General features: G+C 44.2%; 27 protein-coding genes and 1 pseudogene across 28 annotated transcripts in view; 15 read left to right on the top strand and 13 right to left on the bottom strand.

Moving 5' to 3' along the window:
- Positions 1-11,490, bottom strand: part of LOC131284661 (titin-like) — a 44,353-nt gene extending 32,863 nt beyond the window's left edge. The window contains exons 1-6 of the mRNA XM_058313524.1: positions 11,333-11,490; positions 10,424-10,527; positions 9,886-10,334; positions 9,646-9,810; positions 9,472-9,568; positions 9,223-9,396 (exon numbers count right to left, since the gene is read on the bottom strand). Coding sequence (XP_058169507.1) covers positions 9,223-9,396; positions 9,472-9,568; positions 9,646-9,810; positions 9,886-10,334; positions 10,424-10,527; positions 11,333-11,490 — 1,147 coding nt within the window. The remainder of the gene's footprint in view (positions 1-9,222; positions 9,397-9,471; positions 9,569-9,645; positions 9,811-9,885; positions 10,335-10,423; positions 10,528-11,332) is intronic.
- Positions 11,491-13,362: 1,872 nt separating this feature from the next.
- Positions 13,363-18,490, top strand: LOC131287081 (inactivation-no-after-potential D protein). Its single transcript, XM_058316098.1, has 18 exons — positions 13,363-13,622; positions 14,212-14,258; positions 15,242-15,318; positions 15,388-15,474; positions 15,550-15,684; positions 15,751-15,843; positions 15,907-15,976; positions 16,069-16,145; positions 16,215-16,293; positions 16,370-16,563; positions 16,631-16,725; positions 16,796-16,865; positions 16,941-16,991; positions 17,074-17,175; positions 17,252-17,668; positions 17,738-17,896; positions 17,958-18,092; positions 18,182-18,490. Exons 1-18 carry the CDS (start codon positions 13,363-13,365, stop codon positions 18,359-18,361), a joined length of 2,328 nt encoding a protein of 775 aa, XP_058172081.1. The 3' UTR covers positions 18,362-18,490.
- A 206-nt stretch (positions 18,491-18,696) lies between these two features.
- On the bottom strand, positions 18,697-20,819 carry LOC131287357 (U4/U6 small nuclear ribonucleoprotein Prp4). Its single transcript, XM_058316399.1, has 7 exons — positions 20,517-20,819; positions 20,269-20,448; positions 19,833-20,177; positions 19,358-19,753; positions 19,127-19,274; positions 18,917-19,045; positions 18,697-18,840 (listed from the first exon to the last, which is right to left on the bottom strand). The coding sequence occupies exons 1-7, from the start codon at positions 20,690-20,692 to the stop codon at positions 18,697-18,699; spliced, it is 1,518 nt and encodes a 505-aa protein (XP_058172382.1). The 5' UTR covers positions 20,693-20,819.
- Positions 20,820-21,290: 471 nt separating this feature from the next.
- On the top strand, positions 21,291-23,951 carry LOC131284660 (dynein regulatory complex protein 1 homolog). The gene is made up of 10 exons (XM_058313523.1): positions 21,291-21,469; positions 21,540-21,712; positions 21,789-22,121; positions 22,183-22,292; positions 22,359-22,754; positions 22,830-23,016; positions 23,106-23,374; positions 23,436-23,536; positions 23,622-23,769; positions 23,835-23,951. The coding sequence occupies exons 1-10, from the start codon at positions 21,291-21,293 to the stop codon at positions 23,949-23,951; spliced, it is 2,013 nt and encodes a 670-aa protein (XP_058169506.1).
- Positions 23,952-25,003: 1,052 nt separating this feature from the next.
- On the top strand, positions 25,004-28,129 carry LOC131286722 (SCY1-like protein 2). Its single transcript, XM_058315712.1, has 6 exons — positions 25,004-25,185; positions 25,369-25,974; positions 26,036-26,244; positions 26,318-26,990; positions 27,081-27,486; positions 27,565-28,129. The coding sequence occupies exons 1-6, from the start codon at positions 25,059-25,061 to the stop codon at positions 28,007-28,009; spliced, it is 2,466 nt and encodes an 821-aa protein (XP_058171695.1). The 5' UTR covers positions 25,004-25,058; the 3' UTR covers positions 28,010-28,129.
- A 68-nt stretch (positions 28,130-28,197) lies between these two features.
- On the bottom strand, positions 28,198-30,813 carry LOC131286849 (protein phosphatase PTC7 homolog). The gene is made up of 5 exons (XM_058315853.1): positions 30,472-30,813; positions 30,183-30,362; positions 29,715-30,028; positions 28,608-28,746; positions 28,198-28,534 (listed from the first exon to the last, which is right to left on the bottom strand). Exons 1-5 carry the CDS (start codon positions 30,683-30,685, stop codon positions 28,485-28,487), a joined length of 897 nt encoding a protein of 298 aa, XP_058171836.1. The 5' UTR covers positions 30,686-30,813; the 3' UTR covers positions 28,198-28,484.
- Positions 30,814-50,517: 19,704 nt separating this feature from the next.
- On the bottom strand, positions 50,518-60,870 carry LOC131286780 (broad-complex core protein). The gene is made up of 7 exons (XM_058315779.1): positions 60,682-60,870; positions 60,416-60,604; positions 59,861-60,347; positions 59,351-59,747; positions 59,106-59,257; positions 58,905-58,955; positions 50,518-51,035 (listed from the first exon to the last, which is right to left on the bottom strand). Exons 1-7 carry the CDS (start codon positions 60,865-60,867, stop codon positions 50,518-50,520), a joined length of 1,980 nt encoding a protein of 659 aa, XP_058171762.1. The 5' UTR covers positions 60,868-60,870.
- Positions 60,871-178,612: 117,742 nt separating this feature from the next.
- Positions 178,613-182,315, bottom strand: LOC131289367 (A-kinase anchor protein 1, mitochondrial). The gene is made up of 5 exons (XM_058318603.1): positions 182,192-182,315; positions 180,833-182,049; positions 180,370-180,757; positions 180,148-180,290; positions 178,613-179,326 (listed from the first exon to the last, which is right to left on the bottom strand). Exons 2-5 carry the CDS (start codon positions 182,027-182,029, stop codon positions 179,267-179,269), a joined length of 1,788 nt encoding a protein of 595 aa, XP_058174586.1. The 5' UTR covers positions 182,030-182,049; positions 182,192-182,315; the 3' UTR covers positions 178,613-179,266.
- Positions 181,471-551,332, bottom strand: LOC131289364 (protein Pixie). 2 transcript variants are annotated; one of them, XM_058318601.1, is made up of 5 exons: positions 551,263-551,332; positions 549,407-550,953; positions 549,090-549,324; positions 548,950-549,013; positions 181,471-181,484 (listed from the first exon to the last, which is right to left on the bottom strand). In XM_058318601.1, the coding sequence occupies exons 2-4, from the start codon at positions 550,948-550,950 to the stop codon at positions 548,963-548,965; spliced, it is 1,830 nt and encodes a 609-aa protein (XP_058174584.1). In that variant the 5' UTR covers positions 550,951-550,953; positions 551,263-551,332; the 3' UTR covers positions 181,471-181,484; positions 548,950-548,962. The 2 variants fall into 2 exon arrangements, with proteins under 2 accessions (XP_058174584.1, XP_058174582.1); XM_058318599.1 differs by lacking the exon at positions 181,471-181,484 and having other exon boundaries at positions 548,532-549,013.
- On the top strand, positions 182,329-183,536 carry LOC131284659 (small ribosomal subunit protein eS10B-like; annotated as a pseudogene).
- Positions 184,878-186,212, bottom strand: LOC131284658 (sin3 histone deacetylase corepressor complex component SDS3-like). Its single transcript, XM_058313522.1, has 3 exons — positions 186,107-186,212; positions 185,290-186,047; positions 184,878-185,157 (listed from the first exon to the last, which is right to left on the bottom strand). The coding sequence occupies exons 1-3, from the start codon at positions 186,210-186,212 to the stop codon at positions 184,891-184,893; spliced, it is 1,131 nt and encodes a 376-aa protein (XP_058169505.1). The 3' UTR covers positions 184,878-184,890.
- On the top strand, positions 189,912-191,573 carry LOC131289377 (protein LSM12 homolog A). Its single transcript, XM_058318613.1, has 5 exons — positions 189,912-190,098; positions 190,316-190,449; positions 190,646-190,765; positions 190,917-191,033; positions 191,126-191,573. The coding sequence occupies exons 1-5, from the start codon at positions 189,975-189,977 to the stop codon at positions 191,192-191,194; spliced, it is 564 nt and encodes a 187-aa protein (XP_058174596.1). The 5' UTR covers positions 189,912-189,974; the 3' UTR covers positions 191,195-191,573.
- LOC131289373 (uncharacterized) lies at positions 192,348-193,598 on the bottom strand. Its single transcript, XM_058318608.1, has 4 exons — positions 193,520-193,598; positions 193,018-193,455; positions 192,631-192,927; positions 192,348-192,511 (listed from the first exon to the last, which is right to left on the bottom strand). Exons 1-4 carry the CDS (start codon positions 193,596-193,598, stop codon positions 192,348-192,350), a joined length of 978 nt encoding a protein of 325 aa, XP_058174591.1.
- Positions 199,255-200,558, top strand: LOC131284657 (probable rRNA-processing protein EBP2 homolog). The gene is made up of 3 exons (XM_058313521.1): positions 199,255-199,281; positions 199,364-199,486; positions 199,560-200,558. Exons 1-3 carry the CDS (start codon positions 199,255-199,257, stop codon positions 200,463-200,465), a joined length of 1,056 nt encoding a protein of 351 aa, XP_058169504.1. The 3' UTR covers positions 200,466-200,558.
- Positions 200,765-202,122, bottom strand: LOC131289378 (ubiquitin-conjugating enzyme E2 G2). Its single transcript, XM_058318614.1, has 6 exons — positions 201,966-202,122; positions 201,748-201,829; positions 201,554-201,672; positions 201,420-201,479; positions 201,280-201,360; positions 200,765-201,020 (listed from the first exon to the last, which is right to left on the bottom strand). The coding sequence occupies exons 1-6, from the start codon at positions 202,006-202,008 to the stop codon at positions 200,902-200,904; spliced, it is 504 nt and encodes a 167-aa protein (XP_058174597.1). The 5' UTR covers positions 202,009-202,122; the 3' UTR covers positions 200,765-200,901.
- LOC131289374 (NADH dehydrogenase [ubiquinone] flavoprotein 2, mitochondrial) lies at positions 202,318-203,419 on the bottom strand. The gene is made up of 5 exons (XM_058318609.1): positions 203,393-203,419; positions 203,158-203,287; positions 202,803-203,074; positions 202,615-202,734; positions 202,318-202,545 (listed from the first exon to the last, which is right to left on the bottom strand). The coding sequence occupies exons 1-5, from the start codon at positions 203,417-203,419 to the stop codon at positions 202,375-202,377; spliced, it is 720 nt and encodes a 239-aa protein (XP_058174592.1). The 3' UTR covers positions 202,318-202,374.
- LOC131289368 (nucleolar protein 58) lies at positions 203,824-206,778 on the top strand. The gene is made up of 8 exons (XM_058318604.1): positions 203,824-203,986; positions 204,127-204,203; positions 204,488-204,925; positions 205,007-205,176; positions 205,264-205,494; positions 205,576-205,943; positions 206,001-206,060; positions 206,125-206,778. Exons 1-8 carry the CDS (start codon positions 203,942-203,944, stop codon positions 206,308-206,310), a joined length of 1,575 nt encoding a protein of 524 aa, XP_058174587.1. The 5' UTR covers positions 203,824-203,941; the 3' UTR covers positions 206,311-206,778.
- Positions 225,820-255,386, top strand: LOC131289370 (inhibitory POU protein). The gene is made up of 6 exons (XM_058318606.1): positions 225,820-225,945; positions 229,592-229,648; positions 236,586-236,753; positions 251,553-251,952; positions 254,573-254,804; positions 255,197-255,386. Exons 1-6 carry the CDS (start codon positions 225,820-225,822, stop codon positions 255,384-255,386), a joined length of 1,173 nt encoding a protein of 390 aa, XP_058174589.1.
- On the top strand, positions 257,129-262,250 carry LOC131289363 (WD repeat-containing protein 20). Its single transcript, XM_058318598.1, has 5 exons — positions 257,129-257,667; positions 258,343-258,525; positions 258,636-259,474; positions 260,734-261,790; positions 262,057-262,250. The coding sequence occupies exons 1-5, from the start codon at positions 257,251-257,253 to the stop codon at positions 262,114-262,116; spliced, it is 2,556 nt and encodes an 851-aa protein (XP_058174581.1). The 5' UTR covers positions 257,129-257,250; the 3' UTR covers positions 262,117-262,250.
- Positions 262,360-263,741, bottom strand: LOC131289379 (uncharacterized). The gene is made up of 3 exons (XM_058318615.1): positions 263,690-263,741; positions 262,665-263,615; positions 262,360-262,570 (listed from the first exon to the last, which is right to left on the bottom strand). Exons 1-3 carry the CDS (start codon positions 263,739-263,741, stop codon positions 262,428-262,430), a joined length of 1,146 nt encoding a protein of 381 aa, XP_058174598.1. The 3' UTR covers positions 262,360-262,427.
- LOC131289371 (protein YIF1B-A) lies at positions 265,407-267,062 on the top strand. The gene is made up of 6 exons (XM_058318607.1): positions 265,407-265,527; positions 265,588-265,716; positions 265,788-266,122; positions 266,197-266,320; positions 266,383-266,645; positions 266,725-267,062. The coding sequence occupies exons 1-6, from the start codon at positions 265,491-265,493 to the stop codon at positions 266,932-266,934; spliced, it is 1,098 nt and encodes a 365-aa protein (XP_058174590.1). The 5' UTR covers positions 265,407-265,490; the 3' UTR covers positions 266,935-267,062.
- On the top strand, positions 268,202-274,039 carry LOC131289366 (neuroendocrine convertase 2). Its single transcript, XM_058318602.1, has 11 exons — positions 268,202-268,390; positions 268,743-268,850; positions 270,784-271,042; positions 271,132-271,169; positions 271,261-271,337; positions 271,419-271,896; positions 271,968-272,068; positions 272,141-272,374; positions 272,447-272,611; positions 272,688-272,805; positions 272,888-274,039. Exons 1-11 carry the CDS (start codon positions 268,202-268,204, stop codon positions 273,047-273,049), a joined length of 1,929 nt encoding a protein of 642 aa, XP_058174585.1. The 3' UTR covers positions 273,050-274,039.
- On the top strand, positions 274,467-275,304 carry LOC131289375 (exosome complex component RRP46). Its single transcript, XM_058318610.1, has 3 exons — positions 274,467-274,596; positions 274,653-274,888; positions 274,959-275,304. The coding sequence occupies exons 1-3, from the start codon at positions 274,491-274,493 to the stop codon at positions 275,292-275,294; spliced, it is 678 nt and encodes a 225-aa protein (XP_058174593.1). The 5' UTR covers positions 274,467-274,490; the 3' UTR covers positions 275,295-275,304.
- On the bottom strand, positions 282,267-433,369 carry LOC131289376 (homeobox protein homothorax). The gene is made up of 11 exons (XM_058318612.1): positions 433,122-433,369; positions 423,721-423,862; positions 406,918-406,968; positions 406,782-406,832; positions 396,524-396,709; positions 339,636-339,757; positions 302,549-302,659; positions 296,051-296,219; positions 288,724-288,800; positions 284,988-285,046; positions 282,267-282,421 (listed from the first exon to the last, which is right to left on the bottom strand). The coding sequence occupies exons 1-11, from the start codon at positions 433,346-433,348 to the stop codon at positions 282,267-282,269; spliced, it is 1,350 nt and encodes a 449-aa protein (XP_058174595.1). The 5' UTR covers positions 433,349-433,369.
- LOC131289369 (uncharacterized) lies at positions 541,197-546,617 on the top strand. Its single transcript, XM_058318605.1, has 3 exons — positions 541,197-541,571; positions 544,981-545,264; positions 545,341-546,617. Exons 1-3 carry the CDS (start codon positions 541,328-541,330, stop codon positions 546,175-546,177), a joined length of 1,365 nt encoding a protein of 454 aa, XP_058174588.1. The 5' UTR covers positions 541,197-541,327; the 3' UTR covers positions 546,178-546,617.
- A 387-nt stretch (positions 551,333-551,719) lies between the features above and the next one.
- LOC131286355 (signal recognition particle subunit SRP68) lies at positions 551,720-553,956 on the top strand. The gene is made up of 2 exons (XM_058315302.1): positions 551,720-551,941; positions 552,053-553,956. Exons 1-2 carry the CDS (start codon positions 551,824-551,826, stop codon positions 553,783-553,785), a joined length of 1,851 nt encoding a protein of 616 aa, XP_058171285.1. The 5' UTR covers positions 551,720-551,823; the 3' UTR covers positions 553,786-553,956.
- A 1,111-nt stretch (positions 553,957-555,067) lies between these two features.
- LOC131287949 (uncharacterized) lies at positions 555,068-560,468 on the top strand. The gene is made up of 6 exons (XM_058317043.1): positions 555,068-555,419; positions 556,656-558,050; positions 558,122-558,816; positions 558,875-559,043; positions 559,594-559,791; positions 559,858-560,468. The coding sequence occupies exons 1-6, from the start codon at positions 555,068-555,070 to the stop codon at positions 560,466-560,468; spliced, it is 3,420 nt and encodes a 1,139-aa protein (XP_058173026.1).
- A 1,045-nt stretch (positions 560,469-561,513) lies between these two features.
- On the bottom strand, positions 561,514-563,201 carry LOC131286410 (developmentally-regulated GTP-binding protein 2). Its single transcript, XM_058315356.1, has 3 exons — positions 562,915-563,201; positions 561,981-562,846; positions 561,514-561,907 (listed from the first exon to the last, which is right to left on the bottom strand). The coding sequence occupies exons 1-3, from the start codon at positions 562,976-562,978 to the stop codon at positions 561,746-561,748; spliced, it is 1,092 nt and encodes a 363-aa protein (XP_058171339.1). The 5' UTR covers positions 562,979-563,201; the 3' UTR covers positions 561,514-561,745.
- Positions 563,202-576,716: the final 13,515 nt, after the last annotated feature.

Below are 576,716 nucleotides of genomic sequence, written 5' to 3'. Positions count from 1 at the left end.
AACGCTAGACACTTATATGACAATGATGATTTTTGGCTTTGGCTGAGACCCGCGACCGCCCGATCGCAATCAGCGTGAAAAATAGTGCTCATAGGAAGATGTTATCGCGGCAGCTCAATTGACTTACGTTGTTCCTTTTGCTATTTCGCACAACGGTGGCCATCAGGCTGACCCTATCTTCATCTTCAGCTTGCTGTGAACGCGCAAACGCTGCTCCCTCTCTTCTTTCACCTTTCCGATTCGGCAAACATAAATTCCATTCAAATTTGTGGTTGGCGAAAAACCCAAATGACTCGCCCAAAAACAAAGCTGACGGAACGATTTCTTCAATTTTATCTTGCCGAACTTAAACTCTATTTATTTAAACGTCACTGTGCCGTTTTCAAAACGAATGAATTCATCACACTACTTTAATGAATCTGGTTGATGCTTAACGCCATGCCAATGCATGAGCAATGAGTGAACATAAATTTTTAAAAGTAACTGAGCCTTTACAAATTCCTAACAGCTTTAAAAATTGGATTCAATAAGTTGGAAACTGTGTTTTACTAGCCTAGCTCGAAAAAAAGGAATTAAAATCCAAATTCAATTTTATGAGCATTGACTATGTGTTGAAATCTAACGTAGTTTAAAATCACTCGTGTCTAGTTGTTTTTAACGTGGAGTGGGCAAAATGTGCCCCATCGTATTATAAAAAACATAATATGTGCAGTTCTGTTAAACAAACATTACATGTTTTCCGTTGCGGTTTCTTGAGATTATTCATTAAGATATGAGCAAAAGAAGAGTTTCTGAAGAAAGTATGTTACTCTTTTTTAAATATTACATTAAAACAAAACAACGCTGTTATTAACTCATGTTATCACTAGCGTATACAATGGCGTCACTTTTGTGAAATATGTTGTTTTATGGAGCCTTCAAATATTTTGGAAACATACAATTAATATAATAATTTCCATAAATTCAAAATAAAAATTGGTAAACAAACAATGTTTTATGAACAATGTTATTTGCGTGCAGATAAAGGAAAAAAAATCCACCTTGGAGCAGCGACAAACTGTAAACAGCATTAGGTCCAGTCATTAGAAATAGAAGTACATTCCTTCCGTCGTACCCAAACACTCTCGAAATGGAATCCCAGCCCATCAACCGCCATCGATCCGTCGCTAGTTGCAGCGAGCTGCAGCAAACGTTCAAGAATGCATCGAGCACAATAAAATATAAGGTCCACAATTCATGCAATCTGGTTCCCATCAGCTCGTACATAAAAACGGCTCCTACCGAGAGCGCTCCGTTCGAGCGGGTTCGATCCAAAACGTCGATCGAAGGGTTCTGGAGGGAGGGATCGGTTGGAAAGCGGTAGAGGAAACCGTCCGCCAACGCGGGGGAGGAATAAAACCGCGGACAGGTTTACCTACACCACCACGCAGCGGTACAGAGCCGACACTCCTCAGCGCGCAGGCAGCGCAAGCTTGGCTTGGTAGTGGCCGACCCTCTTCCTGCGCACTAACCGGCCAACCCTCCCCGGCCAGTTGTCTTCCACCGGGTCGACGAAAAAGTGACTTATTTCGGCATCGACTTCCTTCTCGGCATAGCTTGCGCCTTCTGCGGGTCGTCGCGTCACGTACGCTGGTTGCCATCCATTGCGGAAAGGAAGTGCAGGGAGAAAACATACCCACACACGCGCAGACACGAGCCCCGGGATGGTAGGAAGTACCGGGAAGAAGATGTTTGTAATTCGTAATCCGTTTTTGGTGCGACGACAACGACGTTCGACGATGGCGACCCGAGAGAGGTTTAACGCCGTTTTTGGAATGGTTTTTTTACGCTGCCAAAAATAGCTGCCGACGGCGATGCCTCCGACGTCGAAACGGCGTACAGCGATCCACCAGCAATCCCCCACAACGCGAAGACGCCCGCCCGCCGCACCCGGTATGAACGAAAAACGGGTACATGATCTTCTGCCCATTTCTGCCTTTACCGTCCGCCGGTCTTTCCTTTCCTTGCTTCTCACTTTCTTATGCCCTTTCTCTCTTGGACGGCTACTTCCAGCGTCGTGCATTGCACAAGTGCGGCGTCTAGCGTCGGGACTCGACCGGTAAGCGAAGGGTTTTCCAAGGTACCGCCAGCTACCGGGTCGGGTGATACAATGTTTGCAACTGGTTCATCCGCACCGCTGGCTTGATCGGACGCGCCTGCCTGATGTTCGCGCCGTTACTTCCGCTCGATCGTGTCTGCGTAACGCTTATTATTAGGAAAGAATGTGCTCTAGCTGAAACTCACGTCATCACAGCGAAAGAGCCTGGTGTCGAATGTGCGAAATTTCGTGCGCTCCAACCTGGATCGACATGGATTTAGATAAAGCAGATCGTAACGAGAATGAGGGACCCTAGGGGGTGCAATTGGTAAGTATTTTCTCCTGAGGCGGTAAACATAGATCGCTTTCACATGTCCGTGAGCATTAATGAAACACTACACATTTGGAGATCAATATTTCTAAGGCATAAGGGAATTTCAACTAAACGTAACTAAGATACTAAAATCTATAAAACCAATTCTGAGCCAAGTTAAATCGTTAAAATGACTACACTGTGTTCCAAAATGATAGCCTCGCCTTTTTTTTCTGAGCAGGGATTTGTCAAAAAATACATAAATAGTTTTGGGTATTCTATCAGAACTCTTTACTACTATTTTTGGTGAAAACGATAAACCAACCCCTTTGCTACCAAGAAACTGAAAACAGTTGTATTATAAAATGATAGCGGCACTTAGGATTGGCATATGGCATATAAAATAAAATAAAAATGATATAGCTGAATGCAAATGAGATGGAATAGTAATCAGTGAGTCCTCCATTAGGATTTCTTGATGGCATACTGTCCAGAAATTTTTTCAACCTTTTTACTGATAAGGAACGCCAAACATAAACGTTAAGCTCCAGTATGGTCTCGTACTGTCTTCTATCTTCATAAATCTGTTGAACTATAATTTCCCACACATTTCCTATTGGTTTTAGATCTGGGGAAACCCGATCTTGGTAGGTAAGATCTTGCTGGAAAATGAGGTGTTGATTGTTGAGAACTCTTATTATCACCGTCGAACGCTCTCCTAATCATGACAGAACTACCTCTAATATTGAGTCTGGAATAGTGGCTCCCATTTCACATTTCACCTGTAGTGAGTGTTATCATCCGATACATCAAGATTGACCTTTATTACATCACTCCAAACTACCTCAATGAAACGTAGACTTAAAAACCAGAACAATACAACAAACCGACAAGTTATATTTTTCCACTCATTCTTGCATGACCTCTTCTTGCCACACAATATTTTTCGTGAAAAAATAGAAATATTAGCTCCGAAGTTTACTGTGAGTGTATAATCCGCTTCGTGGTTTGCGTAAAGATATAAGAGTCGTCTGTAATTCACAAAAAAAACTCCAAGCTTTTCAATAAAATTCGTTATGACATAATGAATTTCCGTCTTCCATAGAACATACAGCAAAACGCCACTTATCTTGTATATGATTAAACATAGCTTAACGGAACACAGAATATTCAGATAAGTTTACATTAAGCCAAAACGTGGTAGTGCTGGCATTGAAAAGACTGGGAATTCTGCTGCCATCGACCTTGCACCAAACCCGGCGCGTGTTCGTAAACCAGTAGCACATTTTCCATCCAAATGCCCTAAACCGTTCTACGATTGTTCCCGAGATTTCGAGCGACTTTACGACCACGGCACGTTCGGCGCAATCTCTTTCCCTTGGTGGTTTTTCCCTACCCGAACGGGAAACAACGGCACAGCGGGAAAGCCACAGCGCTCGCCGTGTGTACTGCCGTACCGACGATGGGCGTGATGATGACACGCTGGTAGTGGTAGTGGGATCGTGCAAAGGACCGTGAAATAACAGGGCCAGTGCACAGAGCACGGTACCGTGCACGAACAGAAAAGGGGTATCTACCGGTCGTCAGCGTCGTCAGAGTTTGATTCCGCGAGTTGCCCCGATCGCGATTTGCGTTTTCAATGTCGTTTTTGATCGACGTGTGGAAACCCTTCCGGCTGCCTGGTGAAAGGTGCGCAAGGAAGTTCAGTCCGGAACGGGAAAAGCTTCTGCGTAGAAGAAAGGAAAATTGCAACGTAACGACAACGAAGTTTGCAAAATGCGGATAACGAATTTAAATCATAATCTTTTTTTCATAACTATCTGTTCTTTTTCGTAGTAAACGGTTTTCCACTTTTGGTTTAATCTCTCTTCCGTACTTCCTTTCTATCGCTAGTTCACAGAATTTCGATTCTTTCCTGTAGTAGTTTGCATTCACCCGATTCTCTTGCGATTTTCTATTTCGTTACGATTTTCGCTTCTTGCTCAGAGCTTCCCCTACATTTACTTTCAAACGTGATCGACACGCAAAGCGTTGCTGCTGCTGCTGCTACTGATGATGATGATAATGATGATGAGGATCAACCGAAAAACCAACCGACCACCAGTCAGTCAGTCAACCGAGCGACGATCAGTCAACCGCGCACAACTGGTAAACGCTAAGCAAACCCCCGGTTTTTTTGCTAGCGGTCATCATACGAATGTTCAATCAACTGTCCTTTGCGCGGATTGGTTTTTCACAAATTCGCGATCAACACTATGGCCATTTTTTGTTTTCTAATCGGACACCATTGCCACCGAAGACTTTCCATTCACCAGAAGATCTTTTTCTGCCCACTGATTATTATGAAGCGAGAGGAGGGTACGATCACATATCTTTGTTTTCTTTTTTGTTGCTCTTGCGGACATTTGCGTGACTGTTCGAAGCTTTTTATTAATTTTTTGCCTTTATTTTGCATAGATTTCCTACGACTTCGCGAAGGGATGATAGAGGCCTCAATGAAACTATTCGGAAGGAAGGGTACAAGAAAAGATTATTAAAATTACCTCGACGCCACGAGCACCCCAGTACCACACGGCATGGTCCACCGAACATTCGGCCCTGCCCACCCTTCAACCCCTCTCCCTAGACCATTCCGTAAAGAACAAAAAAAAAGAAGACGAAAAAAGCATCCCAGAGAAAAGAGATCATGCAAGCGCAATCATTCCAGATGGTTGCACACTGCGGTGTGTAGATTTGTAGCGGCCAGGGGGGATGGAAATAAAAAGTGGGACCCAAAAAAAACAAACCAAATACAAGAAAAAAAGTTACTACAACAAAAACACACGTTCACCAATTAAATCTATGCCGCAAGGGCCACGTGGATGCGGACCGATCGGCACGAGCGGTGCTTTTGCTGGAGCACTTTGTTTTTTTTCGCTTCCCCGTCCCATGCCGGAAGGTAGCTAATTTATAAATTCCAATCCATGCCCTAAAACAACGGTAAGGTATGTGGGTCGAATATATGAACTCGTCCGGCGCCAAACGAACTGGTTACATGATCGTTTTGGTACGACAGTTCTCCTCTTTGGTCAGTGTGGACAGGTTAATATGCTTTATGGTTTATGGTTTTTAACTTTTTAGCCTCCAAAACTCCCGTACTTTTCAAGTGATTTAAAAACTATTGTTCTGTCATGTTCTCTGCACAAAACTCTGCATAAAACCCAGTAGAGATGCTTCAGAATCACCCGATCGACGTTGACGATGATGCTGGAACATGCAAGCGTGAAACAAAACAAATCCAAAGCGTTTGTCGAAACACATCATCCCGGGCGCGGAATAACAATTAGGGCATAGCAGGAAAATAGCAGCAATTCCATCGCTCAACACATGGTCGCCGGTTAATTGGTTGGCGAGAGAAGTGGCCACAGAAATTATCCACCCCTTCTTCTGATCGCTGAAATGAAATCGTTCGAAATCAATAAAAATCCTCCAGTCCTACGTACTGGCGATCGCAAGGGGTTTCCGCTGTCAGAGAGCATCATATGCGCCCCCGACACAAATTGAAAATAATTTATGAACCGTGAATGGAGTGTGGCGACGATGGTGGCAGAAAACCCGAGAGGGGGGTTTCTTTTCCACGCCCGATGGAGCACGATTGGCGTGATCCTCTTGAGGTCCCAGAGGTCATGGGTAGGGAAAGGGAAACGAAATGTGAACCATTCGGCATTAGAAACAAGTGGCACACTGACTGGTCGGACACTTGTGGCCAAGTGCATGCAGGGAGTGTTGCTTGCATGCGCCCAGAAAAATGTGTAACCCAGTTGTGAACGGAACACATTAGAAACTTCCTACTGGATGGAGTACGACGACATCATGCTCCGAGCGAAATAAAACCAATTAACTTTTTGGGATCAAGCTTTCTCCAAACCAAGTGGTGATGGAAGAGAGAGAGGGGAGATGCGGCTTTATCCGATTGCTCACCACAATCCTCTAACCTTCCGGCAGTAGATCACCGATAGAGACGACAGTTTTCCTCGCTGGAAACTTACTGGTCGTATTTGATTTTTTTTTTTTTTTTGTGAACAATCATATTTCGACTCGCGTTTTCCACCAGTTCCGGTGGCATTTCGCCACCGCCCGCGTTTGTCCCGCAGAGTGCGTTGCACTGTGTCGCTCGGCGCACTGCCGTTCGCGGTGAATACTTTCTTCCAAGACGAACCAAATGAAAGAAAGGTAAAAAAATCAAATCATTCATACACACTCCCACAAGCAACAGAGCACGGCAAAGCATTGCGCCAGCGATTCGAGGAAGCCGCAAATCCGTCAGGTGTGAAAAGCGCACTTCCTCGGCCGACCAAGACCAACACGGCGAGTGGGGATGGAATTTCGCGAAACGGAAAATCTGTCGATTGGCGGTGGAGTTTCCGCCACAGCCGGTAACGGTAAGGAACGCCACACCAGCGAAAGCTGAAGACAAAAAAAAATCAAACACACAGACACACGCAGGCACCCATCAAATCAAATCTAACGGTGCCCCCGGCCCCGGGACGGGGGATTGTCGGTGGTACTGCACGGCTGATCTTGGACTTATGACTCCCCAAAATGGGCCTTTCACTGGGCGATGTCGAATGCTATCGGAGGTGCGAAACGAATGTTTCGCCGGCTTACTGGCAAAAATAGTGCGTGTTTTTGTACCTATCCGGTGGCCCGATTCCCTTTTTTTTGCTCTTTATTCTCCGAGAAATTGCCCATCAAATATACACCCATCATAAATTGTACATTCCACGGAAAACCCACATCGGAGCCACACAACGGGAAAACGAAAATGCATGAACATTTTCCCATCACCAGGTCGGGTAAGAAAACGAAACGCTTCCGGAGAGAGATTAATTTCGCTTGTGCAAAATGATGAAGGCGTTTAGGTAAATATTGTTGTCTCCAAACGACGATCGCTCGTTAGTCACTGTTTACATTCTGAGCCCCCCATATCAGCTAAGCGCTGCTGATCGCAAGGCAAGGTACGGCCCAAGGACAGGGTTATTGCAGCGCTCAAACGAACGAAGGTGATGGTCACGCAGGCGCACTGCACTGGCCACAACAGACACAGCAGCTGGTGGACGTGACATTTGAAGTAACGGCGCCAAAATTAAACAACACCAACGAACTATTTTGCCGCTTATCAGTGTTGTTTGGATGATGCGCGGTAAGCCATCCCATTACAAATCACGTGGGCCGGCAAAGTTTCCCATGGGTGAGGCAATGCCGATCGAAAACGGTCAATTATTATCCAAGTTAATAGTTGACTGCTTCAAAATTACTTTAAGCGCTAATTAGGAGTGTTTTGTTTATAAATAGTTCGTGCTATTAACGCTTATCGTTGGTTTTGAATTATTTACATTGTGTTAAATTATACCAAAGTCAAAGTTTAAGGGTTAAACATGATTTCTGATATTCAAACGAAGGTTGAGACGCAGGCTATTGTTTAACCTTAGGAAACCAGGGAAAAGAGAGGAATGTCTTTGTTCGACCACACATTAAAATTTAGCGAACAACAATTATTGGACGCATCGAAATTTATTCTTCTTCAAAAATCTGTATCGAGATTGAAATTTACTGATTGTTTTTGGACTCGTTTTCTACCGCTACATAGAAAGATCACATAACCGATGAGCAACAAAAGCCTAACCATGAACAGATAAAAAGACGCTACATATCAATCCCTTGCAGCGAATTCACGCTGGGTAGCGCGAGCATTATCGATTGCCAACTCCGGACGTGTGTTGATGGTCTAATTACAGCCTTCTTCAGCGGCACCAAATAGCTACACGAGATCAGATCGAGAGCGGATACGTTCTATTTGATTATGGAAGTGCGCGCGGAAATATTCAACTACATCATCCACGGGTCGGCACAAAACGGTTTACAAAGAGGTGTTTTCAAGTCGGAAGAAGAAAAAAACGTAACTTGTGCAGGTGTGAATCACGTTCGCTTGGGTGCAGCTATTGGCCCCTAATGGAATATCGTTTTGTTAGGAGTGGCAAAAAAGGGGGGGGAGGGGGGGGGGGGACAAGATGATATCATTGGATGAGATGTATCGTTCTATCGAGGCAGCAGAAAACATTAGGCCAGACAGCGAAATGTCCTAGGATGAATCTGGTTCTACTTTCAAATCAAATGCCAAATATCTCCCGTTGTCGGAACACAATTTAAAAAAAAAGGGTAACGTACGGTTTCCTCAGCGGTTGCTCTGTGTTATTCAAATTTCATAAATCGTCGAAATATATCGGTTTATTCAAAGACTGCTCCATTCCGTCGCCACCACGAAATAAAACTAGCCAACCAACTATCTGCCAACATCGTGCGTATAAGGTATAAGCATTGAGTGATGCATGGCTTCATTAACATTCAAATATGCATAAAACACCTAAACAAATTTGGAAACGTCAAGATACATGAAAGCATTTCTCATAAGTATTATACTTCACATAATGTTACCAAACACAAATTCGTTCATATTTTTAAGGAATCGTAGTATTAGAAATACTGTACGATTATATTTTACTGGATTAGAACGCTACCAATGAAGCGCAGCGGATATAGAAAAGCTATAGCGTATGCCATTTGAAACAGGACTCATGAGGGGAAGCCCGACGGCGTGGCTTTGAATCCTAGCCAAGACTGATCCTCTGCAGAAAGAAACTTACTATTACAGAATAGCTAGCTAGAATTAAATACCCATACTGGTATAAATCCTCGCAGACGATGAACGAGAAGTCAAGTAAGCCTTAGTTTGAGCATCACCCAAGGCATGAGGCATATAATCATAATTCTTATCTATTTTACAGTGACTCACCTGGAAACTTGCGGATTCCGTACAGGATAATCATTGACACATAAAATGGATCGAGACTTTCCCACAAGCCATCGCTAGCCAGCACCAACACAACATCCTCACAGTGCTGCCCAACTGTGCGTCGAAAAGCATATTCTGGTAATGCTGGCACGACGGATTTGAAACAGGGATTACCTTAAAATACCAGAGATTCACCGATATAAAACAGTGTGTACTATCATACTAATCTTAATATGATAAAAATCTTACCGATAGCCCTGGTGATAGCTAGTTGCCCTTCAACGCGGTGTTGGCCTTGCCAGAGAATGACGGATCCTCCTTGATTACGAACGCGGTTAGCTTCTACCTACAAAAATCAAATAAAATGGTAACTCATTGAGCAGTTGACTCTCTTTATGCTGGTTTAATTCATGCTAGTCATACCCAATCGGAAGCCACGTGCGGATGGTGCACAATATTAAAAGCTCGAGCACCGACCTTCGACACACCGATCGCGTAGGCCAGCGAATCGCCAACCCAGGCCAAATGTAGATCCCCAGAGTGTAGGCGATAAAAACATACTACTGCTGTACATCCACTGCGTAGGTGCTAAATAAGGAAATGACACAAATGATACAGTTATCATTCACTTGCTAGGCTTGTATCATACGATTTGCTACATACATGGTCGGCACACTTTTGCAAAAATAGTTTATCTGTCTTTAAAAATCCTTCACGAATAGCTGCCTCCATGTCGTGAGGATAGTGTTCACTTTGCGCGATATAGTAATGCAAATGGGAGGTAGCAAAACTGGCTGCTTCCTGGCCGCCGTGACCATCGTACACGCCGTAGAAAGCCGTAGGCTCGACGTCCTTCGTGTCAAACAGGACGCTAAAGTCCGGCAGGCACACGTGGCGATCCTCCATCGTGCGACGTCGGTGTTTCACTCCTCTAGAAAAGTGCATCTTTTTCCTCATGGCAACCAACGCGCCAGGGCCAGGATGATCGGTCTCGCTCCGTTCAGCATACTGCTCAGCGAGCAGCTTGTTCAGATTTTCATTGTCCAGCAGGTTGGAGCAGATTTGGTTCACATGTGAGATTACTGTATAGTTCAGCTGCAGAGTTTTATAATCTGCAAAAAAAAGAAAACAGGTTTTAATAAAAACGGTTGTTGCGCTCCATTTCCTCTGCCTTTTATGATGGGTTTGCTATTGAACTTACCACGCAAGTTAAACCCGCAGGACGTCGGATTTTCATTACATTGGATCAGCACTTCTTCGCATGCCTTGCGTATTATCGGCGTCATGATACATTGCGGACATCCACTGTCAAAATCAAAAGAATAGTTCGAATGCATAGATATGAAATCACATTGCAAACCACACGGAAAATTGCAACTAATCATTATTATATGCCCAACACTGTACAAATCAGTGCTTCCCAATCTTTTGGCGCACGCAAGTTTGAGTCGACGGATTTTAAAGATAGCCGAAGGATTGTTGAGATAAAAAGGACCATAAGAGTTTAATGTGAGATGTGGTTTGTGTAGTAATATTCATAAGATTATAATTGTATTGCAACAGATGTTTGAAAGTTAATTGATCATTATTCCATCAATCATAAGGAGTAAGTACTACTTGCTACTAAGATACTACTAATTGGTAGTAGCACAGTCAAAATAATTAAAATTTAATAACATCTAATACAGTCCACTGACAGGAATGTTTCCATGTTCAAGAATTTAGTTGTGCAATTGCTGTAAGTAAAACTAGTTGGGGTGTTCCTTATGTATGTTCGTGTTGTGTGTCAATAACAATTTGTATTATTACCAGTGGACTGTGTTAGATTTTATCGAACAAGTTGAGAAGGGCTGCCATATATCACATGTTGACTATACCCCGCCTTCTACGCGTCTCTTCTGAGTAATGCCATAAATGACTCAACATGTTGACATATCAAGCCATACAAACATAACGGATGCACCAAACGAATGAGTTATAAAATTATGTAAAGTACCACGTTGAAATAGTAACATTACATTTCCGTGGCATTAGAACGAACCAAACACAGGAAAGCTGGCAAGGTGCATTGGGAATTGACAAACCCTACAATTAGTACAGCAATACTTACAACTGATCCAAGTACGTTCTGGTCCAATCAACAATTGCGGGCTTGATTTCATCGTACTTTAGATTGTATACGGGGACTCGGACGGGCAGCGGATCAGATGGGTTGACGTTGGCTTTGAAGCAGTCCAGAAAAACGCGACACTGCTCTAGTGAATCCATGACCGTGGCGCAATGCTGCCTTCTTGGTGTACTGATGCTGTGTCGATCAATTGAAATCTCGTACACCCAGCGCAAACAAAATCAACTGCAGTTATTTGCGTTAACTTGAGCAGGTTGTTACTGAGGGATTCCGCGAAAATAATACTGTCACCTAATTATCGTTGAACGTGGCATTAGTTCAAGGGGAATCAGCCAGGCGGGTCGAGCTATCGCTGCAGCGAACGATAAACACCGTTGTGGTTACTGTTGCTCTGTTTATCACCGTTATGATTCAGCCCAAGAGGATACACAGTAAATAATAAATGGAAAAACTACAAGGAAAAACACTAACACTAGCCTTAGTTTGTCGTGATCACTGGGAAACGTACTACAAGATATACACTTTGTTCGAGTTGCTCGGGGCTCACACGCTTCTAATCAACTAAACTAACCGCCACTATTCGATTTCGATGTAAGACACTACCGTTTTTGCACAATACACGTACTTCACATCCGCACCTCTTCGCGTTGGATTATCAAACCAAACTGTTTCAATTTCTGATCTTTTGGCAGAGTCCGGGTCTATCTGTCAAAATTGTTTGGAAAGCATCGACACAAACAAACGCACGATTGATACACCGAACAGTCGCGTGGAGGACTTTGTTACTCAAAAACGATCGGATTCGCGTGTTATGTTCATAACGGCTTTGAAAAATCAAACAAATTAATAAATAAGATTTTTGTTCTTCCTTCAGCAAACATCCCGCTGGTTGTACATGTTAAACTATTGTGGTTTATGCATGCCTGCGGGAAAACATCCTTTGCTGCTGTTTTCTACTTTTTTCTTTCCTTTGACGTTAGACGTCCTGGAAAAAGAAAATACAATTTTCACAACTTGACAGTGTTCGAGCTTCTCTGCTAGTGGAAAATTACCTGTACCTTGAAGATCAACGAAAATGTTTTATTTCAACCCACAATAGTGCCAACGACCCCTAGTGCCCCATACCTATATCCCAAACATAGTGCAATTTAAATGCAACGTATTTTACTTATACTATAAGTTCCTATACAAAGCAGCCAAAGTGAATTGTAAAAACCTCCCTCACTCTTCGTTGCCCCCAAAAAAAATAGTATCGTCATCCGGGACGAGCTGCGTTTGCGAAACAAAATACGATAAACGCTACAACCATGCAAGTTCCTCGACGAAACACGTTCTACAATCTCTTCTACTACTAGTGAAAGATATTTTAAATGACAAAATAAGCCCTTTGATGGTAAATGTTGCACACGTTTCATTACTCCTAGAGTGGCAGAAGCTACATGCCAAAGCGCGCATTTCATGAAGGGAAAAAATAATGCATGTTTGTTTTACCATAGCTGTTTTTTTTTGTAGCGAATGCATGTAAAGTGACGAAAGCAACCTATAAATAATTTCAATTCATTCATGTATGTATTTTATACTACATTATTGTTGTTAACCAGCGGTTGTTATTTCTTCATTTTTCTACTATTTTGTCATTTTTTTTATTTAACTTTCTCAGTCCTGAGCATGAACATGTCAGACCAGGCATTAAAGGATATGAATGTAATACGTTATGCTGTAATAAAAGAGCTATGTTAAAATCATTTTGTTGTACACGTTGCATGTTGTTCTTGTTTTTCGTTTAAATGTGTTGAAAAATATCCGCAAAATATATTTGATAAAATGCATGCGTTAATATGTTAACTGAACTTTTCCAAGCTATGCTTTAAACAAATAACGTTTCAAATTTACAGCATTACTGCTAACCATTACAAGGGAATTGACCATGAAAATGTAACCTTGGAACAATCGATGAATGAATCACCCGCAAATACAACGAATGGATTCACAAAAACGGAATTCAGCATGAAATGGAGTACAAACAGCGGAACAATAGTGTAGGCCTGTTCCAGTACCGCATACAGTATTACAGAGATTACGACGAAGGTACTCTGCAGCCCGCCGACGGCAGTTGCATCTATTTGAAGGAGCTTGACCACTTTCGCAACAAAGCCAAAATACCGTCCGATCACGCGAGAAGTAACCGGAAGCTACCGCTATGTTATCCGGTGACGGAAATCCAACCAAAGACCATCGCGACAGATCCTACGCCGAGTCCGGTCAAGGAAAGGTAAATGCTTTTGGGCCCGAACTTAGGAATTCTTCTTACTTCTCAGGGACTCGCGGGACACGTGACGACGGGCCCACATCACACGATTTAACAAATAGAAGCTCAAGGACAATATGCGCATGTATATCGTCAACCGACCTTACCTGCCTCAGTAGGTTTTTGGTGGACTAGACCTAGTTAAACTATCGTCATGCCCATTGCAAACACCTTCGTTATTGTGAAAGAATTTTCCTAGTTCCGATTTGTTTTTCGTTCCTAATTAAATTAGAACTCCACCCTGCATACCAAGGGAGGTATGGTCGGCTTTCGTACTTTAAGGTTTCCATGCCATCCGCGCTCGTTCTGACGATGCCCGATATACCAATTGGACTGGGGATGTTAAAAATTGCACTACAAATCCCCATCGACGTCGCCGCAACGTGTGCCTTTTGCGCCTCATTTACACGCCTGGTTCGCTAAATTGAACCAAGTTTCGGATTGTGGTTGGCCAGTTGCAGCGCACAGTCGGTTCAGTCGGTGTCAGCACGTGGTACGTTCAACTGAATCTAACGTTCGGGTTTCTGGTCTGGTTTTCTCCTATCTTCTACAGCGTAAACATGACCGTTAGTGCTTTGCCAGGATCAGTGAAATTAGAAGGTAACGAAATAGTTCACTTTTCATCACAAGTTCCCTTGTTTGCTTTTAAAGTTGAACCTGGTAGTGCTAACATGCCGTTTTCGATTGTTGCTGTGAAAATTCAATCCCACACAAATCATGTGGTCGTTTATGTGTTGTGATAAAGGAACACCATTAGTAGATTTGTATGTTAAAAAGGTTATTTGGTAGAAAAATGAAAAATATTGAAAAAATATGCTTCATGTAAGATTACGTCCAGCCTTGCAGATCATGCCATAATAGGTTAAATTTTTCGTTGTTCATGTTCCATTCGTTGAAACCACCTTGTCCATTTCTATCGTACATTTGATAAAGTGAATTAAAAATTCCTCAGCATTAAATCAAAATTTTAAAGACATACATAGATGTTGGAATAAATAATATCGAGAGAAAACCAACATCTTCACAGCCTCTAGCTTCAAGCCATTATGTATTATTGTCTCTCAAAGCATCGTGCAACATTAAAACTTTATTTAAACCCCAAACTTTAAATTTAAATATATTTCTCGATATACGATAACTATGAACGAAAATGTGTGGTTGGCGCTAAACAATGCTACATCGCGAATCGATGCGTATGTTTTTAGAAGGCTTCCCCAAGGGAATCCTAGCGCGACACTGGCCTATCGAGCCAGACAGAAATAACCAACCTGTCCTCACGTTTACGATGGATTAGAAGAAAAAAATCACGTGAGACTGCTGTTGGCTTGCTTCGCATTGCCCTGTCGATCGATCGTTTATTCTCACGTGGCCAATAACTTTAAACATGCTGTGCCCTATAGGTCCAGTCCGGTGTGCCCAGGCGCTCGGTGAATCTGTGGGGGCCCATTTCGGAACCAACGGAATTATGGCTTGACACCCTCGTTGGCATAATGTAACGTTAGCACTGCCGGTTGAAATACGAATTTGCTTTTCGATTAAATTGATTGAAAAGAATGTAATCAAAAAGTCTTTCCCCTTTCAAGGGTGGGGTCCGGAGAAGAAGGTGGCCATCGAGAAAACGGAAAAGTCATCCTTCGGTTTTAGTATCGTCGGTGGCAAGGTACAGACACAAGAAGATTCGCTGGACGAATATTTTGGACGCATGGTTTTACACTGTTTCTTTCTCCAGGTCAACGTTGGAGGCGACGTTACGTCCGGACTGTTCATCAAAAGTATCATTCCGGATAGTCCAGCTGATAAGTGTGGGGAACTGAGGGTAGGTGAAAGCCATGTGTCTGTTTAGTTGTTTTTGCCACAAGATATAATCGAATATACTCTCAAACTGCTTCAGATCGGAGATCGAATACTGGCTGTGAACGAGAACAGTCTGGAAAATGCCTCGCATGAGAAGGCTGTCAATTATATCAAAACTGCCAACGATCGTATCGTCCTAGTGGTGCAGAGCCTGGAGCGCAACGTAACAGAAGTATTTACGCTTAACGTAATCCACGCAATTGCATTTACTAAGTGTATTTACTGTTTTCTTCGCCAGACAAACCCAATGGTGCTGCAGAAAAGGGTTCCTCCTCCGATAACCCCTTCGAAGACGCCGGAGGTGGAATATATTCAAGATGGAAAACCGAAAGTAAGTTGCCTATAGATTGTCCTACGCTGAACATAGCTTCCTAAACACACTTCCTTCTTCCAGCAAGAGAAAGCAAACACCCCGGAAGATAATAAAACTGTACCCGTCACGAAAGCTCGGCAAGAATCTACAGGTAAGATCGCATCATGTAGGAAACGCATGGGAAGGATCATGTAAGAAACAAAAAAAGAAGCAAATTTTTGTCGTTTCTTCCATCGAAAACAGAATCCGAAAACTCTTCCGATGACGAGGATGATAGCCGAGAGCTTGAAGGAAAAACATTCACCGCAGCCGGAGTTGAGGTAACGCTTGGTGTAAAACGAAGATAAGGTATGCCTTTAAACTGATACTTTGATTTCATTTATTCTCAGATCGACCGTGCTTCCGCCGGCAACACTAAACTCGGAGAAGCGGATACGGAAGAGGAGGATGACTTTGGCTATACGATGAGTAAGTAGCACGTGTGGGTCAGTAGGAGACCCATGTGGCGATGGATTAATGTTTCGATTTGTCATGACAAATGCAGAAAAGATCAAAAAGCGCTACGCGGGACTAGGAGAAGTGGATTGCTGTACCATCATGCGGGATGCCAATGAAACGTGTGGACTTTCGCTGTGTGGCCATCGCGATCGTACCCGGATGGCATGCTTGATCGCTGGCATCAACCCGAAAGGAGCCGCCGCGGGAACATCTCTCACGGTGGGCGATGAAGTGCTGGAGGTAATTTTGGTCACCTGCTTGTTGCTTCTACAGAAGCTTGAAGCTGATGCGTGTTTGCATTCGGTAGGTTAATGGCACTGTGGTACACGGACGTTGCCATCTGAACTGTTCAGTGATCATCAAAAATCTTGTCAATCCGACGGTAAAGTTCATTGTGCTAAGGTGAGAATATATTTTGTAATCGAACTTCGTGAAATGTGGTTCCCATCATTCATTTTTCAACTGATCTCAGGAAAAAGGCAGCTATGGACGAGCTGGCCGTGAAACCTGTTAAGCATTTCCCGACCGATTTTGACTATACCGTACGTAATCAATCTGCAAAAGAGATAATTTACCAATACTCATATGAAACATTTTATAATTGACCCTTCCCGCAGGATAATATACTGGAGAAATTCAAGGATGTCAAAACAATCACAGTGAAAAAGGTAGGGTGACGATAAAACTCCCTTAACTTCTGCTTCTAAAGAATGTTTCCTTTTCTTGGTTTTCCTGCCATTTCCACTGCAGGGAACATCGAGCTTGGGCATCATGATCATTGAGGGCAAACACTCGATCGCCGGCCAAGGCATATTCATTTCGGACATCCAGGAAGGCTCGACGGCAGAAAAGGTACGTGATCGATCGAAACGTGGTGCCTATTGAATGCCATCTATTTCCTTCTTTCTTCACCCACACGCCATTGCAGAGTGGCCTAAAGATCGGTGACATGTTGCTTGCCGTCAACAGGGACTCGCTGCTCGGCTGCAACTACGAAACGGCCGCCGGATTGCTGAAGAAAGCGGAAGGTGTTATCACGCTGAAGATATGCAACCCGAACAAGGAGAAGGAATCGGACAAAAAGGCCAACGGTGAGGCAGGAGGCGCCGCTGCCGGTCCCGCCGGTGCCACACCGAACAAGAAAAAGGCAGAAGAAACGGCAACGCTTTCGACGAGCCGTGCCGGTACGCCACACGGTGGTAAGCCAGAAGCTTCCCCAACGAAGGAAGTGGTCGATCCATTGAAAGCATCGATCAGCGACAACGAACTGACGGTGATTGATATTATGGCCGAAGGGAAACCGTTGGGTATCGTGGTGGCAGGAGGATGCGATTCATTGGTAAAAGTATGTACCGGCGCCTTAACATTTGGTACCAATGAGTTTAAAAAAATCAAATACATTGTGTTATTCCAGTCCGGCGCCGCGATTGTAGACATCCTACCGCAGAGTGTGGTAGAAAAAGATGGTCGGTTGCAAATATTAGACCAAATTGTTGAAATCAACGGATACAAGATCAACAACACGTCCACCAACGAGGCCATTAAGCGTGCAGTCAAACAATTGCATCCAAAGGTGAGATAAATCATGAAAGAGTTGTAAGCTTTCAAATCAAACTAAATTACTTCACTCGTAGGTCCGGATGATCGTATACCGTGCTAACCCCCCCACGACCGAAACGGTCGAGGTGGACATGATGAAAAAATCTGGCAAAAATCTCGGCCTCATGTTCCGCGCCGGAAATCCCAAGGGAATCGTTATTACTGGACTGGTAAGTAGTTTAAAAAGCCGGGAAAAAAGTACCACAACAACAAAGCACAGCCTAACGGAATCGACACATCAATTATCGCAACGACACAGGTCCCGGGTGGATCGGCCGAGTTCGATGGACGCATTCAAATTGGAGACATTGTGTCGCAAATCAACGGCGAAAGCCTGGAAGGCGGCGCAATTGATCAGTGCGCCTCGTTGCTGAAAACGGCTCAGGGCAAGGTTGGGCTTCGCATTTTGAGACCAAAGCTGAAGGAACGCGCCGTCTAAATGCCAAAGGTTTTGTGTAAAAAAGAACATACCACCTATCCAGGAGGTAGAAGGAATTTAGCAAAAGAGATTTGTACATAAAATTGAATGCTTGCAGCAATATGCTCACCCCACTCACACGTACACTATTGATATTTTTAGCCAAATAAATATTCTGTTATAGCTATAGATTAAACGAACCGTTTAGAGACGTGTAATTCTTTCCGAACCATCTTAACTAATATTGAAAATTATCCGTAATTGTTTTCATACCTCAGTTTTGCGGAGAGCAACGTGTTTTATTACGATGAAAAGTATGTGCACTTTCGCTCTTAAAGTGAACCACATCACGTTGCCTAATCCCAAGCCCACAGCTTGAATGTACGATCGTATGAAGCCGTCACTATGTACTGTGAATCATGGGAAATATCCACCCCAACTAGCCGCCCATCGTGTCCGGAGAGAGTTTTTAATGGTTGCCACGTTTTGTCGGACCAAATCTGTGTGAAGTAAAATATGAAAATTTATTTCTGGTTAATTGTTTTTTACGAAGCAATACCAAAAGTATAAACTTACCTTCGCCGTTTTGTCGTAACTGCTAGTAACGAGAAAATTACCACCATTTTTCTGATATTTAACGTCCGATATAAGATTCGTATGGGCTGGTATAGTGTACACCATTTGTCGTCTTCGAAGATCCCAAATCTGCAACGGACATGATAAAGACCTTGTTTAGTGATAACGAGAGAGAGATACACATTCCGCGCTTGTTGGTTGGTATATAACCTTGCATGAATTGTCCTGGCTGCCTGTTACGATATGGTATCCATTGGGGGAGAAATCCACACCATAGATGGCACTCAGATGACCTTCGAGAAACATGATACAACGCCCAGTCCGCAGGTCCCACACTCTTCCAAAACCATCCAGTCCTCTGCGAAGTATAATGGAAACCGATATCATGATCACATCCGATTGATTATCTCCGGAAAGCCACTTGTCTCCGTGCTTACTTACCCCGTTACACACACACTGCCGTCTACCTGGAACGCTATACAATGAACCGCCTTGGTATGCCCTTCCTGGTGAAGCACCTCCTGCTTCTGCTGCAGATCCCACAGTCTCCAGGATGCATCGTAGCAGGCCGTCCCGAGGAACCGTCCGGACGGATGAAAGGCCAGCTTGGCTACGCGGTGCGGCACATGTCCGTTAATGTCCGCGATCGACTCTTCGCTGTCGTGAGACCACAGCTTCACAGAACCGTCGAAGCTACAAGAAGCCATCGCTACTTCCGCGTTACTATCGGTGGCAACACCCGGCCGGAAGGCTACATCACTTACGTTGCATTTGTGCCCACGAAGTGTCTGCTTGAGGGTGCAATCAGGAACCGACCAAACCTTACATAGGGAACTCCTACGATGAACAGATTTTATCGATTACAATTCGAGAAAAAAACATGGCAATAGGTGAATTATAAAGGAAAGAAACCCACAAACTACACGTCAACAGCAGCGTCGAATCTTCGTTCATGCGACATCCAGTGATTGGACGTGTGTCCCCCACCTGACTACACTGTGGGGCAAGCTGCTGGATGCGCTTTTGAAGTTCAACCATTCGTCCCGCCTTGGTGGCTGAATGCTGTCGAACTTTCTCGCTCGCATCCTCCAACCGTTTCTTAGCCCTCGCAAGGGAATAGTTTGCGATCCAGAAGCGTGCTACACGTAAACTTTCCGGTCCCTCGTGGTACCACGTAGACTCGTTTGTTTCCTTCTGCTGACTTTTGGGTTTTTCTTCCTCTTTGGCCGGTTTCGATGCAGGCAGTCCCTTTTCGCCGAGCCTACAATGAGCAAATGTAAGCAATCGCAAAAGGGGTTTAATATCAAAGGAAACCGGTTACTCCGGTGTTCAAGGGGCCCGTAGATACGTACGCTGAGAGAAGATCCTTTAATCGCATACGTCGGTCGGCGGGACCCTCGCCAAAGTAGCAAATGGGCTCGTTCAGCTTCCGAAGTGCATTCTTTACCTCGCCGTCGTCCGTGCTGACATGAATGAGCCGAGCCTTTTTTCGCCGTTCAAATTCCTCCAGTAGTGCAGCTCTGTCTTTGGCGCTAAAAACCACAGACAAAAGTTTAAATGTAAAATCCTTATCACAAACTACCTTTCAAATGATAGTTACACTTCTGCGTCCAAGTTCATGTACTCCGCTGTCGTTAGCTGACTGTAGTCCGTCTTGGCCGAAACATCGACTTCATTATCCTTCCGTTCGACATGCCAGCGATCGGATTCTTCCAGTGATCCGTAATGAATTGTTTTCGTGCGCTTGGCATACACGCTTTGCTCACTATCCGACATAATGGTGCCGTGGAAAACTCTATGGTGTTCTTTTTGCAACAACAAACGAATTCAGACTAACTAAAATACCCTTTAGCTGTGAACTTTGACTGGACCAGCTAAAGTGCGGCGTTTAAATTACACGAGATTTGTTATTTTCTCACGAGCGATTTGCGATAAAACAACAAATCTTTCCGGCGTCATGGAGGAACTGTCAAAAATCCTGGCAAAATAATGCCAAGGTTGCTTGTACGACGCTACGCGCGGCGCAAGGGCTGAGGACTGCTTTGTTGAAGTAACCTTGAGCAAAAACTAAATAATTATGAAAAGGTTTTCTTAAAGGAAAAATATTAACACGTAAAAGAGATTCCCACTTTATCTATGAATGTGTGCAATAAATTCGCTAAATTACATTGCGAATCATAGCATCGGTTGAAGAAAACAGCATTAATGATCCGTATTGCCCCTAGCTACCCTACTCATTGTATTGCCGGGCAACGGTTGCGATGAAAAATCTAGCACCCTGTTTATTTGTGAAACATGCAAATGATGTGAGATTCCGTTAAAAACAGATTCTGTTGTTCTGTCGTGCACCGCAAGATATATTTTGGAATCAAAAATGGATATCGAGGAAATTGTGAACGAAGATAAAAGTCCCGATCCTGTCCTGAATACAGCAGCAACAAAGAATGCAGCAAATCCGCTGTTTCTCAGTTTAGTTGAATCCGCTTTATTGGAAGGAAGATCTCAAAGCATTGTTGAAAGCTTCGTTCGGGATAGTCGCTTCCGCAAAAAGAAGTAAAGTTTTTTTTTCGTTTACAAGATTACATAAATTTAGGAAGTGACTTTATAATGCATTTTCTTTCAGCATTCCGTTAAATTATGTCGAAGATAAGGAACGAATTCGCATCTGTTTGGACAATGCAGACAAACGCATTGCTGAGCTTATGCGGGATGGCCTGGAACTTATCGAGGATGTGCGGGTTGCATGTGATAGACATGAAGTTGAACGCCGGATGGCCGAAGCGGATATCAAGGAGAGTAAGTGCAGCTCATGCTTTTCTTGAATGTGATATGCTAAGTAATTATTTTTTAATTTTACTTTATCCACACCTAGATCTCCTGAGTAAAATCCACAGCGAGTCCGTTGATTCGATCGCCAAATTTCAAACAACCTACGAAAAGTGGACCGAAATCAAGGAACTGAAGGATCCCATGCTAATGAACGACGAATTGCAGTTGCAGAAAAATCGCGTAGAAGAGCTTCTTAAACAAAAGGATATAATAATAACGGAATGCAGAAAGGAGCTACAGGCAGCCGACGAGCGATACGCAAGGGACATACGCAAGCAGATTGTTGATATTCAAAGCCTAGTCCATCGAGCCGATACGGAAGTGGAAGCGATGAAGAGTATTCTGAAGGAAAACTTAGATCTCATACAAGGATCAGGTAAAACAGTATTAAACATAACTCCAAAAGAAATTGCTTATCTTGTATTCTGATGTTTCAGTTGAAGAGGAAAGAATTATTTTGCAAAATGCGGCTAACTTCAATTGGAACGATGTGTATTCTAAACGGGCCACAAATGAGCGCATCAAAGTAAAACAGAAGAAAGAACGAGTATGTTTACCTAGTATGTTGGTTTGTAAGCTTTTCCCTATTAAAAATTTGTTATTTTTGTTTCAGTTGTTGGCCAACTTGACTGAGATTGAACAGATTGAGCTAGACTACGTGGAAACAACACGTGCGACAAGAATTAAACTGGACAAAGATACGCAAGCATTGGCCATTGAACTGCAGAAGATCAAAACCAATACAACATTAAACTCAGAAAAGCTAGATTATAGTTTCCAAGTTCTGAAGAAACGTGAGGACGAAAATTTGATGGTAAAGAACGCTCAGAAACGTCGATTGGCTAAGTTGCACGAAACCATTTTCACCTTGCGCAACAAGTTAAAGGACACAAAAACTTCATACTACATCGAGACGGAGAAAATGGCAAAGATGATAGAAAAGTTACATCACAGTGTGGAACATATACGAAGCAAGTTAGAGTGCTCCAAAAAGGCGTATGATAAAAGGGTAAATATGGCCCGTGGAGCAAGTGTATATTTTTCTTTTTTTTTTTTTAAATAATGATTCCATCTTCTAACCAAGGTACGGACGATCTGGAATATGAATCGCGACGAGTGTTTCGAAATCATCAAGCATATTTCTTCAATCGACAAAATTCTTGTAGAGCAGCATCTTAATCGAAGATGGACGAATAGTCTTACTACGATCTCGGACGTTCTTCTTCAGTATGATCCTTTGTGCACTCCAAAGTTACCAAGCACCGCTAAAAGTAATATCCGGTTCGCTGATAACTTTATTATCGTATTAAGGTGTCTTTAAAACAATTTTTATAACAATCCTCGCCTTACGGTGTTGCAGCTAAAAAAAGTTTAACCAATATGAAGGATGAACAGAAGAACGATTTTCCAATGTTAGAATCATTGCTTCAGCAGTCCAAGTTTCTGAGCGATAAAAAACTAGACACTACTTTGCAAGGTCAGAGTCTGGATAGTTGCGGAATAACACTTATCTGCTTGGACAACGTGTTGAATGCCCTGGGAATACATGACATGGAAGGGGTTCGCCATCTGCAATCAACCCAAACAGAGATTCAGCGGTTCAATAACGGTGACGAAAGTGGTTCAGAAGTAAGCTGCCCTTTATTGTGAGTTGTCGTTCGTTCTTCCAATCGGAATATATTCTTTTCAGATATCATGTATTGAAAAGGAAACCGATCGTGAAAACAGGGCTCTTTCTACTTCCCGCGATCTGCTGGCGCTAAAAAAGTTTTGCCAAGATGACGAAGAATTGTAAGATACTTTATTTTCTTCTCAAATTGTTTGTAAAGAAAAGCAAAAATTTAATTGAATTATTTTTATTGATCAATCGTTACAGTCTCCAATCAGGGGGAGAAACGAAACCCGACGGAAAGCCGACTCTAACCGATACGCGTAAATTTTGGAACTCGTTTAAAAACATTTTCCTCCCCAACCAGGTTAAAGTGTGGAACACAATGGAGGAAAGTTTGAGCAAATATTTGCAGGTAAACGTGCTCCCGCATCAATGTTTCACAGTTTTTATTCGATTATCATTCATATTTAATTGCAGGTTCTTCGTGAAAGGCAAACACTGGACATAGAATGCAGCTTTCTACGGAAACAAAACCAAGAGTTGCAACATATTATGCAAAAAATGCTCATTAAACCAATGAACGATGATTTGTAGGCTGAAGAATTGAGTATACGTAGCTTTGACCGGTAAATTAAGACAATTTTCTCGTGGTATTCCGTTTCATAAATGTAAATTCTTTGTCATTTCGGTGGGGTTGTTCCCAAATGCACTAAAAATAGCTAAAGTTAAAGTGTCTTTTCAAAGAGCTCTGTCCGAAGATTCACCTTCTTTCCCACCTCAGATTTATTATAGAGTATATGTTCATTTAAATCGTGTTGAGCCTGTACAAATAACAGTGTGACATCTTTTGTAGTTATTTGCATAAGCAATTTTAACAATTTCCAAGCAATAATCCACAAACATCTCGCAGCTTCACTTTTGTGCTGGATAACTTTGAACCATTTGAGTAAAATGAGTTTTTCTTATAACATCTATGTATCGACTCTTGAATATTAACTGTCTAGCAGTGAAAGAACAGAAATATTGTTAATCATCAATCCTTAATATTGTTTCTAATAGTGTTTTTATTTAGTTTCACCAATCATGGCGATTAACAGGATCCATTTCCAGTGATTTCACAAAGAAGAACAGTTTCTATCCGCGAAACCATGGGTACTTTGATCCAAAATTTCCAATTACTTACGTGAACGCTGATTATCCGGGGGTGTCGGGACCGGTAGGTCCCCGAATTATCGAATTCCACGGATAATCGAACATATATTAAAATACGTTTATAATTGCAGTGCAGTTGTCAATTTGTGTAGTTGTCGGTTGCAAGACACCCGGATAATAGAAGTCCGACTGTACTTATTTGGATTAAGAGATTTAGGCGAAGATCTCCCGCATACTGCAAGTATGTTTGTAAGCACTTTTTCAACCAACTGTCACAACAATGGCGGAGTAGAAAATAGCTTTGACCCGACTTCCCTTTTTACTGATTTTGGTTTCTACCCAGGGATCCAGTTTGACAGTTGCCAAAAAGTTGGCAAAACAGAAAAAATATAATCAATCGAAAAAGTGTAATTCTTCGGTCATCTGTGTGTCGAATCTTTCGTCTGGGCATCACAAAGATACGTATAGAAAACAGGAAAAACTGGTGCCGTTAATAAACTTTGCCCACCAGCGAACAGGATCCCAAAATTTCAGCATTCGGAGTAATCCATGGACGCCATAAACAAATTTTACACCTCCGTCTCGCAAACGGTATCCACCTTATCTTCGGTATTTTCCGGAAATCCTCTGACGAAAGAGTATGACATCGCGGAACATATTGGATCTGCTGGTTCAGGTAAATATATAGTGCAGAGCCTAGGCTTCGTCTATTTTATTAATTCGTTGAAAAAGATCATTCGTACGGTTTACTGCATTCAATGGTGAATCACCTTGACCGTTTATGTTTCTTTCTTTTTTTTCTTACGCTGCCCTATAACAAAACAGTTTTCCTAAATCTCATGTCACCATGTACTTGCAGAACTGGTATGGAAAATTTACACGGGCAGCAAACGTTCCACGAAAGAAGCGGCTTCGATTTTCGCGTTCGATAAGAAGCAGCTAGAATTGTTCACCAAAGATGAGCGGGAGGAGATATGCGAAAATATACGCCGAGGTGTGGTCCAGCTGACCAAGATACGCCATCCACAGGTCCTGACGGTGCAGCACGCAATGGAGGAGAGCCGTGACACGATAGCGTTCGCCACCGAACCGGTGGTGGCTAGCGTGGCCAACTTGCTCGGAAACACCGCGAACGTCTCTAACAGTGGCTTGCTGGCGGAATACAAACTGTCCGAGTTCGACATAAAGTATGGTGTATTTGAGCTCATCAAGGGCATTCAGTTCCTACATGACGAGGCTCAGCTCATACACCGGAACATCTGCACGGAAAATATTGTCGTCAACAGGCAGGGAGTGTGGAAGTTGTTTGGGTTTGGGTTTTGCTGGAGCAAACGGACGCCCGGTGCACCTGTGATGAATCATTACTTTAAAAACCGCCTGCTGGGCAATCCGGGTTCCAAGTGGACGGCACCGGAGCTAATTCTGGAAAATAGTTGTAATGAGTCAACCGATATTTATTCACTAGGTAAAGTATATGTTTTACTGGGAGAAAAACAATGCTCTTAACGTTTGATCCCTTTTTTTAGGAATTTTAATTTATACAATTTATTCCCGAGAAAACATTCCATCGCCGGATGCTTCAATGGATCTGTACGGATACAAGCAATCGGTGACGAAACTTAGCAACCAAGGGCCATCGAAGTTGAACGCTGTACCGGAGGTGCTTCGGGGCGAGGTGAAGCGAATGTTAAGCGTTAACCCGCAGTCTCGCCCAACATTACAGTCATTAGTGCAGGTATGGCTAATATAATGTTTTCCCCCGTGGGTCACCTCCATCATACATACTTTTGTTGTGTTTGTTTTTTCAGATTTCATACTTTTGCGACAACTACGTGCAATGTCTAGATAATTTGGAAACACTCTTTCCAAAGGATAACTTAGAAAAGTCGGAGTTCTACAAACGGCTCTCGCAGATAATAGGAGAATTTCCGCACCGTGTCCGTCTGTACCGCATCCTTCCGTCGCTGGTGAAGGAGTTCGTCAACTGCTCGATGATTCCGTTCGTGCTCACGAACATCCTTACCATTACGGCGAGCTGCACGCAGGCCGAGTACATGCAGCACATCAGCTCCCATTTGCGGCCGGTGATGTTGCTGGACGAGCCCGTCCAAATTATGCTGATATTCTTCCAGAACCTCGACGTCCTGCTGAAGGTGTGTCCCTCGGAGGAAGTGAGAGCCAGCGTGCTACCGCTCGTGTACAAAGCGCTCGAATCAAAATCGCAGCAAATTCAAGAGCTGTGTCTCTCGATCATTCCCTCGCTGGTGGTGCATCTCGAAAAGCCAACGATCAAGGCCGGCCTGGTGCCGCGCATCAAGACACTATGTTCGGGCACGAACCTTGTGTCGGTACGGGTAAAGTGTTTGCTCTGCCTCGGTCAGCTGGCGACGAAAATCGACAAATGGGTGATGATAGACGATATTGTAGCCTTCCTGCCATCCGTCAACTGTCGCGAACCGGCTGTAATCATGGCCATCGTTGGTAAGTAAATAAACCATCCAACCTGAGTAGGCTGTACTGCTGGATAAAGCAACGCCGTCTATTATACTATCTCTACTCTACCTCTCCAAGGTGTTTACAAAATATCGTTCGCCACGGAAGGCCTAGGCATACCGAAAGATGTGCTTGCTTGCAAAGTTCTTCCGCACCTCTTCCCGATGACCATCGTGAACGGCCTTTCGTTGCAACAGTTCAATGCCATCATTTCACTCATAAAAGAGTTCACGCGTAAAATAGAGGACGAACAAGGAGACAAGTTGGGAAGCAAAACGCCGATTTCGGCCAGCGCAAGTAATGGCAGTCTGCAGGAAAAACAGAAATCCGCACTACAAAACGATCTTCAGCAATCCTTCGGAAGCCTGGGAATGGACGCCTATGGGGATTTTATGCAATCTACCACAACGCCCCAGCAGACTCAACGGACGCTTACGTCTCCGATGCAGCTCGCCAAGCCCCAGCAGCCAATTCAACATTCCAGGTAGGGTTCAGATAATGACGAGTTGAGAACCAAGCGCACCTCCACACTAACAACGTGTTTTATGCCTGCGTTTTGTAGCACACTTAACTGGACCGTTCCGCCGGTTACAACGACGGCAAAGGAGAACAGCAACAAGTTTAACCTCTTCGCGCAGCAACAACAACAGAATGTTTCTCCATTATCAACCTCCTCTTCCTCCACCTCATCGTCCTCCTCGTCGGCGATGAAGCTACGGAAGACGGATACCCCACTAGCGTTACTTCCGCCGCCCGCACCGGCCATAGCGGTGCCAATGGCCACCGGGCCAACGGTTCCCAGTGCATGGTTGAGCAATCTTAACGGCCCAACAATGTTATCAAACGTGACCGCACCAAAAAAACTCGAGTCCTCCACAATACCCAATCCGTACGGCCAGCTGCAACCGCTCATTCCTACACCAACGCAAAAGACTCGCGACACGGGAAAATCGAGCTCGAGCCCGATGCTATCGAAGGAGGACATTATGGAGTTTTTACAAAAATAAAAAGCACGTTCAAGTTTTACGCTTGTTTTAACACTATTGCACTTTCCCTCCTGTTTGTGGTCGGTCGGATGTCGGACCGACTCACACTCACACGTATGCTGATAATGGCAATAAATGATATCATTATGAAGAAAACCAGAAACGCATGTTATCGCTTTCCATCTCAAGATAATCCAATTGAATATGGTTGGCTTAAAAATTTATTTGATCGTTTAGGAATCCCAGTCTAGAGTAAGAATTTATAAACTTAAAAGCTAAAACAAAAATTAACCCATACAACAGGCCCACCTTCTGGGTTCCTCCTTACAGCATTCCGATTCCTTGGCGCAGGCTAAATCGTTAGCCATAGGGAGGTGGTGGTTGCACGCAAGCGGTAGTTGCATAGTCTGCCTATCATGCCACATTCACTACTTTCTAATATCCGACGGCTCCTCTTTGCGGACAGTGCCAATTGCTGTGCCAGATCGCTAAGAAGTTACAGAGCCACAGTTGCTAGCACTACGGTTATATCATCTGGTTTTCCCCCTATAGAAAAGGAACGAGATTTTACTTCGGTTTGTTCATTAGCACGTAGGGATACGGGATGCAGGATACGTACCCATTGCATTGATATTATTTCTCCTGGCGTTTAGAGAAAACGGTGACAGAAACTTACTATCGAAAGACAGTGACCTTGCCATAAGGGCAATCGAATTTGCACACATCTGCAGCTTAACCTGATCGTTTTCACCTTCAACCTGTGAAGTATTAAAAAGAATAGAAAAAAGTGTTGATTATTTTTTACATAACAGACTGTTACGTTGAACTACCTTTGATAAAGTAACACATATATATTCATAAACATATTTTTCTCACGGTTGATAAGGCGAAGATATAAATTTTTCAATTAAACAGTGTGCGTTTCCACTAAATATTTTTCTTGAGACCAAACAGATAACTTAAAATGTATTAAGAAATTTATTAAGTGTTAAATAATAGTTGGTGCTGTATAAAAATAGCTTCGATTTATTTCGTCGAAAAGAACAGTTTTCGAAATATTAGAATAAATAATGCAAAGCACCTTACCTTAGTAGAAAAAGCAATATTGAACGACGAACAATTGTTTGAACTGCTAAGCAATTAACATATTGTCAATAACTCATGGTACTCACATAATACAGGTTTAATTTAAATAATATTAAGGGCAACCAATATTATTGTTAGTAGACAAGCATTAAAACTGTTAAATTTAATCTCTTTCAGTTGATTGTACATGTGACGTGTATAACAAAAATTCTTTTTGCCAACAGTTATTTATTAAAAACACTGCAATTTCAAATAAACGTTGTCGCTTATCTATTATTGTGAAAGGTTTGTGCCTATTTTGATTGTTAATATTAAAAAATGTTCGAATGTTTTCCCGACACCACCTTTCGATCCGCAGAATAAATGTTGTATGGAAGAAAATAGAAAAAAATTACACAAATTTGAGCAGCAAGGGTTAAGTCCAAACGAAGAAGGAAAGTAAACTTTCTAGGCTAAGGCAAATTCTACAATTTCATGTCTCGGGAAACTGGTGTCCATGATGCACATTTTACTACAAAAACTAATCAGAGGGTTTGAGTGAAAATGTGATAGTTAAGCCATGTATACCATGTAGATACCAAACATTGTTTGGTAAGCAGCAATGTAAAATGTGTATTCAAAAATAGGATATCCAACTTACCCCATGTAGAGTATCGACTAGTAACCTAATCGGAACGTTATCAAACACACCATCCGTAGCGACGAGGATGACATCCCCATTGCACACCGGGAAGGAGGTCGTATTTGCAGACTCAGGACTATCGCTCAGCACATCGGTATGGCCGGGCGGTGGTAACGATAGCTGAAACGGTGTGTTAAAATAGTGCTGCTGGTCCTCGCTGCGATGCACTATTTCCCCTTTTCGCACTATGATGAAACCGCTGTCGCCGATGTTGGCCGTGTAAATGCTACTATCTTCGCGATTAAACACCACTATACACGCTGTACTACTACCTGTTGGGGTAGCAAAACAAAATAACAACACATAAGCCATATGCACTGCTGCAGATCGTCGATTGCAGATGCGTAATCACGGTTTGCGCTGCGGAGTGAACGAGCAAGCGAGACGGCAGCATGCGTGCGTCTCTGTCCGTTCGGATTGACGTACCCAGAATGCTTTTTCTGTTGGCCCGTAATTCCCGATATCCGGATGCTATCAGATTCACCGGTTTGACTGGATCGAAGCGTGCAAATTTTACCAGCCGCTCACAATTCCTCATCAGCACCATCGCAAACTCGCCTGGATCTATTCCATAACTGCGCCATCCGCCGACCCCATCAGCGACACCTGTCAGATGATGCAGCATCGAGCGAAAAAAAAAAAGAAACAACATTGAGGACTTCCATACTAGAGCTAGTCTGGTGCTCCATGCGAGCATTGAGATAAAAACACTTACCCAAGACATCCGCCGTTTTGGTATTCGCAATGAACCACGCGTCGTCGCCCATCTTACCAGGTTTGTACTTCGATTGGGCCAAGTTCTTTGGGAAGCCACTGGCAACGGATATGAAGCGCGAGTATGCGCGAGGTTTGTTCTCTGCACTCGTACTCGCAGCTTGCCAATTTTGATGTAGCGCCCTCGATAGCCATCGTGTCGTCCAGGAGCGCATTATGGTGGGCACGAAATGCACTGAATCATGGGCAGCTCGCTAGTGGAACCCGTGAGGCGGACCTAGTAAAAATTGCACCTTCAATCGTAAACAAAACTTTGTCTCGCACTATTTCCAAGTCTGATCGATTCTTGTTCGACGTTTGAGGTAGTGTTGGCAGATTCGGAAGATTCGAAGATTCGATCCCTTGACGGATTCCAAAGATTTGGATCCCATTTGACGGATTCTACAAATTTGATTAGATTGGGATTCGAATCAGATATGATTTGTTAGTGATTTGAATCTATTACGCTTTTTTCCGGGCTCGATTTGATTCGGTTCTGACTTGTTTGATTCAGCATGGTTTAAAAAGTCGGTAATTATGGATCCGTTCCGGATTTGAATCGAAAGATTCCCACCACTACACCACAGGTCGAAACGTCATTTGTCAAGTTGACAGTTTGTTGTGTTATTTAGATTCATTTCGAAATTCGATCTAAATTTGTTTTGTATTTTATCTACGTACATGAAATTGTGGCACAAATTAACGCACAGATATAAAATATCAGAAGGCATGACTACATTCATTTAGCATTATGGTTATTCAATAATTCCCAGGTAACTGATAGAACTAAAAAATCGATGTAATAAATTTGAACAGCCGGAGGGGTCCGCGACAGCCGAGCGGTAGCGCCGGTTAGAAAATCGGCCCATGAGCGCCGAGGCTCACCACCTCGACGGCGTGGGTTCGAATCCCAACCGAGACCGGACCCTCCCCTGTACGAGAGGACTGACTATCCACGTACACATAGGGTAAAAAGTCTCGTAAGCCCTTAACGGGCAGGCATGACCAACAAGGTCGTTACGCCAAGAAGAAGAAGAAGAAATTTGAACACATTGGAGGCATTGGTGTTTCAATCACGTGGTCAAGATATCTAATTAACACAAAACGCAAACATACTCACAAACCTATAGACAACAACATATATACATATTTGTAGAAAAAAATGGAAATTTCGGTTTTTACTAACAACACAACAACATATATATTTGTAGAAAAAAAGGGAAATTTCGAAGGGTTTTACTAAAAACAAAAACAATTCACAAGTTCGCTTGTAGGTTTTATCCGTTTCGCGGGAAAATGTAGTTAGGACTTGCAAAGTCAAATTATAAAAATTGGAGTAAAATCTGTACGAGCCAAATGCAAAATACATAACCATATTTTATTTATGTTCGTTGCTCTTAAAACCCGATAAGACAAACAAATTTAAGCTGCCGTTACATGCTTTTCTTTCAAAAGTTTTTCTTGCACACTAATTTATTTCGAATTAAATGAAACACAACGAGATACATACATTTCCTTAGTTGAGTTTATTATAGGTATCGTGAAAATGTATGAATATCATTACTGAAGCAAAGAACAACAAAAGATGTCTTTGACCCAAATTCATGTTTCTTCTGCAATTTTCCAACGGTGCTTTAGAGCCCTTTTTCTTAGTGGTGCTTTTATAATGATGCTTGTTTTTGTTTAAATTTTCGAACACCCATCGTCACAGCGATTAACTGCAACCACTGCATGACAAACTGACGGTTTTTACCATGCCGAATCATCGCCATTTGTATTTCGTTAAATTGCATAACTGATCATAATCGATTTTTTACCACCATTTTCTACATCCCTCTTGCTTATCCTGCTATCCGACGAACTTATACCATAATTGATGCCGAAAACACATCTACTGATACAACAACAAAAAGAAAAAATCCATTCCTTTACCATACCGGTAATTCTAGGTGTGCACACACGTGTCTGCTTCAGTATATAGTTTCACTTTCTCGTCCCGATTCGAAAAGAATCCAATATGCTGTGTGTATGGTTGGCTCCCCGCAAGAGCCGGATGGTCCGGAAGGAACCGTCCCATTTACATTTTACAGCTTGAGCGATCTTCGCATTTGTTGTATGATAACCCCACCTTCAATAATGCTCGGCCCACTTTCCCCATTGCCATTTGTCACACTGTGTTCCCCTAGCTAAGAGAATATCCTAAGTTTACCGCCCTATTTACCACCCTTTTTCCACGACCCCCTTCTTCTTCTACTCGTTTTCCCGGCCACGAGCACGTGGAAAATAAATGCCCACTCGTGCCGCCGTACTTCGTCAGTTTAACCGACCCCGGCGACCGAGCATCGAGAGTGTGATGTTTGTGTTATTTGTTATTTGTTTGCTTTTTTGCTTCCTTTGCTGCAATTTCTATTTGCGATTGCATTCATTCCGGGTTGTAATTCATTACCTAGATCACCCCCGATCGGTCAAACATCCACGGCGTTCGTATATTTAAGTTGATTTCGATAATATTGACTGGATTTGTTATCTATTGAAGGGTGTACTTTATGCTTGCGGCTGGCTTTGATTTGATTTTGCCATTCTTTTTTTTTACATTGCAATAAAAGATTTTCGAACATACTTTTGCTATTAGTAGAACTGGAATCAATCAAATCCTTGCCCCCTTGACATCGGGCATTATCGGGGCCTTCCGATAACTACCATTGTCGAATTTTATGTTCGTTTGTCTCGCTGCTGCTGCGCTTTGTTTTGAGGTATTTCGTTTTAGTTTTCATTAAGAATTGTTTTCTTTTTATTTGGTAATTTTTTGTCGGCTGAGTTCTTCTTTCACTGGCACTCATTAGCACATGGATTGTAAATTTTCTTTTCCATTCCCTTTCACAGCTTTGTGTTTTGTGTGCAAAACCTGTCCATATCATATAAGTGTCCCGAATTTGTCCGCACTTTTTTGCTTCGAAAATTTAAGTACGGAAGATGTGACATAACCGTGGCATATAGTATTCCGTTACATTGCTTAGTTTGTGCCACCACGAGAGAAACCCCTTCCTTGTCTGATGGTGATGGTTCGTGTGCTCCGTTTATTCTTTACTGAGAGTGTGTTGTACTTTGTTAGAAGGCAGCTTGGTTGCATTTGAACTGACTGATAGTTTTACATTGATTTAATTTAGTCGATTGTTTACGAGGGCTGTGTGTAGGGGGCTTATTACCGGCAGAAATATTCCCACGCGCATTTTGCGGGCGGAATTTGTCAAAATCAATTTGTTTGCTGTAGAAGTGTCTAATAGTGCTTAAATCAATTCTGCGTACTAAAATAAAATAATTTGAAAAATAAATGAAGTGCTTATTTAAATGCCGTCTAGTCTTGTTTAGCTTTCTTCTTCATGAATTCTATAGTTCTTGCTCTATATGTGCATTCACCCTCGCCCTGTCCGTACATCATCTTGTATTTTTTTCTTCTAATGCATGTTTCGCAAATATTTTTGTTTTGTTTTCTACGTGCAGCCAGAAGATGTGATCCGTATCACATTCGATATCCGTTCGGCGTATACTTGATGCCAGTATAAAAATTGCTTAATGTGGAAACCAGGAAAATATACATGACCAGGAAATATACATACAACAAACTAACGCCTGATGTTTCGCACTTTCGTCCACCAACTACACTACCACCTGTTAATTCGTTAGTATGCAGTGAAGAAAGTCCAGACATCAATCACTAAAATCACATATGATAGAAATTCGCTCGCTACCGTTTTTTCTTCATTTTTTATTTATTTCAATTCCCTGAAGTTGAGTTCCTGATGATTTGTCATAGTCTTTAAACTTATCAATTCCCTCCTAAGTCGTTACTTTTTCGTTTTTGTTGCCTGTTTCTTCTGTTTTTTTTTTTTCATAGTCTAAAACCCGAACGGATGTGACTACGGGAAAGTAACTAACAACAAACGTAAGAAAACTGGACGAGTTTAACCCAGCATTAGATGGCTGACTAGAAATAATGGTACCCGGGGTCAGATCAGAATGTCGAGTGATACACAACCTTTACTACTGCGTTGTAAAAGCGACCCGTTTCCAGCGTTTTTGTTTGTCTATGTGCCACAGATTTTGATCTATTGATTGTTTCGTTTTGCGAAAACCTTTTCCCGAAGGACTGGTTATTCATTTATGTTTGCTTGCTGTCTGTTTCCCTGCTCTTATGTCGGAATGTAACTGTTGTCTAGTTTCGGCTTTGCTATTGTTTGAGAACCTGGGCGGAGGTTGTACAACTCGTCAAACTCTACGCATTGGCCACACTCACGCGAGTTTTCTGCTGCTGAGCATCTCTTCTTGTAAGGAACATGGTATTGTAATACGAAATATAATGGATAAAATTAAAAACTCAACAGTTAAGATCCTACACGTACACAGCACATTCATTTGAGATACGACTGGTCAATTTGTGTTCGTTTTGAGCTAAACCAAATGTTATACATATTTGTTTTAAAATTTCGCCAAAATAATGGAAATAAAGCAGTGATCGAAGCGTTTTGAAAACTTTACTGCGATGTTCTGGCGCTACCATCTTCCATCCAACCTTGCTTCGTGTTTGCCAGCACCGCAGATGAATTGTGGTACGGTTTGAGGATTGCTATTGTTTTCACGCGCGAAACAGCCTTTATCCGAGCACGTGGTCGGTGTAAATATCTTATATAATTGTTTTGCTTTTATGCTTTCTCCTCATCAGTATCATCTGTCTCACTGTCTGTACCTCAACTATATGATCCCACATACCCACGTTTGGCTAGTTTTTGTTTGTTTGTTTTGTTTTTTTTTTTTTTGTTAAACTCCAACAATATTTGCTTAGTTCCGTTTTCTTTTTGTGTATGTTTTGCTTCTGTGTTTGTAGTTGTATGTATTTTTTTTAATAAATTCGAACATTTTACAAGTTTCTCAGGATTTATATCGATACCTACAAATTATGTTGAATAGTTATTCGTACATTTAGAGTTTATAAAACATTGCAAGTCTCTTAATACTGCACTATTCTTACCATTCAATCAAATTGTTCAATTAATTATTCCCCTTTTTGCTGCTCTAGTTATCATTTTCGATCCACCATTGTCATATGTCTTCGTCTTTGTTGAGCATAGATATGTTTTTTTGTTTGTTTGATTTGTGTGAGCGTGTCGTGTATGGGTGTTGGTGTGTCTGTGTGGATGTGCCCAGATATTGGGTTTAAAAATTTGGCAATTACGGCTAAATGTAACAGATCTTGTAGACCATTTCCTTCCGATTGCAATGTTCTCTTCTTACGCGGCCTTGTATACTGAATAAATTTTCTTCGTACAGCTTAAATACACCCCGCCTTAAGTTTGTTTTGTTTCTTTCTTTTTATATCTTTTCACTCTTTGTGTGTGTGTGTGTGTGTGTATTTGCTTTCGCATTCCTTTCCTCTGTATTACTGTAGTTCAAACTCTTAGTAATAGAATAATTTACAATATATGTTTTACTCGCTAATATGTCACTTGGTTTCCCATCGTTCCATTAGCGCGCCTCTATCAACATTTTTCGTTCAATTCATCAATCGTTCCCTTTGTCCCCATGAGTGCTCATTTCTGTTTTCCATCCATCATCGGTATGATTTGAATTGAACGTTCATCATGCGTGCATGTTTCGATTGCTTGCTGATATTAAGTTTAAACTATTGCAGTTTCTGTGATGTTTCAAACTTGTACATTTGTTCCTGATATGTCAGAATAGCTTGACATTACTGGCCAAATTTTGTTTTCTGTCTCTTTTTTCTTGCGTTTTACTGCGGCGTGTTTGAGCGGTTTTTGATGCTTCGTTTCGTACACAGAGTTTTGCTAGTCTATGGCCACACATTACATTAACATTACTGCTTTTCTTTCAAATCCCTCTCAACCGTATGTGTATTTTACATTTTTCTTATTCTTTGCACTACATCTTTTGCTAATTTGTGTAAATTGAAGAAATGTAAATAATTATCATCCAGCCGGGGAAAATATGCTTCGTGCAAGGGAAACTCATAACCTATATTACCTAGAGTTTTCTGCATTCAGTATCGCTGAGTAATGTAAGATTTTCCTCGCACTGCCGACTCGAAAACAGCAGTGCGATTTTGACTAAATTTACCATTCCCTTATATGCGTTACCGGTTTTGCTGTCAGGTCTTGTTTTGTTTTGTTCTACGAAAGTAGTTCAAGAGGGAGGGGGAACGGAATCGGGTATTTTAAAAATATTTTTTTTTAACTTTTTCATTTGCGGGGAGAGCTCGAAGGTGCTAGTCAGTTCTTTTAAAATTTGTATTACCTTTGTTTATTGTATAATTTTCGTCCTTTTGAACATACTACGGATTCGTGCTTGACTTTTCGTTAGTGTAATTTAGCTTCAACTGACTCGCCTGACTTTATAGATTCCATTTTTTGTTTTCAACGCCGTCGAACTAGTTATCCAAAATTAGAAATAGGAAAAATAAACGGTTAAAATGATTATTTTAATTTTTTTTTCATTAAATCACAGTTATTCACTTTGTCTTGACCTCCTTAAGTTTACGCGTCGATTTTTACCACCATCCGGTACGCATCTCCCCACATTTTAAAGTGTACACCAGCAGTTCCCGTGGGACCACCTTCATCATCATCATCATCATCATCATCATCATCATCATCATCAACGTCATCCTTATCTTGGCTACACGTGGTCACCAAATATGAGCGAGTGATAACACCCGATATGCAGTTTTGTTGTTTGATAAGTTTGATTTCCCCCTTTCCAGCTGGGATTTCCAGTCACCCAAGCTGCTTTATTATCGTGTTAAAATATGCACTTTGCGTTACCTCGAACGTAGATAAAAAGGAACCTCGGCTAATACGTAACTTATGAGGCTGATATGTGCATTCAATAAATATGGACCGAACCAAAGTAGGGCTTCTGCAGAACAAAAATATATACACACTTCGAACTTCCTCCACAGCTCCAAGCTGCATCAAACGTTCCTTCCCTTTCGGTATACTGGTGTAGTTAATCCAAAGTTATTGCACTTTCTCTTATTGCCAACAATAAAATACGAAGAAAAAAAGAAACATTCCCGATCGTGACGAGGTTAAACTATAAAACATTGGTTTCTTACCACGCTATCATTAAAAATTATTCACTGTGCACCGTTTACTGCTGAGTGGTACTAATTTAGAGAAGGGTGTGGCCTTTTTCCTCCTCCTCCCGTTGGGTGTTTTCGCTGGGTACATTGAATCATTCATGATGAAAATATTACTGAGACCTCCTGTTGTCTTGCTTGATGCAATCTGGTGCAGATAGTCGGCTCAAATCAATACTGGATGGATATGTAAACCTAATTGGCCGAAACGTTTTCGGGATACGCCGGACAAGGTTGTATGCAGAAATCCAGTGTGTTTCCAATAAAAATAAAACTTGCTAACTAACACTACCCTGTTTCGATTATTTTAAAACTGCCCGGTTAAGCACCGATATGTGTAAAAGGATTTTGATATGTAATTTATAAAGTAAGGAAAAAACAAAGATAATGGAACCACTGTTCCCTTGAAATGTGTATTGCACCGATTGCTTATCCAAATTGCTTCCACTGGCATTTTAAAGACATGTTTGGTTTTTTCGAAAACTCGATAACTATGCGTTCCCTGATATACGGCTTGATATCATTGTTTTGCTTTCACTTATTTGATATGGAAGTGACTTGCGTACGTACTGCACGACCATAAGCCCACGAGTTCATTGTTTCCTGCAGTGCTGCTCAACCGTCGACAGATCAACCTCGCGGGATTGATCGTTGATCGAGTATTGGTCGTTTTGATGTGTGCCTTCCTTCGACGGTTCGAAGTTCTTCCTGTGGCGCACACACCAGATGTGACGTTGATGGTGATGCTGAATGTAGATACGCGGGAATTGCTCGATAGCGTTGCTGGATGCCTTGATAAACCAGGACAGGACTCAGACACGGTGGGCGCTCCTCGGTCGACGAATCGCCTATCAGCCTCTCGCGCCACCATTGGCGCTGGAGGCCTTACTGGATGCCCGGTGGCGGTTGGCCGAGTTCGGCCGCGAAGTCGAACAGATGCGGATGGGCATGGGGATGGGACCCGTGCAGTCCGGCCCCGACGTTACTCCCATTGCCGGACAGCACCGTCTTGATGGCGGACGTCTTGAGCAGCCGCTTCAGCATGCCGCTCGAGCCGCGATGCTGCAGGCTTTTGTGGGTGGTCAGGGAGTTCTTCGTCCGGTACCGACGGTGGCAGAATTCGCACACGTACAGCGTGTCGGACTGCTCGTGCTTGTCCTGGAAGTGGCGCTTGAGCGAGTAGTAGCAGGAGAAGGTCCGCCGGCAGTAGGGGCACTCCTGGGGCTCGTTGATGCCGCCACTGGTTGGCGGGGGCATGCGCAGGGGCATCAGTGGCGACGGTGACACTGCCGACGAGGAGGACGCCGACGGCGAGCCTTGTGGTCCTGTTGAGAGGATGGATGGTGTGGAGAAGCCATGGCGAGGGCGATTTGGAGGGGGAGGTACGTGGAGAAAGGGCGAAGAAACAGATAAAACGGTTTTAATAAAGCTTCATCCAAACACTGGCCGATGGAATGAAGTTGGTCATTAATAAATAAATATATTTATATATAGTTTAGATATATTCTGGATACTAGAAAAAGGGAAAAAGGTGCGCCGACAGGGCCACAGAGCAAGCAGCAGCAAAAGACGCTACCGCTAAAAACCGAAAACGATATATAATATGTATATATATAGGATGAGTTTTGTCTATTCTCTTTCTGTACTTTTACTAGAAAATGTGATAAATACGGTAGAGGTTAAAAGAAGGACCAAGAAAAAAAACTTTGCTGTCACTACCGTACCGTACAAATCTAGAAATGAAATTGAAACGTAAACCAAAAATGTGTTACTTAAACTCAGAAGCAAACAATGAAAAGAGAAGCTTCTCAAAAAACAAAAAACGAAAATCGGCAAGCTTCCTACTAACAAATAGGATTATTTCAAGCGAATGACAAAAATGGGCTCACAGCAAAACCAATCGGGATGCATTAAGAAGAGAACGAAATAAGTAAACGGACCAGCATCACCTTTGAGCTTACAATATTGCACACATTGTTTCTAACATTCATCTAGCTAAAATATTTTTTTTTTTCGGCAAATGTGTAGAACCATTTCTTAGCTTGAAAAGAAAAATATCGCTTTGGAAAAGTAAGAGAAAGGAAATCTATTTAAAACATTTGGTGTCCCTCCTGCGGAGAAAGCAAAAAAATCTAGAAAGTATTGCAATGTTTGAACACAGCACAGTAAATAAGAAAAAAATTCGTTTGTTCATCATTAAAAACAAATCCTAATTAATGGGCCTCATTGATGAAATATTAATATGAAACATGAAACAAGAAAGCCAAAACACTGAAGCCCAAACATGAGAGAAACAACGACTGCATTGGATATATTAGTACACCAGCCAGGATGTATGATCATAAACAACAGACAACAACACATAACGAACCATACAGAAAGAAAATCCCCATTTACAAGGAAGCATAACGATTCAGTGTGTGAAAACATGAACATGTAACGTGGCGTTCCCTTGGCAAGTAGTAGGTACATGTTGTAAGATGTAAAGTCGTACATTGATACTTACTTAGGAATTGTACTTAAACACTAAATTACTTACACACAGAGAGACAAGCAACACAAACACACTGCATGCGAACAGCGGCAACTAAGGGGACACACAACAGCTAGAATGCAAAAAAAAGAAGAAAAAAAAAAGGACACAAACACATACGGCACGGGGTCGTACCGCAACAAGTAAGCACGCATTATCCTGCCATCTGGTACATCCACCCAGTTTTGCACTGGTGGAGGTCAATTATGTAGAAGAGAAGAACCAACCAACGATCGTGGATATCATGGACGCCATCGACATGATGAAACAGAAGAAAATGCATGCAGAAGAAGTTGGATGCAGCCGATGCAACGCACTGTCAACGATTCTGTTGGCGCAGCTGAATATATAAAGGGTACACAACGAACTAGCGTAACAAAAAAGGTGTCATTCATGCACACATAAAACGGTGAGTCGGGATTATTTATCGTTCTTAGGACACGGTCCACTCGGTGGCTTAACCGAATTAAAATTTAGAGTAGTTTGTTTTAGTCCCGGATCACAAAAAATACAAACTGGCAGAAGGTACAACAACGAACATAAACAATTGCTTTTATACACAGCCCACGGGCGTCTGCTTAAAAACCAGAATATTTTCCGGCTCAGTTGGACTGACGCGATCAAGGTTCCTTTGAGAGGATCAATGAGGTAAGCGATTCTTACGAAACAAAAGAACCATCATAGAACAATCGGTGGAAAGTTGGAGGACTCAGTGCGTGGCAACGAACCAGAAAACGACGTTCATAACTTTGAGGAGAGTAAGTTTTTGATATATTTCGTATAGGGTCCTAGGACGCAGGGCTGATATTTGATGCCTTTGTTACTCTGATTTTCTACCGATTAAGTGGTGAGTTTTATATTTAACATGCAGCTCAGCGCGTGGAGAAGTTTGGTAGAAAAATATTACATTTTATTTTATTTAACCAATATCTAAGTATTTATTGTGTATATAGATATATATATGGCATTGCTTGTTTCTTGCTTAGTTTTGTGGTGTATACTTTAGTTATTCTACTTAGTCCGCTTCGAGTTGATTGTTATACCATTCTGTTTGTTTTATCCTTAACTATGGAATATTTACATTCGCTTCACTACACACTAGTTACGAAATTAATATCAGTAGCTATTTTTGATCAATGGAGATACGAAAAGAAAAGAACCCGTGAGTAAAATGGGGTAAAAAGGGCTGGAGATCGATCGGGACAATGATTGCCTGCCGCTTTCAGCTGGCAACAGAAAAGCAGGAAACTGACGGTAGTTTAAATCTATTCTATACAACCTATAGGAAGGCATAAGAGTGTGTCACGATGTAAGTGAACGTATTCCCGAGCGCCATTTGACAGTGGAATGGTAGACGAATCTTGTCGACTTGCCGGCAGTATCCTGCTACGCGGTTTCTTATTGTAGAAAAGGCTGGGCCAAGGTGTCACTACACTTTGAGGAAAAGCCCGGTGCGGTTCACTCAGAAATAGAGGAGGTAGATAGCTTCGCTGTAGTTGGTATTGAAACTTTATCCATCTTACTCGCTATGGAAAACCTATTATGCTCCGTTTAAAAAAATAATCTAAACAACCGCCGATGGATTCGCCGGACGGTCCACGAAGTATTGCATTTAAATAATAACTATATTCGTAACACTAACATAATCATCAACCTATAATAATATAGCGGATGGGCAGTAGAAGTGAGAAAGTTAAAGGAACAACTCGGCGTGATCGAGCGGTCATGGAAATTAAATATCGTTTGTATTCTAAAAGTAGTAGCTCTAACACTATCGAAGCTACTGGTGAGTGTGAGGATTTTTTGTTAACTTTAATAATATGATGTGAGTGACAGGTTGAACGCTACCTAAAGTAATCAAACCTTTATAAAGAAAAGTAAAATTTATAAACAGAATGTACGCTTCATGGAAGCAAGCAATAGGCACAGAGCGGGAGGAAAATAGCGATAAAGAATTAAAAAAAAAAATTATTTTATGCAGGTTATGCACGCTAATTTTAATATCTTTGTTTTACTGAACTGTTGCTCGACTAATCGCATCGACTGAACAGAAACAGGATAAAGTTAATTTCAATCTACCTAAATAGTAAGTAACGTGGGTTAATCATAAAACGTGGCTATTATTACTCAGAGATGACAGAAACAGTATTGCTGCATTTGCAATCGTTGCTTTTTTCTAGCCAAATGCAGAACACGGAAGATGTTTCTTGTTTCTATTCGAAGGTAGATCCAAATAATTACATAGTATTATTGAAGTTGAGAGAAATAGAGAGAGCGAGACAGATGTGTATATAACAGAGCAATGGAGGCAATGATGCGCGAGTAATAATAATGGTAGTAGATAGAAATATAGATACTTTCTATAAATATAGATAGATAAAGAGTTCGAGAGAGAGATAGAGAGAGAGAGAGAGTGATTTAGGCAGATAGCTAGTTAGGAGCGAGATAGAGAGATAAAATTATAACATAAAACGCTAACCTTTTACACACTTAAAGTCTTTCTGTTCATTCTCATGGGTTTCATTAGCGGAACGCGCGATCCTCAAACATGTTCCTCATCATCTCACACTGATTGCGACTCGTGTATTGCTCGTGATCAGAAGCTTAAAAGCGCCCTCGGAGAAGGAGGTAAACTTAGTTTAGTGTCTCGACGGGTGAACCTACGAAGACGTGGCCGCGGACGTGGTTGGTCCATTGGTATGTATTGCCTAGCAATAAAAGGCGCTGTTTGCTACGATCGCTCCCAGGTAGGTCTGTTGGATTACTTTCTGTGTCAGCGATACCACCATCATCACCAGAGTAGGCTGATCTCTGGTAGGCTGCTCGCGTTACCCAAGCGCAGGCAGATAGTAGACAGGCGTTACACGCGTTACGTTCAAGTACGCAGCCGGTCGGGCCCTCGCGCTCCGATCCCTGTCGCATTTTGTGTTTTGGGTTTTTGTGCGGGCAAATTAATTTTTCCTTTAACTCCATTTTCCTTTTGCCGTGTGTATCGTGCCGGTAGGTATGGGTTTCGTCCGATTTTGGGCTGAATTTTGTCTTTTCAAAAGTTTTTTTTTGAATTTTCAGTCCAGCCAGGAAAAAACGACAGCCCCAACAGAATTCCTTCGCCCAGCCCCTCGCACACGCTACATTCATCGCAAGCATCGGGTCCAACATACAATACACACAGGCACACATACACACATTCAAAACACGGTCAGTCCGGGGGTTACGAGGTGATGCTGAAAGCTATGGTGTTGGAGGTAGTGTTGGAGGCAGTAGCATGAAAGGTATCGCGAAGGGACCGAACGGAGGGACGGTGGCAGCGCTGGCGACGGCGGCCGCCCGGCTCTAGAAGAACTTGACATCCTTCATGTCCAGCTCACCGGGCCGTGACTTGTGGTAAGTGTAGATATGTGTCATCAGTGAGTTTCTCGAGCAGTAGACGCGCTCACATATGATGCAGCGGTACTCTTCCTGTCTTTCCGCGTGTTTGTCGGCGATATGCCGCTTCAGTGATGCTTTCGAACACAGTACTTTGCCACACAGCTGACATGAAAACAGTTTCTTAGGGGAGCAGCCTGCAATATATAAGACACACACGAAAAACATTCCAAAAAACTACCCAATTGTTTTGTTTTGTTTTGTTTTGTTTTGAGTTGAGTTGATTTTTCATTACGAATCGGTGAGTTTTTAAAAAGATTTGTTTAATCATTGTTTGAGAAGAGGCTCAGTCGCAGGTAGGGGTAGAGAGAAGAGTGTGTCTGGTGTAGTAGATAGTAAGAATGAGACAGAGTAGAAGAGACGGACAGAAGAGAGAGAGAGAGAGATAAATAGAGAACTATACTACAGATTTGCTGCACGTGTCTGTCTGTTAGAGGAACTGTTTTCTACTCAGTTTATCAATGTCGGATCTTTTCCCAAAGTAACATTTTCCTGCAATGGATTAGGCATTCAAATGCTTCAATTTTTGCCTCTTTTTGGACGCTTAATATGTCACTTTGGTATTGTTTTTTTTCCTTTTTTCATTTTTAATCTTTGACGTAAGTCTTTCTTAACACGCTCTGTTTGCTTCATGATTCTTAACCATTTAACGTGGTAAAATTTATATGAATAAACAGATTAGATTATGCGTATCGAAGAGAAGGTAGAACGACGTGTTTTAGCAAACGTATGTAAGTTGATAAAATTTGTTGTTACTTTAGTCAGATGTTCAAAGCCAATGCGGTAAAACCAAGTCTACAGTGGCCTCACCTCAACAGGTGTCATCCCCACGAACGGGTGGTGTCGGGAGGATAAGAAACTGAGAGGAAAGAAGAGAACAAACAGACGACAGAGAGAGATAGAGTGCGAGACATGTCTAGGGTAGTTGAGGAGAGAAAGGACAGCCCAACAGGACAGAGACAGATTCGTACCTATCAGAGATAGTGGACAGGCAGCACTGAGAGACAGATCAGTTATGTAGGAGACGGTTTGTCTGTGGATGACCAGTAGAAAAGCATAAACAAAAGCAATAATCAAATGTTGTTGATGCAAAGGCCCTTATCACTCGCTCCCCTCAAACGGGGACGGTGGAAAACATTGGAAAATATTATTGATATTATTATTGCACGCTTAGCTAAAGCTATTCGGGGACTAAGGTTTCTTACTAGCAGATGTGTCTGAACCTTAACACTTCACTTTTCGATGGCGCAGCAATTACTCCCAACCTCCCTTTGTGCTCTTGGAGCTTCCCTTTCACATTTCACATCGCTTGAAGGTTATGTCAATGGCGCTTAAATCTAGTTGATATTATTTGATGATTTCATTTGATGCAAGTACACTTAGATCATGAATGAAAAAAAACATGAACACAGTAATAATTATACATTTATAACAGGGGTAAGCGATTTAGACACTAAGTACGGAACATTTTTCCACATTGAGAAAAAGAAGCCACAACATTAACGGTAGTAACACAATAAATAAAACACACCAATTAAATGACATTTCTAAATAAGTTGAAAATCATACAACACTGAAAACCATCGAACATTATCACATTCAGAATTCTGCGTTGAACTGCGTTGTGTTGTCTTATGAAAGTGCCCTCTGTAGTACGACAAATCAAAACAATAGTTTAAAATCAAAAGGCCGTAACGCTTCTACCACTTGTATGATGCCGCAGCCCATTATCACATGCCTCACACTCTTTCTCTCTTACTCTCCGTCTCTCTGCCCCTCTATCACTTTCCCTTACTACCTTGCATCTCTGCTACCGACTTACTTTCTACGGCGTCGTGCGTCGTTGTACAGCAATGAAGAACGCTTTTCGAAATATTAGATACTGTTTTTATTCAATTACTGATAATTGTTTTAACTGTTTTACAAGCTGGTTTTGTTGTGTAGTTCTCTTCCACGAGGAAGTTTTGTGTTGTTTGTTGATTTTTTTTTTGTTTCATTTACTTCAATGTTGTTTACGCGTAAATATCGTAAAATCATATTACATTCTTGTATTTAACATTCTGTTCTGCTGAGTGGCCTCAGTTTACCATGCAACACATACGGCTTATGTCATCTTCAATTCCACGAACTCAATTCACATACATGTATTCCATTGCAGAGTGAAGTACAGCTTAAGTTCTCACGTTGCCCTATTTCCTATGATCTGTGTTTTTATGTTTTTTTGTTATTACTTCCATGTATGTGTCGATTCCCCATCTATTTGTGTATTACATTATGTGAGACTTTGTTATTAGTGCCTTATACTGTTTAACTATTTCTTATGTTCTGATTTTTCCCATTGTTTGGATTTATGTTGTTTTGTATTATTTCATGTTTATCCGGTTTTGCAGTATCTCTATTTTCATTTTTGTTCCATTTATCTGGTTTTTCTACGGAATATTGTGATGGACCTTCGAAATTAGAAATGTATATTTTTTGTTTTTCTTTTCTATCTGAAAAATTGCAATTTTGTTGGCGGTCACTCACCGAAACTTTTAACACAACTTGTCCGGAGAAGATATTGATAGTAGGATAATAAAGTTTATTCGTTGAGTTACATCAGATTAGAAGGGTGTATTTTCAATTGCCACTCAATCGTTTACTTTCGCCCACTCGACTTGTACCTCGTTGTATCTGGGTGTTTACACTTTACTGAGCTGTATTTTCTTGTGTTATGTTAATTTGCTGCTTAGCTCACGTTGCTGATAGAATTTGTTTGATGTTTGATTTTGTTTTACACGCTGGCGGAGGAATTTTGCATACTTTTTGTTGTTTTTCGTTTTAAATGTAGATGACTTCTATATATGAAAACTGTAAATTATGTTTCTTTGCACATCGTCGTTTACTTTTGCATTTTGAATAGTTTCCCACTTTTGGAAAATAAATTAAATAAAATTACAGCAAAAAAAACAATAAATTAAAATAAATCATCAAAACATTGCCAGATTTTTATAAATATATAAAAAAATATTTCGCTAATTTTGGTTTACGTTATTTCAACTTCGCACTTTTTGCTTTTGTTTCAAAAATTAAATATCAGACTTTTGTTTAGCTTTTGCTCTTTTGCTTCGTAATTTTTTTTTCGGTAAACTTTCGCTTTCCACCTCACTGCTCAATTTCTTACCGTAGGGGAGCGTTAATGCCAATTCAACAATATTATTTAATTTCAGTCTTTTAGACAATCACAAACAGGATTTTCCTTTTCTTAATTTTGTGTTAAATTTTTGCCACCATTCCGTTTCTAAATGTAAGTTGTTGCTTCAATGGTCTGAATTTCGAGCCCTGCTGCAGAACGACGTGCGCGGGGGCATGATAAATGCAGCACCTCTGAGCCGCAGGTGAATTTGGAGAACGTTTTCCTTAACGCTACAAAAAGTCTAAAAAATAAATCACACACCAATCTCTTAATGCAAACTTGTTCATTCCTCGCGCTGCATGGCCGGGCCAGAACATCGTATCACACAACTTCCTCAAAGATCTTTAAATTCCCGGGAGAATCATGGAAAACAACGAAGCCAAACCCTTAATTTTATAATTCTTCAGACATTTTAAGCTACAACACTCCCGTGCACCTAACAGTCCCCTACATTTAAAGTGTTTGGTCGCTCTGGTTTTCGTTTTCGTTTGCAAACTTTGCACACAGCGTGTGTGCCTTGATCCAAAATAGCCTTGTGTAATACTAAATCAGTTTTGGTAACTTTTTCGTCGCGTCATAAACTGTGTCTTTTTTGACCCTCTCCATTTATTATGTTTTGTTTTGTTTCCTTGTGCTTATATTGTTTGTTTCTGTTTCCTCGTCTAGACTCTTGTTTCTCTTATTTTTTTTATTTTGATAGAAATTTGATATCATATACACAGTTCGATTTTTTGTTTGCTTTGTGTTAACACCTTTCCCTTATAAACATGACACACTTCCAACGGGTATATAATTTTCGTAGTGTGATTTTTTTTCTTCCAAACTCTTGTTTTCCAAATATAAGATGCGCCGCACTCGCTTTGTTTCTCTTGCGCACGATAATTTATCCTTGATTTAGAATCTAATCAGTCATATTGTAACTTGCAGGCCATAGTCTATGTATCGTTCTTCGTTTATCTAATAAGTTTTCCGTTATTGGGTGGCGCTTGTTAATTTATTCCTCTTATGATTTTTACACTGCTCCGATCATAACTGACTGCTGTTTGTATCGTCCATGGCATACCGTGTTTCTTTTCCTATAGTTCCCAGCCGTGTGCTCTCTCTTTGCGCACATTCTGGTATCGGTTCAGTTTGCTTACATTTTAAGTTTGATTCTGTTACAGTTTTACCATCCACTCCATCCGCCCATGTAAGGGATGCATTTGTTCTTAGTGTGTAAAATAATTTCTGGCTTGCCCCATGACGATTAAATTGCATAAGCCTTTCTTATTCATCATTATTCCATGATGCTCTTCTCTGTATATGTTTGCGCTTGTTTATGGTTGAAATGTACAAACTGCGGTTGCCAATCAATTTTAAAGCATACTGCAGCATGAGCCATTAAAAATTCTACAGCAGTACAGCACTGTTAGTGACCATTTAACTCGCGATATAATTCTGATTTCCCCGTTCATAGCAATGTTGCTGCAATACTAGCTAGATTACTATCGAACAAACAATAATCCTCGAAATGCACATTAACACAATTGTCAAGCAAATCAGTTACTTGCAGTGTAAAGAGAAGAAAAGAAGAACAAAACCAGAATGCCATGATAACGTAAAAAAAACTCGATCTTACTATAGTCAATGCCGGGTGGCATCGTGTCTGTGGGAAAATAACTTTCATATATAAACTTAACATTCATCCTAACAACCGACAACTACTGTAGACTGGAAAGGAACATATTACAAGTGGTCCATTTCCTTAATCTCTCTCTCGCAGTTACTTTTAACCAATCTATCTCTCTTTTTCACCGTCGATTTTTGCTCCTCCATTTTGAAGGCTCTTTAAAATAGTATTCGTCTAGCTTAACAACTAAAACATGGGATTTCGTTAGTTGATCTTTTACAGTAAATGTACGTTATAAAGTAATTATAGAATAATCGTTATCGTAATCATAATGGAAGAGTGGCAGCATGATCCAGTTCTTTAAATGACCAACGCACAGGAATCGAGTCGATCGATCTGTGCTTCGATCAGATTGTTATGCGATGCTTATAAGCAAATCATGCTTCAAATAGTTAATTTGTTTTTGTTTTTGATAATTCATGCGCAACAAAGATTCTTGGTTTCGTACAGTAGTTTGTTTGTTTGTTTGCTATGTTTTTGTTTATCAGCATCGGCAAAAAGATAGGACTTTTTGCCGGTATGCCGATTGATGTAAAATGTTGACAAGAAGGTGAATGAAATGCAACGAATGGCCAGGAAACGATTGACGTCGATGATGGGGGGTAGATAGTTTTTCTCTTGTTCCTACCGTTATCTCGTCAATGCAGCCTAACCTATGAACCAATGGATGCTAACCGTATTAAACCTAGCACGAAAAATAAACCACCGCTGGTTGGTATTGGATGAAAATCAGTCTTCGCATTAATTCCACGTACAGTCAAAAGGTTATTCCTTTACCGAAATACGACTTTGGCTTTCTCTTCTCCGCTACGAGACACAACAAAACAAATAATTTTGCTAAATTAGATTAAGATACGCTTCCTTTCGCGTGGGTTTGTTTTTGGGCTTGTGAGAAGACGGATGGTGGGTAGGGTTGCAAACAGAGCCCCACACCCAACTCGTGTCTAGTCTACAAACCGGGACGTTCGAAGACATGTTCCCAGTCAAAAAAACAAAATAAAATAATAAAAAAAAAAATGCAAGAATCATTGGATTGCATCGCTAGCCGATCGGAAGGATCATGCTGAAAGTTAACTTAAAAAAGGGACTAAATATTCCATAAGACTAAAATGTATATATGCGTAATAAATGTATGTATAGGCTCAACAAAACAATTAAGAATAATAAATCAACTATAAAAAAGTAGGCAAAGTGCTGCATAATGTTTAACCTATTTTAACGCAAAAAAAAAAATGTTTACCTCGGGAGCACTTGGCATGTTCCGGCAAGCACGGACTTAACTGATGGTAAAGGTTCTTTAAAGGTTCACACTCGTGTGGCTGTTGTTGGTGATTACATTGGACGATAAGTCGCATCGGTTGATGCAATCCTTCCGTGTACCCATATTTCAACGTTGCACCCCATTCGAACTAATGCTTTTGTGTTTAATTTGTGTTCCTATAATTTAACCGACAAATTTTGCCCCAAACTTAAAACAAACTCTCAAAAAAAGCCTCTAACAATATTGCATCACTTCAAAAAGCTTATTCAATATAAAAAAATACAATCTTTTTGATTAATTTGCATTTACACGATGTGTTTTGCCAAAAATATTCAATCAATCCGTGTCGAAGGGTATGGAGGGAACCACAAGAAACGTACGTAGCTACACTGTGAGGAGTTTGGGTGTTTGGAAGGAAATGATACCGATGTTTGAGGGTGGGGGCGTTAGGAAAACTGAGCTGTGCTGAGTTGCGATGGATGAGGGATGAAAAAAGCGAACGAGAATCAGAGAGATAGAGAAAGAGAGAGATAGAGAGAAAGAGATTTTTCTCTGTGAACCAATTCCAAAACGAAACGCGGCTACGCTATGCATCTTCGGGTATTTTTCTCGGTTTTTAATTCTAGAGCGAAAGATTCCAGAATCCGTTTGTGTCCGCCGGTCCGACCGGGATGACGAAGAGTAAATGGTTCGCGCGTGTGTGCCTTAAGCCGAGGGTCTGGTCACTCGCAGTGGACGTCCACCACCTGTCCCCGCCCGCTCGTCCGCTCACCCGTGGGTGATCCTTCTGATATTTACATGTATTCGAGCTTGGCCGCGACACTATGCTTGATATCACAGTCGGAAGCGCTGGCGTTGTTGTTCAGCATCTCGTGGTGGCCAGCGGCAACGGCGGCGGCGGCGGCGGCCGCAGCGGCGGAACCGTGGTGCAGTGGGCTGACCGCCCCGCCGCCACTGCCGACCGCGAACGGATGCTGACCGTGCAGGTGCGGATGGTGGTGGTGATGGTGCATGATCTTCTGCCGGCGGTGGTAGATGCTCTTGTGATTGTTCAAGCTGTTAAGCGTGCGGAACACCTTGTGGCACAGGTTGCAGACCGCGTTGTTGAGCGGCTGCAGGTGCTGCTGCTCTTTGTGCCGCTTGAGGGTCAGCTTGGTGCTCAGCAGTTTGCCGCACACGTCGCACCGGTGGCAGGCGGTCAGCGGTAGTGGCAGCGAGGACAGCCGTACCCCGCCGTGGCCGTGGCCCCCACCATGCCCGGACCCATCCGGCGGCGAGGAGGAGCGCTGGTTGGCCATGCTCATGCTCATACCTGCGGACACCCGATGCGACCACGTGTGCGCGTTTGTTTTTCGTACCATCGTCAACGTCGTGTGGGGTGGTGGTGGTGTGTGTGTGAACGTCACATAAGAGTTCCCACCCAGGGTTGGGAGGGCGTGGGGGTTGGGATTGTAGTAGATTGCATAGTTTTGCGCGTGATTATGCACACAGCAGTTGGTTGTGCGCGCCCCAGCAACGCGGAGGTGTGTCCGAACCAGGCATTTAAACGTGATATCGTGCATGTATCGTGAATCGACCGATAAGCAGCACCGGGAAAAAGAAAAGAGAGACAATAGTGACTTACTTTACGGTTGCGTTGTTTGGTTTTGATTGCTTCATCGTTTTGTTTGGTTTGTTTTGTGTTCGAATTGATATTTGCATTGTTTTTTTTCCATTAATCGGTTATCTAATTGGTTCGAAGATGATTTTTTTTTTCTGTCGTTGCAAAAACAAATTTTTCCCATTTTTGCAGATATGTATATAAATGAATTCAAATAAGTGATTATTCATCGTAAATTCATACCTATAAACTCTATCTTTCAAGCAAACTGTCAATTTTAGAATTTTAAAATTTTGAATTTGGCGACCGGCTCTGCTTGTTCCGATTCTGATTGGTTGTTTCCGATTGGTTTGGTGTTCGATTGATTTACATTTGCGATCATTTGCGAAAAAATATACATAAAAAGAGAAAAGAACAAAAATTCTGTGTACCAATTGTTTGTGGAACATAAATACCAAAAAAGAAAAACCATAAATACATGGCCGAATTGGTTTCGAGGGAGAGAAAGGGGGAGTTGTTTTTTTTTTCGTTTCGTTTCTATGGTTTGATTACGTACGTTGCTATTATATTTTCCATTTTTCAAATCAGTTATCAGCATCCATGAAATAATAACAAAAGGATAGAGAATGAATTAAAAAAAAAGAAGTAAACACATAAAACACATTGACGATAAAGAGATAGTAAACAAACCGGAAGTGTATGTTTTTTTTCTGGCAACTACGGAACCGGGATAGGCATAGGAATTCGAATGGACAACAAAAGGGTTCCGTAAAGTTCCCGGTTTTTGTTTGTGATGTACTGGTGACGGTGGAGGATTAAGGACGAGAATGGGAAAGGGGTGTCCGGAGGTTGAAGGATTGGAAATGGGAACAGGGATAGTAGTTCGATTAATAAAAGCTATACAATATATGGTGGAGGGGTATATATGGCGTGTTGATGAAATATAATACCGTTAATGGAGAAACTATTCTATATCCTTCGTAAAAAGAACAACAAATTCCCTTTCTTAAATCTTGCATTTCAAAATGTTTCTCCTCTGTTGCGTTTCGCTTTCAAATGAGCCTGAGGTCGCTGGAACGTAGCGGAAAATCTAGGCGCTATACAACAAAAACTGGCCTCAAACACCTTGGGAAGGAAAATTATTTTCAAAGCAACGCTTGGATTTCGAGAGCTATTCAAACCCAAACGGAGGAACGCAGCAGGAGCACGTGCCTTATGTGAAGTATATGAATGAATAGAAAAAAAATCTGTTTGGTCTGCTTCGAGCGTAATCATAGTTGTGTTTTTTAGTTAGCGCCAAATTCGGTATATGCCGTGAGGAAGCATCTGCGAGGCATCATAAATAATGCTTATCCTGCGTTTTCGGTCCTATGTTCCACGGGCAAAACAAAACCTCGCGCTTCGTCAGTTTTGAATTTGTTTATAGTAGAAGTGTTTGTTTTTTGTTCACATTTCAACAAATTCGATCCATTTCGCACCAATGCCTTCAGGCTAGAAATTTAGCCATATTTTTCCACAAGTTATTCATCCAAATTTCATGCTAATGAATTTCAATAATTTGACAGTGGTTTAAAAAAAAACATATTTGCATTTTTCAGTGGCAATTGTTTGTATTCGGCTTGGAAAATGAAACTATTTTGCCCACAAATAAAAAAACAAGCCTGCCGCCAATGGACACCATTTTTAAAACGCATTAATTCCCGCTCAATACACATGTGTATGTGGGCACAACATCCAACTTGAATACTTCCTTCTTTTGATTTTAACCTTATGCTTGTATCAAAGCTAATCCGATTCGGTTATGCATATTAAAGGCTTGTCGAGAGTTTAACAATATTTTGAATGTACAGGAAGACATTCACAAAACTAAGAAGTTAACCTGTAATGGCCAATACATTCTCTGATTGATGAAGTGCCCTTAGTACTGCAATGAGTACGGTATTATTATTTCCATGGACTGCTAGTGGTGTATCTGTACAACTATATGAACGATGATTAAACGAAAAAATTTGGTAATAAAGAAAAAAATCATTTCGAACATCAATTACTTAATTTGATTCGCATTTTTGTTGTTCGATTTGTGTTATGTTCAAACATATTGGTGATTATTCTTGTTTTGAATCAGTAAAAAAACTTAATTATGTGATCAATTTAGCATGCCTGATTAGAATGTCACTAGTGTCTCAATTTCTTGTTTTCCAATTGGTTCATAGACATTTTATCTGGTGTGTGGATATGTATGTGTGTGTATGTATGTGTGTGCCGGTTGGTATTCATTTGTCTGTCTTTTCCAATTGATTCCAATCGAACCCATGTGATCAATTTTGTTGGCTCGAATTACTGAAAACGATGGTCAAATGTAGTTGGTTTTCCCTATGTTAGTTCGTTTTAATTCACATCGACTGCTTCACCTCATGTACGAAGCGTGCTCTAACGTTTACGTTTTGGTTGGTTCACGAAATTTGTGTCTGGAAGATTTGCACTCAAACGTTTTAGAACTCTTTCTCTCTGTTGTTTCCTCATGATCGTTTCTCGGGTAGCCAATCATACACTCCGCTTCTTAATTTGTCTGTGGTCCTACTCAACATCCTCGTTTACCTCATACGATAATCTAATCTAGTAATGAGAAAATATTTCCTCTCGTGATACATATGAGAAAAATCTTACTAACTTTCACGGTACACTTCTTGTACACATTTGTTCGTGTTGGACTTAAATTCAAGACCGTCTGTTTCAGATCGTGCATCTTTGACCCTTGTTTGTGCTGCCTTCGATGTAATATGTCTGTATTTCACTTGCATTCTTATTTGCTCTATCGCATACTTTCTGTTTACGTCTTTTCCAAAGATTTCGTGCGTTGTTTCAGCTCGCGCTAGGCGTGCTGGCTGTCATTTCGTCAGATGCCAACCCACTACTGGGTTCCTTTTACACCACCGGGAAGGAGCTCCGTCGCTCGCTGTCTCGTGCTCATCAACATTCCAAATCCTTTCATCGTGCCTTCGCCACCATCATTCCCAAAATGATTCAATTTTTGTTCGATTTTCCCTTGTTCTCTTCCTTAACCAATGTTGGCAATACAATGGCAGCATAGCACTACTAACTCATTCATTCTATCGACTGTTCGTTCGTTCGTTTGTTCGTTTGATTTTTTCCTTCGATTGTTTCGTAAGTAGTGATCGTTCGCTCGCTCTTCTTAGAGAATCTTCTACTTAAAAGTAGCTGCTATGGCGATTTGGGCCGATCGAACTTTCGGAATGTGACCCGGAGCTCGGGTGGGACGTGTGTGTACCGCCCGAGACGGCCGAGGAGGAAGACGACTGTGACGAGGGCGGAAGGGGCTTCGTGGGCGATGGTGACGGCGGATTGCTGCCGCCTGCATTGGCACCACCACCACCCCCGGTGCCAACGAGCAGGTGCGCCGGGGGCTTCACGTCCTCTTTGGAAAACTTCATGTTTCTGTGATAGATACTCTTGTGATTTCGGAGGCTGTTCAAGGAACTGTACACCCGCTTGCAGATATTGCATACCGGCTCTTTAGTCGGGCGCATGTGAACGTTCTGTATGTGCCGTCTCAGGCGCGTTAGTGATGATAGGTTTTTGTTACACGGATCGCACCGGAAATCCTCTCCTAAGACTGATGAGATGGGATATGATGGTGGTTGTGGTTGTGGTGGTGGTGGTGGTAGTTTTGGTGGTGTGATGGTAGCGTTTGGCAGTTCGATGGAATTGACGGCGTACGAGTTCGATTGAAGAGTTTTAGTCGTCAGGCGACCTGACGACGGAAGAGTTCATAAAGAGAGGTGCAACATATTAGAGCTTCACGTAGTATTCACGAACAACGACTTTAAATTCAGGGCGCGAATCGAACGGAAGGAACGCGGGTGTTGTAAAGGGAACAGAACGGGGGAAATAACTAAACAAAAAACAAAATCTTCAAAAATCAAAAGATAAATAAAACATCCTTCTAAAACTTCGCCAGTTTCCATCCGGCTAGTAATTCTATTAGCAATGGGAGAGTAAAACAAAACACCTTCACCGGGGACTAATTAATGGCGGTTTTTATACCCTTTCGCTTGGCGCTATGTGTTGTGCCACAATTGGCAATATACATGTTGATATCACCGGAGCTCTAGCTGACATTCTAAATGTTGTATCTTCTATATTAACCTTAGAGGCTTTGGGAGTGGGGGGTGGTCGTTGATTGTTTCAAGAAGGGAAGCAACAAAACAAACTCCAATCAAATACACTCGAAAAGCGAATGTGTACAAAGGTGTATGCATATCAATGGGAAGGTGTATGATTGTGAGTGGGAATTGGAAGGATACAGTTGTTATTTTCATTAAGGCCATCGTTACTTCAACCTTATCCTAAGTATTTTCTTATATTGGCATATGGTACACACGAATTGAGCCGAGGTTCCGTACAAAATCAATTACTAAGTGAAGTCAAGCAATGTACATTACATTGAAACGTAAATTAACTAAAAATAGGCTTACTATTTCCAAGAAGTTTTGCTCTTATTAAGCATTTCCACCGTTTACTATATAAACACCAGAAACAAAAATGACGGAAATGGCTGTGGAATAAAAAAAACCAAAATGGACTAGAATGAATTGTCACATGTGTAAAGCAACACCAGCAATGATTGCTAACACTCATAAAAAAGTTGAACACTCATGTGTTTCCAAATGTATAAAAAGTATCAAACAAAACATACGGTTCAATTAGAACATCGTAGAAAAATTGAAAGAATTATGAATTTAGCAGGACGGGCTTTTGGAAAAGACTTAATGGCCATGGCCCGTACATGGCAAGGATTGAATGGGTTTTGTAGGTCAATTTAAGATTATGTTGCTTTGCGGCGATGAACAGAAGCATCTTTGTTTAGTTTCAAAATTTTAATTTCAACGATTATTTCAATAATCGCGATCCTATTCATTTATCTGAACCACACGTGTCTTTGTTCGCGCTTCCCGATTTAATTTCATGTTCGTTTTGCTCGCGCTCCTCCGTTTGTTCTCATAACTCTCTGTATCATCCAAGCGAATTAAGTCCAACACAAGGATTTAGCAACTACTAACTAATATTTACAATATTTGTGTCTGTACAATGGCTCTTAAATAATTTTTCTGGTTTTGTTGTAAATTATTTTTTTCAAGCAAACATCCCCAAAGGCATGGAAATTATTATAAAATCTTCCATGTTTGTTAAATTATGAATCTTTTGCCGAGATACGTCAATTAAGAGTTCGTACCATTGTACACACACCATTTGTTGGGGTTCTTAAAGTTATATTTAATATCTAAAGTTTAGCATAATCCAATTTCATTACCCGTTTATAATTTTGTACAGTTCGATTTGGTTTGTAAACTGCATAATTGCAATACCGTGTTTTCAACTTATGCCTTCTTATGCTTTGTTGTTTCTCTTTTGCGGCGTAGGTAGTTTTTATAGCACCTTTATGTTTATTATTATGGTTAATATCCGTGTCCAAAAAATCATCCAGCTTATGCAACTAAGTAAAATAATAATTACAAGTGGTAAAACTAGTTTGTAATCCAGCCCCCATATCTTTTTTACAATTTTTGTTTTGCCGTCTTCGTTCGATATAATAATCTTCGTTTTGGTTTATGTTTCTATATGTCCGTTTTGTTAGGGTTTTTTTTTTTTTTTGTTCGTTCTAATTCAATGATGGAGACATATGTGTTGATTTAGAATTTGGTTTTGATTGTTTACTTTGCGGGCACCAACAGTTGAAAGGTTGAAAAACAAAAGGTACTTAAAATAGTGGTAGGTAAAAGTGGCAGTAGTTGTAGCATAAGTAGTGATAAAGTAGAGTTATAGTAGTAGAAATAGTAGTGTTTGTAGCAGCTATAGAATAGGTAGTAGTAGTAGTAGTAGTAGTAGTAGTAGTAGTACTGGTAGTAGTAGTAGTAATAGTAGTAGTAGTAGTAGTAGTAGCAGTTGTACTAGTGGCAGTATTGATAAGTCCAGGATCGTTTCGTGTATAGTTGAGAGTGTGAGTTTGAGAGTAGATTCGATAACATAAAATTTCCAATGTCCAAACAAAACACGTTTGCAATTAAACGCAGCAGTTTTTTATGAGTGAAATGAAAATAAGACATTTAGAGGTTGGATATAGTTTTTTTTCATTTTTTTTTGACAACTGAAAACACACAACAACGACGTATAAACACGATCAAACACGTAATATTATACCAAACAACAGTGATACATTCTTACACTAGTCATAAATTTAAACAGCACACAACTTATGAAGAAAAGCAAAAATGAGTACAATTAGAAATGAATCTTTGTTTTGTTGCAAACATAAAATGCTTATATTCATGTATCTTTCCTTTTCGGCGAGACAAACATTAAGTTTGATAGTTAGTTTTTTCTAGAAACAAACAAAAATGCAGTATTTGCAGGTTAACGGCGCAGTTTGTTAGTCGCTTTGGTAAATGCATTGAATTGTTTTGCTATGTTTTTCTTTTACGTAGTATTTACGTGTATTTGTACAGAACCAATTTTTGGAATATTCGAAGATATTCAACCAAATAACAAACAAATTTAAATTTTGAATCATTTAGAAAAGATATAATTATCTTATAGGTAATTTAGTAAAACCAATGAGCAAAACTGCTATCTGTGAAATGGATAGCGCATTTCCAATAGCATCAAATGTCCCTACAAGGAATATAGACATTGTTTCAATCAAGTCGAAATTTTTGCTTCAAACATATAATAAAACAAAATAAATAATTGTTTCGAAACAATGTAAACAATTCAGCAAGTTTTGAAGCAACCTCGGTTATATTTTTCAGACAACAAAACAAAAATTGATCAACGAATACTGTGATCGTAACACGCTCACTGCTCCAGCAGAATCCAGTAGTTTTAAAACGTTTTTGTTTGGATTATTTGTCTGTGAGAATTTTGATTCTCTGTGTGAAGTGGTGTAAATACATTTGTCTATAGTTAATAGCATTTGCTGGTGGTTAGTATGAAAAAAGTAGGAAGAAAATATGGAATTGGAAAATTTATATTTGGTCGGGAAAATGAAGATCACCAGGCCACAATTTTGTTTGGTTCTTCATACAAAATACTGTACACTCGGGAAAGTTGGCAAAAATAGATTCTGTTTCGTTACACAGTGTACAGCCTGCTCGTGGTGACACACAATGTCTTTGTCATACTCTTGCTTTTAATGTTGTTTTGTTGTTTTGGTTTTAATTTCATTTACTTCTTTTTTTTTACTACTGCAATCGGTTACAGTTATGATACGATTTTGTACACTCAAATAGACAATCCATATTTTCCCGCTGTCTGCACATCATTAGCAAGTTAACAAAGGATATGTTCAAAGTTAGTAGTTGGTTTTGGTTTTGATTTTATTTTCTTTTGTTTTTGGTTTTAATTTGGTTTCAATTGGAAAATGGAAAATATATAACGTTTGTAAAAAATAGGTATAAAATAAGAAAGTTTATGAAAGATAGTAGTCGATGTATGTATAAATTTTGTTGGCTTATTGAAATTTTCAATAAAGGAAAAAAAAGTTCTAGACAGTAGCAAACTTACCCTGTGGCGATCCGGCCAGCTCTACCGCTTGCAATGCCTGTGGGTTAAACCCTGGGAAACCGGGAAAGGGGAATGCCATGTTACTTGGTATGTTTTAGAGTTTCGTTTTTTGTTTGTTTTAATGAGGAAATCCCACATAAAAGGGGTCTATTCCGCAACAATATACACCACTGGCGGCCCCAAAGGAAACGGTCAACTCACCTGCCAACGCCGAAGGATCTGCTGCCAGTGCTGCCATCGAGAAGTTAAACGACGGCGGTGTTTGGAAGAGCTTGTTTTCGCTGGCATTCATTAGAAATTGCGCTCCACCGTGATGATGCATGTTACTGTCTAGGTCATGATCGTTCGGAGATCTATTGGTGGGATTCAAAAAGAAAGACAAACACAAACATGAGCACAATGTTATTGACATCCGGAAGCGTTCGAAAAACGAAGCACAAACTTACCGCAACGATCCCTTCACGTCCAGTCCACTCTTCCCCAGGTCCCCGTGGTCGTCCGTAACGGAGTCGGAGCTGTTCTCATGATCACCACCGGTGCCGCACAGCAGCTCGAGCGGTTCCGACTTGACGTCCTCGGCCGAACGCTCCGATGGGGACGAGGCCAGGCTTTCCTTTTCCGCCGAGCAGAGGCTCCCGGCATTACTGCCGTTCGAGGTGCCCAGCGAGGTCGGCATGCTGCCGGAACCGCACACTCCAACTCCACCGCCGCCACCGCCACTATTTTCCTTACTGTGCAGCAGATTGTTGTTCAAGTTGTTGTTGTTGTTGATGTTGTTGTTATTGTTATTAATACTACTTTTAATTAAGTTACTCGAGCTGTTGATGGAGAAGCTGTTGTTACCTGTGTCGCGGGAGAAGGAGAGAGATAATATGGAGACATTAGTACAATCGTCGTATACCGTACAGTATGATTTTTTTTTCACAAGTTTGTGTTTTTTTTTTCGAAAGTCTTACCACTGTTCGGATGACCGACAGAGCTGTCCTGTTGCCGCAACTGGTCCTTGCCCTGTGGTGACGGTAAGTTGATAGCCTGCTTGGAGGCGCTCGAAGAAAAGTCCGTGGCGGTCGTCTGAGGCGTATTACAAATCACGTCCGGATCCCGGTTGCTGGTCGGCCCGTTGCTGTCGACGGACATCCGGTGCCGCTTGAGCGCCATCTCATCCGAGTGGCTGGAGTTGATTCGCTCCCGTCGAAAGGCGACCGCGGCCCGTTTCAGCAGCTGGTTGACCATCGGGGTACTGCCGCCGTTACTGCCGCCACCGCCGCCACCACCGCCTACCCCGCTGCCACCGTGTGGGGAGGAGCTGTTTTGTAGGCTGGTGAGATGCGGCGGCGGTGACGCACCCTGTGACACGTACAGTGAGTCATCCAGCATCTTTTCCGGATAGATCGGATGGTGCACGACACCCGACGGCAGGTTGGCACCGAGCGATGTGTGCATCTGGGCAGGGGACACGGACACCGAGATTAGACAAAATGTTCTTGTGACATCATGATTAAACTACTTACACCATGCGTTTCCTCCGCTTGCTGTTGCGTCAAGCCTGACACTCTTAAAATTTCCGCCGTTTTCAGGAAGGAGCTCAGTGACCGCTGGTGCACGTTCACCTCTCCGTGGTAGATGAACTCGACCAACGCATGTAGATCGGTGAACGCCACATCCTGCAGCACTATCACTGGGTGTTTGCATGGTGTGCTCTGGAGGGGAAAAAAATAAGCTAACGGGTAAACCACAACGCACCTCCGTGTATGGATGGACGGGTCGCCCAACGTACCTTCAGAAGCTCGCGGAAGTATGTACTGCACGCGGACAGCACGACACGGTGTGCCTTGAGGCTGCGACCGTCGCATGCTAGCGTCACGTCGACAAAGTCCTCGTCGTCGCGCAGGTTCTCGAAGGCCGACGTTATGCTGCTCTGATAGTTGTTCCATCGCAGACAGAAGTGCTGTGTGTCAACCATGTTGGCAAGTTAGTTTGCACCGTACCACCGTTTCCTTAATGTGGTTGTGTTGTTTGATTGATTTTATGGTTCCCTGTTCCTATTCCACGCCCACAACGGTTACTAACGTTCACGAGTTGATATGATAATCTGTAATTATACAAAAAAAAAAAAACACAAAAACAAATTGTTATACGATTTTCAAAAGATTGTAATAAATATGTATAGATGATGTCATTTTCTGCCCTATTCTTAAACAGTACCTAATAATACTTTTCGGCCTCTCCTGCTTTGAAGGATTCAACAACGTACAACTAAGTACACGACATGACTTATAATAGCGACCACTTAGAACAAGGAAGGCTTTTGTTCGAAAGAAATTTGGGATCCTTCGAAGATCTGAATAGAGGACAACATCGCGTTTCTGACCCTACGTTGGTTTCTTCGATGATCATATAAACAGCACAGAATGTTATGTTTAAAGAAACAATCAGCGCTAACTAGGCGCTATGAATACTGACCAGTAAGCTTGTCCCTTTTTGAATTAATATTAAAATGAAGTTGGAAAATTTAAAAAATCAACTTCTGTTTAATCCGATAAGTTTTTCAAATAACAAACAAACATTACTTTTTTGATTAATTGCTATTAATGGCAAAAAATATTAACTAACAGATGCACCATTGTAGAGATCGTGAAATGCAATGTAATGTCAATAAATACTATTGCGGCTTAAAGCGACGAACGAGGTTGAGGGTGAAAAATCAGTAAACCAACAGTTCAAAAAATTGCTTCCAAACTTTGATTCAAGGCATTATAACTATTGACGCATTTTCTAGTAAATCATTCCACTAGAATACTATACACTATACAATAAAAAATCGATTACAATTACTAGTACCGTGGCACATGTTTCACTTTCGCTTCTATGATCAAATTCACTCTGCTGCAGCATAAATCTTCTTTCACGCGCATAACTGTTCCAATGACGCGTGCAGAGATATAGATAATCCCCACCGTGCACCATTCGGGTGTTCGGGGGAACAATTTATGATGTGCCGGTCAGTTTTGGTTTGCAAAATGAATAATAAATCGCAAGCATAAATTCTCGTTGCTGCGCAATGATTGCAATCGATTAAGAATCGACAGCATTGGAATCCGGAGCAACCCCGGGAGAGTCTATTAATTTCAAAATATTCCGAAACAAACTTTATACGGAAGTGGGGCACGGGAAGTAATAAATTGATTTTTCACTTGTGGTCAAATATGAATTTATTTCACTCACAAAACTGGTATGTCTTAAACCTGCTGTGCTCTAGTGGCGACTGAAAGCGTTTGTTCTTTCTCCGCACGTGGGAGGGTATGCCGACATGAGTGGTTGTTTATGGTAGAATTTAGATGATGGAACGATACAGTGTTCGCCCATTTCGGCACGAAACCTTCCCGCCGAAATCTGATATTTACATGTTCTAACGTCGACTGGCCGCAAAAGGCATAGAACACTTGCGCCATATCGAACGGAAGAGAAAATGTCGAAAGGCAACTGCGGATCGGATTGAACCATATAGTCTACTTGTTACATTTTGATGAGTAAGCCCATCAGCACTTGAGGACCAACCACGACGTCTAGAATGCGACGACGATCAGCGACGAAAATAAGAGCGATGGTCAGCATTTTTGGAGGATTGAAATCTAATTCCGAAGGGTGACAAAACCTTCCACATAGGAACGACGAACGCAGCCGGTTGAACATTGGGACATTGTGTTTATGGATCTATTGAATAGCTGCGCGACGAATAGCAAACGCAAACAAATCAGTGACGATCGTGAGCGACAAAGTTTATTTGTTGAAACAAAAAAGTTACAATTTGACATTATTTGGTGCGATACTCAACAACGGGAACAATAACTTGTTTAGGTTTCAGTTATAGCCTTTTTTTCTAATTCAAGCATAGATATCAATAGTGGCAGAAATTATTTAAACTATCGAGGAAACCTGTTTAACCACGACGAATAATGTCCCTATTAGAAGTGATGGTCTTTGTATGATACGGTTAATAATATGGCATTTTTTACATATTGCACATTTACATTAAACTGGTCAAAGACTGTATGGTTCGGTTATCAACAGCTTAGCTTTTTTCGGTTATCCAATTCATACATCAAGCCAAAGAAATTTTGACAACAAGCTAAATGCTTAAATTTATTAGTTGTACTTATAGTAAAACTCCAGCTACATAAGCAACTAATGAACACTGTATGATCGAATGTCAAGCTAGTATTTTTGATACTTTCATTTTGAATTAAACTTCAGAATATTTTGTGCAGATTATTATTAGATACCAATATTTTGTGACGGAAAAATTATCACGAAAATCAGGTATGTCTTGTTCGATTAGAAAACTCTCTCCCAAAGTGGAAATAATTTTACAATAAATTAATTGCAGTATTCGTCTTCTTTTTGCACAGCTATAAACTTGTCTTATTGATCTCTGAAACTTTAGATCAATCACTTTTATTTTTTGTCACGGAAGCCCGCTTTTTAAATTATTTCGAGTCGTTTGTAGAATAATTTAGGCCTTTGTTTATGTTAGCATTTTGATTTTGTTTTAAAAACCACATAGCGGAGAAAAAACACATCACCACCTGATCATCGGAAAATATCTAAAATTGTTGCTTTTCTGAATCAATAAAAGTTATGCAGATGTACAGATTATGTTCTTTTTTTATATCTTTAAAAAACTAAATTCAATGATCGTGTGGCAAATTCCATACGGCTTAATTTTATTTTGTACACATCACCATTCGACAATGAAGGATTGCTACATCCCCGGTATAAATAGAGCCATGTGGAAAAAAACGCATGAAACGAACGTGCTCTCAATCCAGAGACCGTACCAATGTCATGATGGCAAGTGCATAAGTTAACCATATGTGCGTTCGCCGTCTCGTCCCGTTCGCAAACGCTGCCGTTATAAATCGTCTGCAGCATCGTACTCCATTGGGCTAGTGGGAAGCGCAAAACTATGCTATGCCAGCACCACATACTTGCTTGGTTCATGCAAGAACAACACACGCGCCATGCCAACCGTTCGCGAACCCGGCTAGAGGAGGTTTTCCTACAACTCCCAGGTTGGCGGCTTCACTCTCGCTTTCTATATATAGCAGTGCTGCAAGGCAACCGCAGCGTGCCTTGACTGAGGGCGGCTACGTTTCGTGGTGCTTGGGAGTAGTTGGGCAAGGCAGGCGGCGTTACGGAGAACACCACAGGAAGAACGAACCAACGACCGACGACGACTACGACGACGACAGAGACGATGCAAAAGGCAATCGACCGTTTGTCCGACACAGTGTTTTCACTAGGTGAAGGTGAAGGTCAGAAACAAGCAACGGTATATCTCCGCAGCCACGCCACCTCCCCCCAACTGCGGGGGGAGCGTGCGTTCCACAAACGTGGGTATGCTTCACGCTATGCTGTTCCGTCTTCTGCTATGCATTTGGTGGATTCGCGTACTCCGCCACGCACAGTGGCTCAGCCAAAGGGATGATCCGGTCATCTATTTTTTTTTTACACAGTTTTCGCTTGTGCTTGATTGAAATAAGAGGTTATTAGTTGTTGAATGCATGAAAATAAACATTTAACACTTTTACTTTTCCTTGAATTCGACTACCAAGCCTGAAGCTATGGTCAACTGAACTATGATTTTAGGAGGTCTACGCCAACGCCATTATTGCTTGCTCGATGCAATTAAAACCTCTTTATGCTACTTTCAAGAATGATATTGTGCATTAAAATAGATATTCTGCAGATTTATTATTTAACTATCCTTCTTGCATATAGAAGAGAGATTTTGAAAATTGATTTTATGAAATATCGAACCAAAAGACCGCACTATGCGCCGCTGTGCCACGTGAGGTGAAGTGGCCAAGTGGAGGGTTCGTGTATCACGACAATGTCGTTCACCGTCGTCTGACTGCTCGCTCGCAGCAAAGTCGCTAAACGAACAGCCTGGTTGCGGTGGAAGGAAGGAAAATGCCAACGCAATGCACGGAGACCAACACCGAGCGAGCTGGGTTGAACGAAGGCAGACGCTAGTTCATTGTTGATGCACATTAAGTGGTCCCACGGCGTCATACCAGAGTATTGACCATGCTGCGATGAAGTTCAGTGATTATTGCTCCCGATGGGTTATAGAAAAAAACAAATTTGAGGCATTTTCGTCTCAAATGGCCGTGGAAACAGCAGCTTGATACTTTATATGAATTGAGAGAAAACAATTTGCATATTTGGTTAATATTCACATAGTTTTGTTTCCTTCATTCCTAACTACATAGCTACTTAACAAAATGGTAACTACCTAACTGACTAACTAACTAATTAAATTAAAATTAAAATTTCAAATCTGATAAGTAGTTCAGGTGATTAAAAGTTCTCAACGCCTTTCTCGCTACCTCTCTTAAAAAAATATCCCATACATAAAGAAAACAACGAACTGAATTAGTGTTTACTTTTGTGGTATTGGAATTTTGAAGTCGTTTCATTTACTGTTATTACCATCTCGCCATGACTTCGATTAATATACCTGTTTATAGTTTCTTTTAAAGCTTATTACAAAGTGGATAGATACACAGTCTTGTGTGAATATAATGTTTTGCGGTTTATAAGTATTTTGAAACGATTTTTTTTATGTAGAAAAATTATCGAAAAATATCAGAAAGATATTTAAAATTTATTAAAAAAAACTATTGAAGTAGGGAAGCGTAGAATATTGATAAGCTTTTTGCAATTTAAGAAAAAAGCGCTAATTTCCTTAATGCATATTTATAATAAATAAAACGTAAAAGCAATAACGACAATAACCACTAGACAACATATCTATTGATTCATTATCTCTTTTGATAAAAAAAGAAAGTAGAAGAAGATTTGTAAAAAATAACCTCTATATTTTACAACCAAAAAGATTGTAAAAAATAACCTCTATCAAGAAATTAAAAACAAACAAATTTAATTCTGAAAGAAGTGAACAACTGCTGCGTATCTGAATCTACTCCCGCAACAATGTTACAAGCAAATGAAAGTAAAAAAAAACTTCTATTGATAAACTCAAAGGGCTTGTGATAAACTTTATTTTTATTTTATAAGAATAAAACGCCAGCACCATCGCGAAAAGTCATTCATACTTCTCTTCAAATACCTCCGGACCAGTTAACCAAATCATCTTCCTCAACCGGTTCCGTCCCTCTGGTCGAAACATGTGTGTGTGTGTTAGTCAGTAGTAAACGATAGTAAACGAAATCAACCCATTCGTCAAGCATACGCAGTGAAAAGCGAGTGTTGTAAAAAAAAGGCAAGAGCAAAGCCAAAGTGGGACGGTAGCAAGTCAACACCAACTCGCCACGAGCAACGCGCGAGTGTACGGCACTAGACCAGAACCGGCGTGCTAGACACTAGTTGCAGCCGCCGAACACGTTTTGACGGTCGACGGTGGAGGAAGTAGCATAAAAAAGCATCACCACACATCGGTCGGTGTGTGTTGCACACGTTTCTAGCTGCATCCGGCACCGAGCACATGTCAGATGTCGTGTGTTGGTGGGGGCCGTTTTCCCACCAGCTTCGTTCAGCAGCCACGTGGTGGTTGGGCCGTCAATACACACCAGCAGTATAAGGACCACGGGCAGAAGCGGTACGACTAGGACGACGCTGTTATCGGTCGGCAGAACCGGAATCCGCAGCGGAGCGTGATGCAAAAAGATCACTATCGCAATTTGCATTTTCCCGCCAGCCCAAGGTCGCCATACGGATGGTGCCGAACGAACTGGAACGAGCCACGAACTCTTGGAAATGTGGAATGTGGTGAAAACCCAATCCTAGAACAGCTGGACCAGCTCTTCCGAGGCCAGGAAGGCGGGGGCGCACCTCCACGTGGAGGTATCGGCCGAGTTCGGGCGAGCAAAAAGGGAGTAAAGGCTTCTCCCACGTGCAACGGCGAGTCGAGCATCATCACAGGCCACCCTCGAGAGGACCGCACCACCCACCACCCACAACAACATAGCCGCAAACTCTCTCTCTCGTTCTCTTTGAAGAGCAACCGGCACACACATTCTCACGCTCCCACCCACAGCCGGCCGCAGGAGAGTCCGAGTGAATATGTTGCATGTGAGTTTTGTTACCATTTTTCTTCGTAAATAACTTTTCTCCTCTTTCTCTCCACCCACACCCACCCACCCTTAGCCGGAAGCGCAATCGTTCCGTCCCGTTTCGTGCGATGGAGAGGAGGGGGCAGCGACGGTATCCACGGGCGACTGGGCGCCTCCTTCGGTGGAACGTTATCGGGAATGGGAGTGGGGCGTCCGTAATGGTCATGGTCATGCACGAACATGTGTGAAGATTCGTGTGTCGGAGAGCGCCCGCGGTCTAGCGCTAGACAAACGACGCTAGCGAAACTCTTCCCTGTGGTCCTGCGTCCGACGGGAGTGTTGGTGAGTAAATGCTATCGCCGTGTTGTTGATACAATAAAAAAAAACCCAGTCTAAAGCCGGTGAGTCCACCAACACCGCACCACCGGACGAAGATGACGTGTGAACGATATATGCAACATGTGTGTGATGATAGAAAAAAAATCGTAATCCACACAAGACTGCTGGGCCAAGACAAAGAAAGAAAAGCGAGCCCTGCTCCACATACACACATGCACACACACACACGCACATCATAGTGCCGGCGCAAGATGATATCGGATGAAATAGAAAGTGAAGCGATTTTACTTTCTGTTTTCCACATCTTTTTTCCACCATCCCATAGGTGGTTCCATAGTCCAGTCCCAGATCGGTTTGAAACTTGTTCGAATCAGCTGGGTATTTGCCGGACGTGAAAGACCAGGCGCACTCATCGCGATGTATCTACGGATATCTTTATTTGATGAGTGAAAGAAAAATCTAAGCGTACGATTTAAATTTCATTAAAAGACTTCCTGCTTTAAGAAAAAATCACCAATTTGTTAAGAAATTAAGAATAAATTTTTAATTATACAAAACAATTTAATTTGGAATATAATGTTCTTGGAATACAATTTTAACCAACCACAACGATTTTGTTACAAAAGTACATCGAGTGGGGTAGTAGTTTGACTGTTTTTAGTTCAAATCTGGTTAAAATTGTTATATCGTTTTGGAAAATTACTTTTTCCTTCGTTGCCGAACGGGGCATTTTCACTACTAATCACTATCATTCAAGGGAATGAATCGAAAACCTAAAATATAAATAAACAATATATTTGTGGTTTAAGTAAAGCGAGACAAACGAAAAATTCTGAAAAAAAAAACACAACTCGTTAAGAGTTACAACTCGCTATCGAGTTTTGCATCAAAAGTAGTGAGTAACCACTCTTAGGTTTATTAGACGCTCCTTGATTTTAAAAGCCATTACTTTAAGCGCTTACCAAATAACTAACCAATATTTAGAGCCTTTTCACATATTTCATATTCGTTTTAAATGGTTTAAAATTTGTATGGGTTTTATAAAACAATATTTTGTTCTCAATTTGAACACCAAGCGAAACTAAGTGTAATAGGCGGTTAGTAAAAAAAAGCACGAATATTGATAAGCAAATAATATTTTTTATTAGGCTGATAGTGAAAAATAACAAATCCCTGCTAAAATGTCTTCTTGCTGCTTCTTGCTTGAGATAGACGAAATCACGTATTTCAAAAGCTGCGATCAAGTAACAAACGAGTTGACGAGTGGTGGATCGAGTTTTAGCTAGCTTTACGCAAGTGTTTATTCGACGTGTACCACGTCTGTAGCACCCGGCCCTTTTCGCAAACATGGCGCCTGCACGAAAAACCCCGCCGCATCCTCTAACCATCATCTGGCGCAGATGAATCAAGCTAACCTAGGGAATCTGCTTCCGAAGGTCACAAGTGTTGCTGGCCGTGTCTGGTGCGTCGCGTTCGTCTTGGTGTGCACGATAATGTGCGGACGTGCGTCGACCGTTTGCGTACGTGAGAGAGGCGCACGGTGCGTTCGGGAGCTCCAGGTCGCGCGGCCTCGGAGGTGTACGCTGACGGGTACGACGACGTGCGAAATGGGATCCGTTCAATGACCGGAATGTAATACCGGGCCGCGGGCAACGTGCGCAATCGATAAGATAACGAAGAAGCTGCCCCACATCGACCCTCCCAAAAATGGTCGCACAACCCCGCGCGGTCGGCCCTATTCCCTACCCTACACCTCGGGCCCTACAGAGTCGGTCACTCTGGCTTAGCGCTTTGTGGGTACCACTATCAGTTTTGGGTGCAGAGGCGTTATCAAAAGTAGTACCCCGCTCTCGGTTGTCTGCCGATTTTTGGCAAGCAGCACATATGTATATTCGGCCGAAGTGACACGCTTGCAAAAATTTCGCCTGGCACACACGCGGCCCCGAGAGTTGGCTTGTTGTTTTTTTTTCTATGCTGTTGTATTAGTTTTTTTTTTTCGCTGTTCCACAATCTGCAAAGTTAGGATGCACGAAACAAGTGTTCGCTCACTAAACTAGACACTTGAGTACACACTACCACGGTGTCGGTATTTCCGATAGAAATCCTATGACATGGAATTTTTCGTACCACAGCAACAGATCGACAACAACAAGTGAGGCAATGGAAAAATAAATCAAAAACTTGCCACGACATGTTTTCAACGAAATTTCATGATGAGTTGCTGAATAATCGTGCAGTACAGGGGTCGGCAAAGCCCTGGAGTTAAAATATTCATACTTCAACATTTTTAAAACCCACTCGAACATATTTTCCACCAACGAAACGAGTATGTTTTCACTGAGAAATAACTATTGTTTAAATGCTTATTCAGCAATCAGTTTTTCCCTGTAGGCTTCAGTGTCGTATTTTGTAGTAAAACAAAAGTATGCTCTTGCTATATCGAGCAACATTTGATCAAGAATTTGACCATCATTTGGTAAATAATTCGAATTTCGAAGTTATTTTTAACTATAACAAGATGAACTACAGTTTAAACGACCCAATTCTCTGGGTGCACAATTCCAGTAACAGATGAGCTAAAGTGATTCTGGTTTAAACTTTGCGAGGGTTTCATAAAATAACACATGTTTGCCAACCCCAGCCGCACATGTAGGATTGGAACATACGGGTGTACCAAACGTCCAAGAATGTAGCCAAAGCAACAAACAACTAGCAACGAGCATTGAAGTAGCTAATTTTAAAAGGAATGTTGCTGCGTTGGAATGGAAAAGTAGGGCGATTCATTGAGTGGTAGAAGAGCAACTTGCCATCAAATTCAGTGGATCTTACGTGGGCAAATACGGCTTCGCCACAACACTTCCATAGTGTTCGAAAAACAGTTTAGAGTAAACAATTTGGATCGTCAACTGCATACGAGCCATATTTGTGAGTCATATTTCAAGAACCACCGTTCCACGTCCAACGTACCGATCGAAATTTATTTTCATTTGAGATGTATGGTTTGGTTTTTTCTATATATAAAACATGTGCTCTCACAATGCTGGATCCATAAAAAGGGAGGTAAAGGTTTAAAAAAAATAGTGTAATAGTTTTACATTCAATGCCAGAATACTTGGGGTAATGTTAGAATAAACGCTTCATTGTTAATTCTTAAGGTTCAAATGATCCAAGGTTGTTTTCTTCCTTCAGGATTATCTCCTTTCATGATTTAGATCTTTTCCTATGTGTAACAGATATTCGAAAAAATAACGGATTTATTTTGAGTTATGTATATAGGGCCTAATGTTAGCATTACTCATACTCCCCAACTGTAGCAAAATGGAATTATCTTTTTGAAACGACCGTTAAAAAGTAACACATGTGTACCTCTTAAGACGATGTGATGCTTCGTCGTGTGTCGCCCTCTCCAGCCCAGCACATTGGGGTTTGTTTATTTTTCGTGTTTTCTTTTTTCAAACAATAATCCGTTCCAACACGCTTCGCGGGGCGCTTTGTCGTTTGATCCGGTCCCCGATTAGCACGTTAATCTTGGTCAGTAACTTCCCCTTCGCACCGGGCATTCAGCACAAAACTCACGCACACAGCGGCCCGGTGTCGATAAGGTGGACGCACGATATCGGGATGGATTGGAGGGAGTAGGAGGAGGGGGAGAGTGTCGATGCACACAGCCGCAACAACAGCAGCAGTAACAGCCCTTCGGCGCCCGTTATCCTTTGCCGGCGTTTCTGGGAGCACGGATTTCCACCGACTTATCGTCAGTCACCCACAACGGATGAGGCCCATCACAACGCATACTTTATTGTATCCGTTTGGAACACACACGCACATACACACCCACGCAGCACGGTGCACCTGCAGCCGCCCCCTTGCACTGGGGGCTGTGGTGGAGTGCAGCAAGAGTGAAGCGAGTGTGTGCGAGGATTATTTCATTGCGTTTCCTTTTTGCTTCCCTTTCGACGATAAAGGTAGATGGACCATTTTGCTTTCCTCACGCAAAAATAAACCTTTGTTTCTTTTCTTTAAATAATGATATGATCTTTCTTTGATGATCGATACACTGTCGCACTGTCACCCGGAAATATGAACTTTCCTTTCGACCCGATTTTCCACGTTGCAAAAATTGCGTCACCACCAAAATAAGCTGTGATTTTTACAGCTATTTTCTTTTACAATTTAATTTTTCTTCCCCACTTGTCACATACAATTTTCTATAACATCAGGTAGATTTTCACGTGTTGCTTCCTTCTTTTGTATGCTGTTTTGAACTGTAGTGAGCTGCCCTGTTTCACTTCTTATGCACTATCACCGTAAAAACACGTGTACGTTTATTGCACCGTAGGGTAAGATGCGCTTAGTGTTGATTTTGGCATACTACTAGGTAACGCAAAGAAGTTGGAGTTGAAGAAGTTTAAGGAAAAAGCACACAAATGTTATTCAACCGAAATAAAAATGGCAGTTACAAAATCATAGCAAATCATTCGTATTTGAAACAAATATTTGAGTACTCAACAACGTTACAACGTTTCATTTGTGTCCAAGCAATTAGGAGCTTTGGTTAGAAGGTTTAGATTGAAATGAGGTAGCCGTAGGGGCCAATTTAAGCTAGACCATAGAGCTCGTGTTTCACTGCGCCCCAGTTCTCTAGCAGGGGACCGATTAAAATCGATTGCGAAAACTCAATCCACAACGCGATAACGATAACGAGCGTTGCCAAATTTTCGATTGCCATATGACCCCCGGTGACAGATAACTGACAGCTCGATAGTTGCAGAAGGTTACGGTTTTGCGACTGACGAATGTTGGGTTTGGGGGTGACGAACTGCTTCAAAAAATGGTTTGAACTTCACGCAAACTCGACTTTCCTCTCGCAATGAACAACGGGACCTTTCACATTTGGAACACACTGAAGTACCTCGGAAAAATCCACCGGCACTACCGAACGAAAATTTTCTTCGCCAACACGAAAACGAACACGGCGAAGCCGGACCACCCCATCAGCAGGTTACGCGCTGCAGCAACAACAGGCCCGGTTACGTGCGGAACCGACACTAAAGTCGCGGCACTCGCCGAAAACCCCCAGGCAAAAGCTGCTCCTCCCTATGCGAGATAATAATGTGGGGCCTTTATTTTCATTGCTCACTATTTTGGCGCTGTTATCAACGGTAGGTTTCGGTTTGTATTTCGAGCCACTCGTCGCTCCCTCTCTCTCACTCTGTCTCTCTCTTGCCGACCTTGTTCCGTTCATCCCCGAATCCCATCTGGGGCTTGCAGCAGCAGCAAACAGCCCCTCTTCCTCGCACCTCAGTGTCTTGGAGGTAAACATTGGAAGGATGGATGGGGAGGAAAAAAATTTACCACTCTATGCTGGCGCGAGCTCGGTAAGGTTGTATTGCAAAAACAAAAGCGAGAAAAGAATACGGCAGTGATTAACAGACAAAACTCAAACAAAGAAGGAATTAGAAAAAAAAAACTGTTACCGAATCGAACCAGAGCACTGAACGCAACTAAACACCCTGCCGTCAGCAGCATCTCCAACAGAGACACACGTAAACTGGCTCTAGTTGGTCTAGTCGTAATCACCACTACGAGAACCCGAAATAGCAAAGTCAGCCCCCCCAAAACCACCCATACTACTCATCGATAGTCGCTCGACAGTGTGTGTTTTCAGGGCAGGTGATGTCGGTGGGCTTGGGGCGGGAGGCACTGTTTGACCCCTGCAGGAAACACAACCTGCCGAAGAAGAAGTCGCCAAAATGTTTCGAACATTTTGGATGCGGCTGCGAAACATTATTTGCGTTTGCGAACGAACTCCGAGCTCAGCTGGGTAACATCGCGTGTGTGCCGAGGAAAAGTGGAACGATAATCTATGCGGGAGGGCAAACTAATCCCGATCCGGATTTGCAGGCGATCGGGAAAATGAACCTTCAGGGTTTTACATTTTCAACCAACAAACATGTATGATCGCCATTATAAGTTGTATGATACCGTTTTGTTTTATACTTAACCCAAATTGCCATCTCGTTTGGATTGAATTGAATCCTTAAATGGACAAACTGTAAGACCATTAGTGGTTCTATTAAGTGGAATTAAATATCGATAACTTATTACTTTCCACTCACAAACTATGTTTTAATCAGACACTCTTCGTTAAAGTTACTTTTCGTTGTGGCCTTTTGTAGAAAACCCTTGAATAAATCGAGCATTGACAAATAAATCAATTTTTTTTAAAATACCACTAGTGCCATTTTCTAACACACACTACTCGCTTTACATCCCTTGGGTCGGTATTGTGATTTGCACCAAGTCTAAAATTGAGTCAAAACTTCAATATTTCATAGGCAAACTAAAAAACTAACCATTAAGAAAAAAGAAACACAACAAAATTAAGGAAAATATTCAGTTGATACTAATAAGAGAAATGAAAGAAGGTGTAAAATGGGCGATCTAACGAGAAATACAAGCATTAAACCGTTTTGTGCAGCTTCAAAATGATTGAGTTGAACCACCAGGCGCACACATGTTCGATCCAATTTAAGCTGGATAAGTTTATTTTAACCGATACAAACTGTTGTTGTATGGCAAATGCACAACAAGGAAATCCACATGATTTATTTTAAGCGGAACTTCAGTTACGTAGGTTTTCCGAAAAATTACCGGCACACATTTCACAAATGGATGTGTAAGCGTAATTTAATTAAAAATAACCCAAAAATCACTGCGTATCATAAAATGTTTCACATGGATGAATCTACACGATACCACTATTAAATAACCTTCCTTTTTCAGTTGAACATTCACACAAGTAGAGAGTGGGAAACGTTGTTTCTTGAACCATTCCGATGGAAATGAGGTTTGCCATTAACATCTCTTACATCGGACGTACACTTTAGAAGATTTTTGTTTGATCATGTTGATTTTATTTTAAACCAACCGGCATGGCTTTTCTTCGTTTGCTGTAGGAAACATTTTTTAGTACACCCGGCAGACGATCAAACACAGCTTATCCGCGTGTACCACCAACGTGTTAGCACTTCCGTCAGTTGAACGCACGATCAAAGAAACGACGAAAAACAATCACAACACAACGAACGCACTGACGCACTCCAACGGAAAACTAGCTCCTCGTAGAACCATAGATGCCATAAGCCACGTTTCCATGCCGTGCTGTTGTTTCCAAACACCTGTCGGAAGGAAAAACTCCGACCACGCACTTTCCCACCTGGAACTTTAGGAGCGCACAGCTTACGGTACCCCTCTACCACTCGGGTTTTCGCCACTCGGTACCGAAAATCAAAGGAAAAACGTACCACCTAACTAGCTTCATGCTAGTGAAATGCTGATACGGCGGCTCGACGGAGGCAAAGCCGCATCCACGGCTCGACACCACGGAAGCAAGACTGCTGCTTTCACGCGGCACCGGAAAAAGTCACCGGCAGGGAAAAAATCCGGCATCATCTCTGCTTGGCCAGCGCGCGCTCGCCGAGTTTCCTTTGAAGCAACGAGATGAAATCGGGAGGCGAAACCGAAAGTGGTTGGGAAGCGAACGCACACACAGTCAAACACGCACAGCGGGGGTAAATTTTTCCCCAAAATTTTGCACAAAAACTAACTTACTAACAACAACTAGAGAACGAGCGGTCCACGCGCTAGTGCGAGGAAAATAAAACACGCAATCACGTCGACGTCGTCCCGGACGAACAGACGAACACAGCGCGCGCAAGAAGCTGTCCCAGGTTCTCCGTCGTCGTCGTCGTCGTCGTCGTCGTCGTCGTTGTCGTCGTCGATCGGATTGGGTCGGTCCGCGTCCGTTTCCCGTGTGCTATTAGTTTGGCGGTTTGAGATATTTTGCTGATTTGCTGCACTAATTTTCTTTCTATTCCTACCCGAACCCCGAACACGACCCGGACCCGCGGGGCGGGTGGATAGGCCCCGGGGTCGGTGGTGCCGCCGCGCGCCCGATGGGGTGATGAAAAAAGTGAAAATTCTATGTAATGATATGTTGTTTTTCCTTATATATATAACCATTATTATTACTTCGGGTCGTTTCGAGCCTCGGTTGTTGCGCGCCCAGCATGCTGCTGCGGACATGCTTAGTGGACCGGGGGTGCAAAGGGGGAGGGGAGGATTAGGAAGGGGCATCTTCGGGTTCCGTTCCCCCACCTCTCCCCTCCCACCTGCTGCTGCTGCTCCAGGGGTGTGCGCCCGCTTTCCCCGTCCTTACGGTCAAACACTAAAACACGCCATTATATACTCGCGGGAATAGAAAAGAATAAAGCCGCGAAGTGGGGTGAAAGGGAGAGCAGATCGCGGCGCGAGCGAGAGAGCCCGAGTGAAGGGAGGGTGGAGGGGCTAAACTTTTCCGATCCCCGCGTACGCAGTGTACACACACATTTTTCCACCAATTTTTCTTCATCGCCCATCGCGATCGTGCGTGCCGGAGCGAGAAAGAGAGCGTTCGTGTGCAGGGAAAAGCCGTCAGAAACAGCGGAAAAATCGCAGCCCGCCTGACCCGGCATCTCCGGCCATCATCTCATCTGCCGAGATGCTGCCACTACCAACGGCGCTGCCGCCACCGCCGCCTACCCGCCGACAACGAGGACAGCGAAGATGCTGCGGAGAGCGCTGGTTAAAAATCGGTGGAAAAAAGAGAGCGCGCGAGAAAAAAATGGAGAGGCAAACAGAAAAAAAAGACAAACACGTGCGAGCGCGAGCGCGAAGTTCGATAGCGCCGGGAAGGGGTGGAAAAATCGTAAGGATACCCGCGGACCGACGGACGTGCGAAAGAGAAGGTCAAAGCGGTGCCGGAAAAAGTCGAGAGCCGGCAGCGAGCGGACGGCAGTGACAGTGTGTGCGTTGGTAGCATTCTTGTAAGTCACCGGGGAGGTTGGCTGCTGCGTGTGTGTGTTTGTGCCGTGCCGGGGTGGGTGGGAAAAGCGGGAGGAAAAACAGAGCACACCAAGCACGATGACTTCGACGCCGGGAAATGCGCTCACCACGGCTCCGAAGGGACGGTCCGTAGCGGGCGGCGGGGAGGAAAAAATCGCGCACCAGAAACCAACGAAAAAATTCAACTTCTTTTACTTTCCGATTTTCCGCGCTACAGTGCGTTACTTGTTTTCGCGACATTCGGCATTGGGATGGCGCGTTTTTATGTTTAATAATCGACCCTCAAAGTAGCGATTTTATCCGTTAGAAAAAGCAATAGATGGAAAATTGAATAAAGTGATATTTTATGTCTTTTCATGTATTTGTTAGTTAGGTTTTCAATAAGTATGTTTTTTCAAACGAGTATGTCGATAAATTGAACGTATATCATTAAGTATGAATCGGTACTTCAAAAATATATTCTTGTCCAATTAACCCTTTTGAAATATCAGAAAACAAAAAAACAAACCATTAAACAATGCGACCTAAGCCAACAAACAAATATGTATATTGTAGGGAAAACTATTTTATACAAATGTAGTGAATGAACATTCGTGTTCATTTGATAGTTTTTACAGTTCTTAAGTAAACTGAAACACAGTATTTGATAGTACGTACATCTGTGCAAACGTAATTTGAGCTAAGATTTCTGGATTATATGTAAATTGATAACAGTCTCTTTTTGATGGATATGGATAAAATCAACAATTGTTTTTAAATAAAACAAAAATGTATGGTAGTTAAGAAGTGTTACCTTACGATTATTTGTTGAATATATATTGAACAAGAAAATTTCTTTGCTCTTAAAAATAAATACCTATCCTCTATCTTAATTCAGTTTTCATTAATATCTGTAGTTTTCGTTCAAACTGTTCCAAACAAAATTGTTTTTTTTTTGTTCTAATATTTCAATTGTGTTTTGTTCATTTAAATAGTCAAATAAATTATTTCAAAATTCGTTACAAGCAATGGTTAAAGTATATTTTTACATTTATCATTTCATCAATTAGCAACCAAAAATTTAGATTCAATGTTTTAGTTTGAAAATTATTCATACATGAACATTAAAGTGCATCAAACTGTATTTTATTTTACAACGAACTTTCCATCTCCGGAGCTTAGGATGCTGCCACTTGCTGCTCCTGCTGCCAATGTTCGTCCTTTTTTCATCGCTTACCTTCCTCTCTCTCTCCCTCGTCCTTTCTTTCTCTCACTCTTTCTTTCCCTATTCCCTTCGATCTATTTCAGTCGTGCTCCTTGGACAGCGCATTTTTACTGGAAGAGAGCGCGCGCGTTCCGTTTTTTTACATCCACAGCCTACTAACACTACTAACCACCTTTTGCCGCGACCGACCCGCGTCCCCAACAGCGGCAACCGCGGATTCAAATCTCTATCCTTTTTTTATTTTTTTAACCACCCTAAACATCCACCCCATCCTCCAACACTGGATCCGCCGCCCAGTCAGCCTTCAGTCCTTCGCAGACGAAAGTGCGCTTCGCCTAACAACTTCTCCTTAACGATACCATATCGACTTCGACGACGACGAGGACGACGACGACGACGGGATCCGACCCCGCGACGAGAACGAGGACGACGCAACCGCCGAAAATCCATTATAGCCCATCACTAATACCATTTCAGTTGTACGTAAGTCGTCTCCAGCACCACCACCTCTTACCCCTTAACCCACTCGCCGGGTAACCCCCCAGCCGAACTAGTTTGTGCGCGGAAAATAAAAATAAATACAAATATGAGAGACGGTTAAAAAGGAAAATGTCGCACAAATACAAAATTCGCTAAAATATAAAAATGGGCATAGGGAGGCGGTGGGTAGGCTGCAGAGGAGAGGGGGGAGGTAGTATGCCAACATTATTCTCCCTTTCGCCCATTCAAAATGTCGCTCTCGTTTTCTCTCCTGGTTTACTGGTTCCATCCTTGCTGGATAGAAACGGTCCTCTTTACTCTAGGCTTAGCCCATAGTTAGGGCCGTTTTGAACAGTGCTTAGGGATTTAGTGTTAGTAGTAGAGAATGCTGGTGTGGCGTCCGCGTCCGCAACGGGGTGATGCTGCAGCACACAAGTTTGAAAAATAAAAACGGACGTAGAAACCAAAACGTAGACAAATGGAAATAAGTTGCCAGGTAACGTACAGTGCAGGTGGAAACGGAAACGAGGAGTCATCATGTTGAGCGTTAAAAAAAATTTAACTAACACTGACCCACCGACTCCGGTCACTGTGGTTGACTTTGCACACCCTTGGTGTTTTTAAAGTTTCTATTAAAAGATAATAACAATTTCATGGAAAGTAATAAGGATAATAATAGTTAAACGCTAAAAAAAAGTGTCCACGAAAAAATGAGGAAAACGAAACTCAGAAACGATAAATAGTATTTCCAAGAAAATAGAACGAGATATGATGATATTGACCGTTGGACCGAGCTGACAAACTGGTTCTGATTTTGAAAACTGGAAAAAAAATCTATCAAACCGAAACTTCTCTGCAGACACTAAATTTTGAGTGGCAATTTCAGCGCTATGTTAGCTTTTTTTCGCTCCATATTTTACAACTTTACTTACACTACGATGCGGAGAAGGAAGGTGGCGAAAAGTGTAAGGCACTAGAATCGAGAGCAGCGTACGTAAAGGAAAACGCGAATGGAAACGAGAGACCGAGATGCTGAGAGAAACTTAGTTTTTTTTTTTTGCAATGCAAAGACGCCCGGCATCACGTTGGCCGAAAGATGCCAAACAAAACGGATTCCAGCGGGAGGCGAGCAAAAAGGGAAAGAAAACTCGACTCGCATCCCAAACCCGACGAGCCACGAAGAACTCAGAGACCCCCCGGGGAGTGAAGTCAGCCAGTCAGTCATGTAACTACCACATAAAAACGCGCCATCAGAAGGGAGGAGGCTGGCAGCATTAGCAGTAACGAAAACGGCAAAACTAGACTCCACCATCACCAGCCATCCTGGCAACCGCGCTCCCCAAGAAATTGGGAAAAATCTCATGGCCCAGCGAGGGCCGGGGAGTGTACTTGCAGCATGTGCAAGGTTGGAAGGAAGGACGCGCGAATGCAAGGATATTATGCTGGTTTTGAGCAAATAATGTGCCCAAAAGAGCGAATACCATCCTAAGCAACTCCTCTTGGCGCAGAGTCTCGTTGGTTTCGTTGGTTCACTTTTTTCCCGAATTCATATTTTATAGGGGTAGTTGTTAGATATTCCTGTCGTTTTACACCGGCATCCAAGAACGGAGGGAAAAATAATAGAAAACAATAGAATTCAAAAATAAAGAGACGTGTGCTTTTTTATGTATCCGCGCAAGGTTTGTTGTGTGGGTAAGGTTATATGTAGCGGTGTTTGTTAGAACATTAAAAATCACTGCCGAAAAGCGAGGACATTAGTAGTTATGAAAGCAGAAACGAGCGATTGGAGCTGAGTTTTGGAAGCAGGTCTGAGGAAGGATATTGAGAGGTAAACGATTACATTTTATAAGTTAAGTGTTTGTTATTTCAAATTAATACTTAGTTATACTACTGTAGCTTGTAAAAACTGGCAGCCAAATGTACAATTTGTTTTTATCAGTAATATTTTATAACCAATTTTGTTTGTTTTAATTTATTTTATTGATATATGCTTCTGTTTTTATCAATACAACTGCTAGAAAACCAATGCAAACGATACGCATTAATGACCAATTTAATGTTTATTTTTAATCTTCAAGACCTGCCTTAGAACATAACATCACATCGGACAACTCAAGACGGTTTCCTTGGGACAATTTTACATTCTTGCAATTTTCCTTGTCTTTCTTTAAGCTAGTAAATGAAGAGACGAACGCAACAAAATAGAGATGGGTCGGTCCGGTCCGGACATCTACAACACATAAACGATAAAACCGAATCGGGTGTCAATTGTGCCGCTCGCCCGCACTAGCCTGTTTCCTTCGCCCGAACGCTTGTGCTTTCACTCGACACGAGTCAGCTTGTCGTGCTGGGCCAGAAAGAGAGTGAAGGGTTACAGCATCCGCACAACGTTACTGTTACAATGTTACCATCTTTGTTTCGCAACCCTACTTTCTGGTGATAAACTTCACAGAAGACGATTTTGCCCGGGTGGAAAATGAGGGTGACACGACGAATGAGACTTTTGTATGCAGATGCAGAAGAACTCGGTCATGCATCTCTGAAACACGAAGGGGAAGGGGAAGGGGGTGGTGTATTCGTAGCATGAAAAGGATACGTTACGCATTTGCCAGACCATCGATGCATCAAATAAATGCTAACCCTTCAGTGGAAAGCTTGTGTCACAAAAATTAAGAAGATGGCATCAAATGATAGTAGGTCTATTTGTAATCAAAGTTTACGAATTTTCAAATCTTTTATTATGAAAACGGTTTGTTTTTTTATAATTAAAGCACATTTACTCTTTACGTGTCAAGCCGATATGTTAAAAATACTTAATTACGATATGAATGCGCTACCATAAGTACAACATCGTATAACAAATCATTCCTTTCAAAATAATACTGAAACTATTGAGGTACCAATCCCTAAGACATTCGATATAAAAAAAATGCATTGCTAGAAGAAAAGCGAGTATACTCATCGAAAGTCGGATTAATTAAATTAAAAAACTTCAAACATGCACAACATCCTGCACCCAAGGGTTCATCGCAAAAGCGACTGCCACAGTAATGGCAAACTACAGGAAGCGAACGGCGTTATAAATGTGCACTGAATAAACCGGCTGAATGGATGAACAGATGGATGAAAATTTTCCTTTTGTTTTCCACCGTTTCACAGTTTTATGTTACTACATTTCTACCCACATACTCATTACCACCTCCCCATATCATAGCGGAGATACATTCCGTTTTTTTCCTCGCCCATCTAACTCCGCAAAAGGATTTTCGTTCCAACACTTTTCATTTTAAAACTCTACGAACACATCTCCCGCCAGCTTGGATGCGTGCTTCACGCCGCCACGGGTGTATGTGTCATTGTAGGTGAGTTCAGTTCACTTTTTTTCCTTTTCCCACCAACCCACCCTTCTATTCCTACTTCATAACGCTAACCATCCGAGTCATCTTTTCCTGCTTTCCCTTTTCCTATTGTGCTACAAAGTGCGTGTTTAGCTGGAAGTTAACTTCTCGGGTCTCGTTTTCCCCCGGCAGCTGGCCGTTTCCTTGCCAGCATCACCGAACCGGGCCGGAATGCGGGAAACACTCGAGAACAAACGAACGACATCATATCAGTTGGAAAAGCAGCAGTAGCAGCAGAAGCAGAAGCACCACCACCAGAGCAACAGCATCCCTTGGTTTTATTTTTTCTACTCATTTTTCCGCGCGCAAGGGGTTTTCCATTCCCCTTCGCATTCTATGCCACGGGGTTTGGGTTGGTGTGCTGCCTTCGCCTCCACAGAGCCCTATCGCAAACCAGCCGTCTCGTTCGCGCTCATTTTCAAGTACTCAAATCCGCGCTTAGAACTGCCGAATCCACCACCATCATAACATCACCGAAGGGCACGTTAGCATGGGACAAAGCGAGTTTAAACAAAAACGAAAAGAGGCAAACATAAAAATTGTACAGGGTGCTCTCCAATATCCTTTTTTGCCACCCACTCTACCCTATCCTCCCACGGCCTCTGCTCCACGTCTATGACTATTATCCACGCAGCACGAAATCCTCAGATTGGGGGGGATGATTGTGGAAAAGGAAGGATGGAGAAGAAAACATTGAACCAAAAAAGAAAAGAGAAAAGAGAAAAACCACGCCAGCAAGCAACTGCACAACATAGAAACGGAACGGGAAACACACCTGAGCGAGCGAGATGGAGCCGCGAAATATCGCAAAACAGTCCAAAGAGAGGAGCACAGTAAAACAAAACAAGACAAAAAAACATGGCAAGAAATTTAAACTGCTGAGAACATGTTATAGTAACATAAAATGAAACGAACGAATGAAAGAAAACCTTAAAAAAAACATGGTACTGTGAACCGCAGTAACGACGCGAGAAGGAGCAGTAAAAGAGAGATTTAATAGCAAACAGGATCGAGAGACAGGGAGAGAGAGAGAGAGAGAGAGAGAAAGCGAAGGAGAGAGCGATGAGGGAGAAAAGAGATAGAAAGAGAAAGAGAACATGGAAAACTGGCTTCAGATGGAAGCGAACGAGAACAACAAAAAAACACATCAAGCAAGGCACAAGTAAGGACGACGTAGTTAATGCATGAGTATTAGGGCTCGTTATTATTTTCTAACACCGCGCGCGCCTATGTCGTAGCCGCATTTCCGACCCCTGCTCCCCCCACCCCCGACCATGGACATCCTTGCTGTGCTTGCGATGCTGCCCCCCGCCAACCATACAGCATCCGATGTTGAATGCCGTCGAGGTGACGAGGATGTTATGGGGAAGTAGGAGGAGGAGGAGGAGGAGGAGGAGGAGGTGGACGATGCCTGAGCGGAAGAAGGTGACTACAGATATTGTTATTTTCTCAGCGATTTTTTATGCTCCACTTTTATATATGTTCGATACATAAAAAGGAAGCTTTTTTACAGTTTTCCGCGCTCCGCGGGGAGGTGGCAGCGGATGGTTTCTGCATTGCCCCCCCTTCCACGGGTTGCCCACTCTTCGTCTCGTCTTCACTCACTGCGGCGGCTTCTGCGATGAACTAGAAGCGAACCGCGATCCACAATGATGGGCAGGAGGCGCTTTTGGAAGTACGAAGGTGGGGAAGAAGAAGTTACTCTTCTTTCTTGATTTTGTGTGTTGGCGATTTTTTTTTCTAGATTGGAAAACGCGACGAACTGAATCTGCTTAGGATGGTAACACAGTAATAGTGGTCGTGATAGTAGTAGTGGTAGTAGTAATAGTGCTTGTAGTGATGGTGCATGAAGGAAGAATCGTCCGATTTTGCACCATTTTGGCCACTATCGGACCGTTTTCCCGCACGTCCCGTGGCATCCGTTACGGTTTTAGTTATATTTGTTGTTTTCCTTTTATTTGTTTTATACAACATTAAACTAACTGCATGAGCAGGTTCTTCAATTTGATGTTTGAAAATTTTATACAAAAGTTTCACGGGATTGAGAGATTTCCTTGCGAAGCTACATTCAGGAACATTACGTTTTTAAAACAATTTTCAAACATGATCTCAAGTAAGCATTTATGTAGATGAATTGAATTGTATAAAAACTATTTTTATTATAATCGTTGGAAACATTATTGTTAGTTCTAACTGCGTTATACCACACATTGGTTCATTACAAATTTTGACAGCACATTTAATTGTCATGTACATTTAAAGTAGTTCTTATGATGAAACTATGATCTATTCGCTTTGCAACTCTACGTTTTCCAGATTCCACTGTTTTTCATTTACTGTTGTTTTCGTTTGTTTTGCCCTTTCCCTGGGACACATCCAAATTCTGGCCTTCGTTGGCCTATCCCAGTCGGCCAAGACACAACGTTCCGTACCAGGACCATCCATCCCCCGCGCCCTGAAGCTCTCTTCCCATTCCCCATTCCGCATGCCGCATGGAATTGTCGATTTTATTTTATTTTATATTATTTTTTTATCTTCACTCGCGCTCGCGTTTTCTCCCCGTACTTTTACGACCTTCGCGTAAAGGGGAGGAGAGGAAGAGGCTGGGGGGCGCAAATACGAGCGACGGGGTTGGGGCCAAACTTTACCGCTGGGTTTGATGGTGGGACAGGGAGGCTGTGCTGGCAAGGATTCATCCGGCGCAAGAAGAGCCTACTATCGCAAAATGGGGCAATACAGTAACGAGCCGACGGGAGGTTATCAAGCAAGGAGAGGGGGAGGGGGGGGGGCGATGGAGGCTACAAAAATAAAACGACGGTGGAATGGTGGGAAAATCAACCCCGGGCCCGCCGCTATTCAGGGGGCTTGCTTGTGATTTTTCTTTTTCTAGTTTTTCCCGTTTTGTTCATGTGCTAGTGTGTGTGTGTGTGATACGGCAAACGCGTTTACCTACATTTTAATATTTTTCAAGGGGATATATTTTTCAGCGGGCAAATAACTCCCAGGTTTTTCCCATCCGATGCATCACACACACGCGCACGCGAGCGCATACACACAAACCCCAAGGTACACCCTTTCGGGTGGCGAGTGGGGGGATGGGGATATTTTTTCTCTCCGTTTTTGTTTAGCTTACTGCTGCTGATACTGCATTATGTTATGGCTTCTAAGCCATAGTAGCGCGGGCAATATAGCAGTTTTATATTTCTTACCCCCTTGCGAACAAACCATCCTCCATCCCCCATCCGTGCCGTGGTGTGCGCTCGTCGTTTATAACCAGGGTGTAATAGAGGGGGGTGGGGCTGGGAGCCACGAAAGCCACCCAAGGGTATGATGATATTATGACGAAACGATGCTGCGAACTAGCGCAACATAGGAGGGAGGAAGCTAACTGGAGGCTGGTGGTAAGGAGTATATACTCAGGACCGCGTTTTTTTACTTTTATTATTATTATTTCCTTTTTTTCCTATCCTACTGAATACTACTGAAAACGGGGGGCTGCTGTTTTCTTCTTTCGTCTTGTTTTTTTTTTAATGCTATGTTTGATATGGCAATAAAATTGCTGTAATATCTCGCGAAAAAAGGGCCACCCTTCGGTACTAAAAACAGTGGCACCGTGGCTGCCAGGGGGGGTGAGGAGGCTGGAGGTAGGGATGCAGGAAAATGGGATGAAAAACCCCGGCCGCGCTTCTGCACGTCGTTAATGTAAAGTAACTAAACTAAACATGCGCTCCACACCACACCGGAGAAGCATACATACATATTTAGGCAAGCGCTGTTTGGTTGGCGTTTTTATTTTGTTTAACTTTTTTGAAATAATGTTCCCGTCGACCCGAGCACGTCAATTCGATGATGTATGATTACCACTTCTAATGACTTCACGTAGCACAAGCACCCACGCTGAAATTTGCAAAGCGCCGGGCCAAGGTGTTGGCAGGCAGCAATGTATCCGATGGCGTGTGCTGTGTAAAATAAAGGATGAAGAAGTATGCATGCCCGTTTGGGAAACGGTTGGTTGTCGCCACCGTCTGAGTGATGCGGGTGAGAAGCGAACAAGGATGCTGATGAAGTGTTCACCCCCACACTCACCCTTTTTCTGGCATCCATTTTCCACAGGGAACGACACCACTTTTATCAAGCCTGGGCAAATGCCACTCCAGAGCGCGTTGGTTGTTTGTGCCGTATGAGAGCTCCGATTTCTCAAAACACTCGAATGCAAGCAATTGATGGAAGAATGATGTCTGAAGCCTAGCCTCGTTAAATTTAATTTATAAATGCTATTTTTTCAAACCATTTCAAACCACCATCAACCATCGAACTGTTCATACTATAGCACTAGTTCAATGGGAAAATTTAAAAAAGAATCTCTTTTGCTGTGCATAATATTGGTCCTAATCCAGTCGTTGCCACCTATCTTGGCAAATAACCCACCCATGATTGAAATATCGCATCAACTTCTGTGTCTAACGCATCTGACTTTTTCTCTAACTCATCAGCTTTTGTTTTGTGTTTATCTGGTCTTGTCTCTTAGTTTCAATATTGGTTCTATTCAAACAAGTTAATTAGGGTAACTGTACCAATAGTGGTGCACTTAGTAATGTAAATACCAATTAGGTGTTATTAATGAGTGTTAAGAACACAATATTCTACATATATGACTCAATTATGATCGAAACATGACTTTTCTTCTGGAAAACATCAATTTTCACCGTAAACCATACAAAATACACGAAAAAAAGCGTATTCTTCTTCCTAGTCGGTTGCTCCTATTATGGTGGTATGGTTCCTATAGTTGTGGTATCGTGTTCCTATAGTGGTGGTAGTACGACAAACTTGAATATATTTTCACTATTACTTATTTTTGAAGCATATTTCTAACAGAACGGTAAAATACTCCTTGACCAATGCGTTGTCATTGAAAAGACTGTATTGTTTTACCGAAATATGTCCAATTTTAATTCATAAAAACTGCTCTGAATATTACAGCTAAAACTATAGTATATGCTTTATAGCGTATCCTTCGCCCGCTTTCTTTTTTCTGTCCTCTGTTTCTTCTGCTGAGCCTTCTCTCCAGTTCCGCTTTGTTTAATTTGTAGAAACAGAATAAAATCACTAAATTTACCTGATTATATTGGTCAAAAACCGGAATAAAACTAAAATATACTTGTGAAAAAATCTATGGCTACTATAGGAACAACTCTGGTTTTTGTGCCTATAGTGGCACTATGGTAAAAACTATGAAAATATAATAAAATTATGCTAAAATGCACTAAGTTCGTGTAAATCAATTATATTGGAGTATGTAAGTAGCGAAATCATATAGTTTTGATGATTTTGCAGTGATTTATAGCCTTAGGGAAATCATGATATTCGTTATAGATTCTTAAGGAATGCAGCATGTTTTGAAAACCTGTTTTGAAAATATGAATTTTGGAGCTTCTATATTACGGAATGAGATGATTCACCTTTTGAACACTCCGCAGAAGATCAAAGAACATTTCATAGAAGAACAAATAACTCCATTGTTTATATATCGGCGTAGAGCTAGGATTTTATTCCACTAACACCACTATTGGTACTAGCTCCACTATGGGTGCACTTACCCTATGTAGAATTATAGAATAGAAATAATTTTAAAAAGCTGCCTGCAAAAAGGAAATGAAGCAACATTATTCTTAAATGAAATGTTTTGTACTGACCCACAAATATACGGCAGCAACAAGTAAAACAAACCAAACAACTGCTATGAAATTTAGTTTATATCCACGAATTCACTGCTTATGTAGGGATTTCTAAATTCTGAAACATGTACTCGGAAAATGCACTCGGGTAATAGGAAAAAATTCATGGGCACAAGTTTGTTTTAAAGTATAAATTAGGTTATGTTCTTTGTTGTTACAGTTTAATTATCTAGGAAAACCACAATTACCCTGTTTGTGTTCATGTTTTCGACAAGAGACTTGTGAGTAAGAGAAACGATGAGCTAGACACAGAAGCGGGTAAGGCTTGCTGCCTTAAAGACAACCTGCCTTCGAGCTATAGTTTAGTGGCAACGCCTGTGTCTAAGAATATGCGCCATCTATAAATATGTGAGAGAGATAAACAAATAAAATGAGGATCTGCAAAAAAGGTGTTGCACTTAATAAATTGCTTGAATTAAATCAAGTTGTAATTTCTGTTAGTTTGTAAAGTCTCTAAAGATTCATTTATTAAATAACCGAGTAATATTGAAATTGGCAAACAAACTCTGTTGTTGTGGAATAAGTAACGTGAAAATACAAAAAAAATTACCAAAATACAATTTAATTTATGAATAACTAGAAACTTGTTTATACGGTTCATATAAACGGAGAAGCTTAGACGATTGGATTTAAACATCATCACTATCAACATTTACCCTGGTAATTTTGAACACAGATTTGTGAAGGTTGATCTGGAAAATATTCTTCAACACGTTCAAGTTTGTTATGAAAAACAGAATGTCACATTTTAAAATTTTGAACTCAAGGTGATATAGAAGATTATCATCAAATTCAAAAATCAGGGTCATCAATCTATTGCCTTCAGACTGATATAACAACAGATTTTTTGGCGAACCGATTTCTTACACGTGGTGTAAATTCATCCAGAGACAGGATACAAACGAAGGCAATCTGCTCTGGTGACAATCAGCTTGTTTATTATTTCTACATAACGAAGAACAAAACGTGAAGATGGTACTCTTTCGGTATTTTTCTTCTAGCCCGTATGTACTTAGCTGTGTTGGAATAACACTATAGTTATTTTTTTGGTGACAGCATGCTACCTCGTTTCTTGCCTTATACATGGATGTTTTAACTGGTTAGTAACAACACGACAGGAAATACACTGTGTCCATGTCGCAGGCACGGAGGGTAAGATGCACGGATAAGAGGGACCATGGTGCACCAAACGGTGGTAGTTCTCCTCGAACCCAGCCGAAAAAAACCCTCTTTGGTACCATCACCCCGCGGAGACCCACAGTCGATAAGAAGAAAATGGTTCATTTGCGAAAAAAGAAACACACATTGATTAGAAACAAAGATTTCGCTGTCCTCTAACGTATGAGGGCCGTGTGCATAGTGGTGTAGTGGTGCAGCACAACCAGTTGTACCACTTTCAGTTCGCGAAACCAGTGTGTGTCTGTTCGTTTTGAAATGTTTTTTCACTATAGGACTCTATTATCATTACTATTTCGGTAACGCTATCATTATGGCGACAACCAGCAGCAACAGCAGCTTTACGTACAACAACACCATCACCAACGACAACATCCCGTACACCGCACGACGACCAGCGAGAAGTGGCGATTAAACACACCTCTCGATTCTAATGATCGCCAAAAGACGTGGCAAATCTATTCGAAGGTTTTACGTCTACGATGCACTAACACCGTCCGGACGCGCGAGAGCCAGCAAATGGCAAAGTGGTTTTATTTTCGCATATGGTTCCGCAAGTTGTAGATAGATTTGCGAGCAGAGCAAAAGCAGATACACGCGACGAAAAAATGCGCTGCGATAAAATGGATTAAATTTATGGCACATACACACACACGCGCTGCACCGTGATAAGTTTCGGTAGCCAATTACTTTGTTTCGCAGGTGGACTCGCAGGGTGTTTAAATAAAAATCAAGCAATGGTCAAAACATTCTCACTATGTTGCAAACAGCTTCAAGTGAAAAGCATGTTCCCCTTACCTAGTTTAGTGAGAAAAAGCCCTATTCAGAAAAAAATTTGATGTCGAGATGACAATTTTCACTATGCTATATATTACTTTCATACTTGTTAGTAAAAAAAATATTTGAACGAAATATGTAATTTCAGCGTCCTATAGTAAAGTTGAAATAAATAATCTCCTGCATGTTACAGTTTTTTTTCGTACGACAAACGGTTTTGACATCAACAGTGTGTTCGCCAAACAAGGCAACTGAAGCATGGAGGTATTTTTCCCATGTTTATACAAACGTTCAAACAATTAATTGTACAAAGCAGAGATATTCCAATTTTGCTTGCTCATGCGAAAGGTTTAGAAGACCATTTTTGTCAAAAACAACGAACTTACGGCGAAGTTTGGTGTAGGAACCAAACACTCAATGTTTTTCTAACAGTAAATAAGAAAACGTTTGATCCCCAGCAAGACATTACTGTTGTTCCATCAAAAGGAGAAAAATCTCATATCTGTTCTGTTGATATTAAATCGACTTCATAAAGACTGCATAATAAGTAAACCAAAAAATCTTTTCACTTACTTGAATATCCTGGTTTAAAAATCCGTAGGGTTATAATTCGCAAGGAAGTGATCCTGGAAAAAAAAAGAAAACGTGTTAAAATATCTTACAAACTCCAAGTGAAACGTAGGCACTAGCGATACAAAATGGTATTTAGTTTCTTCGCCATGATCCGTTATTCGTGGATCAATTGCAGCACAACGGGCCGAATCCCGACCACTGCCAGCAAAGGAAACCTTCAAACGGATGCCATAAATTTTTTAGCGATCGATATCGCCTCAAAATCCACCTCCCTTCCCGCCGTGCTTTCCTCCACGTGGTGTTGTCGTAAAAACACTGCCAGCAGCTTCTTCGGCCCGCACACCGTCGACGCCGTCGTCGTCGTCGTGTATTGGGGTTATAAATTTTAATTATTTACAATGCATTTGCTTGGCAGGCGCAGTAAGCCACGCCAAAGCGAGCCTGGGAGCAAGAGACAAATACAAAAAAAAAACAAGAAAAGAAAACTCGCTTCCCCCTCGCAGCATCGCAGGCCGTGTTTTTAAAAAGTGTGCGTGATGAGCACTAAACGGGATGAAGCGAGCACGCACCCAGGACCAGCGGGAAGGAGCGAGATGGTGCCCGAGAGCAGGAGGCAAGATTTCGGAAGAGAAAAACTCTCCATCAATGTAATATTATACCAAATATGAATACATTAAGTTTTACAGCCCAAAAACCGAACCGAACAGTCGAGCCAAGCGGGAAAGTATGCGGAAAAAACGAAGCGAAGCAACATAAAAGAATCGAACGGTTTACGAAACTACCCCCCGTATTGCACTACACCTTCCATTCGCCCCTTCCTCGCATCACTAAGGCTTTTTATCTCGAACCTCGCCAACAGAGGGAGAGTAAAATGTAAAAAGGATTCTTAAGGATCCCCCCCTCATTCGAAGAGCGGCGCTTGGCGAAGGCGGGCGAACGACGACGACGACGATGAGGCACAAATGGTACGCGATTTATTTCTTCGGTACTTTCTTGGCTTCGTTCCGAGCCCGTGTTCGGTTCGGGCGCGATCTGTTTTCCTTTTCTTTTTTTCCTAGCACACCAAGACAGGAGGATGCTGCTGTTTTACAGAGGGTTTTTTTTCAACTTCATCTTGCACTGTTTGTCGTTGCCCACTGTAAGCCTCCCAACGTCAATTACTACGTCGATCCAACGTAGAAGCCCACGCCGGGTTTCTCCACAACCACCCAACGCAACTAAATCCACCCTCCCCCCCCCCACCCCCCCCCCCCCCTCCACCCCATGACGGCGGTAGCGGAAAATGGGAAAGATTAAAAATTTACCCCCATAAAATTGCACACGCACATACGCCTACCGCGTCCCACCCAACCTGCTTCACATCCCCTTCCTTCCCCCTTGCGGACGAGGTGGGGAAAGGATGCGGATCGCCAAGGGAAACACATACACATACACACACAGTAACACATTGCAGTTTTTAGCTAAGCCACCGAACGATTTGAAGCACACCACGTGAAATCTAGGCGGCCATGATTGGGTAGGGAGCGAAACGGGGGGCGGTGGGTGGGTGGCTTAGTATACACAAGGCTTCCACTACACACAACTACATCGCGCGCCATAATGGTGTACATCGTGACGAGAGTGAACACTCGTCGAATCGCGAACGAATCCTGCCGAGCGGGGAGTGGGAGAGGCACTTGAGCCTTTTCTTATTCTGTTTTTCCTTGTATTTTTTTCCTACTTTTTAATGCTTCATCCCCCCCCCCCCCCCTCTCCTTCCACCTTGGGGTTCAACTTTACAGCGGCTCTATCTCTATCCCTCTAATCAATATCGTGTGCCTTTTTTCTCGTTATCGCTCGCGCGGGCAGCAGTTTCGCCTGCGCCTGCACGTTTTATGTTTTAGCGTTTATTTTTACGTGTTCTTGTTTTTTTTTCGTTCTCTTCTCTTGCTTTAGTTCTTCATAATTCCCCGGGATTGAGCACTACTGTGTTGCGGCTGCGACTCGGCTCAGATTAGGGTTCGCGTGACGGGTGATAAGAGATGAAACCCGCGGGGTATGGAATGGTATGGAAAGGTCGCGCGAGGAAAGAAGTTTGCCGGGGGAGGGGGCGGGCCCGAGGTAGAGATGAAGGAAATCATTTCCAAGATCGTTGTGAACGGATGAAAAAAACAACCAACCGAAGGCAGAAAAATCGTTAGATTTTAGTTATTTGCAATGTGTGTATGTGTTTGTGTCTATGAGACAGAGTGCTTTGGCGCGTTGGTGATGGGTGGGAGGGGGAGGGGGGAGGGAATTTTCTTCATTTATCTCCTGCCAATTCGTTTTCGAATTTTTCCCATAAAACACGCCGAGATGGGCAATAAGCGAAAATCCGAAGTCCACCCTCTACTAGCGCTGCACAAAGTGTTGGTGCGGAGAGAAAACGACGATGAAACACATGGAGAAGTTGAAATGGGAGGGGGAGGGGGAGTTTGGGTTGGAAAAGGCAAAGAGGATCTGATGACGAATGGGGACGATGATGTTGCTGCTAGTGGTGGTGGTGGTGAAGTTGGTGGTGGAAAACTCCAAGCTGCCTTTAGTGGTGCTAGTTTTCCTTCCTTCCTTCCACCCACACTTCACCCAAGGGGTGGTGGTTTTGGCGAAGTTTTCCCCGATGTTTAGAGTGTAGGATAACGGTAGCGGTAACGGAGGGGGGATGGCACGAAGGGACTGAACAGAGCTACTGGCGCGTTGCTAAGAAAAGTCTAAGGCATCTTCGATAGCGGGCAAGAAGCGACGATACGAGAAAAAAAAGGGAATAAACCTTACTGCGACGAGGATGATTTCGGAAGGAAGGAGAGACTAAGAAATTGTTACAACGGACTAATGCTTCGCTATCGTCTGTGTGCTCCCTTGGAACACCGAGAACGCTTCGAATCTTGTGTTTTTTTCTCCTTCTTCTTTTGTTCGGTATCATTTTCTCTCTCGTTCTGTTCGGCTCAGAGCCGCCAGCGAAGCGACTAGTTTTATATTTATTTTTCGTTCATTTCTGTAATTTTTCGCCTGTAGTATTGGTAGGCAGTTAGAGTGTCGAGCGGAGCAACCAGTTTTATGATTGTTCCTGTCGTCGTCGTCGTCGTTGTGGGCATTGGCGCCTTTGTAGTTGTCTCGTTACAGTAGTGTACGCGTTATCGATTGAGAAACACATGAAAATAATACACGACGGTTACGGCATGGATGTAGGTTCCTTGCTAAATACTATGAACTAATCAAATATGCATTACAAAAATTTCAATAACAGGTTTGTATTCTTTTAGCACATGTGTCAGAAGTTCAAATTTATTGCAAAGGAAAATAGAAAACAGAATCTAGTGTAATAAGCATTCTGTATGCCTTTCCAATAAATTTGAGCTTCATAAAACACGTTAAAGATAAGATTAAAAAATTGATAACAAAATTTATTTTTCTTGTGCTTCTTTGAAGATTTGATAAATTTAGCTAAATTTCAGGGTTGATAAAGCATCTTGGTTGGTTGATAAAGTATTGCACAAAACGTTCATTATTCCTTGTTTTTGTAAATGAAAATATTAAATATTTTTTTTAAAATAATTTAATTTCAAATGGACACACATCGTGATATGAAAACGACTAAAACTTGCAGTTTTTAAATCCGATACGAAGATTCTCCTGCTCTTTTTGTACAATAAACAATTTAATTAAATTAGTTTTCAACTAAACACTTCCGCAGAGCTTACAGTTTACAACCTAGCGGAAGCATTTGCAAATAATTCGTGTCTTATTAAGACTAATTTACTAGGATTTGTCATTTATTTCTTTCTCGATATCATTCAAATTGTAACTAAAATAAATAAATCCTCACTCCATCAATTAATTGCCCTAGATTTTTTAAATAAAAATATCCCAAGTAACATTTTAAGTTTTATCATGGTTGTAACGATGTTGTTCATGCTCATCATGAAGTCTCATCTTAAGAGTAAAATATCTTAAAGGCTGTGATAAAACCTTCATAAACCCGTTTTAAGTGTAAGAGGGCCCACTCTACAGAACGTTGTCAAAACCAGCCCTTAAAACCTTTTCTAGACCAAAAATCACTGATTGGTTTTAAGAGAAGGTTTTAAGAAGGACTTAACAGCGTATTTACAGACTCTTCAAGTTTACTAAGATTTTAGACTTAATGAGCGGTTTTATAGCTATCCTCAAAAGGTTTTAAGGATGTTAAAATTATTAAACCTATTTTGCCTGCTGAGAAACCTCTATAGAACCAATTGGACTTGGTACACCTATGTTAAAACATTGATAAAACTTGTTAAAGTTTATTAGGTCTTGGAAATGTTACTTGGGATGTCACGAATTAAGTTCTACTCTGCCACACGCCTGCACAAAACTCAATACATTAGTGTTTTAGTTTCAGGCGTTACATCTTCTATTTACTTGCCTTCTCTTAACATTTCTCCTTTTTTGCTCCAAAATGTCTTAGAGCAGCACTAAGGAATGAGTGTCCTGCCAGGAGCGCTAGCGCACCGAAGATATAAAGTACAAATAATCATAAAAAAAAACCTACTGCAGTGCCGAAAATATAAAGTAACATCCCGAACGGCCTCTGCTTCGGCGTCGTGAATATAAAGTGTAATTGTAAAACGATGGATTTTACGACCAACCGCCTTTCCTCCACTAGCAGCTTTTCAACGCAGCCTCCCGCCACCACCCCCAAGCCACCAAAAAGGGGCCCCTGCCTAAAATAGCGCAATGCTTCTTCTTCCCCCTTCCAAAACCCCATTTTTAGTGCCCCTCGCCATCGCGCACGTCTCCACCACTATCATCATAAAGCATTTTCCCGTGCGCAATATAATACAAAGTAATTTTGTCAAAAACATAGCGTACGTAAAATGTAAAAAAAAAAATGGAAACCCGATCTCGCGCCAGGAGCTGCAAACCCCACCTCCAAACCACTCGCTCGCCGCGAGTTCCCTTCCTCCACTACAGAAAAAAAAGATATAAAATAAAAATAAATAAAAACTTCAATCTAACCCAGCACCCACGCCCACACCACCCTCCGCTTTCAAACACACACAATCCCGGACACTAATACAGATGCACATCCGGCCAGCATCCCTTCGGCGGTAGGCACACAAACGAAGACATTCATTCGACGAGCATTTCGCGCCTTCTTCTATCGGGCGGGACACAAAAGGACGAAACGAACCGAAAAACATAAAAAAAAATAAAAAGCGAACTAAAACCGGGCTGAAGTAGCAACCCCGTCCCTCCCCCACCGCCGAGGGCGGCAATTCCGAAAGGAAGTAAAAATTCTACAACACCATTATCGTGAGCAAAAATACATAGTGGAAAGACTGGGAGAGGAGGAAGCCAACAACAGTAAAAAAATAAAAACGCACACCGAAGTAAAACAAAACCACCCATACCGACGAGCAGGACGACGACGCCGACGTGGGCGTTGGTGAAGAGCGGGCCTAACTAGCGCAAAAATCCCATTCCGCGAGGCTATTTTCCGAAACCCACCAACCCACCCCCCGGCCACCACCCATGGTGCGCTGTCGGAAAGCGGAAAATGGTATCGGTTGAGCAAGGCCGCCGCAGCATCGTCCGCGAACCATTCCACACAATCGTTCGGATTTTGAAGGATTCTAAAGAAGGAAACAGTTCAAAACCCCGTCCGCTCGACCGCCCACCCACCCTTCAAGCTCGCGACCATCAATCAACGGTGTGTTACTTCGGTACAACACCAACGGTGCACGCGACGGAAAATCTGCCGGCTGTTTTCCCCGTTGTATTCTAATGTTTTTTCCTTCTTCACTTTGCTCCTTTGTTTTGTCTCCCTTTGATTCGCTCACGCGTTTTCCCGCTCGCTGCGAGCAGATTTTCCCAGCGGCTGCCCGAACGCGATGGCAACACAAACAAAACTTAAAACGAACGAGACGGAAGCGAGTAGTAATCGTGACCGTTGGGAAAATTGAATGAAAGAGAAGCATCAAAGTGAGAGAGTAAACCTATAATAAAGTGGCGAAGGTGCGAAAGGAGAGAACGCGGTAAGGAGGCGGAAAACTAAACAGGAACTATTCAAGAAGCAGAGGACATTCAGGGAATGGTAGATAAAAACAACGAGCTACTGCATTGTTAGGAGGAAAAATGGAAAAACATCCTTTTTCAAGCATATCTAAACTAACGGATGGTGTGAAAATGGAAAAATTGAATCACACCAGCGCAACGTTTCCATATCCAAAGATAAACGATGTTGAAAAGGAATGAAAGTGGATTGTCAAGTAAATCTAACTTAAAAAATAAATGCAACCTTTGAAATGGAACATAATCAACCGAAATAGATGTAAAACTATCACATTTCTTCCATCCAGCGCATAGTTATATTTGTTTTCTTGTAAAACTCACAGTGACCTTTACGCTACCGATCTGTACTTATTTTATTTATTCTCACTAAGCCCTTGACCCGCTCCCAGACAGGAATGGGGGACACGACGGAGGCAGGCGCAGAGCGGCGACGCTCTCAGGTTACGGATTTTTCCCGACAGTTTGTCTTGGCCACGCGAACTTTCAGGACGGTTTAAAATGCGGAGGGAATCCGACGGAACGGATCAAAAACACGGAGAGATGGAAATTTTAAAGGAAAGCTTGCTCTCTTCGTCTCCCACCAGACGAAACGAGAGCCGCGAGATCCAAGATGGGGAAATAGCACGAAGTGAAACTGAAAGCCATTGCCGAAGCGTCGCCGAAGATTTTCGTCTACAGACGGTGCGAGGAAAATTTTCTCCTGCGATCCGCGTAGTTTTCCGCGGGCACCAGCAGCGGTACCTACCGTACCAGCAAACATTATGAACTCCTTTATTGCATCGTTAGGAGATGATTCGGAAAGTATCTAAGAGAATCCTCGGTGAACTCATTCGGGCTTGTTGGCGCGGTGCTCTTTTCTTATTTCAGCCTAAGCTTGCTCAGAGTGTAGCATATGAGGATTAAAAAAAGAAGCATTCTTCATCGTAAAAATGAAAACCGAAGCTTGGAGTAAAATAAAAAAGAAAAGAGAAACGCCATGCGCCCACTTAAAATGTACATAGAAGGGCCTTTGGAATTAGGAGAGCGCACTTAAACAACTACTAGCCTGTAAAGAAATGGGATGCAACTCCATCATTTCCGATTGGCAGATAAAAAAAAAAAAAAAAATTCTTCCTGCTTGAGGGGAAAATATTAAAATGTAAAACGAAGGAACAAACTGCTCGACTAGGCAAGTGTTTGGTTCTAAATAAGGAAAATAACGTAACGCCTTTCTTGCGTGATGGATCAGTAGATGAATATTAAGCCTATCTTCATTAAGAGCGTTTAATTTTATAACTCTTAACTATGACTTTTGGAGAGTATATTTCAAAGATGTATTAAAAAGTCTACCATATCATATAAAATGATTTTAAAATTGAATTGATTGAATTGAAATTGATTTAAAATAATTATGCCTTCACAATTTTCTTTATGAAATGATTTTACCGAAATTCAATTTTACTTCACACAAAACCACAAGAATGTATATAGGTATAAATAATATAAGGTATAAATAATCACAATCATTTGATAAAAGTATGTTTAGGATTTATTTCTTGGCATAGTGACTGTTAAAATGATATCTACTGCCCTAATCAAACAACAAAAAACAAACATCATCATCTGTGCGTTTTACAACCATTAATGAATTTATTTACCATCGTTTCCAATAATACTTATATTTGTTTTCCCAATTCAAGATCTTTTATCCTATTAGAAGTTTTTTAGCTTGAGTATCGACAATTTTGTGAAATTTCAACCAAGTAACATGCCATAAGAGATTTCTTGAAACAATACAGAAACTAAAACCAAATAATAAATAAAACGATAAAACGTTAGAAATTTCATTGTATTAGGAAAAACCATATTAAAATAACTTCAAATTCAAATAATGGTGGGTAAACAAAATCGATTTTTGTAGAACATACAAAAATTATGCAGCTTGGATGTAAAATTAGAAGACTTCGAACATTCACTCCTTAACCATCCGAAAATAGCTTCTTCAATGTAAACATCGGCCTTCGGCCGGTGGTCGGGAGGTGAAAATGAAGCACGTTTTCCGTGGTTGCAAATTTCGCCAGAAGCAACACGTCGTCGTCTATCGACCTTCACACCACCCTCCTTCTCTCACCCCCTCTGCGGAAAGGACATTCGGATGCCTGTCTGACGCCTGGTCTGAGGTTAACCCACCGCAAGAGCCCAAAACAAGAAGCCCCTGCTGCGAAAATGGACGGTACGCCGAAACCGACAACAACAAGTAGTCCTTCGACCTTGCCGCCCTCTCCTCTCTCACACATCCCACCCCGCAAACACACTCTCCTCAGTTTCCCCACATCGTCTTCCCTTACGCGGTACACGGTTCCTTGGCGGGCAAAAAAGGGCAGAGCAGGTCAAGCGGTGAAAGATGGACGGACAATTTCCGGTAATCCTCGGCGACACCACAACTTGGCGGATGTGGCGGCAGCGACGGCGGATGGATGAACAGAGGGTAAGAGTGACAGTGAAAGGACTTTCGTGCGTAAATTTGAGTGTCCGCGTGTGGTTGAAAGAAAATCACCCGAGGTGGAGGCGAGGCCTACAAGGGAAGGTATTTGTAGCCGTGAAGTAAAATTATCCGAAACCCTTGGACTTTTTCTGTAGAAAAACAAAGTTCATGCGGTGAATCGGTCAACGGCGCTTTATCCTTAAAATGAATTGAATAAACGGAAAAACCAAAACACAACAAGCGAAACCACAATTCGGTCAGCGCAACGGGGTTAGAGCTTTGGAAATTTTATTATTTTTATTAACTTTCCAAAATAAGGTATTTATTTGGAGCGTTGATTGTCAGATGTTTTAACAAATTAATTTATCAAACAATTCTATGCAGAACTTAAGATTAATTTTCATCTATTCCCATTAGTTTCCTTTAAAGGTGAAAATGTAATATTATTTTCTTTCGTGCATATTTGCTTTGTTTTTACAAACATAAAATTAAATATTCAAAGAAACACTTAAAAAAGATTTAAACTTGTACTTTTTCTTCTTTTCCTAATATGAACAATCTAGCAAAACATGATTAAACCCCTTTAATGCCTCCGTTAGGCAACAAAAGTCCCTTGATAAATCGGTCGGTGCAAACTTTACCTGGTTTCAGACCCAAGATCAATAAAAAAAAAAAAAACCGAGTCATAATTATCATGAAGAAGATCCTGCAAAACGAAAAAAAGTCTATAGCTGAACGGGAACGATCATCTCATCGCACATTCATCCGCTCGAGAACAGACATATGCATGTGACGCCGTCACACATGTGTGCAAACAACGCCACTGCAGTATAACGGTAATGTGGCGGCGGCAAATAAGTAGGTCAAGAAACCGTCCAGACACCGCCCTTGTGTCCAACCCGAGCGAAGGAAGAATAATAAACCGGCAAGGCAAAAAGGAAAACAACCACTCCCAACGGGTGAGCATTCGTCCCCAAATACCGTTCGACCAACGGCGGGACGAAAACCCCACACTCCCATTGCATGGCTGAGAAATCGGCGACATCGTGACGTTAGAGGGGATCGGGGGACTGACGACCCGGCTGTCGTTGGGTGTCGGTCCGTAAGGATGCTGTGTGTATGTGTGTTTGTGTGGCATCAGGTTACCAAGAAGAAGGGTTTGCGCCTTTCCACCTTGCACCCGTCCGTCATCATGTGCTCCTCGGCCGGGATCTCCCGACCCGATCGTCGCAAGGAACCCAACAAAAAGCAAGCGAAGGCTTAACACACAACACTCGCACCGACACGCGTCAATTCACAGAAGGGACACACGGAAACCCTTTTCTTTTCCCGCCACTCTGACGTGTTTTCCCCTTTCGCTTCTTTCACCGATCACAAACACACTGTGTGTTGGGGAGGGGGGTTGACCTTTTTCTTCTTCTCCACGCTCAACATTTTAAACCTCCAAGATGTCGAAAAAGGATCGAACCAAAGGGATTGCACTAGAAAACGTCAAAGTCTGCCAACGATTGTTGCTTCAAGACGGACATATCTCTTTTAACCCGCAACGCCCAACGGTTGATGAAGGTCCTAGCTTATCATGGGCCATTCCTTTTCTATCTTTTTTTCAATGCTTCTTTGCTCCACCGGTTTTCGTTCCAAAGTTTGATAGAAGAATATCTTTGAAATAGCCGTTCGTGGGGCAGAAACGCAGATTTTTTTTTTTAGTTAAAACTGTTTGTACAGATTGATTCGAAATGGCTTACCATTGCGGAATTTGATGGTTTTTAGAACACCGCAGGCACATTGGATTTGCTTTGAGCAATAATTTCAAACAAATATGTGAGACGAAATTTCCTGCTATACTGCAATTAACTGCTCATCATTTTGTTTTCTGCCTCTTTTATAGAAAAACTTATTATTTTATAGAAAAACTTAATTTTATAAGCTAAATACAATAAAGTCAATATCAGAAAACGAAACGATTTTTATTAATTGGTTAACATTTGATGAAAAATTTAACATATGAGGATATTGAACAAAACGTTAAACTTTGCAAGGAAATATTAGCATACAAAAAGATTTGTTATGTAAAAGTTAATTGAACAACTTTCTATTACTTTTTAATGAGGACTTACATTCGTCCTAACTACGATGAGTGTTAAACAAACTAAGCACTTTTTTGTCAATTTTTAATTGCTTTAATTTTTTTTTTTTGCTTTAATTGGAATGTGAAAATCTCCCATTTATACGGTCAAAGGGCGAATGACCTTATAAAAAGAATATAATACTTCTCTCATCAACAGTAAGATTTCGATTTGAAGAATAGTACTACGAATGCGGCTTAAGTAAGCTTACATGCGAATGAAACTACATTGTACAATAACCACTACATCATGGAAAGTGATTCAACGTAAAAGTTCAATTTCGAATGATACAAAGTATATCCATGCGATTTAACTATTGAGCATGAAACCCCCTTTTTTATTTGTTTAAAGGAAAAATCAACTAACATGAAAACAAAATTATAAAAAAAAGTCGAGTGTCGTCCATTCAATTTGGAGTAATCGTATTAACAAAAGATTGTTACCGCAGCTTCACATCGAGCTAATTAGAAAGGAACGATGGATCGTCAGAATGTGATGGAAACTCGTTTCTCCCAAAGGGTATGTACTTAGGCAATTACATTGTGTATGTAAGACACATCCGTGCATCCTCTTCCATCTTTCGGGAACGATTTCAATGTACGGCACCACATATTGCCATCTTTTGCGCGTACTTTGACACATTATGAAATATGATTATTTCGTTTCGATTTTTTACTACCAGCTCTGCGTTTTCCATTTTCACACACCCGCCTTCCAAATACCACCGCCGTTCCTTTCACCTGATGTACGCTTCTTCTCAAGCTTCGTCACTCGGAGACTTGCGACTCGCGATGGATTTCTTCCTACGCATATTCCACTCTCCGTTCATCAAGATCTTTTCGTTTAATAGTCCTCCTTACACATCGTCTTGGGCCTTCTGCAGCTTTTCAGCCAGCAGCATTCTCATATCAGCAGTGCAGCTTTTGATTTTATTTTTTAACGATGCTTTTGCGCCTCTTTTCCGATGAACGGTTTTACTTCATTTTTTATGCCTCAAACTTTTACGATCTAGCAACCCGGGCAAAGAGTTGCACAGGCGGGTCGGCAGGATGCTGGGCAGGAAGCCATGAGCCCAAAGTAGGCGGCGAAACGCGAACACCTACCCCACCACCCCCACACACCAATATTCCGCGGGCCGGGATGAAAATAATCGTAAAAAAGCAACTTAAACTTCGCGCACGCACACACCAATTGTACACGCACATAAAGGCGCGCCTGAAGAGAGACATAAAAAGTTATCCATTTTTCGACTACTACCACTACTACCACCACTACTTCTATTTCTTCTATACTACCACTAATACTACTAAAATCGTTAGGATGGATGGCTTTGGGGGTGGGATGAGTTTCTGTGTGTTGTTGTTTTTCGTTCTGTTTAAGGCCTTAGGATTCGGTGGAGTTTACATTAACTTGTGCCTCTCGCTCGAGCATCCGCGCTCTAAAATACTCTTTTCATACCCACCACATGCTCCCTTCCCGCCCTACGCTCCCCCAGTACGATGACACTTCGTCTTCCTTCTAATAAAAACCTATGTATAGTTCGCGGCGCTCGCGAAAACAAACCGTTTCAACAAAACAGCCTCCAATCATCCTTCAACTAAACTTAAATCCCCACCCGTTCCAGACCATCTCGCAGCATTACTCCCAGGCCCCCGTTTCCATGGCTTTTCCGCGGATGTTTTCATCCCACGGTGTGTTTACTACCAGCCCGTTTCCGTTCCCTCCTTGAACGGCCCATACTACTTTCTTTCTATTTTAACATTCTTCACTGGCCGTCCTTTTCCGTTCGCCTTCTCCCAGTGAAATGTAGAAAAAGAAGCGAAAAAATCCTTTCCCAGCGAAGGCGAACGAGAACTTTCCAGTAAACAGGGCACTCGGAGGAAACCGCCTCGGTTCGGTTCGAGCCTTTTTCTCGCGTTATTTTTATTCCCTTCGTCGTCCTTCTTTCGCATGCAGCTCCTTACCCTTGAACATTTCCTTTTTTATATTTTTAAGTTTTTCAAGGAGCTGTGGGGTGTGGGTGGTGGGAAGAATCGAATGTAGCAGTTTCCACGAGGAGAGCGTGTGGCAGCGATTCTCAACATTGTGTCTTTTCTGGCGGATTTTTTATAAAACAAAATAAAATGCCGGCAAACAGTAAAGCATGTGAAAGTAAAAATATACATATAATTTCATGGAAGTGCGATTTCTAATAAATCACAAAAGTAATACTTTGTTTCCCCTCGATAATTAATTTGACTTGTCTATTAATTCTAATTGTTTTACTTAAATACAATGAAGGCTTAAGTTTAAATAAGAACTCAAGAACCTTGATTTTCTTGTCACGGTTTTCGAAGTCGAAACATTCTAGAAATAAATAATATGTCGAAAATAAATCTAATAACTTAAGAATGTACGAAATATTAAACCGTCCATCAAAACTGGAGATCGTTAATGTTATTCCATTCGGTTTGATTTCATTTTCCCGCTATAATTTAGGGGTTAGATAAGTTTTAAGTCCAGAAGAAATTCTCCACACTATGGACTAAGAAGTCCAACAATTTTAATCTCACACATGCTGGAGCAAGTTTTCACATAAAGTGTTGAGAATCCCTGGTAACCAACGGATGCTGGGAAGGAGTTGGGTTTGGTTTGGTTCGGTGGGTTTTGCAAAGGCACCCTTTTTACATTATTAATGAGCAGGTATAGAAAGCATAAAACACCGAGAAGAACAACGATAAAAGAGGTCATGAACAAAGGCTGTAATATTCGTACTAAACATCCTATCTGTAGGACATATAAAAAAAAAATTACCGTAGAAAAATTAGGGGTTCTTCTCATTCCAAGAAATTTACGCTAATCAGATGCACGCATGTTCCAAGTGGTAAGCACATACCACCTGTCCGTTCCCCTTCCTATGTCCTTCTAATGTACTTAATGTCGTAAAAAATCTATTCCAATTAAATCCCCCGAAAAAAACATTGTCTCACGGGCTTTGCACATAACATCCTTACCGCATACACCCATCGTACAACGACAAGAGCAAGGCACCCGATTTTCACTTTTTTAGCGAAGCGCAGCATTTTTAACTCCCACCACCCAAAAAATCCCACCCACACATCTAGTTACGAGCCAACCGCCCCATTTCCATCCTGCATCATTTTTCTAGTCCTCGCCATTAGGATATAATATTGCCATCAAATCGCGTACCCAGCATCCACTTCCCCGCTCCCCCGACCGACTCTCCACTACTGCTGTAACGACGTCAGTAGTATTAGTAGTGGGAAACAGGCGCTCCCTACCCTCGCCCTCGGTAGGCGGGGGGAAAGGATCTCGCGAAAATCGCGAAACCATCCCGGGAGCTGCGAGAGAACGCGAAAGAGATGCACGAAGGGTAGCCGAAACGTGTGCCTCTGTGAGTGTGTTTGACGAGGGAAAGTTTAGAGAAAATAAAAATGAGCGCGCGAAAAAACAACCGCATCCTTTGGGAGGGAAAAAAACAAACACTAGAAAGAGCTAGGACGAACACTGACGAACTAACTGGAAAGTAAGGCAGGGAATTAGACAAAGAAGGAAAAAGTAGGAAAAGAGAGAAAGAATTTGCACAAGCAGGACAGCGAACCCGGTGGGTTAGAGTCAGTGATGTACCAAATGGAGTTTCTCCTGCTTAAAAAAGGTATTGCCTTAATGAAACTTAATGTTACTAACTAACTAAAATAAACTCAATAGTCATTGCATAAACTATTTTAAAAAGAATAGACATGGGTAAAGTTTTGAAAGCACAAGACCAGCCTGCGGTTGCAGAGCCACATGCAGGGTAAATATACAAACTAAATTGGCTTTTTGGATACAACTATCTGTCAAACGCTATACGAAATAGAAAAGCGATGGAAACATAGCATTTGAAAGTCAATTGTTTGAATATAAAATTACACAAGATTGGGGAATCTATGTTCAGACACTTTAATAATAAAGTAACACGTTTGGTAATAACTGAAATAAAAGTTTGACTTTATTTTTTCTAAAACTAACAAAAAGTACTTGCAACATAATTAACCATCTTCTAGCGTTTAAATATCAGTACTTGATAAGGTTGTAATCTTTTAATCAATAAAAAGAAATGAAAATTAAGTATGACACATATTTTTGCCGTTTCTTCTTCTTCCTTCTTGGTTAAGCGACCGTCTAGGGTCATACAGCCTTAAAAGGATTACTAGACTTGTTTTCCCTTAGTGTAAATGGATAGTCGATCCATTTATACAGGGAAAAAAGAGTATTGTTTTCGAAAACAAAATTAATCAACACTAAACATCCTTATGGACCAAATCGATTCGAAATAAACGCAATCGATTCTAAATAGTAACAAGATAAGACGGTGATACGGTGTACGGGATACACCACTGGTTAGAGCAGACTGTTATTAACTAACTCCCAACTGCCTCTCCGAACCCTAATGCCGCTCTCTAATGCATCGAAGCGGGGCTCCCAGCTGGTGAGGATGAAGGGAAAAATCGCGACCACCCCGAACGGCGCCGCACGCTGGCGACGAGCGAAACGGAGGGGTCGCGCCTCATTCCACCCATTTTTATTTTATTTTTATTTTTTAAACTTCTTCTCCCTCCCCGCACAACGGATGTTCACAAAAATTGAAACACAAGGCACTGGGGACCGCGGGCATCACCGGATGAGGGTGCGGGAAGGAGGAGTTTTTAGTAGTGTGCAATGTAGACCCCGTCGGAGAGAAAGAGAAAATGAACGGAGGGGGGGGGGGGGGGGAGGTAGGGACAATTTTGGTTGGATACGCGGAATTTTTAAAATACATAGTAAAAAACTGGAAGGACGAAGGACCGAGGCTCGTTTTAGAAGCAAAGGGTGGGGGTGGGAGCATCGGAGTGTTAGTACAAGGTTTCGGGCGAGGGTATGTTGGCTGGGAGAACGCGAGTGCGCGGGCCTCGCGGGAGAGCACGTTTTATTACATTACTTGGGGTAATGTTTGAGTGCTCTCCGGCTCATGTCAATAGACCTGTTATGGCAGTTTTCCTTACATTTTTCGCGCTTTTTTTTCTCCCCCTCCCTTCCCAACTACCGCCGGTGTATTTTCAACCCCCTTCCGACCCACCGGCCCTGCGCTTGTGTACCCTGCTTGGAGCTTGCGCCTGTGACCGATTTTGCGTTTTTCCCGAGGATGTGTTTTTTTTTTTGATGATTTTATTTTGGCATCATTATTTCAGTTTACGATTTTGGAAACCGCTTTAAGGGCAAAAGAGAAACACGGACAAATTGGAGGACGAAAGGTACGCAATGTTCAGGATGGAAAGAGAGACCGTGTGTGTGTATGTGTATGTCTGTGTGTCTGTTTCAATGTGTGCGGAAAACAGAGTGAGAAGGACAATTCGCGATAAGAGGATCGCCATCGTCGTCGTTTTTTATCTGCTCCTCCGCACCTGCCCCTTCCCACCCGGTGGGAGAAAGGGGTGGTAAGGCGGAATCGTTCACTCGTCCTTTTTTACATAAGCATTAGGAGGGTTGTTTGCGCCCAACGCGGCTATGCGGCGATATGGGTGTTGGCGATGCGCGTTCGCGGATGTTTGAGGAAGCAAATAAAAAAATACGGTAAGGGTAGTTCGTAATGTAGTTTAGAATTATAGAGAGCAAAATAATGAGAGAAACAAAATGAAGAGAAAAAAAAACAGGCTGAGAAGACACGCTCACCCAGGTCGTCCACCACCACCCCAAAAACCCAGCATCGACGACAACCCAGGGGTGTACGTTGATGGAATGGGGTAAATAAGGCTGAAAGAGCGGGCGGGTTTGTGGCTAGGTAGGCCAGCGGAGGCACACAAACGCGCACTACACACCAATGGCGATATGGGTAGAGCGCCGCGACGGCACACACTGTATTAGTGAGGTGGCAGTTAAAAAATGGAAATAGGATAACACAAAAATTCCAACAATTCCTACGATTAGTGGCGAGAGGAATGGTCCGAACCACGTGACGTGGTGGATGCAAAAGGGTAGGAGTAGAAATATATCTGCAATGGTATGAAGAGTAAAGAAAAAACGACAGCAGGGATGGGAAAATGGCACTACACTCGTGCACGAAAGGAAATGGCATTATATTTGAACTACATTCAAGATGTGTCTGTTACGAGCCTTTCCAACCGCTTCTTGTCCTCGCGTGACGACGACTTTGGTTGGAAAAATGTTGCCTTACACCCTAGAGCACTCTCAACTCTTGTACAGTGCCTCTCAAGGATCAGCAAAATAACGTAAGTCGTAAATACATTTGAAATCTTAAACTACTTCTAAAATGTGCGACTGAAAGCTTACAAAAGCTTAGTTATTATGAGGTTATGTAACAAACCACTTTATTGTGGTTCTGTGAAACTTCTTCTTCTCGTTTTGGCGCCTTCAGTCACACCAAACCATTAAGAGTACTACTGTGCTTTTTCCCTTTTTATGTAAGAAGATAGACAAGTCGTCAGAAGTAAAGGTACAAGACTTCCGCAAATGACGACTAGAATATGTGAATACTTCATATGACATCTAACAACTAAAATCTTCTCGACCTAGACTTCAGACATAAAAGAATTCATTGTAAGCTATAAATAAAGCCAAGGTTTTTTTTATAAATCCAAAATGTTTATTTTATAAAGTCAAAATGCATCCAAAGCCCCTTGAACTTCGAAGATAAGTAATTAAATCTACATCTGTAAACAGCAAAACACACTAATCTTCAAAATGATAATTCGCTTATGAAGTTCAAAAATATTGTTTCGGTGTGTATCGACTCGGTATCGAAGTTCAACGATGCTTTGATGGGTTAAACAGTGCTCCATTTAGATGTAACAATTCTTTTTGAAGTTTCCGTGGACGCTCGACATGTTTAAGTATAGTTTATCCACATAAATACCCTGTGAATTGATCTTGCCGGCACATTCACCGACTCAACAGACTTTTTTACACTTACTCCGGTGCGAAATAAAATTACGGTGCACGACCGACTGTACTGTTGTTTCGACATTCTCGCGATTTATACTTTTTGGTTATTTCTTTTCGGTTATTTTTTTATCGCAATAACTTTTCCAGTGCTGCCAGATTAGTCTTAATATTGTAACGCAAACATAAGTATTTGAGCAGAATAAATTTAGTAAATTTACGGAAATAATTCATCAAGCACCCTGTAGAATAGACAAATAAGTTTGATTAATGACAAATCGCATGTATTGGACATGAGTCTTTGAGTAGTTATTGGGAATACTGTGGTTTATCAATTACAGCATTAAAAATTCCTACCTTGCTGTGTAAATATTTAGTCATCTCCAAATTAATGAAAAGCCCATTCATAAATAGTTGATATCCACAATACAAAACCCGATGTGCCGATGGTATACCCCAATCCTGGAACAGTACCATTTTGTGCTTTATCAAATATTTACTTTGAAAAACTATATGGTTGAGAATCTCTGCCTTCGAACGGTTGGAGCTCCAACGGTTCCATCATTGCTCCACCCTGCATCGTTCCCGGCCAGAATTGATGCTGTAATATGTTGAATTATTACATCGGCAGTAGGCACTTCCTATACATAGGCACGGGTCGGTCGAAGGCATTTCGGGCGAAATGAAAAATGTAAGAAGAAAGAGAGATTTGGCTGCGATAGTCTTGGTTAGTTGCGAATCTTCCTTCGGAGCGGGGCTCGCAATCCTAAAAATATTAAATCTCAATTTTTATTTCCTCGTTCTAACGACATTCTTTCCCGATCCTTCTAAGATAAACGCTGCAGGAAAGCTTTTAAACAACATCTATTTTTTTCCTTCGCCATCTTCTTTATTGCGGGAAATGTTGAACTAAAACATAAAAATCGGCCTCAATCTACCATCTTTTCCTCTAGCAGCGTTTTTCCGTCGAAGGAAAACAGTAGAGCATGCACCTCCATCTTTATCTCGAAGCTAGTACATACGAAACCCCGGATCCCCGGAGGGACGCTTTGGGAATGATGGAACAATTTTTGGGGATTAGCCAGCATGCTCCATCCTTGACAATTTCCTTTTTTTTTATTACAACGTCCAACGATAGGAGGTTTTCCCGGGTACGAAATAGAAACAGTTTTCTGCCATCCATTTCGTTTTATTCTATGCATGTTTGGTTTTATTTTACACTGCAGCCAACAGCAGCTGCCAACACTGCTAAAGCAAACCACGGGTTCGGCCGACGGGATGACCTAGTGTGTGTAAAATGTAGTAGTTATGTTTAAATTATGTCCAATGCAAAAAAAAACCAAACCCCCCTCGGGAAGCCTATTATTGCCAAATTTGTCGCGTCGAAAGAAATGGTCGATAACATGTTGTAACTAGAATGTTAGAACCACTGTGTCGAAATGGTGTAAAATTATGCTTATCGAGCTGATTGTATAAGATATGTTTTATCATGCGCAGGTGAGAGTTCATTTAGAAATTTAAGAATACTAATGCTTTTGTATAATATACGTTATTTACCATTATTTTACTCATATCAATCTCATTTTATTTACGTTATGTCTGTACACTGTAATGAAAATCAAGCAAAAAACTAATATCTTGTTTTGAATAACAACTGACCTTTTCTCTGTTAGTAACTTTTTCTAATAATTCGTATTGTTAAACCTAATCCATGTGATTATATGACCTAATAAAACTATTTTAATTAATTAAAATAAGTTTAACAAACTGTGCCAATTTTAACGATCATAAAGTAACCTAAATTGTATAATAAAAACTGTGTATAGATGACCAAATTCTAGTGCTTTCTGAGTTTTCAATCATGATTTTGTATAAAACAGCCCCAATAAGTTTGGAGCGATCGTATTTAGAAAGGAATTCAATATGTTTTTGTGTCCGTTAAAACATTTCACTTCAACTGCTGTTTGGTTTTATTAAATGTTTTTTTTTCAAAGCTTTGCTTGTGTTTTCTGCATAAATAGAAATGCAGACCAATTATGAACCAATTTTTCTGTCACTATTAAGATTGTTTACGCATCGTTGCAAAACACTAGGTGCCTTTCATTTTTGGGTAAAAAAATAAATAAATAAATAAATAAATAATTTTTTTCTAAAACAACATTTCCTTCGTTGTAAATAAGTTTATCGACACGTTTGTTTTTATTTGTTTGTATTAGGAATTAGATTTTCAGCAATCTGTGTCAGAATCATACTTCTTGACATTTTCCCAAATTTTTTTCCTCTTGGGGAAGAAAAAAAACCTTCGCTGTCGATCAAGGTAGCTCAATTCGAATGAACTTCTTTTATTTTCACCCCAAAAGTAGGACAGACCAATAACCTTGAAACACTTTCTCCGGAAGACAAATTTGGTCGGAAAAAACAGCGAAACCAAACCCAACGTTCAACCCCATTCGGTGCTCTTCGACCCGGGTAATGGTGGTCACAAGCATGGCTTATCATCATCCTTCTCGGAGTGTTGTCAGTCTGTGCGGTGGCTTCGAAGGATACCGTGCAAGGAAATGTCGAAAAAAAAGCGAAACACAACAAGGGAGCGCACGCCAGCAGCCCGTTCCAATTACATGCGGCGACGATGGGGGCGCCCGCGACGGCAACCGAAGAAGGATCTCCCTGGAGAATGCGACCACCGCACATTCACACATACAAAAACACACAAGACTACCACCGCCGACGCCAAAGGATGCGACTGCGCCCTGCCTCAACCGCCGTCCATCCTCGGGCTTCCTCCTGGAAGTATCGAAGGAAGAAAATTGCCATCTTTCGCCCACCCTAACAATGAGTTCGCCTTTTGCCACCGATCCACAGAGTGTGGCTTGCTTCACGGGACGCTTCCGAGCGAGGAACGGGCAGGCAGCGCAACGGTCCGTTAAGAAAACGGTCAGACGACGACAGATGCGCAACAGATAGATTCCGTCAGGTTGCTGATACGCCTGGGCTCGAGGGCGACGTTCTCTTTCCATGTTCCGATTCGTCTCCCCCGTACGCGACACCACCTGATTTGCCGACGATTATGAGAAGTCGGCCCTGGGCACGACGGGGAGCACGGGGAGGAACGCGGCACCATGGGGTGAATTTTTTTTCACTCGTTTTCCACACCTTCACCGGGTTGGCCGCGTCTTCTTATCACCACCAGCGCACATACATATAAACACAACAGCAGCAGCTGGCGGCAATCGGAGGAACAGCAAAAAACGGAAAATGGATGGAAAATACAGAGAACGGAACGGTGGGGGAGCCTTTGACTGTGGGTGGGAAAAATCTTGACCTCGACTCGTCGCGCGACTCGGCGGTCGATGAAATTTGGGATTTTCCTTGCGACTCGCTTCAACACTTATGCTTTAAGGATTCGTTTCACCCAGGAAAAAAAAGGTCAGGCTCAAGCTTTGGTGTGTTTGCATGACAAGTGGAAAAATGTGGAACTTTCGCAGTCTTGGGAAGCGAAACCAAATCGATGAAGGTGAATCCTTTAACAAAAATCGAACAGAAGCAAGATTACTTCTATCAAATCCAAATTAGGTAGAAAAAGTTATTGCGATCAGTTATCAACTAGTTATAGAATCACGCTTGTCAATCACTGGTTTTTATTTCATACTTTTCGTTTTAGTATTTTCCTTTTTTATATTCATACTACGAAAAGAACAAATACTAAAACAATTGCACTCGTGGTTGCAGCGCTTATGCATAATGTAATAAAGGGTACACAATAATTGTATCGCTTTAAAAAATTGAAACCCTGCTTTATTTGTTAACGTGCTTGGAAAAAAATGTTCAATTATAAAAGTAAAATAACAAGCACCGAGTCAACATTTACAGAATAAAATATGTTTGTGATGAATGAAGTATAAGTTTTTAAGGCAATGCTATCATAGTTTTAGCTATATTTTTGATAGTATTAACGAAACAATAACTTTATATTTCACATTTTATTTCGCAAACGATGTAAGAAGCCTTCACTTTTTCAATGTCTATTTAACAGTTAAATAGGTCAGGTATGTAACAAGTTTGTCTAATTAACTTGTTAGTTAAATTAATTAATATTAATTTATTAACATGAACCAACGGGTTATGAAAAATACCCTGATCATTGTCCTCAAATAAGAGTTATTGTTTAGAGAACCGATATGATTGACAACTAGATACAGGAAAACGATATCAATCGAATTAAACATACATATCATGCAGGAAAACCATAAATATGAGTTTCTATGAAGGTCATTGACAAATTCTTGCTAACACAGAACAGTCAGCTGTTTTTCAAACTGATGCAAGAATAAAAGTTACCGTGGTACCGAAGTGCAGACCCCAATGTTCATGTTTTTCTTTCATTCGATATTCTGCTTCCATTCAAGGTGTACAATAATTCTTGTTCAAAGCTTCTGATTTTCGTCAAAGAGTATCAACTTATTGCTTTAATCATAAAAATTTTTTAATAGAACAATAAGAACATTTCTTTTCTACTACTTTTATTATACAATACCGTAACCCACTGGCGCGGCCAGGAGGTTGAAAGCACGTTGTGCGCAGCATCCACGCCACCGGTGTCCGGGAAATCGACGGAAATGTAAAATGCCCCCCCGGCCATTTTGTGTATTTTCGGGAGTTAACGATGGGTCTGCCAAAATGGTTTCGGCCATATTTTTGTCGCACCTGATGATGGCAGCAGTGCGAGCAGCAGCGCCCTCTGCGAGCTGGACGCATCCATAAATAAATGATGCTACACATAATCGATAATATTTATTAAATACGGCCCATCCTCGCCCTCCACATCCTTCTTCCACCCCTGCCCGTGCGCTTTGTCAGTTTCCGTTTGCCAAAAAGTGGCAACGATCCCTTTCGGTGTGCGCTGGTTCCAACGACGAAAGAGCGCCAAAGGTGCGCGGAAGGCAGGCGGGTAGGCAGCAATTGGAATAATGTCCTCACGAAAAAGAATCGTGGGAAGTGTGATGAGATGCTGCGCGGAGGGTGGAAGGGGGGGGGGGGGGAGCTATTGCGGTGTATGTGTGTGAGAGATTTTTATAATACATTTTTAGTCCGCTCGATCCTGCTCAAGCCACCAAATGCTAACAACAAATGATAGATTGCGCACACAATAGTGTAATGGTCCGCGGGATCGCTGGTGAGAGGGAATCGATTTTCATTTTGTTTTAGTTGGTTTTTTGTGTGTCGAATAAAAATAATAATGAGTTTGCAAAAAATAAGCACCCCCAACACACATTTGCACACTATGCTGCATATAGTCATAACCCTTCGGAACACCAACATAAACCATCCTGATGGGAATCGAAGGGGGATGGAAGAAGGGATGGCAGCAGCCGCATCGGCGGAGGCGGCGGTGGCACACCGGAGGAAACCATGTGTGCTCCAAACTTTCCAACTTGTAGTGATGTGCGAAATGAGACGAAAATAAAAAACGAGTCAACCCGATATTTTGGGAGGCGCCATTTTGAATATGATGATTTTATTTTATATTACGCCCGGCTCGAACCGACCCCATCACACCAGCGCCATCTTTAGTTTGGAATGCCAGCAGGCACATAATGAGGCTGACAGGTTGCGATGCACCAAAACCGTTATATTTCACGTGATAAAATAAGATCATTGTTTTTCGGGCAGATATATGAGGCATGATTAAACAATTTTAATATCAAATAAAGCCACACTCAAGAAAAGTAAAATAAAAAAAATAGTCCAATGCTAAGACGGATACGACCAACACAAAACCCATATTGTAAACTCTACATAACACCAACCATTCTGGAAACGGTTAGCCGGAAACAGGATTGAAAGGAGTGAACTCTAATAGTAATCAATTTACACCAAGGCAATTGTAACTACACAAGTACATTCAAAAAGATCGATGTTTGCTGCAGGACTTGCAGGAGTGAAATGTTTTTTGTAACGTTTGATAACACGAGAAAACATGAAGCCAGGGTGCATAACAATTAAGCCAGGGTGCATAGCCTGGGTGAGGAACATAAAAGATTCACGTTTCTATATTATAAAAAGAATAGCACAATAACAAGCGAATTCAAGACGTTTTACACCGAATTGGACGACAGAAGACGATGATCGTTAAATTTATGTGTTACAACAACAACAAACTGGGGTGGCTGGGGTAATATGCACCTCTTAGGCTAAACGGAAAAAGTAGTTACCCTGCAAGAGTGAACTAACATAAGGTACCCCTGCAAATTTGATACCTCCATGCTCTCTGATCAACATAAACGCGAAATAAAATCAAAACAAGCACATCACTGCTTCTGACAGGTTCTGATTTAATTTTGCTGACCACTCCGCTGAGGAATAAATTGAACAAAAATCGCTGGTTTTAGACATGGCATACATATTTCAGTTAACTAGAATCAGAGTTTCAAACTGCATATAAAAATCTTGGTAAGTCTGCAGAATTACTCGTGATTTCATCAAAAATATGTTCAGCTATGAACGGGAGCATCATATAGGTCGGGACGAAATGCATTCAGTTTGTAAACAAACTAAAACGAATTTTTATCAATCAAAATAATGATGTTCATCAGTAAATTCCATGAATTTTATTTACTTTCGATTAAATCGTGGAAAACTTTTGAACTTTTGAACTTTTTAATTGATCTAAATTTAGTTATTTGGAGAGGAAGGAGTTATACACTTTGCCACACTGGTTTATTGCGTATAGTTCCTTTGTTATGATGTATAATGTCCCTCTGTTATGGTGCATTTTACCCCAGCACAGGCGCATTTTACCTCAACCAGATACAGATACATTTGAAATTTACCTTAAAAAAAAAATCGTGTATTTTTTAGCGAACAGTAAAACTTCTCTAACTGGTTACTAGTTTGAACCTTAATGAACCAAATGAATTAATAAAATCAATAATCACTACAAAAAGCTCATTGAAAACTCAATCATTTTTCTTAAAGGGGGCGTATTACCCCAGGAACCCCTAAAACTAAAAAATCTAACAAGTAGACTTCAAGCGAACCGAAATAGCAAAACAAGTCAAAATGAAAACATCCGGACAAGGACAATTGGCTTGTTAAGACATTTTTATAGGGTTGCCTTAAAAATGATTTGAAGTTCTCCGAGTTAAACCTACAATAAGCAACCGCGAGAACAGATTAGTTTATTATATGTCATCTCTCCTGTTTCAATAAATTACTACAGTAAATCGATGTTTAGGAATCAGTGCAACAAATGTACATACTCTCTGCATTATCTCGGACAAAAAAAAAACATAAACTGCCTCATAAAATCACTTCTACTTGGAAAACACAATCGAGATGAGCAAAACCATCCGCAAAAAAAAGGAATTGAAAAAGCAGCAACCAAAATAAAATGCAGACGACGCTGGCAGGATGGGGTCCAGGACAGGACAACCGATCCTCATGACCAACGACCGAACGAGCGAGGGAGAGGTTGGGGAAAGTGTACTTAGGGGTGAACTGCGGGCCAGGGGTAATGTGGTTGTGCGCTGGAAAATGAGGGAAAAATCGGTTAAGCACGGTGGAAAAAAAACTGAACCCAACACTCAGTTTTGGTGGATTTATTTTCGGATGTAAGAGAGAAAGAGAGGGAGAGAGATATGAAGGGCAAAAAAAAGTGAAACAACAGACATTTCTTGCATAAGTGTGTGTATATGTCCGTAGAGCGTGGGATGCTGCGATGTATTTGCATGGCACGTGGCACACGTGGTGGTAGTGCCGGGGAAATTATATTAGAACCATCATTATATTCGCGCTGAACTACGTGTGGAGTAGTGTTAGAAGCGCCGGTGAGGGGATGGTATGGAAAAGGGCGCAGGAGTTGTTAGCAAAAAAAAAGAGTCAAAAAAGGGAGGCACAGTGTATGGACCAACGGAGGCGTCGGGAGGAACTGCTTTGCTATTGAAACATATAAATTCATTTAAAAACGAAGCGCTTGCCACTACTCCTAATTTTTAAAATTCATAAAACCGGATTACGTGTGTATGTATAGTAGCCTTATTTTTCCGGCTTTTTTCGTTTTATCCTAAATATCCTTTTTCACCACTTTTGGCCATTGCGCCGTAATGTGTGAATGCAATCAAATGCAGGTACGTATCATAAGTGGGTGTGTGTGTGTGTGTGTGTGTATATATTTTTTCGATTCTTTTTTCGGTCAACGGATTTTTTCATCAGCCTGATCCTGGCGTCCTTCACCCTTCCCTTCACCTACGCAATCAACCCCATCCACCCCCCGCATCATCGGAGTCTTTTTGTACCTACTTTTTGATGCGGATATTATAATAAATTTTTGTACATAAATTAAAGGCCCACCTTATCACCCCTCCCCCACCCGAATCTTCCTCCCTCGCGAGCATTATCCTTTTTTTCTCATTTTTTACATATATGCACGAACGCGGCCGCACACTCACACACACGCGCAGGCACGCGAACAAACCGGAGAAATTATTTGTATCCACACTTGAACACACAGCGTGTATGACACGGCGGTGTTTTGGTGCGTTCTTCTAGGATACAGGAAACCCACTCGATTGAACAAAACTCGTATTGTGGAAAAAAGGAGGGGAGCGTGTGAGAGAAAGAGAGAGGGAGAAATTGGGGTGAGGGGACGCGCTTGGTGGTAACGTAAAAAAAACACACAGATGAAGCACCACCGCTCGAATGTTTCGGAGAGTTTCAATATCGCGCGTGGAACGATGGGGTTTTGCACACACACACGTATAGGAGTTTTTTCGGGATTTCCCAAATTTTTCCAGGATTTTTCATTTTTTTTTATTTTGAAGGGGCATTCCAAACACTACTCTTTGCTGAATCAGAATACCAGCAGGTTGTACACATTTATCAATTGATCCGCTTGATATAATCAACAAATATTTAAGGCGTAATGTGAAATATAATTTCGCTTTACCAGTTTTTGTTTTTGTGTTTTTTTGTTTTTTTTGTTGACACATATCTTTTATATTTTTGGCCCTATTTTTTCCGCCCAAAATGGACTTAAGTGTTTTTTTTTGTTTTACAGCAAAACATGAAATAAAATTAATTTAAAAAAAAGTATAGGAGGATGATGGAGGTGGCCGGGCAGTAAGCGGAGCGTCAACCAATGAAGCAAAAAAAAACCTATTTCCTGCCCAAGTGAAGCTATTTACCCGTGCGTGTATGTATGATTTACTGGATGTGAGCCTCATCACCTCTTCCAGGCCCGTCAAACACCATCATGCATCCTTCGTTTTGCCAAATGGCGTTTTATTTCATTTTTTCGAGTGTATTTGGTTAATTTTCGGCAGATAAAATAAAATATACCCTTCCCATTTTTACAGCGTCGCGCACCCGCGGCCGCTGCCCCAGGCCCCTTCTCCCAAGGGGGCCTCCTCTGCCGAACACACCAGCTAATGCTCCCCACTTTCCAATTTAATGATATGAAAATGTGGCACACCAAGTCGAAGGAGCAAAAGAGAGACCCCGACAGGATGCACGCGAAGGAAAGGGAGCACACAACACCGAACGCATGTGCGTATGGGGAAAACAAATGACATATAAAATTAAAATCTCGCTGATGTATCCTCGGCACACACGTCTGCGTGCGCGATTTCCACGCCCCTTTCCAGGTTCCATTGGGGGGCCCGGAAGGAGGGGGTAGGCTGATGCCAGCGGCGAAGGAGTTTCGAAGAGGCGGGGGGATGACGGATTCGGGTGCTCACGAAAAACCATTTCGGTGGTGCTCATTACTTTCTAGCTCTCGCGCACCGAATTTCCATACAATCTATCCTTGGTGGTGGAGCAAAAAATATCCGAAAATAAATGAAAGGAGTTTTGGATCATTTTATTTTATTCGAAAGGAAGACATTCTAGTTGACACATAAAGACTCACGAGAGATTTCGAGATTTATAACGAAACTACTAGCAAAACTATGCTACAGTACAGCTAAGTTAAAAGAATTCATGCTCCCGTGAAAAACTGGCGTTTTGCACACCGTCATCGTATCCTTATTTTAGAAAAAAATTTAAAAAAATGTTTAAAGGATACCGCTCGAGTTGGAGAGTTGAGAGTAGATGTAAGCTTTCTCTGACCCGAGCAAACTTAATCTTTCTTCACAAAACGGTCGTTTTTTTCCCCGTTTGCAATAGGGGATCCTCGAAAACGCCACCCACTCAACCCCCTTTGGTGGGTGAATGTTATGTGACGATCGATGATGCTTTCTGAAAGCGCGTTTTCCGCGAGAAGATTGTTTTTTCGGTAGGCAATAAAAGGAAAACATAAGACATGAAAAGCGAGACTTTTGAAGTGTGTAACGTGAGAATGTAAAGTTTATGGCACTTTTGTGTGCGTGTGAGTGTGGCAGGAGGGGTTAGGGGGTGGTACACTAAAAAGAAATACAAAAAGAACTGGCGAAAGCACATATATTAAACTTCCATAAGCAACGTCGCTGTGTAAGTGCACACAGTGCCGGGAACAAAAGAGATGACAAGCGAACGGCGACGACTTGCCCGGAAAATGGAAATCTGGTGGGAAAGTGGCAGTTTTCTTGTTCGCGCGCACCAAACAGGCTGTTTTCCCGGGTTGGAAAAATGGGCTTTTATTGAAGTATCCTTTTCTACTACAGAACCACGTCAATCACGTGCCGAATTGCTACATTTTTTAAACGAGCGGAAAGCAACATTCATTTCGGTGAGGTTTGACTGTGGTAATAAGAAAAATAATTTCACGTCGGTTTTGGGGTGGTGATAAAATTAGAAACCCGCCTTACAAAAGCATGGAATTTCCCAAAATAATACGAAACAAGGTGTTTTTATAAATTACATCGGGGAAGCAATACAAATAATGATAATAAGTTCATTAAATTAACAACGAAAAGCATTTTGGACATAAACAATTTTACGTTAATGTCAAGAAAACAACTCCGGGAAAGAACCTATTCAAACAATATTAAAGCATTAAAATTTACAACTCAGAACGATATACTTACAAAAAATTTTCTACCATAGGCTGTATAGTAGGCGTATCTCATATTGTCGTCAGCTTATACATTTAACACTTGGTTTTAGATTTTCAAGAAGATTTTATCGTATCTTGCCCAGCCTGACTATTAAGCTTCTTAATTTTTTTGTAAATCAGATTCTATATTAAAATATTATTAATAGTTTTACTTGATACTTACAGACATTTTATGCATAAAAACTATGTTGTTCTGTAAGTATGATGTATGTAAAAAAAAAAATTAACAAAATTGTATTCAGTTGTCGAAAGATGACATGACATCAGACAATGTTGTATAACGGTCAGAATTATGAGATAAAAAATAGGAAAAAGCAAACAGATTTTGCTCTTAAACCGACAAAAATATAACCGAAAGCAGAATGATCATATTATCCAAAAAACACACTGTTAGGAACACGTTGGCATCTATAAAAGTGAGCATGAGTTTCAACTGGTTTGGTATCTGAACATAAATGGGGGATTAATTTCTGATTCTTGCGATGGATTGTTTTACTACTTTACTGATCTCACCATCCATTTTCTCACGATATTACTATAGTAATTTGACAACAAAATTCCTTATTCCCTTATGTTTAACGCTATTGACGATAGAATGTTTTCTACAAAACTGAACTAAGACAAGTATTTTAATAACCTTTTTCACCAAATGAATGCATGCAATATTACCCAGAAAACAAGCAGCAGTTTTATTCATCGTATGAATTTGATTTTGTACAGTGGAATTTTAATTTTTTTTGGATAATTGAATACAATTCAAGCTGATCGAACTAAACAAACAGCTTTACGGATTTGAATATTTCAAAAATAACTCATCAGCATAAATGGGTTACATCAATAGGGATAAAGCGGTTAATGAAGTACAAAAATGATTAATAAATGACCTCGGACTTTAACCCCCGGAAGCGTCATCTATTACAAACGCAGCACAACCACGCTGGACCACGTTAAATGCTTCTCCGAAAGCAAGTAGTGACGAACACCGGCGGGAATAGACGACCAGCGCGGTGCAGGAACGCACCAACGAAACAACACTGCGAAGAAGTCTCAAGCATCCAACTGCCACGACTAGCCGCACTCTGGTGATGACCTTGGCGAAACCTCCTCCTAGCTGGTAGTCGGTCTAGCGGTAGATAGAGCGAACGCGAACGTGTGCAGCAACACGCTCCAAAAACAGTGCACAATTGGTTGGAGTTTGCCAAGATGCAGAGAAGTTTGAAGGGGATACAGAAGAGGGTCCAGACGCCAGTGCACGGAAGGCCAACAGACAACGGCGACGATGGCCGACAAAAAACAAACTCGCGGAAGAAGATGCAGACGAGCAGAATTGCAGAGCAAAGGGAAGAAGGAAAAACAAAACCTGCGTCTAGCGGCGTCGCTGCAGACCAACGTTAGAGATCGGCGTCTCTCCGGTGCGGAAGCAAAGAAAACCCGACTGCCTTTCAGGCAGAATCCCGCAGTCAGTGGAACAAATGTGCAGCAGTGTCGCTATTTTGAGTACGCTTCCCACTCTCTTGGCGACTGCTGCAGGAGCTCTTTCAAGCGACTCAACCGGCTCTAGGAGCAGAGTATAGTGGCACCTCCGCTAACTCTCCTACTCCGACGCACTGCGTTAACCATCAGCTGTACACAGACGTCTTGTCTTTTCGTCTGCTTTTATTCTTCAACATCGCGCGCCCACTGGCATGCTGGCCTAGACCTAGCACATTCGCGGCGAAAATACGGTGGAATAAGGGATGGTGAAGTGGTGGTGCACCGGAGACCGAACGAAAGCGAAACCATGACCACACAGTCTGGCACACACATGCTGAGAAATTGGAACTAGACGGCGGACATTCTGTGCGGCGACGTCTCCCAGCTGAGTTAGGTCATCATAAGAGAATCGACTGGAATATGCAAATTGTATGCTATTCGAACGATCAGTTTGTCAATAGGAAAACATTTCCATTTCCATCCATCCATGACCTTCATCAGTGCACATTTTTAAAACATCTTCCAAGCAAAATTGAAAATGTAAAAAACCGTGCAAGAAATGAACTTTTTTGTTAATCAAGCAATAGATCAAAAAACAATAAATTGCAGTCGTGTTATCCTCGTCCCGGCAAAATATTAAATGACCAATGTTTGAAATTAACAAAGCATAATTTGGAAATCAAAACAATGTTCAAAACTTCTGGAATTCATTTTTGTAGCGAATTTAACAATTCAATCCAGAAAATAAAACATGCAAGTAAAACAAACAAACACTCTCTACTTAACAATAAAACTATAGAACATTGAATCAATTGTAATTCAGTTCTCAAAAATATATTCCATTTTGAAAACCAAGGCTCGAGGGAAAATGTTCTTATCTGTATTGAGGGAGTTATCAAAACTGTTTGTCAACTTGCAATATTTTTTCAAGAGCAATGAGAGCATTTGCAAACCCGAATTCTATTTTTCGATTAAAAATCGATCAACAATATTGTGTAGTGTGAGTTGTTTAGTGAATTTAAAAAATCCCACCGTACCAAACCAATGACCTTTATTGTTAAAGGAATGTACGCCTACGGAAAAACTAGCATTACAAAATATAAAAGATAAAAGTTTATGTTAAAGACTCGTTTTTTTGTGTTAAACTCACCTAATAAAAAACAAACCTGTGTTTTTAAAAAACTTAAATCATCAATCTACTCTTGGGAGTTGAATTCAATTATTTAGGGAAGGGCGGAAGTTGTCTGACTTGAAAGAACAAAGAAGAAACTAAGAATGAATGAAAGATGTTCTAAACATCTATTACAAATTATTACTAGTGAAACGACATACAAAAACATGGTTAGTTAATTAAAGATCATTATATCACTATCGGTATGCAACAACCCCATATAAAACACATCTTTAAATGGTAAGATAATCAATCGTGCTAACAACGTTAGAAGACAAAACTTAGCAGCCCTCACAGGCGAAGAAGAGCCTAATAAGAACTAGTGGAGTGCAAAACCTCCTTAGACATTTTGGAGAATATCAATGTGCAACCCAGCAGACAACAAAAGCCAAATTAATATTGGCCGCACTATGTAAGCCGAAACACAAAGGCCTACACAAGGCAAAACAACGACATTGAATTGCTTCAGACTGAACCACGTCTCGTCTTCGACCACGGTTCGAAAAGTAGTCCAGGCATCGGACGGAAGCGTGAGACGAACGTACAGCGGGAACCGGCAGGAGCTCCCTATGGATAGGCCACAGAAATGCAAAATTCGACATCATCACTGGAAGCCAGACGGTTCCTCTGTCCGCTGTCACTTTGCCTGCCTAACCCCCTGACCAAGGGACGACTCGTCTGGGGTGTGCGTTTGCGGCTTGAAGCAAAAGCAGCAGCAGTAGGTTTGGAACGGCATGATTTCATCAATTCGGGAGAGCCAAATCTACGGCTACTTCTTCAAACTTGAACTTCAGCGTCCGTCGGTTTCTTGCTGAAGAAGCTGCAGTCTAGTCTTGTCGGTCCAGTTATCCATCGGGCCGTCCTTCCTGGGACGACCCTTCGGTTCGATCGCTTTGTGCAGCTTACATACACGTCTATGCGGGGGCCTAATAACCAACCAACCAGCCTTCCCATCGTTGCCTCCTAGAAGCAGCTAATGTCGCTCCTGATTGCAACGATGATGGTGACGATGATGATGGTGATCGAATAGGTCGTCTCCACCACAGCAACGGGCGCGCGCGCGCAGCTTTGTTGCAGTTTCGTTTCACGTCTCCCTTCTTTCCGGCCGTTCGTCAGGAGAAGCAAAAAATAACCCACGAAAGCCGGTGACTTCGCGGTTGTGCAGAAATCGAATGAAAACAAAATAAAAACCACCCCGTCGAGCTGCATTAGAATGGGAAAATACAAAATAGAGATAGAGCGAGCGAGACGGGTTGCTTCGGGCCGTGTCAAGTGTGTGTCGTTCCCCCCGAAATACATTGGAAAGAGGGAGCGTTTGACGGGGGTTGTTAGGAAATAGGAACACAAACGCGAATTCTGCTTAGTTTTATCTATACTCCCAGCTGGTCTTCCCCAATAGCTCCCTCTCATTTCTTCCTAACATTCGCGACAAACCGCGACTCCACACACACACACACACATACACACACATACACGTTGTCGAGGAAGAGTGCGAATGAACCCGGAGCCGCCGGCACCACACGCCGCGAACACCACCACCCACCCACCCAACCCACCATCCTAGGAAAGTCGCAGACGATCTAATCATATCGCATAGTTGCCGCTACGGTGCAACGCGCTAATGCGCTTGGGACTCGCGTTCAAGGTCAGACCGTCGTTTGTGTGTGCCATTTTTTTTTAAATAAATTCTTATTTTTGGTTCCTTCTTTTCGCGGTTCGGTTCGGTTCCGAACTCCCTTCCCCCGTGGTTCCTTTTCCGCGATCTACATCTACCGCGCGATGGATCGTTTTGTGTGTCTGCCGATCGTATGGGGTGGTGGAGGTGGAGGTGGTGGTGGTTGGTTTTTCTTTTCTTTTCCTCTCGCCGTCGCTACATTTTGTTAGATTTCAAGGCTACATTAGAGCGCGCCGTCGCTATTGGGAGACCATTCTCGTCTGGATTCAATCTAGCTGCCTGGAACTGTAGGAAGGGGAATAGGGTATCGGGAGAAACGGAACGGTCGCGGCGAGATTGCATTTTGGGAAAAGAGTTGCAGAGCCGTAATAAAGACGGCCGGCATCCACAACGGTTGGCGAGTAGGGGAAATTACGGGATTGGCGGTGGTTCTATTCGCCGATCTTCTGGTGGGTGAACAAAGAACACGATAGAGGATTTTGTGAGAAAAAATACCCGCGAAGGCTTTGGGACGTCTGGCGATTGGAGCTAGGCTGGTTGTGGTTGCAGTTTTAGGGAACTTTTTGGGATTCGATCGTACGTGTTTTAAATGCATTTTCAATTCGTTCGTATTCGGCTACAATCAAAACCGAGATAAGATATAGCCATGTTCATATCTTCACACAATATATTACCCAGGGGATACTGAACGATTTATACTCGTGAATACCTGTACACTAATGTAAATATAAAGAGTTACACTAGTTAACTGCTTTACTTTGTATCTTCTCTAGACCATTCTCTGCAAACAGAAAATAACGAATACCACAAACAAAACTTGTTCATGCGAGAAAATTATCTCATTTTTGTAGCAAACTACTACATTTCAACGAACTCCTTGTGTTTCGGCTGATAATGATAATCAGTTGTAGATAAAAATATATTCTGCACTAGAATAGAATGTTATCTTTATGAAGATGTTGCTATCTAACTTGAGCTTGACAAATAAGTCTCGCGTAAGATTGTAAGCGCTGTGTTGTGTATTTTCTGACCGGGTCAACCCCGTTTTTGTTTTAAGCCACGATACGTGATATGGTCGATGATACCATTGTGAATGATATGGCTCACAAATAAATTTTCCAAATTTTTGGGAATCCACGAGGGGTATCGGGAAGTTATCACAAGAATTCATCATTCTCTTCTTGAATCGAATTTTTTAATTCAATAATATAGTTTACAAATATAATTTTTGGTAATGAAATAATAAAACTATTTCTAATGCGCAATGATTATACATTTCTTAAATCCGGTTTTTTTCTTTTCATGCAGAATTTAAATGCTATTATGCTGCTTCAATACCAATTCTATGACTTGTTTTTGCAGACAGCAAAGAGCAAAAACTTACAAAATAACAAGGCATTTACTTTAAATGTCGTAAGGGAATTATGGAGTAACTTTATTTGAAAAACTTAAATCAGTTTGAGATTTATTTGAGCATTGCATAAATATAATAAATTTATGTGTGAGACATGCGAAACTTTGATTGTCGCTTCACAAATGATTCAATAAAGCATTTGCCCTATTGAACAAAGATTTGTTTATCTATAATGAAGTTTTATGTTTTAAAAAGTAGATTGATAGAATATCATTTTTCAGACAATATGTTTATCCTTCGGCAGTAACTTAAAAAAAAAAGTGGCCAAACCGCAGCCGCTGCCAACGAGCGCGAACCAAATGCAGACAAATACGGCAAGTGTGAAACGCACATTTGCCAAATATGCTCACAGCCAGGATCCAAAACTCTTCAAGAGTAAAAAGCAAAAGACGATGAAGTAATGGGAACAGTGTCTTGATTGCGTTTTGGGTGCGCGAGCACGATTGACGCCAGAATGAAGTGCATTCTGCGGGGAGCGGAACACGATAGGGTGGTGCTGTGCATGTTTAAACGTGTGTTTGTGTTTGTATATTTGCTCACTGTCGGCCAGAGTGCATTGACATCTATGCTCACGTTTTTCTAAAGCCAAAGTCAATGACGGCGCAGAAACGGGCACGCTCTATTTATAACGCCCATCTCTTGGCCGGCCAGATCCTTCGGTTTCGGCGCTCGGGTCAACAAGTCAGAACCTCGTAGGTTTTCTTTTTCCTTTCACCCCACCCGACTCCGGCCCAACCCCCCAGCGAGAGCTCGGTGCTTCTTCTTTCGAAACTCGAATTTCAAATAACAAATTTCCGTCAAAACATCGTCGAGTAGCAGAGCAAAAGTGAGAGGGAGAGAGAGAGCGAAGGAAGAAAGTACCTTTTTTTCTTCCCGCAGAGTTTTTGCTTTCTTACGCTATCGTTTGCAAAATAACACACTGGTGGCGGTATGTCCGCGTTGTGGAGAGATTTCTTTGCAGCAAATCAAACAAACAAAAAAAACGAGTAAAGGAAACAAAACTCGGATGCAGTCCGCAAATTAGGTCACACGCAGTTGGAGCCGTCTGCACTTTGCATTTGTTTAAACGATCATTAAACGACGTTCGGCTACGTGCTGATGATGTGTCGTCGCTGGGACGCTTTGTCCCCTCCCGCCCGAAGGGACCAGGGGGAAACATTCGATTTGCCATATCGAGGCGTAACGTTTCCAGCATTCAATGAGACGATTTCCTTTTGCGTGACGGAAAAGGTCAGAAAAAGAAAAAGAATTGCCTGGAGGCGTTCACCGAAATATAGATTTTTTGGTTTGCTCAATAAAGAGTTCAAAATCAGACTTTATTCGCAGTATTTCATAGTTTCTTCATAGATTCTATTTTTAACACGTTGACTGCTGCCTTAGCACTTTTTTTTATTTAATTTTAATTGTTCCGAAGGGTGCCAGACTTGAGTTTCGATCCCACACCTGTGGCATGGGCACTTTGAAAGATTAAACTTTACAATAGTTTCTAAAATAACTGTAGCCTTCTACTCTATAAGTGCATTGCTTTATCGCCACGTTGACCTCCGCGTTGTTTTACAACAGAGTTTTAGTACAATTATTTTTGTTAAAATTTGGTTATCAACGGTTTTTGTAAAACTAAGAAAAACTAAGATTCGCAAAGGATACATTTTAGTGGAGTTGTGTAAATCTGATTCAGATTCATGAATCTGAAGGAATCTCTGTCTTTTAAGCGATTCATGAATCTTTCGACGAGAGATTCATGAATCCTAAAGACACACCAACTGTTGAAAAGTCACTAGCCAAAACTGGGTTAAGGGACCCCCTTTTATTTTTTGGTCGCATTATCCACGCCTATGAGAGAATCGGGGATATTCGTGACAGATCCATGAAAGATTCAACAAGATTCATTGAGGTTTCGAAAAATTCATTAGGCTTTGAAGATTCGAATCCGCAAAGATTCATGAATCCATCTGAATGAATCTTAGGTGAAAGTTTCATATGAATGAATCTCGCGAAAAGATTCATTAAGCACAACACTACATTTTAGTAATTATTATAGCCTAATATTAAATATGTCCACTACTATATTAGAAGAAAGGCCTGACCCCACTTCTTGGGTGACAACGTCAATCAACGTGTTAAATATCAATCCGTAATATCTAGTCATTTTGTTTTCTTCTTAATTGATCGTTGAACAATATTTTAAATATTACAGCTACAATTCACTTCGCTCTAGAAAAGAAATCCTCCCGAATATACCTGCAAAATTCAGCCAAAAATTCGACTTTCACCAGCGAAGGTGCCAAAATACACAAATCATAAAGCAAAACCGCACAGAGCCTTGTCTCTTAGCCCCTCATATTACACTGCACGTGATTGCATCAGCAAGCAAATGTCAGCTCGAATATGGCCATGGGCCGAACTGCACACTCCGCGCATTGTGTGCCGCTGGACCATGCATGCAATGGACCTGAGATGTGGTGGGGAACGCACTCCGAATCCGGGAGAGCTAAAAAATGGAGGAACCTCGTCCACCGCCTCCAAGCCTTTCCTCTTGTTGCCTACTCGCGTGCAAGGACGATCAGGTGCTTAAATTAATGGTTATCCACTAAACCATGAACGTCGTGGTCCCGATCCGCGCTTTGGTTGCTTTCGGAGCCAATATAATGTACCGACAGCTAAAGGTGTGCGCACTTGTATTTGATTTCGGAAAGGTCACTTTTCGGTCAGTGAAACTAAAACACTGGGTGACGTGTTAACCAACCTACCCAGTTGCTGCTACTTGAGTTTTGATTCCTTCGAAATACTTACCATCGTACATCAATTGCACACCTTTTACTTTCTATTTGCCATCCACAAAAACATTCGTAAGACCTTAAGTCAAACGAGACCACTCTCAAATGCACTCTCCTTCGGTGCTACGATGCAAGGAGAGTGCATTTGAGCCACGTTAAAAAGTGCAGCAGGTTGGAAAAAACCACACGCCGTACCTTCAACAACGTGAAGCTGTAATACAACAGCAAGGCAAAAAAAACGGACGTAATCGATCGTCGTCAGGTGTCAGGAGTACTTTTGTTGTTTGTCGTCCTACTTCGAGCGATGGCGGCGAAGAACGTGAGAGGTGGGAGGACATTACTAATTTGGATTAATTTTCGATCACTGATGACTTGTTTTACCGCTTTTGTTAAGACAAACCAGGAGGTACAAAAGCAATCGCACCGAATCGTAACCACTTTCACTTGAATCAGGCATGTAAAAGGCACGCGATTGCGGGGTTTCCAACACCGGTACCCAAAAAGTGGTGCTACGAAAAATAAAGGTATAATGGAAATCATAATACATCAGTAAGGCTTTGAATATATCAAAAAACCTTTTTTTTTAGAACAAAAAAATACGGCCTGAGAAAATAGGTTTCTCTCGAATAAAAATGATCAAAGTATTACACAACCACACCACTTCTTCCTTTTTCTGAGAATGAGTGAAACATTGCAAACCTTGAAACCATGACCACATACAAGCAAATTGCTCATGCTGTGGTGCTGCTAATTAGCATTACGTTTCTAAAATTCACATAAATGGAAAGCTTTGCCCTTCCGTTTTACACCTGGATGTGAATTACATTGGTTTGCTAAATTTGACTTATACGTTGAAAAATAAAACGTGTGAACCTCTTACGCCGGTGCATCTTCCGATTATAGTGAAAATGGAATACTGGTTAATGCAAGAAACGTGAGTTTCCTTCACTAATTAATAATGGTAAAGTATCAATCAATTTTCCTAATTAGAACAAGAAAATAATACATTTTTCATTGATACGTTCTGCTAAGCTGTTTTAGTACAGCGGTTTAGTACAACCATATTTATTTGGGATTTTACCTAAATCTTATTAAGCATTGCTGCTGCCACCTGCAACATGGGTTCAACGTATTAAATGTTCATGAGGCAAATGTTGTTTTGTACTAAAAATCGAGATACGTAAATTTTCAACAAAAAACTACATATATCCGTAACGGTTGTTTGTAATTTCTGTAGACATCAACCCAAATTCAATCCATACCCACCATTATTCAAGCTCCCACACGGCCAGCCTCCTCCTTTTACTCACTGCCAATTTCAGAGAATTGAAGTTACAACCTACGACCGAAAATCGATCGACCGATCGATCAAAGTCATGTGATCGATACCTTTCTGGTAGGTGGACGGGGGGAGAGATCGGTCCATTAGTTGTTCCGCCGAGAAACCATAACCCTAAAGGGTTTTTTGTGTGCAGCGCGGCCACTTTCCAACGCCACGTCACGAATTCGTTTCGGTTCGATAGTCCTTTCTTTCTCGTCGAGCAAACATGATCAAAGGAGGCGAAGGGCAAAAAGCGCCGCACGTAAAGAGCCGAAAAAAAGGAAATCCGCCTTCGAAAGGTAAACCCTTCACGCAGAGGATGTGCAGTGGGGGTTTGACTAATGCAATTTAAAACCATCCTAAAAGATGGTAAAAAAGAAGAACGAAGAGAGGGAGAAAGAGTCCGAATCAGCATAACACGTTTCTCCGTCGCGAGTGCAGTCCTTTCAAAGTGTGTCAAAGGCTTACATGCAATGCCTTCTACAAAGCCCGTTTCGAGCGAAGAGCACGAAGAAAGGCAAAAAAGAAAACGAAACGCAAGTGAACCGGGTCCACAGCCAAAGTCCTTTTTGCGCACGCTAAGGACTGCCAAGCTGGCGCAGATCCGGTCCGTCATGCGCCTAGCCTATGGCAGGCCGGGGATGCTGGGAACAATGTTGAGAAAGATAAACCCCGTGTGAGGTACGAGCGAAAGGGGAAATGCAAGCATGAAATTTTTAGGCAAGTCAGGTCATCCAGCAGGTCGACGCCGCCGGTGCAACGGTGGACCTCGCGTTGCATTGGACGATACACACAGAGGAGGTCTTTTTCCCGGATTGCGTCTCGCTTCAAACAGCATCCACCCGGACGGCAAGGGTACGGGAGGGACGCGGAGAGGGAGGGGGAACCGGTTTTAGTCGCCCAAATAATTGCACTCCAAGACGAACAACAAACAACAAAAACTCCCTGCAAAACGAAAATAAACGGCGAGAGACCCCAAAAATGTTGCAAATCGATGCTGGTGAAACTTTGCCGATTTACCTTTTGGCTGCAGTTTCGGTGCGTACGACGCGGGGACCTGGGGAGGGTACCGAAACGACTTTGCCAGCGAGCCGAGACTATTGCGCACACAATTGCATGGTCTCCGCAGCATTCCTTTTGCAGTTTCTCACAGCCAACAAAGGGAAAACCAAAATGGGTACGGCAATAATGGAAACCCTGCAACGGGACAATGCAAGCGGAAAGCTTCTGTGATCCTAAATGATTGATTGTTGGAACAACCAAAGGGTCCAGGGTAAACTGTGAGCAAAGTTGAGGAAATTAAGGAAGGATTTAAGAAACTCTTACTACCTAATAGAATTCTCTAGCAAAAATATGTTACTTTTATTGCATTCACATCTGAAACCTCGCTTGCCAACGTGTGCAAAGCTTTCTATGAAATAAAGCAACATAAAAGACCGTTATGAGCAAACAATTTTTTTTCACACCGCTAATCAAAAACTGAGCAAAAATTTACCACCCGTAATGGTCTTCTTTGAAAGTCACATAGAAATTGACTAATTCACTGTAACAAAATTAGATTACAGTTTGCAGCAAGCATTATGAAGGAAAAAATCAAACAAAAATTTTTTAACAGCTTTTAATTCATATTTGAAGTGTGCAATCATATCACAATGCATCGTTGTATAGCTAACAACTGCATGAATCATTCAAGATTTGTTTTCATAATAGCAAACCAATGTTTAATCACAACTAAAGTGAAAGAATCAAATTATTAAAAATCACTTTTCATTGGAAAATTAAAACTGGTCATGTAAAGAAACTCCCTTCAGCAAAAAAAAGGAGTTCGAGGAGCAAATCAAAACAAATTAAAAAACTAGTACAAAGCCATAGTTGGTTACTAGGTAAACTTACATTAACTAAACCAATTGATTTAACTGTTAAATTGTTCATGTTTGAAAGGGTTTGATAACCATTACCTTGTGATTTCAAAGCTATTAAATTTTTATTTAATCGCTGCACCATTTGATGAAATATTTAAATTGCTTAGAACCATTTAGAAAAATTAGTTCTCATTTTAGTAAGAACTTTTAAAACAAGCAAGTGATCATGCTCTAATTACGATCGCCAAAGTAGCATTACTTATATATTTGCACTATATAATATCAATTTCAAGGAAAATTTTCTTGTATTTTTGCAATATACCACACTAGCAGTTGCTAGCCAAAAGCGACACGACAGTATCCTTTCGACGCTCGGTGGCGATCCGAGACGATCCGCCACGAAAGGACCGGTTTTGCAGCTCGCCGAAGCATTCATTCGCCAGCTTGCGGCGGGGATAGAGAGAATGGGCAATAATTTAGACACTTTGGCGAAATGCCAACGACCCCCGAAAGTATCGAAAAACTAAAAATGCAACGCGCTCTATGCAGCCCAAGCAGCAGCAGCAGCAGCAGCCCGTTGCAACGCGATGCATCTTGGCCAGGCCTCGGCCAGAAACCTGTTATTGGAGAGGCTAACCTGTTGTAGTAGTTAGAGAGCGTGTCGTTCCAGGGTCGTAGGGACGGTGTGATAGAACGAAGGGGGCACATGAATGGAGGGTAGAAGCGTGATGTGGTCAAATTCAGGTCCAAAGAAGAAGAAGAAGAAGAAGAAGAAGTGAGGTCGTTGTTCGAAAAGACCCTCCGGTGGGGCGGAGAAGAAATGGTTGGTCGGCCTGTTTTTTCTAGAGTTCGTCGTTTTCGGTCGTTATTTCCCAACCTTGCAGTCGGTGACGTTTTCTGGATTGTGGTGTGTGGTAATTACTAAATTTCTGTACCAGCTATTTTCTCCCCGAAATGCTGTGCTGTTTGGGTGAGTGCAGCGAAAATTTTCCCAGCCACAAAGCACCACCCGGTCAGGTAAGAAAGGATGGAGAAAATTACACCACATTTGTCTCGGTTCAGTTCACACACGCTGGATCGGAATTAGCACAGAAAGGGGTAAAAAAAAGGTTATAAAATGCCGCCAAAGGAAAACGCTTTTCACCGTGTCTAACCACAATAATAAGGTAAAATTCGAATGAAGAAAATAAGAACAAGGCAAGGAATAATATCATCACAGCAATTATTTGTTCCACCATCTTCAATTCCGGTGGGGTTTTGGTTTTTTTAAGCCGATATCCATCTTGCAACTATGTATTTAAGCGTGGATAAGTACTGTTTAGGTTTATTCTTAAACAGGGAATAAATTTACACAAATATTGTATCTTTTGCCAAAGGAATTTAAATGAACGAATGAATGATCAACAAAAGATCTTGTTCATTTTTACAATAGTAAATTATAGTCATAATTTGTAATTTAAAATTTTTGAAGCCACAAAAAGATTTACATCTTTACGAACAAATGGAACAATCAGCTAAAAACTTGTTATGCCTCATATCAATATAAAAATTGACTTCTAGAAACTGATAGAAGTTTGCAGTCCTGTTTCAAATTATTTTCCATAAAAAAAAACAACTAAACATATTATTCAACGCATCGTGGGCGCAAGATCGGAGCTAAGAGATTACCTTTTCCTCCTACCCTCTGCGTTTCCCCCGTCTTTCCATTCAAGAAGAACAAATAGCAAAAATTAAAGGTTTACACAATGCTCGAAAAGAGATGGACTTTGAAAAGAAACAGATAGAGCCCAACAGAAAGAGACAATGAGAACGAATGAAACGAACCCACGGACCGACTTAGGTTCAATTTTTGATTTTTCGTACGTTCGCGTCACTGCCCTGTGTCAAAATGCAGTTTTTCGGCTTTCGCAGGCGCCCCACCACCCCACCACCACTACTACCAGCTCGACTGCAACACACCCCAATGCACTTTCTGCGCGAAGCGTCCACGACGCAGCAAACCATGCAGAGCGAGAGCACCACAATCAAACCCGGGGCCGCGCGCGCACAGCTCAAAAATTCCGCTTTTTGGTCATTGACCTTAGCCGCCTATTCCTTCCCCTTGACCAGTCCCCAGCACCCCATCCCACACCCTATCCTGCCCGCGGCCAGCGCTAAGTGTCGGTGGTGCTTCCCTCACCCAGAAGAAACGAACCCTGGGCCCCGCCGGCGCGCTAGTTAAAACCCATTCGAGCATCCAGAAACGAGCATGCACACAACATACACACACACACAGATGCAGGACTCAAATACTAGCAGCATTTTCTAAAAGATCCCGCTGTTGTTCTCCCCCCTGGAAACCACCGAAATAGGTTGCTGAAACCAGAAAGGAAACAAAAAAATGCAACCGAAAAATGAGGGCGACCGAAAGGGATAGAGTGAGTGCGAATGAGCGAAAGGCAGTGCAATAGTGCAACTAGAGCCGGAGGGTGGGCGAGCGGGAAGGGATGCAAAAAATCAACCAAAAACAAAAAAAACCCGAGGCAAGAAAAAAAAGTGCCATCCAAAAACGATCATAAACCTAAAAATGAAGAAGAAAAAAATTGCGCACACAGAGAAGCACACATGCGATTTTGTGCAGATGTTGGTGGAGAGGCAAGATTGAAGGCGAACACACAGGCGAACACACAGAGTAGTGGGCAACAAAACCAGCGTTCACAAAATTCACCACCAAAAAGTTTAGCCACAAACGCACACCCCAAAATCGGGAGCCATTCCCGCAAACACACATAGCCAGCCGCGCAGCGCACCAAACCAAGATGCACCAGCACCAGTTCCGCCGTCAACCACCATGCGTCCGCTTCGAACGGAGCGAAGGAAACATGCCCGCGTACACATACCAATACACACACATACAGCCTACGAGCAGGAGAGCGGAAGCGGGCGATAAAGTGAAATGTGCAGCAGTGCACCGAACTCCGCACACAACGGCATGGTAGCATGAGGATGATGTGCATGTATTTTGCACTGGGTGAAGAAAAAAGGGAAAAAACCACCCTCCAAACGGGGAAGGGAAACGCATTGCCAAAATAAAAAAACGAAGGAGCGAAAGAGAAAACACACGCGGGCGAACTTAGAATGGCAATGGAAGAAGAAAACGAGGCTGAGTGGTGGGTGGATAACGAAAACCGCAGGTCCGAAGGTGTTGGGGAGGGGGGAAGGGACGCATCTTTTGTTGTGGTATTTTTCCCCTTCTTTCGAGCTGCAATCCATTTGGTTTGCGTTTTTTCTCTTCATCTGCAGGGGAAATGTGCGTCAACATCGTCATCATGATCATCATCATCATCGTCATGTGTTTTTCGGACGACTTTTTCGGCGTGGTGTTAGAACTGGCCACGTGCGAGTGAGAAAGTGAGCGTGAGTACGGGACAGAGCAAGCGAGTGAAAGAGACCCCGGAGCTTGCGCAGGAAGCGGACACAAAGGAAAGGAAATGCACACACCGCTGCACCGTTGTGCAACGCCGACTGTGTTGGTGCAGGGTGCAGTTGTATGCGCAATCGAGCCTTCTTGGTGATGCGCGAAGCCGATGGCCAGAGCCGAGCGTCGTGACATTCGGCATAGAATTAGGGGATGCGAGCTTTATCGGTCTTATGCGTGAGTGTGAGTGTGCGCCTTTGTGCGTTTGTATGTGGGGATGATTTCGGCAGTATGTAAATAAGCTTTGCACGCAGAAACCAGATTCTTTTGCATACAAACCTGTCTAAGTTTCTCTATCCTGTTCCGATTGCAACCCCTCACTTTTTCGAACACATAGTTGAATGTTTTTCTAAAAATATGTCGTTTTTCTAGTTTTTTCTTTTTGATTTTTGATCGTATTTAAACATTCTCACACTCTCAAACCAAAACGGTTGAAAATTCCACTCCGCATGTCGTGCGCAAACGTTTGCAAATATTTGCAGTATAGCAGTATATATAATCAAATTATAATTTCTATCGTATAGCTAGTTTCTAAAGTTGAAAATGAAAAACTGTTTATTTTTATCTTTTAAATCACTAAGTCTGAAAATATCTTCTACAATTAACCGAGTAATTACAAATAACGGTCTAGATCTTCATAAAAATGTTGGTCATGTCTTAGCTAACATAAGATGATTGTAAAGCAAATATGGTGCATTTTAAGGCTATATAAAAATATACCGTGATAATATAAAAAAAACAACCAACAATCAATTTCATAATGAAAAATTAAATAAAGTGATTGAAATAAATATAAGATTGCCTAAAACATGCTGCTGCCAAGATCGATCAGCTTCAAAACCGCCATTCGTTCGAACTGCTCCCCGATATTTAATAACACCCGGACCAGGCTAACATTCTTAGGTTCAATGCCCCCAAAACAGAGTAAATAAATATAAAAAAAGAAAAATGACGATCTCCATCACTTCTCGCGAAAGGAACAGGAACGATCGTCCACAAGCTTGCATATTGTAGCGCGCGTTACTTCTACAGAATCCTACAGTGCATCTGCGTCTATGTTCTTCTAAGTGGTGCGCAAAAAGCACACACACAGCCGTGGCGGCGATGACCCCCCCCGAAATAAAGAACTGCTTTGAATCTGAAGGTTTTTTCTACTTGCTTTCTTTTTCTTTCTGATACTCGAACGAGGGGGAATTATTTTCCGTGGCAAACAACAGTTGCATTTTTGCAGCCGAAAAACTGGTATCCGAAAATGCACACATACATCAACGGGCTGCCCCAAGATGCTTGAGAGGAAGAGACGGTATCTGCCAATCGAAAGACACGAGTTAGGCGAAGACGAACGATAAAGTCATCTGCCAGCTATAGAAAAGCAGGATCTGGGTTGCACAAAAACGAAGCAGAAAATCAGTAGAGCAGCAAGAGGGTAACCGAAATGCAGTTACTCAAACTCTACGCATACACACGAGCGAAGTGGTGTTAGGAAGGGAACTAGCGGGCCCCAAACGCAGGAGGCCACTTCGAGGGACGGAAAATGGTTCATCTGACCACCCTGACCGTTCCAACAGCAAAGAAGGAGTTTAAAAAAAAGCGCACCCCATGTAAGATGTATGTAATGGTAAAGCCAGTGCACAAAAAATGCATTACGGGCGCTTGATTATCAACACCAACCTAAGGCGGGTATCTTATCACACATTAGACGCGCTTTGGTGTATTTGTGCTAGTGTGTTTGCTTTATGGCGATGGATGCACACAAACACACACACACACACACAATCGTTCATTTTTATTCCATTGCAACAACGAGTTCGGGTTTGATCTCTTTCTTTTTTTCTATCCATATCATTTGGTGTCGTGCAAATTTGTATTTCGCAATTGAAATGCAGCTCCTTCAGTGCATCCACTGCCTTCACTCCAAACATGCCCCCTCCCCTCTCCTCCCGTGCGCGATCCTTATCCCCACCGCTAGAGGGCATCCAACCGAACTGCATCTGCATCTAGGCCAAACCAAAGTGGCAAACAAAAAAAGAAGCAACACAAAATGCAATCCACAAACACACTTCTACCAATGCGATCACCCTTACCGGGAATTATTTTAAACTGTAGTAGAAGCGAAACGTGAAAGTGTTTATCAATGTTCCAGTTTGTCTTTTCTACCCCCAATGCATGCCATCTCTTGGAAAGTTACCCAACCACGATAGATAGAGTCCGAGATTTCATTCACGCTTATCAATTGTTAATGAGTAGATATGAGAAAGATTGTTCGATTGTAACCAGTAGTAAAGTAACAAAAAAGCTGCAAGATCCATAACTAAAGATTATCCATCATTGCACGACCGCTTGTCTGCGGAAAGCATCGCGTGAATAAACGTAGCAACAACCAATACCACACTGTGGGTTCATTCGAAAAGGATTGCAGCAATCGGATGCGTTTACGTTGGTTTTCCCTTAATTTTTTTTATTTTTGTTTGACTCACTTTCTTCTCGCTTCTATGCATCCTCCACACGTCGTTGGAATTTCCGATGCGGTGGAGAGAAAGTTTTGTGCTGCAGTAAAATGCAACTGCACCACTTCGATCGAGCGTAGGGCGAAGAGTGTACCGTCATATGCTTCTTATGTAAAACAAAGAGTGCTATATCTGTAAACCAAATTTAAACAAATAAACTGAATTTCTTTTAGATCTTCGTCCTTTCGATATGATATTTTGTATAATTTAAAATTGATGATTGTCGATAAATATTGGACCTTTTTTCGGAAAGGATCTCTTGGTAAAAGTTTCACTTCGGTAACGTTTAACTGTCCAATTAGGTTGTACTTTTTTACTAACCAAAAAAACTTTTTTCCATATTCTGTTGAACCAAATGCAATGTTACAATAGTAACGTACTATTCTTATATTTTCACTTTTACACTTTTCCCCGATCATATTTTCAAACAATAGAGATGGTCTTGTAACAGTAGCAATTCGAGAAATTATTTAAGTTTATCTTCAAATACGTTTACGTTTGCATATTAAGCATAAAAAACTCAACGGCAATTCAAACACTGGTGTTGATTTCACGTGTATGGCGTTGATTAACAAGAATATCACGTAGTTTAATCAATCACCTAAAAGCTACATGACTTATGGTTCTAATTTACCATAAATCTGTTTTTTACTTACAACTTAATCTAATTTAGGTATCCATTGGATAAATTTTACCAGCTCATTTTTACCATCTTTCCATCTCCTTTTCTGTTTCTTCAGACGTCTGGATCTTAACCCCACAATAACTAACGCAGCAACCAAAAGATAGAAGAGTTTCAATGTGTGTTTTTCTGTGTTTTGCACGCAATATTTCACCCAAATACATGCGCGGCCGGTCCTATGCAACCGCAATTGCACCAAAACGCACGACGCCCATCATCCCAACCTTCGCCTCTCGTCCTGCGTTGGTTTCATGCACTTCACTTGCCCAATCGCGAATTCAACTGCTGCAACCGTAGGGTAGAAGCGGGAGGTGTTCCCAATTCGCTGCTCTTCGATACCCTCGCCCCTTTCACTGTCGAACGTTATCATCGCCATCATCTTGTCGTCGAGTCCTTCCACAATTCCTCTTCCACTCCTTCGCCAGCAAGATCCGATTGTTCGGTTAAACCTTTTTTTCTTTAAATAGCGATCGTGACTGATCACGTACTCGAACACTGGGAAGCGAGATGCCCAAAAACTTGAGAATACACATGTATTGCAGTAGAGCCCACCCTTAGGAGCTTTTCTAACACACACAAACACCAAGTGTACCTCTTTCATTTTAACCCCCCGCCTGAATTCAGTGCCGCAACTTTGGGTACCACTGAAGGCTATGTATTCGCAAATTTAGAACCATCGATGCATCCAAAATGCAACTGCATCCAGAGTAAGTAGAGAAAGAGACGATGATAAAAATACAAAACAAAAGAATCGCAACAAAAACCCGGCAACGGGAGTGCGTGGAAAAGTCAAGCAAAGCAAGATGATGCTTTATTTAATGGCACCAGAGCCCGAGGGAGGTCCCAGCTGACAGGCGGAAGAGGGATGAACGCCCAGAAAACGCCTGCATTGCATGGGGGCGCCATTAGGTGATGAGGGGTTGGCGATAGGGATTGCTTTGTATTTTGGTCAATTTTTTAGTCTCTTGGAAGACGTTTGCTCGTTACTTCTCTTTGCTTCTTTCGATGGATTCTAGGCTGAGGCGGTAAAGAGTGTGTCAATGACATCGAGAAGAATCATGTGATCGAAGTAAAAAAGGGAAAAATGCCTCTCAAAACCACCATGGAACTAATGTTGCCCCATTGCCTTTCGTTCTCTTTGCTTTTCTACTTTGTAGCGCGCATTAAACTGCTCGATCCATTAAATTTTACAATGTTTCATTGAATATAGCTATTTGCTTACCGAATTTCGCAAAACAAACATCAAATGACGTCAAAAAAGTAACATTTCAAAAAAGAAATATGAAGTGGTAAAGTGTTATTTTAATATTTTTTATTGAAAAAATACTATAATTCGTGCTAAAAAGTATAAAACTTTAAAGTGCTAAAAATATAAAACTACTTAGTAGCTTTCCAATGTACTACATCATTTCTTCTAGCACGTTGACTGCGAAGCGTTTTTAGCACATATTTTATAGTACATTTTTTTAAATGAAATTTGTTTATAACATTCATTAAACCGCCGGTTTTTTTAGGCTAAGCAAAGACTTACTTTCCCATAGAATTAGTTTTTAATATTACTATAATTTTTATGTTGCATTTTCATGTATTTATGCGACGAAAACATTTTAGAACTATTGAAGGCTGGCTATCAAACATGATACCCATGGCAGTCAACGTGCTAAACTATTTAAACTTGATAATAATAATAATAATAATATGCGAACCAAGCAAAACCAATCTAAGTTGTCAAAGTTTTTGAAGAGTTCCTAATGGATCTTACAATATGTTACCGCATTTCAACGAAACGTACTCAAACTTGCAAAATCACAAAACTCATGCTTGCAACGCCCAAACACACATGTACAAATACAGACATACACGCACAGTCGAAGAATAATAAGCGTGTCGATATTTGATTGAAAAAAATGAAACTTTCAATTTACACATCTAAAAACCACCACATAAAGAAGAGAGAGAAACATTCGAATAAGACGGTCTCACGATGCAGTTGCAAGCCGTTGCAATGTTCAACTAAATCTTCAGGATCCTTCGATCCTTCCTCCGCTCCCCAAACCCCCACGCTGCGGTAAACAAACGTCCAAAAATGTCCCTCCGAAAGTGGGACACCGTAACTGGATGCCGACGCAGGAGAGATCGAAGGCGATGTTTGGTTTCCAAAGGAACGAACGGATGGAACAGGCGTATCCGCGAAATAAATGCACACCCCACTCGACTGCAACTGCAAAGAAATGCAGCATTGTGTGCGGTGTCGAGTTGCAGTTAAACTGTTTGGCAATTTTTCTGACTTTTTCCCTCGGCTCGGTGATGGAGGTGGTGCGAGGAAGGAGTGAAGGCTCAAAATATAACGCAAGTGCGTCTGCCTAAATTGCATTCGGTGCAGCCAGTACGGTCAAAGCAAAAAAAATGTGTGGTAAAATAAAAACCCACGAAATATCTACCGAAACGAAAGGCACAAAAGAGATACCCGGTGGGGCAGTATCTCCCCAAAGTCCATCCGAAGGTAAACCGGCTTCCGAAAACGCGAGACCAACGACAAGATGCAGAATGTTGCAAGAGGTAGGAAGAGTTGGCATCCATTGGCGTTCGATGGTTAACAATTTTCGGCGAATGGCAATTTCTAGAGAGCGTGACGTGAAACAGTTGAACATCATCTTGGAGAATTTTTGCGGAGGCCCCAGCATTTTTCCTTCCAGCATCCAGTGGAAGTAAACCGGTGCGGTGGATTTATTTTTCCTGGCGACTAACCGGCGGGATAATGCAACTCAAAAAGGATGGGAAAAACGAACAGAGCAAACTAGAATCTCCCGCTAACGAAGCGGCGAGGCAAAGAGGCAATAAAAATGCACCGCAATTAATGACTTTTCCTTCACCGAAAAGAGGAGCCAAATCTCACGATAGAGCATCGGGAAAAAGAAACCGAATACAGCAGGAGTTCGCCTGCGTGAAGCCCGAAAATCCGGACAAACGAGTTCATGCCCGTATATCCTGCGGACTTCCACCAAGGTAAGGCAGACGGCGCTGATGAAGGCGATGCACTTTTCGAACCCCGGCCACTTCTATCACCACGCCTATCCTAAACGTGCACTTCTCATCAATATCTTTCTTACGAAAGAGAATCGTTTCGCCGTGCGTCGTTTTTCGTTTGATTTGTTTGATGTTTGGAGCTTATGTAGGTCTTCCGACCGATTGTGAGGGGGAAATGACCACATAGGAGCAGCGATAGGATGAGTTTAACCTGTTTTGGGTTCCTCGCGTTGTAGATGGGGGAAAGAGGAACCCAAAAAAAACCGGCTAAATGGTTCACATAAATTGGCAGGTTTCTCTGCGAAGGAGAAGAATGCACTTTTTTGGCAAAGATTAGAAGATATACTGGCGATTCATGTGGTTGAGCTGGAAACGAGGCCTAGAATGACTTTGTCAACGAACGGGGAGCAATATCGGACGAAACGATTGACTTTGGTTGATCTCATCGATTCCGAAAAAGAGAACTTATTTCGTTTTCTGATCAAGGTGATAGTGTGCATTTGCATCCATCCGAATTTGCTATTTCTGGACGAGCAACTATTGGCACGATTATAACCACTTTTATGCATAAATTTTTCAGACTATAAGTTAATCCGGCTCTCGACTCGGAGTTTTTATTAGATTCAACCAAGTATGTCATTTTTGTGCAACACAAACTTTTAAGAAGAAGATTTTGTTTAAAGGTTTCTCGAAATGTCGTCAAAGCTAGTTTTTTTTAATGGGATCGGACAAAATAAAGCTCGACTTTAAAAGTTAACCTTTATCCAAAACCAATTACCTCCTTTAGTTTCTTACTTATGTAAAGCAAAATAGTACAAAAATAATATTAAATCGATAAATTTGCCAAAACATAACTAAAAAAAACAGTAGAAAAAAAAAGTTAATATGAAAAACAAAAACTCATTAAAATGATCAACATTTAACAAATAGATGGAATGAAGTAAAAAATAAAATTAAATGAAGAGATAAACAACAGCTATTTGTTGTAAGGCTTGTTCCCGGCGGAAAATCCAGTTAATAAACGTAGACAAATGCACCCATCGTACGGTTATCTACTATCAACACCTAATAAAATTTAAGCAAAACAAAAACAAAACCCACACTACACGCAGCCAAAACTACCAAAACTGCATTCCACAGAAAAAGGAAAAGGCTAAGCGGAACAAATCGAATATTACAGGGAATTGCAACTAAAACGGCAATTGCCAACATCGGCTAAAAAAAGGGTCACCCTCTAGTCACCGCTCGATTAAACATGGCATCGCGACTGACGACCTGTTCTCGTACGTACCATGTATAGCCAACCTAGGCAAGGTCAATTTTCCGCGGCACGAAAAAACAAACCACCCATTTTCCCACGTCCATTCAACGAGGCAATGTTTTGCATGCTTTACGGGCTTTGGTATGCATTTGAAAATCAACCAGCAACTGGCAAAAGAACGATAAAACGACACGATAAACGACAAGTAGCGCTCGGGTGCACGCGTTCCGCGTTACCACCGTCGCCGCGCTTTCCTTTTGGGGGGAGTTCCAATGTTTCCTATTTTCTTTTTCCCCTGTGGAAAGAGGAAACCCAGCAAAACGGAAACGTACGGATTTTCCTCGCAAATGAAACGATGAAAAACCAGCAGGTGACGCGCCAGTCGTCGAAATGTGCACACTTTTTGCTTCGGACGCATATAGAAAAGCACGCCACCAGTACGCCGCACAGTGGGTAGCAGAGAGGCTCAACACGCCTGGCGAGCGCGTGGAAATGGACGCCAATCATAAGCCATGAGGAGGAAAAAGGGAACAAGAAAATCGGCGCAAAAAATGGTGAAGAAAAAGGAAACCGAGACAGGACAAACCATGTGCCGACGATGAAGCTACCGCTGCTGCTCCTGATGATGATGATGATGATGATTATGGTGGTGGTGCTGGGGCAATTCAGCAAAACGTTATCCTGGCAGAACTATTATTCGTTTCCTGGCACGACGGAGGAGGACGGTGAAAGGAAACGACGAGGGATATAAAAAAAGCATTTCACCGATCTGAGTGCACGGGAAAAATAGTATAAAGAAACACCTCAAATAAAACCTTGCATTATAGCGCCAGCACGTCGTTCGTTCGTTCGTTCGTCTGTTCGGTCTTTTCCTGTTTTTATGCTGCACTTGGAAGCGCGATGCAATGGCAGAGCGCAATTGCAGCTGCAAAAATGTGCAACAGGCAGTCGTCGTCGTCGTCGTTGTCGTCGTCGGTAGTCAACGCGAGCAGACGCTCGTTGGACGCTATTCACCACTCCTGCCCCCCCTCCCGCGTACTCACTCACTTGCATACACATTCCTACGTAGTGCACCTTGCAACCGATGCACCGATGCCGGGACAACGAATGCCGTTGGTGGAGCGACGTTTCATTCATCGGAAGGAAAGAACGTCGAGGTTGTTCATTCATAAGTTCTTCCGTACGCGTTTGTCTGTGTGCTGCTGTATGTGTCCCCCACTTGCCGGTACGGTACCACCGGTCCCAAAGCATCACACACGTGCAGGGCAGAGCGCTTGTTTTTTGTTGTTCACTTCACGCGATACGCTTCTACTTCTACTTGGTCGTACAAGTGCATCCATGGTATGGTGCAGAGTGCAAGCGGCTAGGGCGAACACGTGCATGCAGGCGGCCAATTGACTATTAGTGTGTGGCAACTATTTTCAGACGCTCTATCCGCTCTCCAACTACACGAATGCACTCTCGGCTCTCTCCCGGCCCGTCCTTTAGATGCACTTTTGCTCCTCCTCTCGATGGCTCAAAACTGAAGATTTCACCTCTGAATAAGAACACGAACGCATCAATTTTACTATCGTTATAGTATGGTTTTGTAACGAAAACCGTTATCGCTCTGGGTAATAATTTATGCGCAAGGATGGTAGAGTTATATAATAACCGGGAAGCATAACTAACAAATGGAAACAAGCAATACCGTTACAATAATTACTGACATGATATTTTCATTGTGAAACGATTCAACAATTGAAACTGTTCATCAAGAAATAAAAGGAGGGCTAAGCAATGCTCAATAATATCTGGTGTTAGTATGCACGGTTTTTTTTTAAGAAATGAAAATATTTTTTCACCTTCACCTTATTATTAATCCATTTTACAAGAAAACTATTTTTTGCATAAAATGTAAGCATCGAAACCACATGAACCATCCTTTCTTTATAGATTCTATGCAGGAAAAGAAGATTACAGGTACGTGTAAGGAGATACAGGCCCAACGGAACACTTTCAAAATTTCAAATTATCTTAGGGAAAAAGCGTTTTACTCCGCTTATAAAATATTTAACTTTAGTGGTAACACAGAGTTGAAACAAAACCCAGAATACTTCATTTCAGAAACAAAAATAAAAAAATTTCATTATTATTTCTCTTCAGAACGTGATCGCTTGTATTTAGGGGAGAAAAGCCTATAAAAACTTGCTTTCATCTGTTGACTCTATAAAAAGGGATTTAAAAAACAGGATAATATGGATAGTTTTAAAATTTCATTAACAATAATAAAAAAAACAAAAATCTTAGGTGTGTAGAAGAAGAATAAAACATACAAAATCTCTAATCTAATAAAAAAATCACATTTTCACAGTACAACTGCAACAACCACAACGGCCTCCGATGACGCAGGGTGTCAACAGTTAAGCCAAATGTGTTCCACCAAACGCCGAAGAAAGGCGAAGGAGTGCTTCGGCGGTGTTAGTGGCGACGGCAAAAGTGCATGTGGACTAAATTTATTTATTCTGGTGTGCAGCAGCGAAATAGGTTAATACGTTTAAAAATATCAGTGACGGCACCCAGGGAACGGAAGAAGGAACACTCACTAAAAATCTGCGAGAGCATCGCAGGGGGATCGTTGGGGAGTCGAATTTCAAGACAGCGGAGAGCAAAAAACAACGAGTGCAAAAGACGACGACGAAAATCAAACACCGAAAAATGCACCCCTCAAACGGGGCTCCCACTACACCCACCCTTCGTATGCTAAACCGACTTTCTTTAGTCTCGGTACTTTCAGGGACCGACATCTTGTGCTCGTCTTTTTTCATTTGTACTTTGGTGATATCTCTTCTTCTCGCGGTGCTCTTAATGCACATTTTATTTTTTGTACTATCCGAACGGGATCATTCCCGTGGTTGTGTAGTCAGTAATAACCTCAACAAATTATCTTATCATAAAGATGTCCCAAGGTTAGTAGTATTCTGAAGATTTTCTTTGTTTATCCATCGACCAACAGACACGATCCTTTCCATTCTGGTGATTATTTATCCAATTGAAATCCCATGTTGAATTCACTTTTTTAAAGGTCCCTTTTACGTTATTCCTAGACATTAATAGAGATCGGAGAATCAGAGGGGGGGGGGGGGGCGGGGGGGGGGTATGTGTGATCGTGATGTTGGATGCCCGGTGAAGACGCATTCTTCGGTATATGCATGCCGTCAAAAATTGGCACAAAAATTTGCTTCTCCCAAATACGATCACGCCGTTCTCGCCTTGTCCACCTCGTCCCTTCCTCGTCCGTTTGCCTACAAAAATCTCACTCTGGTCATTGAACGCATGTAAAATACCCAACCTCAAACGCGTTTCTTCGATTTCAACAATGTTCTTCTTCGTTTATCTATTCCCTCCTCCCTCCTTCAAGCAGCAGAGTCCTCTATCCACATTTTTTTTCTAGCACACAAACAAGCATTAGGTCCATTGAATTCTCTTGTTTAATCATTTTTTCATCGTTTTTGTTTCTTTTAGTAAGGTTTCAAATTTCCATTTTCCTTACTGCTGCCCGTGCGGCTTTCCCTTCGCAGTTTATTTTCTCAGCCGATGAGCATAGGCCGTGCAGTTTTTGGTAACTGTGTTTTTGTATTTATAACGACGTTTTGCTTCTTTTCTATTTTCGCGGCCTACGGTCGGGTGTCCAACGCAAAACGCAGAAAAGGTGAAATAATGTCTATTAGTTGATGGGTGTTGCGCTATTACAGGAGAGGTAGGCAAAAGTTTGATGCATTTGGTTCCTCTTTGGCATTTGTTTTAGGGCCAACAACAACACAAATAAAAGAACAACATGTGTATCAACAAAGAGGTAGTATATTCGTTACGATGGCAATCGGTGAACACCCGAAAATCGCAAATCAGCAAACTGAGCGAGCACAAATTAGAACGCCCCAGGGAACGGCGACACACAATTTGCTTGAGTTGTTGATTTTATGTTTGCAAACCGATGCTGCTTTGCTTGAGCAACGTCAAAGAATTATTTTCTAGTAGCGATTATTTATAGTTGCGTTTCGGAAGCAAAACTAACCCTGTTCAGTAAGTTGTGGTTTGGGAAATAAAAACAACCACAAAGCCATAGCAAATGATCCCCTTTTTAGGTTTGTATTTTTTAAATCTATGCATAGCCGTATAATGGATGATTTGTAGTTTAAACAATCAAATTTGGAAAATTTTATAAAGGATTCAAAACAGAAAAAAATGATTTAAAAACTTACCTTCATGGGGAAACTGACGAAATATCTGAAAATCGCCCTCGATCGGATGAGTACATGTGTTTGTGTATACGTTTATGTGTTAGTGCAGAGTTTGCTGATTTTTTCCTTTTTCTTCCACCGTGTACGATCACTTCAATTTTTCGTTCAATTTTTAACTTTTTAAAACAAATTGTATCACTCTCTTGCTTTCTTTTGCTTCTCTTCGGACTGGTTGCATCGATGCAGGTGGTGCAGGCACATCAGTACGCAGACAAACCGCACGCTCGATGTTGATGTCGAACAATATGCACCAATGCACTTATGCATACTGGGTGTCACATGGTGCGTCCTGTCTTCCAGTCAACTAGTCGCCGATTCTTCACTCCTTCCCGCCTTGGTAAGCTTGACACAATTTTCTGCCTGTTTATTTTTCTATTTTATTTTCGAACAAAAGGATCACAAACTGTCACACAGGGCGAATGCACAATCCACTTCCCAGCCCGAACAACGTAAAATTTTCCGGCTAGGAGCAACAGTTTGCCAACGTACTAACCCCCTGATGGGAATCGGCACTGACACTTTCTGTTTAAATTTTAACACACTTAACGACGTTTGCGACACCGGAAAAACCAATCGCACGTTTCGTATCGTTTTTGGGTACTTTCTGAAGCACACCAATTCCTAACGCCAGGAGGTTTATTCCATCATTTAGCACTTGTTTACGCTTTTCTAAAATTGCACTGATTTGATACACTGAAAGAAAAAGAGAAACGGATTACTTACGAGAAACTAATAAACTGGTACCGTTTTTCTAGCAGAGAACAATGTCTAATGTTCAAACAGTATGAAGTTCTGAGAAAAACGTTTCATTTCATTTCGGCAACAGAGGCAACCATGAGCCCACTTGTTCACCTGGAGTTGCATCACTCACAATTTATTTTTAAATTCAATTAAATTGTTTTAGGTCGATTTCGGAAGAAACGCTTCCGCTTCCTTCCGGCAAAAAACACACACACACACTTCTGACCTCGAAAACAGCACGCACCGTTATTTCGCAGCTGCTTTCCGAAAAGAACCCACAACGATTTTTTAAATGCTTGTGTGTGTGATAATGCATTTAAAATTCTCAATGGAACGCCATCCAAGGAGGCCATAGCAACAAGCAACACATAACACTGTTCTGTTTTGGTTTTTTTTAAAACACCCGTTGTGTTGAGTTATCTTAAACTCCTGTACGAAGAGATTGTTTCTGCAGGCTCATCCGTTACCACCGTTACGCACCGCACTGTTTTTTTAAACCTAGTTGGTTTGTCCTCCGATTACCCGTGTGAGGATGTGAAAACAAATGGGAAACTCGTTAAAATGTCACCAGAGTAAAAACTAATGTAACGCATGTTTCCGGGTACGAAAAGGGTTCAAAGAGGTCCGATCCGATCCTCTACTCTATAGAACTCTAGTCCATACACCGCACCTAAACGCCGGCAGGTTCGAGAAGCGCCAGAACGACACACAATCGTGTGCCCACAACGAATGCAAATGGGCAGCCCAATCACACACCAAACAGTAGCAGGAGCAGCCACACGCAATGCAATCTGCACTCGCAAACGACAACGCCGACGACGACGACGATAACGACGACGATGACGACGACGACGACGACTACGGGACTACAAACGGCACGCACCACACGCCAGTCAGCCAGTCACTAGCCAGTCAACTGTACTGTTGCAGCGGCGTGTTGCACCGGACGCAGGAAGCTGCCGAATTGGGGCCCTCCAAAAAAGCTGCTGGCGGCGAGCAAGCAAGCAAGAACGCGAAAGAAGCGCCCGAAAAGGGAGAGGAGAGAAAAAGAAAAAAAAACGGCACACAAAACTGCACCGCAACGCACACACATGCACACGCCGCTGCGAGGCTGCGTCCGATCGACCAATCGGTCATACGGCGAAACGTGGAACAAAAAAAGGCGAAAAATAAAACAGCAAAGCGCAGCGGACGAAAGAATACACACCGATAGCCGAAATATGTATATGCAAGCGGCAAACAAATAACACAACAAAAAAAAAAATCAGCATAATAAAATCAAGGTAATCGCAATACACGCCATGTGATGACGATGATGACGGCGTGCGCGCCACGGTGGTATGCGTGCCCCGTTCGTTTGTGTGGTGGCGCTTATGTGCTGCTTGTTGCACTATTTTTTGGGCTGTTAACGACCAGGATAAGGGGAACCGGGGGCTGAAGTTGATGATTCGATGGTTGGCGGTGTGTTAGGCAGTCTTCCCGGTTTGTGCCTTCCAACCCCTTGTTACTGATTTTCCCACACTCCTTGCCGCCACCCGCCGCCCAGTGCAACCAACCCTAAGGAGGGAAACACAATCCGCACCATCGACGATCTCCAGTGTCAAACGACGTGACGATGACAGCCCCGGAGCGTTTGCGAACGAACGCAAACCAAGACGCAGGGTAGAGCTCCCCTTTGCGATACGGGTGCGTCCCTTTGGTGGAGCTCGTAAGAAAAATGGTGTGCCTTCGTGTGTGTGTGCCTGTGTGTCTCTGGGGGCATGCAACCCAAGGGTGAGGAGGGGTAGAAAAAAAAATCGGCAAAATACAAATGCATCAACACAGGGAACGGCCATGAATGCGGTGGACACTACCACCGAAAAACGCTGCAACTTGTCCCCCCGCGCACATACCCTCGCATTCCGCGACGTCCGTCGACCGATCGTTGCCAAAATCGCGCTCGCGCACACACGCAGACCCGGTTTAGCGTTTGGGTCAGCGCGCGGCTGTCAAATCGGTGACGGTGTGTGATCATGCAGTCGTGCAAGTGTAGGCCGGGAAGAGTGCACACGAAAGGATCGCAACCAGGGTGGAGCCGCAAGGATGGGATGTGATCGTGGGGCTACACAGGGCATGGGAGAGAGTGAGCCGCGTTGTGAGACTGTGTGTGCGAGAGTTCGAGTGGTCTCTAAGCAGGCCACGCAGAAAAGAAAAATTCACCTCACGAAACAGAGCCTAGAAAGAGGGAGAAAGAAAAGGGATACATACGCACACAAATGCACACCAGTGAGCATATGTGGCACTCTTTCCGCATCCCCATGGGTTCCGGTTAGGAGTGAGCGGGATGGTGGATCGCCGAAAAATTGCAACCCCAAAAAAGCGAACGATCGGAGACGAGGGAACCGAAAAGAGCCGGCTGCTGCGAAACTGCAATCCGGCCCGGTTCGGGCGCACCGGAAGGACGTACGAGTTGGCGGGTGGGGGTTGACCGCGCGAGGGGCTACCGTTTCACACGCGCGACACACGGAGGGAGACGCGAGTGCAGCGCTGCAGCCCGCGCAGACAAGCAAGAGTACGGACGGGGGCCGAGAATCAACAAACCGCGCGAGTTTTTTTCGGGAGGAAGAAAAACGAACACACCAAAAGAGACGCACCCGGCACACAGAAAGAAAACAGATTAACCAGAAGCAGTACGTACGGTCCGCGATCTTACCACGCGGCCCCGACACACGGACCAGGAGAGAGATGCTACGGCAAATGCTGTGAGTTATCCGCTTTTTTTTCTCCGCTCGAGCGTGCGGTTGCAAATTTTCTTTTCGTCGCTTTTGTTCCACAACTCCTTCGCGCCGCGATTTTTGACAGTACCATTGTGCGCCGCGTTCCTTTGGCGAAGGAAGAATGCACAGCAGCATCCCGTCGCTTTGCCAGAGTGTGTGCAAACGTCTCGTCTAGACGGGAAAGCTCCGGCTGTAAAGCGTTTTCGATCATTCGCTTTGGAAGAGGTGTCCGTTGGAGTTCGGTGTAAAATTAAATCTCCAGTAAAGCACCAGATGACAGTCCACTTCAACGGACCGGAACGTGGACGATTAAACAAGATGTATTTTTATATTTAGGTAATTGTAACACCTAACAAAATGATCGACAATCAAGGACCGTTGACCTCCGCGATGGATAAATCAAATAATTGCAGTTTTTTTGTTAAGATATCTCATGAAAGCATAATTACGCTATTCGTTATTTTGCTTTTATGTTCTTATGGTCAAAAGTGGCACTTGTATGAATATTTTACTTTTTTCTCATTAAAAATGCATAAAAATCGACACAATAGAACAAGTAGATAAATGTGGTATTCATTCTAATATACATATTTGTGAGTTTCGGTCAAAACACTTTTTTTTAAATGCATTTTTAGTTTGTTTTTGATAGTCTTGTACATTTTTAGTTTGTTTTTGGAACGTGAGTGAATTTTTATTTTTTCTGTTTTTTCTTTTAAATATTCTTTCGTATTCTTGTTTCCACATAGAAAGCTAATGAATTTTACTCTGAACCATTACACTACGCTCATTGTTCTTTTACAAGAATTAGTGGATTCTGCTGTTTTTTCATAATTTAAATGAAATATGTAAATTGGTAAATGAAAATATCTCGTTTATTTAAAATTTTGACTCTTAAAATTATGGACTAAAAAAGCACAAATTTTATTCGAATCTTGTTTCTCTTCATGGCAGTGTGTCCTTTTAGTTGAAACAGTTATACACTTTATTATAAAGTGTGCGTATTGCAACGAACTCCCCTATTGAATTTTGATTCCACAGCTTTTTTATGTTTTGGAAGTATAAACAATCTAACCAATTTTAAAATACGACATTACTAGATAAAGTATTCAAAAGAGTTTAGTTTGATTGTTTTGCTTGTTCAATTAGTGTGGATTTTAACATGCAGAAGAATATTTTGAGCATCCATTTAATTTTATCATAAAAAAATGCAGGGCAAATAGTTTCGAGTAAGTTTGCTTAAGGTTTTATAAAATATCCTATTTACTCTAGTTGTCTACATAGTGTGAAATCTTTTTTTAATACAAAACCAAAAAAATTTAAAAGAAACAAACATTACTTACCACGGGCTTAGCTTGCTTCAAAATAACACAACACCGTTCACTTCCAAGCCCCAAAAACCGCAAGCGTGGATGTATTTTCTTTATTAAATAGACGCGATATTTGTTGTTTCAAGAGGCAAAACAACGAAATTGCACTACCGGCGGCTATTACGCGGCGATTACGGGCTTTTCGACACAAGCGCGCAATCGAGAACCGCGGAAACGTGCGACCTCCCGAATCGGTTTCTTCTTTTCGTCTAAAACGCATCGCATCGCAATTTTCGCATTTCGCAGCACAAAACACAAACACGGGCTCACATACACGCATACACACACACACACTAACACTAACGCATTATGTTTTCGTGCGTTTCATGCATCCCACACACATCCCCGACCATGGGAGGAAAGAAGGGAAGCGCTTAAATCGTTGCACTAATGCAATCCCGAAAAAATACATAACTAAAATCCCCCCACCGTGTGTCGCGATCGGGAACAAAAGCAACGAAGCAACAATAATGATCACATTGGTAACTCGCAGTGGGAAGGGGACGAAGCGCGTGGATGGAGGGGGGGGGAAAAGTGCATCCAAAAGGACGAAACTAGGATAAAATGGGTTAATGCAATGTGAACGAACGAGAGAGAGAAAGCGGAGCAGAAGAACAGAGCACAAGCATAAAACACAAAACATACCCCCACTTGTTCATGCCGGTCCTTCCCGACGATTCCTGGTGTAGTGCATGTTGCATACAAGCGGGAAAGGGAAGATGACTGGTGATGGAATTATAGGGAGCCGACGACGTAGGAGCACGAAAATGAGAGCTAAGCACTAGAGGAAGGGTGGAAAAAACACAACAGAACCAAAAAAAAAGGGAAAATACACTCACACAAACTGGGCTGCACGCGAGGAAAAATCAGCTAACAAAAATGAGCTAAAATAAGAGGAAAAACAGATGAAATGAGGAACAGTAAAATTACAAAACGAACCAAAAAAGTGGCAAATTAACAAAAAAAAAGTGCGGGCTCGCTAATACAAATGAGCACCGGCCGATAGAACGAGATAGATGACAAAAAAATGGGAAAAGCAAATGAGAGGAAACAGGACTCCCGAAAACTCTTCTAGCTAACCAGCCTCCTCACCGTACCTCCTGTGTTAACCAAATGGTCGAACTATCCGAAAATAATAAAAAGAGACGATCTCTTCGCATAATGCAATTCAGGTTTATTTCATTGTTATGTTTTGCATCTTTTGCTCGTATCCGCTCGGCTGTTATAATTTTTCGGATATTATATATTATTATATAGATTGACCCCACCATCCCCCTTCTACATTATCCCCTTCCTTCGCCAGCCCTCCTGTCACCGTTGCCTACACTTTTTTATCCCTCGGTTTACACTAGTTTTTTTTAGTTTTTATTTTCGGTCCAATTGTGATGGGGCTATCTCCGGTTGTTTTTTTATCTCGTTTTGTCCTTTGTAATTTTCCCTCGCTTTCTCTCGGTCTCTCTCTTTTTGCACGCCTCGCCATTTCCGTCGCACCCATTTGCACCAACGGCCGGTCATGTTTTTGGCCTTTTTCTATGTGTTGCATGTTTTTGGATTGGTCCTCTAAAAATAATACACATATGAAAATGGGAAGGTTGGGAGCAAACGGAAAACCCCCCCTATAGTGGGAGAATGGGGCGGAAAAAATGCACCCGACACACATCATTATAAAAATTTCGATGGTTAAAAAATCAATTGCATCTCTCCCCCCACTCCTACCCCCTCAACCTTCCCCTCCATCGCCGTGCTGCTTTTTCTCCTTCCCCGTCAACACTTCCTTGCTTCGCTACGTCCGCGCAACATCCTGCTTCATCCCACATCATAGTCACAGCCAGCCTCCCCGCTCTTTGTTGCATGTCGATGCATTTTATGCTGCACATTTTTATGCTTCGGTCATTGTCACTACCCACACCACCCATCCGGTCGGTTCGGGTTTTGCGTTTCGTTTTGTTCGTTTTTTTTTCGTTTTGCGCTTTTTAGGCCTTTTCCCTCGCTTCGTCCTTGCCTCCCGTTACATATGGTTTGCCGAGCCGTGCGCTTTGTCCACATCTGGATCGCATTAATCTATCTTTTTCGCACTTCGCACAGTGCAGCACCTTTTTTCCCCATCCCAGTACTCCTTTGTTTGCATAGCGTGCGGGGTGTTTAGGGTAAATTTTGTCGCTCGGCATCCGGCGCCCTCAAAATTGCCACCGGGAAAACTTGCATACTCGCGGTGGAGGGTTTTATTTTACCCCAAAAACATAAAACATCGAACGTGTGTGCACACATGGCGATCGTTCATCCAGCAGCCTAATCAATTCCCGGTGTTCTTTTTTAACCTTACAAATACATGCAATGTATTGAAAAAAAAAAGGGAAAAAATCAAATACACATTGAAAAATACTAACGAAAACCTCTGTAAAGTTTAGGTTCTAAAATTTTGGTAAGTAACTGTGACTCTATTTTTACCACCGCATCCATCATCATCACTCTAAGCAGGCGAACAAGTTTCTCGCGTTTTTAATCACTGATGATGCACAAACCCCTCCCCTCCCCCGACACCGCTTTACCAAATCGTGCTCCATCGTTTGTGTGTAATGTCATTTTTGATGTGTCTGTTATCTTCCCTCGTTCGGTTTTCTTCCCTTTTCGGTGCAAATTTAGGGGTTGCCTCTCGGGTCTCTCGCTCACTCACCCCGTTCACAAGCGTGGTGAATTATTTTTCGCTAACATTTCGAATGCTCTCTTTCTCGGTTTTGCGCGGCTCCTGTTTATCCCGGTTGCTTTTTTTTCTTCTCCCTCTTACACGCGCATAGACTCAGCCGATGGTGCACTTTTAACTTATACAAACTTCGGCGACACATGGAGTGCCAAAAATTACATGTGCACAAGTGTGTGCATATTTGATGCACAAATGGCATACACACACACACACACACATACACATCGATACACACTAACACAGTAAAAGAAGCAAAAAATTCCAACACTTGCACACACCGATATCTCGCGTCTCACTCGAACGGGATTTGTGGGGTCTTTAGGGGGTGTTTTTCGCGCCACAGGAAGGGTTCCGCCGGGCAACGAAGAGATGATAATCAGTTGAACGGAAAGAAGGAAAAAAAAAATATCTGCCAAAACCCAAACCACATTCGAGGAATTCTGTATGTGTGCGTGTGCATGTGCATGCCTTTTTTAACCGCGCACACATGGACACGCGGAGAGCCTACGATGCGATTTTTCGGTTGCCCCGTTGTGTGTTTTTTCATTTATTTTTTGGCAACATGACGGATTCATCAGTTTGGGTGCCTCCCAAGTGGGGTCGCAGTTAATCAGCGAACGCCCGTTCGCTGGTGTTCGGTTGCGATGCATCAATGAGGAGAGGAGACGGTGGCTTAACATTTGGTGGAGCCTCATCGAGGCCAATTTCATGTTGCGCGCGGGCCACGTTTGGGTTTACAGTAGGTGACGGTTAAGTGGCAGATCCTTGCGAGTTGTACTTTAGTGAGCGGTTTATTGCAAAGTTAAATTCTTTAAAGAGACTTTTCATACTGACATACTGACAAAAAAGCTGAGCCTCCCTAAGGATAGTCTTTTACAATCACCACAACCTAATACCAGATTAGTGTAATACTTTATGAGATTCGTGGTAAGGTAAGGTAGGAGGGCCCCGATAGCGGTGGGGACACAAAGGGGATAAGTATAGCAAGGCCTTTAAAAGGGCAGTGATATCCTAATTAGTCGTTACGCCAAGAAGAAGAAGGTAAGGTAATCGTTTTAAATTAAGCTAATTAAAAAAAATATTCTGATAATTGTCGTTTAGTGGTGTCTTTGCGTGTAGAAATAAAATTAATGAATTTGTCATGTACATCACTGTACCTGTCTACGCATCTCTTCAGGAACATTAACAATTTCCAGTGCAGCATGCGGGCGTATCTGTGTGTGTGTGTGTGTGTGTGTGTGTGTGTGTGTGTGGTCGCATAGGCAATGGGCTAACGATGGGGTGCGAGGATTTTCGGGTGGATGCGCGAGACCACTTTTGGTCAAGTACAGCCCGTCGCCAGATGCGACCGTGGGGGTTTCGCCCATGGGCGTTTGGCTATAAGTTTGGCGATTTTGTCTCCAGTGATGCTTATTTCGCGAAGAAGAGAGAGAGAGAGAGAGAGAAAGAGAGAGAGGGAAAGAGAAAGAGGATGAAACAGTGAGAGGGAAAGAGATACTGAGAGGAAGGGACAGGGCATAGAAAGGAGGGTGAAACTGGACCCAACCCAACTAGAGAGTGTGGGCAACAGCGCATACACCCCAACTTAACCAAAATCTGCACCAACCCCCGAAAAGTGATAGGTTGATGTATGCCTTGTATTTATATTTTAGTTTTCATTATCTTGCTTCTCGCTTTTTTGCCGAATTTTTAACAGATTCTATCTCCGTCCCGGACCCTTCTGTACAATGTAACCACGCATACCCACAGTTCGGTCTTCGACGATGGATGCCATTAAATGCCTTTGGTAAAATGCATATAGACACACTCTTGCTCTTTTGATGCACTCTTTCGATCCTTTTTCTACTTTTTTTGATTTTAGATTTTATGTTAATTTTTGTCATCGAACCGACTATTTCAAATCTATGTTAATATTAAACTATTTTTCAATGACGAAATAGCAACGGTTGAGTCTTGAAACCCCTATTCAAATATTGAAAAATACATCTATTCCGAAATTGATTACCAAATAAAACAACTCAAGAGTCACGCTCACCAACGGTGAATCTCTTCTTTGATCCTTATGCACCACCCATACTGACCTTTTCCTTTGACTCACACGACTGCCTTCGAGAAAGAGGACAACGGACACGACCGTAGGCCTCGGGTTTCGAGCAAGCTGTTGCGAAGCTATTTTGGCCAGGCCGCCAAATATCATCGAAAAAACTGGTTGTGGCATAGTCGTCGAGGGAATTTAGAAACTTATCTCCCGAACGGCAACGAAACGTTCGGAGTCTACCTGAAGAAACGGTGGCGGGGTGAGCTCATGCAAGAGGAAAACGCGGCGGGCAAAGTGCAACGAACTGTGAATGCGCCGAGATGATGAACGTAGCCGGCAACAGCAACGAAGAAGATGTTGTATTTTTTATGTTTCGAGTTTGCTAGAGATGATGGTTAGAATGACTTGGCAACAGAGCGTTAACATCGTGTTGAAAGCTTGCTTAGCATAGGAAGATAATCTAGTAAGCTCGTTGGGTTATTACAAAATTATACGATTTAGAATACAGCTTTTAAGGATCAGAATATGAGTATGGCGGACTGCGAAACTCGTTTTTATCAAGCTTTAACATTTAGCTCGAGACATTTTCTTTTGCTTAATGGAATTTACTATTTTGAAATATTTTAAGTATAAATATTGATAATCTAAAAAACTGGTACTAGTCTTAAATAGTACCACTAATCAGTCACTTTAACATTATCATACTTTTTTACACATAACACTTTTCACGTTACCAAAATCTTACATGAGTTTTTATGATGCTTAGTTTACACGAGGCGCAAAAGACTGAAAATACACCCGCACATATAAGTTTTCCTGTCATTTTTTTTCGCTTTGTAGACGTTGCTATTCGTGAGCCGTTGCAAATGAAAGTGCATTCAGTGTTGATTTGAGTATTTATCTGTAAAAAAGAGCAGAGAGGTAGTGTGATCACCGAAATCTTATCAACAATCATTGTACATAATCACAAAGAACTATTTTCCATCCGTCGGCATTCTATACCAGGTGCGCAAATTTTTACAAATCTTTTTTTCACTCACCGACCGAAAAACACATTTGCGTACATTTTGACAGTTAACATACCAACTGACAGCATTTTAGCGTTTGCAATGGTTGCTTTACGCCTCGTGTAAACTAAGCATGAGATTTAGAATTGCTAACCATAGTTGAAATCAGTGGCGGATAAACAAATTAGGAGGCCCACGCGGGAAATCAAACGGGGCCCCCTTTGATCAATCTTCAGGTTTTGATTTTTACAAATATTATACTTAAGCGTTCTAAATAATGTTTTCTGACATTTCTTCCTGGCAAAGTCATTTATGATGTCTGTTGCATTACTATTATCTGAAAATTCCTGTTCGATATAAAGTATTGGTAAACTATTCAATTTTGTTTCACCCATCGAATTACGCAAATAGTTTTTTACCCATTTCAAAACAGAAAACGATCTTTCTCCTGAGGAATTCGTAATTGGTACTGTTAATAACATTTTTAAAACTACCTCAATGTTTGGAAAAGTGATTTTTCTTGTACATTTTGCAAACCAACTGCTACATTATTTTCTTTTATAAACAATAAAAATTGTTCGATTTTTTCTTTCAAATAATTTACATCAATGTCATTTGCGTAAATTTCTTTTAATTTTTCGCAGCATTGTAGTTTTTGTTCTTTAGATAAATTCAAGTCAACAAATATTTTAAACGGTTCAATGGTTTGTTCGTATTTGTCTGCTCTTTGAGCTATTTGGGTAGATGCATTATTGCAAATGCTGTAGAAGGTATTGACTCTGAAATCATTCAGATTTTTGGTTGGTCCTTTTCGAATTCGCTCATTCGAATTAAACGATAAGCCAGTTATTTTTGTAGCCGATTTCATCAAAATTATTTCTGAAACTATTTACAAAATCTGTGAGAGATCGAAGTAAAATTGACCCTTTTATACCCTAGTGACTTATTGGTCGCATTCATTCTTTGCAAAATTCTATTCCAGATTATGGTCTTTAAATAAATTTCAAATTTAGACATTTTTATTAACAATTGTTTCGCTTCCCGAATTGTACCCTGTTTTTCATTTTCGTCAGTAACTATTTTATTTAACGCTTCCTTGATTTCTGAAATCCAGCTTCCAATGTTGCTTATATTTGTGTGATCCACATTGCCCTCGGGGCCCCCAGTCAGCTCGGGGCCCCCTGCGGCAGCTTAGTCCGCTTACCGTTAGAGCCGCTGCTGGTTGAAATAGATGTGAGCGTATGTATTGCAATTATGTTCCGCATCTTGTTTTACATATCCTTCATAAAAATCACTTATGAATAAATGAAAAAAACAAACAGTTTAAAGAGAATAAAATATGTGTTTGAAAATATAGTCACAACATAAAATGTCCACTTCAGTTTTTTTTTATAATAAGCATAAAAATAAAAAGTAATAAATGCATTTTGTTTTTAATTTGCTCTCCTTAGATCTACAGCAACTGCTGAGTTCGCTTTTGCATGCTCTCTACCAAGTTTCTTTAGGTGTAGATGATCTAATTCTTCCCAAACGCGCTCAAGAGTATCAAAATAACTATTTGTTTTTTACACCAGTTGTGCCTTGGTGATGAGAAATGTCCACAAATTCTCAATGAGACTTAAATTTGCTATCTGAGGAGGCCATTTCCGCAGTTTCATTCAACAAGACCAGAAGAAAGACTACGCCGTCTAAGGTATGCTTCGAAACATTGTCCTGCTGGAATATGAACTTCTCCTCGATTACTATCGATGGTCATGATATCACCAGTTTTTGCAAAGCTGCCTACTCTACTCAACAAGAAACACTCACAGGCCACCACCATATCGTATCCAAAGCATCCCAGTGCCTTGAGTTAAACGATCTTGATGCTCCTAACCCAGTCTGCGACCGACACGGTCTCGCTGTTTCCATTCAAATTTTGGTTGATCTGTCAAGAGGGCCTTTTTCTAGAACTTTAGGAGCTCAGCAGTATGCTCCTGGGCAAATTTCTTAAACTTGGCAGTGTTAGTTTTGCTGATATAAGAGCGCCTCCAACTAAATTTGGTCTCTAACCCGTGTGCTACGAGACAGCTACGAAACGTTCGTTATAAAAGTGATAGCTGAAGTTTTTTCAAGACGTCCTTGATAGTTACTGTTATGTTCTTTTTATTTTGCAGATGATCTTGCTCCATACATGCAACGGTTATGCGCTTCATACGTCCGCAAAGGCAATTCTCACCTGATAGTGTACTTTTTAAATTTCATAAAGCTACTAGAAGACGGATGCAATCTTTCAATGCAATGAAATAAAATATGACACTTCAGCCGAAAGCTATATTTCTGTGCGTATTTCATTGCAATATTACAATAATCCAACAGTGTTGGTTAAGCATCTAAATATTGCAATGACTGTCATTTTTGGTAGAAATGTCATATTTTATTTGATTGGATTGAAATATTGCATCCATCTTCTAGCATCTTAATAATGTGTTCGTACGCTTTGCGTTAAATTTTGTGTAAGAAGCTTGATCATAGGTTAAGGTTCAGAAACAATATTCTAAGTTATAAGATAAAAAACAAACTATGAACCAATTATGTTAAAGAAGAGTAAACATATCAACGAACATAAGTCAAATACGATCACAACTATACCCATTGATTGGCCAAGGAGATTGCTAACAATCTAAATATATAATATAACTTACCAAAATGCAAAAACAAGGGGAACTTTTAAAGTAGAAACTTTATGCAAAATTGACGTTAGGTTCGACGCTGCATTGGCAACTCAGACATACTTCCTCCACCCTACAAGGTCTGCAACTCGTCCCCTACTGGTAGTCCCACGTATTCATTATGGTAGAGATGATCCCTTGCCTGAGTGGCTGCGACGATTCAATGCTTATTATGACCACTTCGATTTCTACTTCCCCATCTCCGCCTTTCTTTCTACCCATACAGCACATGCACTCCCATCCTAAAGGAATTTCTTTTCTTTTTCTTTGATATTTCTCTTATGAATTGGCTGAATCTAGCTCCTTTCAAACCGCCTCGGCAATCTGCTTACGGCTATGTAGTTAAGTTTATATTATACCGCTGTTAATTTTATTATGTATTTGAACAGCTCTAGAGGGAAGCAATTGGTTTTCAATAAACAATTAAACAATGAAACAAAAAAATTGAAGTGGGTGTCTTTTATCTTGTTGTACAGTATTTTTCAATAGATATTTTTAATTTCTTGAATGTTGGATTAATAAGTGATTATTATAACGGATACACAAAACATGATGCTGTACATAGATGAAGTGGGTGTGTATGAAAGCTCAAATAAATCAATCATATTTAACAGATTCCAAGAAATTTTATTTACTGTGGAATTATGCTACAATAAGGTTGTTGATGTAGTTGAACATTTAAATCCAAACTATATTTAACTATGGTTTGCAATGTAAGATGAAAAATGTTTTCCACGTAGGTTTGTACAGAAAAATTCATTTTTTAAGAAATTTGTTTTTTTTTTAATTTAAATTCTGAAAGTCCTTCTAAAAACGGATAAAATGGATGATTGGGTACAAATTTGTAAAATGTCATGATCTTTAAATTTTTAGGAACTTTTGTGTATGGAAATTAGGCATGTTAATCACAAAAGATGATATTTTTTTTATTAAACTTTTAAATTAAATCAGTTTGCTTGTACCACCAGCAATGAAGAATATTAATTATTTTTACTCTGTTTTTATTTCAAACCATATCAAACGAAATATTAATTGTTTTATATTGTATCATTACTTTTACAAAAGAAGCACAACATTGACATCAAAATTCTAAATATTTATATTTTTTAATATTGTAAAAGCAGCGTGAAACCAAATGGTGTACCTTGAAAGCTAGAAAGTGCAAATGCAATGGCCAACAACTGCAAGAAGGAGAATGAAAAAGCAAGACATTTTAAAGAGAAGCAACAGTTTGGAAACACTTACGGTAAAACGGCACGGTCAAGTTAATCATTGCGTTGTTTTTATCCTTCTCTTGAGGCGTTCCTTCTTTGTCCATGCCGACTTCTCGTCCTATTTACCTTTGTGGGGTCGTTTTTATGCCCGAATCCATGATGAGAAAATTTTGTTTTGTTGTGGCTGTTGTTGCCCTTTTAGCTTCGAAAGAATTATTCTAATTGCATAAGATGTGGCCGGTCTGTGGGTAATGGAGGCTCCTGGTGGCTCGTTCGAATTTTTAAAATAATTCTTTTTTTTAACACTTTCATCGGATACGGCTGTTTGTGCCCATTTTGTTTTGTGTTCAATTTATCTTCTTCTTCTTCTTGGCGTAGCGACCTCTTGGTCATGCATGCCCGTTAAGGGCTTACGAGACTTGTTTCCCTGTTGTACGTGGATAGTCAGTCCTCTCGTACAGGGGAGGGTCCGGTCTCGGCATTCGAATCCACGCCGTCGAGGGATTTATCTTAAATTTAATTTTAATTTTATTATCTCACTTTATCTTAAAATGTGTTTTTTAACCAATCAAAAGTAGCATAGGGAAAATAACTACAAAGTTGTATAATTTTCCCACGTATTAAATCGTAATAGTACTGGTTTAACAATATTTTGTAACTGGTCTAAATTATTGCGAAAAGTGCTTATTATACCTAACAAATGTTGGATGGTTTTGAATACCTGAAATACCTGTGTTTTTGGTGTTGTGCGCTCTAGGTCGCCTATACATGATTGTTATGATTATAAGAACATCGATCCGCCGGCTACGTCTTATTGATAGGCAACTCAGTTTTAGGACACAAATTGAGGATGGTATAACTAACCGCGACCGGTCACCACCTCGACGGCGTCGGTTCGAATCCCAACCAAGACCGGATCCTCCTCCTCTGTACGAGAGGACTGACTATCCACGTACTCAAAAGGGGAAAAAAAAGTTTTGTAACCCTCCGAGGGGCAGGCATGATCAAACAAGGTTGTTACGCCTAGAAGTTACTGTTCCATTTTTCGTCCAGTTCAAGAGTATGCCAGTGTAGTATGTTTCTGCATCAATTTAAAGTTACCATGTGGTTACTTCTCCACCGTATAATGCTGGGGACCTACATTTGGGGTTATAGCAGCTGTATTCGCGTCATCCGTCGGTTCAAAGACTATTCGTCGTCGATTTACTCGTCTATTATATTGCTGCACCCAATCTATCAGGTCAAATTTATCTGTCAGCCTCATTCGGTTCACTTTGACCTCATCAAGCTATTTTTATGCGATTTTAGAGAATTAGTTTTAGTTAGAATGATTCTAAAAAGCCATTTTCATAGGTTTTTATAAAGTACCTTTTTTGTTGTAACATATCTCAGAATATGTTGATTCGAGAGCTTATGGGCGATTGAGATACATTTTCCGATGAATGTCAATGAAATACATAAATAAAACATTTTCGTTCATATTCCAAAGTAAAAGATAATTGGATGAGAGAGCGAGAAATTGTCCATTGAAAGTTCTTGTTTCTTACTTTTTAGCATTTGATGATCATAGCTTCTTGATCATACTGCATGTATTAATTATTGTGTCATTTGATGAAAAAATAGATTTACTGTAAATTGTTCAGAGTTGTGTATTCCAATATTTCAACCAGAACATTAAGGGTTTGAAAACTACTTGCGATCAGGGCAACTTATACGCCCGAAAGCGTTTTTATTTTATTTTCTGCGTCTCAAGGCAACTATAATTTAACAGACTTAGTTACGTTTTTTAGATAATTTGAGACATTTTACTTCAATGGATTTCTCTGCAGATTCATTGGACCATTGATATTGATGAAGAAATATGCTATGACTGATCCTCTACATATCGTGGAGCAAACTATATTAAGTTAAAATAGCGTCATAAAGTAAGTAACAGTCAGAGGTTATTGAGTATTTCAGAAGCCGTTGCAGCATGAAAGAAAATTCGATTGATTGATTTCATCATTTTCTACCTCAACAAGTAGAAGTCACCTTACTTTGAACTATTCTCATGGTTATTCAAAACATGATTTTATGTTATTTGCATGAGTTCACTCATATTACTGCACAAGTAATTAAAGAACCAACAAGTTTTGTTGTAAGGGCCCGTTTCGCTTAAAGTAAACTAAGTGTTTACTATGAAAATATATTTTATCATGGGTCGGTTCTTACAATCAGGTTGCTCTTATATTATTTATGTTTGAAATAGTAATGTGTAAAATATTTCAAAATTAGAATAATTCAAAATTAGAATAATAAAATTGGTTCTTAATTTTTTTTTCACTACTTAAGAATGGCTTCTAACTCTCCAATACTGTTAGCTCTCAAATTGCAGCCTTAGAACTTTCATTTTGATTTTTCTAACGAGCTTGACAGATTGTAGATCACATTTGAAAAAAAAAAACAACAAGTAGTAAGTAGTATTAGTAAATCTTATTCTGGAGAATTGCAACCCTAACATTCGGTTTTGAGTAAGCAATTATATTTTGTAGGAAATGAAAAATCAAAAGTTTAATTTGAGTTATTTACGCTTTACATAGAGTAGTTTTCAATACAAAGTGATCATATCTGTTTCATTTTCGGATTTCGAGGCCATCATGAACAGCTAGATTTGGATAGTTAGGGAATTGTTTTTACTTGTTTAGATTGTTCAAGTTCTAATATATCAACTTTTTTTATACTAAATATACAACAAAATACAAACAGTGGGAAAGGAAATGTCAATTTCAAAAAACACTCATGATGTACTTATATCATTGTTGTTATTGTACCATTGTTAACCATTGTTGTATTAATTTCTGAACTGTACCTCAATGTTTTGAAAGGATATAGAACTTCCAAATGTAATTACTAGAATAAATATTTGAAAAGTCACCTAGAGTATACTCCATATATTTTATAAACACTGAAACATTGAATTGGAAAACTATTGAATACTTTTTTTATTTTTCTACAGCGTTATTGGTATGCCACATAAGAAAAGTATGATCAGTAAATGATCAAACTGCTGTTTTTATCTTTTTTCAGTTGTAAAAAAGGGTAACAAATACAAAACAATTGCGTTCTGAATTCCTTCTTTCTCGAATAACTTTTAATTACCTCTTCGATTTAAATTGCAGATTGCATTTTTTTTTTAATTCATTAGTAATCAAACCCTGTGTGAATTGATACAATAGAATTATATTCACTGTAATGCGCTTTAGTCTGGGTGTTCCATCCAGAATTTTCACGAAATGCCACGACAGTACCGGGCCGAGGGGGCACGAGATCCTGGATGTTGGTGGCGATGGTGATGATATGTTGGATATAAAATGAGATCATTGCCACAACTTCCGAACGGTTCGGTTCGTTCCTCACCCCGGCTACGAACATACACGCTGTGTACGGATGGTGCTCCCATTGTAACGGTAGAAGTAAATTTGATACATATGTATGTACATCTTCCAGTGAAAGATAACAAAAAACAAAAACCAAACAAAAAAACAAAAAAGAATAAAAAAATTTAAAAAAAACTATTTCCCCATCACTACCACTAAATTGAAACAAAACTATGATAGAGCGCAACAAAACACAATGGGAAATGCATTTTAAAAATGAAATAAAACTCACAAATGCATCCATATGCACAGTAAAAAGAAACAAAAAAAACAAGAAATCAAATATACACGAAACTACAAAAAAGGAAAAACTAGACTGAAAAAATAATGCCACAATGCAAACAAAAACACACATACACACAGTCACGCATAAAAAAAGGTTTGATCCAATTGAAATGAGGAAAAAAGACTATAATCAGGCAGGATGCGTGCGGAAAGCGGTGGATGCTGTGACGGTGCGAGGAACAATGGCACCATCAACATCGGGGTACAGACACGCGACCAGGCGAGCCCTTGACCGATCACCACATCGCTCCACCTACCACCTCCCGACCTGTCTTGTGACCGTGGAGTAAGGGAGCACCTGGGTGTGGGTATGCATATTTGGTATCACATAATAATTCGGTGGAGATTAAACTGCATTCTGCTCCTGTTTGATACCACTCGAAACGCTCCCGGCGGAAAACGCCTTTGGTATGGACGAAGAGAGAGGATGGGAGGGGGGGGGGGCGCTATTTTTTTCTTCCTTTTTCTGTCGGTTTTATTTTTCGTCTCCACAGCGAAGGAAACCCGGGAAGAGTGGCGGAACGGGTAGACTAGTGTTGGGGCCAAAGGGGCAATTGAACAGATAATTGAAGGGGCCTTCGATTTCCCGGGCGTGAGAAGGCCATACTGGTAGTGGTAGGGAGGGTGGGGGGGTAGCATTAAAATTTGGAAAAACACAAACTTTTAGTTATTTTTTATTCTTAACCATTTCCATCCTCCGCCCAATTTCGTGCGAGAAGCTGCACTGCTGCAGTTGCTACTGCATTTCTCTCGCTTGCGCTCCATCCAGGACGAGATGTGTGTGTGTGTATGTGGATGCATCTCTCGGATGTCGTGTGTCGCTCGATAGCTCTATTTTGTTCACATTCAATTTGTGTCGAATCGTCACCGATGGAAAAAGAGTACAGCCAAAACATCAGACCAAAAGGACACCAAAAAAAAAATATAGACCAACGCTTCGATGGTCTGAGCGGGAGAAGCACAAACCCATTCCAAACTTGGGCTAGTTAAAGAGGGAGGAAGGGAGGGGACTTGTGGAAAACGTGCGTTTCCCAAATGTATCCAGCTAGGGGTAAAAAATATAGTTAACGGCTAAAAAGCGAGAAAAGAGAGAAAAAAAATCATCGCAGCCTAGAGAGATAGAGAGAAAGAATGAGAGAAAAAAGGACGAAAACGAAAAATGATCGCATACTGCGTTGGGGATCAGGGCGGCTGGGAGAAAAATAGTACCCATATAATATGATATGTAGAACATTTTGCTTTTCGTTTTGTTTAATTTATGTGTGTGTATATGTGTTTACGTGTGTTGCCTTTTATCTGCCTGTCCATTTTGGCGCTTTGGAAAAGCGCGTGCACCCCTATGCCGGCATTTCCACCCACCCCCTCCGGAACCCGGAAAAGGGTACGGGGTTGTAAAAGACCGTCCGGGCCGCCCGATTGATTGTGCACTCTCTTGTTTTCGGCTATTACGGTCGTCCATTTTTTCGATTAACTGATTATTGGATTCCACTTCGATTTTTTTAACGCACCAAACAAAACCGAAAAAAAGGATGTAATGTTAGGAACGCGGTAGCTTGTTTTGTCGATAACAGGATCACCAATTACTGCAGGATTTGTTTGCCAGTTTTAGGTTGCCCGTTTTTCTGTGCCGACTTTTATAATAAATTAAAAAATGGGATAAAACATCAAACCCGCACCGGATAAAATCAGTTAGCATTTTTTTTAGTGCAGGACTAACGGTTGGCAGGATATCAAAAGAACTACAAAACACAAAAAGGACACACACACACGCATTCACCGGGGTGTCCTCTCGATCAAGTTTTGGATATAAAATAAGGATCCGCATGTGATTTAAACACACAGGTCGTGCGGGAAAAGGAAAAACATCACATTTTCTCTCTCATTACCCCAAAAAGCACCTGCCCCCTTCCTCCCCTTCCTCTCCGTCACCCACTCCCCCCCATCTACCCGGTTCACGTGATGAAGAGGGCAGTGGGCGAGTGCAACGAACTAATTGGGTGGTTTTCCATCCTTTTTTCCGCATTATCAGTGGGTTGGGGTGGGTGAATTTGTCTTATTTGTGTGTTTATTCTGGCATTTTTTATTCCGTTGTATCGCCATGCATACACATTTACGTGCATGCGTTAGTGCGTTTTATGGCATTCGGGTATAGTGAGCAGGGGAAGGGGAGCGGATGCTGTGGGAAAGGATTTTGTTGCATTTTATTTTCATGTGCTGTGTGAAGCCTGCCTTTTTTCGTTTTCCACCGGGGTTTTTTTTTATGCACCGGTCCGGTCGGCCTTATTTTATCTATTCTATTTTTTGGAAATAAAACCAACCTGCTCCGGTGGAGCGAATGGGAAAACGGAGCGCGGCGGGGGTGTTCACGTTGTGCTAAAGGGAAGTGTGGGTCCCAGTGGGTTGGGTTTTGTTATGCATTCGCTGGCGTTGTTCTTGCTGTTCCTGACGTGTGGGTATGTGTATTTTTGTTAGTTATAATATTTTATTCCTCCCGCGCATTATTCTCGCCATGTATTCGACCTGCCAGCTTGCTCGGGTACGGTTGGCGGGGTTGAGGGTACGGGTGTGTATTTTCGGATAATTATATCCGCCCAAAAAATTCCCCATCTGCATCACAATTCGTCAAGGTTTCGGCGGACGAAATGTGTTGGGGCCGACTTTTCTGTTAACCGAGAGGAAAGGGTTAGAAAGCACGGTGACGAGAATAGGGACGGCTTTCCAGACACACACTGCTATCCATGCACGGCCGGGCCAAATCAACACCGGGTCAAACCGAGAGGATTGATGGAAGCTTTTCCGAGGTAAAAAGGACTACCGAGCAGCAACAGCAGCATTATTATTATTATTATGATAAGCCCATCCATTTGCTTCCACCGGAAAAGCTGGCTAGCTGGCTGGCCGCGTACCACATACGGAGTAACTAATTATAAATTTCATATAATGTACCGCGAACGGGAAAGGGCCCAATGGAGGGAAGGAGCGTGGGACAAAATCACCAAATGGTGGCGCTTCGAAGGGACACGTGTGGCGTTCCGATGCTGGGAACCTTTTTATTTGTTCGTGCGTGTCCCTGTTTCGCACACCTACACGCACGGGTCGGTGTGATGAGCGGGATAGAAATAGCGAAATAAAAAACTACCAACAATACTGAAAAAAAAAGTTCCATTGCTGCCATAGTGCCAGTAATAATACTCACAACAATAATGATGTTGAAACACCTACTGCAAGTTTAATCTCTCTTCTCGCATCAAATGAACGAAATAAAATTTTAACTATTCCCTCAAAAGCCCACCCCACGTTTCGGGACGAAACGATGAAACGCCAACACCAGGTTCAGCCGCACCATGCCGCAAACCCGCCACGGATAGGAGAAAGTGTTCTAATATACACAGAAAAAACTTTTTCACAAACCAGACAAACACCAGGGTCGATTCTTTGTGATTTTTATTGCATGCAAAAACAAAGAAATATATTTGCAACTTTCAACTCATAATGAAGCAAAACAGATTGGGGGTGGGTCAAATCCGAACATGACAAAGCGTTAGGTGGAATCGCATATGGATTTGTTTATTTAAACATCGTTTAATTTGCCGTCTAGTGCTCATTTTTGAGGAATTGGATGCATTTGTCAATCGTTTTTCGTCGAAAGAAATGATCGTTATAATCAGTACAAACGATCTATACTCACCCCGGCTAATTTCCAGCCCCTAGGTCTATGAAAATGGGCGATTGTTTATTTTTAACCATAGTTAAAAATCCGTATGCGATTCCACCTATTGTCTTAAACAAACTAAAGAGCAATCGCTTTACATGGCTTTCAGTCGTGTGAAAGAGTTGCGACTCATTTTTGTATTTTGAAACGGAATGTTACCGTACTCATCATGTAATATTTACTTGAGGTAGTACATAATATACGGCATCGTAGGAAAGTTAGCGCATTTATTTCGTTTAGACCGACCGCATGAGGTCACTAATATCTTCTTCTCGTGGAAAATCACTTTCCATCACGTCACCCTTACAGTATACTAGGGTATCAATATTCTTACCTTAGATAATCAACCGCATCATACACCAAAGAAGATGTATCCCGACATTCATGCATGTGACGAATATTTTATTATTGTTATTGTTATCCAAAACTGGCTATTTTATTACTTTGATAACATATCAAAATGGCCAACAAATTACTTTTGGTACGATAAGAAATGTACAATGGTTACGTGTTTAAAATAAAACGATTGAGCTGCACGTACAAACCTTTTTTGAAATGCATTTCGATGGTGCGCATATTGGAACAACTTCCCCTACGTTGCAACGGGCGTTGGTATTTTTGATGCTTGCAGAAAGGTGTTTTTTGTTGTGTTGGCCCAATGTACCCCTTCCACCTTTTTCGGGTGGGTTGCATTATATTTCGTTAATGTTTGATTCCCTTTTTACTTTGGCCCTTTTCCACAGCTCTGTGTTAGTGTGTGTATGTATGATTTTTTTTCCAAACTTAAGCTGGCTTTTACTCAACTCGGTTTTGGGATGTTTAATGTTTTTTTTTTTTGTTTGATTTTCCTATCTCATTTTTGGCGAAGTGAAACATAGGAGGGGAGCAAAAGTTCGCGTCCTGGTAGATCAGTTTCGGCAACGCGGAGGGAACGAGAAAGAAGAAACCAGCCGAAAGGAACAACCGAACGAACGATGGATTTGATGCAGCTAAAAAACGATAAAATGGTAAAAAAGTTCCAGCGTCAGGGAAAGGGCAAAGCAAGGGTGGCTCTGACCTCCGGCGCGAGGGGGTAAATCATGTACCGATTTGCAGCTTTTCTTGCTCGTGGAGCGAAAAGGATGGGCGGGGAGAGGGGGAGGGGGGGGTAAATTTGGGGGCCAAAATTTGGTGCCGGTGGCCCGTAATGAGGATTGTCCGTGTCCGCGTGCAAAGTCCACGTTTCCACGGTGTGCGCAATCAGCAATAGCCGAAGGGTGGGTGTTCAAGGGGCGCCGGTGACCGCAGCAGTGGGATAGGAAGATAGGGCATGACATATGCGAAGGGCACAGCCTAGCGAAAGGAGGGAGAGAGAGATAGAGACAGAGATAAAGAGGGAGACAGAGGTGGACACATGAAGGGAAGGAAGGTAAAAAATGCATTCATCCGCGAATTTCGTCCTGGGCCGTTCGTTATCTCCATTCTGTTTGGGATTCTTCGTGCCGTTTGTTACTATTTCCCTCCTCTTTCTTGGCATCTTTCTTGGGGCTGTTGTGGCTCACGTTTTGGCTGCTGCGAAGAAAAGTAGCATCGAAACGAAACACAACTAGAGGGCCAATTTTCGAAGCGAGCGCAGAAAATCGCGTTGGCAGGATCGAATGGAAGCTTCGAAAGCCGCCTCTAAATCGCTGGGAGAAAAGGAGTTTGGTACAAAAAAATTGAAAGTTCATTGTCTCGTCTTGTTTCGAGGTGGGGGTATTGGTGACTCGTGCACGTGTACCTTTTTTTCTTCGAACCGTCCTTTTGCCATCCTCGGTTCCTCCCGAGGAATAGGACCGACCCAACGTAGGGAGCTTTCGCATGATCAATGGGTGGAAATATTACTTTCCCCCTTCGCGAGATCCGGTGGTGAAAAGTGGTTTTGGATTGAGGAAAACTTTCCTCTTGCACGGATGCTGTTTGGCACTCTTTCAGATTCCAGACTGAACCGGAAACACAAACGCAGAGCTAGTTTCGTACTAGCAAAGCTCTTGTCGCTTTTATCGCGTTGAAGTTCCCTGAGCTTTTAGCTAGGCGGCTATGATTGGGCACGAGCCTACGGCATGCGCTAAACAGGAACGTGGCAAGCGTAGTTTTGCGTGTGTTAGACAGTGAAACATGAAAACTATCGAGGTGATGCTGTTTTTTTCTACCACCTGGTATGCTATATTTCAAATTGAATTGGGTGAAATTTTTTTTGAAAAACAGTCTGTATAGTCTGATTGGTCTGATTGTGGCCTTGATAGCATAAGGACAAATACAATTATTTGATTGTATTCTATACAAACAAGAATAAAATAGTTAAAATCTAACAAAATTACTAGATATAGTTTTTTAACTTCCAAAATTAACTCTGCCTTTGCTGGCGGATAATCTTCATCTAATCGTTTTTAATAAGAGCTCTTGTATGTTATGTTTTGAAGAATGTTTATGCAAAAATGGTTACATTTTGGTTGCCATCCTGCTTTTAATTATTTCATCATTATTTTAGTCCTGCACGGGCGTCTTAAAACTAAAAACATTAAATTTACGCAAATGTGATTTACATCATCCTAACATCAATAAAGAAGCTTTATATCTTCAAAAACTGAACTCTGGGTGTAAAAGGTAGTGAATGGTAGTGTCAAATAGTTCGGAGGAATCACAGAGTGTAGCTTATGATGCGTGTGAAGAAAGATGTGAAAAAATTAATTCAACGCCAACGGGGTTTGAGAACCACGGTCACCCCCTTTAATGTGTTCATCCCAAAAATGTTTGCTCATCTTAAGCATATATAAGCACATGAATAGAAAAGATTCATTAAAACCAAATGATGCCTGAAACAGTACGAAAAATCATTACGCTTATAAGCACTTCTCAATTGGTTGCATATAATGGTTCAAAAGCATCAAAGGTTTGCTGATTAAGCGGTTTAGAGTTCGCAGATATATAGTCGCAAGAATTACAACAGGCAGAAACATTTTCAAATCATGTTGTTTAATAGCTTCATTATCTGAAGCACCGGAAGATAATTTCTGTACAACATCCAGAAATTAAAAGGCTTACCTACAAAATATATTTTCATTGTTTCAATATTTTAAGAAAATTACACTAATAATAATATAATGTAATATAATGTAATGTAAATGTAATGTATAAAATTACACTATCGAACTAACCGAACAACTTGAACAAAATAGTTAAGTAATAAAATAGATGTATGAAATAAACATATTTCATACATCTATTTTGTTACATGTTTCTGAAATATTTGATCGATTAAAGGAACAACGGCATAATCCAAAGCTACCTAGTCATAAATCTATTATTCTTTATGGTAGTCATTCCTCTTTTATTCAACCAAATTGTACGGAATACACATTTTATTTGAACTTGATATCATTTTACAGAGTACACTTAATTCAAAATAAGGAAACCCACTTTTTTGTTTAGCTTTCAATAAACGTCTTTGAGAAATTATAAAAATTTAGAAACATAAACCATTTTTTAATTATTTGCTTGCTCACAGAAAACAATAAATGCGATAGTATGCTTGGTATTGGGGCTGATTATGCGTGCTGTTAGATTACTAGTAAGTTTACATTATTTAGATTAGCCGTATTTGTAAACGTTCAAAGGTTATTCAGGGTGGCTACCAACCAGAGCCACTCCCTTTCTTAATGTCCTTCCTATACAAATCATTACTTTAATGTTTTACGTGGTTTTATTACTAGTTATAAAGAGGTATTAACGAAGCTTCTATAGATAGAATTTATTTCTAGATGTTATAGGTCTCTGAATATTATCAAACCGTGTTAAAGCGCTAGAAGGACTGCTCGCAATAGTCCCAGCATCCTTAGCCAACGTTCGCGGTGCTTGACTTTCCAATCGATGCCACGTATGACCCACCGTATCAGTCGTTCCCTTTTAGAAGAAATGTCTGCATTTCATCTTCAAAGAAAAAAGCTATCAACCGTTACGCACACAGTCTCGTAAGAGCACATTGCAATGTTTTATCCCTTCACATCATAGCGATGACGGTTTGAAGAAGGGTGAGCTTTATTTGCCCACTTATTTTTTGTTTGCCGTTTATTTGTGGAAGTCTTGGGGCATGCAGCTTTGTTTCGACCAAACCGTGAAAGACGTATCGGATCGTGCGAGATGCAATTCAATTGCGATGCACCGGGAATAGCAATTTCGTTTTCCGTCGCAGGCGGTCTGTCCTGGGGCCGAAGGAAGGGGATGCTGGCCGCTAGTCGTCTCAGGGTATCGGCGGTTTGGGGGAACCATAATGACCGTTTCGTTTCGGCCCCGAAAAGCCCTACACCGAAAACAATGCCGCTCGATTGTGCGGATGGATCGCGGTGCGGATGGGTGAGGGACCAGGATTCGCGAAACCGGTCGTAAGTGCCGCTAGTTGTATGCCCACCAACAACTCGTTTTGGGAGCCTGATTCCGGGACGTCGTCGCCTACCTTCCCGCGCGTGTTCTTCCTAAACGTTTCCTTAGGGTCCAACCACCATTCGCTGGTGTACGATTTGAGGTTTGGGTATGGGAGATTAATCATTTCTGGCAGAAAACGAAATAAAATAACACACACACACACACACACACACACACACGGACACGGACACTCAATTTGAAGGGAGGCCAAATGTGACGTCCCGATATCCTGCGACTTGGAAGGAAGCCCGAATTGCCTGCGAACGGCCACTAGAAGGCTAGAGAAATGATCATCAAAACCTGGCACGAAATTACACGTTTCCCAGGCGAACTGCCTGCCAAACTTATCTCCCTCCAAATGCACTTCCAATCGGGCCAAAAAGCGGGTTTGGCTGGTTCGATCGCGCCGTAATGACGAATTATTTCTCTTATGCTTCATGTCAGCTGCCGCTGCTGAAGCCACTTTTTCACCATTACTATTGGCTCCGCTAAAAAGCACGTCGTAATGAATTGTTGTGCTCTTTCTTCGTTGGAACACTTTTGCTGATTGCAGAGTACGTTCGGGTCTCATCTTTTTTTACCAGCCGGAAGTTGTTTGCGTTTTCTTTTCGCTACGTTCACTGACATCGTGAAAAGTAAGTTAACAAGCTAGTTGGAAAGGATATTCATAACTAGTAAAGTGTCAAATAGTTGTCAAGCTGTTTTACATTTCAGGAAAAAGCACATGTTATTAACAGAGCCGAGCAATACGATTCGATATTTGTACCTAATTTTTTTTGCGTGTCGCGTTACATTGGAGGAATATGTAAATTTTTGAAATTCGAACCGTGCTCCGTTACATGATTCAAATGGAAAAATCGGTTGTGCATCAAACCAGCCACATCCGGAATGCGACGATAAATGTCACAAACGATCAGCAAATGGTAATGAAAACCAGATGAGTGCACGGGTTGACATGTATCGTGGAGATGGATAGCGGCATTCTTTACCACAAGGCTATGATGATTTATATGTGTGTGTGTCACGAATGAAAGGCTAATTGGATGTGAAATATGTTATCAATAATGCATACATTTTATTCTCGTACATGATGAGTAGCTGATATTAGCTTTGGTTGATCATCGATTTAAAAACATATATGAGAAAGTAGAAAAATTTGGGAATGGAAATGGAAAACGGATTTCCATATTTGATCATCTCATGAAAGGAGAAAGGTGTAAAAACAAATCCCTTGGTGGGATTGCTAGCGTTACTGCAAATATAATAAATCAGTCACGTAGGATCGGTTTCCCATAGCCATACAAATAAAATAAAAATTTTATGTGTTTAACGAAACATATTAGAACACAATATAGGGATTACATTTTGGTGCTTTCCAATTTCAATAGATATATATAGTTTTTGAAATTATTATTGTACAAAAGGTATAATGTAATATCATAAAATTATAACGACAAAGAAAATGTAATGTTTGGACAAAAAAAAACAATTTTATATTGCAGAAAAGGAAAGATGTAAAATGTATAATGTAAAAATGATTTGAACTTTTCAATTTCTAAGATCATGACCTTCCATATCATATTGAAAATAAATGTGAAACGATATAAAAATAGATAATTAACGAGTAGCTTCACTAAAAGAAAATTCCTCGGTATTCGATCGATTATCTGTCCAAATCTTTGAAGAAAATCTATAAAATTTAACATAACAGCTTCGTGCTGTGCAAAGTATAGTTGATTGCATATACGAACCTAGTTAGGAAAGTAAGAGGACATCCTGTAGAATTAAATACCGATTATCCATGTACACAAAGGGAAAAAGTTTTTTGAAGCAGACTAACTAACTTAATGACGTTTTACTTGATGCAAGTTTCTTCTAAAGTGGAAAGATCTTCCAATATGAGAATCAATCTGCAAAAAATCCTTCTCGAATATTATTCAAAATGAAAACGAACTCGATCTCTGTACAGCTTCATACCCAAATACATGTTATCCAATTTTGAACGCTGAGCACGTTGCAAGCGTATGTCTCAATAAATAATAAAAAAAAACACGCACACAAAATAAACGTCATCTACCAACGACAATGATTGTTCGAAAATTGTCTAATTTGTTGCAATGACCTACTTTTTCCTGTGAGTCCACAGCACAAAGAGCATTTGTGCTAAATGATTCAGCATTTGTCCTAAAAAGCCATTTTGCAATCATTTCCTCAAATTGCCAGACGGTCGTCGGTGGGGAACAGTGAATGGGTTCCAATGATTCATCGTCTGAACATGCTTGAAATTGTAATCATTTCGCTTTCTTTAAGAGAATTTGAGATACGCTAATGCGTGCTTTTTCAGGAGGGAGAAAGTGGTCGTATATTTGAGAAGTTAACCAAACTGAATTATGACTTTTAGAAACTATCCTTTGGTACATAGAAGGAAAATTTTACGCTGAACCAGATTTATGAAAATAGTTGCACTATAAAAAAAGTGAGAAAATATTTAAATTAGTTTGGAATGCCATGAAAAGTACAGTAAGTTGAAATCCTTCCAATAAGATACAATTCTCTTCCTCCACTAAACTGTTGTCGTTACGCTGGTACTGTTTTGTCTTTAATTACAAATGGTAACTGCTAGTATTTAAAGAAGAATTATAATTAGTAGGTTTGCTACACTCCAGACTAATTGAAAATTTGTTGATTGGTTAGCAATTCTGTAGTGGAATGATTAGTTTGTTCTTCACATAAGATAAGCTTCACTAAAACTTGTAGTTGAAATTAACGTAAGAATAATCAGATAAAACATGTTCTTTTGAGTTTCTTTTAAGAAAAACGTTTCTGATAATGAGTGTGAATGGAAGTACAGTAACGTTTATTTCTTCTTCTTTTTTCTTTATATTTTATTCTGCGAACAAAAGTTCATAGCAAATATTTCGCATACTCTCTCACATCAAACACTGCAGAATGCACTATTCAAAAGCATGCAAAAGGACTTGTTACTCCTTCAAATGAATTCACGAATGGATTATGAAACGTGCAAACCATGAACACAATATCACCTTCACTCTTGATTACCGGATGTAACAGAGAACCATGCGAAGCCAAATTCCACTCACTGAAATCCATAAAAATCGCGTCTGCAACCTGCGGTGCTCATTATGGCCACTAGTGGTTCCTACGTTTTTACGATCAAAAAAATAATACATATATACCCTAAAGCCTTTTTTTTTTTGAAGATTCAAAATCCTCTCACCAAACAATAAGCCCAAAAAGTGTTTCATTTCCAGGGCTTAGTGAAAATAAATCACAGAATGAAAAATTGACGCCCCGTTGTTGAGGACTTCGGGTTTGGTTTCGGTCGTTTAACCTTCACCATACAAACGAACATTTAGTCAACATTTTACGATTACCAGAACATTTAATAAATCAAGCATGCAGTATTACATTCATTGGCCGGACATAAATGTATGTAAAATGGTGAGGGTCGAAAGATGCATTACATAATACTGAAAGTTTTTCGGTTTCTGTAAAAACTGTTTAAGTAATAGTTCTTATTGTAAAAACCAACCATGATTTTTCTGTACTTTTTATACTCGTTACAAATAATTTAGGATATAGGTAATTGGTTTAATTTTTCCTAAGATGTTGGAAACAAAAATGTCTAGGAGCCTTTACATAAAGATTTTAAACTGAAAAGGTTTATTGTAAAATGAGTTGTATGAGTTATCATAATTTTCATTGGTACGCTATTATTGGTAACAGATTGCTTGCTTGACCTTGCTATCAGGTTGTATCGAAAATCTTAATTTTTCCTTTCAAATTAGAAAGACAGAAATGGTGCAGTATCGTCAAGCGAGTTTAATAGATGGAAAAGATTGACAAGTTTTGTATTAATATGATTGTTTTTTTATTTCCAGATTATTTTAACATTTTTAATATTTTTAACAGATTGTTTAAAAGAGATTTTTATTTAACTGTTCTAACATAAATGTACGTTTGTTGATACTTTGCTTGTTTGTTGCATAACGGAGAACATTAATTTATAATTTTGCTTCTCGAATGAATACAAATTAATTGCATGCACCATACCCGTTTAATTTTGAAATAGGTTTAATTTTAATATAGGAAAAGAAATACTTAAGATGCTTCTATAAGTCTGATAAAAGCTATTTTTGCAAATAATGCTAATTATTTTAAATTCATCCTACCAGGTCTTTAGCCAAAAATAATTATTTACACACACTATTTACTACACCGCTTTACATACCAATGCTAGAATTGGCCTGTTCCAGGTGTGCCTATCGCCGTACCGTCATATAATCGACCGGCGTGGGCGTCGGGCGGGATTGGTGACGCGATTTTTATGTTGCACGACAACGAGTGCATAATTATTTCTCCTTTGTTGTTCCGGTGATAATTAATTCTTATTATTTTACTGCCCATTTTCGATTGGTCCCGTTTTTTTTTGTTTTTCGGGTGAAAGAGCACCTTTTCGGCAGCACACCCTGATTTCCGGGATACAGAGCCGATCCTGGCCAGCTACATCCGGGTTACGGCCGGGCCTAGGATGTGTTTGGATAGCGAGCGCAAATACTTTATATGTTTTATTGCTCTACACATATAGAATGAAACCATATCACACCGGGCGGCGGGTATGGGATTGAAGATAGTGGAAAGCATGGAGGCTTTGGAATGTTGAAAATATTGGTAAATGCCATCAAAAAAGGCCCCTTTTTGGGCTTTTTTGGCAAATGTGCTTTTTTCATTTTCGTTGCTATTTTTTATGTCATTCGGGAACAGGCTATGTGCTTTTCTATCTTTTTGTTTTACATAATGTTTAACCACAAAATGCTTACATAAGAAAGAAAGGATTGGGCCACATGCGTTGCACGTTGAGAAATATGATAATTATTCGTGCGTCAGGTTAGCAACGTACATTAATTTTAAAATATACACGACAAGCGAACACCAAAACTACAACAGACAGGGGTTTGTGGTACGTATTTACCTTGTTGAAAAAGGTTCAAGGAGAAAGGGAGGGTCCCGAAGCAATATATCATAATACTTAAAAGTGTTTTAACTATATGTCAACAGTGCTTAACAACCAAAAATGCTTTTAAAAACAAGTGTTGAATTTTTAATCTCAATTAAATTAGTTATCTCTTTAGAAACATAAATAAGGGCAAAATAAATTTAATCAGTCTTAGGCAGAAACAGTATTTTGCACTGTATTGAATGGCGTATAAACGTCGCAGTTAATTGTGCAATATAAGAATTCACAAGTAGGAGTTATTATAGGATACTTAGACTACAAATCTCTAATGAACACACTCATCTAAAGAATAGCATGCTTACTCCTCAAACCATCATGCTAGTATAACTTGATAAAAGACGCGTCAAACGTTTCGTTGAGGCTCCAACAACGTATTGTGCGGTTCTGTAATTAACACTAATTTCAGACTAAACATAGTAATTTAACTGTTATGAAAGGCATGTACGACGTTCAATCTTATCCAGAAACACCCACGGAAAATATTCATATTAGGGGTGGATGGGGTAATACGCACACCTTAAGGAAAACTATAAAATTTTCTAACAACTTGGCTCTTGATTGTTGACTTTATCACTGAATTGGATTCATTAAGGTTGAAACTATTTACCAGTTCAGGAATGTTTGCTTTTTTTGCTAAGAAAAAGTAATTTAGTTGTCGATAGTGGTTATGTTATTGAGAGTCATCGTTAGTTATCGTTTGCTGCTTGCAAACGAGTAAACTATTCATTTTAAAACTAAAATTAATCGAAGCACTGTTTCAAACAAAGTAAAGCAAATAATTACTAAACCAAATTCATCCAATTTAAACTGTGAGCTCTTTATAAGTATTTTACCTCAAAAAGCCATTAGTGAAAACTTAGAAAAATCATTACTTTGACGGTTGATTATCTCGATCTTATGTACCGGATAAATAGAGAAAATACCGAACCATTCACAGTTAGGCTTCTTCTACACGAAATTATTAGACTCATATATGCTTAAAAACAAAATAATGTTCAATGAACATTAAGATTGAGCTCAAATTCTTCTGTTGTAGCATATTCCCAAAATTCATTTTTTTATAAAACGGAATCCTAGATTCTTTTACTTATTTACCGACTACAAAAGTACATCTCAAGTTGACTGATAGGTAGGCAAGCAACCAATAAATATACTTCTGGAATATTAAGACAATGTTTACGCATAATAAAACGAGTTATCATATTCGGCATATTAATCTTGAAGTCACAAAGATTGTCACAACCTGCCTGCATTGACCCATTAAGGATGCAATTGGGAATAAAAGCAAAACGCCAATGAATTTCGCCAAAACCGGTAGTAATGTCAACCTGACTGCTGGGAGAGGCTGCAAAAAGCAAAGGAATTGAGACATGAAAACGCAACATGTGCTTTTGGAAAGTTGACCCGCTGATCACGTGGCGCGCACTGCACACACGAAGATTTGAAAGTAACCACAAACGGCGCTGCTTCGTAGTGGGATCGAGAGGAAACATTTCTCTCGTGAGCGTGGCAAAGACATTGTATGAAGAAACGGACAGAGAGAAAAAAACAGAGTACAAAAGAAAAAGTCACGTGCAAAAGGATATAGTTTGAAAATAAAATTAAAAAAAAAATCATTTACGACATTGTAAACTGGATTGAAACTGAACTTGCTGAACTTGCTCATTTATAATATACACACTTGAGATTTCGAACATTTTAGATTTTTATGGAATACTTTTTTTCTTATTTTTTTAACTGCTCTATGTATAAAAGGTTTTAAAAAATCTCGCCCGTCTCAGAAGAAGAAATATAAAAAAACGCATTATTTCTCCCCGATGTTCAGTTCTTCACCCGAAATCTCTATAGCTATCGTTCTTACTTTCTCTGCCCGAAGCTAACTGAACTGCACGCCCGTCTGAGCAGTCGAGTGTGGCCTAATTAATGCTGTCGGTTCCTAAATTTAGAACCAGCGCGTTCAAAAACTACGTCACAGTGCACGCTTACGGTATCTTCTTGAATGAAACGCAATTTTCTACCCAACCCCAATCGAGTCTAGGTTTCCGCACGGTGATTCATTCCAGAATTATTTCTTTCCATCCCAAGGGCAGCATAGAGAAAGCTACAGACGCGTACGGTATATGTAAGATCAATTGATTTTGTTTGAATTTATTTCATAAATACCCTTATACAAAATAACTATAAAATAAGTAATTGCCTTAGCTGCAATTTCGAAGCCAAGAGAAACAAAACTTGAACGACAGTTTTTGCATTCTTATGTGTTAACGCAGTTATTCACAAAATTACTTTCTTTTATAGTATTTTAACAGTAACGAGGAAGGATGTACGTTTATTATACGAGGGGGTGAAGGGGGCAGGCAGCGGGATGGCCGACGGTAGGACGGGGCTAAAAGGACGAATGAAGGAAGAGATGGTTTGATGAATTCTTACAAGAATTTTTCCCATCCGCCCAGAACGACCCAAAGGGCCCGTTGATAGGCGGAGGTGGAGGAGGGGCATGTTTTTTTGTGTTTTTTTTTGTTTTTCGTTTAAACGTAAATCAGCTGAGGTGGCCATTTAAAACCAACACTTTTCTCCTATGTTGTGTGTCGTGGGGCGGACGAGCGGCCATTCAGCTCCTGCTTCACACCGCCCATCAGTACACACCGCCGCCAACACCACCAGTCATCAGTGTCGTCTCATTCTCTCTCACACATACGCTTTCCAATCAAATCTCACTTCTTCATTTGATTAAACTTACTTAATTTGTTCACCTACTACTGATACCTTTGCGCTATTCAGTCCACCCACCGAGCGTATCCACGGGCAACCATTTCTTTATTGATGAAAACTACATTCTGAAAGTACAAAAAGCATCGTTTAATATCATTCATTCGGAAACCAGTCATCATCTGTCGTCATTCGTATGTATCGATGCACTTTCATCAGCAGGGAGAGACGAAAGCCTTCTTCAAGGAAAAGTCACATTGAACTGAATCTTTTTGATTTATCTTATCACCATCCAAATTCGGTGTTTCTAAACACAGGTGCAAGTTATTCAACGATAGACGGCAATCTAATCATACCAACTACCGACTGATAAAATAACATAGTAGATACTTTGATACGCAAAACCCAACCAGAGCGTCATCAAAATTTCCAATCCACAATAAAAAGATCGGCAGTATATTAATTAGTACAAACAGGCTAAGAGAAAGAGCCATATTTAAACCTTTCATAGTCCGGGATCGTTACGACGATAGTGGCACTGGCCCCTTATCAAACGCCGTATCGCATAGTTTCCGTACAAACCGGCAGCGTCCCCACCACACGACCATTTGAAAGATAAGAGCAAATACAGTTGGCAAACTGTAAACATTTACTAGTCAAACAAAATGCGATAAGACGAGGTGGGATTTTTTTTTTTTTTTGCCCGGGAGGCACAAATGGAAAATGAAAGGCACTATAATCCACCCTGCGAGCGAGTGTGCTTTCGTTTTCAAAAACTTAAAATGTCAAGGTAAAGACTGAAGGTCACAATCGCTTGCAGTATACGGCTAGATAATAGGAAACTAGTAAATTTCCTAAACCAACGATACAAGATTTTGGCAAAACAAGATAGAAATGTAACCTGATTTAAGCACTCTTAAAAATAACAATGTAAAAAGGGTGTACTTACATCTTTTGCTATTGAAGAGAATAGATAAATTTCCGGAATTCCTTCCGCAGTGTAGCCCGCCACTTGTGCTTGCATCATTGTATTGCTTGTTAACCTACGGAACAGTTCAGTGGCTTCCTCGGACCAGGTGTTTTGGCTTTCATCTGAAAGAAAGGGAAAATAACCCATACGAAATTAAAAAAAAAACAATCAAAGCAACCGATCGGGTTTGTCAGTACTTACCAACAGGTTGAATATTAGATAGCACACATTCTATTGATTGAAATGGTACAGTGATGAAATCTGTTCTAATTTGCCGCAAGTTCTGGGGAGGCAGCAGAGAGAAACCACCGTAGTCCAGGTACTTCACCAGAACCATATTACTTCCTTGGTCGAGCTGCACGATCTGTGCGCGGTACCAGACGCCGGCGGCGAACACCACGCAGACGGCGTTCGGCACGATCTCCGGCATATGGGGAGCCTCACTCTTCGTGTAGCTCTCGTTGAGCGACTTCTGCATGCTACTCAGCGACAGGTAGGTCGGGTGGAGCGGCTGGTGTACGAACATATGGCCTACGTTTATGATGCAGCTAACGGCGACGTCGTTGTTGATTCCCTCGACCAGGGGCAGCTGTTGAGTGTGGTTAAAAATGGATCTCATAAATACGCCACGCGTGGAATTGGGTGAAAGGTAGTATAAACTTACGCTGGAGCATGTGTCTTTCATTAGCGATATGGGAATGACTGCCTCCACACGGCTAATCTCGATGCGCTTCAGGGTGAGTGCCGGAAACCGACGCTGGGGGAACTTCTTCCGGATCAGCGCCAACGCGTCCTTGATTTCCTGCTGCGAGCCCTCCAGTGTGCAGATTTTGCTATTGTGTGTATCCGGATTGCGCTTGATGATCACGTTTGCGCCTGTTTCCTTTTTGATTTGCTTCACGAACACACCCTGTTTCCCCAGCATGCCGGCCACGAGGAAAGCAGGCACCAGAAACTCATACGTCGTGAGGGACGGTCCTACCGAGTGCGGCGGACTGGAACCCTTGCCCGAGTCCTCCGAGCGCATGCTGCAAATGCTGAGCGGTGGGCTGCCAGTCTGTTCGGCACGCTCGTCGAACGTTTCCTCCGGTTTGCCGTTGAATGCCGCATCGTTACCTTCGCACGTTGTGTTGTTGTTATTAATGCTATTGCTCTCGGTTAGACGCTCATTCTGTTCGGCAGGTGGCTGTGAAGTTTGGAGTTGCTGGTGTGTTTTCATTTCTGGCTGTGTTGGCGGTTGTGATGGCTGCTGCTGCTGCTGCTGCCGTTGTTTTGGCTGTGGCTCAGTGTTACCATTGCCATTATCATCCGGCACACGGAAGTATCCACTCTGCAGCGAAGCCGTTTTGGTGGGACGAATGATAACGGGCTCCTTGACCGGTTCCATCATTTGATTAAACTTCATCAGGTTGGTCGGATAGCGGGAGGCGACCGTGCCCGGCAAATCAATCGACGGACTAAAGCTCAGCTCTTCCTGATCGTTATCAAGCATGTGCGATCGACCCAACAGGTTATTAATTTCATCGCCCTTGGAAGGACTTTTGTTCGGCACAATGTCAATCGGAGCCGAACGGGACGACCCGGCCGACGAGTGGCCCGAACCCGAGCAGTTGTCCCAATTTTCCGCGCCATTGTTGTTGTTGCCGGACTGTTGGATCGGCAGTGAGGAAGTTTGCTTCACATCCGGCTCCGAGTCGGCAGTGGTGTTGCTGCGCGACGTGATCATACTTTCACATTCTTTGCTCTTTTCCCCACCACGATCACCCGCATCCGGTTTAAATTTGCGACGATACCAAACGAGGCCCACAATCAGCGCGAGACTCGGCAGTGAAAGAAACAGCAGTGGGCGACCGGTAATCATATTGGTTTTGCAATGCGGCTCTGAAATGATGCGGAATTTCGAAAGCTCTATACATATACATGTAGATGCCCGCTGTATAGCCCACGTACCCGGCGAAATAACAAAAAAATGACAAAACTCCGATTGATCCACGTGAAATAACATAACCCAACGAATACTTACGGTTTTTACTAAAGAAAGGTAGAAAGACTTGGTAAAAATAACTATGAAATCGGTTTTTATAACCACTTTTACTTGCAACCACCGCACACGTGTATTGAAGTTTATGTCGGCACAATGATGGCTGCTAGCCGGCCGAAATGTCATTTCTTATGATCGCATCGAACGTTGGAAAAGATGTTGAGTGCGAGCGTCAGTCACGGTGGGTTCTAAGCAAGATAAATACACACCAAGATAAATACACACTATATATTCAGTATTTAATCATCTTGATTCTAAGGGAGGTGAGCTCAAAGGCCTGGTCGTGGCAGCCATTTTGAAATTAATTTTTGACAATCGTTCCTGGTTTTGTTTACCAACAAAAGGATAACGACGCGTTAGCAAGTGGCTGGTTCAGTTCCAGTTCGGTAGTGAATCAGAGCGGCAGTTCCAGTTCGGTAGTGAATCATAGCGGATGTTAGCAGTGCACAAGTTTCCTGAAAGGGTTAGCGGAAAAGTAAGGTTAGCTTGCGGCACGACTGCGTGGTCACGCCGAGCTGGAGCTCAGGTCAGACAAATCCTAGCTGCCGCACATCTCGTGATGTTTGAGTCAATCAAGCGGACCACGAGTTCTTGTGTCCTGACAACGGAAGGAATTATCCCTCCCGTGGACGGCGGGTGGACATATGGCTTTTATAGCCGGTCCCAAAGGACGAGCCCCTTTATAGGAGTTCGGACAGAGTCGGTACGCCTCTGATTACGAGTAAGGGAACAAACGTTCGACTTAGCGTAGGAGGATATACCCCGACTCGCATAGCGATAGAAGAAGAAGAAGATTTGTTCGGGATTAACCCACCTGGATAGTAATCACTTTGCCCCAAAGCATCCCGAACTGGAGACCATTCCCAACCTCCATGTCATCAAGACGATGCAATCGCTGAAGTCCAAGAACTTCGTGAAGGAGCAGTTCGCCTGGCGCCACTACTATTGGTATCTTACCAACGAGGGTATTGAATATCTTCGTGCGTACCTGCACCTTCCTTCGGAGTTTGTGCCTTCCACCTTGAAGCGCGCTGCCCGCTCGGAGCCACAGCCCGCACACAGGCTGGACCGCGTCCGGATGGACCCAAGAGCGGAGAGGACCGACAGGCTTACCGTCGTATGCAGCAGGCTGGTCCAGGCGACAAGAAGGGAGATGTCGGCGCTGGAGCAGGCGATCTTGAATTCGTAAGTGATCAGTTCCACAGTTTGATCTGTTTGAGTAATCTATTTGTAGTATTTTACTGTAGAAAACTAAACTTTTTGATTTTTATCTTTTCAGCGTGGTGGTTTCGGTCGCGGTAGTCGCCTGTAAATTTTTTTAAATTCTACGTTTTTGGTGACGATATATTTTCGACGTCGGACGTGACGGCTTTTTTTTTGGTGCATTGAAATACATGCATCGTGAAGTGGTGAGCAGGCGGTTCTGCCTAATGGAGCTAAATAAAGTGTAAATTGAGCGATAGACTTATCGCTATCAATTAACCTACTGAGTGATTTGTAGTATGCTTGCGTGGTCTCGACATGAAACACCGTTTTGGCAAGAATGGTTCGGAAAGCGAATGCGGCCGCTGCTCGAGTAGTTCGGACATATCAATTACAGGGGATCGATCTCCCTTCAACCTTATTTCTTCAATCAAACTATTGTCCATCAGAACTGTACGGCTTCTATTTAAAAGTATCAAGCTCAACAAATGAATGGTTCGTATTTGTATGGATTGTATGGATAAGTATGAACATAGATTATTCAGAGCTAAACCAAAACCTTGTTATCAAGGGTGATTTCACGATGTTTTCACGATACAAACTGATTTGTTATAGAATATCATAACAGTTAAAAATATAATTTTCCAAAAGTTCGCTCAATTTTCCTTTGTAGATGTCTCCAATATTGCTCCATTGAGTTAAAAGCGATATTTTGTCTCTAATACCTTTTATTCGAAGTATTGTTATGGCGAGATTCATTCGCGGATTAGGATGAAATTACTAAACAATTTATCCAATTTACAGAGCCTGAGAGCAACAGGGGTTACACTCTTCAGCAAAGGATAAAGGTTTCTACGCAAACACTTTTTTCAACTAGTTAACGTTTCATGAAAATCTGCTAAGAACGTATAATCGTACATGCTCTAATATATCTAATATATAATAGTAGCAAGCTAAAATCGGACATCGTTGAATTTTCAAACCAACGGTTCGTAGAGTTTGGTCGTACATGCAAAAATGAATTTGAACTGAGCCTTATTGCCAGAAACGATGTGGTATATTTGTAGAAACCAGTAAAATATTTTGTTGATGTATATATTTTCGGACTGTGCATTTGTCAATTGATTAATTCAATTAGTTTTTTTTATAAACATGACTTTAATTCATTGTCTTGTTGTAATGATGATTCGTCTTTTGATTGGGAAGAAATTAACGATTCAAAGAGGTCGATGAAAACTTGAGTGTGCCATAAGAATGATAAAAAGAAGAGCCCCACTTTAAACGGTTATTTAATTATTTCATCATATCAATTTGTTCAAATTAAATATAGTAATGTTGAATGCTAGAATTGGAAATAAATTCTAATAAAGATTGAAAAGAATCGAACAGGTCGGCCAGATACGGAGGAACTAGATAGAGATGCTCGATAGAGTTGAGAATAATATGCTGACAAGAGCTACGCTATGCTGCACGTTGAATTAGTTGGCACGTCGCTTGATGGAAACTTTTCCTCGGCGTAGGTGAGAAAGAAAGATGCGCACCTTTTGGCCGTCTGATGTTTTCTTCACGCAAATGCCATCGACGCCAATCGCTGATATATTCCCCGAGAATCGAGAAATGTCTTTTCCTTCGACATATACTGGTTGACCACGGTGAAACCAACGGCGTTCATACCACAGCTTACCATCCTCGATGCGTGTCTCACTCAAAGGTTGCTGCTGCTGCTGCTGCAAGGATGAAGGCGCCTGTGTTCGAGAGCTGGATGGCTGTGTATGGGAACTTTGGTTCTGGAAGATAAGGAAAGAAAAGCATTCAATTACATGAACAATGTACCGTAACACATTAAACGCATTTCAGTGCAGCGCAATATTGCTTACTGTTTGAGATCCGCTTGCGTACACATCTGATGTAGAAGCTCCGTTCTGATCGGAACACGGTTGACCACTAGCATAACCCGAACCGCCAGAGTTTCCACTCGAGCTGTGCGCCGACGTGGAAGGATTAATTCCACTTGGACCTGCTCCGCTACTGGTCGAAGCACCCTCGTTTATACCGTGCTGCTCCGAACGCCCGGAATAGGAAGGTTTGCCACGAAGTACGAGCTTTAGATCATGTTCGATCTCTTTTTCGTCTAGCAGAAAAACGAGCTGGCTGGTGGACGGTTTGCGCCGCTTCTCTGGCACCGGAAGCGGCTCGTTCGGACGACGACGCAATTTTCGTGAGACGGTTGGCTTAACATCGATCGAGTCGCCACTCAATTCCATCGTGGCATGCTCTTGCTCGACCATCTTCTTCCGATCCTCCCAGACGGCAATCAACGTCTCCTTAAGCTCCGCTGCCTTTTCCTCAAACTCCTTTTCGGCTGCCGCAATTTCATTCGCACATTCTCGTTCGGCGCACTGGAGCATGTAGTCTCGGTGCAATTCGTTGAGCATCAAACGGTCTTCTAGTTCCACCGTTAGTGTCTCGACGCGGCGCAGGTAATCGGGGTGCTTTCCCATCTTCAAAAGGTCCATCTGATGCATCAAGTTGGCTAGTTTGTCCTGGTACATCTGCTCTTTTATCTCCATTCGTTCGTCCATCGTGCGCTGGTTCATCGACGATCCTAACTCCGTCTCGCTAGCCTCTTCCGTATCTAAAGAATGTAAAATCCATGGTCAGTTTAAAGTATGAAGCAACCACTTTATAACGTACCTTCCCCACTGTCGTATTCATTGTCCTCAGACAGATATGCCTCATATTCGTGCTCGGTGTTTTCTTCTGGACCTTCTTCCAGCGTCGATCGCTGATTGGAAGACATGTTTTAGCTGCGATCACAACGCTTAATCTTTTGTACAGTAAATCAGGTAAAATATTCTTTGACAAACGGCACGCTGGTGCGATATGCCTGCGTTGGGTAAACTATCGCACGTCCATCTGCTGTTCAACCGAGTACGTGATTGGCTGGAGCGAAACGTTCAAACCGCATCCGGTTTAGTACGTAAAAGGATAATACAGTCAGTATCCGACTTACGCGGATAATGGGGACCAGACAAAACCGCGTATCTCGAATTTCCGCGTAACTCGAATATTGCTGACACATAGTTTATACTAGGAGTTAAGAGATCGAGCTCTTGTGTACATGTATCATACAATATTCAAAATTTTGCAAGCGTATTCAAACAACATAAATTGCAACAAACGAAATAAAAGCGTAAGTTATGCAAATGTGTAATTTACATATTTATTCGTGTGGTTGTACATCTCAGGAATTTAAATCGATGTAGTAAACCCAATCTACTGTCAAATTTTGAAAACCGCGTATCTCCGTAACGACCTCTTTGGTCATGCCTGCCCGTTAAGGGCTTACGAGACTTGTTTTCCTGTTGTACGTGGATAGTCAGTCCTCTCGTCCAGGGGAGGGTCCGGTCTCAGTTGGGATTCGAACCCACACTATCCAAAAGGATAATACTATGCAGCTTTTAACACGTTCCGTACCGCGTCACCCAAATATGGGTGAACCCCTGGTCACAGCTTTGCGCAACCGCATGCGGTTGCGTTTTTTCCCATGGGAGAGATAGGAGCTGTCATGGGCTGTCACCGCAGACGCAAGACCTTGCGGTTTCTGTACTAAAAAATCAAACGAGTTTGATTCTTGCCGCAGACTCTTGCGTTTTGATATGTCAACAGTAAATTTTGTTCCTAGTAGACTTTAATGAGATTGTATGCTCATATAAGTGGTAAATTCAAACACTAAAGTATTATTTTTGGCAAAAACTTGTGCTCGTTTGACGGATCAAAAACGCAACCGCATGCGGTTGCGGAAAGCTGTGACCACAGGTTGACAGCAGTTTTAGTACAAATAAGTTTTTGACCCATAAATAAATGAAAATGCAACATAAAGATTATTGTAATATTTTATATAAATTTTTTGGAAGCTAAGTTTTTGCTTGGCCTTCGAAAACAATCGGTTTAACAAATATTATGAACAAATTGTAATTTGAAAAATTGTACTAAAAATTGTGCTAAAACGCTTGGTACGGAACGTGTTAACACTAGAATACATTGCTTTGGAAACTTGCCCGAATGCTTTTTTGGGGTCACTTTGACCCCTATTTTGAAAACGCTATAACTTCACTACTTTTTGAAGATTTTTCAAATCCGTGAACTGTTACGTTTCAGTATATTTATTGACTATCTTTCGGCGTTTTTAATTTTTTCATGTACCACTTCACCATTTCGCTGGCTCGGTGTATAGTAAAAAAGATCGATATGAGTCGAATTTTAATCCTTTTCAACTTTTATTCTTTCAAAACGTATCATGTAAATTAAAAAAAAAAGTGTGCGCTATGATGTTGATATATTAGACCACCCTTGAAAAATAATTTCATATTTTTTAATTAACAAATAACGCCACAAATCGATCTTAAAGATGTGGATTTTAACATTTTCCATAGGAAGTTTCCGTTCTGCGCTTTGTTCCGTTATTCCGTACGCGAGCGTTTCGAAGCGTTATGCGCGATGCGTTACTATGGGAATTGGCGTTATTTTTAATCTTTGCGGCCAATTTATGAAGTCATTTGTAATAGCAAAAATATGATTTTATTTTTGAAATGTTGCTCAACATACTAACTTTCTAGCGAACACTTTTTTTCTAGAATAAATTCAAAGATTTTGAATGAATAAAAGCTGAAAAAAACGCAATTTCGACCGTTTTTGCTATACACCGAGCTAGCGGAATTATGAAGAAATGCATCGAAAACCCAAAAACGTCAAAAGATAATCAACAAATATACTAAAAAGTAACAGTTTATGGATTTGAAAAATTTCCAAAAATAGTGAAGTTATAGCGTTTTACAAGTAGGGATCAAAATGACCCCTAAAAAGCATTCTAGGTATAGTCAAGTTGATTCTCGGAACTGGTCGAACAGAAAAATCGGAAAAAATCTTTTTGTTTTATATATAGCTTTGGATTTTAAGAAAAGCCTTTTTTTTGTAAAAATATTCAGCCGTTCTCGAGATATTAAAATCGAAATTTGCGTTGGGGTCAAAATGACCCCAATTTGGATTCTAGTGTTAAAGGGCAGCTTCCTAAACTCTACGATGTATGCCAACCGAAAATCATAATACAAGCTAAACGATGCCTTCGGCACGGTCCAAGTACGACGAAAAACGAAGAAATTTCTTCGAAACGTAAGCACTAATCGGAGAGAATTCCAGGAACTTACCGGATATCCTCCGGCTGGATGCTTTCCGTAAAACGCAGATTGTTTTGTTCCAGATTTGTTAGTTTGCGGCTGCGTTTGTTATATGCGTCCATCACTTCACCGTTCAGTCAACGTAGATTGAGATTCATGAGCCTGAATGAATTTGCTTCTGCGAATCATGAGCTATATGGGCTCTTGCATGTTGTGATTCTATAAATTTGAAAAGAAAATTGAATCTGCTCAAATTCATGAAGGTCCCCGCGACAACCGGGGACCTACAACAGCCGAGTAGAACATCGGTTAGAAAACAGGCCCATGAGAGCCGAGGCACGCTCTCGAGTGCATGGGTTTGAATTCCAACCAAGACCAGGCCTTCCACTATGCGAGAGGACAGACTACCCAAGCACACAGGGAAAACGTCTAGTATGCCTTTCCAGGGTAGACAAGACGGTCGTAACGGTTATATGATTCGTCAGTGATTATGAATCTTTGTTGTGAAATTCATTAATCTCCATAGATTCATGAATCTTTTTGGATTCGTTGGTAAAAGATTCAAACTACTGATTCGTCGAGAGAATCATAAGACCCAACTCTAATCGCACATGGATCTCTCGAACAAGCGATATTTAGAACATGGGTTCAATAGTCATTTTAGAAGAATGTTGTGGAACGATTAAAATTTTTTAAGTTTTGGTCACAGAGTTGATAATTTACTACGTGTTTTGTTTTTTTTTTTTTTAAATCATACATAAACATGTTATGCTTGATAGAGTCTGATAAATCACCTAATGCCACGTAACAAATCAAAATGTAATTAATCTGATAGAATGGCAGTGCGTACTAAAAAATTAGTACAAACTTCAGTTCCTCTGAAAATATTATTTATGCAGTTTTTATCAAACATAAGAACAATTTCATACAATAACACAGTAAATGTTCCTTTTCTGTGTAAATATTCACATCATGTACAGTAAACTGTTCAATAGTAATTGTTTTCTCCATATGGAATAGTACCTTGGTTAGAGAAGGATCCTTCGTATATATCGTATATCGATGTACGAGTATAATAGTTTGTTGATTATATTTCGTTCTATTCCACGTGTCTTGTTAATTGCAAATTATTTGGAATTCGAATGTTTCAAGAGGTGAAACTTTTGGATTAATTGTTAAAGTATTGAATATTGTTTATCCAACGGTCCAATTAAACATAAACTCCTGCGAGGTGAATATCTCTTTGCGTATACACCACTTGTCAAAAAAAGTATAAAAACGGACTATCTGTCACTTTGTAATAATAAATGATTCTGAAGTCAGAAACGCAGCGGACAGCAGAAAACTAAACGCAACGCTAGGTAGAAAATAAAAACACCGTCGTAATGGCTGGTCTGGTCCAGGACTGTTTCTCCATTGGGAGCACGGTGGAGTGTACAACCTGCTACAACGCTAACATCGAGGGCGAGGTGCTGGCATTCGACCAGCAAACGAAGATGCTCATACTAAGTATCCTTTTCAAAGAGGCGTGAAAGTAAACTACGGCAAAAAATGGTTGCACGTTCCAGCTACACACTGGTCGTTTGCATACGTTCTCGACAACTACGGTGCGGGTGGTTTCCCGTGTTTGTTCCTTCATACGGAATGCTCCAAACCGCTTTCTTTATTGCTTTGTTTCGATTCCCTCCGTAAGTTTCCTTAGCTAGCTTTCTCAACCCCCAAACAGAATGCCCGTCGGCTAGTAATTCTTCAAAACTGAATGACGTTTATATCGTCAACCTGGCGATGTGCAGCGATGTCCAGGTGAAAAAGGAAGCATGCAAATCTCCGGAGCCACCATTATCGTTAAACCTGCAGCGTGTAAGTGTTTTGATGCTTGTATTACACACCAGCCCATTGCTTGTGCAATGCTGTTTTTGTCTAGTGCTAGCAAAGAGTATGCACTTCGGGGTACCAAAGTTGATCTTCACATCCAAGAAGTTCCTTCAAAAGCATTTCGAAAGAGTTCGTTCCGTTTGGCACGCTGCAATTAACTTTTGCTACCCTTCGCTTTCAGCTGAGCACCAGGGCTAGAAATCAGGTGGAACAGAAAAAGTGTCAGTTTTCTGCGCTTGCTGCCGGCGTCAGCCCAGAAGGCCAGAACCTCTTTATGGCTATTGCACGCACTATCTCTCAGGTAGGTGTTCGCACCGGGTATTTGCCGGGAAATTCCATTCTGCCAAAAGCAGCAATATAGAGCTTTCTTCAAACACGGTTATTCGCATAGTGATTTAGGTTCATAGGATTTTTACTTACACATTGCTTTTCTGCCCACATTTTTGTTGTAGGTCACCTGGTCTGGTCCAAACATTGTGGTTTTCAAAGACGTCACGATAACACCTCCATATAAAGTAGACAACGTGAATGGTCCCCCGGACCGACAGCTAAGCTACGTGAAGAAAATTGTAAGTAGCGCCCCACGATTCGCGACCAGCTTTCCAATGGCCTTTCTAGCTAATAATGTTCTCCGCCCGTTACCCCATTTCTGCACAATCAGGTGGAAAAACATTCGGACGATCAAGCCGGCATCACTAAAAGCACATCGGCCGACATCGCTGCCAACTGATTCGGGCGAAAGAGGAATGCGTGGCACCATGGAGTGAATAGGGGTGGGGGATGGTGGTAGCCAGGCGAGAACGCAGAGAGTTTACGTTTGTTCGAATGTGGTACTTGTAAAAGCCCCGGACGGACTGTGTGCTTGCGTGATGAATGCAGGTGGATAGGATCACGGTATGGTTATGCGATTAGAGAAGAATAGATCGAGTAAAATCACGAAAACACGGTGAACGGTGAGCTATACATGGATATAGTTTTAAATTACAATTTTAACCATATCCGAAGCCGAAGTTTCTTAGGAGAAACTCCGCTCGAAGGACCCCATGGGAATGGTGCGCTTGGTAAGTTTTATGCAATTATGTTATAGTTTTTATTTCGATGGCGTGATCACCCTGAATAGTAGTAAACGTCATTATTTTATCAGCGCTTATAAAGTCTCTTCTTTGAACTCATAGTTAAAATTATATTTAGGCCGGTTTTATGTTACTGGATTCATTCCATTCCTGGAAATCGTAGGCAAATCATAGGCCGTAGGTTGTTAAATAAGTTGGATATAATTCGAGCAGGTATTAATCAACCGTCTTTGCATAAACAACAGGTAAGAATAAAAAACATACCATTTTTTCTTGGGTAGGTCACAAAATCAAATGAAACATAAACACGCTGTATGTTAATTATTTTTAAATTTTCATCAATTTTTTTATTTGGCATTTTCACCGTTTGCTCTCATTTTATTATTTTGTTTAAGTTTATTTCAAACTGTGCATAAATTTCCGTCTCGCGTTTCCTTGTCCGATCGCACCGGATCTTTGAATAAATAATAATACATCATAAATACTTAGCATATGCTCGAAGCCTTTGTGACTATTTACACTCGGTTTGAATTTGCTGGAAATCGGCATGAATTTTGGTCGATTCTGGAAGGTCTTCTGCCGGGTAAAAGATTACCTTGGTAGCAACTCTAACATCTATTGTTTAAAAACTTGAACCATTGTGAGTTCAACGAAAAGGCAGTTTACGCATAAACGATCGGCATATTCATTGCAAGAGACTTGCACTTCGTACCTGCTCTATCAATAGGTATAAAGGATGTTGATGAAAGGTTTTCGTTGCTTAACTTACTAATTTGCTTACTTTAAAAACAGTTTGTCCCCTAGTGGCCTCTACCAAAACTTTTTCACACCAAATATGCTGCCCATTAGATCGCGATCGAGGAAACTGAACCCGGTGTAGTCCGGTGAATCACCCTGATCGTTATCCTGCACACTGCCACTGTCCGCCCCACCATCGTCATCGTCGTCTTCATCATCATCTTCGTCGTCATCATCTGAAAATGGAGAGAGTGAGAATGAATAAGCACGATAACAAAATTTCACTAAATTATGCAAATTGCCCCGTTTGAATATGGCAGCCTGAACTGTCTTCCCCCCGCACGGTGCCACTCACCAAGTCCAAATCCAAACAACTCTTCCTCCTCGTCCTCGTCGTCCTCGTCCTCCTCATCGGCCACATCGATGTCGTCGACCGGTGGTAGCGGTTCCGGATCCATAACGGAAAGTCCGCGAGGTCCAAATTTGAAGCAGGAAACTCGCAGTACCGCCTCCACCTCGTCGTCCGCCCGCAGCTCCAGCCCGAGGCATGCCTTGAATCCTTCGTTTGCCTTCCGCGAGATACCGTAGACGCGGCCACAGAATCGATTATAGCCACCGGGAAGTGGTAGACAAACCGGTGTCGCTCTCCTGGCTGCGAATGTGCGCAGAGAAATGCAAAATAATAAGCATCGCTATCGCAGGGATGAAACCCTATCCGGTTTCCTTCCCTCCCCCGCCTTACCGGAGATAACGCGGTTCACGATCATTCGATCGGCAAACTTTACTCCGACCGACATCCGGTCACCGTCCAGGTACTGTATGACGGCACAACCCGGGCCCTTGACCGGGAAGAGTGGCACGTCGATGTCCCGGCAGCAGTTACACTCGTATGCCGTGCACCGACAGTACCGATTAATGATGCTCGAGTCGTCCATGTTGACCACCGTCGCTTCGCTGACCGTTTCCTGCGGAACCACGTTCGATTCTTCCAGCACCTCGTTCACCACTTCCGGGCTGGCCACTTCATCCTCGATTTCGTTCGTTTCTGTACTTTCTGGCAGCGCTTCGCTACCGGCATCCTGCTGGGTTTCGGACGCCGACACGTCCTCGTAGGTATCGACAACGTTTTGCTTTTGTTGACCCAACTTACTGCCACCGGGAATGAGGTTCGATGCAATGCCTATCAATGGAATGGCAATTATGTTTATTTGTAGAAAAAAAATTACATATTTTAAGATGCTTACTGTCAAGCTTTCGTGCGGTAGATAGGTGAAGAACCGCGCATAGTATGCCTATGGTCCACAAATTCAACAAAACCCGCATGTTATATCCTTTAAGATTAACTGTCGAAGATGAGGATGAAATAGTAAAACATTATATTCAAACGAAAAACAAAATCATAAAATCTTTGCAAAACGTTAGTGAAAATGGGTAACGAACGAAATGAATTCACATCACACATTCCAACCGGTCACAACACCCGATCGAACTCGATCGATAGGATCGATTCTGTTGCCGTTGGCCCACTCGCCGTACCAACAAAAAGAGGTCACATATACGCATAATGTTTTCTTTTCGAAACTTTCACGAAATTTACGAACCCATTCCAACCCACCCTCGCTGCGTGTATGACGTTGGTGGTGTCATTTCTCGCTAGGGTGTTTGGAACCGCGACATGAGTATTTTCATTCAGTGCAAATACTTAACATTCGTAGCCACGGGTGCAAGTTTCAAGTCGAATAACTGAGACAATTTATCTAATGCTAATCTTAAGAAATTAGATTAATGATCACACACAAGCTCGTAAACTATGTTCAAATGAGACAACGCAGTCAAGAAAACGGTTCCGGTAATTGGTGGTTGGAAAGTAAAATTAGCAACTTAGCAGCTTAACTTACTTAGCTGTAAAAGGTATATGTTTACCGCTAATCGACGCCAACCACCCGAGGGGCAGAGTCTAGCTGGAGCCACTAAATGCTTTTCAAATCTGCGAATGATCTGAATTCTAAATGAACGAGCCAATGATCACAGTTATGTTCGGTAATTGGATCGTTCGGCAAAATGTTAGCGAGAGAAAGAGCCGGGCCCGTTAGACCGTTAAGGGAAGCGCAACCAAAATCATAAAAGAAGCCCAGATTAACTTCCCGGTGTTGTCCAGAAACAAGAGCGCAGCGGATTGACTTCGTCGAAACCGTTGGCTCGGTTAGTTTTGGATTGATTGGCTATATGTTGTTAATTAGAGCGTGTACTTGAGATTTAAATATGGCATACAGTTTAATGGGCTATAATTAATAAGAGACAAAAAGATGGGATTATTTACAAGTTATGTGAAATTTGAAACCATGCGTAATTTAAAAGTTGAGACCTCATAATCACGCTTTAAACCATGCCTATTTAAACGATGCTGTAGGAAATTACTTTTTAAATTTTAAATTTAAAATAAGAATTTTTTTTCTGCTGTGAAACTTAAGCAATGAGGGGTTTGTGGGTATAAAGTATGCTCTCATGAAACTAAGTTTTGTAGGAGAAGATAAATTTCTCTTTAAAAAATAATCCAAAAGTTGCACTTCTTCTTGGTATTACAACCGTCTTTGGTCAAGTCCTTAATGGGTTTTTCTAACATTTTCCCTTTGTGTACGGGGATAGGCAATCTTCTCGTACAGGGGAGAACCCGGTGTCGGTTGGGACTCGAACTCCAAAAGTTACATACACATTTATTATTTCAAATGTACCATTGAATGTAATTAATGTTATTGAAAATAACTGTGAGTTGAGGAGAGTTTTATTTCATGTGTTTGCGTGAGGTTTAAAGATTTCATTTAATTTATTTTTTTTTTATTAACACAGACTACGTAAGGTAATTTTATATGCCTCAACATGGTTAAAATGAGCAATTTTTTAAAATGGTTTTTGAGTCACGTGGATAATTTTCTGCCTCTATTCCGAACGGAAAAGGAAATCTTAACGCAGGAAATTCGTCATTTTTAGCTTGTGGCTTTCAAAAGCTTAATCTAGCAAAATAGGAGAACCGAAAGCAAATTAAGATCCCGACATATGGTGAATGGAAGAACATAATCGGTTACTTTCTGCGAGCAATCAATTTTATCACTTCGTTGTGAATCGATTCATTCTACATTACCGTAGCAGAATGTTTTGGCATTCGTTTACAGATGAGAAAAGAAAAAAGATGCAGTTCTGAAACGAAATTAGGCCGTTCTCACATAACATCCGCTTCACTGCCATTCCATTGTTGGCAACGTGCAAACACGAACAAGAAACTCGCTTCATTAATTCTTCCAATAACCGTTAAGAAGGCATACACCGTTAATTTTGCACCGGGGACGCGTTCCGCTCATCACTAAGAACAACTTTAAGAATAGGCCTTAAACACGAACTGCACAAAGAGTTAATGGTGTCACCAAATAACACTTGAACCATTGCGCAAACGGAACGAATCAAATTTGTTGATTTGGAATGGATGTTGTCCAATCTTTCTTTGTGCAGCTGTTGATTTATTAGATTTTAATTCTCTAATTTTGTTACACTTAATCTTATTGTAAACTTTTTAATACGGTAGCGTATGAAGTTTAAAAAAAATGTCCACAGTAGTTTTAAAGAATGTCCCAAGAAAACCCACTGGACCTCGGCGCCGCACAACACTCCGCTAAGAATAAACTCCACTCGAAGGAAAAAATACACCTTTACTCCGTACCTTTGCTCGTCGAAGTCTCGCGATCGTCTGAGCAGATGATCGGAAGAAAGCGGCCCATGACACAATTTTTGCCCATTCTCCATTCGGATAGTCGGCGGTTTTTCATCCCCCACTCTACCGGATCTTCCGGCCTGTCCACCCTCCGTTGGGGTTTCCTTCGGTTCGATTGGCTCGTTTGTTTGTTTCTTCTCCCAGCGACCACGTTGATCTCCCCTTCGTAGCGGCAACGCGCGTTGCGATTCTAACGGTGTTCTTTATCTCTTTCTTTGCGCCATTCCTTCATTACCATCATCTTGATCGCGCCTTCAAAGAAAGCATGCACAAAACACACAAACGATCTTTCGCGGTTAAAGCTTCTTTGGGAAGCGGGAGCGAAGGAAACGCAAGATCAATCATCCAGCGTAACAGGTGTGGGATAAGAATTATGATCGTGTGTTTTTTTCGTTTTTGAACCACAGCAAGCAGCGCCTCAGAAGATCACGTGTGTTGCTTGGATATTGACCGTTGGGAATTCCCAGACTCTTATCGTTAAGAAAATAGAAACGAAAAGTCTCACATCATTCACGCAAGTGTGAACGAACGCATTATGGTTCACGGTTAACGATCAATCAGTTTTTCGATATCGATCGATGCACCATCGAATTGGGCCAAAACGAAAATTCGTGCTGGCATTTGCTGGGAATCCAACGATGGGAAGCATGCACGCACCACACCAGAAGCTCCCATCCAAGGGGGTAAAATGTGTCAATTTCACGTGTACGTTTTGTACGGCCGGGGACAGTTTCTTTATGTTTTGTTTACTTGCTGTTGGCGGCCGTGAGGGGGAATGTCGCGAGGAAGCCAAAGCTTTCACTAGCGAAAGGTTCCCCGACATCCGCGAGGTTTGGGACGGTGGGTTTGGTTGGTTCTACTTTCGGCGAGGGTTTACAGCCAGGGGGGGTGGGGGGGGGGGGAGGGGGGGGGGCAGGGTAAATGGTTGGCGCTTTCCATACTGAAATTTTGTACGAGCATACATGGTGCATTTTTCGCTAAGTATGGAATTTTGAAAGGGAATTCCTTTGAGTAGATGCCTCATTTTTTTACAGATGCAGGCATATGAACTTTCGCTATCGTCGCCATTTTAGCATATGACTGTAAAATAATCGGTAGTTACAGGAATTTTTTTTTTTTACTATCGCCTGATTATAACCAGGTTCAACTTTTTTTACTACGATTATCGAAACGAATTGCCAGGGGTTGTGAATTTGTTACAGATCTGCAATGGATCACACAGTTGGACGAAATTCGAACGTTGAACTCGTTAAGTTTGGATTTGGGATTGCAAATGATGATGATAAGACAGTCGAGAAGGTCGCAGGTAGCTCAAGATATAAAATATAGTTCATCAAACACTGAGCGTGGAAACTAGGGCATTACTCTCCAGAACATTCACATCCAACTCTACTCCATTCGTCAACGGTCACCATCCATCACACAAAGAGGTACAACTTAGATTTCCCAACTTGCAAGAGGGGACCATTTTTCGGACTAAGGTACGTATTTTCGTATTGTTTTAGTTAACACCGCCAATTACCAGTGGTTCATAATGTGATGATACTAATCAACACTACTAAAGGGCCCAATCTTGACTCTTGGATACAACGGTCCCGAACACTCCCTACGAAAGGTAAATCGCCGAGTCCTCCTGAACAGCTGTTTTCAAAATCATCTTGGTTTTATGCATGATCTAGCTATCCATAAAAGTATTCATTTTGCGCCTTCTGCCTTTGCAATCGCACCACTCGTGCGAAAGTTGTTTGTTTCAAGTCTTTTCCCAAACCGCTGCTTTTCTGTTTTTTTTTTCTCGATACCCCTTTTTGATTTGCAATTTTTGACATCAGATATGACAAGATATGCTTTTGTTGTTTAAAGTGATTCGTCTTCAAAAGAATTTTCATTTGAGGAGTCTATTTAAAAATTAGGGACTAGGGGCTAAAAAGCTAACTATTTCAACCGTTATTTTAAATTATGACCAAGGTTCTTGAAGCTTGTTGATGCCAAGCTGCGCTGTCAGCTCCGTTCTAGTGGTGGGGAAATCAAACCCCCACAAGGCCTTGGATTTCCAAATCCGAATCCCAATCTTCTTCTTGGGGTAACGACCTCTTGGTCATGCCTGCCCGTTAAGGGCTTACCGCACGTCTACACGGCGCTGCGACTTTCCTGCGACCGGGGTTTCTGCGACCACGGAAGTGTCAAAGTAATCAAAAAATAGCCTAGGTCGGCCATCTCGTATGTCAAAAGTGTCGCAGAAACTCCCGGTCGCAGGATTGTCGCAGCGCCGTGTGGACCTCCGGTTACGGGACTTGTTTCCCTGCTGTACGTGGATAGTCAGTCCTCTCGTGCAGGGGAGGGTCCGGTCTCGGTTGGGATTCGAACCCACGCCGTCGAGGTGGTCGGCCCCGGCGCTCATGGGCCGATTTTCTAACCGTCGCTACCGCTCGGCTGTCGCGTACCCCCAATCTGGGATTCGAATATCCAAATCTTAATCCCCATCAAATCTCTATAACTAAATGTAGAAAATAAAAACATTGCACACATTTCCAATGTGAGGTTCACCGTTGAAAGTAATTCTATTGATTATGAAAATCAACTAATGTATGGAAACAATGGACATCGCAGGTATTGACCCGGGCACTATGATTTTAATTTGTACCACTTTCTGAAAAATAGGTAAATATTATTTTAAATAAAAATATGGTAAAAATGTTAATCAGGTTTTGGTCTGAATCATTGACACTCCGTGGGATAAATGTAATGGTAGAATGTCTCAGATAAACGGTGTTTTACAGTATTTGTTTGCGAAAAATGGATTAATGAATTTTTCTCGATCTTAAGTGATATCCCTCAAAAAATTTAATCTATATCCAATCCATTGTATTGAGCGATCGATTTGCAACTCACCAGCTATCTGAATTAGGCCACAATAAATTCAAATAGATTCAAATCAAATCGAGTCCCACAAAAATCAAAACTGATTCCAATCCCACGCTAGTCAAATCTGATCTGAATCCTTCAAATGGGATCCAATCCTTTAGAATCCGTGAATTGATCGAATCTTCGATTCTGCCAACACTAGTTGACATCTGTCGCATTTCATTCCAAAATACTTACCCGGCGAACGCATGTGGTTTTATGAGTTTCGTGTGTTCTTTATACAATTTCTTCAGTGAATCAACATACTTGAACTAATATTACTATCAAACAACCAATTAAATTAGAAAAAGCAAAATGCTCCTCGCCGACAAACCGTTCCGGGTAAGTGGACACCACTGGTCGCATGTCTTCCTGGACTTCTTATAGACCATCAATAACAACATCAATTTATGTATTTTTACAGACAACAAATGATTCCGTGGAAAACAACGATTCCAAAATGCAAGCTTCCGATGGATCAGATGATGATTTTGCTAGTGAAAGTGATGAATCCGGGTTTTCCGAAGAGGAAGATTCCGACGATGCGGTAAGTAGTTTATCTGCATAAGCAATTCTTTAGATCTCCTGCCTCTAACCGTAAGCATGTTTTTTTGTCGTAGCTACGAGAATTGTTCCTGCAGAATAAACTAAAGCCGGGTCTGAACGTAATCCAGAAGGTAACACACGCACCAGTCAACGACCAGGAAAAGCTACAGGCTGCCTTAGAGATGATCAAATTGAAAGCCCCTTGGATAGAACGGATGGATCTGGTAAACGACCTAGCTCCACTCACCCCGGAGCTGGCCATTCAGATAGAAAAGCATGAGCAGAAGCGTGAAAACCAGTTCAAAGGCAATCGCAAAATCCCGTACGTTGCGCCCGAGCTTGATCCGGTACTGAACGACTTCAAGCGCGAGATCATGTTCCACCGACAGGCACAGGCGGCCACGATCGAGGGCATCCGGCGTCTACACGAGCTGGGTGTGACGACGAAGCGCCCGAATGACTACTTTGCCGAAATGGCCAAATCGGACGAACACATGAAGCGCATCACCAAGGTGCTACAGGACAAACAGGAGGGTATTGCCAAGTCGGAGCGGATCAGGCAATTGCGCGAACAGCGTCGAATTGGCAAGCTGATTCAGCGACAGGCGACCGAAAAGCGTGATGAAGAGCGCCGTAAGATGCTGAGCGATGTGAAAAAGTTCCGCAAGGGTAAGCTGGCCAATCTTGACTTCTTGGACGGGGACGGGGACGATGACGAGGGTCCGCGTGGGGATTTCCGCAAGTCTGGTAAGCCGAAGCCCAGCAAGAAACAAGCCGCTAAGATATCAAGCGGTAAACGTAAGGCGCGCGATGCGAAGTTTGGTTTCGGTGGGCGGAAAAAGGGGATGAAGCGCAACACACGGGATTCGTGCATGGATGATGGGCGTAAAAAACGTCCCGCTGGTGGAAAAGGTGGGGCGGCGAAGAATCGACCTGGAAAGTCACGACGATCGCAAGGTAAAAATCAAAGGAAGAAGTAATTACCATTAATCAACAGTTATTTTGGAATGATCATTTGTTGTCTAAAATAAAGAGTTAAGGAATCGTCACCGAACTTAAACAACCTTATCAATAAACTTCGGAAGAAATCTCCCTATTTACCAGTTACTGTTTTTCGGGCCATAAGGGATGGAATTGCACCGCATGTAAAGGGGAATATTTATCCGCATCCAAATCCCATTTGACCAACATACAGGTGGCCGTTGATTTTAATGACAACATACAACGACTTGGTACTTTCATTTTCCCATGTTTAATGATACATAAGCTTTTAGTCATTGTTTTAATCAATCCATATCCACAATCATACGATATTACGATAACCAACAGAACATAAATCAACTACACACGAACGCAACCGCAAACCGTACCCCTAGTTTTCATCTCGCCCCAAGCAATGCCTTCGAGTGCACGTGCTTACGACGAAAGACCGAGCGTTTTGCGCACGATCCTTCTGGCAATTTTGTTGAACTCTTCCCTATTTTCGCGCCACATGATCGCCGCATCGACGTTTGCCCCGGATTCATCATTTGGCTCTGGAAAAGTGCAAAAATGCAAGTGTAAATTAAAAATGGCTATGTCGAAGAACTGTTCAGATATGGCGGACTACGTTTTTTATGTGTACTTATAATTTGAATGCATGTTTAACCTGAACTAAAGTCAATTTTGCCATATGATAAATTCTTAATAACTATTTTCAAAGCTTACGTATGAGCTATTATTGATGTATATAATTTTAAAAGGTTTCCTTTTGTAAAAATACTGTTCTACGAAAATTGATTGCAAGCAACTTACCAGCCAACATACTGACTACACTTAGTAGGATCTTTTCTACACTTTGCACAGGGCTCCAGCGCTCTGCGGACAGTTCATATCCTGTGAGAAAAGGCATTTCATTAGAAATTCTACATTAAAAAAAGCTGCTCCGAACAAACCTAATGGATCATCGCCTGGTGCATGTAAAATAGATATGCATACACGGCCATCAGTGAAAACTGCAAAAAAAAAGAAATACGATGTATCAGTTGAAACCACTGTCTTTTCCCCGCCCCGCTTTTCTCATACGCACTATTTGGATGGAACATTTCACAGGTGAACTTCATCTTCGGCGGACTGAGGGGATAATCTGGTGGAAAGATCAGTTTCGCTGTGAATATGCCGCCCTCAAAGCATGTTCCTTCTGGACCTCTGCAACGATAAACACATATCGGGGGCATCGATTCAAGGGTGAACTTTGACCAACAGATGGATTCCACAACTCACGTAATTAGTGCTTCCCATTCAAAAAAGTTTTCCTCGCTGATTGGACCCGCGATGATTCCTTCCGGGGGGTTTAGCGTGAGCTCTTGATAAACGATAAATAAAAGCAATCTGTTCAATGTACTGACAGGCCATTGGAGCTCTAGGGAAACTAAAACTTTCACCAACGTAGTAACCAGAGTAGGATGAAAGTGTAAGATGGATATGCTCGGGATACTTACGCCTGTATTCGGCCATCAAACGTCGTAAGGCAGATCCCGCCATGGTCTGGAGCGGTGCGGAATTTTGGTAAACAATAGTCGAAACTGTTTTCCCAGGAAAAGTTTCTCTTTTGCGATACAAATAAATAGAACGTAAAAATCTGGGTTTCACTTTGACATTTTATTCGTTGACTGAGTTGGCTGTTTTGACAGCGCATGTTTGTTTACGTCGTTCAAAAAGGTGTCTTTTCTGTCGATTGTAGTGGGAGGAACAGCAGGAGGGGTGCGGTGCTATTTTAAATCGACAGGTTTTATGTAAATTTCCTCGTTATTACTACGGTTACTCATCAATAAGATCAAAGAGTGCTTGGTGATTTTTTACAATGTTTTATTCCGTTAACTAGCACATGACAAATTATGCTCGTTGGACTTACAGTCCAGCTTGGAGACCGAATCCGGGACCTTTAGGCTCTTCCGTCAGCGAGGTTAGCCCACCAACGGGTTCCGAAGCAAAACGTCCATTACGGGGTCCTGGACGAGGCTGCTGTCCTTTCTTCAAACTGGACAATATTTCTTCCGTATCCGCTACGCTCAAATCCTCCTAAAGGGAAAATCAGTTATGCTATCGTAATTGAAACGATCAGTAATAGGAGGAATATGTTGTACTCACATAATAATCATCATTAACAGCCAACATTGGCGCATTGACACAAGCACCCAAGCATTCTACCTCGGAGATTGTAAATTTACCATCCTTGGTCGTTTCTCCAACGCCGATGCCCAAATTTTTCTACAACAAAATGAGAACATTATATTGTGCACAATACGTTGAATACCTATTACAGCAATTTACCATACCTTGCAAGCTTCCAAAACTTCATCTGAACCACACAACCAGCACGGCGTAGTGGTACACACTTGGATATGGTACTTTCCAGTCGGTTTACGCATGAACATTGTGTAGAAAGTGGCCACTTCGTACACTCGCATGTGCGGCAATCCAAGAATATCCGCTACTTTATGCATGGCCGAGATCGGGAGCCAACCATGTTGTCGTTGAGCGAGATCCAGCAAAGGAATCATGGCACCACGTTTGTGTCCCTCGGGGTAAATATTCAGAATAGCTTCCGCTCTCTGTAAAAGGGACAAACAGCTAGTGAGTATTGTTGTTGGTGTGCCAAGCAAAGATTCACCCGCGTTTGTTTGGCCCTACTTTCCTTCTGATTTTCGGCAGTGAAGTCGAATGGGATGTTCGGGTTATCCTCTGGTGAATCGCGATGGACAAACAGATTATCGCTCATTTTGACCGCCGAGGTGCTCAGCGGCCGGGTAGCGCCGAGTCTCTGTAAAAGCAAAGAAACTTATGTAATACACCTGCCATTTTCCAAATAGTGCAACACCCGCTGCTCTCGCAGTTCATCGATGCTGTACACTAGCTGATAGCTTACCAAGGTATTGGCGAACAAACGCAGCATTGCTATTGTTTCGCAAGCAATTTCTTTGATGGCGAAATTTTTGCAACAAAAATCAGAAATCCGAAAATTCTATCAAATGTCAGATGTGTGTTTATGTTCGAGACGAACTGAATGACAACAATGATTTTGTTCGTGTCGTTATATGGAATTCAGAAAAAGTGCTGAATTAAATTGAATAATAAAAACAAAGATAGTAATGATAATTGAGATAAAGTAACTGCCTCAATGATAGAAACATGTTTTATCGACTAGTACGTTTTTATTAACTGATATATTTAGTGATAAAACCTCACCATTCCTTGAAATATATTGAAACGATTTGGAAAGTGCTGAACATCACATTCTAAACGTAACAAGCATCTGTCAATTGAAAGCAATGTGATCTGTCAAAGTCGGAAAGCACGTTGTCGATATTGTTCACGGTTTCCCAGACGAGAAGCGGTTTTCTTTTAGGCGCTGATCAATAAATTACTAGTTTTTAAAACATTTTGGTGCAGTGGTGGTGTTTAAAAGTGTATAAAAATGTTTATACTCTACGAAACACCGGCAGGTTATGCCATTTTCAAGGTAAGTACCCTTGAGGAGGGATAACCCGGTGCCTAGCTCCGTAGCGGCATGCATTGGCACGCGCGGGTGTACAACAGCATGTTGTGCTGTTGTTGAGGTTATAATCTAACACATTTTCTTTTGCCTTGATGTATTTCTAGCTCTTGGATGACAACAAATTCAAGGAGATAGATAATCTCTACCTTGAGTTCGAAACGCCCGAGAAGGCATCGAAAATGTAAGTGTCCCAAATTTCTCCGAAGATCATCGCCACACTTCCACGCGCTCTCCCCACAGACGCAAAGTTCCACTCGATCGTTGAAGCGAACGGTTGAGTTTTTAGGCGCGTCTAATATCAACCAAAACATGAAAATTCACATTACGATCTAACAAGGCTTAAGATATACGTAAATTTTGCTTTTATGTACATTCCGCCTAGCGTCGGGCGCTTTTATGATGAGCGAAGTTATCTTCCTATTAGTCTTTGCTAACCATTCCCCCCGCCCTTCTCGCCTCACACAGTGTCAAGCTAAAGCATTTTGAAAAGTTTGCCGATACTACCGAGGCCCTGTCTGCGGCCACGGCTGCCGTTGAGGGTAAGGTGTCGAAAACCTTGAAGAAGGCTCTCAAGAAACTGGTGGTCGATGATGTACAGAATGAGCTGCTCGTGGCCGATGCAAAGCTCGGCAACGCCATCAAGGACAAGCTGTCGCTGCAATGCGTTGCCAATACGTCGGTGCAGGAGCTTATGCGGTGTATTCGTTCGCAGTCGGAAAATTTGCTCTCCGGGCTGCCGAAGAAGGAAATGACCGCCATGTCGCTCGGTTTGGCACATTCGCTTTCCCGGTACAAGCTCAAGTTCTCGCCGGACAAGATCGACACGATGATCGTGCAGGCACAGTGCTTGTTGGATGATCTAGACAAGGAGCTGAACAACTATATGATGCGGGTACGAGAATGGTAAGTCTTAACCATCGCGTGGGAAGCCTCGAATGTCTGAGGGATCATATTTTTAATTTACCATTGTACTGTGTTCCGCAGGTACGGTTGGCACTTCCCCGAGCTGGGTAAGATTTTGACCGACAATGTGGCCTACATTAAGACCATCAAGTTGGTCGGCATGAGGGATAACATGGCGGAGACCGATTTATCCGACATTTTGATCGATGAGTTGGAACAGAAGGTGAAGGAAGCTGCTGAAATTTCAATGGGTAAGTAAGGTTTAATATCCTTGGACGGGACATATTTGTTTCGCTTTGCATTGTTTATATTCTGTACGTGTTTTTTTATTTTGTTAGGTACGGAAATTTCCGAAGAGGACATCACCAATATTCAGAACCTCTGTGATGAAATTTTGTCCATCCATGAGTACCGATCGCACTTGAGCGAGTATTTGAAGACACGTATGATGGCCATGGCACCGAACTTGACCGTACTCGTCGGAGAAACAGTTGGTGCCAGGTTGATTGCGCACGCTGGTTCATTGGTTAATTTGGCGAAACATCCAGCCTCGACCGTTCAGATTTTGGGTAAGTACAAACACACTCCGGTGAGGATACCAAAATGCCTAGAAAAGGAATAACTAAGTATTTTTTACAAACATCCCACAGGTTCCGAGAAGGCGCTATTCCGCGCTCTGAAGACCAAGAAAGACACTCCGAAGTATGGTCTAATCTACCACGCCAGTATGGTTACCACGGCGTCGATAAAAAACAAGGGTCGTATTTCACGTTCCCTGGCCGCCAAAGCGTCTCTGGCCACGCGTGTGGACGCATTCGGTGACGATGTGACCATGCAGCTCGGAATCGATCATCGAGCCAAGCTGGAGACGCGATTACGCATTCTGGAGGAGGGCAAAAATACAAAGTTGTCCGGTGGTAAGGCGAAGGCGAAGCTGCAAAAGTTCCACGCCACCAGCGAGGTTAAAACGTTCAAGGTTGAAAAGGACAGTACGCTCCCGTCGACGTCTAAGCTGAAGGTCGAAAAGGACGTTGAAGGCGCAGCTGTTTCCCAAGTGTTGTCGTCCCCAAGAAAGATCAAAGCCGAAGAAGACGCAGATAGTGCTCGCCCTGCAAAGAAGAAAAAGGTCCAGGAAGTAAGTAAACGTCTCATCAAAAATCGTTCTTTCTGTAATTAATAATGTATTTTCCTTCCTAAAGGTGGAAGTAAAGATGGAAGAAGAGGAGGCTGTGGACGAGCCGGAAACAACCGAATCGGCCAAGAAGAAGAAGAAAAAGAAGAAGGTCAAGACCGAGGATCAACCAGAAGAGGAAGCTGTTGAAAGCGTCGTGACGGAGGTGACATCGTCGGCGAAAAAGAGCAAAAAGTCGAAGAAAACGGAATAATCTTTTAAAGTAAGGAGATGCAAATATGCAGACAAATGAAAAGGGAAGAGTTTATGATAGAAGCAGTGCAGTGCAGTGCTTGCAGGCAACCAACACAAGGAAGTTGTACACTTGTTTTGATCGATGTTTACAATATTGGTCTTATGTTTCCTTAAGAATCTAACCAGACAATATTTTAATCGAGCGTAATCCATATTTCCTAAACTAAAGTTGTTCCGTACAGATGATTCTTTCTCTTTAACAACGTCTGTATACTCTCTTACTTCATTTGATTCGCTTTTTATTCAATCATTATTGTAATTTCTTACTTCAAAAGGTCCGCCGCAAAGGTGGTGCTGATTACGCGTAAGTTGTGCGTAACTAACGCACCTGGAAGTGGATTATTTTTCTTAGTTAAGCAAACCATAAAGTTTAAGATTTATAAACACAGAGGAAAGTTGTGTGAAATATATTGAAATGGTAGATTTACACTCAATTTATTAACTGTTTCGCGACAGAAATAAATTTCTAATTGTACCCCATCTATTTCACATACCTTTTTCGTAAAGAGTAGTAATCAAATCCGAAAGTAGCACTTTTGAGGCAGAATGGATACTAAAGAAATCTAAAACTGTATTCGTGTGTAAAATACTACCAAATGTTGTGTGTTAATGTAATAATTTCTAAATTCATCCAATTTAGTTTACGATAGAAAGAGAACATGTTGAAATATGTAATCATTCTATGGCTTACCTAGTTTTTTTTTTATTTTTTTTTAGTATCACAGCATTTTTTAGTTAGTATCACAATTGTAAGCTGTTTATCAATATTAACATTTCAAAAATGAATTTTCTTTGATAAAAGAATTAATGGCTTATGTTGCGATACACTGCTATTTAAAATCAAGAACTTAGCTTATCAAGAACATGAATGTAATGGAATTTACACTTATTTTTAAGTTTTGGCGCAAGGAACTTCCCCATCGCATATCGCCTACTGTCGCACGAATAATAAGGGGTTGCAGATGTTGTTCATATCAGTTACGCACTGTAAGTAATAGAAATATGGCACCAATACATCTGAACGTTTAGGAGAAGGATACTCGTTCACAGGCAAAGGTGTTCCTATCAGGCTAACCTGAATCACACGAATCCCCCCAATGTGTCGCCGTGTGTAAGAAAAGGCCGCATGCATGCAAGTAACAATCCCCTCGGGGGATCATCACGACGCTTTTAAAACGGGAAAAAGAGCACGAAAATCGATAAATCTGTAGCGGAAAGCACGGCGCACACGACTCCCCATTCGTTTAGGATTCCTCATCGAGGAATCCAAACGGAAGCGCGGGTAACGGAACCGTTCAGTATCTGTTCACCAGCAGCTAGTGTACCAGAAACCGGATGGTCGGATGGTTGACCTTTCGCGGAAAGCGAAAATCATCGCGTGGTTAGCGTGTGCTGTTACAGCGATCGAACGTCGGTTAAACGTTACCACCTTCCGTGGTGAAGATTTTCGGCACCAAATCAGTCTCCTGCTGACGACAGACCCCGGGGGCTGGCTGCCTGGGACAGGGTGGGTTATGGAACGTAAGGAGATCCCGATCTACCAAGCAAGCCCTTCTTTCGCGCGGTAGACACTCACCCACAGTAGCCTGGCTTCGGTGACGGTACGCGAGCTGATTAAAAATTCATAAATTGTCATAGAACGGTTCTGGTTGTGCGCGTAATTTCCCAGTTGAGTGATGCTTTTGGCCTTATCGGCGCTAAGACACGGCAAATGATCGAACATTATCTGTGATGGAGCAACTTTCGCGCTGTTTGTTTCGGCGTGGGGATCAGCGGGGCCAGTAGCGGAAGTCGTCAACTTGGGGAGCAGGTCGAGTGCCTGTGCATCCTGTTTCCAGCACTTACGAGGTGAGTTCAGAATCCCACAACATGATGCTTTTACCACATCACTGTAGTTGCCAATTTTCATTATAGCTTTTTATAGGTTTTATTTAAACTTATAAATGTCTTCTAGCCAATTTTACTCTGTTCTGTTTTATTTTCGATAGTTAGTTACTAACTACATGTTTGTGCTACAATAGGCAAAATATGGATGCATCATTAATTATACCAATTATAGAACTACAATGAAAGCCATAAATTTTACTTTAAGTTATTATGGTTAATTGTTTCCTCACCATTGCTTGCTTTTAATCTTTTCAAAATTTGGTGTAAATTATTATTTTTTGTTTTAAAATAGGATACTTCAATCTTAATCTTGAATCTTGCTTTATATTTGTAATTTTATGTTTTCGTATCCTTTTTATCTGGTAACTTAATGATAACCATCACAACCTTGCAATTGTAATTAGGTAACCTTGTAGAAGGATATGCAGCATGTTATTATGAATGTGTTTTTAGTTTTTTTTTGTGATTTTTAAAGACTAAAAAGGGTAAAATTTGGTGAAGCAAATAAAACTGCTTTGTTAATAGAAATAAGTGTAGCACAAACATTAAAAAAACTCTTTTGTTTAACATATTGTTTCTTTCATTTGTTTGTTTGTGTACTGCCTTGACTCGCCTGAAAATACTTCTCCAAAAGCTTTTGTTTGCCATTAGAGCAAACATTAAAGCAGTTTTTGCCCTTTTAAAGCTACAACCTCTTGCTCGATGAAAGAGCGAAATCAGGACAACGTGAACGTTGCCCGGACCAGAGCGGTCCGCCGAACTTTACCAGTGACGCACAGACACACACACGCACACAAACACGAAGATCCTTAACTCCTGGGGCCGGGGGAACATGAAGAAAAAAAAACACGAAAAAGCCGTGCCACGTTCGACCAACTCGCACGAGCGCGCGACCCCATGGACGGGAGTTTTCTTTCGTCCTTCTGCTCACCCGAGGCAAAGGCAGCCACGTGTTGGTGCACACATAGAGAGAATGCATAGATTTGGCCGAATGCTGTTTTTTCTTTTCTTTCGACATCGCATTTTTATTTTTCCGTTGCCTCATTTTCCGTGGCTTACGGGTTTCAGGTCACACGATCGAGGGTGGAGGGGCTGGGAACGGACAAACTATCATCTAACCATCGGTGTCGGTGTCATCAACCGTTTAACCACAAGCGACAAACCGGAGCATGAAATATGAAAATTTACGATGCTGAAAAACGGTTCCTAGTCGTGCTGAGGACTGTGTTTTTGTAGGTGTGTGTTCTTTTTTCTATTGCTAGCTTTTCTTTTTTCATGGTTCACCTTTGCAATCGGTGTGTTGGGTTTCTATTCGAGCCCAGACAGGGTTTTCCTTCCGCTCCAATTTCAAACGGATTTCCTTCCATCTGTTTCGGTCGCCTTCGAGGAGAATTTTCCTTTATTTTTTCAAACATTTCATCAACTTGGTTCTGCAGCGAGTTGCCTTTTGATTAAAATACTCGATCACAGATTTGCCTCTTTTTATTGTTTGATTATAATCTGTATTATTTATAATTTATTTTACTGTCAATTTTTTCTAGCAAATATCGATTTAATCTGATATGTGAATTGATTGTTAAATGATTACCTGAATTATTATTAAATGATTCCCTTGAAGAAAAATGATTATCTTAAATTATTGCACAACATTTATCGTTGTCAAGAACGTTATGAAAAGTGTTTGATGCTGGATGTAAAATCGTACACGAGAATTATCAATTACCGACAATCCATGGTTGATACCATGTTCTTCTAATAAAGTTATGCAAATTTATATGAATTTTAATATTCATTACCAGGTTGAAAGGGAATCGTCATGGTTTTCAAGAAAGCCGGGTGTTTATAATAAGAAGAGGAAAAACCTCCCAAATTCAAACGGCATGGCTGGATGTTGGAGTGGAATGGTCAAAATTCGTTGGAAGCCAAATTCCTTTTCAATCCCATTTTCAGAATCGAAATCATTTCCAATCCATCTCATTTCCTGTTAGTTCCATTGCCGGCGGCTTTCGGGACCGTCAGAAACCCGGCTTTCAGCTCGACCTCGGTTCGAGCATGTGTTCGCGTGAAAAACTATTCGAAGGAAGTTTAGCGTCCTTTACCTTCCCCCCCCCCCTCTCCATCCGTATATTTCCACGTCCACGAAAACCGAAATCGGACCGGTATCGCCCGATGTTCCAAAAGGAAAAACAATCCTACCGATGGATCGAACGACGGCGGCCTGCCAGCTTTCGCATCCAATTTTCACTCGTCCGCTTCATTTTCAACGGTTCCGCCGGGTCGTCTACGCCCCGGCAAAGCGATCCCGCCGATCGTGAACCCCACCCCCGGTGGGAGATAGATTTCACGATTTTATTTTTCATTAGCATAAGATTTGAAATATGCATTCCGACCAATCATTTTGTCATCTCATTTCATTTCCAACCTGCCGGACCTGTGGGGAGGGTGTGTGAGCGGCTGTGCGGGCGGACGCCATTGATATTGTGATGTGAAGCGAAATCGAACAGATTTCCCACCCCGGTGCTTCCGGTGGGTCTTCCGCCCCTCCGCGGCGCCTGCTATCCACCGGAGAAAGCTGTCCGAGATTCGCTCCCACCTGCTCCGAGTGTCGGTTGTATTGTCCTTTTTTGTTGTGCCCTACGTCGAAAACGATCAAATCCTTTCGATGCGGGACGACGCGTGACGGTGTGACGGTGTTTCGCGCGATTGCACTTCACGGTTTGTTCCGTGGCCCACCGTGGTGTGCCCCAAGAAAAGCGAAGGGGTTGCTGGCGCCATCTCGCTCCATGACCGAACCGAATAGATACAGTTCGTTCGCAGGATCGTGTGTACCGGAAGCTCCGGGCTGCTAACCGAGCACCAGTAACAGGACATCTTGCGACGGGAAGGGAAGCGTGACGTTTGTGATCCTTTCCGTGCGAAACACGTAATGGCGCATGCGTCTACGTTCGTGCATTCCTCGTTCGTTGGACAGAAAAGGACGGCTACTGTCGGCTTCCAGTGGTTGCTGTGTCCTGCTCTTGGCCAGCAGTGCAGAGCGAGACAACGGAAGCACGTAGGGTCCTTTGGTGACGCCTACTTATAAATATTTTCTCACATCACCAATCGACCGTGTCCTGCGAGGTGGCGCACCGGCAGAGGGGTCGGAACAACTTTCCCATTTTCCTCCACCGTTCTTCCCGAGGTGCGGGGGGAAATTGACGGAAAAATAAAATTCAACCAGTGTGGCGGATCGTCCCTTTTTTATTGTTGCTGACAGCCAGGGCGAAGCTGGGACCGACTGTTGGCTCACTCTCGCACCCACCCAGCGGGGTTGGAGCCTGTTTGGTTGGGGAATTCGGGACTATTATTGCCCACATTCCCATTTTGAGGGTTGGTTTCCCTTCCACCTCCGGGCCGGTATCGTTTAGTTTTTCACAGAAGCTTTCAATTCGCGTTAGTATCCTATTGTTGTCGGTTTGTTTCGTTTTTAAAGGGTGGATGGAAATTGAGGGAGAGTACAAGGTGGTGGATGAGAGTATATTTTTAGATATACATACTTCGTCCCTTTTCCTCGTCGCATGGAAATGCTTCGTCGTGGACGGTAATGCTGTTGACCTTTTCGCGCTCAAGCATTGCTGTGTGCGTTACCGTTTTTCCGACCAATCGTCCCGTCCGAGCCTCATCCCCCACCGAGATGTTTTGTTCTGCTGTCTGGTGTGTGCGTCCTCCACCCAGTTCCCTGTCATTCCCTTGTTTCACCAACGCTTGCCCATGGTACTCCGGTGCGCCCTATACAAAGCGCGGAAAATTACATTCAGTTGCAACAATCGTGTTATCGGGTTTGGATTGAAATTCGGGATTCCTTTCTTGTCGAGCCGGCGGCGAACATTTCGCACTCAGCACAGCGCCACACCGGACAGCAGCTGACAGGAGCAGGTGCTAGCTGCTTTCCTTGGCACCCCTCCCGGAACGGGCGAACACACGAAACGACGGGACCGAGGCGGGTGTATCTCGGAAGTGACGACAACCGCAAGCCTGTAACGGAATTTGGCGACGGAATTTCTTCTCCGAGTGATGTACGCAGCATGCTCTTTGTGTTTACCTATTTTCGCCGAGAGTGCGAAAAGTAATGTTCGTACCCTGGTTGACTGAGAAGTTTGCAAGAAAATATTCGAGTAATTAAAAGCAATAAATTGAAACAGGTACTGGAAGGAGAAACGATTTGAAAACAAAAACAAAACCAAGCAACCCGTGAATAAAATAGAAACTAATTTGCTTGATCTGTCAACCACACGAGTGAGGTTAGGTGGAAAATCTGTTATCAGTTTCGCGTAGATCCTCAATCTGGTCGGCAATTGAAACTGGTGCGCGTACTTGTCCTTGTTGCGTATGTGCGTGGTGGGAAGTGCGTGTGTGTGCGTTTATGGCGCTGTTTGTTGTACACCAAAATCCACGGTTTACAAAAGCTCGTCGATCTCTCGATGGTGCCGCGTTGGTTGAGTTTGGCGAGGGTCTAGTTTTTCACGGACCTTGCAGTACTCGAAGAAAATCACAGTTCAAACCAAACATCGCTAAAGAGTGTCCTCGCTTCTCGAGGAGTATTTTCTTCCGCAAGGTTAATTCAATGGATGTTTCACGTTGTCGTTGTCATAACAAGCAACTGTATGCTGTGATAGCGAAAGGAAAAATAGTGTGAAAGATCTGTATATTGTGATAATCTGAATTCATGTAAACGGGTTTTGATCTGAAAAGAAACTTAAATGCCATCTAGTGTCGTCCTTTGCGATCAACAACTCTACAAACTAGAGCGAATCTAACATTCAACATGTATGGCAACACATGTGGCAAATGAAAAATCCATTTGGTATGGTGCTCGCCTAATATCTACATATCTTCGCTAAGTCCCCACAATATTGCTACGGTTACGAATTTGCTGTGATTATGTTCCTAGCTGTCCTGGCAAGTGGAGCCTGTACGTAAGACCCCAGCGAACAAAAGCAAATGAAGAGAGTGTGGTAGAGTTTGGTGCTGAACACAACAGACTCGCTTACATCAAGGGTATAATTGTGATAAAACAAGGGTAAGTCCTTGACCAAAAGAAATATATAAAAGAATAATTTAAATAATAATTAAATAACACCCACAGCACGGTTTATCGTCTAAATTCCAAGCGCCATACCACTAGTTATTTGCATCATAGTAACGAAAAAATGTAAAATTTAAAATAAACACTTGTGTGAACAGCTGTATGCATTTATCACATCTACAAATAAAAGTAATTACATTTACATTTTTAAATTTTGTTGTATTGCAAAATCGTTTGCTCGAATTTTTTTTTATCGAATTTCATGCAAAATATAAACAGCGCATGCGACGGAGCTTTCGCATCTGCCCAATATATCCTTGCCTTGAGGATTTAAGTCAATACACCTTATACCACCTTTACGGGCGATGTCCAATGTTTTTACTGAATCCTGCGAATACTTTGTTTACAAATGGATTGAATCCTCAAAAAACGGTAAATTTTAATGATCCACTACAAAGAATAAGATAAATACCGCACTGCAGACTTTCAATTTTCCTTAAAAGATGCAATGCTTTTATTGCTTGTTTGTCATAAGCTTTAGTATCTGTTGAACTCATGTGATGGATAAAATCTAGTGTGGTCCCTTATGAACATTTAGCCGCGATTCATTCATATGGATCATTCACCCTAGATTTATTCCGATTACTTCATGAAGCTTTTGTCCTTCGAACAAAATATTGTGGAATTTTTCGAAAAATTGATGAATCTTCAGTTATTTAATTTGCTATAACAAAACTCTAGTAGAGAAAGAGAAACTTAAAACAAATTATGTACATGATGTTAAAAGAGATAAAAAACTTCACAAAAAAATATGATTTAGCGTATTTTCGTGTGTTTAACATTAATTGTTCACCCAAGATTGTTATTTAGAGAAGAAAAGATTTGTTTTGAAAGAGTTTGTGAGAGAAGAAAGGATAAGAAAGTAAAGATTTTTTAATAAATCGCTGATGTAGAAACTAAAAACCTTGTTTGAACTGAAGTAGATCTGATCAATTCTAACTAAATTCAAAACTGTTAAATAATTGTAATAGAGAGCGAGAGCAAGAGCATTCATTATGTAAAAAGTATGAATGATGAATATCCAAGTCAAAGAAGGTTTCGTAAAAGATAATCTACTAAGTACATACAGAAAATCTTTAAATTTAAAATGTTGTCGGTCCTGAGACCCCCCGGAAAGAGATCGACAAGGATTGTTACATACATTTGTTTCAAGTAAAGCGTACCAAATACTAGGGTGGTGTTATACAAGAGTCATATCATACACGGTAAAAAAGGGGCATCACAATAATCCGCGAAACACACATTTTTTCACTTCAAACAAATGATTTATTTCAAAGTTTTCATGCGTTTTATGTGGATGTCTACATCTACATAGGAAGTTATGTAGATGTCGTAATTTGATATGCCCTTTTGTGTTTGCTGACATACAAAGCCAACAAAATGAGTTAATCGTTGTTTGCGTAGCAAGGGTTCGTCTACTCTTGTACCTCTCAACACAATCGTTACGGGTTATTTAAAGTAACAACTTTTCCAGTCATTTGTTGCAATTTGAAGTCTGCTCCTTATCGCTATCTAACCAAACACACGTGTCAAAGAAAGCATAAGCAAATTCTGCATGCAATACGTCGTGACAAACAACGACCGTCGGAGTTACATGATTGTGTATTGTACAGCTAAGTATAGCTGTTTACTGATCATTATGGAATGTTATGTTCCACGTTTAACTTTATTCAACATCATACATCTATTGGAAATAGTACTGATAACTAAAAAAGTGTAATACGTATATTTACTGATAGTTGATTGAAAAAAATATTGTCATGTTATGATAATACAAACATTTTACTTTATGTCGCTGATTTCTTTAAATTGTGTGATTGATAAATTGATAGACACATACAGACTTTTTTTTTAATTAGACAACACTTTCGTAAATGAAATGGTTCAAAGTGGTTTACCATGTTTTATGCTGCATTTTGGTAATGATGGTTTTTGAAATGTGTAGTGATATTTTTTTGTATGCAACTCTCAGAATAGAATGTACACCGTTAATTGAATACTAATATAGACGCGGCCCGACAATACGTTTTATGCTTTTTGTCGGCTCATAAACCACCTAAACTGAGTTAAACTCGATTAGCAAACCCACGAGCACTGGGTCAGCAGTCTGTCCACGGCGGTTCGTATGGTCTCGACCGCAAAAACCTTCTATAAATGTTTGCTGAATGATGAATGAATGATAAATGTTTAATAACTCCTGCCAATCGATGATGGCGTCGCAACAGGTATGGTAGAATTCAGGGTTAGATGTGAGCGGATTTTTTGAAAGCTGAACGCCTTTTGCCGCTTTGATTAGAGAGAGCCAGTTTTTTAGTCGAGTTTACATTTTATATTTCGTTTGCAACTATAATATCTTTCTCCATAATACATTTTTGTTTTTTCTCTTTAGAAAAAAAACCTTCCTTGTTTAGCCTTCTTAGGTTGGATGTTGCTTTCTACATAATTATTTTTCAATGTAATATAAATTAATTAAAAAAGTCTCCCGTTTACCTTTACCATTCACGCTGAATTTCACAAAAAACAGCACCCAATATGGTCTTAATTGATAAACAAAGTTTTAGTATTAAAATATTCGTTCAAAGATACCTGCACTCCATTCTTGTAAATTTTATTTCATGTCATTTAGTTTTCAACACGGTCTTAAACAATTATGAAGAAAGTGTTTTGAATCGAAATTATCTCATTTGAAAACAACAAAAGTTATCCCTAACTTCCTCATGGTCTTAAACAATTATGAAGAAAGTGTTTTGAATTGAAATTATCTCATTTGAAAACAACAAAACTTATCCCTAACTTCCTAAATCTTCAATTAAATTAACAATTGAAAATGTTACTTGGGCTTTCTTTGTGATACAGTGTTTTACAGCGAAAGCAGAAGTGTTTGGAAGTATGCATATGTCGCTAATGTCGTAAAAATACAATTACGAAAATCCATCGAAAAAGAGGGTCCATGAAGGCTTGAAGGAGGTGAGAACTCGTAAAAGACGGCACCTGCACATAATTAATACGCCAGTTTTCCGTATCGGCACACAGGCGGACGTATTTTCATCTCGCGCACAGCTTTTCCCCCGGATCATTACGTTCCGTGCGGTCCGTGCCAATCGCCAAAGGATCCACCTAGCCTTTTCCGTCCCGGTGTCGGCCAGCGAACCGTATTTATGTGCCCCGAATCGAATGAAACAGCGAATGTCATCGTGTCGTTACGTCCCCACATGCGTTCCGGACATGCGCACCAGCTCGATTCGGTCGAAAGCTGGCTGCGAGTGTCTGAGTTTTGCCGCTGAAGTTCCGGTGGCGATGATCAATATTTCCTACCGTCCAGCCCGTGCATCGGACCAATCCGGCAGGACCACCGCTCGGCAAATAATTACAATTCCGGAAATGCGGCACCGTGGATGTATGCATATTTGGATACCAATATTTCTAAGCCCTGTATCCTGCCTGACTTGGCTAACTGCTTGGGGAGCCCAGTGTGGTCGTATTTGTTGGGGGTTTTTGTGTGTCGAAGGACTAGAGAGGGCCTAACATAATACAGCCGGAGCTTGCGTGAAGCGAAAGAGAGATGACACAACATAGCAAAGTGGTTGGCAAATGGAGCGTAAGGGCTTTTCCGTGGCTTTTCCGTGGCCGCTCTAGCGGAAGGTTGGAGGCTCCTGTACGAGTTCTGGGAGTTGTGCAAAGTGGAACCATGTCCGTACGGTTATTATTGCCATTGTAGCCCTTGTCGTGCCTGGCCCGGACCATTCCCTAGCGTTGACCAGATAGGACGATGATTATTACGAAACATTGTCCAATTACAGACCGGACTGTTGTGCATTTATTAGTGGAAACTCTGCACTCGGTGCTTAGCAGCTGCCCTGCGGCCCCAAACCGCGCAGAAGGAACTGAAAGTTGTTGTATCCCCCTCTCCCAGCCATTCTATGTGGAATTGGACCATTGGACTCGATCGATAACCACCCCACCCGTTACGCTGTTACCAACAGTCCGTCAGGACATGTCTTAATCGTCCCCATAGTGGGTTACATTTCGGACGTTTTCCCTGTCAGTTAGCTTGTATGACGCTTTTTCGAAATGTTTTCCTTAGATTTCCAACCCGGACAGGTGCTGGGATGGGCTAAATTTGATTCTGCTCCAAACGCAATTGACAGCTACCAGGAGAGCCGAGGGTGGCCATTTATCATAATCATTTGTCATACTAGGTGCGGCCTGCGGGAGGTTATGACGGTTGTGCCCCCGGCTTGATGGAGTGATGTAATAAAGGTTAAGTAATTCACTGGCCATCGCTAATTAAACGGATGGAATCGGTCCAATATTTTAAATTGATTAGTGAGAGGTACAGAAACGATGCAAACAGAAGCTGCCGGGCGTAGTGCCAACTATTCCCCGGTTGTGACCGAGTGGTTCGTTAAAGCTGATTAATTAAAACAAAGCTATTGCATAACAAAGTTATTTGATGGATTGTATGCTTTAAGCGTAGTACAATAATGCATTTTTGAATTATGTTGCCACGTGACTTATTTTTGTTTTTTTTTTAAATACCTTTTGCTTATCAACAACCCCTAAATCTCTTCAAAAACCTCAAAATTATTACAAAACTAGACAGTTCCCGAATGATTTATTTCTCATCCGTTAAAATTATGTATAAACGCTTGTACATTTCACTTCCCTTCATTTGTTGTTTTTTTTCGTAATTGAATGCCTATCATTAACTTGAACATTCTTAACCCCTTGTGTGTTTCTCAGTATCTTTTTCAAGCTGTCTCAAATACTTCACTTTTGTGGCGCAGCTTGCGAGCTTAACAATATTCTATTTTCAACATGATTAAGATATGTTTGTAGGGCTAAACTTTTTTATTGGGCCGTTCAACAAGAAAGTTTTCGCTGTACTTTTGTATGAAATGCCAAACACCTTGTTTTCGCAAAGGGATTTAACACAATGGTGTAATTTTGGAAGTTAACTAACTTTTTATCTGTTTTTCATAACGCAGGCTTATCTTTTGAATCATGTTTGATTGTTAGTATGACTCGTTCTACGATTTTCAAAGGATAATTAATTTTACAAACGGAGTCATAATCGTTTGCTGTTAAGATATATTATTAGTTTTTAATTTTTTTAACAGCTAGTATGTTACTTGTGATCAGAGGCGGATCTACCTATAAGCGGACTGAGCAGCCGCAGGGGACCCCGTGATGAAACCCCCAGATCGCTAAAGTAACCGATTTTATTTATTCTCGCAGTGGTGTACAAACTTTGACCAAAGTTAGTGCAGATGTATTTTTATATTGCTTAACCATTGTAAATTTTCACCTAAAACCTTGCCAGAATATGTTTGACCGTTTGACTTAAAATGCTCTCAATTCACGGTCCATCAGCAAAAGTCTGCATTGTTACCCTTTTAAATTGTTTTCGTCATCGCTGTTAAAATTGATAACATGATTTGATGATTTGAGAGGGATTTAAAAAAAACCCTGTTGTGATTTAGGACACATAAAAAAACATCTGTGAACAGTAATCTACATTTGCATTTACTTAAAAAAAGAAAAACATGACATTTATCGCAGAAAAGTAATAAAATGATTAGTTTTCAATAGGTCTATTTGATTTAGGATGTGGAGGTCATAATTAACAGAACGAAAGGAATTTTATTAACTTGTTCAGATTGCCTAATTCAGAGTAATTATTTTCAGATAATGAAGATCTAACATCTGATTTTATGAAACAAGCAAATTGTGTGAAAGGAATTGTAAGTTACCTATCACATTATATTGTTGAATTTGTTTATTTATTTTAGATGCTTTGAATTAATATTTACTATGGATAATAACGAAAAGATGTGTAGAATTTATACCTATCAAAAATCGTGGAGAACACATGCTGAAAATGTGTATAAAGGATTGCAAGCTGTTGTAAAAAATAAGTTGAATTTTGGCCGCAGGTATAGAAACATTTATACCCCGAACGAATCGATCCGCTTCTCCTTGTGATTGTATTTTACTTTCCAACATAATATTGATATTTAAAAAAATAGCCACTAAAAATACATCAGCCTTCAGCTGGAGCTTAACAGAAAGAACTTTAATAATTTTATCCATACATCTTAAAATTTGCGAGTTTTGTTCAGTAAATAAAAAAGCATGTTGAATACAATCGTACGGACATATGATAATCGATTTTTGAAAGGTAGTTTTTAATCAACTTAATGTTGGTTCGGCTCAAAGCCTTTCCCGCTTTACATAAATATTCACATTCAAATGGCATGGAAGACAATAATACGGTAGAACGAACTGGATGCTACGAAACAAAAGCTTCAAATATTGTTATCCCAAGGCTCTTGCTACGGAACCAATCCCTTCCGCAGCTGCCTTAATTCTCATCCTGCAGTACGCGAAATCGCGACAAAACGGCTACACTTTATGAGATGAAACATTAGAAAATCGTCCATGATGGAGTTTATTTTCGTCTATCCTGTCCACGGTTTTGCACCGCGTGGGTGACGTGAAAATTTAACGCAAAAATCGTTGTCGATTCGATGGCGTGCCCGCCGTATGTGTGCCAGGGTTTCACTTTAAAGGTGGAAGCGACTGACACTGGCGTTGAATATTTAATCCAAACCGTTTTCCCTGCGAGCGCTCTGCTTCTTCTCGGGCGGTTCGGCAACTTAAAGGAACTCGCGCCTTATAGCAATACAAGAGGGTCCTGCCGGTGGTCGCTGAAAATCACGGACCTCCAGAAAAGAAAACGAGAGAAAAGAGCACTGCAGAATATGGACGACACATTACGCCGCCGGGGGGTGGAGGTAGGTGGATCTGGTCGACGAGGGGAAAAGATTTTTTCACCGATAATTTATGCATTTCTGAACGCGACAAGCGGCAGGCCGCTTACATCTACTCATTTATACATCAGCCGGACGGAATCGACGAACAAGCACGAGGCCCAATCCCGGCTGCCGGTCGGGGCTAGGAAAACGGGGAGAGGGAGGGAAAATCACGTCCCTCCGGTGACCGAGGACGCTCGTTTTTTAAGTTTTTCATTCGCTTTGCGCTTTGTAAATAATTTTTTACCACAATTGTACAGTGTGTTCTCGTTTTTCGTTGGGCTTTTAAATCTGCCATCTCTATTAGGGAGAGAGTTGTACGTATGTTTTTGTGTGTGTGTGTGTGTGCTCGTGAAGGGTAGTCATAGGGAGTATTTGTTAATGGTGTACCGGTTGGATCTGTTTGAAGTGCAGATGGAAGCTTACGCAACCGATTGAACATTTCGCTAATGAGCTAATATTTGCGAGTGGTGCTTCGCGCTGATGCTGCGAGCTGCTGTATTTTTTATTCGCCTACGGGATCGGGACTTTTTGTATCGAAAAAATAAATAAGGAGAGGACATCAGCGTGACCTTTCAATAGCCGTGATTGCTTTGGTCCTGTGACATTTCGAGCGGACATGCTGTGTGCTAATTTGAAATGACACCGAATCGGTTTTTTTCGAAAACCCTTTCACGTGTCAAAAAGTCAGAACATAAATAGGTTTGCACACATTGCATCAAACCGATTGGCTGATGATGAGTTGAGTGGTTTGCGTTTACTTTTGACGCAACGAACCAGATGATTTCATCAAAAACCATAATTTCTTTCCCTCGGTTACAGTTCGATCGATTAAACGATCACGTAAATATGTTAGTAGAAGGTATAGTTTATACTGTCACAGTTTTAAAAGTTTCCTTAGACACATGTATGCTTTCATTTGTAATTATAATATAGGCAAATTAATATCCTCCAAAAAGTTAAACCCATTTGAAGCTTTCATCCAACGTGAACTATATTAGGTGTCGCAAGCAATATAAACAATTTTAAAAAATTTACTTCTCTTCTGTTGTAGAACACTTTAGACAAGTAAATGTACACAAGATCAATGGTCTTACAACAAAACATTGTACACTAGCAAGGCTAACTATTTGCTAAATTTAATTCTTTAGTCATCCACATTGCAGTAAATCTATATTTATATCTATAATCTTCACAACGTTGAGAACAGATTTCAAACATACATAACTCGAAAAAAGGTTTCTTTTTATGTAAAAATCTATTCCATGTCATAGCTTTTTTCTATAAATAGAATAAAAATGGATTTAAATTGCGTGGAAATTCATTTTTTCAGTGAACCTAGTTTTCGTGCAATTCCCACATTATTTAATGAAATTCTCTGTTCCATTGGTTTAATTATGAATATATGTGAGCTTCGGAAGAAATTACTACTCAAAATGTACCCAAATGCGTAAATCAACTAATAAGATAAAGTCAGCGCCCGACCTTTCCGGTTCGTGAGAATCAAAGACTCTATTGTTACCCCAAAGGAGGATCACAGCGGCAAAAACAAAAACGTTTTAAGCAGGGAATCTTATTCCTTGCAAATCGCTGGAACAACCCCGCTGGAAGTAGTCCAACCACCAAGATGGGGCCAAATTTATAGCCACACGTGTACCGAATGTACCGACAATAAACATATTTCAATGCTGGATTACTTCTTCCGGTGGTGCCCCCTCGGTGGGCGAAGGCAAAGGAATTGTAAAATGATAAATGCACTTCTGGTAAATGTTTTGCGGCGTTATTGCTCGGGCTGGTTGCTCCTCGGCAGCCAATTGGGATTGTTCTAAGAAGGGAGCACAAAAAAACCACTTGCCGTCGAAAATGGACCAAACATTTTCTTCCCGATGGGTGGGATGCACGTTGGAGGATTTTCTTCCTCGGTCGGTCGGCTGGTGGGGTTTTCTTTGTTACTGCTTGCAGTGCAGCATAACATAATTTGCTGCCATAAATGTGAAAAACAATGGCATGAAATGAGTGTTAGCCCACGAAAACTGCCGGGTGTTGGAATGGTTTTGTGAATGTGGGTTTTTTTCCCTCCGTTGCTTGAGGTGATTTTATGGGAAGATTACTTTAGCCTAACGCTTCCCCCATACGATTGAATGTGTTTTGGGGAAATTTAGTGTAATGGCACTCGGGTTCAGATGAAAGTAATTTGAAAGTAGCTGATTACAATCAAACGAAAGTTCTATCGCTTTGCTATTTGGATCACTTTTGGCTCGTGTATGAAAAGGGGTAATGAAATGGAGTCGAAGTGTATGATTACCCTTGCACACAATTTTGCAAAAGATTGTATGGGAACCTTCCCAAAAACAAATACGACTTAGGGCTTCAGAAGAATATCAAAAACATGTGCCTTGTGGTACAGATTCAAAATTCGTCGAATAGCAAATTCCACGGTCCGAATGTTCCGTAATTGATCATTGATTCAACTGTTCATCGGATCGAATCGAATCGGTACGAAACATCGAACAAATGTTACGCTCCCAGGCGTTCTGGCAAACCACGGAAGATTTTCGGCTGCCTCATGTTTGATCCTTGCGTTCAACTAAAATTCGATAAAAGGGTAGAGATCCGAACAGACCTAGTCGCCGGTCTAGCGACAAATATTTTCACTTTGTTGCGTCGTTTCCTTTTCCCCCATTCTGCGAAAGTCGTCCGTGTGCCGTGTGATTGATGATGTTGCTGGTGCAACGTGAACGCGACACACCAATCAATGCGCCACGGGCAGTTCGGGAGGTCCCAGTTTCCGAACGCTAGGCACAAATATTCCTGCATTATGAAAAATTACGTACCTCGGTGTTCGCGTTTTCCGGCCGGAATTCCGTTTCATCTTGGCGAATCCGGCACCATCACATTCGATACATTCGGAGCGGTGGTTCGTCAATTTTTATCATTCATTGAACGCTACTAGCCGCCGACCGACTTGCTACTTGCAGCTTGATGTCTCCACCACACTGGGTTTTCACCGACCGATGACGATGAGGAGTTGCCGAGGAGCGCTGTGGCTAAATCAAATATATAACGGAACGCAATCCGCACGCAGCTCGCGAAACAATCGCAATTCGAAATACGTGCCCGGTCGGCGTACGGTGCGTTAGAATCTATCACTCCCCACACCGTAATGTCCCTTGACGGATGTGTAGCTACTCTCATATTCATACGGTACGAGCATACCCGTAGGGCTCGGTTCAGATCCGGGCGCGGAGGTTTTAAGGCTCTCCTGGCTGGAAATAAAAATGGCCGGCTTTACTCTAGCATTTCTTTTTGCGCGATTCTTAAAGCCATCAAGAATGATAAAGCTCTCGTAGAACGAGGATTGTACGGGAAATGCGCAAATGCTTGAAGAATATTCGATGTGTCGGTGGTTTATGTTTAAAGTCGTACAATCTTTTATATCGATAAACAGTTTTTTTTAAATTTACAGTTTTCGTCACGTCAAGGTAGTTTAATTTTCTTACGTAAAATAATACTACCCATTAGTGGACCAAACTATGCGGGGTTGATTAAATCATCCCCCGAAGTGCTTGTTGACAAAATTACACCCCATTATCACTATCGCATCGAACCCTGCGTCCTGCACTAATTTTCCCTTCAAACTGTCAAAATCATCAAAAAGTTTGATTAGGCGCCTCCATCATCCAGCCCCTACGTCCCGCTCCATCGGGGCGGTTTGTTTTGATCTTTTACGTTTGCCACAATCGATGTAAATTAAACTGTTACTCACTTTCACCCCAAAAGCCAGCCCGAACGATCCGGACGCTGGTCGGGTTCGGCAAACATGCTCGAAAGCAAACTAAATTGTAAGCAAACTTCACCACTTCACAAAAACTGGCCTCCAAAATAGAAACAACCAAAAGGCACGCTCGAGTGTCCTGCTTTCGCCCTCATTTTGGTGGCCGATTGTTTACAGCGATTCCGAAAACAAGTTCGACCGAAAATGACCACAACATGGTTAATATAATCATGACCTAATCAAGTGCATCAATAATTAATCCGCCGGAGCGTTGTTTGGCGTGCGCCGAAGGCCGATCGAGTGAATAAGATGAGGCAGGGGGAAAAAAATGGCGGCAATGGCCACAAATCTAAACGCCTCCAGCGGATCAGGCGTGTTTGCGTGTGGTGAAGCACGCTGGAACTGATTCTGTGCAGAACGCGCGGGCGCGCATGTTTGTGGGTGTGTATGTGCGTGTGTGTGTATGTGGTGGAGCAATCTTCGTCCTGCTGCGTTTTCCCGCATCAAGCAATCCTGCTTTTGGAGCAACAACCTAAAGCCAACCAAGTGTGGAGTGTTTGGGGACGCTTCGGTACGATGTTTGCGTGTTGCGTGTTGAGAATATTGAACACAAGACGAGACGAGAAAAACTGGCTCACACTCGTTCTAGACATGCGTCGGTGTTGTAAAGGATGTTTTTTTGTTCTTTCTGGTGCAATTTGTGCTCTTGTGTACCGCATTCTATCCGTGGCACGAAAAGCTGAACTGCACTGCATCGTGAAAATTGCAGTATGTAACAAATCATATTACAATGAATGCAACCGTTCATTGCTGCAACGCTTGCAACGGTTCGTTCTCTGTGAAATTAAATGGCCGTGGTAGTATGGTTTGATTTCGTGGGAAATTGTATACCAATTGGAATGGAAACAATTAACATATTTTACGGTTTGGTTTCGTAATTGAGTTGCTGTTCTTTTACTACTAAATGGATGTGGTTCGATGTATTCCGTTATCGAACTTTAAATTGAATCCATACAATTTGTTAACATTGGTTTAGAACTCAATATACCGCATTGAACTTATTTTCTGTGCTTCATATCCATATGTTTGGGCGTGGTAGTTATCTTCATTTTCCACACTTGGTTTATCTTCTTTTTCCACATATCTTGCTTTGCTTTATATATAACTTATTTCGAGCCTATAGTAGAATTGCATTTGAGAGTAAAGTTTAAAACAAACAAACAACGTGAAATTTACACCCTTTGAGGGTATAATCTAAAATCTTTAGTTTCTTCGAAAATTATACCAATCAAAACATCTAAATTTGGGAATAAAATAGAACGCGCCAAGTTAATTGCATTAGTTAAGTTAGTTAGTAAACGTTAGTTGAATGGTTGTTGCTAAAGCAATTTCAAACAGATAATACATTTTCAGCTAAGATTAGACTGCTTGACAGTATCACATACAAGAGAGCCAAAAAGTAAAATATCAAACATAATTGATATGGTCTAAATTGAAATCTTTTTTTTTCTTTACAGGAAAAGCACCTAATCAATAACCGAAACAGTGAAGTGAAATACAAAGTGTGAAACAAAACGAAACCCGTGTGAAAACAGACTACATGACTTTGGGTAGTTTCTTCGAAAAAAGGTTTAAGAAAACGTCGTGAGCCATTGTGAACCAGTGTGCGAGGACTCCCGCGGACGACACACGACAAGTGCGGGGGAAAAAGAAAACAACGAAAAAACAAAAGCGGGAAAAACACCCGCTGCATCATAAATCAGTGTTCGTGCCGGGTCCACAGTGCATTACAACGACGTCAAAATTTACTCACCGACGCCCTTAGACGCCTCCAAGGCGTTAAAGCTGGAAGACGAGTTCACCGGCATGACTATGCCCGTTTACCCGTCAGCCGATAAAATGAAAATGAGTACTCCAAGCTGCTTTCCCGGTCGGTACAGCCCCAACTACAGGGGGCCCGAACAGATGCGACGGTGTATGGCCAATCCATCGGTGAGTGTTTGATCTAAATGTGTTGCCTAGTGTACTTCGCCCTACTGTCGCCCGGTTACTTGGCAAGCCACAGAGAAAAGGGAAAACCTTCAAAATTTGTCTAAAGCCTGAGATTATAATGCGTTCAGCCGATGGAAAAGCAATGCTGACTAAGTATTCCGCACCAGAGGATTAACTTTAAATCTTTTCTTTTGCTATAACAGTCCCACTGTGTTGATGCTCGTTTCTGTTCCATCAGGGCTCATTTTTACCAGTGAAGGTGATTCCCTTATTTTTAAGCCGATTTTATGAACGATTGAAACACTTAGCTCAAATTTTCATTTTCGGTTCCTTTTTCTCCGCTACACCCTTTTCTCAACCCCACTTTGCGAGGTTTGGTGGGAGAAAATGGTTAGGATAAACTTATCTTCGCCACAGTCTAATAATAGCAGATAGTTAGAGCAATTGTGTTTTCAAAAACACAAAAGTAGATTTTTCAATGCACACATTAGAAGTATCTTCAACAAATAATGGCCCTGTATATTTATTATGTGCCATTCTTTTTTTATTGTTTATCGACATTTTCACGAACTTTGAATTTTAGTGCACTATAACTGCTACTTTCTACTACTACAAGGATATCGTATGGATTTGTTTGTTTTACCGTATCGTTTTATTAATTCAGAAATGTCTTCTTTCATGTTGTTATTAGTTTTGCTCGAACATGGAGGCACCAGATAGTGAGGGAATATGAAAATTATAGAAACGGCGGAAAGGCAGAAATGACGAAAATCACCTAGTTCAGACAAAATGACTCCTTGTGGTGGTTAAACGAATAGATTATAGTTTTTAAGAAACCGTAACAAAAATTGAACGTAATGTAAAACATTTGAAAAGTAGAAAACAATTTTCTTGTAAATGTAAAACAATTATCCTGACCCGGTTTAGAATCGCAGTTGTAGAAGTATGTAAGATGGTCCAAACATCGGCGAGTCCCGCACATATTAGCTGAAAGGATAGATATGAAATCTACAAATTACATTAGAGTGTTATTAAAATATGATCATTTATGTACGAATGTCTGCATTAATCGCTTGAAAGATAAACAAATGCATACTGGCACATCGATTATCTAAAAACTAGCTTTATTACCTTCTAGCGAAGAAAGCGGTGAGAGCAAACGATTTGTTTAATAGTGTCCGTCCCCGTCACAATACGTGAATGAGTGCATTGTGTGCGTGTTTGTGTACGTTTGGATCGTAGTGAAATTTTCTCAAGTGCCGCAATTTGTCATTCGTTGCCCGGGAAAATGGGACGCACGCCTTTGCCCCCCAGGTAACCCTCGTGGCGAATACTTAGGAAGGCTATAGGCTATCAAACTTGCATAAGCCATTTTGTCTCCCGACCGCGCTGGTTCTGCTTTCCCCCCTCCGCGAGGGCAGCGGGCTTACGTAAGCGCGCCCGCCTAAGTGCAATTGCCTCGGAGTAGTGTGATGTCCCCGGACGGTGTGTTCCTCCCCGGAATGTGCTGCCCCGGCAGTGCACCGGGACCTCGTCACGTGTGATGTGTGAAGCGGCGTTGATGATAATGATGGTCGATTGTTGCCACCTCGAGGACGAGGGAGGTGAAATGCGGCACCCGGCGATGGACGTTTGGTCGGATTGCCCTATTTTGGCGATGAAATAGCAATGAATAACCAATGGACCCCGGTACCGACCGGTTTGGCGGACGCTGCTGGTGGTGGTAAAGTGAGATAAATATCATCGCACCACAACTACGCCCAGAGGAAAGGGCAGGAGGTTGGGGCGCCGTGGCCACAATTAGTGCCGGAAGCGGTCGCTTCTCGCTTCATTAGCAAAATTAACAAAATTAATCAGTGTCCGGTGCTGCGCCGAGCCGTCAATCTTCGGAATATCGTCGGCTCCGAAGCAATCCGCATTGGCGCAAGCCCACTCCCTGGCCACTTGTGGACCTGACCACCTGCCCAATGGGCTTGATTAATTTCTAAGCAATCGGTACCCTCCGGCACCCGAGCCGTAGAAGGAAAAAAAGTAGAACCACTAGCCAATGTAAGGATTTTTGGGGTACCCATTTCTCACGTGTGCTAGAAATAGCTCGTCGATGTAAAACGGTTATATGGGGAACTCATCAATCTAAGATTCCCACAGGTTTATAAGATCCCCGTCGGCTTCTAAAAAGACAGTTGGTGGGAATTGTTCCGTTTCGTGTCACCGATACATGAAGAAATCGAATTCCATCCACCATCTGGCAACCGTTGCCGCCTCGAAGAAGTTTTCAATAAATTCAGCACGACGTCAAGGAACCCATTTGAGCCAACCGGGCAATCCAACGCACCGCCGCAGGCCACCATATCTCGATGCGGAAAAGGACCTTCTCGGACACCACGTACACACGTTTCCATAATCAAGTTGCGACTTTCGATTCCGTTCGAAAGCTGCCGGACTTTTCCGGTGACTTTCCCCATTTCATACCTCGCCTCCTTCCCGACGGGCGGCGCAATTTACTGTCCACTAAATTGATATTCCTGGCTTTAATTTTTGCGGAACGGTTTTGATGGCCGGTACGTGTTACGCGGTTGCCTCACGTTTATGGGCATCGTGTATGTACTTTCGTACTTTGGTGTTTTGTTGTGCGATGCCCACAAAGGATTGTTAGCGGACCTGAGGCGCAGAATCAGCCAGGATCCAGCCCTAGTTGACCAGATCCGTTCGGACATTCGCATACACTGCGCGCCACGTAATTACGGTGGGTTTGGATTGGTTTTATGATGTGATTCCACCAACGGCTCGATAGGCGGGACGTGATAGTGCCGTGCCGTTTCCAACCGATTCGGGTGATATGCAAATCGGTGTTTATAGATGACCGCAACTCGTCGCGAGAACGCGCTCGATAAAATGAACCGTAATTCACCGGTTATGTGTTCGTAGGTCGTTTCATAGGATCGTAAAAGAAATGTTTCATTTTCTCTACCCGAGGTTATTTAGTTGACTAATATAAGGGAAATGACATTGATTCTCCGCGACAGCCCAGCGGTAGCGCCGGTTAGAAAATCGGCTCATGAGCGCTGGGGTTCACCACCTCGACGACGCGGGTTCGAATCTCAACCGTACAACAGGGAAACAAGTCTCGTAACCCCTTAACGGGCAGGCATAGCCAAGAGGTCGTTACGCCAATAAGAAGAAGAAGCGTAGCAAAACTTTAGTGGAGTGCTTAATCAATCTTTTGGCGATATTCATTCATATGAAGTTTCCCCTATGATTCATTCATATGAATCTTTCACCTAAGATTCATTCCGATGGATTCATGATTTTTTAGGAATTAGAATCTTCAAACCTCACCACAATTCTTTCATTGACATGGATCATACGACCAAAAACAAAAAACTTTTACCCATTACTTTTTATCAGTTGATGCATCTTTGGGATTAATTAATCTCTCATCCAAAGATTCATGAATCTCTGAAACACAAAGAATCATTCAGATTCAAGAATCTGAATCTGAATTACGAAACTCTACAAAACTTCCAAAAATATTGCTCCTCGGGCCTTTGATCGTCAAATATTTATTTGTTTCAGTTCCATAATCATTTCAAAATATTTTAAACTTTTAATGCAATATGTTTTCTTTTTTAATCTCCATTTTTAGAGTCGATTCCTGGAAGATGCCTCCCTAATGTGCAATTCCTGGTCACCTAGGCACAATGTAAGTATTTTGTTTCTTTCTTCGCAATGAAGGCTTTAAATATCCCGTTCCTAAATCCAGTTGACGCTGGAGTCCGAACTCCAGTTTGAAATTAGACGAATCAAAGTACACTTAAATGAAGTTAGAAAAGTTCCCGTAGAAAGAAAAGTTCCATTCACTATTTCCCCTGCCCCCCGTGTCGATATTCTTCCTCAAAAATGAAAGATAAAAAACAAACCTGGAAGAAAATTGTGTTACGGAAAATGTTGCACTGGTGGTGTTTTTGAGCCCACGTTTCCCAAGCGAACCCCAAACCGACCAAGGGCAATAGTCATGGTGAGCAACGGTCCTTGAAAATGTTGCGGTTATACTTTTGTGTTGATTCCCGGCGCCCGGCCACGCAAACTTAACCAAACCCTTAGGCCCGAATTTACAGCATGGAAAAAGTTCTGTGCTTGTTTGGTGTTTGCTCCCCATTTTCATGGCGTTTTTTTGGGGTGCTGAAAATAAAAACTTTTGTCCTCTTGCCGCGCTTGTCTCAGCAGCCGCACTGTTCACATGCCGGCAAGATTATCGATCGTTGGCGGCGCACAGAAAGTTTACACACGAGCAAGGATATGGGGATTCAGTGGGGTGTGTGGTACGTACTCAACTCTCGTCCTTCGGTAGTTGACATGCTTTTATCCTTGTGTGTGAAAGAGTGTTTGTATGTGTGTGTTGGTTTTTCTCTCCGTCTGCGGACGGCATGAACGGTAGTACTTTTCTCTTTCGCTCGCTTCCTTATTGATAACAGTAACGTATTAAGTGTTGTTTGATCGGGAACGTCGTTTCGGGCTGTCACCGGTCGGTGAGGTGACATTTATCGGACGGCATGATGTTAAGTTCGTTCCCGTGTCTCTCCGTCTCTGACATGTATGTCACACGGTTAACGAACGTATCTTACCTCCAAGAAATTTGCACCGATTCGCACGTGTATGCCGTGGCATTATTGCTTGATTTTACACTCAGTTTCCTTGATACACAGAAGTCAACGGCAGTAATAACCGTTGGTGTGTGTTCGAAAAACTCATTATGTAATAATTGTGTTTATAAAAATCGAATTATGTGCTGCGTAAACCCATTTACACGGAGAAGCACACTCATTTTCAATTATATTTACCATATATTTCCACTCTTTTGGTATGATATTATGCAATATACGTATATAATAAACTTAGAAAACGCATGCAAAACTTTTTCTCAATCGGAGAAGGTAAAGCATTTCGAAACATTCATATGATTTCGCTAAGGCTATTAATATGGCTGTATAGAAAAAGGTTTCCTCTTTTCAGAAGAAAATCATGCAAGAAATAAACTAAATTTGAATTTTGTGGTGGAAGTTTTCCTTCCCAGAAGACAATAGACAACCTTTTTCTACTGTTGACTTCTATAAGACTTTGCGAGTAAATACAAATACAAACTCAACACTCCACTCCTCTAAATGTTTTCTTATTTAAACTTCAGACTTATTGAGAAAAAAGGTGAATAAGGATTCCATATTTGCAAATTGATGTCATTTAAAATTCTTCATTGTCAAGTACTTTCAACACTTATACAGTTTATCGACACTAATCCTCAACACTAATAATCCTAAGAAGTGTTTGTTAGTTAGTGTTGATGAATTTATTTTATGTTGTATCTAATGTTTTGCTTTGGAAATAATAACCTCGAAATTTTTCTACATCTATACAAGTTAGAGCCTGTCGATAGTCATGTAGACAGGTGGCAAAGTCTATGGGGCTTACATAAATTTATTATGCTTAATGTTGATAGTTGTGACGAGGTAACTTTCATCGTCCTTAATCTAAACGACGCCGGACAGTTCTTGGAAATCCAAACCATTCCGCTACCGTTGACAGTGTACGAAAACAATGAGTTGACAGCATTATTTTTATGTTATCATTGCGAGACGTAAAGCCGCAGGGTTTCACATTCCACAAAACTGTGTAGCCATCGTTGGGCCTGCGGCTTTCGAGATGGTCATTTCGGAAAACGTTTCCTTACCGACCACCGAAAAGCAACGATGACAACACTCACTGGCACGTGTCGAAGTGGTTGAAGCTCTATTGACAAGGCTTAATGTTGTTAACCTTCCTTCTCCTTCACGGACCCCCAGTGTGTTGATATTTATTTGTGGTATACATTAAACTGAAACACGGTCCGGCATTCGTTGGTCCAGCGGAAATGGTAAGGCTCGATGGTTGATGTTACCGGCGGATCTTTGACAAATGTTATAAATATAATTACTCACCTTATTGCTTTTGCCGGATGGAAGTGTTTTTTTCCGCTGCCGGATTTTTGACAGGTGACAAAAAGAAAAATAACTTTTCCACGAGCAGGCTGCCACATTTCCCGAATCGTCCCGGCACAGGAAATAGGCTTCCCCGGGAAGCGATACTCACAACCGGACATTTATAACTGGACACATTATGTCATTTCTCCCGTTCCACGACTTTTCTTCCCAAGGGGGACAAGGGGAGAAAAAAAAAACGCTCTTGTCATATAAACCGGCAGTGCACTTCACGTCTCGTGAACTAGGACATATGGACATGCTGACCCGTGACCAACGTGGTGAAGAAAAAGAGGTAGGAAAACACAAAGGAACCCGAGGAAAGGGTTCGACGCGGCTGAACTCGAAATTTTCCCTCGACCTAACCGTCGGCAGGTCGTCGGCTAGTTTTCCGACGGTTGGCACATGTTTCAATTATCCAAATTATACGCTCGCCCGCACTTCGGTGCACTTTGGTGGACCGCACTCTTCCGCATTGCCCTCCGCGTGCCGTGTTGAGTTTTTCCGTGCATCGCTCGTAAACATCGGGGTGCACGATTGGTGACGCAGAAATTTTGACAGCGATTTTTAAGAGAGAAAACGGCAAACAGCCCGTGCAAATGCCGTGCGTCCCACAGTGAGCGTCCTGCGCAGCCGAAGTAAAGGTTCGAGTAAATCAATGTTGAAATAATAAGGGGCGAAAATATGTGTGCCGGGACCAAATAATAGCCAAGCATGAACCTGCACCACGGTTTTCCCTTTGAGTGCTCTGAACCCCCGGGGCCCCGGGAACGGAGAGTGTGAGAGAGGCAGCAAGTGTAAATAAATGTTTCCTCCTCCGTCCGGGTGCAGGGTAGCGGGGATGATGAGGTGCGGCGAGCCATCAAGCTGCAATTTCCCTTGTTTCATAAACCCTATAAATACACCTGTTACAGTTGGGAAGTCCTTCAATAAAAATAAAATAAACTCACTGCGGAAAATAAACCATGATATAGGGTGGTTGCGGGCTGAACCGAGGGTTGCCAGGAGCTGTTAACGACGAGGAGACCCTTTTTATGCTCGCTCACTCGCTCGGGCACGAAAATGGGGTTTGCAGCCCAACGCGGGCGAAGGTTCATCGATGGGTTCCGTTTTCCGGGGAGGGATTTTTATTTTCCTCCGTTCCTTCCGATGTAGTAGATGATGATTTCTCGCTTTTCTTCCACTTTCTCGTGTTTCCCCTTGTCGAGTGTTTCCTTCGTTTCTTTTGGTCGGGCTCGTCGCTGGGGAAGGTTGAAGAACGGGGTGAGAGATTCTTGACATCAAGTGCTTTTGTATGATAATTAACAAATTTATGTGGCCTTGCACGACGATGGATGTCGCTGTTCGGTGTTGTTCTATGTTGCAAGGATTTGTCTCCGATGGATAGATTTTTCTCAATTTGCCAATCCATCACGTGTGTGTCGATTTTATGGTGCTTTTCTTCGGAGTAGAATAGAGGACCGTTGTAACATATTGATCAGAAACATCCCTAGGCTTGTGGAATGTGTACGTTCATTTTGCTTACTACGCCCGGAAATGTCCCGTTTTTCCGCTACCGATTTCCCTTCGGTAAACGATCGTGCACTAGAACCAGAGTGCGCACTCAACGCCTTCTGGCGGTTCCGATATCGATCTTGATTTGTAAACGTTTTACCGGAGCGCAAGGGGAATCAAGGAAAAACATTCCAACCCGTTCGAACCAAGGGGGTCAGGTTAGGGTCTGTGAAATTGAAGTGGTTACATTTTTTTCCTTTTCATGTGTTTGGTGTTTTCGGAAAATGTTTCATTGTCCACAACCCGTAGCATATGCTGTAGATTAAACATACCGCAACCGACAACGAGTGGGCCCGATGAAATTTCCCGTCGGTTCGGTTTGTTGCTTCAACTGTTGGTGTGCGTACGTCCGAAGGGTGGCAATAGTTGTGCGTTGCATTGTGTTTTCATTTTTCTTCACTTGGTCCAATGGTTCCCGGTCCGTTTGGGTTGCGAGCGGAGGCCGCAAAAACCACAAATAACATCCGGTCACGTGCTTGCCCTCAGGTGTCTCCCGTTCCACTCGCCGGCCTGGTCCGACCCCGGGGAAACCGAGGATCGATTCGACAGGTTGGCATTAACGTAACACAGTATGTGTTTATCCCCTCCACCTGCACCCCGCTTTGAACTCACCCACTCACAACCACTAATTCCTTCGCCGCATCATCATCCATCAAAAATCCAAACATATGGCGCACATGTACCGTTTTTCCTGCAACTTCGGGTCCCCCAACCGGGTGGTAGGAATGTTTTTCCCACACCGCACACCGCTCGATTGGCTCAATACAATGCCCTCAACCTCCCCGCGGGGGCGGGGGCAGGTTTACGAAACTGAGACGTGGGATTCCTTCCTTTGCTTTCACCTTGAGCCGCTTGCTTTTCCAATCCCAATTGGATCAAATGATTCGTAAACCACCCACTTATACTTTCGGGAAAAGTTACCGTTAAATTAGGATTACGATTGCTACTCCACCGCCAAAGGTTTGGTAATTCTACCATCTTGTCAGTCTCCTTCTGCAGCACCTTCCCCAAGACAGGATATCGAGAACATTGATCTCCACCCCGGGCATGATTGGTTGTTGTTGGTGGAAGGATTTCCCTGTCCCAAAATGTTCGCTAACGTACTTTATTATCGAATTTATTTGGGCTTTGTTCGAGCGCCGGGCTTAGTTTAGGGTCGCTGGGTGGATTGACAAATTGGCTCGGAAAGAATTGTATGATCCCTTCGTAGTGGTTTGTTGCTAGCTTACTTTTATTTGGGGATTTCACGCGTTAACTCTCGAGACTTCAGCTTGTAGAGAAGCAAAAGTTTTGGGATAAAATAATTTGCAACTCAAAGATGGACAGGAAGTGATGTGTATGCATTTTATGTACACATTTTTTAAAAAGAAATTTCACTTAAATAGATAGATATAATAGTCTTAACAAAACATTTGGACCAACTATATTGAAATATGAACACTTAAAAATTGGAAAGTCTTGACAAGATTTACAATTTCATAGCAATTGCACACGACAGCATTACGATGCTCAACAGAAGAATATAAACGGTTTATGTCAAATGTCAACGAGAAATCAGCACGAAAACACCGAAATTTTGATTTTTGGAATTTGAAAAATGCGATTTTAGTTTTTGCATTCTGTCAACCTTTTTGATGAATTCGACTGAAGATAGATTGAAAACTACAGACATATAAGTCGTTTGAATGAAGATTTAAGGAACCTTGAATTTGATTTCTTCTCTATAGATGTAACACGTAACGATATCTCGCATTTGATTACATCTAAAATAAATATCTGAAATCGTTTTTAGAAATGCTGGATGTATTGTAATGAATCATTGTAAAAAAATTTGAACAGTTTTGACACAGAGATTTGGTGAACGTTTTTTCATAAATTATGAAAACAATTTTTAATTTTTTTTAATGAATTTTCCAATTAGTTTAAATGTTTTCATTTTATTCTGAAATACAAAAATAATTATAGAACTCGAAGAATAAAGACTTGAAACAAGTTTGTTTTGCTTTGAGTAAAGGATTAATGCACTTATCTTAAATTTGTTAATAACCGCATTTTTCTACTTGGGAATACATCATAACATTTATGAAAGGGTTGGTGAGCTTACTATCAAGAAACAGGTTGGAGGGCTTACTGTAAAACTTCCCAATTCAAGTATCACAAACTGTGGTACAGTTGACGCGCATAACCACTCTCTATTTTAACGAGCACATTACAACCCCACATATGCCAGTCTTACGAAACTAGAAATCGTTTAAAATCATTAATATTTTACCACCACCGGGTTGTGATAGCACAACACATAGGATCACAATGACCAGTCTTTAAACTTTATCTTTTGCCTTCTCGTTCCCCTCATCGAACCCCGACCCCTGCACCTAGCGCCTCAACGAGGAAAACAATCGAGGGAAATCCCTCACGTTGATTGTAAAATCGAAACCATCAGAACCCGCCGGTTTTCCGTTCGCCCCGGAGCTCATCGGGCCAGCTGGTAGGCAATCTGGTGGCAAAATTATTACAAGATAACTAATAAGCCTTCCCAGCCCTTCCCGCCCCGCCACGCCCCGGCGGAACCCTTTCGATTTGTGGAGTTTGCGCAAGGGTTGCTTTGCGGGGGCCATCCTCATCATCGTCATCATCAGCCGAGAAGTGACAATTAACCCTTTGATTTTGGCTGCTCAAAAATGTTTCCTCGGGGACTGTTGACGTTAATTAGAAAGGCGTCGGCATGAAATTTGATGGTCAGATGGTTCGTTGGCCTCCGGACCGGGCCATCGGGAACGGGGACGGAGCGATCCGTTCGGAAATGGAAATTTATGGTCGTCGAGCTGGAGGATGGCATGTGGATTTTTAATTGTGTAGAAAATGCTGTTTTGTTCGTCGTTTAGCGTCCAGGATGGAAATCCTTCTGCTCCCTAGCCTCCTAACCTCTGCTCCATTCCCTTCCCTGAGCTACCCCGACAGTAGTTGCCCGTCGAGGCGGGAACATACATTATTCAGATGAATCCAACACTTTTGCGGGTACGTGCATGGGCCACAGCTGTATGTATGTGTGTTTTTGTGTTCGGTTCGTTACAGGGAGACATATTTTCCGGCTTGAACGATGGGATCTTGAGCAGGGCGGAAGCGCTCGCTGCCGTCGATATTGGCAAGCATCAGAATAATCACCCGCAGATGGCAACGCAGCTCAAACACGACGTCATGTACCACCACGGGATGGGCGCGCCGCCGCAGAGGCCTCTACAGGTAGGAGCATTTGTACGTCATCAAAACCATTTCTACTCTTATTGCTCTGTTCGTTGGTTCGATTTCAGTTTATTTATAGTAATTCTTTCTTTTATCCATATGTCAATCCCATGTTTTGTTAACAATTCTTTCTCGGCAAAAACATTCCACAAAGTGCCTTTTTAATGCACCACCAGGCGCCTCCATTGCTATTTATTTTTCTTTCTTTCTACAGAAAACATCACGGAATCGTTGATTCTAAATATTATTCCTTGGAGTGCATTTGAACTTTTTGTATCTTGGTGTGATTTAAATCATGAATAAATAATATGCAAAGCAAAATCGTATGATTGTTGTTTAAATAACTTTACAACTCGACGCGATTTACTTACGCTGACAATCAGACATATGCAAAATGTTTTTCGAACAATAGTTATTGTTTTTAACAAATTCCTTACGTGTGAGGTAGTGCAATATTCGTATCGTTCGGATTTTGATTGGCTTAATTATTAATGGCACATAAATATAACCTCTAAGCGGTCATGACTTTTTGAAGCTTCAGTCGAAACCGTTTACGCTCACCCGAGAAGTTGATTTCTTTGTGGAATTTTGAAGAAAACAAAAAACTTCGAGAGCTCGGACGAAGAAAAATACCATTTTTCTTCACTCACTATCACTTACTGTTGAAAATATTATTCCCCATTCAACCAACACATTAGAATATTCGATTTGACAAAATATTATCATGAACAAAACGTTGGAATTATGTTGCACAAAATTCAGCGAAATATTATTTTTTTAGTTATTTGACACACATCAAACAATGTTTATTAAACCGATAACATCTGAATCGATATATTTTTGGGTTTGATGAATTTCACCTAGTCTGTATCCTGAAAAGTTTCATTATACAATACATTTATTTTGTTACATTTGCCCACGTTTTGTATTAATGTATAATACTGCACAAAAATGCATAAAACTTGCTGAAACAAAATCATAAAATCAAAAAACTATGTATAATTTCCTATTCAGATGGGTGATATTTAAGACAAATTAACAAAGCTGTTAAAACATTTCTTAGATGAAACATTTTAAAACAACAGATAAATGTAAAATTTCAATTGTGTTCATTCCATTTTAAACATTGTCAAAAAAAATTGAGATATTAGAGTAAAATTTTCATTATTTTGGACCTGTTTAGATATTGCATTCTTGCCTTACCCTTGTCAAAGAATCTGATGTTTAAATATATTACTATTAGTTCAACATAAAATTATCGTTAACGTTTTAAAAATATCGCAGCAGTTGAAACCACTTTCGATGAATTCTTGAAAATGGGTCTAAGTATGAGTGAATGTAATCCATTTTCTATTATAGAAAAGCAGGTTTAGATTAAAACCGGAAATGTAGAATTAGATAAAGATTACTGGTAATCTTTAGTGATAATTACAAACGATTAAGAGGGTTTCTGATTAACCCTGCCAGCAGTCGATCGTTATCGTAGACAAGTTGTTCGACGCGCATAAAAATGCTCACTCGCACTCACCATAAAACCTCACCGTTTCGCAATTATCCTATTATTCAGTCCCCTTCGGGAGCACAGTGCAAGGAACATACTCCTCCCCAAGCGGTAAAACCGTCCTTACGCTCGGCAGCTGCTGCCAAGGATAGTTCTGAGGCTGAGTTTTAAACAATCAAACCAGCATAATCGCGTTCCTCCCGTTGGCGCCGGCGGCCGCTGGCATTAGCATTGTTGTTCCGTTTGCGTCGGGTGGATTAAAATAATTTTCAATTTCCTCCAAGCGATTTGCGGCCCTCCCGGTCGCTCCTCCTCCGTACTCCTCGAGGACTGCTTGATTCTTCACCCGCCCCGCACCGACAATGGCCTTCGGGCAACCACCGGAACCGGAGTGGTGTAACAAATGTGATTTTTACTCCCGGCCATAACCGATCCGCGCACACTCCCACCACACCACCCCTGCCAGCCCGGTGAGAAGAGACGGTGGGGGTCGGGAAAATAGCTTGCAGGAAATTGTGCGTTTCCCATTCTAATTTGCCACGAATTGACGCGGCACGTTTCTGTCGGGCGAGTGTCGAGTGCCGGCAACGATCGAACCCCTCCGGCGCCGAGGGCATTTTCCTGATTGTTTGAAGACACGGGTTTCGACACAACAAGTGCCGGACCCGGCTCCATAGGTTCTATTGGTTTTCCTTTCCCCTTGAAGTTTTTTGTCGGTTTGATATCCAAATGAGAAGCAGGTACCAGGAAAAAATACCTTTATGTGGTACCGTTTTGTTGAAAAATTAAAAAAAAATCCAACACATTACACGTCTTTCGTGCGAAATGGTTTGGGATCTTTAGCATAGAGGAGGTTTTGTTGCTTCTTCCATTTTCCTTTGATTGCCTTAGAACCATCGATAGGCCTAGCGTTCTGGACACTTCATCTCGTGCATAAACAACGTGGTGGAAAAGAAACAGTTGGGGTTGCAGAAAACACAACAAAAAGAATGAACCTATTCTAAGAACAAACGAAAGTACGAAGGGTCCTGCTGAATCGAGGTAGAGAGCAGAGAAGTAGCAAACAAGCAAAGCAAAACTTACCCATTATTACCTTCGGGGAATTTCACGGAGCACAAGGACCAAAACCTTTCCCGGGTTCGGCCTTGCATCCGCACCGTTCGCTACCGTCTACCGTTGCCATTCCCCCAAAGGACCCATTCAATGCATAATATAACACAATGAGGCTTGTTGATAAAACATTTTCAAATGTGCTCCCGCTTATCATAAGCGCGCCTCGGCGTGCGCAGCCGATCAAACATACCGATTCACGGGGACATGTAGATTCACGGTCCGCTCGGCAACCCCTACACGCAGGATCCCCCAGGATACCACTTGGCAAAGGCGCGCCCCCTCTTGTTTTTCTCTTTGGCGACGCACGGGATCTTCACACTCGGCCGGTCTTTTGTTCAACCTCGACACTCTGAAGTGTGTTTCGTCATTTCGATCTGGCCCTACGACGTCTCAATTCTCCCGTGGCCCTCCATCGGGTGTCCGCCACGTGAACGCCACGTGCCACTCCTGCGCTCTCATTGCGCCCCGGCGTCCTTCCTCGACGCTAGTGTAAAGATATTTTGTTTCAATTGATATTTATGATTGCGTGTAAGTGGAGGCGCAAGTTTGTGCAAGCCGTTTGCTTGCTGTATGTTTTTGTTTCCCAGCTTTGGCTCGTCACTGTCCGCGTCGTTCTTCGGGGAACCGTCGGGTACCCCGGTTTGTCAATCGCTTCCTCCACGGTTGTAATTGATCACAAACAAAATCAATTACTGTAATGAGAAACAAACCGAAATTGCACTTTACATGACACCACCGAGCACCGTTGGTGGGAAGGAGCGGGTTCGGGGCGAGGCGGGGCGGTGGTGCGGTCGTCTGCACGCTTTCGATTGCCACCGGCGACTGCATAAAATTTCCACGATTTCATGGTGGCCACCACCAATTTCCCACCACCGCGGTGGAAATTGTTTTATAGTTGTTTTTATTTCTTTTTGCCCTCCCGCGGGTGTTTGTGCTTTTCGAATGTTTTTTTTTCCTGCACTTGTTCTTGCGCCAGTTAGGGTGCAATCAATTGAATCGGAACTTATGTTGTACAAAACGGTGGACATTAATTTTGGCCAAGGTTTGTGAGGTTTCCTGTGTTAAACGGTGCTTCATACAGGACCCAGGTTTTGCTTTGTAGATTCTTGAATTAAAATTACAAAGCAATAAAAGTATAGTCTTTCATCGTAATTCGTGTGGTTGTATTACGTTACATTTGTTTAATTTGTCTTAAAAATTTTAAACATATTTCAAAATACTGCAACGCAAAAAAAAGCAACCTGAAGGATTTATGCCTCTGATACGATTTAAAATGAACAATTTTCGCTGGTACACACAGCATTAAATAACCATGTTAAGATTCGGAAAGATATTAAAAGTTTACAGAAATGGCCTAGCATATTGATGATTTTAATAAATAGGTGGTTGGCTTGTTAATTTATCTTAAGAACCATTGTTGAGTAATATTCAATAGTTGTAAAGAGGCAAAAACAAACTTGAATGAATCTTAAAAATTTCATTATAATTTGTATTTGTTTTCTATGTAGATCACAATTAAGCAAAAATTACTGTTCAATTGAAGGTAAACCTCGTTAAGCCACAAAAAGGAACTGAAAAAATTATTACCTCTGTTAGGTACGATTCTATTTACGCCAACGTTATTCAAATTAATAATTACGGGAGCACCTTGCATTCGTTCTTTCTTAAATAGATTTCTAGTTTAGTTTATGCTATTTTTGTTCGTGCTATAAGTAAAATATGTACCTACAACTAACGCCAGCAAAAACGCTCTTGAAATGGCGCAAAAACACTTAAGCTTATAAAAATGCTGTACGGTAATACGATTCGATCGTATCGATCGATTTGATTTCGACTGGTATCTTGATTTTCGCAATTTTATATATTTAAAAAACAGAAATTCGTATTCTCAAAGATACAAAAAATATTATTTCATTTGTTCGAATCTATCATTGCTGAATTGGTAAAGCAAATCTTCAAACATTGTAGAATCATTACTTCAAACATGATAAGCAAAACGCAAGTGGTGAAATAATTGGAACCATAGATAACTTAATAAACTTCTGAGTTCTATTTCACCTGGAGGAAGTAGATTGGAAATATTTGCACTCAGAATGTGGCAACGGTTTATAACTCATGGATTGAGATAACTGTTTGCCTTTGTTGTTTATGCCAGAGACCATTGTTTAGATCCAACAAAGGCGGCATTAATCGGGTAGATAAAACCTTCTGCCGCATTTTCTACCGTCTTACTAATCAATGCGTCTTAAAGACGAACCCTCGATGAGCGCACAGAACCCGGGCAGAACGGCTGTGAAGCCTTCCGCCTTGGAAGTAAATCTCAACCCCTTTAGGCCAACCCGGTGAGCGGAATGGATCATGGTACCGCGTTGCTCGTTGCTTCGTGGTTGTCGAAAAGCATAAGCCTTCATAAATAAATAATGCGCGTCGACGACGATAAGGACGACGAACGGAGAAGAACGGTCGCCGACGGCCGTTGAGACGGGGGCGGTAGCGTGAGCTTTGGAAAAATCGATATCAACACACCAGCTACGGAGTGGAAACTCACTGGACGGACAAATTAAGTGGAGCCGCTTCTTTCGCTAGTCGACTGAGTGCGCTCCTGATAGCTGGATAAGGGTCCAGGTAACTCTTTTCCGATGTCCATCCCGGTTACACCTGATTGGTTTGGGGAAAGTTTGACGAAGGGACAATGCGTTAGCTTTGAAGTTATAACCACGGGTACGTAGCAGAAAGCAAGCATTGTTGATTTTATTTAAAAGAAGATACAAGTCGGGTTTAGCAGGACGCCCGTTCTCTGTCCGTCCGATCGACTATGGGGGATGGCAATCCGCTTGGTTGACTAGGACTGGCAGTCGTTCGCATCGGAAAATGGCGTCCGAAAGGACAATAACAATTCGTCCGGACGGGCATGTGTGCGTGTGTTCAGATCGATATTGCTTCCCGACGACGACAACGACGACGACGACGGGGGGTTTTCATGCATCGGAAAGCATCCTCCTCCATTAGAGAGGTGGAGTCCCTTTTCATCGTGCCTCCTTTTGTGGCCCCGTCCCACGCTCACTATGTTCGGTTATGAGAAACATTTGAATAAATCTATTCTATTGGTCCGATTGCGAATGGTTCGAGTCTGTTCGTGCCACTTGCTGGCCCCCGGCTTTCCCGGCCGGAAACTAATCGAAACGGGACGAAACAACAGCCATCCGGTTGTGCCTTGCAGCTTTCGAACAGGTCCGTTTCGGTTGGATTGCAGATGGCGGGAGAATCCCCCCCCTGGTCGGGTTTCGGAGGGGGAACGGGAGCGAGAACTTTGAAAAGCCTTTTAGCATACCGGAAGCGGAGCCTTTTCGTGGATTGCCCCAGTGGAGGGGGAGAATGGGGAGTCACAAGAAGTGGAGTGCGCCTGCGCGAAAACACTGGAAATCAACCATGCCGTACGGCGCGCGTATTGTGTTTTCGGTTTGGTGGCCGTTGGCATGTCCTTTTTTTTATTGTTGATTCTGGATTGTTGGTTCGGAAAATAGGTTCGGTACGGCCATTGCCGTTGTCATTCCGGCCTGATGCCGCCCGGAAATGGCCAATTCGTTTGCCCGTTTTTGCCGTCGGGTAGCGTTCGTCCGCACCGCGAGTCGTTTCATTTCGATGGAATCGTTTCATTTCATCAGACCACCACCACCACCATCAGGATTTGTGTGCGTTTTCCGTTTTTCTTAATTCTGCTTTTGTTGCTTTGCTTCGGGCAATTCGGAAAAATCGAATAAAAATAAAACAAAAGTTATCGCGAAATAAAATAAATTGAAATAGGGCAAAATCGGATCGCATTACAAAAAGAAGATGAAAAACATGGAAAGGGAGGAAAAAAAAAAAAAAAATAGAAAAAGCAGAGTCGTATTCCACGGCAAAAAAAAAAAAAAATAGAAATATTGTCCCCATACAACCGGATAAATAAACGTGAAACAAAAAAGAAAACCAAAGCAGCACTTCATGCTCTCGGATGGAATTCTTCTTGGGATGAATTTATTTTTCAGTGCGGAAGAAGCATCCATTTAATGAAAATATCATGACGCCCGGTTTGATGGACACTTTTGCTCGATGAAAACGTCCCGGATGTCGGGGTTGGGTTGGTTTTTTTTGTTTTCTCTAGAAGTGATAACTTATTTTTTCCGCTCTCCACGCCGGATGAGAGATATGATTTTTTGTTGTTGATGAAAAGGAGTTAATTGAATTAGTCCGGCTGATTGGTGCTGTGATTTGAACATTTATTTTTTCGTATGTTTTTTTTCAGGTAGTCTACAGGGCTAAGGCACTAAAAAAGGCTTTTTAGTGAACATAGTTTTCCTCTTTCAAGTTCTAGTTTATTTCGAGTAATTCGTACAAACTTTCTCCTGAGTGTCTATTCCAGAATTTTACTTATTGGAGTATCAATCGTTTTGTTGAACTTGATATAGTAAATTTATCTTAGTGTAACTATTTATGTAATGTAATAAAAAAGATAGTTTGTTTTCATATATATATTGGAAAAATGTTTTGAAATGAAACATGCTCATATTTGAAAATATTTATACAATTATAACTTTAGAATGCAAAATAACTTAAATTAGTTTTTTCTTATTTGTAATTTTTGTAAACGCAAGGAGTGTAACTTTATTTAAAAATCTAATTTATATTTTCTCACCATGTCGATTTATCCAAACAGAATCCATTTGATAAATCTGTTAATTTTTCTTTAAATCCGAAATGTTCATGCACCCTGCAAAATACACTCAGTCCTTTCATACATGGGCGGGTCTGGTCTTGCGTGGGATTCGAACCCACACCGTCGAGGGAGTACCTAGGAGCTCCTAGGCCGATATTCTAACAGGTGTAACCGCACGGTTGTCGCGGACCTCCAGCAGCATAGGATTTCCCTCTCGTCATCTTGTAAAGAAACTTTGTAAAGCCCATGTGGCGAACATTGTAAATATACAAAACATATCTAACAAAACAAACAAGCTAATGAAAGCAACTCACTTGTTTATCGCTTTTGTAGTTTAAATTTCTAGTCAAAATTGTACCTTTGCAATTCTTGAACAATTTATATTATGGTAGTTTCAAACTAGGTTTCAGTGTGATTAACATCGTAAGAACTACTAAGATTATTTGGACAGTACCTGGTTATACAATATCGTTAATACTAGTGTTCAAGAGCAACTTACATAAACTGTATGTATTTAGAATGGCTTAAAATATTTTAGCCTGATGAAGCGTTAGTTTACCAATTTTCTGTATTGGTTGTGGATTGTAAATTTTATTTCATATGAACTATTAAAATTACTCTGCGATACTTCTTACTTTGTTTCTTAGGTTTGAATCTCTCGTTCTCTGTTTCTCTTTCTTTTTTCCAACGTTTTATCTTCTCACTTATCGATTACGATATGCATCAAATGGATGTCGAATATGGAAATCGTCTTATCCATCGCTAACTTTTCCTTCAACCTCATTTGTAGATTGCGTCAATCTTTTTAACCCGCTGTAAGTGTTTTCTCGCGATGATCTCCCATCGTTGATAAATGCCGATCTCTTGGTGCTGTGCGATCCCCGATAACGGCGCAGATTTGTTACTTCTCACCCTTTTTGCCGAACTTTTGCAACGCCACCCCATTCAACACTTTCCGCTAACCCTCCGCGTATCGGTCGATCTTAAGCACTTGATGATGGGTTCGCTAATAGGATTTCTGTGATCTTCCACCACCGTCAATCTGTGCCCTCGTCGGTCGCTTTGTAGGCTCACGCCGCGGCCAACCAACGAGGCAGAGTAGATTTTTCCTGTAACGCACCGGATCATGGCAGATGCTCGTTCTCTGCCACACTATCTCCGTGAACCTTGCGTACCTAATTGCCCGGTAGTCCTGTGGCACTCGAACCCTCCGGAAATAAAGTGAAAAGAGATCACCACACGGAGGGGTTGAACGAGGAGGGTTGTAGGTAAAAAAAGAATACCCAGGGAAAACTTCGGGAGGCGACGTCAGATACGATAATAATACGTTTTTGAGTATGAAGAAAGAAATGGCAACGATTGTGCAACTAAGGGATAGGGAAAAAATACGAAACCAGCCAAAACAACAATAACATCACACCAGCAAGGACCATGGAAGGAAGCTATCGGTGAAAGAGTATGGTTGTTTTCCACCACTGGAAAAACTGGTCGTACGACTTGCTAGAACATCACAGCAGAGGTTATGCACTCCGGGGAGAACTCAATTGCTTTTATAGGTGGTGTAATAAAAAAAAACAAACACCCTGAAACTCAAGTACATTCAACAGTAACAAGTTCCTCCCCGAAATGGTCGTTCGTCGTGGATTGCTTTGCTTTTCACAAAGGGATTCCCCTTTTGGGCCGTGCGGGAATGTCTTAGACACCGTCCCCAACTCAGGGTTTTTGAAAGGGTCAAAGATGTCATTCGACACAATCCCAAAACAGCTCCGTTTCGCCACCAGCGATGCCGATCTTACTTTTGCGATGAAGGAGTCAGTAACGCTAGAAACATTTTATTAGACTGTCCTAAGTCTCGTAAAACCGGTCGGATTACGGGTGCGATCTCGATTCGATTCCGACGACGCTTATCCCGCCCCGGGTTTGTTCGGTTTTATTCTCTCCGGTTGACGGTTTGCTGCATTGCATCTAGGATCTGCTTCCTTTGCGTCCTTGCGATTTTGGAGGGCGTTGAGGGCTGCCGCTTCTTGTCGACTACAAGTCAGGTGTTGACAGCTCCATCAGAGGCATCAGTTGGAGAAGCTCATTTCGGCGGAATGAGACTTCAAAACAATAGCGAACTGCCATTTGTTGCTTCTGATGCTGCTGTCTGACTCGATCCGAGAGCTTGTTTAGGGTTTGCTTGGGGTTTATTTTCTATTTTCCCAGTACCTCACCTCCCCCGTCGCGCTCTCGGTTTATCGGGAAACATTGCGAGCAGAGGGAGGAAGATTCATGGCAGTTCGAGTGGGTCATTTTCTTTTCCACCTGTCGGTCGGTTCGCCACAGTTTGTTTTTTTGGGGGGAAGGAAATTTTCCGACCCTGGCTTTATGTGGGTATTGCGTAGCCCCTTCCAGACGATCTACCAAACGAACCTGTCAAGTTAATACTCGATGTGTGTGTGTGTGGTTTTCGGTACTGGCTGCAACAGAAGTAAGCAACAATCAAACCATTTTCCGAGGGGGATTGGGTTTTTTCTTTGTTCTTTTATTTTCCCGCGGCCGGAAAGACACGTTTCGACGGTGAAGCCGCTTCGCCAGGGGTGACTTCTTGGACTTTTGGGGCTGGTGGTAAAGGAAAAACATCCCGGAAAAAGCAATGCGTTACGCAAAAGCAACAATCAGCAGCGCACCTACACAACTCCGGGTCCGTAACGACACTCATCGAAACCACGCGGTGGAAATGAATCCGATGAAATCCACTTTCCGAGACGTGCATTTGTTTCTATTTTCCCGCTAGCCTAGCGGCTCCCGGCCTGGCCGTTAATTGTAATTTATGGATCAAATTATCGCCTCCCGTAAAGGTTACATTTATTTCAATTAGGACGCATCTCGCACATCCCATGCCGTGTTTCTACCGTTCTCTCAGGTGGAAAACAGGACCATCCGGCGGAAAAACGGGCGCATTTGAAAGCGAGAATTAGACGCTGTTGTGCAACAGGCGGACACTTCACAATGCGCACCGTGCGGGGGCTGGAAGTAATAAAACAACAGGTTTACAGGAACACACCCAAGGTACCCCACACTCCTTTCCCCAACTCCATGGAAGACCAAGGACGACGACGATGGCGACGACGAAATGATTAATCTTCCTTTCCCGACGCTTTTACACGACCGACTTTGGAACTGGCGATCTCTGCCCTTCCTTCCTCCCTCTCTCGCTCCGTTCAACCTCTTCCGGTGAAAGTTGTAGAAGTTTAACTATGACAGATTCATAATTACACCGTGCCAAATTAATGAGGCTCATCAGTTTTTTGTGGGAAACGGGGCCGCACACTTGCGCCTCTGACAAATGAGCATACTCACTCACTCGCTTTCGGCTCGGCGACGGCGTCGTATGATGAGCATAATTAATTTGTAAACCGATTCATTACACCGGCGGGGTTCCCGAAGGCGGTGGTGCAGCAGTTGATTATATTAGCAGCAATGATTGACCGTTTAATGGGTTTAAATAAACGGGATTGCGTTTTGGTGAGCAAGCTAAACCGAGTAGAGGGGGGTGGTGGAAAAGTGGGCAAATACAAATAGGTTGTGGGATGTTTGAAGGAGTTCTGTTTTCTGCAATGTAAAGAAGAAAATTTCAGTTTCACAGATACCGAAAACATTCATTATTGTTACGGGTCACAACACGAACAAGTGTATGGGATGTACTAAATGCAAACTAAAACCGCTTATACATCCCTTTTTAGCAGGTAATAGTAAATCTGGTTCGATGGATTGGATCAATTACTAGCTATAATCGGATCACGGATTGTCCTTCTTCCCCACGCAGCCAGTAATGTGGCTCTCGCACCAGCATGTGGCGATTGCACATCCCATCTAATGGGCAGCAGCAATGTGACACAAAAAGGTCAAATATGATTGCCGTCCGGAAAAGCGAATGAATATCGAGTACATTTCGAGAACAAGCTGATGGTAATGCGAAATAAATGCGCTTAAGATGCCCATCCCGGGGACCGCCGAGACGGTAAGGTCGGATGGTAATCTTGTGTGTGTGTGTGTGCATGCAGGAACCATCTGTCAACATTCGAGTGGCTAGCAAATGCTCTTTTCGCGTCTCCGTTCGATCCATAAGCCCGCGGTCCCCGACCCCGTCGACATGTCGGACAGGTTCAACCAAACGGCTTGTTCCTCGGAGAGTACAAAGAGACAGAGGCTCACTGAAGATCAACAGTTTTGAAAAGCTTGTCAAAACACAAGGACACACACACTGTTCGCTTTCCCAAACGGCCGATACACGGTTTTTGGGACAGGGGGTGTGGTAATTTTTTGCTCATTTGTGCCTCCCGAAGCAGACATTCCGTTCAGCGTCAAGCGAGTCAAGGGGGTAGGCTGGAAAATCTGGCAACATATTTTTCCTTTTAGTGCAAGAGCCGCACTTGATGCAACCGATGCCGACCGAAGGGACGGAGAGACAGTGCGAGCGAACGAGCGCGCAAACAAAACAAACAAAAACGAGCAGGACAAAAAACATAATAAAGTCCACCCGGGCCGGGAGTGGATGAAGCCGGCGTCGAGGGTTCCCGAACGCCTCAAATCAACTGGTGTCCTACCATATTTTTGCATTATCCGTAACCAACTTGTTTCGGGCCATGAATAAATTTGCCGCCCCCTCGATTGTCGGCTTCCCGACGCCCTTGTACTTTTCCCCCTTTTTCCGAGCCCGTGCGTCGATTTTTCCGTAATTTGTACCTAGTTAAAACGTTTGGGAATAACTTTTCCTTCGATTGTGATGAGATTAAAACATGATCTTCTGCTTGTGCGCTTCCCTCTCGGTGCGTGTGTGTGTGTGTGTATCGCGCACCCCAAAAACCTCCGATTGCTATTATCCTTTATTTCGGAGCTGAAGGAAGCGGGAAGGTCTCGGCGAGCATTATTTACAAATTACCACCGTAATGTGTGACGTATGCTGTCCCTGTCGAGGATCCGTCTTTTTTTCTGGAAAAACACAAAGTGCGAGGGAGCCTAGACGGGAGAGGAAAGAGGTAAGACATTACGGAGAGAGAGAAGGGACACGAAATGGATGGCACAAGTTTTCCCCGGCATCCCTATTTTGCTCTCGTTACACTTTCCCTTGCCGGACACCCTGGGAGAACTCGGAGGGAATTGAATTTTCCGCCAGATTCTTACAGCATGTTCTCCGGAACCGAGTATCCCGATAGATTTAACCCCCGTGGCGTTTCTGCTCGCTTCCTGACCAAGTCCACTCTACTGTTTAAGCAGCGCGGAACGGGCCGGCGGAGGGGTTAAACAAGGTTAATGAAAGGCAAACAGACACACACACACACACTGAGTTGCATGTCAGTCCCTCTCTCTCTCTCTCTCTTATTCCCTCGAGAGCCGGGCGAAAGGACAAACAAACGTTACAAAATCGGATGGCCAAATTGGATGGACAAGAATAACAAGTGACACCCACTCCAACGGGACGAGGACACGACATGGACACACACAAACGCAAGGCCGAATGCAGAAAATGCATCCCCGAACAATGGGCCACGTCGCACGAACCTTGGAGGATAATTGACACTTGCGAGTTGCTGCTGCTTGGGAACTGTATCGAGTGGATACCGCATGGTGTGGCGTTGGCCCGCTAGTAACTTGCCACAACTACCCAGCCAGCGGGTGCCAGATCTGTCCGTCGCCGAAGAATGGTTCCACCCGAAATTTATGCCCACCACCGAGCGTTATAAATAGTTTGAAATTGGTAAACATCAATTAACGGGAATGGTGTATCGTTCGGAATATGCATAAATAAATTAATAAAATTATCGGCCACCACTATGGCACCGTCACGGCCAAAGGCAAGGGAAGAACACCCGTAAACGGGACACATTGCACGTCGATCCGGCTCTGGAAGCATTCTGCACATAACAATGGAGGAGACCCCATCGACGCCGGACCACAAATGGGGAAATATTTGCGGCCTGGTTTTAATATTCATTCGGCGGCGCGCAAGGTGCTGGTTTATGGGTGGGCCCCGACAGCATACACACACACACACACAATCTCACCCGCCATCTGGTGGAAAAGACCCATGGAAAACTTTCCCGCTCTGGCGTGCGTAATCCTTCCGCTTCGGTTTATGGATAGTAGTTGGTGGTTGTGGAAAATGAAATGGGTGTAATTAAGGAGCAGGTAAAATTAAAATGGCTAGTTTGCGAACACACCTTTCGATTGCTTTTCGGATTCGCACAAGAAACTTCTCTGTTCTCCATTCGACTTAACTTATTGCTGGCGGTCGGTTGGGGAACAATGATGAACTTGTTATGCTTGTGAGGGGCACTAAATTGGTTGAGCTGTGGTGATTTATCTGTCTCCTGGAAACCTTGTCCATTTTTCATTGTTACTCGATTAAAGTAATTCAAAGCGGGAAAATTGTTGTTAAATTAAACGATAGTCATTTTATTTGTGTAAATTGATTTTATAGTTACGTTGAAAATATTCATAAAATGCTGAAACAAGATTAGCTGTTCTTGCGTATTGAAACTATCTAGATATATAGGATTTTCCTCATGATTTTCAGGAAAATTACCCTGCCATGGGTAATAACATAAAATAATATTTAAGATTTTTGGTATGATGTCTTGATCATGTCATGATTTTATTATTTTGGTGGATTTCATTAACTCTAGTTTTAGAATTGGTTACAAAATTGAACTTGAAACATTCTATGTTGGAAAACTATGTTCTAGTGAACATTTTTCGTGTGTAAAGAACATCCTTATAGCGGCTCATGGTTCTCGTATTTATCATACTTATGCTTACTCCTATACTCCGTAAAAATTTAATAACAAAATATAAATGTGGCTGCCATTTTTTCTAGTTATTTGTTGTTTTATTTGGAAATTAGTTCTTTGGTATAAAGATCATTTTTAATTCCAATCGGTTTATGCTACTCCATTTCCCCGTAATATGAAGGAGAATTTTTGGACAATAAATGGTTAAAACGACTTTGCCTCCTATCTTTCTTCACTGACTACAATTTTGTAGAAGTTACATACAGAAAACAAAACCATCAACTTTACATTGAACATTTATTTTAATTTTTAGAAGTAAATTTATCAAGTTTACATTTTAGAGAAATAGTTACATATCTTTAAACCGTGCTACGTTCTTCCATAGTTTATAAACCACATTGTTTGTTAGTAAAACAAAAATTGTTATACTTATACTTTGGAAAATCTCGTCGACATATGGATTTATCTGCCAACTTAGTTAGTGAAGCAATCAAATTAAGCAATAATGCTTTCACTCATCACATGCTAAAATCAAAATGCAATCACGTCATTATCGATTATTTAGAGAGACGTAGAGTGCAGGACCTGTTTTCCTATTCCTCTGTTTATTTCATTCGTTGATTATCAATTAATTTTCCGTTCTAATTAATAGTCTTAGACGATGGCCTCGCACTTACTCACGATTCGTGCCTTCCGCTTCCTCTCGCCCCGTACAGATGCATCATACGATGGACGGCATCGATATGCTGGATCCGTCCGGCTCGATGACGACGCTGACGCCGATGGCGGAAACGCCGATCAGCTCGTCCCATCACCAGCTGCACGGTTCCTATCACAGCATGAACCACATGATGAGCCACCATCACAGCAGTCACCTCGGAAACCACACGCCAGGTAGTACGGACACGGGCACGGACCGGGAGCACCCGGGCGCTGCCGGGAGTTGCGTCTCTAATGCAACCTATAATGCAATCTTCGCAGATGGCTTCCTGGGGGCCCATCATCCGGCGATGGCGGCCGCGGTGGCCGCCGCCGGGCTGCATCCGGACACCGACACCGATCCCAGGGAATTGGAAGCGTTCGCCGAGCGGTTTAAGCAGCGGCGAATAAAGCTAGGTAAGAAGCTTTAGCCCTGGCCCGCTTCGTCTGCTCTGGGACCCCGAGAGGGGGAAAGGGAAAAAGGGTCCGTGGGTTCAAGATCTAATCAAGCTTCTAAAATCCCCCTCCTTCTCGTGATCTGTCTCTCTTTGTCTTGAACTTCCCTTCGAATGTTTTCCCATCTTGATGCTATAACTACCCTGAAGCACTTCAAAGGCTGCGTTGCAATGTTGTGCTGGGAATTATTAGCCTCGGAGCACCCGGGAACGGGACATTTGAATATTCATACGCATAGCAAAGACGTACAGCTTCCCTATACATATGGTTGTCATCTAAATTATCTTCCCATCCGGCTCGGTTTCTTCGGACGGTCGTTAACGAAGAATAAGTATGAATATTGGAGTCGATGATGAGGATGTGCGCGATCCAGGAGTTGTGCCGATCGGATAGATGGACTTGACCACCACCCACCCATGCTAGGCGTTGAAAATTGCTGTCGATCTCGTTATGCCCGGTCCTAATTTGGCCATCAAATGGCAAACGAGAACCTGGCGGCCGGATCGGACAACCACCAATCATAGGGAGCATACCAATAACCCGTAAAAATTAATTTAATGCTTCCCGTACGTACGCTCCAGGCCCAGCTAGGTCTTCCCCGGAGGGCAGCCGTCGTTACCGTCACGGTTGATGGAAGGAGGTTAAATATTTTCCAATAGACCACCTACGGCGACTAGCAGAGGGTTTGCACGCTTCCACTTCTTCCACGCCGCTGGGGTGAGGAAAAACTAGTCCCTTTTTTTTGGGTGTGTCGTACAAAGGGGTTCATGGGTGATATGATTCTGCTATAAATGGGTGCGATTTGCAGTTTTTCCTTTCCCGTGGTAAGGGGTGGAAAGGGACTGAATATTGGCGAAAATCCTATCTTGGCCGGTTTGGCGAAGTTTCGCGACACTGTCGCAAGGGAAATCGAGTGGATATTGTCATTCAATTAAAGTATATTGTAGAAGTATAAATAAACACACAGCCCCATGAATCCCTCTGTAAAACGGACGACCGTGTTGATTATGGAAGCAGTAGTAAATTTAAACGGGTGATTTGTGATGAGTATAACTCACCGTTATTGGCTTGCAATAGACATCGAAACATCTGTTTAAAGTTTGGGCGCAATAAATGTGTCCGCAAAATTGTTGTCATAACTTTTACGGCAGGAGTTTGCATGCGGTTCGAATGCACAGTGATAACTTTTTAGGCTGGGAAATGTACTGTTTAGTGCTAAGCAACCCCGATTGTAGGAACATGTTGAAATAATGTTCCTTGATATGAGAATGTTGTATTGCATTTGCAGTGCTAAATCACTTTTGAATATTAATTTTGTTTCAAAATAGTTACCTATATAATTCAAAATAGTTTCACCTCTGAAATAAAAAAGGTTGCAGGTCTGGAAAACTAAAAAAAACTAATTTAAAAAATTTAATTTTCAAACCAGCAAAATTTATCTGGCTAAATTAATTACTTACTAAAAATATTGTTGATGCTACATGTTCAAGATTTGCTACTGTTGTGGTTAGTTTATTCACGCTCGATCAAGTGAAAAGCATTGTAATATTTGTTTTGAATAATTTTCCTTGAAGCATATAAGAATTTTGTGTCACTTTATAAAAGCGATTAGTTTACAGAAAGGTGATTCTTAAATGTTTTATGTAAAATGTAAAAACAGCAACGAAAGGAACGGAAGCTTGTCCTGCTTTGATATAAGGTAATGTGAGCCAAAATTCCCCGTGAAGTGGACATTAAACCTCTCAGATTGTGATCAAAACAAAGATTTTTGAGAGCACTCTGTTATTTTTGACTATCAGTAACTCGTTCACAAAGAAGAATGTATCAAAAAATTTAGTAAAAACTGCCTTCTACTCCAATAAAAATCTGTTTCGTTGCAATTAATTTTACATCATACATTTCAGTATGAAATATCGTAAATTAATAATTTGTAAGTTTTACGGATGCAGAATATGTGCAACATTGAGTTAATGTCAAGTTAAAAAGTTATTAAGTTATTTATGTTGTAGATTTGTCGCTTGATTGGTTTGTTTTTTTGACACACGATCAAGTTCAAAGCATTGTAATATTGGTTTTGGATAATTTTGCTAGATAGATTGGAGATTTCTATTTTACTTTTCAAAAGCGATTCGTCTTTGTAAAAGTGATTCTTGAAATTTTAATATTAAATTCAAACAGCAACTAAAGAAACGGTACCTGACTTGGTGTTTCAAACGCACTAATTATATTTTATCAGGTGCAGGTGTATTTATTAGGTGCAGTTCTAATGCGATCCTTGCTTTCAGAAATCAGCATTTTAAAATTTTTGGCATTCCTTACTTGATTGAGCGGTAGAGAAAAGAAACATGATTTACTTAAACAGTTTTCTTCTCGCTAAGGATCATTTACAACTACTTATTATGATACATTTTAAAGCAAGATTTTTTCATGACGGGTAGGATTATCTAAGAAGTTTGTGTACAGATCTGGAGAAAGAGTGGGACTTTGTTTATGCAATGTACAGTTTGTCTTTTTTGTAAAGCATTCTAACTCTTACTCGACCGTAAATTAACGATCGTTGCGAATTTCTTCACCGTTCCAGGAGTGACCCAGGCGGACGTCGGGAAGGCCCTAGCGAACCTAAAGTTACCAGGCGTCGGTGCACTATCGCAGAGCACCATCTGCCGTTTCGAGAGCTTAACCCTGTCCCACAACAACATGATAGCACTGAAGCCGATCCTGCAGGCGTGGCTGGAGGAGGCCGAGGCCCAGGCGAAGAACAAACGAAGAGACCCGGATGCACCGAGCGTGCTTCCGGCGGGAGAGAAAAAAAGGTAGCGCCGGCTTCTGATTCCAGCGTTTTTCCCCGTAGTTTTCCCGTGATTATTATTTTCCTTTCGGGGCTTTCTTCTTCGCTCGGATGTTGCCTCCATTTAAAACGGAACCCGTTTCCATTCGTTATATTTGGAGCCAGTTTCCGATTTAGTTTCGTTTCGCTTATTTTTCCGTTCGTTTCTTTTCAGTTCGGTAGCGTTTTCGTTTTTGATTCAAACCCGCCCTCCGTACTGCCTTCCCTGGATTTTTCCGTTTTTTCGCACGCGACGTTTGGTACGGAATGATGTTGCCTATTCCGCATACCCGCCCCACCCTCATCGGTGCACAATTATTCCCTTTTTAGTACGCTGTTGTTTTAATAAAAGTAATCTATATCGAGTCTTTTTTCAAGAAAAAGGACTTCCATCGCTGCACCGGAAAAGCGTTCCCTCGAAGCCTACTTTGCCGTCCAACCGAGACCCTCGGGTGAGAAGATTGCCGCCATCGCGGAGAAGCTGGACTTGAAGAAGAACGTCGTGCGCGTCTGGTTCTGCAACCAGCGCCAGAAACAGAAGCGCATGAAGTTTGCCGCCCAACACTGACCTTCGCAGGAAGCGCAACTTGAATTAGCGAATAGTGTGACTTTTACTAGTGGTAGCAACGTAGCTGGTTTTGGATATTAGCCTACTACTTACGCCGGGCCAAGGCGAGCGCGGCCTGAAACGCAATAGGGGTAACAGAAGGAGGGTAACAATAAACGAGCAAAACAAACGAAGAAAGCATGGACAAAACTACACGGAAAGAAAATCACGACACATAAAACAGAAAGGGAACCAATTGAAGATAAAATTAAAAGAAAAAACATTAGGATTGTTGTATATATGGAAACAATACTTTTAAGACAAGCATTAATCAGCAGTAGCAGCCGAAAGCGAGGGAAGAGAGAGAGCGAGGCTAAACACAATGCAATAGCAGCGAGATATAGTATCATTTCCGACTCCTTGAGGATTGTGATTTTTCCTTTTAAGTTAAACTAGAGTAGCGTTAAGCCTTCACCTATCGACACAGAAAATCAGATCACGGGCAGTGAAATGGATCGTCATGCTAAATAAATCTAAAACAAAAAACCGCTAGGGCCAATAAGTCTAGGGTTGAAGCTGTACGCTGAACGTAGGTACGAGGTAACTTGAGGAGACAACAACCGACAACCACTTGCCGGTGGCGTTGGTCTTGTTTGGCCACCACAGCCAACGATTACGAAGTGCAATATGGCAGTTATATCTTTTTATGTAACGCGAAGTATTAGAGTAAAACGGTATGCAGACGAAAACCAATTATAAACGACTACACTCTAGAACAGCAACAGCGTAGAAACAGGCCAGGTTTAAGAGCATCGAAGGCATGCGGATGGGAAAGAAAAACTAAACCAATAAGCAACATGCAAGTAGTACAAGGAACGGCGATCCTGTGTAGTAGAGTTCCCTGGCAAATTAATAATAGTAAAAAAAAGCAACAACCGAAGACACGAACAAGCAAACGCAGTTACAGTGATCCTAATTTGAATCTTTTCATTTGTAATTTGTGTGGTAGTGAAGTTGTACATAATAAAAAAAGTAACACAAAAAATGACAAACAATAAAATTGGAAATGTAATTTTTATATAAAAACAAAGCATTAGAAGAGAACACAAAACGCAGAAATAAATCTGATAATAACTTACAACCAGTAGACTATTTCTTCCGTCGTGGAACGTATAATCCTTTTGGCGATCCTTGTTTCACAAAGGAAAGCTTCTTTCAACTATTTCAACAATTTATTTTTATTTTTATTTAAAAGTAAGCTTTAAAAGCTGTTTTGTTTTTATCATTTAATTTATTATACAATTTAACGTAACTGTCAATCAAATTAAGTTGTTTGAAATTGCTGACGTGCTGAATCCGCGGAACGATGTCATAAACGCAATTTGATTCGAGAGTCTGCTAGCATATGGGGTTTTACCAAGGTTTTTGCTGTATAGATGTACTTTTGCAGGTTGGTTTATGTAGAAAAATATAAGTTAGTTTGAGCTTTCCGGTAAGAAATTCCCGATAAGAGAATGTTTATGCGTATCATCAAGAGATAAATATATTCTATATCCGCTTTACAACAATATCTACCGATGTGTAGAGTAGATAATGCGATAGAAACGTCAAATTTTGTTTCATTTTGGTTCCACAAATTCAAGATAAAGAGACAGCAAAACACGGTACTATCTAACCTTCAGAATCGTTACCCCTTCCAGCAATCTTGATATTAAGTAATTTTTGACGTAAATTATGTGCCGATTGGAAGAAAATGTATTTTCCTCTGCGAAAACATTTGTTTATGATCGATTTGCAATGGTGAAATAAGCGCTCGCATGGTTGTGTTCCGTTTCTCGTCGAAGTGCACGACATACTCGATACAAAGTCAGTCGCGGCTCGAAAGATGGCTGTGCAATTAGACACCAGCGGTAAAGATGATTTGAAAACGCAATTCGTAACTCGCGAAGGAGAGTACAGATTAATGACGCTGTCGGAATACTCGCGGCCGAATCGTGTCGGATACCAGAACAATCAGAGCAGTCCCCAGGTGCGCGTGTCGATCGTTTCGCTGCCGTCGCCCCCGCCCCAGCCACCCATCAGCGGTGGTGTCGGTGGTGGTGGTCAGCTGTCCGGAACCGCTGGTTCCACCAGTGCCAGCAACAGCAACAGCAATAATATCACCCTCACTAAGCAGCAATCGTTTTCGAACGGCCTGGAACACCAGACGGCGTCCGGATACAGCACACCGGTTGGCGGTGACCGGATATGCTTCAATTACGGCAAGGAGCTGTACGTTTACTCGTACCGGGGAGCGAAGAAGGTAGGATGACATTGGGGGATGTCAGTTGCGTGTGAAAATTCACGATCAAAATGCTACTTCCCCCCTCGCGCCGCGTGTGCGTGCGCCACGGGGACACGGGGCAAGAAAACCAGAGCAAACATATTAGTCACATCTAGCACAACACACCCTGTTTTTTTTCGCTGCGCCCCAAAACCGCGGCATTAGTTAATAGAAAAGCTTTCGAGTGGAAGAATCCCCCACGGGAGAGAGTTTCGGCTTTATCTCCATCCATTTGTTATTGCTATACGTTCTTATCAGATGTAAGATATGGATGACATAATGCACATTTTGTAATATGCAAATCGTTGACTGTGACCTTTCTCGCATCAGCGCATAACGAAATTAGAGTTAAGAAATCAAAAAAAATCTGCTAACACGATGTTTATGTGTATTATTTCGTCAAAAGTTATTTAATTTATATTGTCCTTGAATATTTTAGAGACATTTTGAACCCGCTTTCGATTTGTTTCATTACGTCTAATTGACCATACCGTCCTTTTATTGATCGTTAGTTAGTTGGTAATTTATCTACAATTTAGCATACGGTCGGCATAAAATATGTCTTTTTCATGTTAATGCTGTGCTGCTGGTTCATGTGGGGTTAATTGAAACGTATGTGGTCTATGTCGCACAATAAAATCCAATTGTACGCAGGCAACGGACCTCAACAAACCGATCGACAAGAAGCTCTACAAAGGAACGTCGCCCAGCTGTCACGATTTCAATGGAACAGCGGCGACGTGCGAGGGCGCTCCGCTATTGGTTGGCTTCAGCACCGGCCAAATCCAGCTCGTCCATCCGGGCCGCCGAGAACAGGGAAAACTATTCAACGAAGAGGTAACTACTAGTTCGCTCAATTAGTGTCCATCGACGGTGGCTACCGGAACCGGTGGGTAATTGTTTTTTTGCCCCCATCTCATGTTTTCTTCTATCTCATCCCATCGCAGAGAAACATTGATAAAACTAAAGTTACCTGCCTAAAGTGGATACCGGGATCTCAGAATCAGTTTTTGGTTTCGCACGCAAGTGGCTGTATATACCTGTATAACGACGAACTTCCGTGTACGCCGGCCACCCCGAGCTACCAGACGTGCAAGGGCGGCGATGGCTACGTGGTGCTGGCCAGCAAGTCGAAGGCAACGAAAAACCCACTGTACAAGTGGTGCTTCGGGCAGCACGAGAACGCGAGCATCAACGAATTTTGCTTCTCACCGTGCGGTCAGCATCTGGCCGTCGTGTCGCAGGATGGCTTCCTGCGCATCTTCCACTACGAGCACATGGAGCTGGTAGGGATCGCTCGGTCCTACTTCGGTGGCTTTCTGTGCGTTTGTTGGAGCCCCGACGGGAAGTACGTCGTCGTCGGCGGCGAGGACGATCTGGTGACGGTGTTTTCGCTGCACGAGCAGCGGGTCGTGGCACGCGGGCAGGGCCACCGATCGTGGGTGTCGGTGGTAGCGTTCGATCCGTACACGACCTCTTACAGTACGCTCGATGGGGACGATCTGTCGGACGAGGAAACGTCTCTCAGTGAGCAGCATCGCAACCATCATCACCATGGTAGCGGCTACAGTCACCCGGATGGTTCGAGCGCTAGTGCGAAGCAACCTCAGCAACCGCATGATTCGAGCGCGTGCGACAAACTGACGGCGCAAAATAGGCTCGCCACGTGCTATCGGCTCGGCTCGGTCAGTCAGGATACTCAGATATGTTTGTGGGACATAACAGAGGACGTGCTGAGGCAATCGTTCGGTCGTGTCGTTAAATCTACCAATCATGCAGGCAAAAAGTAAGTATTTGGGGTTAAATAAGCTAACAAAATAGTGTATTATGGTGTTTGTAATAGTATTATTTATAAGGCACTATTATGTTATAGACTTTGAACGTTCCCACTACATTACATATTTGCTAATGAAAATAGTTTAAAAACGTTGTTCTATCAAAGGAAGCTTTCAATATACTCTGCGTAAACGAATATCAATATGCCATGAATATCAGTGCCACCTGACAAGGGAACCATCTATTCCAGACCATTACTGAATGATCAATTGAATTAAATATTTCTTTAATTCAAAGCAATATTATCTTACAAAAAAAGTCCTCTTCATAATAAAGTGGCCAAATGGTTGACAATACTAAAAATAGTACAATTTATGTTTGTCCAAAACCAGTTTTAAATCTATGATTTCTTAGCAACAATTTTTGAACTACGTTAAAACTAATAACACTATGTTTTATCGACACCACTTTTGTTACGTTAGTCATTTCTTTGAATTATCTTTGGAGGTTAAATTAGAATTATCTTTTCGATTACATCCATAGTATAAATTTTTTGGTTAGACCATAAGTGATTTATTGTTAAGCAGCAAAAGCAGCAGCATTTCAAGTAGCTGCATTTGAATCACAAACCCAAAACTCGTTACCTTGAGTTGAAAATATTCCAACCTATAACTATGTTGTAAAATTTTGCTAGACGAATAATGTAGGCATGAACATGTGTTGCTAAAACACGTTAGATTTGCCAAAGAGGTAGACTTGGCACATTTAACTGACTTAAATTATACGAATTTGTTTTGAAGTTTATCAGAGGCATTTTCCAGCAACAAGAAACAAATGAAAATGACTTCAGGATTAGAACATGGTCATTATGATAATTATGAAAGGCATTTAAAGGCAAACGTTTTCTGTCATAGAAAGGGACATTTCTCAAAGTGCTACTGTAGCACTACATTCCAAATTTATGAAAACCTTTTATCATGTGGTTGAATCACACTTCAAACAATTTAACAAGTGTAAAGTTAAAAAAAACTTATAACTATATTAACGTTACATACACATGTGGATTCTATTGAAAAGCAAACAAGATTTGTGTTTCGTAAATGCAGTACTTTTTTCAAACTATTTGCAAAGCATGACTTCTTTTTTTCATCGTGGGTAAAATCCAAGATTTTAACACATGACTATTGCATTCAAGAGGATAGTATTTAGTTCCGATGAAAACTGCTTTCTGTTGTACACTAATTATTTTCTTTTCCTACTTTTCCACAGGGAAGTAATGATCAACGGCTTGTCCAACGGCGAATGTGAAATCGGTGCAAAGGGGGATAAGTTCAGCCTCGCCAAAGGCAGCAAACCATCGGACGATGTAGTGGACAATGCTAGCTTTAAACAACATATAACCCCCGCTACATTAGGCGCAATTGGTAGTAATAGTTTGTATAGCAGCAGCAACATCAAACCGACTAGCAGTAGTAGCACGTATGCTAACATGAATTGTGATGATAAAGCTAATAGCGACAGTAGCAGTGATAAAGAATCGGTTGATAGTAAAATTGGTAAGCGAGCCAACAGCAGCGGCACGGCCGAGGTGGAGGCCACTGGCGCGAACAGCAGCAGCAGCAACACGGTGCCCTCGAAAGGGTCTACTACAGGTGGGAAAAAGTCCAAGGGTGACAGCGGCCAGCAGCAGCAGCAGCATTCCAGCAGCACGTTCAATTCAATAACGCAACGTTTAACGAGTCTTAGCTTCGGAAGCGGTGGCAGCGGGGCCAGCAGTACCAGCAGTGGCAGCGGCAGCAGCTGTGATAAGAATGACAAACCGAGTGGCAAGGCTACCGGCGCAGGTGGCACCGGTGGAGGCAGCAGCAAGCGCAGTATCATAACTATAGGCAGTAAAGGTTTTAGCAGCAACAGCAATAGCAATAGTCTAAACAACAATCATCATGTTCTAAACAGTATAAGTAATAGTAATCAAACGGGCTCCGGCTCGCCATCGGGTGGTGGCATGACCTCAACGCTCACGTCGATCATGACGTCGTCCCTGACGAAGGGGAAGGGATCGGGCGGAGGTGGAGCCGGTGGTAGTGGCGGTGCCATCGGATCCGGTGGCTTCGCTCCGTGCGGCCGTATCGTCTCGTCGTACGATCCAATGAAGCTGATTGGTACACCGGCCTGCCCGCGGTACGACGACTGTCCAGTATTAGAGCCGCTAATATGTAAAAAGATTGCCCATGAGCGGCTAACGGCGCTCATCTTCCGAGAGGACTGCTTCCTGACCGCATGTCAGGACGGGTACGTGTACACGTGGGCGCGGCCAGGTTTTGTTGTAAGTAGCTCTTCTTCTGCCTCCATCCTGCGTGCGGTGCACCCCAGCGAGTTTTAGATGCCCATGTGTCGAAAAACGGTGGTCGCTGCTGGCGCACACTAGCTGGACACTTCATCATTCGTTGACTACATTTGTAATAATTGTATCTTTTTTTTTCTTTAACCTCTTCTCCATCCACTTCACCAAACAACGCGATACCCGGCACCGGGACACCAACGCTTTACCGACACGCGCCTCATTTCATTCCATACCCGGGCAACGGACAGAATATTCCACAGCATTTATCTTCAACACCTTCGGCACCACCAGGGGGAACGGTAGTGTAAATATTTTGAGTTAATATTGAATGTTCACAACAACCCCTTAGCCATTACAAAACGCAAAACCTATTACATGTTCTTTATGTTGCGGAATAAAAACATTTTAATATCCGTACGAATAAGTAAAGAATAAGTACGTGAACTATCCAAGTGGGCTGCATTGTTAGTTGTTCTTTCACTTGTGATCCGATTCCGTTAGAACCGATTGAGAAATTACTCACGAAGATATTGTTTTCCAAATATAATGTTTTCATGGATATAGATTATACATCATTGTTTATAACAAATGTAGAAATTCCTGTTCAATGGGATCACTTTTATCCGTTGGAGTTCGTACCTTTCATGGCCCGTTTGAGCCGATTGTTTTGCAGACGGAGAAGCGCTTCCTGTCTTTTCTTCTCCAAGAGCGCCTTCAACTCGTCCTCGGACATTGCGATTTCACTCGTACCCCCGGCAGCATCTGTGAAGAGAATGTAACAATGTTTTTTGTTAAAAAAAATACCCCGTCACTGTAGGTGCTTGATAGGATATTGTTTATTTACCCTGTCTCGAACCCTCCGCGGTCGATTGTGCCTGCTTCCGATCAACTTCCACCGGTGGCTGATTTGTATGGCTAGGAGGAATAACGATGGCGCTATTTCGTGGCATATTCGCAGCCGGATTGTGCGACGCCGAATCTTGAGAACTGTCGCTCAGTTTCTCCTCCACCATCAGGGAAGCTTGCAGCAAAAATCCGTCCATGTCGGAATCGTTCATTTCGAATGGCACGTTGGAGTTTGATTGACGCCGGCTGGGGATTACGGTAGGCGGCGGAAGCGAAGGATTATTCAATTTCCGCTCTACCGTTTGACTTGCTTCGATTAAAATTCTATCTAACTTCGAGTCATCCAGCTCATCATCAAATTGTGGACTGTCGTATGTGTCGCTGCTTTCACTTATTCGCCGTTTCTCGACGCCGATGATCAACCCATACTCATCCTCAACGACGTCGATGCAGTGATGGTCAAAGATATCTTCCGCACTGTCTTCACTGTGCACTTGATCGTCGCACGGACTCTGCTCTGCAGTGTGGAAATATTGTTCCTCTGTGGTTTCCACGGAAAGACTGGCCGGTTCGGCACTACCTAAATTCTCGCCTACATTTTCCTTTCCCATGATAAGATTCAATTTTGAGATAAATTTGTTGAATCCAGTCGCTTCTTTAGGTGCTTCAACCGGTGGTGGTTCGGAATGTTTCAATGGTTTATGCAGTGGTTTGTGAATCTTCTTTCCCACATCGCCCGCCTGCATCGATATTTTCCCATGGAAGCGTTGCGGACTGTTCCACTTCCACGAGACACCGTTAATGGCGTGGATGGCATTATCCTGCGTAAGTGATATCATGGGAGAATAGTCTGCACCTTGCGACGGTGAAACTTCACAGCTATCATCGTTCGACCGTGTATCGGAATGCTTTGTATTTGCTTTCATGCGCGCGGGTGTACCGCTAGGGTTTTTTCCTCCAGCTGCCAAAAAAGAAAGCGAGTTAGCGAATGGGACTCAATACGATTTCCGCACTTCAGTTCAATATTGAATTTACCATCTTTACGAATATCTGCGGACAAACTTAATCTACTTTTGCGGCTACTCATTTCACTAATTTACGTCTCGATTTAACACAAAAACATTGAATCGTAATTGTTTTCAGCTAACTGGCCGGTATAAATATGCTGCGATTACACTGCTGAGTTGAGTTCGTCAAATGACACAGCCTTGCTGAGCCAAGGTTATTCAACATAGGAGTCTACGGGTTTGTTTTGGAATATTGAACAATAATTATGATGATATCATAATGCTGTTATGATATCATTTGCTGCTGTTATGATATCATTTGTAAACCCCTGTAATAATGCTGCTGTTATGATATCATTTGTAAACCCCTGTAAAAATAAAGTAAGTAAAAGGCATCTTCCTAGATCACATAACAAAGGAGAGTTGCTTATAAGCTTTGGTTTATAAACTTACACAGTCAAAGATACATAACAATGCTGATTATATGTTCCTAAACTGCGTGAGAATATTTTAACATCTTTTTGGAATAATCGAACAATTGATGCTGAATTCGTTAAACAAATTCAGATGAATGTCAGCAAAGACAGTGTTTTTTTGTTTAACTAACCTTGGCTCGTATTGAAAATTGTAGTGGTGGGGAAACTGAATCTCTGCAGGGATTCGAATCTTTCGATTCAAATCCATTCTGAGATCTGGATCTTCGAATCCGAATCCCAATCCATCTAAATCCATCATCTATCGTACATGCTCATCTAATGTCGATTTTTCATATGATGTGTTTAATTCAATGAAAGATTTACATAAGAATATCAGCATAGTTGACATTATTCTTCTAATTGTATTCAAACAACACGAACAATCTAGTCCCAAGGCTCTTTTTGGTAGGCATGTATACCTTTGGTAGGAAAGTGCAGCAAGGTTCTCCTTGGGGTATTTGAGATATTCAATTCCTACATCCGCTGGGCCCTTGAGGCCAAATGAGCTGTTTTATTCACAGGAATCCGATTCTGAATCCGGTAAAAATGGTCTGGTCTAATGAAATGGGTTTAGTTGGGTAGAACAACTCGGATAATGGACATTCTACTGTATTTCTTTGTAAAAAAAAGGTTCTAGGAATTTTTCTAGAGCCTAACTTGCAAATCGCTCAAAAAACTCAATCTATGTCCATTTGACATTGACCCAGCGTTCGATTTGAGTAGACTTAATTAAATTACATTGTCTCTAGATCGACTAGTTATGTGACTATTTCGACTCAAATCATTGAGAGTCGATTCAAACAGTTTAGGATCAAATCAGAATCGAATCAAATCGAGTCCCAAACCAATCAAATCTGATTCGAATCCTAATTGAATCAAATCTTTAGAATCTCCCAAATGGGATCCAAATCTTTAGAATCTGTCAGATGCGATTTGAATCTTTGGAATCCGTCAAAAGTAGAGTTGTGTAACTCAGATTCAGATTAATGAATCTGAATGAATCTTTCAACAAAATTAATGAATCTGAATCGCTGAACGAAAGATTCATGAATCTTTGGGGATTCCTGCGGATTGCGAATTGAACCCCGAAAGATTAATGAATCCCGAGAGATTCATGAATGATTCTGAATGAATCTTCCGTAAAAGATTCATGTGAATGAATCTCGTCGAAAGATTCATATGACCCAGCGCTAGTCAAAAGGGATTCGAGTCTTTGGAATCCGTCTAGGGATCGAGTCTCGAATCTTCCGAAACCTGATTCTGCCACCACTAGAAAATTGACAAGCCGAGTTGGCTGTTTTTGGTTGGATGTTGGTATTTGGGATTTGTCGGAGGTTCTGATTTTCTTCAATTATGAATTACAACGCCCAGGCAGGCACTGATGGACGAGGTAAGCAAACAACTACAATTATGAAGTGTTGAATCTCATGTACCGAGATCTTTCGTACAGCCCATCGGTCGCTATCGAAAAAGCCAAAGCGGGTAAGTGATGTTAATGCCATCGGCTCCACGATCCCGTTTCAACAGATGACATCACAAATCCCTACCAATCAGTACATGCCACCCGATCCCAATAATTGTAAGTATTACCTAGATGACTATGCACCCACGGGCGAGTTAAAGATCAACTTTTCCTTCAATCTGCCGCAGTCTACGGCGGGCAGGAACAGCCACAGCATCAACAGCCAAACTACGGATACATCCCACAGCAACCGCAGCAACCAAACCATGTACCAAGGCAACCGGGACAGCCATCGGCGCCGGTTCCGGGGATGGGCGGTGGACAGTTTGCCATGTTCCAGCAGCCCATCGTTCAGGACATGGCCATGCAGTACGGCCAGAAGCTGGCCGACCAAGGCAAAGAGATGGTGCACAGCCACATTGAAAAGTACTTGCCGGTTGCCAAGCTGAAGTACTATTTCGCCGTAGACAACAGTTACGTGGTGAACAAATTGAAAATCATCTTTTTACCGTTCCTGCAGAAGGTAAATGATACGAGGATTTTGATGAAATTGTTCAATGGCAGTCAAATAAATGCTTGTGCTTCTGAATCTTGTAGGATTGGGGAATGAAGTACGACCACGACAATCCGGTGCAGCCCCGGTACGACATTAATGCACCAGATTTGTATATTCCTTCAATGAGCTACATTACATATGTTGTTTTGGCGGGCATTGCTCTCGGTAAGTTTGTAACACATCACCCATCCGGACGTCCAGTAACCCTACAGTGTGGTAATTCGCAGGGATGCAAAATCGGTTCTCATCGGAACAGCTTGGCATTCAGGCCTCGAGCGCTCTAGCATACAGCATCATCGAAATGCTCATCTACATATTGACGCTGTACATAGGTAATATTTCAACGTCTCTCAGCACCCTCGACCTCCTGGCTTTGACTGGCTACAAATACTCTGCGATTGTGTCCATCGTGGCCGGTAGCATATTGCTAAAGAGAATGGGATACTACTTAGCATTTTTCTACACATCAGCAATGCTGCCAATGTTTTTGGTAAGTAAACACGTCAAAACGGTAAACATGCGCAACTCGGGGCTCAGTTGGTGATGCAACTTTTCTTTCCCCCCTCCAGCTACGCACCATGAAGGCCAAGGTACTTTCGGAACCGGCCCAAACGCAGAGCGCGGTTGGATATGATCCGTATGGGCAGCCGCAGAACGACCATCATGTTGGTCGTAAACGTAAGCTTTATTTCCTGTTCCTTGTTACTGGCCTGCAACCGGTACTGGCATTCTGGCTCACGGTACATCTGATAGTTAGCGATACTGTACAAAGTGCTTAAATACAAATACTGAACCCTCACGATGACGCCGGTGTACTAAATGGCGTCCAATGGAAATAAATTCGTAAGTCAATTTGTTTCATTTCTATCTTAATTTTACGATGTATCTTAAATAGTTTTGTGATTATTCAAAGATGACGTTTTCGTAACACTTCGGTAACTTTTATTCTAAATTTTGATAATTTAATTGTTATAGATATTGTCAAAGTGTTACATTGAGCTCATTAAAAAAAAATTAACGTAAAATGTATTTGACTATTTTAGTCGTCTCTCCCTGGGCTGGGTTTTCATTTCGAGCAAGACACAATACGCGCTAAAATGTGATGAATTTCGTCCTGAAGAGGGCAACCGTTGGTGAAAGTTTCCGCATACTCGCTGCATGTGTCGCATTATCTCACGCTGACCCCCGACACTTTCGGCTGCCAATGGCAAACTTTGGCCACCGTTCGCGCGAGGGATTTCATGTGTAATGAATAGCTCAGCTGTAATAAATGTACCGAACCGAAAGTGCCCATAAATCACAACCGCCGCGTCTGAATGCCACCTTTGCGAAAAACTCTTTTGACAACGAGATAACACGCACCAGCCTGCCTCCAACATCCTGCCCCAAAACGGTTACCGGCCAGTAACAGGTATGGCACCATACGGAAGCTTCCAGCGTCGTGCGCGTGCGCCTGTAGAAGAAAACTTTTCCTCTCCCTATCAGCAACGGTGCCTAAAACAATTACATCCGTAGGAAAAAGCCCATTCCGCACGGCGGACAGATTGCTCCTCGTTCTCCGGTGAAGTTCAACCTTCGCTGTGGCGGTGAAAGCTTTCTCCCGCAGTCGGTTGTCGCCATTTGTCCGCGGAGGGATGCACTAAAGTCGGTTCCGTACGCAGATGATACTGTTCATTCATTGTTCAACATTCTGATCGTGGGAGTGTGGAAGTGCGTGACCGTGACAAACGGGCAGTAGTTCGGAGTAACGTAACGGTAGACAAACGTCTTACGTGGGGTAAAGAAGACACATCCGAATGGCTTCTGGCGCTTTGAACAGGAAGTGACGCACGTCATCAGCCGAACTTCGAGAGTAACCAGCTGCCGACGGTGGACCAAATGGGCAACGATTAGCATAATCGATAAATCTTGCGGTTAACCAGTAGTGTGAATTGGCGTTTAGCAGACGCTGCTGGGCCAAGAGTGTTGTGCCGAGTCGAACGAATAAAGCATCGCGCATTTCGTGGCGGGCAAGTGTTCCCGAATAAATTCCGCCCCCTCCAAACCATGTTCGTTAAGGTCTGCCTGGTGGCGCTTTGCTGCATTAGCTGCACGACCGTCGTGTCGACGCTGGGACACAAGGCTCACGGCGGGGACGTGTTCACCAGCTCCTTTCTGGTACGCTTCAAGCGTAGCTTGGACAAGCATCTGGTGCACGAAATTGCGTCCCGCAATGGATTCCAAAACTTGGGCGAGGTAAGTTTGGTAGGCGAGAACCGAGGGGAACGAAAACATATCCATTCGGTGGATGAAGGAGGCTGTTTCGCAGAAAAAGGAAAACAGTTTCTTCTGAAAATGAAACCCACCATCGCAGGACATCCTCGTCTTTGTGAGTGTAAGCTGTTTGAGAAGCATACTTTCGCCGTGTATTGTGGAAATAGCTTTAAAAAAGTTATGGATCGCTAGATTTGTTCGCGCAACAAAGCTCGTTCAGAGTATAACAACAGCCCTCTGAACAAAGACCAAATGACAAAACATATGGTGTACGCGCGAGTGAACCATTCAGTACGGCGTAAGTGTGAGCTGATTGCGGGAATTCTACTTTCAGCTTCCTGGCAGCGACGGCACGGAGTACCACTTCAAGCATACCACCCTGCCGCTGGTACGCACCCGGCGCAGCATCTCCCACACGCGAGTCCTCAAAAAGGAACCACTGGTAAGTGAAAGAGCTCCTCGGGGGCATTGGGAGAGAGAGTATAGAAGCAGAGTGGGGTTGTGCGGACTGGACCCACGGGAAGGGGGCAACGCAGCCGCAAAGTTCGGCTCGTGTATATTTATGTTGTTTTCCATTATCGGTCCCACTGTTGCTGCTAGTAGTATTCTCCCCAGCACACGGGGGACACGACGGTTCGTTCCGCCTTGCTTCACGCATTACCATGACGTTGTCCCATTTGCGTCACCGTCAATACACGCGCGTCGTCGAGTACATCCTGCGAGACGACACGGGCACTTTTCACACAGCAGTAGGCACCGCTTGTTGCGATGGCGAGCTATCCCCCTTTAATACCGGAGAGTTATTATTTTTCCCCGTTCGCCTTCGGCATGCTGCCGACGGGTTACGTCTTCGCCGAGCTAAGCCAAAATGGACATTGAGGACATTACATATTGTGCCGTAGGAGAATGCTTTCAAAGGATTTAACCGTAGCACTTACCCTACGGTGGAGGCAATGCAATATGGGTCATGCAGCTGGATGTAATTAAATTTATGATGAGAAAAACGGGAACATGAAAATTGATTGCGTTTTTCCCTTGGCAATTTTGACCAAGGAAAATATCAAGCATGATTTTATTACTCCAGCTTTTCAAAGTGAAACATCCCTTAACTGTTGGCGCTAAGCGTAGTCGGCATATGCTTGAGAATCCCAGAGATGGTTACTAAGGAAACCAACGGAACATCATAGCACGTGTGAAACAGTCAACCACGTGTACGCGTTTGATGCCTATCGGTGTGCAATTCGATTCTGAATCCAGCCGTAGTAGATGACGCGTGGATTTTGAAGCAACCCGATCGGTGTAATGTGAGCGTCCAATTTGGCGCACGCTTTGCCTGAGCAACATTCCGCCTTTCGCCCGAGTTTACCAATTGGTTCCCTAACATCGCAGGCACCATAGAAAACCTTCATTATCGAGCATGAATGTTCAATCTATTTTAAGGTCCTCAAAAGCACCAATCCCTTCCGCATCCTTCGATAGTAAGGGAAGTGGCTCGTCACAGCGTATCCCGGTCCGGATAGAGGATTAATTAGACTTGAGGGTGGGTGGGGATGGTTTTTCGATTATAAGAAAGCAACGCAGCCGTAACGTGCAATATTCCGGACGCCCCCGTACCCATTCAAATGGTGACGGTGATGGCAGTGGCCGGTCGCGGAAGATAGAGCTAATCTGCTTCCGATCAATATCCATGGATCCATCTGATGGAGTATTTTTAGGGTCCCACCCGAACTGATAATATTATCTTTTTAATTACGAAAAATATGCTTGTCACAGTGCGCTACCAATCGCACCATCACAAAAAGCGACATGTTGGAGAAATTACTGATTTTGAATTCGATTATTGATTTTTGGTCCTTGGCCGCTTAACAAAAGCTACAGTTTGTAAACTCTATAGAAGAGGCACAAATAAGGTTTGAAACGATTTAGGAAAATCCCACGTAGGTGGAACTTCCATCAATTTATTCAAACCGGCTTGTAAACGGCCATTAATCAACCGGAAATCTGTTTTATCCTATCCTTTTTCTTGGTTATCGTTTCCGAAGGAAAACATTACATGCATCCCTTGTAAACGCACGGGTGTATGTTTAGTCCTTTAATCTTCCTATAACCGTTATGTTGAACAAACAACTGACCAGTCATTCGTGTTGCCGAAAGGTCAACCTGCAATGATCCACTTAAAGCTACGTCCAACCGACGAAATGTCACGCAAGAGAAGTTTTTTTGCAGTCCAATCTCTACCTTGTGCGCCAACTATTGGATAGCCATCTGGTTCCTCGACATTAATCAACGTTGATTGAAAGCTACTTGTTACACTCTCATCGCGCCGTATCCTTTCTTACTCGATTTCGGGGTTTTTGTTTTCCGCTTTTCCGCAGATCCACACCGCCATCCAGCAGCCCGGGTTTAAGCGCGTCAAGCGTGGGTTCCGCCATTCGGTCCCGCTGAACTACATCCCGGAGAAGGGACCCGGGTACACCGGAGAGAACATACCGACCGATCCGTACTTTCCATTTCAATGGTACTTGAAGAATACCGGGCAAAATGGAGGCAAAGCCAAACTCGACCTCAACGTGCTCGCCGCGTGGGACCAAGGAATTACGGGGAAAAACATTACGACGGCCATTATGGACGACGGTAGGCAATCCGGGGAACCCGGGGGGGCTCGATGGAGCCTAATGGTTACTAACATTGGTTCATTTCACTTTCGTTCTGTGCCATTGTAGGTGTCGACTACATGCATGCGGACCTGAAGTTTAACTATGTACGTAAAAATGGGAATGTAAGAAACAAACGAAACAGCGTTGAATAATGGATATCTTTTTCTTGTATTACTTGTGTTTTGTGTCTGGTAGAATGCCGAAGCCAGTTACGATTTTAGCAGTAACGATCCGTTTCCGTATCCGCGATATACGGACGATTGGTTTAATAGGTAAAACATTTGACGGAGCAAAATTTGACCGAAAAAGATAATAAATTACTAAACTTCTGTACATTTTCCTCTCCACCACAGCCACGGTACCAGATGCGCTGGTGAGGTAGCCGCTGCCCGAGACAACGGAATCTGTGGCGTTGGTGTGGCGTACGATTCCAAAATCGCCGGCATTCGCATGTTAGACCAACCGTACATGACCGATCTGATCGAGGCGAACTCGATGGGCCACGAGCCGCACAAGATTCACATCTACAGTGCCTCCTGGGGTCCGACGGACGATGGTAAGACGGTCGACGGACCGCGCAATGCGACCATGCGCGCCATCGTGCAGGGTGTGAACGAGGGCCGCAACGGGCTGGGCAACATCTACGTATGGGCCTCGGGTGATGGCGGTGAGGAGGATGATTGCAACTGCGATGGATATGCCGCTTCCATGTGGACCATTTCGATTAACAGCGCAATTAACGATGGTCAGAATGCGCACTATGATGAGAGCTGCAGCTCGACACTGGCCAGCACGTTCAGCAATGGGGCAAAGGATCCAAATACGGGCGTAGTAAGTAGCTCCGGGATTTTTTGTGTCGTGAAACGATGTTCTGAGATGGGAGTTTCGTTATCCACTTTCAGGCAACGACCGATCTTTATGGCAAGTGCACCACAACACACTCCGGAACGAGTGCCGCGGCACCGGAAGCGGCCGGAGTGTTTGCCCTTGCACTGGAGGCAAAGTAAGGTTTTGTGTACTGGATTCCTACGCTGCGCTTCTATCTAACCGACCTTTCCTCTCTGTCATTCCTTAGTCCTGTGCTTTCCTGGCGCGACATGCAACATCTGACGGTGCTTACATCGAAGCGAAACTCGCTGTTCGATGCAAAGAATCGGTTCCACTGGACGATGAACGGCGTGGGGCTGGAGTTTAATCATCTGTTCGGCTTTGGAGTGCTCGATGCCGGTGCGATGGTTTCACTGGCGAAGAAATGGCGAACGGTTCCGCCGCGGTATCATTGCGAGGCCGGAGCTATCACGCAGATACAGTAGGGCTTTACATATGCGTTGGAGTACCTTCGCATAGTAATGTTTGTCATCAACGTCCTTTCCCTTTCCAGTCGGATACCATCATCTGGATCACTCTATCTGCCGATCAAAACGAATGCATGCAAGGGAACCGATACGGAGGTCCGATACTTGGAGCACGTCCAAGCCGTCATCACAGCGAACGCTTCCCGGCGGGGTGATTTGGAGCTGTTCCTTACGTCTCCCATGGGCACAAGGTAAGGGGTTCCAGGGTTGCTTTGATTGTTTTCCTCGTTCTGCCTGGTCACCTAAAACTTTTCCTCCCTTATTCAGATCGATGATCCTGAGCAAGCGAGCTAACGACGATGATCACCGGGATGGTTTTACGAAGTGGCCCTTCATGACGACACACACTTGGGGAGAATATCCACAAGGGACCTGGATGCTCGAGGTAATTGTTGGGCCCGATATTGGACAAATTCCAAACCGATTCCGAACCGATTCCATACCAATTTTCTCGTTCCCTTTTGCAGGCCACATTCAACTCGAAGGATAGCCGCTCCGGATGGATCAAGGAGTTCTCGCTGGTGCTCCACGGCACCAAGGATCCACCCTACCAGACCCTGTCGCCAGCATCGCCGCACTCTAAGCTGGCGATTGTAAAGAAAGCTCACGAGGACAAGGACGGCAATTAAACTGCACTGCAACTCCCGTCTGCGTACACACAACAAAGAAGAAATACACTCAATTTCCACAACCAAATACACACAAGTACACAGGAACACTCTACAAATACGCTCTAATGATATCCTGGCTGATGTCATTACGCACATATATAGATATACATATACATACATATATATATTTATACATATGAATGTTGGTAGCATTTATGTTACAGGGGTAGGTGGTAAAACAAACTATCTTATATAGAGCAGCTTTCCATCATCTATGCAAGGAAACAGAAGCAAAAAGAGAATAACATAGAGCAAACCGCCATATGAAGCATGAACTGGCACCGAACAACACCGAATCCGTTCCTTTCCGAGCACTGCAAATCACTGTAGGAGGTCCTTGGTGTGGTACAGAGGGGGCGGGTGTGGAGGATGTGATGATAACGCAAGAAGGAGCAAGCATGGCGAACAAGCGTGTCCTGCCGCAACTGGTTCTGATTGTTGTCCGTTTACGTTGAAGCAGTAGGAAGACGAAGTATCCAATCTGTTGTGTTCCGTTAGTGGTTACGGTTCCGTTGGTGTGTGTTACTGTCCGTCTGTTAGTTCGTACCAATATATTGCGTATCGTATCGTCCCCAATAAAGGCAGAATTATTTGTATATAGGCGTCAACAAACAAACAAAATACAGTGCATCTATATTACCAGAAACACAGCTGTGCATAAGTCATGATTTTGTATAACCCGTGAGCCCAGGTGGTAGACACACTTTCTGTGTGTGGGGGGTGTACCACCAGCATATGTAATCTTGCAATCAGCAGTCTACTAATATCGAGGGCAGCAACAGTGGCGTCAGCAGCAGCAGTAGCAGCAGCAACAAGAACAGCAGCAGCAGCAGCAGCAGTAGTAGTATGACCGACAACAGTTTATAGGAAACCATCTCAAGCAACAAAATCATTGTGTGAACAGATGATCTACATCTTTGATAACATAAATAAAGGAATGCATTTGAACACTTAGTACAATTTGTTAGAAAGGATTAAAATCAGATCTTTCTTGTATTGCTGTTTATCGTAAAACCTTTCATGCCTGTCGGTACACGAACTTCTTGTAGAAATCTACTAGTATACGGGTAAAAATGTGCAATTGTTACGCCATAATCGATATCTACACGAAAATAAAATTATCTACTTCCCTCCATGATATCTGAAGTGTGCGTACAATTTGAATACAAAATCATACAAATCTCTGGCAGTAAATGCTATTTATTGTGCTTTTAAAATCAAATTTATTCAACGGTCGCATTGGATTTTTAAATCGATCCGTAATGCCATTGACATGATATCCTGTACGATGTCGTTGGTACAGCTGCATTTGAACCTTGGAGTGTAAACCGAGCGCTACCCTCATCGACTTGACAATCGTTTGTTTTGGTGTCGGTTTAAAACGCATTGTGCCGCAACGATGGTCGCGGAGACTAAAACGATGGCAAATTCACTGAATTTACGCAGAATGATCTGTGAAACGAACGTACTTTCACGGTCTGATTGTTCGGCAATATTTTCTCAAGGTAAGAGTATGACACAGACAAACCATATTGTACGTAACGTGTGGGAATTTCCGTAGGGTCAACCCAGGTGATAGTTTCCGCCAACGGACCGGCAGAAGTGAAGCTAAGAAATGCCGAGTCGGACAATTCCCATCTTGAGGTGCAGTACCGGTCGAACGCAGGACTTGAGGATATTCAGAACCGTTTGGTCGAGAGCATCATCAAGCGGTCATTCGTCCGGGTGGTGGCCACCTCCGCTTACTCCCATACCGCCGTGTACGTTTACGTGCAGGAAATGACTGACAAAGGCGGGGTAAGTGACGGTCGTGCTTCCTGATAGTATTAAATTTCATTCATAACCATTCCGGCATCCCTTGTTACAGTTACTAGCGTGCGCTATCAATGCCACAAGCTTGGCGCTGATAACTAGCGGCATCGAGCTAAATTTTACAGTTGCTGCTGTGCACTGTATAATGTGTGACGATGGAACGCTGATCCTGGATCCGGACGATAAACAAATAAAGCGAGCGCGCAGTTCGTTTACGTTCGTGTTCGATAGCATCGCCAAAAACACGGTTACCTCGTACGTGCATGGAAGCTTTGCGTTCGAGGAGTACGAGAAGGTCGTCGCCGTGTGCCGAGAGGCAGTAGAGAAGATATTCGATTTCTACAGAAAAGTAACACTGAATATTACAAAGGTTGTCACTGATGATAGTTAATGTTTTGCAAGATATAAAACAATAATTTAAACCATATTTTGTAAAAATATATAACTTTAACAGTACACATGAGGACATTTATTATTAATTTACTTTATTTTCAATAAGATACCTTTTTTTTGCTTTGTATACAATTTTATACTTTATCTACAATTTTATTACAATCATTACACAAATTGTTTCACTGGTTGTTTTTTTTTGTTGTTCTTTTTCTTTTAAATAATAGTATCTCCGACCGCCTTCGTCCGCGTGATTTGTTTCCATACTGACTTGACTGTCGATCAATGTACAGTTCACACTTAAAAATACCTGCACAACGACGACCGTGCCTTTGCCTTTCTACGCTTATACCTATTGTAAGTGTGGGTTCGTGTGCATTTTGGGTCCTCGATCCTATCCATTTGCTGATTACACCAAATCGTGGGCAGAGTGGGGTAGAGTGAGAAACAAACAAAAATACAAAAAGAAAATCTAACCGCACGTGCTACGGCGGGAAACACGTGCCACACGTTTTACAAGCCCACTTTCTCTACTCCCGGAGTGTCTCCCACTGTCTCCAGGCAGGCAATACCTTACGTTGCTTAGTGTTACTCGTTACCGTTTAATTTTTAACTTTCCTTACTTTCTGCATCTATGAGACCAGATTATAATTCGTTTTAGTACGTGTTCTCTCTTTGGTTTCACCACCCTCGCAGGGGAGGGGCGTGGGGGTGTGGAGAAGATATGTAATGAAATTAAAATCGTCTTATGCAGCAGTGCGTGCGTGCTTGCGTGCGTGCGTATACATCGAGTCGTCCACAGATTCGTAGCACACAGTTTCTTTCTCCAGCTCGCTAGTTTCCCTGTTTCTTAAGCGCAACCCGATTCGACCGATCATTAAATGACCCGAGAGGTGCCCCATCGTTTTTTTCTTTATCAATTCCATTCCAGCCTCGCTGCACGGCTGGGCAACGTTGGAACAGATCGGCCTCGGGGAGCACCACCACCAATAGCACAAACTTGACCGTGCGTCCCAAAATCCGACTAAAGTTACGTGACGCTATTATTGCTTTCGATTTGAAAATAGATAGCTTGGAAACAACATCTCTCTAACCCTTTTGCCCACCAGGCGCCTCCATCGGCGTCGGTTTCTTTCTTTTTCTTATTTACTGTAGAGTTTGTTTTTCATATACACTGCGCCGATTTTCACATTTTGCAGCCGATTGTTCGAAACATTTATACCCTCAAGCCGGTGATAGTAGGTTGTTTGGGAGTGGTGTAGGGGGTAGATGGGTGTAATTTTAATCCTGCTTTCACTTATCGTTTTATTGCACCGTAAACGTTAGTCCTTTGCACCAAGCGTAACCATGGTTACAGCGAGCGTACGATTTTTCTCGTACTCAAATTTATACAGTTTGTAACAATCTCTTCTTTGGGGGTGTTTTTTTTAAAGATACTGCACCCATTCACCGATACCTAATCGTTACGATTGTTTAACTCACGAAGTATGCACATTTAAAACACAGCGATGTAAAGTTTGTGATAAAAGCGACAGATTGTGTGAGTGGTTTTGGATTGATACGGCTTACCGATCGGTTCAGCTCCATGGAGTTTGATGTTATTACGTTTTTACAACTTCACTAACGAGTGTGTGTGTATGTGTTTTTTTTAAATTCTCCAATACCCTCTGATGTGCTTATTAATGTGCATCCCTGCAAGCGTAAAAAGAGACCAATTTGTTTTAAATATACCTTTTTCCCTTTAAGGATTCCTTGTTTTCCATTTCGTCACATTGCTGTTCACACCAGAACCGGGGGAGTTTGTCCCGGAGTCTGGATTTTCGTATACATTGAATAAGGCGGCTAATGGATTTGCGACTCCACCTGTGTGGTGGTGGGCGTTTGTAATAGCTTGATTAAAAGGTAGTCTATCAAAAGAAAACTGCAGCAAAACAAGCACCCTCAGTAGTAAACTGTGGGAGTTTTCCGGTCGCAGGTCGTGATCACTGATCGCTTCATTCCGGTTTGCATTTTTTGTTTCCTCTTTTTTTTTCTTTTTCAGCCAGGGAATTGAATGATGGTTCTGGTTGGGATTTGCTTTTGTATCGTTAATTTAGTGTTATAGACTTTCTAGATTGCTCGTTTTGTGCATTTACTTTACTGGGTTTGTTCGGTGCGAATTTGTTCCTTAGTAGATTCCAGTCAATCCTAACCCTCGTTCCACGATCCTCCCTACGAGGATCGCATATCTTCTATTACATTTGTATATATATAATATACATACATATATCTATGTATACTTTTTTAGCAATAAATTCTTAACTTCCCATGTACAAAAAAAGCCAATCGTTACGCGAATTCGTATACTTCGATTACTGTGCGTCATCGTATGTGAACTATCACCCATGATACCGTTCCGTGTACTTGTGTGCGTCTGTGTGTATGTGTGTGTGTGTGTGACAGTGTGTAGGTGTTTTTTTCGAGCTCGATCGATTTATCATTGTTTTAGGTGGCTATGTTAATTTTGCAACTCTTGATAATCTTTTGAGACTGAAAATAAGCATTACTGTATATTTTACAATTCATAAATTAAACAAAGAATAACAGTTATAAAATAACAACAACACGTTATAAAAATTGGTCAAACTAAATGGAATTTTGTCATTGAAAGTAAATTTCCGGACCATTAATGTTTTTTTATTATAAACAAATAAAAATTGCCCATTGTGGTCGATACGGTCCATGGTTGCGTAGTTGAACTTGTTTCAAAATTAGATAATCTATAAATAATATTTAATATGAGATCTTGATTCAAATATGTAAATAATACCAAAGAAAAATTCGAAAGATTTTCCACCAGCATGCAGTAAGCACGTGCGTGCAAAAATGTTGCATGGACTATCCGTATCTCGTACCATAACCGGTTCGTTTAAAATTGATCGTTAAATGGCTGCGTCCGTACGTTCAAGAAAACCGGTAACTTTAGCTCATCGAACCGGTTAATCGGAACACATTTTACGAAACGTACCGCGAACAATGCGATTTGATCCAATTCAAAGCAGGTGAAAATATGATTGAAACGTAAATATAAACCAGAAAATCAAACAACAAACAAGGTGGAAGTAAAACGAATAGAAAAAGAATTCTAAAAATATATAAATAAAATCGGAAAAAAATTAAAACAAACGAACGAAAGAAGCATTTTTCAGCGATTGTGTTCGATATATTTCTTCCTGTTTTTTCCTGTTTGCTCGCATAGCGTTACCCCCTTTTTGCTAGCTTTACGTTTTCTTCTCCTTCAGCCTAACTGATGCGACATTCACTCTTAAACCGTACGCCCTCGTAACATGCATCCTTTTGTTTTCTATTTCGTTTCCTTCGCATTCTAAACTTTTCCAAACGTGCTCCGTATGCTTCGTCCCTTCCTTTGATATTTACAGCTCAACCTATAACGGATTTTATACAGCTGATAGCATTTGCACGGTTCGGGTTTTCACTGTGTCGTTGTTTAACTACTTGATTTTAATGTTAATTTTAACGATCGCTTTCTTTCTGCTGAGTACTTCACTGTGTTCCACTAAACACGTTCAGTCGAAAACACTGAACGCTTGCCTAGTGTGGTTTGCTATAGTGGGGAGCGCGGCTGAAGGATGATAGTACGGTGAAACAAACTCTCAACGCAACGAAAATTGAAACTAAAATAGCAATAAAAATAATAATATAATTAAACTAAAACTTTGCCTGTGGTTTGGTTGGCCTTAAGCAATTATTACACGACAATTACAGAGAAAGTAGCAATTTTACAGCTAAAACTACATCTAAAACGGACGCACCGGGAAGCGGAGACAGGTGGTAGCGGATTTGGGCTGTATTTTACTTCTTCTTTCGCTCTCTCTCTTTCTCCATCTTTCCTTCACTGTTCAGAAGTAAAAGGAAGTCTCCAGATTGGTGCGTATATTGCATTGATTGTTCCTATTATTAGTTATCATTACGTTCATTCTGTGTAACTATAATAACTTTCGTATTTTCGAGTTCCTTGTGTTGCAGTGTTTTGCTCTCTAGTTCCTTTTTTTTAATTTTTTGTTGCTCAAAAACGAGGTTGTCCAGAAATCTCCTCTCCTAAATGACCTCACTTAACTAAATGCTGTAGGTGCAATGTAACAAAAACAATTATGAGACACGAAGGATGAACATCGGAAACTAAAACGAGTTACAGCTTGCCCTCACACCTAGGAAACTTCCTTCCTTTCCCTAACAGCTCAGGACTTTCTGTTTTTAATTTGTTACATATTGGTACCAACTTATTGGTTTGATTTCCCTATCCCGTTTCCCACCGCTCCACGGTCCGTTTGTTCCGCGCGTGTTCCGTATTGTGAATTTAATATAAATCGTACTTACATAGTGTGTATGTGTGGTTGTGTGTATGTGTTTTTTTGTGGATGTGTATGTGGTTTCTTACATGCCTTATCTCACTAACGTTAACGAAAGGATACCATTCATAATCTCGTGTCGTTTTACATGATTTTGTTTGTTTGTTTTCTTTTGTTATCGTTAATTAAATTCGTTGAAGTCTGGTGATTTGCAGAATGCCTCTAACATTTAGCGCTGTTCTTCTTTTTGTTCGCTTTTTTCCGTATATCCCTTGCACGTGCATTTTTTTTCCGTGTTCCTGCCTTGCATACTATTTTTACATTATGCTCAATATCCAACAGCTTAATTTTTTTGCTTCTGGAAAAGAGACAAACAAGGTTTTACCTAACCATTCTGCAACCATTCATATTCTGCTCAACAATTGAGACGCACCGTTCCCTCACCATCGAGAATGGTGTCGTTTTTGTTTTTCGCAAAGAAACGGGCCGGGGCCGAAAAAGAGGTGCCGGGAAAGGCATTGGGATTGCTGGAGAGAATTCTCGCTTTTTCCATTCCGTTTGGTTTATTGCTTGTTGTTTGTTTTTTCCCTTTTCATTTGTTGTGGCCATTTTATCTGATTTTCCCCTCCCGAAAAGGAGCCCACCTGCGCTTTTCTTCCATTTGCAGCTCCTCAATTTCCCCTGCTTTCCCCGCTCCTTTTCCGCCCGGCCTACTACGCGCTAGTCCTTAAGAAATGCTTACCCCGACAAAGCCATCGCTGCGCTAGCGCCACACGCGTTTGGCGGCGATTTTGGTTTGGGTGAGATGATGGTCGTAATAATATTGGTAGTAGCAGTTAATTGTAGTTTGTAGTGTACGGGTACGCAATGGCCGTAACCACCCCCTTCCCCACTCCATCGGTGGGGGGGATGTGTGTGTGTGTATCTGTTTTGCGGTGGTAAGGAAAGATTAGCGTGTGTGCACTATGCGTGATCAATATGCCACTATACTTGTTGCTTCCACTCCGTTTTCCTCTGCTGGTAACATCAATGTTATGAATCCTTTCTGCTGTGTGTGCTGATTTTTCTTCTTTTCTACACTGGATCTTCGCTACCCACAACTTTCGCCCTTTGCATATCTCGTGTACAATGTTGGTTTTGCTTCCTTGTGTTGGTCTGTGCGTGGGATGTACTTTATTTACAGTTGCCAGTGGTGATTGGAAAGCCACCTCTATGCGAGTGGTTTGTATACCGTGATTTGTTTCCATTAAACCGAAACCCCTCGGTCGGTTTTGGAGTTTTTCTTCAACTCAACTATTTTACCTCCATTTTGTGGATTTTCCACAATGATTTGTATCGCTTACTCTGTCCGATCACATGTGTTCGCACGCGTTCCGTTGAGTGTATTTTGCTTTCCGACATTTTCCTCCTAAGCCCGTTCTTTCCTACCCTGCCACCGCTGAGAGTCGTACTGTTTTTGTTTACGAATAATTCTAACACAATGTTTTCCTAATGGTGTAGTACAAATTAAATATCGCAATCCACCGGCAACGTTTGCTCCAGCTCGGGAAGCTGGCCTCGAGGAAACCGGGTGACAATGTACAATAGCTGCGCACGGGGAGGATCGTAAGTCGAGTCTCTCCTCGGTTCTCAAACGCTGCTGCTTTCCCATCCGATCCGGCGTCCACGTTCCCTTGCGACGGTGAAGATGGTGTGAGATGGTGGACGAGAAACGGGGTCGGTTTGATTTGCATAACCGAACATCGACGGCCGATGCAATTTTCCACTGCATGCATACACTTTCGTCGTCGTCGGAGAAGTTACGTATGTCAGGTTGGATTACGGCATATACTAATTTGTCCGCTGTGCAGTATCCTCGAACCTCGGTTTCCTTGGAGATCTTCACCACTCTCTGTCTCTCTCTCTCTCTCACATTGCTCGTCGTCGAGATCGTTCGGTTTCTTCCTTTCGCTTGATGTTGGAGGTGAAGTCTGTTCCACATTGCATCGAAACCTGGCCGACATCCTTGAACCGAGCAAGGATTGACGGGTGAAGGTTGGGTTGCACACTCCTCCGGTTTTGTTTTCCATCCCGTTATGTGCAGTTTTCAACGAGCAACGTTGCTGTTCCGTACGTTTTTCCTCCCCCTTATTTGGTTACTTCAAATGGCCACGATTTCACTAACGCCTGTACAGCAAACCACCTTTCCTCTCTTCTTTTTTTGTTTTTCATTTGTTTGATGATCTTCCCGCCCGACCACAGCCACTACGCCATCGACGCCGCCGTGCGAGCGTCTGCTGACGTAAATGCATTTTCCACTTACACGGACACGTTGAAGCGAAGGAACGTCCACTAGAAAAAGAAGTGGAAAATTGTATTAAATGTGATTGCATCGGGGCAATGGAACCGTATGTTGCGTTTACTTACCTCTCCCTGGAAGTCCCTTCTCGGTTCGGCCAAGCGTAAATCCTCCGGAACGTCCGAAGGACTCACTGCGAGGACTCGGGTTTGGTTTGTGACCGTCAAGCTGGCGAACCGGGCCTTGGTTCCTCTCGGGTGGCCACAGATCATGCTGCTGCTGCTGCTGCTGTGGGTGGTGTTGGTGGTGGTGTTGGTGATGATGGTTTGTTTGCTGCGGAGTCCGCTTAGAGATGGTGCGGGTAGTACTCGGCCGGCGGGTAGTGGTAGCCCTGGTGGAAGGCCGGATCGCCCGGCGCCCGGTGCATCATCTGGGCCTGGCCGTCCATCATGTAGCTCATCGCGTCCGGATAGCCGGCCGACGGGCCCGGATGCGTGTACACTGAAATCGGAGAATATACTGGTCAAGCGAAAAAAAAAGAGAGGAGGAAAAGAAGAAAGAACGAGCGTTCAGTTAACTTCAACAGTACAAACTGACTAGCGGATGAGTGAGGGGGGGAAGGTGTGAGGGGATGGAATTGACTCATTAAACACTCTACCGGGATATGGGGATGCGAGGGTTAGTCGGCGGGAAGGGCTGAGGTGTTCTAAATCTAATTTCTACGAGGATCACAAACGCCACCATAATCATCATTATCTAGCGAACTTCTCTTGTGTTTCGAGTCCGAAGACGATACCGTAAGCCATGCCTTTCGCACACACACACACACATTCTGAGGTGTCTGAAACGTGGTGTAGGACCTTATCCACGGCCACATTAGCATTCATTAGGCGAACCGTTCGAAGTCGAAGTCGTTAGCATCGGATTTCGGAACCGGGATTGGGTTTTGTATCTGGAGCGGCGATGCCACAATAAAGTGGAGCAATCGATCTGTTTGCGAGCTTTTCCGCCGAGAGTTTTTTATTTACAGTCCCATTTAGAAAATCCTTCGAATCTATCAGCAGAAAATGGTCGCAAACGGAACGGATATCTTGATTGATCTTGGCTTCTTTAGAGCTTGGGAAAAACGGATAGCAAAAACAACGAAATTGAAACATCGGTTGCTACGATGCGTGTTTTTTTCGACATTATTGGAAAGCTAAGGAAAATTTTTCTCTTCCGCAAGAGTTCTAGCCCGAGATTGAATAATGGCGTTCGCCCCCGGTCGGAAGGAATTTTCCTTAATTACTTTTCAAACGCGACAATGGCAAGCGCAAACGAACCGAAATAGGCGAACAGCAAAAATACTACATGAAAATGAAACTGTGCAGGCACAAATCTCGATTGATCCCCTTTTTTTCCTTCTCCCGCCCGGGGTAGAACGGCGCACGCCGACTGACTCGGCACTTCGGTGATTGTGTGTTCCATTTCTCATTCAAATTGCGCTCGTCGGGCTCATTTCGGGATCATTGTCACATTAATTTTACTCCTCGGATGCAATTTACCGAGACGCGCGCGCGGGATAGATTTTCCATTTCACATTATCCTACCGCCGGGTTCGAAGGGGCTTTGGGAAGGAGATCACCTCGCCCCTGGGGGGAGGTCTCGGGAGATATTGTCTATTGGTGCTCATGAATAATGAAGCGTCTCCCCGGAACGGTAATTAAGCACCGAAGGCGGTTATGATAATAATACAGGCGCATAGGCCGAGGATGGATTAGGATGTTGTACCATTCTGGGCAGGGGAGGGAGGAAGGTGGGGAGGGTATTGGATGTTATTTTTCCGGTTAAAGCTGCTTGTGTCGCTGCCATTGGCGTCAGCTGCCTACCTTCTGACTGGTAGATTATGGAGTGGGTTAAATGTTTGGAAAATGGGGTTTATTTGGATCGATAAGTTTTTGAGCTATTATGATTTAAGTACTTTTGGTTGCCAATTTTCATATTAGAATTAGAACATATTTAGTTCCCTGAAAATTTAACATTTTACTCGCTTGCACTTGGCTAATTTTGACAAAGTATGAAGCAAATGTTTTAAAATAAAAATCATGTTACTTGTGCTATGAAGATATGTTTCATTCGTATTGAAAAATATAACATGAGATGAAGTATTTCATTTCCCAAAATCGCTTTGTAGCATTAAAATTTGCTAAATTTTCTTATCAAAAATTACACGTATTGCAAACTGATCAATATTTAATCAGTACTGACAAAGAAGTTTTTCTATTTGAAGTCAAAGGACCAAAACATGAAAATATGAAAGTTGAATTTCCTTCAATTTGCCAAGGTAACATTCGTCGTAGAAATTCATAACACTATGTATATATTTGCCCGTTTCATAAAAATAAAATTTCCTGTAAACAGCAGGTTACACAATGAAATAAATGTACCTTTAGTACGGAAACATTTTAAACCGTTGCGTTGTGATCCTTGTTTGACGTATTTTCATGATTATGCCGACCAAAGAGCCAAGCAAGAATCTGCTCTCTGGTCCGCTTTTCATTACTTTAAAAGCAAAGTCATATATTGTCTAAAAATGTCCGTTTTCCCAAGTGAAAAAGTGAGTATATCGATGTGTTTTTGTAATTTCTAAATTAGTTAAAAAAATTAAAGGTAATAACAAATTAGCATTGAAAAAGGCCAACCAAGAAGATTATGAAATAGAATAATAACAGAGCATATAAAAATTCTATGATTGGCAGTGTTAGTATTCCTACAGAGTAGAATAATTGTTCAGCTACGCACTTTGACTAATTCCACGCCGATCGTTATCGATATGGGTTACATTTAAAAAGTCTACATCCTCAAATCTCGATACATTTCGGTAGCGAGCGAAAGAAATGAAATGTATCCCCATTTGATTGAGTCTACGGGCGGGAAGATAAAAACGTAGCGCTACTCGCAGCAAACACAGTAAGTACAGTACACATTAACAACCATTAGCTACGCTACGAAGGATAAGGACAAAAGCGGGCCGCTCGCCCCGCGCGATAAGGAGTTTTTCCCCCATTTTCCCTCCCCGAATACTAACCTGCTCGGTTGGACTGATCTATCATTGGTTGCACTATTCTGCGCCGCGCGTTGATAAACCTGCGAAGACGGAGAAGAAGAGAAAAATGAGTGGAAAAGATGGTTGAAGCCGCTGCAAAGGATAAGACTGGCGAACAAAACAACCCCTCGCTACCCCGCTTCCCACCGTGCGATCGGGCAAGGGCCCGCAGGACACGACGTCGAACGTGCGCGCAAGGATTCGGAAAATGGAACAAACACATTAATCAAGTGAAGTGAAATGATTAGAGTTGAACCCGACGTTGCGGGAGAGGATGAAGGATATCTGTGCCCGTGTTTTTCCGAGTTTTCCCCCCCCCCCCCGACCGTTGTGCCTCGCGGTGCTTGTTGTGGGGTGGGAGGAGGTGATAAAACATTCAAACGGCGAAAACTGTGACATTCGTGTTGTCGTCGTCGTAGTCGTAGCCGACTTTTCCGAAGCGCGCCGCCAGAACCGGTTGTTTTCTCGACCGTATCCGTCACACTGTTTTCCACGGTGGGGAATGGGGTCGGGACGGAAAAGCGCGTTTCGGTGGGGAAAGGCAGCAGCCATCCTCCGAACCGAACGGACGGACGGATGGTCGTACTGATAAAAATCTGTAATTTCCAACCCAAAAATTTCCCGAAAAGAGATTACTTCCGCCGCCATGCCATGCCGTTTCCCGGGGGCCGATTGGGAGAAGCGTCTTCAAGCGCGCGCGGACGAGGACGGGCCTGCCGCGGAAAGAATTCCATCCCGAATTACACATCCTTGCCAGCGGTGGTGGTGGTGTTGGTGGCACTATCGGATGGGCCAGATCAGCGAGAAACGTGCCGTCAGCCCAGAAGGATTTTTCGGTTCGCCCGAAAAGGGAAAACCCGAAGCGATTCGGATTGGATTGCACAGTTTATTTGATTTATGGAAATTAAACAATAATAAATCACCTCATCTAGTGATTGTGAAAGTTTGGCCTCCGGTCGCCCTTCCGTTTTTCCCCCTCCCCTCACCGTAGGTTGCCGGTCGGAGATGCCGACGTTTGGCATTCCCTCCCGGCTTTTCCCCGACTGTGTGCCCCGTCCGTGTGGTGCCGCCGCTTTTCCGGCGGTGGTTTGGCCCGCTACTCGGACGGAAGGGGGACCGACAATGGGAAGCTCGGACCGGAACCGACAAAGCGGTAGGGGGAGGCCAGGATTCCATTTTTGTTTAGATATTTGTTTGTGCATAGTCGTAAGTTAAACATGAAAATTGCTTTTCATCCGCATCGAAGGGTGACAGGCCGAAGTGAAACAAGAAAGCAAAGAAGAGAAAAAGAAAGGGAAACCTCGGAGTGGTCGACGGCGCGAGCAGGATCAAGAAAACGAGGAGGCAGCAAAAAAAGGAAACTCGAACAGCAAACACACATGATCCAGCCTGGCAAGTAGAAAGGACATCGTTCCCACCCAGAAGAAAGTGGAATAAGGCATGAATTTGGAATGACCCAGTGTGTGTATATTCCTGCCATCGAACGATAGCACGGCGAGGGTCCGTTTGGGGAGAGATTAGTTCCGGGATCGCCGGGACATGAATAGGAAATGTTTATTTTCCTCCGGCCTGTTTCCTGCGGTGCCACCGCGCTCGCATGGCAGGAAAGAGTTAAGCCGAAATAGGACAGGCTATTAGAGTGTGATCCGGGCTGCCAAACGGAGCGGAGACCGTTCGGAACGGGGGTTTTCCTACGGAGCAATACATTTATGAATGAATCCCCGTGCGGACCCGCATTCAGTTTATCATTTTTATGACACCACCGACCGATATTGACATGTTCATCAAAGTTTGACCCAACGGACTCTTGCCGGCATAATGTAAGGGATGTGGTTCTTGTTACGAAACTTTCAGCAACTTTAGACAAGAACAATGCCTAGCGCGGCTATAACTTCTATCTTTCGATTCATAAAGTAAATGTTTTAAACTTCATTTGCAAAACCAAAGTTTAGATCTCATTACATTGATGCCCCAAAAAGTGTGAGTTTAATTTTTGTTGAGTACATTCCGTATGATTTTCTACATATTATGGAAATACAGCACAAACAATTCTAAAGATTTTTAATGAAAGCTTAGTGCAAAAGATAAATTATTTGAACCATAGTAAGAACAATCGTAAAACATTGCATTACGGTGAAATACTTAATTTTTTGCTTCGTGAAGAACAAGCTCGCAAGTTTCTCAAAATAACGCGATAGAAAAGTTACATTTGCGCTTCTGTTTTAGGCAAAGAAAAAAGTTCATCAAATGTAAACTTGTCAAAGAAGTAAAATGACTAGTACCTAGTAAATGGGTGACAACTGTGAGACAAAGTACATATTCTATTGTATTGTATTCTATTATAAATACTTAATATGGTGTAAATTTGTTATCCTAAATGGAAAGATTATACCATATTATCAAAAGCCCTTTCGCGTTTCATGTAAGCTTCGTTTGTGGTTGTGCTATTATAGAAGGCTTCAACTTGTTCGGTTATCCCACTTCTTTAGGTTATACCCATTTTAATCTTTGTGTACTTGTTGTACTTGTTGTACTTGAGGATTGTTGGTTTTCACAAATTTTAATGAAAAATATACAACTGTCTTAAGCACGATGATTTAATTCTTAACACTTCCAGGGAAATAATCGAGAATGCTTGAGATTTCATCTGATATGCGTCAAATACATCGCGTATCTACATATTAAATCATTTTTACATTTATGTTTTAAATATTGACATAAATCATAAGCTATTACCATTATTTATCAACTCTAGTGTTCAATAATTGTAAAAGTTGTGTAAGAGTAACTAGCAAAACTCTTTTTAAAGGGGTTTTCCTCAAAAGTTCCATGTCGACCACCAAGGATTGGTCAAAAGGAATACACACCTGTGCCCTGTGGTGTGAACAGTGTCTCAACATCCTGCTCAACTTCATCCCTGTCGTTACTGGGGTCTTTTCCAAGCACGTGCAACCCCTTCACGGAGTGTCAAACGGTCGAGCGTCTGTAGTGTGCGACACATTTTACCTGTCAAATTTTCCACGCCCGCTCGACATTCGTGTTAGTTCCTTCGTTGAAGTACACAAAAACCAACGACCAGGTTGGTCGGCCGGTACGGAAAGTCTATGAGGAGGATCAAACACCCCTTAGGGGAACTGTGCAGTGCCGCTCAAGTAGCTTTGATTACGCTAATCAAACACACGAAGGAACATATGCGAGATTTTCGAGAGTGAAATGGGTCCACGGGAAGGACTTGCGCTTTCGTTAGGGGGAAAAAAGGGGGAAAGCCTCCGGGAGCCAGCAGAGGCCTGGCACAATTGAACAATTAAACATTCGCACCATCGGCGTACGAGGACCGGGTTTACCGAAAATCCGGCTCCGGAAAGCGCTACCTTTCTGCCGGCTCACGAAAATGTGAGTGCGGTTAGTGCGTTCCCGTCCGTTTTTGGTTCGTTCGTTTGTGCGTTGGGTTTGTGTGTCCTTTCGGGAGAAGGATGAGGAAGGTAAACAACAAATTTGCCTGCCAGCAAACCAAAGGTTCCCTAGCCCTTAACCCTTGCTGCTACCGGTTCGGTGTACAGTTTCCCAGTCTATTAATTTCCCAAAACCCCCACCGGAAAACCCCAGGGATTCTCTGGAGCTGCGCATTTCCGGCACGATCGTGTGCTGCACACACCGAGAAAAGGGGTTTAGATGACGCTCGCCGGGTGGGCCTCGTGGGCCCCGGAAAAACACTTACCAGTTATTAACTTGCAATATCGTCAGTCCCGTGTCTTGTGCTAGCTGCTTTTTCTGGTCCTCCGATGGGTAGGGATGCTGCGAAAAAATAGGGGGAAAAATGGGAAAGAAAAACAAATCAGTTTCAAAGCTAGAAGTGTGTGAGCACACACAGGCAGAGGTAATATGTGTGTGTGGGTTGCTTTACCAACGACCAACAATTCAAGTGCCACTTTTCGGCCACGCCGGTATTTATTGAACCCACATCGGTTCGGGGAAAAAGGCGAAAAGTGCTCCGGTAAGCTGGTGCCAAAATTAGCCCCCGATGGGACGACGGAAAGGAGATCGCTTTTTCGATTGTTTGTTAATTAAAATCTGAGGGCCTGTTTGGGCGTGTGTTAGACACGAGCCGTCGGCTGGATCCGGCTGTTGGTTTGGAAAGGAAGGTTTTCGTAGGAAGGTGCTCAAGCGAGCGCTTGAGTAGGATGTGGTTTCGGGTCGGTTTCGTATTGAAGATCATTTGAATTACAATTGTTTCATCACTTTCGATAGTGCTATTGCAGAAATTACCACTTTAATTCCTTTTTAAATGCTTTGCAAGACCTTTGGCTTAGCAAATTTACTCTGCCAATCGTCCATGTTTAAAGAATAATCGAAATGTAGAAAGTTTTTCGAAATGAAGTGATGGCTGCTGGGGGCATTATTGTACCGACGTTGTTAAATCGTGTTTGAATGGTTCGATAAACCTATTTCGCATGTTTCGTCTGGCGCAATGTTTACAACGACACAACATTTTATTTTAAATATAACGTAGTGTAATGCTAATTGTAAGGAAGAAGAAAAAACTAAGGTTGAACACTGTATATTTTAGACCATCGAAAATATTATAGTTAACAGAGAATGTTTTAAAAATGTTTCAAAATCTCTGTTTAACAATCTGTTCACAATAAGTTAATATTGTGCGGATAGAATGAAATGTTTTAGTTTGCTTACATTTTGTATTGAGTAATTTATGTTTCCTAAAATGTTTTTATAGAAGCTTTTATAGAAGGTAATCAAAGTTTATTAAACTGTTTCCGTCGAGAATTGTTATTCAACTATCGTATTCAAAGACGATGCTGTAGGGTATTTTATACATTTTGTACATGCCAAAAACATTTATGGTAAACTAAAAAAGATATAATGGGAACATTTTCAAAACTATCTAAAACCAAACAAATCAAATCATGTTGATTTACCAAGAAGCTTTTTGCTAATTCTAAGATCAAAAATTAAAGTAGGAGTAATTTTCGAATCAAACGATTCATGTTTATCGGTCATTTGACTCTTTTGGCTTGAATTATAGATTGCTGAAATAATGTGTGACGTTTTATTTCAATGTAGCCCATTCTAAAATGTTCCGATTTCTAATCTATAACATTTTGAAACGAGTAATTTAGCGAGAGTAACATTTATTTAAAAGCCTAATAAAATTAATTAATCCTCAGTTCTAACTGAACAAAAATTGTTGAGGTTTTGTTACAAACGAAAAGTATTTTCTTTTTTATTGGAAATGAAAAAAAAGTCCAACAATGGCGTGAAAGTTCAACCAATCGTTTCGATGGTGATGGTTCAATTAATAAATTTCCTTCGCTTTTTCTTTCAAACAGTGACATAATTTGGCGGACAGATTTTTCGTGCAATGTAAGTGTCGAACAAGCGCACCCCCAAATACACGGAGGTAGGACAAAAAAAAACAGCACAACAACCCCACGCTTTTGAGGTCGTTGAAACCAAAGATCCCGCCGGTGGAAGCGCCAACCTGACCCTCGTAACAACGACCGGGCCCCAAAAGCCAGCCCCGCGCCACCAGCGGTGCTGCATTGAAATGTAAAACAAAACCCCAGAAAAAGGCGTACATCCAGTAACGTGCCGGCAGTCGTCACCCACCCAACGGCCCCTCCGCCGAATCTTGCCCCGCTGGCCCCCCCCCGGTCGGATGCATCGAGATGGTTCGCACGAAGTCAAATTTTGTGATTTTATTATTTGGTTTGCCGGCGTGCAGTTTGGTGCATACAAGCTTACAAGCAGATCCGGGAAGGGAACCTCCCGGGCCAGGTGGGAGGCAGTGTGCGAGGGGGGGGGGGGGGGGGGGGGTTCCCGAGGGACTGTCGCCCGCTGGAGGGGAACACCAGCGGAAAAATTATCTTATCCTTCCACGTGAATGTCAATACGGACTGACAAATATTTTTAGACATTTATATTTATGTAATGCAAATTATTGCCCATGTATATGCATATAAAATACGAAAAATGCTCTTAAATCAGCCCTTGCTCCGCACCTCCCCCGGGGCCGGGCGTCCGATGCGGCGGGCCCAAGATGGTGCCTCCGGATCCTTCGAATGCACCACCGTGCGATGATCGTCGCGTAGAACGCGTACTGCGAACGTTCGAAAAAGCTACGCGTCCGCCTCGGGAGGATGGTCATTGATATTCCACGGCGGAATGCATAAAACCCGCCCGGCCCGGGCCCCGGTGGACGGTTCCAAACGAGACGTGCTTCTTCTTCTTCTTCTTCATGTTCCTGCACCGTTTGCTCGGTTGCCTGTTTTTGCAACCGGATCAGGAGCAAAACGGTGCCCGTCCCCCCCACCTGTCCCCACTCCCGTTGATCCGTTGAGCTGGGATGGCTTTGGGACGCCGGTTTTGCATTTTTTTTCGCTTCGCTTTGTGCTTTTTGGTCCGCGAGATCGTTTAACCGTTCGCGAACGCAAGAAACCTTCGAGGCCATCCAAGGTTGAGGAACCGATGGGGCCTCACGAGGCAAGTCCTAAGAGAGTACCGTATTACTACGCTATTAGGTGGCGCGCTTTTCGATGGGGGGGAGGGCGAGGAGGGGAAGGAGGAGAGGGAGTGGATGAGCAGAGGGGTGATTGTGTACTTGCCAGTTGTACGCAACACGCCACGAGTGCAGCTTCTTAATGCAATGTGCAGAGTCCTGCGGTAGGGAAATGCGTTCCAATATGCACCACGTACGCATTTTCATTCCTTTAAACAATTTTGAAGTTAATTTTAAAAATATTCTATTCCAAGTTGATTGAAAGAAAACATCATTCGGAGTGAAACTATTTAAACAAACTAAAGAACTGCACTATTGATTGTTTTTTTTACGTTTGAAACCAGTTTGATCTTCTTAGGAAATTTGATAATAAAAACTGTAAAATTAAGGAAATTTATTTATGGATTAAAAAAGATCAGGTTTTGGAAACAGAGCACATCATAATTCCTTTATTGTAGGTTGAAAAAAAAAAACATTTCACTATTTCCCGGAATAAACTGTGCACATTTTTTTCATCGTGGTGCATAATGCAACGATTGCCCTCAAAGAACACAATCGCATCGGCTGAAACACCGGTTTCGTGCATAAGTGTGTGGATTTTACTTCAATTTTTGTCGTTTTACGCTTGCTCCGTTGTCTCCGCTGTCGCACGGGGATGGATATCAAGCAGAGGAGGGAAGGGGAGGAATGCATTTAACCATGAGCCTGCCAGGCTAAGGACAATTGCAACGTAAAATGCGCAAGGATGGATCAACGTTTGCATCGAACCTTCCAGCCATGTTCCAACCCTGGTGCAAGGTGTAGAGGGACGGCAAGCGAGTGATCGATCGAATCGATTGTACTTCCGTGAGTCATTGTCGTGTTCTTCACGTTGCATCTGTCCTTGTTCCCTATCTTTCTCTCTCTCTCTCTCTCTCTCTGAGGCCATTTTCCATGTCCAACATCGAGATCGATCCCGATCGTCGTCGACGCTGATGGATTAATGTCAAATGTTTCAATTTAATGTAAAGTAGTAAAAATTAGGTCCCCAAAGGGAAGGCGATGGAATATACGTGGCAAAAAAGAATGAAAATACCATCCCACTTCCCATAGCCCGTTCCCCTGTTTGGGGGGAGGGGGAAAAAACCATAAAAAGTAAAACAAAACACCGGTTCGAGCGCCAAAACCGATCGATCGTTCCGGCAATGAAAATGCAATAAAATGATCAGCTGCAGAGGAGACGCCCGGGCTCGAACCGGGACGGGGAAGCGGGCCGGTGTGGAGACAAGGCACTAAAAAAACAACATGGAGTCCACCCCGTTTTGGATAATGTTTATGAGCATGACGACGATCATGATGCCGATGACGACGACGATGATGAGCTCGGAAGCATGTGGTCTACCTTTTTTTCCCCTTGTGCTTCACTTTTCCAAAGGTGGTTCTTTCTCCTTCTCGCCCCCTTTCCCCGGGGATTTCTCCCTCGATCGCCCATTTGCAATTGATCGTTCGACGTGTGATAGCCATCAAAAACAGTTGGAAGAAACACGAAAAACAAGGCTAATCGTGCGCCAATGGTATCGATCATCCGGAGTCCGCGTTGGAGCATTTCGGATGACATCTATCGGATGTATGTGCGCTCTCGCCCCATCGGTTTATAATAATTTTTTTTTACACTTCTCGCCAGCAAAACGGAACACGCGCCCCCACGGAACACACACACACACACACACACACATGGTTGAGTGGGGGGATGGATAAAATTTATTACACTTTTACGACTCTTAAGTTATGAGCCAAATGATTTATTTAACAATCCGACGGGTCCGGGGGGTATGTGGTGTTCTCGGGAGCAGGAAAAACAACCAAAACATCAGCAAGGAAGGGTGTGTGAGGTGCGAGGAAAAACAACGAGGGGAAGGGGGCAAGAATTAGAGCAAAAAAGAAAAGCGCTTCGCATACCAACGATTTAATTAGCGAACAGGGCTCTACTTTACCAAACCGGACAGAAACAAAACGTCCCGTCAAGGTCCTATTATGGGGCAGCAAAGTGTGAACAAATGTTAGATGATCGTTCGGTTGGAATATATTTGCATTATTGCATTAAACTGAAGAGAGGCACACCCGTGCGCAAGTGACCCCGCCGGCGCATTCCGGGCTGCTCGGGAGGCGTAGAACATTCCGGGTTTAAGTTGTTCCTGTTTATTTCGCTTCGGTTTTCATGTCTTCAACCGTGAGAAAGATGCTACCGGTTGCTTTTCGTTACCGATCTTTTGGGGTGGTGGTGGTTCAGTTTCTAATCTAATTTTTCTCTTATTACTCATTTATCGAAAACCGAAAACTTTCGGTGCGTGCTTCTAGAAATCCACTCTTTATCGCTCTTTCGTTCGTTCGCCCTTTTTTTTGTCCCTCGGCACTCGGATTGATCGATTGCTTTTCCGATAGAGTGGTTGAGCGTGTTAGAACTTTCGCTCCCTCCTTACTCACCCACCCACCCTCAAGTCCCCCAACCGTCGTTGCATTAGGAAAATTACATGACTCAAGTATCGGTGTCGTTCGCCCGAAAGGAACACACTTTTCCGTCCCCCGTTTCTTTGCCACGCATCATTTGAGGGCAAACATCAGCCGCCGGCGGCGAAAAAGGGCCCGGTTTTTCCCTCCGTGCATATCCCTTTCCGAACCCGGGGGAAAATGGGGCAAACTCTCTCCCTCTGACTCTCTCTCTCTCTCTCTATCCGTCCTTTGTTGGTTTCGATTCGCCATTCGCCAGCAGACGCGCAGACGAGTTTGTCACGGGTCAATTCCGAGTACATTTATAACTGTCACCATCACCACCGATCGAGCGGCGCTGGGTGGCTGCGAACTGAAACGCATCAAGGAAATTGAAACGCATCGCTTGAACGACAGGAATGATCCCGATTGGCGCGCCAAGAGGGTGGTGTCCGTTATGGTGATGTTCTTCCGGACGCGAGCATCCTTCGAGCGGCGCATCCAGCCAATCGAAGATAGTAACTAAAAATAAATCCAGCCTGGACTGTTTTTTTGTGTGTGCTCTCCTGCACGGTTCTTCGAAGACCATCCGACAAAAACCGAGGGTCGTCCGTTGAGAAGTCTGATTGTTCGGGGTTAAGACTCCCTCCCTGCATACACATACATCTCGGCGGTCCGGTACAAGTGGCGTAATGAGTGCTTGTGCGCCTCCGTGATAAGGAAGCTGGTAACATTAATCTTCTTCACAGTTGGTTCCGAGATGTAATGCACAGATTATCCACGCGAGTCCGTGTTTTTATCAGCTTTGGTTCGGAAAATGGAACGATTGCTTCGATTAGGTTAAGCTCGGGGTGTAATGCAATACGGTGAGTGGAAGGAAATTAAACGTCAGCCCAACACAACTACACCAAACTAGTTTACAGGACACTTCCTTTTAAGAAGAGATAATATGCGATACCTTTTTTTTACTTCAGCTAATGCTAGCTCTTTACCATTTTCCTAGAACTTAACTAGTAAATGTTTCTTTAATTCCAACGGCATGTTCAACAGTAACTTAAAAGCTTAAAGACTATATTTGTTATATATTGTTTTCGTCTTTTGGAACCAATCGATTACAAACATTTGCACAATTTTTGTTGACGTAAATTTTCCATATTAGTTCTTCGATTAAATACTAACATTGAGAGACTTGAAAATTAAGACAATGTTATTGAATTATTAAATATAAAAAAAATCTTTCATCCTGATTGAGGTATTGTGCTGAAATACGTTTGAAAATCGTTGTTGTGTAATAAAAAATAGCTTGAATAATTAAACTTCATGTACTTCCTTTCAACAGCCACATTGAACAAAATTGACTCATATCTTACCCATTTTGTCGTTGGAAATAACTATTTTAAAAATGTTTTATGACGGATCTAAGGACTGGAAAAAACATGACAAAGCAATTAATTACACGATATTAGCTTGTGAAAAAATTACAATACCCAAACTCATTGAATTAAACTTAAAATTGGATCAAATCAGAAAAAAGCAGTAAGAAATTCCACAATTCAAACCGATTACAATAGACGTCAAAGCAATGAACAATAGCCACATTCCAGGCCACTAGCAAGATGTTTCCGAAGCGGTTAACTGGCGTGTCGTGTTTCTAAATTAAAATGATATCACATCGCACGGGCACGTCACTGTTCGCTCGGAAGAGAGGCAGCCCCGCGACCACAGAGACCAACCCGGTATCAATAACGATGATGGCTCAAGATGGCCGTTATCGGGATGCTTTAATTTCGAGCCTAATGGGCAGCCGAGCACAATGGCACCTATCGTGACCTCTGCGGGAAATTGCAATAAAGAAGGAGAAAAAAAGGGCCCTTCGTAATAGGCAATGATCTAGATTGAACCGTCGTGGAGCGGACAATGCAAGGGGGAAAGAAAAGAAGTCAAGACGGCCCCAAAAGTGGGTATGGGGGAGGGTGATGGTGGTGATGATGGTCCGCCTCCCGACGGGCGTGTGTGTGCACGAACCCTTAATCCCACCTCGCAGAAGCAGCTCGCTAAAACTTACCGTTAGGTGTTGGAACAGCCACGCCCGCAGAATGTTCGTGGCCACCTTCGGGAAGATCCCCCGCTTCTTTTGGTTTTTCTTGCCGCTCGTGTCGTCGTCCTCCTCGCCGGTGCCCTCGCCGCTGCCGATGCTGGTATTGCTGGCATCACCTGCGGGAAGGAGAGCGAAAAAGTGTGTGTAAGTAAAGAAAAGAAAAAAAACAAGGTTAAACAGACGTCAAGTAGTTGAGAAAATGTGAAGAGGTGGTGGTAAGATAAGCTTGGGGGAGGAAGATAACCAGGTTCATGGGTGGGGAGAAAAAAACGCTCAAATCATTGTTAAAAGTGAATGAAACTGTTTTATTTTATAGCTCCCCATCCTCCAGCCGGCCCTCGCACGTTGGCGTGCCGTGTGGAAAATCGGTGGAAAATCGACCACCGAAACGGGCAGTGAGTGTTTAGCATGCATCATCCGTCCCCGGGTGCGAAGAGGTGCGCCAAACGCCCCATGGGAAATGGGCAATCGTTTAGTGCAAAAGCGAATGGTACGCGAATAAAATGAAAAATAAAACGAGACAATAAAATAAAAACATAAAAAACCCGCCCGGGAAACGGGAGCCAGTTGAAACCGGGGACCGGTTAGTAGTTTCCCGAGCTGGGCAGTGATATAAAGATTATGAACTATGAAACTTATGCTCGGGCTGTGTACGCCCCTTGAGTTCCGCGGGCGGAATGGGAAACGATTTTTTAATACGCCGCACCATCTTATGGTGAGAATTTGACTGTTGTCTTCTTCCTCGCCATGTTGGTACGACGAGTTGGAAGAAAATGCGAAGAAGTAGGAAAACCACCGCCAGAAGGCTCCCCCGGTCGGATCGAATCGCTTCAGATGGTTTCACACTTGGCGAACATGTTGCACAAGAGTGTCGAGACTTCAAGGAGTCGAGCGAGGGAAGACAACAACTAAACCCCCGATCCGACACATCACTGTTCCGATGGGAATACAGATGTGTGATGTGACCATATTTGTACCGAAAGCTGTAAAAACTGGAGGTTTGGAGTGTGGTGTATGTGTGTGTTTTTATTAATTTCATTTTCGTTTCCTTGCTTTTTTGTTTCACTTGAGTTTATTTTAGGCGATGACTTTAAAAGCGCAGCATCACCATTAGCCGGGCTAGGACTCCCACTCGCAGCGATCCTCGGCGGTCGAATTTTTGGAAAAAGTGTTTCAATTCGCAAGGGTTTCTTCTCCTCTATTTCTTATTTTTGTTCATTCCTGTGTGTTTCACGTTCCGTTCACGAGAGAAGAAAAAAAAAAGAAACGCGGCGTTATCGGTCATGGGAATGGGGGGCTAATGGGAAACCGATCGGTGGGAACCATCGATTCCGAAGTGTTGAGTACGAGCAGGAGTGGTAGTAGTTCGGAGTAGTTAGCAGCACCAAAGCGGGGAAATCGAACGGGTCAAATTTTCGAACCGCTCGTCTGTGTTTCCAAATTGGGCGCCAAAATACAGTCAGTCGCTCTCCGAAAAAAAAAGATGGAGGTTCCTTGTGGTTTGTCCACCGTATCCTCCCGGGCTCTGCACCACCGTGCACGGCCGGTGTTGGTGTTATTAATGTGACGTTTGCTTTTGATAAGCTGCAAGGTTGAACGAAACGAACCGAACCGAAGTCGATCGAATTTCAAGTGCATCGTTCTCGCCGTTCGCCATATGCCGGCCATATGCGGCTCGATTTGTAAATCAGCTTAAATTTATCTTTTTAAATTTATTCCTGGCCGTGGGGAGAAGAATTAGTTGCACGCATTCGAATGCTCGACCCCGAATCCGAGTCCTGCTTGCGCCAATGCGCTGTTGTAATGCTCATCGATTCCCGTTCATTTTCTCCCAAGGAAAAAAAAAGGAACCCATCATCGTCGAATGTGTCGATTGCATTTCGATTCGGAATTGGTCCCCCGGGTGGGCGAGAGGGGACGGTGGGCGAGGAGGGCCGATTAGATTATGCCACGCAAACCCCCTTTCGAGAGGCGACCCACGGCACAGGCGGACATATTTTTGATTTGGAAGAAATATGCAAATAAGGCGCCAAATCAAAATGAAAATAACCAAAAAAGTTGGTTCGCGTTCGCGTCCAATTTGAAATTATTTTCCCTTAAAAGCTCCCAACCACAACGGGGAGTCGGGAAAAAGAGAGAGAAAAAAAAAGAAAGGAAACAAGGAATCTAATTCTCTAATTCGCTGTAAAAGGTTCGAACGCGGTTGCGGAAGATCGATCGGTGGGCTTTCGGTTTTGTGACTTTTGTTCGGGCAGCCCAAATCACCCTCGGCCGAAGCGGGGTTTTCTTTCGGTTTTTAATTTCTGACGGCCACACCATGCCACCACCAACCCCCACCCCCCCTCTGGCCGATCGGTGTCCGAGAAGCAAATGAGGTGAGCATACACACCCCGCCGTATCTCGCCGCTTATTATTCGGTCCTGTTTTCTTGTTGCTCGGTGTAGTTCTTTTTTTTCAATTTAAAAATTCTCCTTCTTTGTTAAATTCGATGAGGTTGAAGTAACAAAACATTTTTTGGAAGGCGAGGGGGCAGGGAGGGAGAAAAAAAACACTTAATAAAGAAGGAAACCTATGCTAAGAACCTGACTGAATTTAGACGCAGCATTATGCTTCGCTCATCTCATCGACCAAAGGCGCGCAAGATAGGCCCGGGTCTCCCGGTCCCGCTCCACTCCATGACCATCCCCACACCTACCCTCCTCCCGGTCGGTTCGCCACGGTTCGTTTCATTTATTCAAATTTAAATGCGATTCAATCATCTCATCACGGGTCCGTGCGGTCACGGTTGGGTGCTTTTTTGATTTCTCATCCTATTTTTGTGAATTGTTTCGTCAAAAAACTGCCCGTCGGTGTGTTGTCTGTTTTTAGCTGGCATATTTTTTTTTTCTACTTGTCCACCTCTCCTTGGTATTCCTTTCGACTTCTTTTCCAAGCGCTCCGAAAGCAGCCGTCCCGTGGGTAGCCCGGTTTTTTTTTCGTCGTCGACGGTTCGTTCGTTCGTTCGATCGTCGTCTTTTTCGTCGTCTTTGGGCGGCTAAAGCTGGCGCGCGGTTTTCGGTTTTTCGTCTCACGGTTTCAAACCGCCACCGGGATCCGAAATCGGGGTGTTCTTGCGGTTGCCATCGGTGCGCACCTACACGTTTGACGGAGTGTCTCCCAGAGATAGAGAGAAGCCCGGTGGACCCGGTTTTGGGGTTGGATTTTTTTTTTGTTTGAAGGTGGAAAAGGCCATCGGGGGTCCCAGGAAGGATCGCGGGATCCAAACAATCGGACTCGATCGCGGGAGGAAGAAACGCCGGAAAGGCAAAACCTGTACGCCAACCGCTTAAGCGTTCGTCTGTCTGTCAAATATATTAAATACATTTGAGAGGGACCCGCTACCCGCACCACTGGGTCCCCGTGTGTGTGTGTGTGTGTCTCTCTCGGCCCATCCAGGCATCCTTTTCCAGTGGCCCCGATCGTCACAAATTGATGATATCTCCACGTCCCGAGCAGCATCGGCAGAAGCAGAAGCAACGGCAAATGTTAGGATCGAATCATGAAGCGGGTTCCAGCGTCGAAGTCCACACTCTCGGATGCCGGGGATTGTTTGTGGGCAACCTTCTTCGCCGCGTGAAGAACCGCGGCTTAATCCAGCGCCGCCGTAGTCCCCACGCACCCCTTGGGACAGAGTTCGGAAGATCCCGTGCGCCGCAGAAGGGAAAACCGAAACCTGCCTCAAAAAATCGATCCCCGAAGAATGTCTCCCCCCGACGCTCCGGACGCCGCTTCCCACTTAGGGAGGGGGCACTTCGCCCTGGACAAAATGATTTGTAATATTCATCCCCCCACCCTCTACCCTTATGTGCCGAGGCACAGTACAATGGAATGCACACCGGTTTCCCGCGGAGCTGGTGCTCGGTGTGTCCCTTTTGGCATCCCGTGCGCCTTCCCGGGGACCCCAACGGGCCGGGAGGGTTCTGCCGCTCGAGATTCTGAGATCCGAGAACTTTTCCCCTCCCTCCGATTGCCCTTCCGTGCACCGGGCACCGGGAAAGTGTTCAAACAAATATGTATTCAAATCAAGCGATGGATCAAAGTTGATCTCCATTTCGGAGAGTACGGCCGGGATTGGAAAAAAAGGAAGACAAAACCTTCGCCTGTCCTTCCCGGAGGGAATAAATCGCCAAGAAGCACCAGATCGAGGAAGATCACCAGCAGCAGGAAGGAAAATAAAAAGAAAAAATGAGCAAGAAAAAGAATAACACACGCATATCAAAACACACAAACTGCGCTGGGATAGAAGCTGGAGAGGGCAACGAGACGAGACAACTAAAGCGGGCAACTCTGGTCGGTTGCTGGAACAGGTTGGATTGTACGTGTGCGAGTGTGTGTGTCGATCGAGGATCACCAGTGAGGAGCCCACTGGGAATCGATCGATCGGGGGAAGGTGAACCCCGGGAAAAAAGGAAAACTTAAAAAATGGAAATAAATGTCTCGGTTAATCTTCCAGTTCGGTTTACTTTTTTCTTCTCCTTCTTCCTCGTCTTCTTTGGTGTCGGTCCGGCGCGCATACGTACGATAAACGATAACCAATGAATCTCTCTCATCAGCGTCAGTTTCATTCCATATCTCTGAATTGGTTTTTATTTCTTTCACCCTTGTTTGTTTCTTCTTTTTAATTTTGTTTTGTTTTTTTTTCACTTTTGCTTCCCGTGTTGTTCTATTTTGTGTCCCACTCGTTACCAAATGTTGTTTTCTCCCCTTGTGGTGCAGTCCATTTTGAATATTTAATTCTTTTCCTTAACGTTGATAATATTCACTCATTTCGGTTTACTTTTACTCGTGTTCCCTCCCGACAGTTCTAACGGAGGACAAGAACCAATTTTCATTTGTACATTTGATAATTTCCCAACCTTCACTTATCGGGTCCCATTTGTAAACGTCGGCTGGTGTGTCCGCTTCTTGCCCGATCTGCTGCCCGAGTTGTGATCGAATTTCGATTATCGAACGCAGCCGGGCGGTTTGTGCATGAGAAACATTTAAAAAATGGAAATGAGCAAAACTACATGCGGTCGCGAAAAATAATTCAGGTGTGTTATTTTTCTGTCCCGATAACGTCTGGTATTTACATGGGAATCGATTTTTTTTCTTCTTCTCTCCATTACACGTCCCACTGAATGCAAATTTGTGCTCGGCAAAAGTAATCCCCAATTTTGGCCGACGATACGATTGACCCTACGGCCGAATTATTATTATTATTATTATCATCCTGCTCATCATCCGTGTAATGGTTTTATTTATATCACCAGCCACATCGTCACACAATGCAAAAACCCGCTGTTACAACGTCGTCAGCGCTGGTACGTCGATGTAAATCGGTGAAGGCGCAAAAAACTCCCCCATCCGAACGTCGGCGACATTTCCTGACTTTGAAATCCTGTCAGTCACAGGCCAAGCTGCTGTGCCGGCTGTCGGCCGGAACTGCTGCTCGGGGAGGGATTATTACCGAAAACGTTGTCCCCGTCTGCGGGTGTGACCGGTGTGTTCTTCCCTACCGGTTCCCGTCAGGATGGGTTGTGTAATTTTTTTCTTCTGGTCGCACCAGACAAACACCAGTCCTTCCAGTTGGTGCGCCAATTGTTGGAGATGCCTTCCGCTAGCCGTGCGTTTAAACGCACCCTTTTCGGTTCGCCAGCGTTCTTTAAGTGCGGCTCAGGGCTTTTCCATTTCCGGCTCCCAGGGACCGAAGCCGGAAAATGGTGAGGGCTGACCAAAATGGGCGCAAGGCGGGTAGTAAAATAAAAGGAAAACCTGTCCAACCGTTTGGCAATCGTTTTTCGGCTCGATCGGATCTCGCTCGTGTGTCCGAGTGGTTACCGGAGCACAATATTATCGGGCGTGTAAAAATGAAAACGATGGTAAGACCGTACACCGGTACGGATAATTCCTCAACTACCCCGGGTCCCACGACCCGGTAACATGTCAATTTCAGGCGCTCGTGCAAATGACGGATGCAGACGACGAGTGCGTCGTACGGTCGTTCGTCATTCGTCGCTCGTCGTCGTTGAAGGGGGAAAAATGGCGTGTACAGCGGGAAAAAAGGGAGAAAATCCGGTACACCGGGACTCGGTGAAGGTGGATGGCCTTCATTTTACGTCCGACGGGAAAAACACAAAAGCCGGGTGGGTAAAGAACCGTCGGAGCGCACACGTGCCCGGACACGGTTTACGGAAGAGGCGGGTTTTGTGCCTGCAAGCTATATGACAGATATGCACATGTTTGCCCAACCGATGGGCCCTCGAGTGGCTCGAGGCAGGATCAGGCGATTCGATGACGATAAGTACACACACACACACACATCCACATCCACTCAAACATACTATCATTATTGTCAACGGCACCATCAGGAGTCGTCGCTGGGAATAGGACCTCACGTGAACGGGGAACATTTGCATTTGGAGCTGGGTGACACAGCGTCGTCACTTACCTGGACTACCGAGGAAGACTGAAGAGTACAGGACACGCCGGGACTGATCGACCCGGGCATCCGACGGTGATGACCATTCTCGCCTCGAACACCATCGACCTGCGGGAAGAGAAGAGGAAACATAGACGTTCAGCATTAGAGGCCACACGACACAGAGACATATCGGTACATCGGGGTCTTGGACCGAACCTACACCACACGGAACCGGCTCATGAGTTACGAATTTTCACGACCGAACGCGCCACCTGGAGAGTGTTTTCTCCGATGAAAATCGAGACGAGAGCCGTTTTAAAGTTGGCCACCAGGGTAAAGTACAACCTGTGCCCTCATATACCGGGAGATATTTGTAAGAGATTAAAGAGTTGACTTGTTTCGATCCGATAGAGGATTACTTGTTCGTTGTTTGGAGGACAACAGCTGAAATGTTCATGTTTTTATTTTAAAAAATGCTAGGAAAAACCATCTGATGAACTCTTAAACATCTGAATTTATTTTCAAACAATTATTATTATAGTATGATAAATATTAATTTAAATTCAACCGAGAGAGCAGAGAAGTACACATAACTTGAACTTAAAAAGAGCAATATTTTAACTATGAATTTTCGATCGCAAAGCAAAATTATTTGCCAATAATTCCTCATTGAAACTCATCTACTAGTTTGCTTTTAGTGTTGGCATGTGTTAAAGACACAAATGAACAATATCGGAAAATAATATCGATACTGAGTTTAATGGCATTTGTTGCACAATTGAAAACAAAAAACATTATCCTTCTTTTCCAAAATAAAAATTCAATATGCTCGAATATTACTAGAGTTTTTTCCTCACGTTGTTTTTGATGGAAATTAAAATGTTTTGATGCGTTGGTAAATATATTTCAATATAAATAAACTCGAATGGAAAGCCCCTTTCTTCAAAAATAATCAGAAAAAGGTAAAAGTTTTCCCATTTCCGAAAAAAAACACGATACAACATCTTCCGACCCGCGGACAGATGGAAGCGGATCATCGCCATTCGTATCGCCGTCCGGTATTTAGAGCACAACAAGCTCCTTAACACCTGGCTAGAATCGATTACTCATTCCTCGATTTATCACGCCTGCCCTCGCCTGCTCTGGACCGGACACCGTGTGCGGCTCTCAAGGGTGACTCGGCATGGCTTAAAACACCTCTCTTCCGTCCCTGCCGGGTCGCCGGAACTCCGTAGGCAAATGGTTGAATCGAAGAGGCACTCGGAAAAAGGCCCTTGCCCATTACCCATCGTTAGCGGAATCGGTCGTTTTCGTCCTTTGTTTGTTTCGGTTCGGTGGAAGGTGGTTTTTGGCGGTTAAATTGGGAGTCGCGCGATCGTGCCGAGGTTCCGAGGCTTGGAGATCGCCGATCGGATGCACGGAGGATTTTTCGCGGACGCCAACCGGCCGTCGGTAGAATGGGTGTGCACACCGATCTGAAAAAAGCCGATCGAACCGCGGTCCGCCGGAGCGCGACTTGAGATCAGAAAGGAAAAGCCGCCTCAGGTTGCAGAACAAAACACAAGAATAAACCCACAAAAAAGACAACCTTCGGGGGTGATTACAAAACGGTCAGTATTTTTCGATCACAAAGCACGATTCTTTTGGGGCCGACCGGCACAACAACAAACGGGTGTGGCCGGTGGAAAAACACAGCGATGGACGGAGGAGGAAAAACGCATAAACGCCAAAAAATAATGAACCAAGAAAACTGTTTGAACCCGCGCGGACCGTTTCGGCTGTCCGACTGTCTTCGGAACCGATTCGGATACTTGTGTACCTTTCCGGATACTTGTGGCCAATGTGTGTGTGTGCCTGCCTTCTTTTCCGCCAAGTTTATGGCCGCGATTTGGGCCTTGCCTTTACGCTTCTTTCACTTTCATGTTCACCCACCGACGGCGCGTTGCACTTCTGCAAGCGTGGCCTTCTGGTGGCTAAACGTGGCTGGTTTATTTTCCACCGGCCACCCCACGTTCCCCGGCGGCCTCCCCCAGTATTTAATGTTCCCCGTATGTTGTTGCTTTTCCGAGCGTTTTTCCGTGGAAACCGTTTGAAATGTGTCGTTTTAGTACGATACATAGGAAACCGGGAGCTGAGCACCGAATCGAACGCACCGCCAGAAAACCGTGGGTCAAAAGAAAACTTCCCCGCCCGGCTTCGTTTTTCCGAGCACCGTAGTGCCCGCCGCCGGGCGCTGGGAAAGTTTTTTGACAAATTCCGCGAAACGCCCCGAAGAACGTTTTGACGTGTTGATACGTCTGTTGACGTATCGGGAAACGGCCCGGGGGAAAAGTGCCGCGTCCGGGAAAATAGTGCTCGGCTTTTTTAAAAATAGTTCAACGCCGCGTACGCGTTAAATGCGTTTCCCGTCCTCGAATCCGCTTCGGCGGTCGGCGTTTTGGGCGGCTTTTCCTACGTCACGTGGGGCGACGATCGTCATTAGTGTTTGAATATGGAAACCTTCATGTGTGTGTGTGTATATGTTTTTTTTAAACTCTACTTCTTTTACAACACAACAAACGCACGCACGGACGCACGGTTCAATCACGAATTTCCCCGGGCGCCCACCGGAACCACGTGTCACGATGGGGGCACAGGAAATGGTCGCTTGTGTTTTTAAGTAATATTTTCCCAAAGTGTCTATCTTGGGATCGGTCGAGAACCGAGATGTTCGGTTTTCATTTTTTGTTTTCGATTCATCTCGTGCTTGTGTTCCTGTGAAGTCATGTTTGATTTTCTTCACCCTTTTTCCCGTCCCGATTGTTAGATCTCGGAATCCGGGTTTTTCCAGCCCGCCAAAAGCTAAACGCTAATGCTGGTGGCGATCATGGGCAAACATTATTGTTTAATTTGTTGGCAATAAACAAATCCATTTCTCACTCAATCCATCCATCCATCCCGGGTGCGGTTTTCTGGTGGAAAAGCCCGATTCACCTTTCCATCGTTTTGATGGACGGAAAGCGTGCGGGGGGGTTTGTGTTTCAGTTTTGATCGTTGCTTCGCGCTGAGAGCGTGCCAAGTGTGGACGAAATGGTTCGGAAATGATACAATTAAAGAAGAAGCAAACAGTAAAACATACTGCTACAGTTGTGAAAACCCGGAAGCAACCCGTTTCCGACGGCTGGCTCTCGAGCGGGGATGTTTTTGGGTGTAGTTTTAATTTTCCTTCAACGGAAGCTATCTACTCGGCATCGGTGCCATTTATCTTTCTCGGTGGCACATTTTTAATCGCTTAAATTGGCAATTTTCCATCACCGCCCCAAATAATGCGCCGACGAGTTTGTTTTATGGCGCTATCGGGGACGATCACCGTAGCGCGTGATGGTAATTGGGAAGAGCATTGGGAGTGTCATCCCCGTCGGGCGGGAAGAATGGAAACTCTTCGAGCATGTGTCGGCATGTGGTGGCAGGAAAATTCAATGAATCGCAGCGCATTTTCCAGGGGGACTTTCGCGACGCGAAAGATTGCGGTTCGAACGCGATATGGTAATTCGTTAAACTTGTGGCCCCTTCTGCGATTATTTTCGCCAGTTTGCACTTTCTTTTTTTTGCAAACCTCCACAACCGAGGGGAAAACCTATGCTTCACCTGCGAGTATGTGAGGAAAAAATTCGTTGCGAAGAAAAATGTGAACAAATTTGTGGGCCCTCGCGCGAAGACGAAAAAATAACGAGGAAAATAATACATCCTATCAACACTCGAGCGGTGCGTGTGTGTTGTTTTTCCATACGCCACCCTCTGGGACTAGTGGCGTACCGGGTCTTCGCAGTTCCCCAAAGAAATTGATGTAATTTTTATGGAAAATGTTTGGTACCTGCCAGCCCGCATGCGGGACGACGGGTAGGCAGGCAGGGGACAGGGTTTGCTCGAAGAATTTAATCAAATTCCTTTCGCCTGAACGCGCGACGGGTTTCGCGGCTGGTTTCGGGAAAATTCGAAGCTCGGTAGGGAAAACTTTACGCCGACGACAGCGCGAAGGCGATGGCGTTGCGAAGTTTGCGTGGCAGCCCGTCTAGGAAAGCTCGAGAAATCTAAACACGCCACATTCCCCAGAGCGTCCACCGAAAAAACATATATACATACACTCCCGGTGGTGGTGAAATGTTGTAAAATTGTTAATCAGCTTGCGATTTGCGTTATCTGATGCGTAACGTTGCCCCGCTTGGAGTTCCGGAGGAAACTCTGGCGCATTTACCTTAGTACCTTCTTCGAGCGGTGAAAAATCGTGCCTTCGCGGCTGGCGTGGAAAACGAGCACCAAATTAACCCTCCAATCGGTGGGTGGGTGTGTGTGTGTCGGGGAAAGGTGGTATATTTTTCGCAGCACCAACGAAGGAAATTCTTCACCTTTTACCGACCGTTGTTCTAGCGAGTTCGTTTTCCGTACGGAAGGGAACAGGGAACTGAGAGGTGGTGGAAAAAGCAGCCGTCGTCTGTATAACGGGCCTATATGACTCCCCCTGTCGGCCTCATGACGACTCCAACCGCTAGGCGAACGATTCATTTAAGCTTTTGTTTCTGGTCGGTGTTATTACGGCATCTTTTTCGGGGGTTTTCTTTCGCTTTTGCAAGGGGTTTCTCGGGTTGAAGGTTTCCAACGAGGACCATGTGTCCACCCCCGCACAAAAAAAACAGTCACATACACGCACACACACCGGTACCGACGGGTAAAACAAATGATTTTCCCATCCACTGCGTGTTTTACGTATATAAAGGCAAGCAAAGGGGGCAAAAAATGGGCCGTGGGGAGAACCGAACCGAACGGGAACCATTTTGGGGTGTTTTTCGGAGCAAAATGGGGAACCACTTGGCTAGAGCCGGGCAGAGCAACAATACACACACTCAAAAATAAGGCAACCAACCAATAATGGCACAGTTCACGGTAGGGTTTTTGGCAGGTAAGCGATGTAAGCCCGGGCCCGGAACGGTGGGGCGGAAAAAGTGAGCCGAAAACAAAAACCTAACAAAGGCAAAGGAAGAAAAAAACCCACGAGCGGGAATGAAGGAAAACAAAACTAAAGCGACGGCTAGACACAGCGGTATTCGCACGAATATTCCCGCCGTCCCGCGGGAATCGCGCTGGACGACGGGAAACTCCATATGAAAAAAACGGATTTCGTTCCCGCTATGTTTAAAAAACGCGAAACTACGACCCGGCGGGAACGGACGCATTTGCTTAATTGAAACGTTTCATGAAAAGTTTCATTCGCTTGCTACAACAACGTCGGTATGGGCAACGTATATGGATGCGGCCGATGTTGTTGGAGAGAAACCAAAATGCTAGTAGTCTTCGACGCAAAATTTTGGAGGAGGAACTCAACAACACCATTCATAAACTTTATATTTGATAATGACTCACAATTCCACTTTTACCTGCCGCCAATTTAGATCACGTAAACAAACTAAAACGTAAACAAAGCTTCACTTTGACAGATCGGGCGAATAAGCTCGTTCCCGCTGGATATTCTGTCGAATCTGGGCTACTTTTTCCCGTTCCCGCCACCTGGAATTCCAGGCGTGTTTAAACGGCGGTTAACATGGACCCGCGAAGCGAACGCGGGAAGGAAAATTAGACGAAAGCCAAAGGCCCCGGGAATGTGAAGAAATAAGCCCAGAATCGAATAGCAATAAGAGCAACACTAATAGCATGCAGTAACGAAAAGGCAAAGGCATGGAGCATGGAACTTGGGGTCGAGGCGGAAGAGCGCGGCCTCGCGAAGGAATAAAGAGGCCAAAATTATCAGGACCACAACCCGACGGGCAGAAATGCTAATTTTTGAACAGCCAGCTCTGAACACCGCAGGGCCACTCGCACTCTGGAGGAGTCGCTGAAACCCCGAACGAATAAAGCACCATCGCGCGCCAGGATATTGCGCGCCCGGTACGAGAGCCGGGGAACTTAGAATTTCGGACGCCATTTAGCCCCCGGGTAGTCCGAGGCCAGGGAAACAACAAGCTCCAAACACTTGCAGCGGAGTCGGTTGCCATCCATCCCACCCATCCATCCAATCGTAGCAGGCGACGACGTCGAGCCGCCGCTATCGGGCAGCTTGCTGCGATGGTTTCGCTTTGGTAGCGATATACATATGCATGTGGACAACCGTCGGCGTAAGCTGAACGATCTTGGCGGGGATCACATCGAACTCACGGACTTGGTACGACGGAATACTTGACGTTTGAAGACTTCTTGCCAGAAGCGGTTGGGTTGAGAAATCAATCTGATAAAAGTTAGATACCCTGCCCTCGTCCATTTGTGGAAGAAAAGTACTCCAAAGCCACTGCCTGAATTGGCTATTGGTTGGAGACAAAAAAAGATCTGGGAAAACAGGAGACCCATCCGGAAACGGTTGTTCATTCCCAACGCCCTTTGGATTGACACCTCCTGCCCTCGGGGGAGCTCAGGGTAACCGATAAAGACACCGATTGACCATCCGTCAACTCGGATGCGCGCGACAAGATATGATCCACTCCGGGAAAGGCGAAAAGTAAACTGTACTCGAGCGACAAACAACAACGCAATAAACAAACAAACTTCAACACTTACTCCATCGGTTTGTTGTTCGATTCCGCGCGCTGGTCAACCGTTTTCCCCCCATTTTTTGTGATGAAAAGAGCGATTAAGGAAGGAACGGCTACAACCATTTCCCGCTAGTCAATCTTAGAAGAGTTATCAAAGTTAAACATGACAAAAAAATAATAAACAACCTCCACTGCGAATGGGTCAGCTGAAGAAGATCCTAGAAATACTGTCACAAAATTGATTACCCTTTGTGAGTCTGAAAGTGTGTGTGTGTGTTCAGCCGTGGAGTGGAATGGGGATCTGGGCCTTTTTTTTGTCCCCGATCCCAACGGATTTTGACATTTCGAGGTGTTTACCGTTGGTCATGGAAACAATGCGTTCGGTTGTTGGACCTTTGGAGCTTACGGGTTTTTGGAGAAGATTTGCCTTTATCTGCTGATTGATAATTTTCCTGTCCACTCGGCGGAATTGCTTTGTCCGTGCGTCGGATAACGTCATGCACCTTGCAGCGTGAGATCCACGCGTTGGTTTGTTATCTGAAAAGTTAAAGTTCACAAACACCAAAACCACCCAAAAAAAAAGGCTCAAACCATTAGGTTAACGACAAACGCTGAGAAAGGTCGCCGTCAGGTTGGCTGCCCTTTCCAAATCGGATCGGCCAGCCAGCCAGCCAGTTTGCTAAACGTTCCGCGATCCGTCCGAGGGTGATTTTGATTGAAACCTTTTTCTGCAGATGGCCAGATAACGAGACAAGCACCTCCGCCAGGTGACGGCGATGACGTTTGGGCCTGGAGGTTCCTAACGAAAACAAAACCCAAAAAAATCCAAGGGAAAACCCTCACCTCCACGGCTTCAAGCCTTTCGAGTCAGCGGGCCCCGCTGAGGGCATTAATCATTTTTGAGCATTTGTTTTTTCGCCTCCACCCATAACGACGGGGCCTAGACACGAGCCAAAAACAAATGCGATGCGCAGGAATCCCGTCCGTTCCATCTGCAGAAAAACTTTGGATTAACTATTAAACCCAACGTTGGGGGGCACACGGTGGACTTTTGTTTCGGTAGTTTATTTCGCTTTCCGTAGCTGTTTTTTTTCTACTCCCAAACTTCTTTTTCTTCTAAACGTTTCCCAAACGAGAGTTTTGCACCCGAGAAAACACCTTTCCGCTGGCATCATTTTCGTTCGTTCGGACGGGGTTACGGACCGAAAACCATTCATTTTCAAACATTACGACTCCAGTGGACGGGACGTTTTACGAGAAGAAAAATCCTTTTTCTTGCGCGTTTTGCAAGTGAAGAATAATAAGAGGACGATTTTTGTGGCGTTTTGTGTGTGTGTATGTGTCTTTTCTCGTTTCTCTTACCCTGAGGGTGAATTCTTTTCTGTTTCGGGGTCGTAAGGGATCTTCCACCGATCGGACACCTGGGCTCTCGGCACAGACACAAGTGGACCTGCATATTAGATTGAGGAATTTACACATCCCGGCAAGCTCCACCGCAACCAGGGGCTTTGGATCCCGAGTGGAAAACGGCATCCCTACACCCTTTGCTGCATCTTCCTCGGGTTGGGATCTCCAAAAAACCCGACGAAGCCGTTCGCCTCGGAACGGGACCGGTGACCGAAATTTGTTGGCATATAAACTATGTGATAATGGCCAGGGGTTTTGGTTCGGGTTCTAATGCCCATATTGGACCGGCACACACACACACACACGCACAGACAGGCTTCCAGCAGCCCCCACCGGACACAGTTGTGGATTTTCCGGACGGATTTTCTTCTCAATTTTGCACCGTTTTCTCAATCTTTCGGAGGTCGGCGAGCTGCGACAAAAGTTCATTACAGTGAAATGTCCGCTTCGAAGCGGGCCTTGCGGTAAGGATTCGTATCCCCGACATTTGAAACTTGCGGGCGGGTGGGGAGAACCCCCCCTTAACGCCAACGGAAGGGCTCAAGAATGGCTCTTATTTTCTGCCTTTTATTTTCGTTAGCGGTTTTCGGATGTATATTTCACAATCAGTCCCGTTCCATCGTACGCCTCTAACGAGAAAGCCTTCGACTTCGACGGTGCAGCACTTTAACAATTTCCAGAACATCCTCGTCGACATTCCTCGGGTTGAGAAAAAAAACAAATAAAAAAGAAAGAGGGAAAACACTCCCGCGCCCGGCGTGAAAACTTCTCCACCCGATCGTCCAAGAAAACGCGAAGAGTCGGCCAACATCGGGCGACGTGTAAAGCAATAATAATTTTCGTACCGTGTAAAATTCCGTAATTAATTCGGATGACAAGTGACGTTGAATGGTACCGGTGGTGGACCCGCGGGGGTCTTGCGGGAGACGGTTCGCGGACCAGCGGGGGGATTCTGCAGTCACTTAAATTAATATTGACACCGAGCGAAAAGTCGACGAGTGTTTGCGGGCCCATCGTTCCGTCTTCCATCGCGATCGCATTATATCGCCAATATGTGTCGTGCCACGACGCCCGACGTTAATGTTGACGACCAGGGGGAAAGGGGTTTGGGCTGGGCGGGACCCGGGCGCGCACAAAAGCGTGGCATGGAACATGGTCCACCCTAAAAATAGCTGCACCGTGGTTGCATCGCGCTTGTATCGCGTTGGAGAAGAAAACGAAAAGTCGACGGAAAAGATGCAGTGAAAAATTAACAATCTACGGTGGTACGGTGGCAAGGAAACGAAGAACCCGTGGGGTGCGGGTAAAAGGCGCAATCATTTAAACATAATGAAAACGAAAAACCGCCCTGGCGCGCGCGCGCCTGCGAGAAGAAAAGAAAACGAACGGACTAAACCACGTGGAGAAACCGTGTTCGAGTGTTATCCATATTTGCATTGGCGGTATTAATTGTCGTTCTGTAAGTTCCAGCGTCCGACGACGCCGGGGACGACGGGTGACACGAGTGCGCGCGCGTGATGTCGCCTGGAGGGCCGCTGTTTACATCGCTTGATCGAAATGTTTCGGCCTACGCGCGGAACATCGGCGATCGCGAAAGGGGGCGTAAGAATTTGTTTCCGGTCGCCTCGAAGGAAAGTGCGGGACGTCGTCGTCCCTGCGTGCGTTTACAACAACATTTTTGCTTGTGCACATGTGTCAGCTTTCGCTGTCCAGCCTCCGAAGACTTTCCAGCCCGTGGAAGAAAGCACGAACGGGGGAAAAAAAAATCTCCGTCGGAATTTTGTGTTCACCGTGAGGATTATTTCTCGGTTTGTTTCCTGTTTTTTTTTGTTTTGCACGGCAAGTCATCCTGTACCTTTCTAAAATAAAAGAACAAAATCGAAATGGCACACGGGGGAAAAATAATTCTTCCCTCGCCTCCCCTTCTCCTCATCCGGGAGAGTTCCCGGGGCGCGGGCGTGTCGCAAAGTCGTCAATTAATTCAACTGTGACGGTGTTAATGGAATGGATTGCTTTGTTTTTTTTTTTGTAGTTTTTTTGGCTCCAGACGTTTAAGAAAAAAAAGCAACTACACCGAAATCCAGTTACCCAAATCGGGGCAAACGTTCGACCGGGCCGTACACGTACCCACAAGTGGCCCGTTACCGTGGGCCACGGAAATGGTTCCCCAGTGTGTCCTTTTTCTCTCACTCCGCCCTTGCCTTCGCTTTTGCAATCTCCGCGTGTTCGGGTTTTATTTCTTTTTGGTTGTTGTTGGTTCGGGCTCAAATCAAATCTAGAGCCGTAGGCCTTCCCCGTCGTTTTTGTAAAACAGGACTATCCTTACGTGTATTGAAAATTACTTATATGTGTCCTTAGCCTTCCTCGTTTGCTACTCCATCTTTTTGGCGTTTATTTTGCGAAACTGTCATTACATTAAGGGAAGTTACGGAGAATGATGGTTGGCCGCTTAGCTTCCACGGTATCGATATTTGCTCGATTGTCGGCCGCAGGGGACCTCCGAGGCGGGTTCATTATTTCATCAAATAAATAAAAAGGTGTAGAAATCAATTGAAACGTATCATTATTATCAAGTCGCAGTTTCAGAGGGGCGACTGGAAAACATCCGGTTCATCCCGGAGGGGGGGGAGGTTTCGGGAGGGAAATCTTGGGCGCCGGTATTTTTGTGCCTTTTCAATGGGCCATTGTCTTCGCGCTTATCGTTGCCGGGAGATAGAGGGATGTGGAGCTGTTTATTTTAGACATGCTTCCTAAAGCGCATGTTTGCTATCGCATGTAAAGGTGTCTTTTCATCTCGAAACGGCAGCGCACCGGTCGGGTTTGCTGTCGCGCCAAAGACTTTATCTCTGCCCCGAGATCTGGACCATGGTTGGGAAGGAAATCACAAGAAGAAGTTAAAGTTGTCATCGGGCAGAGAAACAAAAAATAAACTGCATGTATAAATAACGCAACCTAACCAAACAGCGACGCTCTCTGGCGTCCTCCGGTGGACAAGTGGCGACAGCTCGAATCGACAGAATCGATCAATATGAGTCGCCCAAGACTGGCGCGTATCTTCACCGAGCATCGCTTTTCTGATGGGCCCCGTTTGGACGGCGCTAATTAGCATCGCTGGAAACCTGATGCCTGATTTATGGGAGGCATTTATGGGGGGAATATTAGGGGATTACCGATGTTTCAGGTCGCGACAAATCGAACCGGTGCCATTAAATGCCCCGCGCTCTAGACGCCCCTCGCGGGCGGCCATTATGGCATTTTCGGTGGAAAGGAAGTGGCTCAAAGTTAAAGCTCCCAATAATGACGTGAGGAGCAGCAGAAAAAGCGAGCATATCGAATTTCTTTCTCCACCGACCAGGGGACATCTTTTTTTCCATTCTATTTCTGCGTGTCCTCCTGTTACCTTTCTTCTTTCCCTCCCCCACACCCTCACGCAACGTGGTCAATCACAGACGCAAAACGGTAATAACGGCTGATGGCGATTGCGCAAAAAGGATTTAGCGTAACGAAATTTACTGCCAATTGCTTTTCGATCCTTGCCTGCTTGGGAAATGCAAGAAAGAAAAAAAAAACGTAAAAGGATCCACCGTTTGTGGAAAGCGAACAAGGGAAAGCGCTTGCGGGAACGGAAAATATGGACCTGCAATCACAGGACCAGAAGAATGGGAAATGATGATTTAAAAACCAATTTTCTCCACCCCCTCCGTCCACTTGGAGATGCTGGAGAAAAGCATAGTCCGGCCCACGATCCGGACGTCCTTTTTTCCTTTACGTTGGTAAAGAAATTGGAGTTTTTCAGAAAGGCAGAGAGGGTCGCGATTGTGATGATAAAAGCGAAGGAAGCATACACACATACACATGTGCAGGGTACAGAGGTTTAGAAAGTGCCGGAATGTGCCAACGGTCCGGATGGTCCGGAGAAATGTTATTACAGATTATACGGATGAGATTTTCCTCGGCTCGCCATAATAATGCCTTACGCAAACGCAAATTCCTCGAATATGATCTGTTCACGGGGTGAAAAGAAGGTGGAGGGAGCGCGGGGGGAGCCAGAGGATGGTCGCAACAATAGGAAAAATGGTCCGTCCCATCCTCCATCGTTTGCGCGTTGGGCGAAATGGCACAAAATGGCCAACTTGTTTGAAGCACACTTCTGCCTCGTAGTCGTCCCATTGGAACAGGCAACACATTTTCCCAACCCGAACGAGGAAAACAAACTCGGTGACTGCTGGTAGATGACGGTTTGTTTGTTCGTCCCCTTGCTGTACCGCTATGTGTCCTTTTAGTCTCGTGTCGGCAGTATTTTTGCGCAAGAACAAAGCTACTCCGGCGACCGGTTGCGTGTCCTTCGGGCGTTTTCAACTTCGAGGACGGCCGGCGGAACGGAAAAACCCCCCGGTCCGGAAGGTGAGCTTCCCGCTTAAATCATAGCTCCAGGTGGCGCACGCAAAGCGCAAAACGTAAAACAGCAGGGGAAAAAAACAAACGACCGTCCCATGCCAATGCAAAATGTGTAACGAAACATGTCCGATCCGATAACGAAGGCAACCGAAGGCTGGACGGCGCACAAAAGCGCACGGGAAAATGAAAGGAAAACACCGCTGGGGTGGGCCATCCTCTCGTTCACGGGGTCAGCCGTTGTAATGAGACCGGGCCCCGGACCGCCTCCCCGGTTGTCCATCGGGCCGAACAATTGCAGGGACAGCACAGCAAACACAAGCGACGCGCCGGAACGCTCGAGGTTCCGTTAAGGTCCGAACCGTATCGTAAGGGGTTTTTTCTTGGTGACCCCCTGCGGCGTGCGAGTCACTTCAGAAAACAGCCCCTCGGCAGGTCCGTCTCGGGCTCTGACATCTTCCGAGGTACCGGGTAGAGTGGCCGAAAGAAGAAAGCCGGACCCATCGAACGCTCGGACGGACGCGAAGTCCTCTGATGTCTGGCCGCCTCCTCTTCTGCGCCGGGACAGATTCACTCAAAAGCCAATGCCTACCGGTCCGATAAGGTCGATTCGAGCGGTTCGAAATCGAAATAGGAAAGGCCGCTGGTTGGTTGACAGATGCACACACGCAGCGAAACGCTTTGCCCGAAGAATGGGTCCTCCGGCTCGGTCCAGGGGTTCGACAAGATGGATGAGGATAATCCACCGAAGTCAACCTTTCCACCGCGTGGGGAAGGCAGCTTTCTTCTTACCGGCTCTTGACGTTACTCTTCTCCTGTGTGTGTGTGTGTGCTCTGTGGTCAATTGTGAATCGGTTCGATCGGTCGATGGCCCGAAAGGTCGAAGGAGAAAGCAACCGTGGGACTTGTGGAGTGATCTTGAAACGATCTTGCAGCGTGTCAGTTTCTTTTTCCAAACTCTACTCCGGTTTCCACATCGGAATCCCACATCCCGGGGCTTAGACGGTTGCAGCAGCACCGACAACACCGGCAGGGTGCCACCATCCGAGCTGATTTCGTCACATTTGAAGCCCTCCCGCTCTTCTGGGGGAGTTCAGCCGCTTATGGATGGTTCCGAAAAGCCGAAAGTGGCTCGGTTTGGTGTGGTTGCGTAAAACAAAGCTTTAGCCATATTTAGCCATAGGTCTAGAACGCATACGGTGTAGATTACGATCGCGTTGTTTTGCATACCCTGTATACGAGACTTGAATGGCTTTTGCCATAAAGAGGTGGCTTTGCGATACTCCGAATTTGATGCAGTACAGTGCCGAGAAACCAGGCCTTATTTTGTCTTTTTACAGTTGTTGCCACCTATTTTGGGCTCTAACCCACCCATGATTGAAATAGCCCATCAACTTCTGTCTCTAATGCATTTGAGTTTGTCTTTAACTCATCAGCTTTCGTCTCGCGTTCGTCTGTGTTTGTCTGTTGATTTCTGTTTTGTCCCAATCTAATAATATGAAAATTGAATATGAAGATTGTAATTTGTACTAAACATAATTTTGTAAAGCATTCAAAATGTAAAAGCGGTAAAATGATTTACAAATTTAAAGTTTATACTGACAAAAATTTGAAAAATATACGGCAGTGATTGTAAACAAACAAAGAAAGTGACATTTAGCAGCAATAAAAATAAGTTTATATTCGTTGATTCACAACTTCTGAGCGGATATTAAAAATGGCACCCGGAAAAAACTAATGGTAGAAGGTGCAAATTAGTATGAAAGCATTAATTAATTAATGTTCATTGTTGTAACAGTGTAATCATCCATGAAAATCACAATTACTCTATATATTTTATATTTTTTGCAAGAGACAAAAGATGATGAGTTAGAGACAAACTCAGATGCGTCAAAGACGTTTCTGATGAGCGTTTTAAATACTTGGTGCCTTATAGACAACACCACCTGCTTTTAAGCTAAAGATTAGTGGCAACGGCTGTATTGCTTCGATCTGTCGTACCACAAATGGATTACTTCAAAATATGACCAAAAAGACTAAACATTTTGCCATTGAAATGCCATCAAAAGACACACCGATATGGCTTTAATCCCCTCTTAATATCCTACAATCAATTAGGACCAAAAGTCTCGGAGGAAACCTCCCAAACGTTCCTTCCCCACTTCGGCGCTTCTCTTATGTCTAAAATCGACTTCTCAACGTTTTTCGTGCTCGCTGCAACTAGCGATTCCGATGCACCGTAGCCGATGTCGCCGTCCAAGGGGTATCTTGTCACTCCACCAGTTGACCCATCGATAGAGGAACGACCACGACGACGGTGTCTAAAAGGTAAACAAACCGCGCTCGGTTAACGAAGCGCCCGAAAGCGAAGCGGAACAGCACGAGGGGCAGAACGGGCGGCGGGCAACGAAAAAAGAAGGAAAATGAAAGTAACGAAATGCAAAATTAATCTATATGCTAATTATAATTTGCTACACAAGCACACACTCTGCGGTCATCCGTACCATTTCGTTTCGTTCGTGGGTCCAAGTCCATACACACCAGTCGGGACCGTGTTGGTCATAACAATAACGACTCTCGGCACTTGGACTCCTCGGAGAGAGAGGGGGAAAGACAGGGGGGCGCGGAAAGTCTCCTTTGCTGAAGTGCAATCCGTTTGGTGCATGGTTTCGTTTGATGGTTTGCCAAAGGACGTCGGGAGTCAGGGGGGAGACCTGCAACAAAATACCTAGGGGGCTCCCACTGGGGGTGCGGGAACGGAGGCAAAGGTGCGTCCAAATGGGGAGGAAGCGATCGCGAAGACCAAGAAATGCACATCGCATTTTAATTTGGCATTATCTGTATCATATTCGCCTCGCGAAACGATTTTGTTTTAAATGTCTTCAAAATGCACATCGGCGTGTTTGTGGGCTTGTGTATCTGTGTGTGTGTGTTTTTTTGTTTTGCCTTGGTTTCTTGGTTCCATTTACTTGGAGAGACCCACGTCCCACCCGTTCCTCCCCGGAGGAAGATCCCACCCCCCGGGGGTGTGCCACCGACTTTGCATTTCATTTGTCTTTCTTCGTCCCTTCGGGGGGTTTAGGGGGAGAAGGGCACCGCCGGTACGCAAATGGAGGCTCGTTTACTCCTCCTTTGAATTCATAATTATCCACGGTCTGATGAGGTATGCGAGCGCGCTGCGGGAAGAAAAAAAAACGAGTGCACGAAACGCGGAAAAAAGCCAATGCAACGCCAATGCCAAACGCATAAGTCAATCAGGCTCGGACCATTTGGAGCCCTTGCCGTGCCCAGGTGTCCCCGCATACACACACACACACACACACACACAACCCAGTGCCCGGTGTCGAATAATGCTCCACGGCGTGTCATTTGAGTGAGCTTTTCGGTTTTTGGCGTTCTTCATCGTTCCGTGCGGTGCATCGAGAAATTCAATTCCCAATTCCGCCCGCGGGCTTGCATTCCGTCATTATTCGTTCGATGCGTTCCCGCCCGTCCCCGTCCCCGTACTTTCTTCCACACCCAGCGAGATGGATTGTGCTGATGGTGTGCCACCAGAACGAAACTACATTAAAAAAACACATTTCGACGCCATTACCGCACAAATGGAACTGAAATAAAGTAGGTGCGCGGGTCCCGAACCCTCGAGGGCTCGCGTCATAGTGCAAGGTTTTTAGCATACAGATTGGTTTGCAAAAATAAAAAAAAAAACACACACGGAGGAACACAGGCTGAACCGACGTGCGAGAAGTGCGAAGAACACCAAACAATATGGGTTCGGTAAAATCGGTGCAGTCCGGGGCGGTTTGCGAGTTCCGGTGGTGCATTTTAAGTGCGTCGGGAGCAAACACTGTACGTGCAGCCGGTGAAAAAGGGAAAAAAACAATCCGATCAGCCCTCGTGGTTGGTGGGAGGGGGGGATGAAGAAACAAATGGGAACGCTACGATTCGAGCTACAAACTCGAACTGGAAAACGAAGCCTGCCGGCAACGTGTTTTGCATCGTGTTTTGCAAATGCATACGGACACGCTTCAGACCGTCGTTTTATTTTCCACCATTTACCTCGTAAGCTCGTAGGAGGGAGGTGCAATTGCACTTGCACCAAACTAGAACTCAATTAAACTGGCCGGTGTGTGTTGGATCGGGGTACTCATTTTTCCTCGTTACCAAAAGCGTGGGTTGAAGGCAGCAAAGTAAGGTCGAGAAAAAAAAGCGAGCAACACAAAATTGGAGCAAAATCGAGAAGAAAATGGTATGAAAATAAATAAATCCGATCGAATGCCCCGAACGTCGTTGGGAGAGGCGGGGATGATTATTTCCGTGTTTATTTTCCATCCATCCAGCCGTTTCCGAGTGCCGGGATTGGTGGAGGAGGTGCAACACGTCGGTGCATTGTGTTTGGTGGTGCACCAATTTTCCTTCGCTCACGATTTTTCGCTCCGATCGCTCGCGCGCCAACCGATCGACGCGTCGTCCATTTGGCGATGGCGGGCTCCTCGATGGTAACAGCAACAATAATGGTGCCGTACGAGGCCATTTTCGCGTTCGTGAAAAAAAAGAGACCGACCGATAATCGCGCAGCACGCGGAAAAACGTCTCCCAGGTTCGATTACGCTTTTCCATCCCTTCCCCCCACGCCACCCGCACGTTCGTGACGATCGTTAAGCGGCCGGGCGCTAATAGGTTGCCATTTTGCCAATCGGAGATCGACTGTCTTCGAATGCATAAGCGTGAAAACGGGATCGGGCGAATAAGGGGAAAGAAGTGAAAGAAAAAAGAAATAAACAACAACAAACGGAAAGGTGAAGGAGAAAAACGGAACGGAAGAACTCTTCTGCACGCTTTCCTCGCTCGGCCGCGGGGGTGGGGTGGTTCGGCGGACCTGCAGTCCCGGCGGCTATTAAGCCAAATCATAGCCCAGTTAATCGGCTTTGCATCGATAAATTACAGGTTGTTTTATGATTCGTCCGATTCGAAATCGGGAGAAAAACATTTCCATGTAAACCACTCGCCACTCGGTGGGTTGGTGGAACGGAACGGAACGGGCCTGGCGGAGACATGGCAACGGGTGGATAATGAAAAGCATCCTGCTTCCCGCGACCTCTGTCATTTTGGAGTGATTCCTATAATTATAATTTGCCTTACGAAAAGGGGTTCCTCCCGAGCGGACCGTGATTCAGCTCGTTGTAGCTCGTGGGCCGATAAATCATTTCTGTTTCTGTGTGGCACCTGTTGCAGCGAACAGTTTAGCGAACATTCTTTTGGTTGCTGTTTAGTTCCTTCCGATTTGCGTGGTTTTTTTTTCTGTGTGTTTTTGCTGGCTTGTTGGTTTGGTTTGGCGCAGGGCGGAATGCAGTTTGGAGTAACATCGCCGTGAGGTTAGTAATAAGCATAATTATAGCATTGCTGTCAAATTACAAAGTATATAAAAGTGGCATTTTGAGAAAGGTGATAAATGAATACAAAAACAAAAAGAAACTCATTTGTAACAAAGATCCAGAATAACAGGAATTTAAAAATGGATCCCTTCAAGCAGTCATGATTTTGTGAAGACGAGATATGGCAATACATTATTGATACGACAACATATTGTTAAAAAAAGCGTTTCATATCTTGTTGCATTTTTGTAATAAATAAATTGATCGAACTGGATTTGAAGCGTGTATCTTTCAATCCAACATTGAATGTTATACCACATTATTACAGCTTTCTCTAACATCTATTTGATTTATATATGCTTTTTATGTTTATTTCATTCAACATCTTATCTAGTTAAACGATTAACAACCTGACACGCTAACGAACCGGGTGTCTTTATAAATGCTTTAACTTTGCATAAAAAAGTGTCGAAATGTGATCAAATAATAAAGAAAAATGAATAATTTCCCTTCCATTTCCCGGATCAGAAAATTGCAACGTTTATCAAAAAGGTGCAGTGAAAAAAGGAGCAAAAATCAAAGCACTAAAAATCCGATTGTGACCAACTAAAAGATTGGTTGAACAAATCAACAAATATGCTCCTCTTTCATCGAACCATTGAAAATGGAAACACTAATATGCATGATCGAGTAGTTAGCGGTAGGTGCTAAGAGAATCGGAAAATTCAAACTCGATTCAGCATACATAATAAATACACAATGAAATGGGCGTAGACGAAAATCAATTTCCAAGATAAGGCAAATGAATGAATTCCTTCTGCCGATTGGCGAGTGGAAGGAACAAAAAAACTCGCCGATCGATCCGTGCATGATTTGGTGAACGGATGGGAACGCAATGAATGAAGCAATGATGGTAAAGCAGAAAAACCATCACCTTCACACAAAGAACAATCTCGACCCATGTAAATACACTATCGATAGGTGTAGGGAAAATCGATTAAATTTCCTCCCTTAACAGCAAAAGCGAGGGAAAAAACATGCCACCTTCGTTGCGAAGAAGATCGATTGGGGTGTAAAGTAGGTGGTAAAGTAAGGAGGTTTAAAAAACAGAGCTCATACCCTTCTCGGCCCACACACAGACAGAAACGGAGTGGTTTTCTTCGTGGTTCTCGGGTAAAATGTTGATGAAGAAAAAGAAACCCCCCACATTCGTGAAGTACGTGTGGGATGAATGATTGGCAATTTACGGTACCGTTTTATCGTTGGGCGATTTGGCGCAAAACCGATTTATTTCGACCGAAATTGCTTTAAAGGCCAGCTTCAACGCCATCAAGGAAGGAGGGTCACCCAAAGGGGGGAGTGGGAAGTGGCCAGGAAAGAAAAGAAAGAAATCAATCGCGTTCGAATATCGCCGAGAATGGGGTGAAATTCTGTACGGCGAAGGAATCCGTTTCTTTTGTTGCGAACCCCGCGAGGGAATGGAAACTATAATCACATGCAAACGTAGTGTGAGCGTGGAAAATAGATAGAATAGAAAAAAAGTAGGGCTCGCGTTAGTAAGGGAGCGGATTCGGTTCGGAAAAGTTCAATCTTTTCTCACGTGATTATGATGCATCAAGCAAAGGAATGGAATGGAGACTCTCACGGACTTTTTTTTCCTCCTCAGCAGGAAAGATCCTGCCCGCGTTCTGCCCGGGAGGGGTTGGTGTTTTTCATTTCAAAATTTATGACCCACCGATCGGTCGTGGCCGTTTTGTGGCCGTGTGCATAATCATCATTACATTGTTTACGATTGGCTGCCAGAGCTTGGCTTGCTAAAATCTAGGTTCCCGGTCGCAAGATTGGCGCACGGTCGATCCTTCCCAGCGCTGGGCATCCGATCGTGCTCAGCATTTTCCTGCCGCGCGGTGTACGGTTACGGTGCCCGCCGTCAAAGCCATTTTCCGGTCGATCAGATCCCGGCCCGTTGACGACGATGACGTCGGCTGGCGCACCGTTTGCATCGATCCGTGATTCGATCGGCTGTCAGATGCATCGAGATCGGCATCGGAGACACCGCGAGAGGGGGAGGGGTGGGGGGGTGGGGGGGGGTTGGAGGAAGGCGGGCGCGCCAGGTTGGATGGAAAATAATGCTGATTAATGAAACGAATCATTTGAACAGTCACATTTGTACGTGGCCTCAGGCTCAATTAGAGATCTCCCGTCTCTCGGGCTGGCGGAAAGGCGGAAAAAAGCAAAGAAGAAGAAATGAACGCCAAGTCGCCAACCCGTTGGCGCCATTGCACCGGAGAGTGCATGCCGGTCTAGGATTTAGGTCCAGCGGGGCCCAACGGTGGGTTGAAAGTGTTCCAAGCTATCCGGGCGTCGATCGCGATGGTAGGGGAGGGGGTCGAGAGTTTGCGGGCGGTCAAATCGTTTAGCAAAACCTGTTTCATTTTAATGGTCGAAAATAAATCTTTTCTCCCGGGCGGAAAGGGGGGCGGGCAGGAATGTCTTCATAGCAAAGTGCACCATTGCTACCGACGCTGCAGCTTCTCGCAATTTCGCTCGGTTTCGCTACCGTTAATGCCACCGTGCGGGAGGGACACCACCGACTTCGGATATTAGGACACTGTACACTCGATAATCAGTGCCAATCAACTCTTCCAACGAGCGGCGGATTATTATCTCGCAATCTTGCACCGAGCGCCTTTAAAAGGGTTCACGAAATTGACTCACCCTTTGGCGGGGCCTCGCGTTTGTGATCTTTTCTATGGGATTGGATCTTTTCTTCAAACCGAATCCGAGTGCTTTTGCTTCACCCGCTATTCGGGCATTTTAATGCAATACGCGTTTCCAAATGCCCATCATTAGCAGGACATTACTATCAAAACATTTAATGAGCGTCCGTGATTTATCCCGCATGCTGGCATATAAACGGTTTAAGGTCGAGTTTTTGTTGCTTTCATTCGTCCCCATTCGGATGAGCCGATGGACGCGAGGACGTCAAGTGGTGCTCTTTCATGAGTTTTCATATTTTAAGTTTTACAACTCTCTCATGCTCTGGCGGTAGGAAACCACCCCCATCAGGAGGCCACAGGGAACAGTGTTGTTCTCTGATCCGTTTTAAGTGGCGAGTGAAACAAAGAAAAATGGAAGGGAAGGAAAAAATGAATCATTTTCTTCGGCGCAGCGCATGAATCCTCACCGGGCTATAAAGTCTCAAAAACGTGCCACCGTGATTTATGTATATTGCGTCCAACAACACGGGGTTTTTTTTGTTCTTGGGGACGAGGAACGGGCGCGTTTTTATGCGCGACTTATCGTGTGTGCGGTGGGCGATTGTAATTGGAAAATTTTACAACGAGAAAGAGTTAAAGATGATCGGAAACGACGGCGTTCAAAGCAGAACCGAACCACGAAGGAACCCAGCAAGGAAACCATCGAAAGGGAGTGGCCGCGGCAGACGAGTTGGAGTTTTGTTTTCGAAATTAGATTTTCCTCGCGTTCAGGGAAAGGTGTGTTTGAATGTGTGTAAGAAAAGGCTGGTGACAACATCGGGCAATATTGGTACAGATAGCAACGATCACGCTCGTAGAACATTAAAACCATTCGGTGGGAGGACAAGAAAAAAGGAATAATGGAAAAATCCTTTTTCCACTCCCTGCACAACGCTGCAGGCGACGGAACGGAAATGAATTCTTTCTCCCGTCCCGCTCGCCTCGGAAGTGTGCGGACTTGGGAAATCGGCCCGAGCGACGTAACGGACAGCAAATCGATTTCGAAACAAAAAAATAAAACTAAACGCTAATAAAATACCGAAAGGACGGGAGTGCAAAAAAAAGGAGTTGAATTTTTTTTCATGGATTCAAAGATAGGCAAACTGCTGACAAGAATAAATGGAAGGAAGGACATTAAAAGACAAAAACAAAAGCGACATCCAGCCAAAACCATTCGCAAGATGGTTTTCCCTTAAAATGAATGAAAGGACTCGAAGGGAGCGGAAGAATCGGCTCGGTTTGCAATTGTCAAAGGCAAAAGCCAACCCTCAACGGAAGGGGGAAGGGGTCGGTTGTCGCTAAAGATTGTTGTGGACGAGGGCAAACATTAAAACAAAAAAAAAATAAGAACAAAAAGAACGAACAAACGAAACGATTGAAGCACAAGAGCAGCGACGATAAAAACGAAGATAAAAACATCCTCATACAAAACCCTTCCGATCCCTGCTTGTACGCCCGGTGAATGGTGGATTGAATTGATGAATGAGTTCTTTAGGGAAAAATAAACGTAAGCCAATGACGTAGAATAGGAGCAAACCAAAGTAAAGAAAAAAAAACAACAAGCAAAAATGGAGCTGAAAACGATTGTGGAAAACAAAAAAAACCTAAAGCAAAAGAAAGGAATAAAAAACAACGCATAAAACGAGTAAAACAAAACCATTGCCGACCGGTGGAAATGCCTGACGAAGGGAAATATCAACGTCGCGAGCAACAGGAAGGAGACGGTACGCAGCCAATGCCGCAGCCAACTTCGATGCGTTCGCTGGGACTTTTCAATTTAACGTTTGCCGCGATCGCCAATTTGAGTCGCGCGCATCATGGGTTTTGTGTTTTTTTTTTTTTGTTTGTTCGGGTCTCGTTTTGTCGCGAATCAATTTCTCCAATTTAGGATCACCAAACAGACGCGAAAAAGCCCGACTCCTGTGCAGTGTGCGGCATGCAATGAAACCTTCCGGCACCGCCATTGCCCGAAAACTAGCATCCAAAGGATGCCGCACTGTTGCGATCCGTCGCCGTCGTCGTTGCTGCAAAACCCTGCACTCGATGCACCGGCGAGGTGCAGGGGGACGATTGTTCTTGGTCTTGGCGAAGTCGGCTTTTTCGAGTCAAGACTTGACCGGGCTTGATGATTGTATCATTGTGTACGAGGAGTGTGTGTGTACGGGAGTCCTGCTCCGGATTCTCCGCACTTCGTACGTCCCAATCTGTGATGCTTTTATTTTTAACTCCATTCTGTCGGTTTTTATGTGCCATTCACCCACCTGCTACTGTTGCTGCATCCGATGGTGGAGTTGGAGAATTCTTGCCCCCAATTCCATTTCCCTTCCCCATCAACTCCACATTCTGCGCCTAAATAAGGGCATTGTTTTGCGCGACTCTCCGCCCTTGGATCAAGGGAAGCAAACCGGCGAGGAGTTAGACTAGTTTCTGCCGGGTTCCACAGGAAGGCGGCACAAGAAACAGAAGAGCGAACGTTGATGATCGTCCCGGCATCGGTTGACAATCGGGCAAGGCAAACCGTTCGGGCAGCTATTCTGGGTCGGTTTCCAAAGAACTCATTTGCGATGGGAATCAATAAGCCATCGCCAGTGGATCGCGCGCCGGATCATGAATGGGGAGCCTGTCGCGTAAGGCAAGGATAATGGAAACATGGTGCCGCTGGCCAGTGGAACGCCGGTAAAAATGACGCCCTAATGGGATGGAGAGGTTCGGTTTCCGTTTTGTTTCTATATTGTCAGCTATATTTGCCAAATGATTTAAAAAAAAAAAACAACACCAACGACAGACACAACCGCTCACAACACAAAGCGCACAATCATCAAACAACACAGGCACTCCCGCCACTCTCGTGCCATTTTAGGGATGGCCAAAGGACACACCGGGACTTTCTTACCCTCTCCGGCCCGCGGAAGACAACGCCAGCGCCACGCCCGGTGGGCATGCCTTTTGTTTGTGTGCGGAGTAGGTATTGTTTCTGCTCAACGGAATACGGTTTGTACTTTTCCCGATCCCGCCTGGGTTTTCCAACCCAGAAATCCTTGCACAAAAACCCAAGGTGTGCACGGTTGCCATTTGTGGGTACGGTTTCGTCTTCTTCTTCGCGCATTGTTTTCGTCTGCTCCTTTATCCTTTGTGCGGGTGGAAGTGAACGGGGCCCTATTACGCCGTCATCGCTCTATTGTGCGGCCGTCGCTCGGAGTGTATGTTACATGAAACCGTGGTTTGGAAAATTTGAATAAATAGATTTGCATCACAAGACGTAAGGCAAAAAAAGCGGACAAGTCCGTGGAAAATCCAAAGGGAAATGGGGTGGAGGACGTTTCGTTCTGGTCGGCGCTGTTTCTCTCATCTGTCAGTCAGCGTCGGTGGCGAAAATAATGTGCGTGCGTACGTGCGTGTGTTTGCCCTTCCCTCCCAACCCCATCTCCGATGTAACTTTGTCTGGCGGCACAGCGGAAGAAAAACAAACAAAACCAAACACATCAGAACCAGAGTCAAAACCGTCGGGCAAGAAACGGTCGGGTTCTTTCGAGTAAACCGAACGGAATGAACTTTTTAATCCAATTCGACATAAACTCGAGGGGCGGCGTAAGTGGTTTTGCTGGTACACAACACCGTTCGTTCTATATTAAATGCATTACGATGTTTGTGCTGCTTGTTTGCCCATTTTTATTTTGTGTTTTCCACCACAACGGACGGGGTGGTGGGAGTGATTTTCCTCTCCCATAGAAACATTTTCAGGCCGAACCGGACGAAAAAACCAAAACAAAAACAAGCAGCATCGAAATCGGATACCGAACTCGGGCACGGATCTCGCCGAAAGGTGACAATTGAAGGCTAACGCGATTCGTCCCCTGTCGGGGAAAACTGTGCGTGCGCGGGGGTTGGAAAAGCGTGCATAAATTAAAACTGGAACAAAGATCGCAAACGGATAGATGTCACGTCGGTCCCGCCGACGATGATGATGGACTGGTAAGTATGCAAATTGAGGACTGGTTGTTCATTGTGTTCGACGATAGAAAAGAAAAAGGAAGTGAGCAAACAACTCCGGGGACTGAACGTTCCGCATTCCATAACCCGAGGACATCTTCTTGGGAGTTTAAATGTATCGCATTCGGATGAATTCCAAACGGACTCGTTGGTCTCCCAACAGCCGGCAGTCGCTCCCTCGCAACATCCAAAATGGCAGCGCAAATGATGTGATTAACCGATTAGAGGTAATAAAATTAGAAAATATCCCGCCGTCAGCAAGTGTAAGATTTCACCCATTTTCCAGGGGCGAAATGGGTACATCTTTTCGCCTAATGAGTTTACGGTCGCCGCCGGCTAATGGGACCGTCGGAAGAAACTGCGCCGTGTGACAGTTTGGCTGCGTTCGTAAAAATAGATGGCCGCCATAAAGAACACTAGGCGTGTGATTTCATCGATTATTTTTTTTCTGCACTTGGGAGCCAATATCGGGCGACCAATCAATTTGGCGTTTGGAGTTGTATATTAAAACGCTCGCGGACGAACGCCGTCGGACGTTATTACTACTTCACCTCGGCTCCAATCGGCGGGGGCCATATACCACCAACAAAGCGCGCGCGGGAACTTCACGCGGGGCGCATATCGATTCGCGCGATTAATACCTTCAATCCGTGTACCTTCCATGCGGGCCGAAATCGTTTTATTGCCCCCTCCCGGCCCGGCACGGATCGGGGATGGGAAAATTGGCCGGTTGTTGAGCGGCGGTTCCAGCTCGTTCGGGGTTGTAAAACAGAAACACATCCATTGTAAAACACTCACCATCTGCGAAAGGAAGAGGGAAAACAAGAGAGAAGGTTAGTGTGATTAGTGATTGCACAAAGCCAATAGAACGATATCAATAAAAAAACACGGTCGTTGGCGATAAGGAAAGGGGGCAGGAAGAAGGCAATATCGTTTATGTTAATCATCATCATCCTCATCATCATCGTCGCCATCGACAGTCGGCGGAGTTGCGATTTAATATGGGAACCGACATAAAGTTTATCTATTCGTTCCACGTTCCGTGGGTCGGCGCGGTGTGTGGGAGGTTTTCCGGGCGGCTTGGAGCGGGTGCTCCAAGTTCACACTGGTGTGGCACACACTGCCAAGCGTCTTGGAGTAACCGTTATTGGTGTGGAAAGTTCACACGAAACTTGCTGATATCGATGGGAAAATTAGCATCCTGCTCAAAAGTGGGTTCACCGGAGAGTTGATAAGAAATTGGACGGAAAATCAAACTGGGTGCAACCGGGGGGGGGGAACAATGGAAAAACCAGTGAGCAGCTCTTTCTTATCATATGTTGCACGATTCCGGAACGAGGAACGGAGGGAGTCGTTTTGTCATCAAAAGAAGACCACTATCTACGATCGGGCATCTTTGGCGTACAATAGGAATCGACGCGCCGTTCAACAAAGCGTTGGAAGCCGAGGTTCCCCATTACGAGGATCTTCCCGCTGAAGGGCTGATGGCAATGCGGCGATAATGATGATGTGGTTTCAATTTTCCCTTTCCGCTATAAAACCCAACTCACACCCGTTCAGATCGGTCGGATGGCACCCACCAGAAGTGGCAAGTTATCCTTTAAGGGACACCTCGACGTACGATACAAAGGGTAAACCTATCAGAGATATCCGCCGATGTCTCCTGTCGCCTTCCTCGTTCTGGTCTGGGTTAGTATTTCTTTTTACGGCTTCAGAAGATCGCTCCGTTTCTTAGCCGGAGAAGACGTTATCATCCTAGCCACAAAGCCACAACAGGCGTGCACTACCGATGCAGGTGTTTGTTGGCAGGGGAAGGCGTCCCCTGTGTGTGGGTGGGTGGTCACCGCTGGAACACCACAGCTTCACATCGTTGAAAGCGGACGAGCGATTTCGTCATAAAAAAAGCTGTAAAAACATTTATGCCCCGCATGTTTACGAGCGCACGATGATTGATAAACTGGACTATTTGGGTTTTGGACTTTGGCCAACAAGTGGCAAGGCGGAGCGGGGGCTTAGGGGGTGTTATTGAGTCTGATGCTTTGCTGCTCCTTGAGGAAACAACCTCTTGTCCGGATGCTGGGAGGGATTTTTACAGCCCGCCCGGTAGGAACGGGGCAGAAAAGCGAATGGGAGAAGATACATAAAACCGAGCTGCGAGATGACTGAGGAAGCCGACGACCAAATTGACGAGGACATGGCCACGGGAACATGACGAAATTAAGGCGCTTGATCGGGACCGGGAGGTTTGGTTTTTTACGACCCGAACCATTACCAAACCACCCCCGGACTGTGGAGGTGACATCTGTTGAGCGGGAAAACCGCAACGCAGAGGAACTCCGCAGCGGGCAGGACCTTCCCACAGCGATCCGACACGGAGCAGACACACATCACCGACCCCGACGCAGCCAGAGTTCATTGATAATAAGATAAAAGTATTTAACAGCAGTTACAATGGGACATCGCATCTCCGCACCGCAAACCGAACCGGCTGACGGGGGATTGTGGAAAGTCGTAAAAAAGTCTTACTGCCTCGGTGTGTCCTTTCGAGCGATCGGGAACTCCTCTCCGTTTTGAGGTTCTTTTTTTGGACGGTTCACCAAAGAGCTTGGGGTGCAAAGTGTGGACGTAAAAACAATTGACACCATTCCGGCGATTATGAAGCTCGCGTTCCACCAGCAGAAGACTTCTGGACGTGGCTCTGATGAGTGGCTTTCCGAGACGTGGGTGGACGTCTGTTTCGATTCACCTTCCGGGAGTTAGAGCGTCCATCCTATTTCTTTTTTGACACCCATCATTACCCCAGAGTTGATCGGATCGACAGACGGAACCTTCAATACCTCGGTGACGAGACGGTGTTTTGAAACACCGGACTTCAAAGTTTTTGGACGTCTTACCCAACCGAGAGAGAGGGCCGTGACCAGCGCTATTTTCCTCCGGTTTGCGGGTTTACGTACATCGCCATGATGATCCTCCGCCCGGTCGATGATTAACAAGATCCATTTAAACGGGAATAATCATACCCGGCTCGGGGGTACGATAATTTTCGCCGTCCCGAACAATTCCCGATAATTTTAAGGATCGCCCGAGCGCTCGGAAAGCCTTTTCAAAACTTTGGGCCGCTTTTTCGAGGCTTCTAATTTTCCATTGTCCCCGGCTGCCTTTGCCTTTCGCCGGGCTACGAAATCAATTTCCATCCCGCGCCCTCTATTCATCGGTGATCTATCGAATGGCGGGAGACGGTCGAAGCACCGGAGTCTTAAGTCGCGGAGGCCACAACGGGGGGACGAAACATGTCAGCCTTTCTACGCTTTCTTTCCACCCGAGGCCAGGAGAGGGTGAGGATCGAGTCGTTTGCGAAGACTCGCGATGGAAGCGGCCCGGGACCGAGGAGACCACAACATAAAACGGAGGAAAAAAGGCCTCGGCACACGGGACCATCGTCTCGGGCAGTGGTCTAGGTTCGTCCGAGCGGCCCTACGGTCGCCCGGGTATTCGGTCCGAGGCAAACGAGTGTGAATAATTGCTTTTCAATTATACAAGATCATCAAAACTAATAGCCGTGGCTATTGTCGACGACGGAGCGACGGAGCGAATGGGCTCCGGCGAGGACCCGGTTCGTTCCATCGGGACCATCATCGGGTCCCCGGGTGATGATCTCTCGCCGGCGGATTAAAACGGACCTGGGACGTGGAACTCGAGTTTTCGGAACCGCACCATCGGCAATGGACCGCTGGCTCTTCACCATCTTCGAGAGCTGGTGCTGATATAAATACAACGACCGCCGCTAGTGAAGTGCCCCGTCAGCCCACTCGTCCACAAATGACCCACACGGTCCGATAATTGTAGTCATCTTGGCTTTCATCTGCGTGCCACGGACCGGCGGACAAAACCGCAGCCGACAGTGCTCGTGGAGCATCATAGACATTCCGTTTTGCTCCTTTTCTTCTCGCCTCCATTACGCGCTCCTCCGGGGGACTTCACTTTTTCACCTGCGTGAGGTCACAGGCGCGTTTGATGGGTTCGACCTGTGTGAAATTGTGTTTTATTCGGGCACCGGGAGGGAAAAACCGAGCCATCACCACGGCTTCAAACGATGATTTTGATGGTGTGTTTGATTCGCTCTCGAGTGGCGGACACCACGCATCGGATGCTCCGTTGCGGAACCGTCCGCTGACCGCAAGTGTCCAAATTATTTCATCGACAACATTAGCACCCTCTTGTGCAGGGCGTGCAGGGGCAGCGCAGGGGAGTAAAATACTATTTAAACACTTCTCGCACGCGGGAAAAGCTGACGGTTTTATTGGAGGCGATTGTCGACGAGCGTAATAAAAAATACATAAAAGATGGCACCAACAAGAAACATGTGTTCCGTCTTTTATAGGTTTTGCATAAGTTCAGCGGAGCTTGCACAATATTCAGCAGACAATCATTTCAGCTCAAATTATGTGTTGTCACAATCCGGAGTTGTCGTGTAACCTGTTTATAAACGTTTATCAGAAAGCTGCACGCACATTGTTTTTTCTCATATTTTTGAGAAAAAAATGGTTTGCACAGTTTTCTTTGTTCACTCAGGAACTGATTAGGAAATTGTCTGAAATATCCTTTTCTCGAAAGTTAATGTTAAGTGTTGCTGTTCAAATGTTTTTGTGGTTTTGTCCAAACTTTTTGTTTTCGTTTTCAACTGTATGAATTCAAATTTTGAAAGATTTTTTTATTTTCACTCATAATTTCAAGCTGCATTTATACCATTTAAACCTAACGGAACTATATTCACGCTTGAGTTTTAATTTTACCGACTTTAACATAATCCGCCTCTGAGCATATTGTAAATATTTAGAAATACTTGTAACGAAATCAAATGGTCAACGCATTTGTGGAATTTTTGTTTACTAAGTTATAAAATTGTATTTATATTATTCGGATCTCTTCGGATCTGTTCAAACAACTCAAAACGTTTACAAAGTACCACCTAGAGAAAGTGCGCGAACAGACAAACCGGTTGTGTAAATTTGCAAAGTCAACACATTGTGTTGATTTCGTTTTAAGTAGGAAAACAATATGTTTAAACGTGAGTCAAACGATCCTACATTGTTTTGCCACATCCCGATATGAAGCAATTTAATGCCTTTCTATAAAATAAACTTGATGTGTTTTATAGCGCTGCTTCAAGTGTCCACGGGGCTTGGTCCCGGGGCGTGTGAGTGTGTGCCGTCGAGCGTCTGAATGTTAATTTCCAATTGTCCCCTGTCGGTAATTTGAGCCATCGTCTCGGGTGGATGTTGCGTTCGGCGAGGGCGTTGGACAACATTGTTGCCCGAGATAATGCCGAAAGCTCCCCGCTGACCGCAGAATACCCCCGCCGCCTAGTCGTCAAGCTGGGTAGTGCGAAAAATCTTCAATCTCTCGACTATGATGCAACACACATTTCAAATGCATCGAGCTGAGATGCACTGGAGCTATAAAATGTGTGTGATGCGATTTGCGAATCGATGAAAGTGGATACCAACGGTTGGCGTCATAATTCCTCGCCCGTATCATGTGACTCGTCGTTTACCGCGGGATGGTTTTCGAGATTCTCGGCAAAAGCAAACAACATCCGATAAGCATTAGTGGGCAGATTGTCTACATCCTAAAACAAACCGTCACGATTCTACCGCGAAACCTCCTTTAACCTCATCCAACTTCTGTTCTGTTTTTCCGAAAACGCACGGAAAGTGCGACCAAAAACTCGATCGGTTTGGAATGTGTCCGCCGGCATGCCACGGGGATGCGACACTTTTACCACCGCCCATGTGTGTGTGTGTTTGTGTGTGTACGCATCGGGAGCGCGCGCGCTGCGCCGTTAATTTTCATTTTCACTCCGTTTCACATTCATTGCTCGGGTGCGATGAGATAAAATTATGCAGAAAAATTGTATTTATGGACGGCGCTGCTGCTGATGATGTCGCCACGTCACGCCACAACGCCGTCCTTCCGTCTCGCCAGGTAGGCAGAGGGGGCGGGGAGGTTTTCCTGCGCGGGTGACACTCTCTCCTTCATTCACGACTTTTTAACACACCCGCCCGTAGGAGCGAACAAACAAACAAAAAACAAAAACAACCTCAAAAACGTTTTACCCACCGGGCAGGCGGGAAGGGAGCTGGCTGGTGGGGAGTCTCCGAAGCAATGGGCCATTTTTAGCTGACGGGCGCGCTTTTTCCTATCTATATAAAACCCTATCCTGCCAAAGCGGTCCAAGACGGCCGGCATTCGTCTTCATCGCCTCAAGACGACGCTCGTTGAGTGCATCGTGACTAATGCATTTTCATCATGGTCGAGTTGGAGAATCTTGTTGAAAATCCTCTGGAGCGATCGCCGGCGAGCGCCATCATCCATTCTCGCGCTCGTCGTGCCGAGCGAACGCCGGGGGCGGAAATATGATGTGACAGTTTGGAATATGGGATTTTCCCAACCCGCAGCATCAGCAGCAGCAGCAGCGTCATTCCGTCCAACAGAGAAAATTTCCATCCCCGCCAGCTGGTTTAGCTGCCCTCGAGAACCATCGAGGTTTTGTGTAATTGAATTATTCCACAGACTTACTTACGAAGCTTGCCCGGCACAGGGCAAAGTTTTGCGCCATCTGACAGTCCGACCAGCCCAAACCGCACCCGAAACCCATTTTTAATCAGATTTAAATTGATTTCCTGGCATCCTGGGTTCCTTCGGGAACGTTCGGTTCGGTCGGCTGTATGCAAAGCGAAGCCACGTGGGGTGGAAGATCTTCCGTGCGATGGATGATGCATAACCATACACCCTTGGTTTTGGCCTTGGCGGACGGTTCGGTTTCGGTCTTCAGAACCGACCAGAAAGACCCCAACGGCCGACCGAAGGCTGGACGAAGACGGTAGTGCTGCACCTCGAATTGAAACCAGCCTCAAATGAGACCCCGACCCGACCACGCCACGTCACGCCGGGTCGCATAATCGGGTGGACATTATTGCACACGCAAATGTGTCGAAATTTGTGTTGCATACTAACGTGCGCGATTATGCAGGGGGAGAGGAAGGAGGAAGGGCGGGCGTGAGGGCACGCATCTTTGGCTAACGGAAGCCGCCGGGGTGACAGTTTGTCGATATATTTATTCACTCCGAGCTCCGTGTTCCGGCGCCAGAGAACGCGAAAACCCCGAAGCCGGCGGGAAGCCGGGGCAGCAAAATAAATAAATAAAACCATCATTTGCCATTGTTTCGCTATGATTGATCGTTCGCTGAGCGTGTGTGTGTGTGTGTGTGTGAGAGAGTTCCTTTTCGACCACCGCTTTCGAGCAGATTTATTTCATTCGAACACTTTCGCCAGAGGCTTGTCAACGCGCTCGAACGCGCGTCCCGTTCGCGACGGCCTGTGACGGTCACCGCTGATTTGGATGAAATATGTAGTCTTCGCTCGGGAATGCCGTTTCGTGTCGCATAGAAAATAGAAACATCCTCCCCATCCGCGGGGCCTGGTGGCGTGGCGTGTTCAATTTATGACATCGTTGCTTCAGGGGGGGGGAGGGGGGGGGGAGTTTGGGGCGGTACGGGTGGAGCCAAATAAACCACGCAAAAACATGCCATTCCGTGGCACAACAGATGAATTGTCAATAGTTTTCTACAACTTCGAGCAGTAGTAGTGGAAAGTAGTAGAAAAGGGAAAACCAAAACACAAACATAAAAATTTGCAAACGTGAAAAGAGAGAGATAAGCAATAGGCAACGGGAAGGGAAGCAGGACGAAACAAACGAAACGGTAAACAGAACGGAAAAACCGCATAAACGCTAAACGCAAACGCAAAACGCAACGCCAGTGTTCATGAGACAGTCGAGTCATGTCCGACTGAATTATAACAGCTGATTCCACTTTAACTTGATTAATAGATACTTTTCGGCAGGCCGAACCGGTCCTAGGCGTAGGCCATTTTTTTGCGCACACCCTACCGGCCGCCCATTTCCTCCCTCTCTCCTACCCTGCTGCTCCAGGGCGGCCAGAGACCATCCATCTTTCCGTACCGTCTGGCAATGTCTGGGGGTCGGACCGGCGACTGTTTTTGCCTCCTCATTCCGCGGGACCAGCGCGGGACGGGTTTCGGTTGTTGTTATTATTGTCCCCTCCCGGTACACCCCTCACCACCCCGCCCCGCATGGAGACACGATTTTTTCGGGGATTCACCGTCCGGAGGGAGCGGAGGGATGGATGGATGGATGGCTTTCGGTTTCGTTTGATCGTTATTTTTAACCGAATTTCGTGTTGCAGAGGCACCAATGGCGACCGGTGTCCTTGACCGTGAAACCGATTCCGGTCCCCCCTCCATTACCGATTTCTATGCGAAACGCACGTGGTGGTGACGGCGCGATGACGCACGGTAATGCTAAGTTATTTGCACTACTTATGCTGCGTGCAAAAAAGGAATTCAAAATCTGGAACGGAACGAAAAACAAAACCGTTGAGCCTCCCCAACCCCTTTTTCGCGGAGGTCAATGTCGCCCGCAATTTTCGGGGGTTTCGGGGCGCAGTAAGGCTGGTAAAAGCAATAAGCAAACCGAAATCAAACGAAAACAAAAGTGTCTTTAAGCGGAAGGCCGTGAAAGTCGCACGTGGCCGCAGTTAACGGACGGGTAAAACTTTAACCATCATCGATCGAACGCTTCGGTTCCGGTCGATATTTTGGTCTTGTTTGTTTGTTTTTTTCTCTCGTTTTTTTTGTTCCTGTTTTTGGCACCATCCATCATCCGGAAACTGTCCTGGAACAGGCGGAGGGCTGCTGGGCTGGGGAGCTGCGTGAAAAGTGGTCGGAAACTTTATGTTGTTTTTTTTCTCCATTCACGCTCGTCGGGAAAAAAGGTTTTTTCCTCCAGACCGGAGAGACTCAAGAGCGGGTTTTATCTGGCAGCTTTGACGATTTGACGAGATCACGGATCGCGGAAGATCGCTCGACGGGGGGGAGGGATACTCGCTGAAGCAGACGGAGAGAAAACAACAAATTGATTTTACACACCCGTCACCCAATTTTATAGCTGTTAAAACACCGGCTAAGGGAGAGGAAAAACGCGGCTGAAGTGAATACCCAAATAAAAAAATGCAGCGGACAGGCGAGTGGAAGAGTGGTTTAATTTTTCTTAAAGTCATAAAAGCGTGTAGCCCGCCGGGTTGAGACGGTCGGTCTCGGTGGTCGGAAGCCATCAAGACTTAAGAAGTGAGAAATCGGGCGAGTGGTGGGGAAGGGGGAGGAAACAAAAACACTTTTACTTTCCCATAAAATTGATAGTAACATCCATTAAACTGCCGTTGAGATGCGCGCAACTCTTGTCGCGTCGCTTGTTCCCGAACTTCTGAGCTGTGTTTCTTTCGAAACGAATAAAGTGTCTTGTCGGGTTGATTTTACTATTTCTTTCTCAGCCTTCGTACCTCGTTAGGTTCCGATACACTAAGCAGTCCTTCAGTGCATTCGCTTCCTGCACACCCAATTTCCGCTACCGGCGCGACGATCGTGCGCGTTTACGTGCACCACTCGGGCTTGTCATTAATATTAAACAGATCGGGTTGATTTAAGATCGTCGTAAAATAGGCGAAGCCTTCTCGGGTGCCGGTGGCGCGCTTGGGCAAACAACAATTGCACCAATCTTCGCACCCGGCGACCCTCTCCGGCGGGTGGGAAGAAGGTAACTCATTTCTCTGCCGACGTGCCCAGGATCATGGGCCAGGTCAGTGTCGGAAGTAGCCCCCGGGATGGTTTTCGCCCCGAAGGAAGGAGTTTCGGTGTAGGGGTTTAGTAGGGTGGAAGGTGGAAGCTCGAGTTAGCCTTTTTATTGGATTGTGTGGTGTCATGTCGTGAATCATTGGATTGTTCAATGGCGAACGGTGGAGAAAGGTGTGAAGTTGAAGAGCCGGAGGCCGTTGTGGGGTTCATAAACGAACGGTGTAGGTTTTATGTGGCTAGCACGGTGCGAAAATAATTACTGTTTTCGCAGTTTTTCATCGCATTTATGACAGCTAACTGGACGGGAATGAATTGCCAATGAACGGTTCCAAAGCGGGAGCCTTTTTTCCATAAACAAATATTGCGGAGTTCTTTATAACATTGCATCATTAGTAACTGTTGCTTTAAGCTAGGTTGGCGCTAAATTATCATCTGCGCTCAAAAATTAACATTAAATTTGCGTATCCGTGGTATCTTACCACATTTAATATCTCAAGATTTGTTTGCAGTTTGAATTTGTTTAATTGCGAAAGTGATTTCAATATGAAATTCTTCGGAAAACTTTGAGGCAAACATTTTAAACAAAATCAAATAGAGTCGAAGCTCAAACACAGTACTCTTTGAACAACGTTTGTTGCAAAACAAAGCAACGGCATGACAGCTGCCGTCAAATACGTAAGTGTCACCGAAGCGGTAAAGTAGCTTGAAAATGATCTATACCGCGGGACTATATAAACGCGCGATTTGTTTGGCGAAAGAATAATTTGGATTTGGAGAGAATAAATAATGCACGAAAATTTTAGGTTACTCGTGCTAGAGTACTTAAAATCAAGTGTTTTTCTTCAGTTGAACAAGTTTCAACAACGTTCTTTCCACTAACATAAGAATGAAATTTGATTATGACATGTTGCCTCTAAACTAACGAACCTTACCGTCAGTAATGAGAAATAAAGATTGAATCAAATTAGATATGTTTTGGAAATAATTTAAATCAATCAAAATTTGTTCCAAGTAGTTGGACAAAATTAATGTGTACAACACATTTTCCTGCAGTACGTTATGATTTTTGAAACATTGGTATGCATTATACACTCCGTCCCAAAATGATAGCCTCACGCAGTTTTTTCACTCATATGCTATTTTAAATGATCGCAAGGTAAAATAAACGACAGAAACATATTCCTTAATCTAAAAGAAATGTGTTTCACTTCTAATTTATCAGAAAAAAAATTTAAATATAACATTTTGGTCAAACACTTAAAAAATGGAGTGTCCCATAATGATAGCCTCACTTCAAAAATCATTCAAATTAACAAAGCAACCCAGTTCCTAGCCACGTTATCCGTTGCCAAAAGTAATTTTTAAGTTCTCTTACTTTAATTTGTAATTTAATTTGAACATTGGAAGCAGAAAACAACTCCAGGAACGAGGAAAAAGTCAAATTGATGCTTATCGCTTTAATGGCAAGTCAAATCATGAGATTGGTGTGCTAATAAATAGATGTAAGGGGGGCTAGTTATATGGGCAGTTAATATGGGTTTCAGAAGTCTCCTGGTCGTCTTCAAAATCTTTCGTCGCGTGATAATCGGAGGATTTTTTAAGTTGCTTTCAATGCAACCAAAGGTTGCTGTAGGACAAAACGATTTCTGGTTGAATGTGCACAAAAATGCTGTGTTGCGAGCTTTGAATTCATGTTCTGATATTGTAAGAGAGTCCATGAAGAAAGTTTCTGCCCTCAAACTTCACCAAAAAATCGCTAGATTGGAGTTTGCTGCAGAACATAAGACATGGAAGAATGAGTGGAGAAACGTAAATTGTCCGTTTGCAGTCTTGTTCAGATTTTAAATTATTAATTTATGTTAGGTGGATTATATTGATGAAAAAAAGCTAAATATTGATGGATCGGATAATTACATCCATTACTGGCGAGATTTGAGACGATAGCACGATTTTTCTGTCGTCGCAATTTTGAAGGTGATTCGGTCATGATTTGGGCTCCGTTTAGCGGTCATAGTAGAAGTGACTTGGCTCTTGTACCAACACGTATGAACAGCGATATGTTTATCGACATCCTGGCGAATCATTTGAAGCTTTATCTGGAAAATCACAACACCCAACAGCTCATTTTTAAGCAAGAAAATGCTGCCGGGCACGCACGCAAGACAACAAGAACTCACCTTGCACGGTCGGGTATCAAAACAATGTCTTAGCCAGCCGTTTCCCCAGACCTTTATCCAATGGAAAATGTTTATGGAAGGCTAGTTCAAGAGATTTATGAAGATGGGAGACATTACGAGGCCATATAGGAGCTTAAACTTGCTATCCGAACTGCTTGGCGTTCCTTATCAGTAAATACGTTAGAAACATTATCGGAGAGCATGCCATCACGAATTTTTCAAGCAATAAATCGTAATGGGGGATCCACTGATTATTATATCATGACTTTTGAATCCATTTATGCTATTTTTGTTGATAATTTAATCAAAATCCTAAGTGAGGCTATCATTTTGGGACACCACTGATTTTAGTTTCTTGGTACAAAAGGGATTGTTCATTCGTTTTCTTCAACAATATTTATGCAAAGTAGTCATTGTATACTAACAAATATTTGTGTATTTTTTGAAAAAAATTGTATGCTCGGTATTTGCCCTGCACAGAAAAAACTAGGTGAGGCTATCATTTTGGGACGCAGTGTATTTAACTTGATAATCAAATCAAGTATGGTAAAACAATAGTCACTTATTTAAAGCAGAAAAATGCAAGTTGGATGCAGAAACTCTGCGTATTGGTTCGATTTATCCGTCGGCCATACAAAATGTCACTCCGCCGGCGTTTGAGGATGATGATGTGCATGTTTTAATGTCTTTGTAATGAATTGACGCTAAATGGTAATTCTCTCCGAAACACTTACCAGCCTCCGCGGGGTCCATTCCGGTAGGGGGTTGCGCCGACAGTGGTCCGGGGGTGCTTCCGGAGCCAGGTGATCGCACGTCGTCGTTCAGCTGCCCGGTGTACGATATCGATGAACTTGGCGGTCTCTGGAGAGGGTCAAAAAAGGATTATCCGATTAGTTTCGCTCGGGGTTGAAAACTAGCTCAAGAGCAACGTAAATAAAGGAACACTACATAGAGGAGTTGGAAAACAACTAAAAGGAGAAAAACTAAAAAGCACTACAAAGGACTGGTTTTATGTTGCGAAGGTGAGACTAAATACATAAATTCTACCCAATGAGTGCTTATTGCAACAGAAGGCTGATCAACAAATGGGAAGTTGATGGAAAAGTTGGTGGAAAACAAAGCCTGCCGCGCTACCGATAAAGGTTTGAACTTAAAATACGGCCAAACACAGCCCAAACCCTTTCGGGAAAAACCCAGTGAAAAAAAGCTCGCTCATAAAACGCAGCTACGATTCGGTTCCTCGGTTCATAGACGCGAATGATGATGGCGATGATGCTGATGATGATGATGCTGACGATAATCACGATGTCGGTGAAAATGGAGCTGAAAATCGAAATTGACAGCTTTCCGGCGCACGCAAAAAGGGGCACCGGCGCTGGAAAACACCCCCACCGCCCCAAACAATGCGCCCCGTGGAGTGAAGTGGAAATTCCGGATAATCCGTGGGCTATCGCGATTCGCGCGCCCAGCGATGCAGAAAATATTGATGCGAAATTTATCACGTCAAATTGCGAACCCTCCTTCGTGTGCGGTGCGTGTCCGACGTGGTTTTTCCGCGGGAAGGCGCGGGACGAGCGTGGAGAGAGGGCGGCCCAAACGGGCCAATGTTGCGAAAAGGATAACGCAAAATGAAACGATGGCGTGCGGTCATGATGAAAGGGGGAGGCTCGAAATAGGCAAACACACACACGCGCACACAACGGCCGGGTTTCCTCAGGAACGGGAGACCTCCCGGAATGCCGTCCGTGGGCATATTAGCGTCATGCCGGTGGAAAGGATCGCACTAGGTCGTTGTATTACAATCGTGCGCGGTGGCGTGCCGTTTTTCGGGCAACATTTTGCCGATTCCGCCCGGAAAAACCGCTGCCAAAACACGCAATGCCATTTCCAATATCGGTGGCAAGAGGTCGGTGGGCACACCAGGGGGGAGTCGTTGGTGGTAATTTTGTGCGTAGTAGAACCGTAGTGAAATTTAATAAACACAATCCCTGGGGTTCCTTCCTCCAGGTTCGCTCTCTTCACCGCATCGACGGGGGTCTTTATCAGCGTTTCGGAGGGAAAAACCGGTCCCAATAAAGCGTTTCCACAACGGCGAATCCAATGCCGGGCGCGCAGGTAAGGCACGAGACCCCGAGAACCGAGCCTGACCTTCCCGTGGCCGCTAACGAACATTGATTTCGCTGCGGGCTCCACGATGGCCACTTCCCGCCGACGAAACGCGATGGATTCAAAAGGGGTGTTAGGTGGTTTGAAGTCAAAGGAAAGAATTCGTAAAAAAAAGTGACGTTTGGATGGCAACGGGTAACCCTCCGGAGGAAAGAATCGACGAGAGCGGGAAAAGTAAAAAAAATAAATAAATAGGTGATCCCAAGCCCGCGGAGCCCGACGAAGGCCGTTCGCTTGAAAGCCAAGAAGATCACAATCGGACCCGGGGTGAAATGAAAGAAATCCGTCCAGAATCGAAGCCACCCGGGATGCGGGAAGGGTGAAAGGGAGCCAGGGAAACGGAGGAGACCCGCGATGATGCCTTCTCTCCAAATCCAATGATTTAGTATCCCACTGGGATATCGTTAAAATGACTCGCTTGATACCGATCGGGGATCGGGTTTGGATTTTCTCTCCCCCTCGCTGCTGGCCCCTCCCTTCCGCACGCCAGTGTTCTTGCCGTACGCTTTGCCACTTGGCCCATGGTGTTGTTTGATGCCGTTCTTCCAGTCCATTGGATAATAATTCGGCCGCGGAACCGCTCGCGCGACCTGCCGGAGTTCCGACGGCGCGGGACCCTGCGGGGCACCGGCGGAGTGCGGACCCTTAGCGGACCCATATCGACACACACACACACCAACTCACGGGACAGCTCAACATTTGTCGATGGCGGGTTTGCTGGCCGCTCGCCATAATGCGGCGATTAACGAGTCGGAGAAAATAATAATGCCAGCAATAATGACCATAGGCGAGCTAGTGGGTAATAATAGCAATAATAACAGCGATAATAATAACAATAAAATGAATCCCGAAATCGAACAAACAACTGAGAAGTGAACGACGTGACGGGGGGGGGAGAGGAGGAGGAGACACAGCCCATAGTGAGTTGTGGCAAGAGCGCGTGTTAGCCCTTTTGATTTCGATTACGGCACACACTTGTGTTGTGTGCGCGCGCGAGGAGAAAAAGAAAACACAACATATAATTATAGATGTTTGTTCCCATAGTTTCGGTGTTGGTTAATGCTTGGTGGTGCCGTTGGCTTTTCATTTGCGAGTAATGCCTCCTTAAGGCTGTCAGGGTTGTTTTACTTCAAGACATCCACGGTCTTCGAAGGGAACGCAACTGTTCCCCGCAAAGAATCGAGAGACGTTCTTGAACCTCGTTCCTTGAAGGTAATATTTGATTTGAGTCAGGTTTCCAGTGCCTAGTTTATATAACCATAACCAAATGGGAGCATGACACAGTGCAATGTTGGGAAGATAATGAAAAGTTGGAGATGTATTTCTTCCACGATCGAACGAATCTAATTTTTGAGATTTATTATTGCTACCAGTAATTTTTCCACTTCTTTAACAAACCAAGGTTTCTCATAAAAAATGTATAAAACAAATCGTAAAACAAACTGTTGACCAAACATACTTTAAATCGACTAAGACATTTGCAGTTATATTGATAGAATAATATACGAATCCTCAATTACGATGATCCGTGGTGGAAGGTTTTAAGAAACTTTGATTGAATGAGATATCACCATTTGAAGAACTAAATACTTGATGCTCGTGCTATTCTATTTGTAATTCAATCAAATCACGCAATGTTATACTTTTCAGCAAAACAAATGAATGAAAATTGAACGATTACTCCTTTCTTGTACTATCGGGATTTACACAGGATCTGACAGCTGTTAAGTTGTATGTTTCTTCAGTTGTTTATTACTTTATAAGAGGATGCGTTTTTTGTTTTATTTTCAAATAAGAATTTGAAGAAAATAAAGATGGTTTAGAGAGGTTTGAATTATGGATGAAATATTTTCAACAATGCACTCCAAGTGATTGTTTAAATCTTCACAGATATGGCAAGTTACTGGTAGGTTATACATTTCTCAGGGTTTGATATGAAAAAAAGTAAAAATAATTTTTGTACAATATGCATTCATATTCCGTCTTAAATCTTTGAAAATAATTTCAAAAGTGAATTTGTGTGGAATTCAAGAAAACAGAAAACATGAGTTCTGTTTCTTACTTAACTGTTGTCCTCCAAATGTGTCACTAGAGAATTTTCCAGCGAATAGCGAAAGGTGCGGATGACCGGGAACCTTCGTCCCAAAAAGTTGCATATTTTCCAAAGCAAAGCGTCACAACCATGTGTCACCGCTGGTGCACAATATATATCGCATCGCGGAAGAATAGTTCTTTTGGAAGATGGTCGTCCTACTCGTCCCGATCTCGGGTTTGTAGGTTCTTTCACTCAGCTCACGGCATATGGCACTCCTGCACTCGGTGACAGCCATTTTATTGGCTTCTCTGGAAGTTTGCCGACCGAAAGTGGTCTTCGGATCGACCGAAAGGATCGCGGTTTGCGCCGGATTCGGATGCTGCCCGTAATCCCACAGGACACACCGGGGCCTTACCGGGGGCCTTCCGGTGGTCGCCTGATCCGGCTGCCGGGCTGGTGGTTTTCCATCCATTAGACACCGGTGGTTGGAAGGGCGCGAGGTGGGGAAAAGTGCCTTGAAGGCACATCCGCACTTACCCGAGCACCGAAAATGGAAACGAAATGCCGGGGCGCATATTTATGTGGGACAGCTTCAATTCTGAAACCGTTTCGTCCTGTGTTGTGTCCCTCCCCCACCGCCGACCGAGCTTCGGCTCCCCTGTGAGCACTTTCTCCACTTAGCACCAGGCCCGAACAAGAAGAACGATGGAGGGTTTCGCTTGCGATGAACCGAAAATAAAAGAACCAAACCCCGTGACAACCGAACGAGAAAACATTCTCCGGACCCTCCGGAGCCAGCCAGCCAGTCAACTATGAAATTCACCTGTGAGTTAGGCCACCCTCCCTCCCTGCCCCACCTCCCACGTCCCGTGCACACCCCCGGGAATGGAACATTTCTTGGGCTCCCTCGAGAAAGTGTGCAGTGTGCCGTACTGTCGTTCATCTTTTCCCCCGTGGACCGAAAAACCCGGGCTCGAACCGAAGCCTCAAATCCCACCGGGGACATGATAGGCGAGAAAAAGGAGGAAATGAGTCCGCCATAAATCACTCCCCGGTACCACCACCACCACCAGCACCAGGAACCCTTCGGTTGGATTCCGTTTGCCGTTTTCTCGTGCCGGGAGCCAAAAAACCGGAAAAAAGGCACCCACTCCATATCTTGTGCCGAGAGAGAGAGAGTGCTGGGCTGGCGGGGAGTGGAAAGAATCTTTTCTATCTTTTTCGATAGCCCCTTCGCAGCCCCCCCACCGTGTCCATCCCCCTCCCCATTATTTGGGGGCTGCGGAAAAACAAAGAATTCTAATCAAAAAACCGTTCCAATTTCAGTTTCTCCGTTTGCGCTTCGTTATGGATGTATGTTGTTGTCGTCGGCGTCGTCTTCGTCGTCTTGGTTTTTTTTTTTCCACCTTCCTTTCTTTCGGTGGTTTTGTGTGCTCCGTTCTGCCCACCCGAAGCCGAAGATTGCTCCCTTTTTCTATTATTAGTTTCCCTCGGTTTGGGGGCCCTCCTCGTGTATGTCCCGGGATCCCACCTAAATCTCTACACTAGCCCATTTTCTCACTCGCTGGCACCAGCAGCGGTTCGATCTTACGCTTCATCGGCCCCCGTTTCCCCACCTCCCAATTCTTCACCCTGGCCCTAGCGCATAACTCAGACTGTTGGGTCGCATTTTCTAATTTCAATAGATACACATCGCTTTCCAATGTTTTAATGCCACGTGTCGGGTTTTTCGGGGCGGGAAACGGTTCCCAGCGGTGTGACGGGGGGTGTGGAAGGAGTGGAAAAGAACAAGATATGCTCCTTATATTTTACTGCCCATTTTTCCTTTTCTTTGCCCCAGCGCGAAGATGTTAATGAACCTTCGCCTGCGTACGAGCTGGTGCTGCTAAGATTTCCCATCACGTTCGGTTGTTAGTCTTTCCATCTTTGTTCGCTTTAATTCATTTTACTTGTCTTTTTTTTATGTTGGTTCGCCTGTTCTATCACTTTGCTCTCGGGCTGGGTTCTTTATTTACAGTTTTTCTTACTGTTATTTTTTTTTGGTTATTTGCCTCGTTGGCTTTCTCCCCTTGGCGTAAAGTGCAATTTAATTTTCGGACAAAAAAGTGAGCCCTCTTAAGCGGGATGACGTCCAGCGGCCGGGGCACGTTTGGTCGGTTGAAGGTGGCGACTAAACGATCGTTATGCGGTCGGATAGAGCGAATTTTCCCGGCCCCCAGGGGGGTTGGCGTTGGTGGAAAAAAGGCCCTTTCCTTGGGGAGAAGTGAGCGCGCGCGCGCTAAGTGTGTAGTTTGGAGTTTTATTATTTTCAATCCAATCCATATTCTTATTTTAATTTTCAATTCATCCACCGTCGGGATCCACGAGAAAAACAGGCAAAGAAAGGGGGCGAAGACGCCGACGGTGATGAGACAGCAATATTTATGTAAGCGGATCGCATATTATGCATTGAAATGTTGCCTAGGGCGTGCCTTGTGTGTGTATGTGTGCGTGCGTGCGTGTGTGTGTGCTTGGGAAGATCGAGAGTGTGAAAATGAAATGATCTTATTGAAAAGAAGGATTCGTTAATCCGTCTCGGTTTTCATATGCTATTTCAGCGCCCATTCCCTTGACAACCGCATCGAACCGCCTGTCAGTTATAATTTAGATCTTTTCGCGGGCCCTCCCGACGTCTCATCCAGAAACGCTTTCTAACGGGAGAAGCGGGTGTGTGTGTGTGTGTGTGTGAGTGTGTGTTACACAGAAGAAACAACCAGAAGAAGAGCGTGAGCCTAGGTCCATGAATTTTGGAGGCTCATATTTGTGTGCTCAAACAAATCGATACTGTTTCCGCGGTTGGATTCAATTTTCCGTGCCAACACCGACGGAAAACAACGGCATCGTTCGGGAAAGTCGGAAAATTGAAATGATTGTGCACACTGTGTTTTACATCAGCCATGCATAATATTCACGATGCGCGAATCGACGGGAAGGAAATTGAATTAAAAACAAGAACAAGGATCGAGAAACAAACAAATGGAAAGCAGAAACACGAAAACAAAAAACAAAGCATCTGGGTGTGGGAGGGGGCGGAGAAATGGAATAAAACTGCTCATCAACATTAGACACATCCGAAGTGCATTTCCTGTTACATTTGTAGCGTGAATATTCCATTCGGCTTGCCGAAAAAAATCGGTAAATGAAAAGCAAGACGTGTTATTTTTCATTCGACACAATGAAGTGAAGGCTAACGGGGAGGGCTCAATAATGGGAGGGATTCGGGAAAACACAACTCAAAAAGTTTTTGTTTTCCGGTTCAATTTATTTTACCGGCGCGATGGCAAGCGAATTTTACAACCGGCCGGGCTTTACTTTAGCAACGGAACATACGTCAAATAAATGAAAGCGGTAAATGTATACTTGCCCGCATGTGTCATTCTTGATGCGTTTTTCCCCACCTTCGCCGCACCGTGGGCGGGGTTGGCGAGGGAAAGTGCGGGAAGCGGAAAAACAAGCAAGAAGGAGTGGAATACAAAACGGGCCATAAAACGAAACTCCGGGACCGTGATTAACTTTACATTTGCTACCGTTTTTTCGCCTGTCTTGTTTTTTCGCACCGGGAAAGCCGGGAAAATTGAAAATCGAACGTAGAACACACACACACACACACTCAGACGCGGGGGGTTTCGGAATGAGAGGAATGAAGTCTCCCCTACCACCTACTCCTCCCCCCGCTCCCGGCCCCAACCCAGCAGCATTGAGTGAAGTACGCAAAGTGGAGGCGGTCTCAAGTCTGGTTTTTTCAGAAAAACAATCGAAGAAAACATGGCGTCGGCATGGAGACGTACAAATGGCGGCGTACAAATAGTGGCCTGCGAGAGAAGAAAAGCAAAACAAATGAAACAAGTAACAACCATACGTTGCTGCTGCTGCTGCTGCTGCGTGATGATTGTTGTGTGGTTTTGTTTGTTTTTCCCCAATACCCTCCCTTCCCCCACCAACCTTTCGCTCGCTCCAACAGACTCATTTCCACAGCGTTCCTGCGCCGTGCGCTTCGGTGACAGGGTAAATATTTTAAGTGCCTTCTCCCGGGGACGTTTCTTACGATTTTTTCTTGGGATTCCTCCCTTCGGTCTTTTTGACAATTGGACAACGCGCGTTTTCATCTGCACCCAGTCACACACACACACACACACACACGAGCGCATACCAGAGCGCAACCAACTGCCGAATCACGCAGAACAATTATTTGTTTTACGCAAACGCCCCTCTTTTCCTCTGCTGCCAGCACAACCTCCCGTTTCCGACATTCCCGGTTTCCGTCGTCGCGAAGCTTTCCGCGCTGCACTTGTTGTTTTTTCGCTGGCTTTCAACGCCCGTGTGTTTACACCGGCGGGTTCAGGTGTATCGGGGTTGTGGGGCCGCGGACTCGCGAGACGGAAAGGCAAAACAACACAAATTGGATGTCTGCTGCTGCTGCTTCCCTCCTAAAGTACACAGCGATTAATTGATTAATTCAACAGCTGACACCCGCCGGGGGTTCACTTGATGGGAGGAGGAGGGAAGCCGGCCGAAATCGAACCCGTCCGAGGGAGACAGCACGACGTCGTTCGTTAGTTCGGTTCCTCATCTTGTGTGCTTTTTTTTTAGTGCTCCCAAGCGGTATCACTGCGGTGTCGTAAAATAAATTATTCAGCATCATTTTCTGTCGAGTTAATGATCCAGTTTCTATTTTATATGTGTGTATTGTTTTTTTTTCTCTCGGTTTTGTTTTGTTTCTTGCTGTGTTCTTCGAACCTGATCGGTTGCTGCTGTTGCTGCGATGCATCAATAATTTACGACGGAGTCCGAGCGTTGATTGAAAGACTCAAAGATTGAGCCGCCCGGGAGAGGAAGTGCACATTTAAATAAAAAAGGTTATCACGCCGGTTGGCACCCGGATCGAGCTGATAGGAGGAGGCTTCCTGGTGCTTGGCCGGGATTGTGGAAGTGTGTCGGCAAGTAAGTGTCCGATGCGAGATGATGGGTCGTAACGAAATGCAAATGTGACAAAAAAAGAAGTTGGATCGGATTCGAGCCGCATCGATTGTATGATGAATTGTGCAACTAATTTGCTACCAAATCTGCCAGCGCCGTCCCGGACACACGAGCCGGAATGCTGGGGGATAGGGTTTAAATTTGTCCCACAGGTGACCTTTGACCGTGGGTCGTGTTTGCTAGCTTCGTACGACAGTGGACAACATGCCGGTGGGGGAGTGACCTAGCGTTCCCCGAAGCCATCTTTAATTAACGATCGAAATGGACGCTCCAAAACACGGTACGGAACCCAGCCTGTGTGTGTGTGTGATTTTGTTCTCTGCATTGGCGAACTTTCGACCTTTTCTCCGCACAACACCACGGGTCCTCGTCCTCTCGCTCGCTGGCTGGCCGACGTCCTTTTAAAGGGCCCGGCACGTCGTTTTAAAGGGGTTTTTGCACTCGTGTGCCACCCACCCGGAGTTCCGGAGGGCCCTCGCCGGGAGTTGGCCGCGCCGACAAAACCCGACGAGGCTTTAAAGTGCGTTTCACAATTTATGACAAATAAAACCCTCACTGACCTCCGGCGCTGCCCGTGTGCGTGCGTGTGTGTGCCAAGCGTCCCTTAGCGCTAAATGGGTCTTTTCCGTTCCATTGCTCCAGTATGGTCGCCCCACGAATTGCCCCCCCCCCCCCCCGCACCCGCCTCCAATTTCGCTTGGGGGTGGTTGGTTGTTTCGATCGTCCGGCGAATGGGAGAAAATCGATTTTCCTGCATTCCTGCCGTCGCGTTTCGCGGGCGCGAGTATGTGTGTGTGTGGGTTTTTTTTGTTTCGGATGTGCTGCCACACCAACGAATTCCGCGGTGCAACTGGACACTGAAGGGGTTTTGGGTTACTCCCTGCGTTTAGCGACGGCATTCCCGACAATCCCTCGTGTATGATGTACAGCTACAGTTATAGACTTCGTGTGCGCGTGCAACAAACATCGATGGCGACCGAAACGATGCCCGATTCGAACACCGAGAGCCGTCGGTAAAAACGTCGACGGGCCTTTTGGGTGGAGTTACCGGCTTTAATTCTTTGTTAAGGATTGTCGTCGCACACTTTAAAGCAATGGTGGAATTTATTTGAGTCTTGAAGGTGGGTGTTACTTTTTTCCTCATCCCCATAGGAAGGGGAACACGGACACCGACACATTCGCTCCATCGGCGAGATTGGGGCAGGAGATTGACCGCACGGTCATAATATGGCGTTCCGGCGTATTTTCTCCCGTCGGACCGGAGTGGACGTCCTCGGCCCGCCGGAGTCTCGGACGACGTTCCGTCTATTATAATTGCTCATTTTTGCTTCTTCTTCTTCTTCAGTCCGCAGTGCAGGGCCTTGAGTGGTCCCCGTTTTGCTATGGGGTGTCTCTGACGGTTTTGTACATATTTTTTTTTATTTTCCCATACCCGGCTTGGTTTCTTTTTACTCTTCCCACTTAGGCCCGTTTCCCAGCCGAAGGTTCATATCGTTTTATTCCTCCACCGACCGGTGGTCACACTAAACCTCCCACACACATGCACGCCCTGCCCTGGCCAAAAGGATGCGACACTCCACCACACAAGGCCGGCGTGCGCACGGGGCTTTGCGTGAAAGGTGAAGGCGTAGTTTTAACAAAACGCGAGGAGAGCCAGAAGACAACCAACGCACGAATGAGGAGACGAACAACAATAACAACAGGAAGAGAGAAGAATAGAAAAAAAACAGCAAGCGAGAAGCAGAGAGGGAAAGAGATAAAAAACAACAACATCACGCGGGAAGGGAGAAAAACAAAACTAAAAAGATACGCTGTGTCATGGTCCGCTTCGTGTAAAACCATCACGCATAAATTAGAATCAGCGAGTTGAAGTTTATTCACATAAATTAGTCAAGAGAAAATGGGGCCCCCGTAAGATAGTCCTATTCGCGCACCGGCCCCCACGATGATGATGATGATGGTGATGGTGATGCCGATGGTTAGGAGGATCAACAAGAAGAAGGAGGTCTTTGTGCACAGGACTGAACCGTGGGGATGACGCAGCGGCGGAGGCTTCGTGCTGACCACAGGGAAAGGGAGCAAAATCCCGCAATTGGACGCGGGAATAATAAGGTTAAGAAAGCCGCGGCACAGAATGGGCAGCAGTGAAATGGATAAAGAAGTGAAGAATGGAAGTTGCGAAGAAATAAGTTTAAAAAAAAAAAAGATGGAATTAACCATGCCTCTCCACCAAACGCACCACGGGAGCAGCCCAGGCCTGGGAAAGGATAAAGAAGAATCGAGGAGGGGAAAGGGGAGGAGGAATCAGACAGACAGAGAGACTGCATCGATACCGAGGAGGAGCAATGTGCAAAGGAGCATGAGAAAAGTACGAGAAAAAACATAAGAGGAACTCCGATTTCGAACCAAGCTGTTGAACCGAAGTGTGTGCAACAAAAACAAAACAGGGAACAAAGTACAAAATGTGAAAAAAACGAAACAGAGTTTGAGGAAATCATCGAGAAATTGGTAGAAAAAGATGGCAAAAAATGCGAAAAAATTAACGTAAGGAATAAAGATCCAAAAGACGGAACCCGGGCGGGTGAAAACAAAAACAAGATGAAGGAAAAGCTCAAACCGTATACGCACAAGAGAATTGTTTGATTGAATAGTGAACGAAAACAAAACAAGAAAAGAAAAAACGAATTGAGAAATAAATGAGAAAATGATAACAAGAAAGAAAACGACCGATAAAGAAAGAAAGAAAGAAAGAAAGAAAAAAGCAGTGCGAAAAAGTGGAAGAGAACGAACGGAATCGGAATCGAAGAAAAAAATGGCTGAAACGAGTGAAGGAGATGATACGTGCACTGTGCAGAACCATCGTAAGTGAACCATTTTAAGAATACGGAATCGAAAATGAACGAATGAGTGATTGTGAACGATAAGATCGTACGCTAAGTACACACACACACACACGTCAAAGCAACTCCAACGTGTGCTTATGTGTGTGTGTGCGTGTATGTGCGCCTAATTACACTCCATCGTGTACATCGGCATGCGGCGTGTCCTGCCGCTTCGCGCATCGAATGCGATTCAGCCGCCCCGATAAATCGAATGAATGATTAATAAAGCCCGTGGTCTCATTAAATGTCTGCCAACTGCAAAACCCCGTATTTCTTCTTACCCGGAAGTGGTGGTGGGGGGGGGGACGGGGTGGATTCAAAGGACGAAAAGCAAAAGGATATGCTGGGTAAGCTTAGCCGTAAAGACAGGGTTTCCCACGAGGAGCAAGAAGTTGGACGTCGAGGTTAGAGGTTCCAGGAGAACCAGTATTATATTATGTATAGATCCCCCCCAGTTACGACGACTGCATTACATAGTGCGAGGCGGTGGAGAAGGGTGGTTCTTGGGAACTGAGGAAGAAATCGTTGGGGCACATTGTTGTGGGCCGTTTGCTCCAAGACGCCTCTCTCGCTCTCTACGGTCCAACCAGCGCAAGGATACGTCGGTCGTCGGGAGTAGGTCGTTGACGTTGTCTCGCGTTGTTGCGAAAGAACCGTGCCGTTTCGCCACAAGGAACACGTAGCAGATTGTTGTGTTTCCGCTAAAATCCTTTGCAAGCCCTCGCAAGTCCTCAAGAAGGTTTCCACTTCCGGTGGCGAAAAAGAGAAGCCTGGAGCGGACCAGGGCCGGAGCCGTGAATGTGCGTGACAGGGGAAGATAGCGTATGTGTCCATCACCCGGCAGGGCGCATGTGCGCGGCAGGGCAAGAACAAGAAGAACGTCGTCCAAGTAGTCCGCCCGAACTCGGCTGCCATTGGCCTCCTCGGGCGGCCGCTCGTCGGGAGGCCGTCGGGAACATGCGCACCAACCACCGTCCGGGGGCAGCCGAGCACTGCGAACTCCGCTATGGATATGGATGTGCTTCACCAGGGGCTGCACTGGCCACAAAGCCAACGGAATGTGTCGGGAGTGTCTTACGCCGCGCTTTGGTGAAGGTGCAGCACGTGCTATATACATTAGAGTTAGGTTCAGGGTGGCTGCGTGCTGGTGGCTGCGCATTTTTGCCTACCGCACGTCTAGTGTCTCGCTCTGGTTGACGTCCCTTCGGAGCACATCTTGCGACCCTTTGCGCAAGAAGAAACCCTATCCCGGTACCTCCCCGCACGTTGGCGTCCCAAGTCGGAGACGTCCCGTTTTCCAGCCAACACAAATCCATCGCTGTGCGCTACTGTATGTGCGCGCCTTTCCACCATCCCAACACCTCCCTCCCTCTGTCCCTCCCTACTTGCAAAATACACGCTCCGGTGCTGAGGAGTTTGTCCCAGCCCCGGCTCGGGTTCGGGTGATTTATGTGCGTCTATCTATTTGCCTCTCTTAAAAGCTAGCTCGAAAATGAATCCTTCCTCAGCGCTTCCTCCAGCGCACCCGCCGCCCCCTTTTTTCAGCGCCAGCGGTATGCAGTGCAATCTCACCCGCCACTACCTGCCTCTCACACCGCCACCCACCGTGGCGTCCACCCTAGGGCCGCCGCGTAATGGCTTTTTCCCGCCCGGAGGTTTTTCTTTCTCTTTGCCAAGGTCGACATTTAATGTAACAGCAAACTTCCATTCACGCCACCATCATGAGGCGGGTTGGTGGGTAGGTGGGGTGGGTTGCGTTTGGAACCTAGAATGAGGGACAGAATTTTCCTGCCGTTTTCGGTGCGGCCTAGCGAGCAGTTTCCCGGCCGTACACCATTTTGGAGCACCGTTTTGCTCGGGCGAGGCGAGTTCACTCGAGTCCCTCACAGGCCCCGGCAGACAGGGCATTCGTTTCGATAAAAGTGTCCCCGAATGGGAATTTGGTAAACTCTTTTCGCCATGCCCAGGGCGAAGAAAATATATTGCGAATTGCTTGCTGCGAACGCACGTCACCGTAACGACGAGATCCGACGAGGTTCTGGGACACTTTCGCGTCACGACATCTATCAAATTTAAATCAACCCAGGTTTCAACAATTGCCCGCCGTTGCTACGAGCCATATATTAGATCATTTCTTATTTATTTTTCACCGCTGCCGTTCGGTTTCCAGCCGCCGTTTATCCCTCGAACGTCATGTGGCACAACCCGCGCGTGTGTGAGAATATGTCTACATCGAAAGGAAGCGCACATCGAGGGGAAGGCGGTGGACCATCCGGCCACCGTCACGGCCTTATCGCGATTGTGCACCAGCACCACACCACAATCGCGCTGTAACCGAAAATGGCTCATACTCGCGGTAATACTCCTGCTCCTACCACCAGTAAACATTTATTTTCCTAAGCCCCGTGAATGCGCGCACGAGGGCCAATAGATAAAGTAGGCGCTCGAGAGTAGGGCCCAAGGGGGGCGGGATGAGAGGAAAGGGCGAGGAACTGCTGCCACTGCTGGTCGTGGTTATAGTATGTTTTTTTCTTGTCGGTTGTTACAATTCCAAGATTCCAAGCTGATTCCCCCGCAGCAAAGTCATGGGGTTTGGAAGTCTTTTTCTTCTCGAACTATTTCTAACCAACTACGCGAGCGCGCAAGTTTGGTTTTGCTCCAGGTTTTAATGATGTTTGCTGGCAGCAATATATTCCTGTTGCTGCTATTGTTGTTGCTGTTGTTGGTGCTGTCAGTCTGTTCCGTTCCGGGCTGCCAAGGGCCAGTATGGGGATGTGTGGATCGGAAATGCAAATAGTTGCCCCCGAAATTCGGGTGCACAGTTTGCACGGACGGCACGGGAAGATAGGCCCCAGATCTGTGGCTTATAGCCACGGTGGGGAAGACGACGAGCAAAGGGGGGATGGAAAAGAAAAGTGATATGAAAAACAATCACACCACAGCGCAGCAGTCTCAACACGGCCTACTGCTCTGCCTCCACCGCGGAGTACTGAACGCCCGGGTGATTGTAAACAAAACTGCTGCTGATATGCTTTATAGAACGTGAAGTCCTCACAAACAAACGATGTTTTATGGCGCTGTACAGGTGCTGCGTGCGTCGAGTGACGCAGGGGCACGGCTCGTTCTAATAGCCGCAGCTACCGGGACCGCTTACCGGGGGACTACTATTTGTCGCGATCCAATCGCGCCAACCCCAGAACAGTGAGCGCCTTTCATAGGCGCCTCCCGGTGCTGACATATTGGGGTCCCCGAAATCCAACACAGACGGCGGTTGGATGTTTGCTGGAGGATTTCTAACTTCCGACTCTGCCGGGTGAGGCAAAACAGCTGAGGAAGAAGGCGCTATAGCAGCAGAAGCCTCAGGTATCCTAGGTTTAAGTGAAATGTTTCAAGTGTGTTTGCGTGGTATTAAGAGCAGATTAGCGTTTTTTGATGCCCGACTTGGCAAATGATTACATTTCGTGCCGAAATATGTTATTCTATGAATTAAGGGAGTTGCATTCGAACCTGCTGCAGTGATAACTTATCCAGAGTACCCGGTTCCACGTCGGGGTAAGGTGAACTCAAAAGTCAGCAATGCCCCACATCCTCAAGTAATGGTTTCGGGTTTAATTTTTCCCAATGTCCCATTCGATAAGCATCGACCCAGCTTAGCCGGTCTTAGCGATTTAGATGCGCGGTGTTTATCTGTATAGCACTGTCCGATATCGATTTTTAAGCGCAGGCACTGATTTGGGGTTATCTTTTGGGTAATTCCCGGCTCGAATATCTCGGTTTATCGGCGCGCCGCTGCGTATCACCAATTCCGCGGTCAATGTATCGCCCTCTACAGCCCGGTCGACGTAATCCGGCTCGTTAGTTCTTTCTCCCGCACAAACAAAAAAAAAAAACACACACCCTCCTCTCGAGTACATTTGTCCGAAATCGCGCGACAATAATTACATTTCCACAGCGCGCTAAACAGTGTGGCCAGATAAGTAATTAGAGGAAAGAGGACGGAATGTGAAAGCGAAACAGGCCGATCTCGGAATTGCTTCCATGCCCGGCGGAACGTGCTTGAGCATGAAATTGTTCCCGGAATCGCTCGCTCCAAAGGGTTCCCCTTGGCGGCCATCTGGAGTAGGCTGCTGGGCGAAGGCTGCGCTCGGGGGGTCCAAAAGGCTTTTCCTCCGTATTTGTGCACTCTCATTGGAAGGGCAAAAAAAAGCCGTCTCGTCTCTCGAGATGGAGATTGTTTTTCTTTTCTTCGGCCGAGTTTTGTCTCGAAAGAGAGACGCCCATATCCATACAGGCGGTGGCCCAGACCCAGACCATCGGCGCGTCTGCTCCCGGAGCCGGAGTGTCGTTAATCAAACACTTATTGATGGGGTAATTTCGTTCGTTTCGTTTATTTCCATTTTGCCTTCATTGACGCCATTGTCGACCGACGGCTGAATCGGTCGCCTGACGTCGTCGTCGTCGTCGTCGACTATGGCGTATCCAACGTCGTCACTCTGGTCTGGTGTTTACACGATGACGCGCTTTGACATGCCTGGGTCCCATTTCGATGGCCGTTCCGATGAGTTTATTTTGTTTTTGCTCCAACCCACACACACACACACACGCACTCTCCGACGGGGGTTGCCTCTCACAAGTGACCCTCCTAAACACGTCATATTAAGATTACGTTTTGACATAAAGAAGCCAAAATCCAGCCGGCGGTGTTAACTGTGCCATTAAGGCGATTGCGTAAGCTGCGTTACCATGGTTTCCTTCCCGCTGAGGCGTGGGTGGTGATGCGGGCGATGATGATTTGCACGAGCGAAATTGAAGTGCGTCGCGGTTCGGGAAGTGCTTTAAAAAAACCTTCCACGTCAAACCGAGGATAGCCGACCGGACAACCGATGCGGCGCGTCAACGCGACGTCGGCACGTTTGACAGCACTCGCATTCTTTTTCCACGTGAATTCTGTTCGCACTGTTACCGGATTATCGCACCGAAGGTGCACGGATGTCAATTGGAAGACTTCTCCCTTCAAGAGCTTCCTGTGACTTTGAACCGGAAGGAAGCCCTCAAATGTAATGGAGTAAACAAGGAAAGTGTCTTCATGCAAAAGAATAGTTCTGGCTTCTTTCAAAAGCTGTTCACGGGAAGTACGAACCGAGAAAATTGATAACGACACATTCTTGCACAGATTTGCAAGGCTCCGGAACCGCGGCTAATAGCAGGCTCAAATAATCATCTACCGTAAAGGCATAAACAGCCGTACCGAACACGAGGTTCCGGTTGTAAGACAGGCAGAACAGGCAAAATTAAAACAAAACAAGAAACCAATCCTCCCGACGAGCTGCCTCAGTTTTACAACCCACGTGTTTTGGGGCGAAATTGCGGAACCTCCAAAGTCTTCGGTCAGTGAAAGTGAAAAGGAAAGAAGGTTTACATGTGCCTGCACACAAAAAAGAGAAGGCTACGTGGTGCGCGATCGTAACCCCTCATGGCTTAAGGTACTTAAACACTTCCCTCAAGAAGTGATCCCAAGAAAGAAGGATTCTCCCGGAGCTTCGTGCCGAGCGGCTTACAATTCTGTGCCGCCGCGGTCGAAGGCGGTCGTAAAATGATCACCATAAAAATAATGAAACAGAAAAGGTGGCACTAGTCCACAGAGGATGAATCTTGGGAGAACCCGCGCTTAAGAGATGAGACACTCGTCAGCGTCTCCGGACGTTCCGTTCCGAGTGGAAAACAAGCAACAACACCTCAGCCAACGGCAGAGCAAAGCAAAGAGGGTGATTAAACGAAGCAACCTACGCCACGGCAGGCGCACACATATTTGCCAAACACTTTGACGTTTGATGACGTTTTCGAAGAATGCATAAAACCAGCGCCTACCAAGGCGGTTGCACACACGAGAAGAAATTAGTAAAAATAACTTCGCACACAGAAATAATCGCCTCCAAATCAAAGCCCCAAGGGATGGAGCAGATTGTCTCAGGCTTGGCTCAGAACAGATTTAAGACCCCGCGGATCACTTTCCGCAAATGGAACTGCGCGCAGAACAGAACGGAAGGGACCAGACATCGTTCGCGCCGGCACCCAGTGTTCGGTGCGACTTATGATTTGTAGCATAATTTGACGAGTTCCCGGGATCGCCGGGTGGAGTTATGGTCCAATGTAGCGGGACAGATTTAGCTGCCTTACCGTCATAACCCGGGAGCTTCTTTTTTATTTTCGTTCGACACCGAGCGGTGGAGGATGAGTCAAGCCTTGCGCACCAGGCCTATCCAGGACGGAGGGAACTCAGCCTAAGCCGAAACCGTGGAATCGCTCGAAAATGATGCAAAAATTTATGAGATTTTGCTCTCCTCCAGTGAGGCGCATTTTTTTGCCCTGCATCTCCTCGGTTTGTGATGCATTCTCGATTTTATCACCGAAACCGACCGCACTTAACCAATGCCCCGACGGAGTGCGCTTTTTTGGTGATGCTGGTGGATCGTTTTCCGGCTCGTTAGCGCGTTTTGGTAAGCAAAGCGCAGGCAACGATGTGCCAAAAAGTGCTACATTTCTAACGATTCCCGGAAACTATTGCCAGCGCGCAGACTAGGTGGCATTAGGGACTTTCGCGTGGACGCTGCAGAAAATGTTGCAACAAATTAGTTACATGGTGTATTTGGCCTGGAACGCTTGCGTGATGGAAGGGATTTTGACTTTTCACCTCGCCGAAATAAACTTGGGAGTACTCGGGTAAAAGTACCTACGTCATGCTGCTAACAGTTTCCTCAAGCGCAAAAGGGCATCTTTTCCCCAAAAAACCAAAAACACTTTAACGATTCAAAGAAAGCATCCAACCAGCCAGAGTGTCAGCCACCCTCGCCGGAGGCCATTACATTAACGCACGGCCAGGAACGGCTCGTCCCCGGTGGACCACTTTCCACTTTCCGGTGGGCGGAGACGGAAAGTGATACCGGCTAAGTGATGAATTGATCAAAAATTCACTTTCGCAAATACCATTTGCCAGCCGAGCGGCATTTTCCGAGCTCCCCACAGAGTCGGAGCCACCAGGCTCGGCGATCGGCGGAAAACACATTACCAGTCCTTTCCTAATTAAACCATCGTCCTAATGACATTCTCGCTTCTCATGGGGTAACTCCGTGCCGATGGCCACATTGTTACGAGATTGCCGCCAAGGGAGCCACCGAGCCTGAGCCGAGATGAGCATGCATGTGTTCTCTTCTGTGGCCGCTCGTGTGTGTGTGTCATCCATGTGTGGGACATGTGAGCGTCGGAATCGAAGAAGGAATCGTCATGAATAATGCATGCGAAGCGAAGCCGACTTCTACAGAGCCCCCACCGCCCCATCCTGTCGGCCACAGACAATCGTGCTGAATCGGTACAATTTGTTGGCGCGGGGATCCAATTTATTGAACTGCTCAATCTTTCCACTTTCGTCCGCTCCACGTTACACCGGGGAACCCGGGAATCGCAGTGGCTTATCCTTATCCCTTCCCTCAGCGATGTCGGCGAAGCACCGGAATAAGATGCAACCCGTAATGGTTCGATAAGTTGCGTACGTCTTCGACAAATCCGTGTCTTATCAGGTGGAATAATAATAATGCACCGACGTCAGGGGGGAGCTGGTTCTGCGTTTACGTTTTCTTTTGTCCACCGCGCGGCTTGATTGAAATCCGGGCAGTTTGATGTATTGCAGGGCAATAAATAATTCCTCCCGCCGCATTCCGGGAGGGAAATCATCAGCGACAGGAACCCCATCGGACGACTAATTTGGAATTCATCTTGCGCGCATTGGGGGATTTACTCGGCGCAAGAAGAGGCAGAAGTTGCACAATCCCAGGATAATAAAATTATCCCACCCCGCCGTGCCGTTGGCGAGGAAAGTGAAGTGAAAATTGAAGCCACTGGTTGGCGTTTGCGATTTGTTTTTGTCAGTTTTTTGGGCCATTTCGCTTGGGGGGGGATACTTTCATCCACCCGGGACCTAAAACTAAGCGATCGAATTATTGATTTATACGATGATTTATTATGGAAAAAGCGGGGCAAGTTCATAAGTGGATTAATCAATAAGGAAAACAACGCTACTAAAAGTATGTTTCGTTGTTGTAAAAAATTATGCTTCGTTCTAAAACATTAGAACTACAAGCAAAATGATAATACAATATGTTACACCACAATAAGGATGTGTCTCAATAGCTAAATTAGAACGAAGTCGTATCATTTTTAGCGAAATGCCACTGGATTTTTTAGGATAGTTTTGCTAGTTGTTGGATCAAGTATAAAGCACAACTAAAAATGAACAAATTACACAATTTAATTGCAATTCTTACTACATGTGTACATTTTATTTTCTCTGAATTTAGCTTTCAATATCAGTTTGTTTGTTTTTATGATATTTCACAATGCAAAATGAATTATGAAACATGTTAAATATGCGGTAATTGAGCTTTTGTTTGTATCGTAGCGGGTGAATACAGAAGTAAATGAATTGCTCATTGCAATTGCAACTGAAAACTTGCTCATGTTTCCCAACAATGTTTTAATAATGGTTGCTAACAAGAAGCTAGAACACCCCAAAGAAAAAGATAAATCACCATTTGAAACAAGGAACTTGTTACGAGTTCTTTCCTTCCAAAGACATGCCTCATATCATTGTTCATTCGAAACCATCTGTCAATTACTGTCAAAAAACGTCATGCTTTATGATAAGAAATCACAAATCACCAGCCGTTCCCGGTTCTTCAAATCGAGCGTAGCAAACAAACCGGAAAGTGCTGTAAAAGAATCATATGGACTGCATTATGTTAATTTCTTTGTGTGCGGTTCTCCTCCGCCTCCCTTCCAGCCCGGGAGCCGGGCAAACAAAGCCATTGTAGCCGGCGGTAACAATAAAATACTAATACCAATAGTATAATAGGATACCATATAATAACAATAATAATCACACTCGAAATAACAAACCATCCGCGAATACCCTCCTCCGGACTCCGGGGCCGGGTGTGGCCCGAGGGTGCGAGCGGGCGTTCTGCTGTCATAAAAAAATCATAGAACCTCCTCAATCTCCGGTGGGAAATCGGAGCGACACACGCGGCCCTGGAAGTGTGTCGTATACGCCACGTCAACCGGGAGTGGTTTTTTCACTTCATTTTTGTGCGAAATGCCTTGCACTCCCGCAACTAAAGTACACCAACTCGTGCAGTGAGGTTTTCCTCCGCCCGGCGAGGGCGGTTTTCGCTGGAACGTGCTTTTTCTGCGTCCATCCCGGCGAACGGGGCGACGTGCGCCGGAACGGAAAACCCTCGGTGGGATCGGATGTGGCGAGAATTGATATAGAGTAAGTGAAAATTAGGACGAGGGGTTGAGGTTGACGTGCTCGTCGTCGGAGAAAAAAATAACTCCGGTTCTGGCCGAGGCCGGATAATAAAACGCTTTTCCGAACGCGGCATGCCTGCGCACATTTTAAAAAGCTTTCCGGTGCAAAACACCCGGCTCCGGTCGGCTTTTCCGACCGCAACGACCAGGAGCCCAAATGGAGCACGCGGAGGGATAAAAATGAAAATTGCTGGTGAAAAGAAAAACAAAAAGTAATCCTAAACCAACACGGGAAGGGAAAAAAAGGATGCTGGCAAAAGGTTCGCGAAGCGGAAGCTGAAACTAAAACTCGGGAAAGTGTCGGATGGGAAGGGGAAAAGAAGGAACACAAGTTTTGTACGTGGAAAACGGAGGATGGGACCGAATCAGGTAGGGAAAAATTGAGGGAGTGAAAACCAAACAAAACACACACAAAAAAAATATATACCCAACATTACGCAAGTCAACTTTTTGACTCATGGCCGTCCCATTTTTTGTTGTTGCTGCTGTTGTTGATTTTTCGCTTCCAACTGCCGATGCGTTGCTTGCAAGAAGAAAAGTCGCGTTTGGGAAAGTGCTAGGGGCGAGTTTTCCACGCGCAAGCGAAGGCGGGATGATCCGCCTTCGCAACAGTGCCCAACATCGTTACTCTAATTATGCCGCTCCGTCGTTCGGCCCTACGTCAGCCCTTTTTCCCGTTTTCCCACCTTCTTTTTATTTGGGTTCGGATGCTAGGAATCAGCGAAAAAGCGCCGTGCGCTCTCGAGCCCTTTTTGGGTAAATACCACCAACACGCAACGACGCACGCACCGATCCGACGGGGGAAACACCTACTCCGGGAAAATCCTTACTGCGGCGCAAGATGGAAGAAAATGTTGGCCCAGAAAAAAAGAACGACCGAAAAAGAACGTCGGAGAGCACGCCATCGCAGATCCGCTTTGCGGTGCCCTGGGCCGAACGGGCCACGGAACGTGATAATATTGGATTTGCATTTTAAATATTTGATATCGGTTTCCCGTCTTACTGCTAGCCCGTGGCTTTCCTTTACAGCCCCCGGCAAAGGGCCTCGCTTTCCACCCTCGCGCCCGGAACGAGGGTTCGGAAAACTGTCAAGCGGACTCGGGAGGCCCGGGAGCCTTCCGGCTTTCTGACTTCTGGCTGGGTAAAGCAATTTTCCAAACATGAAAAGTGAAAAACCACCCTCCCCCACCATACCCCCTCTCACCGCCATGTGGAAGCTTTCCACGAGGAATAAAATATGAGCGCCTGATGCGACCGATTGAGAGCGAGAGTGTTTATTGGTGGGTGCGCGCGTGCGGTAAGTGTCCGTTTTTCCCACCACCAGCACCCTCCCACCACGTCCGTATGGAAATGCGTACCGGATGGCGCTGCGTTGCAGGAAAATGGCAAAGCAATGTTTAAATTTGGGGATGGCATTAATTATGTTAGGTAAATTTGTAATTTGATGCCACGGGAAGTTGTTTGCTTAGAGCGGAGATGGGGTGGAAAATGGAAAAGCGTTCCGGGGGGGGAAAAGTCGGTATGTGCGACGGATTTTGTGACGTGATTGGCAAATGAATAACAATTATGCACGGCAGGACGAGAAGGCATTTAGCAGGTCCTCTCGCCAGACGATGCGTAACGAAACGACCATTCGGGCTGGTTTGAATATTTAATTCTAATCAGTAAACGTAATTTACGAACTGAGCGAACCATCGACGACCGCCTTTTCGGTCAAACCTGCCATCAGGTGGAAAGTTTTTCTTCCGCCTCTAACACAAGCGTTGCAAAACTTTTCTGAAACCCAAAACAATCTAAGTACACTCTGAAGTACGCTCGGCTTGACAGCTACTTATCGTTTACACGCGCCCGTTCAGTTCTCCGGTCGGGCCAGTTTGAACACATCGGTTTCGGAGGTGGAAAAACTACAGCGGGGAAAATAATCCGTCCATGCCAAGGTCGTGTCTGGGCTCGGGGCTGGGGGTATCAAATTTTCAGCATAATTACCCCTTATCGATGAAAAACAGAACAATGGTTGACAGTAGAGACTGCGGCGGCACGTAAACAAATGCCGCAAACAAACACCCACCCAGGCGCACACATACCGCACTGGGTAAACTTCGGTTCGGTAGGATAATATTACAGCAGCATCCCCCGACCCGATGCTCCTTCCCGTTTTCCCTAGTTTTTTTGTATGTATTTGGCTACTGGTTGAGGGGTTAGCCTTTTGCCCAGCTTTGCATTCATTCCTTGGCTCAACCGTTCACCTTCCACCCTCCCCCCCGCCCCACCACCCACACGCACAGGATGGTTTTTCGTTTGCCTGGCAGTGGTGGAAAAGTCACCGAGGGTTGGGTTTTGTGGGTAAATCCGGTCCGAAAGCGAAACCGGGTGCAGATCCTCGGACGGAGAAGGGTGGCGAGTGCGAGCAAGCGCAAGGGGGTTTTGTTTGCGTGTTTGGTTAAAAGATAAAGCAGATTTTGGTGCATTTTCCCCCCACCCACCGAACCCTCCCCCCGTCCGCGCACGCAAAACGACGGCTCGTCATGGCTTGATAATACGCTCCCAAATAGCCGCCAGGAGTATCCCGGGCTTAAGCTTGTTGTCCCCTCGTTGGTTGCTGATTTTTTTTTTTTTCGTTTTTTTGCACCAACGATGGGATGGAAAACACGAGGAAAAAAAAAGGAATATCCCACTCACTCACACGCACAAAGCCACCGGCGAAATTGGAAAGGATCAGCAAAGTGTTTTATCGCGTAAACGGCACCGTTAACGCGTCCCAGCAGCAGCAGACGGCACGATTTTCCCGACTACCCTTCCCCCGCCCCACCATGCTCACACCCGCCATTCACCCTCCGCAAACCCGAAATGGATCGTTATCTCAATCCTAACGGCCTGTAACGGCGCCGTGTGGTGGCAAGTGTAAAATAATTTTATAATTGAATGTACACTTCTGGCCTCGAATGGTGAACCTATTCCCGGACCTCTTCCCAATTCCCTCCCCTCCGGCGCTAGCAAGGACACAATGAGCTCGAGCGGAAGGATTTGGTGCCATTTTTAGGTATTAGAATAATTACCGGACAGTCAAATGTACTTCCCCGAGGTTGCGTCGAGTTTTCCCTCCGGTCCGGTGCACGGATTGATCAATGGCTCGGAGCGCAATCAATCTTCATCCCAACCCTCCCCCTCGCCCCTCCCTCCCCATCGGGAAGGACCACTAGGGCTTACACTTGAATTAAGCGCGCCTCGCTGCACACGCATCGCAGACATTCGCATTCCCTAAATCCCGACGACGCACCGGGACGGGAAATTGATGATCATCCCGGATTGTCCGTTTTGCGCGTTCGACACACGAGGACACTCCGAAGGGTTGTTCGATCTGGCCAGCGTGATTGCGTGCCGTTTGCCCCGGGCTTTAAATCGTCTTCGGGCCACGAATATGAGGGTACCCGGCCGGACATCCTCTCATGGTTGACTCATGGAGTTGGTTGATTGCTTGATTTTCATTCCAGTGGAACTCGTTTTTCCATCTTTCCCTCACACATTGGCCTACCGACAGAACGATGAAGTTTCCCTTCGGGGTCAAAGTTAATTCCTTCTCTAGGGATGGTGTTAAAAAATTAAAGGAATTCATTCGAAACAATTTCGGACGTTCGCAGTGGTGTTTCGCAAATGAAACCGCCTTTCGTAAAGGGGGAAAAGGGAGATGGTAGTCCACACCGGCGTCCACTAAAACGACGTTACACAGATCCCATCGGAATACGTCTAGTTGAATGTGATGCGATGGACCATTTCGGATTGCTTATCGATCGATCCTGGCGTTTCTCGAGTGAGTGTAACTTGTAGGAAGGATGAAGGGCAAAAAAACAGGAACGACACCCACCCCTCACCAGTGTACCTTTGCTTGGATATACCTTGGACAAACACACAAGAAGTCATGCCTAACCACCACCGGCCGTACGCTCGAAGGCGATCGTATCGAGCGATAAGGGTAAATGTGCACGCAAAACATTACCCAAACACTATTTCTGGTCGGAATTATTTTATCCTCCTTTTATTTCGTGTTTTTTTTTATTCGTTGGTGCCCTGCCTGATGCCTCTATCGTGTGCAGTTTGCCTGCAGACAGGAGGAAAATTGAAAAGGGGTTCCGGAACGGGAAACGCTAGAAAGGATTGCAACGGCTCGACGATTGAGTCCTATTTTATGCCCTACGATTACAAACCATGTCCGCAGGGGATCGGACCGTTTTGGGCCGGTTTTGGGAAATTGGGTACTGTGCCGTATCAAGTGGTGTTGGACAAATTTCATTCTCCCTCTTTACAGCGTGTTTGAGCGGCAGTTTGAGCCGGTCTGATTTGTAGTACCTTCCGGTAGATGACGATTTAATATTTTTCCAGCAGAAGAAACAGAAGCGTTCGTCAATGTTTCTGATTATTGATTTACGGATAAAGGATGCACATTAGGCAGCGCCACTTCCAAGGTCGGAAATGACATTAAAAACAATAGACCACTTGCCACCACTCGGTTGGTGCTGGTAGCGTCCCTCCAATGCCCCGCGGGGAAGGGCTCATAAATTATGCACTCTCTTACACTCCTTCTCGAAACCACCGGGTGGGGATTCCGCGAGGCACAACTCAAGTGGCCATCGATACCGTTTCCTCCACTTGACAGCCACACCACAGACGCAGACACACGCGCGGAGCAAGGAATAGAGGGGTGGGGGCATCGTTTTTCCGGTCGTTTTGGTGAAGTGACTTTAATTGAGTAACAATTACGCAGAGTCAGACGGAAGGTGAAGAAAACCCGCACCGAACAACCACTTTCGGAAGCAGAACGTCGCGGGTTTTCGGAAGTTTTACCACCCTTTTAAAGACGGGCCCCGAAGACTCAACACAACGGCGCGAGGGATTCGCACAAGGACATAAAATACGCATAATGGGCACTCATAAAATTACGGAAATTCGATGATCGCTTTCGGGCGGGTTGTCTTCGGCGAGCAGGCGAGCGCGGTTGGTTCTTGAAGGTTGATTTCGGTTGCAAACACTTTTCAATACCCACTCACACACATACACACGCGCACCCCTATCACCCCCGTTTCCCGGGGCTGCGTTTTACTGCCCAGTTTGGTCGATATGAATGATTGTAATCCAATTTGTTACGAGCAGCATTTACAATTTATGCGGGACCCGCCAGTTTTGCGATTTCGCCAAATCGCCCTCGGGCGGGTTTTCCTTTTTTTTCGTTGCGAAGGAAAAAAGGTATCACAGATCAAGATTTGCTGGCCCCTTTCCTTCTGCTCGGTCGGTTTGCAGGAATGGTTTAATTTCGTTTGGCCCGTAAGTGGGATGTTCGTGGCTTCGTTGCCTTCCGGGCGGGAACACGACATGCCACAGAACCTGCACTTGAAGTGAAACCACAACGTAATTTTCGAGGTTTTCCCGTCCCGTTTTATTTACACCCTTCGGTCGATTTTGTGGTTCGGAAATCAATTTCCTTACCGAAAATGAGACAAAAAAACGGAACTTCCCCAAAATTCTTAGTTGAGTGTTTTTTTTTTCGTCCATTCCGTGAAGCCTATTCCATTCGCCTATTTAAAGGAGCATTTTCTCGGGGCCACACTTTCATTGTAGGATGCCAAAAAGTCCGCGAGAGGAAAAGTTTTTCAATTTCCCGTGTCGCTGGACTTAGGACTCGCGGTTCGAAGCACCGGGGAAAAATGGTTTCAATTTGAACAAAACCATTTTAAGCTCTTGCTGGTCGTAAATTTTCCCGTCCCCAGAAATAATCTACCAAAGCCTAGTGCTTGTCGCACAGATTTGACATCGATGTTGTAAGGAGAAGCGAAAAAAAAACATCCATTTTTCAAGTTTGTTATTTGACTGCTTTGGGCTTTTGTTTCAGTTCCTTCGGCAGGCGGCTTTGGGTTTTCCCCATCAAAAGGTCGAACCGCGGAGTCGATTTTATTACTTTCTTACGCTTGTTTTACAACACGCACAAATAAGGGAGGGAAACGGCACAGATCTAGAAACGCCACGCGCTTTGCGAACCCATCTAAATTCTGTTCCGTAAGACGCACCTAAAGGATGTGATTAAAATTCCAAACTCAAAAATCCAAACCTCGGTTTCAAGTTCATTTCTTGGGACACTTTCCCACCGTTTCGAGGCGGGCAGAAAGTTTGCAAATGAAGCTGTAAAATATGCTGCCGTTCACTTCACTGTTGCACTCTTACCGCTGTCCCTTCCCCCCCCCCCCCCCCCCCCCCCCCCCCCCCCCCCCGACCCGGAGAGGAACACGAGTGAGTGACAAAAGTTGTTGTTGCTGCCTCCTGCCGGACTCGGACAACTATACTACCAGTGTTACTTTAAGTTGATGCATTTTGTATTTTCAATGCATAAATTTGCAATTCTATTTCTGCCCTCGCCGCCGGGCCTGCCGGGCACCCATCCCCTGCTACCTCTCCCCGGGAAGCGAAAAGACAGCTGTCTCCCAGTGGACTCTCACAGTGCGAACGATTCATCTTCGTCTTCCGCTATGTTCCGTAAGGTTTCCTTCGCCCCACTTCGAGGGACTCCGAGGGGTGAGTGGGGGGAGTTGAAGGGGGTACGGCGACGAAATGCAGTTCAGTTTATCCGTCTCCGAATGGTGCGTCTCGGGCAAGGCAAGGTATGGTAAGGCAAGGTTCTCTCTCTTATGGTTTAACGCTTCCAGGTGGCCTTGGGGCAAAGGCAGCATACAGCAGCGAAGCGAGTGATGTGGTTTCGGATGAAGTTTATTGCATTCCCTACCCCGTTCCTCCACCTGCTGCACCTGCTACCCTTGGCTCTACAGGCCGAATATGCACTGGCCTCCCCCCCGCATATGAATTCGGGGTCCCATTCGTTATGCATTAGCCCATTAGTCTCCGCTAGCCCTGGAGGCGCCTGGAGCGCTGTGGCCATCCTCGTCGTCATCGTCGTCATCGTCGTCACCGTCGTCGCCGTGGTCTCGTTCCCCCGCCAGACCACCGCGTCCCCCCGCGCCCGGGAGCCCTACCGACCCGGACAGACTGCATGGTAGCGAACCGGGTCGAGTCGGATGCTTCAGAACGGACGCGCTTCGGTCCGGAAATGGGCTTGAAATTAATGTTTCAGACCCCACACCATCCCCCTCCCTACCACCCGCTGGTTTCCACCCTCCGGGTGAGGTGCTAAACATTGCTTATGCTTTATCTTCTTCAGCCGTCTCCGCAACCGGACGAAGGATACGTTATTGTTGCCGCAGGGTTCGGGGACGCTGCACACGGCGGGGAAGGGGACGGTGGCAGTGCTGTTGGTACCCATATCCAAGGGCGTGATGCAACCGACCACTACCGGCCGGCCGGACACGAAATTGACAGGCTTTTTAGCCTACAACACGCAGCAGCCTCATGTCGGACGGACGACGTCGTATGAGACACAGGTTGGCCGGAAACAGGCTGGAGAACATCAAAAACGCTGGCCTATCTCTCGGCGTCGGGCGGAGAAATTATCACCGATATAATCGAACCACACTCTGGCGATCGAAACGTTTAATCGAGGTGTCGGGCCGGGTTTTGCAAAACGAGCCTGGGAGAGGTGTAGGCGGAAGGAGGTGGGAGAGGATGGAAATAAAACCTGGTGGTCAATTATTAGAGAAACGGCTGGCGAGCACGCACCGCACCGGATCTAATTGCAGTTTGTGGTCGGTTTTGGACAAGCCTAGTTGGGTTTTTGCTGCTTTTTCTTGCATTGCTGGTGTTCCAACATTCCAATCGATTTGAGCACTTTGCAAAACGGAAAACGCATGCAAGCTGCTCGAGCCCGATGGTTGTTTAAATCAATCGGCCCGGGAAAATCGGTCCACTGATAAATATAATTTGATATTGTACCAGTCAGCATTTTGATGAGATGAAATTGCATGGTCATCTGTTTGTTTCGGTTTGAAGGAATATACTCCTTCCACGTGTGACGAAGTAAATTCTGTTCATTGCGATAGTAGACATTCATTTACATTTAAACTCGGCTAAACATTTTTGGAAAAGTTGTATGTCACAACTGTTCAAAATATTTGGTTTTTAACTATACATTTTGATTGCTATAAGTGCCGTGTTCTGTAAATATCAAACAGTTCAAAACTCGGTCGGATAACATCCAGTTTCGTAGGAGTTACAAACTGGATCAATGAAAATACATGGTATTAAACTCAGCCTAAGTTTTGCTTTTTAAATTTAACTCTTCGACATTAGCATGTTTTCGGTTCGACGTTTGCATTCACTCATATGCCATAAATAGCAAAACTAAACAAATTTGTTATTATTACCAACAAATAACAAAGATTATTTTTCTTGTTATTGAAAAGAAACTATTTGTTCGAAATCAACTCACCACGCTCTGTGAAAACCAGTTGTAACCGTTGTATCCAGTTGTAACCGTTTATACTTGCGAGATGAGATTACACTTCATATGTCATTGCTGAATGTAAACAAACAACATGCATGATGATAGAAAATCGTAATGAATTAAAACAGTATTAAGTTTCCAGACGTGAAATATAGTTAAATACCTATTCTCATAGCTAAGAAACATGTGTATAAAATTTGCTTAAAAACGGTTTAGCCGTGTAGGAGGAGTTTAACCACTAACACCGTGACACAAGCATTTTATATATATATAGATGCAATTTGTCGTAAACAAAGTGATACTATATTAAAGTATACTTTCTAACAAATTTATTTCTTAAAGTGACGTTACTTTGGTATTCATATGATAATTTTGAAATCAGAATTGAACAACAGTAGGAGACAGGTTTATGTGACGTCTGACAGTACGTGGAAAAAATACTTTAGATAATGCATTCACCGAATTGTAAATTAAAACAAGATTATTTTCCCTAGAACTCCAGTTATTGACAAACATTTGTTTTGCATAAAAGCACATTAAAGTACAATTGATAGAATGTTTAAAGACAGGTCTAATCTGGAAATGGGTTTCAAGGAATCATCTTGAATCGATTCAAACCAATCGGACTATACGATTTACTTTGTGTGACATATGAATCTTGAATAAATTCGAGATAATGCCACTTTCAGCTAGTAGTGTGGCAACTTTCATGTTAGACATTTTATATTCATTAGGAAGCAATTCGTTTCAAATGTACGTTAAATATCGCTATCAACACAAACTTTGCATGGACAATCTGAACAATTTATCACTTCCTATCGAAGATCATGCGTTCGAAAGATTATCTGAAAACGGCAGGTTGCATAATAGAACACGAAAAGTGGCCAGACTTGCGCTCGCCGCGCACTTTGCATGCGAGATCTTGCACACTCCACGCCTCGCGGACCTGTTTTTCGAATCAATTAGATTTTAGGCAGATGACAAATCACCGCCTCGCAGAAACACGTTCCCCGTAATTTATCTAATCGTTTCCAGGTTCCCCCGATCGTTCCCGCAACGTCCGCATTGTCCGCGATCGCGTGTAGCTGCACTCGCTGGACTTAAAATCCCTGCGCCGCCTTCGCCCCATCCGCCATCCGTCTTTTGCCACACGCGGGAACCATTTTCTAATCGCAGCCGCATCGCACCAAGGACAGGCACGCAACAAATACGTCCCGTGTTCGAATGGAATTTGCATATTAGTACCGCAATAAACACTCGGGCGCGACACACACACATACACACACACATCATCGACATCCATCGAGATGGAGACGGCTTTTGCTCAATCCTCGATATCCCCCTCACTTCCCCCCCTGGGTGCATTGCCACACTCCGGTGCATCGCAATTGGCGTTCGATCGAAGGCGAAACATCTCGCCATTTCGCCGTCGATGATTCGGTTCGTCTCAGGGGCGTCGTCGTCGTCGTCGTTCGTCGTCGTTCGTCGAGATGATGTCGGTGCGATTTCGATCGAAGCGAGCGCCATTACACGAGAATCGACAGAGAACGAGCGACAAGGGTGCATCATGCAATTGCAATGCTGCACATTCAACGGCGGAGGGTGGGGGAGGGTTGGGAGATCCTCCTTGGGAGGAAACCATCGAGGGGGCGGGGGAGCAGACTCCACGGGGGAGCGCATAAGAAAGCTGCGAAGAGTAAACAACGGAAGGGCAAGCGCGAAGGCGAGCGAACGGCTCGAGCGCGAAAGGGACGAAACGAGAGCGAACGTGCCGAAACCGAAGCCGAACCGGACCTCCATCCGTGACCAGGTGGAGCGGAGGGGGGCTTGGGTAGCATGAACTGCATGGCGTCCGGTGCTAGGTGGTGCTGGTATGGGTAAATTCCTTTCGATTACATGACGCCGATTACTGGTACCGGTCGTGGAGGTTGGAAAAATGGATGGACTGCGAATGGCGATGGATGGATGGATGCATGGACGGATGGAATGATGGCCATTTTCCTCCGTCAACTCCTCTTCCCTCCTCCTCCTGCTCCCAGCCCGAACATCGCGTGAGCAGACCGAGTGGGCCGCCATTTTGCGCGCTCCACCTCGAGTAAAATGGTTATTTCCATGCGCGAAACTGCCCAGTTCTCGCTTCTTCTGCCGCCGCCGTTTAGCTGCTACAGCATCCTTTTTGCTTTTTTTTTCGTTCCTCCTCCGGTCGACGAAACCCGACGGTGGATGAAAAGGGACGAAACACTCACACACGCACACCGTTCGTTGATTTCGTCGCGCCACCTCAGCACCCGAGGAGGATAAGGCCCCACATTGGCTCGCCCCCTTTTTCGGTCCGCTCAGCTTCATCCTTCATTTTGGGCGGCAGGATGAACGCCCGGATGTCCGGCCCGACCGCCGGGGAGAAAGACCAACTTTATTGCGAACGCAGCAAGAACGCGTCCGGCAACGTCAGCAGAGCGTCCAGATGCGGGACGGTCTTGGGACGCAATTATTGAATGGAACCGTTGCGAATGGACGAAGCCGACCGAGGGAACCGGAACTCGGCACCGGGGACAGTCTGTCTCCGCACGATTGACTTCACTTCCGACGCCCGGACGCTGACCGTCCCACCGGCTTTCGGTTGACGGGTGGCGAAATCCTTGCGATCCCTAATGGACAGTGAGGCAAGATTATCCTTAATTTTGCTAATTTGATCCACAATTCCGTGCGCAACGGACATGGACGCAATGGGAAGTTTAATTCAAATTCCCGAAATAAATCCCACGGCTTTTATTTTGCTGACGCCTGGCCAACGAAAAGGAGCGCATTTGAGGGAAAGGACCGAAAGGCCTGAACTTTTCAAAATTTACACTAATGTGTAGAGGGAGAGAGTTTAAAACTATTTCTCCAGAAACCACACAACTTTTTAAAGTCGCCAAGTAGATAAATTGCCATCTTTACCACCGTTTTGGGATCATTTGCTCTCAGAAACATTTTTAACCGCTTATGGCCATTTTTGGATTATTTGAAATGAACTTAAGAAGATTAAGAAATGGTTGCGAAGCACCGGAAGTTTTCGCTTTCCTAATTGTTCGTAATTTTTCATATGTAAAGCAAAACCTTTAGTAAGATATTAACTTTTAACGCCAAAATTAACTTTTGGTAATTCTAATTGTTGCATCAGCTGTTGAAAAGCATCAACTATTTGTTAGAATAATAATTCTATCAGATATATGAGTTCATTTTAATTTTTTTCGTTAAGTTTCGTCATGTCCATAGCTGTTTGAGCAAAGTGTTTAGTTATTTATCAGCTTTTGATTTTTGGAAGGTCTTGTTTCAAAGGGAGGATAAATAAATCGCATATTAAGAAAACAGAGAAATTTACATGTACAAACATGTACTTTTAAGGCATACTTGACTTGAAAATTTGATCTAAGAAGTTTAAATCAAAAGAAATTATTTCAACAGTGAAGACCATTATTATGACAAGATATTTAATATTGTGCAAGGAAGGTAGGCGTTCTAAATAAACAAAACTTTAAACTGTGCAGAATTTAGAAAATGAATTTTGTACAGAACAATCTAATAAGCCGATTAAGGAACAAAATTCGGAGTACGCATAATATGAAAGAGTTTAAAGGTAAGCAATATTATGATCACGTTAAACAAAACAGTCTCTATCTTCTCCTATCATCGTTTTAGTCACCAAAGCTATTACACAGTTGTCTAAAAATGCTCTTATCTGCTCTATGACAGCCAGCAACGTTTTTGTCCTAAACTAAAGATGTGGAAACCCTATTTGGACGGGAAAACTCCCCGTAAACCGCCTGTCCTCGAGCCGTTTCGTCCGCTCAGCCCGGATGCGCTTATTCCTTCGGGGCGTAATGGGCATGTTTTAAAAACAACTTTGGAACACAACACAATCCCGCCCGTCGCTTCCATCAGCGAATGAAGTGTAGAATTGTGTTGTCGCTTTTTCGGGAAAAACTAACGAATCCCAAGAGGCTTAGGCCCTCAAGGTTTCCTCGAGTGTCCGGGGCGTCGTTGCATCCGAGTGCAATCGTTCCTTTTCCGACACGCTGGAGACACGGCTCGAGGGCAAGGACAGGTGGACCGCGTGAGGAAAGCGATCCCTGTCCCTCGTATCTCTCTTGCTCTTTCTCTCTCCCTCACACACACGCCTACACACGATGACAGTGACATCCCGAAGCTGGGATTTTCGTTACGGGCGACGGTGAAATTTTGAGCCATCGCAATGCTGCATCGTTGCATCGCACGAAGGTCTCCGGGAAAATCTTAGCCGGAGACCGACATTTTCTCCCGACGGTCCGGGGATTAGGCTCTGCCCTCACTCTCCCCGTTTTCCCCCGGCCCTCCCGACCCCACGGCGTGGTTGCAGATGGTTCGCTGCCATTCCCCAAAAATACATACTTAAGCTCGCCGCGTGCTGCAGAACGCCGGGGTGAAAGCCGATGGAAAAGAAAAACAACACGGACCTGCCACCACCGGCGCAGCCGTTCCCCCTTGCTTCCTGGAGCATCCCGCCGACCGCCGTCCCCTTGCCATTACCATTCCGTCGCTTGATGAGAAACACACCCGCCGGCTGCCGGGTTTTGAAAATGTGTTTTTTCATACCTCCCACTACTCCGGTTCCCCGTGACCCCCGGGCCCGCTCACCAACCCAACCATTTCCTTCGACACCGGAGTTTCGTGGAAAATGTGATATTTTTCCGTTCCACTCCCGGGGCTTCGGTTATTTGATCCGTACGTCACCAGTTTGATTTATTACATACTGATTATTGTCGCGCGGAAGGAAAAATCCCCCATTCCATGTTTCTGGGAATCATGTGGAAAAGAGTGTATGCGCGCTCCCGGGAGTGGCAAGAACGGCGAAGCAGAAGAAGAAGAAAATAGGGAAACTGTGCCGCGAGGGTAACAGATAACGGGCCGGGGCACGAGGCGAGCAAAAGGAAGACGCGGGGAATGCTCACTTCGAACCGTTTTCTACACTTGGGGACTGGCCTTTCCCTTCGGGCAGGGGGTTTTCCGAGCGCTTGAACAAAGAATTTTGAAGGAAAAGTATTTTAATTAGCCTGCTGTCGCATCCGGACCGCGAACGGCCGGGAAAATGGGATTGTTTGTACACTGGTAAGATTTTTTTTGTTCTCAAAGTGTGTTTTTTCCGAACGGAAAATCAACAAAAAAAACCCCCCATTAACGATCGGAATGGTTTTTCCTGCACGCAGTTTCAAATGTCAAGTGAGATTTTTTCTGCCATCTGATGATTTATGGTGGTTTAGAAGATTTTAATCATTTAAAAGGTTTTTTGTCGACCATTGTCATCGTAATTGTACGATAGAATTAAAAATAATAAAAATACTGCCCAAGAAAATTGTCCAACATTTGCATACCGAAATTGCGGGAAAATAGGTCACTTTAATATCGCAAGAAACCGTTCGGGTCTCAGGCCGATCGATTTCTTGCGCCCACATAAAGTGGCACTTTGCAAAAACGTAGTGAAAATTGATGGCGAAACATTAATTTTAACAGCCCGCGTGACCCGTGTCTCGTGCAGCGACGCATGCTCGACGCAACTTCCGGGCCTCCAACCAGCCACCCCACTCTGCCCTCCGGAATCGATTTTCCGAACCTGAGCGGCGGACATCCAGCGCGACAATGACGGCGCACGTTTTCCCGGACGTTGGGCACACCTTTTGCGGGCGGGCGAGGTGGTGGTGGTGAGGGGTAAGAATTTTCGCGCCACAAAACGGGACCGCACCATCCCAAGGCCGCGTGAGATGGCACATTTTTCGGGGTCGGCCCTTCGAGGTCGGGAAATGTTTTCGGTGGTCGATCGATGGTTTCGGCGTGGAGCAAGCAATTGCTCCCGCAAGCCGTTGTGTTGTGTCTGGGACAGCCCGACAATGGCCACCCGAATCGTAGTGTGGAGTGGAGGAGTGTTTTTGTAAATGTCTTTAATTTTTGTTTTTTTTTCTGATTTGTTTTGGCAGGCTTCGCTTGAGGGGAGGGAAGAGTAAAAAATAATGATGCCCCAAAATGCCGCAAAAACAATGACGACCATTTCCTGTTCCATGGCGGCAGCCTGGAAAAGGGGGGGGGGAGACGGTGGCCCAAGGGACCACCTTTAAAGAACCCATTACAGCGGCGACGATACCCTCCTGCCGGTACATTGTACATTGTACTCGAACGTGGCCGCTTACACGCTGCGCGGGACATAAAAGAAGCATTTAATGTCCTGCGCCAAAGTCGCCGGAAAAAGCGTCGCCGCGATGAAAACACAAACGACTGCACCCCGCTCGACCATCGATCCAGTTGAGATATAGCGGAGCGCTGGTCGTCATCGATTTTTCATCCACTACCGCGATGCGGTGGACCAACGATATATCGCAATCGGCTTGCTTTTCCGGCCAGCAAGCGAACAGAAAAGGCAAAAACCGAAAACCGAATTCGCCCGATTCCCGATTTTCTGGAGCTGCGCCAAAAAAGGGACCCCAAAAGGGACGGCCCGAAAAGGATCCCCCGACCGGCCGGCCCGTTTGTGCCTTTGGCGGCATTGATCAATCGTGGTCAGTCGGCTTCCCTCCCTCCCCTTTCCCGTTCACAAATGCTCCTACTTTTCCCTGGTCATCGGCTTCTGGTTCGTTACTTCCGTCGGCGGTGGCGACATTCTGCTGCGACTTTTTACGCGACACACAGAGATTGTGTGGCACACGGCGGGCGGTCACGGGACAGTTTTTCGCATTTAGTTGTGTCTTTTTCTTTTTTCTTCTTGCGGCCCATTCCGTAGCAAGTGCATGCTGCAAACGTTTGGCGAGATGGGACAAGATAGTTCGTTTTTTGCTTTATTTGCCCCGCACATTTTGCCTGCCCTTTTCAAATTCAATGTCACAAAATGCTGTTACACCGCCCGAAAGAAGGGCCCGACCGGCAAAACCGACGTACTTCATGGTAATGGATGGAAAGTTAAATATAAAGCAAAGCACAGACAAGAGGAAAAATGGAGAAAAATCACACACAAAACATTATCAATTCGCCTTCAGCCGACGTCATCATTATCGAACGAAGGTAATGGCGACGACGGTTTCGATGTTTGTCGTTGCCACTGATTTTACTCCACCATTTAATGTTTGTGTGCACTTGCGGCATTCGGAAACGACACGAAAGTGCAATTTCGATGATAGTTTTGAATAAAAATCAAGACCCATTTCTCAGAAACCTTAAACAAATAAAATGAAACATTCTCTTCGGGGACCTTCATTCAAATGAAGTTCAATTCGTGCAGCTTAAATGTTCAGTGGCGTACATTAAAAACCAAACAGCAAAACTCTGGCAACAAATTTTCCACGTTCCTCGATCCGAACCGACAAAGAAAATGTGGGAGGATAGAGTGAAAACAAACAGCACCGGATTCCCAAACCGAGGCCACCTTATCTGATGGTGGTTTTTCATGAATATCTGATTGTCTTATAATTGTATGTCATTCTCCATCGTCCTGACGTGAAATGTAATCGCACGGTGGCACCGATGGAAGGCAGAAAACGGTGGATGGGCGGAGATGTAGGACCGGGTCAAAGATAATTGGCTGAGATAGCGGGCCCCGAAGTCCGTAATGCGTCCGGAAAACACAACGTTCGAATCGGGTGATTTCGTTTTTTAAATCAAATCGACTCAAACAAGCGGGACGAATGCTACTTGATAGTGTTATTGTATTGAGCGATGATAAGCGTACCTTTTTGGGGGTTTCGAGAATCCGAGAAGAAACAACTTGAACAACGCGCAAAAACAAGTAGGCTACTGAGAGTCCGTTTCTTGCTGCAGCTGAAACCTAACGCCGTTCCAAAGGCTACTCGGATAACTCAAACAGCAACAGTCCACCACGCGCACGTTCGCCTTGTCGCCTTCCAACTCCAAAGCCACCTAACGACGAAGGCTATAGCTATAAGTTTTCATTACGCACGAGAATCCCATTAGGAAAAGATCAACTCCTACCACGGCCTCGGGAAAACGGAATGGAATGGCCTAATTCGTCCCGGGTGGTGCTTTTCCATCGCCACCGCCAATGGTCCACCGTTTTCCATCAAGCGTCCGCCTCATGTCCAATGATTTACGGTTATCAGTGCAAGGCCGAGGGAACGGGAATGTTAATAATGAAAATAATTGAGATTTTTCTTATGTTACGACGTTCGACGACGACGACGACGACGACCGTAGCGAATTCGTCCAGCAGTTTTCCTTAATTTCTTCGCCCGGTCAACAAACAACAGTTCGTTTCCCCTTCGTCCACGCTCAGCTGCGGCGAAGAATGGTTTGTTTTTGTTTTCCCGGTTGGTGGAGAAAAGTTTTTCCACCACCGCCTCGTTACGGGAAAATTGCACCCGGGAAAGCACTAACAGGTCGAAGGATTTGCGCGAAGGATGTTGTTTCCCTCTCTCCGGTTCGCGTTCCGGATTCGTTGTTGTTTTCCCGCCGGACCGGCGGTGGAAATGGCCGGAAAGTGGCTCTCCGCGATGCTTAATTACATTTCTGGACATTTCCTGCTCCGGTGCTGTTTCCAGTGCCAGCAAAAAGGAGGAAAAATGGTAAATATTTCAATAACGCCTCGAAACAATGCCGATTTTGGCGAGAAGGGAAACTTTTTCCACTGGAGTGTTGTTCGGTGAAAATCGAACCACTTCTCCCTTCCCCCATGGAACCCTTGGTTCCGGTTGGCACTCGGTCAAGTAGGTGTCAGGTTCAAATGTTCGTTCCCTTCGGATCAAGCCCGCAAAGGCATTTGTGGCCGAAGCCCGGAGGATTCTAATGGCGTACGGGTTTTCCGAGCTCAACGCACGAGAAGCAGCTGCGCCCAACACCAGAAAAACGGAAATGCGCCTTCGGTTGCTCCTTGATGGAGGGAGAGAAAAATCCTACGGCCTCACGGTCCCTCCTGGGACTGCCGAAAATGAGGGAAAACCCATCACGCCACCACCCCACGCCACGGATCGAGTCGGATCGAATCGGAACATTTTTCCAACCAAACAACCCTCGAACACTCTCGCTCTCTCTCACTCTCTTCGTCTCGGGCTGCAGATGGCGCCGAAATCCCTCGATTCCACCCGCGCGGAAACACTCAAGGGGATCGGGGGCAGGCCGGCTGGCTGGTAATTGGCGTCAATTTACTCTTCGCACCGTGTTCTACCAAACAAAAATAAAAATAATAAAGATAGCATAACCAGTGGCAGCAGACGTTGCCACTTCCATCACCGCAGCAGTCAATAGCGCGGCCGACAAGGGGTGCACGAATGGACGGGTAGCTCGAATCCCCTCGGCAGCACAAACGGCTAAGGGGGAAAATCGGGGAAAATCCTGGCAGCCTCCGACGAACGCTTCTGCATCTGCATTTGATTGAGCCGGCGCACGTTTTTGACGAAGGGGCGAATATTGAATTGGCCACCGGGAGAGGGTTAGCTCTTAGTGAGTGGTAGGCGGAGGTGGAGGAGAGCGGTGGCCAAGATGGAACGTGGTACCGTGCGGTATGAACAACAATAACGCAACAATGGGAACGCTCGTGGAAACAGTGAGGGAAACACCTCGGGACAAAGTGTTACGCCGAATGAAAATATTGTTTTATTCGCAATCGGGACCGTTGGCAAAACAAAAGGCATTCTTTGTGCACAACCAATTACGCATAAGGATAACAAGCATCCATTTCAAGGATTTTCTTATGCAAATATTTATGTAGACGTGTTGAATGTAGGGGTTAATGGAAACGCAAAATAAAAACATATTAGGTTTATTTAGAGGCAATCTTTTAGTTTACAACCGAGCTCGGATATCCGGGTCTCGTTTAACAAGGAATCCTTGTGAAAGTGAAACCATTAAGGGTTCTTGAAAATGAAAAGTGTTTCATTGAACATTATTACATTTTGCAACAATATTTGGCTTGTTTGTTTTCAGCCGTGAAAATGATTTCAAAGGTTGTTTTTGCATGATATTCTTGAATGTTCTGTGTGATTTAGGCATACTTGTAACAACCGATAACCATTAATTGACTTTGATAATATAATTTGTTTTATTTTGTTGAATCTAACAATTTTTTTTAAATGTTATTTAACTTCAAACTAAATTCTTTTATAATTGATTCTGTTCAATTTGATTGTAGAAGTTTGTTTGATAATTGAAATCTATAAAAAGATGGATTTAGAAATTGTATTTAAATTGTGTTTTGACTTGCAGATCAATACATACACATTTCAAGAAAAAACAAGTTACGTCCAACTGTTACCAAATATACCAACATTTCTTAAATTAACAGATGATGAACAAGAAACAACGAAATGTGTGTTAATTCAACATTTATGAGAAAAAACCATAACAAGCTTTTATGGTACAAAATCACAGTGAAAAAGGTCCATGTGACATTTAAGTGATACTAAAAATGCACGACAAATATGTTATCCAAAGGAAAAACATAGCATGAGCGATAGTACGTTAAACCACAGCAGAATATTAAATATTTTGTGAACTTGGGATTTCATTGTTGGAGTTTTGTTATTTTTATATATTAAATCGGAAATCCAGGACTTTCATGTTTATCTTGTTTCTATTTTATACAGCATTTTTATCTAATATTATTTTCGACAATCGCTGCGATGTTCATACAAGATTTACTCTGTTTCTTCCAAATATTTGGTATTTATTCAAAACACTTTTATGTTAACATTTCCTTTGTCGTCGGATGTTAAATTTTCGTTCCCAGAACGTTTTGTTCCCCTTCACCCGCAGCATCCGTTCATAGTTTTTCCTTCCCGTGTACCAAAAAGGTGTCGCCAATGCCGATGCCGATGCAGTTCCTGCCGTGCCAGAACGGAGTTCGTTACACCGAACACCAGCTAGCGGCGTCGGCGACGTCGGCGACGGGTCCCTCGGGAAAGGAAACGTCCCTTTCGAACTGGTGCAGAAAGAATTCACCCCCGTCACGGAACACGATAATGGAAATTTTCTCCTATTTGCGAGAGGGCATCAGAAAAGCATTAGCCTTAGCGCGAGCGGCGGAGGAGGGATCATATTTCATAATTTTCGTGTCTACCGCGTGCACTTTTCGGCCGGAAAGCGGTGGAAATAGAGAGACGAAAAGCAACCTCCCGACCGGCCGACGACGTGGAGATGATGGAACGAAAACGAATGGATCTAATGGTGTGGCCCGGGACCATTTTCCACTCTGGAAGTCGCCTCCGGAAGCGAAGGTGACGAGGAGTTTTCTCTCGCATACAGTGGCAGGAAAAACTCCTTGCACGGAAACGTTCTGCTTGCGTTAAAGAAAGCAATCCATTTCTATTTCTAGGGGCAAGAGAAAGAGAGAGAGAGAGAGAGAGAGAGGGAGCGAGAAAACCGTTCCGATGAAAAGGTGAAATTGCGAAGGAATTTATTCCCGATCGAATTGGGAAGGAAAAATTGGTATCGTGTCACGTGGCGATGTTTGTGTCCGAGGAAGTCCCTTTCTACCAATTTCCCTTGGACACCGAGAAGGAAATGTAATGCCGCATTTTTTTTTTTTTGCTGATTGGGGACCGAGGTCCTTCCTTCGGATGTTTTTCCCAAAACCTGGCGAACCCAAAGTGATTGGTGCTTGTTAATGATTTTCCTTCGTTTTTCCAACCCTAAGCCCCAAGAGCCGTTTATGTGTATGTATGTGTGTGTGTGTGTGTGTGTGTGTGTAGGGTGTGTGTGTGTGTAGGGTGTGTGTGGCCGACGTGCCTGACACTTTCCCACCGGTGTCCCATACAAGGGGGATGATAAAAGGGAGTTTTTCCGAGGGAAAATTCCTCCAATTCTTTGCCGGAAGCCAACGAAGGGTGAGAGTTTGTTGCAAAATGTTGTTCCCGGCGACAAGAGGTGGACCGTGCAGAGGCAGAGTAAATCCCCCTAGGGGGAAGCTGTATGAATGTATGCGGGTGTGTGTGCGAGCACACGGAACGGAGAAGGAATTATGATTGCCATTATTATTGTTATTAGTTCCAAAGTGATTTAAGCACTGTGTTTCGGTTATAATTAGCGTTAATCACAATATTGGACGTTCGGTGCGTAAATGCGAGGCGGTGCCAGGTGCCCCGGTGGGCCGAGGGTTTTTCTCCCTCGAGGGTTTCGGGGAAAGCCTCGTTTCACATCACAGGACAGGAGCGTGGACCCGGGTACGCAGCATCTCCCACGCTGATGGTTACGTGCGCAGCATAAATATGCTGTAAATTATGACATTTTGCAATGCGAACCCGATACACAAAGCGTCGGGCGTGTCCGTCGCAAACGCGTGTATCCTTCAGTGCGAGAGTGTTCCCTTTGAGAAAATGTATTCCATTTTCCACCACCCTCTATACCCCCCTGGTTTCGGTCGGGCGACAATCAAATATAGCGAAGGAAACAAAGTGAGCTGACGAACTGTGGGAGAATTATTTTTGTCCACAAAAATTCACCTCCCGGTTTTCGTTCAGGGAAATTATTTCTGTTTCCGGTAGCGGCATCGAACCCCGAGCCGAGGACGACGACGACGACGACAATGACGCCGATGGCATTAAGGAATTCCGACGGAAATTCGATAATTGCTGCGTAATTCAGTTTTTGTCAAAACTGCAAAACGAACGATGAATACTAAACCCGAAACCAGACACTTTTCCCCCGCGCACACCCTATGCCCTCCCCCCAACGTTGATTCGAAGTACTTGAGGGTAACGTTTTTGGACACCGGAGGCACGGGTGGAGATGGTAATCAAGTTTTCCCGGAGTGCAATTCGATCAAGTTGTTCCCGGGACATTTTCCCGAAGCGGTTCGCTTTCCGTTTCATTTGTTACACAGGAGCGGGGGATAAGAGTTTTCCTCCAAGGCCCGCTCCTTCGGTTGGAGGCAATCAAGTGCAGCGTGCGGTCAAAAGATTCAACAAGAGTTTTCCTTCCTCCTTCAAGCAACACACACGGGAAGTCTTTCACTTGCGTCAAGTGGACCTTTAAGGAGCGGGAAAGTGGAGAAACGCTGAAGGATGTCCAGTGGTGGTGGTGGTCGGCATTCTTGAAGAATCGTTGATCGACGGTCCCTACACTTTGATGACTATTGCGCATGTAGCAACAACACTCATTTGTTCGGGATGTGCTGCGATACAGAAGGGGATAAGTGTCTTGTCTTTTCGAGTTTTAAGAAAACATTCTTCAAATCCCTGACCATGGCCGGCTGCGGCAGAGAGTCATTAGATTACTCCTTGAAGACATCCCCCCCCCCCCCCCCGGACCCGGGAGTCGCAAATCAAAGTCTTTCGTAAGGGCTAAGGCTTAATCCGGTAGGAAAACAAGCGGTTCGCAAAATCCGGCTCAATCAACGTCTGCAAAAGGACAACAACATCGGATTCCGTACGGGAAACATATGTTCCGGGTGGGGTGGGGGGAGTCGGAGGTCGGGTGCGGGACTGCAAACCTGCCGCTCGAACGATAGGGCAAACCAAACCAACCCGTGTCCGCATTCGGGGCGGGATTGATTCATGAGAGTCGTGGCGTTTTCGTACCAGGTCCGGACGTGGGTGGAAAAGACAACATCCAGAAGCTAAACGATCAACAAGCCACCGGGTAAGACAACACACACACACACAGAGGCCACGTGAACGGCCGAGGGCGGAGGGAAAGCGCACGCACCGGCCTAACAACACGGGGACACGGGAGTTTAATGACATTCCTCGGTGAAGTGCAGAGCAAACGTCCACCTCGGAACAATCGGGTGGGGGGTTTGCTGGTTGAACATTTCTTGTCTAAATAAAATCCTTCGCCCGATGCACTAAGATCGATTATCTCCCTCGCCGGTGTGGGTGCAGGCTGGGTGATAGTGTTTGATGGTGGCAGAGGACATGAACGACATGTCCGACGTTTGTAGCCATGGTCCGGCAATGCAGTCATTACGGTAAAATTAATGATGTTTCTGTTCGCTGTGAGTGTCGTCCATCGTCCTTCGGCTTAGGTTTTGCCTTTCCAGGTCGCAACAAGAAGATGATAAAGCAGCTTTAACCCTTAAAGTGTGCAATGATCGAACTGGAAGCACAATTTTATACTTCTGGATACAAGAAAAAGCTTTTAGAGATACAAGAAATTGTGAGAACCATTCTTAACAATATAGGAATGTTATTACAAGATATCAAAAGGTTATTGTTGAAAAGGTGATAAAGTTTTCATCAACCAGTTTTGTATACAAAAGCTTTGTAATTTTATACATGTACAGTGTCATATATGAGCCCACCATGTAATTTATATACTCATATGCGATTTGCCACTCAATATCTTATTAAGCTGGAGCTATATTTTTCACTTCACATGAATTTTATTTTGGATTTCAAGCCAGAAATAATGATTGTAGACTGATCTACAACTGTCGTTTTGCATATAGCGGACATTATAAAAGGTTAACTTTTTCTTTAAAATCTTCTCAAAAATTAAAAATCGATGTATCGTGAAATTTGTTTTCAGAAAGTGAATCCCCCCTTAACTATGTCCACAGTTTTATTCTTTACAAGAACAATTTCATGAGAAAAAAGAGGGTAAAAAAAAATATTTCAGCAAAAAAGCTATTATTGGCTATTATTGTGTTTTATACTTTTTACCAAAAACGGTTTTTTTCTAATCAATAGTTAATTAGGAAAATAACATGAGAGAATCAAACAGAAATTTTGTAATTATTGATTGATTATAACAGGTTTTAGAGTTGACGAAAATCACTTTAAACATGAATACAAATTGAATTTGTTGTCCAATCCGCAGCACTGTTCCTTTGCAGGTTTAATGGGATATTTTTTGTTATAGAAATGTAGTTTTAACGTGGGTTGCCTTGGCAACAATTTTTCAATGCAATCAGCGACACGATCACGATCACTCAGTCAATCGATCATTCTGTGAAAGCTAATTTAATTGTGGTGCATAAAAACATAAGCAACTCAAGCGAACGTGTGGCTGCGGTTGCGGTGCTTGTGCTGAAAGTGCATCACTCGTCACAGCGCTGGTATTATTATTATTATTTTTATTCTCTCCCGGGATGAAAATAATCTTCCCGAACGAATATTGCCACTTACGGTTTCATTCTCGCCGAAAAAGGGCATTGAATTTCACACCCGAACGCCGCCGTGGAGAGCGGAGGAAAGCCGTGGCCTCACAATGCCGCTCTCTAATGGCCATCGAGAGTGCGCAATTTAATGCTCGAAAGACGATCGGTATCGGTTTGCCCCCGGGGGTTGTGCGCACATCCTGCGTTCCGAACGTGTGACACTCGATTCCCGCCACCTCTCCCCCCAAAAACCCTTAATCTCGCCTGCCATTACGCATCGGTGTGCGAATTTTTCGGCAACCCGCACATGAACACCCGAAACCCCGAAGATGCGGAGGGAACAAAAACAAAAAAAATTGCACGCGCGTGCACATGCACATAATGCACCCGAGGAGGCGCATCATTTCGGTGGACGTTTGGCGCATTTTGCGTGTGCGTAACTTTAAACCGGCCCACCGGCCGGCTTGCATTCGCCACGGATGGATGCCAAAACGCCGGTGTAATATAAAACCGTTGGCCACGCGACACAATCGGACGGCGGATTGGGTGCGGGGAGCGGGGGGCTGGTCGCTGGTTCAAAGACGGTGGTGACACCGGAACATTGTTGTTAGTGTATTTTTTTCTTCTGCGTCTTCCCTGGGAAGGTCAGCAAGAATAAGGTTGGTCGGAAAAACCAATGTAAGTACACAGTGAACTTTTGTCGGTGTCCCAAAAGTGCACGCATTTTTAACTTTCCTCTTCCCAACTGAACCCTCTAATTGCAGTTCACGACGGGGTGGATGTGGCGGAAAAGGGTGGCCTTCTTTTTTGCCTTCTGGGAAAGAGTTTACCATTTTTTTTTTTTTGGTTTTTAACATGACACCGAACATGGAAGGAGAATTATTACGCCGCAAAGATAGGTACAGGTACTCTTTACCACTGATATCATGTGTTTTTTTTACAATGTTAGTCTTTCTTGTTGACTTCTTCTGGAAAAAGTGATTGCAAAACCACAAGCAACCGGGTCCCCGAGACGGCTTCAAAGGCCGAGACACCGTTGCCAAGTACACGCAGGTCAAATATAACGACGTCTTTTGCGCAACCACAAACCCGACACGACACCGACGGCCGACGAGTTTGTTTGGGTTTTGAGATTGTTTTTTTTTTCATTTCCGAATCCTTTCCTTCACGTCGGCCACAGACGAAAAAAAACCAGGCAAAAAAAACCACGCGAGTCCTTCTTTACCCGATGATCCATAAACCTAACCGTACGTAAACAAACAATTTGCTCTCGGTTGCCCATTTTAAATCATAAAAATCCGTTCCGTCCGCACGCCACACCACCATCGGCTCATCTTCGTCCGCGTGTGCGTGGGTGTATCAGATTTTGGTGCCATAAAATGTGATCCCTCCGTTTCGGAAGCTGTGCGCGTCGGTCGGTGGTGGGAATGCAGTTAAATCCGAGCCGACGAACACCCGGCTGGCCGGTTCCCTTCCGGAAGGGCATCGTTACCGAACGGCCCTCTCTCTCTTACTCTTACCGAAGTACCGCAGCAATAAAAATGAAGTGACTGTATCGCTTCGCAGCCAGATTGTAAAACTCTGTCAAATGGCCATAAAACGCATCACACTGGTAACACAATCCCGGATCGGATCGGTTAGCGGGAAGGAAGGGAGCGGAAAGGGGAGGAAAAAAAATTGGTAAGACCTAGTCGAGGATGCGCCTGAAGCCGCAAAGTCTCGGTAGGAACATATTTTTGCAAACAATTTCATCTCATCTCCGAGCTCTTGACGGTCTGTCTGTAAGTCTGGATGCAACTTCTCGTTCCTTTCCGCTATTAAATCGGAAGCTAAAATCACCCTAGTCTTGAAATGTTCTCCGAGTTTTTCGTATTTGCGAAACCACAAACCCGACCATCAACTCCGTGGAGTTCGTCTCGTCCGGCTCGAGCACCCTCCGAGCCAGGATGCAGATGTTACCACATGCTACCAGACGATCCAGTAGGATCATCAGAGAGCTTCGATTGTGCGTAGTGTTTTAAATTGTCCCCCTGTTTTGTTTGGTTTTTTACTCCTGCCCGAAGGGGTTTGGGATTGAAAATTGACTGTAAATTTTATTACTTGTAACGACCTAAATCAACAACCAGTAGGTCTGTGGCCACCGCCTGACGGCTGTCGTCAGCTGGGAAGTCAGGGCGCGCACACCGTCTAGAGCGTTGATTGTTGGAATGTCAGCAGTCTCTTGGTGCATTATTAGAGGGCCTTCTACCTAGCGAGATGATTAAAATTAATTTGTCCACCTGCAACCTTCGCTCGAATGCAGTTTTCCCCAAACGGCATGCACATCCTCGGTTTGCAACAGACACGCACGGTGCTTGTTGAATGCTTGAAAAACGGCAAACAAAAACACCCGGCCGAACGAAAATAGCCACACCGTTCCGCACATCCGAGAGCTAGAGACCTGGCCGAGTGGGTTGTAAAGTTTATTACGGCCAATCAAACGATTTCGATTAGCTGGCCCTGGCTTGGCGGTTTGAATGTTCGATCGCACGCGCGTCCATAAAACCCGCCTCCATCGGCGCGGATTGGATGGATTTTCTTCTGCATCGGGGTTTAGCTAGCTTCCCTGGGAAACCGAATCGAAGTGTCGCGAGAAGGAATGAATCGAACGATGCTCGGCCGGACGACAAACTAGACGCAATTCCCCGGCATCAACGGTTTGATGGTGCTTGATGGTTTTAACTATCGCCATATGCACGCGCAGTTAAACAGAAGATGGCGAACGCAGCAGATACGCATGCAACAAGATACTTGCGGCCATAAAGACAACGGCACGGGAAAAAGAAGGGAAAAACCAAAACTACTTTTCGGCCGGAGTGCGGAGTGACAATGTTTCATAATCGGTTACCGTTTTATGGCGCAGCATAAAAGTGTCGATCGCCCCGTGTGGCAAAGCGGAGAGGGACGACGGGCGCTGGCGAAAGGGGATATAAAACCTAAAGGGGGCAACAAAAATATAGTAAACGATGCTGCAAATCGCCCCGATATGTTTCAATCAGTAACAGAAACAGGTTGTTGCTATGACAATGTTGGCGCAACCCGAACGCGGTTGGGTTACTTTGTGATCATCGATTTAAAAATAGTTATGGTCGTAGTTAGCAGCAGAAGGGTGGAGCTATCAACCTCCGATATGGTTTGTTTTTGCATCGTTAAACGCAATTAACATCAAAGCGTCGAACGATGGACTGGAGAGGTTGGCAGTGTTTGGTTATCCGTTCAACCAGTGTCAATTAAAGTACTAAAATATCCCACATCCCCAACGGGAAAGCGAATGAATGAACGAAACTGGTATGGAATTTGTGCGATGTCGTGTTTCTCAATTTTTCACTCGCCAGGTTCAGCGATGCTTTAAGCTGCTTCCAGATGAATTCCGCCGGCTCCAGCTCTGCAATGATCCCGATATTTGAGGCTGAAATTTCCTGGAACGCGTTGGTTTCGGCAAAGAACAACACCGGTCGGGGTTTTTTTTTATTTTCAACAACAAAACATTTATTTTGTTCAAAAAATAGTTTAAATATTAGTTATAATGTTTTGCTTCAGTTTTTGTTTTATAGACAAAATACATAATATCATGAGTTACGCCCACGCTCAATCGCTCGATCCGCGCTGCGACCGATGCACTCGATCACAAAAGTAATTAAAAAGACAAAAAAAAAAACATAAAATATAGGAAGAGAAAACCTCAAAAACATCGTATAAATCGGCTAATACATAGAACATAACTAAAACCGGAAATCATAATCCAGTAACGGACGAAGTACGACGGCGAAACGAGCGTTAAAATTAGGTGTGTACACCCGCTTACTGTTTTTTTCGTTTCGACAAAAGAGACCAAAAAGGACGAAAAGGACGAAAACGAAATTGTAAAAAATAAAAACGAAAAACTTAAAAGGAAGCACATGGAAGGGTTTTTCATGTTGTTTTTTTGTTATTTCGAGTTGCGTTTTTTTTTCTTTGCTTGCTTGCTTGTTTGCTTGCTTGCTTGCTTGTTTAATCTTTGTTTAATAATACCTATTATGTAGGAGGTATATGATGATGGAAAAAAGTTACGCTAAAGGAGATTCTGGAAAAGGAGCGAAACTGCGTGAAAACTCTCTTCCTCCCGGCTCCCGGGGAATGTGTTGCGCTGCGGACGAAAAGGGAACGAGTCTGTTCCGCAGGCGGCTGGGGAACAGGGACAAGGATAAGGTATCGACAAGAGGCTGTGGGTGAAAAGGGGGGGGAGAGTAGGAGGTGGGATGAAACAGAAAACAAAGCATTCGACCACAATCCTACCACTTTTAGTAAGGTTTTTCATCCCTTCGCCACATTCGCCCTTGCTTTCATTCATTCGATGCCGCAGGATGCAAGAAAAACCTCCAACGATTTTCCGCTCGAGTTAAATCAAGCAATGCGCGCTCCGGAGGTACTCGTCTCGTGTGCCACCCGCTTCCGGTAACACTTTCGCACAAACAATTGCATTGCACAGCATCATTATTATTGTTTTCTAACACACCAGTTTTTCTTGCATCTGCCGCCACGAACAATGGAAGACAAGGGGAAGCATTAAGCACAGCTTGTTGATCGCTTTCTTACTTAGTTAAATGCCTTCGAGTATCTTTTATGTACGCTGTGTAAGCTTCAGAGATGTTTTTCTTTAAGATGTATACTATGTTCATTTGTGTACGCAATTGTGGATCTTATGCGGATGCTTTGTTTGCGTTTAGCGAGTATTTCTTTTCATCGACTTTTACTCAGAGGGATCTTTACGGAAGGGATGTATGCGTTACACTCTTTTCTATCTCGGTTGGCAAGCGCCTCGTGCCGCTTACAGTATGACTTTTACTTTGCATCTGTGGCTAGCTTCCATTACTCGTCCGTTTTCTGTGTTCTTATCCGATTTTCTTTTTACAAATGCAGTGTGGTGGTGAAACAATTTCGCTATGCCTTAAATACAACACACTTTCCTCGCTCACATTTGTTCTTTGCATCTTTTTTTATTTATCTTGTAAAAGCTTCTCGCTAGGGATACAATTTTAAAACAATCGATTTTTATCTCTTCAAATGATATAATTGTAATAAAAATCGCATTTAAAAAAAAAACATAACATTTGCTAAAATTTGCCACTCTTAATAAGTTACGATCTCCACCGTTTACGTATGTTCGTTTTGCTTCACAATTCGACGGGTTCGTGTAGTTGCAACTGAATGCATATAAGGGTTAACGTACGTTCTATTGGCGTAGTTCTTTTCCTTTTCCCTCCCTCCTGTTTTAAGTAACTTAAATCTCACGGTCGCGATCATTTTCAACGACTTCGGGTACGAATCGGGTTTGCACTTTTGCAACATTGCACATCTCGAACGGATCTTGGTTGCGATATATACTGTGGTCTACATCATTTTTCAACACGGAAACCAAAATCGATCGACCGGTTGATCTGGTTGATTTCTTTTTTTATCGTTCATTCTCAACCGTATTTTGTGTGTAGTTGAAATAAAAAAAGAAAACAGGGAGACATAAGTATGATACGGTCGTGTAGCAACAAAACCAAAACAAGTAACATACTAAGGAAGAGAAAAACACTCATAAAACATGGCAACCTACGACGCCTACCTTGTTCTCGTGTGTGTATTTTTAGTCGATTCGTTGCCCTCAAAGTTGCGCTGATCAGCGGAGTTTCGAGTTCTGCCGCTCCCAAAGGATATCTTGTTCAGTCATTTACATGGCTTTGAGGTGTTTTTGTTTTTTTCCTTCCTGCATCTTGCGTTTCCTTCAAACTTCCTCTCTGTGATCTTTCGCTATCTTTTATATTTCTCGTTTTTAGAAAAGAACTCGATCCACCGATGTACGGTCAAAATTTTTTTGTACGCATGTATCTTTAACGAAAAGTACAAGTAACGTGTCAAAACAAAGAAACGAGGAAGCACCGTCCCAATTTCTGTTTTTAAGTGAGCGAGAGTACGAGATTCTACCGATCTTCTTGTAGGAGTGAACGGATGATGATGGTGGTGTCGATGATAGTGGAGGATTGCAGCGTGGGACAGAATGGATGGATGTTGTGGGGCGTGGAGGGGGAGTCCTTTCTTACATTTGTTAGTTCCTTAGCTTTCACTACATTTACGTACGTATTTATATATACTATATATTCATTCATTCTGTTGCATCGTTTTCTTTACTACTGGCATTAAAATGCTTCCGTAGCGCGTGAGGAACGCTTCGTTAGATCAATTGTTTGATTCGTGTTATATTACATACTTACAAGAAACTGCTAACTGAGCCGAGTCAGAAAACGTAAACGGAAACCGAAGAGAAAAACACTCCGGAGGCTGCTGCCCTTCCCGGGAGCGGGTTAGTACCGATGAAGAGAAAAGAAACGTTCATAGTTTTGTTTGATTGGTTGGTTTTTGGCTTCACCAGCGAATGGGAAGCATCATCGTATACTTGTTGCGTTTAGTGCGAGCGGGCCGCAAGTGTCCTCCAGCGAGGACCACGAGCCACTGCACCTTCTTCTGCTTCCTCCTGGCCGATGTCGATGCGGATCCGGTGGTTCTGGTGTGCGGGATCGAGATGGCCCACCGGAAAGTGGACGTTAGAAATTGAGGTAAGAATTTCGATCGCTCGTACTCCAGGTTTTCCGGTTCGGTCCACCATCCAGCGGGCCATCCAAGCCTCGCCACCCAAAGCCACTCGGTCCCATCGACACGCCGTCGCCCGAAGCATCCCTCCACCTACTCTCTCTCTCTCTCCTTCTATTTTTCCTTACTCTAAGTTTCCTTAACAAAGCCACAACCACCGGCGAAAAGCGCGGCCCCCCCCCGCGCGAATGGGGCGAGGTCCCGCTCCGCCGACGGGGATTCTTTTTTTTTCTGCGCTGATTTTATGAAAATACTTTAATTAGGTATACATTTACAGTTCGATCATCACGTAAACGATTGTTGCTCTTGGTATACGTATGTATGTTTTGTTGGTATTGTTCCGTATCGGGGTTTTCTTTTGATTTTCCTACTCCATTTTTTTCCTCCATTTCCTTCTCACTCGCCTGCGCTCGGTTTTCATTCGATTTTTCCATTCACATGCCCTTCAGTTAGCTCCTGGTTTCTCAAAGGTAGCTCCTGGTTTCTGATAGAATATAGCCGATTCAAATACTTTTTAACCGACACGCGCGGTACCATTTAACACATCCACCATTCCTGAGCCTTGCGCTAGATATTCCGTTCGTTTCTCGCGCGGCGAATAAACCCGCGAAAGAAGCCACCGGAAGCCAGCGTTAGAAACTCCTTCGCGAAATAGAAGAGACAAAAAAAACACCAAAGAAACAAACAACACGAACGAAGGGGAAATAAAACGGAGAAAACTAAACCTATTCGATCGGCATCGGATAGCGGAGAACTTTACGTCCCGGCGATAAATATACGTATTGATTTATTAAAGGTAGGTATTACTCGCAATGTTTTCCGCGCCCCAAACTGATGCCGCGCAATATCATTTGCATTTGATTCCCTTTGCCAGGGTTTATGCTATATGCTACGCTTATCGTATCGCTATCGCCCAATAGTTCTGTGTTCGTGTGTATGTTTGCGTGTTTGTTTGTTTCTTCATCTTCCCTAGGCCCCTGCGGTTAAAATACTCTACCGATCCGGTAATCAATAAAACCATACAGATAAAAACAAAAAAGAAAGGTAAAGCTTAATACTCGAATTAGTTAGTTTTTTGTTTAGGTTCCTTCCTTTTTGCCGCTGCCATTTTGTAGCTGTGTTTTTTTGTTTTTGTTTTAAAATCGTATACTCATTTTACCACCACATTGTAATCATTGCTTAAATGGGTATTATTCGTTTATTTTTTTGTGTTTTTTCTTGTTTTTGTTTGCTTTCTTCGTTCCTCTTAAGGTAGCAGTATATTTCGTACTAAACTTATTTAAAGTAAAAACAGAGCTTCCTCGATCTCTCTACCGCCTGCACTCGAGTCTCCCGTTCTATAGGCTAAGTTCTGCTAGTTCTGTAATCAATAGTGTGTATCATCGCGCAAATCTTCCCGCTTTCGTTCTATTATCGTCACTTTGCCTTGTCATGAGGATAGGTTTACACATTCTTTTGGCGCCTCACCGCTACCTACCAACGCCGTGTGCGCGTTTGCTTGCTAATTCTGATGATTTTGCTGATTTTTGCTTAGTTTAAGCTTACATTAGCCTACCTTCGTCTTTCCAGCACACACACACACTTACACACTTTTCTACTCTTTGAGAACGAGAAAAGTCAAAGTCAGTCGTACATAAGTTACGTATATTGTTCAATGACTCGCGAGCCGCGCAACGACTGTCTCGCGTGAATTTAACAGCCAAGGGAGAAGCTGTGCGGGCATGCGCCTCGCCATTTCTTCATCACAACTTGGCATTTATTCGCTCAGTTTTTAGGCTCGCCCAATCTCGCACCGGTTGAGATCGAAACTGTGCAAAACCGGGGCGACAAAACAACTCAGTAAAAAAAAAACGGAACCAGTGTAGTTCAATGTCATTTGGAAGCAGCTTATGTTTCAGTTTTTCTTTTCCTCAACCTGGCCAATAATTGGATTTGATTTCCTTTTTTCACTAGAATAATTACAAAATTTACAGAACCAACGAAAAAAAAACGCACTTCGTCGCACGAGCCCATACAACGTTTCGTTCATTCATTCATTCAGTCCGGGAAACACAGAGATATGAGACAGGTTTCTTAACAAAAGATGTAAGAGATTGAATACTAGCGAAGCGTATAGTTAGACCCATTCGAACGTCAATACTGATTTTGCAAAGGTGAGTTTAAAACTAGTTAAGTATCTGCCGATAGCGCGCCAGTAACGCATTGATCGAAAGTGAACACAAACTGCTTTGCGTTTCCCAACCCAGAGATTCAGATATAAAATGCGATGGAAATTCAAATGTTGAAGCACCGAATGTTACTTCCACCACGCGACATTACGTCGATCCCCACGAGTAGGTGCTGTATTCTCCCACAGCAAAACGTGACTGATGACGCGTTAAGGCGTCATGCCGACTAAAGAAATCAAAATGTGATTCAAAAACGTTTCAAATAAATCAATGAAAATGTGAAATTTAGTTATATGTACAGATTATCAATCAATATAAAAGATCATGCATACTTGACAAATGACTACGGGATGAAAAATAAAACAAACAAAAAAAAAAGGTGGGAAAATATTGCGTAACAATTTGGCAACGAAACACCTCCGTCTCCCGGTGGCGATGGTTAACGATCGACGATCGTGGGTAAAGGACAGGGAAGTAACCCGAAAAGCTGCACCGACCCCGGCCAACCACGGGAAAGGTGTGATAGGGAAATGGTGTGGGGGTTACGAAAATGCAAAAGAAACAATTGTGATTTGAAATAGATGCCTAAGTTTGCTGAAAGTAAAAGATTGATTAAACATAGAGCTATGAAAAATGGGATGAACATGTGATGACCTTTTGGGGCGCGTTGCGTCAGGTCCATCGACTTGTTGACTGCACACTTGCAGTGCAGAAAAACAAAATTAAAGAAAGGAAAAAAAAACATGACCAAATCGCCCCATCTATAACAAGATAGATCGGGATTTGAATGTGGGAAAAGTTAGAAAAAAGAGGCAATGAAATAAATAAATAGCATACTGCAGTTATTTGCCTTCCCAAACCAACAGCATGTTGATGAATGGGAAAATGGGGGGAAAGAGGTTGTGCTTTTTTGGGGGAAGTTGGTAAAATATTAGTCGGGGGGTGGTACCGACCGGGCTGTGGAAAATGTGTTTGCCAAATTGTTACGTCAAAATTGATAGTTCAACTATTGGCGAGCTATATGGGCCTCTTGCAAAAACGAAGTGCTACAAAACTAATCTCGTTCGTTCGCTGGTACTTTTTTCATTTTGTGCTAACAGTTTGTTTGCTTTTTTCCGCTTTGTGTTTGTTATGTCTGATGTCGTTTCGTAATCATATTTATGCTTTTTCCTTTTTTTTTAAACGCTCAACACACGCTGCGGGCCTCGATCGAGTTGAGACCGCGCGGATTGATTTGTGATTTGTGCCGCGACTGAATTCACGTCTACTTCCGATGAGCAAATATTTGCCGTATATCGCTTCCTGCTGCCTAGGTTCCGGTTATTGCCAAAACGTATTCCCTTTTCGCTAATTTAACTCCTCTATTTTGTGTGTGTTACCACCCTTACCTCCCTACATTCAATATGATCATAAATGCTCGTAGCTGTAGGCTGCTTTTACGTATACTCGTTGATTATTAATTATCTTTAAATTTTGTGTTTTGCAAAATGCGAGCTGCTCCGCTCGGCTTTTCTTAAACATTAATTACGTATTTGTTTCTTCAGTGTGCCATTAGGCTGGTTTGTTTCTTTTGTTTGTTTCTCTTTTTTCCTTTCTATATTTTAACTAATTTGTTTTCGCTTCCTCCTACCGCTAACGCCTCCTCTTGCCAACTTTCACGTTGTCTCCCGTTGCCTCACCCGTTGCGCGCCTGCCTTTGCCACAAGTTTTGCTTCCTTTAGCTGTGTGCTGCTGCCGGTTGTGTTGTATATGTTTGTTTTCTGCTGATCTACTGCTGGAATCTGGGCGCGGAAGTGTTTATTTACATTTTCACAATCAAAACCGGCTCGCCGCTGCGCGTCCGGCTTCCTGCCTTTATCGGCCGTTGTTATGACAGTGGTCCTGTCCGGCTCTATTATCGTACGTACTGATTTGCAGTTTAATGCTACTATTTTCTTTTGCTGCGAGTATTTAGTGGTTCGGTTTCTGGTTTGTTTTGGGGGGCAATTAAAGAGATCTGTTTCTATTCAATCGAATCGGTCCGGTTGCCTATCGTTCCGTATGATTTGTTTTGAGTGGTGTGATGCTTTTCGAATTTGTTACTCCATTCCTTCCATTGGCACTCGGTGGCATGATTGAAAAGTGTTTGATTAAAATCAATCAAACTGAAAAATTCCACCAACGGTCTAGCGCTACTTAGCAAAAGTAGTGACCAAAACCCGGCATAATCTGTTCGGCCTTTCATCATCCTGTCAGTTAACTGTTCACCGTTTCCTGTTCGCTTTGCTGCAAAACACATGTCCCTGTGGCTTCTACCAGCTCTTCTGGTTCGGTCCGCAACCGTGGCCGTCTGCTTTATTAATCGGACAGCGTTAAGAAGAGAAAAAAAAACAATCCCTGTCTTGTTGGAAACTCCTGGCATATTCCTGTTCGAATCGTTATTCCTTTGGGGCACGTAAGCAATAACAGCCTGGTTGGTCTGTTGCAACTCTGTGTATTGCATAGCTACACTCCCTACACAGACCCTCCTACCCCGCCCGTCCTCAAGCGACTCAATAGCGGACTGGCCGCAAATAAACGCACGCTATATCGTGTTTTTCGCCTACGTGAGCCAGATCAAAGAATGAGATGCTCGCACACGCTAAGGCGCGCAGGGGAAGCGAGATTACAAGGAGTAAAAAAAAAGGCAATGGGAAAAGAAAACTCCCATGGCCAATCCCGCCAACAAATGCAAATGCACGGGCAAAAAGGCAGCCGGGGCGAGATCATGCTGGAAGAGCTTTTAATTTTAATATAATGTCCTGGAATGCGAGCTCCGAAGCTTCTGTACGTGCTGCACACTCTTCATTAATCATCTCATTTCATTCATTGTGCTTGGCTGGGGATGGGGGAGCCGAGGGCGGCAAAGTGCATAAGCTCAATTTGCGTAGCCACGGCGGCAACCCGCTGCAACTCAATTGAGCATTCTTCGACGTCCTCCAGCCTCCCAATCCCTTCGCAAAGAAGGGGAATGAGGAGGCGGGGGGGGGGGGCTTCTCCAAACCACTCGTTCTCTCCTTTCGACCTACCCTTAAGACATGTTATTCGTACCAGTGGGAAACGGAGTAATAAAAAATGAAAAGAAATAATCAATGCAATCAATACGGAATAAATAGGCCGCGGAATGCATGCGTAATAGTGTTGGACTTTTTCCTCCTAAAATGTGTTCTTTTGCTTTCCTGTTTTTTTATATTATTTCTTGTTTAACCTGTTCGAACCTGGTTGCTGGTGTAAAGTTTTACTTTGTGTGTACCTGTGGTGGTGTGCCATGATGTTAGGTAACATACTGCTTCCCTTCATCTCATCATGGTTGGGACTATCTGCTTTGAAATTGTGCAGTTGTTTTCTTTCACTATTTGGGCTTTTCCCTTTTTGAGTCGGCAAGTGTGAAAATGTATGCTATTTTCGGCTTCCCTATGACGCTCGGATTGTTCCGATTCGTATTGTTTCACTGGTGAAGATGGGGGGGAGATCTTTTGTTTTCGTGTAATATGAAATAAAAAGTTGTGTTACAATGTTCATACGTATTTCGTAGCTTTCTTATCGGTTTTGGTTGTGTTTTGTTTCGCTCAGTTTTTGACATACATATTTGTTTAGTTTGTTTTTAGCATATAATTTGTTTGTTCGTTTGTGTGTTCGTACTGTATTGTTTTGATTCATTCCTCAGCTTTGCGTTTTTGTTTTAGTTTGTTTGTTTTCGTTTGTAAGCTTTTAGTTTTGCTTTCTGTGCTTTTGTTCAAAGTTCTTCAGCGCGATCAAGTGAAGTTCTGGCCATTATCCCAGGGCATTGTGAGCACCCGCTTCGTTTTTGCAAGAAGGTCATAGTCGTACTACGAACATGGGTGCACCACCGCATTGTAGCTCGCCAATATAGGACCATGTGCTCCCGCGAAGGGGGTACTCACAACGTCTGGTGTGCTAGCTCCATCAGTATGCGATGTTGAATCTGCATTACTTCTACCCTCGCCATTGGCACCGCCTAATTCTGGTGGTTTGGTGGTGTCCCGTTCGTCAATCACTAAATCTATTGGCATTTTACCCTTTAAACACGATATATATCGATGGCAAAAATTATCACACAGTTCATGCACCTGAAACAACAGAGAAAAGCAAGAAGAAAGGGAAAGTGTGTCACAAAAAAGCTCTTCGTACGGGGCGCCGTCGTTCTTTTTTGGAGTTCGCTCTCGCCTTTACTTCCCTTCTCTCCCCGTTCTCTTCTCGTGTGCCAGAGCTTTGTGTCCTTACGGTGGTGGCCCGCCTGTTTCTAGGACGCCATGATCTTCGACCACAACAACAACAATACATAAAAAAGGGTGGTACCATTTTCTTTACAACTTTGGCCGCCGCCGTTTGCAATAGTGCAATGGTGCAACGGGTTGGTTGCACCGCCCACAATTGGCAAGGGTTACTTTGTCTGCCTGTTTGTTGCGTACGTTTGTTTGTTTGTTTTTCATTTTGATTTCATTCTTTCGTTTCAATGCTGCTTGGGATAGTTTTCATGTTGACCAGCAATAAAACATTGGCAACATTTTTGTCATTCTTTTGGAAGGTTTTGTGTTTTTTTTTGTTAATCTTTTCGTTCGGTTTCGGGTTTACTTACTCGTTTTGTTTATGTTTCAATCGGTTTCGATGAGGGTAAAATTTATTTATCGCCCATTGTGGCCCAAAAACGGCCTTTTGGTTATGGGTTTCGCTGCATTCCGTTATCTGTTGAAGCTTCAGTGTTACATATCGCCACGGTTTATCGGGGTGGCGGCGGGAAGCTGATGTCATCGTTTGAATCGGTTGAAATTTGGTCATATTTCATTGCATGATTCATTGCCCATGCGATGGGCAAATGAAGCGAACAGGGAAAAAAAACCCGACGTCAAATGTTTCAAACGAAAGCATATCATCCCAAAAAAAAAAACAGCACGTTCGAGTATCCGACAGTAATTCATCGTGAGGTGGATACAAAAAGCCACGATATCTCTATATTGGATGGTTTAAAATCAGTTCCAAACAGGGAAAAAAGAACCATTCCAATCAATACCGCGCGGCCTTTTTTGTTCTCCGAACAAGTTTGATCATATTACGACGGATCGATTTTATTCAACGACAAACGTTGGTAAAAACCTTCTGTCAACTGACCTTATGGGATACTCGGGGGGTTTAATCCGGCTTGGTCGATGAATGTTTGGAAAAAGCTCATTCAAGGACTTAAGCCAACGTACCGAAACAACATTTAGTATAACCATGATCTTCTCGACTTTTCGTTGGTGCTCGGTGCTCGGTCTGTTCTGTGACCTTGTTTCTGAGTGTACGTGTACGTGTGTCTGAGAGAGGGCAGATTAAATCCACCCATCATCATCATCATCATGATCATCATCAAACACGTAAAGCCCTGGTAAGATGGGTTGGTTGTCCGCCAGCGCATAACATATTTCACTGGCATATTTGTCATCCGATGTTCCGGCGGCACAAGTTTACGTTCGGCAACTGTTTGGGTTCTGTCTGTTAATTTTTTTAGTTTTTTTTTTTTGGGTTTCTTAGTTGTTCGGAATTTAAATCCATCACCCCCGGAAAGGTGTCGAAGTGAGCAGGATAATTGTAGTTAATTTTAAGCGAACCGAAACGTCCTGCCCGAAACCCTCGAAGGCCCATAAATGGGCTCTGGCGTTGGCGAGCATTTAAGTTTTAATTCGGTTCGAAAAAAACATCAAGAGAAACAAAACTGATGACCAGAAGGCAAGGGGAAAACAAACAAACCCTCGGTCATCCGTTTCCGCTGCGCAGGACGATCGAATCTTGATCGTTTGGGCGATCGTTTCGTTCGATCGACTGACAGACAGCTTTTGTTGGGAATAAAAATAAATTGTCACCAATTCTCGGCCAGAAACGGTGAAGCATTTCGAATTTTCGAAGCATTTGACAAGTTTCTCACTTTCTGCAATGCTGGAGTTTGGAAGATTTCGGTTTTTTTATTACCTCCACCCGTTACTGCCGATGTTCTCGGCCGTCTTTATTTGTCATCATTTTATCTCGAACTCTTTCGCGTCGTCGTGTTCGCAATCTTCGGTACGGTGTGCGCTGATAGTGTTGATAGGTGCTGACGATAGTGTTGGTACAGATTTAAATTCCACTTCCGCGCCCGTTTTTGGGTGCGTCCCTCGGAGGCAAAAGTATTTCATTCAACGATTTTAAACGTTCGCCGGGATCGGCTCTTTCGATGATCAATGTTTTCCCCGTGTTTTTCTTTTTATTTCACTACGGATAAAAGCCCTTTTCGGCACGAAAAACAGTGCAGAATATTTTACGATCCTCTAAATTACGTCTGCACAAGATGATCGCGAATCGGAGCTCCTCTTTTTCTTCCCAACGAAGGTAACGAAACTCGAAATCGAATCGTATCCAATCGCATACGTAATGGATTTAGATCTTTCGTGACCACCGTGGGCTCGTCCTGCGTGGCAGTTCCTCCGGCACAGGCACAGAACATTCGGACGTGTGACCACCGTTCTAAAATATGCAACCCCGAAAGGAGTGTGTTCACACACACGCAAAATTACGAAATGGAAAAAAAAATCAACCGAAAACGTCCTCCCTCCTAACCCATTCGAGAGACGATAAACGGACGGACGGATGGAGCAGCAATAACAACAACAATGAGGCTGGAAGGAATCCTTTGCCGCACGAAATCTGCTCCTCGCACTCGGGACTGGGGAGACATAACAAGCGTTTCGAAGGGCAGGAGTCAATGAGTTTTGAGCGCGTTTTCGAGGCATTTTTTCGATGAACATTCCACGGCCTGGGTCCTTCGTCTTCCCTCCCCGCGAACCGTCTTGACCCGAGGGTCCGGGAGGTTTTTTTCGGGGGTTGGGGAGAGATATCAAAAGGAGGCAATAGGGGGAGAAGTTTAATCACCTTAGAAGGACAAAGGTGCGAAAGGAACCGAAAGGGATGGATGGGGCTGGATGGAGAATGCTGTGCCGGCGAAGAAACCGGATTGATTCTCCGAGACTTTCGGAATGGCTTAGCGGAGGCCAACAAATCCCCCACTCGAAGCGGAGAAGATAAGGAGCGATGGTTTTTCGGCTCGGGAAAGCGTTTTTGTGGGTTTCATTTTCAGGGTTTCACCAAAATATATTCGCCGAAAGGAGCGCGCGCGTGTGTGTGTGTGAGGAGAAACGATTTCTCGTTTTTCGGTTTGGTGTTTCTTCGGACGTAGAATGTAAATTCTCTCCGCAAGCGCAAGGATTGGGATGGTTCCGTTAAAGGATTTGTCTGCGCCATTTTAACACGCAGCTTTTTATCTTTGTACCCCCACTAGCAGAAGGTTGCGCTTGCTTGTATCGCCATCTCGTCGGTTAACGATTTGTGCAACGCACCTCACTGACAGCTCATTGAAGCTCCCCTTTAGAGATCTTTCCTCGCGGGAAATGTGAAAAGCCTACACAAACCCACGGGTGTCAGATGAGCGAAATAAACTTCAACGATAAATGAGAATCGCAGCAGCCGGCGCCCGTTGGCTACGGTGAACATCGAAGCAATCGACTTCAAAGACCAAACGACAAAACCTAACCTCAAACCCGCGTTCGGGGTTTCTGGAAGGAGGCAGCAAAAAACTGTCATCTCACGAGCCATAAAACCCTTTAACCTGCTCAACCGGAGCTGTCAAGTGGAGTTTTCCTAGGGGGTGAATTTCCATACCAGGTGAAAATGTTTAAAAAAAATGTTAGCCAATAGACTTTTCCCGGGCCGTCATCTTGCCTTCCACTGCGTCATGTTGCCGTTAGGAAGGGACGACACAGGTTATTGCGCTTGTCTGCCGGTGACAGATATGGAATCCCTGTGTGTGAGTGTATGGGATAGATTTTTGTGTTGTCCTCGGCCCTCGGACTCATTTTCCGGGCGTTGTTGGACAGATTTTTCCGGATGTTTTGTGGAGGTCATGGGATGGATGGTTTGAGTTTTTGTCCTTGGTTTGGATTTTGATCCCTCTTCCGGAACAACACAAGAGAACACAATCGAAGGGCGCTGAGTTTGGGGATGTTTTGTATTTCTGGTAGAGGGCAAGATAACCCAACAACAAGAACAGAAAAATACACAAAATAAAAAGTTCGAATGGCTCAACGTACTCTCAAATCGCACGAATCAGAAGTAGCGGCCAAAATGAAAACAAACTGTTAGCGTGGACCAAAAGCACCTCTCTCTGTTTATCTCTCTTTCTCTCACCCCACCTCCCCACTACACACACACATCTGAACACGCCGGGAAAGAAACCTGTTTTTCGACGTTAGAAAACCCGCGCCGCAGAACTAACGAGCGCCTCCTGGTCCGGTCGACGATCGAACCCGAAATGAAATAAATTATTCTTTCCCATTTTGTGCGCGTCCCCCCGGCCGGCTCGGGCTGGTCAACTTCCCCCAGCAGGCCACCCCCAGGCGGGGGGACATGATAGGCTTATGGAGGAGGCGCGCAAGAACCCCAAAAAAAAGCGCGTCCCCAACGTGCGTCCAAAGGTTCGAACCCGAACCGAGTTCGTGTAGTGTTTCATTGTGTGCTCGTGTCCGATTCTGTGGGACACCGCATCCCCCCACCCTCCCCTCCTGGGGCGGATTCTGTGCTTGTGCCTTCATCTCCGCAATATTTATATGCCATATTCCCTTTCCTTCCTGATAGCGGCGGTTCGACCCCATTCGCGGGGGTTCGCGGGGCGTCTCCACTGGTTGCGGCTTACGGTCGGGGTGTCGCTCTTCCGCGTTATTCTCGAGATACGAGATTCTCTGGCTGGCTTTTTGTGGCTATTCAAATGTACATTCGATATTCTTCCGCGAGCCGATGGACGCCGCTTTAGTTAAAACTTATTTCGCTTTTTTCGTGGCGGTTCGGACACCGCAGCCGGCGGGAGGACAAAAAACCCATTACGGATTTTCAATATTCGGGGCCTCGGTTTCGAATTTCAAACCCCGAATCGAATCCATATTTTATGTCCACCGTCGCATGGCACTGGGGCAGGGCAGGGTAGGCCTTCGCTTCCACTGGAGTCAGCTGTGTACGGTTGGCCAAAGGAAGATAATAATATTATAACACGGACAAAATAAAAAAAAGTCATAGTCCGAACCAATAACTCCATCCACCAATTTGCCCCGACGTGACGTCGCAGCATCACGAGGACTAAGAAGGAAATAAAGCTGCACGAACCTAGACGACAGACTCCACTCCGAGGGCATCTTATAGAAGTGTGTGCACACATCAAAACAATGCTTCTTGGCAGTCCTTGCTGGACTGAACAACGTAAAAACAAGTCTTCCAACCGGGAACAGCATCGCTTTGCTGGGCAAGAAAAGTTCCACAATAAATTGAGGAATTAAATGGTTCTCACCTATGAGTCAGAAATAAATGAAGCAAATGCGAGTCTACGAAAGGTGGACGAGGGAGGAGGAAGACGGGAAAATAATCCACTCCGGTCGCTTAGGGATGCTGGCAGCAACAAAAAAAGAGGTGCTAACATTGGCAAATTTATTTTTTAACTACAAGTCCTTCCACTTAAACTTCTTCCACTTCCACGTTGGCGTGTCGTCTTCGTTTGCCTTCTTTTATTCCTCCAGCAAAGGAAGCACAAAAGCTCGTTTTCAACACTCTCGACACTTGTGTGTCGCCCTTCCAATTCGCGCCCAATTAATTGTCCCCCCAGCGCATTCGCATCATGGGGGAATGGAAGGCTGGGACTACTAAACAACAGTCGAAGAAAGCCGACGGAACGAGCTCGCAAATAATGGAGCCGAGAGTAACGCAAAAATGTTACGCACCGCATCGAGAAGCGGTGAAGAGGTGGTGGGTGAGGGGGGAAGGGAGGAAAAAATAATGGAACGACAAGCCATGCGCAACCTGTGCGCCTTCGATAAAATAAGGATATGCGTGTCATATGTTCTCAATTTTTACGACATTCCTTGCGCCCGTGGAAGAACGGTGGGGGGGATGAGTGCAGGGAGGGCGGAGACAGGGGGGGGGGGGGGGGGTGTTCGTAGGGGACATGATGGTGATAATACCTGCACTCACCCAATAATGGATATGCCGAGGCCGTGCGGGACGCCATGTGTGTGCGTCATAAATTGGAAGATTTTATTGATCCCGGAGAGTCGCAGCATGTGCCGGGCAAGTTCGAAGGCATCGGCCCGGCCCGGTGTTCCAGTTCGGACCGGAGCCGGGAAAAGGCTCCGGATCAACGAAGCAACCTGAGCGAAGCTCTGGCCACCAGAAACGTCACGTTTTTGCCTCGGTGGTGTTTTAATCCAGTGTGCGAAGATAAAATACCGCCGCCAGCAAGGTGAAGGCAGGGGCGCACGGGGGTGGAGGAGAAGCGTTGCTACATATTTTTAACATTAGTAGACACCCACACCCACACTTCCCTCGTCCCCGATCACCCCCCGGGTTGCCCTTCAGATGGTGCACTTAATAGCCGGATGGATTGGGTGATAAAGCCAAACCGGGTGCCCGGGGGTGGGGACCGGCCTGGAAGCCCGCGATGATGGCGAGTTCTATGGGAAATAGATTGAAAAATGATTTCTCCATAGTTCGTGCTTCTTTTTCCAACCGTGGCGGGATTTTTCTCTCCTTCATTTTGCTACCATATTCTCGGTTGGTTATTCGTGCGAATATACGCTGCGCTCTAATCTACCCTTTTAGAGGAGAAGGACAAAGACGAGGCGAGGGGTTGAGGACCACGCGGGATGGACCATTCAACAAATTGCGTCGGTACATCAAAGTGCCATTTGCGGCCTGCGACGCCGACGACGGTCGAGAGAGCAACGACGACGGCGACGACGATGATGTTGATACTAATATTATTATTGCAATCAATCATCAGCTCAATCCAATCCGGCGATCCCGAATGACGGCCAACTGCTGACGACGACCACGACGACGATGCAATCGACGGCCGCTTGTCAAGGTGCCTCTAATCGCTCCGTTGACGGATAGGGATGGGTTGAAGGGAGCGAAAAGGAGGAAGAAGAAAATAGGGAAAGAAAACCGGGCAACTCCATCGCAAACAGCTGATGATCAACGGGTCCTGATAATGGCGTGCCGGAGACCTTCCTTATATTAATGCCCTCTGTGCGTTAATCTACAACCCCATAAGGCCTTAAGCCCTCGGGGGCAGGGGCTGATCCATCGATTCCACTATCCCAAATCACCTCCCTCCTTCCCGTCCTCACTTCAGTCTATTATTGATATTTATTTTCCTAAATAAAGAGTGATTGCAAACACCACTTGACCGATTCCCACAGACACACACACAAACACTCATTTAACCCACAACGGACTTTTATCGAACGGCCCAATTCGAGGGATTATTTGATTATTTTCGCACCCATCAACTCGCAACCGGATGGCGCCAGGCTATTGGATTGTAAGAATGCGTTGTCCATTTTGAACTGCGAAGGCGAAGTCGAGAGCGATTCTCTCCGAACAAGGGTTAACAACGGTGTTTTGCCTTGATGAATCTTTCACCTAAGATTCATTCAGATGGATTCATAAATCTTTAGGGATTCGATTCTTCAAATGTTGATGAATCTTTCGAAATCTCAATGAATCTGTCATGGATTTTTGACTAATCTGCATGATTCTTTCATAGGCGTGGATCATGCGAACAAAAAGAGCAGGTATTGCCTAGAACCATTTTTTGCTGACAAGTTTTCATCAGTTTATACATTTTTGGGATTCATGAATCTCTCATACACAGATTCGTGAATCTCTAAAACACGAAGAATCATTCACATTCATGAATCTGAACCTGAATTACCCAACTCTAGTTAACAACGAATTAGTATGGCTCATTTGCCACCGTTGAAGCATCCTTTGCATCCTCACTAATGACCCTCGGTTCCACGAAATGGTTCAAGAGTTCGATTGCTAACTAGAAACAGTTTCCTTCAATCGATAAGAAGCGCTTGACCTAACGTTTATCTCTAAGGGCCTGGAACTCGCACCTGTCAAACATTGGGGCGCATAAAAGTGTTCGTACCTTTGGAAAAAAACGCGGAAATGAAACAAAACTTCAACTGCCCCAAAACGCGTCGTTAGCGGGCGATCTGTCCGAACCGGGGAGAGAGCAACGGGCTGAACAATCTCTAGCTCAATCGCAACCATTTACGTTCGGCGCGTTCGGAAAGAAAGAAAGAAAAGTAAAACATACTGGAATAATTTACAACTCCATCCCATCCATCTCCCGCGAGTGCGAGTTGGGAGTACAAATTGGAGTTAAAGGAAAGCCCACCCCGCTGCTGCCCAAAAGGCAAACACAAAGGGACCCTAAATAGGGGGTGAACCACAAAAGGGAAGGGGTTTGCAGAGCCCCTCATCCGTACCCACACACATACACAATCGGGCGTAATTAAAATGATAATGAAATGTGTAACAGATTAGTGGCACGAATTTGTTGCAGTAAAATTAATTAACATTTTCATGACTAGAATTTCATTTCACCAATTTTCTATTCCGGTGCGTTTTATTATCGACTGCTGCCCGCTAGGAGAAGTTCCGCACCTCGCTTCGCCTCGCTGCCCAACGGTCAATAAACATGGATGGAAACCGAACGGTGGTCCCGGTTGTGTGTGCGAGTGCCGTTCTATTTTATTTTATACTACAGCACACCAATTCAGCAATGCCTTCTGCGTAACAGAAGTAGTTCCGTGGGTGCGCGAGAGCGTGCGCCCTTTGACGATGTCCCCCGCACACACACGGACACCCTCCTCCACCCACGGGGCTCTGGGAACGGACGAACGAATTGAAACAATAAAAAAGCCGCTCAAGTCGAACGCACGCCATGCACGAAGGCGCAACACCGGCGGCCACCGGAAATAAACATGGGATCGTTCTTTCACCTTTTTCCGCAACTTTTCGGTGGAAACTGTGTGCCCTCGCACAACCGGCCATCAGCGACCGAGGCCGGGCGGATTGGGCTTTGGGCGAGATCCCTTATCGCGCCTGCGAAAGGTCACGACGTCATTTTCCCCCTCCCTCAATTCCCACTGTCCAGCGGCGTTACAAGGATGAGCGCGCAAGAGGCCATCATGGCTACGGTTGACCCCGGAGAGCTGAAGGTCCCGTAGGGTTTTCGAAACAAACAGGTGAAGTTTAATGGTGCCCTGTTAGCACGCAATCGAACCCGGAGGAAAAGGATCACAATAATAAGTAAACGAAAGGCCCCGTTTAACAGTTTTAATGGTCTAGGTTGCACTATTGGGACGATCGATTAGACCCATTCCGTGATGGATCGGTGAGTTCGATGAGTGAGGAAGATTAAGTTCTCTGGGTTACATTTTTTGAGGGTTTAACTTTTTCAAATTTCTGTACCTTTTGCTCGACGTTCAACACACTATCAACACATTGTTATTCACCGAACACCGACGACGAAAAATGAACACGACGACAGCAAAGAAAACCCAAACAGTTGACGACTTGACTTGCAACCGAAATACCGAACATATTATGTTAACTACCGAAGCTTCGATCGCAACGAGCGCGATCAGATATATATATATGTGTGAGATTTGTTTTTTTATACGGTGTATTTTTCTTTTACTTCTTGAAATTCAATTACGAACTAAAACCTTTTCCGCAAGTTTGACAAAAATGAATTTAAAGGTGGGGGTAGAAAACACACCCAGCATCATTCAAAGTAGATTTGATAGTTTAACTGTAAAAAACAACAACAACGTTTACATAACAGGAGATCTTTCTTGCAACGTGCAACGTGCCGCGAGAGCTGTAAAGAACTGGCTCCCTTTGAGAGAAGATCACCGCGCAGAAACTCGCAGCGGGTTCGACAAAGGATTCGGTCGAACCGGCGCTACGCTGCCGACCACACAGGTCTCAAAGATGTCCAAAAGAAAAACATAGAATTCATAAAACATTCCACACACCGTCGTGGGACTGGGTTGACCAACCCCCCTCTCTGGGAAGGCCGGGCAGTGGGAAACTGAAAAACTGCACCATTGCGCTTCCACGACGGGGGAAGGAGGACGACAACGCGGCCCACGGTGGTGGATATGTTTTAATTATTTCTTGCATTTTCCTTCCACGAAGAAAACGGGGGGAAAAACGTTTGGAAGGTGCGATGCTCGCGATCGCGAAAACTCTTCAAAAGTACGTCTATACGATCGTTCGTGTTGTACTTACTTTTTCGAGCTCTAAAAGATGAAACCTTAGAACTTGAATTGCTTGCACCATCTGGAAAATGGAAAGGAAAACACAATGTTTAGTCGAATAATCGACAGCGCAGCATTTGTCGGGCAGATCGATAGCCGATACTTACAAGTGAGTCCACTTCGGGATCTGCTACGTAGTAGGGTTTTTCTTGCCGAATCTGTGAACGAAAAGACGAAGAAGAGAAAAAAAAACATGAGCATTCCATTGAGCAAACATTTGCGAACGATATCGGGGCGGTCTGAACACGAGATACTATACGAAGAAGGAGGGCTGGGGGGACACGCTATCAGTCTCGGGGCAATATCATCAAGGTGTGATTTTTGGTAGCTAAAACCGGGGCGTCGTATTTGCCCGATACGTCAAAAACGACGACGATAACGACGACAGCGAAGATGACAGCAGCACGCGAAGGAGACAACAGCTCACGGCGAGAGGAGCGAAAATAAAAAAAACGAGCGTCACCACAACCAGAACCTTGTTCCAAGGAAATCAACCGGTGGCCGCCCTGATGGTTCGTTTTTTTTTATGGCGCACCAGACTGTTGGATTTATGACCTCAATCTTCCCCGCATCTTCAGCGGGGCGGGCGGGATTCGTCGTAAAAGTCATGAGTCATAAAATTATCAGTGTACAGTGGCACTTTGGAACGGTACAGCACGATGATACGATGATTTGTGATTTTGTGGTGTTGCACCAGCATCGAGAGTGTCGTGTTGGGTTTTTTTTTTGTTTTCCTCTCTTTGTTTTTTTCCTTCTTGTTTTCCTTTTGCCATTTTTTGGTCCCAAATTTGGTGGAGTCATTGAACGGCTGACCTAGGACGCTCGCGCGCGCACACAACATAACTGGATCGGTTGTTTTCGGCTGTTAAGGGGACAAACCTGGCCACCTTAATGACATCCAATTTGCCGGCGGAAAAACAAACAGAGTTTTCCTTTCACTCGCAAGCAGCCCCGAGCAGCGAAAGGAAGCGCGGATGCGGATGCGGCTTGATGTTGATCATTAATTTTATCCAACGACGAGCGACGGGGATTTGTATCCCCGGTCCGCTCATGTTGCTCTTAATCACGATTTACGGTAAATGCGAAAAAAAACACAGGAAACCCAGTCCGTCTGGCAGCCCGGGAGCTAGACTTTAAGATCGGAAAATCGATGCTTAAAGAGCGTACCTCCAATGGGCCCTTTTTCCAACCGGTGTTAGTTGGAGGGGGAGGGGTCTTTAAATGATAAAAAGTGTCATTTGTTTTGATAAAAAGTTTCCTTCCAGCGTTAGATTGAGAGCGGGAAATAAGGAAGTTCCGGGCAAAAAGTTACTCAAAGTGCCATAACAAACGGAACGACTTGATTAGAATTGAATCCGACTCGACTTCTTTCGATTCGATTCGAAGGCGGGCAAAATGGATCTCACTCTCGGAAAAGAAAGCACAGAAAATGTGCTCTGATTTCCTCCTTTCAAGTTGCAACAGCTCCGCTTCTTGGTTGAAAAGGAAAAACCACAAAACGATCGCCTTTAAAGTGACGAGGTGGTTTTCCCGACCGGAAGTTCAGTGATAGAACACAGGTGATTACGGACCGGAAGGATGGGCCTGGCCTGCTAATGGTCATTTGGTTGCAATCGAAACAGTACATTTCCACCACCACTGCCCGCCCGTCGATGACACTTGAGAGAAAAGCCATTGCCATTCCGCAGCGTTTAAATAATCGAACAGTATGTCCGAGGGCCGAGAGAAATATGCTCTCCTTGTTTCCGGGGCGAAGGTTTTCTTCGACTGGTCGTTTTTATTTTTCCTTTCCCCATCGGAAAAGGGAAACGGTTTGCAGACAGCACCAAATTTAGATACTTCGTACCAGTGCCCCCGGAACGACCGTATCGGCCGGTACTCATCAACTCACCGTTAAACAACCCATGGCAACGATGTACCAAAACCCAAAATGGCTCCTCCGGCTGGGGGTCCGGGGAAAGAGGTGAGGGGGGAGGAAAACTAACGGACTAGAATATTATTTCACAGTTCAACTACCGCAAGCTTCCCCCGTGGAATCGTGCAATTGTCGGGATGGTTTTGCTCCACATTTTCCTTAGCCGTTTTCCGGAGAAAAGGAAAAAGAAACGTGTAGCAGGCATTCGAATTGGGAGTTTGTTTGTGACGATACCAACAGAAGGCAACGGAAGGAGTTTTGCGAGCAGTGCGTATCTGCTCCCATTTCGGCCCATTACAATCCTATTCCTTCCGGAAAAAAAGACTACCTTTTGGAGGGGAAAACTTCCCCTCGGGCGGGTTGAGTCTTGGAAAAATAACCTCGAAAGGGGGTTCGAAATGGAAACACACTTTGGAAACGTTACGCAAACCCGCAAAGCCCACCAACGTTGCCATTTCTTTTGGGCCCGGTGTTTTTGAAGGAAAAGCTGGGCTGTGGCGGGAGGGAAAATGGGCAGCACAAGAAGTGACAGTTCTGTTTTGCGTTTTTTTTTTGCACCATTTTCCTCCTCCCGGAACGGAAACACGAAATGGGGCCGTTACGACAGAAGGAAAACACATCCGGGGGCGTCCCGAGGTGAACCGAGGGAATGTTTTTCGGGAAAACAACTCTCTTCAAGAGTTTCACGGAACTAACCAGCCTGTTCTTGGAGCTGGAAAATTTGGGCAAAAAACACTGGGAAAACCTCCCCCGAACAACCAATGGCTGATAAGGAATGTGTGCTCTTGAAGACATCCCCCTCCCCGGAGGGCGTTACACCGAGGGGAAAACGAAGGAAGTGGAGGATTTGTTCCGACGTGCATGGTCTCGGAGGTGGACCGGAACTGGAAGAAAAGCCGACAAACGACTCGACGCACCGGAAAATGTCACCCTCCCCCTCGGGTGAATTGGTGGTCCTTGGAAGTTGGTTGTACTTTCTTTGTCAATGCCTTCTAGTATTTCCTCCTCCATGGTTGGTTCATTTTTCCCGACCGAACGTTTTTTCCTCCACAAGTCAAGGGCCACCCAATCGGACACGGAACGATCCACATCCGCATCCGAATGTCTATTATAGACCGCAGCAGCACATTCCCAGCAGGACTCCATCTCCAAAGGAAAACCCGGAGAAGGAGAGAAAAAAAAACCATCTTGCGCCCGGTAAGACGCCCGGTGATCCCCGGGCACGTAATAATGCACGGGTCAGTGAGCCGGGATTGGAATTGGCAATGGCGAAATGCCGTTTTGCTACAAATTGAAGGTAAATTGACATTTCGGGTTTCGGGAAGAAACGCACCGTGCGTGCCGGGAAATTCGAAGGGACGCAGCGTTTTTCGTTCGCCCGGAGCGGACGGAAGGAAAACGGAAGCCAAACACCGAACAATTCACGACTATTTTATTTCATAACTTCATTCCCTCACCGCGCCCCTCCCACACAAGCAACCCGATCCCCCGAAATGGAACGGATTTACGTTGCATTACGTTGGGATTAGTCGAGGTGGAAAATGCGAAACATATCCCATCGCCAGCGAAGGGGACTCGGCTTATGCGAGACTATTTCGGCGAAAAACCCCCAGTCGAGGTGGATGTGTGTGTGCCACTGGCCATTAGGCTGGCAATGGGTTTTACGGGGTTCGTCCAACCGCAGCACCGGAGGATCTGTTTCCCCTGCTCTCTGGAGGAACAAATCCTAAGGATCTTATCCTTCCACCAATGGCCCGACCGCAACCGAAGCACTTGCCAAAAGAAGTGTTTCTTTTCGAAGTAGCAGACGAAGAAAAGACGTCCCTTCTTCCCTTCCTACCTTCCGTCCACCCAAGGAACCATTCAACCGTAATAAGAAAGGTAAAAAATGTGGAGGAAAAAATGAAATATCATCATCCCGCGGGATGAAGGCATTCCTAATGGATTTTTCCGCAGGCGCGCGCGCTTGCGTTCGCATTTGTGCACCCCGTGCGTGCGACGGTTTTCCGTCCCGTTTTGCGGGGCCAATAAATTTATGGCTTTATATTTCGCACACACACAGACCTATAAAAAATAATAAAAATAAAATAACGGCAGTCGGCGTAAGTACGGAAAGTTGCTAAAGTTGCAAAAATGGGCCTGTCGCTTAAGATTTTGCAGTATCTGAAGAGGGGAAAAGCGGAGAAAATTTCTAAATTCAATTTTAGTTCCATCTATTTTGCTGTAAAACATGTAGGAAAGTGGATTTTGGTGTATAGAACTTAGACTTCTTCTGTTCTAAAATTGTTGAAACAGTATACACACAATTTTTGAGATTTTAACTCCAGCTCGAGAACTTGATTCCATTTACCCTAAACTCCGAAACTACAATTTAGATTCGTTCTGGACGGTATTAGAACAGAGGAAAAGCGGGGAAAACTTCTAAATTCAATTTTAGTTCCATATATTTTGCTGTAGAACATGCAGGAAAGTGGATTTTGATATAGTCTTCTGCTGTTCTAAAATTTTTGGAACAGTATACACACAATTCTTGAGATTTTAACTCCATCTCGAGAACTTAATTCCATTTTCCCCAAAACTCCGGAACTGCAATTTAGATTCGTTCTTCGTCGTGTGGAAAATTGTTTGGCGTGAAGATACTCGACCCAAACCGAATGGTATCTCTCCAATTACAAACGGACATAATTATTCGTCGCCCAATGCTCGGTACTTCCGATACGAATGCGGTTTTTGCGTGCCGAACGAATCGAACCCGCGCTCCAAAGGACATAATTAAGGAACACTTTAACCATCCGGTTGATACCATCAAAATAGAACGTCGGTAAGTCGGTCGAGCCGGCTAAAGGCGACGTGTGTGAATGTCATTCGTTGCAGTTGAGTCATGGCTGGAGTCGTCTCGTTCCGTGACTTGTAGTGATTCTCGGCGGCACTTTGAACGTTCCCCCCCTCTTCTCCTAAGCCAACCGGACACGTTCCAGCAATTCCGAGACAATTACTCACCTAAAACGCTCGTCTTCGGCAGGAACCGGTACCCACCTAAGCCGATCGACTTAACGACAGCGCACTATTACACGCTCGACTTAGGAACCCCGGTGCCGGTGCCCGAAGACCCGATTAGTGGAAGCCATCGCCGCGCCACGGGTTCCGGGGTGTTAAAACTTGTTGAAACGCGGGCAGGATAAGACATAAATTACCCGCACCCCGGAACCGAACCGATCGGTGTCCGGTTCGTATCCTTGGAGAAAGGACGATAAAGACGTGCGGTTCCACAAAAACGAGGATGATCTCATCAGCGACTCATTCGTCGGAATGAACGCGTTTCTGAATGGGTTTCTGTTTTACATAAATTATGAGCATTTATATTGCACCGAGGCGACGAACGGAACGGTGGCGGACGGGTCGGTGGCCCCCTTCGGCACATGTTATTAAAATGTGTCATTACGAGAACCCACTGACCGAACGGGGAATGATGGGAATGCCCGGTTGGACGCCCGAAACGCCGGGCCAAAGAAAGGGCAAGAATAAGTTTGTTGTTTTCTGGAGGCCGGACTCGCTGATGAGATAATTCCCGCAGAACGAGCGAAGCCTCCCGAAGATGAAGGGCGCTCAGAAATGGTAATTACTAATTACTGGCCTCCGTCCGTATCGCTTTTCTGCACCCTTCCGAAGTTCTCCTGCGTCGTGCCCTATCCCACCGAACTCCCAAAAGCGGAAAGAAAACGGATAATCAACTCCACCTTCGCCTCCATTAATCGAACCCCACAAAATTTGGGATCCTTGTGCGAGCCGAAGACTTCGGACTGCTTAAGTCAACACCACAAAAACCAACGGAATCGGGTGGCGAAGGAGGACGCGTGCAGCCAACCGGAAGTAACATATCTTTCACCTCCGCCCCCGACAACGAAACATCGCCAAAAACCTCTCCGTCTCGGGCTCCGTTCAAATCCAATAACTTCTAATCTCCTTCCCTCACTCCCCTTGCATCCCTGATTCCTGGCCGGGTGAAGAAAAGCCGTACAATTAAACAATCTTCATTCGGGAAAAGTGGGGGGAGAAAAAACCCGCGTCTACTCTTGGCGCCACCCGGTTTTGTCGATGAGATTGTTACACCGAACGCGGGGAGGGTAAAGGGGTTGGTGGTCAAATTTATGATCAAAACAATAATCAAATCGTTTCGAGATAGGCATAATAAAATATTCCTTTTCCCAATTCCCAGCCCTCCTGCTCCTCCTTCTAAACAATTCTTCTCGTCCACAGCCTGCTCGCTGCCGATCTCCGGATCTCGAAATGGATCGCGCGAATCGAATCGAAAGAGAGAACAACATTGACCACCACCCTGATGGGGGAGGGTTGGGTAACCGGTGTGGTTTGGCAGGTTGAAGATGGCGCCTCGGTTCCGCGCGTATGGATGTAAGTGAGGGCTCATAAATTATCGTTCGGGTCTCGGGCCACCAAAGCCACCGTTTGTGTTTGCGAGCGCGAGTGCAGACTGCATTAAAACATGCACCGGAAAAAAAGGATAAATAAAAACCCTACACACACACACACACACACACATGGAAGAACCAAAATAAACATTCCATCATCAAAAAGGGCATCCTGGGCATGTTGCTCGCTGCCTGTCCCGCTCTCACGCCCGCTGTTTGTGTGTGCATATAGTTGTAAATAGTTGTTGTTTGTAGATCGAGTATTGATTGCAGATTTTTTCCCTCCTTTCCATTTTTTTTTATCCATTGCTCGCCGTCGCCGACTTCTGAAGGGCGGTGGGCGGCGGGGAAAAGAATCGGGAAAAAGGTCGGACACTTACCAACCCTCTCACCTCCCACCCCTCCTCCGAAAAAAAACCGGTCACCATCACCCAGCGCGAGAAGAAGATCGCCGTTGTTGGCGATTGCATAAATTTCCAAACAAATTCCCGTCATACTTTCACGCCTTTTTATGATGCACGTCGTATGTTGTGGTCGTTGTTGTTGTTGTTTCTGGTTGATTTTTCTTTTTTTTTCCCCGTGTTCGGGTGCTTTGGTTTGGAGGAGCGTGTTCTTGCGCCCGCTTTGTTTTTACGACTTGCGGCCAATTTGGAGATTTATTCGTCGGATGTCTGTTTTGCTGACTCTCGCTCTCTGCGGTTTGTTTGTTTATCTTTGTGCCAGCGCGGGGGTGTGGGCCGCCGGAGGGTTTGCCTGGTAGTCTGGAGTCGCCTTCGGCCTTCCTAATTCATTGCTTTAGGAAGTGCTTAGTGCCGGGCGGGATGTGGTCGTTCGGGATGCACAATTAATTACACACATTTGCACCATCACCCGCTGCTTTCCCAAAAGCGTTCCCGGTGGCCCGCAAACTCCGTTTCTTTTTAATCCAACAAGCAAGAAAGCGGGCACGGGGGCTGGGGTACGGGTTTTCGGCTATAAACTGACGTTAATCATACCTCCATTTGGCTGCGGTGAGACATAATGAATCCTAACGACAGCCCGCTTACCGGCTGGCTCGCTCACCTGATTTCCGCGGAACCCGAACCGACGTGCAACGCCAATTAAATGTCATTCGGGTTCGGAGCCCCGAATCAATGACCCTCCATCCGAGCCGAAGGAAACCTGGTTGGGAGGGGGGACGATTGGCAAATGCACCAATACACCAAATAACGTACCACACGCAATGGGCGCAACAAAGCACATATGGCGTATGGCGTGACGGATTCGATTTCGATGACCTCATCCGTGCGAAACTCAAAATCACAAACACAAACACAAGGAAAAAAAGGAACCGGAGAGATACTCACGGGTGTGGAGGGAGGGGACAAAAAGTGCATCCCCCACCGGCCACGAGCAGAGGAGTAGATGCTCCCCGTGTGGTCGTCGTCCTTGGCGAATACAAATGAAGCTGAAACGCAGTACATTTCGATGGGAGATGCAGCCAAAAAAAAAAAGAAACAAAACCACCTCAACAACAACGGCCAGAAAGCAGAATAAAAAAAAACAACCTACGCGAGGTTTTAAATCCACTGCAGACGAAAAACGCAAAACGAGTGCAAAGAAATCTGCACCGGAGAAAACTGAAAGCAAAAAAAAAAGCGGCAAAACCGAAGTGCCGACCATCCGGCGAGCTGTACGCTGTAACTGTGTCGTTAACTGTCTGATACTGGTCGGCGCATTTACCTGCTGCTGCTGCTGCTGCTGCTGCTGCTGCTGCGGTTGCATTCTGCATCTGCAATGCATTCCAACTACACCAGCCGGTTGCCATGTGAGTGCGCAGGAACTCTCGCAGAAGTAACGAAACCAAACGGAGCAGCACACAGAAATCAAATCACATCCGAAATCGGGTGTCGGCATCGGGTGGGCAAACAATGGCAAGAAGCTGGCATATGGCATTGGTACTTTTTGATTACGAGGTCGAAGGTTTTCTTTTCCCATTTCTGTTCTGTCTCCCGAGCCCGCTAAGCGAAGCTGAGAAGTTTTTGATTCTTTGAGAAAATCCACGAAACGGGACCCTTCGGTCAGCTGAAGCGGACATCCAAACCGACCCAGACCCGGGAAGCGGACCTTTTCGGAGGACAAGGCATTCCGAACGCTCTATTTCGTTTCGGTGCAAAGTGATCCTCGCACGGAAGGACGCTCGGGTGCGATGGAATGGAATGGAAGGGAGGGAAAAAAATGTCCGGGCGTGTTTGTGATGGTTGGCACTTCCTGGAAGTCCATCCCGCCACGGAATTCGAGCCCGTCCCGACCTTCCAGCAACAGGTCCGGTCCCCAGAATGACGTCCTTCGGTATCCTGTCGAGGTTGGAAAACCGATCACACGAACGGTCGGATCGATTAGGTCCGCTTCCCAGCATGGTTCTCGACGAAAGCGAAAGGACCAGGGGCCCCGTGTGCCGGGGTTTGTATTTCTCCAGAATAGGATCAGCGAAGACAACCGCTTTCCCTTCGGAACATCCCCAGAAAGCGATCCGTCATGCAGCGATAATTGATTTTTGACACTCCTTAAGATTTTTGTTTTTCTTTCTCGTCGGGATTCGTCCTTGCACCGAGTTCTGACCTTGCTTTGGTGTTTTTCAATGTGCATGGATGTTAAACCATTCCTTTTGATTGGCATCGAAACAGCGGAAGGTTTTTCCCAGGGAAATGTTTCACGGACGGAAAATGAACCATCGCCGAAGGGCGTCCCGGTGATGCGTTTTTGAACGATTTTTATTTTATTCCTTCCCGGGACCATTCGCAAACAGATCTTTATCGGACGCACAAAGCACCGATTACGCAATAATTAAATCAAACTTGTTTTCCCCCCATCGTAACTTGAAGATCACGCAAAAACCAAGGGCTTCAAACACGACGAATCTGGCGAAACCTCAGACCCGTCGGCAGCGGAAGTGAATGCAACCTCCTCCTGGGGTTTGGTTTTTCTGCGCAGCTTTTTTCGCAGTCGTAAGGACACTTTTCCCCTCGAATCCAACTATTGTGTGGTATTTCCTTATGCTTATGCGCGAGCGTTACAAAGTATTTTCCCGTTTTTATTTCCACGCGCTTTATACTTTGTTTTTTTTTCCTTTTGTCCGTGTCTCTTCCCGTCGTGCGCTTCGTTAGTTCGTTAGTGGTTCGTTTGTTCGCATTTTTGCGCACTATCCAGGGACGGGGGGTAAAAATGGGACCCCTGGGGGGAGGGTGCCCTCCTACCCGGCAGCATTCGAACCCGTCCGAAAAAAGGGGTTCAGTCTTGTTGAAGCAGCCAAAAAAGCAATCGATCTCACCGGGTGAGCAAAGGGATTTTTTTCGGAGGATTCCAACGGGAGGGACGGGGTAGAGACAAAACAACCTCGCTTGAAAATTAAAACCATCCGCCCATTCACACACACACAGTCACATAGGATTAATAAAAACCTATCCAAGGAGAGAGGAAAAAAAGAAGTAACAACCAAACGAGAATAACATCTCCGTGTAGAATAAGAACCTGAGGCCAACGGAACAACAGCTATAACAAAAAAAAAAACAGTAACAAAAACGTAAATGAAACGAAACGAAAACCACCGTCCCATCGGGAGGGAAAAGCGAAAAGAGCATGAAAATAATGAAATTCCTAAAAAGGCTAGCCGGCACACGAATATCCGTTGCGAGTACACAAACTGTGTCACCCCGGCAAGGTTTGCGTATTTTTCCCTTTCTTTTTTCTTCGCTCTTAAAAACATTTAAGCGACCCTCCTGTCCCGTCTTCCATCGCACGGAACTTTTGTCGTTTCTTCGCTCGTAAAAAGATCCGCCAAGAAAGAACCATCCTGCCGTGCCGGACTCCAGAAAAGGCAAGTAGGACCCGAAATGCGCTAAACACCCCGTGATCCTGGGGAGGGAAAGTGAGTCTAGGGAGAAAGCCCACGGACCTCTAGGGGTTCGTGTCTGCGTGTGTGTGCCCAAAACGCTGCGGGGTTCCCTAACTCTGTCATTTAGCTGTTGGCACATTCGAACCCAGCCTTTCGCGTCACAAAGCGAAGGAGAGAGAAAGAGAGGTACAGGGTTGCCTTCGGGACGTCGGTACAAATTGGAACCCCCGCGGGAAAATGCAGTGCCTCTCAGCTCAAGGAAAAAAGTGGCAATTCGTCGGCAAAGTATGAGGAAAGGGAAAGTACGATCGTTAGGATGGCCCGATGCCCGAAGGTCGATCGATCTGTTGATAGGTTTTAAAACAGTAAAGCAGGATGAAACTGGGAAATAGATCCACATTGCAGTGAAGTATTGAATCTTCTAACAACGCAGGTAGAAAACGATGCGACGATCAACGGAAAAAGCGATCGCCAACATCGGGAGAAGCGGCGAATGCAATAACGAAAACTCCGCGCCTTAGCGCAAGGTCGAAGAGATTGAACCAAAAAGTAAAGAAAATAAAATGGAAAAAACCTCACGAGAAATAGTACAAGAAACGGGTGGTAAAGGGGGAAGAGAAAGCAGGAGAAAAAAAGGGTACACGCACGGCGATCAAACATAATGAATAAGAGCAAAATTGAAAGTCTCCTTTGATCACATAATTGTAATCTTCGATATTTTCCTCGGTTTGCCATTGTTAGCCCGTAAGCCCCGGCTGGCTGCTTAGGAGATCGTGTGGTGGTCGATTGTTGTTGTGTGTTTTTTTCACATTTTTTTCTTTACCTTTTGTTCATCCCTCTTCCCTTTTGTGCCTTTCTTCTCCTTTCCCTCTACGGGGAGGGGAACCGATCGGGAGGAATTCGGACCCTTTTCTGGAAGGTGTTGTGTTATGCTTTTCCCCCTAGTGATCCTTTTCTTTCCTTTCATCCACAGCTTCACTGTGGCCGTCCCTCCGTCCAGGGGGTTATTTTCGCTTCACTACGCAGCCATAATGCTGCGTTTTTGTGTATTAGCGCTTTGGAGTTTTCCCATTTGTCCGCCATCGGTACAATGGTTGTGTGCGACGCTGTTTCGTTTGAGCTACGGGGCATTAGGAAAGGGGCCCTTCCACTCCAGTGGGTCACGAAAAGCTCTAGGATGGTCCGAGGGTCTCACCGGGTTCGGCAATGGAAGAAGAAAGGTTCAACTAGGCGAAACGTACCATTGCTGGGGAACATATGCTTTCGTTGTCTTCACGCCCGAAGGCTTCGGGCCAAATGATCATCTGCGCCAGGGAATTCGAGACGCAACGATCGAAGGCAGCAAACGAAAAGAGCGGACGAGCAGGAGGCGATTAGGACCTCCGGTACGGTTCTTGGATGTTTCGGTTCCACGAAACATGCGCAAATGTGCAAAGTACGAGTTCGGGATAGAAATAAACACATTGAAAACAAGAACACTACACTCGAGGACATTTTAGAAGTAAACAATCTCCATGAACAAACACTGATCATGCAGACGAGAGTGATCTGCAAGAAGATGAAAACGGCAATAGAAAATCGACGGTTGGGCCATCTGCAAGCCACATTTATCCTGTTAAAATGTTGCACAAATCGAATAAAGAAAGCGAAGCCGGTACTCATCTTCCATTCAGTCCGGGTAAACCATAAAACATGTCAACATTTTACATTTGTTTTGCATATTCCACGTATCGTCTAAATTGGTCCTTTTAAGACGAAAGAGAAACGAAAGCATAATATCCAGTTTCAACCCTTGCTCCAACATTCCAAGGCTTGCTTTGACACCAAACTTACTTTTTATTTTTCTAAATTTAACTTCAAATTCAAGCAGCAAACATACTCATTTAAGAGCAAAACATATTTCCTCTAAAACCTATAAGTTTTCCCTCTGTTATTCAGTATGGTTTATGGTTGTATTATTTTCAAAATTGAACACCTTTCAGGCAACCATAAAAATATATTTTCCTCCAAACCCTAGAGCAACGAATTGTCTACAAGGGTTAAAAAAGGCTTATAGTCCCTCGCTGCGTGCCGGATTCAAGTTCAATACCAAAACCATTCCCAAAATACCGTAAACGACAACAGGAACCTGATGCTGCCGTTTCGCTTTTCGCTAACGGGCGGACGCACATAAGCCGGAGAAACAAGAATAAAATTCAGAACAACAACAACAGCAACCACCATCACCAACAAATAGCACAAAAGACAATCCCAGACCGGCCCAGCATGGGGCAGGAAAGAGTTGAAGACGGTCTGAACAGAGGAGAAACAAAACAAAAAAAACCCCCGACCAAGATCAACCGGCAGAACCGGAGAACGGAAAGCAAGAATGTGTGTTAAGCTTGAAATACGCTTCAAGGAGAAAATCAGATTAGTGTCATCTAGAAGAAATTTTATTTTTTGGCTCCGTTTTTACCCCGCTTAGTTTAGCTTCAGCTCGCCGTGCTTCGATCTTCGTCAGTGCTTGTGTTTTTCATTTTTTTTTTTTTGTATCTTTTGGTTAACTCATCCCTTCTTTTGACCCTGTTTTGACGCAATGAAGGTTAACGCGACATTGGTTCCGACCGTGGCAGGTTTCCTGAAGACCTCAAGACCTCAAAAGACCTGAGTAGGACATTGTTGAGGAGCAACATACGGTGCGCGGTTCGGGTGGGTGGATCACCGAACGATCGAGAGTAGGGAAGGGAAAAGATACATTTATTTTAATGTTTAGAATTTTGGGTTTGGCGTTTGTCGTTTCGACCAACCAGTTGTGCCGTCTCGAACTTCTCCGACGAAAAGAACGCTGGCCGGTCCAGCACAAGCGTTAGGCCTCGGCAGCAACAGCAGCATAAATCGACGAGACGATCGACGACGGCCCAGACGCATCATAATTCCAAACTGACCAACCCTCGAAACCCCATTTCCCGGTTCCAAATGGAATTGAACGTTCGGTTTAATATTTGAGGTAAAAAGTCATCAAAAAATCGTCTCCCGAATCGAGCAACGTCGATGGAACAGAATCTCAAACGGGCAGTTTTGAGAATGAAATGAATATGCAGATGAGATTGTTTTTAATATTATTTTTCCCTTCTCTCCCCCTTCGTTCCGAAGGAGACACCTAGTTTGATGATATCTTTTGATTGAAAATTATTCTCAGGGAAATGCCAACCTGTAATCATCGTTTTCGGCTGCTATGCATGGCGAATCTCAGTTCAAGCATCGGCAGAAGTAGTTAGGCATTGCAAGTAACCATAGCAACCATAAACCTAGCAATCGATGCATACATGACTCACAAATGCAAAGGTAATGATGCAAGTGTCAAGTTGTATTGCGCTCAAAATGACGTTACAATAATTCACAAATAAAGCCGACAACGGCATCCCTCCATAAGAGAGCTATTTGCAGACCCCAGACTTTGGACAACCTAAAACACTCCCCTGCAATGTTGCCAAACGGTGTTTAAAACGAGTCATTCCCGTCGAGTCATTACACCGGCTGCATCGAAGGCAACGAGAAAAAAAAACAACTGCTGGTGGAACAACTTTAAAAGAAAAAACTGGGCCGGTTAGGCTTAAACCTCGCAAGACAGTTCATCGGGGCGAATTTACATTTTTGCCAAGTCACGCAGCTTGCGTCCCCGTGGTAGCCCTTGAATAGTGGTCCAAAAATTGAAAGCAGCAGCACCGCATAAAAGGAGGAACTCCACACATCTGCACCGGCGTAGAAACTCGGCCGGGTCCTTCCGTTATCTAGATGCCGAACATCATGATCCACCACTTGGACGAGGAGTTTTCCCTGAATCACTCCTTGCTGCCCTGCTGAAGGTGCCCGCCGGAATGGAATGTGTGCAGAAGACGGTTCGGCCCGGACAATGCACACATTGTTCTATCGGTGTTGGGAAGGTTGTTTCTTTTCTTCAAGGTACCCGTTTTAATTCCCTCCTCTTGAAATTATGTGGGCCGTACTCAACTGAACACCTTCCGAACGACCGAACGCACTCGTTTTGCTATGCGGAATAAACGCCCTACGTAGAAAAAAAGCTTGAGTCAAAAGTCAGAAGAAGAAGAAGAAGTAATAAAGACAAATGTCCAACGTAAAAAACGATCCCAAAAGTTTCTAGTCTCCAAACGACGTCTGGTTACGAGCTGGACTTCGAGTGGTTCTCTTGCCCCGTGTGTCTACAGAACACACACGTCCCAAATTGTGCAGACATTGTGGGCGCGCTCGAGTTCTGACTTCTCGGTCGTTGGCTGATGACGCAGGCCCGAGGAGCCTGCCGCACATAAATAACAAAATAACATCACACCGATAATGACCGTCGGTCCACAGTCCGCGCGCCGAACAGCGGGAGAACCCTCTAAAACCATGGTATATTCCCTCCCCGGGGATTGATTACGGTCAGACTAGGAATGACCTAGAATCAATCAACATACACTCCTGCCTCCTACGGGCCGAGTCCTTCTTCGTCACTAAATTGGGAATCCTCCCGAGAATCATCTCCCTGTGTTTGAGGACTTCAAAAGATGGACATAATCTAGCAACTAGCACGAAGAAAAAAAATCCTTCAAGTCTTGGTGATTTGATGTTAGGCCAGTTCGAAGGCAGTAAAACACAAACGGACAGCAGAGACAGAACCAGAACAAGCATATGACTCCTCGAGCGCTCGGACTGCCCCCCGGCCCAACTCCTCGACGTTATTCGTCGGTCGTAACGCCACGCAAGGAAGTACCCGAAACAAAACCACATCAAAACATCGAGAACCGAGTGGTAGTGGTACAGTCGGGCGGGAATCGGGTCGATAGCACACGCCTTGCCACCTTTTTTACAGCCTCTTAAAACGGCCATAAAGTTGTTCCGTACGCCGCGCGCACGCTCGCGTTTTATCGCCCGCGCGCTTTGTCCCGCCTGTCCTTCCCCGTTCCACGTCTCCGTCCAGATTTCCCGGAGCCGGTTATGGTTTTCCCAGACTCCCCGCCAATCCGTTCATCGTCAGCATCATCATCATCATCATCGTCGGCGGAGGATGACTCTAAGGACGGCTCGATTTGAGGAATGACATAAAATGTTGAATGATCTCGCAGCATCCTCCGGGTGGGGTTTTGGGAACGGTAAGGCACACGGCCACGCTCTGCTTGGTGTCGTCGCTCTATGGTGGTGTCTTCCGACGGTCGTTAAGCGGGCACACATTTTAATGACACTTCTTCCCCTCCTCAGTATCCCTATCCCTCTTTGTATCTGAACTTCAGCTCGTTCTAGTTCGTCTCAGCGAGTCGTTTTTCGTGTCCACTTTGGCCTGTGAATGAACGGCGCATCAAGTTCTCTCAGTCTTAGGCGCAACCGTCTTCGGGATAGTGTTGGGCGCATAACACAACACACGGTGGGGAGGCAGAGGGCCGTTGCGACACGACCTTGCATTTTTTTTCTGCTTTCTATCAGAAAGTGCGCACGCGGATAGACGATACGCCGTGGCACCACTTAGGCATTCCGGTGTCGCACTCTCGTCACCACGGAAAGCGCCGTTGAACCCACCGTGTGGAACATTGTCTCTTCCCTCCGAACCCCCCTCTTCATCGCTCGCGAATAAGGAATTGGACAAACGACGACGAGGACCTAAAAGAGGCACAAAAAAGAACGGGATGATAAATCGAGCAGCAGCAGCAGCAGCACCAGCGTTTGCATTCAAACCCGTTAATTAATCGACTCTCGCGAACGCAAATAAACGGTCACACCATCCCCTCGGTGCCTCGGCCGGGGCACTGGGGACACACAACAGCAACGAGTGCAGCGATATCCGATATCTGCCCGAAAACCACCGAAACGTTTGGACGCAAACCGTTGATCGTGGTACGCGCATCCAAAGGCGACACCACCGCCGGGTCTTGATCGCCGTTGTCGCCGTCGTGGAAAAGGTCGCGACTCGTTCGCCTTTCGCCGGGCTCACACCACAAGGCACAATGATCGCATGGGGCGCTTGCTATACTTAGGACCAAGTCACACACACACATGCTGTCGTTGAGGAATTCCTTGCAAGGGGTCTTGCAAGGCGGTTCGCGTCCACCAAAACAAACGATCGCGAACGCGCGCAGATGGAACCCGGGCCGCCATCAATTTCGTGCTGCGATACGACCATCGGTTGATTATGAATGATCGATCGTTTCTCTTCGCTTCTTGCTATTATCGTTTGCTCGGTACCGGGGGTTTTATTTGTTTTCTTATTTTCCCACTCCGAATGATCTCCGCATTGCTAGGACCGGGGTTTGTTTTGGTTTCCGAGGTCCCCCACCAGTATGCGTTGCCGTCTCCTGCGCGAATGATCGCGGGGTGCATAATACAAGACGGATATCGACTTTGTTTGTCCGCTCCGCACAATCAAACCGAGACCCCCCGGGGTTCTCGACCCAATCGGATCGTGAAGCGTGTGTGTGTGCGCCCTTTTGCGCGGCTCATATGCTTCCCGAAAGTGACTTTGATTAATATCTCACACCCAGCGCGCCCAAGGTGAACCGTGTATCCCTCGGGTCGCTCGGCTAAACACGATCGGATCGATTCCAAGGTTGCGCTTTGGAAGACACACTTTCGATACAAAAACCTCTGTCACGATCACCGGTCTTAGATCTTCTGGAGAAAGATTTTTTCCTTAATATTAAAATTCACATAGCTGGATTTTACATACCTGTTTGCTGAATACAGCCACATCTTCGCTAAAGGAGTCTGACGAACAAACGTCACCACCGGCCACGCCCGGTTCTCGTGGGGTGCAGGTCGCTAGTTCACACTTTTCGAAAATTAGCGCCAACAGCGGGAATAGCGGGTGTCTGTGGAAGAGAGAAGAAGAAGAAGAAAGGGAGTGAAATTAGACCAGGCATGTAAGGGCAGAACACACAATTCATTAGGAGGAGCGTCAAAGGATTAGCGTTGCATTTCCATTTTCATTAGCAGCGCAACTCATTTGTTCCTTCCCAACATAATGTTCGACCGTACGAAGAAACTGTTTGTCACTCGGGTAAAAGGGCGCCCTACCCTGGAGGTCCCTTGTTTTGCTTTCCGTTCGTGTTTTTCTCCATTCGTTGTCCCAAACCGAAAACATCTAGTAATGCCGCGTGTAATTTCGTCGGCGCTAATGTCGGAGTAAAAATATGCCACGTAATCGACACTCGGCTTAGCGCGTTTCCCCGTTGGTGGAAACCGGCCCAGACCGGAAGACGACGGTGGTCCGGGCGTTCGGAAGGATGGGGAATGGAATCAGTGTGGATTAATGTACGTTTCGTGTGAGTAGAATAAAAATCCACTCCCAGGGCTAGTTCGGTCTGATAGCGTTTGTTTTTCACCCCCGTTCCCCCGCATGTACACACACTCTCCATCGTGTGTCCTCTCGTGTGCAAGTCATAAAGTAATCTATGGAAAGCCACTACCACCGTCGTTTCTTTCTTTTTCAAAAGCCCACCGAGTGCCGTGAGCTATGAGATCAACAGCCGAAATAAAACCCCCCGAAAAGTGTGTCCGAAACCATGTGTTCCGCACTGGACGGAGGGAGGGGGGAGAAAGGACTGTACGGGCGGGATACTCCACGATGGATGAAAGCAATGTCATTAGGAGTTTATGCGTTTGACAAATGTTGAATCACGTCCCTCTATCAAAAACGCCACACGAGGCGCGAGAGAGCCCAGTTTCGGAAGTCGTCCGTTCTATTTACTATTCTACCCCGTTCCGAACAATCCCTTCCAACCCACCTTTGGGCACCCAAGTCTCCGCCACCGTAGCCCGTATGTTGGCCAGCTAGAATATTATCAGCGCCACGGAAAAAAGTAAAGGAAAAGTCATTCCCCTTTTTTCCATATCACCCGGTCGTGGCTACGACGATGTGTTTACTTATTTGTAGCATTTCCCCCCGTCACTCTGAGGTGCCCGAGGGGGCGTCGGCCAGGTGACGGAGGACGGAAACATTTGGGCCTGATGTAATGTATGAGCGTTATCTGACTCGATCTATCCAAGCGGCATACACACACACACACACGTGGGTATTTCGTTCACGCATATTCGTGTCAATTTACGCGCGATGACGAGTTGACTATTCATATTTGATTCCGGTCTGCCAGCGTGTCTCGTGTAGGACGCGTCAAAAAATCAAGAACACAACCAACAGCCTGGAGAATGCCAAGTAACGGCGATGGAATAAAAGTTCTTCCATCGAAAAAAAAAACCAGCAAGAATCCCTTTTGATGCTCATTTCTTTTGCTCCTTTTAAACTTTGCCACGCTTCACACGTTCAAAGGAGCCCTTTCTTATCCCCTCGTTAGAGTCTAAAAAACACACACACTTCACGAGGAGTGAGAAAAAGGCGAAAAGATTTTGCGCGATAAGATCCAAGCAACCTCGGCTGAATAAGGGCTCCTCCACACCGTTTCCCATGTGACACAGACGGGATTTTCAAAGCCGGGCCGAACCGCAAACTCCCGTTGAAAAAAGGGACTAAAGCCGCACGACCAACCAACTCGGCTGTCGATCTCGTGCGGTTGTGCCGAATTCTGATGGATTTATTTTAAACGGGTTTGATAAGAATCTCTCTCGCGCCCGTCAAGATTCGCTGCTCGTTATGCCTCCAGCTGCGATCCTCCCTCGGATAGAGCGATCTCGTGTGGAATACGATGAAGTGCCAACTTCCTTTCCGGCTGGAACGGGCCCTTTCGGGGTGTTTGGCTTCTGACTTCTTGCGAAAGCATCCGCAAGTGTTGGCTTTACAATGTTGGCAGATGCAGCAGACATTCCCTACGATGATTTTATAAAAATGCGAGAGTAAACAGGTTTGAAGTTGGGTAAGAATTTTAAGGTGGACTAAGTTACAAATTTCTCACCCTCGGAAGGCTCGGCACCTGCTGAAAACGAGCTACGGTCGTCACCTGCGTGTATGTGTGTCTGGGACTTTTAAGGTAGAAGAGACACCGATCAAGAAGCACCCAAGTACTTGGGTTGAGTACGCGTCGGAATTCGTTCAGGGTGACTAAGTTCAGATGACCAAGAGTGGTACCCTCTACAAGTCGCTCCGTTATGCCAAAGTTGGTCGGAATGGAGTTCAAGCCATACTTCGAGAAGAATCTCGACTCGGTGATGGAGAGCCTCCATCACGTGTGGGAAGAAAGAGAGAGCGAGTGGATCGAGCATTACCATTGCCGTTGATGTCTATATTGAATGTTTACGTGCCAACCCCCGGTCTGAGTGCAACCGCGTGTCCTCGTGCACCACGTGAAGTGTGCAATTGTGAAGCAGGAACCCGATCTCAGATACACGGGTTCCGTGGCAAACGGCACGGCCACGATCGGCCCGTTTTTTTCTCAAGTGGAGGAGGTTCTCTGGAGGGATGCAGTAGCAAAATACCGCAACGTTTACCTCACTCGGTGATGGTTCCGCGCCTGGCCAGCCATGGCAAATGGGGGAGAAAATGAAAGAAACCCAGCCTGAGTACCACCACCGTATTATTAGTGTGTACATGTCGAAGGTTGTTTAGTGTAGATAAACAACACCGAAGGAAACAGAGCAGACACTCCAGTGTGTACAGGGCCCCTTTCGGACGGACGTTGTGGCCGGGTCCGCGTCCGGCACCGGATTGCATCCCACACGCAAGTAAACACATACACAAACCCGCCATTGAAGGCAGTGTGTTTAGTGGCGGCTTAACCACCTCGTTTAGCGTTCGTCGAGATGCTCCCCGGAGAAAGCGCATTCGGGCGACCTCCATTATTTCCCCAACCTCCACAGAGATTCCGGTGCATCCGGATGGGACAGAAGGTTCTCTCCCGTTCGCTACAGTTGAGGGAAGCTAAATAAGAGGAACGAAAAAAAGCCCTGAAATCTCGGCCGCAGACGACACCGACGCCAGCGTACGTAAATATTTTGATAATGTCACTAAATATTGTGCAGCATCCAGCAGCCCCGGTTCGAGCGGGGGCAATGCAGCAGGAATTGTTTATGTAATTTGTACGATATTTTACCCTGGAGTGACTGTTTGCCCAGCAATCCCACCGCTAGTATCGGGCCAGTGAGCGGAGACAACAACGAAAACGAAGCCTGTCTCTAGCCTAATGGCTTGGATTGGATTGAAGGGTTCCGGGGGTAAGTATCGGAGACGAGGGAGCATTTAGTGTCCATGGTACGTCAAGAAATTGAACAGCGGAGTTCTGCAAAGTAGCACCCGGCTGAGTAGAGGCAAATTTTAAACAATTTGGTACATTGCAAAAATAAAGTAAAACCAAACCAGACCGGCTCCTGACCTAACAAGCCAACAGCTCGGTGTCGAGGGACATGTGTCCGCCTCTGGAACACCGTTTCTCTTCACCCAATCGCTTGCTTACTCCTCGTTGCGGCGATCCGAAACACATGCCAGCCCCGCTCTTGGAGTTGTTTGAAAAGATTTTGTTTGAAAAATCATTTGCATCAGGATGGCCCTCCGTTCTTGACCGAACCGGTCGGCGACGGGGAAGTGCGTTCGGGGTATGCGAGGGGGGAAATAAAACGCAATCCGTACACATATGCGCCCGAGCACCCGGTCGTCGTCGTCGTCGGGAAGTGTTCGGTAAATATACACAGAGTGCACTGGAGGAAGATGCACCCGTTCGGCCGTGTACGTGTTCTCGACCGGGAACATGATGCAGTGCAGGGTCCGTGCCTGGTAGGCTGGTGCATCGTGTACCTTTCGTCCGCGTGCCCTTCGCACTCCAACCGACCGATCATGCTGACGATCACGATGATGAAGATGATGATGTCGAAGAGGCAGAAAAGGCGGCATAAAGAAACCCCTCATGTCCTTGTGCTGGGTCGCTCTTCCCCCCTAAGGGAAAGGGAAGGCATGGGCAGGAATACAGGAGGTGCGTTCGAGTGGGTGGTTGGGAACCTGAAGCGGAAGAAGATCGTTGTCGTAGTTACCCGTTTGCGGTTGCAGCAGCAGTGGTTCACCACCGCCGACGTTGTTGGTTGACGAACTCTTTTCCACCGTTTTACAGCATGCAGCCCGTATACACACAAACACACTCGGAGCAGCTGCACTGTGCCCTTTCCACGCGGGCTGCAACGAATCGTCGGGTGAAAGATGCACCACCGCCGTCGAGTGGACGAGATGGAGGGTTTCCGTTCCGCCGTTCCTTCTTTTATTGCCGCATTTTATTAGCTGTCTCATTTTCTTCGCTGTCGCCCGGTTCGCCAAGCGGAACCTAGTGAATCATGCGCCTAACGAGATGCGATCGTGGCCGGTAACGCAAAACACAAGAACACGCCGGCCAGCGGGAATAAATCCGCCCGAAATTCCAGCCGTTGCTGTACGAAACGAAACGAAAGGCGACTTTGTTTTGACACACTGCAAGTGCATAGGTGGCTAGATGAACTGTCATCTTTTCGCCAGCTGTCATGCTGACATCGCGATGTAAATAGAAGTGTTTGTGTTTGGTTTTTTTCATGCCACGTCCCGCGAAGAAAGGGCGCAAGAATCCCGCACCATCCCAGACCGTCAATTGGAATGCCGTGCAAGGGAATCAATCTACAATTCAACACATTCGTCGTCCACACTTCACGCGACACCAGCGTCTTCATCGTGGCCGGGCGCGAGGACACAAAGAGCGCGAAGATGACGCGCCGATCAGAACGGGATCTCGTCGGCGGGCGCGTGAACTTTGGTCGCGGCCAATTCGTTCCTCTGGTAAGTATTTTCTTGTTCTTTTGCACGCGACAAGACACGGTCACGCACACCACACAACCGTGGATCGTGGTGGTGCATCGATGCAGTCACGGTGCGAAATGAGCTTCGCGCTGCACGCAAGACACAAAGTCGCGCTCGCGATCTTCATCATCATCATCAACCAGCCGCAACAGCGTCACCTTGGGGTGCCTTGGATGTGCGAGTTGGAGTTTGGTGCGATGCGGAGAACCTTGTCACACATACCGGGCACACATACACACGCAGGGAAGGGTGTCGCTGTGGCATCTTCGTCCACGGACGAAACGAATCAAACAGGAAGCCCCAAAGATGACGCCCTGATGATCGTTTATTCATTCGTTCGAAAATGCTCCCGACTCGCGAAATGCCATTTAATGCCAAGATCGACGGAACCGGCACCGCGTACTCCACCAGCGTGGCATTCGTTCCCGCTGTCCATTTCCCAGACACACCAGACGACAACAAGGTTGCTGTCATACATAAAGTATGAATTTTTAATGAAACAGAATCACATTTTGGCATTTAAAACGTCTCAACCGTTCGTTTTTCGGTCGGTCTGAGACCCGGGACGCGAACGGTGGACCGTGCACAAGGGGGGTATTTCATTTTAAGGGATTTGGATTCTGACTGCTTTCCCTCTCCCCCTTCTCCACTCAAGTTTTCTGCTCTCATCCGTTGGCAAGTTTATGTTATTCCTTTCCCAAACCACAACACTCACTTGTCACAACGAGTTCCTACCGTTAGGACCGGAAATGCAACGCGACTGAATGAAGGATGCTGCTGCATAACAAAAAAAATAAAACATGCATGGCATGAATGCATACATACATTTCACCGCTCCCTCCCCGATCTCGCCTCCCTTCTATCGCTCACTTTCTCGATTCCGAAATAAACGCGATCGCGAGCTTAGGCGAGACGACGATTAATTCCAGATTATTGCCCCCTCAGCTTCTTCTCACGAGGAGCCTGAACGGCCGTTTCCTTGTACGGGGTTTTAACGATGGAAATAAAACGGCGGATCGATCGCCCGGCCATGAAACGGAATAACAGATAAGATGCTGATGAACTGTCCGTTCGCGCGAGTTTTGATGAAGTTGTCGAACAAATCGTCGTTCGGATGCGCGATGCGTCACGTCCGCAGCATAAAAGTCTTTAATATATCAGCCGTTGTCACTATTCATTAGAGCATACAAGCCGTAAAAAAAAATCCACGGTCTGTGTGTGTGTGCTCCAAGATATCAACAGAGCCCGGCATTTAACGATGTTCTACAAATGTTCGCCTGCATATTTATGCAACGTGCTCGCATGCTTAACGGACCGTTTGTTTGACTTGTAAGACACTTGATTGCGTTTATTTAACTCATGTTGGCAAACACATCCCCACGGTTTGACTTTTATCGCCGGAGTGATGTTTGGAGAGTGCAGTTTTTACAATGCATTATGATTTATGCGCTGGTTAGAGGGCCGATAAAATGCAATGTAAATTAAAGGAAACGTTTTTTTTTTTGCTCCTTTTGCAAACACTATAAAGTGTGGGAAAATGGTCGCCGTTGCAGTGTGCATAAAATCCACTGTCACCACGCAATCGATCAATCGATGATAAGTACTTGACGAAACAAATTCGTCACCCAGCCGGCCGTGTGGCACAAATATTGCTCCGCCAAATAACGCCACACTTCACTTCATGCTGTCTGTCGATCAAATAAACAGCCGGAAATAAATTGATAACGGTTGCTGGCAGAGAACGCAGCGCAAATCCGTGTCACGGACCGGGTCCTTCCAGTCGCCGACAGCGTGTACACACAAGTGTTATAAAATTAATTTGTACGACACTCTGCGCGTAATTATGTATTCGCCCCCGCAACCGACCCGCCTTCATTCGCCTCCCATTAAAGCCCATCATTTATCCATCAATGCTCTAATCGCCCTCACCGTTGGGCTCCTCTCGGTTCCTAATCGTTTCCGATCCGGTGGGCGGGTGTGTGTGTGTGCATTAAAAGCATACAAATTAAAAGATCACTTCCGCTTGGTACGGTGTGGACACAGCACCCTCGCGCCTTCTTCTATTTAATCAATTTTCGAGGCACTCGAGAGAAACAAAAAACACAATCGACCGAAGTGGGAAGCCAAATGGGGGCGGAAGAGGGGAAATAAAACACACCAAATGTTCGAAAAAAAAACAAGAGGAAGGAAAAACTAAACTCGCGCATATGTATGAACCGTGGCCTCCCCCGTGTGCGGACGCCTTTTTTCCGATCGTAATGTGTATAATAAAAAGCTGCGGTAGCGATCGGATGATCAGATTGTGTGCAGCCACACGCGCACTAATGGGATAATAACGGCCTACAGGGGGAAACGGCACACACCGACCGCAAGCCGGCGTCGTCGAGCGGCGAACAAATTGCGGTGCAGGCTGCCCATTGCTTCGATATATCGTGCTTAGTTTGGTTTTTGTGTTCTTTTTAGGTTCTCCGTTGCTTGTGGCACAGGAGGTCCTTTTTTGTCCTCCGAGGTCGCCGAGGCCATGCCAGCCACCCACCGCAAAAGGGGCTCCGGCTACTTATCGGGCATAATTATCCCTTTCGCACCCGACCCGAGGAGAGGGACTGCCGATGGCCGCCGCGGGGAAAGAGGACCCAAAAAGCTGGTGAAACAATCAATATGCACCCGCCGTACGACCTTTGGGAGGTCTTCCGGAAGTGTGACAGACGGCCAAAGGTCCGAACGTAGGGTCTCAGCCTAACAAAGTTAGTAAGCAATGGAATAAATTCAGGAGGCAACCAAGCGGCACAACCATCGGGGAAACAAAAACGGGACAAGGCAAAGGCGCTGGTCCTGGTCCGTTTTTGAAGCTCAAGATCGAAAGGAACGAACGACGACAAACGCCAGATGCTACCTCTTGAACAATTTTGGGGAAGGTTTCGATGCATCTCCAGAACGGAGTAAAAAAGCAGCAACCGAGGATCGCCCCGTTCGACAACCCCCAACAAAAAAGGCTGCTATAAAATGGATAAGCTTCAAAAGGCACTGTAATTTCGCTTAATAGATTGATCACATATTAAATTTATAGTTCACGGTGCCTGTTGCCGCCGCGCCTGGCTTCTTGCAGGAACTCCAATATCCTCTGCCTATGTGCATCCGAGACCGAAACCGTGGTGGTGCATATCTCTCAAGAAGGAGTAAAAACAGGCACTAAAGGATGCCTAATTTAATAGGTATTATTAGGAAATTTCGTAATCATCATAATTATCTCCTGTTGCAATTTGTTATACGATTCCACACCGACTCCGGCCGGAGTTTTGAAGAGGACTCCGGCCGGAGTTTGATTTCGAACCATTCCGTGAATTCCGTGGTCCCGAAAATCGGTGCATCGCTCCACTGGATTAGCTGCTCCACCGTGGACGATGCATCGGTTCTGATCGGCAGTTTATCACCCGTGTCTCGCTCCCATCCTCCATCTCCCTTTTTTAATATCTTAACTTGATCTCCTCGCTCGTCAAGATTAGCCAGCGGTAAACGGATCAAATATGCACGGGGCCACACGGCGGGAACGGCGAGGCAAAAAAAGGTGAGGTTATAATTTTCTCCCCAAAATGTTTACCATTCCGAGATGAAGCTAATAATTATGCGCTTTTTTATGTTTTTTTCATTATTAAGTGTTTGTTTCTGGGTGTTGCTGCCCCAGCATCGTTTATCATGGAGCATCGTGGTGAAGCGAGATGGACGCATTTTCTGCCAGCGGGGAAAGGAATCAAGTCGGAGAGTAACGGTGGCTGCCGCTTCCCCCACTCGTCCGTTGCGCCCTGGAGACGGAATGATTTATCGCTTTTTAATGTATTAACGCGCCGAGAGAATGTGTTGGAGTCCACCGGCCGCCGCTAAGAAAGTTCGAAGGAGTGCAACTTTTAATGCCGTACAGAGGGACTCCCTTTGCGCCTTTTGGGACCATTTGGCCCGGCACGTTCCATTCGGTGCGAAAAGAAAGGATCGCTCCTCTCGCTGGGGGAAGTTCTGCCGATGGTTTGTGAGTGTTTTATCGGTCAGCGTTGACGAATTGATCGCGTTCCGACGATACGATCGCGTTAGTAGCGAATGAAGGAAGTTCTTTGTTTTTGTCCGGACCGGGTGCTTGCCTCTTGCCCCGGCACGGGCGGGCGTGTGTGCCAACATGGTGATGATGATCTTCACACTTGGCCGTCCGTGGAGAACGCGACTACCAGGCCTTAGCTGCCCGAACTAACCGTGCGAAATTGAGAAGAATCCTCCTTCGGTAGAGCCATGAGCAGGGAGTTCTTTTTCCTCCCTTTGAATTCCTTTATTCTCGCCCTCAGTTTAGTTTGATCGATCGAAACAAGGAGGTGTGACACACTTACCCGTAGATAGCTTCTTTATCACGCTTGTGTATGTCTGGCTGCACTGCGCCCATGTGACTCGAGGCCGGTGAAACATGACTAGAGGATCCGTGGTAGCCGTGCATGCCGACCGAGGCCGCGGCGGCCGCATGGTTCAGGTGCGGGGAGTGGTGTGGTGGTAGCCCGGACAGCGCCGGAGGTCTGTGTCCGGCGTGTGGGTCGTACATTCCGCCGGCGCTCGCGTCCATCCCGTAGCCGTGGAGGCCATCTTCGTACTGTTATGGGAGAAAGGAGAAAAGAAAGAGTGGTCGGTTAGTGGCAATCGGTATTTCGAATAAATTCTTTCACGATGACGACGAATCCTCCGCTAGATCGTGTTAGCCCTTCTGCTTCATAGCATCTGCCTCAACTCCTCGCGAGCACTTTGAGATGACTCCCGGCGCGTTGCGTGCCGTACTTGACCACAACGAACTGCCATTAAATCTCCGCTCGCATCATTATAAAAGGTCCCCGCCACCCATACGCTGTATTTGCCCTAGGAGAGACCTTTCCCCCCATCGGGCCTTGATCTCCATTTGCTTAGCATTCCTTCAAACCTAGCACCCTCCGGTTCTCCGGTTCGTGTCTGTATGGTGTAAAATGTAGTTCGCTCCGAAGACTGAACTAGACCGAGGCTGGGAGCCTACGGGTCGTAAATGCGACTACATAGGTTCGCTTCCTCCGCAAGTCGTGAATTTGATGGATAGAAATGATGATGATGAAGATAATGATGTTCCATCATAATACACCAAGCGCAAAGGGAAGGATGCGAGTGGCCAGAGTCTGGAAAAGAACCGGCAGAGGCAGAGGAAAGCGCTACAATTTGTGAGCTATAAAACTTGCCTGATCCTGATGGTCACCCCGTTGTTGTTTTATGTTTCTCTCTCTCTTGTCCATCTCCCCTCCCGGGTGGTCGGAGTGATCCATCCATCCACATTTCTGTCCAAAATCCTCTTACCGAGCGAGCGAAGCGGATGAAGCAATATCATCGGTAGGTGCGAAAGATGGAACTAACGCAACGAAATTACCGCTAAATAGATAATGGCCGTCCGTCGTGAGAACTAGGTGAGTCAAATGTGGCCAGGCCCGTGAGGGCAAGCAAGAAGAAAATACCCAAATGCGATGTGGCCCGCAACACCATTCTCTAAAATCAATCGAACACCGGCCTGAATGGGAGGATGGAAAATTAATATGTATGAACCGTTTTCCACTTTGCTACACTTTTCCCGCTTACGAAAATCGAGACAGGATGTCGTTACTCAAAGGATTTTATGCTCCCTTCGTATCGTAAAGTGAAGATTGTCCCTTTTTATGGTGCTCGGTTGTGGTTTCACCGAACAGGCGTCCTCGCACACGATGATGACAATGTTGATGGTGTTGATGGGAGCCCGACCTTTCGCGCGATTGGCGTCTCCGGTGGAAAGGATTTCAATTTGTATCGGAACGTGCATGGATTTGACAAATTCTTTGCCACCACCGCGTAGCATAAAGGTGTTTGGATGTACGGCCGTATTTCTGGCCGTACCGTTTTGATGCCGCGAAAATTGCCCCTCTGCGCCAAAGGGGGAAAACCCCACCCATCCCGGTACGTTAAGCCATCGCGTGCTGGAAGGGGAGGATTCTGCAGATTTGTTTCCTTTTTTTCTTGTCTTCCCCCTGCTCTAACAGTACTTTCTTCGGCTCGGGCGGAGAACACCGGTTTCTGGTGAACAAGGAGTGAAGATACCGAATGTACAAGCTTTTAGTGAATCCTTGGATAGGTGCGTTTTTTTATTTTGTTCTTTTTTTCTCCCAACCCCGTCTTCCATTTTCGCATGCATCGAAGGGTGGAGCCATAATTGAAAAACATTCATTTTATGTTTTTCGGTCCAATTCCCCACCGCATCGTTACGCTCCACCGCCGGGGGCCCATCAAGGCAACACCATCGCCACGCCGATGGTGCAGATGGTAGATGGAAAATGGGTTTTCCCTCCCCTCCCCGTACCCTGGCCGCTGCGTTCTTCCCTGTTCCTGTGTCGGAGGAAACACAACAAAAACACACACACACACACACACACACATCGAGGTAAGAAGCGCAGCACCGTGATCATCATTTCGATACAGAAACTCCATTTTATCTTCCGGTTACAGTGCGCACCGGTTGCCGGTTGTGGAATGGAAACCCCCCTCCCCGAAACAAAGAAGACAAAATGTCGACAGGGCAGAATTCCGAAGACGCAAACAAGCTGGGGCCCCCGAATTTTCGGCAAGGAAAAATGGTACGGGGTTGAAACCCCTTTGGTTCGTATTTTACAACCAAAAATCTGAATCCGTTCGCGCTTCGAACCGTAGAGAATGAAGCGAGGGAAAGGAAAACAAAACGCCAAAACGCCTCCCGTCGAGCCAACCGAAACCGGCGGGTTTTCGGTTCGCCCGACCGCGTAATGGGAAAAAGATGCTACGCGGCCTCATATCATATCTCCCGGCGGTATTGTTGTGCAATTTTGTGCCACAAAACCAAAAGAAGCAACGGGCAAAAAAAAACGGTACGGCAGGGGAAAAAAAGAAATAAATAAATAAGTATACGCAAAACCTTCCCTCTCGGCCCGAAGAAGCGCAGCCAATCGGTGAATTGGAATTGGCCTCCGATGGGTTTGTCGTCTTCCCGAGACTCGAGACCACGCAGAATGATGATGGCGTGCCGTGCCACGTTGGAAGATTGGAAGAGTGTTCGCCATTCTCCCTTCCGCGCTCGAATCCTTGCGCACGGGAAACACACCTCGGGCCAAATCCGGGCCTTAGTGTCGAAATGGAATGGGAATGGAATGCAAAATACAAAAAAAAAAACAGACCAAGAACTCCCAGAAAAAAACGCACAGAAACACACGAGAAATCAGAACCATCATCAAGCGAACCACACCCTGCTCTTGTGAATTGGAAAGACCCTATCTACCAAGGACTCGCCAGGAACCCATCTTGGAGATTCCTTCATCCGAGGGAACCGACAAAATGCGGTTCTCAGAACGCCGTTAAAGGGTCCTCGGTAGAAGAAGAAGGAAAAAAAAGACTCTCAAGAAGCAATGGAAGGAAGGATGTTCTATTCTCGAGAGGATCACATCCGGTCCAAAACCCCGTCCCGGCCGCGACCTACGATTAGGAGGGCCATATGCGCGTGGATTATGTGTCGCCCGGTGCTCTGGTGTGGTGCCATAAACAAATCCGACCAGCTAACGAGGAGAAAAACCAGCGTCCTATCAGATACCGAAAGGGGTTTAACGGAGGGACGAAAGGGTTTTACTTCTGTTTACGACGACGCGTGTTTACAAAGTAATACCGAACATTAGCGATACGGACAGAATCCAGACGCACGCCGGATAAAGTGATCGTTTAGCGGTGGAGTGATTAGATAGGTTTATTTTGCTGTAATCATAATAAAGTTCGATCGCGTTCCGGTCGAGTGACAAAGACGTTGCTGTCCTGTGCGGGAGAAGATCGGCACAAGTCTAACCTCTACGGACACAAATATACCTAAGTCTTTCTAGCTGGGAGTTTGCAACAACGCAGCGCAACAAGGCTGTCAAAATCCTGCTGGTTTCCGATGGATGAAAATTGATGATGGAACGTTTCCTTTAATAAGGACGCCCGGGCGCAAATGGGACCCAAATTTAAACAACTCCCAGCTTCACCAATTAGCTGTATATGCAAAAGAATGTGCCGTTTCCCACAGGGCTCAGCCAACGGCGACCGAAGCCCACGAATTCTTCTCGGAAATTATCATCCTCCCAGACCGTCCGCGTCCGGGGTGACTGAAAACATTTGGCGGCGAAAAAATATTATTTACAACCAGCGATTTGACGATGTTGTCCCAGGACCCACACACACACACACACACACACACACACACACAAACGAGCACGGTCGAAAACATCTTGAACCACGATGTGGTGTCTGCAGAACGCTCAACGGAGAGAAAGAGCGAGACAGGAACGGCCATCGAGAACGATGATTGATTATGTTCTGGCGGATTTTGACACCCGGGATTTGCGCCCTCCGAAGAAATAATCAGGGGAAACGTGAGACGACAACGCGACCGATCTACGCTGTGGGCCATCGGTTGGTGAAACATTTTGGTGAAGAGAAAACCAGGGCTACGAGGAAAAACACAACAGACAGCAGCAGTACCACCACCACCACAACAAGCGGGCCTCGGAACCTTGGAGTGTGACAAGATGCAGAGAAGATATTGGATCGCGGCGCGGTCCGGGTCGTCCCGTGCAGTTTCTGTTTTCCTCATTTAGTATCGCACACATTCATCGCATCGCACTTCGCTGTTGTCGCCACGGATCGTTGTCTCCGGCTCTGCCAGTGCCCGTGTTGAGCCACATAGAGCAGCGAACATGTGCAAGCGCTACAGCAAGCGGCCACACGGTGTTCCCTCCCTGGATCTCTGCCCTGCTGCCCGGAGGAGATCACGGGATGAGCTCGGTGGGCCAAAGAAGAGGGAGTTTGGCGAGAGGGACAACAACGTCGACTGTTACTTGACACCCTCGGGTGTCTCCCGGGAGAGAGTAAGTCATTTTTCAAACTGCTAAAAGCCGATCCGTACCCTTGCGGGAGTTACGCTCCGAGAAGGGAAGGGACGTTCAGAAGATCCCGGAGCGGGAGGTGTGGGAGGAGATCATCTTCACACGATACCTCTCCGTTGTTCGTCTTTTTGGGTTGACATTCGGAACTTATTTTGGAACTCATGCAGACCCAAAGCCGGAACGCAAAAGGAGTGGAGGAAAAATGCCATGTTTTCCAATTCGGACCGAGCCAACTCCATCGCTCGATGACATCGATAGGAGTCGTGGGACAACATCACTAATTTCCCATCCGGCTTGGCTCCGGGGGGATGCACGCCGATGGTACAAAATCGAGCAATACCCTTTCATGTAATGAGTAACCATATCCTCCTGTCGTGTGTATTTACAGAACAAATGGACCTCCGAGACCGGACCCTCGGGGGAAGAAGAGGGTCGGGATGTTGATGAACCACCGCATACGCTGCACATCCTTGTCCCATTCTGGAGGACATCAGAATTTTTGGGAAACGCACACATTTTGAGTTTTCGGTCGACATAACTAACTTGCCCGCAACTACAACGAGTCAACCAACCCAAACCCTATTATAGGGCATGGCGTGCCTGCCTGGACGTTGATAACGTGTGCTTTACCGCCACCACCACACCCCGGGGGCCCGAGAAAAGGGTTTGCCGCGGCAAATAGTCGAGTAATTGATATTAATACAAACTCCGGGCTGGGAGAGCGGGTTCGAAAAGGGAAGGATTTTTGATCCCTTCGACCTTTCCGGGTCGACAAACAAAATCATCATCATCACCGTCCGCTCACCAACAGCGACATCCCCGGAAGATCCTGAACGAAGCGCTAGGGAGCGAGGAGCTGATGCCACGGTAAACACGGAATCATGGACGGGGGAAGTATGACTAGATGGACAGTAATCGGTCCCGCGTGTTTGCTCGAAGCTGTGATTTTTGGGCCGGACAAAGAAAGGACTCGGCCGTTTGTTCCACCCCACCACCGTCGCTTCTGCTCTCCAGGGCAGATCGGCCTGGATATCGGTATCAATTAGGACATCGCCGTCGGCCAACCGTCAGCCGACCATTTGCATAAAATTAGGACATGCTTACCCAACGAGATAGCGAGAGGACGGCGTGGGACAACAGTGCACACTGTCAGCCAAATGGCGGCGCACTATAGCCACGGATAAATGGTGAAAGAAATCTGGCCCCATCGAGAATCACCACGGATGAAGGCAACTCAAGATATAGCTGGGGTGCGTGTGCTGTCGCTCACTCTGGGGACTCACTTTCTCCGGGCTTGCGTACCCATTAACATGCATATTATCCCAAAACGCAGTGACAACGACGTCCCGATAGGCAAATCTCAACCAACGTCGGACACGCTCGACGGCGAATGCCAACCGGGGGGGGGGGGGGGGGGGGGGGGGGGGGCCATGGCCAATTATGGTCTCCTACTTACACTCGAGAATTGGGTAAGGATGGGGAAATTGAGATTTTTTCTCTAGTGATCCTATTCTTATGTGTTTCTTTCTAGCTTCATGTCTACATCCCATCTAACCTGGAGGAACCCGGGGGACGTGCTCTCAAGGAGCCAGCCCTTTACGACGAGAAAAGAAAGCATCCACCCCAACATAAGTCCCACTTCGTTGTTCTGAACAAGTTGATATGGAGATTTGGAGATCGGTTCGCGAGAATTGAAATGTTTTCCTATTGCTTTTATGTCCTCTTACTTCCCTATACAAGTATCATCCTCTTTAGTGAAGTGTATGTGTGGTCGGAACGGCAAAGAAACGGCTGGTCCTAGATGGGTGTTTTTTTGGGGGCACCGAGTGGGAGCCAACGCACTCCACCATCACCTAGCTCGGTGTGTTTATTTTCTTTTCAGCTCGTTTCACCCCTCGTCTCGAAAGTGGTCGAGTTTTTTTTTGGGGGGCAAGAGGAGATTGTTTTCTAGCCTTTTAACGGGCTGGAAGGAGGAAAATGCCGTTCGAAGAGGTTCTTAAGATTAAGAGGGCGAACGCTTCTTCTGCTCGTGCGGCATCTTGGGATCGATTTCGACCTTCAGTGGAGTTCCCTTTTATTTTTGGACGAACGCAGAACAAATGGGGAACGAAACAAACGAAGAAGAACGCTTGGACCACTTTTCGTCTAATTGATTTTAAATCCTCCGCCTTTGCGTTCCCCCTTCCATCACGCTCGATTGACCGGTCCGATTAAATGCATACGTACAATGTTGCCCCCTCGGTACCTTGGCCGAACACTTCTTCATCTGATACACCAGCCTCTTCATAACTGCCCCGAACGAATGTCGACTCGCGGTATGGATCGCTATTGATCAGATTTAGAGGATCGCTGCGCAGAATTCCACAGGCGGTGGTGGTGGTGGCTAGGAACGGGGAGAGGATGATTTTCACAAATCATACTCATCATACCGAGCGCTTTCCCCGTCGTATAGCATCCCCTTCTTCTCCTCCTCCCTCACCAGACACAATGCACCTTGGCGGTTGATTTGAAGAAATAAAATCCCCACACACACACCTAACACCATCGGGTTAAACCGTGGTCCGGGGCTCTTTAGAGACTGAACCCGAAGTCAAACTGGCACGTCACGCAACAATCCTACGGGAGGGACGTATGTGTGTGTGTGTGTATGTATGGCGGGTATAACCAACTCTTGATTGATTTTTTCAAAAGAACTCCCTTTTAAGCTCGACAGTGTTTCGGCCCGCTGGGGAGAGACGCGCGCGCGGGAGGGGATCGGAAAATCGGCCAGTCATTCTTAGTTGTCGAAAAGTTTTCTATAGACCCGGGGGCCCCCGATTACGGTCCCGACACGCAACGCAGTCCTGCACCGTCGGTTCCTCCTGCACCGAAAAGTGAGGTTAGCCAGTGGGCGAGAACGTAAAAGGTTACCCTTTTCGGTGGTGGTGAAGCTTCAGGTCGCCCCAGGTCGGGCCCCTCTCGGCGCGTCTCGCCGTCTGGCCGGTCCGGTATCGGTTGGTCAGTTTGGCTGCATGCGGTGGGAGCGGATAATGCCGCTTTCTTAAGCGACCGCCAATAAAATACCCAACATGATCGCGAACCGGCACGAGGAATGTCGAGAGAATGAGCCGCAAGTTGGGGTTGTCCAATCAATTTGGTCATTTTAAAACCTACATCAGCAGCATCTCCCGCCCGAAACCACCCGAAAGCCCTTTCTGCCGATGGTTCCAGGGGTTTTTGGTATTGTGCAATAATATCTGGAACCGATGCCCGTAACCGAGTGGCGTGATCTAACCAGCCGCCTCGCGCTATCGTTTCGGTGTTCCGAGGGTGGGCCGGGTTCCCTTTTGTTCCATCACTCGCGGCCACTGGCGGGGATGGTTTGTTAAAAGTTTTTGAATATCCCATCCCTCCCACCCGATTTGCGTTCGGGGCGCGAGTTATGGAACGATCGCGTAAATCTATTGCCCCGTCTCAAATCTAAAGATGGGAGGACGGGCTTTCTTGGGGGGAAGGGGGAGAAATTCAATAAAAGCGCGCCAAAAAGAATTACCATCTCGGAGTAGAATGCCGCGGAGGTCCTTTCGAGCTGGCCGCGCGGGAGTGTTGGCTTCTGTAACGCTGTCGTTTCTCGCTCGCCTTTTTAAAAAGGCGCATTTCGATCGGGAGGGGGAGGTGTTGAAAAACTTTTCATTCCGCAAACTTCTGACGGCGATGGGGGAGGTAACCTTCTTTTCTTTTGTACTCTCTTTGGGGTGGTGTAAAATTATTTTCTCAAAAAGAGGACGCGCGCGCTCGCCCCAAACGGGTGGGCGGACGAAAAACGGCGTCGTCTTCGCGCGTTTGAAAGGCAAACCCAGGCGCGCTCGCGGAACTGCAATTACGGTTGTCCGACGCGCGTTTTGGCTTGTCCCGTGGCTTGTGCGCTGCGGGGGAAGCAAGACTGGATGGACTCGCAAGAGATGGCCGCACAGAGCACAGCGGGCCAGCAGCCGCGGCCATTGTAATGGATTATTAAAAACAAAATTATGCAAATGAGCCGCTTTTCTTCGCTGCTCGAGTTCGAGTCGGCGGCGATGGACGTCGTTACATTCGGTGAATTTTTATTGGGTGTTTGGTGTTATCTTACGCTCCCGCGTAGCTTTTTCGCTTGTTTCGCCTTTCGGAAAGGGAAGACTTTCCTTCGTTTCCCCATTTTGCGCCGCTTGTTCTAACATTTTCTACTTTTCTCCGCCACCCGAAACACTTAGGGGGGCGACTTAGGGGAAAATCTTCTCGCGCTGTCTCTTGTGGTAAAAATTACGATCCCCCGCCCGCGGGAGTGGTGGACTGGCGATGGCGAAGAAAATCCTGCTATCGGCATTCAACACCAGCAGGATTCCTTTTGGTTCCTTTTTGTGTTTTTTGTTTTTGGTTTTTACCCGAAACAATTCCCATCCGCGAGGCGCATAACTTGAGAACTTTATTTTAATTAACTAATTATTTCAGCCAAACCCGTCCCGCCCTCGATCGCGGGCGTCCATAATAATAATTTCGGGTCGAGTTTTATGGTTCCTCCATCCGGAGTCCCATCCAACGTGTTCGCTCGGCTCTAAAATCCATTAGATATCCAAGTCGTGCCAAAAATTACGCCCTGCCTAATTACGCACACCAAAGATCGGTGGTGTATGGGGAGAGGGGGTGGTGCGCGGTGGTGAATGAATTTGTTGGCCATTTTTTCCGCTGTTTTTTTTTATTTTTCCAAACAACAGCATTCGAAATGCGTCCGGAAAGTGAAATAATAGGAAAAATGGAGCGCCATTTTGTAGCGACGCCGGAATTTTGCACCGTGGATAATCGGGCCACGAGTTTTCCGTGTTCCGGTTTCCGCAACAAGGGAACCACCGGAAACTGGGATAGGGGGAGGGGACGATAGATAAACACATTAAGCGCAATAAAAATCTGTGCGCGCGAAATTTATGCATAATTATTAATGACGGCACCGGAATTCGAAACTTAGGCACGGGCGAGATATGCACCTCTGTGTCTCTGTGAGTGGGAGTGTGTGTGTGCGGGGTTTTTTTTTCGCCACCAAAAGCCGGATTTTGTTTTGCTGTTTATTGGATTCCGGAAATGCGGTGGCGGTGTCAAACCAGCGCGCCGAACCGGAGGTTGTAATTTGCCAGACGGCCCTTTTATGGGCTTCCTAAACATGGAGTTTCCCACAAAAGTCGAGCCTCCCCCGCCCGAGAGGGAGAGTGGGTGCGGAGTGACATAATTTTATATTAATGTGCAATAAAGTATTTTGACCCCCACCACGGTGGACACGGTAGGAGTGCACCTGCACGCACGCATGCACGCATTCGATGACACGTAATAAATAATCCATCGGCTAAAGACTCTCCCCCACTCCGCACCCAAGGGCCTCCACCGAAGGCATTCCCAATCGAACCGCGTGCATTAAAAACGCACAAATTGCCAAGTGCAAGTGCTGATAGGGAATAATTATGGCCGGTCCGGTGGCCACAGGAAAACAAAAAAAAAACAAACCCCCTTCACGGTGGAATAAAACAAATCCGAGCTCACTTCCACACTCGGTGGGAAACTCCTTTCCGATTTTGCCAAAAGAGCAGGGGGGAGGGGTCCAATTCGCGGAATCGCCACACATTTCAACACCGGCGCAAGGGTGGCCACCCGACAGCCAAGTACCGCTTTTCACCGAGGGCGTGCGTGTCACGTCAACTTGACATGAGTTGGCCTCCGGGTTTGGGAGCCCCCGACGAATAGGTCCCGATGTGTCCGAGCCCTGACCACCGGCGGTATTTTTCTTCTCCTAACCCCAATGGTGTGTGTGTGTGTGCCAATAATTTCTGAGTGTTACTTTTTTTCCTCTATCGAAACCCCCTTGTGCTCCTTGTAATAATTGCAGCTGTGTTGTACCACCTCAAACATTTATGCCTAAATTACAATCAACGACTTTCCAATAGGCATAATTCACGCAACATTAAATATTCATCGACCCGTTCATTGACGAGCGCGGTTGGTCGTGTGTTTTCCTTTTTTGGGGGAGGAAAATGGAAAATGACTACAACGGGCCAGAGTGGAATTTTGCACCAGGCAGTCTGTTGACGTGTTTTGATGTAGTAAAATTTGAAAATAACACACCAAACCCGCTGTTTAAATGCGAAAGAATACATTGAAGAGTTCACCTGCTATACATTGCAGTGTGCACAACATACATTTCCCCCGTTTGCCCTTTTCATTCGAACGCTTTTGCAGCGTCATTCCATTACTGATGGAGATCAGTTTGATAGGATTCTGAAATTGCATCGTATGCACCTCGCAACTTCAACTCCCCCGTTGACCCGCCGTTCAAAATATAAACTTCAAAACTTTGTCCATTCGAATGCGTGTCGATGAGTTGGCGGAAAAGTTGTTCCCAACTTTGCTAGAGCTCCAGGGAGCCGGTGGTAGAAATAAAACCCAACCTTCCCCGAAACGAACGCGATGACGGGGCGAGTGTACCGAGTTCTTTTCCAGCTCGAGAATGTCCTGCAACCCTGGGTCAACCTTTAATGCGACCATGGAGGGGTTTTTAAAGAGACACACAGGACATTCACCGACCCGGTGTGTGTGTGTGTGTGTGTGGGTGCCACGACAGTATTGTGCGGGCCGTTTTCGCTTTCGCCGACTCATACACCGTCCGCCCGATAGTCCGGGGTCCTTCCGATTCCGGTATCGAACGGAACTGACTCAGCTGTTTCCTCGGTGTGCCGAAAAATCGAACGGCACCGAATGTGCCAGCCGGGGAGAGAATGTCCTACCGCTAGGGGGTTAAAACGTTCCGTGCTTACAGCGAGCCTTGCACCTTTATGCCCTAAAAACCCAGGACGCTTTAGCGCGTAGGGTTTGAAGGTGGTACGACCGGTAGGGAAGAACATTAAAAACCATTTCCCAAAAACCCCGACGGAACCGACGGCACGTCCATTCGAAGCGGGAAAGGAAATGACCCTTCTGTTTGGACACCGAATTAACATAGCGCGCCAGGTTCGGGCTGGCTTCCCGTCTGCCTTCGGCCTGGCCGCCATTGGTCAGTTCGCCACCGGACGGAGGGGCCGGATTTGAATTTCTGTTTAATTCGCTCGAGCTCGCTCGGGCTGGGGCCTGCCCCTAGTGTGTGGCCCCAGGACATACGTACGCACACACACACGCGCGCAAACAAAGGCGGAAACCGTCCAGACATTCCCTTTGCGAGCTCTTGTGTGTGTGTGTGTGTGTGTGTGTCCGAGTCCGTCTGTGGCTCGTTTTCCCTACGTTTTCTCCCGGTTAAATGGATCGAATCGAAGGGAATAATAATGTAATGCCGGGGAAGATAACAAACGTTCGGAACCGGCGGTCGCCGGGTGAGTGAATGAGGTATATATATACATTTTGCGTCGTGCAAAGAGGGCCAAGGAAGCGGGAAAAGGAAGGCATGTTTTGAAGGAAGAAAAAAAACGCACACACACACACACACACCCCGTCGGGAGAGGGGGAAAACCTGCACCCAGGACCTGGATCAGCAGAGTCGGGTTTGTGTCGGAGGCAATCCCTGCAAAGGGGTGGAAAAGGTCCTGCCGAGGCGGGCAAAAGAAAAAAGGATCATCAATCAATTCTATCCGCCGTTTGAGCGCAGCGCCGGCCATTTTGAAATTCATTACTTACATGCCATACGCAGGCACACAGGGCCGTTTGCCTCCACCGGTCCTTCGGCCGTCGTCGTTGTTGGAGGGAAGGGCGGAAGGAAGTCGGGCACGCACAGAAGCGAACGGGCGAGTAACGCTAATAGCTACATCATCCGCAAATACACGCACCAGGACTGGAGGCGGAGAGGATTCTCTGCCACTGATGGGTTTCCCGAGTGAAGTGGGTTAAGCGCTGGCGCAGGAGAAAAGGACATACACGTGCGCGCGTGCATCCCCCCCTCACCATTCCGCTTTTCCGGGAGGATGTCTGTTCCCCGCGCTCTACCACAACAAATCCAGACGCCTTTTGAACTCGCACAAACAAACAAACAGCTCACCAGGAGCCGGAGCCTCTTAATAAGCTTTTTCGCGGAGGGAATTAAATGGAACAGAAATTACCGCAGAAGCACCACAGCTGCCTTTCTGGAGTATGGAGGAAGGAAATCTCCGAAACAGCCTCCCGGAGGGCATGGTAACTTTCTGCCCCAACCGACCCGACCCGTACATACGTTCCTTCCAATCGCGGAGTTGGCATCTTTGGAGCTGGTGTGCCAAGAATGTCTGCCGACAAATTTCCGCAAACCATACCGCAACAACTTTTCCAAGAGACAGTGGAGAAGTTCTTGCCGACTTTGGACGGGGTCGACAATCGCAACCCATCATCTCCGGAGTGGCTCCGGAAGGACGCACTTGCATTTGGAACATCGATCCAATCGGCCCGATTGGCTTCGATCTTTGGATGGCGTTCCCCTGCTTCCCCACGGAGTGATTAGTCTTGGTACGCGTCTCCCGATAAAACGTTTGGAAACATCGAACCGTTCGCGGCGCAAACCGGGCGCTATCAGTCTCATTCATCGGTTCACGCGCCCAGCTTTCGATAGCCCACCCTCCCGCCGCCTTTGCCCCTTGCTTGCTTGCTTGTTTTGGGGAGAGATTAGAAGCCTTCCGGTGGGTGCCCGGTGGAATGATAACTCGGGCAAACAACAACCCCCTCTCTCCAAGCCGTGCCCGATGTTCGACTCGGGTTGTCCAAATTCCCTGCTCCGGAACAGCCAGTTTGTCTAGCGACACAACACCACAACACCACAACACACCTCGACGTTGTTGGGGAAGCAGTTGTTGGGTTCACCTTATCAGCGCTTCGCTTGCTTACGCGGACCGGCGTGTCACCTGAGGTAAAATGCTACCACCACCATCACCATCGCCAGTCCATCCCCGGCCCTTCCTCCGCGAGCGTCAGTCAAGTCAGTCAGCCGAGCTCGGGCTCGAAACATATCGGACCGGTTGTTCGGAACGGGGCGGGCAAAACATAGAACCGGGGACCCGGAAGGTGGTGGAAAGGCAAACAGAGGTATTGATAAAATAATTCAATGATTCTAATCACCGACTGGTCGAGGAGGAAATGATTATACCACGCCGTTCACCCTCGCCCCGGGGTTTTTTTCCCTGTTAGTCATGCTCCAGAAAAACCAATTGGTGGCTATTTTCGTGGCGCGCGGGCAGTTTTTTGGGTGAAAAAATTCAACCTAGCCCGAATTTAATTTCATCCAACAATGTTACCCAATTGTTTGGGAACAGACATTTTAAGTATGTAGAAAAAGGGTGTTTGCTTCCAGCGTGGTTAGAGGAATTTAAAGACAAAATCAAACAAGTCAGATCGAGTAAATATTGAGATGGTTTTGAACAGCCAAACTCATCAAACAACACAACCGAACTGTTATCGGAATCGATTTAATATAGAGAAATATTTGATAAACCATACGTGTTTTTCATATGGTTGCTGTAAATTGATACATTCAAACTATATTGTATCAAAAATAACCCTGGTTTTAAAAACATAATTCCTTGTCATCCTCTAAACGAGGAGTTAATTTATCTGAACTGTGAAAATAATGAAAACGGTACATATTCTACACCGAACCACGAAAATTGTTCGTTCTTTCAATAGAAACGAAAGTAAGAAATGGTCGGAAATTATCTAAAAACAATTCGTATGCTTCTAAAATATTTGAGCTTCATTTTCTAATTAGAAATAATGCACTTTTTTATATTTTTGATTTCATTTTCTGAACTTGGTAATAGGTTAAAATTAAAGAAAATATAAGGGCATCTTCTCACAACATGTGACATCAATTTGAAATCACATTGTATTTTGCAGGTTTTTTTTGTATCGTTTTCAAAACATTATATTCCTATATTATTAGGCCTCGAATAATATTTTCGAAAGCTAACCAAGACAGTTAACACCAAAAACAGCGAGTCACTTATCGCGGGGTGGAGATCTGCGTCCCCGCCTAAACTAGCTATTCCTTTTTTTTATTTTATCTCAACCGTGCCAAATTAACAAGTTTGTTATCCGAATGGAAAGCAGGCGACATTCGGGGGGGGGACCCTAAATTAAACCATATTTAACATATCCTCGGACGGGGTTTTGACGTTATCTTCTCTAAACAATAAAGTCGGCCGGTCGTTCGGTCTCGGAAGCGCTCGCAGCGGCCGAAGGCGGCGGTTCAGATTTCGGAAAGTGTTGAAAATTGGACATGATAGCCCATCCATCCATTCCGGCGGACGAACGGAAGCTCGATCGACGCCGGGAGCTCGTTACTGAAAACCGCGGGCGTGGTTGGTGGTGATGGTGGTGTTGGTGGAGGGTGGGTGTGGAAATTGTACTCAATTGAAATGGAGAGCCATCGTTAGCACGTTCTACGGCCGCGGCCTTAGAGAGTTGGTGGCGATGCGCTGAAGCCAGCAGAATTGTCGTCAATTGATGCGAGTTTGGTGTGTGCGTTGTCGTGACGGTTTATTTTTCTCTCCCGGCGGGATTTTCGGCGTGCCCGATCATCATGGCGGTGGCCATCGACGGCCGGCCGTCTAGATGTCGTACCGGAGATGCTGGTCCCGAACGAGTAAAGGACCGCATTTCGGGCAAACGTGTCACAAACATCATCGGCGCATGTCAAAGGCCCGTGTCTTCTAAGTGTGTTTTTCGCATGAGCGTGTTTTTTTTTTGCTGACATTCATTCCCTCATTCCGGAGGGTGCCAGAAATTCACACGACGAATAAGTTTCGCGAGAAAAACGACTTCTGAGTCACCGACGGCGCGCGATGATCATCCTTCATGCCGGGACCAAGGCATCATCACCATCTTTACTGCTAGGTATGTGTGTGTCAACACAACTCCGACCGGTGTCCAACCAGTGGTCGTTGACACACTTTCCTACACCTTCGCGGGACACGAATTAACCTCAAAAAATCATAAAAATTTCAACCGATGTTCAGAACAGAACACGTAACACCGACAACACACGGAGCAGCATGAGGACTATAAAACGCGGTACTGTACGGGTTTGGCTTCGCTTTCGCCGCTAGCCCGTAGGTCCTCCGCTCAATCTGGGCGACGAAATAAATAAACGGGGGGGAAAAAAAGAACCCAGCTAGATACGCCATAAGATGTCCATCGGCATTTCGAGCGTTGGACACGTCCAGGGAACATCATTAAGATTGTCAAAATTCAACCCATCAACGACAGATAGAACTCCAGAAAGAGGACGCCCGAATAAAATATGACCATCATCAACCTGCCCGGCCCGTGGCTCGAAGGGCTCCGACGGGGAAGTCGTTTGGAGGGTTTTAATGTGCCCAAAATCATTTCACGCCAGGCCCACCTAACGGCGTAACGAAGCGAAGTGGTCCTTCGTACGGTTCCCATCGCTTTTCTCTCTCTCTCTCTCCGTTGATGTTTGTTTGTTTCGTACAGGTACCGAACCTAGTCCACCTAGTTTATGGCATCAAGCAGGCGGTGAGTTTTACTTCTGAAGCGTTTGGTGCCGGTTTCGAAGGTTGCCAACGTTACCGGGCACCGTAATCCTTTCGGTCAGCAAACCCCGTGGCACATATGTTTTGTCACCTAGTGTCGCTGCTCGGATGACCCGCTGTTCGTGCGAAAAGAACACAATCGTTACGGATGGGGGGATGACCTGCAACATGCACTCGCGCGTTTGCCGCATTATGTCATTCCGTCCGTAACAACGCTGGTTACATCGGTCCACCCTCGCCGTTCGTTTTTATCTTTCCACTTCCTTTCGGTTTGAAGGTTGCAAGACCCGCGCGACTGCATTTCGATCGATCGGCAAGGCCGAAAGCGACGGCCGTTACTGGGTTTGTTTTGGTGAGATTTATTTCCCGTGACCCTTTGGCCTCTTCGGAAAAGGCGTCTTGTCACCTAGTGCTGCCTCGAATCTGCATACAACTGTGGCCAAAAGCTGCTGGGTGGCGGTGGAAAACAACGATTTAACGATCGCTTACCGAAACCCGCTGCGCTTTTGGCCGATGCACCACCCCCCCGGGGTTGGGTTGGGCTGCTGGGGGTCGGTTCCATTTTGCCCATTTCCCGCCGGCGGCGCCACCACCGAGCGAAGGTTCCCTGCTGTGGAAACGGCGATCGGGGATGAATGGATTCCATTTAAAAATGGTGAAAAACAACTACCCCAACGGATGCATTATTTGTTTTACCCCTTGGCACGAGTGACACTTTTGTGTGTAATATTTTATTGTGCGCATTTCATTCGACATCTATTTCTTTTAATTTTGAGGAATTCACTTTCGCCTTTTATCGCACAAAAAAACGACCTCGAACTAATGTTATCAGAGCCATCAAATCGCCCACCTCAAGGACCCCGGAGATGATCGGACGGAACTGATTACCAGGGTTGTTTCTGTGAGGAACAACAGCAAACAACAAACAAGAGGGGAGATGTTCGGAAACTGGAACAAAATCCCACCCGCCCGAGCCGTCCATTAACCTTCGAAAACAAAATTCTCCTTTGGCGAAAGTATAACGTCCATAAAAGTTAACGATCACGAGTGTTGTTCCCTCGTAAACGGAATAGGGCGCGTATCCCGGAGCGTTCTTCGCCTCAGAGAGTGTTCAAGTGTACTTTCCTATCGAAATCGACACCTCTGCCCGCGTAATTTTGCGCTTTCGGTTGTGTCGAGTAGAAAAGGACAGTGATGATGGCGACCTTGTAAATTATTTCCTATCGTTGTGACGGAAGACAATTTACTTATTTCGAGAGGTTCATGCAGCGAGAAATAGAGCTGCAACTTCCCCCGGGATTATAAACAATGCACCGAAGAAGGAAAGAAATAAAACCCCGAAAACGGTCCCCGTCAAGCTAATATAATAATTTCCTAATTCCATATCATTTCTGTCCCTGCAGCACTCTCTTTTCAATGTTTGTCGGATTCATAATTTCCTACCTTCGCAAGACGCGGAACAGAAACCAAAAGCGGCGAGCGCTTTGGGCTGCTCCAAGGCCGGCAAAGATTTCCCGAAGGAAAAAGCCCTCTCGCACACTCACCTGCGAGGCAAATGAAATGAACTTTTAAGCGATAGAATCACACCCTGTCATTCCGATCAACGCCCTTTTTCAGCCATCAAATAACGATAAACTTTTACGACTGTCATTTTATACCACATAATTATACGTATTTTGTTGCGTTGTTTCGTGCCGTTGTGTTGCGCTGGAGAACTGTTTATGTTCTTCGTGGTGTTCGCGCTGTTTTTACCTCTTCGTTTTCCATCATGTTCATTTCATTATCAACATTTCTTGCCGTACCTGGTTTGCTTAATTTGTTGCTCACTTTTTAGTTTTATTTTGCCTATCGGCCCTTTTTTACTACACACACAATAGAGTTTTTTTATGGGTTTTTATTTAGAACCACACCGTCGTAGATGCACTTTTATTCCCATTTAACGAGTTTTGTCGCTGACTTTCGGTACCGGTTCGGTTGCATGCGGGATCATTCGTCACTCATCGTCAAACGTTGTCATGTTTTGGAGACTCTGCTTGGGAGCGACATACAGATTAGGACAGATTTGCACCGTTTAGCTTGCAAAGAAGACAGGCCAAAAGCACAGAAAATCGTCCGCGAATGAAGTAAAGAAACAAAACAAAACCACCACCAAGCCGTCGCCGCCGGGGGATAAGGGAGGACGATGCCATTTGGCTTGGAGGTGGCTGCACACACCATAGCTTTCGACACTTGCCTCGGCTTGCCGTTGCCTTTTGCCAGCCCGCCGACGCCGTGCATCGGAATGCCGGCGTGTCGGAATCGTTTTCGAGCCATTTCCAGCCGCCACTCATGCGACGAGATCGCGCCAAAGTCGTGCGATCGACAAAACGCGGATCATCATCGTCGGTTTTCATTGGTCGGGGAAAACAGCGGGTAGGGGGGAGCAATGGGGCCCGAGATTCTGAGCCGTATGCGACGATGACGCTGAGAAATGGCGGTGCCGGATTACGCCAGGCAGGGGTTCTGCCCATTACAAAGCGGCGGCATTTATTTGCCATCGACAGCCGCCGTTGGGTGCAGACGAGCCGCAACATTTGAATTATCACCACCACCTTCTGCCGCAACCTTGGCCGGACTGCTTACTGGGCCCCCTTGGAGGCGGGCGGAAGCTGAATCCGCCGCGAAAGAAGTAATTGAATTTCAGGGCCCGCTTTCGATCCACTTCCACGCCCGAACCAACGATCGGACGCCGGAGGGACGCAGAGGGGTGGCTACAAACCCATTTCATCCATCGCGTCTGTGTATGTGTGTGTGTTTGGGCGAGGGTATGATGCAATGCAACAAATATCCATTCCATGCCCATGGGGCCGGTTTTTCCTCTCTCGCCGATCGCTAGATGATTAACGCCGGATTCGTCTTGGGTGCCATATTGTGCTCGCCCGCGGAAAGACGAACCTTTTTTTACACCTCACTTTCGGAGATTAACTCACATGGATTAGTTTAAAAACTATCTATATGTGTATGGATCGGTTGGACCAACCGTTCACGGCTTCCCGCCGTGCGACCGGGAAATGTGGGACATTCTGATTCCGATCGATTCCGACTCCAAAGTGGATGGAGAGTGGTTCTACACGCACCGAAAACACTTCTGGCATTTTCACTTCGTCCACGGCATGGGAAAGGGAAAAGAAAATACCAACTTTAATCGAACCGAAGGCTCTACCGACTTCGACGCGGCGGCGGAGGAAATTAAACAAATAATAACTTATATATTCATGATGTTTATCTCGTCAAGGATTGTATACAATCGATCACGCGCGTAATAATCGTAATGCCCGAACGTGCCCCGTTCGGGGAGGGCGGGAAAGAAAGCCGTCAAAAGGGGGGAATGCATGTTCAGGTGAGAAACGTGGTACGCGTTCCGATGGTTGTTTCCACCCGATTCGATCGTTATTCAAAAATAAAATACCACCACACACGCCCGCACCACCCGCGCTACGTTTTGGGGGAAATCTTTCGTTTTAACTTTTCATCGCACACACACACACACTACATGAAGATGCTCCGATTTATCGATCAAGTTCGATCCGCAAGTCGGAACTCAAGAACAAAGTCGAAGGCGGTTGGTAGCTTGAGTCTGGTTTTACGGCAAGAAATAAATACACACCCCAAAGGGAGCGAGAGAAAGGCCTGCGGGGTTGGGAAAACATGGGTGTGGTGTATTTCATAAAATGTTTGGTTTTCCACCGGTGGAGTACTCCGTCTGGGTTTTTGCTGCGTCGTTTGCGTCGACGTAAACACTTCTGGTTCTGCGCCGATAATGATTTATAATAAACGCGCGGTTTGAATAATATCTCCCTTTGAACAAAACTCTGCAGTCCGATGATCGGTTCGGGAAAACGTGCCCAGTGTGCCAGTTTTATTTAGTTTTTCGGCACCACTTTTCGGGCATCGGGGGAAAATCGGGGGGAAAACATTATCCATCCCAATTAATTTCAACCGTCGATTGGGTAATGTTATTTACATATAACCTATTCTCGCTTCTCAAAAACAGAATGCTGCTGAAAGCTGTTTGAGATTGGGATGTTGGGGAGGAAAAATCATGAACATCTTCCCATTTGTTCATTTATTTCGCGTCGGAATGATAATGCGCCCACGCGAGTGGATCGACTTTTCACGGCGTTTATATTGCCCTTTTTGCGAGGATCAAATTGCACGGCTCGTAATTTGCGCCACCACTTCGCTTGTGATTGCTCGCAGTCGATAAAAACAAATACGACACACACACACATACATCCGCGCTTATGCACTAACGCCCGCAGAATGATCTGTTTTTACTGCATTTCATCACATTCGGGCACATACTAGAACGGCCGTAAGTAGAGTTTAATATTAATAAACATCTCGACGACGTAAAACGACGAGTCGGCACCCGGCGTTCGCCAATCGTTGCCCCATCTGTTGCCAATTGCCGTGCGTGTCGTTCAAACAAACGCGTGAATAATAATCATTAAACATAAAGTTATGCAGCAAAACAAAGAAAAAACAAACGGCAAAAATCGACGCTTCTTCAGACGATGCTGCGTATGCAAACAACCTTTTCGGGTCGGGGGAAAACTGTGCACATTTATTTGCAGCACATACCAGCACACATGTTTGTGCAGCGTTTCCCTTCCTTCGTGCGAAAACGTAGGCAATAGAATACATAGTACAAATTGGGGAAAAAATTGTCACACAAAAGTAACGTAGGGTTTATGAAAATGTCGCCATAAAAACTTTGGGAAACGAGCCTCGACGGCTGGGAGGGTTTTCCCCGGGTAGCTAAATGCCGTAAACGAGATGCTCGTCTCGCTGAAAAGTGCCGTCGCGTTTCTTTTCGTCGCTGCTTGTTGCTTGAGAATGGAAGGGGTTTCTTGTTTTTTTGTAAGACTCTTTTGGTCCACCGTGGTGTGGAAGATGTTTTAGATCCGTTTTCCCATCGCTTGCGATCGACGATCGTCGTTCCGTTCCTAGTGGTATGCAAATTTGCCTACTTCTTTTACCCTTTCTCCAACTGGTTGTTAAATTTTTGTTGAAGGAATTCGGAACGTTAAGTTGTTGGTTTATTCTTGCGACCATCGCGTCCAACTCGAACCGCCTTCTAGAGATCGCGTTCGGTTCGGCTGAAAAATTATTAAGCTACACTTATGCTTTTGTTTTATGTCACACGGAACATTCATTCACAACCTCCCAGCAACCTACTTCAGCACCGTTTTTTCCCCGAGCTAAAAATAGTTAAATCTTCGATACTTTATGCCCACTTTACTTTTTCGCACCGTAAGACCTTTTGTCGAGTCTGTCCACGGAGCGTAGGAGGGAAACCGTTTGATGTTTTTACTTCTCCCCTACACACCACCTTGTGCCACCTTGTGCCACCCTACCCCGCCGGGGGTCACAAGCTTCATCGGGCGCGTTCCGTTTCCATTAGACATTTAATTACCCGTCCAACCGTTGCTAACCGTTAATCGTTGGTTTCAATTTGAGTAAACTCATGGTAGGAGAAAAAAAAACACTCAAACACACACACACTAGCACACCATTCCGATACACTCAACGAGTCGCCAACGCCATCGACGAGGGACACAGATTGATCACAGCAATGCGCGCATTGAAGTTATTTCGAACCGGTCACTTTCCACGCGGCTGCACACAAACGCAATAGGATGAAGATAAAGTTAGGCAAAAAGTAGTAATAATGGAGCCCCAAAACCCCACATTTGTTGTCCGAGCCCACGCACAGCTGGAACGAAGCCCGATTTGCCTTGTTGCGTTCGATTGGAGTGTCTGAAATAGACATCAAGCCGTACGCACCGATCAAGAAATATGACGCCACGAACCTCACGAGCACTGCGTCGGTGTTGTTGTTGTGCGTGGAAATACTGACCCGACCGTTCATGAGAAAATTGCGAATTGTTTCGCAGTGTTTTCCTATGCATTCATTGCAATTGCTGGGAAAGCTTAGCAATTAAGACTGCTCCGAGCGTCCGCATTCCCTGCGAGGTTGATTCGTTGACTCAAACGCGCCATGTTTTGACTTGTGCGTGATGGTGAATGTTTATTATGTGAGGACATTTTACTTCCTCCAAACATGGAAATAATGCCTCAAAACAAAACTGTTGGTTTTTTTCCTCGCGAACGAATTTCTGCATCTCGGTTTCCCATTAGGGATTATCTTCGAGGCTCTGTCCGAAGACAAAAACCGGATCCAGCGCTAACAGTATGACATGTTTCCCAAAATCTGACAAGCAGTATTAAAGCTACAAGCACCCACCCCCCAACGACACGGCCCTGGGACACTCGTCACGAAAAGGTAATAATTATGAAAAGTCAAGGTAACACGAAGTTCCACTTCGGAGGCTCCATGCGATCTTCATCGCCTTCTTCATTATTATTATCATCAAACAAAACTTGAGACTTTCATCGTGAATTCGTGATTTCGAATGCCTGGGTTGAATACGAGGGAAGATGGTTCTGCTTGGGAGAAGGATCGATCAAGTCCGGATTTGTTTGTATCCAAAACCCGTCGCTTTCCTTTCGATCATTCCCGAGTTCCTATAAGGAACGTATGCGTACATCAAGCGGACAACAGCGTTGTGTACCAATGGTGTTGTTGCAAGTTGTACCGATCTCATCAGGTTATGCACACACACACACACACACCTCTCACACACCTCCTTGGGTCCTTCACCGTGGGTGATACGAATGTTCCCAGCGGGAGAATTTATGACAAGTTTACGATCGCCGGAAAAAATCAGCATCTCATAAGGAGTTAATTTTCGAATAACGTCCCTTCCTTTCGGTCGTCCCGCGGTCGAAAAGAAGTGTCATACCCCCGGCTTTATTAGCCTCCGAGGCAACTGACCGTCAAGCGTTTTTGTTTTACAACCGACCGAAGCGAGGATCAACCGAGGTTATCCTTTCGCCACCAGCGAAAGATCGTGCGTCTTCCACATCTCTTCGCCAGGTAGGCGAAGTTCTTCGGAAAGGGCCGTACCGAGAGTAAAGGAGATTTGCGCCTAAATCCAATCAGTTTGTTTTACGGTCGGGACGCGGTACTTTCTTCCCTTTGCCTTACGGTGGATTAAGCGCGAAGGTTAAACCCGTACCTGGCCGTTTCAAAGGGACTCCCGCTGGTTTCCCGCTTTGCCTGCCTAGCCGGAGACCCTGGAACCGCCTCGGCCCTCCTAATGTGGGTGCGTCCCCTGCTGGCCTGCAGCATCCACCGCCCGGAAGGTTGCACGGTTTTATGGCACACGCTTGGCAAACACCACAAACACACACACACATACCTACAGTGTGTTTGTTTCTTCTGGACGGCAAAAAGACGCGTTGTACCCCGGCGGGACTGCGTGTAAATACGTCCCAATAACATCCCTCGCCCGCATGTTCACCCGGGAGGGCCGCTTCCGAAGGTCCTCCCCGGGTGTCGGGAACTGTCGTGCGGCGGTGGGAACCGGGTGGAGATTAAGGATGGCGAAAATTTGCATTTAAATTAACAAAACTTCCCAAAACGGACTCTCTTCGGGTCTTTGGACCTCGGACCGGTCGGTCGTCGATTAATTCTCGATCTTTGTAATCCCATTTACGCCGACCGGCCTCCCTGACAGATCCCGACGTTTGCTCCCCGAAAACTTATGCTAATGCGGCAGCACTTACCCTAGGCTGGGCCATGTGTGTAGATTTGTTGAAGTAGTCGTCGTTGTCGCCGTTGCCGGAATGTAAACTGGAGCTTTTCTTTGCTTTGCTTTGCTTTGCTTTGCTTGCTTTTCTTTCTACGGAGAGCACAACGCGCAAACTGGTATCTTCTTTTCCGCCACTGCTAGGTGGGGTCGGAAAACTTGCCGACTTTTCCGCGGATTACTTTTGGTGCGCGGGGAGGGGAGGGCAAGATTCTTGCTTCCTCGCCAAATGATTTCGCTTCGAGCTTTGCCTCAAGCAATTAACAACTCCTTTTGTAAGGTTACCGCTCGTATACCCGATTCTCGTCGATCGTATCTCGTATACACACGCACAATGGCCGCACACACATTCAAAACATTAAACAAAAAAACCATACGCACAAACGCACTGACACTGACACTGCCGTTGGGGGACAAATCCGATCCGATCCGATCACGTACACACACACACACACTTTTCCGACGCAGGACGACACTAGGGAAAAACTTTTTCCACCGGCCTTCCAAACGGTGGCGGCGCTCTTCTTTCGCCCACTCGCCGTCGGAATGATGCGTCCGAGCGCACGCACCGCACGCCGTCTCTTCTGCCTCGTCCCGGCTCACCGACCGATATCACCGGAAGAATGCATTACCGCGACGCTTTCCGCCAAACGCCAAAGGAAAACCAACCGAAAAACTTCCGGACGCACTGTGGACACTCTCCGCTCCCACCAAAAACCACCAAGGTTGGTCGGGGGCTAATCGACAGGGAGAACGATCAAGATGCCTCGTGACGCTTGCTGGATGCTGGAGCGATCATTCGGTACCGTTTTTCCCGGCTCTACGATGAAAACCTTTCCCTTCGCGAAGCACGGGAGATAAGATTTGTTTACGCGTTGCTCGTTTGTTGTTTGCCCTTTTTTTTTGCCTCTACTTTTATCTTGCACTTGGTTTGCGGGCGCCCCGTTTTGTCGTTTTTCTCTTTTCGTTTACTAAGCGTGGTACTTTCTGTATCGGTGTATATATATAAATTGGTATAGGGTATATGGATTTTGTATATATAACTCTCTGCGTGGTGTCACGGCCCGGGGCGAGGTACTGCTAAACTAAACCCGGCGGCCGCTGCTGCTCGCACGACGACGCTAAATCTATCATCAGTTTCGTATACTTTCACATCCACACCCGGGGTGTTCCCGCGTTTCCCGCCGATCGAGTTACACCCGCCGGAAGATCGGCCACCGCATGGTTCGGCGAGCTGTTCCAGAGAGGTCGGCCTTCTCGATGAGATTTTGTTGCTTGTTGCTGTTTTTAGGTTTTTGGTAAACTTTTACTCCGCCTTGTAAAACTAAAGCTACGCTTTGCCGTGTGGTGCACCGGGTTTTGCTTGGGTTTTGCGTCCGGTTTCGTTGGCCTGCTTTTACTTGTTACAATTTCGTATACCTTCTGTATTGGTGGTTAGATCGGAGCGAAACCCGTGGAACCGGTTCCTTGGTTTCACTTCGAGACTGCAGCGTAGCTTGATCCTTTCCGTTAGTATCCTTGTGTGATCAATTCCCTCCTTTGCTACTATGCGTTGTTAGTGTGGGTTTTGCTTCGGAGCGAGTGGCTGCAGTGGTTTGCTGTGTGTTGATGATTCGTATCGTTTTATTTGTTTTTGGTGGTTTTTGTTGTTGCAAAAATGCCGTATACTGTTGTAGGAATCCCAGTTGAAAAACCTTCTCCGACTCGCTATCACTGCTTCGTTTTCCGTTTTCCTTTTGCTCGCTTTGTGATGATAAAGCACACACTCGTCGGGTTTTGGTGTTGTCCGCGCGATCACATCCTTTCGAGGTTCGGGGGGGGAGGCCGTGGATTCACCGACGGAAAACTGTTTGCTCACAAAACGCGCGCACGCACACACACACACATACGCGCACACATACACACATACACAATTGATTTTGTTTTCTTCCGAGGCCGATCCTTGCGCCTCTTTCTCTCTCACCCCAACCCGGGGGAAAACTGGGGCCTTAGCAGAACTGAATCGGGAGAAATGGGAACAAAACAAAAACTAATAAAATAGCACTCATACACACGCACGTGTAATTAAATCGCGTACTTGGGGCCGCGATCGGAAACTTCAGCTACTACTTCTCGAGCGTTGAAGGTAGCCGCACACAAAAACCCGCACACACACACACACACGCGACGTGATCGCGATCCCGAGAACCCGGGAACACCCGGAACTCAGAACAACGGAACGGAAACGGATCCGATGGACAACAAAATCCCGGACTTCTCACCGTCAACCTGGCGCTTTGTTTTTTTTTGTTTTGGGCCGCCAAATCTATCGCAAAACGCGCTTTTCTATCACGTGATTGTGTGTGGTGAGAGTGGGGCCGAGGGGCAGGGCGTAAAAGTGCCGGCACCCGCACGAGCTCGCGTGTTTTTGTTTACCGTGTGTCACCGGGGCCGCGATTTTTTAGCGGATATTAATTTCCATGGGGCCCGGGCCGCGCGCTCCCGGTGGTAATATATTTTCCGGTCAGTCGGCCACGGACACGGCCTGTGGGTGGCTTTCTGCTGCCCGCTTTGGCTGCAAACCGCCCTCCCGGGTGATAGCGGTGCGTTCCGGAGTTCGGGCCTGCTGCTGCTGCTGCTGCTACTACTTGCTACTTGCTGCTGCTGGTGCTGTTGCTGCTTCTCCGGAGAGGCTGGCCCGAAAAACAACGGCCACACACCGGTTCCCGCCAGCCACGAGAGAGCCGACGAAAAAACGTACGCACGCTGCTGCTGGCTTTTCCTGCTGCTGCTGCTGCTGCTGCTGATGCTGTTGCTGATGCTGATGCTGCTGCCCGGTTGTGTGCTGTGTGCGCGCTCGAGTGGTGTGGTGTGTGCTATGATAATAAATGACTAAAGCGTCGGAACGACCCACAAGGAATCGGGATCGTTTTTCGTCGGCGTGCTCTGCGGCGTACCGTGTGTGTGTGTGTGTGGGTTTGTGGGTGAGTGTGTGGGTACGCGTATCATATACGTACGTTTGCGCGATGAGAGATGGCGACCGCGAACGCGCACGAGCACACGATGGATGACAGCGGTGGCACAGGAGGGAGGGAGGGAGGGATGGTGGTATTCTGGAGTGGCCACACGAGAACTAGGGGGCGGGCTGTGCGAGAGAGGGGGTGCTGTGCGCGCGCGCTGCGATGGCGATATTATATTGTAATATATTTCCGAACCATTAGTCGACGGTGGCGGGCCGGCAGCGGTGGTGGTGGTGCCGATGGAGGACCGTGTTCGGAGGGCCCCCGCGCGCTGGTTGGGGAAACGATGCGAACGCACGGCGGCACGGAACCGATGGATACGAACGGCCAACAACGGAACGAACAAAAAAAACACACTCCCGTAAGACTTGCGCGCATTCCCCGACGTTCCGGGGGAGCCTAATATGTGCGTATATATAGATATATATAAATACAAAATGTAGCCACAGGAAGAGCGACGGACGTTCGTGCTGCACGTCGTACGCGGTTCGAAGGCAAATATACACTGCCTTGTCAATCAACATTTATCTGCCCGGCTCGAGCCGCACGGGCGCTCTCTGTCGCACCTTCGCGCCAACGGACGCATCCAGCTCACTCACACGACGGGAGGCGTGGCTTCCGAATGCGGGCTACCAAAAGAGGACTCCACGCGAGCTTGTCCTTGGGCCAACCGGTTCGGTGTGCTTCTCACCAGGCGGCTGTGAATCGGTAGCTACCGGTTCGGTTAGCCAATCACGGCGCTCCGTTCGATGCGTTGGTCCACAATCCACACGCAAACGGGTACTCACACAGATGCAAATGAGACGTTCTTCTCACTTCACACGCGGTCGAGCGGTCTCATCCCATCTCACTGCAAACGGTTCGAAGTGTGTGTTTCCATTTGGCGGGTGCGTGTGTTCGTATCGGCCGGAGGACAGTTTATGTTTCGGTTTGCCCAAGGTGATTGCATGCACAGCTGTGCCAGCTTCGAGTGAGAGATTCCTTACGTACACGATTTCAGCGGAATTTATTATTTTTACGATTTGTTTTCGTCATATTGTAGCGAAGTTGACAAGTTATTGTTTGGGTTATGCTTATGTTTTCCCGAAATGATTGAAAAATGTTTAATCAAGTTGAGATGCAAACACCGAATGTGCTGAACGAACTCGACGGGACCGCTAGTTGGCGAGTTCCCTTTTGGTCCGAAACGAACCGATAAGAAAAGTGTATAAAAACGGTAAACAAAATTCAGATGCAAATGCAACAACGCCGGCAAGGAAAACAAAAAGAAACCAACGCTTGTTGGTGCAACGTGTACTACCCCTTGATAGGGCGTGGAACGTTTGGTTCTCTGGCAGAGAACGAACAAGGCAGAGCGAGAACGCGGGAATGGAAAAGCGAGAGCGAAGCGCAGAAGACAAATGACTCCGCCTATCGCCGAGCGTTCACTGCAGGGGGGAAGACCGCCTTGGAAAAGTGATGGCAGTATACCATTATTTATACGGCTGATTGAAATGAAGAATGTTATGGCCAGCAGATTGGCGGGCTCCACCGACTCGCCCGGCCCGGCAAACTGGGGCACGCGGAGTGGCGGCGTAGTCGGAGTTGTTAGCAGCAGCAGCAGCAGCTTCTTCCATGACATCATCTCAACATCGTGTCGTGTCGGCCTGTGGCATGCGTCTCTGTGTGTGTCGTGTGCTTCCTCAAACACACGAGAGCCCGACGAACCAACCAGTTCCGCCAAAGGAGAGGAAGAAAAAGGGCAACCTACTCCGCGGACGCGCGAGATGCCGAAAGAGACAAGGACAAGAAGCCGACCGAGAAGATCGTCGGGCATTGCATATTAGAACACAAGAGAGGTGCGCAAATGTGAATTTTTCATACGGCAATACGCGCGCGACTGGGAAAAGCGCGCGGACCTTGTTATTTCTTTTCCTTTTCCATCGTGTGCCTGCGTTCGGTCGAGCAGTCGACTCGTGGGGTTTTTCTTTTTCTTGCCGGTTTCGTTTGTCGCCCAGGGAGGCGATTGTTTTTCCTCTACGCGCTCGCACATCGCAGCTCATCTCTCGGGTCTAGCCGTATCTTTGGCGTTTCGCTAAAGGGGGAATGTTCTTTATTTTCCAATTTCTTGCAATTTTTTTTTCGTTTCTTATTTGGTTTGATTTCTCTGCTCCTTTTCGGTTGGTCTTGTTTTCCCGTTTCACTTGAACGCAAGCAGTGCAAAGTTGTCGAGGAAAAGCAATTTCGTTCGCGCGCTCGAAAGGAAACTCCTTTCGGTATAATTTTTTTTCAACTTGAAAACTGCAAGATTGGAAAAATAAAAAAAAATTGGAAAGAACAAATGAAAAAACAGTTCAGCGAAAGAAATGAAAATACGAAATTCTTTTCAAACTATGGCACCCACCTCCCTCTCGAGACCGACGTGACGGTGTCCAGGGTAAAATGGTACTGGAAAATACTTTCAAAAAAGTCGGCTACGAAAAGAAAAATGAAGAAAAAAACTGCCTCAAAATCCTTCATTTTTTCCCGTTTCATTCCATTCACATTGCAACAATTCTTAACTTTTCCATTTAATCTCGACTCCCGCTTATCGTTAGAGGGCTTTGAGCAGGAGCCCGGTCCGATGTTTTCCACCAACCACTTTGCCGTCCCATTTTTATCAGTCGAGGAAAATGATGTCCACCAGCGCATTGCCATCATCGTCATCATAAGCGTTGTTAGCTTCATCATCAACACACAGCGAAAACGGTTTATGATGCAAGCAAGTTGTAATAATAAAAATAATTGCTTCACGGTCACACAAAACGGTTCGCGCGGAATGGCAAACTCTCTGCTGCTGGTTGATGGCCTCCTCATTTCCTCCCCCCTAGCCCTCTGGGAGAGAGTGAATCTCGGTTGAAGTAAAATTACCATTTCTCGACCCCTTCGGCCATCCTCTAGGCCCGCGTCTTCCCCTCAGACAGAGAGCCAAAGGACATCGCCCGTGGTTCATGTTCATGTCGTCATATTATGCGGTCCCGTAATAACAATCCCACCTGAAATACGTGCAGACCAACGACGACGACGACGCACACACACTGACAAACAGTATAGGGCGGTTGCGATGGTGATGATATTCGCACCCACCACCGCCGCCACCGCCTACTGCTGCTGTTGCTGCTGCCCGAAAGTGATGTACGATGTCAAAATTATTTAAATCTAATGATAGCACACGACAAATGAAAATTTGTTACCAGCACACACCAGAACACCAACAGCAGCCGGGAGCCGAAGGAAAACAGGCTCGCACCGTGTTGTCCCCGTGCAACATAACGACGGGGACATTCGGGTTTCTGGCGAGGGGGAAGAAGCGAGATGTAAGTAGAGCGAACGAGAGAGAGAGAGCGAGAGAAGGAGGAACATTGTGTGAGACGAGTGAGGATGGTTTATGCACAGCGCGGGCCGAAGCAGAAGGGGCCCAGAAGTGAGAAAGCATAATGTCATCGACGCCGTGCGTCATTTTGTTCCGTACTCCAGATTGTAATATATGCCCCTGGAGCGTGTGTGTGTGTGTTTGGTTTCCTTCTCGCCCAAGGACCTCACCTTGCTTGCGTGCGTACCGAAGCGGAGTTACATTCATGAACAATTCCTTCACACCGGAAGAACCGAAAAACACATTGAATTAGCAAAGCGAGCAACGGGATGAGAAGGAGCGCACGCAAGTGGAGTGTTTGGGGCATATTTCGGTCAAAAGTAGTACGCCCTTAAAGTAATGGCCACATATACACACACACACAATGAGGGAAGGTGTTCCAGGATGCTGTGGCCGTGGATTGTAACTGTTCCGTGTTCGATCGATCCCGCTGCTGACCGCATTTATTATCGCCCTTCGGTTTTTACCCTGTCGTCCAGTTGACCATCGTGCCTCCCCACAACATACACACACACACACAGGCGTGTGTCTTTATGCACAGCATACATGTAGCTGTACATGAGCGCCCGTAAAGGGAACTAACTCTAGTCGATCGCTTTTTTACCGTCGCTCCGGACTTGGGAAACTGACATTTCTTCCGCGTGTCATAGAAAATGGAAGCAAAAAGTCGCGCTCTACACACTGTTTCATTTTGCGTGTATTTCTACTTTACGCTCGATCTGTTCCGGAAGTTCGACAGGCGGCATGGCGGTGGAATGTCTATGGTTAAAATATTAATATTATTCTCCTTCTGCCAGCGTGGCTTATTTCTTATGGCCTCCTCCTGCTCAACAGCTGTCAACTATGGGTGATTTTAGATTGGTGTTGTTTGTGTGTGTGTGTGTATGTTTTTTTTTTGTCATTTTGTTTTGTTTTGGGGAGGAACCAAACTCCCCCACGCCCCGTCCCTCCCATCGAAAGAACTCTTCTTCCGAATTGCTTCCGAAACGCAAGTGCCATAATAATGAATTACGATTAATGGCGCCAATGTGTTTAATATGCCGGGTCGGGGTTGTTGTGCTTCGGCTGCGATTCATGCCCGTCAAGCGGGTGTGTTTCATTTTTTCGTTTCCTTCGCGCAAGGACGATGGCTCCGATGCCGTCAAACCACGTGTGGAGCATAGTTGGACGAAAGAAAAACCCTCCAACCAACGAAATAATTGCAACCGATGGCGCTTAAAGAAATCGTGCGTAGCGAAAAGAAACAACGCGACATGCGACATTTATTGCACGCGGGAGAATATGGCGGCGGTTTGGGTTGGGTGGCTGGCGGGAAAAGCGAACTCGATTCACAAGTCACGGTGACGTTTGCAAGAATTTTCATCCCACCGGCGTGTTTTCTGAGGCTTTTCTACGCCAGCTTTTCATTTGCTAGTTTACCGCCCAACATCGGGGGACAGGAACTCCCGAAACAACAACCGCTACGAAAGGATTGGGAAATTGGCCACATTTTCCATTTTTAACGAGAGGTAACCGACACTCCCCCCCCCGCGCATTTTCCTTGCGAGGGAAGAAAGGGTTTCGGTTGTTATTATTGCGCTGGTGGAGAAACGAAATTTATAAGCGAAAAACAAACGCGCCCTGTACGCCAACTGCTGACAGGACGAAGGTGTAGGACATTCGTTACGTTTGTAAAGGGAAACAGGCAGCGTGCAGGCGAGCGTGCGAACACACATGGCCACCGTTAAACATGAATGACGCGAAAAGCGGTTCGATTTCAATATCGGCTGTCAAGCTTTTCGGCTTTGAGGCCTTCAGCGAGGGAAATTTTCGGGCCAAACTCAACATTTGGCTCATATTCACTGCTGGGCCTGGCGGGCGGCAGACGGTGTATCGTGTTTTATTTTTTCCTTTGGCTTCCTGGCACCACTCCACTCCATACAAACACGAGGCGTGGAAAGTTTTGTGCACCCCCATCCTCCCGAGGCCCGACATGTGCAAAAGGTGTACTTTATGGGGAGCCATGGCCATTTTTGCAAAGTTGATTTCGGGCGAAAACGCTTAGACCAACACCGGGCTGGGCTGCCGAAGCAATTGGGCGCCCCGTCGGGTTGGTGCACGGGGAGGTGAGTGTTAAATTATTTCCAGCTTTTAAAGATGGAACGGCAGCTGGGAATATATTTCAATATACTCGGGCCAATTTTCAATCAACGTTGCAAGTGAGTTTGGGCGTTGGAATGCTTTTAGAAGCCTGACGCGTCGGCTAGGTATTTTGAGGTAGTTTATGGAAGTGTGGTGTAATGAAAGGTTGCCATTAGGGAATCGCGTATAAGATGAAATCGGTTGTGCCAACTTGTGAAGTACTTGCGGGTGAACTTGTACTCCGCTGATCGTTCTTTTCCGTAAATGTGGTAAAAGTGATGTACGCCCTTTTTCCCGAAGTAAAGTGCACTCTTTTCATCAAGCATATTGATAGGAATTGTAATAGATCCATAGTAATTTGTGTATATTCAATACTAATATGCATCTCCGATTTTATTTGGACGGAAATATGATTCGTTCTTCTGTAAATAGCTTCTATAAAATAGTAATTATTTCATGGTTCTAATAAATATACATGCCAACATCATTGTGGGACTTTTCGTAAGGCTAAAGTGACTAAGTATACAACTATTTCTAAAAATATGTTAATTCAGTAGATAGTTTTAAGCCTCTCACTTCAACTTCACCGATAAAAGTAAACCTTCAAACATTTCTCACGGCGATAAAGGTAATTGTAGATGCTATTGAATCCAACAAAATATACTTGATTTAACACACCGGAACTGTATAACAGCAATGAATTACATTTATTGCCTGTTGTAAATTGAAATGTAGTCAATATATAATAAGAAGAAATCCAATAGAAGTTAATTCAACAAAATTGATGAAGAATATGGTTTAGTTTGTATATAAAATTTGAAGTATTAGATTAAATGCTATCATAGAAGAGTTTAAAAGCTGATAAAACGATCCTTTGATTTCATTGTATACGAAAAAATTTAGACGAATCACCACCGCGCATTATTGAACGCCAAGTTAATCAAGGAAAATAAAAAAAATTATAAATAAATTTATAAATTTTGTAAAGTTTTACCTTTACTGGGTGCACATTATATTGAATATAATTTTCTTTTCTTTCTTCTTTGCGATGTGAATGACTTTCGTAAATGATTTAACAAAAATAAAAAATCACCCTAAAAGAATTTGATTGTCTTAGAAAAATACCGATGAACACCACATGTCTATTCGTCATTTTATTTTTTAAGCTGACGAATCCCTGTAAAATGAGTCATCGCAAAAACGGCTATATTTATTGCCATTCGGTCACACAATAAAAACATATATGAATTAATGTTGATCGTTGGAATAAACTGATGATGCACATAATACTTTAATTTCCTCAAAAATCTACGGCCAAATACTAATGTTTAAGGGTTCTGTAGACATTAAACTAATTAAATCAATATAAGGCACGCTGTGTTTACTAAGTAGAATTCAAGTATCGTGAAAAAGTTATCATGTTCCCAAGAAGCAAATAGGAGATGCAAGCCATAGTTGAATTATGTAAAAAATGAAGACGATGTGGTTATAAACAAACTTTCCAGCATGTTTCTCTTTGTTTATTTTGGGTAATTTAAGAATGAAACGTATGGATAAAAATTAGCATCAACATTATTGTGAGTTTTTGTTTTTCTTATCCTAGCTACTTTTTCGAATAGGATTTACTTCCTTCACTTAACACCACACTTGTTCATCCAAGCGATTCACAAAATGTGACGAACCCCGTCGCTAGTTCTCGCCGCCAAAAATCATGCTTTATGGAAATATCGCCCATTTCCATGCGATACAGTTTAAATCTACACCTGGAAGCTCCGCTCACTTTAACAAAGTACCGTCGCTTCGCAGTATCACGTTCTGCCGCAGCGCAAGCCCATGGCCGACCGGCTTTAATTATGGATGTCTACGGGCGTCCCAGCGGGCACGAGGAAAACCCCGGGCCCCTGCGCTCGCTTTTATTGGTCGTTATATGCGCTTTCATTTCCATATCGACTAGTCGGCGGGTGCCGACGAAACGCGCCAAAAAACCAAAAAGCCCCAATGGCCACCAACACCACATCGACGGCGGGCAGGGACAACAACGACCAACCGAACCATCGCGCACACTAGATCAATTGAAACGCGCGAGCGAATGAACTGGCGGAACCAAAACAGAAACCGAAACGGCGAACGGCATGGAATGGAAATGGTCGAAAGATGGGAAACCAACGGCACACACAAAAAAGTGTGCTCGGTACACTTCATAAATTTCCACTAAATTAATGAACCGAAAGGACCCCACGACAGGAGGACGCACTCTGGCCTTCTCGCTCTCTCTTTCTCTCTCCCACTCCCACTTGTTCTAAGTCCTTGTTCTGTGTTGTTGTGTATTAGGCCGAATGTTGTCGCGTGAATTAAAGTAGGTCGACGTTGGTGCATCATCATCATCATCACCAACATCATCGTCAGTGATCGATGTCGCGAGAGCGGCCACGGGGAAAACAAATGATGGCGGAAACACACAACACACACACAAAAAAATAGCACAAAAACAAATCGATGCGGAATATAATCGGCAGAAAACCAGAAGAACAAAAAAATCGCCAGGTCAGGTGAATCCGACGAAAAATTCAAAATCGAACTTTTGACGGCCCGTTTTCGACGATATCCCGTCGTGGCGGTGCCGAATGAAATATTGATAAATGTATGTTCGACCTCTCGACCATTCCAACCCTTCCCCCACAGGCATTCCGAAGGAGGCAGGCGCAAGCCGAAGGCAGCAAATGGCCCAATGAATGCGGGACATGGTGGGGAGAGATAATAAACCAAATGCAAGAATCCATCATGCATGCACCAGCCCCCTCCCCCTCTCTGTTGCGTCCTTTTTGCGCCCCTCAAAGCAGCAAATTGTGAAATATTTCATCCCAAATGCTGCCCTTTTGCTTCGTGCCCTCGTCTTTCTATTAGTATTTTCTTTCCCACGCATCAAAGAAGGCAAATCTGTCTCAGCTGTGACTGTCTGTGTGTGTGTGTGTGTTTCGGCTGTCGCAAAAATATGCCCCAAAAAATCAGATTAACATCAAAACCCTTCTGGTGTCCTCAGCCCTCCGTGTGGGGGGAACAGTGACCTGATCCTTACCCCGTTGCGATGAGGTCATTCGCCCCTCCGCCCCAGGGCGTAAGGATTCATTTGGAAACAAAACCCAAAAAGTAAAAAATAAAAGGAAGACCCGGGAGGAGGAGTAAAAAATCGATATTGATCCATCGATTTCGTTGACAAGTTGACAGGTGACAAATGAAGTATTATATCGAGAGGCTGACTGAGTGACTGACTGACTGACCACGGGTGGGGCGGGGAATACACTGGGGGACTGGTGGTGGTGTGGAGTGGATAAGTAGTTGGATAACGCCTGAAATCCTCTTGTTGAAAATGATCATCCATTTCTTTTTTTTTGCCGTTCCCCTCCACCTTTGCGCATCCCGTGCCCTGCTTGTGCCAAATTGATGCTGCGAAAGCAACTTTAAAATGTCCTGTCGAGGACACAATTGGCATTTTGTTCGCCTTCCCCTCGGCCCTGTTCACGGCCCAGCGAAGGGAACGTTTATCATTCCACAGGATAACACGCGTTTTCAGCCAATTTTGGGCCCGTTTATTTTTTCGGGGAGTGAAGTGCGACACAAGTTTTCATAATTAACATGACATGGTTTAAAGATCGAACTTAAAGTTGTCACTTTATTGTCACACGCAAACCCTTCCCTCGTTCCGTTCCCGATTCCTGATCTACCGTGGAGAGGGCTGTGTTTTTAAACGACATTTTCCGTTCCTCCAGCACCGAGCTGTCCTTTGCATAATTTAATGCACACGCTCACCTATTTTTGGGCCAAACCGGTGCCAAACCGGAGTGCATCGCTGGCGGCATTCGATTCTCACCGCGTGTCGGCGCCCGGGCTCGATAATTTTCCCAGGGCCCCGAAATCCCCCTCCTGCTCGATCTCGGCACCAGCAGCATGCATTCATTCCGGCGGATAATCGTGCGATACGAAAATAAACTATCAATTCCCGGAGCCATCTCGAGAACACATCAAAACAAACAATCAAGAGCCCTGGCGCGGTCTTCGGCACCCGAAAAGTACAACGTCGAAGCAACAGTTTCGCGAACCGTCGTCGTCGGAGATGGGGTTTTCCTGCCCGTACGCAAACCGCTCCAGGGGGAAAGTGGCCATCGAGAAGGGTAGAAGGGGAAAAATCAAAGCACCGTGCACTCGAGGAGCAGGGGAGAGGCGCGAGAGCGGTTGGTGGCCTAAATTCGTCCTGCATCCTGCAAGGCGGCGTCGTCCGTGCTTTACGGTATTATTATTATTGCCGGCATTATGAGCCGAATCGGCTCGAAAACCGATGTTCGGTCGCGCCGCGGGCTTCCGGCACAGGGCTCGCTTCCGTTGCGACCACGTCACTCACTCAAACCCAGAGTGCGTGTGTGTATGTGTGTGTCTGTGTGTGCGTGTCGATATAAAATTTATTTTATGCTGATGATGGTGTAGATTATCTGCATCAATTGACGACAATTTTCGGTTCCGGAATCGGTCGTAAAATTGCAACACAAAACACAGAACCAGCACCATCGGGTTCGCGCGGTGGTTCCCTCGCCTTTCCGTCGGCTTTCCAGCTGCAGGAATTTCGCATCGTGTTTTCTCGGGCTCTGTGTTTTTTTTCCCTTCTATTGGTCTGGTGGCCCTCGTCTGTCCTTGGGTGATGATGGCCAAGGGGTGTTTGGTTTGGTTTTATGTTCGATCCGGGTTTTTGTGGATCGGATTAGACAATCGGGAGGCATGCGTTCGAGGGATGGATGGATGGATGGGAGGAACGCGAGGTGGCTGGTACAGGATGCTGTGGCTTCGTGAGTGTTGTTTGTTGTTTTTTTTTTGTCGGTCTGTTCTGTACAGTGAAAGTTACTCGTATAAGTGTATCGTTGTGTTTAAACTGTATTCGTTGGCTTTCAAGCGAAAAATGGCTGAAGATTTAATTTGAAAAATAATACACAAAAAAACGATGACCTTAACCTTTTTTAATATTTTTGTGGGCATATTCTCTAAAGTGTTGTCGTTTAACGCATTCTTAGCACAATAAGTAATTATTCGAAAAAATTGTAGTTTTTAAACTTTGAATCAAAGGTGAAAAAGCAAAGACACCAGCCAAACGGTTGCAGACAAATTTACTCTTGTATGAAAGTAAATTAGAGCAATACAATAAGCATAAAGAACAAATGAATAATTTATCTTTTTTCTCGTATATCTATGCATATAAGAGTTTGTTTTATTGGTCATTCTAGTTACATAGCTCACTATTCTAGCTTCTAGTTACATAGCTTACCATTTTAGTTACATAGTTCTCGCAACGTATAATTATACAGAATTGCTACAATTGTCAATTGTAATTACATTAACGAATAAACTCCGAACTGGTTTGAGTCTTTTGGTATTATGACACTTTTTAAGCTTAATAACGGGCGGTTGCGAACTAAATTTATTATACAAAGCTCAAAAGGACTAAATAGTCTGGTGTATTTGACTATTATTTTAATAAAACTATCGGTATAAATCGATGTAATGTAAATGTAATAGAAACTATGTAAAAGTTTAATTTTATAAATTGCCTGCTAACGAAAATCTAAATTCCTAAATTTCCACGTTTAATGTTACATGACAATGAGAACTACTGGATACAGTTGTTATTTCAGCTCTTTTAGGCGCTAGTGAAGAACATTCAACTGTGAACAGGAAAATCAGTAAATTATTGAAAAGATGACTTACGATCCCAAAAAATACATGCACAGTACAAATCTTGACTTTAATTGTGTTTATAAAGTAAATAAAGGTCATAGCTGAAGCTCTAATTTTATTGAATTTGCCTGAAAGTTTTCTTGATATTTCTCCAATTTCGGAAATCAGCCTATGATCTTCGAAACGTTCACGATACTTGTAATACGCTTATAGAATTTTCGGTCACTGTATGTTACCTCCTCCGGAGGATATCTTCCGACAAGTTCCGATGTCCACCGGAATTAGAGAAAGCGAGCTCAAGTGGCACTTCAAGACGAGGACGACGACGCAACGGAATGATCACTATCTGGGCCAGACCCTGAAGATTCTCCACTGTACGCATCCTTGTGGGAAAGGTTCGCGTGTGTGTGATCTGGCCGTGTCTGAGGGGAGGAAACCGTGCAAGCCATTTCGCCATGTAGGGCACTCGACACACCGAGGATGTGTCTCTCGCCTGGCTTCGTCAACGTCAGCTTTCACCGTCAACCGCGGGGAGTTACAGGCGAACGAGGGGGGTGGGATGCAAGAATTGGGTTTTAGTGTGTCGGAGATTTCTTGGTCCAGATAGCTTCACGCCTACTGTGACGAGTGGCCCTTCTTTCGAGCAGTTTCCCGAGCGGGGAAGTGTTTTGCTGGCGAAGTTTTCCAAGACTCTTCAGGCCTCTTTGCTGCAAAGGCTCCGAGGGTTCCGATTTGGTTGTTATTGTTGTTGGTGTTGATTGTACATCGATTCGGTGTACTCGTCAACCCATCCCGCATTCGCCCTCGTCCTATTCCCGTTTATTTTCCAGTGAAGAATTCAACCCCACACTGACGGTATCTCGCAGGAACGGGCGCTATCAGCAATAAGGGGGCGTTCAAGGAATTGTTTTAGGATTATGTTTGTAAAGTTAATAAGCAGCGAGTGACTTCTTTCCGGTACGCGGCGCAGTTTCGCACCCCTTTTTCTCTTCGGCGGGAAAGCGAAAGGATTGCTGGTTGCGATGCTGCTGGTGGTGGTGGTGGTGTTCCGGGAGGTGGGCGAACACCCCCTCGCTCACGCCTGTCAACCGGATTGAAGAAGTGTTTCTAATTTCGAACCTCCAGCACCAGCGGGAACCCGCTTTGCCCGACCCGCCGGGCCCTTATCCGATCGCACTCGTAAGCTAATTGTTCCCCCGTACTCCCGTGTATTGCTGGTGCGTCAGCTTTTCGTAATGAGTCGTAAGCCGTCCGCTGCGAAGCGTGGCCTCATCCGACGCTGACATCCTTTTGAAAGCGAGCGGGCGAGTAGAGCCGCAGCGCAGGAAGTTTCGGTTGTGTAGAAACAATCCACGGCCTGGGAAACGGGGGAACGCCGCACCCGGGCGTCGGAGGGATTTTCTGGCGCGAATCAAAAACGCCATGGTCCCGCGGGTGTACAACGTCGGTTTTTCGGTGCGCAAAAGGGGTTAGACAAGGGACGGCCAGGACGTTCGGGAGCGTTTAGGAACCGGCTTGTGCGAAAGAGATCGCCCGGGAAAACGAGTGGGATTTGTGCTGGCAGAATGCCGATGGAATAACGCGCCCTGGTCCACGGTCTTTTCTTGTTGGCCCGCGGGAGATGGAAAAACCTTCCAACCACTCCCGATGGGCTGTGGGAGCTGGTGGAAAACACACCATAAACCTTTAAATTATTCAAAGCAGTGATTAAAAACTGACTACTCGGGCCAGGGCAGCTGCGGGATCTCCCCCGGGCGGGGGGAGGGGAAATGTTCGAACCGGCTGGCGAGAGTTGCCTAAAGTCCCGTTAGGGAACAGTTTTATTCAATTTAAGTGTCCATTTTTAACGCATTATTGATGAATAAATTTTCGCCTATCGTCGGGGCCGCAATCCTGATTTTTCCCTCCATTTTCCCAGCAAGGAGTGCAAGTGGGCGCTTCTTTTTCTGGCTTTTCGCTTCGCCATCGGCTTTTCCCTATCGGACCCCGATATGCGCTATGATATCTTCATTTTCCATTGGGCTGGTGGGCTAGTGAAAAACTGTTTTCTTTCCCCTCGCAGTGGGAAAGTGTGTGCGAATAAAAAAGACCTTCACACACTCACGCCAAAGTATGGCCGGAAAAACGCAGCCACTTTCGATGACTTTTGGGAATGAAAGTTAGTGTCTATTACGTCCAGATGGCGACACCTGGGTACACAGCGCCGGGTTGGCCTGACGTTCGGGCATTGCGGTCTTTGTTTGCGCCGGCACATGCTTTCCACCCGCCAGGGGACAGACTTTAGGAAAAATTCATACTCTTCTCGGTGGGTTGGGGAGGAAAAAAATGTTTCAATTTTCGCCCATCCGCCGAGGGATTCGGCTTATTGCGGAGACTCACCAGTTTCCTTTCTTCTTTGCTGGTTGTTTTTTGTTTCTTCCTTTTCTTTCACTCTCCGCCATTCTTTTAATACGATCTCGGTAAACTGCTACACACTGGTTGTGGAGTGAAAAAGGAAATTTGAATAAAAAACTCATTTCCACTTCCCTTGTGCGACGCCGGGCACACGCAAAATGGCAACATCAACGCAATCACCATCATCAACACCATTTGGCAGCACCCGACCGAGCGTCAAACCCGGCCGAGAATCTGTGCGGGGCCGATACCGGGCTCGGTTTTTCTGCCTCAGCCTCAGCCACGTTGCGCGACCGAGGGCGGAAAAATCGCAACATATCCGGCACACGCAGCGTGCACATTTACACGCAGTTCGTATGCAAACCGGGCGGTCGGGAACAATCGGACAAAATAGGCTCAGCTCAAGGAAGCACGGCAGAGTGTATAGAGAAATAAAACTGTGCAAGAAGAAAAACACACGCTCCGGGGGTGGAAAAAAAAACGGGCCGAATGGGATAATTTTATGCCACCACGAAATGGTTGCATTTTATGAACCATTTTCCACTTGTTCCACCACGTCGCCATACGATGGGAGCGTCTGCGTGAGCGTCGGGATACAAGTTGGGGTTGTTTTGGGGGGATGTTTTGTTCCTTAAACGTCGTTCGTCGGTTTTGTTTTGCTTTTTTTTTCTCTTCCACCCACGGTGTCAACGGGTGTTCCGATGTTGATTTCCATCGTTACATTTTCCGGCCGATAGCATATTTTAATGCCTCTTCCGAGGTCGAACAACAACCAACCAAGCAGCCGCCAAAGCCAGCGCGTTGCCAATGGTTACCGGATCGAGCAAAGTGAGTGAAGCGGGATGAAAAGTTGTCGTGAAATTAATCTCGTTAAAACAAAGTTTCCGGACCGTGTGGCCCTTCTCTGTGGCCTCCGAGGGTACGGGTATCGTTTCCGCAATTTTCCACTTCCGCAAGCAGGAAACTGAAATTGTCACATGCGGCGACGCATGGATGCCACAGGGCCATCTTCGCTCGCGGTGTGGAAAGATGAAAGAAATAATTGAGCGAGCGGAAAAATGGGAGTTCCTTTCCAACGGTTTCGTCTCCTACCCGGGCTTACGGCCAGGATCGTATTCATTACGCAAGAATTTCGCTTTAACTTATCTGTTTCTTGTCCGTAGTTGCTTCTTTTACTGCTCGCTGCTTTCCTTATGCAGCTTGGCTCAATTTATCCTTCTCGGGGTTAATATTTTGTAAATTCTTATCCTCATCTTTTAGCTGTCCGAGCCGGTCCCGGACAAGTTCGGCCGCGAAAAAATGTTTCAAAAAAAAAAAACCTCCCGAGCCTTCGCCATCGCACAAGGCATTGACAAAAAACAGCAGGTAATCGATATGCAATTAAACGGTTCACTGCAACGAAGTGGAAAGGAGCACACTGACCCTTGGCTTGTCCAGGGCGGTGGGGAAAGCTTGTGACCCGGTGGAGCCTTAATGCTCAAAAATATCATCGATTGGCTCAGCAGGAAGGCTTCCGAGTGGCGGAAGGGGAAAGAGTGGGGGATACGTACAAACCGCCGAAAAAGTGGGGAAAAATTTAAAAAATTAAAAGAAAGAACCATCCGATCAAGGACAAGCGACGGCGATGGTGGCGAACCAAACAAGGACGAGAGGAGATGAAATGTATGGCATTGGCACCATTTGGCTTAAGCCGGGCCGGGGCCGGTGCAGGGGGGCCGGGCGCGAGTGGGCGCAAGATGGCGGCCAGGATGCCGCCGCGGTGCCGGGGCGTCGAGGTGCCGTAATAATTTAAACTTTGCCAACTTTTAATATATTTAACGAGCGTGAGTGGAGAGAAAATGAAGTAAAGTAGACAACACCGGGGCGTACGGATCTGTAGCTCCCGGGTTGCACCGTTTGCCATTCCGGCGATGGCGGACCGTTGGGCGCGCACCATGCGTCTGGCTGCGCGGCACGGTACAGTGTACTTCGCCCTCCCGATTTGTTTGTAGAAGCCAGCAGAAGCAATCGATAATAAATTAAACACAACTCCGAAGCGTGCTGCTGCTGCTGCCTGGGAAGTGGATGGTTTATTTTTTCGGTCCGCTTTTTTTTTTGTTTTGATCTCAACCCTCGCTTCGATGTTTTGGCGGATTGTTTCTGTCCTATTTTAAAATTCCTGTAACGTCTTTCAGCGATCAGCAGGATCGGGGTGTGTTTTTATTATCCGCTTGGCTACTGTGCCAAACAACGCACTTTTCGGATGCGGGACAGGGGGGGCGGGTATTGTTACTCTTGTTTAGCGTCAAATTGAAATCCGAGTGGAAAGTAATACCGCCAGCCAGTTAGTAATAATTGAACTTGAAGTTTTGTTCCACTCTTTTCACCACGGTGGTTGTGTGAGTTTGTACTTGAGTCGCGCTGAAAGTTAAAGCGATAAATAATGAAAGTAATACTCTTGTCAGGTGTATTAAAAATTGGATAAAGTTTTTCCACCGTCGCGTTCTAGGCCAAAGAGAAGGAAAACAACTTGACAGACAATAAAACGGTAATGTCATTGAACGTTGGTGTACATACGTGGGGTGTACAGTTATGGGACAGACGTAAGAACTACATGATACCGAAAACGACTTGTCAATAAAGTTCCACGATCGAAGTGTCAGTCTAGTCACGTGAACGAGTTCTTTATCGTTTGAAGTTAAACTGTACTTTATAGACAACCCTTTGAAATGAAATTATCCAATCGCTATAGATGGTGATTTTTGGTGAAAACTCAAATTAGAAAATTATTTCAGCTTAGACCGATCTTGACTAATAAATCTAAATTTAAACATTTAGTTTTTTAAGTGTGTTACAATTAACAGTTTGTTATTTGTACTTTTGTAGAAAACATTTAATTTGATAAAAAAGTATAATATTGTTTGTAAAGTAATACATAATTCATCTTGTTTGTTCATTACTCACTAACAAGGTCAAATAGTAACTAGCGACATGGACATTAATTATTGGGATCCCATCTTAGGTAACTCACAAGCTTAAGAAAATACAGCAAATTTTACTGAGCATTCTGATTTGTTTTATACACATGTTATTTCATTAGCTCACAACGTCAGAAAAGCAGTGCACGAAATTTTACAAAAAGAAGTGAACTATACAAGTAAGATAGTTTTACCAATTAATAATTTGAAATAATCTGAATTTTTGAATAAATTATAGATTTTATTAGAGACACGTCGGACACTCTGTAACGGAAACTATCAAAGGTAAAGAGAACCATATCAAGGATAAGAAAGATAAAAATAGGCGGAAAGCGGGAAAATTCCTCCTTTAAATCTGTTACAATACAAGCACAAGGAAATAAAGAATAAAATTAAGATTTTATATAACTCCGTAATTCCTAAGCATCTTTTTAATTTGCTGCGCCTCGAGAGAGTGTGTGTAACTTTCCAAAAATTTACTTTAGTTTTCGTAACAAATTTCTTTCAAATATTTTAAGTAACAGTTTGTTAATTTCATCTAGTTTTGGAGTTGATTGAGATCATTATTATATCAATTCACAAGCACAGAATATAACTAGTCGTCAAAAGAGATTAATTGCATTTGATAATTGGATTTTCCAATACTTTCTGTAACTGATATCGCAAAGATGAAAAATAATGCCACGCTTTTAAATTGTCAATGCAGTGATGGAATAATCACACGAAGATTTATGATTGTGTTTCCTTTTAGGAAGAACAATATTCACACGGCACATAAATAAAAATAACAACCTAAATTTCATATGATAAGCCGACGTAATCGTATTTTAAACGCAAATGCCAGTATGTGGGACACCAGGGCAAAATGAAACGAAACACTTTGCTTTGTATGCTCAAATTACCCGACTTTTAATTACCGTTTACATCCATTTTCTAGCGCCATGCAATGCGATTAAAGTATCAAAATACAAAACAGCATAAAATCCCGCCCCGCACCTCTACTCGCACCTCTCGCACGCAGCCTCACAGTATCTTATCATATGCTAACAATTAATGGTCCCAGTGGTCGGCCTTGGTTGGTCGGAAAAATCTTCACCCAAAACGCTCCAGGAGTTCCGTTTCCCCAAGGGATCGAAGCGGCTGCCGAGCAGCGCCATAAAATGTTTATCCTCGACGAAACGGCAACCCGAGGCGGGCCCGACAGCGGACGGAGGAAGGCATCGGACGAATTATTATTCCTTCGAAAATTGAAACGCATCACTCCGAGCTGAGCCGAGCGCCGTGGCTTAATCCTTTGAAAAAGCAATTGGTGTTTAATGAGTCATAAAATCATATCACCCGGACCGGCAGGGTGGGACGCAGGAGCTGCCACGAGGCCCGGGGAGGGTGATGAGACTTTTATTGCATGTAAAAATTATACCAAAAATTTAAATTTTGCCCACCACCCCGCGGGGGCCTGGGAGGGGATCGAAACGGGGACGAAGATAAATAAATGGTTTTATTTAAAATTCATTAAACATTCATCAAACTTTGGGCCTAAGCAAGTTGCGGAGAAGAGCGGACCCGGTGCAGTGCCGTCGGGTTGATGTAAATCCTGCTCGAATCCCCGCGATAACCTTTAGTCCCCGGGGTCCCCTTCGGCCGGGAAGCGCTTCTTCTGGGGTTTTGTTTATTTACAGTGCATCGCGGGTTTCTGGCCATCGTCGATTGCTGCTATCAGCTCGTTCTGCCCTGCTCCTGTGTCCTCCTTTCCTTTGCTTTGAAAAGACAGGGCGCAGCTCGACGAGAGACCGGGCCAGGCCGGGGGGTATGTGTGGCAAAGATTAAACACAACACGGCGCGGCAGTAAAAAGCCGACCCGGCGGGGTAAACGGACAAGACCGCGCGCCAGTGGAGCTGTTAACAACGACCGAAAATAATAATGATTATGTCCAAAATAGATCATAAAATTATTTTAATGTCGATCGGACCGGCGCGTGACAGAAGGTTCGCCACCCAGGCGTTCATCCTTCCGGGATGAACGAAGGATCAAAGCAGGCGCCCATTTCGCTCGGGATGATATATTGGATACGTTGCGTTTGTTTACCTTTTGCCTTGCTATCGCTCCGGTGATCTGACGTTTTGCGGGCGGACAGGTGAACATAAATTGTCAAAAATGAAAGATAAAAAAATATACCAAACCCAACACCTCGTCGAAAATTAATTTGAAAAAAAAAAACAACGCACATACACACCCAACACCCGGGATAGTTACCTAAATGGATGGTTTTATAACAGACTTTTATAGTTTAATTATTGCTTCCGTAATCTCTTTATCCTAATCGCATCCCCGGCCGTCACGAGAACTGCGAGATTCGATGTGTTTTTTTTCCTTTCGCGGGGAAGCTCTTTGTTGACGGAGCTGATCTTGTGCTCCTCTCGACACTGTTTCTTTTCGTTTATTTATTTATTTCCCTTCTATTTTTTTGTACATGCGCCACGGAGTGTGCATCGAAAGGTAGTAATTATTTCTAATCGAAGCTTAATTTGGGAGGGAAAAACGGCCACCTTTCGCACCTTCTACTCTACCTGCTGCTCCCCCCTGCCCAAAAAGGGTGCGAACCAGGCGTCAGAAATAGTGTTGAGTCAGCCGGCGCAAGGAAGCCGCAGCGAACGGTTTGGGGAAAAGGTGGGGGAAAAAATCGTAAAAGAAATGGTACATTAGGATGCCCAGCGAGAGAGCGGTTTGGTCCTAGGCCCGGGCCTATTATTTACAGCTCAGCGACTTTGACAGTCTCATCAGCGTCATAATTATCAGTGTTGCGTCAAATTGATATGGCCGAACCTCGACCTCGACGAGGGGCCGCGACGGGCGAGAGCGGATCAACTCGATTGTGGTTGTGCCAGGAGATGGATGGGGAGCGACAAAAAAGTGAAGAAAAAAGGAAGACACCGGCCCAACAGGGCAATGCATTCGAATGTGGATCATAGCGTCAAAATTACGACCCGAGTGCTGGACGACCGGGACGAAAGTGAAAACGGTAGCCAGAGCTACGGCCAGTGGGGCCATTAACCACCGTCGTCATCGTCGTAGTTGTCGGGAAGCAGGGCACGGCCATGAATTATTAGTTAACAAACACATTATATTACCGCGTACCTTGGTGCGCGGCGCGAAGGAAAATGCCAAGAAAAATGGCACCGAACCCCTTGGCCTATGCATGGGCATGGACCATCTCCCCCCCAACCGCTTTTGGCGATGCACTTCTGCAGTTGTTCCCAGTTTCCCGACGGATGGTGGTGAAATTACTTTTAGAAACACATTTAAATTAATTTTCGCTCGTTCGCTTTCTCCCGGACACTTTTAAACTTCTTTTGAAATGCCTTTTTCGGGCGCGCGCGCCTTTATATTCTAAACCCTTAGAACCCCGCCGTCTTGCGCAGGGGAACGTGACGAACCTTTTTCCTTTCATTGTGCCTTTTTTTTCCTCGTTTACTACCGAACTGTTATCGCTTTAAATTGAGTTATTTTACGATTATTACATGTTTTGAGCTGCCAGGACACTTTGGAAGATGAACTTCGGGGTCGGGAAGGGGGAAAAAACAACCAAAATCGACAAATAACTGATTGCAACAGTCTTTCGGACTCGGGGGTAACGTATACGGGGTGGGAAGATTAGAGCGACCGGGCTTGAGACGGACGGCCCCTCAAGAGCTCAAAGAAGATCCGGCGATAGAGAGACGGGGGTCATAAAATATGACCGACGATTGGTTGAATTACCCTTTATGAAGCAAAAAAAAAACGTAACTCCATGAAACAAAAAAACAATAACCAGAAACCAAAAAACCGGTGGCCTCATAAACTGTCAGTAATTATGATTCACAGTTGCGCCCAGTGCACAGTGGATAAGATTCGGTCGCCCTCCTCAATGGGTTTCGAACCGTCGAACGAAAATCTTTCGCTGCTGGAAAGAGGTGAAATTTGCAATTCTGCCCGGAATTCGAAATACGAAAGGAAAACCTGAACCATTGTCACCGGCCGGCCGGAACACGCTGGCTGCGTGATCGTTGACCCCTAAGGATGTGGAAATCAAGTGGCAATGAACCGAGGTTCGCGCCGTCGAACGGGCTTTTAAAAACGTAAGCAACAAGCCCGAAATGCAAGATTCTTTAGGCGTTGGCGTCGACTCGAACGGTAGGGAGCCTCAGAGTTAGGATCGTTTAGAAAAAGGTGATCGCGCAACGCGGGGGACGGACGGTTGAGGGTGGGAATTGAAAGAAAAAGAAGAGGAAAAAGCACAAACACACGGCACAACCGAAAAAACCTGCCACCGAAAGTGAACCGAACCAAAATATGATAATACACATTAACGATTCCGGCGGAAAGGACAAACTAGAACGAAATAAAGTAGAAAAGACAGACCGTCGGTCCGTTTGCGTGGAAGGATTGAACAGAGCAACGATGTCTTCTAGCGCTGCTGCGCGAGACCAGAAACTTCAACCCCGTGGATCCCAACCGAAAAGGGGTGGGGGATGGGGAGACCGAAGACGAGAGGGCTGAAAAGGAAGCGAACCGGAGCGGGCTCGCCACCTGATAGGATATTGGATATATGTGACCACGGGTTAGTTTGGACAGACAAAAACAAAAGCCAATGGCAGCAAGGGAACCAAAGAAACCGAGAGAACCGACAGAAGGGGCGTGGGAGCAGGGGAATGGGGGAAGGGGGAAGGTTGCGTCAAGCGAACCGAAGCCAACGCCAAACCAAACCGATGAACGAAGCGAGCGGACGAAAAAACCGGATGAACATTAGAGCGCGCGGGAGTTGCGGCTCCCCTGGTGGGAGGAGAGGGTGCGGAAGGGAAGGGATAGCGATGGAGGGTTGGGGATTGTGAGACCGAAGCGGGGTAGCATTGAGTTTCGAGATTCAAAAATTAGATAACAGCCCAAACGGTCTCCCTAAGCCAACCGCGATCGTCCGAAAGGCAGTTGGAAGCGGAGTCTCTTCCCTTTCGCGCGACGATCGTTTGCTTTGTTTGATCGTTGACTGTAGATTATCTCCGAGAGGCTCTTGGGACGCGTCCTTCCCCCCCTCGCGCCCCTTATCCACCCGCCTGCCGTACGCGGCGACGACGACGACGATCCCGAGCCGTAAGAATAATTATTTCCGACTCTACGCAACGGCATTGACACAAACAAGCACATGCACACAGACACACACACAAACACGGCCGCGATTCCCAGCACCGTTGAGTTGAGTTATCTGTCCAGAGGAACCCCGCCCGCGAGATAGATACGAGAAATGTTACCAATTTCCAGTCGCTAGCTCTCGTCCGTTTGCCTTTTTTTTTTTAGTTTTATTTTCCTTCATAACCCCTCCTTGCGGGAGGGGTTCGCGCAAGGCTTTTCCAACCTGCGCAGGGTTTGCTTTCAAATTTGTGCCCTCCCCAAAACTGACGTTCCCGCGCGTGAACAAATTGGAGTTACAGCGTGGTAGAATTTGAAGCATCGATAGTTTCCCCGCGGGGAAAAGCAGGGGGGCAGCCTTTTCCATCGAGGCTGCTGACCAAGAGCAACCGAGCGGACGACCGATGTCCAGAACAATGGTTCACTTCCGTGCGTAAGAAATTCGACACTATCAACATCATTTTCGCCGCACGGGGAACTCCGCCGGAATTGTTGTCCGGTGCTTCGGAATTCACTTGACGCGCTTAAGGTGAACCCCGGGGATCAGGGAGGGCAGGCAAGAGAATGGAATAAATTTGACGCCAACTGCCAACCCAAGCGGCGGCACAAGGGAGGGGAGGGGACGGGGACGATAGTAAAACTTTTTTAATGCCCCGTAATATGTCGGCTGGAAATGTGATAATTTGGGATGTGCGCAGCATGTTACTTAGAGCCGATAGTTGGGTGGCCATTGGGCCGGTTGGTCGGTGAGTTTTGGGAGAGATAATTATGCTGCCCAATAGGCACGGTTTCAGCTATGCACTGCGCCAGGGTACCGAATTATGCTAAACGAATTCAACACACGTTATTTTAATTTGTTCGACACACAGCCCGTCGTTGTTGCAGCGTCTTCGCCGGACACACGTTGACGACTGGTTTTTACTAATTGCTGGGAAAGCGGTTCGTTTCTGTTAGGTACGAGGATGCCATGCAAATGGCCGAAGTAGAATGAAGTATTGGGAAATTTGAATCTAGGCTGAAAAGATACCATTTTTCTTCACAATCTATGCGACAAATCGAAATCAAAAAGCGTTTCGAAATCGTCGCACAAAGAGAATTATCCCTTCCACACAGTAACAATTAGTTTTAAGTGATAAGATGGCGTAATAAATGCATGTTACACCATGTCATGGTAAGGAAGAGTTTTTTCTACTCTGTAACAAACTTTTCTTCTCAGTAAAAAACAATTCTTTGCAAAGAGAACATATTACAATTATGGTTTTATTGGTTCGATGTAAATTTGATATCTAAACTGTTTTAAATGGTATCGAAACACATTTAATAAACCGCAATACCTTTTTTCTATTCTTCACTTCATTTCAATTCCATTCTAGTATAGTTGTTTTAGTTTGTATTTTTCTTAGGCGCAAATCACGTTACTAACAATTTTAATCATATCAAATCATATTGCTTGAGGTCAAGTACAAGAACAAATCTTTTCAATTTTTCTGCCAGAAATGTTGATAAAAGAATTTCTTTACAATCAACATTTTATATAAATATCATAGATAAATATGGATATTAAAAATAAAAATATGATTAAATGAACGAATTTTCTCTACTGCAATGAAGTTTCTGCTTGAGAATTTTAATATAACTGGAGTACTTTACTACAATCTAATAAAATAGGAAAAATGTATAGTTTGCTTATGGACAGATTGGCCGAATTTACACACGCAAAAGTTGATACAAATACCTGTCATGGACAGGTAGTTATTGATATAGAAGAGTTGTTTGCATAAAAGTTTGAAAACCACCCCTGTTTGATTTTAAATAGTCACAATCAAAGTACATTCTATCCTTGATTCATCATTCAATGTTGCTTCCATTGTTTTCAGTCTGGAGATTATTATCATGTTTGTTGCGCAAGCCATATTTTGATTTGACATTTTCTTCATCTTATTTCACACAGTTGTGAAGATAGTAAAACATTTTTTTTCGAATTTATTCGTTCCTTTATGTTATAAAAACAAAACGCACAGTTTACAACACTTTTGTCATATAGGCCTTTACTGAAACTGAAACTGTCATATAATTTTACATGTAATAATTATAGTATATTAATAACAGGAAAAATGATTTGAAGAGGCAATCAAATAATAACGACTATTATATTTTTAAAAATTTATAATACGTTTTCCAACATGAAAAGAGGAGTAAAAGAGTATCCTATACATGAAAAAGTTCATCTGCTTGTTTAACTTTGACTTTAATATAGCAAAAAAAAAGAAAACATAAACAACCGATTTAACGGTTTTTAACGCATCTAAGTAACTTAACGACACGCTAAACTCGAAATACAGAATCAATCATGCATCCCCAAGTTACCAGAACCTTTCGGATCCTCAAACATCCGCCATATCCATCGCAACCAGTTGCCGAATCGTTCAGTGTTCGGCCGCTTTAAAGCTAAAATACACCACTTAATTGCTCCCAAACAATCAAATCGTGGAGGAGTGAATGTTTTCTCGCTGGCTTCCGGCAAAAAAAGGACCTCCCTCCGCTCCGGCGAACTGAATATTTCAAGACAAACGTGAAAGAAAGCCATATCGCATTATGCAGCCGCGCGCTCGACATTATTGTCACTCCTGCCGTCCGGGACGTCCTTGCCACATCCATCCACTTTCCTTCGCGTGGAAGAGAATTATCCAACGCAAACAAACGTCGCAAACCGACCACAAATAAACTTCGGGGACGGCAAGCCAAACCGAGCCGAAAAAAGAGAAAAGAAGTCATACCAAAACAAATAAATAACAGCAACATAAAACACCGACCAACCACCCGGGTTTCCTGTGGCCACCCCACCGGCAGCCATCCCTCCCCCTCGCCCCGGGGTTCGATCGGGTCCGCCAGTGATTGAGTGCTTAAGTCCGGGGACATCAGCTGAGCCGTCGAATTGAAGCATGATTTGACAAATGAAACCCACGACCCTCGCTCACTGTTGCGTGCGTTTGCCGGCCAACCATTGTATTCCATGCACAGCCCCTTCCCGCCCAGCATAAAGTCACCCCCTCTCCCAACCCTACATTCCCCAAACGGGAAGGACTCTCGCAAGTCGAAGCCCGGTGGTTTGCGATGGTTTCGCCCGAAACAACGACAAATCACAAATCCAACATTATCATTCGACCACCCCACACCTCAAAGCCGCGACCCCAGGACCGTCTTGACATGCCAAACACCAGTGCGCCCACGTAGCGAGCAGGACGCCCGGCTGATCTGCTCGCTGAATTCCACCTCCTCGAAGGTGGCTTCGGCTGTGCGGTCGGTGGCTTATCAATTTGTTTTATTCATGATGGCAGCTTTACGCCCCGGAGACCCGGAGTCGGAGAGGCTAGCGAAGCCGTCGGGGTCCGTTTTCCGGGTGGGGTGGAAAATGCTAATTTTGGAGGTCGAATTTTCTTCATCCCCCTTGTCGTGGCTGGGCAAAGTTACTTCGACGGTCGATGGTCGAGCGGGACATAAAATGCAACCGAAATGGCAGCTTTGCCCGGCATCTTGGCCGGCCCGCACAACCCAAGCGGTGGGCTCGTGGAATTATGATAATTTTTCGCGGTTCACTTCCATCGTTGGCGTGGTGGTATTTTTCCTTTCGGCCGGGATCAAGCCGCGTAGAAGCCATTGTCTTGCGCTTGTGCCTCGATTTGTACACGCTTCGGCAATGATTATTAAACTATCTGCACTTGCCGCTAAACGGTTGCCGATCGATGAATGTGTTTACACGGAAAACAACCATCCCGCCGCCAAAGGGCAAATGATGCGGCATTACGGTCTTTATCAGCTTTTGGGGGGTGAGAAGGGCGAGCGAGAAAGTGCAGCCTGCAATTTGCTGCACCGGCCGCATGGAGGATGTTGCGCTTTGCGCTTATCAACTGATACGGTCCTGCTAATGTGCGTTTCTCATTGAAGCCGGCCGCGAAGGAAGCCTGTGAAGACAAAGCCGGGCGGCTTATTTCGTTTCATGCCTGGCCTTTTATTCAGGTCGCTGGCCACAACGATCATGCTCCGCTAGGCGGCTTTCAAGCATCGTTTGCCATTTGTTTTATTAACTCATTTTGTTGCTCTATTTCCTACACGATTGTTTTGTACGCAAACGGGGGAGTGTTTGCAACATGCCAATCGATTCGAAGAATAAACAGAGCCCAAGTGATAACAGATGGGGAGAGAAATTGCAATGCAATACAACGCCCCCTGGTCTGAGGCCATGAAATTATTAAATAAATTGAACAGTTTTTATTGCACACATTAATCCTTTATGGTTTCAAACAAAACGTTCTCTAATTGACATACAATAAAATTGTCTAACAACGTTTCCATTTACCGTCAGTGTGTATTAGATATTTGTCAATCAGGTTTTTTTGTGGAAACTGGACTTTCAAGGCAATTTTCGCTATAGTTTTACTTTTTTTAATCTAGTTTTTGTGGAAATGCAATAAACAATTAGTATAACATAAAGGCAGTTTTCACTACAGGTTTACTTTTTATGTTCCATTATAAAATTCAAAATGAAATTATAATTTACTAAAATATTTGATGAATACTTCAGATGCAATTCGAATGATAATAAATCTCCGTAATATGTAGTTGCTTTTTATTGTTTTTTCATCTTTACCATGTAGGATTATAATGTAAAAGTTGTTTTAGTCTTACTAAAAACACTTAATAAATATTATTTTTAAGTAGCAAAAAAAAATCCCATATCTAAAATGGAACGCTATAAGACCAATACGGTATAAATACATTAATCAAAACAACCCCAATTATGGTTTGTCAAATGTTGGCATTATGGTAATGATAATTCTATGTTATTTGAGTGCAATGATGGGACTGCTTTAAAATCCATAGTTTATTATCGTTCCTTCCACTGCTTGCGGGAGATTATTTAATGGAACCTCGTTGGTGTTAAGTGTGATATTTGCAAGATACAACGCTGATGCGCGGTTGGGCCCAGAAACCCAAGCAGAAGTTGTCCAACCGGACGGTTATCCACTCATTTTGATGGTTGAAGTATTTAATTGTATTGAGTAAAGTGCTCCACGATAGTTAAACTGTTTACCAGGACGTAGATAAAAATAAAGGCAGCAACAACCACCTCCCCCTCCGTTCCTATCCAGCAAGAAAGATACATCGTTTCACTTTTACCGTTTTGGATGCCATGTTTTCGTATTCGAGCGTTATTTGTTTTATTGTGTTGTTGATCATGCGCCAGCGCTGGCCAAAGTCCTGGCAAAATGAAACGGAACTCCGTAACCAATAGCAACGACGCTTGAAAACCAACACAGGCGGCCAAACGGGGGGAGGGCACAGGCGGTAAGCTCGGGAAGCGGAAATACAACAATCGGGAAAAAATGGAAAAACAATACACGAAGGAAACGGCCAACGGTCCAAACGTCGCACGGTGAAGTCGCTGATGGTTGTTGTCGTTGCTGTTGCCGTAGTTTGGGAAAATGTGAACGCTGGAAAGCGAACTGGTTTTGGTGGGGTGAGGTTTGGTCTAACGTTGAATAGAAGGAACTAGTGTGGGGTGACTGGGGACGGAGAGGGGAGGAAATACGGAAAATTTCATTTCCCAGCTTCGTTTCCGCATGGGCACACTTCTTTTCTTGTTAGTGTTGTTTTTTTTCTTTTTGCTCTGCTTTTCATTCGCTCCGCCGGCATTCATTCTCCATCGCTCATCGTTTTTCCGTGCCATTTTCTATCCCCACAAATTCAACCCCAAGGCCCGGCACCACCTCGCTCGCCGCTCGGGTGGTTGTGTTTATTTTTTTTCCCCCTTCTGCTTCCCGCTCCAAGTGCCAACCTTTCCTGCGTGTCAGTGAGCTGTCCGATTTTAAGCGAGAAAGAAAGAGTGAAACGGATCTGCATTCAAGGGCTTTCGAGCCGGGGAAATTTAAGTAGAACTAAGCCAACGGGTAGAAGAAGAGACCGTGGAAAAAGAAAGAAAACTCGCCAACTAGCAAACTCTACAATCGTAGATGGTAATGTTTCTATTGTTGGCCCTGTTCTAAAGCTCCACCCGGCCGGTTCCCCTCGCCCTCCGGACGCCGTCGCTCATGCACACATCTCAACTAAGTGCAGCATAACACGATATCATTCCTTTGAGAAACAACTGCACCAAGGTGTGCTGCAGCGTCGGCCAGGGGGCGGGAGGAGTGGTCGGAAGAAAAACCTTTTCCTATAATGCATCGCACACAACCAGATGCGGCGAGGAACACATAGTGCACCACACAGCCAGCCATAGTAGACGACGACTCTACACGAGCCAGCCGGTTTGCCATCATAGGAAACGCCTCTGCCTCGGTAGAAATAGTCGCAGCCTCGTCGTCGTCGTCGTCGTCGTCGTCATGGTCGTGTTAGTTTCAACCCGGTTTGTTGGCTGTTCGCTGGCATGAAATAATAACCCTTGGTGACGATGACGAAAGCGACAAAGAACGATGGCGTCCGACAGCGCACACACATAAGCGCATGGCCGTCCAGGTCGGATCCATCTTTTCTAGTGCGGTATCCAAATGGATCAGGAGCGCTTTCCGACACTCGATAAGTTGCGGGAAACAATAAGAATTTCTTTTCTATTTAACTGAACAATACTGGGTTCACAATGACCGTAGAATACTCATCGGCGTTTCGAATGTTACAAGTTGCACTGTTCAAAAAACTTTTTCAACGACACATAATTTTCAAAACAATCTATTGACATTTTAAAATTTTGCTTACCGACTGTGCTCTCGTAAGTTTTTGGGATAATTTTAAATTACGCCATATTTCGTAAGTAAAGTGGATGAACAATCAAAATATAGAACGATTTGCAACTTGGGTTGAAGAACTAGTTGAAGTACAATCATTCCAAACCCAACCAAGGTTCACCAATATGGTTACCAAATTTAAGCCATATTTTACTTAAATTATTTTAAATCTGCCCAATCAAAATTGAGACATGCGCCCGTTACGAAGACTTGGATGTTAGTAAATTTAGTAGGGATTAGTTGGTATAGCTGCATTTTGAAAATCGAGCAAATTGCCATCTCTACGATCACATTGTGTAGTGAATCTGTCTTGTTTAATATGCAGAAATAGTTGTCATATTAGATTGTTCGAAAACCGTATTTTATCCTTCTTTGTCTCTATCCATCAATCCATCAATGAAAAAGTATGAAATTTGCGGGTAATTTTACCTCAACATCTCCTAGGTGTTTGTTGCTGCCTGTTGGTTTAAAACATTAAATAGATAAGATCATTGCGCTATATTTAAAAACCAAGCTCTAATATGAATAACTTTTTGAACAAAATATGTTTTCTGATGTGAGCAAATTTTGATAGGAAGGAAGCTTTTTTCTCTTATAGGCATACATTTAGAACTAAGAGACAATATTTAGAGGGTAACAATGTACTAAACAATTTGGCGCTTTTGAGTCAAACATTGAGATTTTATGTGAAAATTTGGCACCAATCTCGTGATCAATTCAATAATGTAAGAAAACTGAGATGAACATGTGCTGCGTTTTTATTGTTAATGGAAATTATTCTTTAATATTTTATTAGATCTGTTTGGTAATTAAGGCTTTAGATCCAAGGAACTTGCTGAAGGACAAATTTGTAATTTTCATTAGAAGCTATTATTGCGTGTCTGTTTGCTCATCGGTCGAATTTACTTTTATCTCAACATTTCCTTTGAGAGTTTTAAATAATTCAGTTTGAAAATTGACCTGCTTTGTCTTGGAATATCGCAGGCACTTATCGTTCCATTGTCGCCCATCCCCACCGGAGCTCGCACGGAACAGCCCGGACAGAACCACGTTACTATCGCTCTTCCCAATTGGCAACATTTCATCTTTCCACTTTCCAAGACAAAAGAGCAAAAAGGAAGCAACATAGCGCCCACCGTTCCCCCTCGATGCCTTCCGCCAACCCGCTGTCTACTCTTCGCGCACACACCTTTGTCTATTCGGTCTTATCTGTCGTGAAGCTGCTCTGTGGCTTCCACTCCTGCAGGCGTTATACATGTAGCTGTGCATTAGGGCAGGCCGCAGTGCTGTCGTAAACTTCCGTCGCGCGCCCGGCCCGGCTTCGGCCGCCCCAAAGAGTCGGCCCGGCAGAGCTCTGAGCCGGCTCCGGCCAGCGTCCCATGGCAAGCGTTCGTCACACGGTGCCGTTAGTGCCCGGTCGGTCGTAAAATTCAGATTTTACGCGCGGTTGACTGTTGCCACAAATTTCCTTTCTTTCCGCCTTTCTGCGCGCTCCGGTTCGCCACCGGAGGGTATGGAGAACGTTCCGATTCTCCCGTGTGGCCATCGGGTCTAGGGCGGGCTCTGGTGCGTCGTCCATGCTGCACAATTCGCATACTTTCGCACCCGGTTCCCTTCAATTTCCCGGGCGTGTTGAAAGAAATTCCTTTGCCTTCGTTTCTAGTATGCATTTGTGCGTTATGTGTTCATTCTTTTAACCGCTACCAACCGAATGGTTTGGAGTGTTACAATTTTCAACACACACACACACACAGCCCGGCACATAGTGCCGCCGGAACACACAGAAGCAACAGCGAGCGAGTGTTGAAAGTGGGAAAGCAAAAAAAAAAAATGCAGGGAGCAAAAGTCGAGTGCGAACCAAAAGGAACCAAATGGAAATGCAAAGGATACTGGGAAAGGGGCAAAATAATACAGCGAAACATGATTTATGCCATCCCAATTTATCGCTTCTTGTAAGAATTCGTCTTTGTACGCATCTTGACTTCATTCGGTGCGGATTTTTCTTCGCCCAAACCGTTTGCGTCTTTCCCCCTTCGGGGCGGGCAAAGGGGACGCATCATAACGGCGCAAGGTCAGGGAGAAAAATTGATTGCATTGCCTGCTGCCTGCTGAGGTTGCTTACGGCGCGATGTTGCTATTATTATTATTAGTTTCGGTATTATCATTACTTCCATTTCCGCTTTCATAAAGCGATCCCCTCCTCCTCCTTCCCGTCGGACTCCGGCGCCTCACCGAACTGGGGCAACGTTAATGCGCTTTAATAAGAACAAAGTCTTCTTCCTTATCCTCTCCCGGGAAGCATGTGCAGGTTTCGAGAAAAATCCACCCCAGTCTCATATCGATCCCGAGCGAGTTCGGTTGCCGAAGGTGAAGATAAAAATTGTGCCATGTATTTCCTTCACCTCAACGACGCCGCCGAAACATCCCACGGACCACGGACGGAAGTTGGTAGTGGGTAAGTAATGCCAAAAGAAATCGCGTAACCCGACTCGCGGAAGCTCGTAAATGCGGAACGTCTTATTTAATGTTTTGTTTTCGGCGCGTTCATTGAGGAAAAAAGCGAAACCCATTCCGCCCCGGTCACCGTGTGGCCGGCGGAAGGACATTTTTCCCCAATCGGCTTTCGCTCCCATGGCGCGGGGGGGGCAGGGAAGGAGTGGCGTGTTTTTCGGACGTGTTGATAATTAAACGAGCAATTGACGAAACGGTGGCGGGTTGTCCAGGTCCATTGGGGTGACGTAACGACTTTATTATCGGACGCGGGATGAGTTATGATCGGCGGGCTCACATGTATGTGTGTTCGCCGGACCCGGCCGGGTGTACGATCGGGCGGAGAAGCCGCACACACAACGGGCACTTAAAAGATAATTATGTGTTTTTTTTTGTTTTTCGCTTCCTTTGCGTTGACAAGTGAAATTGAATTAGTATCACCTAAATGGGCGAATCGATGGAAACCGGGCACGTGCCGCCCAAGACGAGCTAATCACGGTGAAAATGCTTTGGAAGGAAGGAAGAAAAACGGGTCGCCGCACAGGTAGGGAATGACAATTTTCTTTTTTGCATCCGAAATGCGGTGATGCATCATTTTAGCACAAACAACAACAATGAAGCATGGATGCAGGATGGAAAGCATGCATGACATGCGGCCTAGCGTAACGTTCAATTATCGGACCTGCATTCAGATGCAAAAAGGAACGGGAACGGGAAAGGGGAAGCTAAACCACAAAAGGGAACCATAAGAATGCTACGCAGATGACAAAACAATGATATGATAATTAACGAAAATGATTGATAGAAGAATTTTCATAATTAAGACGTCGACCCAGCTCGCACTACATATCTATTTCGGTCCGGCGTCCGAACGAACGGGCAAGAAACGTTTCTCCAATGCCTTTTAATGACTTTGAAATGTGGACGACACAAAATGCACCACTGCTCGAACAAACAATACCTTCCGTCCGGCCGATGAAGTGGACAGCGAAACGCCACAATCGAAAAGGGCAGAAACCCCGGCCAGCGCACAAGAAAAACAAGGGAAAAATCTCCAAACCCAAAAGCTGACATCCATTTTGCATTTTTAATTTCATTTGCTTCCCATTAAACCATCGCTCGTTCTTCCCACTTTTCCCAAGCAGCAGCAGCCGCGTTCTACGATGTGTTCTATCGCCGAACGTGTCAGGCCGTGTCTTTCGGACCTTGATAAAAAGTCGTTGAAGGAAATGGTAAAGGATTCTTTGAATAGTTGTTCGAAGGGGCCTTTACTTTTTTCGCCTTCTTAGCCTTTCACGGTGCTTGATACTTGGCGCTGGGGAACGCGGGGGGAATCAGAACCTTGCTCAAAACCCCCCGCGACCCCTGACTCCATCGAAACGCGACGTCGGACGGACGGAAAGGTGGAATTTTATCAATTTCACTCTATCGAGCAGAGCCCCGGCCCGGAGAGAGACGGAATGGAATTTAATGTGTCATTCACGTGTCGTCCTGTGAGCATTTTTGTTTCGGTTCTTATTAAGCAGCGCGCATTTCTTTGGTGGGTTTTTATTGGTAAGGTGCTTTTCCCTCCCTTCCGATCGCGAACAGCTTTGGCGCGCGTAAGGTCGTAAGACTTTCGTGTTAGAATTGTTTTCTAAGTTTGACGTCACTCGTCACCCACCGGCCGGGATTTGCCGTTCGACCTCCTTCCATTAATGAAATGTGCGGAATTTTTACTCCAAGCACTTTCTTTTCCACGGTGTTTGGCACCAGCGGAGCGGCGACGAGGAGTGTTTATTTTGTTCACTTTTCCACCCCACCGTCGCCTCGATCGCGATCGTTGTTTTTTTTTTTAAATCGTTTGCATCGCTAATCGTTAAGTAGCGGTGCAAATGATGGTGGAGTCAATTTTTTCGCTCTTGTCACTTGATTGTAACCACCGGTAGCGGGTTTTACCTGTCTTGTTGCTTGCTTGACCCTTTACCCAGCGTTCGGTTCGGACCATTATACACATTTTGCACTCCTTGTCGTTTTTTTTTGTTTTCGTTTTACTCTTGATTTTGCCTTCTCTCAATAATTATCCCCAACAAGGACCTGCGTACGACGGAATCGACCCGAAATGAGCCTCCTTCCCAGTGCCTTGTCTCATTTGGTGTGATTCTCGCGAACCACCCTCAGTGTGTGTGTGTGTGCGTATGTGTATGTCCGGCTCTTTTTTTATCCCCCATAGTAGCGCATCATCGCAAGTCCTCCGCGAGTGGAGTTTTACACACTGCTGCCTATTATCTCGTTTGATCATTTGTCTCCGCGGCCATTTACCACTTCGCTTCCTTCGGCAAAGCTTCTGTTTGTTCCCCCCTTTCCCATCCTCCCGCACTCAATGTCGGCCAGAATTGCTTCATTTCTGCACGAGCCCTGGCATCCCTGGGGCAAAAGGCAGGAAATCGATTCGCGTCTTTTCCACCTTTTCGCGAACCAAACAAATCGCGTTCGAAATCGAGCGGAACTTGGCGATGGCAAAGGCGTCCTGATGAGTGGGGGAAGGGAACAACGGATCCTTGGATGGCCGAAGGGAGTGGAAGAAGGATACAGAAGGCAACACAGACACGGGACACATTCGTACACATCTGGGGCTCGACGTTGTACGCATCCGAAGGGAAGCGTTGAGCGAAAGGAAATGCATATTGACGCTGAAACACACCGAAATAATATAAAATGGTGTCCCAGGGTGGCAAGGAAGTGGGTGAAGGGACACGCATGTGGAAGACGCTGGTGAAATGAACCGACGGGCGGGAAGCATTGCGGTTGAATAATGCTGGAGCGTGAGGAGAAGGGCGGACCGGCGGTAACACCAGCAACTCATCCAAAGCCTCGCGGCTCGAGAACTCGAAACATCCAGCAGCACCATCAGCAGCAACGACAACATCTGCGCCATCGCCAAAAAGGCATCGGTGGGCATCGGAAGCGCCCCGATCCCGGGGAACGTACACATACCGGGTCCATATTACGCATAATTAAACGCCACGCTATCGCAGACGCTCGGCAAATGACACCTCTCGTTAAAGAGGCCTCCTCCTCCTTCTTGGTGCGCTCATTTTATCCGATCTCTTGTGTGTGTGTGTGCGTAGGGGAAAGGGTGTCAACGTGCACCGATGGGGCAGAATGTATCTTTTAAATCTACAAATTGACAAACTTCAGGCACTAAGCGGAAGTATTTTGCATTGCTATTGTTGCAAAAAACTGACGCACTCGTATAATGTATGTTTTGATCAATATACTGAATTACCACCGTTGGTTGAAGTATTTTACAAAATTTTTATTTTTAATTATGGAAATTGCACAGGTAATTCATTACAAATATAATTGTTATCTCGAAAATAACGAAATAGCTGTTTTTAGTAGATAGTTCAAATGGTAGCTATATTTCACATCAACCTTCAAACCTTCAAGCCTTCATCAAAGCATCAAACCATCAAAACCATCAAAAACTAAAAAAAATACTATTCTACTCAAAGTCTTCATTGCAACTAACTTATTTCTTGGCTGACCTATTCTATCTTATTTACTCAGCCTTCTTTGATAATATGTTTAAACTTTTCTGGCAGCGCTAACAATAATGTTCTACCGTTTTCTTAACTAGCAAACTTTTAAGTGTATTTATTTGGCTGCAACTACAACTACAACTACATTTCTGTATATTAAACCCCACTGTAGTTCAATTTAGCAAGGCGCGATAAAGTCTAACAAAGTATTAATAATCATACTACAGGAATTGATTATTTCCGTGATGGGATATATTTGCATTATTTGCTACATTTTACTTAAGGGCTTTAAGAAATTCAGACTCAAATAGTGTAACGCCATTTTTTTTTTCTTACCAGAGGGCCGAATTTGTACACTAGAGTCGATTATTGGTGAAATCATGTTTATTCCGAGTTTGAAGAAATCAACAAATCGTCCTCCGTTGAAAGTAAAATAGCGGTTTATGGCGCGGCTAAACACACTACTTTTTACTATCATGCATGTCCTGAAAATATTAAAACGAATCTACGAGTATCGTAAGTTCGATTTCATGGCTAAACATTTGTTTATCAATACATTAACAGTACCAAAAATTTAATATTTCTTTCACATTTTGGTAGAAATTCAAACATATCTACAAAAATGTCACGTTGGTGAGCAGGTAAACCAAAAAAAATTAGAGGCAAATTTTCATACTCCTTAACCAAGAATATTGAGCTCAAACTAGCGTCTTCAGATTTTGTTTTATTTTAGCAAGTTTTGTCCCAAAATTTTCAAAAAAGCGTAAAAAACTGGTCTTTGGAAATTGTATTGGATTCAAAATTTGATTACCAAACGTTGCATCAGTTTATGTTGCACATGTAAAACATAATATAATTATTACTATTTGATTTGCTGTTCATGTTTATGGCAGGAGAAATGTAGTGAGTACATTTCGGAACACATTCCCCTATGGTCCTGAATGCGTTTGTATGTGTATGTCTATGGGAAAGGAGAGCATCGGTTCGTTTGCTCAAGCCACCATCACCACCACCGTCCCCCCAATAGCCCCAAACAGCGAAGAGACACATCGGCAGACGAGCGAAACGCTGCAGTAGGCTGCGCAATTTCAAACTGTAACTGTCACACGCTGGATGGGCTGGAGGCTTCGGTGTTGAAGTAGGGGTAGCGTACGCACCGAATGCACTGCATGTGGATAAAGTCGTGCTGACGCGGGAAGGATCCACCGCGGGGAATGTGAGCCTTTGCATGGCGCAAGAAGGAATTATATATGGGCAATGTTGTGCCAGAGGGGAAGGTGTCCCGGAGCTGGAGAACCCGGGCGGTTGATCTTGAATTGAAATTAAAGACTAAACCCCCTTCTTTGGGGCGAAAGGAGAAGGGCCACCGCGACACGTACGCAAGGGATGAACGATGAGTTTGCACTATATAAAGGTGCCCGGGGTACACAATTTTCATCTTCACGCGGGAACGAAGCGAGATCGACGCACCGTTTAGCTGCTGGCTGCAGCCCGGGAAGGTGTGACGCGATGGAGACTGCGTGGCCGCGAAGGGATCGTGTAATAATGTTCATTTCCCTCCTCCCTGAGCGATGGAGGCTGGAAAGTCGAAGGAGTCCTGCATGATCTGGACTCGAACTTGGGGCGAAACTGCTCGGTAGGCAAAACGGTACGGGCTTTGGTTCGTTCGATTGCGTTACCCTTTTCTCGAATAGCCACGAGAGAGACAAAAAGAGAGACAGAGAGAGACGATGAATCAAAGTTCACTTTGTTTGATTCTGATTTACACATGTAAACTGGCCCGCTAGCTGGCTGCCGTTGTCCGCGGGTTCGCAGATGGACGCGGCGAAAGATGAACGACCCGGTGTAGATAAGGGAAAGCCATGAGGGGGGTGTGGTGGAAGGAGAGGAGCGTAAGCCCAACTCGAGTGCGCACTTCTTTTGGCCAGTCGAACGTTGGCCAAGTGGGGCTTTCTCGTGGGCCGACCATTGCGCATAAGTCGCGCCGGTCGATCACGGTTTTCAAAAGACGCTACGACCTTCATTTGTTTCCATGTTCTCGTTCATCGGCTGGCAGGATGCGGAAACAGTTGCGGACAATATTGAACCGTAAGCGAAGGACGTTAATATTGTAGCACTTTGAAAATGCCCGTAAGAAAAGATATTATACACTTATTTATCTTTCAACCACAAGCATTGTTGTCTGGTTTTAAAATTTGTCCCACTTAAAATTTGAACATTTATATTTTAATTTATTGATTATTAATCAACGGACCAACGGACAACGAGGTCGCAATGAGCGTCTTGTAAAGTAATTTATATTGTGCGCAACAACTTAATCTAACGTGACGTTCGCATTTGCGAGAAATCTAGTTTTAAAAGTGTCAATAGATATGTGAAAGTAGAAAGTCGGATAAACTTTATTAAACACTCTACTCACGGCGAGCATCGGTGCGAACTGAGCATAATGCGTCCTGGTAAATCTAGTCCTTAAAAGGTTGAAAAGTTGAACGTAATTGTTGAGAAGATGCATTAATTTTCTCTAGCTTAAGCAGGGACGGCGCGCCAATTTCTCCTCGAATCTGTGTTTGAGCTGCCAGGTTGCGTTTTTAGGGTCTTAGGGACCCGAGAAGAAGACATCGTGAATAATACGGAGGAAGCAGGTTAGTATCTTCCCACCGTAATGAACGGATAACTGACCTACTGAATCGTCGTGGAATATTTTCAAGTCTATTACACCATAACTCGATATGTGGAGGGAGACCAAACATTCAAAGGTCGAGCTAGCAAGACTTACATACAGTATTTTCTGGCACAATGGGTCGAGTCTCTTAGTGTTTCTTATCACGAAGCCTAACGTTCTATTAGCATTGACAATTAATAAACTATAGAATTGGCAAAATGTCATTTTGTTGTCCAGAGTTACAATTAAGTCACGTATTGAGCAGAAGCGATTGAGGCTCTAAGCTTTAAGCCTATACGTGAATTCCATTGGTGCTTTAAATTTATGGAACTGCACTAAGCAACACATAAAGCATAAGCGAATTAATTTCTATCACTGAAGCCGATGTGGCAACATTGATTTTCACGCTATATGATCTACCTCGTAATTATGAGCTGGTCCGGGCGAGGAAGTCAGAACCAACACTAAGTCTTCCCAGTTTCGCAATCTTCAGGTCGTGGTTCAGCACGTCAAAAGCTACTTCGAAGTCCGCGAAGATGCTGTCAACCTGTCGCCCCCAATTTAAATTTACAAACTTTTCCGACGGTTGAAGTTTAATTTAAACCTTTTTCTATAACAACTGACAACAGGCTATAAAATAACAAAACAGCCTATTTCTTCGATGCTCTTAACCCAGATTTTTCAAAAAGGACTATTTCTCATCGGAGAGAATATTACACAAGTTAAAGTTAAGCAGTTAAACATAAGTTTGATAAGTAATCATGTTTTTGCAATGGACAGAGGGAACGATGGTGCAACGATTTATCAATTATGGCTAAAATGGACCTGTAGACAAACATAATATTAAAGCGCTGACTGCAATGGCTGAAATCAAGAACATTTCATACTCATACCATACAAATTTAAAATAGACTCCTCACTATTGTTTAACGTAGTGTTTAACGACCAACTTATTTCGTTATGGTTCCCTCAGGAGCATTAAACTTTGCCAATATGTTCTTGTTCTTACTTCTTGTGTCATTTACAACATTCACAGTGCATGTTTATATCATCCGAGTTAAAGAGAAAACTACATTTTTCTGTTCTTATCATGTATAGGTCTCGTCAAGGATATTCCAACAATCAATCAAAAAACTATGTTGACAGGGAAATCCTTAAATAACGCTACATAATAATGATTCAACTTCAACCGTTCTACTATCATAGCGTACCATGTATTGGAAAAAAGGTAAAATCTGGAAGGTACAACGGGGAAAGTACATTTTACGAATTCCTTCGCTTTCGTCACCATCGCTGCCTGCCAACGATAACACGCATGATTCGAAAACCTGATAAACCGTATCTTAGATCGCAATGCAACAAGCTGCACTGCCCCCGGGTTGGGAAAGCGTAGTAGTTTCCAAGCGCGCTAGTACCCGTCCCATATCGTCGTCCCATCATCTATTCAAACGATTGCGTCCTCCTGTGTCCAACACTCCCCGGGACATGGACTTCCACGGGGGTTTCGTTTGTTTCCCAGCACTGGCCGACAATGTACTATCGCGAAGGCGTAGAAGGGGGGGAAAAAAGGCAACCAGAACACACCAAACAACGCACCTAATAAAAACTGACAATTCACACAAAATTGACAAGCGCTACCCATCTTTGCTATCTACTACATTCCCGTAATCAGCTTATCGCCCAACAGCCAACACCCGTTGCACGATGTACCACCAACGCTATCGATTTCGGGAAATCTTCTGGCCGAACACCAACAACCGACCCAACCGAACCAGCTCCGATAACTTGGAGCCCGGCCGGGCGATAGCTTTGGCGACGGGAGTCCCTTCGCTTTCGAGTTCCACCATCGCACCCAGCCTCACGGTCCCTTGGAGCACTCGAGTGTAAATGCCGATGCTCGAACCATCCCATCGAGAGTCTTCCTTCGATTGTTGGATACAAAATGCGCCAAATCATCACACGACGACGGGGCTGATCGGTTCGATCGATCTTGTCCCGTTTTCAGCCTGCGAGCGGCCAAAGGCCATCAAGCTATAACGGGATGCATATTGTACCCCCGGAGGTTCAAACCCCGGGCACTGTGCGCAAGTGTTCTCACATTCGCGCCATCCGTCTTAATTCATTCGCCCGCTTTACTTGGGCACTCTGCCAAATACCTACACTTCATCGGGCCCCGGACCGGCATTGCATCTCGGCTTGCATCTCGCGAAGGGATGCGTTGCTAACACGTGGGAAGAAAAACGATGTCCTACTCGACCGCTCCGATGGCTCCCGAAGTCTTGTACGACATCATTTTTATAAATATAACCACGTCGGCCTGCTCGCATTCGTGTGTTTTGCTGTCATGCGATGGACTCGGAAGGAGCGAAGGTAAATAAAAGAGCATATCGAGAACATGACAAACGTCCAACGTGCCACGCCTACATGACATTTGACCCTTTGAAATTCAATTTGGTTAAGTAAAAATGATTGTTACGGAGCCCAAAACAAGTCATGTTTGCAGTTTAACGAAGGCGGAAATGAAAAACTAGCTCAATGGGAATTGTTTCCTGGCTTTGTCGAATTGAAGTTATGACAATGATAAGGTTGAATTGTAGCAGTAATTGTACGCCAACTAGTTTTAATCAGGCAATATTTATGAAAAAGCTTCAATGGAATCGAAAACTATATTACTAACAGTCAAAGGAAGATCATAGGGTAAGCAAACTAAACAGCTGCTTGAGGGCCCGAGCTTCTTATGTTAACGTAGGAATTATTTTGATTATTTTGTGACTAAATTGTTTTTTTTATCAAATGCGTAATTAGTGTGTGAACTTTTTGAAAAGTTTGTGGAGAATATTAAAATGTGCTAATGATCCAACTTATCTAAATTGCGATTTAGATGCAGAGAAAGTACCATGTTTTTTGGTGAAATATATGAGATTTATGCACTAACGTGTTTTAAAGAGATCCGTGAAATTTCGTATTTTAAAAATTGTTAAGATTAAAGATTAAAAATTATTAAATTAATTGTAATTAATTTGATTATATTAAAAAGTACAAAAATAAATTACTCGTCAATTCGGTCCGTCGAAAAAGATATACGAGAAAAATGATTCTCTGTTCGCATGAAGTAAGGCTTTGTAAATCAGGCTTTTGGTAATGAAAACTTTCTAATGGCATAACGTTAAGGAAAATTGTAATTAAATCTAAATTCCATTTCTTAAAAACATGTGATTTAATCTAATAATTGAAATCTAACAAGCATTGAAATACTAAATAGAATGGTCAATGCATTGCATGTTCTGGGGCCTTCAACTTATAGCTGCTTGGGGCTTCTAAAACGCTTGATCCGACTCTACTAAGAGTGCTCATGCTTGTGGGATCTGAAAAATCAAATCTTTTGCCGCTTAAAATGCTTTTGATTTAATGATTTTAATTTTAAAACCACGCATAAATAAGGCCGTGTGTGACGATACCCAAACGGTTTATCTTTTGTTAAACGGCCAAACGGTTTATCTTCTTTTTTTCGTAGCGTATCAATATCTTGCATGATGTAAATTGCTTATAACTTTATAATTTTTTTGTGAAATATAAAGTAATCCTGGAATGGTAGAAAAACAGTGAATCTTCGAGAATAATTTTGTATTTGACAGTTTTTAATATCGTGCACAACCTGGTAAAAAGGAGCTTACCGCTAACTTGTAATGGGTTAGCTTTAATTGTGAGCTCCTTCGTATAATTGTTCTTACCATAAACTGCGGTTTGAGTAAAGGTACAATATTTACTAGAGTTAATTTTTCTCCGCATGTTTATATGGTTTAAACAAGTGTTGTTATGATGATTACTCTTTGCAGCATTTAAAAAAAACTGCCCGATGCATGATCCTGCTACAGAACGGTTCCACATTAATGGCAACAAATGGGCAACTGCACCCCCGGGGCTATATGATTTGAGTCCAGGGACATCCGTTGCATCAAATGCATGTTGGCAAAGTTTTTGCTCGTAACGGGTACGAGAAACATCCATACGTACCTCGCAACACACACAATATCGCCGGTTTGCATCCGGTTCGGATACAGGCAGACTTTTCCCCGTTCGAGTATCCGACAGTTCCTATTTCGAGGCCGCGTCGCTGCGGAAAGTGAGAACATTCACACACAACACCATTCAAAACCAGAAAAAGAAGAAAAACAAAACAAAAAGAAAAGTGAGGGAAATGAAACAACACAATACGAAAATAAACAACATGCAACCGAACGCCGGGGGACGAGCGAAACACAACCGGCGCAACTCCATAGTACACGTTAATCGATAAACAAACGGTACGTTAGTGTCACAAGTTTCACAATCTTCAAGGTGTGTATGCTTCACTGCTGCCGGGATGACATGGCCAGCGTCGGGGTAGGTTCTGGCGAAGGAAGTAACGAAACTAAACATACAAAAAAACGAACGAAAAAATACACACAAGAGATGTTGTTCGAGCGAGCGCACCCTGGACTCCATTTGTGCAGAAACAAAACCGGCAGCGAAGGCATCCACAAGCCAAGAAAAGAAGTACTACTCCCAGGGCAAGTCCAGCCGGTGACGTACAGGAAGTGGTGCCGCGCCCGTCACGGAACGCCAAATATCGAACATGCAGTACACGGCGTGCAACATCGGCCACCGGAATGGCGGCCAGAATGTGCCCGACATGGAATGGTGGCGTTTACGTGGACCGATAAGAACGCCCTCCACGCTCGCGGACGGTGGACGCCGCCCGGGCACTTGTCCTTTGACCGCCTGGAGGATTGGTGAGGTTGACCCCTCGCGGTCGGGTGTGTTGGTGTGCACGCAGTTAACAAGGTCTCATTCGCACCAAGGAACATTCTTTTGTGCATGCCTTTTGCCGTAGTTTATGGGCTTTGCGCGACAAACATCACATCGCGACTCACCTGCGATTCCTCAAATGCGACAAACCGAACCGAGCAGCAAGAAAATGGCAGCCTAACGTCGGGACGGTCAATGTGCGTGTGTGTGTGTGTGTATGTATGTGGTTTTTTACGAACATGTACGCAAGGAATTTACCTCACACGATGTGCGGATTGTAGAACAGCTCGATTCTCTTAGAACATCAAAGCTCTTTGATTTGATTTGAATTTAGCTAAGAAAAGTATCTAACAAACATTTTAAAAATATCAGCACACTGATTTCTTGTGTTCTGAGTACAATTGAATTCTAATTTCTTAACACTACAATTTGGAAAAATATTTCAATCAATTGTATTCCTAATTACTCACTCGAATGACGCTACAACCGAGTCTATTTAGTTAGGCCTAATTTTTCAACGCCTACTTTGTCATTGATTCCATCTTTTGATGTTGGGTTCGATCGGTATGGTAAGTGAAAGAATACTTTTTGGTTGAGCAATTGGTAAACCCTTGATATGGTTCAATTTTTGTGCGATCGATATTTCTACCAATATATATATCGATATACATCGATTTCGACAGGAACTTCATTCACTCCTTACACATTTTCAATTTCGATCGCAACTAATTTTTCTCAATGCAATGTTCAGAGTCTTTTTTGAATGTATCCTTTAAAAAGTTGCCAATAGTTATGTACAGTAGAGCTCCGCGGTACGCTATACGCGATATACGCGAATTCGCAATAGTTTTTTTTTACAAATGGCAACTCATAGCGTTTACCGTTGTTGTTTGAATTCTTATTGGTCAACATTCCTTTGTTTTGGTAGAATGAAGTTTTTAATACGCAGTTTTATACAGCCGTTTAAAGGCTATGACTGTCTGAATTACACACATCCATACACATTGGTTCTTATTTCATTCGGCTGTATAATCTTGAAGCGATTAATAAAGCATTAAATTATTAAAGTAGTCGACCGCAATCAACAGTGCGGACCATTCTCCAAAGCAAAGATAAACTGCGGAATTCTGCGAACGGAGTATGGCCACTCGGAAACTTAATGAGATAATAGAAGAAATGGAACACTTATTAGTGATTTGTATAGAAGATATATTAAATTAGCGGTTTCCTCCCAGTGTCAACTCTTCAATATGAAGTATAAACGGTATGGCAAAGGAAATCCGCAATATGCGAAAACTCGATATACACTATATCGTTCGGTCCCAAACATTAGCGTACTGTATTACCAAAATTATACCTAAATGCTTCAAGTGCATCAAAAACGCTTTACAAACGAGTAACTTACTGAATATCAAAATTCTTCAAGGATTGGTTTAATTGAAATAAAAGTGCATCTTATAATACACATTTTTTGAATTTTTATTTACTTCGGGTAACTTTATGTTTTGTTTAACTAAATGTTTTTTTTTCCATACACAGTTTGGAAGGTGTGACGAAGTTTTCTTAGCATTTTCCTTTTTTTAACCCCGCACTTTAAAATGATTTAAGCATTTATTGCTATTATCAATTAAATTTATCTTAATACTGCACATTCAATCACCTCGGCGATATAATTACCACTTCGATTCCTGCGTCAAATTTCGACCAGACTGAAAGCATCGAAACGTTAACACTTTTTTTTTTAATGTACATTTAATAACATTATTTACCATTCGCTCGGCATATTCTGCAACTAAACAGTACAAGTTGGTCATTTTTGCCGATTCAGGTAAAAGATTTTTCTGCTTCAATCCAACTCGTCGGCTACAAAATGTTACATGGATAAACATAAGTTATTTACTGCACTGGACGAACCTTACCCGATGCTCTTCGCTGCATCCTTGAGGTTTGTTCGATGCCGCTCGGACCTTCCCGAGGCTCGAGCCCAGCGGGAGCAAATTGCATAAATTATGCATCGCAACGCATCGCAGCCGAATGCACACGGACGACAGATCGGTGCAATGCAGCGGCGTGTGCGAAATTCAATCCAATGCAATCGTATTTAAACACAGGCTCATCACAGTCGATGCGAAGTATAATTACTTGCACTTGAGCGCGCCCGCATTTTGCGGAGGTGTAGGGAGGGGGCGGGGAGTTTGCGTGCATTTCCTGGCAGCGGATGCATTCAGCATGTCAGCCCACGCGAAATTGCGGCGACAAAAAAGTGATTGCGCGAACGGAACGCAATCTGCCCGCCGCCGGGTCGGCCAATTGCGCTTGGTTCTGCCATTTCATTATGCGACCGACCGAAGCCGCAGGACACCGGGCCGGTATGGTGGCCTCACACGCACACACGCACACACACACACTCACGCGCAGTCGGCCAGCTGTGTGTTCGTTGCACAAAATGCATAATTAAAATCGAAATCGATGGATGGGTTTTCGGGTTTCGGGAGGTCCGGCGAGCCAGCGTTGCTTGTGCTGTGGCTTCGCAGGTTTCGGAGCTGATAAGCGAAAACCCGCCACCGGACGAGGGCGGCCACGAGTGGTGGCAGGGTAGGACCATATTTGGAATTTGGTGAGAAATTCCTAACCTCATCCGAAATGCCCTGCCCAATGATGGCAACCGCAGCGACGGTCCGGGCGCAATATGGGAGGTGATTTGACGAAATTAGAGCTCACCGCGTGCGTTACGACACCGGCTCCAGGTTCTTTGCCGGACGATTGATAACCGTCTGTATGCTAATGGGCAGGTTGGCGACGGCGGGACTCGCTGCTATCTTGCCGGACCTCGCTGCACCTGTGCTATCGGACGGTCATTATTGTCAATCAGTTCAGCGATTACCGTGCGGTGGAGAATTCTTCACATCCGCTTTGAGGAGTAGGTAAACACTGACCTGTTATTGTGACAGTTGTTATCAATCGGAAGAATAAGTTAAGTAACGGCAAACAAAAGAAAAGTATGCCTCAAATGTATGGGCGTCGAGTAAAGGCTTTTTCGGATTGCCCAAACAATTTATCAGTTTGCCACCATCAATGCAATAACAAGCTGATTGTTTATTTTTATTCTTTTAAAATATTTACTCTGAATTCTTTTTTTAAGTTCGTACAATTTTTTAAGTAGCGGCTGTTTCCGTTTATTTTAAAATTTTGTGTAATCAGAGGTGGATTAAGGGCCCCAAGCAGCGTTAACATCAAGCCCAAAGAACATACACTATGTAACTTTTTAAACTCTCCAATGTTTATTAATGTTTTTCATTAGATAAAACAGCAATTCAACTCAATTATCTTCAAAAAAATATTTTTACGTGCGAAATTATTGATTTATTTTCTATGAACTTGAAAATGTATTTTCATGTCCATTGTACAAAATTGATCCCCTCTTTCATTTTTTCTTATCCATATCATTTCTGACATAACGTTGTGGTTGTTTCAGAACTGAAAAAGACCTTTTCTCTGAAGCGATTGAAATAGAGAAAATGTTCAAAATGTTGAAGATTATTTCTTTGGTTGGAAATATACAAGAATTTTTTTTTACCAATCCATTTCCATATTCTTCAAACCATTCTGACAGTTTTCTCCTTCTAACACTTACAGATTACAGTATTGAACTATAGCAGTGGTGTCAAACTCGTTTGACCTCGCGGGCCACATTTCGCCCCAAAATAAGTTTGCGGGCCAAAACGTAAAATTGATTGGATTGATGAAAATATGTTCTTATCAGTGTGGTTTGATCTAAACAGTCAATCGTGTTTAACACCTTCAAATTTTTTAAATATTATATTACTTCTTATAAAATTTACAATTTTCAGTAAAAGATAAAGTTTCTTTAACACTATTGTGCATTTTGGTAAAGATTAAAAAAAAGTAAATGAGCGTTATTACTACAGCTAACTTATTGCTCCACATCTGTTATTTTATTTAGAATGCTCTTGTAGTTCATGACGTTTGTTTTGTATGAACACTATTTATTCGCTTGTCTCGAAAATCTGTGTGAAATCTTTGCTCTTGTCAACCGCAATATACCGGCGAGATGTGGATCAAAGTTGTATGTCACTTTCTCATAGAAATTGTTTAAATTGAAGTTCATTCAGTTCTTTTGCATTCAATTCACCAAAAAATATTTGGCTATTCAAACCAAAGCTAATACTCAAAGATCCAAACTTTCGATGTATTGCTTCATAGGGGCCGCTGGCCGGATCCGATGTTCTTGCGGGCCGGATGTGGCCCGCGGGCCGTATGTTTGACATCCCTAATTTATAGTTTTATCCTCGTTGTGAATACTGCTACATTTGTATATAACAGCAGCACAATTATTATCAATTTTCATCATTAAAATATAATATCGATAGTTCAGTTCCATCATTCTCGTACTTTTTAAAGTCATTCGTAAACAAATCAAAAAGGTCATCTAGTGAGCGATGAGACAAGTAAAAAGTCACTGCGTTTAATAATTGTTGATTAAAATGCACGAGGCTCTAAAAAGTTCGGGCTCCGAACAATTACTTAGCTTGATTACCTTATTATCCATCTCTGTGTGTTACAACATCTTGTTTACTTTGTCCTCATCAGAGATTAAACATTTGTCTTATGCATCCGGGGTTGATGTCGACTTAAAAAATTTCTGCAGAATGCTTAAAAATAAAATTATGTAACAGGGGAGTTAGAATTTTATTTAAAAACGATGGAAGAATCTGTAACATTCTACAACAACAAAATAATGCATATTTCCCACAAAATTTAGTTCATTTGCACAAATGAATTAAAAACAGAAAAGTTGCATTATCTTAAATGGCAAATGAACACCGACACTAATTTAATAACGTCCCTACGTGTAATGCAACATAGCAAAGAGAATAATGAGATTGGACATCAATCAGATAAATGCAAAGCGCTTTGAGACCGCATTAATATACAGGTTTATGCTACACTATTTTGCGCGTAAGGTAAACAACGAAAAGGTTGCTGGCTAATTGGTAAAACTAGGAAAAAACGGAATAAATTGATCTTTTCATGCATGTTTCATCATTTCACAAAGCGAAAGACTACAGCTTGTTAATGTGGCTTATTTCCAGCCTAACGTCATTTACAGTAAAACGGCATCGCAGCGCTCATTTGCGATCGGTCGAATAAATTTGAGCATCACCACACGCTAGAAAACTTCTATCTTCCACTGGCAAGCGAAACGACAGCAGCGGTCAGTTGGGGAAAACCATTCACACATCTGCGTTTCGCCAAGCCCATTTCCACCGGGGACCGGTGGAAATCTTTCTCTCCGGCAGAAGAAAGCGAGCGGAAACTCCAGGCGCAGGTGAAGGATGGCAAATATGTGCGAATTTATAATTATTGCTATCATTTCTTATGGGGTTTCGTGTCCGAGTGAAGTGGCCATGTCCGGAAACTGGCCGGTTTCTAATGACGTTGGATCGTCAAAATGCGGCTGAGGAGCGAGGAGGTAAGGGTGTCGGCAAGAAAGCGAAATATAAGCGAAAAAAAAGAAAAAATAAGCGAACCAAAAGAATCTGAACGGACGGGAGCCTGAGCACAATAATCGTAACTCATTCGGTTGATGAATGGAATGCATTCACTTGCTCGATCCGTCCAGTTTCCATCCGCCTCCGGCCCCGGAAAGGGATTCCTGGATTGGAAATGAAAATTAAAATCAATTGCCGGATCCGTTTCATTATTTCATTACACTTAACACTTTGATGAGGAGCTGGGGTAGCTGGTGTTGCATCTGTGTTTCATTTGGTTATGCGTTTGGTTTTTTCCTTTCGTTGCGATCGCGATCGGGAAGCTCGGACACGATCGGAGGGGTTTGTCTGAGCGTTTTCCTGTAATGACCACTCGAATGCATCGCTTACACAATCGACAATCGACAGCAAGTGCTTGTTATCGGGCCGGACGCAGCCCCGCAGTCATTCGGATCGTTTCATTTGATTGCCAAATGCCGAATGCACTGGAAAGCGTGTTCGTTATCGATCAGAAATATTCGCGCAAAATGGTTAAACGTTATGTCAGCCGTTTATTTGGTTTTCCAGTTTGCTGTTTCGTTTTTTGGGCTGATTTTCCATTTTATATCTCCACCATTTGCCCCAACGCCGTTACAACCAGCGCGACCTGTCAAGTGGTGGTATCATTTACGTTGGCACATTTATGAAAACGAGCCCAATGTTTCCTTCCCTCCTCTCTCTCCCCTTGCCTCTCCCCCGTCCCCTCCCCTTTCTCAAGGGAGCACGGAAATCATATAGCACAAACAAGGTGGGGAAAAAAACATCCAAACACTGGCACGGGTTTATTTATTTGTTTCATTTTTCGACCGCTCCAGTTTGAGTAGTGTTTCCACCGTTGCACCGGACGTGACAGCATCACCGGTCCATTCGGTTCTTCCTGCCGCCGCGGCCGGGCCAGGGCAAAACAACGGGCGTGAAACAGAGAAAAACAAACGAAATAATGGTTACGAGGTACGTTAGAAAACAATTTGACAAACTAAATCAGCAGGAAATGATGTACAATTAGGAGCCGTGACCACGACAACGGTGGAGCGCATCCGTTCGAAACTATCTATTCACTGCCTAGGAGCGTTAGCTTCCACAACCACACGGTGTTTTCGGAAATGGACACCGGTGGATGAGCTTTCGGGTGATTTGATTATTTTAATTTTAGAATTGCTAATTGAAATGAAGCCAAGCGCGTGCCTGTTATTCATTTCGTTAGTTTTTCTTCCCTAATCCAAATGGCCAATTGATGGAAGACTACGATTTCTTTAGGATGTGTTGATGACTCTACAACGCAAAAACATAGGAGAGAAAGTTGCATCTACTAAGACATCTAATTAGGAGAATTTTATTACTAGTAATGATGCTGTTGAACTAATTACAGTTCATCTCGTTGAAAATACAGTTGCCTATCTACCCAATCTTAATGTACTGCATAGACGTAAACACAAGGTACTCAAATTTGTTTCCGCTTTACAATAACCTAAATTTTCAATTAATCAGCTAGAAAAAAAATGTTTCATTTTAGGCATTAGTTTTAGTCTACAAAGTGGAGCATGTTGGCTTATCTCACTAGCAAACATGTTACCTTAAAAATAACATGAAAATTTCATTTCGTTGTGGCGTGAATGACGAATTAATTTGCCATTCAATGTGGGTCTTTTGATAGCGGCAGTTCAATCAAAACCAAACTTAAATAAATTTCGGTATTTTAAAATAGTTGTCTTTTGATTTGGGTGGAACGAACTATAAACGAATGAATGGGGTGCGAAATATATTTCTTCAGCTAAAATCATCGTATTAAAACAGTATGTGCACACAGGGTTGCTAAAAATTTAGTGAGCTGAGTTAAACATTTGGCGCGAATATGTAAAAATGAAATAAAAATGGCCAATTTATTAAAAAATAAAATAGTAAAAATAATTTAATTTTATGAAAATTTCAATTAAAAATGAACAATAAAGTAGAATGAATTGAAAAAATTAATAAATGAATAAATGAAAAATGAATTTTATTTTATAAGAAATTTTGTTTTGCGATGCTATGAATTTGCGCGAATAAGGGTTTAAACAACTATGAACCTTTTTTTGAAAAACTTAAACAAACTATATACATTTATGCAATGTAAAGTCGTAGAACAAAAGGTACGGTTCTTCAAATAAAAAAACAAATAATTAAAAGTGGTATCATCAGCACATTGGTCAGTAACGGAATGATGAGAACAAGGATTCGTTAGTTAGGATTTGGCCGGATCATGAAAAAAATCGTTCCAACAACGAGTTGACTTTTAATCTAATTAAAAAAAAATCTAGAAGAAAAGAACTCGTTAAAATAAATCATAAAACTTATCCAAAGTACCACAAAAAATGGTCCTCCCATTCGTTGGCCCCGTGCATTTCAATAATAGTGCAGGACCGACCCGATAACAAACGGAACCATTTGGTGTTTAATGGAATAAAATAGGAGCACATCAGCGACAAATTGGTGGTCGGGCAGGGTTCACCGGGCAGTCCGGGGGGAACCGGGGTCGGACCGATTGGCTGGAATGCAATTAAACGATAATGTTTTGTCACACTTCCTGTCGTTATCGATGAAATTTAGCTTAGAATTCTATTACTCGCCCCGAAGCGTTCGCGGGCAGCGGAGACCGCGTGGGAAAGGAATTAATTGTAATCGATCGTCATTTAGCGTTTGGCAGGTTTTGGCCGATTTCCGATTCTAATCCATTACAACTACATTATGAACCTCCCCGCCCATTCTCCCGCAAATCGATTCCCCACCTCAACTGACCGCGCAATGCGCGATATGCAAAAACGACGTTCCGAATGGGGTTTCAGAATGCAGAAAAAGGGGAAACAAAACAACTCCATCGCAAAAAGAGAGGCTCATTTTTCCGATCGAAATGGGCTAATGTGGGCTGCACCGGGGATGCATTGTATTGTATTGGTTGTTGCTGTTTTTTTTTGTATTTTTCGCTACCTCACCGAGTGTTTCCATTTCAATGCTTTCAACAAATAATGAAAAATATGAGCCCATCCATAGCAGCAGCATAAAATGCGAGCATAAAAGCATGGCGACGACGACAGCGGGTCGTAGCGGTTTGTGGGGCAAATGGAAATAAAATAAAATGAAACGATGGGTTTAAAAATCATTTTCAAATTGTTGTCGAAACCGCGTGCATTTTTTTAACCCCCTCCACCCTACGTTGCACCACCCTCTTCTTTTTGTGCACCTCGCTCAGTGGAAAATGATTTATGACCAGCGCGATTCGTTTGCGTTGCGTTTATTATTTGGGTTTTCGTTCGCGTTGACGCTCCTGTGCCCGCCGCGCGTGTGTAACTATTTCCCATCGATCCGGAAAGGGTAAGTTGGCCATTTTATTTGCGGCCAACCCTTCGCCTCCCACCGATCCTCTCACGCCCTTTTGCCTCATTTTTGGACGTCCAACGGGCGACTGCGAGCGTACTATCGACACCGGTGCACCTGTGTTTATTGATTTTATCTGCCAATTTACACCTGCACCAAAATATATGCATTACGGTTCAGCTCGTCCGGACCCCCGGTCGAAGCCTACTACCCTCTCACCCAGCGGTTAATCCTTTAAATTTTTGGCCGGGCAAAGAAGGCTGCGACTGACGGAAACAGTTGGAAATGATTTCACACTATCTATGCGCAGCGTTTTTCGGGTGCAGCGGTAGCGGCGAAGACAAGTGCAATTGCAATATCTGCATCATTTTCCTACTGTCCATGTTGCCCCTTCCCCTCGCTGATGGTGACAAGAATCGATTCACCGGTGCACACAAACTGCAGCGACAGCAATGGCGGTTTGTGGACGCAAAACCATTCGAAAAATTAAAAAAAAATGGCGTCTGCGAGTCGTCATGGCCGGTGTAGATACCGATACCGCAACACTGTGTCGCCGGCCGGGGCCGGGCGGGTACCGGGCGAGTGAGCTTTCGCGACCGTTTGGCCCGGCACCCGAGCAGCAAAATTATCATATCTTTCCGTTTTATCCATCCAGCAACGGGGGCATCCGGCAGCAGCGAAAACAGAATAAAAATCCAAAGTAAAAAATAAAAAAAAACGGGGATAAACAAATTTATCCCCCCAGGGAGGTCACATGCAAAACCGAACGAGGGCCGGTGGGGGGAGAGGATCAACTCCCTTCTTCCAGACGCACATTAAATACATTCGCGTAACTCATCGCGGACGGTTTACGAGCCGAAATATGACGAAAATAAAATAAAATGAATATAAAAAACACACTCACCGCACAGCTGGTGATCGAACGGGGCCGATTCGGGTGCCACCAAATGGCTACCAAACGGCGTTAAAATAAATGTGCTCCGGTGTGAAACTGCATGTGCATTTCATTCACCGTGCACCGAGTGCTGGAGTTGCAGAAGACATTTTTCCTCGTCGCCAGCGCGTCTTTCGTGGTCACGAAATCGTCGTAGCTGGTTCCCCGAAACTCTGCTTTTCTTTTCGTTAAATTTATCAGAAACTACATTTTTCACCTTAACGCAGCCCCCGACCTGGCTGGCCACTTGATTGTTATCATGCGCAGAAACTGTTAAACCGAACGCCAGACGTAAAAGTTGTTCAATAGCATGCATCTACACACTCGTATCCGGCCGTGTTTGTGAAGATTTCTATCGCGACGCACCCTTTGTGATAAATATTGTGTTTGCGAGACAGAGAGTATGTTTGGGTGGTTGGTGGATAATAACTTATTTTAAAATAATTACCACATAAAAAATACATGAGACTAGGTGGAAAGACGCCGGCGCTACTAATTGGTCATATTTCAAGCCCAAAGTTACTCAAATGGAGGTCGTATTGTGTGTTGTAGGCCAGGGGTTTGCTAATTTTACTTCTGCTTAATGAATACATCAAGCAAAGGTTGCAAGCGCCATATCTCGAAATTTAATGCAATTTAAGCAAGGTTGAAATTTTTACTTCGTCTTCTAATTATTTTGGCCATATAAACAACACAAACAGCACTTCAGCTCAGATGAGGTTATTTAATATTTTGTAATTGCCAATAGACATATTCGCAAACAGAACTTAAATTCAAATAAAATTTCGACGATGTTGCTTTTATTACGGACGAAATACACAATAACATTACCAAACAAGGGAAATGCTAGCATGAAATAGGTTAACTAGGACGAATTCACCATGAAAACAGTTTATTGTTTTGCTTTTATTTATTGCAAAATTTTTATTTACCGATAATTAAATTCGGCAAAACTACCAATCGGTTAATTTATTTGATCATATTACGAATACCGTAGAATGTAAAATAAATCTTTACATCTTCCCTATAAAAACTTGTTAGTAAATTCAAAATCTCTTTCAAATAGAAAATATCTCAAGCTTTCAAATCTTCTTCATTTTAATTTCAATTAACAATTATTTTATTATGATCTTTCTAGTTGCTGGGAGGTTCACATCTTTTTCTAAGATTAGACCTTCACAACATAGCATTCTTCCAAGCTTCATTATGCTAAAGTCATAAACAATCAGAGATCCAGCATTTAAAGAAAACTTTACACATGAGATTAGTTGAAAGAAGCTAGTGGAAAATAAAGAATAAAATTATGTCCGAACAATAACCGTTACCCGCTTAAAAAATGCAATTACTTTGTTCGTAATTTTCACCAGCACCTCGCCGCTTCGACGATGATAAAAGCTAATTGATGAATAAATCTTTATTTGCTTGAATCCTTTCCGCGCGGATAAATCGCATAAGCTTCGAGGCAATGCCTACCGGAGTCAAAAGTCTAGCTAATGCCAGGAAGGCTAGGTTCTTCGGTAGCCTACCATCGAAGCAGGCTACAAAAAAGGGGGGAGTTTAAAACATGTTTTAACTTATAAATTACCACGCGCAGGCATCGCAAAGCGGCAGGGACATAAATTACCAGATGGCTTCGACCACATTTTCCAATTAAATTCCATCGAACCGACGCACTGCACTCCCCACCGTGGTCCCCACCCCACCACCACCCGTTCGTCAGACGAAAGACAGGACCTGTAACACATCCGTCCGTAGCCGGAACTCCGGAATGATCGAAATGACATCGTACCAACCCTATTTAAATGCTAGAAATTACTCCAGCTCACGCCCGGCGGGACGATAACGTGCCGGGCCCAAATCGAATGTGGCCGGCGGCGGGAAAAACGTAAACCCCCAGCAAGGCCGTTCGGGATCCGTCCGATTCAACCCACCTCCGTTGGCCCCGCGCCGACCTTCGGCCCCGGCAAACGAATTAATGAAGTGATAAATTACATCGATAAAACATGCCAAATTATACGTTTTAAAGACAACAACAAAATGACCCGATGAAAGAAATACAAAAATGAACTAAAACGACCAGAACCTCGAGGGCCGCACACGCTCTTTCTCTCTCGGCCGGACGTCCTCCCGGCCCGCCATTGGCCAATCGGTTTTAATAACCTTCTAATCGATGGCGTTTCCAGTCCAAGTTCTGCCTTTCCTACCATAGGTGTGTGTGTGTGTGTCGGATTTTTTTTTTACAAGAGCCAGGGCTCCAAAATGCTCTGCATAGAGTCGTTTCTCGCACGAGTCAGGTTTTCCGAATGTCATTAGTAACAATCTTCTTCAGTCAAATCGAGACGGCGCGCGCGCGGATGACGGCTCGCGTTTTGGGGTCCGGCAGACGAAATAATTATATCTTCTAGGTGCTGATCACTTTAAATGCTGCTCTAAATGGCGCAACGGAAGGCGAGCGAGTAAAAAAGGAACGAGCCCCGAAGTGGCCGAACCAAGGATGCTTTGTTGCGCTGCCTCTTGAGCGGCTAATTGATTTCGATTCGAAATTTTTGGTGCCTTTTATTATGTTTGTTGGGTTGTTTTTCGCTCGCCAACCAAACAACTAACTTTGGGGTTTCGTTATCAGTCAATCTCCCGCCGAGTACCTGACGCATTTGGGTTAATGCTTTTCCGAAAGCGACCCGACGGTTAATCTGATGCAATGCAGATACATCGTTTCGGGCTAGGATTTGAATCGTATCGTCGAATAATCTAAGATGAAGGTAAGGAACAATGAATTGGGCCTTTCGGCAATTAGGCATAAAGTGAATGATGAGACGTGTTTTCTGCTTTGTATGTGACGGACTATAAGGCTATTATATTTCTTGTTGTTTTCTCATGAACAGCAAAGTAAAGTGGAAGTATGATCGTTAGTGGCAACACATCTTTAAAATAAATTAAATTTCTTCCACTTGATAATTTCAATGTTAGGAATATTTCTATGCTGGTTAAAAAAGTGCTTCTCGTCTGAGAAATGTGTATTTTCTGCTCACGTTTCAAGCCATACCCTTAGAGACAAAGAACGTCTATGAGAATAAGTTGATCAGCATTCTCATGGCTTGGGAAAAATGTGTTTCCATTCAAGCACTATCTGTTCATCGGGCTGATTAAGTTTAATTTTGCTTGCAAGAAACAAAACGAGGATTGTCCAGAGAAGCTTCAACCACATTTGAAAGCAGAAATTTCAACGTTCGACCATCTCTCCTTCCTGCGCGGGGGAAAGTTTTCCCAGAAAAATGTCGCGTTTATTATGCTCTATGTTCAATGGGATTTCTTTTACATTGTTTGTTGAAAAAGAAAAGTAAAAATTGAACTTTTGCAGCTCAAAAGGAACATCCAACCGGCCTCCCGCTGAGCCCGATCTCGAGCGTTCCGGGACGTTTGGCTTTAATTGACACCAGGCCACACCGAACTGCGCCCCGGTGTCCCCGGGCGAAAAGTCGGCGTTGGCGTGAAAGTCACCCGGATAATCCCATCGATGCATCAACCGCCGGCCTCCCTCTCCGCCGGCTTCGTCCCAGCGCGCGTGCACCTGCTCCCGATGCTCCTGAGGCCGCTGCACAGGACCATTCCATCATCATTTCCAAGGATCAGCGATCCATTTTTGTAACTCTCGGCATATCGTTTGATTGAAATCTATTCACCGCCGAACCCCGGGACCGGTTGCGCAGGCCGGTTGCCGGCGAGACTCGGGATTACGGCGAAGAAGCTCGCACCAAATCCTCCCAAAATGGCCATGGATAAAGTCCCCGGCCCCGTAGATGGTGCGCGACAACTGATGTCAACGGGAAGGGAAACGGAATGCAAAGCGCACCAGAGCACACAGCGGAGGCACACAAGCAAAGGACCGAACTAGATCTTTCCAATTGTTTTCGTTTTTTTTCCCGGCTTTTCCCCCGGACCCCGAAACACTCGATTCCGCCACACCCAAGCGCAGCCATCCTTCATCTGCGGGGACAGTCCTTTGCCATCGACGGATGCTGGGTTTGGGTCGGGGAAGGGAAAAGGTACCGAACACAGCAACCAAGAAAAAATAGAAAATCGGTCCGATCTCCTTCCCGGGATGTCGATTGTATGGGAAAACGTTTGTTTCATTAAATGTTTAATGCGCCGAAAGAAAAGAGCGACAAAAAAAAGACTACAAAAACACGCATGTGACACAACGGACGAGGGGACGGGGTGGAGGAAAAGAGGAATAGAAAGGGACAGGCAGTGGCTGAGGGTTGGCTGCGACTCCGACAGGACATATAATCACCAAAAAGGCAAACGGAACAATTGAGCCAAACTAAGCTACAAACACACATGGCGGCAAGGATAACGAACGGCCGAGCGGGGCACAGGGGAGCGGAGGGGAATCAGGGATCTTCAGGATTTCGAGTCCTTCTGTCAATATCCTTCTTTTTGTCATCCATCGAGGATTTGGATCGATAAACGAAATGGTTACAAATCCCCGTGCAGGTCCCGGGCCTCGAGGTTTTGGGCCGCCGGCTCGAAATAGGATCGGCCCCGAGCGGTCCGTCGGAGATTGCTGGGAAATGTCACTTATCCACAGGAAATGAACGGTCCCGGTCTCCGCTCGGACCAGCGCACTGGAACCGGGATGGTGAACTGCTACAATACACCAAACAACGGGATGAAAATAAAAAATCTTCACGCGGTAAACAACACGATAACGCAGTGTGACCCATTTCGAAGGAATACAAAAAATAAATGTTACTCTCTTTCCACTCTCTCTTTCTCCCTTCCTCTCTCTCTTTCTTTACTCAACATTCATTGCGATTCCTTGGAGGATTTCTGTTGCTGTAAGTGATTACGAGGTAGCAAAGGGCTTAAGGGTGGTCTGCGTCTTTTACGACGCCATAAAATTGTACCGGCTCACACTCGCCGCTGGTACAACCGCGTACAACAAACGACGGATCGACCAATAAATGTGTGTAAAAATTAGCTGTTTTGACGTACAATGTTTTACTACCATCAATGAACCGATGGAACGTGAAACCAATCGGGCCGCAAAGGCCGGTTATTCGTGGATCAACAATCGTATATTATCCATTTTTTACACTTGAGTATGTTTTATCACGATTGCTGTTGGAAGTCTTACGCAAGTTTTATTTATTAGTTGTCTGAGAAGTAGTTAGAAACCATTTTTCATCTCATATTTGTCTTGGACAAATAAATTCCTAATTGTTATGAGCGTGCAATTGGTGAAATCAATATTTTCTATCTTTAAAACCACACAATAGTGTAAAAATTGTCGTAAACTTGCAAGCAGTTGAGAAATGTCGACTTTAATGTAAGCAAACAAAGAAACAAATGAGATTTGGATGATATTTCTATTGGTATGGTTTGCTTACAACACTTTTTAATGGTTTTGGCGACTCTTGATTATTTTTCTCTCAACAGTGATAAGTCCAGAGATGTGTTTTCACTTTCTCTTTCTACAAACTTCCATCAAGTTTTTGGATATTATTTGATTTATTCAAACAAAAGTGCAATAAGTTACATTAGTCCGTCGGGGCTATTACTCTGCATGAAACAATTTTATTAGTACAAATCTAATTTAAAGTGATAAAAATTGTGTTTTTGATGTACACCGATGATAGAACTCGGACGAAAAATATAAAAGAAAACGTGTTTTACTACCACCAATGGTGAATGTGTGCAATTCTTTGTTTTCGAAATCAAGGAAAATCAGATAGCTTTGCTTGAAAAACAAATTGAAAACATCATCTGCTCGAAATTCGCTTTTCTTCTTACAGGGCACATTTTAAAATCATTTTGGCGTCAGATGTATCATAATATATTCCTTGGCAACATTTCATCAATGACAATAATTTACATCTGTTACCTTACTTCTAACTGGTTCCATTCCACGCAATCCGCACAACAGTTTCTCCCTTTTGCAAAGGAATGTGTTTATGCTTAGAGTTACAGCTTGGATCAACTCCAAATGGCATTCCCGTCTCGTGCAAGTGCACCAATTTTCCCAAGCAAGAACATGAATTTATTTATTCCACCCACCGAAACGGCACACTCCCACCCCGGATTATCACTCACAAAACCCCGGGTGCGTGCGATCGGTTCTAAAATAAACCCATTCGCTGCAAACTGTTGCACCCACGTGCAGCCAGAACAAAAGCAAGGGCCATCAATCGTGCACCGGTTTTCATCGCGATCGCTCTATTGCCGTCTTGCTGATGCAAAGCTTTTGACCGCTTCGGGCGAAGAATGTTTATTACTTTTTCGGGCTGTGAAAAACTGTGAAAGTAAGTGCTGCTCCTTCGGTGAGTGGGATGGAGTGGGGGGCGGGTCAGAGTAAAGGAGAAAGTTTTCTCGGCCAGTCCCGCCAGTTCCACCGCCCATCGAAGCGGGTGCAGTTGGAGCCGGAAACTCGCGCGCAATGGATTCTTTCAATTAGTTCTAACTCACTTTTCCATTTCCCGAAGCGACTCCGGGTGGTTCCAGGTCGTCGGAAGCGGCCGGTGAGGGTGGCATTAAAAGTAAAAAAAACGTGCCAAATCGACTTCGTCGCTTTCGCCCGGAATACACGGACCATTCCGACGGGAAGCGGTCGACCGGGATCGCGCGCACAGCGAGTGATTTATGGCTATTTTTGCGCTTCACGAAGTTTTCTGCTGTGTTACGGTCGGTATAACATTTTTACATCGATTGCTGAGGAAGCACAAGGGAACAACAACAAGCAAACGCAGCAAAAAAAAAACACCATCCGCCTTGACCCTTGCACTTTCCCGTGCGTGCGTGAATTGTGCACGGTGGGGATTGCTTGCTGGAGCTCGATTGGAATCCATTCCATCTTGACCGAATGCGTCGTCGATTATCGTTAGTGCGACGTGCGTTTTTCTTTTGCTTACGGGCATTTTTTCTTCCTCTTTTTCTTTCGTCCCATTGCGGGTTGGTGAGGAAACCGGCCCCAACCGTCCAACGGGAAGGGTACGAAGGCAATAAAGAACGGCATTTGATTGCCAAATGCAGATCATTACGGATGCAGTTAAGAGCCATGATTCCCACCGGGAACACACATCGCCGCCATCGCCGGCCAGCTTTGCAATCTTGGCAATCACACCTTTCCCCCCAGCCACCCACCACCCCCGGGTAAGGTGCGCACAAAATTATCCTATATTTTACGTCCCATTTCTCCCGCCCATTCATCCATTTCTCCCGTCTACCGTGCGGTCGTACGGTACAATCAGCATAATTTCCCTTTCTCGATCTCGAAAATCCCCCGGACACATCGGGGCCCCGTTGCCGGGATGAAAATGGGAGCCTTGGGAAAATGGAGCCCTCACAGAACTGCAGTCTTACAGGCGCGCCGGTTAGGCTTTCATTACGCGAAAGTGGCCGTCAACTTCAACGAAGCGAAAAAAAAACCGCCCCATCGAACGCCATCGGGATGGCTTTGCGCGTCTATTTGTCCCCCTTTGCCCTGCAAGAGTTTGATTAGAACCTGTCCAAACAGAGATGCTTCGGGTATCAAAAATGGAGTAGACCAAAACAAAAAAAAAACAAGGCACGGATGAGAACCCGCTCGCCAGCTGCCCCCGAGGATGGCACGGTAAGGATATCGGAAGAGGTCCTGAATACGGGCTCCGGGCGCAAATCGCTACAGGGAGGAGTCTGGCCTCGAGTGGCCCCTAATAATTGGCGTTGCTTTTTGGAGGGTTTGGCCGATAAATTCATAATCACCATCCACAACAACTGTTCCCGTGTGGTTGTGTTTTTTTACATATCGCTTAAAGACCCAGAACATCCTTCGTTCTAAAGCAAAAACCAAAGACGATCGAGGAATACAAAATACCACAAAGAAACCACGCATGACGGCCAAAACGGAAAGGTTTATGCCATAAGGGGAATACTTTTCGCTATTAACAAATTGACGGGAGCCCAAAACCGTGGACTAAAACAAAAAGAAAAGGAACCAAGCGGGAAAAAAAGACAAGGATAAGCGAACGATTAAAACGAAATCCTTCGATAGGTGCTCGTGAGCGTGAACTGGCTTCTCCCGGGTTTTCCCTAAACGCGCGGATTAAGGGGGCGGGGGCGGGCAGGGGAGGGTATTAAATTAAAAGCAGAAAAACCACCGTACGCCCTGTGCGATGCAACAACCTGCAGCGGACACACAAACCACCGACCGAGCGATGCAAACCCACAAGAAAAACCGATCCACGACCCTCGCCGGCCACTTTTCGACAATTATCCAGCGGAATCGGTTCGTTCGAGGTGGATTGGGTTTGGCCAAAGGCTTCGTCGACCCGTCGGTTTTTTTTTGCTTTTTGCCACCCGTCGATTCGACTCTTCCACGTGAGTCAGGTTGTGGCGAGCTATAATGAGTATGTGCTATTCTGGGGGTTAGTGTATCTTATCTGTGGCCGGCTTGAGGGTTGGTTGTTTTTTTTCTCCTTACAAGTTTCGTTCGTCTTCAACTCAAGCCTTCAGTCTTTCTCACCACTCACATCACCTATAATTATCCATCATTTTTTGTAACGCTTTTTTTATGCCTTCCCTTGTGTGGCTCAACGCTACCCACCGAACGTTTTTGTTTTTGTTCAGTTCTTAGTGTCAAACTTGTTACAGCATTTTGTTTTCTCGTCCATGGTTTAATGGTGGGTTTGGGTTATGATACGAACTCCTGGCGTAAACACACACACACTATGGTTGGTCCTTAAGCCGGGGTGTCCTTACGGCCGTTCGGCGTTTTCTTCGAAACTGTCCATCAGGATCAAGAGCAAAGGAGGCAAACATTCCCAAACCACAAACAACCGCGCGTACAATCGTTTCCCGTCAACGTTCCTTTGGTTCTGGAGTATTTAAATGCTCTCGTCTCAAGGTGGCCACAGCAATCTTCCCCCTGCCCCCACCTGGTGTTATTATAATGTTATTTCCAAAGTCGTCTTGCGCCCAAATAAGCTAGGGTTGTGCGCACGGTAATGGGATCCCGGCGTTCGAAAGGCGTTTTCCATCGGCGTTGTGCACGTTTGTTTCCCTTTTTTTCCACCTAACCACACCTAACCCGCCGGACGATCAAAAACACAAGTCGAATCCAGCGCACATCAAACAAGCGGTATCCTTCATGTTCGATGCAAATAAATGAAACTGGGAAAAATAAAACTAAAAACAACATAAGTGTTCCGATGATTGGTACTTTCTTCGGGTTCGTGGTTACGTTTCCGTTTTACTCGGAATCCTTGCCCCGTCGTTCGATCGTTTGATCGTGGTAAGACGGAAACGGGAGGGGGAGAGGGGGGGGGGGGGGGCGGGTGGTATAATTTTTGGTTTTCGGTTGATTCTTTTATCCTTCAATTGGAGCAAATTTTCGCTCCACCTCGGTGCGGTTTGTGAAGGAAAAACCTCCTTGCGTACCATGCGAGCAGCAGCGTGTCCTGCTTTTCCCAGCTGAGGTTTTTTTTCCCCCACTTTTTGTTTTGTGGTATAGTTTTTGATTTCCCATTAATCATTCCTCGCCCGCCAGCTGCAAATTTCCTGCAACCGCATCCGAGTCGCTAGGAGTTTTCTGAGCGCTCGGAATCGAATAGGTTTTAATTCACATTCATGTGGTTGACGTGTGGAGTGGAAAATTGTCCAAACGTTTCCCCCAACACGAGGAGGGAGGGTGTCGTTCCGCCCACATGATTAGGAAAAGTGATCAACCGACCGATAATTTGACTTCTCCGCGCGAGGGACGCTCGGGCGTTTGGCTTCCCACACCGACGAAGCTCCAAATTTAATGAAGCCCGGTTTTTGGTTGGCATTTTCGGTTATTCTAAAAACCATCAAAAATGGTTGAAAAACCATTTGCTAGACAAAATCTAAAAGTCCAAAAACTTGCGTGATGGATGGGAAAATGGTGAAAATCGTTGAGATGTCAAAAGCCGCATGAAACCACATCCCTTGCCAGGAGCGTTTGCATGGTTCTTGTTTGAATAAAACAAACTAGGCCAAAAAGCACCAAGTACGATACGAGTAGCATACCAGCATAAGTCTACATTTTGAATGATAATCGCAGAAATACGAAAAATACTACACAACTTGGGTAGTATTGTTGTTTTAAAATATTCAATGTTTTGTTTTACTATGTATCAAGCTGATTGAAAAATTAGTAATCAGCAGAATACATGTTATTCATTCACCAATTTTCCTTTTCAAATAGCTTTACGGATTATCAGTATATCTTTCATAAATGTTTATTTATTTTGTATATGTTTTAAAATATGTTGTAATGGGTCTAGGTTTCAACTTTGAACACTTTATAACAATAAAAGAATAGTAAGAAATGAATAAACTTCAAAGAACATGAACAAACGGCTTCTATTAAACAAATATGCTAACCGTCGGCATAAGGGATACAAATACGATTTTCACGTGGTTTTGCTATCCAAGAAAAGAATCATAGATTAGACTTGGATCCTATTTGGAAACTAAATGCTGCAAATTTATAAAACTATCTACATAAGCAGTTGGCAAACGTCCATACTATGTAATAAACTAACGTAATCCAAAATAAAATGTACGATTGGGAAATTCTTGGAACAATATTACTTTTAGTGCAATCGGACGTCGATTATTCGGAACCGGCTGACCGGATTATCCTTGGCTCCAAAACTAGCAGTTTTATAACCATGATGAAATTTTTATTCTTTTATTCAAATGTTTTCCAGTTTTTTAGTCCAAACAAGATTGTTCAGTAAATTTCCGCATTGTGACAAATGGAAACAAATTATTTTATTATTTACCTATTATTGTTGGTAAAACAATAAATTTGGTTGATTTCCTTCCGACCTCAACTCTTGTATTGTAAATTTGCATGTGTATTCTTAATACATTTGTTTGAAAGTCCGATTATCCGGGATTTGTACCGTGTACCGGAATTTGTTACTTCAAGTCCTTCAATTTAAACAGTTTATACATGCTTTGGTTCAGTTCCTTCTTTTTAGTCAAGGAGACCGGTAAATTCACACAGCATGACTGAAGTGAACATATTTTAAATCGAAAAAACATTCTTTCATCTTCCGATTATGTTTCATGCGTTACCCTAAAACAAGCCTTAAAGGTGGATTTTATTTTCAAACTTGCTATATTATAAATTTACATTAAAAATACTTTGAAACACATTCTTTGACCGACATAAAATAAAATTAATCGACAGCACAACTATGCATCTGGTAGTCCTAGTCCTTGATAAATATATAATTAAAAACCTTTATTCGATAAAAGTCAAATCAAAAGTCCACCCTCTAAACCACTGTGGCCCTCGAGCAAACCATCCCACTCGAGGATCCTTTCGCGTTGTACGAGATTTTGGTGCGGATGCTTTATGTGCGTTTGGCTTTGTGGTGCAATCGAGTTGATTTGCATTTATTTTGACGTTTGAATTAAATTTTAATAGCGATTATCCGTTCCGCAACATACCAGCAGCAGCAGGAGGGACACGGGCGAGTGGGAAAAGTGTTCGAAATGTTCGCAACCACATACACATACGTACCGAGCAGCGCGACCCCGCAGTACCGCGTGATTGCGATTCTAATCTCAACCATAATGTACAAAGTAGTTAAAATTCCCATCATCAACACCCCTGGGGCGGTCGGGTGTGTGTGTGTGTGTGGTGCAGGGACACAAGAAACCACCCCGTCGCCCATATCCTGCCAACTCTCACGGGACCACCGGGAATTGACAAACTATGTTTTTCTTTCCCACTGGCCCTCGAGTTTGCTACATTTATTGCACTCCGCGGCAACAAAAACGGCAGCTCAACGCGGTTTCCTATATCCTTCATCCCTGCTTCCATCCTTGTTGTTTCGAGCTGAAGCTGTCTCTTCATCGCGCTCCTTCTCTCTGTCGCACACACACACACACGCACACGTGTGGTGTTAATGCTCATCAACGCCGAACGCCAACAGCCCAATCGAAAACGCTTGAAACCCCTTTTGTCTTCGGCGTAACCGTTTCTTCCAATTGTCCGTTCCCCCTTCGGTTTCCAACCGAAAACCTTCCCGCCCGGGCGAAGGGCTCTTAGCGCCTGCATTTCGATCGCCTGCCGCTGCAGCCTGATGACCTGATCCGGCGAGCCCATCCGTCTTCTTCAACGTTCGGTCGGCCAGGGCCAGCAGCAGCAGCACCAAGCAGGGGCGCGCCAGCACGTCGAGCTGAATTGACACATGCATGCACTAATCATAGAATTTAACTCCGAACCTAATCAGGCGAAGCTTTTTTCGGATGGAATTTCTGTTAGTTTCTCTATCCGCTCGTGTGAAAGCGATGGTTTAGTTTGTTTGGTTTGGGTTGTTGCTTTTTTTTATTAAATTTAATTCTTCTTCTGAAGAGTCAAACCAACCCCTGGAACTTTAAGGGCAGTTTAAAATAGGGAACGTTCGACTGATGGGCTCTTTGTGTGCTTTCTTACTTTCTGATTATGTTTAGCTTGTGTTTTTTTCCAGTTTTTAGCTGCCCTTACTTGGTGGCCTGCCCTGACGCAATAAAGCTGTTGCTGTTGGACCAACCTATCATTAAGCGGTTCCTTGTCCCGGTTCCCGAGAGAATTCGAGCGAGGAAAAGCGTGTCCCGATCGGACCAGTTTTCCACCGCCAGCCAAGTCCCAGCCTAGGCCGACCGGCGAGAGAGTAGATAAAGGAAGCTATAATCAACGGGACAGTACCCGACATTGGACTGAGTAGGGGCTCAGAAATTCGTAAGGTTCGTTTGTTTCAATTAGAAGATTAGCCGTTCCGTACGGTTTGACGTGACACAACGCGAGCACGTGACGGGCGCTTTCGAGCGAGGGGCTTTTCCGTAGGCAGATTTTCCCGCACCAGGCACCAGGTCCACTCGGGGTTCGGACACACCGACACTGACCGAGGGGTAACCTTTCACCGCACGTCCGGACTCCCGGACCCCTTTAAGCGAATCGAGATGACTTGTGAATGAGTTATAATTTTCTTCGACGCCCAAAAAGTGGGTCGGGTGGGGGAGCGGGGACGTAGAAAAAAAAAGGTCACCGCGGATTCTTTTTCCCCCTTTGCCTGTCGATTGAAGGCAAATGGCAAATACGTGGCGCGAGCGTTTGGAAAAAGGAACCACAAGACGCGCGGACGTGTTGTTTTAATTTGCACGATTGAAACTAATCCCGTTGCAGATTTATTGCGGCGCACCGGGCCCAGGTTCGCTGCGGGTGCGCAATATGAGGCAGAAACGGCCGGCTTCGTGCGAAAGAGATTAGGGCCCCGCCTTGGTGGAGAGCGGAAAATGTCGCACGAGTAAGAAGGACGGGGGCACGCATGCCATTCGGCCGGTTGTAATCTCAATCCGTCAAAAGGTGTTTGTGGTTACCTTCGCGATGTGCGTTTGGTTTGGGCAAGACGACGGAAAGGAGGAGGGAGATGCTTCTCTCCTTAAGGCTACTCGGACTCGGATGACTGAGTGCGTCAAACTGTTTCCCTCCGAGGAGATTTACTTTGACGTCTTTATTGGCGATTAGGTGAAAATGTACAACAATTAGACAACTTATTTTAACCCCCTTTCGAGGGGTCCTTTCCGGGTGTTTGATGTGGCAAACATTTTCCAACCCTGGTACAAAGGGAAATAAACCAGAACATGCGAGTTTATCGAAAGTGTAGTTGAACTGCAATATTTTTCAATTACATTTTTGACAGGATTTGTCATCCGGAAAAAAAAGTATGGGAGAAAGTGTGAAGTGCTGAATACTGTTGATGATTAATAATCCGAAAAGTTGGAAAAGGCTCTAAGGCAATTGAATTGTAACGCTTCCGAATGAAAAATGGATCAACTTTTTTGTCAGTTGCGAAAGATTACACGTTTTTCTTAAACCACCGTCAATAGTTTGCAATTGAAAATCATTTATGGTTATTCCTGCCACTGGGAATGTGAGTAGGTAAGTTATCATTAAGGAATTTTTAAGTTTATATCACATAACGTTTGCATTAAAAAAAATAGACAAACTTTCATCGGTGATAAGAAAAAAGATAATCAAGCTAATAAAATGAAGTAAATTTTGTTGTAAAGTTAGATCTTTTAAGTGCTTTTAAAAAATATGCCGACGGCCAGTAAAGCGGCCTTACGGTCCTTAGGTGGACCTTTAGTCATAGCCGACAAAAACAGTCATGTAAGGATGTTTTTCAGATGTTGTGAGGCATTCATGAATGCCTCCGTTTGGACTTTAAAATGTTGGAATAAGTCCTACCTTTAAGTTTTGTAAATGTTTTTTCGATTGGCTGTAGTTGAGAGGCATAAGAAGGGTTAGCAGTGTAGAGTATTTCAATTACATTTAACCGGTTCAACTCCTCCGATAGTCTTTGCGCAAGATTTACTGTGGCCAGATATGTCCAAATCACTGATTCGTACTCTTTTCTGATAAAGTTACTTAATTCCGGAAGGCACTGCACACTATACACTTCTCCATATGCCAGAAGTCTTGACAGAAAGAATAGCGACTTTGTGCAAATCCTTCTCGCTGGTTTTCAGTCACGATATGGCGTTCTATGGGAATTAAGGGCCCCCAAAACTTTTTAAATACTGTAACAAGCTTCAAAAGCAACATAAATTAAATGACACAGTTGTCAAATTTGTTCTAAATTTAAAAGAGATGCTACTATTTATTTGCTTTTAAAAGAAAGTTGCGGTTTTCGTTTTGGTCTTTTTATCAGTGTAATTAACGTGTAATTAACGTTTAAACGTGTAATTGGGCAGTTTGTATGGCTAGGTAGAAATATTATGCATTTTTCACCACCAATTATTTACCAGCTATCGTTTTTTTTCATAAAATATGACTTCTTTTTGGAAAAATCGCCCATGGATAATAAAGTCCCATGTATAAAGTTGAATAATCGGTGTTAAAATGCAAAATTCTATGGATTTTTTAAACAATTGGATTCAGATGATATAACTGTAAGACTCTTCAAATCAACTCGTAAAAAAATTCAAACACTATTGTTAACACAGCTAATTAGTGCTTTGAGCGATAACAAGTTATGTGAAATGAAAACGGAATAATTCAATTTGATCAGTATCGCTTACCTGTTTTATTTCTACATATAAAGCCTTCCTGCGGAGAAATCCCGTCAATTATACTAGTTTAATTCGTAATTTAATGTAAACAACAGTAGCAAACTATCTCCGTGCAAACCACCTTCCATCCAGCCCTTCCGTTTGTCATTCACGTCGTCAACAATAGTTATGTGCACCGGGCGGAGCAGTGATAAAATCCCAAATCCAAACGTGTGAAACATAAGCGGGTAAATTAAAACAAACGACCTTTCCCTGGAAGGGCACCTCCTGTGCGTTGGGAAAGGGGGGAATCGGGGGGGGGGCTTTGGGATCGTATAAAAATGGACCGCACCAAGGCCGCCTTCTCTCCAGATGGCCGCAAATCGCTGCCCGCCCAATGCCAAGCAAAACCAACAATCACGGCACACACACACACACACATGCGATTGTGCTTCACCTTCGTGTTTCGCTTCGCGCACGCATCGCGTCTAATGAAATGATAATAATTCATCACTCATAAGACTAAATTATCTATTACATTAAGTCACGATACGGCGACGGCCCCCGGAGAGCAGCGAGACGGGGAGCAAGATGGCGGACGGCGACCATCGGGGTGGCCGAGATTGACAAGCCCCGGAATGCGTCGTATTTGCTAAGCTTTCGCCGCCCGGTTTTGGCCGCTGCTCGCTCGGAATGGTCGGAATGAAATTAATATGGGAGGTTTTTCTTTTCTACTTTCCGTAGCCCGGTTTTCTTTAGACCGTAGTTTTTCCCCGTTGCCTTTATTTTTGTTTTTGTTTTTCGTTTTGCAATTGCCAATTATGGATCATGTGCCACCAAGGTGTTGCTTTCTTTCACCCCGTTGCAAGTGTTGGGGGGAAATAAATTCGCCAAAGCCCCGCTCGGTAGCGATCACCCGGCACTTAGTCATTTGCGCGATCGTCCTCCGTGCGGTAGGCGCACTAATGAATTATGAACGGCCGGAATGAATTACTGTCCATCAACGGGCTGATTCCGAAGACGGAGGGTGAGGGCAGGACACCGATTAAAAGGGGCCCGGGGCCGGCGGGGAGGGCATTGTGCGTACTTAATAGTACCGAGGAAGCGACGGAAGGCAACAAAAACTTACCTACCAGCTTACTGATTTACCTCCGAAGACACCGACCACGGCCAAAGTCGGACCGTTTAACGGCGAATCAGATTAATCTCGCCCTTTTGTTTATGCAAAAATGCAAAACTGATAGTAACGCTGATTTATGTGGGAACGTCGGACCGAAGGAAGGTTTGAAGAGAGTGTTTTACATTTTCTTAAGCAAGATCATTGGCTCGGTGAGATGACATCGGCAAACCCACGTCGGAAGACATCTCTGCCCCACCGATCGGCTACCGTGATGTATTTGGGTTTTGAGGGTTTCTTTTTAAATTCTTCCCTCCCGGTTTGCATCCCGATCGATCCGATTATCGATCGGATCCCCAGGGATCGATCTTCGGTATCTCGGTGCGCTTCTTTTTCGCTTGCGTTCACCGTTTACCAAGCGTTCGTACGCCTTCGCCACAGGTTTGATGTTCGGTTAATAATTCCAATTGCAATTAATTGGCGATTAATGGTTGGCTTTGGCTCGGGACTTTGCCGTTGCACACACAAGCGACAGGAACACCTCATCGATCGGGCCGGCAGGCGGAAAAGAAAATTGCATAAATGGAAAAAACGGACGCGATGGAACAAAGGGAAGACGGAGTGGGGGGAGGGGAAAGAAACACAAGATGCAATGCAGAAATGCACCTCGAGCTCCGACATCAACAACTTGAACTTGATGCAAACTAAAGAGAGAAAACAGAACAGGGGAAGAAAAAAATAAGGAAACAAAATTCTTCACAAAACCCGAAGGAAAGGAAGCGAAGAAGAGCATGCAGATGCAAGGAAAAAGTGCAGCTAAAAGGCTATCGGAACCAATCTCGTTTGCGCTCGGTCTGGGTATTATTTTTTCGCCCCACTGCCCCCCTTTGTCCGCCGGTGCAACCGAACAACATCACCCTGGACGGTTTTTGTGGTGTCCGTCAGGCCACATCTCCGTATGAGATGTGCAGGATTTCATTTAAGTTGAGTTTTTTTCCTGAAGCCATGTTTTTTTTTGGTTTCTTAATCTCATCAACAACGCGCCAATGCCGGTGGAGCCACGGATCGGGGCTGGGTTCGGTGGAGTGGGGAGGGGTGGAGTGCTGGCAAGGTGGCACAAAGGTAGTACGAGACCCGCGGGGAATCTCCGAACCGAAAGCGACCGAAAACGTATAATAAGAATGCAGTAATATCTCATCTCGCTAAATCTTCTGCGCACAGCATCATCGCATCGGATCGCATCTTTTCAATCGAATGTGTGTATGTGTGTATGTGTGCAAGTATTATGCTTTTTTTTTATTTTTCATTGCCGAGGGTTTTGTTTCGCAAAATGAACGACGCGGACGCAGGCAGGGATGGTGGATTTCCAGGTACTTTCCGATACTACTTCCAGATTCCAACTTTGGCACCGCAATCACAGAGGCTTGACGAGGGGTCTTTTGATTTCACTTTTTTGAATAAAGTAAAAAAAAACAGTCTTGAAAACAAAAGCAAATTCACACCCATAACTGCAAACTATTGTTTTATACTGTGCACTCAAATTTTGAAGCTTTTTTTTAAATGACCAAATGTAATTTATTTGGAGTATATAATAACAGCAAGTAATATTTTGCACAGAGTCATTCAGATACGACTTGCATATTTTTTCAAATATAAAATAAAATCTTCTGTTTCCTGATGAACCTTAAGTAAACAAAACTTTTATATTCCAAGATATCGAGTAAACCCTTTGTCTTTGAGGTTCCATTCAATTTTCCGAAATGTGAAAACATTGATCTCCTTGAAGTATACCAGAAAAACATACAAGGAAACTTGTCTTAGCACAATTATTTATGTTGATGTCTCTTTTAGAAATCAAGACGTATTGCAGGAGATTTAAACAAATTAGAAATCCATTATAGACGTTCTTTACTCTGCAAAGGGATGATTGATTTAGTCCAGGTGAATAAAAGATGTTGAGACTTTGTGTGAAGATTGTATCGAACAGGAAATTAATTCAAAAACAAAAATGTTCCAAAAAATTACATCAGTAATTTTTGAGAAACATTCAATTCCACCGATCGATAGAAACAAAAAATTGGTGGAACCAGTATGTTTGCCTCTTTTATTCCAAATTTTACCTAAACAGAGCAACAACCTAGTTTCGATGTTATACTTTCAAGTTTGGATTTACAATTTGATACATGTTGATGCGTTCTGGTGTGATTGAAAAAAATATAAACCTATGATAGAAATATTGCGACGCAACGTTTCCATAAAATACTCAAAATACAATGGATGGCCTTTAAGTGAGCCACTGTGCGCGGTTCTGTCCATCGATATGGTCCATCAGTCTTCCCTGCACTCCCCTCCCCTTGCCCTGACGAAACAAGGGCATGGTGTGGCGGGGCGGTGGCATCGGATTATCGACTCTCAAGCGTCAAGCGAAAATGCATCTTTCGCAGTGCATTCGTGCATATGCAGATGCTGCAAATGCACCCCCAGCGCGAGGGAGCGGAAGAGGGAGTCTTTTATTTTTAAAGCCCTCATCCCCATCCCCGACCCCCTCTCCCTTCGCCCGAGCGACAGCATGCGGATCGAATGATGCGTTTCCCCCCATCACGGGCGCGGGATTTGCCTGCCGCTTTTCTTCCTCCTCCCTATCAGCTTGCGGTGTTTTGCTTGCGCCGTTTGATTTCTCCCTTGAACTCGTTGCAATAAGTTTGCATTTGCATTTTCCCGCCAGATGAACATGAACGAGGCACAAATGAGGCGGCAGCGGCCGCAGCAGCAGCAACAGCAGCAGCAGCATCGATGAATGTCATCATCATCATCAGCAGCAACAACAACAACATCAACAAGAACAGCAAAAGTAACAGCCAAAGCATCGTCGAAGTTGTTGCGTTCTCATCTTCTCATCGCGGGCTGCCTCATCGGGGGAGCTTTTGCGCCAATCATCGTCGCGATCGTCGTTTCTGCGCTGTGTCCCCATGCGGCGCAAACCCGTTGCGTATAAATCGTTCCCCCCATTGATTGCCAACCTGCGTGCCATCCCCTGTGCTCCCCCCGGGCCGACCGGACCATTTCCGAGGATGCAACGCATGCGCGTTCGATGCGTTTTCCGTCAGAACGAAACAGCTTCCAAAGGCGGGGAGGCCTTAGTGGAGAACGCTGGCATGCGACGAGTGTGTGTGTGTGTGTTGTTTTTTGTTTATCTCATTTACCTTTTTTTCTACCCTGTTCGCATCCATGCACTTCAATGCAACCCCGGTGCCCCAGCACGTCGTTATCGTCAAGGGCAGACGGGCGGTTTTAAGTCGGTCGGGTCCATCTTGTGCAATCGGTCGACACGTCTTCAAGACCGAACCTGGAACCTGGGGCCCACCTCCAACGTCCCTCTTGCGTGCGTGCGAGCGCGCGTGTGTGCGTTTGTGTGTGTGATAAACGCCGACATACAACATTCCAGCATTTCGTCCATTATTCCGTGCATTCGAGCCATCCATCCATCGATTGGCTGAGGAGGCTCTCCGCTTCGAGGAGGTCCTGGGGGGGGGGTGTGAGTTGAAAGGACTGTGGCGGGGGTGGTGAAGGTCCGCCAAACGCCATGATTGGATTGCCATTTTGTACGGCGCGCGGAAAACGAACGCCACCCAGACGACGATGCAATTCGCCGGCATAAACACTTGTCCGAGCTTCCAAACGAAGCTAATGAATTATGTGCGTGACCTGAGGAAAGGTAGAAGTAGGTATGGTCTCCATTTTGAAGTGCCAAACCATCATCATCATCATCATCATCGTTCATCGTCACCTATTGGGTTGTTGTAGGGATTTTCCGCACCAAAACAACCAAACAAAAAACACTTACGAGCGCCATTGCGCGAATGACGAGCGTGAAAATCGGCAGATCCCGTCCAAAAGCAGGGATCTGCATCTCGTCACATCGTAAAAAAGAAAACACGACCCCATCAGGTCAACGGGAATGCTCGCTGAATGCACTCGAACATTTCCGAACGTTGAGGGGAGGAAAGAAAAAGAAGATCGAAGCGAAAGAAAGTACATTAACGAACGGGAACGGGATTATAAATTTCGTCTGCGCGATGAAACGACACGCTGAGTGCCATATATTCCATGCTCATCCTTCGATTTGGGATCCCCGCCCTCGCCTCCTTCCTATCCCCTACCCTACTTCCCACCACGAGTCCAAGGAACGGCCGGATTAAAAGAGTGAGCAATTAGCATTTAAAACATAAATTTCTGGATAATAAAGCGGCGGGAGAAAAGCGGGATGCTCGGGTAGAAACGCAAAGGGCTGTGCTGCACCGTAGAAGGATTCAGAGCTGTATCCAACCGATATCAACCCACTCGACTCCATTTCGATCCCAGCCCCGGTATCGCTTGACCAAACCGCCAAGACACGGACTGTTGACAATTTGCCCGCGCACCGTAAGATCAGTTCCTTGGGAGCCCTCCTTCCGTCACGTGGCTACCAGTGTACAGTTGCTAGCAAAAGCGCTCGTACAATGGATATTTTGTTAAGTGAAATGTTCGGTTTGGTTTGGACTTACTTTTGGACCAATTAAAAAGTTCCATCACAAAAACATTCTTCAATATTGCAAATGTTTGTGTGCGTCAGACAATAATGAAAATTGTACTTAATTATTTCTCTTACTCCAAAGGGTACGGGGAACGAAGAGTAATCGCTAGTGTGAACTTGTAGTTCCATTATTCAATCTGTCAAAAAGAATGTTGCCCTTCATACCCTATAATCGCATCTGTAATCTGATCAATACGTAAACAAACAAACCCGTAGTTCATTCGATTGCACTGTACAAGATTATATATAAAAATTATATGGATATTTAGCGTAGTTTTTGTATTTAATTTGCTGCAACTTTAACCCCAGATGGGTTGGTCGCTTACTAAACGCCGACCACAAATGAGTTGCTCGCTCAGCTCATAGAGCAAGCAAACTAAGCAGCTGTTTGAGGACCCGATCTGTCGAGGGCTCCGTACTTTTTTTCCATATTTTTTTTTTTCAAATTTCAATGTGGGAATTATTTCGCCAAAAAGTTAATTGTCTTTTCAAACGAGTGACGAGTTTGTGGATTTACGTCCGAATGAAAGTACATAAAGAATATGGGAATTAACAAGAATAATCCGCAAACGTACACTAAAGATATCAGCTCAAGGAATTTATTAAAAAAGAGAAAAATTCTCAGAAAAGTCAGGGTAATGGACATATGGGTTAGCAAATATAATGTCTTGCACATTTCCAAATGGCGGATCTGCCTATGGGAAGACTGATCGATGAAAATCTAAGACCGAAAAAGTAACCACCGATATTATTTATCACTAATATTTCTCGCTTTGGTATATTTAGATATTGCTTTATCATTGAGAATATTCTCCTTTAAACTATAGTCAGAATATGTTATCGTTTGTCTTGTTTCCCTCTGATCTTTTCTTTTCCGTCTCAAGGTGCCAGCGATTCACGAGAAAAAGCGTGTTTTGTTACCCAAGCATATTACTGTCCTTATCGCAGTGCAAATTGATCAAAGGACTTAATAATTGGTGCGTGCATTGTGCGATCATGAAAAATCATTTCACATAAAACATCCTCTATGACCAATATAATAAATTGGAATTTGTAAAAAGAAGAAGAAAAGAATGAGCTGATTTGAGATAAGTATTAACAATAAGCCCGCTCAGTTTGGGATTTGGAGGCCATAAGGAATAGAAAGAAAAGAAATTGTCTAACTTGTTTAGATTGGTTAACTGAGTATCGCATTATACTTTTGATGAATTTATAGATATAATTGTAACAATTTCCAACTTAGACCTTTAGTACAGAAAAATTAAGGGCAATGACAAGTACACAAAGGGACAAAAAGCTCGTTAAGACGGGCTTACATGTACCCAACGAACCAAAGACGGCCGTTACGCCAAGAAAAGGAAGTTATCCGTACTAAGCAGTATGAAGTAAAACTTTTAAAAATAGGAAAGTCGAGCTAAATTAAAACGTTTAAAGAATTTCGTTATTTTGTTTCTAAGATTTCAGGAACGGTGATGGAAGAATTTATAAACCCCACGTGGAAACCACCCAGCTGTCCGAGCACGTTCGTTAGCAACTGTACGTTGAGGTGTTGTTTTTTTGTTTGTGTTGCGATTGTGCACGCGATTTCCCGCGAGCCTCATCGAGCAGTCCGCCATCATTGGCCACTCCTACTGCCCGGATCGCGCGCCGGTTCCACTGGCTGGAGGCGAAGTGCACGTCGGATAATTACACCTTGCGCGAAAGTGCACTGCGAAATGCAGTCAAATTGCGGCCGTGGACACACCGAAAAAAAAAGAAAAATAAAATGGTTCGCTCCCCCATTTGCTTGTGGCCTCTTTTTTTTCTCCTCCTCCTCGTTTTACCTTTTCTCGGCCAGGCTTTTCGATTCGATGGGCAACAGCTTACTTTGATCATGTTCTTGATCATCCGCCCGCAACCCTCCGATCCGATCCCCGGTTCCATCCTTGGTTGAGTCGGATTTTGTAATAATTGCCCCGATAATGCTAGCCTTGGCGCAGGCAGGCGGCAACATCGAAATGCATACCGAAGGCCCTTTAGCTTTAGGGCGCCCCGGATCAGCCGGATTGAGCCACGGGCCGGTTGGGAGCGGGACGCCAGCTAACTAACTAACAATCTAATTCCGGTGCCAGTTTCTACGCGAATGATTTTGCATCAATCCGCCAACAACAATCATCCGCGGGTGGAGGCGGTGTGGAAAAAGGCCACCGGGCACATCGTGTCAGGCCGTGTCGTGCCGGTGTCCGTGGCGCAGTTTCTTTCCGGCCAGCGGTTTTTCCCCGCCACCCTCGAGTCTTCCCTGGCGCAAAGGCGCAATCAATCAAACGCTGAAACGGGGAAAATGCAAAGGAAAGGTGGTTCGGGAGGCGGGGGAGGGGTCGCGGAGAGGTAGTACACCCGGTTTGATTATGAACAATTTTCCAGCAGAATTACTTTAAATGCATAAAATTAGCCGGGCAGTCATCGCCGGGACCGGGACGCGTTTGTCGAGGCGGTGGTTTTATTATTTTCAGTAATTTCAATGATAAGTTCTTGACTGACATCCCCGACGTCAACCGGTGCGTGCCGAAGGAGAATGAAATTAAACCGACCGTAGGGCACGAGACGGTTTCACGTTTCACGTATTGTAAAAATAAACTGTCCGGCGAATAAAAGCGATGAAATTGCGCTACAGCTGGACGGGGCCGGCCGGCGATTTTCATATCCACGGCGTGTAATGATATGATAGTGAACGAAGCCGGTGGGATGTCTTTTGAAACCACTTTTGCATGGACGCAGTTGCGTGTTAATGCTTCAATGCGCCTTATTACGGCTGTAATATCAATCTGTTACACCATGCCATTAGCAGCAAACAAAGGGAAAGAGCGGCCAACAATATATGCGCAGAAAGTTATTGAGATTGCGTTTTCAAGCTGATCAGCATGGGACTAAACTTTGTAAAAAACACTACGAACCATGTTGAGGTTTGGGAACAATTTTTCAGTTCAGTCAGCAGAAAATAATAAACAAGCAGGATCAAGATCGTTTCAATTTTAGAAGCAGGTAAACTTAGATCGCCTCACAAAACTGGTTAACGGAATGATACATGTAAATGATCAACCAGAATAGATCGCTTTGCCACATTCCGCAATACGTAGTAATCCCATCCCGTCAAAAAAAAAAAAAAAAAAACAATCAACTTGATAACATTCGATTCTTTCACCTTCTCCTAGGACGCCGCGAATGAGATTAGGCGTTGCTTTGTCGGCATTGAAATCTATTGTATCGCCACCGCGTGGCGTCCGAAGCGGGGAAGCGATAAAAACCGCTCCGAATAAACCTCATCGGCATGCGCGTTGCCTCGACAAAAGCAGATTATCGGCTCCGTCATGGGTTTTCAATCTTTTCCACGCTCTCCTTTTTTTCCGCGGGTTTTCCAGTTGTGTTTTTCCTGTTTTACCACCCCGTACGTCGTCCCCTTCGGGGATCGCGGTAATGCGATGCGTAAATTCACCACGGATCGCACCATTTGCCCGGTGTCAAACGTCAGCCTCGGAGACAAACCGAGCCGGGGCTGGATAAGTGTAACGAATTGGGAGTGCTCAGGGGCTGCCGCTGCAGCAGGGAAAGGACTGCCGTTGAATTTTGATGAATGTTTGCGCTGGGAGCTTTGAATTTTAATTTCGAAAAACCCACCGGTTTCTGGGGTGGTTGAATTTCAATTTCCAGCTGATAACGGAAGCGCAAAGTTTCGACCCCCGTTTGGAGCCCGTTCTTTGGGGGTTTTTATGATTCTAAACCATACTTGAGACTTACGACTTATAAGACAATCGTGCAAGACAATCATTATCTAGCATCTTCAAGATCTGTTTTAATGTGAAACAAAGTGATTGCCGTTAAGGAGATTATGGTTAACTACAAACCAATTTACTTGTTTTGACTATCGGAAGCTATAAACGAAGAACCATAATAGAAAAAATAAAAAGGTAACAAGTAGACGAACTGCAACTAATCTATTATGAACGAAAACCATGATGGTCTAACTTAAATGCCAGGAAATTTGAATAAAAACTTCAAAGTATGAATAGTAATTGTTTAATCAGTTTAAAATCTTTTCCGTACTCAACTCTTTAATTGATGTAGTTTAAATTAAGGGAAACAATCAACTTCAATGGCAACTAATAACTTTAAATTGGAAGGTTAAGTCCCTTAACACCCAATGCTCACGTATAATGGTGATAATGCAATAATAACACACTAAATGTAATGCAACCTGTAAGAGGTAACCTATCGCAGCATGTAATTTGATGTACCGGTGAATTAATCATTCGTGTGATTCTGTTGACTGACAGATAAATTACACGTTTTATGAAAGCAATTACATGATCGTGCAGGGTTGGCTTCTTGTTACTTTTGCGTTGTAAAACGGATCAATTCATAACATCAAGAAGTAGTTTTAAAGATTGATATTTTAGGTACTTAAAAAACCTGTATGATAAGGATTGACCCCTTCTTTTTGTCAGGAAATGCACTATCCTTCGTAGATAAATTTGAAATGCAGGCAAGCTTGTAGAGAGAACGTAAGGACAATCAAACTTGAATGAGATTTTAAGGATTGGACTGTTTTCGATAATCGATGCTAAACTAAACCTGGATTCTCTGCTAATTTGACCAACAGTTGTATTCGCAAAAGGGTGTAAACTGCACAGAAATATTGAATTAATCAATTGATATAATTAGAAAACGAAATACTTATTGCAATATTTTTTGCTTGTTCTTCGAATCAAACGAATCAATAATACTAATAAATGCAATAATAATAATAATATTAATAATATTAACAATAATAATAATAATAATAATATTAATAACAATAATAGCAATAATAATACTAATAATAATAATAATAATGTAAGAATCGAGGCTGGCACAGCTGTGTATGCAATCACCTTTGGCAAAAGTAAATCTCCTGGCCTAAGCTAGCGCCCTCTGGTGAGCCCAGACTCGTACTGCTCTAATTTCGTTTCCCATGAAACATTTCGGAATCCAACTGGTACAATTCAAATATGAATTAGAATCAAAAAAATGTGAACGTCCAGCGCGGGCGGTAAACAAATTCCGTTCTCTTTTAATGTTACGAATGTCTTCGACACAAAGTAATCTTTAAAAAAAACTGTTCTCTGTTTTTACTGTTTAGCTGGATATCATTCCAAAAAATCATTAATATTCTTAATTATGGAACTCAACTAATTGTACTAAGTTGAACTGTGTAACAAACAATGGTTTAAACCAGGGGTCTCCAAACTACGGCCCTCCTCCTTGGGTAAACGAGGCCCAACGCTACGGTTATTCCAACCAATGCGGCCCGCGTTAAAAAAAGTTTGGAGAACCCTGGTTTAAACAATGTCATGTAAGTTATGACAAAAACTAGCACAGAAGTTTGATCTATAGTACAGAAATGGTAGTCAAAAGGCTTGTTCCTGCGTAGATAAATTGTAATGTAGTTAAATATGTCGAATAAAAGCTCAATTGGCAAATTAGCCAATAAATGTTACAATCAAATTGCTTTAAAATGAATTGTCATTTTCAAACAAGCGTTGTGCCTTCAAGTATCAATATGGTTAGATAAATAAAGCTTTCGTTTTGAATCATTTTCATTGTCACTCTTTGTACTGATAATTCACTAAATACTGTTCATTGTTTCACCCAAACTTACCGTTCCGATTCTGCTAAGTCATGGTCGTCCACTTCCCATGGAAAGTAAACAGCCAGCAGCATATTTACGACATATTTTGTAGACCACGGACGTTTTCTTAGTTCGCTTTGGAACCAGGCTTTGTACGTCATAACTATCCTGGACAATCGTAAGAACATTGGTAGCTTATGACAATGAGCGAAACAATACACTTCAGTCACAACGGAGTACAACTTATTATTCATACACCCAATGAGCAATTGGATTGAGTTCATTTTGTGAATATTTATAATGTTGGTGGCGTTTCGATACGTATGCATGTTTTATACATCGAACTTCAAACCGATCAGCACGTTCGTCCAGCCGACGCATAAGCAGGTTTGCGCAATCGAATATGTGTTTCGCGCAGTCTCATTACCTTTGGAAGTTCCAACAGACGTCCGGAGCTGGTGACATAACAATTTCCATTGTAGTCTCCCGAGGATGGGGTATGGTGTCACATACACTTTCTTTACGCTTAATCAATCTTCTGTGCATATTATTGCATCATGGCGTACAACCTGCCATAAAGTGTACGCAACGGTTAATCGGCACGCGTGAGTTTTACCCGTTCTGACGAGCTGGCTTGGGCCAAAAGTGCAACCTTCGCATGCGCTAGCGGTTGTTACCCAGAAACCTCCTTTTATCATTTCACCCAAAAACTAAAAAAAAAAAAAAACAAACAACTGACACGTAGCTAAAAATGGAGGCAAGGCTTGTCGCATGTCGTATTTTAAACGATGCGTGACCACTGGCGGAATATTTTACCAAAAGTAGAAGCATTTTATGGTGCGTGGTATTTGGCAATATTTTGCATGTCGCGCAGTTTGCTTTCACTTGCCCGAACGCGAAGGGCCACCGTGACACCTGGAACGAATACAAATTGTGCGATTTCGGAAGTTTTGAGGTGCTGCTTACATAAACTTTTGTTTCTTGCTTGGCCCGTTAAGAAGGAGCTGGTGGCCTTGTCGGGAAGCATTTCATTGGTGGATTGATGTTGGATTAAACATGTTTTAAGCTATTCTTGTATCAATAAAGGCACAACAGGTGAATCATACATACCAAAGCTGTGCTATTTTTATTACAATTAATTTAAATTAAATTAAATTAAATGAAGCACAGGGAGTATGAAAATTAGAATTATTTATAATATATAGATTTATAATACTTCCTCCAGACTTTATTGAAAGGTAAAACATTTCTACGTTACATGAATTTTCACTATTTTGCATGACCGTTTGGTGCAATCTCATTTCAATCCACCGTAATAGGGTTTTGAAATATTGAAATTAAACTGAGAGAAACTTGCTGACCGTGGAGGATCTTAGGAATATGTTTTTAAACAAGATTTACGTTTCATAAGGTAAAGGTTAGTTTCAGCTGAGACCTTCCATCCCCCATCAAGGAAAAGCATGAATATATTTGTTGGTTTCGGCTTCAACTGATCGGATCGTATAAAGAATCGACTATTAGATCACTTTGTGCGTCTTATTGTTTTCAAAATAAATTCCTTGCAAGATACAAACAGAAAAGTGACTCAAGATAACTGTAAACATTCCCAGTTTTCAATTTTGTGACCAATTGCTCTTGCAAAAGCTCCACTTCGCTCCAGATTTTATACTACAGAATAAATCTGAAAAAAGAATAAAAAAATGAATTAATTTAAAACGGGGAATCAAACCAACAAGCAACAATGACCGCTGCAAAGAATAAAGACATCAAACCGAGCATGTCTAAAGCATCCAACCCGCCACCGTCGCCACGATGCGCCGTGCGTGCCGACACGGTGAAGGTGAACCGCGTGCCGCGAGTCGGCGTCGAATCGGTCTTCAGCTATGCAGACTATTGTGGCTTTTCGAAGTCAAGTGCATTGGATGCACACACGCGGACGGCGCGAAGAGGGGGGCAACGTACCCCGCCGGTCTGCCGGTTCGGCCGTTCATTGCCCCGCTGAATCTTTTCAAGGACGACAAACACACCTGAACCACGTCGCTTCAGTCCGCTCACCCGGTCCACCCTCCTCCCGCTAAAAACGAGCGGTTTCGAATTTTATCGAGTTTGGTCTTAGGAGGGTAACGCGCCTACACGGTTACGGTATACATAGACTAATGCGTGCCAAACAGTTTCCAGCGGTGAACTTGATCGTTAATGACGCCCGTTCCCATTGGCTCCGTTTATTCGGGGGGGCTCCAGTGGGCAGAACAGTTGTTGTGCTTATTACGACTGATTTAAAATCCCATCAACTCACCTGAGTCTACACTCGAGTGTCTCGTTAATGTTGTGTCCCCTCCCGCCCGGTCCGGGGTAAAAAAAGGCGCGCAAATTGTGTGTCCCCGAAATGTAGGTTACCGTTGCAAGATAGCGAACCGGTATTCATCCGCTTGGTTCATTTCAGTTCAGCCGAGCACGAGAGCGATAGGGATTAACCCTTTAACGCGAAAAAGAGAAGCACGACGGTGTACTAGTACACACTACTAACCGGGCGGCTCTAAGCTTGGAGAGCTTGCATCGCGCGTCTGTGCGCGTGTGCTATCCGTAACGGTTGAATGCTGTGGTGGTGGCCCCGGCCAGAGTCGCCTTTACCGCTCGGTGGGCGATGCAATAACAAACAGTTCGTTTGCAGCTGCCGCCGAGAGTGTACTACCGTCCGAGTCCGCTTAGTGTCTCCGCTGTCGGAGCCTACCGCGTGATTCACCCTTTTCTGTCCAGTCGCCGCCGTTTGCCGTTTCGTAGCAACCGCCAGCATCACGCTGCGAAATGCGCCCAGCTGCTGGTGGCAGTGAAATGATGCCAGCTAGCGGCACACACACGCACACTCCGTGACGTAGTGGACCGCCGTTGGTCAAGGACGAGTGCTGCGAGTCGGATGGCGACGGTGATCCGTGCGGCTTAGTGTACGGCCTCTCAGTGCGTAGCGACGAGTGCATTTACCGAAGAAATGTGATCATCCCAGTCGGCTGGGCTTTTTTAATACTCTGCACTGTTTTAATGTGTCGACCTTAAGCTCGGGGGTAGGAAAGGAGCAAGTGAGAGAGAGTTGTTTCGCGTGTGTGTGTGTATGTGTGTGTATGTGATTGTGCGTGGTACGTGTACACTAGGTAGTAAAAGTAGCTTGCAGGAGAAACCCATTGCAAAACAGTAGCGGTGCTAAGCATCGCGGATTTACTTCGGACGCCATGAAACAAGAGCTTGCTGCGGTGGGAAAGTTCGCCGACGAAGGTCGCGATGTGTACGCGATCGAGCGGAAAGACACGGTGATGGCCATCCTGCGGATGCAGCAGCCGGAGCACCGGTGGGAGACCTTTACGGTGGACCACGTAGACTGCGGCCCGGGGAGCCGCGAGGGTGACAACTACATGTCGATCATCAAACGGGTGGTGGCCCATTGCAACGGGAAGACACGCGACGGTCGAACGCACGGTAAGAAACGAACCAAAACTTTGGTTTTGGAAAACCAAATCGTCCTCGAAGTTAAATTTCAGCTTACGTCCAGCAAAAATCATTATCAATAAGCTAGCCATTTTGAGTTTCGCCTGTAAACGAGTTTGGGTTCACACTAAATCTACCAAGTTCAATTGTTAATTCATTTAAATCAGTTACACATTCTAAGTTCCTAAATTCACGGTTCTAAGGCTCCAATTGGTTTGATAAATCATTAGTTTTTGACTATAGCGTTTTAAAACTATCCAGTCCAGTAATGTCCTTAAATTTTTTTTAAAACTGACTGAGTCTATAATTAAAAAATATAATTTTCTAACACTCCATGAGATAGAAAGATAAATAATTAAATTGGACTGTAAGAATCAAATTTAGCTTAACTGTATAAGGACTTATTGTCGATTTATCTGTTTCATAAGAATGCATTAAAAAGTTCCTTCGAAAAACCTTCTCCTAGCCCGTGATTTAATTAGAGACAAATATAATTGGTTCCATGTTCAGTAAGCATAGTTTAATTAGAGACAAATGCAACTGAAACTATATGGAAGTGCTCTAGAAAAGGATAAGGCTTTCCTTAGTTGAATAGGAAAAATAAAAAAGGCAGAAGCATCGTAGAAACTTCATACAAGAAAAGCGAATTAACAAAACCTTTGGTAAATTGTATATCACAATTCATAAATTGGTGACACAAGAAGCAACACAAATGGTAGTACATTTCATGATGCATAAGTAGTTAGAAAAAGAAGATTAATGGTAAAAACAATTTTTCCCATGCCCGTAAAGTTGTATGCGAGAACATGTCTAGCGGCACGTAGAACCGCTGCAGCGGCGCAGCGGTTGTTCTAAGTTGAGCAATGACCGACCTTCACCTGGCCTTTCCATCTCACTCGAACTAAACCCTCGAAGCTGACCGACCTGGCCGTGCGTTGGCATGAAGAAGACGGCCAAGCACCAAACCTGCAGTTCAAAGAGCCAACCATTCAGTGCAGTGTGCATTCAAACATTTAAAATGCACTCCCCTCCCTCCGGAGCGGTATTGGATGAGCAAGATGGATGCGGCGACAATGATAAGGGTGGGAAATTCCGCCTCACTTTTCACACCCCCCGCATCATCGTCACACACCCACGGGTGAACTGTAATCGATAGTAGTATGAAGCCCAGCATAACGCTCAGTGAACTGCATGCCTCACCCGGTCGGAGATGACACCAGCGTGGCTTTCCATTGTGGACCCACCATACCGCTCACACCGAAAGCCCTGTGGGAAAAGTGTAGGATGGAGACGCCCAGTCATTCTCGAAGGAAGTGTGCACCCTGGGGCGGGGAAGGAAATTGCGATGAGAAACTTGCTGCCTTGGCAAACAATCTAAAAAGCTAAATAAAAGCAAAACGCACGATGATGAAAGGGGACAATGCATCGAGCGAAGGAAGTTCTTGCCGCGGTTTAGTGCACGCTCGGAATCGATTCGCGTTCCTGCGCGGAAATGCATTTCAATGTCAAGTTCGGAAAGGAACGGAAGTAAGAACGAAAGGAAAATACTCGGCGCACACACACGCACACACGTGCTACTGCACGAAATGGCAGAGAAATGCAACGACCTCCGGATGGCGCCAGGCGAACCAGCGTCGTGCCCAGTTGCTTTTTACGACGCTGTCGACGGTCGGGAAAGCGCTATTGTTTTCCTTCCCCAAACCTGGCGCTAACGAATGTGCACGATAAGAAAGCCCGTATTAAGCTGGGTAATTCTCCACCAAGTTAGTTGCACGAGTTCGTAGTGTGTTTAAAGAAACCCTATCCAATGGCTTCAGCCGGAGGGCAGAAAAGGTAGCGAAAGCACTTCCTGCATTCCGGCGAACCTTGACCTATGCCATTCACATGCATCTCTCTCCCATTGGCCTTACGATGCACTACGAGTGCAACGGATTCACTTAATGCCCACGACGTCAAAGCACGGAAGTCAAAGGGTGGCTTATTGATCCGATCCGTTAATAGAGTCCGGGTACGAGGGGGGGATGTTTGAATTTAACGAGTTTTAGCTGAGATTGATTGGGTACGGTGCACGGTGGGCCTCGTCGAAAGACGGGCAGGACATCGCGCGACAAAACTAATTCAAGGTTTCCCACCTAACCCACATTAGCCGGAACAAGCTATCAGTAGGCAAGCGAAGGAAATAGGTTAGAACGTAGCTCGGGGTTCGACAATCGATGACGTCGACCAGTGAGGTCTTTGTTGTGACACGGAGTTTACACAAGCCCCGATTCAAACGTTATCTCAGCGATACGTACAATCGGTCTATTACGCCATTGCCAGTGGCACATTTTCAGCTCGAGCCTTTCTTTGACCCAATGCACAGCAAGTTGAATGCAAATTCATTCACTGAACAGAGCTTTATCATTTGTTGCTTACAGTAACAACGATTTGCATTAAATAGAAGAAGTTTAATATTTCAAAAAAAAAAGTAAGCGCCGATTGAACAAGGCTATTTCTAAAACTTATTTAACATATTTTATTATAACTGCAGTAAAGGATGCCATTGGAAATTAAACTTCAAGATAAACTCATTTTTCCAATTCTTTCTGAGCAACTGAAAAAGATTGAAGTGTTTCACTCAACTCTAATCCAAGCATTTTTACACCATATAACCATAATTGAGAAAAAATATGTTTGTTGTAAATTTTCCAAATTTGATAAAATAATATTGAGATAGACCAGTTTTATAGATGTATCGTGAGTTGGGTCTTTCGATCCAGCAACGAAAGACGCAGCTCAAAAATAATTAAAATTGATGACTGAGCTATTACCAAACAATTTCGATCCGTTTCAAAAAATTTAAATGAAAACAAAACAAAGCAAACTTTTTGATAATCCAATGTCTTTATCAAATGTAGAAGGAAGAAGGAAATGGAGGAAGGAAGGAGGAAGTTATGATACAATTTTAGATAAGGTATTCCAAGGACCTTTTTTTTTAATGGGTTTACGTTAGATCGTTAGAATATTCTACTTCATATTTGTTTTTATTCGAACATACGTAAAAATAGTTTCTAATGTATGTTCAACTGTTTGTTTTTTTCAAGTATCTTTCTTGAATTAAAATACACAACAGTTAAATAATGCAAAGGTTATAAGATTAAAACGGAAAGGACTCCGCATATATTGGCAATTTAGTGGACCGTCGAGTCATGTGACCATGATTTTTGCAATAATTGCTAATACTTTCAAAGCATGTAGGATTTGCAATTAATAAGGTTCCGGGACAACAGTTACTATCGCCCTAGATTTAATTTCTTACGGCGGTTTAAAACAAATAAATTATAAGTTTCACACCCATTAGAGTTGTTAACACATTTTTCCACGACTTTAAAAAAACCATGCTCTTTTTCTCTTGATGCAGTATTCACCATTTCGTTGATCTTCAAACGCCAAATCACCAACCCGAACCGGCGGAAACTGTTCCGGTGCGATGCAGCCTTCGAGAACGAAATAACGGCGTACACCAGCATCATTCCCATCCTTCGGCGGATAGCACCGTACAAGCTGCCGTACCCGGAGTGTTTTACCGCCGGTTCCGACGACCACGGCGACCGCATCGTCCTGGAGGATCTCACGACCAAAGGGTACGCGATGGTGGATCGGCGCATTGGCCTCAGCTTCACGCAATGCTGCGCCGTCATAAAGGTAACAACACCCTGCCAAGGCTGGAACAAACTAGATCTGATGGTTTTCCCGGGCTTTGGAATGTTTGTATTTGCAGGAGCTGGCCAAGCTGCACGCACTCTCGCTGATCCTGAAGCACCTGCACCCGGCCCAGTACGGCGACGTCTGCGCGAAGGTGCGTGAGATCGTGTTCTGCGCCGAAGCGGCCGACTTCTACACACATTCCCTCGAGACGTCGCTGCGGGGCGCGCTGGACTCGCTGCGCTACAGCAACCAGGCGGGCGAGCTGGACCTCGAAGGCCCGATAAAGGCCATCGAAGGGCTGAGCGGGCGGCTCTTCCGCATCATGTCGCGCATCGTGTGCGACGACGTGGACGAATCGTGGCGCGTCATCTGCCACGGCGACACCTGGGTCAACAATCTGATGTTCAGCGCCGACCGGCAGCAGGTGAAGCTGCTCGACCTGCAGACCATGCGCTGCACCACGCCCGTCATCGACATCCTGCATCTGCTCTTCACCAGCACCGGGCGTGAGGTGCGCCAGCGCCACACCGGGGACCTACTGCTGCACTACCAGCGGTCGCTCTTCGACGCACTGGACGAGCACCTGTGCGTGCTGGAGGACCAGAAGCTGGCCGGCAAGCTGCAGCGCAGCTTCGAGGACCTGTTCGCGTACGGTCGGCTGCGCGCCGAATACGAGCGCTGCCTCCCGTACGGGCTAGGCATCGCCATGTGGCTCCTGCCGGCCGTCACCTTCAATCCGAACCAGATCCTAGACCTGGACGAGGTCACCATCAACGACTTCAAGACGAACAACCACGAGAAAAAGATCGCCCAGATGGTCTCGGTCGACTACCACAAGCGGATGCGCGACATTGCCCTGGAGCTGTACGAGCAGGGGGTGCTGCAGCGGCTGAGAAATGGGTGCATCTAAACCCCGCGCGGCGTTCACTATCTAGGCGGCCACCCCGCACGCCTACCCGCGGCGCCGTCAACGACGTGCTTGAAGCGTTGCGCGCGCGCGTGTGCCAGATTTGTCGGCGGTCGGCTAGAAATGGGTTCAAGGGCGCAGAGCGGTGTGCTCTAGATCGCCCCTAGCGCGCCATACACAACTTGTTTGGTGTTTGTTATGCTTTTGCTAATAGAAAGAACAACAAAACGTAGAAATAGTTCAGCAGCACTCGGTCGGGGGAAGCACGGGCTCGCTTCCACTATTGCGTGTCCGACCGACGCTAAGCTAGTTTAAACCCACACAACCATAACCGCCAAGAGATAGTGTGCAAATAGTGTGAAGTGCGACTGCACCCAGCACCGTGCCACCTTCCCGTCTCTCCGTAAGCCATATAGCCATTTGAGTGTAGATTACGCAATGATTGCGATGAAGCAGGGAGCGTAAGGACGAAATAGGACGAAACAAGGGCGGCTTGACGACTCGTACCACGTGCGACCGTCGTGTGGCCAGGTTCAGCGGGCGAGTATGTAGAATAAAACAGAATAAAGTTACCACTCGAAACCTGCTCCCCGCGATAAGGCACCCTCTCGGAATGGAAGAGGATCTTTCTGTTATTTGTTGGATTCAATAAACAACCGTTACTGTTGACCGCTTGTTTGTACTTCCGCAATGCCACCAAAGCACTGCCTCGGTTGGCAGGATCACGATCTTGACCTTGAGAAATCAGCTGGCTAAGTCGCACGACAACATTCATCCACTTAAGAGGGAAAACAACCCCACTTCCCGGTAAAGGGAAACATCCTCCTCTTCTGGGATCTTATCTTATTCAAACATGTTTGCTAATCCTTGCGATCTTTTGCTGAGAAAACATATTTTCAGAGCCTGTACAATTATACAAGATGCGTGACAATTTGTGCCATTAAATTTAATTACGCGTAGTAAAATTACGGTGCCTGACCAATTGCTCTCTTGTTTCAACGTTGGTACGTTAACTGATCCCTAATGATTTCGATCGATACCTTACACCAGGGGCCGCCAAAGTGCGGCCCGCCAGCTGATTCTTTCCGGCCCGTAAGAAAATGGTTGGAACAAAATTCAAAAAGGACGAAGCTCAACTCTTTCCGGATTTTTCGCGATATCACACTTTTTTTTACTAAAAAGGTACGTTGAACTATTGTACGAGTTGGTCAATACCATGCGACATCTTCATACTGTTATATAGACCTTCTCAATCGTATTTTACTATTCATCGTTCTAAAATTTCCCAACTCGTCCAATATCCGGTGGCAACATAACATGCTTACTTTACATCTACAATAACTACACTCAGAGAATACAACTTTCGATACCATTACCCTGCGATGAGTTATTTTAAATAACTGAGCGCACACCATCCAATTCTTGTTATAGAAAAATAATGCGAGTAGATGCTGAATTTTAAGAATGATAAAATCAATTAGGTTAAAGTATAAGGAACATATAGTTCTACATAGGTTGGCAGTAGGTTGAAGAAGTCTAAAATTCAACAAAAATAAGTCTCCAAACTAATGGTTTAAAGTAAAAAATTGAAATATTTCAGCTTATTTTTATGTTACTTTCCAGATATTAATTACATTGCTCCATCTGGCCGTTTCATCACCTGGCCCTTTTCTGGAAATGTGTGCCGACCCCTGCCTTACACAATAACCATTCCAGTACCGCCGGAATTATCTGAATATTATAACTCAAATATTGGAAATTTTTTTTTTAATTTACTGTAAAAATTCTTCATATCGATGAAGTGTATAGATTTGCTTACGAAAATGAATTCAGTTAAAAGCAATACATTTTATAAAATAAGCAAATTTGTATGTGTTGTTTTGCTTTGAGCTTTGCTCACCCTTCAACTAACCTGTTGATTGATAAAAGATTCTGTTCCTTTATATTTATTCAAGATCGGTAGAATCTTACTGATTCATAACTTTGGCCAATCTGGATAGAACCAGGTATGAAGAAGTTTTTATATTTTACACTAATTTTACTAACTTTTCTCGCTTTACTTATTCTTAACTTTCATCAAGAGTTCCCCGTTCTGACGAGAGGAAAGAATAGTGGTTATTTTATATTCAAATGCAATGTATTGGAATTTTTAACTTTTTCGAAAATTTCGAATAACAAAAACATTAAAGTTTTGCCGTTATGCAAAGAAGTGTACAATCTACATTCGTGTACTTGTGGAGACGTATTTTCTAACATTATTATTTAAATTCGGAATTATTCGGTGAAAGCATGGATAACCAGAACTCTAAAGCGGTTTTAATTTAAATATGCTCAATGAAAACCTTACATACGTTCCGTTTTGTCTGCCACATTTATTACATTCTTTATTAACTGTACGAAAGAGAAAAAAGGTCACTACAAACCAAACGTCGCGTGAATATTTAAAAACGAAAAAAACGTCCTGCTATCCGTCACGTGTAAATGTATGTATAACGTCGATTTTAACACTCTTGTGTCAACGAAAAAAAAAGCTCATCCTTGCATTCTGTATCCAAATAATAAAGCATGTTGAAGCTGCTATAAACAAATTCTTCCAAAAAGTAACAGAAATGATGTACCACTCAACCGCGTTTTTGGAGTGTACGAAAAATAAATGGCTCGCTGATTCCTTGATCCCCTCCTCCAGCCATACTGACGATTATTTAAAAAGTTACTACGAGAGAAAATCATCACCTGGAGTGTATCATCCGGCACCACTTTATGCGGGGCGGGGGGATGATCGTCCTGCTTAGGATTCCTCGTAGAAGAAGTACTGTCCGGCACGCTTTTGCTCCACATCCTGAAAGGGTTGGTTTCGATAGGTTCGTTTTCAGTATGGTTTGCGTTTGTTGTGAGTATCGAATACCGAGGCTTACCTTCACCGAGTTCAACTTGTTGATTCTTGGTCGGAAATTGTTCGGATCGCGGCGGAATGTGATCTCCAGTAGCTCCAGGAACCGATTCATACCATTTAGCAGCGACTGTGGCGTGTGAGCGGTCGTATCGACGGACGGCTGACCCTCGAACACGATGACCCGGTCAGCGAGATACGTGGCCATGATGAAATCGTGCTCCACCACAAAGCCGGTCTTTTTAGCGTGCAGAATGTATCTGGAAAGGTGAGAGGGGGGTAGTAAAAAAAACATTTGGTGAAAGTCTCCTCTAATGAAGCATCGGTATGCTGTAGTTTTACCTCTTGATGACCTTGGCCGCAATGAGACGCTGCTCGGAGTCCAAATAGGCGGAGGGTTCGTCGATCAGATACACATCGGCCGGCTTGCCGAGACAGAGCACCAGCGCAACACGCTGCAACTCACCACCGGACAAGTTCTGCACCTCCTGGTCCATGATTTCTTCGATCTTGAGCGGCTTCATGACGTCCGCCATAAACTGGGGATGGATGTAGGCGTCGCGGATTTTCTCGTGCAACAGGTAGCGCACGGTCGATTGGCTCTTGGGGGAAATTTTCTGCGGCTTGTAGGAAATGTTCAGCACCGGCAGCTCCTCCGACTCCTCGTCCGGCTGCAGATTGCCCGCCAGCATGCGGATGAAGGTGGTCTTGCCCGTACCGTTCTCTCCCAGCAGCACGATGATCTCCGAGTCGCTGAACTGACCATCGTTCACGGTGAGCGTGAACGATCCGAGCTTCTTCTTCATCGTCGGGTAGACGTAGTGGCAGGTGCGCTTAATTTCCTCCTCCGATGCCGACTCGGACACCTTGAACGTGAGCGATTCCGTCCGGAAGCGCATGTTTTCCGTGTGCACGTAACCGTCGAGGAAGATGTTGATGCCTTCGCGCACGGAGAAAGGCATCGTCACGACACCGTAGCAACCGGGCACGCCGTACAGGCAGCAGATGAAGTCGGACAGGTAGTCCAGCACGGACAGATCGTGCTCCACGACGATGATGAACTTATCGGGGTGGATAAGCGAACGGATCGTCATGGCGCAGTTGAGACGCTGCTTCACGTCCAGATAGGACGACGGTTCGTCGAACATGAAGATGTCTCCGTCCTGGATGCACACCATGGCGCAAGCGAAACGCTGCAGCTCCCCACCGGACAGGGCCTGGATCTCGCGATCGCGGATGTGCGTCAGATCGAGCAGATCGCAGATTTCCGTCTGGTTCTTGCGCTCATCCTTCTTATCGAGCAGCGCCGCCACCGTACCCTTGATGGCCTTTGGGATCTGATCGACGTACTGCGGCTTGATCAGGGCTCGCAAGCTGTCCTCCAGGATTTTGGTGAAGTAGTTCTGCAGCTCGTTGCCGCGGAAGTACGCCAGAATGTCGGTCCAGTCTGGTGGCTCCGAGTAGCGACCGAGGTTGGGCTTTAGCTTGCCGGCCAGGATTTTCAGCGCCGTCGACTTGCCGATACCGTTCTGGCCGACCAGCCCGAGCACCTCGCCGGGACGGGGAATCGGCAAGCGATGCAGCTTGAACGAGTTCTTCGAGTAACGGTGCGTCGTGTGCTTGTCCAGGTTACTCGGCACGTTGATGATGGTGATGGCCTCGAAGGGGCACTTCTTCACGCAAATACCACAACCGATGCAAAGCTCCTCGGACAGGGTGGCGATTTTCGAGTCTACCGCCACCTCGATACACAGCTTGCCCATCCGGACGACCGGGCAGGACTTTTTGCACTCCTGACGGCATCGTTTCGGTTTGCACTTGTCCGAACTCACGATCGCGATACGCGTCTGTTTGTCCGTCTCTTCGGCCGCACGGTTTCGAGACATTTTCTGGGGAAAATAGAATAGAAAGCCATTAGAAACTTCCAACACGTAAGGCGTTTCCGGCGGGATAATTCCAATCCAAAAGTGAAAGGTCAGTGTTCGTGCGTGTACGTGTGGCAAAACATGATCTGGAACCACGGAACGGGGAACTAAACTGGCTTAACAGCACTCGGTTTTAACCTCAACAGCCAGCTGGTAGACCACGGGTACGTTTGTTTACAACGTGTCGACTGGCGAAATTTCAATTACACTCTTGAACAGCACTGAAATGTTCAACAAAATACACTAAATTAGGACCGTTCTGAACGAACTTACCTGTCGAAATTTATGATTTCGGACAGAAACGAAAGGAAAGTTGTGCGTGTCAACCGAGTTTTCGCTGCGAAAGGAGACAACGTTGGTCCGAGATCAGGTTGAGTCATTTGAACAAATTTCACTCGCAACTGGTTGTCAATTGTTCAAGCGTGTTGTCGTGAGGTTGCATCAAACAGAATTTTCTTTTTTAAGAAATTAAATTAATTTTATGTCGTATGATGCGCTCAAACGAAAAATTTCGCTTCAGTTGATAAACGCTTCGAAAAATTGTCGTAGCAACTTTTTGTCAAATTTTTGACTTTCGGTAGCAGTGTAAGGAGCAAAATTCGCAAACAGTGCGAAAGATCGCAGAATGTCGCAGCAAGCTAGGTATGGCTAGACCTTGTGTTCTGCATTGACCATGTGGTTCGGCTGTCATGTTTTGTCAACACGACAACCAACTGTCAAGGACCAAAAATTCTTGACTTCGTGTCGTGCCGCAAAAGCAAGATTTCACCGAAAAGTTTACTATTGAAAAACACCTTCAAATCGGTGAAAATCTTTGGAAATACAGCAGACAGTATGGTGGAATCGATGGCAGAAAAGGCTGAAGTGAGCAAAGAAAATGTCGATCCAGCTAAAGAGGGCATGGAAGTGGACGAAACGAGCGACATCCCTGTGAAGGTGTTTACGGTGGAAAGTAAGTGGAACGTGGAAAAAACAAGAAGTGTGAGGGAAGAACTGACTGGATGGTTGAGTTCCGATCGATAGAGGGATGTTTTTAAAACCAACCTTTCGTTATGCTTTCCAGTTCTACGAGTTATTAAGGACATGCAGCTTCAGCATGGTCTCCGACACGGAGATTATCAACGTTACCGTGGGTATTGCTCGCGGCGCGTTAAGCGTCTTCGGAAGACGCTCAACCTGCCACAGGGCGACCGTCGACATTACAAAAAGCGCGACGTAACGCTGGTCAATCTGGAAAAAGCGGATGCTGACGAGCGGTTCATTCACATACCGCTTATGCTGGCCGAGCGTGCCTGGTCGTATGCGATGCAGCTGCGCCAGGAGTCTAACACGGAGCTCCGCAAACGGTTCCATCTGATCGAGAAGCTGCGCAAATCGTGCGTCTACGCGCTACAGCTGCAGGAACTATGCGCCTCGGAACGTTGTGACGCTCGGACGAAGCTGGAGGCCGAAGCTTATTCGGCCTGGATTCACGGATCGTTGCATTTCGAGCTGAAACTGTGGCAATCGGCCGCCGAAAATCTCAAAAAGGCGCAGGTGATCTACGAAAATCTGGCCCAGGCCATGCCGGAAGAGGAGCAAACGGTTTACCGTGCGAAGGTGGAGGAACTGAAACCGAGCCTGCGCTACTGTGCGTATAATGTCGGCGAATCGTCCGTTAACGATCTGCTGGAGATGCGCGGCCAGGCCGGTCTGCTGGGCAATCTGAGCCACTTGGTGGCGCAGACGAAGGCCGAAAGCATGGAAGCATTCCAGATGACTGAATGGCGTGGCCGCAGCGTGACGGTTCGTCCCGAGAAGGTTCGGCTGTTCTTGCTGAGCATTCAGGAGCTCGGCAAGAGCATCGAAAAGGCAAAAGATTTCCCGGCAAAGATAGAGCTGCTGGAGAACGTACTGCTCGACTGCAAGGACGCCATCGCGGCCATCAAAGACGAAATCAAGCAGGATCCAAAGCTACGCCAAACGTCAAACGATGCTGGATCTGCTGGGTTAGTTGGAATTCAATACCTATTGGCTTACATGTCGTACACCAGGCTGAAGTTGACGCTGGACCGCAATCTGTTTCTCGTGGCGCAAGCGAAGCTAACACTGGACGACCCGAACGCGACGGAAAAGGTGCAGCCGAACAGTGCCGGAAAGAAAACGAAACCGCAGGATTTGTCCCGCTTGTACGAGATCATTTTACAGAACGTGACCGAAATGCAGCAGCTGAGTGGCATGGAGAACGATGCGTCGTACCAAGCCGAGATGGAATCGCTCGCGCAGTCGTTCCGTGCGTTCCGTTGCTACTACATCGCCATCACGCTGGTGGCATTGAAGCGTTGGCGCGAAGCGGTCGCCATGTACGAGCGCTCCAAGAAGTACGCCACCGAAGCCGTCTCCGCCAAGACCACCTGCAGTGACTTCGATCTGCGCACGGAATTGAAGACGCTGATCGCTACGATCGAGGGCTGTAAGTTTTCGGCCCACGCGTACAGCGTGCTGGAGGACGACACCGCGGACGATTCGGTTCTGTTCGGCAAGAGTCAGAAATCGTCCAAACCGCTGTACGAACGACTGTCCCACTACAAGGAGGACGCATCGCTGAACTCGCGCAATCCGAATGTGTTCAAGCTCGTGCCGGAAATGGAACCGATCCCCGCCAAGCCATTGTTCTTCGATCTAGCGCTCAACTTTGTCGAGTTCCCGTCGCTGGAGGACAAAATCGAACAGAAGGCCGCCGGAAAAGGCACGACAGCTGGTATGTCCGGGTTCGTCAAAGGCCTATTCGGTTGGGGTGGTAGTGCCGCCAAGTAAAGCCCGACCCGAGGTCACTTCGCATCGGAAAGGATACTTCCTAGTAGGGACATTCGGTATTTGTTGTTTTTTGTTTACTTTTCCATTCTTTTTTACATTTTTCACCACCACCCAAACAATGGTGGCCCTAACTACCTTATCAATAAACTCAACAATCCATATGTATGAAAATTTACTCTCTCTCACAAACATTTTAGTAGAAAACCAAACCGTTGGAAAGAAATAATCGGTAGTTTGGTCGACTTCCCACCTGCAGCTGTCACACGTCGAAGGATCGTTCACCGAGCAACCAACTACACGGCCGGAAGTGGTCACATGCGCAGTGCCGGGAAGGATGTGTCAGTCCGCATTTCACCTCCAAAATCCCATTGGTTGGACATTGCACCCGCATGTTTAGCCGTATGTGTGCGTGTTTATCAACAGAAAACTTTTTCCACCACGACGAGGCGATTGAGGAAAAAGTGCTGTTGCAATTCCCACCACTTTTCCCGCGGGAACCCTTTATCATTTCCACCGCGTTCCGCGCGCTCCATATGAATGGCGCGCACCGCATCCGACTGCTGCGACGGTGTTGGTGCTTCTGTGGTGACTTTTTTCCACCAACCAACCAGTGGCAATCGCTCGCGGACGGTGCCCTGGTGCGGACCGATTTTTCATACCGTGCGGTGCCAGTGAAAAAGGTGCAAAGGTGGAAAACCTATCACATTGAACCCATTCGCACCTGTAGCGCGAAAAAGGGCGAAAAATCGTTCACCTGTTTTTTTTTTTTCTTCGTGGTCGAGTCGAAAAGCAGGCTGTTGTGGTGCTTATGGACGAAAGAGTAATCCGTTTATCGAAACGAAAAACGGGTCGCGTGTGTTGCTACGTGGTGGTGGGGAAGGAAATTTTCTGTCGCCTGCACATTCCGTCACATATGTTAGCAAAAAAGTGCCCATCCGAGTGGGCTGTGACGGTGGAAACCATCGACCCCGTGTGGATGGAGCGTTATCCTTGAGCGCACGGGCTGGAAAACGGTAGTATTCTTAAAGAAAGCTTGTGCACCAGTGGGCCTTTTTCCGGCAGGCAGGTTTTTGTTCGTGCGAACTGGAGCGGAAAATCTTCTGGAAGCGCACAGCACGTCCTTCCACACGCTCGGTTGTCACCGTGGTGCAGTGCTTTTCTGCCAGAAGAAGGGATACATTGCTACGATTGGCGATAGACCGTGGGTGCCAAAGTGGTGCGCCGTCTGCTAAGGTCACTGGTGGCCGGTCGGAAAGGTGGGAGAGCGGTACAGTCGGCCACCATGGAGCTGATACGGAAGAAAATGAAACCGTACCAGCCGTCGGAGCAGCTGGTGGTGCGCGAGAGCGTCAGCCTCAGCATGGACGAGGACCTTAGCGATGACGTGGAGGACGAGGTGTTCATCCGGGACGGGCGCACCTGTCGCACGTACGAGGACCGAGGCGCCAAGCGGCCCCTCATGGCGCCGAGGCGCAAGTACGGCAAAGCAACAAGTGGCAATGGGAGTGCGGGCGGCGGCAGTGCCGTTGGTGTGCGCTCCTCCAGCCCCATCCTCAAGAAGTACCGCCGCCGGAAGTGTTGGCACTGCTGCGAACCGTTCTGCTACGGGCTGGCTGCCGTGACGGTGCTTATCGGTAAGTTTGCCTGCAACGTCCCACCGGGAAGCGAATGAAGGTGCTCAAGGACACAACACACACACACACGCACGACGTGATGCCCCAGTGCCAGGGTTTTACGGCCGTAAGACGCAATAAAAAGATGTGTTCGGAAACCGCACAACAGGAACCTGGGGGCGGGGGAGAAAAAAAAGAACGTAAATGACGATTCGCAAAAGATGTGAAACACGCCGCCAACTGCGTGCGGGCGGTTGGAGTCGACACCGTCGTCTGAGGTGGCCATATTTTCGCCCCGGTTGGTTGTTAATTTTAATGAGTTCATGCATTATTGACACCAACTATGGCAACGCTGGAACACGCTGCGGGCTGACTAGGACCTTTTCTTGGTTCTTCCTCCAGAAGCGGTTTTGGGGCAAATTCTGGGACCGGTCTTTATTTCCCCCGGGAGATTGAACACTTTCACTGGCTCCGGTTAACGTATGGATCCGTGGGTAGTTCATTTTCATTTAGTTGAAGATACGCAGAAAACATTATTGAGTTTGGTTCGTATGATTAAATCAATCAATAACAATTGGATTCCTGTGATGCGGCCTTGAAACGATGATGACTCGTGTATCACAAAATTATCGAAACTAAGTTTTTTCGGGTTTATATGAACCAAAGCGAGTTTGGGACGACTGCTTCATGGTTTCTACCTAATTTTATGAAAAAATTAGGCTCATAAAACATCTCTGTTTGGTTAGATCAGGTTTGAATCGACCCCTAGAGAATAAGCTCCCTAGAAGTGGTTATAGTTAAAGAATAGCGGATTTTACTTTGAATTTTCTCTTTCAACTTTAAATGGTTCATGCAATTTAACTTATATTAAATTGTTGAGTTATTTCTTTAAATGATCAAATTAACTTCTTAGTGCTTTGAAATCTAAGAAGGTATAATTTAGAACAATTTGTATAGTTTTCACAGTTGAAAGTACTTTTCTTTGGGATACACTCTTACCGACGAGGATTTACGCATTAAAAATCATTTCGAATTGAATGCGTACAACGTAATAAACTTCAGCCTTAAATTGGATACCATCATCAAATCAAATCAAATAAAAGTCCTGCTGATTCCGCCTTTTCCTAATCTCACACGGATCCAGTTTTGGATTAATAATTTTGTTTTCTGTGCACCCTTAAAACAAAACAACTTATCCGCTCACAAACACACTATTTCCAATTACTCCTAATGTTCGTCTGTTGATTTATGTTGCAGGTTTGATAGTATTGGCCGCACTACTCCTGACGGCCTTTCCCCAGCCGCTGCAGAAAATCAAGGTGTGGTTCCACAAGGAGTCCGCCTTCAGCAGTGGGATCATCCGCGACAAGTTCGGTAGCCTGATGTACACGGCGGCGGACGGTTTCGGCGACCGTAATGGCTCCCTCGAGATGGTACCGTGCACACGTATCACCGTGCAGAACGTGTGGACGCGCGTGGTGGCCCGGGTGAGCAGTGAAAGCCCGTTGCGAAAGCTGGACGTGAACGGGGACGGTGTGGAGGACGTCATCGTGGGCTACGGCATCGACGAGCTGATGGACGAAGGCATCCGGAGTTACATCCCGCAGTGCACCTCGCGCAAGACGGGCATCACGGACCTATGTGGTGGGGGTCTGCTCGCCCTGAGCGGGGTCAATGGCGAAACGCTCTGGCAGCACTGGACTTCGTTCACGATCTTCTCCCTCAAGTGCAACATCGACATCAACTCGGACGGTGGTAACGATTGCGTGGCGGCTGGCCGAGGAGGGCTTATTCTCGCATTGAACGGACGCAACGGGCGTATTCTGTGGGAGCTGAAGGACTTTTCCGACCTGGAGAGCTACGCGGAGATCAGCATCGATCTATACACGATCAACGTGGTGCGCGATTTGAACAGTGACGGCATCGCGGACATCCTGGCCGTGCACGTGGAGGAAACTCAGCGGGCGCACGGTGGCCACATCAAGCTGATCTCGGGTGCGACTGGAGCGATCATGCACAGCATTCCCACGCCCTACCGGGAGGAAATGTTCGTCCCCATCCAGGTGCTACCGAGGGCGGACGGGACGGAGCTGTTTCTGGTGGTTACCGGTGGACAGAACTCTCCCGGCGGGGTGTACATCCTGCGGCCGGAGAGCCTCATGAAGTACCCGGGCGAGAGTGCCTTCGAGCCGATCGTTCGAATGGACTCGTCCGGCTTTATGGTACCGGCGGTGCTGACCGACCTGAACGGTGATTCCGTCGAGGACATTATCGTGAGCTCGTTCAACTCGACGGTGTACGCGTACGACGGTGCCAACCGGACGCAACTGTGGTCGTACACGCTGGCCGACTCGGAGAGCGTCAGTTCGATCGTGCCCGGCCACTTTGACCACGACAACGTCACGGACTTTATGGTGAAGTACAACACGGGGCCGGGTTTCCCTATCTACTACTACTCGCAAACGATGATCATCAACGGCACGAACGGGAAGCCATTCCTGGACAGCTCCATCAAGGACGCGGGAGGGCCAAATGGGTTGCTCGGTGGCATCACGATTTCCCAGACCGGTGGTGGTGATTTCTTCCTTCACTGGCAAATGCAGTGCCGGAATCGAACGGCGGACACCACCGACGAGTACCAGTTTATTCCAGGTAAGTAGGCGCTGTCGGGTTGTCGTAGAAAACGTGGCACTCTTGGATTGCTTGATCCGTGTCTGTTTCAGAAAGTGACGTTATTCAACAGTCACGTGCGGACACGTGCGCCCTTCGCTACAATCAATCGTCGGTGCTGAAGCTGTACGCCATCACGCGCCACGTGGAACCACCCGGGGCAGTCATTTTCTCCTCCGACGATCTCACCATTCGGTTGAACGAAACGGCGAGTAGTTCGGATCAATCACCGCCAGGTTACGTGGCGCCGATGAAGCATCCCAAGATGAAGCTGAAGGGTCGCAACGATGGTCAGAGCAGTGCCGCCAGGCAGAAGAGTGCCTCAGTGGAAGCACCCGCCATCGGTCAACCGGCCGTACAGGCTGATGTGCATATGGACAAGAAGCTAGCACCGGGTGTTCAACAGACCGCACCACAAATACCCGTCGGTGTGGTAGTAGACAGCCCTGGGCAGGCGGCGGCCATCGCGGCACATAGTGGAGGAAGAAGAAAATCAAACTCTCGCGGAGAACAGCAGCAACAGCAGCAAATGGCCGTAGCACATTCCATCGATGCGCTCGCCGAGGAGGAGGCCAAACGTCAGGAAAAGCTGGCCCTCAATAATGTCTACAAAAAGTACATTTACAACGCGAATGACGAAGACGAAGGAGGAGATCTAGTCGGATCGCCTCGTGTCGCTGATGGCGTGAGGGATGCCGAGGGAAAGCCGTACATCTATCTTCCCTACGATCAGGTTGAGGCGGATTCGGTAAGATTTATTAGAACGTTTCAGAATTTCCCAAATTAATCAAATTTTACTTTTAAAGCGAAATCCTTTCCTTACGAATCAAATCCCTCCGGCACCAGGAGGGCCGATGGACTATGACTATGGGGCACCACCGTTAGAGGACGATGGAAGGCCAATCCCTTCGCCCTACAATCGGCCACGGTACCGCTCCAACGGACGAGACGTTCGAAGCAAGTTTGGTGTTTTTGGTAAGTATACATTCTGGTTAGTTTTTTAGTGAAGTTATTGGAGATTCCTTAAATTCCCTTTCTACGTTAATTTCGCAATTGACTTGAGTGTACTTAAAATGTTTGCTTACTTGAACAATTTCTAAAATTACTATCAACATTTTTTCTCTTGATTTGTCTGCTGTTCATTTGCTCCATTTATTGCTTAATTTGATTTAAAAGTTTTTTCTATAAAAATCAACCTTCTTCTACATTTATCTATATCATCTGCGTTCGTTCAGAACTTTTTCACCTTCAAGATTCTGCTTTTAATCATATGAGACCCTAAAGATATCGAAGAAATAGAAAATGGCTCTTCTGAAGGTTAGCAAAGTTTGCGTACATTAAAAGCATTTTTTCTGAATTCTGTTACTCTTTTCCTTGATACTTTCCAAGCGATTTTTTTGAAAGAATTATTTAAAAATTAGATTCTAATAAGCATAGCGCTCTGAAGATCTTCAACCAATTTTACCAAAAGTCACATCCTTTGGGATAACACTGGACCGATTTCGTTTCTTTCGTCCCCTCGCAGACGATGTCGACTTTCATGACCGCTCGCTCGAGGAGCAGGTCTTCAACGAGTCTAATCCCAACTCGCAGATCGTGAAGAAGGTCCTGCTGAACGATGAAATTATCGACGATCTCAAGAACGCCGATCCTGGCAGCAAGGGCTCAAAGGAGACCCTCTGGGATCTGGAGATGGAAAAAGAGGCCAAGGAAGCGATGAACGGTAAGTGGATGGACGCGTTCCCATGGGGTTTTTGAAAAATTCATTTGGATCTTTATTGTGCTTTAGATGTAAATGCGATGAACTATGAGTTCAACAAGGTCAAACGACAAACCACGGGGGGAGGAGCGAGTGAGGTATCGACAACCGCAAGCAATAGCAAAAGCACGATCGGAACCACGATGGGCACGATCGTTCAATCGCCCAGTTATGCGCCTCCAGCTCCGCCGAATGAAAACATCCTCCCATCGATCGCGTCGACGGGTGTGCTGCTAAAGTCGATCGGTGGAATCGGAACCGGTGCACCAGTCCCACCCAACCCAACCCTCGACTACGTGTTCGTGATGAACATACGTGAGTCGGAGTCGTATCCACCGCTGTTTCTCGATTCCGATCTCAGCTGCATCCAGGAGAAGCTGCAGGCATATCGGACGTACCGCAGCGAGGACATGCTGCAGCTGGAGAAAAAGTTCCTGGCGCAATGCCTCAAGGCCCGTCTACCGAATTTGCAGCCCGCGTACCAGCGGTTCGAGACGCAGATCGTCATAACGCGGCTCGAGATTGGCTGTTCGTGTAGCGCCGAGTTGGATCCGGCACGCGAAGTTTGCTCCAAGCTGCACAGCTACGAGCAGCAACGGTGGACGCAGTACATGGGTAACGAGGGCAACGGGCGGTATTGAACCGGCGCCGGAGAGAGAGAAGTGCTGGTCAACTGAGACAGATCACTCCCAAGGAGCGGGGAGTACAACAATTTTTGTTAGCCCACGGGTTCGATTCTACGAATTTGGGGTAACTTTAAGGACACACGTTTCTGTGTCCCTCCGGTATTTGTTAAATGAGATTTTATCTGGCTCTATCTCTTTCTCACAAGGAGGATAATCCTCAATCTAAATGAGAATCGAAAATTGCCCGCTTCGATTGTGGCTCAAGCAAACGCAAGATACCTTTTAACTGCTACCTTTTCTCATACTTTCCACACTTGGTAAAGGCATTCGGCCGGGGAGGAGCTGATTGATTGCTGCACGGATGGGGTGTGCATTTCTTACCTTCGATTAACACTACACAAGGCGGCAGGACAAATCCAACAGGACCTTCATCTCATCCGCCCTCTGGCGGTGTTGGTTGGGTCAGGTTCAGATTGGACAAACAGAGTCGAAGGATAATTCCGGAGATACACAACTATCTATAAATATATATATACATACAAATATATCATTTATAATCGATCATGAGTATTATCGCGCACATCGCGAGGAGGAAAGCTAGGAAATTGGTCAAAGAGATATGTGTGCGCGTGTGTTTGTGTGCATGAACTACAACGGTGCGAGGCTTTGCAAGATGAGTTAAAATATTTACAAGAGTGCAGTGGCAATGAAACAAAAACAAAGTCTAATGATCGACCCAATGTGCGGTAAGGGAAACCTGTAAAGGAGTAAATTGTGTAAATAAAACCTGGATTGGACAAAAAAACTCCGTTCTGTTTGTCTATTCCGTAACCCTATTCGAATGCCTTCCCCGTTAACGTATTTGTGCGTAAGAAATTATAGTCCATTGGGCACCATCTCCGAGTCCACGTAGATAGCCTCCTAACTATTTGTTTCTATTTGGGAATTCGGGAAATTATGTGGTTCAAGCATTTGATTTATGTTGAGCATAGAGCAGCTTATTCTTCCATGAAACCATTTCCGTACGTCCAACGTTTATCCTTTGCCCAGCATTATTCAGTTTTATTCAATTTTTGTTCTCATAGTTTAGGCTGTTTTTATTCAACGTTTATGTTCGAACTTGACGGAGAGTAAAGAGAAAATATATCAGTACACGGGATGGGGCGTTGGGGGAGGGGAGCAAACGGCAGCGAAGCCGTTGCACATCCGTCGTAACCGTACACACCCCACTGTTCTGGAAGATTATTTCACAAACCAAATCCAGAGATTAGGCCGGCGGCGGGCTGTAGCGGTTACTTTTTAACAATCTGAATAACATCCTCGTCTTGCATCACGTGCGAAATGCCGACCCGCTGGGGCGAGTACTTGGTCGAGGTACCCCAAACCAGCCCGTACTTGAACTGGGGCGCTAGCGTTCGATGAATTGCGTGGCACACGTGTTCCACGGAGACACCCTAATGGGGATGGGGGAAAAAAAGAACTTGTAATGGAACGTAAGTGTAGAGGACAAAAATCCCACAAGCTTACCCGGCGAAGAATGAGTCCATCGTCAAAGTCTGGTGGCGCACCGGGTTTCTTGGTGTACACGCGAATCAGCTGTAGGTGCTCCCAGAGCACCTCCAGCAGATAGTCCAGGTTTAGGTGCATGTTGCAGCTGACGACGACCGAAAACGGCTGTCGAGCCAGCCGGTCCACCTCCTCGATCGAGATTTGATCGATCTTGTTGTACACGTAGATGCACGGTAGGTAGATCCTGTTGCCGGACACGACGTCGATGAACTCGTCCTCGGTGCAGTCCTCCCGGAACAGTACCTCCGCGTTGAAGATCTTGAACGAGTGCAGAATCGTCTGGACCATCTTCTCGTTGCAGCGCGTCAGTGGACAGGTGGCGTTGAAGCTGACGCCACCGCCCTTCTTGATCTTGAAGTAGATGTTTGGCTTGCGCTTGTTCAGCCGCAGCCCGACCGACTCCAGCTCGTACTCGAGCAGGTCCCGGTGCACGTTCGGTTTGGTGGCGTCCAGCATCATCAGCACCAGGTCGGCCGTGCGGGCCACCGCAATCACCTGCCGACCGCGACCCTTGCCCTGTGCGGCACCCTCGATGATACCGGGCAGATCGAGCAGCTGTATGTTGGCACCCTTGTACTCGATCACACCCGGAATGCAGGTGAGCGTCGTGAACTCATAGTTGGCGGCCTCACTCTCGGTCTTGGTGAGCGTCGAGAGCAGGGTGGATTTACCGACCGACGGAAACCCGATCAGCGCGATACGGGCATCTCCGGACTTGAGCACATCGAACCCTTCACCCTTTTCGCCCTTCTTCGACGGTTCCAGCAGCTGCGACCGGTACTTGGCTAGTTTCGCCTTCAGCAATCCCAGATGGTACTCGGTTGCTGTGAACGGTAGGAAGTGACTTAGTGGACTGTTGAACTCGGTGGGCCGACTGCACCCTAAAGCATACCTTTATTTTTCTGAGTCTTTGCAATTTCCTTTTCGATGTCGGATATCTTTTCGAGGATTCCCATGGTGGTGACGATGAAGGCAGATGAGGCTGATGGCTGGTGCTACGTGGTAAGCGATTCAACAAAACGGGATGCTTTAGCAAACGCGACCGGTGGTTGGAATGAACCGAAACACCGAAACAAATTGACCCCACCGCCTCGATCGGAGCACTCCTAACATCGGACCGCAAGTGGTAAATGTTGCAAATCGGTCTTTTTTTTGCTGGAAAACTGACAGACCATCGAAAAATCGGTCCTCGTTTGTTATGAACTTTTGGCAGAATCTGGCATCAACAAGCTGCAATAACCTTGGTCTCAACTTGAAATGGGGCATTTGTGGCAGTGCGAATTCTCGCATAACTTTTTTGCTCCTTAATCCATCTCAACAAATGACCCCTCAAACGAAAGTCATGTAATTTTCTCTCAAGTATGTTATCACATTTTACACGGTATTGAGTCTCGAGGCGATGACTGTTTAATAGATTAAGATTCGGATTTCATAACCCGGATCGTCGAATGGATTTGAATCGAAAGATTTAAATCCCACCACTAGTTTTGAGGATTTGACAGATTATGAGCCAACCAAGCTCACTAAGGTAAAGCTTATTGGATGCTTGAAGCTTAGGTAGAAGATCCTTGTTAGGAATGAAATATTTCGAATTTAAAGAATAAAAATAGTTACGCTATCATACTTCACTATGTTCACCGAGTATAAGGCAACTGTTTGTATGGGTGAAACTAGAATGAACCAATGAAGTAAATAATAAAATATTAGAGTTATTAAAAGCGTATTTAACTGCATCAGATATCGAAAAACTTTGTTTGAAAGTAAGTGAATACTAACTTTTTTAACAAATGTAATTTAAACAAAAGTGATAATTTTTTTTTTGCTATTATTAATCGTTTCTGTACTGAAAACACGAAACAGCACATTCGTATTTGGAATGAGGAAATAAAAAAAAGTAAAACAATAACGTTTGTAAGCAGCAAGTAATTTTGAATTGGGAATTGGCATGGGCATCATCGGCTACAGTTGAAAAAAAAGGTTTTACCAACAGTTTAAGTCCTAAAAAATAGAGTTGGAATGATTTAAAAGCTAGGTCAGTGTGCATTGCCTATTGTAGCGATTCGACCAAACTCATGAATAGTTAATTCGTAATACGAGCATTTGGTGGATTTCAGTGGATTAAATTGGTTCGAATGTTGCCATCCTCTATTCCAGTGGTTGAATTTGATTGATTTATTTTCATATAAGCTAAACGTTTTAAGCTACGAATCCGTACGCACTGAAACAAAACTGTATAAACGCACAGCCTACCGTGGTTGTTGAGAAATTAGTCTACCAAACTTCGCATCAAGTAGTCTTATTGTGGAAAATGTAACAAAAATGTTTATAAATCAAACGCAGCACCCATTTAGAATCAATTGTTTATGAGACGAGATGGCTTGCAGATGTGATATTATTCGCTCTCGCTCAAAAAGGCGCTCAACCCAAACAACAACTATACTTAGCGCCTTTCTGAACTTTATATTTTGCAGAAAGAAAAGGTCTTCAACGACAATGGGAAATGTGGTGGGGAAATGTGTAGATTGCCAACGAAAATCAACAAATAGACGCGAAGGATTTAAAACATTGTTCACCATCTTAGACAACGACAAATATGGCTATACAGCGGAAGAAAAAGAACGCAGGAGGAACACCCAGATTCCAATATATTACAAATATAGGTATAGAGATAGAAATTATAGGCCTGTAAGTAGATATAAACAACTTTTTCGTATAATAAGATGTTTTTAGATTGAAGAATGGTATTTAAGCAACTTTCGTTTTATTTATTTTCAGATCACGAAGAAACCGAGACTCTCGGATATTGATGAAAATGAGGAAATTTTCTTCTGATGTTTAATAGTTTTTCAGTAATCGATTAATTATGTATTTAGTTTTCTCTCTTTCTTTTCTTTTCTTCTTTTTTTTTAAAATGTAATTTAATAATAATCGGGTAAAGGCAAAATGAAGCCTCGTGTGCCGTGTCTACTGGTTTTGCTGTATGCATACAGCCTTTGCCTCGGCACACGGAAAGATGTGCCTTGATTATGGCAACCTTCGCCGTTGAAGCCCTAACTGCGGCGGGTAATGCGGTAATAGCAGCCTCTTTTCCGAAAACGTGGCTTTACAAATCCGATTCGATGCACTCTTTCTAACACTGCATATCTTCAAGCATTTGCAAGCATATTAGACTACTCTCAAAGAAAATCAGTCTCTAAAATTAAAAAAACAAAAATTATTTTTTATAAAAAAATTATTGATTGGTCCTTTGGGGATGTTCCGACCAAAATATTCCCAAAGAAGATCAGTCTCTAAAAAAACACAAAAAAAAATTTTATAAAAAAATTATTGATTGGTCCTTTTGGGATGTTCCGATCAGAATATTCCCAAAGAAGATCAGTCTCTAAAACTAAAAAAAAAAATATTTTTTATAAAAAAATTATTGAGCGGTCCTTTGGGGATGTTCCAATCCGAATATTCCCAAAGAAGATCAGTCTCTAAAATCAAAAAAAAAAATTTTATAAAAAAATATTGAGTGGTCCTTCGGGGATTTTCTGATCAGAATATTCCAAAAGAAGATCAATCTTTAAAACTCAAAAAAAAACATTTTTTTTATATAAAATATAGAGTGGTCCTTTGGGGATGTTCCAATCAGAATATTCCCAAAGAAGACCAGTCTGTAAAATAAAAAAAAAACTGCAAAATTATTCAGTGGTCCATCAATTGCATATCTTTGGGGGTGTTCCGATATGCCTTCCAAATGTCTGAGAAAAAGGTGTGCTAGAAAGAGTGCATTGCAATGCATTTCTAAAGCTACATTTGGTGAAAAGAGGCAGCTATTACCGAATTACCGGCGGCAGTTACGGCTTCAACGGCGAAGATTCCCATAATCAATGAACATCTTCCCGTATGCCGAGGCAATGGATGATCTTGCTACTATGTAGCAAAACCAAGAAACACGACGCCCGAAGCTTCATTAACCCTTTAACCGATTACATTTGAGTATTCCAAACTAAAAAAAAAATAAAAAAAGAAAAAAATAAAAATACTCATGTCCCAGGAGTTTTCTTAGTGGGTAGGAATCCCACACTACCCATTCTCTTAGGAGAATGGGTGTCTTGATCGGGGATAACACTTGCCCTCCCGAACCAGAAGATCTTTCTCCTGGTAAAATAACAAAAAAGAAAAAAAAAACGATTTCTCTCTTTTCAGAAATGGAACCAGCGCGTTGTATCGAATGAATAAATGAAAACATCCCTAGATGAATGTATGGAAGCTCCTTATGAAAACAAACTTTTCCTAGACATGTTTAGTTCGATTCACTTTCTATATGTGTATAAGATGCAACACTAGTTAATTCGTAATACGGAGCATTTGGTGGGTTTCAGTGGATTAAATTGGTTCGAATGTTGCCATCCTCTCTTCCAGTGGTTGAAATTGATTCATTTATTTTCATATATACTAAACGTTTTGAGCTACGAATCCGCACGCACTGAAACAAAACTATATAAACGCACAGCCTACCGTGGTTGTTGAGAAATTAAAAAAATGGGAAATTAGTCAACCAAACTTCGCATCAAGTAGTCTGATTGTGGAAAATGTAACAAAAATGTTTATAAATCAAACGCAGCACCCATTTAGAATCAATTGTTTATGAGACGAGATGGCTTGCAGATGTGATATTATTCGCTCCCGCTCAAAAAGGCGCCCAACCCAAACAACAACTATACTTAGCGCCTTTCTGAACTTTATATTTTGCAGAAAGAAAAGGTCTTCACCGACAATGGGAAATGTGGTGGGGAAATGTGTAGATTGCCAACGAAAATCAACAAATAGACGCGAAGGATTTAAAACATTGTTCACCATCTTAGACAACGACAAATATGGCTATACAGCGGAAGAAAAAGAACGCAGGAGGAACACCCAGATTCCAATATATTACAAATATAGGTATAGAGATAGAAATTATAGGCCTGTAAGTAGATATAAACAACTTTTTCGTATAATAAGGTGTTTTTAGATTGAGGAATGGTATTTAAGCAACTTTCGTTTTATTTATTTTCAGATCACGAAGAAACCGAGACTCTCGGATATTGATGAAAATGAGGAAATTTTCTTCTGATGTTTAATAGTTTTTCAGTAATCGATTAATTATGTATTTAGTTTTCTCTCTTTCTTTTCTTTTCTTCTTTTTTTTAAAAATGTAATTTAATAATAATCGGGTAAAGGCAAAATGAAGCCTCGTGTGCCGTGTCTACTGGTTTTGCTGTATGCATACAGCCTTTGCCTCGGCACACGGAAAGATGTGCCTTGATTATGGCAACCTTCGCCGTTGAAGCCCTAACTGCGGCGGGTAATGCGGTAATAGCAGCCTCTTTTCCGAAAACGTGGCTTTACAAATCCGATTCGATGCACTCTTTCTAACACTGCATATCTTCAAGCATTTGCAAGCATATTAGAATACTCTCAAAGAAGATCAGTCTCTAAAATTAAAAAAACAAAAATTATTTTTTATAAAACAATTTATTGATTGGTCCTTTGGGGATGTTCCGACCAAAATATTCCCAAAGAAGATCAGTCTCTAAAAAAACACAAAAAAAATTTTATAAAAAAATTATTGATTGGTCCTTTTGGGATGTTCCGATCAGAATATTCCCAAAGAAGATCAGTCTCTAAAACTAAAAAAAAAAATATTTTTTATAAAAAAATTATTGAGCGGTCCTTTGGGGATGTTCCAATCCGTATATTCCCAAAGAAGATCAGTCTCTAAAATCAAAAAAAAAATTTTATAAAAAAATATTGAGTGGTCCTTCGGGGATTTTCTGATCAGAATATTCCAAAAGAAGATCAATCTTTAAAACTCAAAAAAAAAAACATTTTTTTTATATAAAATATAGAGTGGTCCTTTGGGGATGTTCCAATCAGAATATTCCCAAAGAAGACCAGTCTGTAAAATAAAAAAAAAAAACTGCAAAATTATTCAGTGGTCCATCAATTGCATATCTTTGGGGGTGTTCCGATATGCCTTCCAAATGTCTGAGAAAAAGGTGTGCTAGAAAGAGTGCATTGCAATGCATTTCTAAAGCTACATTTGGTGAAAAGAGGCAGCTATTACCGAATTACCGGCGGCAGTTACGGCTTCAACGGCGAAGATTCCCATAATCAATGAACATCTTCCCGTATGCCAAGGCAATGGATGATCTTGCTACTATGTAGCAAAACCAAGAAACACGACGCCCGAAGCTTCATTAACCCTTTAACCGATTACATTTGAGTATTCCAAACTAAAAAAAAAGATAAAAAAAAGAAAAAAATAAAAATACTCATGTCCCAGGAGTTTTCTTAGTGGGTAGGAATCCCACACTACCCATTCTCTTAGGAGAATTCTCTTAGGAGAATGGGTGTCTTGATCGGGGATAACACTTGCCCTCCCGTACCAGAAGATCTTTCTCCTGGTAAAATAACAAAAAAGAAAAAAAAAACGATTTCTCTCTTTTCAGAACCGGAACCAGCGCGTTGTATCGAATGAATAGATGAAAACATCCCTAGATGAATGTATGGAAGCTCCTTATGAAAACAAACTTTTCCTCGACATGTTTAGTTCGATTCACTTTCTATATGTGTATAAGATGCAACACTAGTCAATTCGCGATACGAGCATTTGGTGGATTTCAGTGGATTAAATTGGTTCGAATGTTGCCATCCTCTCTTCTAGTGGTTGAATTTGATTCATTTATTTTCATATATACTAAACGTTTTGAGCTACGAATCCGCACGCACTGAAACAAAACTATATAAACGCACAGCCTACCGTGGTTGTTGAGAAATTAAAAAAATGGGAAATTAGTCAACCAAACTTCGCATCAAGTAGTCTGATTGTGGAAAATGTAACAAAAATGTTTATAAATCAAACGCAGCACCCATTTAGAATCAATTGTTTATGAGACGAGATGGCTTGCAGATGTGATATTATTCGCTCCCGCTCAAAAAGGCGCTCAACCCAAACAACAACTATACTTAGCGCCTTTCTGGACTTTATATTTTGCAGAAAGAAAAGGTCTTCACCGACAATGGGAAATGTGGTGGGGAAATGTGTAGATTGCCAACGAAAATCAACAAATAGACGCGAAGGATTTAAAACATTGTTCACCATCTTAGACAACGACAAATATGGCTATACAGCGGAAGAAAAAGAACGCAGGAGGAACACCCAGATTCCAATATATTACAAATATAGGTATAGAGATAGAAATTATAGGCCTGTAAGTAGATATAAACAACTTTTTCGTATAATAAGGTGTTTTTAGATTGAAGAATGGTATTTAAGCAACTTTCGTTTTATTTATTTTCAGATCACGAAGAAACCGAGACTCTCGGATATTGATGAAAATGAGGAAATTTTCTTCTGATGTTTAATAGTTTTTCAGTAATCGATTAATTATGTATTTAGTTTTCTCTCTTTCTTTTCTTTTCTTCTTTTTTTTAAAAATGTAATTTAATAATAATCGGGTAAAGGGAAAATGAAGCCTCGTGTGCCGTGTCTACTGGTTTTGCTGTATGCATACAGCCTTTGCCTCGGCACACGGAAAGATGTGCCTTGATTATGGCAACCTTCGCCATTGAAGCCCTAACTGCGGCGGGTAATGCGGTAATAGCAGCCTCTTTTCCGAAAACGTGGCTTTACAAATCCGATACGATGCACTCTTTCTAACACTGCATATCTTCAAGCATTTGCAAGCATATTAGAATACTCTCAAAGAAGATCAGTCTCTAAAATTAAAAAAACAAAAATTATTTTTTATAAAAAAATTTATTGATTGGTCCTTTGGGGATGTTCCGACCAAAATATTCCCAAAGAAGATCAGTCTCTAAAAAAACACAAAAAAAATTTTATAAAAAAATTATTGATTGGTCCTTTTGGGATGTTCCGATCAGAATATTCCCAAAGAAGATCAGTCTCTAAAACTAAAAAAAAAAATATTTTTTATAAAAAAATTATTGAGCGGTCCTTTGGGGATGTTCCAATCCGTATATTCCCAAAGAAGATCAGTCTCTAAAATCAAAAAAAAAAAATTTTATAAAAAAATATTGAGTGGTCCTTCGGGGATTTTCTGATCAGAATATTCCAAAAGAAGATCAATCTTTAAAACTCAAAAAAAAAACATTTTTTTTATATAAAATATAGAGTGGTCCTTTGGGGATGTTCCAATCAGAATATTCCCAAAGAAGACCAGTCTGTAAAATAAAAAAAAAACTGCAAAATTATTCAGTGGTCCATCAATTGCATATCTTTGGGGGTGTTCCGATATGCCTTCCAAATGTCTGAGAAAAAGGTGTGCTAGAAAGAGTGCATTGCAATGCATTTCTAAAGCTACATTTGGTGAAAAGAGGCAGCTATTACCGAATTACCGGCGGCAGTTACGGCTTGAACGGCGAAGATTCCCATAATCAATGAACATCTTCCCGTATGCCGAGGCAATGGATGATCTTGCTACTATGTAGCAAAACCAAGAAACACGACGCCCGAAGCTTCATTAACCCTTTAACCGATTACATTTGAGTATTCCAAACTAAAAAAAAAAGATAAAAAAAAGAAAAAAATAAAAATACTCATGTCCCAGGAGTTTTCTTAGTGGGTAGGAATCCCACACTACCCATTCTCTTAGGAGAATGGGTGTCTTGATCGGGGATAACACTTGCCCTCCCGAACCAGAAGATCTTTCTCCTGGTAAAATAACAAAAAAGAAAAAAAAAACGATTTCTCTCTTTTCAGAAACGGAACCAGCGCGTTGTATCGAATGAATAAATGAAAACATCCCTAGATGAATGTATGGAAGCTCCTTATGAAAACAAACTTTTCCTCGACATGTTTAGTTCGATTCACTTTCTATATGTGTATAAGATGCAACACTAGTTAATTCGTAATACGGAGCATTTGGTGGGTTTCAGTGGATTAAATTGGTTCGAATGTTGCCATCCTCTCTTCCAGTGGTTGAAATTGATTCATTTATTTTCATATATACTAAACAAAACTGTATAAACGCACAGCCTACCGTGGTTGTTGAGAAATTGAAAAATTTGGAAATTAGTCTACCAAACTTCGCATCAAGTAGTCTTATTGTGGAAAATGTAACAAAAATGTTTATAAATCAAACGCAGCACCCATTTAGAATCAATTGTTTATGAGACGAGATGGCTTGCAGATGTGATATTATTCGCTCCCGCTCAAAAAGGCGCTCAACCCAAACAACAACTATACTTAGCGCCTTTCTGGACTTTATATTTTGCAGAAAGAAAAGGTCTTCACCGACAATGGGAAATGTGGTGGGGAAATGTGTAGATTGCCAACGAAAATCAACAAATAGACGCGAAGGATTTAAAACATTGTTCACCATCTTAGACAACGACAAATATGGCTATACAGCGGAAGAAAAAGAACGCAGGAGGAACACCCAGATTCCAATATATTACAAATATAGGTATAGAGATAGAAATTATAGGCCTGTAAGTAGATATAAACAACTTTTTCGTATAATAAGGTGTTTTTAGATTGAAGAATGGTATTTAAGCAACTTTCGTTTTATTTATTTTCAGATCACGAAGAAACCGAGACTCTCGGATATTGATGAAAATGAGGAAATTTTCTTCTGATGTTTAATAGTTTTTCAGTAATCGATTAATTATGTATTTAGTTTTCTCTCTTTCTTTTCTTTTCTTCTTTTTTTTTAAAATGTAATTTAATAATAATCGGGTAAAGGCAAAATGAAGCCTCGTGTGCCGTGTCTACTGGTTTTGCTGTATGCATACAGCCTTTGCCTCGGCACACGGAAAGATGTGCCTTGATTATGGCAACCTTCGCCATTGAAGCCCTAACTGCGGCGGGTAATGCGGTAATAGCAGCCTCTTTTCCGAAAACGTGGCTTTACAAATCCGATACGATGCACTCTTTCTAACACTGCATATCTTCAAGCATTTGCAAGCATATTAGAATACTCTCAAAGAAGATCAGTCTCTAAAATTAAAAAAACAAAAATTATTTTTTATAAAAAAATTTATTGATTGGTCCTTTGGGGATGTTCCGACCAAAATATTCCCAAAGAAGATCAGTCTCTAAAAAAACACAAAAAAAATTTTATAAAAAATTATTGATTGGTCCTTTTGGGATGTTCCGATCAGAATATTCCCAAAGAAGATCAGTCTCTAAAACTAAAAAAAAAATATTTTTTATAAAAAAATTATTGAGCGGTCCTTTGGGGATGTTCCAATCCGTATATTCCCAAAGAAGATCAGTCTCTAAAATAAAAAAAAAAATTTTATAAAAAAATATTGAGTGGTCCTTGGGGGATTTTCTGATCAGAATATTCCAAAAGAAGATCAATCTTTAAAACTCAAAAAAAAAACATTTTTTTTATATAAAATATAGAGTGGTCCTTTGGGGATGTTCCAATCAGAATATTCCCAAAGAAGACCAGTCTGTAAAATAAAAAAAAAACTGCAAAATTATTCAGTGGTCCATCAATTGCATATCTTTGGGGGTGTTCCGATATGCCTTCCAAATGTCTGAGAAAAAGGTGTGCTAGAAAGAGTGCATTGCAATGCATTTCTAAAGCTACATTTGGTGAAAAGAGGCAGCTATTACCGAATTACCGGCGGCAGTTACGGCTTCAACGGCGAAGATTCCCATAATCAATGAACATCTTCCCGTATGCCAAGGCAATGGATGATCTTGCTACTATGTAGCAAAACCAAGAAACACGACGCCCGAAGCTTCATTAACCCTTTAACCGATTACATTTGAGTATTCCAAACTAAAAAAAAAGATAAAAAAAGAAAAAAATAAAAATTCTCATGTCCCAGGAGTTTTCTTAGTGGGTAGGAATCCCACACTACCCATTCTCTTAGGAGAATGGGTGTCTTGATCGGGGATAACACTTGCCCTCCCGAACCAGAAGATCTTTCTCCTGGTAAAATAACAAAAAAGAAAAAAAAACGATTTCTCTCTTTTCAGAAACGGAACCAGCGCGTTGTATCGAATTTGGGGAATTATGTTTGAAATTTTGCTCATTTCACAATTTTGAAAAAAACGAGGAGGACGATTAAATGAAAGCATTTCTAGATCAATGTATGGAAACGCCTCCAGAGGAAGTACCAACCGGACCGAACGATATGTATATATTATTATTATAAATAAGTCAAAACAATAAAACCAACAAAAAATGTTTCCTGCATGGAAATAATTATTTTGGAAAGAAAAGGTATCCAGAACCCAGCTCATACAAACTAGTGCGAATGGGTATACGTTTTTGCCAGGTGTAGTCAGAAATAGGTGTTATAAACGCACAGTCACGTTGTCCAAAGAGTTCTTTTTTGAGGTGTACCGTAAGTGTAAACAGAATTGTTTTACACTTCTTTTCAGAATTCTGTTTACACCTAGATTGCATATGAAATCTGCTGTAAAAGAAGGGACAAAAGAATTCTGAAAAGAAGAGCGAGCAGTTGTGAAGAGAATTCTTTTACACCAAAATAACACCAAAATTTCTCGTTGGGCACTTTCCAGCTTTCCACCCGGTAATGAAGAGGAAACTAATCTTTACTTCAAATTGCATTATTAAGTTAAAAAAAACTAGTTTGTATTCTTTTCTTGTGGTAGTGTTAGAAATTATATTGCAGCTGATATAAAAACTGTGAAAAAGAGTGAGATCACCAGTAATATAATGTTTTATGATGTTATCTTTATGACTATCCCCGACGAACCATTTTATATCATTCAGAAATAAAACAAATAACAGAAAATTTCGCAAACCGCTAATGACGAGGACAATGTAATTAGTGAGTGTTTTTTTTTTTTACTTTTATTTATTATAGTACATAGTTTCGAATTTTTTTCTTTTCCATTGCGTAATTTTTATTTCCTTCTTACGCTGTTCTGTGTTTGTTTGATTTTTTATGATTTAGTTTCGAATTACTGCGACACTACATCGGATGTTACGGTTCTTTTTCATTTTGCTAGTTTTGCCTCTCCTGTCCACACATTCGCAACTGTTTTACCTTCTTAAGCGATACGATGTATATGTAACTAAGATCAAATCTTGCCCTTCCTTTACTTTTACTATATTAATATTTATATTTATATTTACATAAACCATAATTAACTTTGTTAGCATCTTATCTGCTCCCCCTTTCTTTCTCTCTCGCTTATGCTAGGTTTATATCTTGCAGCTAGTTGCCTTTCGCTGCTGCACACTGCTTTGAGCAGGGTTAGTGTGTTCATTTTCATTACTTTATAATTCATCTCGTTAGCATTACCGTTACCATAATTAAACGAAATTTCTGAATGCTGTGCACACTGCAAATTTGTTTGCGCACGTTTCCGTTTGTATTCCCATCAAAACATTAACACATTAACTTGTTTGGATGCCTGCTGCGGCATCGGTTTCACATGCACGGTCAGTTTTGAGCTAAAATGTAGTTTTATTTCCTCTTGTACCAACCGGTCGTACTTTGAAGTGAATTTAACCTGCAAAAAAAGTGCAGCCAGACAGTTTTTTGCAGCATGCGCTTGTACACCATTAAAGACAGAGCTTTTGGTTTGTAAACATGCAATTGAACAACATAAATTATTCTGCAATGAAATGATTTCGTTTTGGGATAAGTTCAAACACTCTACGGGATGTGTGTTCGTTTGGCTTCCACATAGATTATCTTTTTTTTAAATGTGCATTTATTTACAAATACTTTCAGCTTTTCTTCCGATTTTTATTCTGTTTTGAGTGTAGGAATTTGGAACGTATGATTTCTTCCCAGGTTTCGTATCTTTCCTCTGTTAAACAACGATGTGGGTTTTACTTCTCCTGTTTTGTTGTTTCGTTTGATTCTATTTTTGTTTCTTTTTATTTTCTAAATTATTTTCTGCTTCTTTCATGTAAGACTTGTTTCGAAATAGCAAAGATGTTTGTTTTTGTTTTTTTGTTGTTATGAGTTTTACTTGATTTCGGATGGATGGTCAGAGATGCTACGAGCGACTAGGTATGTAAGTATGTATTCCGGCTACATTTATTTCCAAAATCAAGACCGGGAAAGGAACTGCTCGTTTAGTTTGTTCCTTGCACTGGGAGTGGCAAAAAAAAGGTTCCGGTGTTATAACGAATCTCTCGTGCTTTTTGCTTTCGCACCGGTTGTTGTTTATTTATGTGTAATTGTACTGAATGCTCCAATGCACCGAAGGGCATCCAATTTAATGCACGAGTAGTCCGTGTATCCTGTGAGCAGATGCAACACTGTTAATTTCTCCCACCCTTGAGCCAACTGAGCCGTTTGTGGGGAAAGGGTTAATCCAAAAGCGGGGGGTTTCTTTTAAATATATCAACCTTCCTTCCCGAAGTTAGTTCAACGGCGCTTTAGTTGCTATGTGCTTTTTACAGTATATGTCGATCGAAAAACAGAATGAAATAAAATAAACGATCGTGCTTATGCTGACAAGGACACCGGAAGAGACGGGATTTTGTCGACCACGTTGAACGTGGAAGATTGGATGGATTTTACATAGTGTTCATTGTTTGCACTAGGCGTGGTATATGATTTCTGGTTCTTGAGCGTGTTCGCTTATATTTGAATATTTTAAAAATATTTGGCCGTTTTACCGTTGGAGGGGGACTTTTGGCAAGAGATTTGTTAGGATTAAGGTTTTTATTTTTGGGTCCAGGGATGTTCGCCGTTCGTAGGTTTATTTTCCTATACATCGTGACACCTACTCGCCGTTAGTACGTTCTCATCACTTATTTTCTGCCTGCCTTCCTCAGCTAGGCGTTCATCCTGGCCCTAACCGACACACTACGCTATAGATTGAGCAATTTTCTATGCCCCCGACGCACGTCTCGCAGACCGCCCGCTGCCCATTTTCGGTGGACGGCGAGCCGGCCGGCCCTGCTCGGGCTAAAAATGGGAAAAATCTGAGCAAAAACCAACGCATAACCTAGGTGTAGTATGTTACTCTGTGTGTGCACGGGAATAAATTCTCGGTAAGTCTTGTATGTTGTGTGTGCGAGTGTTTCTGTGTACGTCCTGCTTCCGTCTTCTCGTGTTTTCTCTACTGTTCAGTGTCGTTTCTTACCCACTACTTCCGAACGGTTCAATTTGTTTCCTCTACCGCCATTTTCTCGAACACTCTTTTGCCTTTTTCGAAAGTGCTGGATTAATGTTTTGTTACATTAACCACTTTTTCTTTGCTTTTTTATTCTACGTTTTTCTCTTCCTTCAAACCCACTTTCTTCCCTGTTATACTAACAACTTCACTGACACGGACCGCAAATGGAAAAATACAAACGGGAACAAACGTTATTTTAACCCCACACAACGAGTGTCGGTTGTTGAGCTAGTTATCGAACGGTCCTAGACAGGTATAGGGGAGGGTAGAATTGTCACTATCTACGCTGAAATTGAGCTATGAAGGTTGGTGAAAGGTGAAAAGAAGTGGCATTTGTCATCCGTCCAATCGCAAGAGTGATAGAAACAGCAGCAACTTAAACAGCATAAACACATTTCTTTTCTGTGCAATGATGGTGAAATGAGAGAAGAACAGAAACAACATAACGGAAAAAAGGAAGGTTTTATATTTACAATTACATTTATAATTTTTCATGTTTTCGGGCGAGTTTCACTAACGCCAACACCACGTGTGGGGTGCTATCAAAACGATTCCTAATCGTTACGATCACA

The sequence above is a fragment of the Anopheles ziemanni genome, chromosome 3 (genome assembly GCF_943734765.1).
Source record: "Anopheles ziemanni chromosome 3, idAnoZiCoDA_A2_x.2, whole genome shotgun sequence".
Lineage (NCBI taxonomy): Eukaryota > Metazoa > Arthropoda > Insecta > Diptera > Culicidae > Anopheles > Anopheles ziemanni.
Note: the sequence above shows the minus strand (reverse complement) of the source record. Positions and strands in the feature narration are given on the sequence as shown.

Excerpts from the sequence above, each read along its gene's own strand:
- LOC131287081 (XM_058316098.1), top strand. The coding sequence starts at position 13,363 with ATGGAGTACAAACAGCGGAACAATAGTGTAGGCCTGTTCCAGTACCGC. Across the intron at positions 16,866-16,940 it reads CGACCGATTTTGACTATACC|GATAATATACTGGAGAAATT; the intron begins GTACGTAATCAA and ends CCCTTCCCGCAG. Across the intron at positions 16,992-17,073 it reads AAACAATCACAGTGAAAAAG|GGAACATCGAGCTTGGGCAT; the intron begins GTAGGGTGACGA and ends TTTCCACTGCAG.
- LOC131287357 (XM_058316399.1), bottom strand. The coding sequence starts at position 20,692 with ATGTCGGATAGTGAGCAAAGCGTGTATGCCAAGCGCACGAAAACAATT. Across the intron at positions 19,754-19,832 it reads CTGCTGTTGACGTGTAGTTT|GAGTTCCCTATGTAAGGTTT; the intron begins GTGGGTTTCTTT and ends TGTTCATCGTAG. Across the intron at positions 19,046-19,126 it reads GCCAGGACAATTCATGCAAG|ATTTGGGATCTTCGAAGACG; the intron begins GTTATATACCAA and ends TGTCCGTTGCAG.
- LOC131284660 (XM_058313523.1), top strand. The coding sequence starts at position 21,291 with ATGGATATCGAGGAAATTGTGAACGAAGATAAAAGTCCCGATCCTGTC. Across the intron at positions 21,470-21,539 it reads AGTCGCTTCCGCAAAAAGAA|CATTCCGTTAAATTATGTCG; the intron begins GTAAAGTTTTTT and ends ATTTTCTTTCAG. Across the intron at positions 23,375-23,435 it reads GTGACGAAAGTGGTTCAGAA|ATATCATGTATTGAAAAGGA; the intron begins GTAAGCTGCCCT and ends TATTCTTTTCAG.
- LOC131286722 (XM_058315712.1), top strand. The coding sequence starts at position 25,059 with ATGGACGCCATAAACAAATTTTACACCTCCGTCTCGCAAACGGTATCC. Across the intron at positions 26,991-27,080 it reads TGTAATCATGGCCATCGTTG|GTGTTTACAAAATATCGTTC; the intron begins GTAAGTAAATAA and ends TACCTCTCCAAG. Across the intron at positions 27,487-27,564 it reads CAGCCAATTCAACATTCCAG|CACACTTAACTGGACCGTTC; the intron begins GTAGGGTTCAGA and ends TGCGTTTTGTAG.
- LOC131286849 (XM_058315853.1), bottom strand. The coding sequence starts at position 30,685 with ATGCGCTCCTGGACGACACGATGGCTATCGAGGGCGCTACATCAAAAT. Across the intron at positions 30,029-30,182 it reads CAACAGAAAAAGCATTCTGG|GTAGTAGTACAGCGTGTATA; the intron begins GTACGTCAATCC and ends CTACCCCAACAG. Across the intron at positions 28,747-29,714 it reads TAGTCGATACTCTACATGGG|GTTGAAGGTGAAAACGATCA; the intron begins GTAAGTTGGATA and ends AATACTTCACAG.
- LOC131286780 (XM_058315779.1), bottom strand. The coding sequence starts at position 60,867 with ATGGTTGACACACAGCACTTCTGTCTGCGATGGAACAACTATCAGAGC. Across the intron at positions 60,348-60,415 it reads AAGCGGAGGAAACGCATGGT|ATGCACACATCGCTCGGTGC; the intron begins GTAAGTAGTTTA and ends TCCCCTGCCCAG. Across the intron at positions 59,748-59,860 it reads TGTCGGTCATCCGAACAGTG|GTAACAACAGCTTCTCCATC; the intron begins GTAAGACTTTCG and ends CCCGCGACACAG.
- LOC131289367 (XM_058318603.1), bottom strand. The coding sequence starts at position 182,029 with ATGATTACCGGTCGCCCACTGCTGTTTCTTTCACTGCCGAGTCTCGCG. Across the intron at positions 180,291-180,369 it reads ATCTAATATTCAACCTGTTG|ATGAAAGCCAAAACACCTGG; the intron begins GTAAGTACTGAC and ends CCTTTCTTTCAG. Across the intron at positions 179,327-180,147 it reads TCTCTTCAATAGCAAAAGAT|AATGTAGTTTTCATCAATAA; the intron begins GTAAGTACACCC and ends TTGTACTTTCAG.
- LOC131284658 (XM_058313522.1), bottom strand. The coding sequence starts at position 186,212 with ATGTCTTCCAATCAGCGATCGACGCTGGAAGAAGGTCCAGAAGAAAAC. Across the intron at positions 186,048-186,106 it reads TGAATACGACAGTGGGGAAG|ATACGGAAGAGGCTAGCGAG; the intron begins GTACGTTATAAA and ends TACATTCTTTAG. Across the intron at positions 185,158-185,289 it reads ACGCAAGCGGATCTCAAACA|GCGCCTTCATCCTTGCAGCA; the intron begins GTAAGCAATATT and ends TCTCGAACACAG.
- LOC131289377 (XM_058318613.1), top strand. The coding sequence starts at position 189,975 with ATGGCTGGTCTGGTCCAGGACTGTTTCTCCATTGGGAGCACGGTGGAG. Across the intron at positions 190,450-190,645 it reads TATCGTTAAACCTGCAGCGT|CTGAGCACCAGGGCTAGAAA; the intron begins GTAAGTGTTTTG and ends CTTCGCTTTCAG. Across the intron at positions 191,034-191,125 it reads TAAGCTACGTGAAGAAAATT|GTGGAAAAACATTCGGACGA; the intron begins GTAAGTAGCGCC and ends CTGCACAATCAG.
- LOC131289373 (XM_058318608.1), bottom strand. The coding sequence starts at position 193,598 with ATGCGGGTTTTGTTGAATTTGTGGACCATAGGCATACTATGCGCGGTT. Across the intron at positions 193,456-193,519 it reads TACCGCACGAAAGCTTGACA|GCATTGCATCGAACCTCATT; the intron begins GTAAGCATCTTA and ends TTCCATTGATAG. Across the intron at positions 192,512-192,630 it reads GTTGTTTGGATTTGGACTTG|ATGATGACGACGAAGATGAT; the intron begins GTGAGTGGCACC and ends CTCCATTTTCAG.
- LOC131284657 (XM_058313521.1), top strand. The coding sequence starts at position 199,255 with ATGCTCCTCGCCGACAAACCGTTCCGG. Across the intron at positions 199,282-199,363 it reads TCGCCGACAAACCGTTCCGG|ACAACAAATGATTCCGTGGA; the intron begins GTAAGTGGACAC and ends GTATTTTTACAG. Across the intron at positions 199,487-199,559 it reads AGGAAGATTCCGACGATGCG|CTACGAGAATTGTTCCTGCA; the intron begins GTAAGTAGTTTA and ends TTTTTGTCGTAG.
- LOC131289378 (XM_058318614.1), bottom strand. The coding sequence starts at position 202,008 with ATGGCGGGATCTGCCTTACGACGTTTGATGGCCGAATACAGGC. Across the intron at positions 201,480-201,553 it reads TGAAATGTTCCATCCAAATA|TTTTCACTGATGGCCGTGTA; the intron begins GTGCGTATGAGA and ends TTTTTTTTGCAG. Across the intron at positions 201,361-201,419 it reads ACCAGGCGATGATCCATTAG|GATATGAACTGTCCGCAGAG; the intron begins GTTTGTTCGGAG and ends CTTTTCTCACAG.
- LOC131289374 (XM_058318609.1), bottom strand. The coding sequence starts at position 203,419 with ATGCTGCGTTTGTTCGCCAATACCTTG. Across the intron at positions 202,735-202,802 it reads AAGTTTTGGAAGCTTGCAAG|AAAAATTTGGGCATCGGCGT; the intron begins GTATGGTAAATT and ends ATTTTGTTGTAG. Across the intron at positions 202,546-202,614 it reads CTGTTAATGATGATTATTAT|GAGGATTTGAGCGTAGCGGA; the intron begins GTGAGTACAACA and ends TTTTCCCTTTAG.
- LOC131289368 (XM_058318604.1), top strand. The coding sequence starts at position 203,942 with ATGTTTATACTCTACGAAACACCGGCAGGTTATGCCATTTTCAAG. Across the intron at positions 204,204-204,487 it reads CCCGAGAAGGCATCGAAAAT|TGTCAAGCTAAAGCATTTTG; the intron begins GTAAGTGTCCCA and ends CGCCTCACACAG. Across the intron at positions 206,061-206,124 it reads AGAAGAAAAAGGTCCAGGAA|GTGGAAGTAAAGATGGAAGA; the intron begins GTAAGTAAACGT and ends TCCTTCCTAAAG.
- LOC131289370 (XM_058318606.1), top strand. The coding sequence starts at position 225,820 with ATGACTATGCCCGTTTACCCGTCAGCCGATAAAATGAAAATGAGTACT. Across the intron at positions 229,649-236,585 it reads CCTGGTCACCTAGGCACAAT|GGAGACATATTTTCCGGCTT; the intron begins GTAAGTATTTTG and ends GGTTCGTTACAG. Across the intron at positions 251,953-254,572 it reads GCAGCGGCGAATAAAGCTAG|GAGTGACCCAGGCGGACGTC; the intron begins GTAAGAAGCTTT and ends TCACCGTTCCAG.
- LOC131289363 (XM_058318598.1), top strand. The coding sequence starts at position 257,251 with ATGGCTGTGCAATTAGACACCAGCGGTAAAGATGATTTGAAAACGCAA. Across the intron at positions 258,526-258,635 it reads GAAAACTATTCAACGAAGAG|AGAAACATTGATAAAACTAA; the intron begins GTAACTACTAGT and ends ATCCCATCGCAG. Across the intron at positions 259,475-260,733 it reads ACCAATCATGCAGGCAAAAA|GGAAGTAATGATCAACGGCT; the intron begins GTAAGTATTTGG and ends ACTTTTCCACAG.
- LOC131289379 (XM_058318615.1), bottom strand. The coding sequence starts at position 263,741 with ATGAGTAGCCGCAAAAGTAGATTAAGTTTGTCCGCAGATATTCGTAAA. Across the intron at positions 263,616-263,689 it reads CGCAGATATTCGTAAAGATG|CTGGAGGAAAAAACCCTAGC; the intron begins GTAAATTCAATA and ends CTTTTTTGGCAG. Across the intron at positions 262,571-262,664 it reads GGCACAATCGACCGCGGAGG|ATGCTGCCGGGGGTACGAGT; the intron begins GTTCGAGACAGG and ends TTCTCTTCACAG.
- LOC131289371 (XM_058318607.1), top strand. The coding sequence starts at position 265,491 with ATGAATTACAACGCCCAGGCAGGCACTGATGGACGAG. Across the intron at positions 265,717-265,787 it reads GCCACCCGATCCCAATAATT|TCTACGGCGGGCAGGAACAG; the intron begins GTAAGTATTACC and ends AATCTGCCGCAG. Across the intron at positions 266,123-266,196 it reads TTTTACCGTTCCTGCAGAAG|GATTGGGGAATGAAGTACGA; the intron begins GTAAATGATACG and ends TGAATCTTGTAG.
- LOC131289366 (XM_058318602.1), top strand. The coding sequence starts at position 268,202 with ATGTTCGTTAAGGTCTGCCTGGTGGCGCTTTGCTGCATTAGCTGCACG. Across the intron at positions 271,338-271,418 it reads ACGGACGATTGGTTTAATAG|CCACGGTACCAGATGCGCTG; the intron begins GTAAAACATTTG and ends TCTCCACCACAG. Across the intron at positions 272,806-272,887 it reads AAGGGACCTGGATGCTCGAG|GCCACATTCAACTCGAAGGA; the intron begins GTAATTGTTGGG and ends TCCCTTTTGCAG.
- LOC131289375 (XM_058318610.1), top strand. The coding sequence starts at position 274,491 with ATGGTCGCGGAGACTAAAACGATGGCAAATTCACTGAATTTACGCAGA. Across the intron at positions 274,597-274,652 it reads TTCGGCAATATTTTCTCAAG|GGTCAACCCAGGTGATAGTT; the intron begins GTAAGAGTATGA and ends GAATTTCCGTAG. Across the intron at positions 274,889-274,958 it reads AAATGACTGACAAAGGCGGG|TTACTAGCGTGCGCTATCAA; the intron begins GTAAGTGACGGT and ends CCCTTGTTACAG.
- LOC131289376 (XM_058318612.1), bottom strand. The coding sequence starts at position 433,348 with ATGGACGCGAGCGCCGGCGGAATGTACGACCCACACGCCGGACACAGA. Across the intron at positions 302,660-339,635 it reads ACCGGAATGGACCCCGCGGA|TCCCGCAGGTCGATGGTGTT; the intron begins GGCTGGTAAGTG and ends TTCCTCTTCTCT. Across the intron at positions 296,220-302,548 it reads TTCCTCGGTAGTCCAGGTAA|TTTCGCTCTCCTTCCCGCAG; the intron begins GTGACGACGCTG and ends TTACACACACTT.
- LOC131289369 (XM_058318605.1), top strand. The coding sequence starts at position 541,328 with ATGAAACAAGAGCTTGCTGCGGTGGGAAAGTTCGCCGACGAAGGTCGC. Across the intron at positions 541,572-544,980 it reads ACGCGACGGTCGAACGCACG|TATTCACCATTTCGTTGATC; the intron begins GTAAGAAACGAA and ends CTCTTGATGCAG. Across the intron at positions 545,265-545,340 it reads AATGCTGCGCCGTCATAAAG|GAGCTGGCCAAGCTGCACGC; the intron begins GTAACAACACCC and ends TTGTATTTGCAG.
- LOC131289364 (XM_058318601.1), bottom strand. The coding sequence starts at position 550,950 with ATGTCTCGAAACCGTGCGGCCGAAGAGACGGACAAACAGACGCGTATC. Across the intron at positions 549,325-549,406 it reads GCGGCCAAGGTCATCAAGAG|ATACATTCTGCACGCTAAAA; the intron begins GTAAAACTACAG and ends TCACCTTTCCAG. Across the intron at positions 549,014-549,089 it reads ACAAGTTGAACTCGGTGAAG|GATGTGGAGCAAAAGCGTGC; the intron begins GTAAGCCTCGGT and ends CAACCCTTTCAG.
- LOC131286355 (XM_058315302.1), top strand. The coding sequence starts at position 551,824 with ATGGTGGAATCGATGGCAGAAAAGGCTGAAGTGAGCAAAGAAAATGTC. Across the intron at positions 551,942-552,052 it reads GAAGGTGTTTACGGTGGAAA|TTCTACGAGTTATTAAGGAC; the intron begins GTAAGTGGAACG and ends TATGCTTTCCAG.
- LOC131287949 (XM_058317043.1), top strand. The coding sequence starts at position 555,068 with ATGGAGCTGATACGGAAGAAAATGAAACCGTACCAGCCGTCGGAGCAG. Across the intron at positions 559,044-559,593 it reads AAGCAAGTTTGGTGTTTTTG|ACGATGTCGACTTTCATGAC; the intron begins GTAAGTATACAT and ends GTCCCCTCGCAG. Across the intron at positions 559,792-559,857 it reads GGCCAAGGAAGCGATGAACG|ATGTAAATGCGATGAACTAT; the intron begins GTAAGTGGATGG and ends ATTGTGCTTTAG.
- LOC131286410 (XM_058315356.1), bottom strand. The coding sequence starts at position 562,978 with ATGGGAATCCTCGAAAAGATATCCGACATCGAAAAGGAAATTGCAAAG. Across the intron at positions 562,847-562,914 it reads AAAGACTCAGAAAAATAAAG|CAACCGAGTACCATCTGGGA; the intron begins GTATGCTTTAGG and ends TACCGTTCACAG. Across the intron at positions 561,908-561,980 it reads ATGGACTCATTCTTCGCCGG|GGTGTCTCCGTGGAACACGT; the intron begins GTAAGCTTGTGG and ends CATCCCCATTAG.